The sequence below is a fragment of the Rhinoderma darwinii genome, chromosome 9 (assembly GCF_050947455.1).
Source record: "Rhinoderma darwinii isolate aRhiDar2 chromosome 9, aRhiDar2.hap1, whole genome shotgun sequence".
NCBI classification, from domain to species: Eukaryota; Metazoa; Chordata; class Amphibia; order Anura; family Rhinodermatidae; genus Rhinoderma; species Rhinoderma darwinii.
Window position 1 is genome coordinate 105747473 of NC_134695.1, and position 576716 is coordinate 106324188.

The window sequence follows — 576716 nt, forward strand, 5'->3', positions numbered from 1 at the left end:
ATAGTGAGCATTTAGGCCCCACACGTCTTTTGCAGAATTTATTAGAATTAGGGTGTAAAAATTAATATCAACGTTATTTATACTAAAATGTTGAATTTTTTCAATTTCACAAAGGATAAAGGAGAAAATGCACCTAAACATTTGTAAAGCAATTTCTCTCGAGTACGGCAATACCCCACATGTGGTCATAAATGTTTTTTTCATTAGAAAGTAATTAACACTTTACAAACTGATTCATGTTTTGCTTTTTCGTTTTTCCTCCCCGCTTTCCGAGAGCCACTACTTTTTTATTTTTCTGTCAATAGAGCGGTGTGAGGGCATATTTTTTGCAGGACGAGCTGTAGTTTTTATTGGTACCATTTTTTGGTACATAAGACTTTTTGAGCACTTTTTATTACATTTTTTGGTAGAGCCAGGGTGACCAAAAAACTGAGATTTTGCCGTTTAAAATTCTTTATTTTTCACGGCGTTTACCGTGTGAGTTAAATAATGGTATATTCTAATAGCTTGGACTTTTACGGACGCAGCGATACCAATTTTGTGTATTTTTTTAATTTTTTTACATTACTTTAGAGAAAAAATTTGAAAAGGGTTTCTTTTTGGACTTTAAATATTTATTTAATTTTTTCCACTGATAATAACTATTTACTTTTGTTTTTACACATTTTATTAGTCCCCCTGGGAGACTTGAACCAGCGATCGTTAGATCACTGGTAGAATACACTGCAATACTAATGTATTGCAGTATATTGTGATTTTTACAGGCTCCTGTAACAGCGCGATCGCTGTTTCTGTCCGTTAGTCCCGGGTATCAGCTGTAATACACAGCTGACACCCGCAGCGCATGGCGCGGGCTCAGCGCGTGAGATGCTCCATATATAACCCCCCCGCACCACGACATGCTATTAAGTCATGGTGCGCGAAGGGTTTAATGCGCAGCGGATGGTGCAGAGTGAAAATTTAGATTTTCCACTGATGTGTCATTTTAGTGCACTATATGTTGTGCCCAGTTTGTGCCACAAGTACCACATAAAATATTAACAGGGCTCTCCCGGGTATGGCGATGCCATATCGGTGGACGTAAACGGCTGTTTGGGCACGCTGTAGGGCTCAGAAGGGAGGGACGCCATTTGGCTTTTGGAGCGCATATTTTGCTTGGTAGTAGCTCTGGCGTTTTGCTGGTATTTCAGTTTATAATGTGGGGGCACATGTAGGCTGGGCAGAGTACATCAGGGGCATAATAAGAGGGTATAATAATGGGGTAAATAAATAATAATCCGCAGATATGTGGCCAGTGTCGCACTTATAAATGGCACCCGATCCTATCCGCTTTTGGAACGCTCTGCACATTTTGCATCGCTTTTTATTTTTTCACCACTGGAGCCGTGTGAGGGCTTATTTGTTGCGGGACAATCTGTAATTTTCATTGGTACCATTTTGGGGTACATGCGATTTTGTTGATCACTTTTTATTCAATTTTTCGGCAAGCCAGGTGACCAAAAACCATCAATTCTGACAATGATTTTTATTTATTTTTGACGGCGTTTACCCTGGGCTATAAATGACTATTATACTTTATTCTGCGGGTCGGTACGATTACGGCGATACCACATGTATATAAGTTTTTTTTATGTTTTGCAGCGTTTGCGCAATAAAATCACTTATTTAGAAAATAATTTATTTTTTGTGTCACCATATTCTGAGAGCCATAACTTTTTTATTTTTCAGTCAAAAAAGCTGTGTAAGGGCTTGTTTTTTGCGGGACGGGTTGTAGTTTGTATCGGTACTATTTTGGCGTACATGCGACTTTTTGATCACTTTTTATTGTATATTTTGGGAGGGGTGGTGACCAAAAAATAGTGATTCTGGCATTGTTTTTCGTTTATTTTTTCGCGGCGTTCACCGTACGGGAAAAATAATATTATAGTTTTATAGTTGGGGTCGTTACGAACGCGGTTATACCAAATATGTGTAATTTTTTTACGTATTTATTTTTTTTCCTATAATAAAAGACTTATAATAGGAAAAAAAGCAGTTCTTGTTTATATCACTTATAACTTTTATTTTTACACTTTTTTTAAAACATTTTTATTCTTTTTCTTACTTTTTTTACTTGTCCCACTAGGGGACACTTAGACTTGCAGCTCTGATCGCTGCTGGAATACATTACACTACACACGTAGTGTAATGCATTCCAACTGTCATTGTGACATGCAGTCACACTGACAGGAAGCCTACGACGACCACCCTCGGGGTGGTTCTCATAGGCTTCTGTACATGGCAACCCGGAAGCCATTGTCTGGCGTCCGGTTGCCATGGGTACCATCGCCAGCCCCCGTGATTTCACATGGGGGCTGCCGATCGGCGCTAAACACCTTAATTGTGGCGTTCAAAATCGAGCGCCGCAATTAAGGTGTTAACTGCCGATATCAGCAGCGACACCCTGCACAGTTAACCGCCACTGCGGTGTAGCGCCGCGCGGCGGTTAACTGTCAAAGCACTGACATTACTGTACGTCAAGGTGCGCGAACTTACTGCTCACCTTGACGTACAGTTACGTCATGGTGCGTTAAGGGGTTAAACTAGTGCCCGACTTTGTTATGTTGAGATGTAGTTTTGAACCCTGCTACATTACTTTCGCAGAGTCCACAAAGGGGGGAATGGTGAAGGAACTGATCAGGTACAATTTTGGTTTGTTTTGAGTTAATTCATTTGGTTTCAGGAGATCTAAAAATGTGTAAGAGACCCCAATGAGTAATCCAGATTAAATGTGAATGAGCTTCAATGAGTGATCCAGATTAAATGTGTATGACAGTAACCTACATTTTGAGGTTTTTCTGTGTAGATGGTTCCAGATCTTTCCAGAACAGTAAATATGGCACTGGGTAAGCTGGGCTGAAGTCTCCACCCAATATGAGGTATTTTGTAAAAGACCATCCCCCTCCAGCAAAGTTACACAGGAGGTGACGTCACTCACAGATGGGTCTTTACTGATTTAGATGGGGGAGAAGGAAAAAATAAAAAAACTTGTCTGGACATTGTTAATTTGATGTAAAGTTTTTACGAATGTTTTATTTTTATTTGTTTTTGTATTAATCAAGTATTTGCAGAACCTGATAAAAGTGAGATTCTCAAAGTATTCTGGATTATCAGATGAGTGTGGAGAAGTGTATAACATTTGGTTTTATTTTAGAGGATGAAGACGCCACCCCTTTGAAATGTTCTATCTATATGTGACGTGGGTTTTTTAATGTAAATTTGTAATGTAGAAATACTTCATACAGTATGTACAAGACAGGATACGAGGCACCAGGTAAATTACCCAGAAACCACTCTCACCTTCTTGTTCATCTCAAGGAGCGGAGCTGGAGGTGCTCGCTGAGGCTGTAACCTGGCAAAAGGTAAGACGGCCGACATTTACACTGACTCTAGGTACGCTTTTGGCATCGCCCTCAATTATGGGCCCATTGGTAGTGGGAACTTTATTGGATCATCGGATAAGCCAATTGAGAGAGCGAGAGAAGACAGACCTGACAACAAGGATATGTGCAGCCAGGTGTCAGTAAATTGGCTTGTCCCTGGATACAATAATGCCACCACTAGGTTTGTAGCAGCCGGCATGATGTGCGCACGGCATGACATAGGTAAAACAGCAAAGGTACCTGTGAAAAGTTGCAGCCCGGCCAGATTAACAGTCCCAGCGACTGCAGAACATACAAATAGCCGAGGTAGAAGTGTATGACAATGTGCTCATGTGTTTAGACCTATTCTCAGGGGGCCTGAAGCCCGGCCGGTATTTTCCCCACTGCAGACGTTGTGTGTAGTGACAGGGGAACAGTGTTATCCCAAGTATTGACCTAGTGTTTGTACAATAATAAGATGTCAGCAGTTCTCCAGATGTTATTCCAAAGTTAGTTTGTTTAATAATTGTGTAAAGGATCTGCCAGGCACAGCTTCGGGGTTAACGCCCATAGGTAATCAGCCTTCACCTGAGTCTATGACTCTGAGACTGACTCCAGCTTCCACCACTCAGGCTGGCAGGCTTAGGAGTGGGAGAGCCTATCGCAGCCTGGCCAGACTCAGCTAGCTCCCGCCCTCTGTCTATTTATACCTGCCTTTCCTGTTCCTACTTGCTTGTGATTCTTCTCGTGTGGTTTCCTGGCCCAGCTACAGCTTCTGACTATTTGATCCTGCTCCATATTGACCCCGGCTTACTGACTACTCTCCTGCTCTGCGTTTGGTACCTCGTACACTCCTGGTTTGACTCGGCTCGTTCACCTCTCTTGTTGCTCACGGTGTTACCGTGGGCAACTGCCCCATTTCCCTTAGCTTTGTGTACCCTTGTCTGTTTGTCTCGTGCAATTACTGAGCGTAGGGACCGCCGCCCAGTTGTACCCCGTCGCCTAGGGCGGGTCGTTGCAAGTAGGCAGGAACAGAGTGGCGGGTAGATTAAGGCTCACTTGTCCGTTTCCCTACCCCTATCATTACATAATCACAAGCCCATTACCTAGTCTACCCTGGTCCCTGTCTCTACTATGGACCCCGTTGAGACCCTGGCCCAGCAAATGCAGGGTCTCTCACTACAGGTCCAGGCCCTGGCTCAGAGGGTCAACCAGCCTGACGCTACCATGGTAGTGCCCCTCACCTCACGTCTTGAACCCCACCTCAAGTTGCCTGACCGGTTCTCAGGGGACCGGAAGACTTTTCTCTCCTTTCGGGAGAGTTGTAGGCTTTACTTTCGCTTAAAGCCTCACTCCTCAGGTTCTGAGAGCCAGCGGGTGGGTATAATTATGTCCCGGCTCCAGGAAGGGCCCCAAGAGTGGGCCTTCTCCTTGGCTCCTGACGCCCCTGAACTTTCCTCCGTTGATCGTTTCTTTTCTGCTCTCGGACTCATTTATGACGAGACTGACAGGACTGCCTATGCCGAGAGTCAGCTGGTGACCTTACGTCAAGAGACCTGTTGAGGAGTATTGTTCTGACTTTAGGAAGTGGTGCGTAGCTTCTCGGTGGAATGACCCTGCCTTAAGGTGCCAGTTTAGGTTGGGTCTGTCGAACGCCCTGAAAGACCTGCTAGTTAGCTATCCCTCTTCTGACTCCCTAGACCAGGTTATGGCTTTAGCGGTTCGACTTGACCGACGTCTCAGGGAACGACAACTTGAACGTTTTTGTGTTTTCCCCTCTGACTCCCCCATGATGCCTTCCGAGGTCCCGTTGCTTCGCTCTTCCACGGAAGACTCGGAGGTACCTATGCAACTCGGGGCCTCCGTGTCCCCCCGACAACTTAGAAAGTTCCGCAGGAAGAATTGTCTCTGCTTCTATTGTGGGGATGACAAGCATCAAGTGAACACCTGTCCTAGGCGTAAGAATAAGCAGCCGGAAAACTTCCGCGCCTAAGTGATCATTGGGGAGGTCACTTGGGCGCACAGGTATTTCCCGTAAATATGAAACTTAAAAAAAACTTGCTTCCCTTTCATATCTCTTTTGGTGGTAGGTCTGCTACCGGCAGAGCCTTCGTGGATTCAGGGTCTTCTGCTAATATCATGTCTGTGGAATTTGCTATGTCTCTAGCTATGCCTTTGATTGATTTGCCTAAACCTGTCCCGGTAGTGGGTATCGACTACACTCCTCTTGCTAATGGTTATTTTACACAGCATACCCCTGTTTTTGAACTCCTTGTTGGCTCCATGCATTTGGAGCAGTGCTCTGTACTGTTGATGCAGGGATTATTGTCCGATTTGGTTTTAGGCCTTCCCTGGTTGCAGTTGCATAATCCCACGTTTGACTGGAATACTGGGGAGCTTACCAAAAGGGGTAATGAATGCTTGACGTCATGTTTTGCTGTTAATTCTATTTCTCCCCCTGAGGAGGTGAACACGCTACCTGAGTTTGTGCAGGACTTCGCTGATGTTTTCTCTAAGGAGGCCTCCGAAGTGTTACCTCCTCATAGAGAATACGATTGCGCTATCGAATTGGTACCAGGAGCTAAGCTCCCTAAGGGTAGGATATTTAATCTTTCTTGTCCCGAACGTGAAGCCATGAGAGAGTATATCCAGGAATGCCTGGCCAAGGGTTACATTCGCCCCTCTAATTCTCCGGTAGGTGCTGGCTTCTTCTTCGTAGGGAAGAAGGATGGTGGTCTTAGGCCATGCATTGACTACCGTAACTTGAATAAGGTCACTGTAAGGAACCAGTATCCCCTTCCTTTGATTCCTGATCTCTTTAATCAGGTTCAGGGGGCCCAATGGTTCTCTAAGTTTGATCTACGGGGGGCGTATAACCTTATCCGCATCAAAGAGGGGGATGAGTGGAAGACTGCGTTTAACACGCCCGAAGGTCATTTCGAATACCTTGTCATGCCCTTTGGGTTGTGTAATGCTCCTGCGGTCTTCCAGAATTTCATAAATTAGATTTTAAGGGATAACCTGGGGGTATTTCTTGTACTGTACCTTGATGACATACTGTTTTTTTCCAAGGACTTGTCCTCCCACATTGAGCATGTCAGGAAGGTGCTCCAGGTCCTTCGGGAAAACAAACTGTTTGCGAAAACCGAAAAATGTGTGTTTGGGGTACAGGAGATACCATTTTTGGGTCAAATCCTCACTCCTCATGAATTCCGCATGGACCCCGCCAAGGTTCAGGCTGTGGCAGAATGGGTCCAACCTGCCTCCCTGAAGGCGTTACAGTGTTTCTTGGGGTTCGCTAATTATTACAGGAGATTTACTGCTAACTTCTCGGTCATCGCTAAGCCTCTTACGGACCTCACTCGCAAAGGTGCCGATCTCCTCCACTGGCCTCCTGAGGCTGTCCAGGCTTTTGAGGTCCTTAAGAAGTGCTTTATCTCGGCCCCGGTGCTGGTTCAGCCCAACCAAATGGAGCCATTTATCGTGGAAGTTGACACATGCGAGGTGGGAGTGGGGGCTGTCTTGTCCCAGGGTACCAGGTCCCTCACCCATCTCCGTCCCTGTGCCTACTTCTCCAGGAAGTTTTCGCCCACTGAGAGTAACTATGATATTGGCAACCGCGAACTCTTAGCCATTAAATGGGCATTTGAAGAGTGGCGCCACTTCCTGGAGGGGGCTAGGCACCAGGTAAGGGTCCTTACCGACCACAAGAATCTGGTTTTCCTAGAATCTGCCCGGAGGCTAAACCCGAGACAAGCTCGATGGGCGCTATTTTTTACCAGATTCAACTTTTTGGTTACCTATAGGGCTGGGTCTAAAAATATTAAGGCCGATGCACTGTCGCGTAGCTTCATGGAGAGCCCCTCTTCGGAGGAAGATCCTGCTTGTATTCTGCCTCCTGGTATAATCATTTCTTCTATTGATTCTGATTTAGTCTCAGAAATTGCGGCTGATCAAGGTTCAGCTCCCGGGAACCTTCCTGAGGACAAGCTGTTTGTTCCCATGCAATTCCGGCTAAGGGTACTTAGGGAAAATCATGACTCCGCACTATCTGGTCATCCAGGCGTCCTGGGTACCAAACACCTCATTGCTAGAAACTATTGGTGGCCTGGGTTGCCTAAAGACGTTAAGGCCTACGTCGCCGCTTGTGAGGTTTGTGCTAGGTCCAAGACTCCCAGGTCCCGACCAGCGGGCTTACTATGTTCTTTGCCCATTCCCCAGAGACCTTGGACCCATATCTCCATGGATTTTATCACCGATTTGCCTCCATCTCAAGGAAAGTCGGTGGTGTGGGTTGTAGTAGACCGCTTCAGTAAGATGTGCCACTTTGTGCCCCTCAAGAAACTACCCAATGCCAAGACGTTAGCTACCTTGTTTGTCAAACACATCCTGCGTCTCCATGGGGTCCCTGTCAATATTGTTTCGGACAGAGGGGTACAATTTGTTTCATTGTTTTGGAGAGCCTTCTGTAAAAAGTTGGAGATTGATCTGTCCTTCTCCTCTGCCTTTCATCCTGAAACTAATGGCCAAACCGAGAGGACTAGTCAATCTCTAGAACAATATTTAAGGTGTTTTATCTTTGACTGTCAATATGATTGGGTCTCATTCATTCCCCTCGCTGAATTTTCCCTTAATAACCGGGTCAGTAACTTGTCAGGGGTCTCCCCCTTTTTCTGTAATTTTGGGTTTAATCCACGGTTCTCCTCCGTTTCACCTGGTAGTTCCAACAATCCCGAGGTAGAGGTCGTTCATCGGGAACTGTGCACAGTCTGGGCCCAGGTTCAGAAGAACCTAGAGGCGTCCCAGAGCGTACAAAAAACTCAGGCTGATAGAAGCCGTTCTGCTAACCCCTTGTTTATGGTCGGGGATCTGGTGTGGTTATCGTCTAGGAACTTGCGCCTTAAGGTCCCGTCCAATAAATTTTCTCCCCGGTTTATTGGGCCGTATAAGGTCATTGAAGTCCTCAATCCTGTCTCCTTCCGACTGGAGTTGCCCCCATCTTTTCGAATACACGACGTGTTTCATGCCTCCCTCCTTAAACGCTGCTCCCCGTCCTTGGCTCCCTCGAGGAAACCTCCTGTTCCCGTTCTCACCCCTGAGGGGGTGGAATTCGAGGTGGCCAAGATTGTGGACAGCAAGATGGTCCAAGGCTCCCTCCAGTACCTGGTCCATTGGAGAGGATACGGGCCTGAGTAGAGGACTTGGGTACCCGCCCGGGATGTTCACGCTGGGGTATTGGTCAGGAAGTTCCACCTTCGTTTCCCCAATAAACCAGGTCCACTTAGAAAGGGTCCGGTGGCCCCTCATAAAAGGGGGGGTACTGTAAAGGATCTGCCAGGCACAGCTTCAGGGTTAACGCCCATAGGTAATCAGCCTTCACCTGAGTCTATGTCTCTGAGACTGACTCCAGCTTCCACCACTCAGGCTGGCAGGCTTAGGAGTGGGAGAGCCTATCGCAGCCTGGCCAGACTCAGCTAGTTCCCGCCCTCGGTCTATTTATACCTGAATTTCCTGTTCCTCCTTGCTTGTGATTCTTCTCGTGTGGTTTCCTGGCCCAGCTACAGCTTCTGACTATTTGATCCTGCTCCATATTGACCCCGGCTTACCGACTACTCTCCTGCTCTGCGTTTGGTACCTCGTACACTCCTGGTTTGACTCGGCTCGTTCACCTCTCTTGTTGCTCACGGTGTTGCCGTGGGCAACTGCCCCATTTCCCTTAGCTTTGTGTACCCTTGTCTGTTTGTCTCGTGCACTTACTGAGCGTAGGGACCGCCGCCCAGTTGTACCCCGTCGCCTAGGGCGGGTCGTTGCAAGTAGGCAGGGACAGAGTGGCGAGTAGATTAGGGCTCACTTGTCCGTTTCCCTACCCCTATCATTACAAATTGTATTTAAGAAGTGTTGTGGGAATATTAAATACTGAAGTTAAGTTTTATGTAAAGTTCTGGACCAGCCTTAGCATTGGACTATTAGAGTCATGCGACAGATAAAAGGTGCAGAAGTGGAATATTCCCATTCGAAAATTTTTTAGTTATTTGTTTTTTTTGTTGTTATTGTGAAAAGAAAATTCTGTGCAGTGTTTGTGTGTGTGTGTGTGTGTGTGTGTGTGTGTGTGTGTGTGTGTGTGTGTATATACACTACCGTTCAAAAGTTTGGGGTCACCCAGACAATTTTGTGTTTTCCATGAAAACTCACACTTATATTTATCAAATGAGTTGCAAAATGAATAGAAAATATAGTCAAGACATTGACAAGGTTAGAAATAATGATTTTTATTTGAAATAATAATTTTCTCCTTCAGACTTTGCTTTCGTCATAGAATGCTCCATTTGCAGCAATTACAGCATTGCAGACCTTTGGCATTCTAGCTGTTAATTTGCTGAGGTAATCGGGAGAAATTTCACCCCATGCCTCCAGAAGCCCCTCCCACAAGATGGATTGGCTTGATGGGCACTTCTTGCGGTCAAGCTGCTCCCACAACAGCTCTATGGGGTTGAGATCTGGTGACTGCGCTGGCCACTCCATTACAGATAGAATACCAGCTGCCTGCTTCTTCCCTAAATAGTTCTTGCATCATTTGGAGGTGTGCTTTGGGTCATTGTCCTGTTGTAGGATGAAATTGGCTCCAATCAAGCGCTGTCCACAGGGTATGGCATGGCGTTGCAAAATGGAGTGATAGCCTTCCTTATACAAAATCCCTTTTACCTTGTACAAATCTCCCACTTTACCAGCACCAAAGCAACCCCAGACCATCACATTTCCTCCACCATGCTTGACAGATGGCGTCAGGCACTCTTCCAGCATCTTTTCAGTTGTTCTGCGTCTCACAAATGTTCTTCTGTGTGATCCAAACACCTCAAACTTCGATTCGTCTGTCCATAACACTTTTTTCCAATCTTCCTCTGTCCAATGTCTGTGTGCTTTTGCTCATATTAATCTTGTCCTTTTATTAGCCAGTCTCAGATATGGCTTTTTCTTTGCCACTCTGCCCTGAAGGCCAGCATCCGGGAGTCGCCTCTTCACTGTAGACGTTGACACTGGCGTTTTGTGGGTACTATTTAATGAAGCTGCCAGTTAAGGACCTGTGAGGTGTATATTTCTCAAACTAGAGACTCTAATGTACTAGTCTTGTTGCTCAGTTGTGCAGCGGGGCCGCCCACTTCTCTTTCTACTCTGGTTAGATCCTGTGTGTGCTGTCCTCTGAAGGGAGTAGTACACACCGTTGTAGGAAATCTTCAGTTTCTTGGCAATTTCTCGCATGGAATAGCCTTCATTTCTAAGAACAAGAATAGACTGTCGAGTTTCACATGAAAGCTCTCTTTTTCTAGTCATTTTGAGAGTTTAATCGAACCCACAAATGTAATGCTCCAGATTCTCAACTAGCTCAAAGGAAGGTCAGTTTTATAGCTCCTCTAAACAGCAAAACTGTTTACAGCGGTGCTAACATAATTGCACAAGGGTTTTCAAGTGTTTTCTAATCATCCATTAGCCTTCTAACACAGTTAGCAAACACAATGTACCATTAGAACACTGGAGTGATGGTTGCTGGAAATGGGCCTCTATACACCTATGTAGATACTGCATTAAAAACCAGACGTTTGCAGCTAGAATAGTCATTTAGCACATTAACAATGTATAGAGTGTGTTTCTGATTAATTTAATGTTATCTTCATTGAAAAAAACTGTGCTTTTCTTTCAAAAATAAGGAAATTTCTAAGTGACCCTAAACTTTTGAACGGTAGTGTATATATATATATATATATATATATATATATATAAAGAAGAAAACTGAGTTTGCATGTATCATTTCTAGTTATTGCTCAATGTGAACGTTTGATGTAAAGATGTTATTTGTTAATGTTTTTCTTCAAATTAATGATTTGATTAAGATCAATTAATGTTTATACAATGAAAAAGCTTGTTCTCCACAGGAAGAGTCCAACTGGGAGAGTGAGAACCAGATTCTAACAGAATGTGGACGGATAAGGGAAGGTGAACCGGTAACACCCAAGGCACTCTTGATGGCACTTGCATTGATGGTGTATGACCTCACATATGCCCCAAGACTGCAAGGATCGATTTGGTAAGATCTAATTGGTATGCCCCAGGTTTTACAGCTGATGCTGCTAAATTCTGTTAGAGCTGTTTGATTTGCCTATAGAACAGTCCTGGCAGACCGGTGCCAACCTTATCATACCCGCCTCCCACGAAGAGAACCGACCTTGAGAGGCCTTCCCAGGTAGAACGAACCAGATTAGAGTAAGAAAAATAGGTTTAAGACACTTGTCAGATAAACATGCGGAATCTGTGTATGTTTCTGTGAGGTGGAGATGTTATAGGCAATCAGCTGAGATCAAGGTACAAATCCTGCTGAAAGGGTATCACCAAGTGCAAATGAAATGTACCCAGTAATCACACATCTTCTAGGTGCACTGTCCATTGTAACAGAGAAGTTTTTCCTTATATATATATATAAATGTGTTTGATGTCATTTAAGGGCCTGACATTATTGTATGTACTTAGAAGAACGTTTATAATGTATGCGGATGATGTTATCACGAGATTAGTATTTATTTTAACAATTGACAAGGGTTGGGGGTCCCCAGCAAGTGCCAGTAAATATGAACTAAGAGACTTTTAATATGATGAACTCCATTACTGAGATGCGGCAGGCGCAGCCTGAGACACTACAACGCGTTTATCATGAACTGACGGCAGTGTCACAATTCTAAGCGGTCGCCCAGACAAGTAACTTGCCAGAGGAAGAGTACAGATGCGGAGGGTTTGTGATAGTCACAATACAACTCCACTAATCCGCCTACGTGGGATCTCACCCCAGGCTCACAGCATGAGGTGCTATGTACAGCCTGATGACGTAAACTCAAGGAGACGGTGTCGGACAGATGAGAAGGACCAAACCAAGTCCTGATGACATCAGCAAAGATCAAAGTAAAGACCAAAGACCTGAGTGAATCCGTCAGCAGGATCAAGTGTTTTGATAAGTAAGTGGCTAGGAGGGGGTAATAATAACTCCCCCACTGGACACCAACGTAGTCTGACTCCACAATTGTGTGGGTTACCCTAAGGGTGACAGTCAGTGAAGAGCAGAAGACAGGAGAAGAAGAAGACGATGGTGTACAGGACTGGCAATGAACTGATGGGACCCGAAACCTGAGGGTGATAGCATGAGATTGGTGATAGCATTATGATTATTAGTTGAGGCCCTATTGTTTATAATGTCTGAGGTTTATAATTATAATGTGTGCAAATATGCCACGGTGCTGCAAATTACAATCTGAGGAGTTTTATGTGAAGGTGTGAGGTGAAGGTCACTGTGCTGCCCAAGACCTGTCATATCTGCAGGGGTAAAGTCCCATTAGGACAGTAAGTGACAGTGCGACAATTATTACTGTTAATAAAAATGTAGACCGGATTAATTATATATATTACAACCAGCAGCGGTTTGTAGATTATATCAAGACGACCATCCTGTATCCAGAGGAGAATAGGGAAAGTTAGGACCACTCCGACACCTTGGAAGTCCAGGTACAAAGGGGGGTTACTCATCAGGAGTAGCTCGTCTCAAGCTGGTGAAGAAATCCAAAACCCCTACCCGCCTGGTTCGAGTGGTCAGTGGTAGGTTGATAGGCAAGACTCAGGGATAGAATAATAATATTTTTAGGGAGGACTGTCAGGGATCATTACCATGTATATTGTTTGAAAAATATTATCCTTACATATATATATATATATATATTCAGTATATTACACAAAGAGATTGGATTCATGGAGCACAAAGAGCCTGCATAACACGCCTCTGGAAGACACCGCCCCCTGGAATGCAGAACATGAAAGCGCAGGGCTAAGTAGCGCTGTAGCACGGGACAGCCTGGTCCCTCCAGTCCAGGCTCTTGTATGGGCACCTAACCCATCTTTTGGGCCTAGAATCCACGGATTTACTGCCACTCCTGGCATAACCGTGGACAATACAAATTGTGTCCAAATGGATTACTTCCATTTATTTATAACGGACGACATCCTAAATCAGATTGTCCACGAAACAAATTTATATGCCACTCAATATATAAGGCAGAAACCTTCATCCACCCATGCCAGAGATTGGACGCCCACCAATTTGCAGGAATGCAAAAAAATTTTGGGGCTCACCCTAAATATGGGTATTGTCAAAAAGCCCTCCATTAGGTCTTACTGGTCAACAAGACCCGCCCAAGCCACCCCAGTATATTCTGCAGTAATGCCCAGGTCTTGTTATGAGACAATAATGAGGTTCCTCCACTTCAACTGTCAGGGATCATTACCATGTATATTGTTTGAAAAATATTATCCTTACATATATATATATATTCAGTATATTACACAAAGAGATTGGATTCATGGAGCACAAAGAGCCTGCATAACACACCTCTGGAAGACACCGCCCCCTGGAATGCAAAGAGGAGTGTGCAGAAGAATGTACAGGAAAACTTACAGCTGAGGAGCCAATGGGATTTAAGCAAGTCCCACATCTATAGGGAGGGGCATGTGTCTTCTCTGTGTTTCTTTGTTCTGAATAAAGTTCAGTTCTCCTCTTTTCTCTTTGAGGGAAGTTGTGTACCAAACATTTCTGACTGGTTTACTTCTTTCCAGGCATGCCTTCAGCTTTCAATTTACAGAGGTGGTTATTCGGTGTGAAATGACAGGGAGAAAGGAGCTTCCCTGATATACGGACCTGACACAATGACAACGCACAGGCCCCCCCAAGTACCGATGCAAACCGGGATCGGTTGTTCAAAATTAGACCACTGATAAATTCCCTGAATAATTTATTTCTGCAACTCTACACCCCTGAGCAGAATGTAAGTGTGGACGAATCCCTCCTCAACTTCTATGGCAGACTTAGCTTTCGCCAATATCTACCTTCCAAAAGGGCAAGATATGGCGTTAAGCTTTATAAACTGTGCGAAAGCGGGTCAGCATATACCACCACCTTCAGGATTTATGAAGGGCGGGACCGCTCAATAAATGTTCCTGGATGCCCCCCTGATCTTTCCACCAGCAGCAAAATTGTGTGGGAGATAATGCAGCCTCTGCTTCACAAGGGGTACCACCTGTACTGCGACAATTTTTATTCTAGTGTGCCCCTGTTTAGGCATTTGCATGCTGCAAGGACTGGGGCATGTGGTACCATGCGCAAAAATCGAATTGGTTTTCCACAGCAATTAGTGGGGAAGCGCATGGTAAAGGGGGACTCCTGTGCTTATGCATCTGAGGAATTGCTGGCGGTCAAGTTCAGGGATCGCAAAGACGTGTATGTGCTAAGCACGATTCATACCGCAGGAACAGTGGCAGTGAGGGAAAGAGGGGCAACATCGGACAAGCACAAACCAGTGAGCGTGTCCGAATATAACAAGTACATGGGGGGGTGGATTTAAGCGACCAGGTTTTACAGCCCTATTTAGTAAAGCGAAAAACAAAAACCTGGTACAAAAAAGAGGCCATTTATTTGCTACAGGTGGCAATCCACAATTCATTTGTGCTCTACAAAAAAAACAGAGGCAGAGACACATACCTGGATTTCCAGGAGAAAATTATTGAAGGCCTCATATTTGATGTTCAGGACACCCGAGTCTGAGGATGTCACGCGACTGACTGAAAGACACTTTATCAGTCGGATTCCCCCAACACCAACTAGAAGAAACCCCCAGAAAAAGTGCCGCGTCTGCAGAAAAGACGGGCACCGCAAAGATTCCCGATATTTCTGTCCATCGCAACCAGGCCTGTGCATTGAGCCATGTTTTAAAAAATACCACACTGTTCTGCATTATTAGATTTGAGTTAATTCGTTGAAAATATATTTGCCCTACATTACTTTTTTATTTTCCCCCTGATTTTACTCCAACGGTGAGGGAGGGAATGGGTGGGGGGTGGATGTCATGTTTGTATATTTTCTAAAGTTCATCTGCTGGAGAGCTCCATTTTCATAAACCTGCAATTTCTTATTTTAGAAAACCCCCAAAAAAATAAATCCCATTATACCCCTAGATGAATATTTTGGAATTTCTGCTTCAAGAGCAGATATTTTGGAAGTGTTATAGAAACTCTGTTGAATTTTGTAAAACCAGCTTTGAAAAAAAGCGATTTGTGAAATAAGCTTCTTCTATCGTCCGCCCTCCTACATCTCTATGTGATAATAAGGCCCACATATTTGGTATCCCCATGCACAGGAGAAGTGTAAGAATGTGAAAGGAGATTAATTTTGTCCGTGGTCTATACTGTGTGTGAAAAATGCTGGTATAAACTGATGCATTTGCTAAAAAATTGCTCATTTTATTTTGATCCATCTTATTCAAGAAACTTTCAGAAGAAAACTGGACTCTCTAAAAATATGATAAACCCCTTGAAGAAAACCTTGTGGGGTCTACTTGCGTGAATGAAGTAATTTATGGGGTGATTCTAATCTTTCAGCAGCATTAGGCCCCCAGAAAACCGTATGCTTCTATAAAATCAAGTGCAGAATTCTTGAACCGAAAAGGCCAAAAAGCCTCCTTTTATGCCAATTCCTGGCACATGCCCGTGAATAAAGCACACATATTTGGTATCCCCATGCACGGGAGAAGTGGAAGAATGTGAAATGGGATGAATTTTGTCCGTGGTCTATACCATGTGTGAAAAATACTAGCCTAAACTGACGCATTTGCTAAAAAAAAAGCAAATTTTATTTTGTTCCATCTTATTCAAGAAACTTTCAGAAGAAAACTGGACTGTCTAAAAATATGATAAACCCCTTGAAGGAAACCTTGTAGGGTCTACTTGTGTGAATGAAGTCATTTATGGGGTGTTTCTAATGTTTCAGCAGCATTACGCCCCCCAGAAAACAGTATGCGGCTATAAAATCAAATGCTAAATTCCTGGACCGAAAAGGCCAAGAAGCCTCCTTTTATGCCAAGCCCTGGCACATGCCCGCACAGTGAATAAGGCACACATATTTGGTATCCCCATGCACGGGAGAAGTGGAAGAATGTGAAAGGAGATTAATTTTGTCCGTGGTCCATACTGTGTGTGAAAAATGCTTGCATAAACTGACGCAATTGCTAAATTCTTGCATTTTTTTCCAATTTTGCCCACTTTAGAGAAAAAAATAAAAATGATATATACTGACAAATGGCACTAAAATAAAGCCCTATCTGTCCTTTAAAAAGAGTGTAAAATTCAAAGATTAACTTTATTCACCTGCAGAGTTATAGTCATCTAAAGAAGCGCATAGCAAAATTGTGAAATTTGCTCTGATTATTTAGCTGTAAAACAGCCTAGTCCTTAACCGGTTAAAAAAAAGGCTTTTGACATTTTCTTAAAAATATGAGAAATTGCTGTTTATGTTCTAAGCCTTGTAACGTCCAAGAAAAATAAAAGAATGTTCAAAAAACGATGCCAATCTAAAGTAGACATATGGGAAATGTGAATAATAAATACCTATTCAAGTATAGACCATGGACATACGCCAAAAGAATTATCATGCGTCCTCACAGATCAAAAACGACAAAATTCAAATACCTATCACGAAATGTGAAGACATATATAACATATCCATGCCTGGATAAATAACATACAGCACACAATTTGTACCATGAAAATATAAAAAAACTTTATTGAAATACACATAACGATATATTGGCCATCAGACGATAAAATCAATGATACAAGTAATAAAAGAATAGCGTGGAGATACAACAGGGACACATACACATAGCATGCTAGTAAACTACAAACATCATGTGATATGGTATGGTACAGGTTTCTCAATCCAAACCAAAGGGTATAGCAAGAAAAGTACACACCAACGTAATGGTCATATACATCTAACCAAGGTATATAGCATAAGTTCAAAGATATAATAATGAACAGTATGTTAACACTGCTTAACAAATGTAGAGGAGAGCCCAAAATCACAGGCTCAAAAGGCTATACCAACCTGTAGATTGCATGATATGTCCCACAGAAAATATCACCACACTAGACGCCCCCGACGCACGTTTCGCCGTCAGCTTTCTCAAGGGGTACTCAATGGGAAATGTGAACTAGTAAATATTTTGGGTAATATAACTGTCTGTTTTACAAGCAGATGCATTTAAATTCTGAAAAATTCTATTTTTTATACATTTTCTCAAAATTTTGCAATTTTTCACCAATAAATACTAAATATATCGTCAAAATTTTACCACTACCATAAAGCTCAATGTGTCACGAGAAAACAATCTCAGAATCGCTTGGATAGGTTTAAAGAGGCTCTGTCACCAGATTGTGCAACCCCTATCTGCTATTGCAGCAGATAGGCGCTGCAATGTAGATTACAGTAACGTTTTTATTTTTAAAAAACGAGCATTTTTGGCCAAGTTATGACCATTTTCGTATTTATGCAAATGAGGCTTGCAAAAGTACAACTGGGCGTGTATTAGGTGCGTACATCGGGGCGTGTTTACTACTTTTACTAGCTGGGCTTTCTGAAGAGAAGTATCATCCACTTCTCTTCAGAACGCCCAGCTTCTGGCAGTGCAGATCTGTGACGTCACTCACAGGTCCTGCATCGTGTCGGCACCAGAGACTACATTTGATTCTGCAGCAGCATCAGCGTTTGCAGGTAAGTAGCTACATAGACTTACCTGCAAACGCCGATGCTGCTGCAGAATCATCTGTAGCCTCTGGTGCCGACACGATGCAGGACCTGTGAGTGACGTCACAGATCTGCACTGCCAGAAGCTGGGCATTCTGAAGAGAAGTGGATGATACTTCTCATCAGAAAGCCCAGCTAGGAAAAGTAGTAAACACGCCCCGATGTACGCACATAATACACGCCCAGTTGTACTTTTACTTTTCAACACGCCCAGTTGTACTTTTGCAAGCCTCATTTGCATAAATACGAAAATGGTCATAACTTGGCCAAAAATGCTCGTTTTTTTTAAATAAAAACGTTACTGTAATCTACATTGCAGCGCCTATCTGCTGCAATAGCAGATAGGGGTTGCACAATCTGGTGACAGAGCCTCTTTAAGCATTCCCACGTTATTACCACATAAAGTGAAATACGTCAGATTTAAAAAATGGGCTCTGAGCCTTAAGGCCCAAACTAGGCTGCATCCTTAACCCCTTAAACGCTTCCCGACCGCCCACAGTAAAAATTCACGGCGGCACTTGCTGGGCTCTGTGCAGTGCCGACGTGAATTCACGGTGGATGTTAAAAGCGAGATCTGGGTGTCTCAGAATAGCGCTGACACCCGGATCTCGCTGCTGTCACCCGCCTCTGGTCCCAGAGACATGATCGGGACCTGATTTATTCAGGTCCCGAACATGTGATGGTCATGATAATCAATCATGACCATCGCAGGGAAAGTTTGTTGTAGCAACAAACTTTCCGTCGTAACCTACACTGTCTCCCCTCTGCTGTTCTATCAGAGAGGAAACAGAGGAGAGACAGTGCCTCTAGACCCGGAGACATGATCGGGACCTGATTGGTTTAGGTCCTGGTCATGATAACAAATCATGGCCATCGCAGGGAAAGTTTGTTGTAGCAACAAACTTTCCCTGTAACCTACACTGTCTCCCCTCTGCTGTTCCGTCAGAGAGCAAACAGAGGAAGGACAGTGCCTCTGGTCCTGGAGACATGATCGGGACCTGATTGGTTCAGGTCATGGTAACAAATCATGGCCATCGCAGGGAAGGTTTGTTGCAGCAACAAACTTTCCCTGGGACCAAGTATATATAAACACTGTCTCTCCCCTGCTGCTCTGTCAGAGAGCAAACAGAGGAGAGACAGTGTCAGATCTGTGAATATCACAGTATAAAACACAGTGAAAAAACACCACATAACAATTTCCCCCAATCCCATTAATCTGCCTTGTTAGGTAGGATATAGGGTTAGGTTATAGTGCTAGGTTTTAGTATTAGGGTAGTTAGTAATAATAATTATTACGGTATAGTTAGTAATAATTTAGGGTGACGGTTAGGGTAGTATAAGTTATATTCGTAATCAATTTGATAGGAAGTGCTGTGCCAGTCAATTAATTTGTTGTGGCAATTAATTTGTTCTAATTAAAGTAACGAACTTCATACCATTTACGTTTATATACCTTTACGTATAAAAATATAAACGTAATAAAATGGCCCGTCAATTTTATTCTGCAGAGGAGGCGTATGCCCTTTTATGCTCTGACAGTGAAGATAGTGTCTTGTCAGATGGCGAAGACTATTTTGAGGGTTTGCTGTTAGCGAAAGTGACAGCTCTGAGTCTAGCGGTCATTCTGGTTCATCGCCAAAAAATACAAGGACCAGTACAGGACAGGTAGAGAGGGCTGTTGAAGAAACATCTCCAAATCAGGGCACGATGCCCAGTACAAGTTACATGCCTCATTTTAGCGAAGAGGCGCATGCTAACCTACAAGAGAGTTTGCCACTAGATGTAGCATTTATTAGATGGGAGGCTTCAAATTCTGGTGTGCCATTCATCCCTGACTTTAATGCCACCCCAGGTACAAATGTGGAGGTGGAAGGTTTTGGTCCAATTAATTTTTTTTACTTATTTCTAACAAATGATTTGCTGGAACATATTGTTTTCCAAACTAATTTATATGCTTCCCAATTCATCTCTCAGAATCCCCGTTCATATTATGCCAGGCAAAATACGTGGAGCCAACAGATATTGATGAAATGAAGAAATTTATAGGCCTCACATTTGCCATGGAGCTTGTTAAAAAACCGAGCATTCGATCATACTGGTCCACCTGTCCCGTTCTAACCACCCCTGCCTTTTCTGCCATTCTTCCTAGAGCCCGTTATGAAATGCTCATGAGATTTTTGCATTTCAACGATAACAGTCAGTGCCTCCCTAGAAGTGCCCCAGATTATGACCGACTCTACAAAATCAGGCCCATCATCAAAGCGTTGTCAGACACATTTTTATTACTTTACACCGCCACGCAAAACATTTCCATTGATGAGTCCCTAGTAAAATTCAAAGGGAGACTGCACTTCAAACAATTCATTCCATCTAAAAGAGCAAGGTTTGGAATAAAGCTCTATAAAATGTGCGAGAGTTCAACAGGGTACACATCAGCTTTTCGCATTTATGAGGGAAAAGATAGCCAACTAAACCCACCAGGATGCCCCCCTATCTAGGGACAAGTGGAAAAATTGTTTGGGAGCTTATTACCCCATTTCTAGAAAAGGGCCATAACCTGTATGTGGACAACTACTACACAAGCATACCCCTTTTTAAAAGTTTGGTCGAACAGAACAAAAGGGCTTGTGGGACCATTCGTAAAAACCGCCAGGGGTTTCCACAATCATTGGTGAATGAAAAGTACAAAAAGGGGCAGTCAGGCGGTGTTCGCAGCGGAGAGCTGCTTGCCCTAAAATACAAAGACAAAAAGGATATTTTTATCCTCAGCTCGATCCACACTGATGCAACAATGGATGTTGTAGAACGAGGTTCTACTACCCAAAAGCAAAAGCCTGTGTCAATCATTGATTACAACAAATACATGGGGGGAGTAGACCTTGCTGATCAGGTTCTACAGCCATACCAGGTATCAAGAAAATCCTATACCTGGTACAAAAAATTAGTTATTTACCTATTTCAGGCTGCCACATACAACTCGTTTGTGTTATACAAAAAGGCAGGATATTCAAATACTTTTCTAGATTACCAGAAAATGGTCATTGAAGATCTTGTTTTAGCAAATGTTGGCCCCTCTCATCCATTAGAATCTGAATCCATCAAAAGACTCACTGAGCGACATTTTATTGCTGTAATTCCCTCAACTGAATCAAGAAAGTACCCCCAAAGAAGATGTCGTGTATGTACCAAGAAAGGAATGAGGTGTGATACCCGTTATTATTGCCCAGATTGTCCATCACTCCCAGCCTTGTGTCTCATTGATTGCTTTAAAATTTTCCACACAGAGCCACGTTTTTAAACTCTTTATTCATTTGTCCCATTTTAGACATTCAAGAATATAATTTAGTTTATCTTTAGTGTGCCAAAATTTTCTTGGATATTTTTGTTCTTGCCATTCTTGTCAAAAACCCATCTTCATAAATGAACCACCAGCCAAAGTATACCCAAAAATAAAAATGTACCTAAAGGGGTTGTCCGATGAAAAGAAAAACTATTTAGCATTTTGCTTTTGTGAAATAAATAAACTTTCTAATATACTCTATTTTTAAAACCTGCACAGGTTGCAGGTTTTAGTCCCCATTGTGTGGAGCCAGAAGTGTGGAGCTGAGATTCTTGCTGGGATGCGTCAACACAATCTCCGGGAGAAGGAGCATCCCCCTCCTCTCTGTGTGTTGATAATGCGGATGAAGGGGCTGGCTGCCTGGCTCAATTCATCAGCTATCCAGCCCCTTCCCCCTTAAGGCTTAGCTGATGAATTGAGCCAGGCAGCCAGCCCTTTTATACGTGTCATCGACAAACAGAGAGGAGAGGAACTCCTAAAGTCTGTGTCGAAGCGTGGCAGCAAGAACGGCCGGGTCTATGCAATGGGGAATGAAAACCTGCAATCCATGCAGGTTTTAAAAAATAAGTATATTAGAAAGTTTCTTTATTTCAAAAAAGCAAAGTAATATATTGTTAAAATGCAAGCTGAAAGCCAACATGCACACAGTCCACTCGAGGCCCTGAAAAATGTCCAAGCAGTCGGTAATCTAAACATATAAGGTAACTACACATTCCTTGAGGGTAAACTTTCCAAAATATGGTTGCTTTCGGGGAGTTTCCACTGGGGCTAAGGGGCTTTGCAAATGCGACATGGCCTATGCACACCATTCCAGATAAATTGGAGCTTCAAAAGCCAAATGACGCTCCTTCCCTTTTGGGCCCTGCCGTGTGTCCAAACAGCAGTAAATGACTGCATATGGGGTTTAACTATACTCAGAAGATATTTCTTTACAAATATTGGAGTGCTTTTTCTCCTTTAGTCCCTATGGAAATTAAAAAAAATGTTCAAAACCTATATTTTATCGAAAAAAATTTAGATTTTCATTTTCACTAATTCCAATAATTTATGCAAAAAATTCTAGGGTCTAAATGCTCACTATACCCCTAGATAAATTTCTTGAGGGGTGTAGTTTCCCAAATAGGGTCATTTTTTAGGGGTTTCCACTGTTTTGGCCCCTCAATGGTTTTGCAAATGCGACATGGCCTCAGCAAACAATTCCAACTAAATTTGAGCTCCAAAAGCCAAATGGTGCTCCTTCTAAGCCCTGCTGTGGGTTCAAAGAGCAGTTTCTGACCACATATGGGGTATTTCTGTGCTCAGGAGAGTTTGCTTTACAAATGTTTGGGTGCCTTTTCTCCTTTATCTATTGTGAATATGGAATAATCTGAGGTAAAACGTAATTTTACTTTAAAAAAAAACGTAGATTTTCATTTCCATGACCTAATTACACTAAATTCAGCAAAAATCTGTGGGGTCAAAATGCTCACTATACCCCTCAATATATTCCTTGAGGGGTGTAGTTTCCAAAATGGGGTCACTTTTGGGGGGTTTCCACTGTTTTGGTCCCTCCAGTCCATTGCAAACGCGACATAGTACTGAAAACCATTCCAGCAAAATCTGCGCTCCAAAATCCAAATGGTGCTCCTACCCTTCTGAGACCTGCCGTGGGTCTATACAGCAGTTTATTACCACATATGGGGTATTGCCGTAATCAGGGGAAATTGCTTTATAAATATTGGGGTGTTTTTTCTCCTTTATTCCTTGTAAAAATTAGAAAATTCTATGTTTTTTCAGGAAAAAAAATAATTTTAATTTTTACAGACTAATTCAAATAAATTTAGCAAAAAACCTGTGGGGTCAAAATGCTAACTATAGCCCTAGATACATTCCTTGAGGGGTGTCGTTTCCAAAATGGGGTCACTTTTGGGGGTTTCAGTTGTTTTGGTCCCTTTAGTCCGTTACAAACGCGACATGGCACTGAAAACCATTCTAGCAAAATCTGCGCTCCAAAATCCAAATGGTGCTCCTACCCTTCTGAGACCTGCCGTGGGTCTATACAGCAGTTTATTACCACATATAGGGTATTGCCGTAATTAGGGAAATTGCTTTATAAATATTGGGGTGTTTTTTCTCCTTTATTCCTTGTAAAAATTAGAAAATTGTATGTTTTTTCAGGAAAAAAAAATAATTTTCATTTTTACAGACTAATTCAAATAAATTTAGCAAAAAAACTGTGGGGTCAAAATGCTAACTATAGCCCTAGATACATTCCTTGAGGGGTGTAGTTTCCAAAATGGGGTCACTTTTGGGGGGTTTCAACTGTTTTGGTCCCTCCAGTCCGTTACAAACGTGACATGGCACTGAAAACCATTCCAGCAAAATCTGCGCTCCAAAATCCAAATGGTGCTCTTACCCTTCTGAGACCTGCCGTGGGTCTATACAGCAGTTTATTACCACATATTGGGTATTTCCGTAATCAGGGGAAATTGCTTTATAAATGTTGGGGTGCTTTTTCTCATTTATTCCTTGTGAAAAATAGAAAATTCTATGTTTTTTCAGGAAAAAAAATAATTTAAATTTTTACAGACTAATTCAAATAAATTTAGCAAAAAAACTGTGGGGTCAAAATGCTAACTATAGCCCTAGATACATTCCTTGAGGGGTGTAGTTTCCAAAATGGGGTCACTTTAGGGGGGTTTCGACTGTTTTGGTCCCTCCAGTCCGTTACAAACGCGACATGGCACTGAAAACCATTCCACCAAAATCTGTGCTCCAAAATCCAAATGGTGCTCCTACCCTTCTGAGACCTGCCGTGGGTCTATACACCAGTTTATTACCACATATGGGGTATTGCCGTAATCAGGGGAAATTGCTTTATAAATGTTGGGGTGCTTTTTCTCATTTATTCCTTGTAAAAAATAAAAAATTCTATGGTTTTTCAGGAAAAAGAAATATTTTCATTTTTACAGGCTAATTCAAATAAATTTTGCAAAAAAACTGTGGGGTCAAAATGCTAACTATAGCTCTAGATACATTCCTTGAGGTGTGTAGTTTCCAAAATGGGGTCACGTTTGGGGGATTTCCACTGTTTTGGCACCACAAGACCTCTTTACACCTGATATGGTACCTAAAATATATTCTAATAAAAAGGAGGCCCCAAAATCCTCTAGCTGCTCCTTTGCTTCTGAGGTTAGTGTTTCAGTCTATTACCACACTAGGACCACATGTGGGATATTTCTAAAAACTGCAGACTCTGGGCAATAAATATTGAGTTGTGTTTCTCTGGTAAAACTTTCTGTGTTACAGAATTTTTTTTATTACAAATGAATTTCAGCAAAAAAAATAAAATTTGTAAATTTCACCTTTACATTGCTTTAATTCCTGTGAAACGCATGAAAGGTTAAAACACTTTCTGAATGCTGTTTTAAATACTTCCTGGGGTGCAGTTTTTAAAATAAAGTGCTTTTTAAGGTTTTCATATATATGGGCCCCTCAAAACCACTTCAGAATTGAACTGCTCCCTGAAAAAAAAGCCTTTTGACATTTTCTTAAAAATGTGAGAAATTGCTGCTAAAGTTCTAAGCCTTGTAACGTCCTAGAAAAAAAAAAGGACGTTCAAAAAACAATGCAAACATAAAGTAGACATATGGGAAATGTTAAATAGTAACTATTTTGGGTGGTATTAATATCTGTTTTACAAGCAGATACATTTACATTTAGAAAAATCATATTTTTTGCACATTTTCGCCAAATTTTGGCGTTTTTCACAAATAAATATTACATTTATCTACCAATTTTTTTCACTAAGATAAAGTACAATATGTCACGAGAAAACATTCTCGGAATCGCTTGGATAGGTATAAGCATTCCAGAGTTATTACCACATAAAGTGACACATGTCAGATTTGAAAAAATAGGGCTGCTCCTGAAGGCCAAAATGAGCTTGGTCCTGAAAGGGTTAAGGATGCAGCCTTGTTTTGGCCTTAAGGCTCAGAGCCCATTTTTCAAATCTGACATATTTCACTTTATGTGGTAATAACGTCGGAATGCTTAACCCTATCCAAGCGATTCTGAGATTGTTTTCTCGTGACACATTGGGCTTTATGTTAGTGGTAAAATTTGGACGATATATTCAGCGTTTATTGGTGAAAAGTTGCAAAATTTAGGGAAAATTAAAAAAAATAGCATTTTTCAGAATTTAAATGCATCTGCTTGTAAAACAGACGGTTATACCACCCAAATCAGTTACTAGTTCACATTTCCCATATGTCTACTTTAGATTGGCATAGTTTTTTCAACATTATTTTATTTTTCTTGAACGTTACAAGGCTTAGAACATAAACAGCAATTTCTCTTTTTTTTAAGAACATTTCAAAAGCCTTTTTTTTAAGGTACTTGTTCAGTTCTGAAGTGGCTTTGAGGGCCCTATGTATTAGAAACCCCGATAAATCACCCCATTTTAAAAACTAGACCCCTCAAAGTATTCAAAACAGCATTTAGAAAGTTTTTTTTAACCCTTCAGGCATTTCACAGGAATTAAAGCAAAGTGGAGGTGAAATTTGCAAATTTCATTTTTCCAGCTGAATTTCAATTTTATTCAATTTCTTTTGTGTAACACGGAAGGTTTTACCAAAGAATCACTACTAAATATGTATTGTCCAGATTCTGCAGTTTTGAGAAATGTCCCACATGTGGCTCTAGTGCGCTCGTGGACTAAACACAAGCCCCAGAAGCAAAGAAGCACCTAAAATACCCCATTCTGTTGCCCAATTTGTCCTGAGTGCGGCAGTACCCCATTTGTGGTGATAAACTGCCGTTTGGGCCCATGGGAGGGCTCAGAAGGAAAGTACCACCATTTGGCCTACTGGGGATTTTTTGGGTGCAAAGTCATGTATGCAGAAGCCCCTGAGGTACCAGTACAGTTGAAACCCCCAAGAAGTGACCACGTTTTAAAAACGACACCCTTGAGGCATTCATCTAGAGGTGTAGTGAGCATTTTGACCGGAGACATACACCCCATGAACTGTAATGTGGGTTCTCATGGGTACGTCAATACCCTACATGTGGCTGTAATCAGCTGCCTAGGCACACAGCAGGGCCCAGAGGGGAAAGACGAGGGGGGATAAGCTGTGCAGAGTACATCAGGGTAAGTAAAATTGGGGTCAATTATAAACCAAGGGATGTATGATAAATTTTAAAACACTCTTTCATACAGAGCTCTGGTTTTTCGGGACACGTGTCACATTGATATATTGTGTCCTCCCTTATCCCCCTATTATAGCAGACTTTGCACCTGTTTTGACTTTTTCACTCCTTGCAAGTTTGGGGAACTTCTCCTGGAAAGTGTTGCCCTGGTACGATGCGTGTGGCCTCGCTTCCAGAAGTACTGGGTGCCCCCCCCCCTTCTTGGTCCCTAAAGATTAGGTTCTTGATAATCACCTCTTGAAATTCCAGGAAAGTTCCCCTCTGGCCTGCACATCGACGTAGCACGTACACATTGTACAATGCCATCTGTATGATGTGCCCGGCCAGCTTCTTATACCACACAGCATTGCGCTGTAGGGCTTCAGGACTTGACCTAACAAGTCCACCCCTCCCATGTACATATTGTAGTCCAGGATGCAGTTTGATTTGGGGGTCTCTGTACTGGTACCCCGTACTGGTACATGGGTACGGATGTGGCCATGTATTGTTGTCAATACAAGGACAACTCTCTTGTCCTTGTACGTGACACACAATATGTTGCTGCTAGAATGTGTCCTGCTCTCACCCCTTCTGAGTGTTTGCCCAAGCAGAGTCTTAGGGAGGCCTCTCAGATTTCTTCTAGCAGTGCCGCATGCCGCAGGACTTCTGGGAACGAGGCAGTTGAAGAGTGGGACGCTGGTATAAAAATTATCCAGGTAGAGGTGGTAACCCTGGTCCAGCAGTGGGTGCACCAAATCCCACACAATTTTTGCATTAACTCTCAGTAAAGGGGGGGGCATTCTGGGGGCTGAGCACTGGTGTCCTTCCCTTCATATATCCTAAATGTGTAGGTATACCCTGATGCACTCTCGCACAGCTTATACATCTTTACGCCATACCTTGCCCTCTTACCCGGCAGGTACTGGCGGAATTGAACCCTCCCTTTAAAATGTACCAAGGACTCATCAATAGAAATACATTTCTCGGGGGTGTATGCTTGGGAAAACCGGGCACTGAAACGGTCTAATAGGGGTCTCCATTTATACAAACGGTCAAAACAGGGGTCATCTCGGGGTGGGCACGGCTCATTATCAGTATAATGTAAGAAGCAAAGTATTGCCTAATTTATTTATTTTTTTAGGTTCCAGTTCAGTTCTGAAGTTGCTTTGAGGGGCCTATATATTAGAAACCCCTATAAAACACCCCATTTTAGAAACTAGACCCCTCAACGTATTCACAACAGCATTTAGAAAGTTTATGAACCCTTTAGGTGTTTCACGGGAATTTAGAGCAAAGTAGAGGTGAAATCTACTTTTTTTTTTGTCAGAAAATCCTTTTTATACCACTTTTTTTTATAACACAAAAGGTTTTACCAGAGAAACGCAACTTAATATTTATTGCCCAGATTCTGCAGTTTTGAGAAATATCCGACATGTGGCCCTAGTGCGGTAATGGACTGAGGCACCGGCCTCCGAAGCAAAGGAGCACCTAGTGGATTTTGAGCCCTCCTTTTTATTAGGCACTATGTCCGGTTTGAAGAGGTCTTGTGGTGCCAAAACAGTGGAAACCCCCCAAAAGTGACAACTAGACACTAGACCCCCTTGAGGAATTCATTGTAGTTTTCTTGTGATGCATGCAGCTTTTTGATCAGTTTTTATTCTATTTTTAAGTGGCGCGGTGAGTAAAAAACAGAAATTCTACTATTGTTTTTTTATTCTATTTTTTTTACAGCGTTCACCGTGCGCTATAAATTACATATTCACTTTATTCTGCGGGGCGATACGATTACGGCGATACCAGATGTTTATAGTTTTTTTTATGTCTTATGGCGTTTCCACAATAAAATACGTTTTGTAAAAAATCTTTTTTATTTTTCCATCAATAAAGCCGTGCGAGGACTTATTTTTTGCATAACGAACTGTAGTTTCGAGCAAGACCATTTTTAGGTACATGCGACTTTTTGATCTCTTTTTATTCCATTTTTTGCGAGGTGAAGGGACCAAACAATTGTGGTTCTGGTACGGTTTCTTATTATTTTCTTTTATGGCGTTCACCGTGCGGGATAAATAATGAAATAATTTTGTAGTTCAGGCCGTTACGGACGCGGCGATACCAATTATGTATAGTTTATTTGTTTGTTTATATATTTTTATTAATAATAAAGGACTGATAAGGGAAAAGGGGGGATTTTTACTTTTATTACTTTTAAATCTTTTATTTTCTTATTTTTACACATCTTTTTTTAACTTTTTTTTAACTTTTTTACTTTGTCCCACTAGGGGACTTGAGGGCAGGAGGCCCTGATCGCTAATCTAATACACTGCACTACATGCGTAGTGCAGTGTATTAGAGCTGTCAGCTACTCACTGACAGCAAGCATAGTGGGTCCTGACTTCGTCAGGACCCACTAGGCTTCCGTCGATGGCATAGCCAGACGCCATTGTTTGGTGTCTGGTTGCCATAGTCACCATCGCCGGCCGCTATCGTGTAGCAGGCCGGCAATGGCAGCTTAACCCCTAAAAAGCTGTGATCGCTATTGAACACGGCTTTTCAGGGGTTAATCAGCGGGGACACAGCGATCGGTCCCCGCTGTAGGAGCTGTGACAGCTGCTGTACGAGACAGCAGCTGTCACAGCTCCTGTATGTGTCGGGAGGACGGCCGAAATGGCCGTTACTCCCGTGACGTACTATTCCGTCATGGAGCGCGAACAGGGCGGTTTCCATGACGGAATAGTACGTCACTGAGCGTTAAGGGGTTAATTGTGAAAAAATTTCTTATGGTGTTTTTCAATAAAGGTCACTTGAACTGGTATAATTTAAACAGTTAACCGATGAATGGCGCTGTTTATGTGGAATTTACCCTGCAGCCTAATGTACCATATAATGTATTTTAAAAAAAAGTTAAAAAAACCTACATTTTGTGGGGTGAATTGAAAAAAGACCTGTAATTCCGCCATTTCTGTTTTGATTTTACAGTGTTCATCGGGCGGCATGAATTGCATGATAACTTGACTCTGCTGGTCATTACGATTATGGCGATACCAAATTTATATAGTTTTATTTTTTACAAAATTATTTGTTTTTGTGACGCTGCATTCGAAGATGAACTGCATAGTTTTTCAATGCAACAGCACTTCATAGGACGGGAAGGGGTTAAAACCCACTCTCTGAAGCCCCCCTTCAAGATACATTTCAACTAATCTGGTCCCCATGGCAGAAATATGTCTTTCCATCTGGCACCTCCAGCAGACTCCTTTCAGTCTAGTTTGATTTCTTTTACCTCAGAGTTCCTCTTTTTACCTTTTTTAAATTTCTTCTCTCCCCCTTTTTTTTTAACTATTTCTAACAGGGGCTGTGCAGGATTAGAAAAATATGGCTGCTTTCTTCCAAAAACAGCACCACACCTATCCACAGGTTGTATTTGGTATTGCAGGTTTGATCCATTGAAGTGAATGGTAATGAGCTGTAATACCACACACAACCTATGGACAGGTGTGGTGCTGGTTTTTGGAGAAAGCAGACAAGTTATCTTATCCTGGACAACCCTTTGTCATGGATTGTTCTTGTGCGGAGATGCTCCCTGCATTATCCCTTTTCCTTTATGGCCGCTGATATGTTCTATTCAGCTTTATGGCCTCTGTGGTAAGTACACTGTCAGTCATTAAAGGGTTAACACTTCAGACCACTGTGGGTGACGTCACAAAGAACGAGGCGGCAGTGGTAATAAACTCCTGTAGTAATGATGATGAAGGTGCTGATGTCATAAATACAAATGTTTATGACATAAAGAAGATTCCACATTAGAAGGTTTTACTGCCACATTCAGCGCCATATTGGATGGGACTGGGGACCTTGAGCTTGACTTCCCCACCAATGCCGACCTGATGTAATTTGTAGGTTCAAGCAGGGAAACCCTTCACCCCAGACCACTTCTTCATCACAGTGATGCCATCCTCTTCATACGGGTTGTCTGTAATAGAGTGGGGTTTCCAGCAGGAGATCCCCCTCTATTAGCCGGAGCGGAGACAGGTGCTACACAAGTAAAAATTCACGGCGGCACTTGCTGGGCTCTGTGCAGTGCCGACGTGAATTCACGGTGGATGTTAAAAGCGAGATCTGGGTGTCTCAGAATAGCGCTGACACCCGGATCTCGCTGCTGTCACCCGCCTCTGGTCCCAGAGACATGATCGGGACCTGATTTATTCAGGTCCCGAACATGTGATGGTCATGATAATCAATCATGACCATCGCAGGGAAAGTTTGTTGTAGCAACAAACTTTCCGTCGTAACCTACACTGTCTCCCCTCTGCTGTTCTATCAGAGAGGAAACAGAGGAGAGACAGTGCCTCTAGACCCGGAGACATGATCGGGACCTGATTGGTTTAGGTCCTGGTCATGATAACAAATCATGGCCATCGCAGGGAAAGTTTGTTGTAGCAACAAACTTTCCCTGTAACCTACACTGTCTCCCCTCTGCTGTTCCGTCAGAGAGCAAACAGAGGAAGGACAGTGCCTCTGGTCCTGGAGACATGATCGGGACCTGATTGGTTCAGGTCATGGTAACAAATCATGGCCATCGCAGGGAAGGTTTGTTGCAGCAACAAACTTTCCCTGGGACCAAGTATATATAAACACTGTCTCTCCCCTGCTGCTCTGTCAGAGAGCAAACAGAGGAGAGACAGTGTCAGATCTGTGAATATCACAGTATAAAACACAGTGAAAAAACACCACATAACAATTTCCCCCAATCCCATTAATCTGCCTTGTTAGGTAGGATATAGGGTTAGGTTATAGTGCTAGGTTTTAGTATTAGGGTAGTTAGTAATAATAATTATTACGGTATAGTTAGTAATAATTTAGGGTGACGGTTAGGGTAGTATAAGTTATATTCGTAATCAATTTGATAGGAAGTGCTGTGCCAGTCAATTAATTTGTTGTGGCAATTAATTTGTTCTAATTAAAGTAACGAACTTCATACCATTTACGTTTATATACCTTTACGTATAAAAATATAAACGTAATAAAATGGCCCGTCAATTTTATTCTGCAGAGGAGGCGTATGCCCTTTTATGCTCTGACAGTGAAGATAGTGTCTTGTCAGATGGCGAAGACTATTTTGAGGGTTTGCTGTTAGCGAAAGTGACAGCTCTGAGTCTAGCGGTCATTCTGGTTCATCGCCAAAAAATACAAGGACCAGTACAGGACAGGTAGAGAGGGCTGTTGAAGAAACATCTCCAAATCAGGGCACGATGCCCAGTACAAGTTACATGCCTCATTTTAGCGAAGAGGCGCATGCTAACCTACAAGAGAGTTTGCCACTAGATGTAGCATTTATTAGATGGGAGGCTTCAAATTCTGGTGTGCCATTCATCCCTGACTTTAATGCCACCCCAGGTACAAATGTGGAGGTGGAAGGTTTTGGTCCAATTAATTTTTTTTACTTATTTCTAACAAATGATTTGCTGGAACATATTGTTTTCCAAACTAATTTATATGCTTCCCAATTCATCTCTCAGAATCCCCGTTCATATTATGCCAGGCAAAATACGTGGAGCCAACAGATATTGATGAAATGAAGAAATTTATAGGCCTCACATTTGCCATGGAGCTTGTTAAAAAACCGAGCATTCGATCATACTGGTCCACCTGTCCCGTTCTAACCACCCCTGCCTTTTCTGCCATTCTTCCTAGAGCCCGTTATGAAATGCTCATGAGATTTTTGCATTTCAACGATAACAGTCAGTGCCTCCCTAGAAGTGCCCCAGATTATGACCGACTCTACAAAATCAGGCCCATCATCAAAGCGTTGTCAGACACATTTTTATTACTTTACACCGCCACGCAAAACATTTCCATTGATGAGTCCCTAGTAAAATTCAAAGGGAGACTGCACTTCAAACAATTCATTCCATCTAAAAGAGCAAGGTTTGGAATAAAGCTCTATAAAATGTGCGAGAGTTCAACAGGGTACACATCAGCTTTTCGCATTTATGAGGGAAAAGATAGCCAACTAAACCCACCAGGATGCCCCCCTATCTAGGGACAAGTGGAAAAATTGTTTGGGAGCTTATTACCCCATTTCTAGAAAAGGGCCATAACCTGTATGTGGACAACTACTACACAAGCATACCCCTTTTTAAAAGTTTGGTCGAACAGAACAAAAGGGCTTGTGGGACCATTCGTAAAAACCGCCAGGGGTTTCCACAATCATTGGTGAATGAAAAGTACAAAAAGGGGCAGTCAGGCGGTGTTCGCAGCGGAGAGCTGCTTGCCCTAAAATACAAAGACAAAAAGGATATTTTTATCCTCAGCTCGATCCACACTGATGCAACAATGGATGTTGTAGAACGAGGTTCTACTACCCAAAAGCAAAAGCCTGTGTCAATCATTGATTACAACAAATACATGGGGGGAGTAGACCTTGCTGATCAGGTTCTACAGCCATACCAGGTATCAAGAAAATCCTATACCTGGTACAAAAAATTAGTTATTTACCTATTTCAGGCTGCCACATACAACTCGTTTGTGTTATACAAAAAGGCAGGATATTCAAATACTTTTCTAGATTACCAGAAAATGGTCATTGAAGATCTTGTTTTAGCAAATGTTGGCCCCTCTCATCCATTAGAATCTGAATCCATCAAAAGACTCACTGAGCGACATTTTATTGCTGTAATTCCCTCAACTGAATCAAGAAAGTACCCCCAAAGAAGATGTCGTGTATGTACCAAGAAAGGAATGAGGTGTGATACCCGTTATTATTGCCCAGATTGTCCATCACTCCCAGCCTTGTGTCTCATTGATTGCTTTAAAATTTTCCACACAGAGCCACGTTTTTAAACTCTTTATTCATTTGTCCCATTTTAGACATTCAAGAATATAATTTAGTTTATCTTTAGTGTGCCAAAATTTTCTTGGATATTTTTGTTCTTGCCATTCTTGTCAAAAACCCATCTTCATAAATGAACCACCAGCCAAAGTATACCCAAAAATAAAAATGTACCTAAAGGGGTTGTCCGATGAAAAGAAAAACTATTTAGCATTTTGCTTTTGTGAAATAAATAAACTTTCTAATATACTCTATTTTTAAAACCTGCACAGGTTGCAGGTTTTAGTCCCCATTGTGTGGAGCCAGAAGTGTGGAGCTGAGATTCTTGCTGGGATGCGTCAACACAATCTCCGGGAGAAGGAGCATCCCCCTCCTCTCTGTGTGTTGATAATGCGGATGAAGGGGCTGGCTGCCTGGCTCAATTCATCAGCTATCCAGCCCCTTCCCCCTTAAGGCTTAGCTGATGAATTGAGCCAGGCAGCCAGCCCTTTTATACGTGTCATCGACAAACAGAGAGGAGAGGAACTCCTAAAGTCTGTGTCGAAGCGTGGCAGCAAGAACGGCCGGGTCTATGCAATGGGGAATGAAAACCTGCAATCCATGCAGGTTTTAAAAAATAAGTATATTAGAAAGTTTCTTTATTTCAAAAAAGCAAAGTAATATATTGTTAAAATGCAAGCTGAAAGCCAACATGCACACAGTCCACTCGAGGCCCTGAAAAATGTCCAAGCAGTCGGTAATCTAAACATATAAGGTAACTACACATTCCTTGAGGGTAAACTTTCCAAAATATGGTTGCTTTCGGGGAGTTTCCACTGGGGCTAAGGGGCTTTGCAAATGCGACATGGCCTATGCACACCATTCCAGATAAATTGGAGCTTCAAAAGCCAAATGACGCTCCTTCCCTTTTGGGCCCTGCCGTGTGTCCAAACAGCAGTAAATGACTGCATATGGGGTTTAACTATACTCAGAAGATATTTCTTTACAAATATTGGAGTGCTTTTTCTCCTTTAGTCCCTATGGAAATTAAAAAAAATGTTCAAAACCTATATTTTATCGAAAAAAATTTAGATTTTCATTTTCACTAATTCCAATAATTTATGCAAAAAATTCTAGGGTCTAAATGCTCACTATACCCCTAGATAAATTTCTTGAGGGGTGTAGTTTCCCAAATAGGGTCATTTTTTAGGGGTTTCCACTGTTTTGGCCCCTCAATGGTTTTGCAAATGCGACATGGCCTCAGCAAACAATTCCAACTAAATTTGAGCTCCAAAAGCCAAATGGTGCTCCTTCTAAGCCCTGCTGTGGGTTCAAAGAGCAGTTTCTGACCACATATGGGGTATTTCTGTGCTCAGGAGAGTTTGCTTTACAAATGTTTGGGTGCCTTTTCTCCTTTATCTATTGTGAATATGGAATAATCTGAGGTAAAACGTAATTTTACTTTAAAAAAAAACGTAGATTTTCATTTCCATGACCTAATTACACTAAATTCAGCAAAAATCTGTGGGGTCAAAATGCTCACTATACCCCTCAATATATTCCTTGAGGGGTGTAGTTTCCAAAATGGGGTCACTTTTGGGGGGTTTCCACTGTTTTGGTCCCTCCAGTCCATTGCAAACGCGACATAGTACTGAAAACCATTCCAGCAAAATCTGCGCTCCAAAATCCAAATGGTGCTCCTACCCTTCTGAGACCTGCCGTGGGTCTATACAGCAGTTTATTACCACATATGGGGTATTGCCGTAATCAGGGGAAATTGCTTTATAAATATTGGGGTGTTTTTTCTCCTTTATTCCTTGTAAAAATTAGAAAATTCTATGTTTTTTCAGGAAAAAAAATAATTTTAATTTTTACAGACTAATTCAAATAAATTTAGCAAAAAACCTGTGGGGTCAAAATGCTAACTATAGCCCTAGATACATTCCTTGAGGGGTGTAGTTTCCAAAATGGGGTCACTTTAGGGGGGTTTCGACTGTTTTGGTCCCTCCAGTCCGTTACAAACGCGACATGGCACTGAAAACCATTCCACCAAAATCTGTGCTCCAAAATCCAAATGGTGCTCCTACCCTTCTGAGACCTGCCGTGGGTCTATACACCAGTTTATTACCACATATGGGGTATTGCCGTAATCAGGGGAAATTGCTTTATAAATGTTGGGGTGCTTTTTCTCATTTATTCCTTGTAAAAAATAAAAAATTCTATGGTTTTTCAGGAAAAAGAAATATTTTCATTTTTACAGGCTAATTCAAATAAATTTTGCAAAAAAACTGTGGGGTCAAAATGCTAACTATAGCTCTAGATACATTCCTTGAGGTGTGTAGTTTCCAAAATGGGGTCATGTTTGGGGGATTTCCACTGTTTTGGCACCACAAGACCTCTTTACACCTGATATGGTACCTAAAATATATTCTAATAAAAAGGAGGCCCCAAAATCCTCTAGCTGCTCCTTTGCTTCTGAGGTTAGTGTTTCAGTCTATTACCACACTAGGACCACATGTGGGATATTTCTAAAAACTGCAGACTCTGGGCAATAAATATTGAGTTGTGTTTCTCTGGTAAAACTTTCTGTGTTACAGAATTTTTTTTATTACAAATGAATTTCAGCAAAAAAAATAAAATTTGTAAATTTCACCTTTACATTGCTTTAATTCCTGTGAAACGCATGAAAGGTTAAAACACTTTCTGAATGCTGTTTTAAATACTTCCTGGGGTGCAGTTTTTAAAATAAAGTGCTTTTTAAGGTTTTCATATATATGGGCCCCTCAAAACCACTTCAGAATTGAACTGCTCCCTGAAAAAAAAGCCTTTTGACATTTTCTTAAAAATGTGAGAAATTGCTGCTAAAGTTCTAAGCCTTGTAACGTCCTAGAAAAAAAAAAGGACGTTCAAAAAACAATGCAAACATAAAGTAGACATATGGGAAATGTTAAATAGTAACTATTTTGGGTGGTATTAATATCTGTTTTACAAGCAGATACATTTACATTTAGAAAAATCATATTTTTTGCACATTTTCGCCAAATTTTGGCGTTTTTCACAAATAAATATTACATTTATCTACCAATTTTTTTCACTAAGATAAAGTACAATATGTCACGAGAAAACATTCTCGGAATCGCTTGGATAGGTATAAGCATTCCAGAGTTATTACCACATAAAGTGACACATGTCAGATTTGAAAAAATAGGGCTGCTCCTGAAGGCCAAAATGAGCTTGGTCCTGAAAGGGTTAAGGATGCAGCCTTGTTTTGGCCTTAAGGCTCAGAGCCCATTTTTCAAATCTGACATATTTCACTTTATGTGGTAATAACGTCGGAATGCTTAACCCTATCCAAGCGATTCTGAGATTGTTTTCTCGTGACACATTGGGCTTTATGTTAGTGGTAAAATTTGGACGATATATTCAGCGTTTATTGGTGAAAAGTTGCAAAATTTAGGGAAAATTAAAAAAAATAGCATTTTTCAGAATTTAAATGCATCTGCTTGTAAAACAGACGGTTATACCACCCAAATCAGTTACTAGTTCACATTTCCCATATGTCTACTTTAGATTGGCATAGTTTTTTCAACATTATTTTATTTTTCTTGAACGTTACAAGGCTTAGAACATAAACAGCAATTTCTCTTTTTTTTAAGAACATTTCAAAAGCCTTTTTTTTAAGGTACTTGTTCAGTTCTGAAGTGGCTTTGAGGGCCCTATGTATTAGAAACCCCGATAAATCACCCCATTTTAAAAACTAGACCCCTCAAAGTATTCAAAACAGCATTTAGAAAGTTTTTTTTAACCCTTCAGGCATTTCACAGGAATTAAAGCAAAGTGGAGGTGAAATTTGCAAATTTCATTTTTCCAGCTGAATTTCAATTTTATTCAATTTCTTTTGTGTAACACGGAAGGTTTTACCAAAGAATCACTACTAAATATGTATTGTCCAGATTCTGCAGTTTTGAGAAATGTCCCACATGTGGCTCTAGTGCGCTCGTGGACTAAACACAAGCCCCAGAAGCAAAGAAGCACCTAAAATACCCCATTCTGTTGCCCAATTTGTCCTGAGTGCGGCAGTACCCCATTTGTGGTGATAAACTGCCGTTTGGGCCCATGGGAGGGCTCAGAAGGAAAGTACCACCATTTGGCCTACTGGGGATTTTTTGGGTGCAAAGTCATGTATGCAGAAGCCCCTGAGGTACCAGTACAGTTGAAACCCCCAAGAAGTGACCACGTTTTAAAAACGACACCCTTGAGGCATTCATCTAGAGGTGTAGTGAGCATTTTGACCGGAGACATACACCCCATGAACTGTAATGTGGGTTCTCATGGGTACGTCAATACCCTACATGTGGCTGTAATCAGCTGCCTAGGCACACAGCAGGGCCCAGAGGGGAAAGACGAGGGGGGATAAGCTGTGCAGAGTACATCAGGGTAAGTAAAATTGGGGTAAATTATAAACCAAGGGATGTATGATAAATTTTAAAACACTCTTTCATACAGAGCTCTGGTTTTTCGGGACACGTGTCACATTGATATATTGTGTCCTCCCTTATCCCCCTATTATAGCAGACTTTGCACCTGTTTTGACTTTTTCACTCCTTGCAAGTTTGGGGAACTTCTCCTGGAAAGTGTTGCCCTGGTACGATGCGTGTGGCCTCGCTTCCAGAAGTACTGGGTGCCCCCCCCCCCTTCTTGGTCCCTAAAGATTAGGTTCTTGATAATCACCTCTTGAAATTCCAGGAAAGTTCCCCTCTGGCCTGCACATCGACGTAGCACGTACACATTGTACAATGCCATCTGTATGATGTGCCCGGCCAGCTTCTTATACCACACAGCATTGCGCTGTAGGGCTTCAGGACTTGACCTAACAAGTCCACCCCTCCCATGTACATATTGTAGTCCAGGATGCAGTTTGATTTGGGGGTCTCTGTACTGGTACCCCGTACTGGTACATGGGTACGGATGTGGCCATGTATTGTTGTCAATACAAGGACAACTCTCTTGTCCTTGTACGTGACACACAATATGTTGCTGCTAGAATGTGTCCTGCTCTCACCCCTTCTGAGTGTTTGCCCAAGCAGAGTCTTAGGGAGGCCTCTCAGATTTCTTCTAGCAGTGCCGCATGCCGCAGGACTTCTGGGAACGAGGCAGTTGAAGAGTGGGACGCTGGTATAAAAATTATCCAGGTAGAGGTGGTAACCCTGGTCCAGCAGTGGGTGCACCAAATCCCACACAATTTTTGCATTAACTCTCAGTAAAGGGGGGGGCATTCTGGGGGCTGAGCACTGGTGTCCTTCCCTTCATATATCCTAAATGTGTAGGTATACCCTGATGCACTCTCGCACAGCTTATACATCTTTACGCCATACCTTGCCCTCTTACCCGGCAGGTACTGGCGGAATTGAACCCTCCCTTTAAAATGTACCAAGGACTCATCAATAGAAATACATTTCTCGGGGGTGTATGCTTGGGAAAACCGGGCACTGAAACGGTCTAATAGGGGTCTCCATTTATACAAACGGTCAAAACAGGGGTCATCTCGGGGTGGGCACGGCTCATTATCAGTATAATGTAAGAAGCAAAGTATTGCCTAATTTATTTATTTTTTTAGGTTCCAGTTCAGTTCTGAAGTTGCTTTGAGGGGCCTATATATTAGAAACCCCTATAAAACACCCCATTTTAGAAACTAGACCCCTCAACGTATTCACAACAGCATTTAGAAAGTTTATGAACCCTTTAGGTGTTTCACGGGAATTTAGAGCAAAGTAGAGGTGAAATCTACTTTTTTTTTTGTCAGAAAATCCTTTTTATACCACTTTTTTTTATAACACAAAAGGTTTTACCAGAGAAACGCAACTTAATATTTATTGCCCAGATTCTGCAGTTTTGAGAAATATCCGACATGTGGCCCTAGTGCGGTAATGGACTGAGGCACCGGCCTCCGAAGCAAAGGAGCACCTAGTGGATTTTGAGCCCTCCTTTTTATTAGGCACTATGTCCGGTTTGAAGAGGTCTTGTGGTGCCAAAACAGTGGAAACCCCCCAAAAGTGACAACTAGACACTAGACCCCCTTGAGGAATTCATTGTAGTTTTCTTGTGATGCATGCAGCTTTTTGATCAGTTTTTATTCTATTTTTAAGTGGCGCGGTGAGTAAAAAACAGAAATTCTACTATTGTTTTTTTATTCTATTTTTTTTACAGCGTTCACCGTGCGCTATAAATTACATATTCACTTTATTCTGCGGGGCGATACGATTACGGCGATACCAGATGTTTATAGTTTTTTTTATGTCTTATGGCGTTTCCACAATAAAATACGTTTTGTAAAAAATCTTTTTTATTTTTCCATCAATAAAGCCGTGCGAGGACTTATTTTTTGCATAACGAACTGTAGTTTCGAGCAAGACCATTTTTAGGTACATGCGACTTTTTGATCTCTTTTTATTCCATTTTTTGCGAGGTGAAGGGACCAAACAATTGTGGTTCTGGTACGGTTTATTATTATTTTCTTTTATGGCGTTCACCGTGCGGGATAAATAATGAAATAATTTTGTAGTTCAGGCCGTTACGGACGCGGCGATACCAATTATGTATAGTTTATTTGTTTGTTTATATATTTTTATTAATAATAAAGGACTGATAAGGGAAAAGGGGGGATTTTTACTTTTATTACTTTTAAATCTTTTATTTTCTTATTTTTACACATCTTTTTTTAACTTTTTTTTAACTTTTTTACTTTGTCCCACTAGGGGACTTGAGGGCAGGAGGCCCTGATCGCTAATCTAATACACTGCACTACATGCGTAGTGCAGTGTATTAGAGCTGTCAGCTACTCACTGACAGCAAGCATAGTGGGTCCTGACTTCGTCAGGACCCACTAGGCTTCCGTCGATGGCATAGCCAGACGCCATTGTTTGGTGTCTGGTTGCCATAGTCACCATCGCCGGCCGCTATCGTGTAGCAGGCCGGCAATGGCAGCTTAACCCCTAAAAAGCTGTGATCGCTATTGAACACGGCTTTTCAGGGGTTAATCAGCGGGGACACAGCGATCGGTCCCCGCTGTAGGAGCTGTGACAGCTGCTGTACGAGACAGCAGCTGTCACAGCTCCTGTATGTGTCGGGAGGACGGCCGAAATGGCCGTTACTCCCGTGACGTACTATTCCGTCATGGAGCGCGAACAGGGCGGTTTCCATGACGGAATAGTACGTCACTGAGCGTTAAGGGGTTAATTGTGAAAAAATTTCTTATGGTGTTTTTCAATAAAGGTCACTTGAACTGGTATAATTTAAACAGTTAACCGATGAATGGCGCTGTTTATGTGGAATTTACCCTGCAGCCTAATGTACCATATAATGTATTTTAAAAAAAAGTTAAAAAAACCTACATTTTGTGGGGTGAATTGAAAAAAGACCTGTAATTCCGCCATTTCTGTTTTGATTTTACAGTGTTCATCGGGCGGCATGAATTGCATGATAACTTGACTCTGCTGGTCATTACGATTATGGCGATACCAAATTTATATAGTTTTATTTTTTACAAAATTATTTGTTTTTGTGACGCTGCATTCGAAGATGAACTGCATAGTTTTTCAATGCAACAGCACTTCATAGGACGGGAAGGGGTTAAAACCCACTCTCTGAAGCCCCCCTTCAAGATACATTTCAACTAATCTGGTCCCCATGGCAGAAATATGTCTTTCCATCTGGCACCTCCAGCAGACTCCTTTCAGTCTAGTTTGATTTCTTTTACCTCAGAGTTCCTCTTTTTACCTTTTTTAAATTTCTTCTCTCCCCCTTTTTTTTTAACTATTTCTAACAGGGGCTGTGCAGGATTAGAAAAATATGGCTGCTTTCTTCCAAAAACAGCACCACACCTATCCACAGGTTGTATTTGGTATTGCAGGTTTGATCCATTGAAGTGAATGGTAATGAGCTGTAATACCACACACAACCTATGGACAGGTGTGGTGCTGGTTTTTGGAGAAAGCAGACAAGTTATCTTATCCTGGACAACCCTTTGTCATGGATTGTTCTTGTGCGGAGATGCTCCCTGCATTATCCCTTTTCCTTTATGGCCGCTGATATGTTCTATTCAGCTTTATGGCCTCTGTGGTAAGTACACTGTCAGTCATTAAAGGGTTAACACTTCAGACCACTGTGGGTGACGTCACAAAGAACGAGGCGGCAGTGGTAATAAACTCCTGTAGTAATGATGATGAAGGTGCTGATGTCATAAATACAAATGTTTATGACATAAAGAAGATTCCACATTAGAAGGTTTTACTGCCACATTCAGCGCCATATTGGATGGGACTGGGGACCTTGAGCTTGACTTCCCCACCAATGCCGACCTGATGTAATTTGTAGGTTCAAGCAGGGAAACCCTTCACCCCAGACCACTTCTTCATCACAGTGATGCCATCCTCTTCATACGGGTTGTCTGTAATAGAGTGGGGTTTCCAGCAGGAGATCCCCCTCTATTAGCCGGAGCGGAGACAGGTGCTACAAGGAGGCATCTGGAGGACCCGTCTCATCCATGGATCACCCATTCATTTTAATGGGTGCCCAGGAAGAGAGACATCCGTCTAGCCAACCAGATCAGCCGATTTATGTGCTTTATGTTGTTCGTTCATTGTAATGTCTTTCCTTGAAAATCTGAGAAAACGTACAAATTATGTTACAAATTATATTTTGGCACCTTCTAAGCCCAGAGGAAGGACAATTCTCCAGCCATGGTTTCCCTAGAGGTTTCCCCCTCAGGGTTTTTTTTCCTTTCCTGCGTGCTGGAGGGTGACTCTTCGTGAGTCGGAGATTTGCCATTTTGGGTTTGGTTATATAATATAATAAAAGTTTTGACCATTTAACACCCAATTATAATGTTTTGTGTCTTTATTTTGCATTCTTTGGTTTGGTGATTGGGATTCTGCGTCTATCACATATCAAAAAATCATAAGGCCGGACATCTACTTCCCACACTGACATAGAATGGAGACAACAAGCGTTGCTGCACAATTAAGTGTACACATCCTTACATTAACCCCTTCCCGACATTTGCCGTATGGGTACGCCATGGAAAGCTATGACTTCCCTCAAATTGCCGTATCCATACACCAAATGTTTGGCACCGGCTCTGAAGCTGAGTCGGTGCCATCATCGCCGGATCTCAGCTGTATCTTACAGCTGACATCCGGCTATAATGGCGGGGACCGAAATTAGCTTAGGTCCCCACCATTAACCCCTTAAGTGCAGCGCTCAAACGCGAGTGCTGCACTTAAGGTGTATGCAGCTCATCGGAACCCCAGCAATGAAATTGCCAGGGTTCCGGTGGCTGCAATGGCAACCGGAGGCCTAATACTGGCCTCCCGGTCTGCCTAGCATGGAAGCCGGTCAAGATCCGCCCGGCGGCGGAGCCTGATCGGCTTCCGTAGCCGCCGGCAAGATGGTGCCGGGTCAGGAGCTGATCCGGCGTCATCAGCGGTGGAAGTCAGCTGTATGTTACAGCTCACATCCACCTGTAATGGCAGGAACCGGAGCTAGCTCCGATCCCTGCCATTAACCCCTTCGATGCAGCAATCGAAAGCGATTGCTGCATCGTAGTGGTTACTAGCAGATCACCAGCCCTGACAGGCAATCAGGACTGGCGACTACTGCTATGGCAACAGGAGACACAATGGCCTCCTGCTCTGCCATTATGGAAGCCGATTAGGCCCCGCCGGAAGGCGAAGCCTAATCGGCTTGCTGTCAGTGAATAACTGACAGATCTAATACATTGCACTACGTAGGTAGTGCAATGTATTAGAAAAAAAACATCAGACAGTTGGAACTTCAAGTCCCCTAGTGGGACTTGAAAAAAAGTGTAAAAGAAAGTATAAAAAAGTGTAAAAAAAAAATGAAAAGTTTGAAAACAATAAAATTTTCAAGTATTAAAATAAAACACAATCGCCCTTTTTCTCTTATCAAGTCCTTTATTGTTGAAAAAAAATAATAAACCATACGTATTTGGTATCGCCGCGACAGTAACGACCTGAGGTATCAAAATATTATATTATTTATTGCACGCGGTGAACAGCGTTAAAAAAAAAACAGTGAAAAACTATACCTGAGTTTCTGTTTTTTGGTCACTTTGCCCTACAAATATTGGAATAAAAAGTGATCAAAAAGTCACACGTATCCAAAAATGGTACCTGTAAAAACTATAGCTTGTCTCGCAAAAAACAAGCCCTCATACAGATCCGTCGACAAAAAAATTAAAAAGTTATGGTTCTCACAACTTGGCGACAGAAAAAATACATTATTTTTACAAAAGTAATTTTATTGTGCAAAAAGTTGTAAAACATAAAAAAGTTCTATAAATTAGGTATTGCCGGAATCGTACTGACCCACAGAATAAAGGTAATTGCATAATTGTGGCAGAATTGCGTTTTTTTGTTTACCTGGCCTCCCAAAATATAGGATAAAGGGTGATCAAAAAGTCGCATGTACCCCAAAATGGTACCAATAATCGCTACAGCTCGTCCCGCAAAAACACAGCCCTCATACCACTATGTCTATGAATAAATAAAATTAGTTATGGCTCCATTAAGTCAGGAAATAAAAAATATGCAGTTGTGCCCGAGGGGAACATTTCTGCTGTTTCAAGAGGCGATTTATCAAAGATCTAAAATTAGGGAACCAGGAAGGGGAGGGCCCAAACATATCTGCTAGAAGCGAGAGTGCCCGTATTATACCAGGACAACACTTCCCAGCAAAATTCCCCAAACTGCAAAGGTGCGGAGTGTGGACCAAAAGGGGCATAAGAAAGGACGCCATATATCATTGCGACACTGGCCTTTGCAGAAAGGATTGCTTCACAGCGTAACATACATCTATGGATTATTTTATTGTTTTTTTATTCCATTATTATACCCCCTGACTATGCCCCTGATGTACTCTGCCCAGCTCACATATGCCCCACATTATAAACGGAAACACCAGTAAGACTCCAAACAAAACTATTACCAAGCAAATTCCACGCTCCAAAAGCCAAATGGCGCTCCCACCCATCTGAACCAAACAGTGTGCCCAAACAACAGTTTCTTTCCACATATATGGCATCGGGATAATCCTTTTAACAATTTTTGGGGTGTGTGTCTCCAGTGGCATAAGCTGGGCATCACATATTTGCCACTGAAATGGCATATTTGCACCATCCGCAGCGCAATCATTTATCGTAAAAAAACCTGTGGGGTGAAAATGCTCACTACACCCCTTAATAAATGCCTTGAGGGGTGCAGTTTCCAGATGGGGTCACTTCTCAGGGGTTTCTTTTTATTATTTCCCATCTGAGACTCTGCCATTGTGATCCAATACTTTATAAATCGCCAAATTAGGCCTCAATTTCGCATGGTATGCTTTCACTCCTGAGCATGGTCGAATGTCCAAGCAAAAGATTAGGGCCACATGAAGGGTATTTCTAAAACCAGGAAACCCAGCATAATAATTAGAGAGCTGTCTTGTTATGGTGGCACAACTGGGCACCACATATTGGCATATCTATGGAAAAAAAATCCTATTTTCACTCTGCAACATCGAGTGCACACTAATTTCTACAAAACACCTGCAGGGTTAACATGCTTACTACACCCCTAGGTAAATGCATTGAGGGGTGTCGTTTCCAAAATGTCGTCACTTCTGGGGCGTTTCCACAGTTTTGGTCCCACAGGCGCCCAGAAACCAATCCAGCAAAATCTGTACTCCAAACGGCGCTCCTTCCTTTCTGAGCCTTGCCGTGTGCCCAAACAGCAGTTTATGACCACATATGGGGTATTGCATTACTCGGGAGAAATTGCTTAACAAATGTTGGGTTCTTTTTTCCTTTATTTGTTGAGAAAACAACAAATTTTGCTCTAAAGCTACGTCTTATTGAAGAAAAAGGATTGTTTTTATTTTCACTGCCCAATTCTAATAAATTCTATGAAACATCTCTGGGCTCAAAATGCTCACAATACTCCTAGATGGATTCCTCAAGGGGTGTAGTTTCCTAAATGGAGTCACTTTTTGGGCGTTTTCATTGTTTTGTCCTCTCAGGGGCTTTGCAAATGCGACATTGCCTCCGCAAACCATTCCTTCTAAATGTGATCTCCAAAAGCCAAATAGCGCTCTTTCCATTCTAAGCCCTGCCGTGTGTCCAAATAGCTGTTTATTACCACATCTGGGGTACTGTTTTACTCGGGAGAAATTGCTTTACAAATTTTGCAGTGCTTTTTCTCCTTCAGTCTTTGTGGAAATGAGAAAAAATTTGCTAAAACTACATTTTCTTTGAAAAAATGTTGATTTTTATTTTCAGGGCCTACTTCCAATAATTTCTGCAAAAAACCTGTGGGGTCAAAACGCTCAGTATACCCCTAGATAATTTCCTCAATGGGTGTAGTTTGCAAAATGGGGTCACTTGTGGGGGTTTCCACTGTTTTGTCCCCTCAGGGGCTTTGTGAATGTGACATGGCCTCCGTAAACCATTCCTGCTGAATGTGAACTCCAAAAGCCAAATGGTGCTCTATTCCTTCTAAGCCCTGCCGTGTGTCCAAACAGCCGTTTATTACCACATGTGGGGTATTGTTTTACTCTGGAGAAATTGCTTTACAAATGTTGTGGTGCTTTTTTTCCTTCAGTCCTTGTGGAAATGAGAAAAAATTAGCTTTACCTACATTTTCTTTGAAAAAATGTAGATTTTTATTTTCAGGGCCTACTTCCAATAATTTCTGCAAAAAACCTGTGGGTCAAAACGCTCAGTATACCCGTAGATAATTTCCTCAATGGGTGTAGTTTCCAAAATGGGGTCACTTGCGGGGGATTTCCACTGTTTTGTCCCCTCAGGGGCTTTGTAAATGTGACATGGCCCCCGCAAACCATTCCTGCTATATGTGAACTCCAAAAGCCAAATGGTGCTCCATCCCTTCTAAGCCCTGCTGTGTGTCCAAACAGCCGCTTATTACCACATGTGGGGTATTGTTTTACTCGGGAGAAATTGCTTTATAAATTTTGTGCTGCTTTTTCTCCTTTAGTCCTTGTGGAAATGAGAAAAAATTAGCTAAACCTACATTTTCTTTAATTTTCACGGCCTGCTTCCAATAATTTCTGTAAAAAACCTGTGCGGTCAAAATGCTCACTATACCCCTAGATAATTTCCTTGAGGTGTGTAGTTTCCCAAATGGGATCACTTTTGGGGGATTTCCACTGTTTTGGCACCGCAAGAGCCCTTCAAACCTGACATGGTGCCTAAAGTATATTCGAATAAAAATAAGGCCCCAAAATCCACTAGGTGCTCCTTTGCTTCTGAGGCCGGTGCTTCAGTCCTATAGCACGCTACGGCCACATGTGGGATATTTCCAAAAACTGCAGAATCTGGGCAATAAATATTGTGTTGCATTTCTATGGTAAAACTTTCTGTGTTATAAAGAAAATTGGATTAAAAATTAATTTCTGCAAAAAAAATATGAAATTTGTAAATTTCACCCCTACTTTGCTTTAATTTCTGTGAAAAGTTTAAAGGGTTAAGAAATTTTCTAAATGCTGTTTTGAATACTTTGAGGGGTGAAGTTTTCAAAATGGGGTGACTTAATTTGGGTTTCTAATATATAAGGCCCTCAAAGCCACTTCACAAGTGATCTGGCCCCTGTAAAAATAGCTTTTTGCCATTTTCTTGAAAATGTGAGAAATTGCTGCTAAAGTTCAAAGCCTTGTAACGTCCTAGAAAAATAAAAGGATGTTCAAAAAACAATGCCAATCTAAAGTAGACATATGGGGGATGTTAATTAGCAACAATTTTGTGTGTTATAACTGCCTGTCTTACAAGCAGATACATTTAAGTTGAGAAAAATGCAAATGTTTGCAAATTTTCTCTAAATTTTGGTGTTTTTCACAATTAAATACTGAACATATCAAGCAAATTTTGCCAGAAACATCAAGTCCAATGTGTCACGAGAAAACAATCTCAGAATCGCTTGGATTGCTAAAAGCATTCAGACGTTATTACCACATAAAGTGACACATGTCAGATTTGAAAAATGAGGCTCTGTCAGGAAGGTCAAAAGTGGCTAAAGAGGGAAGGAGTTAAGATATTGTATTACGGTCTGTAGCCTTTGGGGGAATATATTAACCTTTCTACAGCGGTTTACTAGCGTAGAAAATTCACAAAATGCACAAATGTCGACATTTTTGGGGGCAAAACATGGGCGGGGTTTAGCAGAAATGGCCAACAATTTTACTATAATTTACACCAGTAGCTGATGTAAATTATAGCAGAAATCTATATGTATAGTGTGGCCCAGATTTATCTCTGGGGGGCGTAACAAGGCAAAGGTCCGTACCAGACCCATACCTCCCCCCAATCAGACTGTTTGCCCCCCCAATCAGACAATAAAATACATTTTAAAAATGTACTTACCTCACCACTTCGATTCTCCCTCCCGGATTCCATCAGGCTCTTACAGCAGGCCGCAGCACGTAGAAAGTACTGATGACAGGCCGCGTTGCAGCTAAAAGATGCGACACATTTATTAAGTGTCATTCGCCTGTTAATAAATGTGTTGCATCTTACTCCAGCAAACTGTTTAATAGGACTGGTGTATGAAACGCCAGTATTAAAGGGAATGTGTCGCTAGAATTTTTTTTTTATTTTTTTTCAGTTAAACAGTTAGTATATAAGTGGTTACACATTGTTTTAATTTTTTTAATTCAGGAAATATTATAAATTAGATTATAATTTATAACATTTCCATGTGCTGGTCACTAGAGGGAGCAATTCCCAAAATTGCAGCATTGGCATGTGGTAAAGCAACCTCATTGCCTTATGCTGCAAATTTGGAGTAGACACACTCACAGAAGTAGTGAGTAGTTTGGAGTAGTGTCCTCACAGAATCCCCCATCCTTTATCCTGGCTAGTGCCAGGAGAAAGGAGGGGGTTGAATGTTTAAACCTCCTACACTGTGTGCCGCCATTTTCTGAGCGAATGCACAGTGTAGGAGGATTAGAAACAGTGCTCAGCAGACAGCATAACACTAACATACACACACATCACATACACAAACATAATTTACCTGCTCCTGCCGCCGCTGCCGACTCCGCCCTGCCGCTCCTAGTCCTTGCGTCTGCGCTGCCTTCAACATATGACCGGAAGCCGCGACCGGAAGTCGTCATGTGTCGTTAATGGACAGATACAGAGGTGAAAAAAAAAATGGCAGCCCCCATAGAGAAGTAAAAGAAAGAAAAATTAAAAAGTATAACACAAAAGACAAATAAATACAATTTATTTTAATGACATACTAAAAGCAATATTATATAAAAAAAAATAATTTTCGTGACACCTTCCCTTTAAAGGGGTTTTCCACGTTCTGACAACTGATGACCTATCCACTGGATAGGTCATCAGTATATGATCGGTGCATGTCCGACACCTGGACCCCGCACCGATCCGCCACTCCAGCTGCCTCCGAGCACCGGACAACACTGCCGGAAGCAGATGGCTCCAGTCAAAGAATAGAGGCCGAGCTGCAGTTCTGCCGAACGGCCGCTATGCAGTGGTCGGAGCCATCTGCTTCCGGCAGTGTTGTCCAGTGCCCGGAGGCAGCTGGACTGGCAGATCGGTGCGGGGTCTGGTGTAGTTACGATTGTTTTCCCCCATACATTACCGATGATTGCTCCTTGTGACACGCTGTATCGTCGATTGGCGCTGGTTTTAATGGTCAGTATCGGGACGTCTAAAAGGACCTTTATTTCTTCAGACACCACCATAACTAGGCATTGGAACGAACCCTTCCACCTTAACGGGTAAAGATTAACCATCTAAAAGGTCTTTTCTACAGTGTCGCTAACAACAAAACTTGACTTTCCCAAAAAGTTTTTTCTTTTTTTAAAAGTACTTACGATATTGATGCGTATATAAAATTTGTACTAAGCATCATGTAATTTATGCCATTAAATGCAAATAATGTGATCGCGTGTATGTACGGATGTAGCCATCTTTATCTTGACTCGGATAACTTGCTGCAGCGTGATATCACACAACAAAATTCATTAAAAAGTCATTGAAAAAACACTGCCACTGTGTATTTAAAGAGGCTCTGTCACCGCATTATAAGTGCCCTATCTTCTACATACTGTGATCGGCGCTGTAATGTAGATTACATCAGTGTTTTTTAATTAGAAAAACGATCATTTTTGACGGAGTTATGACCTTTATTAGCTTTATGCTAATGAGTTTGTCAATGGACAACTGGGCATGTTTTACTATATGGCCAAGTGGGCGTTGTAAAGAGTAGTGTATGACGCTGACCAATCAGCAACCAATCAGCGTCATACACTTCTCTCCATTAATTTGCACTGCAGATAGCGATATATCTATATCGCTATTTGCAGTCACATAAACACACTATAACGCTACTCATGTGTCATGACAATAAATATACATTACCTCCAGCCAGGACGTGACATGTATTCATTCTCCTGACCACTTCTGTAGCGATTTACAGCATAGCAGGGGTAGTCTCGCGAGATTACGCTGTAAACTGTCATTCACAGCGAGATCTCGCTGTGCTGTGCTGTAAATCACAGAGACGTGCAGAGAAGTAGTCAGGAGAATGAATACACGTCACGTCCTGGCTGGAGGTAATGTATATTCATGGTCATGACACATGAGTAGCGTTATAGTGTGTTTATGTGACTGCACATAGCGATATAGATATATCGCTATCTGCAGAGTAAATAAATGGAGAGAAGTGTATGACGCTGATTTGTCACTGATTGGTCAGCGTCATACACTCCTCTGTACAACGCCCACTTGGTCATATAGTAAAACACGTCCAGTTGTCCATTGAGAAAGTCATTAGCATAAAGCTAAAATAGGTCATAACTCCGTCAAAAATGATTGTTTTTCTAAATAAAAAACATTGCTGTAATCTACATTACAGCGCCGATCACATCATGTACAATATAGGCCACTTATAATGTGGTGACAGAGCCTCTTTAAGGCGTTGAAAGTCAGGATAAAACCGGCTACATCTGTAGGGTGCACGACAAAACGCTCATTGTAGAACACATTTCAGATACAAAAACAAAAAAAACACTAATGCCTCTCTGGTGCAGAAAAACACTTCTTAAAAACACATAATGGTAATTTTTAAAGCTTATGGGGGAAATGTATTAACCTTTCTACGCCAGTTTTCTAAAAGGGGGCTTCCCAAAAGGGGGCGGGGTGACAGCAGCTCAACAAATTTATAATAATTTACACCACTCCTCTTCTGGTCCCCTCATGTTCTCTCCGCAGGCTGTGGCTCATACAATGCACTGATGACGTTGAGTGCTGTGTGTCGCATATAAAGAACCTGACACTGCTCGGTGTCAGTGCATTGTGTGGGCAGCAGGGAGCCTTAGGGGATCAAGGGGGAAGAAGAGAATCGGAGAAAAGATTATACTTCTTTTTTATTTTACATTATGTCCGATGGGTAGGGGGAATGGATGGAGCATGGCCGCTGTCGCTACATAACGATTGTGGCGCACGAACGGCCGAAAGATGTGACACATTTAATAAATGTGTTGCATTTTACTCCAACTTTCTTTATATTAAGACTGGCATATGAAATGCCATCTTAATAAATTCCCCCCAATGTTTTTATGGCCTTGAAGAAGTGAAGAAACCAAAGAAGGGTAGATATTGGAGAAGACACTTCCTGAATAGGGAGGCGTTCTGCGATCTGCAGCTTCATACAAGATTCCAGAAGGGTCTTAATTGGAGGAATGATCTGTTATATGTTTACTTAAGTGGAATAACACTTAATACACAATGTATATATCAACGACATAGCATAAAAGTAATTTTCCTCTCATAATATGCAGTTTGACGACTTTTATGGCGATTTGTTTTTTAAATATTGCATATTTAAATATGGTGCTAAACTCCTGTTAAATAAAGATTCAGCTTCTCCCCTACTTGAGTAGCTGTGCAGCACCTGCACGAATATGAGAATTTGCCTCTCTGGTCATGTGATCACAGGTCCTGCACACATAACACAACAGCACTACACAAACTATTTATGCAGTTTGGTCACTAGATGACAGCAAAGCACTGAAATGATATACACATACACGTTTACATAGGCGGCATACATGTTTACATAGGCGGCGCGCTTGGTGCTAAACTTGTAAATAAAAACACAACAATCAAAAGAAACATAAACTATAAATTTATAATCCATGCCCACCTGCGGCTGCTGCTACGCATATCCTCACCATTATGGTCGGACAGTCTAAAGGTGACAGTGGAGAGGATTCTTTTCAGACACTTCTACACTGGTTTGGACTGGTTCACTGGTTTCTCAGTTTGATAGGCTGCTTGTCTCATTTGAATTAAGAACCTCCTGAGCTCAGGACAAGGGGCAAATAACAGAAAAAGTCTTTCTCCACCTGCAGCAAAATGGACAAAGTGGTTCCCCCCATTCCTCACACTGGCCCCAGATGAAACTGCTATGGCGAAACTCCAGTTGGCAACATGTTGTCAGCAATCCTGTATTTAATAGAAGTGCATGTTCTGCACTGTGTGACCGAGGCCTAAATCTTTTCATGCATATTTTGAGCTCTCAGATTTTTCAGGGACAGATTATACGATATGCACCAACGTGGTGTTTCCTTCGAGGGTTCTTACAACATTTAAAAAACACAGGGAAATATGACCTGGACATCCACAGACCCTTCCCCCCTGCCCTTTACTATTGGTTACAACTTGTCAATAAATATGTCCTCCTGTATAACATTTTATATATGAGTAGGAAATGTCCCTACAAATTAGAAAAGATTTGGTCCCGATGGGTTAAGCTGAAAGAAACGGCTACGTAACATGTAGCTCAAATGTGAAGGAAATCATTATCTATCCTTACAACTAAGGCTTACTTCACATCGGCGTTGGCACTCCTTTCATGGGTTCTGTCGGACCTTTCCGCCAGGGGAACCCATTAACGGACTCCAAACTGAAACCATAGGTTTCCGTTTGCATCACCATTGATTTTAATGGTGACGGATTCGGTGCAAATGGTTTCCATTAGTCACCATTGTGTAAGGGTTCCGTTATTTTGACGGAATAAATACCGTAGTCGACTGTGCTATTCATTCTGTCAAAACGATGAAACGCTCACACAACGGTGATAAACGGAAACCATTTGCACCGGATCCGTCACCATTGAAATCCATGGTGATGCAAACGGAAACCTACGGTTTCTGTTTGTTTCAGTTTGGATTCCGTTCATGGGTTCCTCTAACGGAAAGGTTCGACGGAACCCATGAACGGAGTCCTGACGCAGATGTGAATGAAGCCTTAGATGAGGAAATGTACGCCTCTGTGTGACTGGTTGGGTTTGTTGGTTAAATAGAACTGATTGTGTTATTATTTGCTTTTCATGCCTTGTAGTTTTTTTGTCCGGTTTTTTTTTGCAAAATTATAAATTAAACCTTTGAAAAATGAAAAAAAAATGTCAGGGAAACAGTTACCAATTTTCAGATTACTATTCAGATCACTAAAATTCTAATGCCAATTTAATAAAATGTGGTGAAAATCCACATGTGAACATACTCTAATTGGAGCTGAAGGATCTCCAGCTCGTCTTGGTGGCCGTACAACTTAATTTTCCTTTTTGTACACAATCCGCCCCCCCCCCCCCCCCTAGTACTATATTGTAAAGCTTAGACGCTGTTTTCTTATTTTCTCCTGTACGTATTCTGTCGTATTAGGCAATGGTATTTTTTATATGGTTCCCATTAGTGGAATGAAGGGAAAACTTTTCCATAAGGGAGAGATGTGGGAAGGTTTTTCCTGCTTTCCTCTGATGGGATCAGATACAACAGCGATCAAACTGACCTGACAATACAAGCACGTGATACAGCCTGGAAGGGAGAACATCAGTATATTGTAAAGGTTTTTGTTTTTTTTTATGTTTTGTGGCCATATAAACCCATTTAAATGTTCCTGGAAAATTCTTTGAAATATGTAGTAAATTTCATTTAGTGTTAAGTACACTGTATTATTAGGGCGCTGTACTACAGCAGTATTGTATTGTATTGTATTGTATGGTGCTAATATTGTCTGACACTTATTTTGGCTCCCAGCAGTGTGTTCGGTCCGGGACTTGCGGCCGAAATACGTTCCGTCCATTACGGACGTAATGTGCTCGTGTGAATCCAGCCTTACTCTCGTCAGACTTTCCTCTATTCAAATTTAATTTCTCTAATGGCAAAAGAGAGAAAATCTCAACATATTCATCACGCCAAATACGATCTCTAATCTCCGTCTTAAGGGAGCTCTCAAAACAAACATTTGGCTAACCGAACCCCATGCAGTTGAACCGCAACAAGAGCGCCAGACCCACCATCACTCCCAGTGACTTTGGAACCTAGCGCAACAGCCCCAGATAACGAACCGTACCACGCCGCCACAGGAGAAGGAGCAAGGGGGACCACAGGTGGTGGGACCTCACGCTGCACCAAAGCCTCTCTAACACCAGCTAGTAATTGAGCCACTACCTGTCCCATATCAGACACAGTCAAGCTGGGGGGCTCCTGACTATGGTGTGAGCAGGGCTCAGGAAGCCTTGACCTCCTAGCTAGTCTTGACTTGGGGATTAGCGGCATATCCCTGAGCACCCCTGATGGTAAGTCTATAACTTAACCTTTACCTAACAATGTCCACCACCCCAGTCTCTTCTGTTCAATGGGAGGTTTCTGTCCTCCCTGAGGCCACCTCAGGAGCAGGACGTATGTTACGTCCATGGCCGGGGGTCGTCGTTCTGACTTACCCCTTGACGATCCCGACCATGGACGCATCTCTTCTCGGCGTGTACTCCCTCCAGGGAGACGCCGGCACTCTCTTCCGGGTCCTCGGACTGTGTACCGCAGGGTGCGCGCGCCCGCGTGTGCACAGCCTTAGAGGGCCAGTACGCGTCCAGCTTCCTTACATCAATTATCAGCCCAAATGGCTGCTGGACTATAATAAGGGGCCCTACCCACTGGTTCCTTGCATGAGCGTTGTTGTATACCCTAGTCTGTATCCCGTGCTATCGTTACCTGCAATGAAAGTCAAGTCGTGTCTTCCCGCTGCATCCGCGACGTCACCTGCTGTGAAAGTCAAGTCGTGTCCCTGCCACTGTCTACATTGCCTCAGGTACCCGTTCAGAACGAAAGACATGGTTTTGTACCTTGTTGGCCAACTGCTACCCCGCTACGCAGTACGGCCCTGTGGGTACAAACCCTGCGCCGTTACAACGTAGAAGAATATTTATCCCGCTTAACTGCAGTAACTCTGCTCAATCTTTATTAAAACCATAAAGAAGTACAAAATGTAGAAGAAAAAAAAATGCAGCTCGCCAAAAGACAATTAGGAAACAATGTAAGCGTCGGCTTTACCAAATCTGTACATTTATCAATGAGCAATAGACAAACGACAATTACAGAGACAGAAGAAAAAAATGGAATGGTCGGGCACTACAGCGAGGTAGCAGAATGGAGGGAGTTAGCGGTCAACTACTCAGAAAATGCCTGAGATTACTTCAACAATCGGCAGAGTTGCTGGATTCTGAATATCAGTGAATGTGGCCAAACATTTAGATTTGTTCCGGGGAATTGTAGACTTCCAATGTCTAGGCAAAACCTAGTCTGAATAAATGGAGGAGAACCTTCTTCTTGAAAGAAATAGATCTGGAGAGAATGGAGATGAGAGGGCATGTTCGAAGAGAGCATTTATTGCCAAACAAAATGGCGCGATGTGCCTACAAACCCATCAGATGTCAGTAAGTGTACCTACCATTATCCCACAGCTCCAACATGTCTCCAAACACTCCATGGGTAAAGCCCATGGAGGACCACCAGGACTCCTGAACCAACATGTATGTGAAAGTTTTTCTAGTTTTCAACAATAAAAACACATTTTAATTTTTTTACAAAATAATTTGTTTTTGTGATGCTGCATTCGAAGATGATCTGCATAGTTTTTCAATGCAACAGCACTTCATAGGACGGAAAGGGGTTAAAACCCACTCTCTGAAGCCCCCCTTTCAAGATACATTTCAACTAATCTGGTCCCCATGGCAGAAATATGTCTTTCCATCTGGCACCTCCAGCAGACTCCTTTCAGTCTAGTTTGATATCTTTTACCTCAGAGTTCCTCTTTTTCCCTTTTTTTAATTTCTTCTTTCCCTCTCCCCTTCTTCTCCTTCTCTCTCCCCTTTTTTTGAACTATTTCTAACAGGGGCTGTGCAGGATTAGAAAAATATGGGTGCTTTCTTCCAAAACAGCACCACACCTATCCACAGGTTGTATTTGGTATTGCAGGTTTGCTCCATTGAAGTGAATGGTATTGAGCTGTAATACCACACACAACCTATGGACAGGTGTGGTGCTGGTTTTTGGAGAAAGCAGACAAGTTATCTTATCCTGGAGAACTCTTTGTCATGGATTGTTCTTGTGCGGAGATGCTCCCTGCATTATCCCTTTTCCTTTATGGCCGCTGATATGTTCTATTCAGCTTTATGGCCTCTGTGGTAAGTACACTGCCAGTCATTAAAGGGTTAACACTTCAGACCACTGTGGGTGACGTCACAATGAATGAGTTGTGCAGTGTTAATAAACTCCTGTAGTTATGATGATGAATGCGCTGATGTCATAAACACAAATGTTTATGACATAAAGAAGATTCCATATTAGAAGGTTTTACTGCCACATTCAGCGCCATATTGGATGGGACTGAGGACCTTGAGCTTGACTTTCCCACCAATGCCAACCTTATGTCATTTGTAGGTTCTAGCAGGAAAACCCTTCACCCAAGACCACATCTTAATCACAGTGATACCATCCTCTTCATACGGGTTGTATGTAATAGAGGGGGGTTTCCAGCAGGAGATCCCCCCTATTAGCCAGAGCGGAGACTGGTGCCACAAGGCGGCATCTGGAGGACCCGTCTCATCCGTGGATCGCTTATTCATTTTAATGGGTGCCAAGGGAGTAAGAAGACGTCCGCCTAGCCAACCAGATCAGCCGAATTATGTGTTTTATGTTGTTCGTTCATTGTATTGTCTTTCATTTTAAATCTTCTAAAATGTACAAATTCTGTTACAAATTATATTTTGGCACCTTCTAAGCCCAGAGGAAGGGCAATCCTCCAGCCATGGTTTCCCTAGAGGTTTCCCCCACAGGGGGTTTTTCCTTTCCTGCGTGCTGGAGGGTGACTCTTCGTGAGTCGGAGGTTTGCCATTTTGGGTTTGGTCATATAATATAATAAAAGCTTTGACCATTTAACACCCAATTATAATGTTTTGTGTCTTTATTTTGCATTCTTTGGTTTGGTGCTTGGGATTCCAGGTCTATCACACATCACAAAATCATAAGGCCGGACATCTGCTTCCCACATAGGAAAATAACCTTCCCCATGGAGGTGTTTTTGGTCCAGTGGTTGCCCCCACACTGACATAGAATGGAGACAACAAGCGTTGCTGCACAATTAACACTAGTGTACACATCCTTACATCAAGGCCCCATGCACACGACCGTAAAAAACCTCAGTTTTTGCGGACCACATAAATGGACCCATTCACTTTCATTGAACGCGGACACATTTCCGTAGCGCTACAGGTGGGTGTCCGGGCCGTAGAAATGTTACGAAAATTATGGAACATGTCCGATCTTTTGCATTTTGCGGGCCATGCTCCCATACTTTGTATAGGAGCACGGCCCGAAAATGCGGGTGGTAGTCGGCAGCCGGTCGTTCTCGCGGGCTGTAACTGCGGGCACGGTCGTGTGCATGGGGCCTAAGATATTGTATTACTGTCTGTAGCTTTTGCGGGGGAATATATTAACCTTTCTACGACAGTTTACTAGCGTAGAAAATTCTCAAAATGCGCAAATGTCGCAATTTTGGGGGCTAAAAAATGGGCGGGGCTTAGCAGAAATGGCCAACAATTTTACTATAATTTATGCCAGTAACTGTTTAATAGGACTGGTGTATGAAACGCCAGTATTATAGGGGTTTTCCACGTTCTGACTACTGATGACCTATCCACTGGATAGGTCATCAGCACTGGCGTAGCTATAGGGGTCGCAGCGGTCGCAATTGCCCCCCGCACCACATCAATAAAAAGTTACTATAGTAACTCGGGCCGCGGGCCCCTGTTACTATAGTAACATGCTTTACTTACCTTCCTGGTTCCGGGTGGCAGCGGAGGTCCTGACGTCAAGCGCTGTGCGCAGCGCATGACGTCACAGCGCTATGCGCCGCACACAGCATCGAGACGACAGAACTCCCGCCGCGGCCGAAGAGGAAGGTAAGCTTAGCCCTGACTGGCGGCGTCCGACTCCCGGGACCCGCCAATCAGCTGTTTTGAAGGGGCCGCAGCACTCGTACGAGAGCTGCTCCCCTTCATTCCTGTCACTTCATTCCGGTCACACTGTGAATCCGTGTCGGCGATTCACAGTGTGGGCGAGTAGTGAAATGAAGGGGAAGCAGGTCTCGTACGAGTGCTGCGGCCCCTTCAAAACAGCTGATTTGCGGGTCCCGAGAGACACATCAGCTATTGATGGCCTATCCTGAGGATAGGCCATCAATGTTTAGGGACTGTACAACCCCTAAGCCTACGATGTAGCAGGCTTAGGGGGCCCATGAGACAGGATCACAGATTGTGTGATCCTGTCTGCTGGGCCCTGTATCTAAGCCAATCACATGGTAGGCTTAGATACATGGTCCATGCGTAATCCTGTCTGCTGGGCCCTGTATCTAAGCCAATCACATGGTAGGCTTAGATACATGGCCCATGCGTGATCCTGTCTGCTGGGCCCTGTATCTAAGCCAATCACATGGTAGGCTTAGATACATGGCCCATTTGTGATCCTGTCTGCTGGGCCCTGTATATAAGCCAATCACATGGTAGGCTTAGATACATGGCCCATGTGTGATCCTGTCTGATGGGCCCTGTATATAAGCCTACCACACTGTAGGTTTAGCTACAGGGCCCCAGCACACAGTAATCTTATACTGTATAAGATTACAGTCTGCTGGACCCTGTATCTAAGCCTACCTTGTGGTAGGCTTAGATACAGGGTCCCACAGACAGTATCACACATGGGCCCTGTATCTAAGCCTAACACATGTGTTACTAATCGTTTTTCTTGTGTGTTTTCTTACAGGTTCGGTCGTTGGACTACGGCGGATTCCAGGACTACTTCGATGACAGCTTTTTTTTTATTATCAATAAAATGGTTAATGAGGGTTGTGTGTGTTTGTTTTTTTATTTCAATAAAATATTTTTTCTATGTCTTTGTGTTTTTTTTTAAACTATATTACTACCGCCTTAGTAATGGCCGCCGGCTGATTGACAGCTTCCATTGCTAAGGCGGGGCTTAGTGTTAGCCGATGCAGAGGCTAACACTAACCCCCTTTATTACCAAGGTACCCACCGCCACCAGGGGTGCTGGGAAGAGCCGGTTACGATCCAGTACCTGACCATCTGTAGTGATGGGCTGCCACTGGGGTGGCCGCAGGCTGGTATTATCAGGAGGGGAAAGGCCAAAAACAGTGGCCCTTCCTACCCTGGTGATGCTAGGCTGCTGCTGCTTTATTGTATCTGGCTGGTTATGAAAAATGGGGGGGACCCCATGTCATTTAAAAAAAATAAAAAATAAAAAATAATTGGAAAGAACGATGTGGGGTCCCCCCCCCCCAATTTTCATAACCAGCCAGATACAACACAGCAGCAGGCAGCATTACAAGGGTGGGAAGGGCCACTGTTTTTGGCCTTCCCCAGCCTGATACTACCAGCCTGCGGCCACCCCGGTGCCTGACCGTCACTGCAGATGGTCGTGTACTGGTTCGTACCCAGCTCTTCCCAGTACTCCTGGTGGCGGTGGGTATCAGGCTAATAATGGGGGTTAGTGTAGCCTCTGCACCGGCTAATATTAAGCCTCGCCTTAGTGATGGAGGTTGTCAATCAGCCAGCGGCCATTACTAAGGCGGTGATAATAAAGTTTAAAAAGATACAAGCAAATATTTTATTGAAATAAAAAAACACAACCCTCAATAAAAAAAACGCCGTCATTGAAGTCCTCGAATCTGAAGTCCAACAACCGAACCTGTAAAAACACAAACACACAAAAATAATCAATAACACATAAAGAAGCAAAATTATTATTCTTACCTATCCTGGGTCCAGCGCTGGAGACGCAATGTAAGCGAGCTGGGCCCTGTATCTAATCCAATCATGTGTGATACTGTCTGCTGGGCCCTGTATCTAATCGTATCATGTGTAATACTGTCTGCTGGGCCCTATATCTAATCGTATCTTGTGTGATACTGTCTGCTGAGCTGTGTATCTAATCCAATCATGTGTGATACTGTCTGCTGGGCCCTGTATCTAATCGTATCTTGTGTGATACTGTCTGCTGGGCCCTATATCTAATCCGATCATGTGTGATACTGTCTGCTGAGCCATCTAATCCTATCATGTGTGATACTGCCTTCTGAGCCACTGTATCTAATCCTATCATGTGTGGTACTGTCTGCTGAGCCACTGTATCTAATCCTATCATGTGTGATACTGTCTGCTGAGCCACTGTATCTAATCCTATCCATAGTTTATAGGGTCGTAGTGCTATAGATATGCTGTCTCATATACACATTTTTTTTGGGGCGGACACATCTGTATTGGGGCTATTTTCCCTGACATTTTAAGCCCTGAGGGTATGTTCACACGGCAGCGTCTGTTACGGCTGAGATTACGGAGCTGTTTTCAGGAGAAAACAGCACCGTAATTTCAGCCGTAATGGCATGTGCAGGCGTCTTTCGCTGCGTCCATTACGGACGTAATTGGAGCTGTTTTTCTATGGAGTCCATGGAAAACGGCTCCATTTACGTCTGAAGAATTGACAGGCACTTCTTTGACGCGGGCGTCTTTTTTACGCGCCGCCTTTTGACAGCGGCGCGTAAAAAAAAATGACTGTCGGTACAGAACATCGTAAGACCCATTCAAATGAATGGGCAGATGTTTGCCAACTCTTTTGAGCCGCATTTTCGGACGTAATTCAATGCTAAAACGCCCGAATTACGTCCGTAAATAGGGTGTGTGAACCCAGCCTTAGTGACGCCCCCGGTTGCTAGTGCTGCATTGTTGGGTCACTTAGGAGACCCAGCGATGCAGTCGGCCATGAGAAGTTTGCGGGGGGGGGGGCCCAGTAAGAATTTTTGCATCGGGGCCCATGAGCCTTTAGCTACGCCCCTGGTCATCAGTATATGATCAGTGCGTGTCCGACACCTGGACCCCGCACCGATCCGCCACTCCGGGCACCAGACAAAACTGGCGGAAGTAGATGGCTCCGGTCAAAAAATAGAGGCCAAGCTGCAGTTCTGCCGAACGGCCGCTATGCAGTAGTCGGAGCCATCTGCTTCCGGCAATATTGTCCAGTGCCCGGAGGCAGCTGGACTGGCGTATTGGTGCGGTGTCTGGGTGTAGTAACGATTGTTTTCCCCCATACATTACTGACAATTGCTCCTTGTGACACGCTGTATCGTTAATTGGCGCTTGTTTTCATGGTCAGTATCGGGCCGTCTAAAAGGACCTTTACTTCCTCAGACACCAGACTCCAGTCTACAGACACCACCATAACTAGGCATTGGAACCAACCCTCCCACCTTAGCGGGTAAAGATTAACCATCTAAAAGGTTCATATAAACACATAAGGGCTAAAGGTGAAAACACAGAGGTGCTCACAATATATCCAGCGTATAACTGTGTCCTCCAAATCTTAGGAGTGCACGGAGCAGGAGTTGTTCTAGATTCCTGTTTATATCCCAGACACGTTCATACCATTTTAGATAATGAATCGACATATCGCAAACTTGTGGCGAAACCAAGCACCTCATGTAAAGTATCTTTAAAAAATCTGCTAGAAGAAGGAATTGGATTAGGAGTATTAGCCAAGAAACAGGCAGAATACTTAATGATAGAATTCCCTATTGTTCCCATATTCCATGGTATGCCAAAAATCCATAACTTTGCATGGTGTTGGGTTATCTGTGACGTAGTTGGCTAGTACCCCTGCAAACCGGCCTGCTGGTACTACTGTCAGGGGCCTGGCCACAAAAGTCAAATAAAGTGGGCAGCCACCGCTCATCAAGGTTATGATCAGCGGTAATTGGTTTGTAGAAAGGAATGGGACCCATGCAGGGGCCAGAAGCGGCGGCCAGCTCTGCAACTTGGTGAGTGACTCTGTTTTAAAGCAGTCGATTCAGTTTAATTATTTTTTTTATGTTGCCCCTTCTCTCCCAACTTCCCACCGGTCTCGCTCCCCAGACGCCGGTCAAGCGTCATATTCACTCTGGCCCAACTCCCGCCTCGGCCACCTCCCGTTCTCTTAGCCTAATCCTCCGCCCGCTCACAGAGCCCCTGAAACTTTGCGTCCTGCTCCCCTCCCACGACTTTCCGTTGCCACTCCTCTGTACAACGCCCACTTGGTCTAAAGTAAAAATACGCCCACTTGGGCATTAAGCAACTTATTAGAATAAACCAAAATCGCTAATAAAGTGGTAAAAATAGATTGTTTTTTTTTAAATAAAAAGCACTGCTGTCATCTACATTATAGCACCCATCTCCTTATGTAGGAGATAGGGTACTTATAATGTGGTGACAGAGCCTCTTTAAATCCGGATCCAGTCCTGACACAAATCGTGGGTAAAGCCTGCCCTTGGGTCACCTAGAGGATGAGATCTCTTAGTTACATGTTGTCACCAAGTCTTTTCTACAGTGTCACTAACAACAAAACTTGACTTTCCCCAAAAGTTTTTTATTTTTTAAAAAGTACTTACGATATTGATGCATTTATAAAAACTGTACTAAGCATCATGTAATTTATGCCATTAAATGCAAACAAAGTGATCGCGTGTATGTACGGATGTAGCCATCTTTATCTTGACTCGGATAACTTGCTGCAGCGTGATATCACACAACAAAAGTCATTAAAAAGTCATTGAAAAAACACTGCCACTGTGTATTTAATGCGTTGAAAGTCAAGATAAAGCCGGCTACATCTGTAGGGCGCGCGATTAGAAAGTTCAAAACGCGCATTGTAGAACACATTTCAGATACAAAAACAAAAAAAACACTAATGCCTCCCGGTGCAAAAAAACACTTCTTAGAAACAATAATGGTAATTTTTAAAGCTTATGGGGGAAATGTATTAACCTTTCTATGCCAGTTTTCTAAAAGGGGACTTCCCAAATGGGGGTGGGGTGACAGCAGCTCAAAAAATGTATAATAATTTACACCTGGCGTAAACTATAGTGGAAATCTCCGCCTGCTAATAATTGGCAAAAATTTCACTATGTGGAGCGTAGCAAGGTAGAGGCCCATGCCAGGCTCCTATCCGTCCCCTCTATCGGGCAATTACATAAAAAATGAATGCTTACCTCACCACTCCTCTCCTGGTCCCCTCAGGTTCTCTCCGCAGCCTGCGGCTCATACAATGTAATGATGACGTTGAGTGCTGTGTCACATATAAAGAACCTGACGCTGCTCGGTGTCAGTGCATTGTATGGGCAGCAGGGAGCCTTAGGGGATCAAGGGGGAAGAAGAGAAGCGGAGAAAAGATTATACTTATTTTTTATTTTACATTATGTCCGATGGGTAGGGGGAATGGATGGAGCACGGCCGCGGTCGCTGCATAACGATTGTGGCGCACGAACAGCCGAAAGATGTGACACATTTTATAAATGTGTTGCATCTTACTCCAACTTTCTTTATATTAAGACTGGCATATGAAATGCCATCTTAATAAATTCCCCCCAATGCTTTTATGGCTTTGAACAAGTGAAGAAACCAAAGACGGGTGGATATTGGAGAACACACTTCCTGAATAGGGAGGCGTTCTGCGATCTGTAGATTCATACAAGATTCCCGAAGAGTCTTAATTGGAGGAATGATCTGTTATATGTTTACTTAAGTGGAATAACACTTGATACACAATGTATATATCAAAGACATAGCATAACAGTCATTTTCCTCTCATAATATGCAGTTTGACGACTTTAAGATGGCGATCTGTTTTTTAAATATTGCATATTTAAATATGGTGCTAAACTCCTGTTAAATAAAGATTCAGCTTCTCCCCTACTTGAGTAGCTGTGCAGCACCTGCACGAGCTTGAGAATTTGCCTCTCTGGTCATGTGATCACAGGTCCTGCACACATAACACAACAGCACTACACAAACTATTTATGCAGTTTGGTCACTAGATGGCAGCAAAGGACTGTAATGATATGCACATACATGTTTACATAGGCGGCATACATGTTTACATAGGCGGGCGCACTTGGTGCTAAACTTGTAAATAAAAACACAACAATCAAAAGAAACATCAACACATCAATTATAAATTTATAATCCATGCCCACCTGCGGCTGCTGCTACGCATAGCCTCACCATTATGGTCGGACAGTCTGAAGGGGACAGTGGAGAGGATTATTTTAAGACACTTCTATACTGGTTTGGACTGATTCACTGGCTTCTCAGTGTGATCGGGTGCTTGTCTCATTTGAAATAAGAACCTCCTGAGCCCAGAAAAATCGTCCCTCGGCCAATCAGCTGTTTTGAAGGGGTTGCAGCCGCTCGTACGAGTGCTGCTTCCCCTTCATTCCGGTCACTTTCTCACACTGAATCGCCGACACGGACGTGTCAGCGATTCACAGTGTGAGCAAGTGAGGGAAATTAAGGGGAAGCAGCACTCGTACGAGCGGCTGCAACCCCTTCAAAACAGCTGATTGGCGGGGGTCCCGGGTGTCTGACCCCAACCCATCAGCTATTGATGGCCTATACTGAAGATAGGCCATCAATGTTTAGGGACTGGACAACCTTTAAAGCCTACCATGTGTTAGGCTTAGATACAGGGCCCCAGCTAATACTGCATAAGAATACTGTCTGCTGGACCCTGTATCTAAGCCTACCTTAGGCTTAGATACAGGGTCCAACAAACAGTATCACACATGCACATGGGCCCTCTTCACATCACCGCTGCCCTTCCGTTGAGGGGTTCCGTCTGGTTAACCCCTCAACGGAAAGGCAAATGGAAACCTTAGCTTCCGTTTGCATCACCATTGATCTCAATGGTGATGGAAACTTTGCTAAAGATTTCCGTTTTGGGGAATATTCATTTGTATCTATAGGGGGCTGTGTGAAACGCTCTCTATGGGGGGGGGGATATGAGATATCTACAGGGGGCTGTGTGTGGCACTATCTATGGAGGTGTGTAATATCCACAGGGGCGGTGTGTGGCACTATGTACAGGGGCCTGTGTGTGGCACTATCTATGGGGGTGTGTAATATCTACAGAGGCTGTGTGTGGCACTATGTACAGGGGACTGTGTGTGGCGCTATCTATGGGGGGTGTGTAATATCTACAGGGGCTGTGTGTGGCACTATGTACAGGGGGCTGTGTGTGGCACTATGTACAGGGGGCTGTGTGTGGCACTATGTACAGGGGGCTGTGTGTGGCACTATGTACAGGTGGCTGTGTATGTGGTGTTTTACAGTGTGTGGTATTATTATATTCAGGCACGCAGTGTTTGGTGCTATTATATTTAGGGGTACAGTATGTGGCACCATGATAACTTTATTTTCATTTACAGGTGTGGAAATGTTGGAAAAGTGAGGAGTCGAAGACATCTGAGTGGCAAAATCTGCAGAAATGGGTCATGGCCAGACGAAGTCGTCATGTGCTCTGGACCGGATGGAGAAGAAAAGAGGAAAAAAATTACTACAATCTGAGACGTCGTCACCTGTGAGTCACGAGATTTATAGAGAATCTGTCACCTCTCCTGACATGTTTATTATAGGAAATTCTTGTATTTCACAAAAAGTCTTTCTGCAGTCCAGGACTGATCGAAAATTCCCCTTGTCAGGGGTATGTGTCCCTGCACAGTGTGATACTGTCAGTATTTAGGGACACAGCCCTGTGACACCCATTTGTTAATGCCTGATACCATTCTGACCACCATTCTGACCACAGACCTGTTAGTTAGCTATCCCACTTCAGACTCTCTAGATCAGGCTATGGCTTTAGCGGTACGTCTTGACCGACGTCTCAGGGAACGACGACTTGAACGTTCTGGTGCCTTCACCTCTGGCTCCCCTATGATGGCTCCAGAGGTTCCGTTACTTCGTTCTTCCACTGAGAACTCGGAGGAACGGATGCAACTCAGGGCCTCCGTGTCTCCTCAACAGAGATTTCCGCAGGAAGAATTGTCTCTGCTTGTACTGTGGGGATGACAAACATCTATTCAACTCCTGTCCCAGGCGCAAGAATAAGCAGCCGGAAAACTTCCGCGCCTAAGTGACCATCGGGGAGGTCGCTTGGGCGCACAGATATTTCCCACAAACATGAAGCCTAATAAAATCTTGCTTCCCTTTCAGGGCTCTTTTGATGGAAGGTCTGCCACCGACAGTGCCTTTGTGGATTCAGGGTCTGCTACTAATATTATGTCTGTGGAATTTGCTTTGTCTCTAGCTATGCCATTAATTGATTTGCCTAAACCTGTCCCGGTAGTGGGTATTGATTCCACTCCGCTTGCTAATGGTTATTTTATGCAGCATACCCCTGTTTTTGAACTCATTGTTGGCTCCATTCATTTGGAGCAGTGTTCTGTGTTAGTGATGCAGGGGTTATCGTCCGATTTGATTTTAGGCCTTCCTTGGTTGCAGACGCATAATCCCACTTTTAACTGGAATACTGGTGATCTTACTAAATGGGGTAATGAATGCATGACGTCGTGTTTTTCTATTAATTTGGTTTCTCTCATTGAGGAGGTGAACACTCTACCTGAGTTTATTCAGGACTTCGCTGATGTCTTTTCTAAAAGGGCCTCCGAAGAGTTACCTCCTCATAGAGAGTACGATTGCGCAATCGATTTGGTACCAGGAGCTAAGCTCCCTAAATGTAGGATATTTAATCTCTCTTGCCCTGAACGTGAAGCCATGAGAGAATATATCCAGGAAAGCCTGGTCAAGGGTTACATTCGCCCGCCTAGTTCTCCGGTAGGTGCTGGCTTCTTCTTCGTGGGGAAGAAGGATGGTGGTCTTAGGCTGTGCATCGATTACCGAAATTTAAATAAGATCACTGTAAGGAACCAATATCCCCTTCCTTTAATTCCTGATCTCTTCAATCAGGTTCAGTGGGCCCAATGGTTCTCTAAGTTCGATCTTCGTGGAGCTTATAACCTTATCCGAATCAGAGAGGGGGATGAGTGGAAGACTGCGTTTAATACACCCGAAGGTCATTTCGAATATCTCGTCATGCCCTTTGGGTTGTGTAATGCTCCCGCGGTCTTCCAGAATTTCATAAATGAGATTTTAAGAGACTATCTGGGGGTATTTCTTGTAGTGTAGCTTGATGATATACTTGTGTTTTCCAAGGACTGGTCCTCCCACATTGAGCATGTCATGAAGGTGCTCCAGGCCTTTCGGAAAAACTTACTCTTTGCAAAAACCGAAAAATGTGTGTTTGGGGTGCAGGAGATACCATTTTTGGGTCAAATCCTCACTCCTAACGTATTCCACATGGACCCTGCCAAGGTTCAGGCCGTGGCAGAATGGGTCCGCCCTGCCTCCCTCAAGGCCTTACAGTGTTTCCTGGGGTTTGCTAATCATTACAGGAGATTTATTGCTAACTTCTCGGTCATCGCTAAGCCTCTTACGGACCTCACTCGTATAGGAGCTGATCTCCTCCCCTGGCCTCCGGAGGTGGTCCAGGCTTTTTGAGGTCCTTAAGAGGTACTTTGTCTCTGTCCCAGTGCTGATTCAGCCTAAGCAAATGGAGCCATTTATCATGGAGGTTGACGCCTCCGAGGTGGGAGTGGGTGCTGTCTTGTCCCAGGGTACTAAGTCTCTCACCCATCTCCGTCCCTGTGCCTACTTCTCCAGGAAGTTCTCCTCCACTGAGAGAAACTATGACGTTGGCAACCGCGAACTCTTAGCCATTAAATGGGCATTTGAAGAGTGGCATCACTTCCTGGAGGGGGCTAGGCACCAGGTAACGGTCCTTACTGACCACAAGAATCTGGTTTTCCTAGAATCTGCCCGGACGCTAAATCCGAGACAAGCTCGATGGGCGTTGTTTTTTAAGAGATTCAACTTTGTGGTTACCTATAGGGCTGGGTCAAAAAATATTAACGCTGATGCTCTGTCGCGTAGCTTCATGGCCAGCCCTCCTGATGAGGAGGATCCCGCTTGTATTTTGCCCCCAGGTATAATCATATCCTCTGTGGATTCAGACTTAGTGTAATGGCAGGAAGGAGGTGAAGGGAAAGTGAGCCCTAATCTACCCACCGCCCTGTCCCTGCCTACTTGCAACGACCCGCCCTAGGCGATGGGGTACAACTGGGCGGCGGTCCCTACGCTGTCTAAGTGCACGGGAAAACAAACAGGGAACACGCAAGGGAAGGGGCAGTAGCCCACAGAACACCGCGAGGAAACGGAACGGAGAATGAGTAGTCAGGACCAGGATAAGGTGGAGTATACCCAAGTGAGCACGGAGGAGGAAGCAAGCCGGAGGCAAAGCAAAGCAGGTTAAGCAGAACAGCAGCAAGGCAGAAGCAAGGCAGAAGCACGGCAGAAGCAGGCTGGAGCAAGCAGCAGTGGGGCCAGGAATCCAAAAGAATTACAAGCACTGAGGAGGAGAACACAGCAGGTAATAAAGGACAGGGGGCGGAGCTAACTCCGACTGACCAGGCCGCTATAGGCTCTCCCACTCCTGAGCCTGCCACCCTGGTTGATGGGAGAGGGTGTCAGTCGAACAGGTCTGGCCTCAGGTGTGGATTGATTAATCCCAGGAGTATACCTAGACGTAGTACCTGGCAGATCCCTAACAGTACTCCCCCTTTTATGAGGGGCCACCGGACCCTTACTAAGAGGACCCGGTTTAGTAGGGAAGAGAAGGTGGAACCTCCTGATCAATACCCCAGCGTGAACATCACGGGCAGGTACCCAAGTCCTCTCCTCCGGCCCGTACCCTCTCCAATGGACCAGGTACTGGAGGGAGCCCTGGACCATCCTACTGTCCATAATCTTGGCCACCTCGAATTCCACCCCCTCAGGTGTGAGAACGGGAACAGGAGGTTTCCTCGAGGGGGACCAGGACGGGGAGCAGCGTTTAAGGAGGGAGGCATGGAAGACGTCATGTATGCGAAAGGATGGGGGCAGCTCCAGACGGAAGGATACAGGGTTGAGGACTTCAATGATCTTATAAGGCCCAATAAATCGGGGAGCAAACTTCCTGGACGGGACCTTAAGGCGCAAGTTCCTGGACGACAACCAAACCAAATCCCCGACGACAAACCGGGGGTTAGCAGAACGTCTACTATCCGCCTGAATCTTTTGTGCGCTCTGGGACGCCTCTAGGTTCTTCTGAACCTGGGCCCAGACAGTGCACAGTTCCCGATGAACATCCTCTACCTCAGGATTATTGGAACAACCAGGGGAAACGGAGGAGAACCTTGGGTTAAACCCGAAATTACAGAAAAACGGGGAGACCCCTGACGAGTTACTGACCCGGTTATTCAGGGAAAATTCAGCAAGGGGAAGGAATGAGACCCAATCGAATTGACAGTCAGAGATAAAACACCTTAAATATTGTTCCAGGGACTGGTTAGTCCTCTCCGTTTGGCCATTAGTTTCGGGATGGAAGGCGGAGGAGAAGGACAGATCAATCTCCAACTTTTTACAAAAGGCTCTCCAAAATAAGGAAACAAATTGTACCCCTCTGTCAGAAACAATATTGACTGGGGCCCCATGGAGACGCAGGATGTGTTTCACAAACAAAGAAGCTAACGTCTTGGCGTTAGGTAGCTTCTTAAGGGGCACAAAGTGGCACATCTTGCTGAAGCGGTCTACTACCACCCACACCACCGACTTGCCCTGAGATGGAGGCAAATCGGTGATAAAATCCATGGAGATATGGGTCCAAGGTCTCTGGGGAATGGGCAAGGAACGTAGTAGGCCCGCAGGTCGGGACCTAGGGGTTTTGGACCTAGCGCAAACCTCACAAGCGGCGACGTAAGCCCTAACGTCTTTAGGCAACCCAGGCCACCAATAGTTTCTGGTAATGAGGTGTTTGGTGCCCAAGATGCCAGGATGACCAGATAGAGCGGAGTCATGGTTTTCCCTGAGTACCCTTAGCCGCTATTGCAGGGGAACAAACAGTTTGTCCCCAGGGACGTTCCCGGGAGCTGCACCCTGATCAGCCGCGATATCAGAAGCTAAATCAGAATCCGTGGCAGAAATGATTATACCAGGGGGTAAAATACAAGCAGGATTTTTCTCGGAAGGAGGATTGGCCATGAAACTACGTGACAGGGCATCAGCCTTAATATTCTTGGACCCAGCCCTATAGGTAACCAAGAAATTAAATCTGGTAAAGAATAGTGCCCACCGAGCTTGTCTAGGATTAAGCCTCCGGGCCGATTCTAGGAAAACCAGATTCTTGTGATCCGTAAGGACCGTTACCTGGTGTCTGGCCCCCTCCAGGAAGTGCCGCCACTGTTCAAAAGCCCATTTAATGGCTAGAAGTTCGCGGTTGCCAATATCATAGTTACTCTCCGTGGGCGAAAACTTCCTGGAGAAGTAAGCACAGGGGCGGAGATGGGTGAGGGAGCTGGTACCCTGGGACAAGACGGCCCCCACTCCCACCTCGGATGCGTCAACCTCCACAATAAATGGCTCCTCTTGGTTGGGCTGAATCAGCACGGGGGCCGAGATAAAGCACTTCTTGAGGGTCTCAAAGGCCTGGACGGCCTCGGGGGGCCAATGGAGGACATCAGCACCCTTGCGAGTAAGGTCCGTAAGAGGCTTAGCGACGACCGAGAAGTTGGCAATAAATCTCCTGTAATAGTTGGCGAACCCTAAAAAACACTGTAACGCCTTAAGGGAGGCAGGTTGGACCCATTCCGCCACAGCCTGAACCTTGGCAGGGTCCATGCGGAATTCATGAGGAGTGAGGATTTGCCCTAAAAATGGTATCTCCTGTACCCCAAAGACACATTTTTCAGTCTTAGCAAACAGATTATTCTCCCGAAGGACCTGGAGCACCTTCCTGACATGCTCCACGTGGGAGGACCAGTCCTTGGAAAACACCAGTATGTCATCAAGGTACACAACAAGAAAATTACCCAGGTAATCTCTCAGGATTTCATTAATAAAATTCTGGAAGACAGCAGGGGCATTACACAACCCAAAGGGCATGACCAGGTATTCGAAATGACCCTCGGGTGTGTTGAACGCAGTTTTCCACTCATCCCCCTCTTTGATGCGGATAAGGTTATATGCCCCCCGTAGATCGAACTTAGAAAACCATTGGGCTCCCTGAACCTGATTAAAAAGATCCGGAATCAAAGGAAGTGGGTACTGGTTCCTTACGGTGACCTTATTCAGGTTACGATAATCAATGCACGGCCTAAGACCACCATCCTTCTTCCCCACGAAGAAGAAGCCAGCACCTACAGGAGAAGTCGAGGGGCGAATGAAACCCTTGGCCAGGCATTCTTGGATATACACCCTCATAGCTTCACGTTCAGGACATGAAAGATTAAATATCCTACCCTTAGGAAGCTTGGCACCAGGCACCAAATCGATGGCGCAATCGTAATCTCTATGGGGGGCAACACCTCGGAGGCCTCCTTAGAAAACACATCGGCGAAGTCCTGAACAAACTCAGGAAGCGTGTTTACCTCCTCCCGGGGAGAAATAGAGTTAACAGAAAGACATGACATAAGACATTCATTACCCCATTTGGTGAGATCCCCAATATTCCAATCAAACGTGGGATTATGCAACTGCAACCAGGGAAGACCTAATACCAGATCAGATGATAATCCCTGCATCACCAGTACAGAGCACTGCTCCAAATGCATGGAGCCAACCAGGAGTTCAAAAACAGGAGTATGCTGAGTAAAATAACCATTAGCAAGGGGAGTTGAGTCGATACCTACTACAGGGATAGGATAAGGTAAATCAATAAAAGGCATTTTTAGAGACATAGCAAATTCCACAGACATGATATTAGCAGATGAGCCAGAATCCACGAAGGCACTGCCAGTGGCAGACCGGCCAGCAAACGAGACCTGAAAGGGAAGCAAAATTTTATTGCGTTTCACATTAACGGGAAATACCTGTGCGCCCAAGTGACCTCCCCGATGATCACTTAGGCGCGGAAGTTTTCCGGCTTTTTATTCTTGCGCCTGGGACAGGTATTCAGAAGATGCTTGTCGTCCCCACAGTAGAAGCAGAGACCCTTCATTCTGCGAAACTCCCTACGTTGTCGAGGGGACATGGAGGCCCCGAGTTGCATAGGTACCTCCGAGTCCTCCGTGGAGGGGCGAGGAGACGGGACCTCGGGGGGGATCGCAGAAAAATCAGAGGGGAGCACATTGAAGCGTTCAAGCTGACGTTCCCTGAGACGTCGGTCAAGTCGTACTGCTAGGGCCATAACCTGGTCAAGGGAGTCAGAAGAGGGGTAGCTAACCAGCAGATCCTTCAGGGCGTCAGATAATCCTAACCTAAACTGGCACCTTAGGGCCGGATCGTTCCACCGAGAAGCTACGCACCACTTTCTAAAATCAGAACAGTACTCCTCAACCGGTCTCCTACCCTGACGTAAGGTCACCAGCTGACTCTCGGCTAAAGCAGTCCTGTCAGTCTCGTCGTAAATGAGCCTGAGGGCAGAGAAAAAGCGATCAACAGAGGAAAGTTCAGGGGCGTCAGGAGCCAAGGAGAAGGCCCACTCTTGGGGCCCTTCCTGGAGTCGGGATATGATGATACCCACCCGCTGGTTCTCGGAACCTGAGGAGTGGGGTTTAAGGCGGAAATACAGTCTGCAACTCTCCCGGAAGGAGAGAAACGTCTTACGGTCCCCTGAGAACCGGTCAGGTAACTTGAGGTCGGGTTCTAGAGGTGAGGTGAGGGGAACTATTACGGCAGCGTCACCCTGGTTGACCCTCTGGGCCAGGGCCTGGACCTGTAGGGAGAGGCCCTGCATCTGCTGGGTCAGGGTCTCAAGGGGGTCCATGATAGCGTCAGCGTAGGGGAAATGGTAGACTAGGTAAGGGGCTTGTAATTATGTAATGGCAGGAAGGAGGTGAAGGGAAAGTGAGCCCTAATCTACCCACCGCCCTGTCCCTGCCTACTTGCAACGACCCGCCCTAGGCGACGGGGTACAACTGGGCGGCGGTCCCTACGCTGTCTAAGTGCACGGGAAAATAAACAGGGAACACGCAAGGGAAGGGGCAGTAGCCCACGGAACGCCGCGAGGAAACGGAGCGGAGAATGAGTAGTCAGGACCAGGATAAGGTGGAGTATACCCAAGTGAGCACGGAGGAGGAAGCAAGCCGGAGGCAAAGCAAAGCAGGTTAAGCAGAACAGCAGCAAGGCAGAAGCACGGCAGAAGCAGGCTGGAGCAAGCAGCAGTGGGGCCAGGAATCCAAAAGAATTACAAGCACTGAGGAGGAGAACACAGCAGGTAATAAAGGACAGGGGGCGGAGCTAACTCCGACTGACCAGGCCGCGATAGGCTCTCCCACTCCTGAGCCTGCCACCCTGGTTGGTGGGAGAGGGTGTCAGTCGAACAGGTCTGGCCTCAGGTGTGGATTGATTAATCCCAGGAGTATACCTAGACGTAGTACCTGGCAGATCCCTAACACTTAGTCTCCGAAATTGCGGCTGATCAAGCTACTGCTCCCGAGAACCTTCCTGAGAACAAGCTATTTGTTCCCCTGCAATTCCGGCTAAGGTTGCTCAGGGAGAATCATGACTCTGCACTATCTGGCCATCCAGGCTTCCTGGGTACCAAGCACCTCATTTCTAGAACCTATTGGTGGCCTGGGTTGCTTAAAGACGTTAAGGCCTACGTCGCCGCTTGTGAAATTTGTGCTAGGTCCAAGACTCCCAGGTCCCGACCTGTGGGCTTACTATGTTCTTTGCCCATTCTCCAGAGACCTTGGACCATACTTCTTTAATTTTGGGTTTAATCCACGGTTCTCCTCCGTTTCACCTGGTGGTTCCAACAATCCCGAGGTAGATGTCGTTCATCTGGAACTGTGCACAGTCTGGGCCCAGGTTCAGAAGAACTTTGAGGCGTCCCAGAGCATCCAAAAGACTCAGGCAGATAAAAGACGTTCAACTAACCCTCTGTTTGTGGTCGGGAATCTGGTGTGGCTGTCTTCTAAAAATTTGCGCCTTAAAGTTCCGTCCAAGAAGTTTGCTCCCCCTGACACTGCATTCGAAGATGAACTGCATAGTTTTTCAATGCAACAGCACTTCATAGGGCAGGAAGGGGTTAAAACCCACTCTCTGAAGCCCCCCTTCAAGATACATTTCAACTAATCTGGTCCCCATGGCAGAAATATGTCTTTCCATCTGGCACCTCCACAAGACTCCTTTCAGTCTAGTTATCTTTTACCTCAGAGTTCCTCTTTTTACCTTTTTTTAATTTCTTTTCTCCCCATTTTTTTTTAACTATTTATAACAGGGGCTGTGCAGGATTAGAAAAATATGGCTGCTTTCTTCCAAAAACAGCACCACATCTATCCACAGGTTGTATCTGTTATTGCAGGTTTGCTCCATTGAAGTAAATGGTAATGAGCTGTAATACCACACACAACCTATGGACAGGAGTGGTGCTGGTTTTTGGAGAAAGCAGACAAGTTATCTTATCCTGGACAACCCTTTGTCATGGATTGTTCTTGTGCGGAGATGCTCCCTGCATTATCCCTTTTCCTTTATGGCCGCCGATATGTACTATTCAGCTTCATGGCCTCTGTGGTAAGTACACTGCCAGTCATTAAAGGGTTAACACTTCAGACCACTGTGGGTGACGTCACAATGAACATGGCGGCAGTGGTAAGAAACTCCTGCAGTAATGATGATGAATGTGCTGATGTCATAAATACAAATGTTTATGACATAAAGAAGATTCCATATTAGAAGGTTTTACTGCCACATTCAGCGCCATATTGGATGGGACTGAGGACCTTGAGCTTGACTTCCCCACCAATGCCGACCTGATGTAATTTGGAGGTTCTATCAGGGAAACCCTTCACCCACGAGCACTTCTTCATCACAGTGATGCCATCTTCTTCATACCGGTTGTCTGTAATAGAGGGGGGTTTCCACCAGGAGACAGGTGCTACAAGGAGGCATCTGGAGGACCCATCTCATCCGTGGATCGCCCATTAATTTTAATGGGTGCCGAGGAAGAGAGACATCCACCTAGCCAACCAGATCAGCCGATTTATGTGTTTTGTGTCGTTCGTTCAATGTCTTTCCTTGAAAATTGGAGAAAACTTATAAATTCTGTTGCAAATTATATTTTGGCACCTTCTAAGCCCAGAGGAAGGGCAATCCTCCAGCCATCGTTTCCCTAGAGGTTTCCCCCACAGGGGGTATTTCCTTTCCTGCGTGCTGGAGGGTGACTCTTCGTGAGTCGGAGGTTTGCCATTTTGGGTTTGGTCATATAATATAATAAAAGTTTTGACCATTTAACACCCAATTATAATGTTTTGTGTCTTTATTTTGCATTCTTTGGTTTGGTGATTGGGATTCTGGGTCTATCACATATCACAAAATCATAAGGCCGGACATCTACTTCCCACACTGACATAGAATGGAGACAACAAGCGTTGCAGCACAATTAAGTGTACACATCCTTACATTAAGATATTGTATTACGGTCTGTAGTCTTTGGGGGGAATATATGAACCTCTCTACAACAGTTTACTAGCGTAGAAAATATATATAATTTTTGCCCCCATAAAATATTTTTTGGGGGCAAAAAATGGGCGGAGCTTAGCAGAAATGGCCAACAATTTTACTATAATTTACGCTAGTAACTGATGTAAATTATAGCAGAAATCTATATGTATAATGCGGCCCAGATTTATCTCTGAGGGGCGTAAGAAGGTAAAGGTCCGTGCCAGACCCCTACCTCCCCCCAATCAGACTATTTGCCCCCCCAATCAGACAATAAAATACATTTTAAAAATGTACTTACCTCACCACTCCGATTCTCCCTCCCGGATTCCCTCAGGCTCTTACAGCAGGCCGCAGCACCTAGAAAGTACTGATGACAGGCCACGTTGCAGCTAAAAGATGCGACACATTTAATAAGAGTCGTTCGCCTGTTAATAAATGTGTTGCATCTTACTCCAGCAAACTGTTTAATAGGACTGGTGTATGAAACGCCAGTAATAAAGAGGTTTTCCACGTTTTGACAACTAATGACCTATCCACTATCCACCATATGACCTATCCATTCAATCATGATAAAAAATATATATTTATATCCAATAATATCTTACACTACATATATATCCATATATAGAACCCAGTCAATCCCAATGGTCTACCAAAATGATATAAAGCCACATCATGCCAAATTTAAAGCACGCAGTCAATAGTACTCTTTATATATACCCCAGCCAAACCAGATATTTATACTGAATACAAAAATATATATATATATGAAGAATTAATAAAATAATAAATAGGTAAAAACCACATGTGAAATTAGTGAAAAAATTGTAATCAATTATTATATATATATATACATACACACATATATATATATATATATATATACAACCATATTATACATAGTGACAAAATAAAAATTTATATATAGAAGATGAGGAATCAAAAGAGATCCTCAATATGAAAATTCCACGAAGAGCCCGTGAATGCCACAGCGAAAGCACGTGAAAGTCCCACAAGGGGCGGACAGCCGAGACACCCACCGAGCGGGGGCCCTCCGCTCAGGGATGTACACCGGGTCCCAACCCCATGCAAGACCAACCAAGCGATCGCCAAAGCCATCACACGCCGACCAAGGAATATAAAAAATGTGTACATATAAAATAATCTAGTGCTATACATGTATCCACTGCTGTGAAATTCACTATTATATATATTCTCACCAATATCATAGTCAATTTACACTATAATAATAATAAAAAAGTGCAAGACAACACCAAGAAAAAATTAATAATAAAAACGACAATACAAAACATGAAAAAAAAATAATATATATATATATATATATATATGTATATATATATATATATATATATATACACACACACACATTTTAAGTAAAAGAGCTTAAGTGATATTACAAAAATATTTTGTACATATATATGCATATACAGAAAAGTAGAAATACATATATAGTACATAAACATTTACAAAAAATAACACCACCATAACTAGGCATTGGAACCAAGCCTTCCACCTTAGCAGGTAAAGATTAACCATTTAAAAGGTTCATATAAACACATAAGGGCTAAAGGTGAAAACACAGAGGTGCTCACAATATATCCAGCGTATAACTGTGTCCTCCAAATCTTAGGAGTGCACGGAGCAGGAGTTGATCTAGATTCCTGTTTATATCCCAGACATGTTCATACCATTTTAGATAATGAATCGACATATCGCAAACTTGTGGCGAAACCAAGCACCGCATGTAAAGTATCTTTAAAAAATCTGCTAGAAGAAGGAATTGGATTAGGAGTATTAGCCAAGAAACAGGCAGAATACTTACTGATAGAATTCCCTATTGTTCCCATATTCCATGGGATGCCAAAAATCCATAACTTTGCATGGTCTTGGGTTATCTGTGACGTAGTTGGCTAGTACCCCTGCAAACCGGTCTGCTGGTACTACTGTCAGGGGCCTGGCCACAAAAGTAAAATAAAGTGGGCAGCCACCGCTCATCAAGGTTATGATCAGCGGTAATTGGTTTGTAGAAAGGAATGGGACCCATGCAGGGGCCAGAAGCGGCGGCGAGTTCTGCAACTTGGTGAGTGACTCTGTTTTAAGGCAGTAGATTCAGTTTAATTATTTTTTTTATGTTGCCCCTTCCCTCTCACCTTCCCACCGGTCTCCCTCCCCTTCCCTTCCCCAGATGCCGGTCATGCGTCATATCCACTCTGGCCCAACTCCCGCCTCGGCCACCTCCCGTTCTCTTAACTTAGTCCTCCGCCCGCTCACAGAGTCCCTGACACTTTGCGTCCTGCTCCCATCCCACGACTTTCCGTTCCCACCTCTCCAAATCCCCTAATAATGGCGGACCCAGATGTATTTCCTCAAATGGAATTCCACTGACTGTATGAGGCCCAGAAATTTCTGATGGCGGGCCTGCCTGCATACCACATATTCCGGCAATCAAGGCAGTGGAATTCCATTTGAGGAAATACACCAGGTATTCCAAATGTCTACAAGAATTTCTTTTAATGTCAGTGGAGTATCTGCACTCAAATAATTTTTTCTGCCTTGAGAGTTTTATTTTATTGCAGATAAAAGACGCCCTGATGGGGTCAAAATTCTCCCTCTCCATGGACAATTTGTTTATGACATGGTGGAAGAACAACATTTTCTCAGCCAATAATCCATTTTATGAGTGGATTGTGTGGGATAGACACTATATCGACAATCTTTTTTTTGTTTAGGGGTCATGATGAGGCGTCTGTACCACCATTTATGGAATACAATAATACCAATACATTTAATTTACAATGTTACAGGCTCGGCGTCCATGGATTCTGTTACCTTCTTCGAGATTACGTTACAGGGGAATTATAATACAGAAAAGGAAACATTTTGTGAACCCTCTTCGGGCACTACAGTCACCCAGCTCACACCATCTAGGCAATACCTACAGGGGAATTTATAAGATCTAGGATAGCTTGCTCAAATGACAAGACATTTCACAACCAATGTATAAATATTGACCGTGGATTACATTTTACAGGATATTAACAATGGATGTTAACCCCTTAATGACCAGGCCATTTTGCGCGTTAATGACCAAGGATTATTTTTTGTTTTTTCACGGTCACATTCCAAGAGTCGTAACTTTTTTTTTATTCCGTCGACATAGCCGTATATGTGCTTGTTTTTTGCGGGACGAGTTGTATTTTGTAATTGTACCATTTTTAGATGATTATAATATATTGATTAACTTTTATTAACTTTATTTTAGGAGACAATTGAAAATAAGCAGCTATTCCAGCATTGATTTTCACGTTATAAATTTACGCCATTTACTATGAAGCGTAAATAACATGTTAACTTTATCATATGGGTTGGCACGATTATGGGGATACCAAATATGTAAAGGTTTTATATGTTTTCCTACGTTTGCACAATAAAAAGTATTTTAGAAAAAAATTACTTGTTTTTGCATCACCGCATTCCAAGCGACGTCATTTTTTATTTTTCCTTCAATGTGGCCGTATGTGAGCTTGACTTTTGCGGGCCAATGTGTTGTTTTCATTAGTACTATTTTGGAGTACATAGGACTTATAGATTAACTTTTATTTAATTTTTTATGGGGGAAATGCCGTTGTTTTATGCGTCTTTTTTTTTTACGCCGTTTATCCGGTGGTTTAATTAATGTGTTCATTTTATTGTTCAAGTCGTTACGATCGCGGGGATAACATATATGTGCATGTGTTATTTGTTTTGACACTTTTACTAAATAAAACCACTTTTTGGGCTAAAAAAGTAGTTTTATTTGATTTTGACTGTAATTATTATTTTTTTTTTTTCACAAACTTTATTTAATTGATTCACATTTTTTTTTTTAGTCCCACCAGGGGACTTCACTACGCGATCTGATGATCGCATATATAATGCTTTGGTATACTTAGTATACCAAAGCATTATTGCCTGTCAGTGTAAAACTGACAGGCAATCTATTAGGTCATGCCTCCGGCATGGCCTAACAGGCATTTGCTGAAGGCAGACCTGGGGGTCTTTGTTAGGCCCCCGGCTGCCATGGAAACCCGACGGCGACCCGCGATTTCTTAGCGGGGGCGCCGATGGGGTGACAGAGGTAGCTCCCTCCCTCTGTCAAACACATTAGATGTCGCTCTCACTATTGACAGCGACATTTAATGCAGTGGCGTAACTACCGCCGTAGCAGCCGTAGCGACTGCTACAGGGCCCGCGGCATGAGGGGGCCCGTGTTGCCCGCCGGCACGGGCCCCCACCATGGCCGCAGGCTCCGCTAGCAGCCGCTATGACTTCTACAGCGGGACGCCACTGAACACTACGGCAGAGCAGGGAGGTATCTCCCCGCTCTGCCATTAAACAAAAGACATGTATGTATCCCCTATCCACAGGATAGGGGATACATGTGTGATCGCTGGCAGCAATAGGGAGAACGGGGGACTGAAAGTCCCCTGAAGTTCTCCATCACAATCCTCGGACTTCCGGGGTCTGTGTCGGCAGCTCCGTAGAAATGAATGGAGCGCCGGTCGCGCTTGTGCGCATGCGTGACCAGCGCTCCTTTCACTTTTATTGACCTGCCGACACAGATGCCGGAAGTCAGAGGTTAGTCATGGAGAAATTCAGGGGACTTTCAGTCCCCCATTCTCCCTATCAATGCCGTGATATCACACAACAAAAGTCATTAAAAAGTCATTGAAAAAACACTGCCACTGTGTATTTAATGCGTTGAAAGTCAAGATAAAGCCGGCTACATCTGTAGGGCGCACGATTAGAAAGTTCAAAACACGCATTGTAGAACACATTTCAGATACAAATACAAAAAAACACTAATGCCTCCCGGTGCAAAAAAACACTTCTTAGAAACACATAATGGTAATTTTTAAAGCTTATGGGGAAATGTATTAACCTTTCTACGCCAGTTTTCTAAAAGGGGGCTTCCCAAAAGGGGGCAAGGTGACAGCAGCACAACAAATTTATAATAATTTACACCTGGCGTAAACTATAGTCGAAATCTACACCTGCTAATAATTGGCAAAAATGTCACTATGTGGAGCGTAGCAAGGTAGAGGCCCATGCCAGGCTCCTCTCCGTCCCCTCTATCGGACAATTAAATAAAAAATGAATGCTCACCTCACCACTCCTCTTCTGGTCCCCTCATGTTCTCTCCGCAGCCTGCGGCTCAAACAATGCACTGATGACGTTGAGTGCTGTGTCGCATATAAAGGACCTGACGCTGCTCGGTGTCAGTGCATTGTATGGGCAGCAGGGAGCCTTAGGGGATCAAGGGGGAAGAAGAGAAGCAGAGAAAAGATTATACTTATTTTTTATTTTACATTATGTCTGATGGGTAGGGGGAATGGATGGAGCATGGTCGCGGTCGCTGCATAACGATTGTGGCGCACGAACGGCCGAAAGATGACACATTTAATAAATGTGTTGCATCTTACTGCAACTTTCTTTATATTAAGACTGGAATATGAAATGCCATCTTAATAAATTCCCCCCAATGTTTTTATGGCCTTGAACAAGTGAAGAAACCAGAGATGGGTAGATATTTGAGAAGACACTTCCTGAATAGGGAGGCGTTCTGCGATCTGCAGCTTCATACAAGATTCCCGAAGGGTCTTAATTGGAGGAATGATCTGTTATATGTTTACTTAAGCGGAATTCATACGACAGGGTTTCCCGGCCGGGTGCCGGCCGTTCATAAATCGGCCGGCACCCGGCTGCATTAGGAACAATAGACCCCTAATGGGGCTATTCACACGACCGATTTTTTGACGGGCCGGCAAAACCGGCCATCAAAAACTGGGACATGCCCTATTTTTGGCCGGGTGCCCGGCCGCCCGGCTCCCATAGAAGTCTATGGGATGGGGTAATACACGGCCATCACCGGAATGTGTCCCGAGTGATGGCCGGATCTACCGTCACTCGCGCACTCTCTCCTCCTCCTCACAGCGCAGAGTGCATGTGAGGAGGAGGAGGGTCTTTTTTTGCTCCCTGTAGGAGTCAGAATCCCCAATCCCCGGCCGGGGATTGGGGATTCCGCTACAGGAGAAGTGCGTGACTACACTGTCCATATATGGACACAGCGAAGTCACTCACTTCTTCAGCGGAATCCCCGACTCTATGGCCGGGGATTCCGCTACAGGAGAAGTGAGTGACTACACTGTCCATATATGGACACAGCGATGTCACTCACTTCTGCAGCGGAATCCCCGACGCTATGGCCGGGGATTCCGCTACAGGAGAAGTGAGTGACTACACTGTCCATATATTAAAACGGACAGGGAAAAAAACAGATGCAAATAGGGTCCAAATCGGCCGGTATAAACGGCAACACGGCCCGGAACGGAATCGGAACGGATGCAAACCGGCCGGGAAAATCGGCCAAAAACGGCCGACACTCGGTCCCGCCCGAGCCCGAGTGTCGGCCGGTAAAATCGGCCATTTTGCCTGGCCGGTTTGCATAAAGTTTTGCATCCGTTCCGGGCCGGGCAGATCTGGACAGTGACATCAGCGGCAACTCCTGAAGGGGAATCCCCATGTGTTCGGGGATTCCGCTTCAGGAGTTTCCCCTGATGTCACTGCCCAGATATGGACAGAGACATCAAGCGCTCTGTCCAGGAGCGGAATCCCCGAAAACACGGGGATTCCGCTCTTCAAGGAGCTAAAGTGGTGCTAGCACATAGCAGAGCGGGGAGATACCTCCCTGCTCTGCTATAGTGGCGTCGCTACAGTAGTAGCAGCCGCAGCAGCTGCTAACGGCGCCATGGAAGGTGTCGCCAGGCCAGGGCGCTTTTAAAACAAGCAGGGGAAGGGAGCCAGCGCAGCGCTCCCTTCCACCTGCTGTACACCCCGGCCCTGCCACACAGTGTACAGCGTACAGCCATTCGTCCGAATGGCATAAACTCCTCCTCCTCACATGCACTCTGCGCTGTGAGGAGGAGGAGGAGATAGAGCGCAAGCGACGGAAAACCCGGCCATCACTCGGGACACATTCCGGTGATGGCCGTGTATTACCCGGCCCCATAGACTTCTATGGGAGCCGGGCGGCCGGGTACCCGGCCGAAAACAGAGCATGTCCTATTTTTTGATGGCCGTCAAAAAATCGGTCGTGTGAATAGCCCCATTAGGGGTCTATTATTCCTAATGCAGCCGGGTGCCGGCCGATTTATGAACGGTCGGCACCCGGCCGGGAAACCCTGTCGTGTGAATGAGGCCATAATACACAATGTATATATCAACGACATAGCATAACAGTTATTTTCCTCTCATAATATGCAGTTTGACGATTTTAAGATGACGATTTGTTTTTAAAATATTGCATATTTAAATATGGTGCTAAACTCCTGTTAAATAAAGAAAGATTCAGCTTCTCCCCTACTGCACGAACTTGAGAATTTGCCTCTCTGGTCATGTGATCACAGGTCCTGCACACATAACACAACAGCACTACACAAACTATCTATGCAGTTTGGTCACTAGATGGCAGTAAAGCACTAAAATGATATACACAAACATGTTTACATAGGCGGCATACATGTTTACATAGGCGGCGCTCTTGGTGCTAAACTTGTAAATAAAAACACATCAAAAGAAACATAAACACATCAACTATCAATTTATAATCCATGCCCACCTGCGGCTGCTGCTACGCATATCCTCACCATTATGGTCGGACAGTCTGTAGGTGACAGTGGAGAGGATTATTTTCAGACAATTCTACACTGGTTTGGACTGGTTCACTGGTTTCCCAGTTTGATCGGCTGCATGTCTAAATTGAATTAAGAACCTCCTGAGCTCAGGACAAGGGGCAAATAACAGAAATAGTCCCAGAAAAAGTCTCTCTCCACCTGCAGCAAAGTAGACAAAGTGGTTTCCCCCATTCCTCACACTGGCCCCAGATGAAACTGCTATGGCAAAACTCCAGTTGGCGACATGTTGTCAGCAATCCTGTATTTAATAGAAGTGCATGTTCTGCACTGTGTGACCGAGGCCTAAATCTTTTCATGCATATTTTGAGCTTTTCTCCGTTTTTTTCAGGGACAGATTATACGATATGTACCAACGTGGTGTTTCCTTCGAGGATTCTTACTACATTTAAAAAACACAGGGGTATATGACCTGGACATCCACAGACCCTTCCCCCCCCTGCCCTTTCTCATTAGTTACAACTTGTCAATAAATATGTCCTCCTGTATAACATTATATATACGAGTAGGAAATGTCCCTACAAATTAGAAAAGATTTGGTCCCGATGGGTTAAGCTGAAAGAAACGGCTACGTAACTTGTAGCTCAAATGTGAAGGAAATCATTATCTATCCTTACAACTAAGGCTTCATTCACATCGGCGTTGGGACTCCGTTCATGGGTTCTGTCGGACCTTTCCGTCAGGGGAACCCATGAACGGACTCCAAACGGAAACCATAGGTTTCCGTTTGCATCACCATTGATTTTAATAGTGACGGATTCTGTGAAAATGGTTTCCGTTTATCACCGTTGTGTAAGGGTTCCGTTATTTTGACGGAATAAATACCGTAGTCAACTGTGCTATTCATTCTGTCAAAACTATGGAACCCTCACACAACGGTGATAAATGGAAACCATTTGCACCGAATCCGTCACCATTGAAATCCATGGTGATGCAAATTCCATTCATGGGTTCCTCTGACGGAAAGTTTCAACGGAACCCATGAACAGAGTCCTGACATAGATGTGAACGAAGCCTTAGATGAGGAAATGGACGCCTCTGTGTGACTGGTTGGGTTTGTTGGTTAAATAGAATTGAATGTGTTATTGTTTGCTTTTCATGCTTTGTAGTTTTTTGTCCGTTTTTTATTTTTTGCAAAATTATAAATTAAGCCTTTGAAAAATGAAAAAAAAAAATCGCTGGGAAATAGTTACCAATTTTCAGATTACTATTCAGATCACTAAAATTTTTATGCCAATTTAATAAAATGTGGTGAAAATCCACATGTGAACAGACTCTAATTGAAGCTGAAGGATCTCCAGCTCGTCTTGGTGGCCGTACAACTTATTTTTCCTTTTTGTACACAATCCCCCCCAGTACTATATTGTAAAGCTTAGACGCTGTTTTCTTATTTTCTCCTGTATGTATTCTGTCGTATTAGGCAATGTGAGCATTGTGTATTTTTTATATGGTTCCCATTAGTGGAATGAAGGGAAAACTTTTCCATAAGGGAGAGATGTGGGAAGGTTTTTCCCGCTTTCCTTTGATGGGATCAGATACAACAGCGATCAAACTGACCTGACAATACAAGCACGTGATACAGCCTGGAAGGGAGAACATCAGTATATTGTAAAGGTTTTTTTTTGTTTTTTTATGTTTTGTGGCCATATAAACCCATTTAAATGTTCCTGGAAAATTCTTTGAAATATGTAGTAAATTTCATTTAGTGTTAAGTACACCGTATTATTAGGGCGCTGTACTACAGCAGTATTGTATTGTATTGTATTGTATGGTGCTAATATTGTCTGACACTTATTTTGGCTCCCAGCAGTGTGTTCGGTCTGGGACTTGCGGCCGAAGTACGTTCCGTCCATTACGGACGTAATGTGCTCGTGTGAATCCAGCCTTACTCTCGTCAGACTTTCCTCTATTCAAATTTAATTTCTCTAACGGCAAAAGAGAGAAAATCTCAACATATTCATCACGCCAAATACGATCTCTAATCTCTGTCTTAAGGGAGCCCTCAAAACAAACATTTGGCTGACCGAACCCCATGCAGTTGAACCTCAACAGGAGCGCCAGACACACCATCACGCCCAGTGACTTTAGAACCTAGCGCAACAGCCTCAGATACCGAACCGTACCAAGCCGCCACAGGAAAAGGAGCAAGAGGGACCACAGGTGGTGGGACCTCACGCTGCACCAAAGCCTCTCTAACACCAGCTAATAATTGAGCCTCCCATATCAGACACAGTCAAGCTGGGGGGCTCCTGACTATGGTGTGAGCAGGGCTCAGGAAGCCTTGACCTTCTAGCTAGTCTTGACTTGGGGATTAGCGGCATATCCCTGAGCACCCCTGATGGTAAGTCTGTAACTTAACCTTTACCTAACAATGTCCACCACCCCAGTCTCTTCTGTTCCATGGGAGGTTTCTGTCCTCCCTGAGGTCACCTCAGGAGCAGGACGTATGTTACGTCCATGGCCGGGGGTCGTCGTTCTGACTTACCCCTTGACGATCCCGGCCATGGACGCCTCTCTTCTCTGCGTGTACTCCCTCCAGGGAGACGCCGGCACTCTCTTCCGGGTCCTCGGACTGTGTACCGCAGGGTGCGCGCGCACGCGCGTGCACGGCCTTAAAGGGCCAGTACGCATCCAGCTGCCTTACATCAATTATCAGCCCAAATGGCTGCTGGACTATAATAAGGGGCCCTGCCCACTGGTTCCTTGCATGAGCGTTGTTGTATACCCTAGTCTGTATTCCGTGCTATCGTTACCTGCAATGAAAGTCAAGTCGTGTCTTCCCGCTGCATCCGAGACGTCACCTGCTGTGAAAGTCAAGTCGTGTCCCTGCCACTGTCTACATTGCCTCAGGTACCCGTTCAGAACTATAGACATTGTTTTGTACCTTGTTGGCCAGCTGCTACCCCGCTACGCGGTACGGCCCTGTGGGTCCACACCCCGCGCCGTGACAACGTAGAAGAATATTTATCACCGCTTAACTGCAGTAAATCTGCTCAATCTTTATTAAAACCATAAAGAAGTACAAAATGTTAAAAAAAAATGCAGCTCACCAAAAGACAATTAGGAAACAATGTAAGCGTCGTCTTTACCAAATCTGTACATTTATCAATAAGAAAGGTTAAAACAACAAGCAATAGACAGACGACAATTAAAGAGACAGAAGAAAAAAATGGAATGGTCGGGCACTAAAGCGAGGTAGCAGAGTGGAGGGAGTTAGCGGTCAACTACTCAGAAAATGCCTGAGATTACTTCAACAATCGGCAGAGTTGCTGGATTCTGAATATCAGTGAATGTGGCCAAACATTTAGAATTGTACCGGGGAATTGTAGACTTCCAATGTCTAGGCAAAACCTAGTCTGAATAAATGGAGGAGAACCTTCTTCTGGAAAGAAATAGATCTGGAGAGAATGGAGATGAGAGGGCATGTTCAAAGAGAGCATTTATTGCCAACCAAAATGGTGCGATGTGCCTACAATCCCATCAGATGTCAGTAAGCGTACCTACCATTCCCCCACAGCTCCAACATGTCTCCAAACACTCCATGGGTAATGCCCATGGAGGACCACCAGGACTCCTGAACCAACATGTATGTAAAAGTTTTTCTAGTTTTGCACAATAAAAACACTTTTTAAGTTTTTTTACAAAATAATTTGTTTTTGTGACGCTGCATTCGAAGATGAACTGCATAGTTTTTCAACTAATCTGGTCCCCATGGCAGAAATATGTCTTTCCATCTGGCACCTCCAGCAGACTCCTTTCAGTCTAGTTTGATTTCTTTTACCTCAGAGTTCCTCTTTTTCCCTTTTTTTAATTTCTTCTCCCCCTTTTTTTTAACTATTTCTAACAGGGGCTGTGCAGGATTAGAAAAATATGGCTGCTTTCTTCCAAAAACTGCACCACACCTACCCACAGGTTGTATTTGGTATTGCAGGTTTGCTCCATTGAAGTGAATGGTAATGAGCTGTAATACCACACACAACCTATGGACAGGTGTGGTGCTGGTTTTTGGAGAAAGCAGACAAGTTATCTTATCCTGGACAACCCTTTGTCATGGATTGTTCTTGTGCGGAGATCTTCCCTGCATTATCCCTTTTCCTTTATGGCCACTGATATGTTCTATTCAGCTTTATGGCCTCTGTGGTAAGTACACTGCCAGTCATTAAATGGTTAACACTTCAGACCACTGTGGGTGATGTCACAATGAACGAGGCGGCAGTGGTAAGAAACTCCTGTAGTAATGATGATGAATGCGCTGATGTCATAAACACAAATGTTTATGACATAAAGAAGATTCCATATTAGAAGGTTTTACTGCCACATTCAGCGCCATATTGGATGGGACTGAGGACCTTGAGCTTGACTTCCCCACCAATGCCGACCTGATGTCACTTGTAGGTTCTAGCAGGGAATCCCTTCACCCAAGAGCACTTCTTCATCACAGTGATGCCATCCTCTTCATATGGGTTGTCTGTAATAGAGGGGGTTTTCCAGCAGGAGATTCCGCCCTATTAGCCGCAGCGGAGGCAGGTGCTACAAGGAGGCATCTGCAGGACCTGTCTCAACCGAGCATCGCCCATTCATTTTAATGGGTGCCCAGGAAGAGAGATATCCGCCTAGCCAACAAGATCAGCCGATTTATGTGTTTTATGTCCTCGTTCATTGTAATGTCTTTCCTTGAAAATCTGAGAAAATGTACAAATTCTGTTACAAATTATATTTTGGCACCTTCTAAGCCCAGAAGAAGGGCAAACCTCCAGCCATGGTTTTCCTAGAGGTTTCCCCCACAGGGGTTTTTTCCTTTCCTGCGTGCTGGAGGGTGACTCTTCGTGAGTCGGAGGTTTGCCATTTTAGGTTTGGTCATATAATATAATATAATAAAAGTATTGACCATTTAACACCCAATTATAATGTTTTGTGTCTTTATTTTGCATGACTTGGGGTAAGTCGAGTGATGTATGTGTATGCAAATTACACTTACCTATATATCTGTTCCCCATTCATAACCCACACCTTTCTCTCAAGAAGACTCGACACCGAGGGTTTGGATAAAGTGGCCACAGCAGCCATTTTATTAAGAAATTAATATAAAAGTTAGTTAACTCAATTAACCATAAATAAATAATATCCATATTATTTATTAACAAAAACAATAATAAATCAATAATGCACGAACCATAAATAACACGTCACACACCACTGACAAAAAAACATTAACACATAGACTAGGATAAGTCCTTGGAGCTATCATTAACTTTTTATGTTACCGGCTATCTGCCCCACCATTTTACCCCCATCCGTAAAAACCCGGCTCAGAGGCACCAATATTCCTGGCAGATGCCGTAAGGGAACTGCCACCTCTCCCAAGGGATAACACCCTAAGGAAACCGCAATATCCAACCGCCTTTCATCTTTAAAACCCGGGGGAATCCATACCCACGATGCATTCCCCCCATAATTATTTGTCTACCTCCAAGGACTCCCCAGCCACAGCGAACAGGCCTTGACCCCCTCATGACTTGCCTAAGTAGAGTCGTGTGTTAATAATGAGCCTTCACTTATCCCTTCTTTTCCCTCCACCCCTACCTTTGAGAAAAGACACGTGACACCGAGGTTGGGTGTGAAATGGCCACAGCAGCCGTTTATTAATTTTCACAGTTTTGTAAAATGCAATTTAAAATCCGAAACATTCGGATAACTAATTAGGAATCCAACCAGAGAATTCCTCCTAATAATTCACATGACCCAACATGGGTCATAATCATAAATAACAATTAAACGTTAACATTAATCCGAGCAGGGGAAGACCTTGAAGCCATTTTAGATATTCCTTTTATACCTCGAGTTAGCCATCTGCAACACCACCAAGACATTACCTCCAGCCGTAAACCAGCTCGGAAGCACCGCTCACCTCTGCAGATGGCTCCAACCACCAGAAGACCACTTCAAAGGGATAACACCCTATGAAGTCTTCAACCATGTACCTTTTTTGGGGGACGCATACCCCCGATGCGACCCCCCCACCATTTCGTACTGACCGACCTCAAGGACTCCCCCCGCCACAGCGAAACAGGCCTTGACCACCTTAAGCCTGTGAGTTCCGCCACACCACCACCGCCCTTTCAATTCCCTCTGCTATTGCCAGACTCCACAGATCAATCCCAACCTCGGTCAAATGAACCCCATCACTCCTCCAGTAGTTCCCCACTCCTGACTCCAAATCCCTGTGCCGCACACAAATGCCCCCATTCTTGGCCACAAAACGGGACACCACCCGATTAACTTTGATGCGAGCCTTATTGACCCTCTCCACTGACCTAGCCAGCCGCCATTGCTTCCTTGGAACAATGTCCGACCACACTATTACTAAACCGGGATAAGAAACCCACAAACACAACATATCGTGTTTGATATCCCGCACCAACTCCCGAAAGGGGCGGACCCCCAAATCATTCCCACCCACGTGCAACACCAAAACTTCTGGAACCCTATCCAGCCGAGAGTATGTCTGGAATTCCGCCAACACCCTGCTCCACAACATACCTCTAAATCCCAGCCAATGCAAAACCGCGTCTTGCCGCGGAATGCGCAACTGGCGACCGTCAGGGCGGACGTCCGCCCTCAAAGCCCCCCAATGCACGTAAGAGTGGCCCAACAACCATACAAGACATGGAAGCTGATCTGAAATGAAAAGAAAGTTAGATATAAGCACACAAACGTTTTTTAGCCCCTGCCAACATGACTCATAACAACTGGGGGCGCATGTAGGACCTAAACCTATTGGACTCCCAACGACCGATGCGCCGCACCCCTTCATCATCCAGCCCCCAGCGCCCCGCCTCATTTGCTGCGCCAATCCTGAAGGAATGAGAAGAGTAAGGACCCACCACGACACCGACCGCCGCCAAGCATTTCTTAAATACGGCGCCAAATTGAAATCTAGACAAAAATGACCCATCCTCGTGACATAGCAACGGCAACTCGGGAGACCCCACCTGTGGCTTAAAAGCACGCATGCAAACGACCGGGCACATCGCCGATCCCGGGAGGGCGAACAAAACTATCCGCTTTCCTTTTCCCAGTTGGTCAGTTTTCGACCGCCGCAACCATACCTCGAGCCGATCCACATATAGACTCACCTCCCCCAGTCTCAACCCCCCTGCCCGCTTGGTACTAGGTGAAACCAGCTCGCAAATTCTAAGAGCCCCAAAGAACGCTAGAGAACATGCTAACTGAAACAACTCCCCTTCGGACGAAGAATGACAGACAGATCCTAGCGATACGCCCAAAGTCATGAGAAGAGAAAACGACACTGGCCTTCTACAATCCGCTTCGACCCTACCTCGGCGCAGACCCTTTAAAGCCTGTACCACTAAGAATTCTTTGGATACATCCCGAAAGCCCTGTAACTTAAAACCAAAAGCCAACGCAGAAATGAAACGATTCACCTTTGCCAACGAAAACCCCGCCTCCCAGGCATCCCCCAACCAGTGCAAAAGTGCCACCAACCTGTCTCGATCCGTGCTGATGTCACCCAACTCCCTTACCCACTCATCCCACTGCTTCCAACAAGCAGAATAAGCACTCCACGTTGTGCGCGCCAACGACCTTTCCACCAACTGCTCTACGGGACCGAGACCAGATCCCAGAGATGTTCCGGACAAGCCAAACCGAGACGGTCCGCTCCCGGTGCCAACTGCCGAAATCGGTCCCACTGCGAGCGAGAAAGAGAATCAGCAATACAATTCCGTACCCCCGGCACATGCACCGCCACCACCCACGCGTTCAAAGACAAGCACACCAAGACTAAATGTCGCAACAGCTGAACTACCGGAGGAGAGGATGCAGTAATGTTATTAATGGCCAGCACCACCCCCATGTTGTCGCAGTAAAAACTAACCTTCTTATCCCTGAGCCTGTCCCCCCAAATGGTCGCCGCAACCACGATAGGGAACAGCTCGAGCAGGGCCAGATTCCGCGTGAGTCCGCTGGACACCCAGCTAGCCGGCCATTGACCTGCACACCACGGACCACCCCCGTACGCTCCAAACCAGCCGCATCCGTAAAAATATTTAAGTCACTCGTATCCTGCGCTGGAGCCATCCATAGCGAGCGACCGTTATACTGACCCAAAAATTCATCCCAGACCTGCAGATCAGCCCGATGCTCCTCCTTGAGCCGCACAAAATGATGTGGCGCACGAACCCCCGCTGTCGCAGCCGCCAAACGTCTACTAAAAACCCTCCCCATTGGCATAATCCGGCAAGCGAAATTCAACTTCCCCAGCGACGACTGGAGATCGCGCAACGTAATTTTCTTTAACCTACAAGCCCGGCGTACTTCCTGACTCAACGACCCTAGCTTATCCGCAGGAAGACGACACTCCACGCACAAGAAATCATCCAAGTAATGTATCAAAGAGTCGACCCCGGCTACTCCCTTCGTCACCCATTCCACTAAGCTACTAAACGCCTCGAAATACGCGCAAGAAAGGGAACACCCCATCGGAAGACACCTATCCACGTAAAAAGCCCCATTCCAAAAACAACCCAACAACCGTTGGTTTTCTGGATGAACTGGCAACAACCGGAAAGCCGCCTCAATGTCGGTTTTCGCTAACAGCGCGCCGGGGCCCGCAGCGTGAACTAGCCCCACCGCCTTGTCGAATGATGTATACACTACGGAGCATAACTCGTGATCAATCCCATCATTTACAGACGCACCCTTTGGAAACGATAAATGCTGGATTAAACGAAATTTCCGGGGCTCCCGCTTTGGCACAATACCCAATGGGGACACCACTAAATTCTTTATTGGCGGATCAACAAAAGTCCCCGCCATGCGACCCAACGAAAACTCTTTAAACAGTTTTTCCGACACGACCTCGGCGTGCAAGTAAGCCGACTTAAGATTCCGCCGCGTAACCGGGACCTCATAAGGAGGCGGAGGAATAATGAAACCAACACAAAACCCTTCGTAAATTAACTTGGCCGCAGCGCTATCCGGATACTCATTTAGATACGGGGCCATCCTTTCCACCCTCACCGGCGACACCCCCTTGACTAGCCGAGGAGGACTGGTTCCCTGACCGCTTCTTCCGCATACATTTTGCAGCCCCGTGGGATGAACCATTACATTCTGAACACACGTGCTTGAACTTACACGTGGCCCCAAACTTACACTGGCCATCGTTAAATTGCCAGCAGAATCCCAATTTCGCCCCTGAACCTTGACCGGCCTGGCTGGACTGACCTCCTTGGCCGACGCTCCCGGGAAAGGACTGCTTAACCGGCGCCGTAACCCTTAACCAGAGCGCAATATCCTTCTGGTCCCACCGAATCGCCGGCCGAACCGCTTTTCGCTGCCGGAATTGCTCGTCATATCTTAACCACGCCTGCCCCCCGTACGCCCTGTGAGCCTCCCCAATGGCATCAAAATAGCAAAACAACGCCGAACAATTTTCCGGCGCCTTCTCCCCGATCACGCTGGCTAATATGGCAAACGCCTGCGACCAATTGACGAACGTCTGCGGGATAAGCCTATACCGCCAACGTTCCTCCTCCTTCTTACTCTCGTCCCGCTTGCTTTTATCCAAGTTGAATTTAGCAAGCGGCAAGAGAGAAAAAATCTCGACATATTCGTCCTTCCAGATCCGCTCACGAACCTCCTGCTTTAAATGCGCCCCCAACGGACCTTCGAAGCAAACATACACCTCCCCGCGAGCACGATCATCAATACACACCCTATCGCCATCTTTCTGGGCCTCGGTCTGCACTGATACCGCGACCGCCTCCTTAGTCGCCACCACCATCCCGGGACGTGGCTGTAACGATCCCACCTCCCAGGGGCCTTCCAAACTACCGCCGGTGACACTGCCGTAACTACTGGCGCCGCCGCCCTATCAAGATGCCCGACCAGCTACCACAAGCAACCCACTAAATCCGCTAAACCCGCGCCGTCGCGCCCGACCGCGCCGCTACCGGCATCCGATGCTACGCTTGCTGCCCCCCCACTGACACCCGACATAAAAATCGCAGGATATGGCAAAGACGGAGTTATGCACTCACCGGGCTGCCCAGGCGCTGTATTCCCGTCAGCCGGACCATCCTGACCTCGCCGAAAATCGTCCAGTTCGCCTTCTTCCAGATCCTCTCTCGCAGGCGACTGGCCATCCCACCGACATCTCCTACACGGGGACAACGACGCGCTGACAGATGGGCCGGCAACCTGCCGCCCGACCGCGGGGACCCAGACTTCTGACCGGACCTGTTGTCTCATCGCCGCTGCAGCTCTAGGCGTCCTTCTTGACGGTCTCGATGAAGCCTGCCCCCTGGCCGGAACATCACCATGCGGGGCGACCGTAGATTGTTCTCCAATTCTTGCATCTGATGGGGGAGGGGTGACAGGGAGCCCGGCCTGAGACTCCCTGTTTACCACCGGACCTCGTCGCGGCTGGGGATTCCTGCCAGGACGCAGGGCCTGGGAAGAGGCGGCCCTCCCAGCTGCCTGGCCTGCAGCGTCGTTTGTCGGGCACATCCTGCGACGCCGAGTCCGCGGGACCACCTCAGGGCTGAGGCGTTCTGGAGGGCGGGAACGCCGGGAGGGACGGGGAGACCCGGCCTGAGCCACCGTCGCCCCCAACGACGCTCTCTGCCTCATCCGAGCAGGAGCGGGTGTTGCCAAGTCGTCCCCCTGCGCAACAGACGTCGTCTGCGCAACAGACCTCGGGCGCCGGTGCCTGACGTGGCGATGAGTCGGCCCCCGGGATTCTTGTCAGTGCAGCCACGGTCTCCTCTAACCAGTCGGGACCGTGGAATGCAGCTGCCGCACGCAGCTGCTCAAGTATGCCGACCTCCAACATGGCAGGTCAGCACGGAGCGGGACAACAGTGGGAGCTCTAAAAATTACTTGCTGCTTCTCCCGCTGCTTCCGGCTCAATGCCGAAAACAGCGGGAAGCCCAGTAACGTCCCCTAACTCCTCCCTACCTCTCATCTACCTCCCCCTACATCTCCTTTCTAGTTAAACCTTTACCTCCTAGGTCCTGTCATGTAGGCTTCCCCTGAAGCCCTGCGGGCTGCGTCCAGCCTCTTCTAGCCTGAGAGTCCCGCCACAACAAAATAGCCCTCTCAATGCCATCCTGCAAGCCCAAGCACCACAAATCCGTTCCCACATCATTCAGGTTAACACCATCTGCACTCCAATACGCTCCACCTTCCAAGTCCCAGTGCCGAACACATATGCCAGGATTCCACGCAACAAATGCAGACACCGCCCTGTTAACTTTTATCCTGGCTTTGTCGATCCGCTCCACCGACCGTGCCAAACGCCAGCATTTTCTAGGCACAATATCCGACCACACAGTGATCAAGTTCGGGTACAACGACCACAGTTGCAACAGATCATGTTTTATGTCCCGAACCAACTCACAGAACGGGCGGGCCCCAGTAGATATTGCCCCCACTGAAAAAACATTCTCACCTGTCCCCGTTGCCGCGCTGTCCTCCAGCGATGCAGGACTGGACAGAGACCAGTCATCCTCCAGCAAAACGCGCAGTCTGCATTATGACGTCATTGCGCCGACTGAGTCATTGCTAAAGCGCTAAACGGCTAGCCAGGGAACTAATAGTACCCTGTCTCGCCAGCGCTAGAGTAATTAATTGTCCCGCTTCACCCTGTTAATCCGAACCAGCTACAATTTTAACAACCGTTTCAGGAGAATCGGGGTGAACTGGGCTCCCTGTCAGCCTCGGGCCCTGGGCACTTGCCCAGATTGCACCTATTAAAATGCACCCCTGATTGCATCCAACCTACAGATGTAAGTAGGAGAGTATTTCTCCCGAGTACCTGCAGAATTCATTCTTGAGGTCTCTGGCATCCTGCATTCTCTATCGAACCAACAGTCTCTTTCACAGAATAGTCACCACTCTGGAATGGCATCCAGCTCACCCCAACACCGTGGCTGTCGGGTTAAGAGACGGGGACATTACTTTGTGGGACTACGAGGAGCAAAATAACACCTTGACAATACAACGACCATACAATGAACGAACAACATAAAATGCTTAATTCGGTTGACCTGGTTGACTAGGGGGATTTCTTCCTTGGCACCCATTAAAATTAATGGGCGATCCACTTAATGCACGGATGATACGCGTCCTCCAGAAGGGTCCTCCAGATGCCGCCTTGTAGCATCTGTCTCCGCTCTGGCTAATAGAGGGGGATCTTCTGCTGTAACTAACAGAATTTGTACATTTTACCAAATTACCAATGAACGACAATACAATGAACAAAAAACATAAAACACATAATTCAGCTGATCTGGTTGGCTAGGCGGATTTCTACTTTCTCAATTGGCACCCATTAAAATGAATGGACGATCCACGTAATGCACGGATGAGACGGGTACTCCAGAGGGGTCCTCCAGATGCCTCCTTGTAGCATCTGTCTCCGTTCTGGCTAATAGAGGGGGATCTCCTGCTGGAATGAAAATAATTTGTAAATTTTACCAGATTTACAATGAAAGACAATACAATGAACGAACAACATAAAATGCTTAATTTGGCTGACCTGGTTGGCTAGATGGATTTCTACGTTGGCATCCATTAAAATGAATTGGCGATACACGTAATGCACAAATGAGATGGGTCCTCCAGAGGGGTCCTCCAGATAACTCCTTGTAGCATCTGTCTCCGCTCTGGCTAATAGAGGGGGATCTACTGCTGGAATGAATAGAATTTGTACATTTTACCAGATTTACAATGAACGACAATACAATGAACGAACAATAATAATGGCAAGAGCAGTGAAGTTTAAGAAGTGCATTGCAGTTTCCCATTTAGTTGAGGTGAGTGCAGGAAAGGATTTTCTCACTTGGTATTTTTCAGATCCGTTTGTTATCAGTGGTTCTCCAGTAGACCATAGTGGTGGAAGAAATCAGCCCCCATGAAATACAAGTAAATTATCATACTTGATCATCAGTATGTCGTATAGATTGTCGGTTGGATTAGGTTTTTCGGGTGCTTGTCTCCCTTCTGATCTCTACAGTGCATTTCAAGTGTCAAGTCCCCTGTCTATTTTCACTGAAGATCGCTAGGAACTTGTTTACTCTGATAATTATTTGTACACCAATTTGACTATAGTATATATAGTTATTTGCCAATATGTATTATGCTAAAATGCTCTTAATGGGGGGGTGTCTTGCTTTACTGTTTTTTATTATCATAGTTAAAGATGGCAACTGAGTTTGCTACAATAAATATTTTGATCTAAATATGAACGCCTGTAACCCATGTCATGGTTTCATTGTCTTGCAAGTCCCTACACTAACCAATAAAAACGAAAAAAATAATTACCTAACAGGAACAACAATATAAAACTTCACACACGGCATCTCTAGCAGATAGAGTCCTGCTGCCAGGGCACTGCACTCTCAGGGCTCATGAAATAATTTGCAAAGAATTCCTGGATTCTGAGGCCAGATGTTCCTGTTCTTCTTTACGTTGTGTCGTTCAAAGTCAATTCTCCAGTGGCCATGTGATGTTCCACGTCGCCATCACCTGTTTAGTTGTACATCCGTGTGAAGTTGTGCAGGATGCCACAGGCTTTGATGACGTGATTTGCATTGTCTGCATCCATCTGGATTGTCGACATGAACACGCTCCATTTATTTGACAGAATACCGAAGGCACACTCCACATAGCGATGAGCCCTGGTTAGCCTATAACTGAAAATGCGCCTCCGTCGTCTAAACCTTGGCTAGGAAAGGGCGCATAACATGGGTGGAGCGTCCAAAGGCCTTATCGGCTACGATTACAAATGGTGCTGGGGGTCCAGAAGATCCAGGCAGTAGGCGGGGTTCAGGGATGCATAGCTGGTTGCTTAGAAGTTGCTGACCTATTCTGGAAGACCTGAAAATGCCATCATCCGCAGTGCTACCATAAGAACCGATGTCTACAATTACAAACTGTATTGACTGTCAGCCGAGGCCAACAGCACTACCGAGAAATACTGTTTGTAATTGTAAAATCGTGACCCCGAGTCTGGTGGCTTCTTCACCTGGATATGTTTTCCATCCAGCGGCCCAATACTGTTTGGGAATTGTTCGTTGTCTATGAACCCATCAGCTATACTTATCCACAATTCTGTTGTGGGTTGAGGCATCACGGTATCTTTGAGTTTCCGCTAGATCAGCTCAGAGGTGGACCTGATAATTCCTGAAATGGTCGACGTCTCCAATAGGAATTAAAAATGAAGGGACGCAAACTAATTTCCAGTGGTTAGGAATCTGAAGAGAAAAGATCAAAAAATAGATTCATTACAAAAACTATGCTCTGTGAGAATATCAACTGTGCAAATTAAATAAAAAATGATTTTTTTGGAAAATGGACTTTGTGGCCTTCACAATACATTTGCAAGCTAACATGTTGGTAAAGGAGGCATTTATACTGATAATTGGTAATTGTATCAGGCATTTTACCATAGTTCTAGCCTAGGCTAACAGGACAGATTATTTTGAAACACAGACAGTATGTATTCTTATCTCAGGGTAACGATGAGCCATTCCTCGGGTGAAGCGCTGCATTGCATTTTCGCATTCTGGAAAGTTAGTCCAGAACGCAGCTCCTTCAGCAGCCGATCAAATGTTGCGACTGACATCCGACAGAAGGAATTAAATTTCGCCCGATGCAGCCGCAGGTCCTCATACAGGGTGTGGAAGTGCCCTTTGGAAGCACACAAAGCCTTCTTCCCTTCCTGGGTTCTTCCTCCACCATCTGGCGTTGCTCTCCAGTTGTGCGAGAATATGTCAGGTCCGTATTTCAGGGTGGCTTCCTTCCCCCTGTTATTTCACACCGAATAAGCACCTCTGTAAATTGAAAGCTGAAGACATGCCTGGAAAGAAGTAAACCAGTCAGAGATGTTGGTACACAGCTTTCCCCAGATCAGACAGGAAGCGAACTGACTTTATTCAGAACAAAGAAACACAGGAAAAGACACATGCCCCCTCCCTAGGGATGTGGGAGTGCCCAAGCCCCCACCGGCTTCTCAGCTGCAAGTTCTCAGACTTACTCTTCTTGCATTCCAGGGGGCGGTGTCTTCCATAGGTGTGTCCGACATAAACAAAGAACTTGTTATATATATCAGCATATTACACAAAGAACTGAAATGTATATACATATGTGTGAGGATAATATTTTTCAAACAATATACATGGTAATGATCCCTGACAAGATCAGCCACATTTTTAGAACATAGTCCATAGCTTTGGATGTCCAGTTCCAACGAAAAAAGTAGTCTAAATCCAAACAGACCAAGCACAGGAATCAGAGAAAGCTCTCTATGCTGTAACGGCAATAGAAAATGGCGATTTCTGACCATGTGACTTCCTGTGGGTGTTCCCAGAGGGTTGGGACCAAAATTGTGACAAAAAGTCCTCCTTCTGTTTTTTGCGCGCATATAAAACACGTGTCATATGCACACACACGAAAGCACAACGGAGACACTCACGCGTGTATAATGCATCGTTTTTTGTACATGCAAATCGGACACGCTCGTGGGAATGTAGCCTAAGTTCCCTGAGCCTGCCCAGTGTAAACAGCGAAGTTGACAAGTGAGCTGCATATAACATGATGTGTCCTTATTTGTAAGCTCTAGTAGCTAGTGTGAAAACTGGAATATTTCAATAATGATTTTAACATTATGTAATTTTCCGATGATACATTCCCCTGAAGTTGTTAAACTACACCTCTGACAGGTAACATGTCAGAATTTTTTATCAGAGGAAGTCTGGGCTTTGAGAGTCCCATTGTTAACTAGAATAAAGCTATTTGGCTACTGCCAGAACTTTTGATTCCGTTCTAAAAAACGGAAACCTAGCGGACGGAGAAAAACGGAAAGCAACTGATACAAAAGAATTACCATTGAAATCAATGGTAATTCTAACGGAATTGTTGCTTTCCGTTTAATGTGTCAATCCTCTCTTTCTCTGACGGAAGAGAGTTAAACTTATAGTAACGGTATTGTGAACTTGGCCTTAGGGTATGTTCATACGGCTTATGTGTGAAAAATACGAGGCTGATTTCAAGAAAAATCAGCCTCTGAAAACCAGACACGTTGAAGCAGATTTTCCTAGTGGTTTTGAAGTGGTTTTTAACCCCTAGGCGCACTAGAACGCAACTGTACGTCCATGTGGCCAGTGTCTTAGCGCACAGGGACGTACAGTTACTGCGTGGTTCCCGGTGCACACTGTCGGCTTCAGTGTGCACCAGGAATCGGGAGGCCAGCTGTCCCTGACAGCTGACACTCCACTGTATGCCGATCAGCGGCTTATTTCCACTGATTTCGGCAATTAACCCCTTGATTGCGGTGATCAATTGCAATCACCGCATTCAGGGGTTTCTAGCTCATCGGCAGACCTCACAATGAAATCGTGAGGTTTGCAGATGGCTAGCATGGCGATCGGAGGCCAAATAATGGCCTCCGTGTCTGCCATGTACGAAAGCCGATCAGGATCAGCCTCCTGATAGACTTCCTGTCAGGGTGACAGGATGTCACTGCCGTTCGCAATGCACACCGTCGATGAGTGTCGGCGACAGTGTCGGCGACAGTGTGCATCGAGAACCGGGAGGTCAGCTGTCCCTGACAGCTGACACTCCACTAGTTGCCGATCAGCGGCTCATTGCCGCTGATTTCGGCAATTAACCCGTTACATGCGGGGCTCGATTGCGATCTCCGCATGTACAGGGTTTGTAGCACATCAGCAGCCCCCATGCAATTGTGGGGGCTGCTGATGCTTGTGATGGCACCCGGGGGCCAGACAACGGCCCCCGGGTCTGCCATGTATGCAAGCCTATAAGGATCAGCCTCTGTGACGTCACACTGACAGTTGGAATAAGTTACACTACCTAGGTAGTGTAATGTATTCTAGCAGCGATCAGAGCTGCATGTAAAAAAAGAAAGTGTAAAAAGTAAAGAACAAATAAAAAAAAAAAAGTTAATAAAAATGTTTTACAAAAGTGTAAAAATAAAAGATTTTTTTTTCCTATAATAAGTCTCTTATTATAGGGAAAAAATGAAACCGTTAAAAAAACAGTACACATACTTGGTATCACCGCGTTCGTAACGACCCAATCTATAAAACTATAATCTTATTTTTACCGCACGGTGAACGCCGCAAAAAAAAATAAACTAAAAACAATGCCAGAATCACTATTTTTTGGTCACCACCCCTCCCAAAATATAGAATAAAAAGTGATCAAAAAGTCGCATGTACCCGAAAATAGTACCAATAAAAACTACAACCTGTCCCGCAAAAAACAAGCCCTAACACCGCTTTTTTGACTGAAAAATAAAAAAGTTACGGCTCTCAGAATATGGTGACACAGAAAATAATTATTTTATAAAGAAGTGATTTTATTGTGCAAACGCTGCAAAACATAAAAAAACTATATACATATGGTATCGCCGTAATCGTACCGACCCGCAGGATAAAGTAAAATTGTCATTTATAGCGCATTATGAACGCCGTAAGAAATAAAGAATTTAAAACGCCAAAATCACTGTTTTTGGCCACCAAAGCTCTAAATAAAATGTAATAAAAAGTGATCAAAAATTTGCATCTACCAAAAAATGGTACCAATAAAAACTACAGCTCGTCCTGCCAAAATTAAGCCCTCACCCCGCTCAATTCATGGAAAAATAAAAAAGTTATGGCGTTTGGAAGGCGGGGAGTGAAAAACTAAAATGGAAAAGCAAAAAAGGATCAGTCCTGCAAAGGTTAATTAATTTCTATTAAAAAAATTAATTATTACCACATGTGGGGTATTGTTATACTCGGGAGAGATTGCGTTACAAATTTAGGGCGACTTTTTCTCCTTTATGCCTTGTGAAAATGAAAAAATTCAACATTTTAGTGGACAAAAATGTTTATATTCATTTTCACGGCCTAATTCTACTAAATTCTGCAAAAGACCTGTGTGGTATAAATGCTTACTAAACCCCTAGAAAAATTCCTTGAGGGGTCTAGTTTGCAAAATAGGGTCACTTTTGGGGTGTTTCCACTATTTTGTTCCCTCCAGGGGGTTGCAATCGTGACATGGCACTAAAAACCAATCCAGCAAAATCTGTGCTCCAAAATCCAAATGGCGCTCCCTCCCTTCTGAGCGCTGCCGTGGGTCCAAACAGCAGTTTATTACCACATATGGGGCATTTCCGTAATCGGGAGAAGATACTTTACAAATGATGGGGTGAATTTTCTTCTTTATTCCATGTAAATATTAAAAATGTCTATCTTATTTCAGAAAAAAAGTCGATTTTCATTTTCACAGACTAACTCCAATAAATATAGCAAAATACCTGTGGGGTCAAAGTGCTAACTATACCCCTATATAAATTCCTTGAGGGGTCTAGTTTCCAAAATGGGGTAACTTTGGGGGAGTTTCCACTGTTTTGGCACCACAAGACCTCTTCAAACTCGACATGGTGCCTAAAATATCATCTAAAAATAAGCAGGCCCCAAAATCCACTAGGTGCTCCTTTGCTTCGGAGGCCGGTGTTTCGGTCCATTACCGCACTAGGGCCACATGTGGGATATTTCTAAAAACTGCAGGACCTGGGAAATAAATATTGAGTTGTATTTCTCTGGTAAAACCTTCTGTGTTACACAATTTTTTTATTACGAATGAATTTCGCCAAAAAAAACAGAAATTTGTAAATTTCCCCTCTACTTTGCTTTATTTCCTGTGAAATGCCTAAAGGGTTAAAATACTTTCTGAATGCTGTTTTGAATTCTTTGAGGGGTGCAGTTTTTAAAATGGGGTGATTTATTGGGGTATTCTAATATACAAGGCCCTCAAAACCACTTCAGAACTGAACTGGCCCCTGTAAAAATCGCCTTTTGAATTTTTCTTGAAAATGTGAGAAATTGCAGCTAAAGTTCTAAGCCTTGTAACGTCCTAGAAAAATAAAAGGATGTTCAAAAAACGATGCAAATATAAAGTAGACATATGGGAAATGGTAACTACTGACTATTTTGTGTGGTATTAGTATCGGTTTTACAAGCAGATACATTTAAATTTCGAAAAATGCACATTTTTGCAAATTATATTTATATTTATATTTATAAATATTGAATTTATCGACCAAATTTTTTCACTATTATAAAGTACAATATGTCACGAGAAACCAATCTCACAATTGCTTGGATAGGTAAAAGCATTCCGGAGTTACCACATAAAGTGACATGTCATATTTTAAAAAATCGGCTGTGCCACAAGGCCAAAACAGGCTGCGTCCTAAAGGGGTTAACCCTGCACAACTCAGTCATTATGACGTCACCCACAGTGTTCTTATATTAACCCTTTGACGCAACATGAACGTGTCAGGGCTTAATATACATTAGTATTGCAGTGTATTGAACTAGTGATCTAACGATCGCTTGTTTAAGTTCCCTACAGGGACTAATACAGTTTTTTTTAATGAGTTAAAAGGGTTTTCCGATCTGGAACATTAATGACATATCCACAGGAGGAGTTCTACGAGGTTTAGGAGGCACTGTTCTAGAGATAAGTGCGGGTCCCAGAAGGGAAGGGACCCGCCCGCATCTATCTGACATTTATGACATATCCTGTGGATATTACAAACAAAAAGAGTTGGTCAGCTCCTCCTAAGGCCTCATTCACACGACAGTGAAAAACGGCCATGTGATGGCCGTCCTTTTAACGGCTTTCACATGGCCGTTTTCAGAACAATGATATTCTATGGGTGCATTCACACGGCCGTTTTTTTAACGGCCCGTGAATAATGGGCGTCAAAAAATAGGACATGTCCTATTTTTGCCCGTTTTAACGGCCTGACGGCCCCAATAGAAGTCAATGGATCAGTTTTTAACGGCTGTCAATACATGTAACAACCGTTAAAAACGGATCTGTTACATGGGGATTGGCAAGGGAACTACTAGTTCCCTTGCTGGCTATCGTTGGCATACTCATGTTTGCGGCGCTTCTTCAGGTGTGGTCACTCGTCTTCACGGGTTTGAAGGCGCCTCGATGACGTCATCGCCCCGTCGCGCTGCCTTGCCAGATCCCGTGCAGACGAGTGACCACTCCTGAAGAAGACAAGAGACGGCGCTGCATCCGTGAGTATGTGGCATCATGTACAGGGAGGCTGGTGTGGCATCTACAGGGAGGCTGGTGTGGCATCTACAGGCAGGCTGGTGTGGCACCTACAGGCAGGCTGGTGTGGCATCTACAGGCAGGCTGGTGTGGCATCTACAGGGAGGCTGGTGTGGCACGATCTACAGGGAGGCTGGTGTGGCACGATCTACAGGGAGGCTGGTGTGGCACGATCTACAGGGAGGCTGGTGTGGCACGATCTACAGGGAGGCTGGTGTGGCACGATCTACAGGGAGGCTGGTATGGCACGATCTACAGGGAGGCTGGTGTGGCACGATCTACAGGGAGGCTGGAGTGGCACGATCTACAGGGAGGCAGGTGTGGCATCATCTACAGGGAGGCAGGTGTGGCATCATCTACAGGGAGGCAGGTGTGGCATGATCTGCAGGGAGGCTGGTGTGGCATGATCTGCAGCGAGGCTGGTGTGGCATGATCTGCAGCGAGGCTGGTGTGGCATCATCTACAGGGAGGCTGGTGTGGCATCTACAGGGAGGCAGGTGTGGCATCATCTACAGGGAGGCAGGTGTGGTATCATCTACAGGGAGGCAGGTGTGGTATCATCTACAGGGAGGCAGGTGTGGTATCATCTACAGGGAGGCAGGTGTGGTATCATCTACAGGGAGGCAGGTGTTGCATGATCTGCAGGGAGGCTGGTGTGGCATCATCTACATGGAGGCTGGTGTGGCATCATATACAGGGAGGCGTGTGGCATCATCTACAGGGAGGCGTGTGGCATCATCTACAGGGAGGCGTGTGGCATCATCTACAGGGAGGCGTGTGGCATCATCCATCATCTACAGGGAGGCGTGTGGCATCATCTACAGGGAGGCGTGTGGCATCATCTACAGGGAGGCGTGTGGCATCATATACAGGGAGGCGTGTGACATCATATACAGGGAGGCGTGTGGCATCATATACAGGGAGGCGTGTGGCATCATATACAGGGAGGCGTGTGGCATCATCTACAGGGAGGCTATAAATAGTGTCTAGGTGAACATGTGACCTTCCTTTGGTTGTTTTCAGGGGGTTGGGACAAAAAAAGCCTGACCAATGAAATTCATCAGTTTTTTTAACGGCCATGAAAAACTGATGCAAAATGGATGTCAAACGGCCATTAAAGACGGACAGATGGACTTGAAATGGATGAAAATTTAGAGACACACTGATGCAAAATGGTCATGAAAACATGACAGTTGATCAGTTTTAAATGGACATTTTTTTTCACTGTCGTGTGAATAAGGCCTAAGGCTGGGTTCACACACCTTATTTACGGACGTAATTCGGGCGTTTTAGCCTCGAATTATGTCCGAAAATACGGCTTTAAAGCGTCGGCAAACATCTGCCCATTCATTTGAATAGGCTTCACGATGTTCTGTGCCGACGGTCATTTTTTTTACGCGCCGCAGTCAAAAGACGGCGCGTAAAAAAGACGCCCGCGTCAAAGAAGTGCCTGTCACTTCTTGAGACGTAATTGGAGCCGTTTTCCATTGACTCCATGGAAAAACAGCTGCAATTACGTCCGTAATGGACGCAGCGAAAAGCCGGACAACGGTGAGAAACCAGGACTGTCCCGCCGGAACCGGGGCGGTTGGGAGCTATGTATATAGTAGTTAGGCCCCTTTTTTTGCTGCCAATATAGTAGTTAGGCCTCCTTTTTGCCGGTGATATAGTAGTTAGGTCCCATTTGTGCCACCAATAAAGTAGTTAGGTCTCCTTTTTTAGTTAGCACCCCTTTGCCCCCCATAAAGTAAGGTTCCTATTTGTGCCAATTTACCTTAATTAAGATGCAAGTCATTTATTAAAAGTCGCATTTGTCTCTTAATAAATTATTTGCATCTTGTGCTGTCCTCCCCCTCTCAAATTTGCTATCTACATCAGCTCCAAGCAGACATAAATTTCCGCCAGAATTTATGCTATTTTCTGGCGTAAAAGTTAAAAAATCTGTCGGGCCGTGGTTTCCCCCCTTTTGTAAATTTCTCAGTGAAATGAGCCATGTTGGGCTGCTGGTAGTGCCTTTCCCTTCTGTTAAGCACCACAAACTTTTTTGCTAAATTTGTGTGAGCTGCATAAATGCATAAAAAGAAAAACAAATTTTTTGCAAATATAGCTAAGTAAAGATATAATTTTCAAATTCTGTTTAACCCCCTGCCGCATAAGTTTGTACAACATAAAACTACAGCTCCCAATATAGCCTGAATAATGGTAAGAATATGCTGGAAGTTGCTGTTTCATAAAAAAGAACAATACAACCATCATCTCGCTGAAGATAATACAGTGGCTACAGTAATGATCAGTCAGAGGGAGAATAAAAATGTACATTTAGTGACTCACAGGTGACATCTTCTCAGATTATTTTTCGTTCTTTTTCTCTTTTCTTCTCCAACCAGTCCAGATCTCTGTGATGACTTCTCCCGGCCACAGCCCAGGTCTGCAGAGTTTGCCACTCAGATGTCTTCGGCTCCTCACTTTTCCCAACATTTTCGCACCTATAAACAAAGATAAAATTCTCATGGTAGCACACTCTGTGCCCCTGAATATAATAGTATCATACACTATACCCCTGAATACAATAGTACTATACACCGTGCCCCTAAATGTAATAGCATCATACTCTGTCCCCATGAATAAAATTGCGTCAAACACTGTAAAGTAATAAACCACACACACTCACAATGCCCGCTGTAAACAGCACCATTCACAATGCCCCTGTATACAGTGCCAATCAAAGAGCCCCTTGTAGATAGCACCCCTCAGAACCCCCTGTAGATAATGCCACTTACAATGCCCCCTGTAGAAAGTGCTAGTCACACTGCCCCCTGTAGATAGCGCCAGTCACATTACCCCCTGTAGAGAGCGCCCCTTATAGCCACCTGTAGATATCGCCAGTCACAATGTTCCCTGTAGATATTGCCCCCACTGAAAAAACATTCTCACCTGTCCCCGTTCCCGCGCTGTCCTCCAGCAATGCAGGACTGGACAGAGACCAGCCGTCCTCCAGCATAACGTGCAGTCTACGTCATGACATCATCACGCCGACTGAGTCATTGATAATGCGCTAAACGGCGAGCCAGGGAACTAATATCAGCCTGTCTCACCAACGCTAGAGTAATTAATTGTATCCGCGTCCTAAGGTTCAGATACAATTGGGTGCAAGGTTCCGCTTCACCCTGTTACTCCGAACAAGCTGCAATTTTAACAACCGGTTCAGGAGAACTGGGCTCCCTGTCAGCCTCGGGCCCTGGGCACCTGCCCAGATTGCCCCTATTATAATGCACCCCTGATTGCATCCAACCTACAGATGTAAGTAGGAGAGTATTTCTCCCCAGTCAGTAACTGCAGACTCCATTCTTGCAGTCTCTGGCATCCTACGTTCTCTATCGAACCAACAGTCCCTTTGACAGAAGAGTCACCACTCTGAAATGGCATCCAGCTCACCCCAACACCGTGGCTGTTGGGTTAAGGGACAGGGACATTATTTTGTGGGACTACGAGGAGCAAAATAACACCTTGATCCCTGGAGTAAGTGTGGTAGAGAAGTGCTGCAGCAGCATTGGCGGTACAGGTAAATAGTTGTTTTTCATCACCTTTCTCCTCTTTTTCAGATTGGAGCTGGAGGTTGCATTAGAGGGATGAAATTTGACCTATTTAATCCTAATCAGCTGTATACATCATCAGTTGCAGGCAGCACCATCCTGCAGGACTTCACTGGACGGACAATGCAGACATTTACAAACCCTGAAGAGTGGGCGTAAAAGCAGGTCTATTCATTAAAATAAGAGGAAGCGAGAGCTCCGGTTTAAAAAAAAAATTGGGGACTTAGGAAAGCCTAGTCCAATAAATCAGATGTGTCATATCTGTCATCTACAAATGTCTGTTGCAACCTTGAGGCACTTTGTGCATTTTGCCTCACTGGATGGAAACCTGTAGAAACAATTCTCACTGAGAAAAATAAAAAATTGAAGAAAACGGTCTCTCTAGTGCCACCTATAGGTGACTACACTGTAGGGTTGTCCAGTTTCAGGGCTGCTTTATATCCCCGAACCACGACAACCCCTTTAAAGCCCTGTATACACAGAGTTTTTTGTAGGCAGAAAAAATCTTGAAACTATTTTGAACTGCCAGAGTTGTTCCAATGCTTAGTTTCCGTGTTTTTAACTGCGTTTGTTTGATCGCAGCCATTGAAGTTAATGCAAGGAACGTGGGCAAAAAAACGCTCCATAGAGAAGAGCGCCGCAGGCTTTTTCTGCCTCCCACTGAATTCAATGGGAGGTCACAGGCAGAAACCGTGACAAGAAAACAGCCACCCGGGAAACAAAAAACACCTCTGCCTCCCATTGAAATCAATAGGGGGCAGTTTTGGCCGTTTTTTGCACGGATTCCGATGCAGTTTCCACGCAAAATCAGCGCCAAATACTCAATGTGAACTGGCCCTCAATGTTCAACAATTTAGTGAGAATTCACATGAGGCAGATTTGCTGCAGAAATTTCTGCGAATAAAAATCAGCCTGATTTACCTGAATAAGGTTGTTTTGGCAGAAAGCACGCGGTATTCTGCAACCCCATTCACAATGGGACAGTCACAGAAATTTCTGCAACAAATCTGCTGTGTGTGAATTTACCTTTATAGAGCCTTGAAACATGACTAAGTGCGTACTGCATATAGGCACTGACATGGCTTGTTCCGTTACGTGGCACTCACATTGCTGATACTATTACATGGCGGTATTATTTGTGGACTGTATGGAAGGAAAGGACAAAATAATAAAGAGTTTAGGAGCCATTCAGATTTTGTTTAGTGGCGGAACAGTAAGAACCAACTGCGTCAAAACCTCCTCCATTGGGAAGGTTATTGTCCTCTGTGGGAAGTAGATCTCCGGCCTTAAGACTTGTAATATGTGATGGGCCCAGAATCCCAAACATAATGAATCAACCCAAAAATGAAAAATAAAGACACAAAACATTTCAATTGGATGTTAAATGGTCAAAGCATTTATTATATTATATGACCGAAGCCAAAATGGCAAACCTCCGACTCACGAAGAGTCACCCTCCAGCACGCAGGAAAGGAAAAACCCCCTGTGGGGGAAACCTCTAGGGAAACCATGGCTGGAGGATTGCCCTTCCTCTGGGCTTAGAAGGTGCCAAAATATAATTTGTAAAAGAATTTGTACATTTTTCCAGATTTACAATGAAAGACATTACAATGAACGAACAACATAAAACACATAAATCGAGTGATCTAGTTGGCTAGGCGGATTTCTCCTTTCTCACTTGCCACCCATTAAAATTAATGGGCGATCCACGTAATGTACGGATGAGACGCGTCCTCCAGAGGGGTCCCCCAGATGCCGCCTTGCAGCATCTGTCTCCGCTCTGGCTAATAGAGGGGGATCTCCTGCTGTAATGAAGAGAATTTGTAAATTTTACCAGATTTACAATGAACGACAATACAACACAATGAACGAACAACATGAAATGCTTAATTCGGCTGAGCTGGTTGGCTAGGCGGTTTTCCTCCTTGGCACCCATTAAAATTAATCAGCGATCCACGTAATGTACGGATGAGACGAGTTCTCCAGAGGGGTCCTCCAGATGCCGCCTTGTAGCATCTGTCTCCACTCTGGCTAATAGAGGGGGATCTCCTACTGGAATGGACAGAATTTGTACATTTTACCAGATTTACAATGAACAACAATACAATGAACAAACAACAAAAAACACAGAATTTTGCTAAAATTGTTGGCTAGGCGTATGTCTTCTTTCCCCCTTTGCACCCATTGATTAATGAACGGATAAGACGGGTCCTCCAGATGCCTCTTTGAGGCAGCTGTCTCCGCTCTTGCTAACAGAGGGGAATCTCCTGCTGGAAACCCCTCTCTATTGTGATGAAGAAGTGCTCTTGGGTGAAGGGTTTTCCTGCTGGAACCTCCAAATGAGATCAGGTCGGCATTGGTGGGGAAGTCCTGCTCAAGGTCCTCAGTTGCATCCAATATGGCGCTGAATGTGTCAGTAAGACCTTCTATTATGGAATCTTCTTTATGTCATAAACATTTGTATTTATGACATCAGCACATTCATCATCATTACTTCAGGAGTTTATTAACACTGCACAACTCACGGTGTTCTTATATTAACCCCTTGACGCACCATGAACGTGTCAGGGCTTAATATACATTAGTATTTCAGTGTATTGTACTAGTGATCTAACGATCGCTTGTTTAAGTTCCCTACGGGGGCTAATACAGGTTTTTTTTAATGAGTTAAAAGGGTTTTCCGATCTGGGACATTAATGACATATCCACAGGAGGAGTTCCACGAGGTTTAGGGGACCCCGTTCTAGAGATAAGTGCGGGTCCCAGAAGGGAAGGGACCCGCCCGCATCTATCTGACATTTATGACATATCCTGTGGATATCCAAAAAATACAATATTTGAAGCAGCACAAATCCCGGTATCAGGAGCGTTATCATCTCTATCTGTCAACTCCTTCCCTATCGCTATACGATGTGACTAATCCAGAAGTAAACACTACACAGGCATGCGCAGTAACACTAGCTGAACGCTGACTGCTGCAGTGTGGTGAGCTCATCCACTCTTTAATTTTTTTTGCTTTATGCCTTTTGTCTCCACCTGTTTTCTCTAATGATATGTATAACTGATTGTCATTTAGTGGAATGTTTAATATGATGCACTATGAACACTTTTATATGAGAACACTGCTATGCATGTAATTGTACACCTGTGTGAGTCTCTCTGACATGCTGATATCTTGATTGGATCACCTGCACCATGTGATGTTGTATACTTCCCTATGTAAACTCACACTGTTAGACACATTGTTAGGCTTGAGAAAGACCCTCCACTTGTCACGGGTCGAAACGTTGCCATTTTTTTACTGGATGTTTGACCAATAAAAGAACTTATTGATTGAAACTTGGGAGACGTGTGCTGCTGTTCACCACGCTTTTTCTGAAGATATCCTGTGGATATGTCATAAATGTCCCTGATGGGAAAACCCCTATTAACATTATATTCACGCACAGCAGAGGTTTTTTTTCTGGAAACCACAACCAATTTAAAGCTCCTTAACTCTTTAGGGTCTCAAAGTATTCGGCTATTTTCTCTTCCGTATGGCTGGAGAGAGCAGGCGCCATCATGAAGACCAGCTGCACTGCAGGTAAGGTGTGTGTCTTTGTCTGTCCCTCTCTCTCACAGACCGCCGCTCTCGTGACCCCCGACGCCCCCCCCCCCCCGTCGGGCCCCTCCCCCGACGGGGCCCCCTGTAGTCGTGCAGGAGACTCTGTATAAAGGACACATGATGTAACTGTCCTGGGAAAGCTGGGTGATAAACAATATGCCCGCTGTTAGTGTGGTACCCAGCTTTCCCAGACCCCTGAACGATAAATCTCTCTAGTTGTGCTCAGACTGAGAGGTTCATTAGTCACATCCCCAAACAGTCTCAGCACAACTAGAGATTTACCGTTCAGGGGTCTGGGAAAGCTGGGTGACCACCATTACCCCTCCTACTGGAGTGTGAGAGGTTCATTAGTCACATCCCCAAACACTCCAGTAGGAGGGGTAATGGTGGTCACCCAGCTTTCCCAGAAGCAGATATAACCAGGAAAGGGCTGGATGGACGGGCTGAGGGTGCACAGGGTCTTTGGTGATCCCCTTCTGTAATGTGATTGGACCTAGGTTACCGGTTCTGATGCAGATGGGGTTCATGCGACTATAAATCTGTCCATAACAAGAGACCGTGCACTCAGGACAAGCCCTGTCCTCATGCCGTAGTTGTGGTTCTGTCTGCAGTGATGGCGGTGGGTGGCTCTGACACCCGCCTCCCCCGTCGGGTCATCTCAGGACAGAAGGGGTGTCCGGATTGGAGACACAGCGCCACACCTGTCCTCAGGTTGTGTCTGCTATTGCAGCTCACCTCCATTGAAGAGAAAAGGACAGAGCTGTAATGCCACACACGACCTGAGGACAGGTGCGGCGCCATGTTTTCCTGGACGACCCCTTTAAGACTTTTCCCGTTTGTGTGTGTGTGTGGCGCAGAGCGGAGTGTGCACGGGCGCCGCTGATACTTCATAGCCACTTATCAGCTGTTTTGAAGAATCAGCGGCGAGCACCCCCACCCCCCACACACACACATCCCCCCAAACACGCAAAATCAAGCGTAATCAAGCGGTTTTTTTGTGTGCAAAAAAAAAAAAACGTGTCAAATACATGGTGTGTGAAGCGGTCAACTGAAAAGTCATTCACTTCACTTTCATCATTCTAAGGCTTTATTCAGACAAACTGGAATTACGTCCGTGCAACGCGCGTGATTTTCAGGCGCGTCGCACGGCCCTATATTAGTCTATGGGGCCGTGCAGACATGTGCGTGATTTTTACGCAGCGTTGGTCCGTTGCGAAAAAGTCACGACATGTCCGTTCTTTGGGCTTTTTCCACGCATGACGCACCCATTGAAGTCAATGGGTGTGTGAAAACAACGCACGGCACACGGAAGCACCTCCGTACGCACCGCGTTTTTCACGCAACACTTGTTAAGTCTATGTAAATGAGTTGACCAAACTTGTCCAAACAAGCACAAACCAGGAAGTGGGTTTTCACTTGGGCACATGCGCACAGTTGAAACTGACATCTGCTGCAATGCCTCGTGCGTGCGATGTAGAGAAGCTCATCTGCTTTGTCCAGGAGAGGCCACAGTTGTGGAACACACGGGCAGAGGCCTACCACAACCGCACGGGCAAGGAGGTCGGCTGGGATGAGGTCGCGTAGAGCCTATTCGGACAGGAGTGGGCTAAAAGCAGCACGAGAGACCGCAAGAGCATTGGTAAGTCCAGATCTTTATTTATGCAAATGCAATCGCCCATGCTGTAGTGTATATCCTTGTGTTTCACATGTTCCTACTGTGCAAGGTCGCGGGTGTGTCACAGCATCATTAGGCAAGTGTATAATGTTTAGTGGTGTCTAAGGAATGGCGACGTTTCGGACAAGTGCCGTTTTCATTGATATCACTTGGTGACCTTATTTTTTTGTTTGGTGTTCCTATGTCCAGTTGATGATGTTAAAACACGGTGGAGGAGCTGTCGGGATCAATTCCGGCGGGAATTTGGCGGCAGAGGGCGAAGTGGGGACGGCGCGCCCAAGAAGCGCCAATACATCTACACCAAACAACTCATGTTCCTGAAGGACATTATGGAGATGCGCCTGTAAGTACTGACTGTACCTTGAAGACATGTGTGTGCTCACAAAATCTGCCAAAACTGGTTGTTTGTCCCTTGTGCCCATGTTAAAAGGACTAACGCTAAATGTTTCTGGCAGATGCAGTGATAATCTCCTTGACACCGAGGAGGAGGCTGGCCATGAGGAGTCGCAGCCGGCCCCGGAACAACATCCCATGCTGCCCTTGACCCCAGAGGCGACCGCACCACAAGCAGCCACCCAGTCGAGCAGCCAACCCCAGCTGGCACAGGACGTCGACAATCCCTGGACACCACCAGCCAGGCGCCGGCGCAGCCAGGTTGCCTCATCAGGTGCCCACGTGGACTCCCGAGTCCTGGAGTACCTCCGCCGCTGCTCCGAGGACGCCTGTGACGCGTTTTGCCGTAGCCTAGCGCCGCTACTCAGGCAAGTACCTGACTACCGGATGGCGCGCGTCCTTGGGCTAATTGACTCCGCCACACCTCCTAACAATTCACGCCAGTGCTTCCAGGCAATTGAGCATTGGTGTGGATTGCCTGAGGCATCGGTGCCCTACACTGCACCTCTCCCTTCCCAGCCTGCCACCCCCTTGCCCCGGCCACAGTACCAGCGGCCAATGGTGAGCCGAATGTCACCTGGTCATGTGGTGGTGCGGGACCGGCCTTTCCCACCCTACGGCAGACCCCTGGAACCCTTTGCCCAGGGCCCACCGGCAGGGTACAACACTCTGCATCAGCACCACTATGCTGTGGAGGAACATCCTCAGCAGGCCCAGGGACAGCATAGTGGTGCTGAAATGCCAAGCTATCACTCCCCATCACACAGATATTAGGAGTTGTAGCGCTGTGTCGGCAGATTATGGTGTGCTCGTTGTTGTGAGCTAAACCTATAAATTGTATGTTAATTTTGCATCATGTTGGTGCGTTTTTGTGTTCATTTTTGCTGCTTGGTTATGTTTAAAGTGCATTTAGCACATTACACAATAAAGTGTATTTTGGTTTCGCAGGAAAATTGGTTGTGTTTGCCTCCATCTATGTGCTGTAACCAAGGTTACCGAACAGGTCCTTTTAGGTAACGTTGGAACATTCTGGCCAGGGCCTGAGATAGTTGCATGCCATTATTGAGGTATTAGTGTATCTTTTGCGGTTTTGCTCAATTCCTCAAACTCTGCTCTGCCGCATTGCAGTGCTGTGATAAAGTCCGGGCGAATGACTTTTGGCTTTGTATTTGTGAACATTGGATAAGCCAATGTGCGTCACATGCAATTTCGTTTTGGACATGAAAACAAAACAGCAAAACCACCTAAGATATAAGCTCGCAACCCACGTCAAGGGTCCTCATGTCTTGCGAGTCCCTAATACTAAAATCCCCACCCAAAATTACGAAATTTTCAAAGAACAAATGATACATTGGGCCACTAATCTCCACGAGGACACCCTTCAAAGAGCATCCTCCTGCCATGGCAGTGCTCCATCGGGGCTGTCAAAATATTGTGCAAATATGTTGCGTACTCGGATACCAGATGTTTGAGCCCTTCCGAGTGGAATTTGTTGCGGAATGGTTGATGTTGTTACATTTCGTCTAATATATTCGGCATCACAACCGGCGTCATGTATGCGGCAAAAATTATGAAGAACAACACACGCTTGTATGACACGGGTCACATTTTGCGGCGTCAGTTGCATTGTGGTGAGAAAAACACGCCATTTGGTTGACATAATGCCAAATGCACATTCCACACATCTTCGTGCTCGGCTTAGCCGGTAATTGAAGATGCGCCGACTGTCATCCAAGCCCCTTCTTGCAAATGGACGCATTACTTGGCTTGTGAGGCCAAAACCCTTATCTGCCACAACTACATAAGGGACTGGAGGTCCTCGCGAGCCAGGCAGGAGGCTCGGTGACGGCACAGAAAGTTGATTGCCCATAAGATGATGGCCCATTCTAGATGTGCGAAATATGCCGGCATCAGCAGAGCTTCCATAGGACCCAATGTGTACAATGGTAAAACAATAATTACTGTCGGCCAAGGCCAATAAGACTGGAAAAAAAAACTGTTTGTAATTATAGTATCTGGATCCAGAGTGGGGGGGCTTCTTGACATGAATGTGCTTCCCGTCTAGGGCACCAATACAATTAGGAAATTGGGTGGTGGCGAGAAAATCATCAGAAATAGAAAGCCAGTGCTCTGTCGTGGGCTGAGGCATCACTGTGGGCTTTAATCGCTGCCACAGCACAACACAGGTGCCTGTCACAATGCCAGAAATTGTGCTCACTCCCAGAAGGAATTCGAAATGCAAGGAATGGTAGCTATTTCCTGTAGCCAGAAATTTACATGGGCGAGAAAAAAAACCACAAAGAAACTTGATGTAGGACATGACACCCACACACCATCCTGTAAGCTGGAATTGTTTAAAACACACATACCTCAACGTCACAAGTAGTCGCTCCTCGGGGGAAATGCAGCGCCGCATGTTTGTGTCCTAGTAGTTGATTCCTGGTCAAATCTGGGCCAGCAGAATATCAAATGTCGACACAGACATGCGGCAAAACGACCTAAATTTCTCAAGGTGGCTGCGAAGGTCATCATAGAGAGTATGAAAATGCCCTTTGGAGGTGCGCTGGGCCACAAGAGGATGAACCCAAATCCTCCCTCTTCTCCGGGTTCCCTCCTGAAGCATGGGTCGGCGCTCGCCAAATCGCCGAGAAACCATCCAGGAGATCAGCACACGGCCCAGCGGAGTCAACGGCATAATAATTTTGCTTTTAGAGAGGCAAACAAGGCAAGAAACACCCTACACGACCAAAAGTAGTTTGCAAGGTGCCAAAAGAATGCGAACATGTGCTCACATCAAGCAGGCGTCTGAGAAGGGTGCCTCTTTGTAGGCTGCCCTCTCCATTACTCCACCCTCCGTTTTTTTTACGCGCGGAAAAACCGCATGCCACATGCAACTACAACGCACGCAAAACATCGCGTTTTTTACGCACGCAAAAACGCCACGCTCGTGTGAATCCAGCCTAAAAGTATGTTCACACACAATGTTTTCAGCTGAAAAATCGGAAGCAGAAGGGCGTTTTTTACGTGGTCGTTTTCCAAAACCGGCACTTAAAAAGATGCCCACCAAAATAAAGTGCACATCACTTCTTGGGCCGTTTTTGGAGCCGTTTTTCATTGACTTTATAGAAAAACAGCTCCAAAAACAGCCGTTAAAAAACGCGAGTTTGATTAAAAAATGGCTGAAAATCAGGAGCTGTTTTCCCTTTGTTTAGTAAGCGTGTGAACATACACTTAGCCTTTTGGTGTGTCCTATAACTTCTGCCAGCTGCAGAATCACACCCAAAATGGCTGCCGGACACTGCTTAGCAATTTAAAGACACCTTTTCCTGGCTTGTGGGGGGGGGGGTGAGATTCCCCCCCCCCACATTTACAGCAGCTGTGAGTCAGGTTGCTTTGCCTTATTCACATTGCTGTAATTCTGGGAAGTGCTCCCCCTGGTGGCCAACATAGGAAAACATGTCAAATTATTATTTAATTTTTAATACTTTCCACCATATCGAATAAAAAAAAAAATACAGCAAAAAAAGTAAAAAATATAATAGAAATAAGTAACGACACTTAAAAAAAAAGGTTTAAATCGTGACACGTTCCCTTTAACTCGCAGGGTGAGCACTATAAAAAATAAATCCAGAATTGCTGTTTTTTGGTCATATGTGCCATGAACGAATGATAGGTGCGGCAGCACTGTGAAACCCCCAACTATCAGGAGTTTGCTACTTGCTTGCTATTTCTGTAACTCCGATAGACCTCACTGGAGAGGGCTGTGCACAAGTGCAGACACTCCTCTATTGATGTATATGGGGAAGGCGGCGGCCAGAATCAGCAATGGGGGTTACTCAATCCTTGTTCTCCCAATAGGTGAAGGACACAGAGGTGGAAATGCCCCTTTAACCACAAACAAGGTGCCTTGCTATAGAGGCCATTAAAATGTACTTGTTAGTCTGTGTTTACATTTGGGTTGGACGCTCCGTTCGTAGCCTCCATCTCAAATTCAGTCAGATACGACCAGGGTCAGACTGGAGTGACTTGGGCCTACCAGAGGAGATAATTCTTGGGGTCCATCGTTCAGCTATATAGAAATAACGCGACCACTATTGATTGTGTAGTAAAACGTGGACCAATATTACCACCATATAGCGACAGGTACCAGTCCTACACAAGCACTCTGCAGACCATATATGTGAATACAGTACAGTGAAATTTAGTGACTCATAGGATATCACCAATATTATATTTCAGGTTATATCGTCTTTATGTTACTTTTACTAACTTGGGTATAACATTTGCTCATCATGGCAGCAGCAACAGCTGCAGGACAAACCAAAAGGCTGAGAACAATGAAAGTCAAGAGGGAGACCCTGTGGTTGATGACTTTTCAATTGACAGGTAGCAGAGTTACACTACCGTTCAAAAGTTTAGGGTCACTTAGAAATTTCCTTATTTTTGAAAGAAAAGCACAGTTTTTTTCAATGAAGATAACATTAAATTAATCAGAAATACACTCTATTCTAGCTGCAAACGTCTGGTTTTTAATGCAATATCTACATAGGTGTATAGAGGCCCATTTCCAGCAACCATCACTCCAGTGTTCTAATGGTACATTGTGTTTGCTAACTGTGTTAGAAGGCTAATGGATGATTAGAAAACACTTGAAAACCCTTGTGCAATTATGTTAGCACCGCTGTAAAAAGTTTTGCTGTTTAGAGGAGCTATAAAACTGACCTTCCTTTGAGCTAGTTGAGAATCTGGAACATTACATTTGTGGGTTCGATTAAACTCTCAAAATGGCTAGAAAAAGAGAGCTTTCATGTGAAACTCGACAGTCTATTCTTGTTCTTAGAAATGAAGGCTATTCCATGCGAGAAATTGCCAAGAAACTGAAGATTTCCTACAACGGTGTGTACTACTCCCTTCAGAGGACAGCACAAACAGGCTCTAACCAGAGTAGAAAGAGAAGTGGGAGGCCCCGCTGCATAACTGAGCAACAAGACAAGTACATTAGAGTCTCTAGTTTGAGAAATAGACGCCTCACAGGTCCTCAACTGGCAGCTTCATTAAATAGTACCCGCAAAACGCCAGTGTCAACGTCTACAGTAAAGAGGCGACTCCAGGATGGTACGTCAGCAGCGTCTCCTGGAGTGGAATTGACGGTCATAGCGTCTGCAACGCTGTGACCGGGGATTCCGCTTCAGGAGTTTTCCCTGATGTCACTGTACATACATGGACAGAGGCATCAAGCAGCGCTCCAGTACCGGAATCCCCGGCCACACGGGGATTCCGCTCCTTCAGGGAGCTACAGTGGCGCTATCTATACTGGAAGGGGGGGGTTGCTATCTACAGGGGGGCACTATAGCAGAGCAGGGAGGTATCTCCCTGCTCTGCTGTCTACTATCGCCACAGTAGCTCCCTGAAGGAGCGGAATCCCCGTGTGGCCGGGGATTCCGCTCCTGGAGCGCTGCTTGATGTTTCTGTCCATAGATGCCTGATGAAGATGCCGGTCCGGTATCGAAACGCGTAGCATTTATCGTCATTAAATTAATTACATCAAGCAGCGCCGCGTATCCCGTTTTTTCTTCCTGTATTTCTACATATATGGACAGTGACATCAGGGGAAACTCCTGAAGCGGAATCCCCGGTCACAGCATTGCAGACTCTATGACCGGGGATTCCACTCCAGGAGAAGCCAATGACGTCATGGACATAGACGACAGGAGCTTCTCCTGGAGTGGAATCGACGGTCATAGCGTCTGCAACGCTGTGGACGGGGATTCCGCCTCAGGAGTTTTCCCTGATGTCACTGTCCATATATGGACAGAGGCATCAAGCAGCGCTCCAGGACCGGAATCCCCGGCCACACTGGGATTCCGCTCCTTCAGGGAGCTACGGTGGCGCTATCTTTACTGGAATGAGGGGGGTTGCTATCTACAGGGGGGCTGTGGGCTGTGTGGCACTACCTACAAAGGACAACTGTGCAGGAGCACACAAAAGACCCAGCTTTCCCGGGCATAAAAAAAAAAGTGTGGAATCAAACTTAGTTATAACTTTTATTTAATCTAGCTAAAAGGATTAATCCTTTACTCAGACTAAATAAAAGTTATAACATAGTTTATTTCCACACATTTATTTGATAGCTGGGAAAGCTGGGTATTTTGTGTGCTCCTGCACAGTTGTCCTTTTTTGAATGTCTATTGCCCGCCAGCTATCGGTCATTTCGTAGTCCTTGCACTACCTACAAGGGGGCTGTGGGCAGTGTGGCACTACCTACCAGGGGGCTGTGGGCTGTGTGGCACTACCAACCAGGGGGCTGTGGGCTGTGTGGCACTACCAACCAGGGGGCTGTGTGGCACTACCAACCAGTGGGCTGTGTGGCACTACCTACCAGGGGTCTGTGTGGCACTACCTACCAGGGGGCTGCGTGGCACTACCTACCAGGGGGCTGCGTGGCACTACCTACCAGGGGGCTGTGGGCTGTGTAGCTCTACCAACCAGGGGGCTGTGTGGCACTACCAACCAGGGGGCTGTGGGGCACTACCAACCAGGGGGCTGTGGGGCACTACCAACCAGGGGGCTGTGGGCACTACCAACCAGGGGGCTGTGTGGCACTCCCTACCAGGGGGCTGTGGGCTGTGTGGCACTCCCTACCAGGGGTCTTTGCGACACTTCCTACCAGGGGGCTGTGCGGCACTCCCTACTGGGGGCTGTGCGGCGCTCCCTACAGGGGGCTGTGTGGCGCTACCTACAAGGGGGCTGTGTGGCGCTACCCACAAGGGGGCTGTGTGGCGCTACCTACAAGGGGCTATGTGGTGCTACCCACAAGGGGGCTGTGCGGTGCTACCCACAAGGGGGCTGTGCGGCGCTACCCACAAGGGGGCTGTGCGGCGCTACCTACAAGGGGGCTGTGTGGCGCTACCTACAAGGGGGCTGTCTGGCGCTACCCACAAGGGGCTATGTGGTGCTACCTACAAGGGGCTGTATGGCGCTACCTACAAGGGGCTGTGTGGCGCTACCTACAGGGGGAATCTGTGAGTGGGGGTCTGATGGTCATTTTACTGAGTGGTGGGCTGATGGTCATTTTGCTGTGAGTGGGGGGCTAATGGTCATTTTATTGTGAGTGGGGGGCTGATGGTCTTCAAGTGGTTTCCACTTCTGACCTCCAATTGAAATTAATAGGAGGCATAAGATACCTGCGGCGCTCGTTTGGAGCTTTTTTTTCCTGCGTCTTTTGCATTTGCTTCAACAGCTTAAGAAAAAACACAAAAAAAAAAGGTCAAACAACGCTGTCAGTTGCTGAAGGAATTTTGAGGCAGATTTTTTTTGCCTTACAAAAAACGTGTGTGAACATGCCCTACGAGTGGAGTGCTTGTTCTTTGCCATTTTCTGTCTTTCTCAAAACAATTTTTTGGTAGGGGTCCCTGAGGAAATTTTGTTTTTCCAGTGCTGCCTCGAGTCCGAAAAGGTTGGGAAACTCTGTACTTGGCGGCAGGATCCTGTCATGGAGCAGCTCAGTTCTTCATGGGAACGGGGCCTAGGCGAGTACAATTTTTGTTTTTGTTTGGGGGCACTGTCTACAAGGGGGAGGTGGGGGACTGTATGGCACTGTCTACAAGGGGGAGGTGGGGGACTGTATGGCACGGTCTACAAGGGGGAGGTGGGGGGCTGTATGGCACGATCTACAAAAAGGAGGTGGGGGATTATGGCACTGTCTACAGGGAGGCTATATGGCAAAATCTACAGGGGGGCCACTAAGCGGACATTATGCTGTGTAGGGGTACTACAGGGGGCATAATACTGTGGGCACAATTAGAGGACAAAATACTGTGTCCTTGAAGGGGTTGTAATATATTCTATTATTAAATATTATTATTATACTGTATGGGGGCACTAAAGGGGCATTATAATTTTTTATGGTGCGTTTTTTTTTAATGATGGGGTGGGGCGCCGAAAGATCATTTCGCACAGGGAGCTATCTATCCTAGGGCCGGCCCTGTGTATGGCCAGCCTTAAGCGTCCACCTCTGCCCACGTTTAATGTGTTCATTGTGAGTTTTTTCCCAACATGTAGGTAAACGTAGCAGAGAAACACGATGTGAATATAGATATAGCATGAATGGAAGCTGACTAATCACTGCAAGTCATTTACATGAGTAGCAAATCCTGCAAAAGCTCTCCATTTTTGTCAAAACCGCCCAAAAAAAAAAAAAGACTTACATAAGCATACGCTTAGGGTCCCATAAACACATGCCGGTTAAGGTGCGCGTTGATTTGATGCGTCTTTCGATGCGTTTCTTGCTGCAACTCAACCGCAACGTGTGAATGGACATATACAAAAACTATGACTGATGCAAATGCACTATTTACCTGGGCATTGTATTGCACAATATATGTACAGAGCCCATACAGGTTAGTGTCCCTTTAAGAGAAAATGACGTGAAATGTCATGTGATCGATTTCTTTCCCGCGACCAAACTAGTCACGTGATGGAGCTAGTGACGCTTGTTCCTGGAGTCACATGATCCACTGATGATGTGTCTGGTTAATTCCTCCCCATTCTGTGGAACGTCACGGTGACGTGTCTATCCCGGTGTCAAGATGTGGTTCTGGTCTCGGGACCCGGCCCGTGATTTTCCTTATGATATCACCGGGGAAAGAGAGGAATTACCGGGAGGATGGGGAATTCAGAAAGGCAAAAAGAAGGTGCGTAACCGACATATCCTGCCCCCCTCTAGGGAAACATGGGGGTTGAGTTGGGCACCTCGGTAAATGGACTGTAATGTAGATGACGTTGCTAGGCAGGTGGTTATTATAGGCTCTGCTGGGCATAATATTATCTTTAACCCTTTCTGTGGATACTTTCCCTTTTACATATAACATTAACATATTGCTACACAGGAAGAATGGATTTAAAGCTATACCCCCCTATATTATGCAAGGGAATCCCATAACGAACAATGACCGAATATATTGTAACTTAAATCTCTCCCTCCACAAGTGAGAGGGATCTGATCATAAATTGCAAGCTTGTGGGGTTAGCTGCAGGATCCATCATCAGAATATAGGTGCTGTTTACTGCAGTCGGTATTCTCAATTCTCTGAGTGAACTGGCTACAGTAAAGGCTGTGAACAGATCATGAGCGCTGCATCATCCTGTGGACGGGTCATACTGGGCAAGCACAGGAACATTGACATCCCCACATTATCCCATCCCTTCTATTGTAAAGGGTGCGTTCCTTAATACATGTATACTAGAGGATTGGAACCTGTACTGATCCCAAATACAATCTGTCATGTGGCACAAACTAAACATTCAATCAAAATTCAGGAGATTTCTTTGCATATTTAGGAGATTTTCACATAGAACTAGCAGAATTTTGGCGACTTGCGGCCACCACTGGCGGGATTGATCTGTATTCAGATCTATAAACCAGGTCAAATTCATGAATCAAATACAATATACTTTATCAGCGCCCCAAGTGACCCCTAGACATCCAAGGCTGCGACGTTTCATCGCAGCGACGGGTATAGGACAGTCCACACACATGACGTAAGTAATATGCTGTGTCTGTCATTCACGTTAGTTTCTCCTATTTCACCATTGATCTGGGGGCTGACACGTATAGGAGTGCACAGTCGTCCCGGTTATTCTCTATACGTATACTTTCTTAGATATAATGTAGGGGAATCTAAATGTGGACTGTTTAGTATCTGTTTGCACAGCTCGAGAAAGGCCACTGGGCCGCAACGTTGCTACTTTGTATGTCGTGCCACCTTGTTAGGCCTCATGCACACGACCGTATTTTTGTCCACCCGTAAATACTGGCGTAAATACGGGTCCCTGGTCACACGTATTCGACCCGTATTCCACCCGTATTTACAGGCACGTTTTTGGCTGCAAAATTGCACTGCAGTAATCGGCAGCCCCTTCTCTCTATCAGTGCAGGATAGAGAGAAGGGACAGCCCTTTCCGTAATAAAAGTAAAAGAAATTCATACTTACCCGGCCGTTGTCTTGGTGACGCGTCCCTCTCTTGACATCCAGCCCCCGACCTCCCTGGATGACGCGGCAGTCCATGTGACCGCTGCAGCCAGTGATTGGCCTGTGATTGGCTGCAGCGGTCACTTGGGCTGAAACGTCACATGGGAGGCCGGACTGGAGGAAGAAGCAGGGAGTTCTGGGTAAGTATTAACGTCTTTTTTTTTTTTTTTTTTTTACAGATTTATCTATATTGTGATCGGTAGTCACTGTCCAGGATGCTGAAACAGTAACTGCCGATCGTTTAACTCTTTCAGCACCCTGGACAGTGACTATTTACTGACGTCGCCTAGCAACGCTCCCGTAATTACGGCTGCACACACGTAGTCACCCGTAATTACGCGAGCCCCATAGACTTCTATGGGCCTGCCCGTGCCGTAATTACGGCCTGAAATAGGACATGTTCTATTTTTTTAACGCCCCGGTCACCTTCCCGTAAGCATACGGGGAGGTACCCGTGGCCAATAGAAGATTACGGGCCGTAATTATGGGAGTTTTTACGGTCGTGTGCATGGGGCCTTACTCTGAGGTAATTCCTACCAAACTTGTGGAAATCCTACGTAAAATAACACCTAATTTTGTCTCGCCTCCTAAATTGTCCCACTTGTAATAGATCCATTTATGGAGAACATGTCAGACACCCAGTGAAGGATTTGCTCAGAACATCCAGGGTGCTTCTCTTCCAATGTCTCAATAATGCTGCCGCCCGCTGACACCCCCGGACTTCAGTACATGATGTTTTTAGATAGACGTCTGGATGTCAGTGTATTGTCCGCTGTCTCACAGATTGAATATGACACAACTGACGTCTTTCTTTATCCGTTTTCAGTGTAGTAATTGATATTATTATGTATAATATGTTCTCACATTAGAATAGTAGGTTGACAGGTCTATTCTTTTTTTATTTCCTCATTGATCAGGCTGGGGGTGATCCAGTATCTGTGTTCACTTATGAAATCCGTCCTGGAGCAGAAGAACAGGCACAAGCGGCAAAATCAGCCCTGAAAAGAATCAAGACTTTAAGACACCCAAATATCTTATCGTATGTGGATGGCTTAGAGGTAATGGCTGTTGTCCTGAGCAAAATTTCTGTTGTCCGCACATAGTGTTTTGTTAAAGGATTATTTTCCATATTACAGCCTGAGGTTGTTTTAAAGAGAACCTGTCACCTGCCCAAAAAACTGCAGTTGACCTATCCGTTAGATTGCAGGCGCCTCGAGGATTCTGCTGCTTTTTCTTTTTTTCTTTTAGCCCCCACTGTTGCTGAGATATCGGCGCCCTTAGTTTTGGTGGCCGATATGCAAATAAGGCCTTTGACTGGCAAGTGGGCGGGTAACATCTGTCACTTGATAAGGGGTAACCGCCCACTTGAGTCAAACGCCTCATTTGCATATCGGACACCAGAACGAACGGCCCTTATATCCCAGGAACGGTGGGGCCTAGAAGAAAAAAATAAAAAGCATAAGAATCTGTGAGGCGCCTGCAATCTAAATGAGATGTCAACTGCAGTTTTTTGGGCAGATGAGGTTCTCTTTAAAGTAGGTTTTTATATTATGTCAACCAGACATGTCTAAAAGTCATATTGGCAGCTGGGGTCACCAATTATCCCAAAAACAAAAAATCTATCTATATCTGATCTAACTATCTATTTTGCAACAGACTACACAGAGTTTGTTTGTAGACTGTTACCACGGAGACTCAGATTTCTTTTAAGCAAATAAAAATGGAGGCAGGTGTTAAAAACTCATCGTCCTGATGCCATATTCCTTTATTTGTTGCAGACAGACAAATGTTTATATATAGTGACTGAACCAGTTACCTCACTGGAAATGTACATGAAATCCAAGGCTGACACGGGAGGAATCAGCGAGCAGGAAATTTCTTGGGGTCTTCACCAGATAGTGGTTAGTGTATTTGTTATGCTTTTTACATTGTGTTTATGTCTTTATAACCCCATTTTCGAATTTACAACCTTCTATTATTTCCCCTGTTTTTGGATTTAGAAAGCGCTCAGTTTTTTGACGAATGACTGCAACCTCATTCACAACAATGTCTATATGTCAGCTGTGTTTGTCGACCGGGCAGGGGAGTGGAAACTTGGGGGCCTGGACTATATGTACCCAGCTGGTAGCGAGGAAAGTGCCCCCAAAAAAGGACCTGAATTGGAGAAGTATAATCCCCCTGAGAAGTCAGAACGCTCAAAGACTTTGGGAGAGAAGTGGTATGTGAAACGCCGCTACATTTTTACACGAAGGCTGTTCATGTAAATGTTCTCTGTTAGCCTTACACTATATAGAATGATTGTATGACCGGTGATCTCCATGTAACAGGTCAGCAGACATGTGGTGTCTTGGTTGCTTAATCTGGGAAGTGTTTAATGGCTCCCTACCACGCCCCACGGCTCTTCGCTCACTTGGAAAGGTATGCTATGTATTTAAAACATATTAAAAAAAAAAAAAAGCATTCTCACTGTTGGGGTATTTTCACGTGCGGCAGCTTTGTTGCAGAAATCTCTGCAACTGAAAATCTGATCGATACAGTTGCAAGAACAAGTAAGTGGACATCCGTGTGCAGTGCGTGATTTGCGCATCAATTCCTTTGAAAGAAAAAAAGTGCTTTTGCGAGTGCGTGAAAAACTCATGCCACTCGCAAAGCACACTGATGCAATAACGCAACGTACACGGGCAGATTTACGCACGAAAATCTGTCATGTTCGTATGAATGTAGCCTAATGGTCAAAACTCTGACTTGGCGAATCCAAAACAAAAATCTTCCTCTTTTTCAACCATTATTGAATTAATTTACTTGTGTGCATTGGGTCATTGTCTTGTTGCATCTCTTCTTTCTTGAGGTCATGGACTACTGCCCTTTCATTCTTCTTTAAAGGGAATGTGTCGCTAGAAAACTTTTTTTTTTTCTGTTAAACAGTTAGTATATAAGTGATTACACATTGTTTTAATTTTTTTTAATTTTTTCACAAGTCAGGAAATATTATGAATTAGATTCTAATTTATAACATTTCCATGTGCTGGTCACTAGAGGGAGCAATTCCCAAAACTGCAGCATTGCAATGTGGTAAAGCAACCTCATTGCTTTATGCTGCAAATTTGGGGTAGACACATTCTCTCTAGTGTCCACACACAATCCCCCATCCCTTATTCTGGCTAGTGCCAGGAGAAGGAGGGGGTTGAATCTTCAAACCTCCTACACTGTGTGCCGCCATTTTCTGAGCGAATGCACAGTGTAGGAGGATTAGATACAGGGCCCAGCAGACAGTATCACACGAACATAATACACAAATCACATACACAAACATAACTTACCTGCTCCTGCCGCCTCCGCTCCTATACCTTGCGTCTTCTCTGCCTTGAGCATATGACCGGAAGTCGTCATCTTACTGTCCGGCCGCGGCTTCCGGTCCCCATGAAAATGGCGCCCGATTTCGCTCTGCCAAAGACCTTCCTTTTGGTCTGTGTGGGAGCGGCGCATGCGCCGTTCCCACACAGACGGCATACACTATAGTGAATAGAACGGCTCCCGTTCGCGTTCTCTGTGGGGATGTATGTGCCGTATTCCATCTCTGTATGTATCGTTAATCGACACATACAGAGATGAAAAAAAAAATGGCAGCCCCCATAGGGAAGAAAAAGTTAAAAAAGTACAACACAAGAACACAAATAAAATGTATTTTAATATCAAACTAAAAGCAGTATTATATTAAAAAAAAAAAATTTGTGACACCTTCCCTTTAAAATGTTTTGATTTACCTTTTAAATTCAATGATCACAAGGCATCCAAACCAGGAGGCAGCGAAGCAACCCCAAACCATGATGCTCCCGCCACCATTCCTCCCCGTTTGGATGAGGTTTTGGTGTTGGTGTGCAGTCTTCTTTTTTTTCCTCCAAATATAACGTTTTGCATTTGTGCTAAAAAGTTCTACTTTTGTCTCGCCTGTCCATGGAACATTTTCCCAGAAGCATTGGGGAACATACAGGCGGTGTCGGGCAAACGTCAGACAGGCCACAATGTGTTTTTTTTTTTTTTTTCTTTGACAGCAGTGGCTTCCTTCCTAGTCTCCTTCCATGGACACCATTCTCGTTCAGTGTCTTTCTAATAGTGGACACATGAACAGAGGTTTTTGCAGTTTGTAAAGTCTTCCGTAGGTCATTTGCTGTTACCCGTGGGTTCTCGCCTGTTTCAGGATTGCCCTTTGTGCTCTTGGCGTGATCTAAACGGCACACCCACTCCTAGGTAGAGTAGCAACAGTCCTAATTTTCTCCATTCCGCCATGTGTGAACAACACAACATTGGTAGACAGTATGGATTATCTAGCCTATCAATCGGTATAAGCCAGGCCTGTAATATGGGAGTGTTCTTACCCTATTACATTACTTGCAAATACAATGTATAGCTGCTTCTTGTTCTTCCGATTCTTGTAATTGCGGTGTACTTCTATAACTGTCCGACTTTAGTGGAACCGTACTGTTCTTCTGAAATACTTGCATTTGTCTACTTCAGATCACTAAGTCACTGGTGCCTCACTACTGCGAACTTGTTGGAGCAAACCCGAAAATCCGTCCCAACCCTTCGCGATTCCTGCAGAACTGCCGTGCTCCTGGTGGATTCTTCAGCAATAGCTTTGTGGAAACCAATCTGTTCCTCGAAGAGATACAGGTCAGTTCCCCTACAAATGGGCCCCATGCATAAAAGTGGTCCTAATAAGAAAAAAGTCAGTGTTGCCCATAGCAACCAATCATTTCTCTTTTTTATTTTTAGTCCTGGAAAGCGAATATTGTCTTTCTACATTATCGTATTCATTAATGTTTTCTATTCTTTTTCTATCCTGTTGTAATAAGGTTTCCTCCTTTTATAGTAGATTATTTATTACTGTATTTTCCTTTCTCTGCAGATTAAAGATCCTGCTGAACGTCAGACATTTTTTGAGCAGCTCAGTGAACACCTGGATTCTTTTCCTGAAGATTTCTGCCGACACAAAATCCTTCCCCAGCTTCTGACGGCTTTTGAATTTGGCAGTGCAGGCGCTGTCATCCTCACACCCTTATTTAAGGTGAGCACCACATAAACCTGGAGACAGATACGTTAGTTGTAATACGTGGCGTCTCCGAGTACTGTCGTCTTTGCAACCAAAGCAGAAAGCGTAGCAGAAGAGGGGATAGGAAAGAAAAAAATATCGAACTCCGACACATCCCTGCCCAGCATCAACACAGTGATCATATAGTACACAGCTTCTCCTCCTTCCCTGCCCAGCAACACAGTGATCATATAGTACACCGCTTCCATTCCAGACTGTGTATTCAACTGGCGACATCTCTGGTTTTTTCACATCTAGAACTGCGATCCTGGTGCCCTATGAAATATTAGAATCACCTCTTTCATATGCCGAGATATGGCTGTTTGAAGTGATCTCCCTTCCTCCCAGTTTTAGTCTCACACTGTGTGTGAAGAAGCTTCATGCTGATAGGACCGGTCAGAGGCTGTGAGGAGGCTCCACCTCAGGGGAATCGCTGCTGTTACCTCCCAGTTGTCTAATAAAGGCTCAAATAAATAAATAAGAGTTTTGGGACACAATTTTCACTAACATTATCAGTGTGACAGTGCCTATTAGATTAGCTAGGAGATTTGGCATTACTAAACTAGTGACAGATCCTTTTTAAAGTGAATGTCCTTTCTTAATTAATTTCTTCTTATATCTCTTTAGGGATCAGGGCTCTTTTTTTTTTTTTTTTATACAGAACTCCAAATCCCTTCAATAGACAGAGTTAAACAACAACCTGGCTACCTACAGCCACCACTAGAGGGAGTATACTGTTTGTAGATTGAATTTAAAGAGGCTCTGTCACCACATTATAAGTACATAATGTGATCGGCGCTGTAATGTAGATTACAGCAGTGTTTTTTTATTTAGAAAAACTATCTATTTTCACCAAGTTATGACCTATTTTAGCTTTATGCTAATGACTTTCTTAATAGACAAGTGGGCGTGTAAAGAGAAGTGTATGACGCTGACCAATCAGTGACCAATCCACGTCATACACTTCTCTCCATGCATTTACTCTGCACATAGTGGTCTTGCGTTGTTCACTATGTGCAGTCACATACACACACATTAACGTTACTGAAGTGTCTTGACCGTAAATAGACATCGCGTCCAACCAGGATGGGATGTCTATGCACAATCCCGACACTTCGGTAACGTTTGTGTGGGATTTACAGCACAGCAAGCGTAATCTCGCGAGATCTCGCTGTAAATGACAGCACAGCTTGATCTCTTATGTGCTTTGTGAGTTGCGTTTGTGTGTGACTTACTCACACAGCATATAGAGATCAAGCTGTGCTGTCATTTACAGCGAGATCTCGCGAGATTACGCTTGCTGTGCTGTAAGTCCCACACAAACGTTACTGAAGTGTCGGGATTGTGCATAGACATCACATCCTGGTTGGACACGATGTCTATTTACTGTCAAGACACTTCAGTAACGTTAATGTGTGAGTATGTGACTGCACATAGTGAACAACGCAGGACCACTATGTGCAGAGTAAATGAATGGGGAGAAGTGTATGACGCTGATTGGTCACTGATTGGTCAGCGTCATACACTCCTCTGTACAACGCCCACTTGGTCATATAGTAAAACACGCCCAGTTGGGCATTAAGAAAGTCATTAGCATACAGCTAAAATAGGTCATAACTTGGTGAAAATAGATCGTTTTTCTAAATAAAAAACACTGCTGTAATCTACATTACAGCGCCGATCACATCATGTACAAGATAGGCCACTTATAATGTGGTGACAGAGCCTCTTTAAAGAAGCACTTCGTCAAATGATTTTATTTCTTTAAACATATCATGCTAACTCACTAGCAATATTCTAGCCGTGTCATTTGTTTTTTCTCTGCTCAGTTGCATCCATGCATTTTGAACCCTTTCATTTTGGGTCATGTGATCTCCGTATGACCACCAGAATAGACCAAGCTTTCATGTGTAGACAGGATGTCATCTCCCCTGTGTGACGGACTTCCTGTGAACTACAGGATTACATCATCACCAATCCAATCCTTCCTGGCAGCTCTGAGACACCTCCCACCAAGCTCCGCCCCCCATGTTCCTCTGTATGTCTCCCATGCATAGTGTTCTAAAGAGATTATGTAAATACCGGAGCACAGATGGGTTCTGCCACAGCTTCGGCGAATTCCACCAGTTCATGACCCTTGCAGAGCCTTCCGGCTTGGAGAGTTGGAGATTAGGTCGGGAGCACTTCTATTGGAGACGGCGTGTTATAGACCGCATCCTTGTGCACTTGGGTGAGCACACATCTTTAGAGCTTGATCTACCGATTGTTAGTGATTTACCTCTTTCTTTCGTCCAGATTGACAGCCATCAAAGACCAACTGAGAATGACAAATTATTCAGAAAGCGGACATCTATAATCTCTAGTGTATGGCCAGCTTAACTGTGATCTGATGTCTGACAACTGCCCATTGTGTTTTATAACTGATGCAGCCTCACCAATACAATGTGTGGTCAGGCACTACAGAAAATGATTCCTTTTTTCGATTATTACACTTCACAGCAAAATATATATATTTTTTTATCTTATGCAGATTGGTAAATTCCTGAATGCTGAGGAATATCAGCAGAAAATCATCCCGATCATTGTTAAGATGTTCTCTTCCACTGACCGAGCCATGAGGATACGACTCCTGCAGCAGGTGTGCTACTTGTTTTGTTTTGCCTTCTTGAGACAAAGATGTTCTAAAAAGTTCACGTCACATTATACAGGTGTCAAGAGATTCATTCTGTAATTTATTTGCCAGAGTGGCGAAAATTTTAGCCTAGGACTGCAGGTTTTGTGCCAATATTGGCTGATATTTGGAACTGTCCATAATTTCCTCCACCTTGACTAAAGCCCCAGTTCCAGCTGCAGAAAAACAGCCCCAAAATATAATGCTGCCTCCACTATGCCTCACTGGGTATGATGATCTTTTGGTGATGTGCAGTGTTGGCTTTGCTCAAATATTCCCTTTTGGAATTATGGCCAAAAAGGTCAACCTTGGTCTCATCAGACCAAAACACATTTTCCCACATGCTTTTGGTAGACTTGATGGAGGTCTTTGCAAAACATATCCGGGCTTGGATGTTTTTCTTTCTTAGAAAAGGCTTCCGTCTTGCCACCCTACCCCACAGCACAGACGTATGAAGAATACGGGAGATTGTTGTCACATGCACTACACAGCCAGTAGTTGCCAGAAAGTCCTGCAGCTCCTTTAATGTTGCTGTAGGTCCCTTGGTAGCTTCCCGGACCAATTTTCATCTTGTCTTATCATCAAGCTTTGAGGGACGTCCAGTTCTTGGCAATGTCACTGTTGTGCAAAATGTAATCCACTTCTTGATGACCATCTTCACTGTGTTCCATGGTATATCTAATGCCTAGGAAATTCTTTGGTACCCTTCTCCTGACTGAAGCCTTTCAACAATCAGATTCCTTTGATGTGTTGTAAGCTCTTTACGGACCATGGCTTTTGCGGTCACATGCAACAAAGAAAATGTAAAGAAAATCCTGATAGAACAGCTGAACTTTATATGGGGTTACTCAGAATCACTTTAAATAATGGCAGCTGTGTACGGATTACTATTTAACATGAGTTTAAATGTGATTGGCTAATTCTGAACACAACCACAACTCCAATTATAAGAGGGTGTTCACACTTATGCAACCGCATTATTGTAGTTTTTGTTATTTTTATTTTTCCCCTCTAAATGATTTCAGTTTGTTTTTCAATGGAATTGTACAGATTATGGGTCACATTAACGGTGGAAAAAGTATAAAGAAAAAAAGAAATTGCCAGTATGGGGAACACAGACATTAGTACAGTTTTTAAAAATGGGGTTCCTGTTGCTTATTTAAACACTATGCGTAACTCCCAGAATACCCCATCGAAGAGCTTGCTCAGTTTCTAGAAACGATATACATAAAAATGTTGCTAATGTGCATTGGGTTCCAGTTCCGTTGCATTTCTTCACTCACTAATTTTTTAGAAGTAAATTTAAAAAGGCCAAATCCTTTTTTGCTCTGTTGTTCACTTGAGTTTTCTTGTGATTTTGCATGAGGCAGATGGAGAATTTTATCCAGTATCTAAATGAACCGACTGTCAACTCCCAAATCTTCCCTCATGTGGTCCATGGTTTTATGGATACAAACCCCGCTATACGTGAACAGACTGTGAAGGTAATGACCGTACGCAGATGTTGTCTTCTTTGCTTTGAAGTATTGTGGGTAATATCTTTATCACTTGATAAGCTAATCAGAATTAATGAGTTTATTTGTTATATAAAATTATTAATAGAAATGTGTCATGTTATATGCAACATTGTCTTTACAAAACACAGAAAAATACCTCTAATCTGGCATTCGATAGTCCGGAAATGATGATCATTCACCACGTTATTCACCGCTCCATTTAGTATCTATAGGGCCGACGGAAACAGCCGAGTTCTGTCTGAGTGTGTAGGGACACGCCCCTTGGACAAGGGGAATGGTAACGCCCAGTTGTCAATTTATTCATACATTTCCAGGAGGAATAACAAAGGAATGGCACAACACCGATTTCTTAGAAAAGTTGCTCCAGGATTGATATTTAAGTATTTACTCAAACAGGCAGTTAAGGAGAGCGGACAGATCCTCTTTAGGCTACATTCACACGACCGTGAAAAAAAATGTCCATTAAAAACTGATCGACTGTCAATTTTTCATGGCCATTTTGCATCAGTGTCTCTAAATTTTCATCAATTTCCAGTCCGTCTGTCTGTTTTTAATGGCCGTTTGACATCCGTTTTGCATCAGTTTTTCATGGTCGTTAAAAAAAATGATGAATTTCATTGGTCAGGCTCTTTTTTGTCCCAACCCCCTGAAAACACACAAAGGAAGGTCACATGTTCACCTAGACACTATTTACAGCCCCCCTGTATATGATGCCACACAACCTCCCTGTATATGCCACACACCTCACTGTATATGATGCCACACCCCCCCCGATGTAGATGATGCCACACAGCCCGACATGAATGCTCTACATACTCACCGATGCAGCACTGTCTTCTCCAGGTAAGGTCTCTCGTCTCCACGGGATTTGCGGTGACGCGATGACATTCACTGATGCATCTCGTCTTCACGCGTGGTCTCTCGTCTTCACGCGATCTGCAAAGGCGGCGCGATAACGTCATCTCGTCACCTTCGCAGAACCCATGAAGACGAGAGACTACACCTGAAGCGGTGGGCGCTGTATCGGCGAGTGTCATGGAGCCGCCAATAGCCAGCAAGGGAACTAGTAGTTCCCTTGCCAATCCCCATGTCACAGATCCGTTTTTAACGGTGGTTACATGTATTGACAGCCATTAAAAACGGATCCATTGACTTCTATGGGGGCCGTCAGGTCGTGAAAACGGCCAAAAATAGGACATGTCCTATTTATTGAAGCCTATTATTCACGGGCCGTTAAAAAAACGGCCGTGTGAATACACCCATAGAACATCATTGTTCTGAAAACGGCTGTGTGACGGCTGTTAAAAGATCGGCCGTTTTTCACTGTCATGTGAATACGAACGAACGTTATATTCGCTTATGTTGTGATGTGCTTTGTTTTTCCATAGTCCATGTTGCTCCTGGCTCCCAAGTTAAATGAAAATAACCTCAATGTGGAGTTGATGAAGCATTTCGCTCGACTGCAGGCACGGGATGACCAGGGACCTATCCGCTGTAATACAACTGTGTGTTTGGGCAAGATTGCCTCTTATCTGAATCCTACTGTGAGTATAGACTCAACAAGAAGGGAACTGATCTAAGGGCTTCCTTGTGTTTTGTTCGGTACATATTGAATTCAGAGATACATCTGTTTTCCATTTTTTGAGGGTCTGATGTTTTTGTATGTATTTATACTAATATTTAAAGTGTACCTATCATATTAGATTGAATTACATGCTGTTGGCTCGATCTCTAATTTTCAGATTTTCATGTATTAAAGAGGCTCTGTCACCAGATTTTGCAACCCCTATCTGCTATTGCAGCAGATCGGCGCTGCAATGTAGATTACAGTAACGGTTTTATTTTTAAAAAACGAGCATTTTTGGCCAAGTTATGACCATTTTTGTAGTTATGCAAATGAGGCTTGCAAAAGTCCAAGTGGGTGTGTTTAAAAGTAAAAGTACAACTGGGCGTGTATTATGTGCGTACATCGGGGCGTTTTTACTACTTTTACTAGCTGGGCGTTCTGACGAGAAGTATCATCCACTTCTCTTCAGAACGTCACTCACAGGTCCTGCATCGTGTCAGACGAGCGAGGACACATCGGCACCAGAGGCTTCAGTTGATTCTGCAGCAGCATCGGCGTTAGCAGGTAAATCGATGTAGCTACTTACCTGCTAACGCCGATGCTGCTGCAGAATCAACTGAAGCCTCTGGTGCCGATGTGTCCTCGCTCGTCTGACACGATGCAGGACCTGTGAGTGACGTCACAGCGTGATCTGGCAGAAGCTGGGCATTCTGAAGAGAAGTGGATGATACTTCTCGTCAGAACGCCCAGCTAGTAAAAGTAGTAAAAACGCTCCGATGTACGCACATAATACACGCCCACTTGGACTTTTGCAAGCCTCATTTGCATAACTACAAAAATGGTCATAACTTGGCCAAAAATGCTAGTTTTTTAAAAATAAAAACGTTACTGTAATCTACATTGCAGCGCCGATCTGCTGCAATAGCAGATAGGGGTTGCAAAATCTGGTGACAGAGCCTCTTTAAAGGGGTTGTTCAGGATTAGAAAAACATGGTTTCTTTCTTCCAGAAACCGTGCCACGAGTTATGTCTGGTGTTGCTGCTAAGCTCCAACAAAGTGAATGGGGCTGAGCTGCAATACCACTCACAACCTGTCAACAGGTGTGGCGCTGTTTTGGGAAAAAAAGCATCCATGTTTTTCTAATCCTGGACAACCCCTTTAAACTCCAGAATGGGGGGGGCGGGCACTCGCTGCTATGATATTGTCCAACATTCATGAACATTTCAACCTTTCTTCCAGCCCACAATTCTGTGCCCGCTTCCAATGAACTAACAAGAGTTTTATAACTTACCTGAAGGTGGTATTTTTAGCAGTAGAACTGTGTGTGTGGGTATTTGTCTGTCTGGAGGCAGCCCCCCTCCCATTCCCCCCCCCCCCTTTGATTCGATCGAATGGCCTTACTTACTGGCGGTACTGCAGAGATTTGGGTTCGGTCCCCTGTTCATCGGTTGGATATCCACGCTATAGAAGTCCCCTAGAGCTCAAATTTTGGTAAATGGACTCTTATCCCCATATTTTCAATTGGCAAGGGGTACCAGACAGGGATGTCCTTTGTCACCCCTCTTATTTGCAATAGCAATAGAACCTCTGGCTTTGGCTATACGTCAGCATCAGTCATACTATGGGATACAGTTAGGAGGTAGGGAGGACAGAATCGGCTTGTACGCTGATCATATGATCCTCTTCATGTCTAAACCCAAGGATACTCTACCTGCTGCGATAGATCTGATAGATCGGTTTGGGAGGTTCTCTGGACTGTGTATCAACTGGACGAAGTCCTATTTTCTACCAATGGGTTGGGCTCCGGTAGAGTGTGGGCTGAAGGTGGTACCGAGTTTCAAATATCTGGGTATAGTGATAAGCAAAGTTCATGGTTCAGATATGCAAAATAATATTTACCCTCTATTGGATTACATAAAGGACAAATTTAAAGTATGGGGCTCGCTACCCTTAGCGGTCGTGGGATGCATCAACCTGGTGAAAATTATTATACTTCCCCAAGTGTCTCTATATGTTAGAACATATAGCGGTACCAATACCGCTGTCATTTTTTAACGCAATGCATGCTCTTTTACCTTCCTTTATATGGGGATCCGGTAGGTCAAAACTTAACCTCTTTACAGAGGCCTAAAATATTGGGAGGTACATCACTTCCAGATTTTTACTTGTATTACTTATCTGGCCAACTGCGTTACCTTACCACATGGGTCAGTATGGATGTCTTGCCTAATAGAGAATATTACCTAACATTTTATTTGGATTTACCTAACCTGTGGCCTATACTGGAGGTTATGCCTCATTCTCGTAAGAAGTTATTACCACTACATAGAGTAGCCGCACAGGTTTGGCAGGCGACCAAAAAACTTCTATCATTCACGGATATAGTGGCCGAGCAATCTTTTTGGCACAACCTCACTCTAGTACATATGACTTGCTGGATCCACAATTCTGGATAGGACATGGAGTCACTTGTGTAGGGGATCTGTACACAGAGGGTGCTATAATGTCATTTCTACAAATACAGGAGGCGTTTGATATTCCCAGGGACGCCTTTTACAAATTTTTACAATCAGACATGCGCTCCGCTCTCAATTTCCTCTTACAGGGAGGAGCATTTCTAATTTTTCCCCTCATAGGTGTTTTTAAATCGCAGGGCCCTAGGGGTTTAATCTCCGCTATATACTCCTTTCTCATCCAGGCGAAATTGGCGGCTGCTCCGCTGGCAGTAGAGGATAGGTGGAAAGGTCTTATCCCTGACATGGACACTGACCTGTGGAATGATGTTTTGCAATCTCACTTATTAGTATCTCCAGCCGCTAACAACAGAATGACACAATTGTTCATAATACATCAAAGCTATTTAACGCCGGTTAGACTTCATAAGATGGGTAGGTGCCCTACTACTGAATGCCACAGGTGTGGGGCCCTGGACTCTGAATTCTGGCACATGATATGGTTGTGTCCATGGATTCAGTCATTCCGGAAGGAGGTTCTAGACCAGACATGGGCAAACTACGGCCCGCGGGCCACATACGGCCCGTTAGGCTTTTTAATCCGGCCCGCCGAACTTGTCCAAATCATAGTAAAAACCTCCTTTTTTTTCCCCTTTCCCTGCAATGCCCACGTTTTCCCAATAGATGGCGCACTCAAAACACATTGACCGTTGTTAACTCCTTAACGCCGAAGGACGGATATATCCGTCCTCAGCAGCTGCTAGTTCGCGCAGGAGGACGGATATATCCGTCCTGTGATGGCGCGGGTACTGCCAGTGTACCCACGCGATCAGCGGCAGGAGCACGGCTGTTATACACAGCCTGGCTCCTGCTGCAACTGCCGGAATCGAAGCGCGCTCCGATTCCGGCAGTTTAACCCATTAAATGCCGCTGTCAATAGTGACAGCGGCATCTAATGTGTTTGACAGAGGGAGGGAGCTCCCTCTGTCACCCGATCGGCGCCCCCGCAAACAAATCGCGGGTCGCCGTCGGGTTTCCATGACAGCCGGGGGTCTAACAAAGACCCCCAGGTCTGTCTTCCGCAACTGCCTGTTTGGCGATGCCGGAGGCATGACCTAACAGGTTGCCTGTCAGTTTTACACTGACAGGCAATAATGCTTTGGTATACTAAGTATACCAAAGCATTATATATGCGATCGGCACATCGCATAGTGAAGTCCCCTGGTGGGACTTAAAAAAAAAATGTCAATCAGTTAAATAAAGTTTGTTGAAAAAAAATAAAATAATTACAGTCAAAATCAAATAAAACTACTTTTTTTGCCCAAAAAGTGGTTTTATTCAGTAAAAGTGTCAAAACAAATCACACATACACATATATTGTATCCCCGCGATCATAACAACTTGACCAATAAAATGAACACATTAATGAAACCGCCGGATGTACGGCGTCCAAAAAACCCGCAAAAAACAACGGCAAAATTCTCTCTTTTCTCCCATTCCCCCCATAAAAAAGAAAATAAAAGTTAATCTATAAGTCCTATGTACCCCAAAATAGTACTAATGAAAACTACGCATTGGCCCGCAAAAATCAAGCCCCCATACGGTCACATCGACGGAAAAATAAAAAAATGACGGCTCTTGGAACGCGGCGATGCAAAAACAAGTAATTTTTTTCTAAAAGGGTTTTTATTGTGCAAACATAGGAAAACATATAAAACCTTTACATATTTGGTATCCTCGTAATCGTGCCGACCCATAGAATAAAGGTAACATGTTATTTACGCTGCATAGTAAAGGGCATAAATTTATAACGTGAAAATTAATGCTGGAATAGCTGCTTATTTTCAATTCTCTCCTAAAATAAAGTTAATAAAAGTTAGTCAATATGTTATAAGCATCTAAAAATGGTGCAATTACAAAATACAACTCGTCCCGCAAAAAACAAGCCCTTATACGGCTATGTCGACGTAATAAAAAAAAAGTTACGACTCTTGGAATGCGACCATGAAAAAACAAAAAATAATCCTTGGTCATTAACGTGCAAAATGGCCCGGTCATTAAGGGGTTAATGTGGCGCGTATTTCTCTTTATTTCACTTTAATTTTCACTTCGTTTCACGTCACCATTAAGCCCTTCGGTTTTCAAAGAGTACAATATCAGCCGTCACTTTGCCACGAAGCATGCAAACTATGCTAGCAAGCAGTCAACACAAGAACGGGCGGCTACTGCTCAGAGGTTGGCAGCTAATTTACAGAGTCAACAGAACTTTTTTCTTGATAAATCACAGTGCGTATGTTATTTTAATCTATTTACATTTCCTCCTCCCAGTATCTGCGAAATAGTATGTAAATGCCATATCTTGCATATTCCTTGAGACAAATTTATTAACTGATAAGGGCTATTTTTCACATTTGAAAGACAGTTAATAAATTGGGTTGTAGTGTTCTTACTGTGCTATGAGGTTTGCACACACTACATTTAATGCTTTAGTATATCCGGCCCAAACACTCCCTCCAAATGCTCCTGGCCCGGCCCCTCTGTCAAATTTTAGAACCCATTGTGGCCCGCGAGTCAAAAAGTTTGCCCACCCCTGTTCTAGACCTACTTAACGGAGTATTACAATTTCCACTCCCACGTTTGCCTGAATTGTGTCTGTTTGGGATCACCTCTGAGGAAATATGGTCTAGTCACACTTAAATATTTTTGAGGCAGGCGCCGTTTCTGGCTCGCAAATCAATTGCTCTTAGGTGGATGGGCCCTCGGCCCCCTACTATTTCCCAGTGGAAGGCCTTAGTAAACTCCATGCTCTCTTATGATAGAATGGTATACAGACATAGGGGTTGTGAGGAGAAGTTTATAAAGGTATGGGGCCTGTGGTGTGACTCGCCACTTACACACTATACACCACACAGATATGTTGATTTACGTGACTCTCTGTTGTCAACACCGTGAATAACCTTGTGCTGATCTGATGCTTATTGTATAATGTGCTATACATATATACCCTGTATTGATGTTGATTTCATTATGTTTCAAGTATGCTGTGAATTGCGAGCTGTCGAATTGATGTACTTTATCACACGATACTGTAATGTTGATATGTTTTGAGATGTAAGACTCTTAGGCTGGGTTCACACGAGCACATTAACGTCCGTAATGGACGGACGTATTTCGGCTGGAAGTCCCGGACCGAACTCAGTGCAGGGAGCCGGGCTCCTAGCATCATAGTTATGTACGACGCTAGGAGTCCCTGCCTCTCTGCAGGACAACTGTCCCGTACTGTAATCATGTTTTCAGTACGGGACAGTAGTTCCACGGAGAGGCAGGGACTCCTAGCCTCGTACATAACTATGATGCTAGGAGCCCGGCTCCCTGCACTGAGTTCGGTCCGGGACTTCCGGCCGAAATACGTCCGTCCATTACGGACGTTAATGTGCTCTTGTGAACCCAGCCTTAGCCATAGCCTTTAAAATACTTCTCTACGTCACAGCCCCTAGTGTAGTTGACCACTTTTGTGAGTTTAACCAGCTGTATCGAGAACAGAATATAAAACCTTTGGGGCAATAACAACAAAAAAGTTTGACAGCTAAGGATTACATTTTCTGTCTGGTGAAAAAAAACGACCCATTTATCGTATGAATGGTTATAAAATAGAAGTGCAAGATAATCTGATATAGCACAGTGGGATCTATGAGGAAGGGATCGGATAAGTTACTTATTGTACGTGCAAGTAGGGAGCAGTAAGGCATGTCATTCTTACAGACACGACAGAGGGTCTTGATCTCCGCATTCAGTAGAGCTACGAAAGATCCCTTTTCCCCCTCACGTGCTGCTGGTGTCCTTGGCTTTGCTGCTACACACAACTTTTACTCCATGAGCGATTGTGCCGGAAAAATTCTTCCTGGACTATGTGGCGTCACGATGGATACAGAGAAGAGTGTACGGGATCAAGTAAGTAGCATATAAGAAATCTATCTGTCACTATAAATTTCTGAATAGGCCTAGTAGGCTGTGTTCATTATATTAACCTTTTCATTCTAGGCTTTCAAAGCAATCCGTAGTTTTTTGGATAAACTGGAGGCTTTATCGGAGGACCCGACACAGTTATCTGAGCTTGGTATGTGAGATTTTTATGGAATGTTGTGCGGTGCTCCAGTCTCTGGGCCTTGTCACTTGAATTGCTTTTTTTTGTCCCTGGGTATGTGTGTGATGGGTTACTAAAGGAGTTTTCCAGGATTTTACATAGATAGACCATCAGTTTGTGATTGTGGAGGTCTGACCCCATCGGTCAGCAGAACAATGGCACTTCTGTACGTGCAGCAGCACTGACAGTCACATTTGCTACAGGAGCGCCGCTGCTACCCCATCGTTCCTCCAATCACTGGGTACCCCAAAAGCCACACATAGATGCCCTATCCCTAAACACATGTCATCAATGTCAATTCCTGGAAAATCAGCTTAATCAACTGAGATTGGTGTGTTTTTATTCCATAGTGCTCCTGCACAGGACCGTATTTGGGATTCATGTGCTACGAATCCAGAATACAGTGGTAATATATTCGTATGTAGGAATACATGGTTCTTTTTTTTTTTTTTATGCACGCATGTGCAGCATACTGCACTTTTATATCTGTTATCGAATATTGGACTGTATTAGGGGAAAGGGTATGATCCGAGATATGAGACACACAATACTGAACTATAATAAAGTTCTTTGCCATACCGGTTGTGTACGTGAGGCCTAACCCAACTGTTCTAGGAAATGACTGGGGAACTGCTCTGGTAGTTTTCTCTATGTGCTAATAAATGATAATGTGGTTCTCGTCAAATTTTACTTTTATTTCCCCAGAAAAAGATGTACATGCAGCATCAACAAGCCCGGGTGTTGTTGGTGGATGGGCTGGTTGGGCTGTAACAGGAGTCTCATCCTTGACCTCTAAATTCATCCGCACCAGTCCATCAGGTGGACCGGAACCGGCACCAGCAGTTGGAACTTCAGTACCCGCAACAGCAGCACCTGCAGAGGCTAGTAAGCCAGGTAACTGCTCTGAGGTTCTGCCATTCGGCTTAACCGTCTTAGTTGTGTTGCTACTTTGTAAGATTTTACTTCTCCTTTGGAGTCACCGCTTTTTGAGATGGAGAATAGGACCTCGGGCCATTTGGTATTTATGAAAGTCCAGATTGGTAATGAACAATGTTATATTCAGAAAGTATTAGCGGTTTTATACCATTTAGAAAAATACAACACAAATGTCCAGAAACAAATAGAATAATTTAGCAACCATCAGTGTACATTAACCACTTCCCAATATATGATGTACATGTATGTGGTTGGGCAAGTCTGGCACTATAGCGGACATGTATGTCATGGAGATTATACAGGCACAACTGCTGTGATTGACAGCCACACTACTGGCCGGGATCAAAGAAAACTGATCCCGGAAGTTTAAGGCTCTGTTCACATCTGCGTTGGGGTCCCGTTCTGACGTTCCGTCGGAGGTTTCCGTCAGAACAGGACGCTGAGCAGACACAAACTGACACCGACAGAAACCAGAGGTTTGTCTCTCTTGTGCACTGGATCAGTTGTTTTGCTGGAAGCAATAGCGTAGTTGACTACGCTATTGCTTCCGGCAAAACGACGGGTGCGGTGCACATAAGAGGCAAACGTAAACCACCGGCTCAGTCACCATTAAAATCAATGGTGATGGAGATGGAAACCTCTGGTTTCCGTCGGTGTCACTTTGTGTCTGCTCAGGGTCCCGTTCTGACGGAAACCTCAGACGCAACGTCAGAACGGGACCTCAACGCAGATGTGAACAGCCTAATCCTGTAAGCACAGCAAAACGGTGACGGTCAGTCTCGGTATCGCAATTCCCCCGAGGGCTGTCCAGTATTAGTGCAGACCTGAGGTATAGCCTAAAAGGCACTATCAGGTAAAAAAAAAAAACATTTCAACAGTTCAAAACATATACATAGTCGATATCCCCATACTGGTAATGACCTGTATGCAATAGTGATGGCATGGGGTAAGGTGAATGGATATAAATTCAATATATCATCAATGCACAGCTTGTTCTGCAAAAAAAACAAAAAACAAGGACTCAATTGCTACATAGACGTAAAAATAGGAACTACAGTATTTTTCGGACTATGACACCGTTTTTAGAAAGAATAAATCTTGCTAAAAAGTCCCTGCGTCTTATGGTCCGCAGTCAAGGGACCCGGCATCGCCGAGCCCCATGACCGCTTCATTACTTAAACCCTTCCCGACCCATGCCGGCACATCGGGGGGCGGGATGATGTATGGAGCGGGCTCACGCACTGAGCCCACTCCATACACTGCAGCTGTCGGCTTCTGACACGCTCGAACGGCCAGGAACAGCAATTTCGCTGTTCCTGGCAGTTTAAAGGGCTTGTACCATAAAACACATGTATCCCCTATCCACAGGATGGGGGATACATGTGTGATCCATAAGGAGAATGGGGACCGAAAGTTACCAAGAGCGTTGCATGAGAAGCTGTGACTTCCGCGTTCTGTGTCCGGCAGCTCCATAGAGATCAATGGGATTCTTCTGCGCATGCGCGAGCGGCTCTCCATTGATCTCTATGGAGCTGCGGAACAGAACCCGGAAGTCCAGGCTTCTCATGTAGCGCTTTGGGTGACTTTCGGTCCCCTGTTCTCCTTATCGCTGGGGGTCCCAGTGGTCGGAACCCTAGCGATCTCACATGTAGCCCCTATCCTGTGGATAGGGGATAAATGTAGTTTATGGCAAACCCCTTTAACTAGTTAAATGCCGTGGTCAATAGCAACCGCTGCATTTATAGGGGTTTTTCTATGAAAGGATATTTGACATATCCACAGGATATGTCATAAATGTCAGATAGGTGTGGGTCCCAGAGGTGGGACCTGCATCTATCTCTAGAACGGGGCCCCCTAAACCCCGTTCTAGCTTTCTGTGCTCTCCCAGCCACTTGTGGAGTTACTGAAACAGCGTATCTCGCAGAACTACGCGGTTTCCGTAACTCCCATAGAACTGAGTAGTTAGGGAAACAGCGTAGCTCGCATGCTACGCTGCTTCCGTAACTGCCATTCACTACTATGGGAGTTAGGGAAACAGCCTAGTTGCGCTGTTTCAGTAACTCCACATGTAACCAAGTTGCCACTGGTTCAAGTCCCCTAGGGGAAACTAATAAAATGTGTAAAAAAAAAAAACCTGTTGGATACATTTTCAGGAGTGTAAAAAAAAAAAAAACCTTTTCCCATTTTTCCCCAAGCACAATGTAAAAAATAAAATAATTTGGTATCGCTGTGTCCCTAAAAGTCTGATCTATTACAATACACCATTCTTTAACTCGCACGGTGAGTTAGTCATGAAATAAAAAATTGAAAAAAATCGTATGTACCAAAAAAATGTGCCAATAAAACTACAGCTCGTCCCGCAAAAAATAAGCCCTCACACCGCTCAATCGAAAAAAAAAAAATATAAGAAAATGTTGGCTCTCAGAATGTGGTGAAACAGAATTATATATTAATAAAGTCTATATACTTTTTTTTTTCCTATTTTCTGTTGTCTAAAACCTGGGTGCGTCTTATGGTCCGAAAAATACGGTAACTCTTGGGGTCATTTCAAAATTTGTTGGTCACAAAAGTCGCAAGTATGTCACAAAACACAAATGTTGCCAGCCCAATTTCTGGTCTTTGTGAATTCCACAATCCTCTTTTCTTAGGACCACATACAATTTTCGGAGTGGCGCAGAAAGTAGCAAATTGTTTCAACTATGAGTAGATGATATTTGTCAATGTTCATAGTCCTAAAACATGACTGTATATAATTTGTTTACGCTGGCAGGGAATCAAATGGACACGGATCTTCGACTAGTCATGACATGTAAAAAAAATGGAGTTCGTGTTTAAAGCGTGGCCCTCTTTATTTTCCCTCTAGATACTGTCCCTGCATCTGTTCCCATCTCTTCCTCATCCCAATATGAACCAGATGATGATGAAAATGAGGCCGAGGATAATCCGTTAGACCGGTGGGATGACGACGATTGGGGACGTCTTGAGGTAAAGCAATAGATGTTCTATATTCAACACTGTTTTTAATGTTCGCAGATATATATATATATTTTTTTTTTGCCTGTACTTTTTGATATGCAGGTTTGTTTTTTACTATTGACCACCTTCCAATTTTAAAACGTTTGTATTTAGGATTCAGATCAGAACAAAGTACAGCCAGAGAGCGATGACTGGGACACAGCCTGGGGCCAGAGCTCTAGTAAAAAGACATCGGAGAAGACGGTAAGAGGGGAGGGGGGGGGGCGGTCTTATGCACGCTCGGTAAATAAACCGGTTTTTCCTTGGGCATGGTATAGTTGTTATGCAAATTTGTACGCATTCCTTCTTATTAGGCTGAGGATCCATATAAAATATACACAAATAAAGTTAAACGATGAAGTATTGCTTGTTGAAAGTTGATACATGAACGTTATCCTTTGATTGGTAAAAAGGTTGTCCTACTGTAATGTATTTATTAGTTTGAAATCATCCATCTCGTGGTTGTAACAATTGGTGATGTAAGAAATGTGTAACACGTCCAGTAAATGGCCTTAAAGCAAATGTAAGTGACCTATAAAAACTGGCAAAGATTTAGATTTAGCGCCAAGCTTTGAAATGGATACAAATATAAAATAGTAAAAAAAAAAAAGATAGTGTGGTCATTGCTCAGCATCCGCCAAGGCCACTATCACACGGCAGTATTTTGCATCACCAACACCAGGAGTGGAACCTACACAGAGAAAAAGTATAATGGAGAGACTGGCACCTCTTGTGTGGTTTGGACCCACTCCTGGTTTTGGCTTAGAAATAGTGTATAGCTCTGTAATAAAGCATTCAATGGAATATGCCACAAATATTTTATTTGTATCCTTGTGGATCCTGTATGAAAACTTCTTAATGAAAAAAAGGAGACATTTCGGTATATTATAGGCCCATCGATTCCTATGGGTGCCATGTTGTCCGGCAGGGACTCCTAGCGTCGTACATAACTATGATGCTCGGAGCCCGGCTCCCTGCACTGTGTTCGGTCCGGGACTTCCGGCCGAAATACGTTCCGTCCATAACGGACGTAACATGGTCGTGTGAATCCAGCCTAAATCTGCTGCTATTGTGTATATTTCCTAGGGCCCATTCACACGATCAACGTCCGTGTGCTGCGCATGGAAATCACGCGCAGCACACGGACCCATTGATTTCACTGGGGCCGTTCATACATGCGTGAGTTTTTACGCAGCGAGTATCCGCTGCGTGAAACTCACTGCATGTCCTATATTGGTGCGTTTTCATGCACCTACGTGCCCATTGAAGTCAATGGGTGCGTGAAAACCACGCACCGCACACAGATGCACAGCCGTGTGTGGTGCGTGATTTGTGCATCAATTAGATTGAAAATAAATTATGTGCTCTGCGAGTGCGTGAATAACGCATGCCACTCACAAAGCACACTGATACATAACGCAACACACACGGACCAGATTCACGCGCATGTGAATGTAGCCTAACCAGCAGGAACCATCAGTTCTGTCAATGACATTTTGTTTCCAGTTACAATTGCTTTGGCTTCTCTACTCAGGTTTCACACACGCAGTCCAAAAACAGAACAAATACAGGAACAGATCATAGGCTGGCGGATACCAGGAACTTTCCTGCTGCTGAGGACCACTGGGGTTGGGGAGATTCTCGTCAGCCTGTTTCCCAGACCAAAGGGCGAACCCAGCCCAGCTTCTCTCCCCCTGAGGGCACAAGGCCAGCCAGTGATTATAACTGGGGCACTACAGAAGGAAGTGGGAAACACGTGGAATTCTTCTCCGTTGCTACTGAGAAAGCCGGCCAGGTAAGGAATGTTCTGGTACCCATGCTCAGACTTCAAGAAATATTGGACTGAAGTTTTCGCTTAGAGGTTACGCACCATTCCTTGGTCCTTTCTCCCCCTCGGTCTGGATTCATTTGCTGTTCATGCACCTTTTTATGGACTTTCCAGAAGGAGTTCCAGACTGCCCCTCTCGAAACATTCCTACAATAATACATTATGTCATGATCCTATCGTTCTCTTTCTGGGAAGGGTCTTGTCCTTACCACTTCCTTCTGCAGTCTTTAGAAGTCATCTGCACCCCCAACCCAATCTTCCACAATTAGGGCTCATGCATACTACCCTATTCTGGATTTGCATTACATGGAACCCAAATACTGCTGCCATATATCTGTTAGGTCATGCTCATTTTTTTTTTTTATACAATCTTCATAATTAAATGCTGTATATCTGACCAAGCACTTAAAAAAAACATGAAGCCTTATTTTTCTGGGTAGTTTTTCACAATCATTTGGGGTAGGAAAACAGCTTTGTATTTTTTTTCTACCCACCCCCACGAGGAAAGGTTTCTTCTCACAACATAAACATTTAACTTTTTTTTTTTGATAATAGATATATGGTTGGTATTTGCAAGGTTTGTTGTCCCCTCCAATGCAGGCGCCAGGTGTCATATTACAAATACATGGTTGTCCCTCTGCCTATGGAGACAAGTACATCAGCGTCTCTGTCACTCACCAGGCGTATTTTTTTTTACTATTAACTAGTGTCAATTTCTGCTGGATAGTGCCGGCGGCACCATTTTGCGGCGGTGTGTGCGTGTAAAATGGGCTCTCCGCTCATGCAATAGAGAGCTTTTCACTCTCCCCTCATGGGGAATCAGGATCTATCCTCCGATGGGCTGCACAAGAGCACATGATTGCCAGCGGCAGTTTGGGTGTGTGGGTTTTCTAATCGGTCTCTCCTTTATTCCGACAGGTGCTGCTGGGGGATACAGGACCTCCTGACCATGCCTTGATGTATCTCCCTTTAGGATTATTTCTTAACCTGGGTCAGCAAAGCTACCACTAAATAGGCACACCAACCTAGTCATGGCCTCCGCTCCAGGGCTCCTTAGGAGGAGTTGGTTGAGCCGTCCAATCTTCTCTGTAATGCGTCCAAGTACCTTTGTGAGGCTTCTCGATGCTTCTTGACTGTTGGTTCGGACTTCATCCTCTACCATTGCTATACGCAGGATGAACTGGCTAAAAGGTTGGTCTGCAGATACGGACTTCAGTCTGCCAAGGCTGGAGCTGTAAAGCTGAACTCCGCCTGAAAGTGCGCCCCCGCTTGGTTCAAGGACATCTTGCTTTTCCACATTATGGGCACCTGGATTTAGGAAGTGCTATCCTCAGGATAGAAAATCGAATTTACCAGTCTTCCTCCAGAGCACTTCTTTCAGTCCGCTGTTCCTCAGTCCCCCTCGGCCACCTTTTTTCGAGCAGTCGACTCTCAGCTCCTTCAGGGAATCTCTAGTCAGGATCCCTCCAGCCACAGGTTGAGGGTTTTACTCCAACCTTTTTGCCAAAAAGACGTCCCCTAAGCCTCAAACATCTCAATGAGTAAGTCAAGGTTCTCCATTTCCACATAGAATTCCTCTGATCAGTCATCACTTCCATGGGATAGGGGTAGTTCCTTTCGTCAGTGAACATCAGAAACGCGTATTTGGAGGTCCTTCTTTGCGCTTCTTCACAATCACCAGTTTTTAGCTCTTCCGTTCAATCTGGCTACAGCCCCGAGAGTTTTTCCAAAAATTCTATCTGTAGTGATGGCGCTCCTTTGGACCAGGGGGGTGTCAGTCATCCTGTACTTGGAGAACATTTTGATCAAGTCTCCCACCAGGAAGGACAATGTATCTGAGCTCCAGATCAATCTGGACACCTTGTGCCCGTTTGCTTGGATTATCAACTGCTCCAAATCTTGCCTGTTTCCCTCCCACTCAGTCAGCGAAGGTGTTCTTTACCCAGAAAAGGCTGCTATCCTTCAGGAATAGATTCGCTTGTTGCAGAAGCCAGCGCTGACCTCTCCACCTTTGCATGAGGGTCCTTGGAACCATGGAGGCCATTCCCTTTGTGCAACTCCACGCTCACCCTTTTCAGCAGGAAATCCTTTCCCGGTGGAACCATTCTCCAGACTCCTTGGATTAATGAATCCGCCTTTCTCTGACTGTCAGTCGAGCCCTCCAGTGGTATCTCCTCCCCAGCCTTTCCCCGAGGTTGCTCCGTCCTTCCACTGAACTAGTAGGTCTCTCCACGGATGGCAGTCAAGGGGTCAGGAGGAACATTTCGGGACCTCACGACTCAGGTTTTGTGGTCCCCACAGGAATCCTCTCTTCCCATTAACCTACTGGAGTTGAGAACCATCTTCCTTTGCCTGCTGCACTAGATATTGCCCCGGTTTGCTAGTTTGGGCTCGCACCAGATGGCTGATGCCACGGCTGTGGCTTATCTCAATCACTAAGGCAAAACCTGCAGCGCAGCAGTGTGGGTCGAGGCCGCAACAGTCCTCGTCTAGGTGAAACATCACTTTTCTGCTCTATTGGCGGTACACATTTCAGGTGTCAACAATTGTCTCGTAGACTTCCTAAGTTGCGAAAGGGTGAATCCCAGGGAGTGGTCCCTCCACCAGGAGGTCTTCGACCACATTTGCACCAGATGGGGCAGGTCAGATGTGGGCCTGATGGCATCCAGGTTCAAGAGGAAGGTTCCTTGATACATCTCCTGAGCCGGGATCCAGAGGCCTACCCTGTGGATGCTTTCGTGGCTCTCTGGACCTGCTTCAGGATCCTGTATGTGTTTCCCCCCCCCCCCCTGCTACTCTGACAGGTCAAGAGCATTACAGCAATCTTGGTAGCGCCACATAGGCGTCGTCGATACGTGGTGGCCCTGCCGGCCAACATCCTGTGGCTCTTGCCTCTCTGTCCTGACCTCTCTCAGGGACCTCTCTTCCAGAATTTAGGGTCACTATGTTTATGGGCGTGGCTCGCAGTTTGTCAGAGGGTGTTTTCTCACCATGCTCAAGGCTGAGAAGCCTTCATCAGCCCGTATTTTTCATTGCAATCTCCCTCTCTCTAGTTCCTTCTTTCATCCGGGGTAGCCTGGATCAGCATTGGGCTCTTGGCTCCCTTATGGGACAGGTGTCACCACTTTCCATCTTGTTCAGTCGCCCGTTGGTGTCTAAGGCCAACGTGAAGACTTTTCTACAAGGGGGTGGGGGGGGGGTGTCGCTTAAGCGGTTTCCCCTTATCCTCTGATCCCTTAACTTGGTTTTGGAGTTCTGACGCCCTTTTGTCCATGTCCGAGATAGTGTTCTCTCCACAACCTGGATGTTGTCAGTGCCTTGTGGACTTACATTTCTGTAACTGCTCCTTTCCAGAGGTTCGATTTCTTGTTTATCCTCCCAGAGGTCCCAGGCAGGGGTTGGCAGCCTCCAAGGTCACTATCGATTGATAAATTCAGATGGCTTTTCGCAGGGCTTACCGGGAAAGGTGCCCCCTTTTTGGATCACCTCCACTCTACCAAAGTGCTTGGGGCTGCGCACATCTTTGCCTCTGCAGACACTTCCCTTGGACACAAGGTCTTGCATGCATCTGTAAAATAGGTGACCATGTTCGTTCTTTCTTTCTGTTCCTCTCCCTTAGGACTGCTTTTGGACCTTCCTCGGTCTGTACCCAATGTAATGCGACAACAGGATTCATTTGGGTACTCATCGTAAAATCCTATTCCCGTCCATTTCAGTGGGGGGAGGGGACACAGCTACCACCCATTTGTTTGTTCAAGTTTTTCATCAGTGGGGGTTCGAGCACTGAGACCCCTACCAATTGCTTGAATGTAGCAGCTGAAGCACTCGTGTGAGCACTCAGTCGCTTCGTGACGGTTTGGCTTTTTCCGGAAAAAGGCTCGGAGACTTTCTATTGAGTCCGTACACCGATACATTTATTCCCGAAAAAAGCGCTTCAGCTGCTTCGTTCTAGCGATCGGTGGGGGTCTCAGTGCTTGTACCCCCACTGATCCAAACTGCTGACATGTCACAAGTTTGTGAAACGTTTAGCTACACTTTAACTTGTGTTATTTAGTGCAGAATTTATGCTCCCTGTTGAAGTCTATTAGATAAACTCGCAGCATCTCCGCACAAAATACATAGAATAATATCAATTACAACTTATCAAGACTGGGAGCAGCAGCAGGCACATTCCTTACCCAGACTCCTTTGGGTAAGTCACAATTTACACTACTAACTACTCCCTTAACACCCGTTTGGTTTTTTGAGTAGGCATGTTTGGAACATTAAATCTCCGCTGCATAACATTCTGGTGGTTTAGTGGCTCCAAACCCACTGAAATGTTCCCAGGATCACACACAGAGTTGCGATTTTGGCAGGCTCAGTTCTTTGAGTGAAACAGAGGATTGGACACAAAAGAAAGGAGATGTATCAATCTCGTCTTTATACCTTTCCTTTTGGATCCACTTCTAGCTCTGGCTAAAAAAAAACACCCCCAAAAAATTGCATTAAAACGGATACTGGCCTAAGAGGGTTGCTTCAGCACAAGCAGTTTTAGCATATCGATAGAATGTGCCATCATGTTCCGACTGGTGGGTAAACTACCACTGTGATCCCCACCAAACGCTTTAAAACAGTTGCTAGGAAAGTTCTGTGCCACTTTTAAATCCGGCCTGCTCTGCTAGAGGCTGCACAGATAGATTTGTCACATGCTCTTTTTTGGCTTTTGTGAGTTTCTTACAGCGACGATCCTTGTCGTTTTCTTAATTTTTTGTTTCTTATAATAGGTGTATGATATGGGGTACATTCTATACCTTACTCGGGTATTTTTGGTGTCTGTCTTATAGAAGTAGAGCCCATGCCATTATGCTGGGTCCATGTTACTCTAACATAGGTTAAGTCTTATCAGATCTTGAAAGTTCAAGAATTTATGCAACTTTGCAGAGACATCTTTTGTCAAGTAATGTGGTTCTAGATATTCTGTAGTTATGAGAAGTAATGGTGATTCTTCAACAGAAACAAGATGATAATCGCAGTTCAGAAGGAGGTGGAGACTGGGGCGGAGAGGATAACTGGGAGTCTGTGGAAGCAGAGCAGGGTGAGTTGCCAGTAAACTATAGTAGAGAGTTTTCCGAGACTTAATTTACTTCCGCTGTTCCCTATAGTGGTCACGTGACCCGATTTCCCCTCTTCCACTGCCGTGCCAGATCCCATGCAGAACGTGATCTAATCCCGATTGTTCATGTTATTAGCATTGATGTCCGTTTCTCATGGCGTATGTAACGTGCATGCGCTGTGAGAAACAGAGCATTAAGGGCTAGTTCACACGTGGCGTAAATACTGCAGACTTTCAGCAACGTATTTTGTTGCGGAAAATCCGCAGAATAATACAGCAGCAAAGAGACCGATGAGATTTCAAGAAATCTCATCGCATATACAGCGTGTGGCGTGGGAAATTTCACACAAAAAAAAAATGACTTGCGTTGTTTTTTAAGCCGCAGCATGTCAATTGTGGTTGAGGAATCGCCGGTAGTTTGTTGCGGATTTTCCCCATTGAATTCAATGGGAGTCTATAACCGGCAACAAACAGTCAAGTGTTGCAACTTTTGCGGCGGATTCGCAGCGAATACGCCGCAAAAAAACCTTATAGGCCGGGTTCCCACGGGTCGGATATGCTGCGTAAAAATCACGCAACGTATCCATCCTGGAACCTGCAGCACCCTCGGTCCGAAAAATCACACCATTGTGGTGCGGTTTTTCAGACGGAATTTCCGCTGCATAAAGAAGTGCTCATACTTAACCCCTCCCTCCTTTGACGTCTGCTCCGGCCTCCTACGATGACGTTGCAGCCTGTGATTGGCTGCAGCGGCCACATGGGATGAAACGTAATCCCAGGAGGCCAAACTGCAGGAAGGAGGAGAGCGTTCTGGGTTGGTGTGATTTTTATATTTTTCCCGGAGTTGCAATTTTTGTGGAGTAATGAAATTGTCATTCCTTTACGCAGCATATCCGCCCCGTGTGAACTTTGCCTGCCCATGTATGTGACATGGGTGATCCGAACGGCAATCTAACACGCCCCTAAAATGGAACATCAACATAGAAATCAAGCGGTGCGTGCAGGGAGGATTGTGTGGGGAAAAAAAAAGTTACGAAAATGTGATTTCACAAGTACACCACTTTTCACAGAGTTGTAGGGATGTATTAACTCATGGAAAACCACCTCAATCTATTTCTTGTTTGGATTGCATGAACACTATGCTATATTGTATTACATAAATACACATGTTGGTTGCTTGTACGACAGGCCTAAGCAAAGCAGAGATCGCGAGGAAGAAGAGGGAGGAACGCCAACGAGAAATGGAAGCCAAAAGAGCAGAGCGGAGAGCAGCCAAGGGACCCCTAAAACTTGGAGTGCGAAAACTGGATTGAAGAGTAAAAAGGACAGTCGTGTAAACCTGAGATGGGGTACGGGCTTTATGTTTTACATCTGAAACATATATGCAAGAAAAATCAATCCAAACCGCAGCCACCTGTTAAAGGCCACTCGTCTCCATAGACTTGACACCTGCATAAGCATCTGTACAAAACAAAGCAAGTTTAACCCCTTAATGACCAGCCTATTTTGGACCTTAATGACGAAGCTATTTTTTAAGTTTTTCCATCGTCGCATTCCAAGAGCTATAATTTTTTTATTTTTGCGTAGACATAGCTGTATAAGGTCTTGTTTTTTGCGGGACAAGTTGTATTTTTTAATAGCACCATTTTGAGGTACATATTATTTATTGATTAACTTTTTGGGGGGGGGGGGGGGGGAATAGAAAAAAATCTGAAATTTCGCCACACTTTTTTGCGTCCTAAATCTATGCCGTTTACCGTGTGCTATAAATAACACTAACTTTATTCAGCGGGTTGTTACGATTGCAACGATACCAAATTTGTATAGTTTTTGTATGTTTTACTAGTTTTACACAGTAAAAACGCTTTTTTTCCAAAATTATTTGTTTTTGTGTCTCCATATTTGAAGAGCCGTAACGTTTTTATTTTTTCGCCGATGCAGTTGTATGAGGGCTTTTTTTTTGCGGGACAACTTGTAGTTTTTATTGGTACCATTTTGGAGTAGATGCGACTTTTTGATCACTTTTTATCACATTTTTTTAAAGACAGGATTCACAGAAAACAGCAATTTTTCCCTCTTTTTTTATTTAATTTTTTACGGCGTTCACCGTGCGGGTTAAGTAATGTAATAGCTTTATAGTCGGGGTTGTTACGGACGCGGCGATACCAAATATGTGTAACTTTTTTACTTTATTTTGGTTTTTAATACTAAAGCAGTTTGTAAGGGGAAAAAGTGGGTTTTTCATTTTTTTTTTCACTTTTTTTTTTTATTAACTTTATTAAACTTTTTTTTTTACTTTTTTACTAGTCCCACTAGGGGACTTTAATATGCGATTCTGCAATCGCTATTATAATACACTGCAATACTTTTGTATTGCAGTGTATTATGCCTGTCCGTTTAAAACGGACAGGCATCTGCTAGGTCATGACTGCGGCATGATCTAGCAGGCATTCATTACAGGCAGACCTGGGGGCCTTTATTAGGCCCCCGGCTGCCATGGGGGAGACAGACACTCGGCGATCGTCGGTGGGAGAGAGAGGGAGCTCCCTCCCTCTCTCCAAAACCACTCAGATGCGGTGCTCGCTATTGAGCACCGCATCTGAGGGGTTAAACGGGTGAGATAAATAATATTGATCTCACCCGGCAGAGCAGGGACGCCCCCAGCCCTCAGCTACCTCTGGCAGCTGAGAGCAGGGAGATTTGACAGCTCCCTGCTCTGTTTACTTATTCCGATGCCGCGACGTAAAAAGTCTATGGCATCGGAATAAGGCCCGTTAGTGACCGACGTAGAAACACGATGGACCGGTCACTAACGGGTTAAAGATGGGACAAAAAGCGCATGTAAAATAAATATCCTAAAAAGAAAAGCTTCAAAAGTTTACTATTGCTACCTGAGAATTAGACAGTGTAGAACCCAAGTTTGGTGAAACGGCCTATCACAGGTGCTCAAAATGTATCTTACAGCATGCACCAGTGTTAGAAAGGGTTAAGAAGGAGAAAAGTGTCTGTCGTTTTTTATGCTTTTGTTTTTTTCCTCTTAGCCTTCAAAAAGTCATAACTTTTTAGTTGACACAGCCATATGAGGGCTTAGTATTTACGGGACGAATTTTACTTTCTAATGGTACCATTTAATATTATGTAAGATGTACTGGGAAGCTGGGGAGGAATTGGAAAAAAAAAAGTACAGTTCCGCCATTTTCTTATGGGTTTAGTTTTTAACCCCTTCCCGCTCCTTGACGTACTATTACGTCATGGCAGCTGTATCGTTCGCGCTCCATGACGTAATAGTACGTCACGGGAGTAACGCCCGTTTCGGCCGTCCTCCCGACACATACAGGAGCTGTGACGCTGCTGTCTTGTTCAGCAGCTGTCACAGCTCCTACAGCGGGGACCGATCGCTGTGTCCCCGCTGATTAACCCCTTAAAAGCAGCGTTCTATAGAGATCGCGGCTTTTTAGGGGTTAAGCTGCCATCGCCGGCCTGCTACGCGATAGCGGCCGGCGATGGTGACTATGGCAACCGGACACCAAACAATGGCGTCCGGCTATGCCATAGACGGAAGCCTAGTGGGTCCTGACAACGTCAGGACCCACTATGCTTGCTGTCAGTGAGTAGCTGACAGTTCTAATACACTGCACTACGCATGTAGTGCAGTGTATTAGAATAGCAAAGTAATAAAGTAATAAAGTTAAAAAAAAGTTACAAAAAGATGTGTAAAAATAAAATAAAAGATTTAAAAGTAATAAAAGTAAAAATCCCCCCTTTTCCCTTATCAGTCCTTTATTATTAATAAAAATATATAAACAAACAAATAAACTATACATAATTGGTATCGCCGCGTCCGTAACGGCCTGAACTACAAAACTATTTCATTATTTATCCCGCACGGTGAACGCTGTAAAATAAAATAATAATAAACCGAACCACAATCACAATTCTTTGGTCACTTCACCTCCCAAAGAATTGAATAAAAAGAGATCAAAAAGTCGCATGTACCGAAAAATGGTACTGATCGAAACTACAGTTCGTTACGCAAAAAATAAGTCCTCGCACGGCTTTATTGATTGAAAAATAAAAAAGTTCTGGCTCTTAGAATAAGGTAACACAAAGTGAAGGATTGTTTACAAAACGTATTTTATTGTGCAAACGCCATAAGACATAAAAAAAAAGTATAAACATCTGGTATCGCCGTAATCGTATCGCCCCGCAGAATAAAGTGAATATGTCATTTATAGCGCACGGTGAACGCTGTAAAAAAAAAGAAAAAAAAACAATAGTAGGATTGCTGTTTTTTAGTCACCACGCCACCTAAAAATAGAATAAAAACTGATCAAAAGCCGCATGCACCCCAAGAAAACTACAATGGATTCCTCAAGGGGTCTAGTTTCCAAATTGGGGTCACTTTTGGGGGGTTCCCAATGTTTTGGCACCACAAGACCTCTTCAAACCGGACATGGTGCCTAATAAAAAAGAGGCTTCAAAATCCACTAGGTGATCCTTTACTTCGGAGGCCGGCGCTTCAGTCCATTACTGCACTAGGGCCACATGTGGGATATTTCTCAAAACTGCAGAATCTGGGCAATACGTATTAAGTTGCGTTTCTCTGATAAATCCTTTTGGGTTATAAAAAAAATGGTATAAAGAGGATTTTCTGACAAAAAAAAAATGTAAATTTCACCTCTACTTTGCTCTAAATTTTTGTGAAACACCTAAAGGGTTCATAAACTTTCTACATGCTGTTGTGAATACTTTGAGGGGTCTAGTTTCTAAAATGGGGTATTTGATAGGGGTTTCTAATATATAGGCCCCTCAAAGCAACTTCAGAACTGAACTGGAACCTAAAAAAATAAATAAATGAGGCAATACTTCGCTTCTTACATTATACTAATAATGAGCCGTGCCCACCCCGAGATGACCCCAGTTTTGACCGTTTGTATAAACGGAGACCCCTATTAGACCGTTCCAGTGCCCGGTTTTCGCAGCATACACCCCCGAGAAGTGTATTTCTATTGATGAGTCCCTGGTACATTTTAAAGGGAGGGTTCAATTCCGCGAGTACCTGCCGGGTAAGAGGGCAAGGTATGGCGTGAAGATGTATAAGCAGTGCTAGGGTGCATCAGGGTATACCTACAGGTTTAGGATATATGAAGGAAAGGCCACCCCCAAACCAGACTGCATCCTGGACTACAATAGGTACATGGGAGGGATGGACTTGTAAGATCAAGTCCTGAAGCCCTACAGCGCCATGCGGTGTGGTATAAGAAGCTGGCCGGGCACATCATATAGATGGCTTTGTACAATGCGTACGTGCTACGTCGATGTGCAGGCCAGACGGGAACTTTCCTGGAATTTCAAGAGGTGATTATCAAGAACCTAATCTTTAGGGACCAAGAAGGGGGGGGCACCCAGTACTTCTGGAAGCGGGGCCACACGCATCGTACCAAGGCCACAACACTTTCCAGGAGAAGTTCCCCAAACTGGCAAGAAGGGAAAAAGTCAAAAGAGGTGCAAAGTCTGCAATAAGAGGGCGATAAGGGATGACACAATATATCAATGTGACACGTGTCCCGAATAACCAGAGCTCTGTATGAAAGTGTTTTAAAATTTATCATACATCCCTTGGTTTATAATTTACCCCAATTTTACTTACCCTGATGCACTCCGCACAGCTTATCCCCCCTCGTCTTTCCCCTCTGAGCCCTGCTGTGTGTCCAGGCAGCTGATAACAGCCACATGTAGGGTATTGCCATACCCGGGAGAACCCACATTACAATTTATGGGGTGTAGGTCTCCGGTCAAAATGCTCACTACACCTCTAGATGAATGCCTTAAGGGTGTAGTTTTTAAAACGGGGTCACTTCTTGCGGGTTTCAACTGTACTGGTACCTCAGGGGCTTCTGCATACATGACTTTGCACTAGAAAATCCCCAGTAGGCCAAATGGTGGTCCTTTCCTTCTGAGCCCTCCCATGGGCCCAAACGGCAGTTTATCACAACAAATGGGGTATTGCGGCACTCAGAACAAATTGCGCAACAGAATGGGGTATTTTGTTTTTGGCTGAAAATTTCTTATTTTCACAAGAACTACATATTATTTGAAAAAAAATATTTTGTTTTCATTCCCAGCCCAATTCAAATAAGTTCTGTGAAAAAACTATGGGGTCAAAATGGTCACAACACCCATAAATGAATTCCTTGAGGGGTGTAGTTTCCAAAATGGGGTCATTTGTGGTGGGTTTCTATTGCTTTGATACCTCTGGGGCTCTGCAAATGCGACATGGCACCCGAAAACCAATCCAGCAAAATCTGTACTCCAAAGAACACACAGCGCTCCTTTCCTTCTGAGCCCTCCCATGGGCCCAAACGGCAGTTTATCACCACAAATGGGGTATTGCCGCACTCAGGACAAATTGGGCAACAAAATGGAATATTTTATTTCTTTTGAAAATAAGAATTTTTGAGCTAAAATGACATATTATTGGAAAAAATATATATTTTTTTAATTCCCAGCCCAATTCAAATAAGTTCTGTGAAGAAACTATGGAGTCTAAATGGTCACATTACCCATAAATTCCTTGAGGGGTGTAGTTTCCAAAATGGGGTCACTTCTGGTGGGTTTCCATTGCTTTGATACCTCTGGGGCTCTGCAAATGCGACATGGCACCCGAAAACCAAACCAGAAAAATCTGTACTCCAAAGAACACACAGCGCTCCTTCCCTTCTGAGGCCTCCCATGGGCCCAAACGGCAGTTTATTGCCACAAATGGGGTATTGATGCACTCAGGAGAAATTGGGCAACAAAATTGAATATTTTGTTCCCTGTGAAAATAAGACATTTTGGTAAAAAATTACATCTTATTGGAAAAAATGTCTTTTTTAATGTCACAGCCCAATTGAAATAGGTGCTGTGAAAAAACGGTGCGGTCAAAATGCTAACAACAACCATAAATGAATTCCTTGAGGGGTGTAGTTTCCAAAATGGGGTCACTTTTGGTGGGTTTCCATTGCTTTGATACCTCTGAGGCTCTGCAAATGCGACATGGCACCCGAAAACCAATCCAACAAAATCTGGACTCCAACAAACATATAGCGCTCCTTTCCTTCTGAGCCTTCCCATGGGCCCAAACGGCAGTTTATCACCACAAATGGGGTATTGCCACACTAAGGACAAATTGGGCAACAAAATGGGGTATTTTGTTCCCTGTGAAAATAAGAAATTTTGATCACAAATGACATTTTATTGGAAAAAATGAAATTTTTTTCATTTCAGAGCCCAATTCAAATACGTGCTGTGAAAAAACTGTGCGGTCAAAATGGTAACAACAACCCTAAATGAATTCCTTGAGGGGTGTAGTTTCCAAAATGGGGTCACTATTGGGGGATTCCTACTGTTTTGACACCTCAACACCTCTTCAAACCTGGCATGCTGCCTAAAATATATTCTAATAAAAAAAGAGGACTCAAAATGCACTAGGTGCTTCTTTGCTTCTAGGGCTTGTCTTTTAGTCCACGAGCGCAGTAGGGCCACATGTGGGACATTTCTAAAAACTGCAGAATCTGGACAATACATATTTAGTAGTGTTTCTCTGGTAAAACCTTCTGTGTTACAGAAAAAAAAATGAATAAAATTGAAATTCAGCAAGAAAAATGAAATTTGCAAATTTCACCTCCACTTTGCTTTAATTCCTGTGAAATGCCTGAAGGGTTAAAAAACTTTCTAAATGCTGTTTTGAATACTTTGAGGGGTCTAGTTTTTAAAATGGGGTGTTTTATCAGGGTTTCTAATACATAGGCCCCTCAAAGCCACTTCAGAACTCAAGAGGTACCTTAAAAAAAAGGCTTTTGAAATTTTCTTAAAAATATGAGAAATTGCTGTTTATGTTCTAAGCCTTGTAACGTCCAAGAAAAATAAAAGAATGTTCAAAAAACGATGCCAATCTAAAGTAGACATATGGGAAATGTGAACTAGTAACTATTTTGGGTGGTATAACTGTCTGTTTTACAAGCAGATGCATTTAAATTCTGAAAAATGCAATTTTTTCAAAATTTTCTCTAAATTTTGCAATTTTTCACCAATAAACACTGAATATATCGACCAAATTTTACCACGAACATGAAGCCCAATGTGTCACGAGAAAACAATCTCAGAATCGCTTGGGTAGGTTTAAGCATTCCGACGTTATTATCACATAAAGTGAAATATGTCAGATTTGAAAAATGGGCTCTGAGCCTTAAGGCCAAAACTAGGCTGCGTCCTTAAGGGGTTAAGGTGTCATTTTTACCTACAGTGAACAAGTTCGCTTTATCCTGCAGGTCAGTACGATCACGGTGATATCAAATTTATATTGTTTTAGTACCGTTAAAAAAAAAAAAAAGAAGTAAATGTTTGAACGTTTTTGCATTGCCATATTGTGGCCCCCGTAACTTTTTTTTTATATTCCTGTGTACAGAGCTATGTAAGGCATCTTTTTGTACGTGGAAAGAGGTCGTTTTTATTAATACCATTATGGGGAATGTCTGGCATTTCGAATACTTTTCATTCAAATTTTTGGGGGGTTTGAAGCGGCAAAAAACAAATTTGGCCATTTTTACCCGCTACGGCGTTCACGGTTTTGTAAAAATATTTTTATAGTTAGGGCATTTTTGGACACGGGGATACCTAATGTGTTTATTTTGATATGTGATCTAGGGAGAGGGTGGGTGATTTTAATTTTTATATTTTTATTATTTTTGTTTTCGATTTTGATAAGTCTTTTTTTTTTATTACTAGTTTTTAGCCTCCCTAGGGGGCTTGAACCTGCGATAATTAGATCGCTTATGCCATAGACTGCAATATCACAATATTTCAAAATCAGTGCACAGGCGGGTCTCAATAGCAATCTTCCTATAGGAGGGCTGTGCGGGAGGCGGTGACTGGCCCCAATCAGAAAGTGAAAACACATCAGATGCCAGTGGTCTTATCTGACACCGGCATCTGAGGGGTTAAATGCTTGCGATCAGAGCTGTTTCTGATCGCAAAAAGAATTGCTGCTGGGTCCCTGCTGTGTAACACAACAGAGACCCAGCGGCTACGGTGCCCGCTCTGCTTCTGAGCGGGCACCATGTTTAGTATTCTACACAACCGGACATTCAAACCAATGGTACTTTGCACACAATGTTGTTAGATTTCCAGTCCAATACATGTGCAGTGCCCAAAGGGTATACGTCTCAGAGTGTCCGTGTATATTAATTTTAAAATAAGCTAACATTAAGAGAATGTACATTTGCCAAATTTTATACATTTACTCGGACACCGCACCCTTTTTTATAATACAGTACTAGGTCTAAGATTAGAAAAGTGAATACTTTTGATTTTGGTAAAGTTCCCCCAGTTTTTGGCAGAAGACTATAAGTTTACTGCATTTTACGACGCCTCTTTATGCCTATCTTGACAACTTTGTGATTTAGACATTTCTAGATGTTTTACACATTTAACTCATGCCATAACTTTTTTTTTTTTTTTTGGCTGAACTTAACAGTATTCTGGCACATTTTCCTTCGTAAAGGTCTGCCATCATGTCCGGTTAATCATAAATAAATGTAGTCATCATACACTATGCAGATGTTTCAAAAAGCTATTGTCTGTGTGGTTGCCTCTGTCGTTTCTTTGCCTTTTGGGACCATTTATTAATATTCTTCACTTAAGGTGGGTAAGGCTCTGTTCGCATCTGCGTTAGGAGCCTCCAGCGGCAGTTGCATTACTTTTTTATAGCAAGAATAGTGCAGCACGAAACGCTATTCTTTCCATCAAAATGACAAAAATCGCGATGGACCCCATAATAGCGCAATAGGAGCTGTAAGGAGACCCTTGGATCCGTGGTGCAACATATTCATCACACGTTGTGAACGGAAGAGACACCTCCAGTAGTCATCACACATTTATAGTACCTGTGGGCACATGCACCTAAGAAGTTGATCCATTTAATCTTGTATGTTTTCTCAACAGGACACAGACCAACCCCTACTTGTCGTCAATAAAGAAAGGACACGGTCAGAGATTTCATAATATTTATGCTGTATAAATTTTTATCTTACATACAATGCTGTATATTCACAGCCAAAAAATAAAATGACATTTTCCAAACCGGAATTTATCGCTTCTGTAATTTCATGTACATATATAATAAACTCCATAAAAAAAGCCTCACACTGTAGGTGCTTCTTGCGGTTTAAAATAATTTGAGATCCACTGTATATAATTCATCCACATACTTTGTCATGGGTACGAGAGATGAAGGGTTGTGTAATCACTAAAGTCCGTGGCAATCCAGAAAAAACTATTTTCACACTTTAAAACATAACAAGACCGTAAGAAAAATCTATTACTGTAGCAAAAAAAAAACTCAAAAAATCCACCAAGTCACTTGTGATTAACCCTTGTCAGCATAAAAAGCAGCTGTGTCGTGCATCTGGTCTTATGAAGAAGTGTTGGACATATTCAAAATACCGGTGTTGTCAGGAACCTAGAAAATAAAAAGTTAGGTGTTACAGTGAAATATCATTGTGTACTTTATACTGTTCGATACAAGGGATACCGGGCCAAACTGATACCACTAGTTCAAGGCCTAATGCGGTGGTGCATGACACGGATTCTAAGAACACTTCAGAGAGAATCTTTTATAGGGGTAAGCACCGGCCTCATTATATGAAGAGGTAGTCATACGGGCTTCGTTTTACAGACTATATAAGCCAGTGTCCTTATTGACATTTGGCGAAAGAATTATCGCGCTGGTGCACCCGGGGACCAGTCCAGTTTCATGCCATCAAAGTCTACGGCAGTGAACTATCTTTATCTAATTCTCAACATGCAGGCGGTCCCAAATAATCCCTAGAACGCAGTTTAAGGGTTTTTATAGCATCGAGTGGATATATCTGTAAGCCATTATAGAAAAGATGGGCATTCGGCCCGAATTACATCAGTTGGATTCATTTGCTCTACCATGCTCCCAATGCAAAAACAAAAAAAAGGCAAATGTGGCATCGTAAGAGCATTTTTCTTGGACCAGGGTGACACAGCAGAGATGCCCTCTTTTACCCCTGCTGTTCGCACTGGCCGTGGAAACACTAGCATGTATTTTAAGAAGTCACCCCCGGGTGAATACCTTCCAGTCTGGGGTGGTGGAGCAACGGGAATAAATCGCTGCCAGAAGTTGGGGATATTATAAATCTGTATTTAGGAGGTATTTAGAGCTGACCATAAATTGGTTGAAATGGACCCTCTTACCCCTAGAGAGCACATCTACCTCTATTGTACTGACTTGGATATCAATCCCATGTGACACAGAATTCAAATATTTGGGCATTAGGATTTATATCAGTTATGGATTATATCAGTCTTAATAAAAACCTCTCCTAATTAGGATACGAGATTAGATGGATGTCTGGATTAAGCTGCCCCTCTCAGCTCTGGGTGGAACGAATTTTAAAAATGTCATTTATTGCCACAAATTCTCTATGTTGCACCACAATGCACCAGCGTGGATTTCCACATATTGGTTTAGAAGGATGCATATCTAGTTTTCTGATTTTGTATAGAAACGGGGCATTCCTAGAACTTGGAGAAAAATCTATTTCACGGGGAGAAGGGGGTTGGCATTACAAAATTTCCTTGATCTATTATTTGGCTGCCCAGTTTTAGCATTTTAGAGAGTGGAAGATCGTGTAGAACTGTGATTCGAGCGGAACACTAACTTGCTATTTAGGGGTTGGGTATCCGCTGCTTGAGGCTTTGGAAGCCCATAGGCTTTATGCATAAAGTAAGTCTATGTTTGGAATCTAGGGGTGTTCAAAGTTTATGCTGATTTGGAGGGTTTCAGTAGTGGGAAAGGAAGGGAGCGGAGTATGTTCGGCAACTATCTGGATATCGAATTTAAATCCTTTCACCAAGTTTGAACTCAATAAATGAGTTTTATAGGTATCTGCAGATGAGACATGATGCCCAAATGCAGATACAATCAGTAGATTTGAGTATTACCTCCTCGGGGGTTTTCGAACATGTAGTTAAGACCGCTACAACTAAGGGACTGATCTCCATGACTTATAGGTGCCTACTGTCTGATCATCTAGGTGACCTATTGGAACCTATTAGACTAAAATGATGTGGGGCCTATACGTAAGGCTATGTCGGAGGAGGTGGTGGCATCAACGGGGGGGGGGGGGGGGGTTTGTCCATTAATGTGGCTCAGCGTATGTCACTATATTTAGTACGTAGGGTTTACAGAAGCCCCTGGGTATTCTAAAAAAAAAATGGGTTTGAGAGCGGATGCAAGCAGTCTTATATGTGCTGAGAAAAGGGCTGATCTAAAAACACATGTTCTGGTCTTAAATAGCCTGGAGAGATTTTGGAGGGATGTGAAGGAACTGATTGATAGAGTATTTAGGATAGCAGTACCCGTGGAGCCGAGAGTGGACCTCCTAAGCTTTGTCAGGGGGAGCTGTTGGAAGACCTTATGGAACAACTGGCCATTGCTAAAATACTTAACCAGGCTCTTAAAAAGATAGCTAAATATTGGCTACAGGCGGATTCCCTCGTTCCCCCATTGAGGTTATTAACGCCTTCAATTTGACTTGCTGGAAAAAAAAGGTATATTTTAAGAGAGGCGTCACTAAATAAATTTGAGCAGCAATGGGGAAAATGGGTAGACTGTCCAGGGTTTGGCTTCTGCTACACTGCTTATGAGAAGAACATTGGGGGTTGGTTTAGAATGATCAGCTTTTCTGTGATATACGAGGTAAAACCCCATGTAAGTAGTACTTGGAAAGGGTATAAGGTTGTGATTTACATGCATGTACGTGTATATTCTTTTCACTGCTGGGCTGTGGACTTCAGGAGTGATTTGCAGTATGACCCGGACTACAGTGGAAATGTATATACAACAGGGGTAAAGGACTAATGTTAATGTGTTTGTATTTATTCCTATGTACCTTGTATATCATATTGTGGCAGTCTCTTACTGTATAGTAGAAACTCTGATTAATAAAAAGTACTTTATTTAAAAAAAAAAATGAATACATTTTTTGTGTGTATCAAATCACCGGCCCCTCAGTCCCTGCACTAGGCATAACACAGCGTATCAGTTTTGCCGGGAATGTTCCCTTAACGTTCCAAATCAAAGAGGGAACATTGTAGAAAATAGTTCTTAAAAAGGTCTGATCATTGCCACAGCCAGGAACATTGTCTTGATTGCTGCCAAGATGCCTTTCCCCATCTTCTCGGTCTGTACACTAAATAAGTCCTATTAGATTGTGGTTGGTACCCCTAGCAGCCAGTCCACTTTTTACTAGGGTTGTCAACATGTACTTAGCAACTAGTGCCGAATGGTGGGGGGGGTGAAAAGACAGCACATCTTTGTTCTAAGGAGTCACATGATCCCTCTCAGCAAGTCAGCAGCTCTCATGTGATGATTCACTTTGCAACTCTTGTTTTTGAGTAGTCCTGGAGTGTCACATGATCTTTAAGGCTGCTGATTAGCTGAGAGAGCGTGTTTTGCATCATTTGACTCCAGAGAACCAAAAAGTGTTGTTTTTTTGAGTGCCCTGTTTGCCACTTTAAGGGGCTGTTTATTGGATGTAATTACTCTCACTAGTATAACTATTAGGGTACTCAAATTAAAAGGCGTCTCCCCGTGACGGGTTCTCCTTAAGACCACACCAATTGGTGCTGACCTTTTGTCCTATAATTCTGAATGCAAATAAGTTACAGTTTACATTGTGAGCTTAGATCTAGAATTCCATGTAACCTTGTACGAACATTGCAGTCACACGTGGTAGGGTTGTGGCTAGAGCATTGTAGTTGTAGGTCAATACACTAGACCAGAAAATCATTTATATACTTTTTTTGTCATATTCCTCCACATGCCCTTAAGGTGTATAGAGGGTCAACCCTCTGCATATTTCCAATACCTTTGTCATATAAGAAATAATTTATAGTTGTCTATGGGCTGGAGCAGTGGCTTAACATGACAACTGCTCCAAATGGGTGACATGTCTGTTTCCCCTTTCCGCCATGGGCAGAAGTTCCACCTAGCATAGAACTTTCAATATGGCACCTTCACAAATGTACTCTTGATCCTAAACTTCAGGATGACTAAAAAGATTTTCAAAATTTAAATAAGGCCTTATACACGAATTACGTGATAAAACTGGATATTCTGTACATCTAGAATAACTTCATTTATACTCAACATAATAGTATGGGACAGATTTACTAATACTGTTTAAGTTTTAGACCATGCAAACTTAGACAAGGCAGCCCGAAGATACACCAAATTGATCAAAGTGGTGTGGGCTGTATGAAAAACGTGGCGCCTCCAGCTGGACACTTTGCTCTTCCTTATTCCACCTAATAGTTGACTTAGTTTACGCTAGTTTTTTGCGCCAAAATTCTGGCGCATGGAGTCACATTTTAAACCACACCCCTTTCCCACTGTCATGCATGTCAAAAAAAGGGTCTAAAACCGTAAACTAAATGTGACACACAGCATGTACACCAGAATTCTGGCGCATTTTGAATAGTAAATCTGCCCCGTTGTGTTCTTACCTCATGTAGGAGATCTGACGAGGGGATCAAGCTGTGAGGTGAGGACAGGGAATCTTCTGACTGGGAGCTGCATGAGCTTCGTTTTACTGTTAAAATAAAAATCCATATTATTTCCAATTGGACTATACTAGTATACTGTAGCAGTTCTAGAATGTGTTGGGTATTTACCGGTGTCACTGCTGGAAGACAGTGGTCTTCCCATCCCTGCTATTTCTTGCCCGCTGCTGCTGCTTCTTTTTTCTTCTTGTGCCTGATTGATAGTTCAGAATATTGTGTCAGAGTTTGGGTATGTTCACACTACAGCGTCCGTAACGGCCGAAATTACGGGGCTGTTTTCAGGAGAAAACAGCCCCGTCGTTTCAGCCGTAACGGCATGTGCAGGTGCTTGAACGCCGCGTCCATTACGGACGTAATTGGCGCTGCTTTTCATTGGAGTCCATGAATAACGGCTCCAATTACGCCCCAAGAAGTGACAGGTCACTTCTTTGACGCGGGCGTCTATTTATGCACCGTCTTTTGACAGCGGCGCGTAAATATACGCCTCGTGTGAACAGACAAACGTCAGCCCATTGCTTTCAATGGGCAGATGTTTGTCAACGCATTCAAGCCGTAATTTCGGACGTAATTCGGGGGTTAATACGCCCGATTTACGTCCGTAATTAGTGTGTGTGAACATACCCTTAGGGTATGTTCACACACAGTGTTTTCAGGCGTATTTCAGGGCGTTTACGCCTCAAAAACCGGAAGCTGAACGCCTACAAACATCTGCCCATTGAAATCAATGGGAAAAACAGCATTTAGTTCATACAGGGCGTCTTTTTACGCCGCTGTTTTAAAAAACAGCGTAAAAGTTGCTCCGTAAAAAGTAGTAGCATGTCACTTCTTGATGCGTTTTATTGGAGTTGATTTTCCATTGAACACTATGAAAAACGCCTCAAAAGAAGCTTCAAATTCAGCTTCAAAAACGCCTGAAAATCAGGAGCTCTTTTCAACGTATTTTGCTACTGCGTGTGAATATACCCCAAGGCATGATTCAAACAACAGTATTTTGGGAAGTAATTTGAATCACTATTTGTAAGCCATAACCAGGAGTAGTTCCAAACCACAGAAAGATTTGCACCTCTTCTATTCTACTTTTTCTCTGTGCAGTTTCTACTCCTTGTTTTGGCTTCCAAATACTGATGCAAAATATTGACCATAATACATAAGTGTGAATGAGGCCTTAGGCCCTGTTCACACACAGTTTTTTTGACGAGGAAACCGCTCCGCAAAACTCTTCAAAAAACGGACGAAAATGCCTCCCATTGATTTCAATGGGAGGCGGAGGCGGTTTTTTACCACGAGTGGAAAAACCACCTCGCGGTAAAAAGAAGTGACATGACCTATCTTGAGGCGGTTTCCGCCTCCAAAACCCCATTTCAATCCGTGGGAGACGGAAAAAAAAACGCCTCGACAAGTGTTTTGACACGTTTTTGTCAAACCACTGTGCAAAAAACGCCTGGAGCAGATTTTGCAGCAGGAATTTTCCTCCTGCAAAAAAAAACTGTGTGAACTAGCCCTTAGACCATTAAAAGGGTGTTCGTATGTCAGAAAATAGACTTAATTCATTGTACAATGCAAAGTTATACTACTTTTCAATATACTTTCTATATTAGTGGATTACAGTTTTGAAGGGAATGGGAAGCTTCCAATGGATAAAAACCAGTCCTGATCATGTGAGGGACACACAGGCGCACGGCTTGTTACACGACTCCGCTCTTATAACTGTACTGTAACCAGTCTTGCACCTGTGGGTGTCCATTACATAACCATGAAGGTTCCCATTGAAAAATAGCAAGCAGAGATCTTTAAAATTGTGAGGAAACGGCTACAAAAGCTATATTGGAAAATTGTCCAACTTTTCATTATACAAAGAAACACGTTTATTTGCGGGAACCAAGGTTTCATCTGGAGGCAAATGGGATATTTGGGTAGAAGTCTTTTCCTATGGTTGGAGGACCTGAAGACTCGACACCACCTTTGCTTCGGTTTCTGGTCTTGCATTAAAGTAGTTTCCTAGGAATTGTTCCTTTGCTGCCATGGTATAGGGACCCCACCTCATCCGTCTACCCTCCTGCGTAATGACAGTCGTGTGAGAGAGCCAGCTCATCATAGGTGCTACACAGTCACCACATCGCTCGAGACTGGCCGGCCCGCTCACGTGACGCGTCATCCCTATCGGACCTACACATGTAAACAGATATGACAGGGTAGCCCAACAGCAGCGAGGGAACGCTAAAGAACTCTAAAAGGTAAGTATATTAAAGGCTATGTACACTTTTTTTTTTAATAGGTTAGTCAGTGTGTTTGGTGTAACTTTATAAATAGTTTTTATTAAAATTAATTTTACTTTTTGAGAAACAGCTGCTCTGTATTCTCTATACAGAGCTGCTGTATCCTTCGCTATGACCTGATTCAGCCATTCCCACTGACCTGACTGGTTCAGTGTTAGCAGGTCAAGATCCACCTGTAATCTATCAGTTATGAACTTAGACGTGATAGATAACAGGTGGATCCTGCGTGTCAGAGACACAGGACCCATAGTCACTGAACACTGGTTAGATTACATGCAAGGAATAGTGCTGCTGGATGCTATTCCCCATGCATTATCATCCCATGCTATACCCATAGTGTGCTGCATCTTTCAATCTGAATTAATACACTTTAATATAGTAAGTAACATAACTTTTCTAAGCACACAAACGTATTTTTGCAGCCGCAATTCACCCGCAAATCTGTGGGTGAATTGCGGCCCCATTTCAATGGGCCCATTCACACGACGTGGTTTCCACGGTCCGTGCATGGCCCAGGAACCTGGACCGCAAAAAGAACGGACATGCCTTATTACGGCTGCGTTTTGCGGTCCAGGCTCATAGAAATTAATGCACGCGGCCATGTACATGACCCGCGATTTGCGGGCGGCCCACTGGTGACACTCCACGTCTATCACACCCCGAAAATCACGGCCGTGCACATGGCTACGGTCGTGTGCATGAGGCCTTATGCAATCATTTTTATAAAACTACCTAATCCCTCCCTAGTAAGGTATCTGGAAAATTCTATATCCCCCATTCAACATAAGAAGAACAGACAGGTCTTACCACTGGCAGATCTTTTAACTGATGCTTTCCATCCCCAGGCCCAACATGAACCAAATGATTAAAATTCTTAGGATTGGATATTAGTTTCAATCTCATCTGAGGGTCTTTCATCATCACCCTGTGAATGACATTGCAAAGAATGACACGTTATATACTATTCGATCTATTAAGCTTCCTCAGGGTGAATGGGCGTTATGAGGAAAGGTAGCAGACAAGACCTACTTGTGCTCTGTGTATGTGTATTAAGGAATAGATAGCAGATTCATTTCTACAACACTATACGTAAACTGTAGTTGTGTGGATATTAAGAAAACATGAATTCTTTTTAAGACTGCTGTACTATGTAATCAAGCCATTTGTGACTTTTCTCGTGACAAGAAGGTGTTTTCTAAGGACGTGTCGTTTTAGTCAAATGTATTAAGGAAACGGTGCAAATTTCTAAGTAAATCTACACCTGCTCATAGCAGGCTTTGATTTGTTTTTCTGCCCCTCACAATGTAAAATGCGCCAAGCCTATTAAGAGGCGTGTACATTTTAATAAATTTGGCGCAAATTACACCAACTCTCTCTTTTACTAAGACTGGTGTAAAATGCACACCAGTCTTAGAAAATGTGGCCCATTTTATACTGCACGGAGTTAGGCTTTTTCTCTGTATCACAGATACTTTCCCCGATCAACTGGCTGTCACATGTATATGAATTGGCAAACCTTTACGAATGTTATTTTCAAAATAAAGATGGTCATTGATGTTGGAATTTTCAATACAGAGCTGTGCAATTTAATGGGATCTGTATAAATCTATATTCAGAAATCTTTTTACATATAAAACTATTCCAACTGTACGGGAGGAGCAGCAGTGGATTTGGAGTTCTGTATAGGAGAAACAGACCTCGGACCCCTATGGTATCAAAGTGATAAACTTATGAAGACAAATCCTCATGACACAAACATTATACATAATGTTTTCTAAATCCACACTTACCTTCTCTGCTGTTGCCGTTCCTCATCGGAAATTCGGAAGGAAAAATGTCTCTTGCTTTTCGTTTTAAGTAACTGTCTTCGGCTGTTATCAGACGTCTCTGGAACTTCAAACTCATCGTGATCTGTTGGGAACCCACGACAGACTATTATTAAAAGTAAACTGATCACCTACTGATTTACAAAGATTTTATCTTTTTAGGAATTGCCAAAATGGCTGGAATTTTTATTTGTACACAAACAATTGATATCCCTGTAGCTGTAAACACTAACCAGCCAATTTATTCCGCAGATAAACCAGACGGACTTTCTCAGTTCCAAAGACACACAGAGATCCTTCAGAATTCAACGGCCGAACCTGAGGTGAAGAAAAAAAGTAGAAAAGATTCTCAATGTTAAATGTATGATATGAAATAAGTAAAATAGAAACTTGTTTGGCAGCATAACTTCAAATCTTGGTCACCACCAAAGCAAAGCCCTAGTATAAGGCCATGTAATTCATCATTTCTAGAAGCTGCAGAAAATTGCTTGTGAACAATTTAAAGCTTACTTCCTGCTGAGCAGCTGACTAGGGGGAGAGGTTAACTGGTCCCAGGTGGTATAAAGTAGCCCTCAGGGCTCTAGAGAGCCTGCTCTAGTGGGCTTGTAAAACAAGTGGTTTGTATATCAAGTGGAGTTACAAAACCGGAGTTAAAAAGAGGAGTTAAAGCCCCAGTAAGTACTCTTCTTTTCTTTTTGCATTAACAACTGTTCGCTGTTTTTTTGTAACTGGGATAATGGACAGCAACATTGGAGGTTTTCTTCAGTGCACAGTTTGCCATGTGTATGCACGACAGGAGCCTGAGTTCCAGGGTGAATACCTCTATGGCAGATGTGAGCATGTTGGTCACCTGGAAGCTCGCAATAGAGATCTGGAGGAGCAAAATGCAACACTGAGGAAGATAGACAATCTTGAGCAGAGCATGCTGCTCACAGAGCATGCAGTTAGTGGGTTAGAACTGGAGGGTGAAGACATGGGTGAGCAGGATCAGGCAAGTAGCTGGGTTAATGTAGTTAGGGGCAGTAGAAAGGGGTCCAAGAAAAGGAAGGCAAATCCGGTTTCTGACATTCCAAGCAAAATTGCCAAGTTGGGTGATGATGCGAGGGTGTCGGTCTCAGAAATGGCAGCCCTTGTGGATACTGATCTCCCTAACAGCCGGGAGAACAGCCCAGCTAGTAGTCGGCGGGATGGTAATGCAGGTAAGGCAAGACAATTGATAGTCGTGGGGGATTCTATAATCAGGAAGACGGATAGAATAATTTGTCAAAAAGACCGCCTCAACCGAATGCTTTGCTGTCTCCCTGGTGCCAGGGTTCGGCATGTGGTGGAACGGGTGGACAAATTGCTGGGAGGGGCTGGTGATGATCCAGCTGTTGTTGGTACCGACATGGACCACAACAGAATAAATAGTAGGTGGAGGAGCCTTAATAATAATTTTAAAGAACTAGGCTACAAGCTGAAGGGAAGGACCTCCAAGGTTGTATTCTCAGGAATACTGCCTGTGCCATGCGCATCACTGGAAAGACAGCGGGAACTCAGGGAGTTAAATGCATGGCTGAAGTCTTGGTGTAGAAGAGAAGGCTTTGGGTTCCTAGAGCACTGGGCTGACTTTTCATTGGGGTACAAACTGTATTCTGCAGATGATTTGCACCTAAATGGAAGGGGGTCCGCTGTGCTGGGGGAGAGAATTCTAGATGGGGTGGTGGAGTATTTAAACTAGGGCTGAGAAGGGAGGTCAATGTAGAAAATAAAGGGGTAGTCAGGTTAGAGAGGGGTCAGACTATATTGGTGGGGGGAGAAACAGAATGTGGGGAGAGGACTAGACAACAGGATAAGGAGATCCTTTCATTACAAAACAGCAGTGAAAATAAAAATGCCCAAATAATGTCAAATCACATTTCTGATAATAAAAGTGAAAAAATGAAAAGGCAAGTTAAAGTGTATGTTCACAAATGCCAGAAGTCTAGCAAGCAAAATGGGGGAGCTGGGGGCCTTGGTACTGGAAGAAAATATTGATATAGTTGGTGTTGCTGAAACATGGCTGGACTCTTCACATGACTGGGCTGTAAATCTACAGGGTTTTAGACTGTTTCGGAAAGACAGGACAAGTAGGAAAGGTGGTAGTTTATGTCTGTATGTGAGAAGCGATATGAAGGCGAGTGTGAAAGAGACAATAGTGGGTGAATACTGTGAGGAGGTTGAAACCTTGTGGGTGAAACTAGAAAGGGAGGTAAATCACTGAAAAAATTACTTTTGGTGTAATCTATAGACCCCCCCAATATAACTGAGGAGATGGAAGTTCATCTATATAAGCAGATGGAGCGGGCTGCACAGGCGGGTACTGTAGTGATAATGGGAGATTTTAATTTCCGGGATATTAATTGGTGTCATGGTTCGGCTTCAACTGCAAAGGGGAGACAATTCCTCAACCTGTTGCAGGAAAATGTTATGGGCCAGTTTGTGGAAGACCCGACTAGAGGTGAAGCTCTGTTGGATCTGGTCATTTCTAATAATGCAGAGCTTGTTGGGAATGTCAATGTTCGTGAAAACCTCGGTAACAGTGATCATAATATAGTTACATTTTACCTATACTGTAAAAAACAAACACAGGCTGGGAGGGCAAAAACACTTAATTTTAAGAAAGCCAATTTCCCCAGGATGAGGGCTGCAATTCAGGATATAGACTGGGAAGAACGAATGTTAAATAATGGGACAAATGATAAATGGGAGATTTTGGGTAATTATAGTGCAAAATTTATTCCTATAGGTAACAATTATAAACGACCAAAATTAAATCCCACATGGCTTACACCTTCTGTGAAAGGGGCAATACATGACAAAAAAAGGGCATTTAAAAATACAATTCTGAGGGTACATCTGTAGCCTTTGTAAAATATAAAGAGCTTAATAAAATCTGTAAAAATGTAATAAAATCAGCAAAAATACAAAATGAAAGGCAGGTGGCCAAGGATAGTAAAACAAATCCCCAAAAAATATTCAAGTATATAAATGCAAAAAAGCCAAGGTCTGAACATGTAGGACCCCTAGATAGTGGTAATGGGGAGTTGGTCACAGGGGATCAAGAGAAGGCAGAGTTACTAAATGGGTTCTTTAGCTCTGTATATACAACAGAAGAAAGAGCAGCTGATGTAGCCGGTGCCAGTGCTGTTAATATATCAGTTGATATACTGAATTGGATGAATGTAGATATGGTCCAAGCTAAATTAAATAAAATAAATGTGCACAAGGCCCCGGGACCAGATGGGTTACACCCTAGAATTCTTAAAGAGCTTAGTTCAGTTATTTCTGTCCCCCTTTTGTAATATTCAGAGATTCTCTAGTGACTGGTATAGTGCCAAGGGACTGGCACAGGGCAAATATGGTGCCTATTTTCAAAAAGGGCTCTACGTCTTCCCCGGGTAATTATAGACCAGTAAGCTTAAAGAGACTGTCACCACATTATAAGTGCCCTATCTCCTACATAAGGAGATTGGCGCTGTAATGTAGGTGACAGTGATGCTTTTTATTTAGAAAAACGATCTATTTTAAACCACTTTATTAGCTTTATGCTAATGAGTTTTTTAATGCCTAAGTGGGCGTGTTTTTACTTTCGACCAAGTGGGCGTTGTACAGAGGAGGGACTATATACAGAATTATGTGACAATAAATAGTATTATAAGTGACAGCCAGCACGGTTTTACTAAGGACAGAAGTTGTCAAACTAACCTGATTTGTTTTTATGAAGAGGTAAGCAGAAGCCTAGACAGAGGGGCCGCTGTGGATTTAGTGTTTTTGGACTTTGCAAAGGCATTTGACACTGTCCCTCATAGACGTCTAATGGGTAAATTAAAGACTATAGGTTTAGAAAATATAGTTTGTAATTGGAATGAGAATTGGCTCAAGGACCGTATCCAGAGAGTTGTGGTCAATGATTCCTACTCTGAATGGTCCCCTGTTATAAGTGGTGTACCCCAGGGTTCCATGCTGGGACCACTATTATTCAACTTATTTATTAATGATATAGAGGATGGGATTAATAGCACTATTTCTATTTTTGCAGATGACGCCAAGCTATGTAATATAGTTCAGTCTATGGAAGATGTTCGTGAATTGCAAGCGGATTTAAACAAACTGAGTGTTTGGGCGTCCAGTTGGCAAATGAAGTTTAATGTAGATAAATGTAAAGTTATGCATCTGGGTACCAACAATCTGCATGCATCATATGTCCTAGGGGGAGCTACACTGGCGGATTCACTTGTTTAGAAGGATCTGGGTGTACTTGTAAATCATAAATGAAATAACAGCATGCAATGTCAATCTGCTGCTTCAGAGGCCAGCAGAATATTTTTGTGTATTAAAAGAGGCATGGACTCGCGGGACAGGGATGTAATATTGCCACTTTACAAAGCATTAGTGAGGCCTCATCTAGAATATGCAGTTCAGTTCTGGGCTCCAGTTCATAGAAAGGATGCCCTGGAGTTGGAAAAAATACAAAGAAGAGCAACGAAGCTAATAAGGGGCATGGAGAATCTAAGTTATGAGGAAAGATTAAAAGAATTAAACCTATTTAGCCTTGAAAAAAAGACGACTAAGGCCTCATGCACACGACTGTATTTTTTCCCATCCGTAAATACTGGCGTAAATACGGGTCCGGTGTCACACGTATTCGACCCGTTTTGCACCAGTATTTACGGGCCTGTGCCTGTAAATACAGGCCCGGTGTCACCCGTATTCCACCCGTATTTACGGGCACGTTTTTGGCTGCAAAATTACACTGCACTAAATCGGCAGCCATTCTCTCTATCAGTGCAGGATAGAGAGAAGGGACAGCCCTTTCTGTAATAAAAGTTAAAGAAATTCATACTTACCGGCCGTTGTCTTGGTGACGCGTCCCTCTCTTCACATCCAGCCCGACATCCCTGGATGACACGGCAGTCCATGTGACCGCTACAGCCTGTGATTGGCCTGTGATTGGCTGCAGCGGTCACATGGGCTGAAACGTCATCCAGGGAAGTCGGGCCGGATGTCGAGAGGGACGCGTCACCAAGGCAACGGCCGGGAGACTGGACTGGAGGAAGCAGGAAGTTCTCGGTAAGTATGAACGTCTTTTTTTTTTTACAGGTTGCTCTATATTCTGATCGGAATTCACTGTCCAGGGTGCTGAAAGAGTTACTGCCGATCAGATAACTCTTTCAGCACTCTGGACAGACTATTTACCGACATCGCCTAGCAACGCTCCCGTAATGACGGGTGCACACACGTAGCCACCCGTCATTACAGGAGCTCCATAGACTTCTATGGGCTGCCCGTGCCGTTATTACGGCCTGAAATAGGACATGTTCTATCTTTTTCAACGGCACGGGCACCTTCCCGTAAGAAAACGGGAAGGTACCCGTGGCCAATAGAAGTCTATGAGCCCGTTATTACGGGTCGTAATTACGACCCGTAATAACGGGTGTTTTTACGGTCGTGTGCATGAGGCCTAAGGGGGGACATGATTAATTTATATAAATATATTAATGGCACATACAAAAAATATGGTGAAATCCTGTTCCATGTAAAACCCCCTCTAAAAACAAGGGGCCACTCCCTCCATCTGGAGAAAAAAAGGTTCAACCTGCAGAGGCGACAAGCCTTCTTCACTGTGAGAGCGGTGAATCTATGGAATAGTCACCGCAGGAGCTGGTCACAGCAGGGACAGGAGATGGCTTTAGAAAAGGGTTAGATAATTTTCTAGAACAAAAAAGTATTAGCTCCTATGTGTAGAAATTGTTCCCTTCCCTTTCCCGTCCCTTGGTTGAACTTGATGGACATGTGTCTTTTTACAGCCGTACTAACTATGTAACTCCGTAACCAGGTCAATATGACACCTATCTTATTTACAGTAGATGTGCTTAGCACAAAATTTCTGCACTAGTTTCAGATCACTTTTAAATGTAGAGGTCAGTGAGAGTCAACTATTAAATATATTCGCCGGATGCCGCCAGACCTGGCTTGGGATAATATATTCTGGCCTAACGGTCGTCAATCAAGCCAGAATGAGCGTTTATGGACCATTTACCGTGACTATTCAGCCTAGGACTTCACCTCCATGACTTCAAGCGGGTAATTAGCATATACCATGTGTGGCGGTGCAGCTAATAATACTGATAGAGGCATGTATATAAAGATATTCAGCTACACTATAAGGCAGTGGTGGCGCTTTAGTGGGAGGCTCTATGATGAAAATCAGTGCAAGGAAACCTGGGCCAAAAGAGAAAGACATGTAGCTGTGGTGTAGATACTGCGCTGTAGCACATTGAGAGAGTCCTGCACACCACTTGTGTTGATCTGCACCGGATAAAAAGAAGATCTGTGATAGATCACTTTTGATTAAAGTGTATATATCAGGTCACCTATTGCAAGCGGCAGGCCCACAGACAGCAAGATTGTCCTTCTGCATTCAGGATGTTTAGGGAGCATGCCACGATTCACAACAAAAACCGGGTGTGCCTCAAAGTGTGAGAAGCCCTGCGCTAGAGCACTGAGAGAAGGGAGGGGGAGAGAAAGCATGCTTAAGTTTGTGGTAAAATTTGGTCGATACATTGTGTTTCTTTGTGAAAAACGCCAAAATTTAGAAAATTTGCCAAAATTTGTATTTTTAGAAATTTAAACTTATCTGCTTGTAAGACAGATGGCAATACCACACAAAATAGCTACTATTTCACATTTCCCATATGTCTGCTTTATGTTGGCATCATTTTTTGAACGTCCTTTTATTTTTCTAGGACGTTTCAAGGCTTATAAGTTTAGCAGAAATTTCTCACACCATCAAGAAAAAGTCTTTTTTTTAGGGACCAGTTCAGTTCTGAAGCGGCTTTGAGGGCCTTATATATTAGAAACCCCATATAAAAATCAACGCATTTTAAAAACTGAACCTTTTAAAGTATTAAAAACAGTTACGTTTCTTAACCCTTTAGGCGTTTCACAGGAATTAAATCAAAGTGGAGATGAAATTTACAAATCATTATTTTTGCAGAAAGTCTGTTTTAATCCATTTTTTCTGTAACACAAAGTTTTATCAGAGAAATGCAACTCAATATTTATTGCCCAGATTCTGCAGTTTTTAGAAATATCCCACATGTGGCCTAGTGCGCTACTGGACTAAAACACCGGCTTCAGAAGCAAAGGCGCACATAAAGGATTTTGGGGCCTCCTTTATATTAGAATATATTTTAGGAACCTGACAGGTTTGAAGAGAGGTCTTGTGATAACAAAACAAAGGAAACACCCCAAAAGTTACCCAGTTTGGCAAACTACACCCCTCAATGAATTTATCAAGGGGTATAGTTAGCATTTTGACCCCACAGGTTTATTGCTGAAATTAGGCTGTGAAAATTAAATTTTAGACATTTTCAATTTTTACAAGGCATAAAGGAGAAAAAGGACGCCAACATTTGAAATGCAATTTCTCCCGATTACGTTGATACTGCATACATGGTCATGAATTGCTGTTTGGACCCAAGGCAGGGCTCAGAAGGGAAGGGCACAATTTGGCTTTTGGAACTAAAATTTATCTGGAATGGTTTTTGGGAGTCATGTCGCATTTGCAAAGCCCCCGAGGGGCCAAAACAGTCGAAACCAGCCAAAAGTGACCCAATTTGGGAAACGACACCCCTTAAGGAATCTATCAATCGGTATAGTGAGCATATAGACCCCACAGTTCTTTTGCAGAATTTATTGGAATTGGGCCATGAAAATGAACACCAACATTCTTTCTACTAAAATGTTGAGAATTTTTTCATTTCCACAAGGAATAAAGGAGAAAAAGCACCTCCAAGACTTGTAATGAAATTTCTCCCGAGTATGGCAATACCCCACATGTGGTTATAAACTGCCGTTTGGACACATGGCAGGGCTCAGAAAGACAGGTGCGCTATTTGGCATGCAGATTTTGCAAAACCCCTGAGATACCAGAGTACAGTGGAATCCCACAAGAAGTAACCCCATTTTGGAAACTACACCCCTCAAGTCATTTATCATTTGTCTGGACTTATAAACAGCTCTCAGAAGTGAGTAGGTTCATGCGCATTTGTGGTCTATTTTGGCGATTTTCACAGGATTGGTCCACAATTGCAGAGGCTCTAAGGTCAAATAGTAAAACAAACTCCCAAGTAGTGACCCCTATTGTGGAAACTACACCTCTTAAGGAATTTTAAGGGGTGTAGTGAGCATTTTGACCCCACAGGTGTGGTTTCATTAGAAATGAATGCGCAGTGAATGGTGCAAAGTGAAAATTGCAATATGTTGTGCCCAGTTTGTGCCGCCGAAGACAAAATATCTCAAAATGTTAAGCTGGTTCTCCCGGGTATGGTGATGCCATATATGTGGACGTAAACTGCTGTTTTGGCACGCTGTAGGGTTCAGAAGGGAGGCAGCGCCATTTGGCTTTTGAAGCGCAGATTTTGCTTGGTAGTTCTTCTGTTTGGGGTTTTGCTGGTATTTCAGTTTATGATGTGGGGGCATATGTAATCTGTGCGGAGTACATCAGGGCATAATAAGAGGGTATAATAATGCGGTAAATAAACAATAATCCATAGATATGTGGCAAGTGTCGCACTGATAAATGGTGCCCAATCTTATCCGCTTTTAGAACGCTCTGCACAATTTGTCGCTATATTCTGAGAGCCAGAACTTTTTTATTTTTTCTCCAATGGAGCTGTGTGAGGGCTTATTTGTTGCGGGACTATCTGGAGTTTTCATTGGTACCATTTTGGGGTACATGCGATTTGTTTGATCACTTTTTTCCACTTTTTGGCAAGTAAGCTGACCAAAAACCATCAATTCTGACAATGTTTTGTATCCTTTTTACAGTGTTCACCGTGGGCTATAAATTACATTTTTACTTAGATACAGGGCCCCAGCAGTAAGTATCCTTGTACTCACATATGTCCACCCCCCAAAAAATGTGTGTGCGTGTATGTGTGTGTATATATATATATATATATATATATATATATATATATATATATATATATATATAGGAGACCGCATATCTGTAGCACTCTGACCCTATAGCTATAGATAGGATTAGATAAAGTGGCTCAGCAGACAGTATCACACATGATAGACATATATAGGGCCCAGCTTGCGGACATTTCGGCTCCAGCGCTGAACCCAGGAAAGGTAATAATAATAATTGTTTTGCTTTTTTGTGTGTTACTAACTTTTTTTGTGTGTTTGTGTTTATTTACAGGTTCGGTCATTGGACTACGTCAGATTCAAGGACTACTTCGATGATGGCTTTTTTTATTCTTAATAAAATGGTTAATGAGGGTTGTGGGGGTTTTTTTATTTCAATAAAAAAAAAATTTTTATGTCCATTTTTTAAACTTTATAACTACTGCCTTATTAATGGCCGCTGGCTGATTGACAGCATCCATTACTAAGGCAGAGCTTAGTGTTAGCCGGTGCAGAGGCTAACACTAACCCCCATTATTACCCCGGTACCCACCGGCCACCAGGAGTGCCGGGAAGAGCCGGGTACGATCCAGTACCTGATCATCTGTAGTGATAGTCGATAGTCGGCCACTGGGGTGGCCGCAGGCTGGTATTATCAGGAGGGGAAAGGCCAAAAACAGTGGCCCTTTCCAGCCTGGTAATGCTAGCCTGCTGCTGCTTTGTTGTATCTGGTTGGTTATGAAAAATGAGGGGGGGGGGTCGTCATTTTTTACAGTTATAAATGTAAAAAAAATTACGTTGAGTCCCCCCCCCCCCCCCATTTTCATAACCAGCCAGATACAATACGGCAGCAGCAAGCTAGCATTACCACGGTGGGAAAGGCCATTGTTTTTGGCCTTTCCCAGCCTAATAATACCAGCCTGCAGCCGCCCCAGTGGCCGACCATCGCGATAGATGGTCAGGCAGTGGATCATACTGGTCTCTTCCCAGTACCCCTGGTGGCGGTGGGTACCGGGGTAATAATGGGGGTTAGTGTTATCCTCTGCATCGGCTAACACTAAGCCCCGCCTTAGTAATGGACGCTGTCAATCAGCCAGTGGCCACTACTAAAGCAGTAGTAATAAAGCTTAAAAGAAAATACAAAGACAAAAAATAGTCTATAGAAATAAAAACCCCACACACACAATGCTCATTAACCATTTCCTTGAAAATAAAAACAGCCGTCATCGAAGTAGTCCTCGAATCCGATGTACTCCAACGACCGAACCTGTAAACGCAAATAAAAACATTAGTAACACATTTGGTAGGCTTAGATATAGGGCCCATGTGTGATACTGTCTGTTAGACCCTGTATCTAAGCCTACCACAAGGCATGCTTAGATACAGGACCCCAGCAGACCATAACGTTCCACTTACCCTCCTCTTTGGATCCAGGTGCAGCGGATGTCCCAGCACCATCTAGCGTCGTGACGTAATCCACGGCGCACAGCGTCCTGACGCGAGAGGACTTCCGCTGCGCTCGGGAAGGAAGATGGGCAAGTATGTGTCATTATAGTAACGGGCACATGTATTTTATTACATAGGCCCCAGTTACTATAGTAACTTTTAAAGATGCGGTGCAGGTGGCCGCGGCCCAGTCGTAATTGCGACCCGAATATGGCAGTCGCCGGGAATCTGGGGCACCTGGCCACGTTGTACAATGTATTAGACAGCAATGTATTGCTGTCATACATTGACAGCAAGCCTATTAGACTCCGCCTCCAGGCAGGGCCTAATGAGCTTCCGTACGTGGCAGACCAGGATGCCATAGCAACAATCGGCACCCCCGCGATCGCATCGTGGCAATGCCGATCGCTACAAACCACTAAGACGTCGCAATTGCTTTTGATTTTAGCATCTGAGAGGTTAATGGCAGGGATCGGCGCTAGCTCCATTCCCTGACGTTAAAGCAGAGTGTCAGCTGTAACATACAGCTGACACCCCCGGCTGATGGCGCAGGATCAGCTTCTGAGCCCGCGCCATCTTTTTTTGCTACCGGAAGCCTTAAGACTCCGCATACGGGTACGGCCTAACAGGCCTCCGTACTTGGCAGACAGGAGGCCATTATTAGGCCTCCGGTTGCCAAAGCAGCAATCGGTAACCCCTCAATTGCATTTTGTGGGTGCCGATTGTTTAGTAACCCCATAGATGCAGATGCATCCACAGCCTTACCCAGGTTCAGTCTAGAACTTACCTTCTCAAAGAAGCTAATCAGATTGGTTTGATAGGACCGATCCCTCATAAACCCAAGTTGATGCTGCATTAAGAGTTCATTTGTATGAAGATACTAGAGAATAGAATCTCTTAGAAAACCCTCAAATATTTTACCCACAATGGAGGTTAAACTTACAGGTCACTCTTTGACCCCTTTTTGAATATTTGCACCACATTTGCTATGCGCCAGTCATATGGAATAGACTCAGTCATGATAGAATCCTTAAACAGCAGAAATAAAGGTCTGTCTATCACGGTACTTAATTCCTGCAGAACGTGGGGGTGTATACCATCCGAACCTGGTGATTTGTGATTTGAGTGTTTTTAAGGCGATGCTTGCTGGGTTAAGCAGGTGACATTTAATGGAGAAAATTTACTTTATCCCTAATTGTGTCATCTGACATTGGATTTTCATGTGCAAATATAGTAGAGAAAAAGGCGTTTAGTAGACTGGACTTTTCCTCATTCTCCACCATTATATCCAGATTATTTTTGAGAGGGCCAACACTATCAGTTTCTTATTATTTATGTATTTGAAAAATATTTTTTGGTTATTTCTGCTTTCTTTGGCAACAAGTTTCTCTGTTTCAATCTTTGCTGCCTATTTATAATCATTTAACCCCTTAAGGACATGGACTAGTTGGCACGTTCAGGACGAAGCCCCATTTTTCAAATCTGACTTGTCATTTTATGTGGTAATGCAAATTGGGAAGAAAAAACTGCTCCTCTGAACGGGCGCTCAGGTGTGAATTGAACTAGTATCCTCACAAAATCGTCGGAGTTTATTACAAAGATTTTATTCAATATGCTATTAAAACAATAAAAATTCAGTTGCTGCAACGCGATTCAACCACGCACTGTGGTCTTCATCAGGAATATATGCCTGATGAAGACCACAGTGCGTGGTTGAATCGCGTTGCAGCAACTTAATTTTTATTGTTTTAATAGCATATTGAATAAAATCGTTGTAATAAACTCCGACGATTTTGTGAGGATACTAGTTCAATTCACACCTGAGTGCCCGTTCAGAGGAGCAGTTTTTTCTTCCCAATTTGCATCACTTCAAAACCGCGAGGAGATGAGTTCCTGATACGAATTCACCCCATGCGGTTATGGCTCTAGAGACAAGCACAGTTCTGATCGAGTATGTACAAGCTACAAAGTCAAGTTGTGCTGGCGACATTGCACAACTCACCAAGGTGAGCTCTATTCATAGCTACTTTCTATCCAACAAATATCAGAACGATATCACCTTAGAGGAGCGCCGTTTTCTCTCTTTTTTCCAAGAATTTTATGTGGTAGTAACTTTGGAATGGTTTTACCCAGCCAAGCGATTCTGAAACTGTTTTCTCGTGACACATTATACTTTAAGTTAGTGGTAAAATTTTGTGGATACATTCAGTATTTTATTGTGAAAAACACCAAAATTTAGTGAAAAATTGCAAATATTAGCATTTTTCTAATTTTAAGTGTACCTGCTTATAAGACAGATAGTAATACCACATAAAAAGAAAAATGCTAATTAACATTTCCTATATGTCTACTTTAGATTGGCATAGTTTTTTGTTTTTTTTAACATCCTTTTATTTTTCTAGGATGTTACAAGGCTTAGAACTTTAGCAGGAATTTCTCAAATTTTCAGGAAAAGTTTAAAAGGCTATTTTTATAGGAACGGGTTTAGTTGTGAAGTGGTTTTGAGGGGCCCATATAATGCAAACCCTCATAAATCGCCCCATTTTAAAAACTGAACCCCTCAAAATATTCAAAACAGCATTTAGAAAGTTTATTAACCCTTTAGGCTTTTCACAAGAATTACAGCAAAGTAGAGGTGAAATTTACCAATTTTATTTTTTTTGCAGGAATTCATTTTTAATCCTTTTTTTTTTTTTACTGTAACACAGAAGGTTTTAGGAGAGAAACGCAACTCAACATTTATTGCCCAGATTCTGCCATTTTTAGAAATATCCCACATGTGGCCCTAGTTTGCTAATTCACTGAAACAGTGACCTCCGAAGCAAAGGAGCACCCAGAGGATTTTGGGGCCTTCTTTTTATTCAAATATATTTTAGGCACCGTGTCCGGTTTGAAATGGTCTTGTGGGGCCAAAACAGTGGAAACACCCTCAAAAAGACACCATTTGGCAAACTACACTAGAAATTTATCAAAGGGTATAGAGAGCATTTTGACCCCACAGTTTGTTTGCCGAATTTAGTGGAATGAAGCCGTGAAAATGAAAATTAAGTTTATTCCAATAAAACTTAGACATTTTCAGTTTTTACAAGGCATAAAGGAGAAAAAACACCCCAACATTTGTAAAGCAATTTTTCCCGATTACGGCAATACCCATATGTGGTAATAAACTGCTGTTTGGACACACGGCAGGTCTTAGAATGGAAGGAGAACTATTTGGCTTTTTGTAGTCAAGTTTTGCTGCAATGGTTTTTGGGTGCCATGTCGCATTTGCAAAGCCCCTGAGGGACCAAATCAATGGAAACCCCCCAAAAGTTACCCCATTTGGGAAACTATACCCATCAAGGAATTTATCGAGGGGTAAAATAAGCATTTTGACACCACCACCAATTTCTCCATATTACGGAAAAACCCCACATGTGGTCATAAACTGCTGTTTAGACACACGACAGGGCTCAGATTGGCAGGAGCGCTATTTGGCATGCAGATTTTGCTGGATTGGTTTTTTGGCTCCGTATCGCATTTGCAAAACACTAAAGGTAACAGTACAGTGGGAGCCCCCATATGTGACCCCATTTTGAAAACTACACCCCTCAAGGCATTTACAATTTGCCTGGACACATGACAGAGCTCAGAAGCGAAGAGCACCATGCTCATTTGAGGTCTATTTTGGTGACTTTCGCAGCATTGGCCCACAATTGCAGGACCCTGATGTCAAATAGTAAAACAAACCCCCAAGTAGTGACCCTTATTTTGGAAACTACACCCCTTAAGGCATTTTAAGGGGTGTATTTAGTAGTTTGCCCCAACAGGTGTTTTTACATTCGTAATTAATGCGCAGCGGAAGGTGCAGAGTGAAAATTGCAATTTTCCGCCGATATGCCATTTTAGTGCACAATATATTGTGCCCAGTTTGTGCCACCGAAGACACACACCTCGTAAACCGCTAAGCTGGTTCTCCCGGGTATGGCGATGCCATATATGTGGACGTAAACTGCTGTTTGGGCACGCTGTGGTTCAGAAGTGAGGGAGCACCATTTGGAGCGCAGATTTAGCTTGGTAGTTGTTCTGTTTGGGGTTTTGCTGGTATTTCAGTTTATAATGTGGGGGCATATGTAGGCTGGGCAGAGTACATCAGGGCATAAGAAGAGGGTATAATAATGGGGTAAATAATATTTCAGGAGATATGTGGCCAGTGCTGCACTGATAAATGGTGCCCGATCTTATCCGCTTTTGGACACTGCACATTTTGAGTCGCCATATTCTGAGAGCCAGAACTTTATTTTTTAGTAAAAAAAAAAGCTGTGTAAGGCCTCGTTCACATCTGCGTTGGGGTCCCGTTCTGACGTTCCATCGGAGCTTTCCATCAGAACGGGAACCTGAATCGACACAAACGGAAACCAGAGGTTTCTGTTTCCATCACCATTGATTTCAATGACGACGGATCCGGTGCCCATGGTTTCCGTTAGTTTCTGTTGTGCACTGGACCCATCGTTTTGCCGGAAGCAATAGTGAAGTAATTTCTTCTAAAGTGACTGAATGTAAAATTTCCCTGAAACAATGTCCTCCACCCCTTCAAATCATATCTGATGTAGCTTCTGGTAGTTCGTGGTATAGTTACAATATATGACATGCTCGCAAACTCTTCGGAATATCATGCTATGTTACTATGTATAATATGCTTGATTTAGGTTTCCCTTACCTACCCACCCTTCTTTTTCTTTTATTTTCTTCCCTATTATGTTTGAAAAATCAATAAAAACATTGAAATATAAAAGTGACTTAATGACTTAAGACACTGCACACTTGAAATCAATGCACACTCCCAAGCTCCCACACTCGCTCAGCTGCTTGTTTTAGCCACTTAGCTGCACTAGTCTGCTCTTTCCAGTAAGGTCTCTGGCTGCAAAACCCTAATCGGCCAGATCGGATTCTAGATCCAGGCATGGTCTTGCAGCAGGGTGTAAGCTGTAATATACAGCTGAGCCTACACCATCACCACAACGTAGTTAAGTTGAGTTTCGGGAAGTCATTGCTCGCAACGACGTAACTGTAGGTTGAATGTCCTTAAGGGGTTAAGCTCCTCTCTATATAAAACACGCACATCCACAGAACTGAAATTCTAATTTTTCATTAATATCTTTGGGTTAACCAACACCTTGGGTCTATGGTCCTGCCACTAGAAGGCTGACCCCCGTTGACTCCCACAGGCTTTGGCTAATCAGTTTTATCTAAGTATCTATAGGAGGCAGACAACCTACTTATCAGGTCTGCTACATTGTTTTAAATTATAGTTTCATTTCTTTATTTTCTCACCCTACAGGTGGCGAAGGAAACGGGTCAGACACAATTAGTATCTCCATCCACTTTGTCAAGTGAGCGGGGCGGGGCTCTATTCCAGCATACCTGCTTCTAGTGTGGGCTGACCGAAGAAGAGGTTAATTTCTTTCTCGGACATAGCGATTCCAGTCTCTGCCTGGTTATCCTTTCCCTTCCTCCCAAAAAATGGTCCCATAGTACAGTCTTGGCCAAAAGTTTTGAGACTGACACAAATTTTTGTTTTCACAAAGACTGCTGCTTCAGTTTTTATAGTGGTAAGTTGCATTAACTCTAGATTGTTATGAAGAGTGATCAGACGAATTGCTGTTAATTGCAAAGTCATTCCTTGCCATGAAAATCAACTTAATCACAAAAATCCCATTTCCACTGCATTTCAGCCCTGCCACAAAATGACCTGCTAACATCATTTCAGTGATCTTCTCGTTAGCTCAGGAGAAAGTTTTAACGATTACAAGGCAGCTGGGTATCGTTCTAACTACAGGAGGCTGGGTGTGGCATTATCTACAGCGGGCTTGTGTGGTGCTATCTACAGGGGGATGGGTGTGGCGCTATCTACAGGGGGATGGGTGTGGCGCTATCTACAGGGGGCTGTGTGTATGTGGTGCTTTACTTTACAGTGTTGGACACAATCTTATTCAGGGGCGCAGTGTATGGTGCTATTATATTTAGGAGCACAGTGTGTTGCACCATGATAATTTTATCTTCGTTTATAGGTGTGGAAATGTTGGAAAAGTGAGGAGCCGAGTGGCAAATTCTGCAGAAATGGGTTATGGCCGGGAGAAGTCATCCTGAACTCTGGACCGGATGGAAAAGAAAAGAGGGAAAAAAATTACTAGAATCTGAGAAGTTGTCACCTGTGAGTAACTAGATTTATAGAGAATCTGTCACCTCTCCTGACATGTTTATTATAGGAAGTCCTTGTATTTCACAAAAAGTTTTTGTGCAGTCCAGGACCGAGACAAATGGGTGTTACCATTCCCCTTGTCAGGAGGATGTGTCCCTGCAGTGTGATACTGTCAGTGATTTTTGGAGACTCCGTATGTAGGGACACAGTCCTTTGAGAAGGGGGATCGTAACACCCAATTGTTAATGCTCACACAGAAAGGCAGTGTTAACAATAGTTATGGCGCGGCAGGGCGGTGGTGGTGAAGGGTGCCCCAAGTTTGGGTAACAGCCCAGGGCCTATGGTCTACTTAATCCGCCACGGAGCACAGGGATTGGACTGCAGAGGACTGGGGTAAAGTTATTTTCTCTGATGAAGCCTCTTTCAGACTGTTTGTGACATCTGGAAGAATGATTGTCCGGAGAAGAAAAGGTGAGTGCTACCATGAGTCCTGTGTCATGCCAACAGTAAAGCATCCTGAGACCACTCATGTGTGGGATTTCTTTTCATCCGAGTGAGCTCTCTCACAATTTTTCCTAAGAACACTTCCATGAATAAAGAATTGTGTCTAAACATCCTCCAAGAGCAACTCCTCCCAACTATCCAGGAGCAATTTGGTGATGAACAATGCTTTTTCCACCATGATGGAACACCATGTTACAATGCAAAAGTGTGGCTCGGTGAACAAAACATTGAAATTTTGGGTCCATGGGCAGGAAACTCCCCAGATCTCAATCCCATTCAAAAAGCGGATAGACAAACAAAAACAGAAATTATGACAAACTCCAAGAACTGATTAGGCAAGAACGGGTTGCCATCAGTCATTGCCATCAGGATTTGGCTCAGAAGCCGATATCTATTATGCCAAGTCTTGAAAAAGAAGGGTCAACCCTGTCAATATTAAGTTTTTGCATAAACTTGATGTATTTGTCAATAAACTTTTAAAAACTTGATCTGCTTATAATTGTACTTCAGTATACCATAGAAGCATCTGATTAAAAGATATAAAAACACTGAAGCAGCAAACTTTGTGAAAACTAAAATGTGTGTCAGTCTCAAAACTTTTGCCAAGACTGTACTTTCCACTAGGATATATATATATTTTTTTTTCACTCTCCAAGTCAGATCTCACAACATGTCCCCCTCCCACGAGGATCCCTCTAAACAATCGAGCCTTTTCAGCAGTGGCTACGCATTTTGCTTGTTCGCATTGCAAGACCAAGTTTCCATGAGGCCAGCCCCAGGTCCCAGGATTCCACTGACGCAGTCAGTCAAGAAGCAGTACTACCCCAATGGACCAGGTCCCTAACCCAGGCCACTAGAGATTCATCCAGACTCACAGTCCATGGCTGCTGCCCTGAAATATTTGCCACTTCAGTAGGCCGGCTCAGGATAGTCACACAACGGAATCTTCTACAAGGACGACAAATTCCACCCCAAGGGGCAGGTCACATAAGCGGATCAGAAGTTCCCAGACAGATCTGCTTCCTAATAAGTCTCCTATAAGATGTTATCTGTCAGTATAGCCGTTGGCCAATTTCCTTCCTTCCAGGACTAGGTTGCCTCGGAAGTGCTCTGACTCAGTTTGTCAGAGCAGGATACAGAGGTGACATCTGCCACACAGTATCTTATCCACGTCCGGTCAATGTCTTCTCAAGCCATGGAGAATTTAAAGGGGAGATACTTAATAAAGAATAGAAACACCTTGAATGCCCTCTATCAAATGCTAAGAAAACGCAACCGCGTAAAAAAATAATTCACAAAAGTGCAGTAAAAACGCATGCAGTTTATGGATACAGTTCTACGAGCATCTCAATCGCAATGTGTGGATGGACCCTAAAAGTGGTTTTACATCGGCCGATTTCTGCTGGTAAACCAGAGTTGATGAACAAAATAGGTAAGACAGCTGCAAAAGGGCAACTCCATTCCAGTGTCTAAGTTATGGAGGTAGGTTGATTGGAAAGCGCCTGAACGTCATAATTTCTAAAGCTACTGGAGGTAAGAGCGCCCTCTTACCTCAGAATCGTCATTGGGAGTGTTTTTGAAGGTTGTTTACAACAAAGGTTTCATTCCTTTCGTGACTTCTCTGAAAGAGAGAAAAAGCCCAATCAGGCTTCAGACACCAGGAGATTGTCGTTAAAACCAAAGCCCTCCTTGCAGTCTCGACGCCAGGGCCTCCAAGCCTGTATCTGCTAAGTCCACTTCAGCCTGGAGATTTTTTTTCCCCATTTGCGTCCTCTCCTCACGTGAGGGACGACTTCTCTCCTTCCAGAAGGTTCGGCTTGCTCACGTATATGATACCTGGGTCCACGAGGTGGTGTCCACAGGGTACAAGATCTAACACTTTTCCATTCCTCTAGGTCGGTTCTTTCCCTCAACACCACCTCGTTCTTCTCCTTGCACATCTGCAAGTCCGTGGTCGCATCTATTGAGCAGGGCGACACGTGACACCTACCTACACATTACTATTGCCAGCTCTCACCAGCGTTTCCTTTGATTTGCTGTAGGTTCTCAGCATTTCCAGTTTATGGCCTTCCCCATAGCCCAGACTAGTTTTTCAAGGCTTAGAATGCCGAAACCATCAATCTGCTCACTGATGCTCCATGGTCTCTCCTCCAGCAGCCCGACTTCCTTTCCCAAGGTCCGCTACTCCACCCACGCTCTACCTTCGGTTCGTTTAGCAGCATAGCTGTTGAAGCAGAGATTCTAAGATTTCGGGGTCTTTTTGAATTTGTCATCCAGACTAAACTAAAAGGCTTGAAATGCTCAAATCGGCTAAAGAGTACCATCGCACTTGGAAGACATTTCCACTGGTACAAGAAGAACAACTTACACCCGCTAGTGCGCTCCACTTCCGGAAATCTGTCCTACCTCCAGTGTGGCTTAGAGCAAGGCCTCGGTTTGGTTTCCCTAAAACGTAAGGTTCCTGCCCTGCCCATTCTCTTCCAGCATACGCTAGCCTTCTGCTCTCAGGTGAAGACATTTTTGCTGGGTGCGGCTCATTGAGCCCCTTCTTCTGCGACGGTCCGACTACTGGGAACCCTTACCAGACGCCAGCATGGGGGGATCTTGGTCCCCCAGCCACAAGACGGTGGCTAGAAGGATTATGAATAAAGCGGAGGCCAGGCATGTGCAGTGCCGCTCCTTTCAAAAAAGTCTATGAGGCTGATGAAACCAGCCCGGCCTCTGCTCCATTCAAACTCCTAGACACCGTCTTGGGGGGGGGCAAGGGTCCCCCGTTCTAGTGATCGGTGCGTGTCCCAGCAATCGGGCCCCCACCAATATAGAAATTTCTCGCCTATCCAGTGGACATATTGAAAATGTTAAAGGCTGGAATACCTATTTAAACATTATGTACTGAGGACATGCAAGGGGTGAGAAGAGAATGAAGTCAGTGAAAATGTGCCCGTTTCACGTTAAAGCTCAGAGATAAGAAAGGGGCAGCTGGAATGTATTTGATTATTTAATGGTTTTCTGATGCTATATTTCCTGGTTAAAGGCAGTATTAGCAGCTAAGGAAACTCACTTTCTTCAGATGGACAGTCTGGATCCAGTCACTTTTTCGGACATCGAATATGTCTACCGCGTTTTCACTGAAAACTATGAGATGAGGACAGGTGTACGCTGAAAGGAGAACACATTTGCATTAATTATCCCCATATATAAGTCATACGCATTGATTCTGTCCCTAAGAGATTCTGAATGGCATGTATATAAATGAATGCACATAAGAAAAATTGTTACTTTGCATTAACAGGTTAACAGACAACCATCATCAATTAAAAAAAATTATAATCTTGTTCACAATAGACTTGACACTTCCTGATTTCTGTAGCGAACTTTTAGCAAAGTCATCGTATTATCTTTTACGGTCAGGGGATCTAATGACAGCTCTATTGCACTGCTGAAGGCCTAGATACAACAGGATAGTAACACTATTAACACATGTAAAGGCGATGTACTTTGATTATTGACTCTTATGCTAGCCATACACTTTTGATACAGCTATTCCTCCCCACTCCCCCCATAAACACGCACGCTCGGCTGTGTTTTCAAATGGGATTAGAAAGCCGCAGTCGCCGGCTTATCTACTCACAAACAAAAGGATCGGGCACATTGAAATTTAACAGTCCGAACCTTCTCTCCTCCAACAGAGTCGGAATGCCACCATACACATTAGATGGTCAGCTGGTCCTGCTGAAAATGGCAGGTTCCACTGACATATGTCGAATGTGTATGGCCAGATGTAGGGGACTTTGGCGCCTCTCCACTACCTATCAGCCTCATGACTGTTACTTATCCTTAGTACTTTGTGTGCATTTGCACTTTTGATCTATAAGGTAGTTGAGCAGCTTACAATATTTACATACGATCTATTACAACTATACAAACATCCATTTTCTTTTTTGTACTACCCATATTTATTTCAATTTTTTCATATACTTTGGAGTTGTTGATGTGCATTTATTATTGTATCTGGTCAAAGAATACATATTGTGCTGTGGGTGCTAGATACCAGGTGCATGATTTGCGTAGATTTATAGATTGCGTTTACATCTTTAGGGGGAGTTCACACTGAGTTTTTTTACACATTTTTTTTAAGCGGAAAACGCGACGGAGAACACGACAAAAACCGCTGGGATACGGCTCCCATTGATTTCAATGGGAGGCGGAGGCTTTTTTTCCCCCGGGAGTGTTAAAAAAACGCTCCCGGAAAAACTGAAGCGTCATTCACGTCTCTCACCTTCCATTGACATCAATGGGAGGCAGAGAAAGCGTTTTTCGTGGCATTTTGTGCCCGCGGCGCTCAATGGCCTCGGGTGAAAAACGCAGCAAACGGCGTGCCAGAATATCAAAATCTGCCTCAAAATTGCCCGCAAAAAAACTCTGTGTGAACAGGGCCTTAGACTGCTGGTTATTTCCAGTTTTTATTTATTACCATGTATAATAATGTAACTTTGCAATTCATGTGATCAAATAAACTTTTTTATATATATATATTTTTTAATACTATTGAGATAATGATCTCTTGTTTCGGTTGGTAGTTTCTATAAATGGAGGTGCCAATATGAGAATTTTTGAGTCTGCACATAAGATAAAAAAAATATATATATCTTTTTTTTTTTTTTTTTGCAGTGCATTATATTATAGAAGGGTACTCCATTCAATACCATTAAAAATGTCACCATTATAGTCAGTCACAGATGCCCCCATATAGTAGGTGAATATCCATAGGTGCCCGTATAATTGCCAGCCATAGATTTACCAATAATTGTTAGTTACAATTGCTGCTGATGCCCCATAAATGTCAAGCCACACGTACCCCTCTAATTGCCAGCTACATTTTACCATAAAATTGCCAGCCACGGTTCCCCCTTTAATAAAAATATATAAACAGAAAAGTTACTTTCTGTACTCCACTTCCTGATGACTTTAACCCCTTCACGACAGCCATACGGCTATACACGTTCCAAGTGACGATGCCCTGTGCAGTTGTCATGTACGTAAACGTTGGCAGCCTGGAACTGGGTTTATTGTGGGCAGTGCTGCTTCAGTGTAAGCAGCGCTGCACTTTCAGGTTTGCCGGGGCTTTGAAAAGCCCGAAATACTCCGCCCTTTAGATAGCACCACAAAACCCCCCTGTAAATTGCGCCACACACAACCCCCCCCCCTGTAAAGAGCGCCACCCAAGTTCCCTATAGGAGCGCAATGCCCATTCAAAGCGCTCTGGCTGGGAATTCCGCTCCTAGTGGGAGCCCTTGACGGCACTATCCATATATGGACAGTGACGTTAGGGGCTCTCTCTAGGAGCGGAGTCCAAGGCCAGAGTGTTGCCGAGGCTCTGACTGGGAGCTTTTCTCCAAGAGGGAGCTCCTGATGTCACTGTCCATATGTGGATAGTGCCCGGCAATTGTAGAAGCGGAATCACCGGCCGGAGCGTCACTCCGCTCCTAGAAAGAGCCCCTGACGTCACTGTCCATATATGGAAAGAGATATTAGGGGCTCCCTCTAAGAACGGAATCCCCAGCCATGGCACTACCTACACAGGACACTGTGGCGCTATCGACATAGTGCTGCAATGCCCTTGTAGATAGTGCCTATTTCCATAGGCACTGTGGTGTTTTCAGGGGGTTGGGACAAAAAAAAGCTAATGAATGAAATTCATCCTTTGGTTTTGATTTTTTTAACGGCCATGAAAAAAAACAGATGGCGGTTAAAACGGGTCAGACAGCCCAGAAAACGATTAAAATTTTGAGACCAACTGATGCAAAACAGCCATGACAAACAGACAGTTGATCACTTTTTTTTCACGACGTGTGAATATAGCCTTATAGTCCTCTTCGCTCTCCCCTCACAGTGATCGAGGCGGACTGTGAGAGAAGACTACTAATTGTTACAGAGCTGCAACTTCACACTGGACCGCAAGAAACTTGGATGGAGTCCCTCTCCACTTTGCCTCCAGACTCTGGGACCTTGAAATTTACTTTCATCTGAAAACAGGACTTTGGACTACTGAGCAACAGTGTTGGTCCAGAGTCAACGCAGCCGTCTACCAGGAAATTTTAGAGCACTTCATGCTTCCCTCTGCTGACAAGCTTTATGGAGATGCTGCTGATTTAATTTTCCAGCAGGACTTGCCACCTGCCCAAATTGACAAAAGTACCAATACCTGGTTTAATAACCACAGTATCACAGTGTTTGATTGGCCAGCAAACTCGCCTGACCTAAACCCCACAGAGAATCTATAGGGTATTGTCAAGAGGAAGATGAGACACCAGACCCAACAATGCAGAAGAGCTGAAGGCCAATATCAAAGCAACCTGGGCTTCCATAAAACCTCAGCAGTGCCACAGGCTGATCACCTCCATGCCACGCAGCATTGATGCAGTAATTCATGCAAAAGGAGCCCCGACAAAGTATTGAGGGCATATACTGTACATACTTTTCAGTGGGTCAACATTTCGGTATTAAAAAATTTGGCTTATATAATATTCTAATTTTCTGAGACTAAATTTTGGGTTTTCATTAACAGTTATATATAATCATCAACAGTAAAATAAAAAAAAATGCTTGAAATAGATCACTGTGTATAATGAATCTATATAATATGCAAGTTTCACGCTTTGAATTGAATTACTGAAATAAACTTTTTGATGATATTCTAATTTATTGAGAAGGACTAGAATATACATATATATATATACACACACACACATATATATATATATATATATATATATATATATATATAGTCGTCCAAAGACAGGCAGCACTCCAAGTTTTAGTGAAAAAATTGCTTTTATTTAGCCCTTGTGCAACGTTTCGGCTCAGCGTATGGAGCCTTTTTCAAGCAATGCTCCATACGCTGAGCCGAAACGTTGCACAAGGGCTAAATAAAAGCCATTTTTTTCACTAAAACTTGGAGTGCTGCCTGTCTTTGGACGACTATACTTGGATTTAGAGCAGTGATCAAGCTCCCAGGGCGTGCACCCATCCACAACTTTGACTGGTGCTGCTGGATTGTGGACTTTCTATATATATATATATATATATATATATATACCTATACATATATATATATATATATATATATATATATATATATATATTAGGTAGAAAAAAGCAGCACTTCAGAGAATTAAAGTATCACGGTGCTATACGTCCTTGACCGTCATCCACACGATCCTGAATTGGATACACAAACGAGGAAATAGACGCAGCACTCCAGGAGTAGTTGCAAAGATAGTGGTTTATTCACCCATGTAAGTAAAGTTTGTTTGAAGCTCGATTTTTCATTGGTTTAAAAGCAGTCCATGTGACCGCTGCAGCCTGTGATTGGCTGCAGCGGTCACATGGGATGCAACGTCATCCCGGGAGACCGGACTGGAGGAAGAAGCAGGAGTTATGGGTAAGTCACTGTCCCGGGTGATGAAAGAGTTACTGCTGATCAGTTAACTCTTTCAGCACCCTGGACCGTGACTATCCCCTGACGTCGCCTAGCAACGCTCCCGTAATTACGGGCGCACACACGTAGCCACCCGTAATTACTGGAGTTCCATAGATTTTAGGCCTCATGCACACTTCCATCACCGTTTTCACGGCCGTTTTTCACAGATCCGTGTGTCCGTGATTGGAATTGTGTGCTTCCCATGTACACTTCCGTTCACACTATGTACACGATATTGTGAGCGCCACATATGCTATTCCCTATCTAGCGGTACTCACTGTCCAGAGTGCTGAAAGAGTTACTGCCGATCAGTGCAGCCCCTTAGCTCTGCCAGCACCCTGGACAGGAACTACCGCTGGACAGGGAATACCATGCGCGGCGCTCACAATATAGATTTAACAGGTTCCCGACCGCTGGCCGTAAATATACGGCCAGCGGTCAGGGTCTCTAAAGTCCGGCGTATAGTATATATACGGCCGCACTTCAGAGACTGTGCACGCGCGATCGCGTGCACACAGCTCTATGCCCTGGCTGTTGCTAACAGCCATGGGCACTGGGCAGAATGTCAGGGGTCAATCTTTTGACCCCTGAACATGTGATCGCTGTGACAACCAATCACAGCGATCACATGCATTTCTGCATAGAAAACAGTGTGCACGCGATCGCGTGCACACAGCCCTGTGCCCTCGCTGTTACCAACAGCTCTGGGCACTGGGCAGAGTATCAGGGACCAATCTGATGGTCCCTGAACATGTGGTCGCTGTGACAACCAATCACAGCGATCACATGCATTCCTGCTTATAAAACAGTGTGCACGCGATCGCGTGCACACAGCCCTGTGCCCACGCTGTTACCAACAGCTCTGGGCACTGGGCAGAGTATCAGGGACCAATCTGATGGTCCCTGATTATGTGGTCGCTGTGAAAACCACACAGCGACCACATTTGTTTTATTTTGACTTTTCTGGCAGGAAATCTCCTGCCTCTTTTCTTCTCCTCAAACATTGTTTCAGTTTGAGGAGAAGAAGAGACTCGGGAGAATTGCTGCCAGAAGATTACAGTTACAGTTACAAAAAAAATACAGTTACACTCTAAAACATTCTCTGTATAGATAGATTTCTATCTATCTATACAATCTATCTATCCATCTATCTTTTTTCTATCTATCTACCTTTCTTTCTTTTATTCTATTAGAATAGGCAGGTAGGGAGTATATAATTATATATATATCCACATATATATAATATATATAGCAATAGCGGTTTATTTTTTTGTTAGCGGTAGTGTAGATATATATAGCAGTTAGTTTGTGTGTTTTATAAAAAAAAAAAAAAAAAAAAAATAAAAAATTTGTTTAGTTAGTGTTAGTGTTAGTGGAACCTGTTTTAGGTAGTGACGATGACAGCGTCACTTCAGGTTCATCTTCAGGGGACGTTGTCCCTGATGCAGTCGAAACTGCAGAACATGAAAGCGCAGGGCCAAGTAGCGCTGTAGCACGGGACAGCCTGGTCCCTCCAGTCCAGGCTCTTGTATGGGCACCTGCCCCATCTTTTGGGCCTAGAATCCACGGATTTACGGCCACTCCTGGCATAACCGTGGACAATACAAATTTTGTCCAAATGGATTACTTCCATTTATTTATAACGGACGACATCCTAAATCAGATTGTCCACGAAACAAATTTATATGCCACGCAATATATAAGGCAGAAACCTTCATCCACCCATGCCAGAGATTGGACGCCCACCAATTTGCAGGAATTAAAAAAATTTTTGGGGCTCACCCTAAATATGGGTATTGTCAAAAAGCCCTCCATTAGGTCTTACTGGTCAACAAGACCCGCCCAAGCCACCCCAGTATATTCTGCAGTAATGCCCAGGTCTCGTTATGAGACAATAATGAGGTTCCTCCACTTCAATGACAACGCACAGGCCCCCCCAAGTACCGATGCAAACCGGGATCGGTTGTTCAAAATAAGACCGCTAATAAATTCCCTGAATAATTTATTTCTGCAACTCTACACCCCTGAGCAGAATGTAAGTGTGGACGAATCCCTCCTCAACTTTCATGGCAGACTTCGCTTTCGCCAATATCTACCTTCCAAAAGGGCAAGATATGGCGTTAAGCTCTACAAATTGTGTGAAAGCGGGTCAGGATATACCACCGCCTTCAGGATTTATGAAGGGCGGGACCGCACAATAAATGTTCCTGGATGCCCCCCTGATCTTTCCACCAGCAGTAAGATCGTGTGGGAGATAATGCAGCCTCTGCTTCACAAGGGGTACCACCTGTACTGTGATAATTTTTATTCCAGTGTGCCCCTGTTTAGGCATTTGCATGCTGCAAGGACTGGGGCATGTGGTACCATGCGCAAAAACCGAATTGGTTTTCCACAGCAATTAGTGGGGAAGCGCATGGTAAAGGGGGACTCCTGTGCTTATGCATCTGAAGAATTGCTGGCGGTCAAGTTCAGGGATCGCAAAGATGTGTATGTGCTAAGCACGATTCATACCGCAGGAACAGTGGCAGTGAGGGAAAGAGGGGCAACATCGGACAAGCACAAACCAGTGAGCGTGTCCGAATATAACAAGTACATGGGGGGGGGGGTGGATTTAAGCGACCAGGTTTTACAGCCCTATTTAGTAAAACGCAAAACTAAAACCTGGTACAAAAAGGTGGCCATTTATTTGTTACAGGTGGCCATCCACAACTCATTTGTGCTCTATAAAAAAAACAGAGGCAGAGACACATACCTGGATTTCCAGGAAAAAATTATTGAAGGCCTCATTTTTGATGTTCAGGACACCCGAGAATGCCCCCAGTCTGAGGATGTCACGCGACTGACTGAAAGACACTTCATCAGTCGGATTCCCCCAACAGCAACCAGAAGCAACCCCCAGAAAAAGTGCCGCGTCTGCAGAAAAGACGGGCACCGCAAAGATTCCCGATATTTCTGTCCCTCATGTCCCTCACAACCAGGCCTGTGCATTGAGCCATGTTTTAAAAAATACCACACTGTTCTGAATTATTAGATTTTAGTTAATTTGTTGAAAATATATTTGCCCTACATTACGTTTTTATTTTTCCCCTGATTTTACTCCAAGGGTGAGGGAGGGAATGGGTGGGGGGTGGATGTCATGTTTGATGTTTTCTAAAGTTCATCTGCTGGAGAGCTCCATTTGCATTAACCTGCAATTTCTTATTTTAGAAAACCCCAAAAAATAAATTCCCATTATACCCCTAGATGAATATTTTGAGATTTCTGCTTCAAGAGCAGATATTTTGGAAGTGTTATAGAAACTCTGTTGAGTTTTGTAAAACCAGCTTTGAAAAAAAGCGATTTGTGAAATAATCTTCTTCTATCCTCCGCCCTCCTACATCTCTATGTGATAAATAAGGCCACATATTTGGTATCCCCGTGCACGGGAGAAGTGGCAGAATGTGAACGGAGATTAATTTTGACCGTGGTCTATACCGTGTGTGAAAAATGCTGGTATAAACTGACGCATTTGCTAAAAAATTGCTAATTTTATTTTGATCCATCTTATTCAAGAAACTTTCAGAAGAAAACTTGACTGTCTAAAAATATGATAAACCCCTTGAAGGAAACCTTGTGGGGTCTACTTGTGTGAATTAAGTAATTTATGGGGTGATTCTAATGTTTCAGCAGCATTAGGCCCCCCAGAAAACAGTATGCTGCTATAAAATCAAATGCAGAATTCCTGGACCAAAAAGACTCCTTTTATGCCAAGCCCTGGCACATGCCCGCACAGTGAATAAGGCACACATATTTGGTATCCCCATGCACGGGAGTAGTGGAAGAACGTGAAATGCGATGAATTTTGTCCGTGGTCTATACCGTGTGTGAAAAATACTAGCCTAAACTGACACATTTGCTAAAAAAGTGCTGATTTTATTTTGTTCCATCTTATTCAAGAAACTTTCAGAAGAAAACTGGACTTGCTAAAAATATGATAAACCCCTTGAAGGAAACCTTGTGGGGTCTACTTGTGTGAATGAAGTCATTTATGGGGTGTTTCTAATGTTTCAGCAGCATTAGGCCCCCCAGAAAACAGTATGCGGCTCTAAAATCAAATGCAAAATTCCTGGACCGAAAAGGCCAAAAAGCCTCCTTTTATGCCAAGCCCTGGCACATGCCCGCACAGCGAATAAGGCACACATATTTGGTATCCCCATGCACGGGAGAAGTGGAAGAACGTGAAAGGAGATGAATTTTGGCCGTGGTCTATACCGAGTGTGAAAAATACTAGCCTAAACTGACGCATTTGCTAAAAAAGTGCTGATTTTATTTTGTTCCATCTTATTCAAGAAACTTTCAGAAGAAAACTGGACTTGCTAAAAATATGATAAACCCCTTGAAGGAAACCTTGTGGGGTCTACTTGTGTGAATGAAGTCATTTATGGGGTGTTTCTAATGTTTCAGCAGCATTAGGCCCCCCAGAAAACAGTATGCGGCTCTAAAATCAAATGCAAAATTCCTGGACCGAAAAGGCCAAAAAGCCTCCTTTTATGCCAAGCCCTGGCACATGCCCGCACAGCGAATAAGGCACACATATGTGGTATCCCCATGCACGGGAGAAGTGGAAGAACGTGAAAGGAGATGAATTTTGGCCGTGGTCCATACCGTGTGTGAAAAATGCTAGCATAAACCGACGCAATTGTTAAATTCTTGCATTTTTTTCCAATTTTGCCCACTTTAGAGAAAAAAAAAAAAATTATATATACTGACAAATGCCACTAAAACAAAGCCCTATCTGTCCTTTAAAAAGAGTGTAAAATTCAAAGATGAACTTTATTCACCTGCTGAGTTATAGTCATCTAAAGAAGCGCATAGCAAAATTGTGAAATTTGCTCTGGTCATTTAGCTGTAAAACAGCCTAGTCCTTAACCGGTTAAGGTTCATTAAAAAAAACATGCTACAAAAAAAAAAAAGTTACTACTTACCCAGAACTCCCCGCTTGCCTGCTTCTTCCTCAAGTCCGGACTCCTGAGATGACATTTCAGACCATGTGACCGCTGCAGCGGTCAAATGGACTGCCGCGTCATCCAGGGAGGTCGGACTGGATGTCAGAGGAGGGACGCGTCACCAAGACAACGGCCGGGGTACGTATGAACTTCTTTTTCTTAATATTGCTGCGTTCCAGCACTGATCAGCTACCTCTTCTCTCTATCAGTGCTGACAGAGAGAAGGGGATGCCGATTAGTGCAGTGCAGTATTTTTCTTTATGTGTACCTCTGCCCGCCCGGCCGTTGCTAGGCAACGGCTCCGTCACACAGGGACGCCTTCCGTGTGCCTTCAGTTTTTTTGATGGCCCCATTGACTTGCATGGGCCTCATGGTCACGGAATCTCGGACCAAAGTAGGACATGCTCTACTTTTGTCGGAATGGAGCAACGGGACCGTCAAAAAACCTGAAGTGTGCATGGCCCCATTGAAATGAATGGGTCAGGGTGCTAGCCGTCTGAAAAACTGAAGTGGGAATGAAGCCTTATATGTGCCTGCCCGTGCCGTAATTATGGCCTGAAATAGGACATGTTCTATATTTTTCAACGGCCCAGGCACCTTCCCGTAAGCAAACGGGAAGGTACTCGTGGCCAATAGAAATCTATGGGCCCATAATTACGCCCCGTGATTACAGGCGTTTTTACATTCGTGTGCATGAGGCCTAAATCTGTAATGAATATATTGTTTCATTTAATTTCTTTTATGCTTCCAATAACATTATTTACACTCTAGCATATCAAGAGGTAGCAATTAAATTCATACTGAGAGGTATTTAAATAGTGAGCTTTTATTCTATCCATACCCTAAATCAACCTCCCGAGCAACGCCGGGTATAAAAGCTAGTACATCTATATACATAATCTATATACATAATCTATAAATATATATTTTAAAAAAATCAAAAAAGTCTTTTTTAGTGATTTATCTTCATACTAAAAATTTTAAATATTGAATTAAACTAATCTAGAAAATGAAAGCCTCATAAGTCTTCAATATGTAAGCCCCCAGGGAAAGTTTATAAAAAGAAAAAAATTACATAATAACGTTGTAGCTATTAAAAATAGCTGCAACCTTATTTTAGATTTTTCCATCTACCAGATGTGTTTTAGCTCGGAGCATGGTTGGGGCTTAGGAGGTGCTCTGTGCTTACTGCTGGATTTCTGAGGTGCCTAGCAGAGCGTTTTTGTTCAACGATTGCCTGCCCTCCTAAGTAGCTGGTCACACCAGTGGTAAATTTCAGGCAGTGCGCATGCTGCCTGTCGTTGCAGGCTAGGGTTATGATGCATGCGTGGGAGTCCTGAAGTTTGGTGATGGCACAGGGGTTTGAGTGGTGCTAGATCCAATTTAGCGTCCACACTTAGTCAAAGCAGCAGGACTGAGGCACAGTTAAGATACATGCCAACTAGCTACACCTCTAATTTGGCCTGAGTTCAAAGTTCCAAGTGGTGAATTAAGGTCCGTATTAACTTATACTACTAGCCTCGATATCTACATTTCTTTGGGAGTCCGATTGAAATACAGAGATGCTCTGGTTATTGCTAAGCTGACATATGTCCACAATATTTTTTTCATTCTACATTTGTTCTACAAGAGACCAAAAAACAGAAGAATAATATACAAGATGTCCAAGTGACACCATAGACTATGCTTGTCAAGTCAGCACCTTTTCCTGGCGAGAAAGCATCTGACATTTTAGTCGTTCCCCGCTGACAGATAATCTAGCATCTGATGTAAGAGACTTCTTCTGGTGGTTCACCAACCAACTTTCAGCTATGCTGGAGGAAGAGAAGATCCTCTTCTTCCAGTTCATCTTTAGAAGTAATCTCTCTTTCAGAGTTCAGACCTGATGTTTAGGAAAAGGAAGTCTAAGAGGATTATTTCCTCTTTCATTGAGATGGAACAAATCGTCTAGTTAAAGCAGGGAAGAGTATTGTGGAGATGGGCTAACAATGAAAGGTTGCGGTAAATAAAGATTTTTCATATTCTACTTTAATAAAAAGTAAGCCATCCAGATCTAAAATCGGTTATAGAGCAAGATTGGGATATACCAAAAAAAGATTTAAGTCAAATCAATCTCCTGGATCCAAAAGTCACACAGTCATGGAAGCGTCCATTCAAGGTTGATATCCCTGTGATATCCCTGAGTTATCCAAGAAGCCCATTTTTCCAGCAGAAGAACTGTCCTTATTGACCAAAAAGCAGAAGCTGTGTTGAGAGCTTACTTGGTGACCATGAAACAGACGCGGACAAGGTACCAACACGAATTAGGAAAAAAAATATCTATCTAGAGTTCGATAAGCATACTATGATAAGGAACGATAATTGCATAGTCTACTATGGCACATAAAGGAAGAAAAAAAATAAAAAACTCAAACTGCGTTTACTATCTCAACAAGCAGGGGGGGCACGGGAAGCCCCCATTTGGACGAATGCCAGGCCAACATCACATGAGACACAGTTCATCTGTTAAGAAGATTGGCAGTCCACATTAGGGGTTTGTGGAATACCCGATCAGAAAAGCTGGGGGTACAGGCAAATGAGCCATAATTTCAGAAGTATTTAAGCAAACGACAAAAATGAGTCACTCATTTTGACACTCCAGAACACTCAGCTTTTCCTGCTTTTGTTCAGTTAACAAGAGTGAAAACCCAATGGCAGAGAACGCCATTCTCTCGTAACTGGAGCAGGAGATTCATCTATGTATTGCTCCCTCCAGTAATCAGTGCAGAAGGTACTTCAGAAAATCAAGGAGGAATCGCCAGAAGCCATCTTGATTATGCCATTCTGACCTTGCAGGGCATAGTGCCCTCTGCTGCTCCAGCTGTTGGGGTGGTAATATTGGCCTTTATGCTCTTGCTTGTGCTCTCAGTTGGCCACTGGGAGCACATGGTAAGGGGAGCTTATACGATCTGTTCACATTTTGTGGTGCTGTGTGGTGGTGTCTGTTGCTGTAGTGCTGCAATTGTGGGGGGACGTGGCTCAGAGCCAAGGAGACTTGGCGTGGCCAGGCAGCATGGGTTCTTTTTGGCCTCTGTCTTGCTCCCTCTGCAGGAGCGGTGTTGCAGTGGCAGTGGCTGCCATGCGTTCCTGCAACCAATAGTATAAGGACCTACTTTGGAAAGGTCGCCGTGAAGTGGCAAGTGGGCTTATACGATTTGATCAAAATGTTTACAAAGAACCTCATGTTCATGTTTATAAATTTTTGACTAGCAGCTATAGATCAAAGTATAACAAGTGGATGTGCGCTCCATGTCTAGTTCTACAACACGGATATCATCAAGTGGGAGTTTTCCATTAAGACCTGGAGAAGTTGCACCGGACAGAATGGCACTTGAGAAAAATATCCTCATGAAAAGTTTCTTCTCACAGGGTACTATCGCTCTTTACGACAGCCATCGACAAAGATGTATCACATCCCTACATCTTACAGGGCCCTTCTATCACCTCTTCAGGAAAAGCTTTACTCTATGAGGTGTACCTTAGTCTCCAGGGCAGAATTAGCTCAAGTGTCTCTAGACCAGGGGTCTCAAACTCGGCCGGGTAAGTGGGCCGCATATAGAAAAAATGGGAAGTTGACGGGCCGCATTACTTTCAAATTTGATACAATACAAAATTATTGTTAATCAATTAGTTATTTGAACTACTTACTATAACACTATATTACTATAATACTAAATTACTATAATAATAGCGCTAGGTTTAAAATTTGAGATATTTCTCCACGTGCTTATTTCAACAACCCAGCTTTCCAGTTTAAGTGTCGCTAAATGCAGTACGGCGGCTCAGTTAGCACACATGTCAAGATTGGGCAGCCCCTTTTTAGATAGTGCCGCAGTGCCCTCTGTGGATAATGCAACACACCCCTAGACAAGGCCACAGTGCCCTCTGTAGACAAGGCCACAGTGCCCTCTGTAGACAAGGCCACAGTGCCCTCTGTAGACAAGGCCACAGTGCCCTCTGTAGACAAGGCCACAGTGCCCTCTGTAGACAAGGCCACAGTGCCCTCTGTAGACAAGGCCACAGTGCCCTCTGTAGACAAGGCCACAGTGCCCTCTGTAGACAAGGCCACAGTGCCCTCTGTAGACAAGGCCACAGTGCCCTCTGTAGACAAGGCCACAGTGCCCTCTGTAGACAAGGCCACAGTGCCCTCTGTAGACAAGGCCACAGTGCCCTCTGTAGACAAGGCCACAGTGCCCTCTGTAGACAAGGCCACAGTGCCCTCTGTAGACAAGGCCACAGTGCCCTCTGTAGACAAGGCCACAGTGCCCTCTGTAGACAAGGCCACAGTGCCCTCTGTAGACAAGGCCACAGTGCCCTCTGTAGACAAGGCCACAGTGCCCTCTGTAGACAAGGCCACAGTGCCCTCTGTAGACAAGGCCACAGTGCCCTCTGTAGACAAGGCCACAGTGCCCTCTGTAGACAAGGCCACAGTGCCCTCTGTAGACAAGGCCACAGTGCCCTCTGTAGACAAGGCCACAGTGCCCTCTGTAGACAAGGCCACAGTGCCCTCTGTAGACAAGGCCACAGTGCCCTCTGTAGACAAGGCCACAGTGCCCTCTGTAGACAAGGCCACAGTGCCCTCTGTAGACAAGGCCACAGTGCCCTCTGTAGACAAGGCCACAGTGCCCTCTGTAGACAAGGCCACAGTGCCCTCTGTAGATAATGCAACACACCCCTAGATAATGCCAGTGTCCTCTTCAGATACTAGATACTAGGAGACCCTAGCAATTGGCAGGCATATGTTGAATATAGAAAGAACAAGATGTGCTTAGAGCACATCAAAACCAATTTCCCAATTGCTAAACAGTGTAGTTAAAATATAACTTTTATTATTTTGCTATTAAAGATGTCCATGGGGACATAACACTCAGCACGAACGGTTAAAATTAGTAGCCAGTCTTGCTTCAGCACACGCTCTGTATTCACTCGGTCTGCATGTGTTGCCAGACGGAGTGTAAAATACTCAGTTGCCAAGTCTTATGTCAGCAGCTGCAGACTGCCGAACTATAGTGGATACGATATGGTATGCGTGCTCAGATTGCCAAGCAGGTTAGGCTTTTTAAAATAATAGATTTGGATATGGACAGCTCACAATGGACAACGTGCTGCCACTTCAGCTACGTCAGCTACCTCTACATATGCTGCCTCTTCTATCCCCCCAGCGTCCCACATACCCACAACGGTGACACCCAGCACCCCATTTCCGGTGGGAATACACACGGATGGCCCTATGAGGAATGTTGTGAACATGGGAAACGCGAACTCCTTAGTTTCAGTACCCACAAACACCTTTTCTGCGATACCTTTTTTAGGTCTGCACAACACACCATGGAGCCAGACCAAGTGACACACAGTGACAATCGCTTATCAGATGATATGCAAGTAGTAAATCTCTCACAATTTGAACTTAGCTCACAGCAAAAATCACTTTTATGTAAAGGCCTATCATATACTCCCACTCCAAATTTTGATGAATTCACTTGGACCAAAGATGTCAATTTATTTGCAAGAAAGCTTGCCTTACATAAATATTTCAAGAACAAATCAGATGATGCTACTGCTTTTAATCATACTGAACTGACTACCTTACATGCACTAGAAGAACTAGCAAATGAAAATGAACACCCAGCTGATATGGCTACTGGCCCTTTCTCTACACTACGACCGAAGTCACGACTAACACCTCCTATATCGCAATATCCACATATCGATATATTTGTTAAAATGGTCAGTGCTGATCTGAAGAAACTTCAATCGCAAAAACAAAAGCTTCGAAGTAATCTCAGTAAATCGGAGAAAACAGCACTGGATGAACTTAGCAAAAACGAAGAAATTATATTCAAACCCTCTGACAAAGGGGGCAATATTGTTATTCTCAATCGTAAAGATTATGTCTCGATGGTCCAGAGACTCCTTAATGATACATCTACATATAAGGTATTGGATGGTAACCCAACTGAGCGATATCTATCTGAATTACGTACACTACTGACTAATGCAAGGTCAAATGGAATAATATCACCTGAGGAATTCAAATCGATGTATAACTCTACACCTACTTTGGCGACTTTTTATGCCTTGCCCAAAATACATAAAAATGTCACACCAATACCTGGTAGACCAATTGTCTCCGGTAATGACAACTTAACGCAAGGTATCAGTACATACGTAAACGAAATACTGTCTTCCTTTGTTACAGCCCTGCCCTCGTTCTTACGAGATACAAAAGACACCCTCACCAGGATCCAGGGGACTAACGTCTCTTCCACTACACTAATAGCCACTATCGATGTTGAGTCACTGTACACCAATATCAATCACGATCTGGGTCTTAGTGCTGTCCGACACTTTTTGAGCACTAAGGGGACTCAGTTTCAGGCACACAATAATTTCACTGTATCTTTATTACAATTTTTACTCACACACAATTACTTTCTTTTTGATAATAAATTCTACCACCAACTTAAAGGCACGGCCATGGGCACTGTTTGTGCACCCACTTACGCAAATTTATTTTTGGGGTGGTGGGAGGACACTTTAATTTTTAACGACGATCTACTCCCCTTCACTTGTCACATTTCTTTTTGGGGTAGATATATAGATGACATACTTATTTTTTGGGAGGGGGACACTGCACTTTTCTCCGACTTCATGGATATCATCAACAATAATCATATTGGGATGAAATTCACTTACACTATACATACAAATGAAATTAACTTCTTGGACTTAAAAATTTCCCTGGATCCTGGTGGGACAGTACAAACTAATATCTACAGAAAAGAAACTGCAACAAACAGTTTCCTGCATTGGGGAACCTTCCATCCGCCGGCCCTCAAAAAAGGTATTCCTATCGGACAGTACTTGAGAGCAAAAAGAAACTGCTCTGAAGAAATCACCTTCCAATTAGAATGTGATACACTATATAAAAAGTTCCTCGCGCGCGGATACCCAAAGAAAACCCTGCATAGAGCCTATGCTAGGGCTAGGGCAACATCGAGGGATGATCTACTACATGGAAAAAAGGAGAATGATAAATCCATTCCGGCTGTTAATAAACCATCTTCCCTCACAAGATGCATAGGGAATTTTGATAATTGCTCATATCAAATTAAAAATATCTTAAAGAGACACTGGTCTATTTTATTAGCAGACAGTGACATTTGTGACACAATCTCTGATATTCCCAACATCACTTATAGGAGAGGTAAGAACCTCCGCGAATATCTAACACATAGTCACTATTCGAGACCATTAACTGAACAAAAAACGTGGCTTCCGCCCCCAATACAGGGCTCCTTTCCCTGTGGCAGATGCTCCTTTTGCCCTTTGATGCCGACGACCAAAACCTTTTCCAACCCAGTTGATGGGAGGATCTTTACCATAAAACAATTCATTAATTGTCAAAGTAGTGGTATCGTTTATGCTGCACAGTGCCCTTGCCCAAAATTATACGTGGGCAAGACCATTCAACAACTCCGTAGAAGGATCTCGAAGCACAAAAGTACGATCAATATGAAGGAGGATACACCTCTCTCCAAACATATTAGACTTCACCACCAAGGAAACATCAATGCTCTTAAATTTTGGGGCATCACCCAAGTCAAGCTGGGTCCCAGAGCTGGGAATCTTGATAAAAAACTATTGCAAGAAGAAGCAAAATGGATTCATAGGCTCAGATCCCTAAGCCCAAATGGGTTAAATGAAGGATTCACTTTTGCAGCCTTTTTATAATCGCCCTAATCTCTAATGCCACACTTGGTATACACATATGTATATATTGATAGATGTCATCTGGTCATTAAGACCAATGCTTATCTCTATTTGAAAAAAGAGACAATATATTTCTACATTGACTATTCAAGGAGTCTATTAAGTCCATTGGACTAATTGTCCGTCCCTCTCGTCTTCTCCCCTCCTTTCTTTACTTGAACCAATACAGTGAGGCTGAGCCGTATTCCCTGTGGAAGTGACAATGTATAGGTGGACTTGTAATATAGACAATATATGCATTTATTATAATACGTATCCCATCGGTAGGAGAACTCCCTGCTGATGTATTCACTAAGTGCCTAGACATGCGCTCTAAAACTTCGGAGCACTTCGTTAAATATGACTGCGAATACAGTACCATTGTGTTCCTAATACACTCAGACCCCTATTTCAGATACTGTCCAAGTTATCTCTGGACGTTCCACCAAGCCTGTCCGTGGTCATGTTATCTATAAACGTGATCGGCATCCTGGTAGGTTATTTATATTCTCTTTATAGTGGTCAAACTAGATGGTATATCTCTATTACAGAGATTCATCTAGCGATCTTTATTTCTAAGTGCCTAGACATGCGCACATGCCGCTACCAACCTTGAAAATCGGATAAGATCCTCGGTGCCTCTTGTACGCAGGCGCCAAAAACAGTGCCAAAGCAGGAGAATTTACTAAGTCCAGCCGTGCTGCTGGTGCCCATGCGCACTTAGCACAGCCCTATTGGTCACACACACGGCTCTCATATTGGCCAATACATGTGTCAATCTCTCACTGTGGAGGCTCGGTCCTTGTACTGAGCTCCGATTGGTTCTTACACAGGTGAACCCTGTGTGAGGATAATCGTAAACTTTTAAAGGGACTGACAATCTACACGCGCGCTCACTAGCCCCGTTTTGATCCCCTGAGGACGCTGTGTTGACAGCGAAACATGTCGGGGGGGCTAAATCTATTATTTTAAAAAGCCTAACCTGCTTGGCAATCTGAGCACGCATACCATATCGTATCCACTATAGTTCGGCAGTCTGCAGCTGCTGACATAAGACTTGGCAACTGAGTATTTTACACTCCGTCTGGCAACACATGCAGACCGAGTGAATACAGAGCGTGTGCTGAAGCAAGACTGGCTACTAATTTTAACCGTTCGTGCTGAGTGTTATGTCCCCATGGACATCTTTAATAGCAAAATAATAAAAGTTATATTTTAACTACACTGTTTAGCAATTGGGAAATTGGTTTTGATGTGCTCTAAGCACATCTTGTTCTTTCCTCTTCAGATACTGTCACACACCCACTTGTAGGTGACGCCACAGTGCCCTCTGTAGAGGCTGCCACAGTGCCCTCTGTAGAGGCTGCCACAGTGCCCTCTGTAGAGGCTGCCACAGTGCCCTCTGTAGAGGCTGCCACAGTGCCCTCTGTAGAGGCTGCCACAGTGCCCTCTGTAGAGGCTGCCACAGTGCCCTCTGTAGAGGCTGCCCCAGTGCCCTCTGTAGAGGCTGCCCCAGTGCCCTCTGTAGAGGCTGCCCCAGTGCCCTCTGTAGAGGCTGCCCCAGTGCCCTCTGTAGAGGCTGCCCCAGTGCCCTCTGTAGAGGCTGCCCCAGTGCCCTCTGTAGAGGCTGCCCCAGTGCCCTCTGTAGAGGCTGCCCCAGTGCCCTCTGTAGAGGCTGCCCCAGTGCCCTCTGTAGAGGCTGCCCCAGTGCCCTCTGTAGAGGCTGCCTCAGTGATGTCAGGGGCTTGCCCAGAGCTGGAGTCCCAGGCAGAGCGCTAGTAGGCTCTTCCTGGGACTCCAGCTGTGCTCCTGACATCACTGGGACTCCTGCTCTGGGGAAGCCCCTGACATCATTGTCGATGTATGAACAGCGATGTCAGAGGCTTCCCCAGAGTCCCGGAGCAGAGCCGATAATAGCACTCTGCCCGGGACTCCGCTCTGGGGAAGACCCTGACACACTATCCATATATGGGCAGCGATGTCAGGGAATTCCACAGAGTCCCGGAGCAGAGCCGACACCAGCGCTCTGCTCGGGACTCCGGCTCTGGGGAAGCCCCAGACATCGCTGTTCATATGTGGACAGCGATGTCAGGGAATTCCAGAGTCTCGGAGCAGAGACGATACTAGCGGCTCTGTGTCCCGCGGGCCGCAGATGACAGCCCCAGGGGCCGCATGCAGCCCGCGGGCCGCGTGCTTGAGACCCCTGCTCTAGACCAATTTGCCAAGCGGCATTCTGGTCCTCGGCCAACACCTTCATGAGGCTTTATATTCTGGATGTGTCTTCAGCTTTAGAGAGCTAAGTGGAGAAGTTTCCCATCCCCTTTTCTTTGCTACCTATTTCCAGGGTGCTGCCTGAGGACAATAAGAAAGAAGTACATTTCACTCACTAATAATTGCTTTTCCTGAAGTACGAAGGCAGCAGCATATTCCCACTTATTAAACTTGTTTTTTAAATAGGCACTAACTTTTCAAAAAACTTTGCATATAGAACAAGTGAATATAAGAAACTTTGCAATGTATCTTATCATTGAAAAAGGACTCTCTCCACTTATGTTTTCCTCCCCCCTCCTAACCTTTTCACACTCACTTTGCATATACTAACCAACTGCTCACTGAGGGATCAGGTTACAGCTCATATAAGTCTATGGAGAGGGGTGGCGAAGAAGGGAGCAGGAGCAATGTGAGAGAGAGGCAGACACTGTTGCAGCTTCTAGTAAGTATTATATCTCACCCCAGTGCTGGATTCACAGCTACACTGCTAATTTCTGCTGTATGATGTCCTCCATGTTGTGTGTCTCTCTCTCTCTCTGTCATAGAGATATAGTGTTTTTGAACTTTGCAAAGGCATTTGACACTGTACCTCATAGACGTCTAATGGGTAAATTAAGGACTATAGGTTTAGAAGATATCATTTGTAATTGGATTGAGAATTGGCTCAAGGACCGTATCCAGAGAGTTGTGGTCAATGATTCCTACTCTGTATGGTCCCCGGTTATAAGTGGTGTACCCCAGGGTTCCGTGCTGGGACCACTATTATTCAACTTATTTATTAATGATATAGCGGATGGGATTAATAGCACTATTTCTATTTTTGCAGATGACACCAAGCTATGTAGTAATGTTCAGTCTATGGAAGATGTTCGTGAATTGTTAGCGGATTTCGACAAACTAAGTGTTTGGGCGTCCACTTGGCAAATGAGGTTTAATGTAGATAAATGTAAAGTTATGCATCTGGGTACCTGCATGCATCATATGTCCTAGGGGGAGCTACATTTGGGGAGTCACTTGTTGAGAAGGATCTGGGTGTACTTGTAAATCATGAACTAAATATCAGCATGCAATGTCAATCAGCTGCTTCAAGGGCCAGCAAGATTTTGTTGTGTATTAAAAGAGGCATTGACTCTCGGGCCAGGGATGTAATATTACCACTTTACAAAGCATTAGTGAGGCCTCATCTAGAATATGCAGTTCAGTTCTGGGCTCCAGTTCATAGAAAGGATGCCCTGGAGTTGGAAAAAATACAAAGAAGAGCAATGAAGCTAATAAGGGGCATGGAGAATTGAAGGCACTCAGGCTTATTGGCCGTTGTGCCCAGGACTGGGTAGCAATAAAGGGGTTAATTTTGGCTACGTTAAGCTAGGTGGGTTTCGTTCCATAGGTTGTTTATAATAAGGAGCCTATAGCAGTGGAGCACCCGCCCATAGGGGGCGTTTTTTGGGGGGAGCTATAGGGCAGATTACACCCTCCCAGGCTAGGGTTTATGAGGGCAGATAGGGAGGACATCTTCCTCTTTTGGCTGTTACCACTCAGGGATTTGTATTGCCAAAGAATCGTGTGTACACTTACCTGTATGTGATGGACCGGCAAGAGCTAGAAGGGATTATCCGCACCAGGATGCAAGAAGAGGGGTCAGTGTGGCTGCAGTCTCTTAGACAAGAGAATGTGGCTTTAGAATCCTTTTTGCCCACCTCACTCCCTGCGCGTCGTTCCTCCCGTCGCGCCAGGCTGCCATCTTGTCTCTCACCCTCCGGCGTCAGTAGAGTTTGCTCGCTGTCGGCTAGAGGGGCCGCGCATGCGCAGACCGCACGATCACCGCAAGTAGCGCGGGAAGTGCAGGCGGAGCCCGACGAGGACATTATTCCTCCCTCACCGGGTCTGCAGTCTCCGACCGGCATGGCCACCCACAACCCAGCAGCAAGAGCAACAGCTGTGCGTAGAGGGCCCCCCGTACCGGCAGCCAGCCGGCCTGTTACAGGTGGGATACCTGGGGGGATAGCCACACAGCACTCCCTCCAAGGTTCTGCAGCAGGGGGGGTGGCATGACACGCACCCCCCTCCATTGGACAATGGGGACACTGGCTCAGTTGGGGACAGTGGAGTAGATTTTGTCCCCTGCGAGCAGGAGATACGCGGGGTGCAACAGCCTCATCCACCACCACATACCCCCATACAGCCCGGGCATGTCATACCCTCGGGCTTAGGCCCTGCTTACGTCCCGGCAGAAAACACTGGGAGGGCCTCTTCAGTTTACTCAAGGGGGACGACTAGGACCCACCGTCCTCATTCTCGCCGATCGACCAGACGTCGTACACGGCATAGGAGATCTTCATCAAGGTCGTCTTCTGGTTCACAAACTGGGAGCTCACACACTGGGTCGTCACACCACGGCAGTCCGCACGGCAGCCATGACAGACATCTCCATAGCAGCCACTCCTCTGCTCGCTGTCGCTTGGCAAGGCCGATCATTGCGGAGGAGCCAGTAGCACCTGCTGCACCTGTACCTCCACCGGCGCCATCATCGGGGTTGGTCACGGTAGCCGCTACAGGACACGGTGAGCATGACTGCCTTCGGGCTTGGGGTTCAGGGGGAAAATCTGATGCAGAAGTCTTACATGTGTTGTGATCCCTGTTGGTGGGGGCTCCGGCGGCTCCAACCGTGCCCGCTTCGCAGGTGGAGGCGGGAAAAACGTTAGTGGAGGCGTCCACGTCCATGGTATCCCCGTCGCTGCCCGCCTTCAGGGATACTTATTTTTGTGGTATCCCCCCCCCCCCTGGGGGGCGCATTTGTCGGACACCAGGGAAAAAATAGCAAGGAATGATTATATTGATATTTGGTCCCTGGTATCGGTGTATTCGGCTACAATTGATAAGGAGCGTCGCTTTGAAAGGGGTGCCCCGTCCAAAGCGCGGGTTGCAAGATCGTTTAATAGCTGGTTGCAGGCTTTCACGGTGCTGGGTTGCGTGGTTTTGCAGAAGTTCCCCGATAAGTCTTTTCAGCTCTTCGTGTATTTGGATGCTATTTTTAGGGCGTATAAGTCGCATGGGGGCTCCGCTTGGTGGCGCTATGATGAGGAGTTCCGTAGACGTATGGCGCAAAAGCCCGCGGTAGGTTGGGATACAAAAGCTACAGATGTTTGGCTGAGGCTCATAATGTCTCAGCATCCCTTTCAACCAGCAGCCCCCTCTCTATCCGTGTTTGGCGGTTCCTCCGCCGGGGTCGGGGCTCAAAACAACAGGCGTACCAGGACTTGCTGGCTCTTCAATGAAGGGCACTGCAAGTTCTATGGCTGCTGCAAATTCAAGCACGAGTGTTCAACTTGTGGGGGTTCCCATCCAGCAGTCCGTTGTAACCGGCGGACTGCCCAGGCCCCGCGTCCCAACAGTACGGGTAGGGTTGAGGACCCGAATACGCGTCCTAGAGATGCTTCACTGGCTAGACCGTCACCCCAAGATGGGGGAGGCCGCCCTAATTAGGACTGGTTTTTCGTTATTTACAAATCTGCACCGAATTTGCGCCAGAGAATTCCCGTCGGTTGTTATAGACAAGGTGAACAAGGAGGTGGAGCTCGGCCGGATGGCCGGCCCTTTTTCTGAGTTACCTTTCTCTAACCTCAGGGTATCTCCGTTAGGGGTGGTACCCAAGTAAGAGCCGGGAAAATTTTGCTTGATCCATCACTTGTCCTACCCCAAAGGCGATTCAGTCAATGACGGCATAGATAAAGACCTGTCCGCGGTGTCGTATGTCTCGTTCGACAGGGCAGTGGAATTAGTTTGTCAAGCGGGGCAAGGAGCCCTAATGGCCAAATCGGACATCGAATCGGCGTTTCTGCTATTACCTGTTCACCCGGATTGTTTTCACCTGCTTGGTTGTGAGTTAGCTGGACGGTTTTATTATACGTGTTGTTCAATTTCATGTTTTTATTTTTACGTTTTTAGTTCCTTTTTGGAATGGGTTTTAAAGGACTTTTCAGGTTGTACATTAGCTACGCATTATTTGGACGATTTCCTTTTTGTAGGCCCTGCTGCGTCACCGTGGTGCCAATTATTGCTGGATTCTTTTCGCAGTTTGTCAGCCCATTTCGGCGTCCCCCTTTCCGAAGAGAAAACTGAGGGCCCTACTACAGTGTTGTCCTTCCTCGGTATAGAGATTGACTCTTCGTAGATGGTTTTCCGATTACCGGCTGATAAAGTCATCAAATTGTGCTCGCATTTGACAGCGGCCATTTCAGCTAAGAAATTACAGCTCCGTCAGGTTCAATCCTTGTTAGGTCTGTTAGCGTTCGCCAGTAAAGTCATGCCCATGGGATGTATTTTTTCGTGTCGCCTGTCATTATCTACGGCCGGCGTTCGGTTGCCCACGCATTACGTGCGCATAACCGCCGCACTGAGGAACGATTTTCAGGTATGGTTGACTTTTCTCTCTGATTTCAATGGGTGCACCTGCTGGAGGTCACCTACTGTGTCCAATCAAGAGATTCAGTTGTTCACGGAAACTTTGCTGGAGATGTTCCCAATCATAGTTGCAATAGAATTGTGGGGTGATAAATTAGCTAACTCATCCATGGTGTTTTGGCTTCCTCTTCAATGCCGGTGGTGGTTCTGATTAGGCGCTTGGTACTTAGATGCTTGCAGCACAACATTCAGTTTAGGAGGCGACATATTCCAGGTGTTCAAAATAATGTTGCCGACGCCCTTTCCAATTTTAATTGGCAGGTTTTCCGTTCCCTCTGCCCATGGGCGGACTTGGAAGGGGCCAGCTGCCCGGATACGCTGTGGAGGATGCTGGATCTCAGCTGGTCCCCCTCGTAAGGTCATCCCTCGCTTCCTCTACCTGGGCTACATACGGTAAGGCGTGGAATGAGTGGTTGGATGTTGTTGGGGTCCGTCCCCTGGGTCCAGACGACGCTACCCTACGTGTTTATGTCTCGGAGTATCTGTCTAGGTTATATGACCGTTGGGTCTCAGGGGCTGTGGCGCAGCGGAACCTTTCGGGTCTGGCATTTTTCTTTAAATTGCGCGCATGGCCAGATGTAACCAAATACTTCTTTATTGCGCAAGCTCTAAAGGGTTGGAAGAAGTCTGCGGTTAGAAGAGAAGCCCGACGCCCGGTTTAATTCCCTATTCCCATAAAATTGTTACAGGCCCTTGAGAAGGTTTGTTCTTCTCCTTTCGAAATATCTTTATTTACAGCGGCCTTTGTGTTGGCCTTTTTTGGGGCTTTACGTATCTCGGAGTTGATAGTCATGTCTGCTACCCGGCCTGGCGGTTTGTTGGCTGACGATGTTGCATTGTCCAATTCAGGGGTTCGATTCCGTATTCGGTAGTTGAAGACAGACATTTTTGGCAAAGGGTGTTGGGTATCTTTGAGACCGGTTCCCGGTCCGGCCTGCCCTGTCCGGGCCGTCACCTTTATATAAATGTTCGTGCGTCAGGTACGCAATTCTTGTCGCATGCCAATGGTAAACTACTCACTAGGTTTCAATTCACGTCTATATTTAGTTCAGCGTTAACTCATGCTGGCTTTCCCCACAAGGAGTTCGGAACTCATTCTTTCCACATTGGAGCCGCTACCACGGCCAGTGGCTTGGGCCTATCTGATGAGGAGGTACGGCACAATGGGCGGTGGCGCTCTGACTGTTTCGCCGGTTATATCCGCCCGGATTTAATTTTGCAAGAACTTCTCATTGTTTTCATTCTAGGTCCACGCCCCGTTATATGGATACTTGGTCATTCTTAAGTTTTTTGGGCAGAACGAAGAGCGGCAATACGACCAGGAGGTCTCTCGATGGGTCTGTTGGGAGCCGACGTTCATTGGAGGGGTTTGCGAGGCCTAAGGTGGCTGGATATGTTGCCCGAGTTGGTGGCCATAAGCGGGCGAAGAGTCGGTCCTACGGTACTGGTTATCCATGTCGGGGGGAATTACCTATGTTCCGTTCCCTTGGGTGAGCTTATAGCACTGATTCAGTCCGACTTGGAGAGGTTTACTTCGTTTTTTGACGAATTGGTGCTGGTGTGGTCTGAGGTCATTTCCAGGGCAGGTTTGGCAAGGTGCCCGTGATGAGGTGGCAATTGAAAGGGGCAGGAGGCTGCTTAACACCAGGGTGTCCAGGTATGTCAGGGCTGGTGGAGGTGTGGTGATTAAGCACCGGCAGTTGGAAGGTGACAATTGGTGTCTGCTGCTACAAGACGGGGTACACCTCACGAATATCGGGTTGGATATCTTTTTGTCAGGGCTCCAGGATGGTATGAAGGAGGCTCTGTTTCGGTTGACCAGAGGTCGTGGGGGAGGAGTTGTGCGCAGTTAAGGATGCTCACCTTCCTCGTGGCGGTATTTGTGGAAAAGTACGACCTACATGCCCTGCCTTAGGGGGCTGGCATACGAGTACATTAATAATGGTTTACAGTTATATATTTTGAAATTATTAAATTAATAAATAAAGCTGTGGCCGACCCTCCGTGTCAACCCACGTTTAAAAGTTCAGTGGTAGTTTGTCTTGTTATTTATAGTAAAAGGTCTTCGTCTAACCTAGCGTGATAAAGGGTAATATGCACACAGTCTCTAAGTTATAAGGAAAGATTAAAAGAACTAAACCTATTTAGTCTTAAAAAGAGACGACTAAGGGGGGACATGATTAACTTTCATAAATATAATAATGGCACATACAAAAAATATGGTGAAATCCTGTTCCATGTAAAACCCCCTCAAAAAACAAGGGGGCACTCCCTCCGTCTGGAGAAAAAAGGTTCAACCTGCAGAGGTGATAAGCCTTCTTTACTGTGAGGACAGTGAATCTATGGAATAGTCTACCGCAGGAGCTGGTCACAGCAGGGACAGTAGATGGCTTTATAAAAGGCTTACATCATTTCCTAGAACAAAAAAATATTAGCTCCTACGTGTAGACATTTTTTACTTCCCCTTTCCCATCCCTTTTGTTGAACTTGATGGACGTGTCTTTTTTCGACCGCACGAACTATGTAACATAGATAGGATAGGAATAGATAGATAGATAGATAGATAGATAGATAGATAGATAGATAGATAGATAGATAGATAGATAGATAGATAGATAGATAGATAGATAGATAGATAGATAGATAGATAGATAGATAGATAGAGATAGATAGATAGATAGAGATAGATAGATAGATAGATAGATAGATAGATAGATAGATACTCCTCTTCTATTTGTGCAGTGTATAGCAGTCAGGCTCCACCCATTAGCTCAGAGAATTAGAGATAGAGCCTGCAAAGGGGAGAACTGCTAAAAATAATGCCATATACAAATTATATAATGGCCATTCCTCATGTACAGACATAACAGCTTATTCTAAAAAGTCACCTGATAAGTTAGGTACGCTTTAAAGAGGCTCTGTCACCAGATTTTGCAACCCCTATCTCCTATTGCAGCAGATCGGCGCTGCAATGGAGATAAGAGTAACGTTTTTTTTTTTTTTTTTAAAACGAGCATTTTTGGCCAAGTTATGACCATTTTTATATTTATGTAAATGAGGCTTTCTAAAGTACAACTGGGCGTGTTTAAAGTAAAAGTACAACTGGGCGTGTATTATGTGCGTACATCTGGGCGTTTTTACTTCTTTTACTAGCTGGGCGTTGTGACTAGAAGTGTATGATGCTGACGAATCCGTTCGAGAGAGATCACGCTGTGACGTCACTCACTTCCTGCCCCAGGTCCTGCATCGTGTCGGACGAGCGAGGACACATCGGCACCAGAGGCTACAGTTGATTCTGCAGCAGCATCGGCGTTTGCAGGTAAGTCGATGTAGCTACTTACCTGCAAACGCTGATGCTGCTGCAGAATCAACTGTAGCCTCTGGTGCCGATGTGTCCTCGCTCGTCCGACACGATGCAGGACCTGGGGCAGGAAGTGAGTGACGTCACAGCGTGATCTCTCGAGAAAACGCTGTGTCTGCACTGCCAGAAGCTGGGCGTTGTGAAGAGAAGTGGATGATACTTCTATACACAACGCCCAGGTAGTAAAAGAAGTAAAAACGCCCTGATGTAACGAACACAATACACACCCAGTTGTACTTTAACTTTAAACACGGCCAGTTGTACTTTAGAAAGCCTCATTTACATAAATATAAAAATGGTCATAACTTGGCCAAAAATGCTCGTTTTAAAAAAAAACAAAACGTTACTCTTATCTCCATTGCAGCGCCTATCTGCTGCAATTGGAGATAGGGGTTGCAAAATCTGGTGACAGAGCCTCTTTAAGCAGTGTGGTCAGTGGGAGACTCTTCTGGTGTGCCCAGTTACTGGATTAAGTTAGTGTTAATTATACAAATTTTTACGTTTGTAGAGTATGGAACAATTACCCAGAATGCTGCTTTCAGACAAGGAAATAAAAGGTACTACTTTCTCTTTAAACATGAAATAGGGAAGAAAATATGATGAAACTAAGTACTAGCGCAAATGTGTACAAGTTAGGCAAAGTATTTACAAAGTTGCTTAATGTTTTATGAAGATCTTAAATTGTGTGCTTATACTTAAAAACAAAATATAAGAATTCACAAATGTGTTTAAAGGCGTTCTCCTGGAAAATAATTACAAAAAATAAAATATGTCAGTAGAAATACGTTTAATTAGCAAAAGACGCTCCTTTTGTCTAGGCGGTAATCATTGTGCTAAATTACAATGGCCGTCATCCCACTACTCTGTCAGAAGAGTACACGCAATAGGAAAGGTTGCAGGCATTGTGTGAAGAGGTAGAGCTTGGGGCGGTGCAGGACAGCCGGATTACTGTGCCACAAGCAGACAAACTACTGCTGGTCCAATGCTTACAGAGACGTGTTCTGTGTAGAAATGCGTAGTTAAAAGAAAGATTACTGATAGGAACTAGAAGTTGCTGCCAATCAGCCTGAACTGGGGAGGTCTGAGCCGTGTGTCCTCAGGCAACCTATCCTGAATTTTAGGACTGAGTACTGTGATGACAGACATTTTAATTTAGCATAATGACTACCCTCCTAGACAAAACGAGCATCTTTTGCTAATTAAACGTATTTATAATTTTATTTATACTGTCATTTTTTTCCCCTTTTCCCGGAGAACCCTTTTAAAGACTATGTACATCTTTGAACAAAATAATTTTTTCTTAATAAACCAATGTTTTTAGTGATTTCATACAACCTTTAAATTGACTTTAATTAATTTTTTTTTTTAACTTTTTAAGATACAGCTTCTATGTAACATGTATACATAGAAGCTGTATCCTGCCGTCAAAGAGGATTCAGTCTGGTTAGCTGCACTGATGACTCCGGTGGTCCCAGCTAATAACGATCACATCTAAGTTCATAGCGGACTTGACGGAATCGGCTTCGATGGCAGGATACAACTTCTATGTATACAAGATACAGCTTCTACGTATAAAGGATACATAGAAGCTATACCTTAAAAAGTAAAATCACTTTTTAAGTTAAAGCCAATCTAAAAAGTTGTTTGAAATAATTAAAACATAAGTTTAAAAAAAAAAAAAATTACTTATTTTTTCTTCAAAAAGGTGCACGTAGCCTTTAAACTTTCTATAGACTCCATTCATTCTGGAAATCAGCAGTGGTCCGAGATCCCAGACTTCACCAATTGTCATCTTCTCACATGTATCTATGATATATCAGAAGAGCATTTTTACTGGATTGTCCTTTTCGGGAGATCATTCTTATTAACACAGTCTACAAACACACATTTTGTTGCCAACCAAGCAGAAAGAAGCAATAACTGTATAGTAATAAGCCACAAAAGCCATAATATGCTTAATCTTTAGAAATGGGTTATTACAAATTAAATTACAAATTCATAGTTTTATAAATAAGTGGTCATTAAATGATACCACTAGAGAAGTTAAAGAGGCTCTGTCACCAGATTTTGCAACCCCTATCTGCTATTGCAGCAGATCGGCGCTGCAATGTAGATTACAGTAACGTTTTTATTTTTAAAAAACGAGCATTTTTGGCCAAGTTATGACCATTTTTGTATTTATGCAAATGAGGCTTGCAAAAGTCCAACTGGGCGTGTTTAAAGTAAAAGTCCAACTGGGCGTGTATTGTGTGTGTTACATCGGGGCGTTTTTACTACTTTTACTAGCTGGGCGTTCTGACGAGAAGTATCATCCACTTCTCTTCAGAACGCCCAGCTTCTGGCAGTGCAGACACACAGCGTGTTCTCGAGAGATCACGCTGTGACGTCACTCACAGGTCCTGCATCGTGTCGGACGAGCGAGGACACATCGGCACCAGAGGCTTCAGTTGATTCTGCAGCAGCATCGGCGTTTGCAGGTAAGTCGATGTAGCTACTTACCTGCAAACGCTGATGCTGCTGCAGAATCAACTGTAGCCTCTGGTGCCGATGTGTCCTCGCTCGTCCGACATGATGCAGGACCTGTGAGTGACGACACAGCGTGATCTCTCGAGAAAACGGCTGTGTCTGCACTGCCAGAAGCTGGGCGTTCTGAAGAGAAGTGGATGATACTTCTCGTCAGAACGCCCAGCTAGTAAAAGTAGTAAAAACGCCCCGATGTATGCACATAATACACGCCCAGTTGTACTTTTACTTTTAAACACGCCCAGTTGTACTTTTGCAAGCCTCATTTGCATAAATACAAAAATGGTCATAACTTGGCCAAAAATGCTCGTTTTTTAAAAATAAAAACGTTACTGTAATCTACATTGCAGCGCCTATCTGCTGCAATAGCAGATAGGGGCTGCAAAATCTGGTGACAGAGCCTCTTTAACAAAACAGTGAGAATTTCGTTGTATTTGTCATTATACCCACATTTTAAATGCCAAAGTACCAATGTCTGAGAAAAGACAGCGTGGTAAGATGGTGTAGAACTCTAGTAGACAAGAAGATATGTCAAACAATATAACTACATCTCTAGTTATTATTTGTATACAAATAAGTCTACAGAAAAATGTGTATTAAACTCACAGCAAGCCAGTGGAGGTGCAGGCCACATGATTTCTTGTGAACGTGACTTTTTCCCATCTGCGGTCACATATATTCCAAATGTGGAGAAACATAGTAGATACTCGCTAAGTGCCAGTCTAGCTGCACAAAGTGCATCAGGTGCAGCTTGTAAAAGGAAGGTTAACTTGGCATCATCTGGATTTGGAAAGTTTAATGGGGCCCCTTCATTAAGAAGAGGATAAAGAGAAAAACCAGATGTGAATCCGACGCATAGTCGTTCACCCAAGATGTCCATGCACTGTACCACTCCAGCGGCTTGGAATTCTTTAATCCGCCGTGGAAGACCTTTTCGGTTGGTTAATTGGAAGCAGACAACCTGACGCTTGGAAGCAGCACAAAGAACACTGGTTGAGCCTTGGCACACCAAACCGGTTGTAATGACCTGACAGCCCTTTGCTTCAGGGATCTTTACTCCAGGAGAGTCTGGTGGGAGGTCCCAGGTGAAGAGACGAACACTATGGCTCTTCCCACAAAGGACTGCCAACTGCTGGACTTCTGGGATGGAGTGCAAAGACAACACACGCTTGCAATCTCCCAGCTGGGTGATTTCTAGTTTAAACAAAATGTACAGATATGAGATATGACTTTGTGCGTTTAAAGCAAAATTACAAATACAGAAAATGGAAATGTAAAAAAACACGCAATATACAAAAAGATTAAGTAAATTGAGGTATACCAGCCTAGTTCTGACACATTTAGAAGCGTAAGAACCTCCTCACAATATGGCAGATTTGTTAACCGGTTCCTGACCGCCGGCTGTGTATATATGTCCGGCGGTCGGGGTCCTTAGATTGCTGGCCGAGCAATCGAGCAGCTGAATGTCAGGTCTCTTAATGTCAGGTCCGCTGTTTCTATCTTCTCTGATCTCTTTTACACAGCGCTCAAGGAGCGCTGTGTATATGAATAGAGGTAACGGCCGCCAGTTACAGTGGAAAAACATTGTGTAAAAGAAGAAAAATAAAAATAATATTATATATATATATATATATATATATATATATATATATATATATATAGTCCCACAAAGGTTTTCTGACCTTTGAGGGACAGACTATAACAAAAAAATAAGTGAAAAAAATAGAAAAGTAAAAACAATATTAAATGATAAATACATAAAATACGCCCCCCAAAACAACATTGTTCCCCCCCCCGCCAATCATTTTAGTAACGCTAGCCATGACTCAATTACCCCAATATAGACATGTAATATATAAATTTATAGTAGACAATGACTATCTCAAATAAAAGGTCTATTTTAGGGTAAAACTATGTTAGCAGAAAAAAATTGCTAAAAAGTAAAAAAGCTTATTTTTTTTACTATTATTTTCAAACTTTCAGCCAAAACATTCTAAAATAGCAAAAAGGACGTGTATTCAAATGATAAAAATAAATAAAGAAACCTGCATGGTCTACGGAAAAAAAACACTGCAAAAATCACGTCTCTAGCCCAACAAATAAAAAAGTTATAGCTGTTTAACGCGTGCTAAAAATGGCTAAACAGTGTCTGGTCCTGAAGGCTCAAAATAGCCCGGTCCTGAACCGGTTAATAATCAAGTTCCTTTTAACATATATTGTGATCACCTACTTTATGCAACTACAAATTAGGTATATAATAGTTATATATGCTTCACCATAAAATCCATCTTATAATCTGTAGGGAACATTTCCCTTGTTATGTCTTCTTTTCAGCCACTTCTCAAGGTCTAAATTTTAGTTATACTGATAATGTCATGTTAAATTCCAACATGTCGATCCTCACCCAAACCCACCCCTCCCCCATCGGGGGAACAACTGGCATGCCACCAAACATATTAGATTGCCAGCGGATCTCATACGGTTTAATAAAAATGGCAAGCTCTAATAACCATTACAGCCTTTAAAGGGTTGCCACCCAGCTTTCCAAAACACCTAAAATGTGCACATACAGACAGGTCGTGTGAATACTGTATATTGTATGCCAAAGACTGGATCAGATCCTGTCAGATTAAAGCAGGGAGTCCTTTCCCCAAAAAAATTTCGAAAAGTTTTCCTGACTTCCTTCAACAGGATCGATCTATATTTATTGGTATCTTTATAAGGTTTGTACGAAAAATTTGACAGCCTCCTCAGGGCTGCAAACATTTAGACAAAAAGAGTCTCACCATTTTTATTCATGTGCAACAGGAAAAGTCCTTCTTCGGTCCCCAATGCAATTCTTTCCTGATCTGAAAGATACATTTGTACCTTAGATGTACTCTCTGGATAGGTGATAATTCATGATTTTGGGAATCTCCCTTTAAGGATCTGTTCACACATGCGTCGTGGCTTCCGTTTAGAATGTTTTGGCAAATCTGTCGTACGATGAAGACCACTGGCGCCTGCCAGACCCCATTGACTTGAAATGGGGTCCGTCGCAGTTTCCATCATGGTTTCTGTCATTTCAATGGGAATAACAGCGCTGCATGCAGCGCTAATCACCCTGTCAAATCTGACAGAATTTGCGACAGACTCCAAATGGAGCCTTTGACACAAATGTGAACAGAGCCTAAACGCAGGACAACATCAGTGCATAACAGAATAACAGAGAAGCAGAACAATCTTATTCTACCCTGTGGTCCAGTTTGTTTCTCTACTGTTCTCCCACTAGTATGGTAATAATGCCATAAAAAGGTATATTACCCATGATCGCAGCACAGAGTGTTGTGCGTATGAGGGGCAATGCACTGTCATATGCCTCCTTTAACAATCGAACAGAGCGATCCTGTGGCCTCTGCTCCCGCAAGAGGGATTGGAGTTCCTTCAGCACTTGCAGCCATTTTAGCATTTCCTCGGAAGTCTCCGCCAGCAGAAGCTGAGAGGACATTGTGAGCGGGGAGCTGAGCTGTGAGGAGGTCACCTGCAATAGATGGAATGGTAACAATGACTGGATCTATCAGCAATAAAAAACTCATCAGAACGTGAACTCAATCTAAAGAGAACATTAGGTAATTTGCTGGAGAACATAGACACCGAAGTAGAAATTAAAAATTCACCAGTAAATATAAGTCCCTGAGTTTAGTCATTTCTTAGTACCACCTGTTTCTGGGATTGCTGAGCGATAATCAATGAGGCCACCATGAAGGCCGAAATACAGGAACTGGGGATGTATCACTACATTATTATCAAGAAGTCCAGTAAAGCTGGGTCACATGGCCTGTGGAAGCAGTCATGGCACATATATTGGTTGTCACTCATATATAACTAAAGAATAAATATAGATTGACATTCGGTTAAAATCTTAAATCTTGAAATTAAAAGTCTTCATTACATACCAGAAATATACAAGGAATGTCCTTGGGGTTAGCATGAATGACATCAGACTCCAATACAGAACTGACAGAAAAACGTTGATCTCTGCACAGGAAAAGGCACAAGACAATGACACATTAGGCCATGTTCACACAGTTTTTTGGCGCTGTTTTTGACTCCGAAACCGTGAAAAAAAAACATACAGAATCGCCTCTCATTGACTTCAAATCGGAGGTGGAGGCGGTTTTTTCCTGCAAGCCGTAAAAACGCTAGCGGGAAAGAAAGAAGAAAAAGAAAAAAAAGACATGCTCTTTCTTCTCGTGTTCCCGTCTCTGACCTCCCACTGAGCGAAGGCACAGAAAGCGGTTTTCGTAGCGTTTTTTGTTTTTTTGCCTGCCAGGCTCAATAGCCGTGGCCGAAAAACACTGCAAAGAAAGTGCAGGCAGAACAAAATCTGCCCCAAAATTGCTGAAGGAATTTAAAGGCAGATTTTTCTGCCAGCAAAAAACTCTGTGTGAAGTAGGTCTTACAGCTGAAATTAGAAAGGAGTATACAACAAGCATGGGCCATGGGGATACTCACCTCATATCGATGACCTGTAAGATAGTGGTATTACCCTGGGAGCTGGAATCATACACAAGGATCTTGAAGTCACTTATAATCACATAGACTCGCTGCCATCCCTTCTTAACGCCAGCTGGCTTAGGGATCTGAACAACAATAAAATAAAAAAATATTTGATTCACACAATCTTCTAATAGGGAAAATGTATAAATGTATAGTTGCCAAATTATAAAAAAAAAAGCATAGCAATGAATTTGAACTTATTTTTATTATAATGTATCAGCCTTCTTAAATGGACACTTTCAAACAACTGCCACTAGATTTCTCACTTCCTGTAATCTGATGTCCACTCCCTATTGTCATGTAAAATCTGTCTCTGGTTACAGAACAGAGGAGACGGACTGCAGGAAGAGCAAAATCACACTCCAGTGTGAGCACAGCCTGCCTATAGAAATCTATGGACAGGGGAGGGGGAGGAGAGAGAGAGAGAGAGACTGAGGTTGCTGCCAATATAAGTCTATGGAGAGAGAGAAGGTAGGAGCAGGATGAGGGAACAGGAGCAGAGAGAGAAAGACACTGTTGCCTAAAGAATTCTATAGAGAGGTGAGGAGGAGCAGGATGAGGAAGCAGAGAAAGAGACACTGACGTTGCTGCCCATAGAAGTCTATTGGAGAGAGATGGGGAAGCAGGATGAGAGAACAGGAGCAGAGAGAGAAAGACACTGCTGTCCAAAGTAGTCTAGGGAGAGGGGAAAAGAGAGACACAGACGCTGCTGCCCATAGACGCCTACGGAGAGGGGAGGGGGGCAAGAGAAAGGAGGTACAGACAAAGATGCTGAAGTCCACACAAGTATATGTGGAGGGAACAGGAACAGAGGGAGGGAGAGACACAGGCCTTGCCTATAAAAATTTATGGAGATGGGAAGGGAAGAGGGAGAAGGAGAAGGAGATACCATAGAAAAGAGATACAGGCTGTTAGTAAGATTTATATCTCGTCCGAGCATTGAATTCTTAGCTAAACTGCTCATTATTGCTGTATAATGTTCTCCATGTTTCTGCTGTATCTATATATGTGAAAGATAGAGATAGGAGAGCAGGATGTGTGATCAGTGCACGGCAGACATGATAGCAGTTAGGTCCTGTTCACACGGCAGAAATATTGTGGCGGATTTCGCCGCAAAATTCCTCCACCTATTCATTTCAATGGGAGTCGAAAGCTTATCTTTCCTGCAAACAGTTTTTTTCAGATAGCCGGAAAAAGAAGTGTCCTGCTCGATCTTTGGGCAGATTCTGTCCGAACCCCCCCCCCCCCCCCCAAGTCAATGGGAGGAATATTCCTGCCTGAGTCAGGAATTATTCTGCAGTGGATTTTGCAGCGGGACACGCCACGCCACGCAAAATCCATTGGGTGAACAGGGCCTTAGGATCAACCCATTAGCTCAGGGAAAATTAAGAATTAGAGATAGTCTACAGAGGGGAAAACTGCTAAAAAAAATAATCCATATACAAGTCATATAATGGCCTGAAATCGTATTCTCCTCATGTACACACATATGACAGCTTATTCTGAAAGTCACCTGAAAAGTTAAGTATGTTTTTAATAGATACTTTTTGCATACTTTGAGATCCTTTAAGGCACATATTGTGACATAAATCAAAGTGGGTTTTAAAGCCTAAATTAGATTTAACAAAAAAATAAGTTGCCTAAAGCAACCATTTTCTACCTTTAATTTCTCAGGTCAGGAAATTGAAGCAGTGATCGGATTGATATTGATGGGCAATATACCATTGGAATATACAAAATAAAGAAAGGACCTGGTCATATCACAGTACAACATATGCTCTTATTGTAAATTGGTTTTCTGAGCAATACCAATGGACGTAACGAATGTGACCTCTTCATATGATTAATTTTATACATTTCTGTTCTATATACCACTACTTGTTAACCTGTTTATAGACCAAGCAGCGGTATATTTTAAAGGCAGTTATATGATATAAACAGAAAAATGGAGCATGGTCCTCAACAGAACAAATAAGTGCCTCCTTTGACCCAATTGCATGAAGATTGGACATAAACACCATGGTCTGTAGAGCCGCAAGTGTGAAATATCAAGTACAGATCTCCACTTTTCTTCTTGGTGAAAACAATAAAAAGTAATAATAATTATTACTGAAGGTATTGAACTAACCGATAAGTATCCTTCCAGAGCAGTGCCGCTGCCAGTGTTCGGGTCTACTCCAAGAATCCTCTTATTTTGACTTGGAGGGGATGGGCAAATGGTGGCACCGTCACAACAGGATACATGGCACATATATCCGCACACTACAGATACAAAAGTACATTAGTTCTAAATAAGGGTTCGGCATGCCAGCTGTGGTGAGACTACAGTTCCAAGCATGCCCTTGACAGCCTTTGGCTGGAATAAAAAGGCCTTTGGCTGTCAGTGCATGCTGGGAGCTGTGGTTTCACAACAGCTAGAGTGCCAAAAAGGTTGCTGTTCTAAATCACTCCATTACAAAACATCAACATATCTAAAATAACTAATTAGCTCTCACCTTCACAGCACAATCCTTGCCGCATAAGTCCAACCATGACAGATGTACAGCGGAGACATTTTGTTGGTGATGTAAAGCTTTTCACTTTAAAGGTGTGTGTCTTAGGCTGTAACAGTAAATAATATAAAGAGAACTGAACCAACAAATACACCATTTAAAAAATATATCATACTTTCAGGGAACACAGTTGAAGGGTTTCACATATAAAGGGAATAACCAAAAAGCAAATATGCCCTAATGTCATAATTCAACATCAGCTAAAAACCACACCCCCAGCACAAATCCTGGGAACTGCAGGGAAAGGAAGATTGCATATTTATAAGGAATATGTGCAGAGATCTATTTCGGGTCAATAGATGAAGACATGTTGTAATGTAAAAGTAGTAAAAAAAAATGTACTACAACAATACCTTGTCGGAGGTCTCTTCTATACATTCTATGATACCGGCAGATTTCCTGTTGGCTTTATTTTTGACAGACTGGGAAAAGGACAACATTTTTTTTTAAACATTATTACCATTGTTTGATGTAGTTTACAGTAATCATTTTAGAGACTCATTACGTAATTGCTTTCATGTATTAGCAAGCAATAAGTAACGACGATATGCTGTGTAAGACTACAAAGCTAGGGATCAAGTCTTGGAAGTTTAGCTAAAGGTTTTTAATCAACAATGTTTTTATTGAAAAAATTTTCAGTACAAATTATGCATTGCAAGGACAAGAATAACATACTCATCATCACATAAAGTTTATCAAAACTAGCTAAAGGTTTTTATATGGTTACGCAACTTATTAATTATTCTAGTACTTTGTGTTTGAAGTACCCCACCATTTTTAGGATCTCGGTTTGTTAACAGTGAGTTGAAATAGCTAAACAGCTTAAAACACTGTCCTGATGACATTCAACTTACAAAAGGTACAGTACATGTACAAGTGATTCACTTAAAAGTGGTTTTCCCACCAGAACCACCCTGTCTACATGAATTACAAAAACAGCCGCGCAAGCTAGCTCGGCTGTTTCCATAATGCCCGAGGACTAGTATGTAGAGTGTTGCAGATTCGCGCAGCCATCTCTCCCTTTAATGCCCGCTTGGATGCCGTAGTCTCTTAACCTGGCATATCTGGGGGTCCAGGGATATGATTCTAGTTTACAATTAAAGATGCTGTAGTATAAAATCTGGTGCGTGGAATAAAAAAAAAAAAGCAGGTTGTAAGGACATTCAGATTTCATGCCACAAATACTGGTAAATACTGCTCCTCTTGTCTGGTCAGAAAACTTTATCCAATCCCCAATAGAAGTATACAATCAGTACTGGTGGACTCATACTCACATCAGTACTGGTGGACTCATACTCACATCAGTTCTGTCTCCTCTTCTCAATATGACATTGCTCAACACTTGGGGTTGTTCTGAGTTTTCTGAAGTGACCACATCCTTCTGTTGGAAAAATGAAATCATCACTTGACAAACTTCCAAAAACAGTTCGACCAACCACGCCAAGGCTCCCCTACTGCCAATTATGGAAGATGGAAGTCTCCCTATATATTTCCAGCTACGGTTAACTAAAGTATCAGTATTCAAGGATGCTCATTGTTGATAGACATTATTTACAATTGAAAAAGTCATTCATACCTCAGAACGGAATGATAAAAATGGAATAAGAGAGCGCTGTGGCTTGTTTTCTGAAAAACAGAAAAGTCACATTGAAGACAGAGGTTTATCATGACCATCATTTTATCACCAGAGATAACCCGCTGTTACCTGCTGTCCCTTTGGTCTTTGCTTCCTCGCGCAACATCTCTATTTCCACTCTCAACTTCTTGTTTTCCTCATCTGCCTCTTGTACTTTTCTAAAGCCATAAGATAAACCATACATTAGCCTCCTTACCACAATCTTACTGCGTTATTTACATTATTTTGGCATATAAATTTTTTTACAAACTTATCGCAATGGTCCCTACATGTAATACACAATATGACAGTCAGCACCTGTCAGTTTCAAGGCTCTCAGACTTGAGTTTATGCAGTTCCTCCTGGATACTTTGCTTTGCTCGGATCTCTGCTTCAAGAGCAGACTGGAGCTCAAGCCGTGCTGAAGCCTCTAGTTTCTGCAGCCTTCGTGCTTTCCATTGGCTCTCCTGAAAAAGTAAGAATGAATACATATTGTATACACTCAGAAAAGCAATAAAATGATAGCTTATTTTAGCATGTTCCAATTATCATACCAGATTACATTTGGTGAAGGTTAGAAAATCCTTGTCTAGACTAAAGGCCCTTTTACACAGGCCGAGCGCAAATCGATAATACAACATGTTGATCTATTCAAACGGAGAAATGATCACATGTACGGGGATGAACAATCATTAATACGATCGTTCGTCCCCATACAATTGCATCTCGTTCGCAGCCCATCCCCTGTTTACTCGTGCTGCTGTCCAGCAACCATTTTTTTGGGCCGCATCAAGTATGTGATCAGCCGACAAACTATGGTTTGCTCATTCATCAGCTGTTCGCTGCCCTGTTTACAAAGGCCAATGATCGGGAAAGGGCATTCGTCCCAGAGCTTGCTCGCCTGATTAAAAGGGCCTTAAGACAGTCTTCCAGTGAGTTTTCACCCAACTGAAAAACAACTTGAGAACTGCCACCATTCCTTACCCCTGTCTTGCTGGATGGTGTTTGATTTCCAGAACTTTTCAGAGCCTCTAACTCTTCTGTCATTTTGACTGACAAGGCTTGTAGGTACACACGTGACTGTTTCTCATCATTCACCCTACAAAATAAAAAGAATAATATGTATGTAGAATATCAGATGTAAATGCGCAACCATTTCTTCTCTGTTTACTCAGCACCAGGAAATTGTTGACAAACTCCATCTCCTACGTGGATGCCATGGGGATTTCCCAGTCACCAGCCCATATCTTGGCCACTCTTCCCCTCTGTGCAAACAGTCTTCCATTCATTTTAGTGCACGCCCATGGTCACACCACTGATACATTACAAAAACTTAGTAGATGCAACATGTGCCATGGATGTATTGTTGAAGGATTGTGCCTATTACTAAATAGAACTACACTAGTCTGCTATATAGGTTCAGTCATGATATCTTGGCATGAATGTAGTCTAAAGGTTTCAATATTGAAAAGTTTTTTTGATCTTAGCTAAATATTTGGGCCTATGGCAACCTTTAGTCACTTAAGATCTGATAACCTTATCCTAGCACTTAGTTCTGACTACATTACAGACTTTAATACCTTCACGACTGCCATACGGCTATATACGTTCCAACTGCCGATGCCCCGTGCAGTTGTCACGTATATGGACGTTGACAGCCTGGAACGGGTTTAATGAATGCAGTGCTGCTTCAGTGTGAGTAGCGCTGCACTCATGTCTGCCGGGGCTTTGCGAGCCCCAAAATACATCCCCCACTGTAGATAGCGCCACACACAACCCCCTGTAGATAACGCAAAACCCTCTGTAGATAGTGGCACCTAAGCTCCCTCCAGCATCGAAATCCCCAGCCAGCGCTCTGGCCGAGGATTCTTCTCCTAGCAGTCTCTCCATCCCCGCTGTAGATAGTGCCAAACCCCCTGCAGATCGCATCGTACCCCCCCCCCCCACTGTAGATAGCGCCACCCGAACTTCCTCTAGGAGCGGAATCCCTAGTGTCAGATTGCACTGGTCGAGAATTCCGCTTCCCAGAGAGCCCCTGATGTCACTGTTCATTTGGACACTTAATCGACGGAAAAAAATAAATAATATATTGCTTTCAGAATTTGGCGACACAAAATAAATGTAATTTTTTACACTTAGTTTTTTACTTAGAAAAGTAGTAAAATATAGAAGAAACAATACCTATTTGGTATTGCCATAATCGTATTGACTCGCAAAGTAAAGTTAACATGTTGTTTTAATTGCACAGTGAATTCCGTAAAAACAAAGCGCAAAAAACAATGGAGGAATCACGTTTTTTTTTTTCATTTTCTACCCCACAAACAAGTTTTTTCTCGGTCTCCTAGTAAATTTTATGGCACAATAAATGGCACCATGAAAAACTACAACTCGTCCCTCAAAAATCAAGCCCTCATAGGACTAGATCGACGGAAAAATAAAAAAAGCTATGGCTTTTGGAAGGTGGGGAGGAAAAAACTAAAATTAAAATTTGAAAGTTATTTATGACAGGAAGGGGTTAAAGAAGTGCATATCAAAAATGGAAAATTTGACCTGGACACAGGGGCATCAGTGCAATGATATATCTATATCTGTGTGCAATGATTATACTAAGCAGCCATCCCCCTCTTGAAGTGTGTTTTCAGCAGTATTTTTGCATCTGTGCAACCTCCCTCTATGTAGCATTGTAGTCTGTCTGCATCCCCATGTGAATTGGTGTGTGTATCTGCCATTGTGAGTAAGTTTGTCTTTTTTCAGTATTTTTGGAGAAATTAACATTTCTTATATACTAAGGGTATGTTCACACGGCAGCCTCCGTTACGTCTGAAATTACGGAGCTGTTTTCAGGAGAAAACGGCTCCGGAATTTCAGACGTAATGGCATGTGCAGGCGCTTTTCGCTGCGTCCTTTACGGACGTAATTGGAGCGGTTTTTCCATGGAGTCAATGGAAAACGGCTCCAATTACGTCTCAAGAAGTTACAGGCAGTTTCATAAAAAATGACCGTCGGCTCACAGAACATCGTAAAGCCCATTCAAATGAATGGGCAGATGTTTGCCGACGCTTTGGAGCCGTATTTTCGGACGTAATTCGGGGCTAAAACGCCCGAATTACGTCCGTAAATAGGGTGTGTGAACCCAGCCTAACTCTACATGGGCGAGATAATTCTTGTATTAACCAAGTGTCCTCTAGCGTGAATTATGTGACCTTTGACTTGTCAATGATGCCCAGAAGAAATACAATTTTATGTGATGTAAACATACAGTTCACCTGTATTGTCATATTTGCAACCTGTATTGGAGTCTTCAATAGAAAGATAAGACAGCATAGAAACGGTTAGGCCCAATGCACACGACCGTATATATTTCCTCCGTAATTACGGCACGTACTCAACCAGAGAAGCCTATGGGCGTTTCCGTAAACACGGACGGCTACGGATATGCATCCGTAAACCATCCATATTTAACCCCTTAATGACCGGGTCATTTTGCGCGTTAATGACCAAGGATTATTTTTCGTTTTTTCACGGTCGCATTCCAAGAGTCGTAGCTTTTTTTTTATTCCGCTGACATAGCCGTATAAGGGCTTGTTTTTTTGCGGGACGAGTTGAATTTTGTAATTGTACCATTTTTAGATGCTTATAATATATTAACTTTATTTTAGGAGAGAATAGAAAATAAACGACTATTCCAGCATTGATTTTCACGTTATAAATTTACGCCGTTTACTATGCAGCGTAAATAACATGTTCACTTTATTCTATGGATCGGCACGATTACGGGGATACCAAATATGTAAAGGTTTTATATGTTTTCCTACGTTTGCACAATAAAAAGCCTTTTAGAAATAAATTACTTGTTTTTGCATCGCCGCATTCCAAGAGACGTAATTTTTTTATTTTTCTGTCAATGTGGCCGTATGTGGGCTTGATTTTTGCAGGCCAATGTGTCGTTTTCATTAGTACTATTTTGGGGTACATAGGACTTATAGATACATTTTTATTTACATTTTTTATGGGGGGAATGGGAGAAAAGAAAGAATTTTGCTGTTGTTTTTTGCGTGTTTTTTTGGACGCCGTTCATCCGGCGGTTTAATTAATGTGTTCATTTTATTGTCCAAGTTGTTACGATCGTGGGGATACCATATATGTGCATGTGTTATTTGTTTTGACACTTTTACTAAATAAAACAATTTTTTGGGCAAAAAAAAAGTAGTTTTATTTGATTTTCACTGTCATTTCATTTTCTTTTTTTCACAAACTTTATTTAACCGATTTACATTTTTTTTTTTAGTCCCACCAGGGGACTTCACTATGCGATCTGCTGATCGCATATATAATGCTTTGGTATACTTAGTATACCAAAGCATTATTGCCTGTCAGTGTAAAACTGACAGGCAATCTATTAGGTCATGCCTCCGGAATGGCCTAACAGGCATTTGCTGAAGGCAGACCTGGGGGTCTTTGTTAGGTCCTGGGCTGCCAAGAAAACCCGACGGCGACCCGCGATTTCTTTGCGGGGGCGCCGATGGGGTGACAGAGGGAGCTCCCTCCCTCTGTCAAACACATTAGATGTCGCTGTCACTATTGACAGCGGCATTTAATGGGTTAAACTGCCGGAATCGGAGCGCGCTTCGATTCCGGCAGTTGCAGCAGGAGCCAGGCTGTGTATAACAGCCGTGCTCCTGTTGCTGATCGCGTGGGTACAGTATCAGTACCCGTGCGATCACAGGACGGATATATCCGTCCTGCGCGAACTAGCAGCTTCAGAGGACGGATATATCCGTCCTTCGGCGTTAAGAGGTTAAGGAAGCGTTGCTAAGCAACATGTTAGTGACATCATTTGTAGTCTTCCTCTTTTTTTACGGATCTGTATATACGGATCAAATACGGATGAAATACGGACCATATTTACGGACAACCTTCGGTATATATGGATAAGTTACGGATGACTACGGATCCGTATTTACGGATAGATGAAAATACAGTCATGTGCATGGGGCCTTAGTAATATCAATTATGTCAACATTTTGCAGATTTATTGTCCTTTGTGTAAAAAGGGTATAAAAACTGATCAAAGTGAGGGGGCCTACACTCCATTTTATGAGGTAAGAAAGCGGTGTTGGACCAACTCTGCTATGTGTCTTGTCAATGAATTGCTATTTGCTAAAAAATAATTGACCCCTGAGGAAGCCACGTTGTGGCGATACGCGTGGGGCGTTTCATACCTTTACCACCCCTCTGTATGGACACTTTATAATGCTTTAGGACTTCATTCATATGGTCTGATGCAATATTCTTTTCACTTGTGTCCTTACCTTTTGTTACCATTACATGAGGGGTATCAAGGTAGGTTCTTGTTTTTGGGGTTTTGTGTATTGGACTGCTTATCAGGGCGGCATCCCCCATTTGAACCAGTCCTAGCAGCCATCTGCTTTTTTAAGTGTTTTTATTAGATCTTTGTGGAGTATACTCTGTTAATAAATTTATACGCTTTATTATATCTCGTGTCTATTGACTTTTTTGCCATATACATACCCGTATGTGTTCTCTGTCCCTAACAATTTTCCACAAAGAACCGTGATTTCCAACCACAATTTCAGTCAAAATAGTCTTGTTGAGTGTTGGTCTTCTCAAAGAAGAATACACACGGAATATAGAAGAATTTAAAATCCATCACACAGAATAATCTGTTCTCGATGAGATGTGGTTTTCTCAAAGAAGCGGTCTTTTAGCAAGGTTTCACTGTAAACTGTAATAAGGAAAAAAGATGGCTCACCATTGAAGAACGTCTGTTATCTGGGCTTCCCAATTGGCTAATGTCTCTTTCTTATCTTCCAATACTCGGACTTCTTCTTCCAGTTGCTTCTGAGAAGCTGACAGCTTCTCGGATATCGTCTTTAACTAGATAAGGACAGAATATTTTAAATAATCTTACCAAATGACAACAGTAATCAAAGCCTCATCCTCTCAATAAAAAATGGACTTGAAGATGCTGATAGAATATAATAGAGGTGTCAACAATAGAGTCTCTCACCCTAGCCATGTCTTCCTGAAGTTTTCGGTTCTCTTCCTTAAGTTGATGTTTCTCCCGTTCATTTGCATTTTGTATGTTATGAAGTTCCTCCTCTTGTGCAAGAGCACTGAGTGGGGGAATAAGAAGGATTTAAATTTTCTGTGCAAACATCTTTTAATTAATAAGCTCTCAAAGAGATTACGACTAAAGATGAATATTAGAAATTATATGTAGGAAGTGGAAGAATTACAGAACTACATAAGCACAGAAGGTACAATTAGAATATTTACCTAGCATTTCTTGTTTTGCCAATGGTCTCCTGTATTCCTTCCAATTCATGTTTTAAGGATATCAGTTTCTCCTCCTTCTCTCCAAGTTCTCTGCGGAGTAACTTGGTCTCATTGGCATGTTCTGCCTCCTGACGTGAAAAATCTCCTCTCAGTTGAGAAAGTTCTGTCTCTAGCTGCTGGCTCCGTCTTTCAAGATCAATTTTCTGCTGGGTCATCTCGTAGTTATGAAGTGAGCCACTGATGACGGGAGAAGCAACAACCTGCTGTACCTATAGATTAATAGACAGAATTGCACAACTATGAGTACATGCTTCACTCTTCACTCTAGAAGGCACCCACTGTAGATGTTAAGAAACCTGCACTAAATGTCAAAATTATTTGATTAAAGAGAACCTTTCACCGACCCATACATGTGCAGCTGAGTGGGATATCCATCCCGAACTCTTATAGAATCTGAATATTCCTGTCTAGGAGTGCAGTCCATCATTCTTTCTATGCAGAGTGTAATAGACAGGCCTGCACAAACCCTGGGGCACTTTAAAAAAAAAATCCTATCCCCCTCTGTTATTTAGATATCGTTGCCATTATACTTGGCGCCCGATATTTAAATAACCCCCTGAACTGACAATGAGGCGTGTAATTGGCAAGGGGGTGTGTAACATCGCTATGACACTGCCCAATCAGCTACGGACAGTGTCACAGCAAGAGCTGGAGGAGAGCGTGTGCACACGCGCAGATCGGAGCTGTGCGAGCATGCTCTCACTCACTCTTCAGCTCTCGGCAGACAAGGACGACAAGACTGATCTCTCGCGAGAGATCGCACAGTCTTGTGTGCCGAGAGCTGAAGAGTAAGAGCGTGCACGCACCCGCACGCATGGGCGCAAAGCTCCAATGCCACTGCCGAAGATACTCCTGCTGCCATGGAACAGAAGAATAATTCACATTCTTCTATTCTGTTGCGCGGTGGCAGCGGAGCTGCGCGGGCACACACGCTCTCCAGCTCTTGCTGTGACACTGTCCGTAGCGGATTGGACAGTGTCACAGCGATGTTACATGCCCCCTTGCCAATTACACGCCTCATTGTCAGTTCAGGGGGTTATTTAAATATCGGGCGCCAAATATAACGGCACCGATATCTAACGGAGAAAGATAGGAAAAAAAATTATAGTGAGACCGGCTTTGCACAGCCCTGCCTATTACATGATGCACATGTATGGGCAGGTGAAAGGTACTCTTTAAACCATGAACTTGAAGACTCTTCATCTGCTTGTGTCACACATTTTACCTTTACTCTTTCCAGGTCTTCCAAAGACTGGGCCGCTTGTGCTTCACTTCTCTCTACCAACTTCATTTGTCTTTCCACTTCTATGGTCAGATCCTCCACTAGTGATTCTGCCTAGAAAAAACAAGTGATAATAAATTACATAATATAAAAACATTATCCACTGTCTACACCCATTAAAGGATTTAATACAAAATATATTTAATGCATGAGAAAAACACATCCACTTCAAAAAAGAGCAAGATGTATAGTATCAAAAAATTTCTAAATAAGCATATGTTCCTACCTCCCTTCTAGTGGCCTCTGCTTTATGCAGATCCTTCCTGAGGGTCCTCACTTTTTCTGCTGCCGCTTCTGCCTCATCTTCTTTATCTTTCAGTCTACGAGACAATCTACTATTTTGAGTACTTAGTCCTTCACACTTGTCCTCTATACCACGCAGCTCATCCTGAGTTTTTCTCTGCTTCTCAAAAGCCAACCTTAATTCTTCTCCCTGAGACTTTAGCTGTTCCAACAATTCAGAGAGATCCTGTAATGAAAGAGTAGAGCGCCGGATGACTGAAGCCATACATACAGTAATATTTATGTTATGGTTTGTCAAGCTCAACGCCACAAATTGGTCATCAAAGTGAACGGAGCTTCCAGCAATTACCTTAGTATATCGATCTTTATCTTGTTTCAAAGTCTTAACCTGTTTCTCCAAGGACTGAACTTGTGCTCCTGATATGGTCTCCTCATCTGTGGATTTTTCTGTTAAGTAAACTAGCAAATTAGCTTTAAACATACTTTCCTAGATGTAATTGGTAATTACTTGTTATCCCTATATCCCTAGACTATGGTGCTGCAAGTCACAGCCCTTGTATGTTCATCCTTCTCACCCTTTTCCATATACTATTGAAGGGAATACGACCATAGCCGATTCCCCCCTCCATTGAGGGGAGCTCAGCAAAGTTTCACACTGCCCACAAGGAATGAAAATGGGACTGCACTAACTAGGACGCTGCTACTCATCTCTCCAGGACACAAACCTTCTCAACTTCCTAAAGATAATGCAAATGGCTGAAGAGAATATTACCACATCGGACCATCTTTAATGGTCAGGCTGGTCCACGTTATGGTAGCTACAGTTAAATAGTAAAACTGTAAAAAAGAAATACACCCAAAATTCTGTGCAATATGAAGAAATTACCATGCCGGAAATGCGAAACAATTTTTAGATATTATACTACAATTTTTGCTATTAAGTTTAAAAAAAATGTTGTTCCGAATAAGGCACAGAACGAAAAAAAAATATCTGTGCATAAATAAGATGCCATGGATCGCCAAAAAAATAAATAAAAATTAAATTAAAAAAAGAAAGTTACGGCAATTAACACCGGATGTACTAAAATTGCTCAACTGTATCTGGTCATTAAGTGGGAGAAATCCTGGCATTGAAGTAGTTGAGAATTTACACAATAACTCCAAGTTTTTACAGGCTATTTTTTTTTTGTAGCACAAAATATAACTCTGATATAATGGAAAGTACATAGGAATTACCATACAATGCACACACCTGCTAATTTCTTTTGGAGAATTTCAATCTTTGTCTTTAGACTCCGGATCTCACGATCTTTAGCAGGGGTCTCAGAGTTTAAAACGTGTGAATTCTGCATGGCAGCTGCAAGACGACAAAAAAAAAAAAGGATACTTCATTTCAACAATGCATGCGAAGAGTTCCGCAGGTGCCCTGGTTTTCATAAGACACTCCCCTCTAGATGTAACTAAGGGTGTGTTCACATCCGTGTTCGGTTTCAGTTGATGGGTTCCGTCAGCCCTATTAGTCCCAACAACGGAAAGGCAAACGCAAACCATAGCTTCCGTTTGCATTACCATTGATTTCAATGGTAATGCTTCCGTTGCTAATGGTTTCCGTATGTGTCCGTTCAGCAAAGGTTTCCTATTTTTTTTTCTACTAAATCAATAGTGCTGTCGACTACGCTATTGTTTGCGCAAAAAAAAAACTAGAACCTTACGGAATCGAGACAAACGGAAACCATTAACAACGGAAGCATTACCATTTAAGTCAATGGTAATGCAAACGGAAGCTATGGTTTCCGTTTGCCTCTCCGTTGATGGGTTCCTCCGACGGAAAGGTCTGACGGAACCCATCAACGGGAACCGAACGCTGATGTTAACAGGCCTTTTACATGGGGCATTAATTGTGTAAAAAGAATCGTAATATCTCGTAAACGTTCACAATCATTGGCCAGTGTAAACGTGTGAGAAATCGCTAGCTTGTAAAATATCGAAACTCGATGGTGACCTAAAAATTATTCTTGGTCAGCGGTACATCCCCTCCTGATAGTAACCCGAACACTGAATTCTCTATTATTTATCTGCAGAACCTAAAGCTACATAAAGAATGCCATACACATAAAATGAATGAATTGTTGGCTGAAAGACATTCTGCTTGTGTCGGATTCTCCTATATTATTGTCTGTGGGCACCCTAAAAGGAGAAGTACTGGTAGTATTATTTAAAATACCTTTTCGTGTACACAAAAAAAAGACAGTATACACTTTAAAGGCTATGTACACCTTTGATTTATTTTAATTTTTTTATTATTATTATAAAAATGTCTATCAGTGTGTTTTGTGCAACTTTCTAAATACTTATTAGAAATTATTTTTACTTTTTGAGATACAGCTGCTTTGTATTCTGTATGAAGAGCAGCTGTATCATGCGCTGTGACCTGAATCCGTCAGGTCAGTGGCACTGACGGGTTCAGTGACAGCGGTACACGCAGGATCCACCTGTTATCGATCACATCTAAGTTATGAACTTAGGGCCTGTTCACATCACCGTTCATTTCCGTTCCGGGGTTCCGTCCGAGGTTTCCGTCGGGTGAACCCTGCAACGGAAAGTAAAAACCGACAGCACAGCTTCCATTTCAGTCACCATTGATCTCAATGGTGACGGAAACTTCGCTAATGTTTTCCGTTCCGGCTGGTTTCCGGTTTTCCGATGGAATCAATAGCGGAGTCGACTGCGCTATTGATTCCGTCGGAAAACCGGAAACCAGCCGGAATGGCGACGAATGGAAAGCATTAGCGAGGTTTCCGTCACCATTGAGATCAATGGTGACTGAAACGGAAGCTGTGCTTTCACTTTCACTTTCCGTTGCGGGGTTCACCCGACGGAAACCTCGGACGGAACCCCGGAACGGAAATGAACGATGATGTGAACAGGCCCTTAGATGTGATCGGTAACCGCTCGATCCTGCGTGAACCAGCGGTCACTAAACCTGTCTGTGCCTCTGACCTGACAAATTAAAAATAGACAGCACGGATAGACATTTTTATTTCAAGAAACAACTATTTTTAAAAAGGTGTACATAGCCTTTAACAGTTCATTGCTTTGCACCTGAGTGTTCTGGTCTAATTCAGTCATAGAGACCTATTATGGATCCCAAATCAACATCAATGTCATTCCACATATTCATAATTGACACTATTGACACAAATAAAACCAGTTAGGATGTGAGCACAGATTTTGGATGCTGTAGATCCACACAACGCATCTATGGCAGGCTGAAGAAGGTCAGAGCACAGCCGGGAAGTGTTGTAATGGTGATATAAGAGAGAAGCTGCTGCAAACTCTGGGCATCTAAATTTATGCACTAGTAAATCATCAAAAGCACTTTCCAATTTGTCACGTACATTTAAAAGGGCCTTTTCTATACTATTTATAGTAGTTCTCTTAAAGAAACAAGAGGTTTCGTAATTATTTTCTTGCTTTAGTCTTATAGAGCAAATACATCTTCTATGTTCAAGATTAAAATGATCTCTGGAAGGACTTACCTTGAATGGAGTTTTTTTCTAGCCCGGTTCTGGTTACCATGCCATTACTGACCCCGCAGTTAATCAGCGTGCCTTTGTCCGATAATGGGCTAGATTTATAACATGAACAGTTTATTTCACAATTCGAGCACAAATGAGTCATTAGAAATGAAAAAAAAACATAAAAACAAAAAAGAATTGCATTACCCATTGCCTAGTTCATATTAGTCTCTTATCTGTGCCAATGCTTTAGTTTCTGACTGATTTCAACAGAGAAGACCATAAACACAAAGGACTGTATTAACGTTAATTACGATTTAGAATACAACTTAAAAAAAAAAAAAAAAAAGGAAACCCGACGGCACACAGGTTAACTGAACACTGATAGCACAGCATTTACCATCTTAAAAATGAAGGAAGAGGATAACATAGAGGTCAACTAATGTAAACAGAGCTTTATTTAACTACGATGATGACCATCTACCTTAAGGAGATTGTATCTTTAGTAAATTACATATTATTTAATTTTATTTTTGATACTGGCTAGTAAAGCAGTCACCATATGCCTTCACTACCTGTTTTCTGTAGCTCAATTATTTTAGATGTATGTCTCCCATGAATTTTTCCAGCAGATAGCATAGTAATGAAGTTAAAAACAAAGTTTTGAGATGTAAGTAGCTCTAAGGCTTCGTTCACATCTGCGCTAGGGCTCCGTTTCGACGTTCCGTCTGAGCTTTCCATCAGAACGAAGCCCTGACAGACACAAACGGGAACCATAGGTTTCCGTTTGCATCACCATTGATTTCAATGGTGACTGATCCGATGCCAATGGTTTCCGTTTGTCTCCGTCGTGCCAGCGTTCCGTCGCTTTGACGGAATCAATATGGTAGTCGACTACACTACTCGTTCCGCCAAAACAACGGAACCCTTGCACAACGGAGACAAACAGAAACCATTGGCACCGGATCCATCACCATTGAAATCAATGGTGATGGAAACGGAAAGCCTATCGTTTCCGTTTGTGTCTGTCAGGGCTCTGTTCCGACGGAAAAGTCAGACGGAACGTCGGAAAGTTGCCCTAGCGCAGATGTGAACGAAGCCTTACTTATAGCATGGATGAGGAGAATCCTCTAGAATCATTTAGAGGATGGGTGAGTTAATGACAGCTCTATTGTCCTGCTGACTTCCATTCATTTCAGCTGCCATAAAGCATAAACACCCTGCTTTATGGTCTATCCATAAAATACAGAAAGGAAGTGTGTATCTACAATATGGCCACCACCAGGAAAGCTTTTAAAAATGCAACATAACATTATAGTTCCTCTACAGACTCACATCTCATTAATGAAACATTAAACCTGAAAATAAATAAATGAGACATTCCTTTTAAAGTGAATCTCCACCTTTAGTTAACATTGGGTATATGCCGTGTCAAAAACCTAGAAACACAAAATGCTAGGCACCTTAGATCACATACCTTATGATCAGCATGTTGTGGCCTGTAATATGTTCACAGAAGTCAATAGGGGAAATTTATAAAAACTGGTGCAAAGGTAAAGTGTAGCTTCCCTTAGCAACCAATATAACAAATATTGAACACTTTGGTTACAATCACTGAAAGAATGATTGGACAAAGAAAAAAAAAAAGCTGGTGCCCAGAATGAGGGTTTCTTAGTCCCCATACTCAGCTGGAGAGCAGGAGGATCATGCGCTGTCCCTCGCCATAGACTTCGAGGGCATTGGAAATAGCAGAATGGGCGAGTTCGGCTATTTCCGGCAGCACTATTCAAGTCCATGGAGAGGGAAAGCCCAAACTTGTCCTGCTCTCCAATTGAGACTTGGGATTAAAGGTTCTTCATTCACGGCACAGGTGGGGATCCCAGTAGCTGGACACCACTATTCTTACTTTTATAACCGGTCTGATTAACAGTTTATAAAAAATTATATATATATATATATATATATATATATATATATATATATATATATATATATGGTTATGAGACCACTTTAACACCATAGGCATTAACAAAACTGCTGCATGTTACTGGGCTGCACAACAGGAGTTTACAAAACGATACACCCTTCAGGCAACCAGTGGTCTGCAGCTATTGGCTGAAGCTGTACCTCACAGACTTCCTGCTCTGCCTTCCCTGCATGCACTCTGCCCATAATACGGTCAATACGGAGTGCTCTCTGCTCCCTTCTGTATAACTCTCCCTGCTTTTTGGTCAAAATGCAGGAGGGAGCAGGAAGTCTGTGTGGTGCAGCTTCAGCCATTCGCTTCACAGCAGGAAGTGATGTCATAGAAGTGGCATTGTTTTTGCAACTCCTTATGTAAGGCCCACTTTCTTTTTAGGGATCAGAGTGGAAGAATTAACACCCCTGGTATGTTATATGGCCCTATTAAAGTTTCACATGCCATATTGTTAAGTTTGTATACTATACGTTTTCACTTAATTTTTAGCCAGTATTTACTTTGTGCATTGTAGAAGCCTTTACCTACACTATATTGAATGACGACATGTTATATGGAGTGTAACACATAAGAAATTAACATTTAAAAACAGTTAGAAAAAGTCACTGCCTAATTCGTCATCTTATAATTCTGCTTTCTTATGTGGCTGGGCATTTGGGCCCAGTTGCAACTAACGCAACCACTATGCTGTTGACATGATTTTATAGCTTTATTTTAATTCTAGTTATGGCTTGTGTAAATACCTGATGCTTATTAACCAGTAAATATCTAAATAAATTGAGTCACCTAGACCAATAACCCACTCACAATAGAACAATTGATATACTCTAAAGTATTAACTGCAGACTAGTAATAACAAAATATATATCATTAACGGCTCCACGTTAGGTTTAGTCAGTTATAAAGTGCAGTTATCAGAAACTATAACATGCATACCATTCTGACGTAAATGTAAATCCCACAAATGGAAGGAGATGGGCAGCAAAACCATTGTGATTACTTGGCGGCAAGGTGTCCTGGAAATAAACAAACCATAAACGAAAAGGAGTAAAAAAATAGAACAATAGACATAGTATTTCTTAAACAAAACAAAAACATGAATAATGTATGATGTCTATGAATAATGTTCACATGGGTGAGATGCATTTATAGTAACCAGTAACATTAAAATTAATGCTACACCTGTCCTAAACCATGGGAGGAACACTGGGCTCATCTTCCCATACAAACAAAAAAGTGGCTTTGTACGGCGGATCTACTATTCGGATACACAGGGACAGCTAAAGCAACTCTGCAAAGACAGGACCTCGCCGAATAACACCTCCCATCTCATCTTACATGATCCTTTTATGTATGACAGTGAATGAGAGATCTTGGGGTTAACTGTAGCTTTCAAACCTTAAGTGGGGTTTTCGAGATGAAACGGTTACTTACCGAATTTTTCAAGGACTCATCATCCACATCAAAATTGGAGGTGTCTGCTGGACTGTCCACCTCTGGGATGTAAGGAGGAATAGCTGTATGTATGTTATCCCAGTCTATTCCAATAAAGAACGGATGTTTCTTGAAGTCATCAACACCACCTCTGCCGAGACGATTATCTTGTCGGCAGATAAGGCGCCTGATGAGATCCTTTGCGTGGTCAGATACATCTGTAATATCAGATGGGAACTGCAGGTGTTCCTGCACCAATAGTATAAATAATTAGACAAGCCGTTTGGAGGGAAGAGATTACCATACACATAAGCAGAATGAATACATAAGAAAAAAATTACACTATGAATTACATGGCGAGTCATTAAAAACATTGCAAGAGGGGGGCTGTTTCAATCTCTAGTATCTATGTACATATGCGTTCTTTATATTTAGATTAAAGAGGCCACATATGCGCTTAACAACTTACATGCCTCAAAGCATGTATTCTCCGAATATTGGAATTGTAAGATACAAGTGTGCAGCGGCAAAACCAAAAGGTGCATTTTAAAAATGTCGCTTTTTTGGAACAGTACATGAGACCATATGAATATTTACTTTACCTCATGATTCATTATTTTTCCATAAGTCTCTACAAGGGATTCTGCATAGAAAGGAGTTTCTCCAAAGAGAATTTCATACATGGAGACTCCAAGTGACCACCAGTCACACTCTGTGCCATACTTGCCCTTGCCATCCTCCATAGCTTGGAGAATTTCTGGTGAAATGTAATCTGGGGTGCCAACAGCGACTGATGACTCCACCTGGAAGAAGAATACAAAACAAAAAAGAAAAAAAGACTTGCGTCAGTAATAAATGGTCTGGAGGAACGAAGTTTATGCACATACCAATTAGTAAATGGAAAAATTCTAAAACTCTTGGTATGTACGTTTTCTTACTATGAAGCACAGATTTGTGTGATAAGCGGGAGAGCTTATACCCATTCTAAAGCTCGCAACGAAAAAGAAGAAGGGGCGCCAAATGCTTTTTGGACACAGTACTCCATTTTTTTTTTTTTTTTTTAAGAAGTCCGAAATGTCCATTTACTGCGGAATGCTCCACTGACCACTCCACTATTATAGGACTGTTGTGACTACTTCTCTTAGAAGAGGTGGAGGTTGAAGCTTTCAGTCGCATCTAACTCCATGTTTTTATTTACCTGGCCACCAAACGCATGAATGGCAGTGTGCAAAACCTGGTCACTAGGGCAGATTTTTAGAGTCGCCACAGAGAACAGGTTTTGTCCAGCCCTGTATTATACTTATTCAACTACCGTACATGGAAAGTGTGGTTGAGTTTTTCCTTCCATAAACAGCGCCCACCTCTTTCTAACCCAGATTCAGAGAGGCATCAATTGGTTACATATTGTTCTACGTTTACCACTTCCATGCTGTAATACATCATTTTCTACTTAGTTCCTTCTTCTTTCACCCTTGCTTTAATTCCCATATTCCCCTTCCAAGATTTTCAGAAGCCGATAAGTACATGACCGTTTAAGTAGTCGAACAATCTCGGCTATTCACACTTTAAATACGATTTCTATTCAGAAAGCAACTTTTATTGCCACCTATATCATCAGATATGCTCATAAGAAATTACATTTTTTTTTTTTAAATTGCAAAATATTTTTATTGGGATTTTCATTAAAAAAATTAATCTATATTGTATAATGTACTCTCAATGTGAACTGTAATCACTCAGTGTTTTAACCTGTACTGCGCTATACTCGGAGGATAATGTACACTTCCAAATGTTTTACTGTCACTTTTTTTTATTATTAAAAAATGCAAATCAAATCATTTGATTTTTTGGGGTGAGAGATTTGCACACTTTGTAAATAAATTTTGAATTATTGCATAATTAAAGGAATGGCCAACACATTAAAATGACATGGGTGTTCATACTGCATTATAAAGGACAAGGTCTTTGGATGTAATAATAGCTACAGTCAGTATAGTTACCATGCCATCTGGCCTCATTTTCAAACATGACCCAAAGTCAGCAAGTCGGATGTGGCCTTTTAGGTCAATGAGAATATTATCTGGTTTTATATCTCTGTGGGGAGAAAAAAACCAAAAACAATGGTTGAATTAGAAATGATACAATAATGAAAACAGAAATGAAAAAAAAAAAGGCCCTCTATAGACAGGCTGTATTGTAAAAGTCTCTGTATGGGCCCGCATGGGCAACAAAAACACACACACCCCCATGCAATATTTGCACCCGTGCAGATTCGGGACGGTTTTGATACAGGGAGTCCATCATAATACCTGAGTAGTTTCAGTGTTCAATCTAATTCTTTAATCTTCTAATTATCGGATATTGGAACTGTGCCATATATATAACTTACTCCCCCAGATTGTCTTATCCTCAAATGCCACAGTGTTTTTTTCTTTTATTACGATATAGCACTGAAACGAATAAATCCTATTCATAACTCGTGGTCAACCCCTGTAAGATGTATGTGACCAAATGCATTAACTCATAGATGGATTTATTCATACTGACAGTAATGCTTTTTATTTAAAAAAACGATCTTTTTTCACAACGTTAGGAGCGATTTTTGTTTATGCTAATGAGCTTTCTTAATGCCCAAGTGGGAGTACTTTTACTTTCGACCAAGTGGGCGTTGTACAGAGGAGTGCATGACGCTGACCAATCGGCATCATGCACTCCTCTCCATTCATTTACACTGCACTAGCGATATAGTTATATCACTATGTGCAGCTACATACACAAAAAAAAGATTCAGAAGTGTCAGGATTCTGAGTACACATGACGTCCAGGCTGGATTTCATGTGTATTCATTATCAGGACACTGTAGTAATGTTAGGGCTTGTGTATGAGGCTGCACATAGTGCTATAACTATATCGCTAGTGCAGTGTAAATGAATGGAGAGGAGTGCATGATGCCGATTGGTCAGCGTCATGCACTCCTCTGTACAACGCCCACTTGGTCGAAAGTAAAAGTACGCCCACTTGGGCATTAAGAAAGCTCATTAGCATAAACCAAAATCGCTCCTAACGTTGTGAAAAAAGATCGTTTTTTTTAATAAAAAGCATTACTGTGACCTACAGTACAGCGCCCATCTCCTTATGTAGGAGACAGGGCACTTATAATGTGGTGACAGAGACTCTTTAATAGCGGTAGATGGAGAATATGTCATGTGCGCAGCATGTAGGATAAACATTACAAAATTAAGTCTAACATTTCAGGATGTCATTGGGAGTGCGTCTTACCTGTGAACATAGTTCAGTTGATGTATGGAATCAATTGCTAACACCATTTCAGCCAAGTAAAATCGAGCCATTTCCTCCGACAGACGGTCCTCAAACTTGCTAAGCAGAGTCAACAGATCTCCGCCAACATAGTAGTCCATCACCAAGTACTTCAAACGCCAAAAAATGAATCATTTTAGATCAGAGCATGAGAATATATATTACATATTAGTTGGTTAGTTTACAAAAATATTTACTGTGACCCTTTTAAAATGGCTGTAGGTCTTCTTTAATTTCAGTTAGTCAGAGATGGTAATTGGTGAACATAGAAAGTAGCGATCTAATTTTTCCCTAGGTGCTTACAGATTTACATACAAAAGGTCCACTTACTTAGGACTCCATCACACGAGCGTGACTCTAGTCCGTGTGCCGTTGAAAAAACGCACAGCACACGGAGCCATTCATTTCAATGGGGCTATTTACACACGCGTGGGTTTTCACGCAGTGAGTGGACGTTGCGAGAAACTCACTGCATGTCCTATATTGGTGTGTTCTCACGCACCTAGCCGCCCATTGAAGTCAATGGGCACATAAATCGGTCACGCTTGTGTAAATGTAGCCTTAGTAGACCGGGAATATGAAAGGCAGGAACGAGCAGGATCACAGCCTATAGCTGCAAGTTTCAGAATATAGTGGCTCATAGTTTACCATTTGCCTGGCTGCATAAAATAACTTGAAAATGTCTTACCAAGTAGCTGTCATCATGAAATGCATAATGTAAGGTGGGAATCCATTGAGTATCCGCTTTTACCAAAACATCTCTTTCTTCCCGAAAACAAGCAGTCTGAAGAAGATGGAAAGAGTAATAAATTATATATTTACATCTTGCGAAAAAAAAATCAGAAAAAAAACCCCAAAAAAAACACTGCAGTGTAGCACAGCAGAATGTAAAAGGAAATTAAAAAAAAAAAAATACTCAATGAACTTTTTTTTCCTTTAAAAAGCAAACAAACCAAAAACCACAATCTTGAAGTATTCACAAGAAATGTATATAGTATCGTTTTTATAGCAATCCTCAGATTACCTCTTATTATACAAAACACTACATTTGAAAACAATGCGCTATATGACAAGACTTGCACAATTCACAAATCTGCCTTTCCATAACGGACAAGAAACCTAGAGGTTTGTCCAGGAGTAGAAAAACATGGCAGCTTTCTTCCAGAAACAGCACCCCTCCGGTACTTGGGCTGTTTCTGGTATTGCAACTGAGCCCTATTCAAGTTAATGGGGCTGAGCTGCAATACCAAACACAACCCACGAACAGACGTGCTGCTGTTTCTGGAAAAAAAAAAAACTGTATTTTTCTAATGGACAACCATTTCAAGGGAAACTCATATACAGACTACAGGCGGTCAAAAAAAGCTTTGTTTCTTTATCATATTTAAAATTAAAATATAATATTTGAACGCTTGTACAAATCCTATGTTGGGAAATAAATGACAGGATGGTCTACAATGCCTTATTATGTATGTATAGTAAAAGGGGATTGAGCAGAGTTTCTGTGATGGTCATTGATCACTAGAGCTAGCATTTTCAACATCTGCATGGAGTTTGTGTATTCTCCTTCTGTTCCTCTTAGTTTCCTCCTATAATCCAAATATTCAGATATCTTAGATTCGGAAGATCCAGACACATAACCCACCTCCTTTTCCATCCTTAACCCTTTGTTTGCTAAAATAACAGTCCTATGGATGTGAAGAGCCTTATACAGGTGTGCACCTCCCATAAGGGAAAGGGCCATCTAAACTGGGCCAAGAGCAGCCAAAGTGGCTAGTTTTAAGAACACCCTTATCCATTTGTGGTAACCGTTAATGTGCCTACAATCAGTGCTTTCTAACCCCAGTGTTTTTTAGAGCTTAGTCAGCGGTACTCTAGAAGACAGCACCAGACGCCGCCTTAAAAATAGGAACGGGGCAATTGTAGGGGCTTCCTCGTAAAATAAATATTTTGGCTCTACTACAGCCTTACAATTTGATATGTAAAATAGCTTAATTGCCAGATTAGAAACAATACACAGCTAGTCTTTTTTTTTTTTTTACTTGCAGAATATTGATATTTTCCACATATAATTACTTTTCCACACACTAACGTGCATTATAAAACACATACCTGGACACCAATAGGTAATTTCCACCTAATACACAGAAAATATTTCTAGCATATACAATATAAAAACACACAACAGCCTCCTAAGTCACTCATAAAAGTGCAGGATGGGTTGAGATGCCTGTCTATACTTGTCTGATCTCTGGAAGGTATCCCAGACATGTGAATAGAACAGTGACACATCTTGGCATTCCAGTTTGACATAACCCGGGGGGAATGGAAGGTCAGCTCTTACAATGCAGTGTTTTGATTAATACTGCACTATGGACATGGCAAATCCAGCCTCAAGGAAACACAAAACTTAAAAAGTTAATTCTGCACATACAGCGAGTACAAACCAAATCCTGTCGTAGCATTTGTTAAAGAGGATCTGTCACCAGTTTATCAATTCGCTATCTCCGAACTAATCTAATAGGCGCCATGATGCTGATAACTACTGTGTAATTTTTTCCCAAAAACGTATTATTTGCAAAGTTATGAGCATTTTTCTAAATATGCTAACGTGGCTCTAATAGCCAAGTAGGAGGTGACATTCTTTTTACTCTGGGCGGTGTAATGTTTTCTGTATGACGCTGTCCAATCAGCTTACAGCTTCTCCCCTTCCCTGCCCAGCAACACAGTGATCATATAGTACACAGCTTCTCCTCCTTCCCAACACAGTGATCATATAGTACACAGCTTCTCCTCCTTCCCTGCCCAGCAACACAGTGATCATATAGTACACCGCTTCCATTTCTGACTGTTTTCAACAGGCGACATCTCTGGTTGTTTCACAGCTAGAACTGCGATCCTGGTGTCCTATGAAAAATTAGAATCGCCTCTTTCATAGGACAGCAGAGCGGTTCTAGGTGGTCCACAGCCCAAGATATGGCTGTGTGACGTGATCCCCCTTCCCTCCAGCTTTAGTTTCATGCTGATGGGACGGTGTGTGAGGCGGCTCCACCTGAGGGGAGTATAAAAGAGTATCCGGCACACCAAATTTTGAAACAAAAGATATTTTTATGTGGTTTTTAATGCCAGCCGCTATGAGCACCATTAGCGCTTGTCTATACAGTTTTCCAGCACGGCTCAATGCCTGATGAAGGTCGCTTTTGACCGAAACGTCGCACTCTGCCACTTGCAGAAAAGGCACAGGGAGTGAGATGGGAGGGTGGCAAATATGCTTGTGGGAATGCCTCCCCCATCTTACAGGAACATTCTAGCCAAGAGAGATAACGCCACCTGCAAACCTGATGTGTGAAGAATTATAATGATGTATCTGGAATGTATCGTATGTCTGTAATTGGCTGAATAAGAATTATTGTCACATTGTCTCTAATTGGTTAACCTCAAGCCTACACCCCTTCTGTATGATAGTATTATAGTTTGAGTTTGGAAATAAACCTCCAGAGGAGTATTTTGAGCATATCAGCAGCATCTGTGTGTTTTCTTCTCCTCTCTCGATATATATCGGTATGAAATATCCTGTTTAGGATGCTGGATAAAGTGCCTGGCCTGAGAGTCTGTTGGACTCGTCTAAATTTCAGTTGAATATATTTTGAGCCATTGACTTCCACGACAACACAAATTGATCCACCTCAGGAGAATAGCTGCGGTTACCTCCCAGTTGTCTAATAAAGGCTCATTTACATATTTAGAAAAATGCTCATAACGTTGCAAATAATGTGTTTTTTGTTTTTTTTAAAAAAAAACAAACACTAGTTAGCAGCAGCAAAGCGCCTATTCGATTAGTAAGGAGATCGGGAATTGATAAACTGGTGACAGAGTCTCTTCAATATAGAATAGGGAAATGCCATATGGATCTTACAGATTACTAAAAATCTAACTCCACTGAAAATCAGGTGTGACTGCATAAAACACCAATACCGCAGTCCTGCCATGTCCCACTCAGAGGGATCCAGTAGGCTGAGGTATATAGGAAGTTGCTTGGTGGGGATCTGGTCATCAATAGTGATTTTCTGCCCTGTACTAACAATATAGATGCTGTGTAGGGATGAAGCGTCAAAAATGATACTAATTTTGTTAGCTAGGTAAAGCAACCATCAGCTTTCCCATGTGAAGCACACAACCAGGGTCAGTTTTATAAAAAAAAATGTGCTCCTGGTTAAGTATTCTAATATGGTCATACAATGCCAAATATTACTACCCACACAATACCACCATAAAATGCCTAAATAACGTCTCCATACAGTAACTAGTAATACTACCATATAGTGGCTATATAACCCGTATTTACCACACAATATTGCCATTCAATGCCTAAATAAAACGGCCATTCAGTGTCAATATAGTGAAAAGTCCCTGGAGGTCTAGGGCAGTATAACGGTTAAGTCCCTGGTGGTCTAGGGCAGTGAAGCAGTTACTTGTCCCTTACCTCTCCAGGCTTCAGCAATGTCCTGCTGTGACAGAAAGTTGGACAAGGTCAGCCGGTCTCAAACTAATCATGTTCGGCTTCCCCTTCCTCATCTACATTGATTATATGATTAAAATTTTATTTATTTGTGTTCTAATTTTTTACTTTTTACTGTATTCATACTTTTACTTCTCTATGGGGGCTGCCATGTTTTTTTCATCTCTGTATGTGTCGATTAACGACACATACAGAGATGCTATATGGCACATACAACCCAATAGAGAATGTGAACGGGAGCCGTTCCATTCTCAGAAGCATGCGCCGTCTGTGTGGGAGCAGCGCATGCGCCGCTCCCAAACAGACCAAAACGAAGCTCGTTCGTAGAGCGAAATCAGACGCCATTTTCATGTGGACCGGAAGCCACTGCCGGACAGTAAGAGGACGACTTCCGGCTGCAGCTTCCAACCATATCTTCAACAAAAGGCGCAAGGAAGAGGAGCGTAGGCGGCAAGAACTTTGTTAAACCAGCGCAGGTGGCGGCAGGAGCAGGTAATTTATGTTCGTGTATGATGTTAGTGTATGTTCATGTGTGATACGGTCTGCTGAGCCCTGTATCTAATCCTCCTACCACTGTGTATTCGCCCAGAAAACGGCAGCACACAGTGTAGGAGGTTTGAAGACATTCAAACCCCTCCTTCTCCTGGCACTAGCCAGAAGAAGGGAGGGGGAATTGTGTGAGGACACTAGAGGAGAGTGTGTCCACCCCAAATTTACAGCATAAATCAATGAGGTTGCTTTACAACAGTGACCATGCTGCAATTTTGGGAACTGCTCCCTCTAGTGGCCAGCACATGGAAATGTTATAAATTAGAATCTAGTTTATAATATTTCCTGACTTGTGAAAAAATTAAAAAAATGTGTCATCACTTAAATACTAATTGTTTAACCCCTAGGCGCACCAGGACGCAACTGTACGTCCATGTGGCCAGTGTCTTAGCACACAGGGACGTACAGTTACTGCGCAGTTGCGCAGTTGTCCCTGACCGCTGACACTCCACCATTGCCGATCATTGGCTCATTGCCGCTGATTTCAGCAATTAACCTGTTACATGCGGGGCTCGATTGCGATCTCCGCATGTACAGGGTTTGTAGCACATCAGCAGCCCCCATGCAATTGTGGGGGCTGCTGATGCTTGTGATGGCACTCGGGGGCCAGACAACGGCCCCCGGGTCTGCCATGTATGCAAGCCTATGAGGATTAGCCTCTGGCTGGTCCTCGTAGACTAACTGTCAGAGTGACTGTGACGTCACACTGACAGTTGGGATAAGTTACACTACCTACGTAGTGTAATGTATTCTAGCAGCGATCAGAGCTGCATGTAAAAAAAGAAAGTGTAAAAAGTAAAGAAAAAAAAAAGTTAATAAAAATGTTTCACAAAAGTGTAAAAATAAAAGATTTTTTTTTCCTATAATAAGTCTCTTATTATAGGGAAAAAATTAAACCTTTAAAAACAGTACACATATTTGGTATCTCCGCGTTCGTAACGACCCAATCTATAAAACTATAATGTTATTTTTACCGCACGGTGAACGCCACAAAAAAAAAACAACTTAAAAACAATGCCAGAATCACAATTTTTTGGTCACCACCCCTCCCAAAACATAAAAAGTGATCAAAAAGTCGCATGTACCCGAAAAAAGTACCAATAAAAACTACAACCCGTCCCGCAAAAAACAAGCCCTTACACCGCCTTTTTGACTGAAAAATAAAAAAAAAGTTACGGCTCTCAGAATACGGTGACACAGAAAATAAATTATTTTATAAAGAAGTGATTTTATTGTGCAAATGCTGCAAAACATTAAAAAAAAACTATATACATATGGTATCGCCGTAATCGTACCGACCCGCAGAATAAAGTACAATTGTCATTTATAGCGCATTATGAACGCCGTAAGAAATAAAGAATTTTAAACGCCAAAATCACTGTTTTTGGCCACCAAAGCTCTAAGTAAAATGTAATAAAAAGTGACCAAAAATTTGCATGTACCAAAAAATGGTACCAATAAAAACTACAGCTCGTCCTGCCAAAAAGAAGCCCTCACCCCGCTCAATTCATGGAAAAATAAAAAAGTTATGGCCTTTGGAATGCGGGGAGTGAAAAACTAAAACGGAAAAGCAAAAAAGGATCAGTCCTGCAAAGGTTAATTAATTTCTATAAAAAAAATTAATTAGCACCACATGTGGGGTATTGTCATACTCGGGAGAGATTGCGTTACGAATTTAGGGCGACTTTTTCTCCTTTATCCCTTGTGAAAATGAAAAAATTCAACATTTTAGTGGACAAAAAGGTTTATATTCATTTTCAGGGCCTAATTCTACTAAATTCTGCAAAAGACCTGTGTGGTATAAATGCTTGAGGGGTGTAGTTTCCCAAATGGGGTCATTTTTGGGGTGTTTCCACTATTTTGTTCCCTCCAGGGGGTTGCAATCGCGACATGACACTAAAAACCAATCCAGCAAAATCTGCGCTCCAAAATACAAATGGCGCTCCCTCCATTCTGAGCGCTGCCGTGGGTCCAAACAGCAGTTTATTACCACATATGGGGTATTTCCGTAATCGGGAGAAGATGCTTTACAACTGTTGGGGTGCATTTCCTTTATTCCTTATAAATATTACAAATGTCTATGTTATTTCAGAAAAAAAGTAGATTTTCATTTTTACAGACTAACTCCAATAAATATAGCAAAATACATATGGGGTCAAAGTGCTAACTATACCCCTAGATAAATTCCTTGAGGGGTCTAGTTTCCAAAATGGGGTCACTTTAGGGGAGTTTCCACTGTTTTGGCACCACAAGACCTCTTCAAACCTGACATGGTGCTTAAAATATATTCTAAAAATAAGCAGGCCCCAAAATCCACTAGGTGATCCTTTGCTCCTGAGGCCGGTGTTTTAGTCCATTAGCGCACTAGGGCCACATGTGGGATATTCCTAAAAACTGCAGGACCTGGGCAATAAATATTGAGTTGTATTTCTCTGGTAAAACCTTCTGTGTTACACAATTTTTTTTATTACGAATGAATTTTGGCAAAAAAAAAAAAAAAAAAAAAAAAGAGAAATTTCTAAATTTCCCCTCTACTTTGCTTTATTTCCTGTGAAACGCCTAAAGGGTTAAAATACTTTCTGAATGCTGTTTTGAATACTTTGAGGGGTGCAGTTTTTAAAATGGGGTGATTTATTGGGGGATTCTAATATATAAGGCCCTCAAAACCACTTCAGAACGGAACTAGCCCCTGTAAAAATCGCCTTTTGAAATTTTCGTGAAAATGTGAGAAATTGCTGCTAAAGTTCTAAGCCTTGTAACGTCCTAGGAAAATAAAAGTATGTTCAAAAAACGATGCAAATATAAAGTAGACATATGGGAAATGGTAACTAGTGACTATTTTGTGTGGTATTACTATCTGTTTTACAAGCAGATACATTTAAATTGAGAAAAATCCAAATTTTTGCAAATTTTCTCTAAATTTTGGTGTTTTTCACGAATAAATATTGAATTTAATCGACCAAATTTTTCCACTATTATAAAGTACAATATGTCACGAGAAAACAATCTCAGAATCGCTTGGATAGGTAAAAGCATTCCAGAGTTATTACCACATAAAGTAAGGGTATGTGCACACACACTAATTACGTCCGTAATTGACGGACGTATTTCGGCCGCAAGTCCCGGACCGAACACAGTGCAGGGAGCCGGGCTCCTAGCATCATACTTATGTACGATGCTAGGAGTCCCTGCCTCGCTGCAAGACAACTGTCCTGTACTGAAAACATGATTACAGTACGGGACAGTTGTCCTGCAGCGAGGCAGGGACTCCTAGCATCGTACATAAGTATGATGCTAGGAGCCCGGCTCCCTGCACTGTGTTCGGTCCGGGACTTGCGGCCGAAATACGTCCGTCAATTACGGACGTAATTAGTGTGTGTGCACATACCCTAACACGTTAGATTTTAAAAAATCGGCTGTGCCACAAGGCCAAAACAGGCTATACGGCGCTGCCGGGAAGGTGTTCCCGCAAAGCGCAGTACAGTTATGTCGCAGTGATGGTGCGGGCTCAGAAGCAGAGCCGGCACTATCACCGCGGGGTGACAGCGGTATTATACAGCTGGCACCCTCCTGTAACTGCCAGGACTGGAACTATTCTCCGATCCGGCAGATTAACCCCTCAGATGCTGCGCTCAATATTGCGCAGCATCTGATAGGTTTTAACCCGACCGGCAACCCAGTGACGCAATCGCTAGGTGGCTGTGGCAATCGGACGCCAGAAAATGGCGTCCGAGTCTGCCTTGTACGGGAGCCGATGAGGACCCGCCTGTGGCGCGTCCTCATAGGCTTGCTGTCAGTGAATAACTGACAGTGCTAATACACTGCACTACGTATGTAGTGAAGTATTAGAGTAGCGATCGGGGCATCAGGCCCTCAGGTCCCCTAGTGGGACAAGTCAAAAAAGTAAAAAAAAAAAGTTTATAAAAATGTGGTAAAACAATAAAAACACACACATTTCAAATAAAAATAAAGCTAATCTGACTTTTTCCCCATAGTAAGACTTATTATGGGAAAAACCGTAAAAATGTAAAAGCTATACATAATTGGTAACGCCGCGTCCGTAACGACCCAAACTACAAAACTATTATGTAATTTATCCCGCACGGTGAACGCGGTAAAAAAAAACATAAAAAACAACGCCAGAATCTTTGTTTTTAGGTCACATCTCCTTCCAAAAAATGCTATAAAAAGTGATCAAAAAGTCACACTTACTCCAAAATAGTACTAATAAAAACGGCAATCCGTCCCGCAAAAAATAATCCCTGACACCGCTTTGTGCACGCAAAAATAAAAAAGTTATGGGTCTTAGAATATGGCAACACAGAAAACAAATGATTTTATAAAAAAAGGGATTTTATTGTGCAAAAGCTGCAATACATAAAAAAAACGATATCAATTTGGTATCGCCGTAATCGTATCGACCCGCAGAATAAAGCGAACATGTAATTTAGGGCGCACTGTGGATGCCGAAAAAAAACCCAATAAAAAACTATTCTAGAATTGCTTGTTTTTGGTAATTTCCTTTATCAAAAAATGAAATAAAAAGTGATCAAAAAGGTCGTATGTGTTCTAAAATGGTACCAATAAAATCTACAGCCCGTCTCGAAAAAACAAGCCCGCACACCGCTCAATTAACTGAAAAATAAAAAAGTTATGGCACTAGTAATGCGGTGATGAAAAAAACCTCTCAATGCGCAGGCCGGAGGGGAACATTCCTTCAGTTTCAGGGCCCTAGTATTTAGGAACTAGGAAAGGGAAGGGACATAGTACATCCGCTGGAAGCGAGGGCGCCCGTATTATATCAGCGCAAAACTTTCCCAGCAAAATTTCCGCAACCACGAAGGAGAAAAAGTCCCCAAAAGGTGCAGAGCATTACACAAGAGGGATAATAAAGAAAACCGTTTATCAGTGTGACACCGGCCTGTGCATAACGGATCGCTTCACATCGTAACACACATCTATGGATAATTGTATTATTTACCCCATTATTATACCCTCTTATTATGCCCTGATGTACTCCGCACAGATTACATATACCCCCATATTATAAACTGAAATACCAGTAAAACTCAAAACAAAACTACCAAGCAAAATCCATGCTCAAAATGGCGGTCTTTCCCTTCTTAGCCCTACAGCGTGCCCAAACAGCAATTTATGTCCACAAGTACGGCATTACCATACACGGGAGAACCCGCTTAACAATTTATGGGGTAAGATTCTCTAGGGGCACAACATATTGTGCAGTGAATGGCCAGATCAGTGGAAATATTGCAATTTTCACTTTGCACCATCCACTGCGTATTCATTTCTGAAAAACACCTGTGGAGTCTAAATTCTCACTACACCCCTTGATAAATGCCTTTAGGGGTGTAGTTTCTAAAACGGGGTCACTTTTGTTTGGTACATCAGTGGTTTTGTAAATGCAACATGGCGTCCGCAAACCATTGCAGCAAAATCTACGCTCCAAAAGATAAATACCGCTCCTTTTCTTCTGAATGCTCTCATATATGTAAACAGCTGATTATAACCACATATGGGGTGTTACCGTACTCGGAAGAAATTTCTTTACAAATGTTGTGGTGCTTTTTCTTCTTTATTCCTTGTAAAAATGAAAAACGTTGATCTAAAACTACATCTTGTTGGAAAAAAAATATATTTTTCATTTTCATGGCTTAATTCTAATTAATTCAGCAAAAAACCTTTGGGATCAAAATTTTCACTATACCCCTAGATGATTCCTCAAGGGGTGCAGTTTTCCAAATCGAGTAACTTTTGGCGTGTTTCCACTGTACTAGTACTACAGGGGCTCAGCAAATGTGACATGGCGGCCAGAAACCATTCAAAAATCCAAATGGTGCTCCTTCCATTCTGAGCCATACTGTGTGTCCAAACAGATGTTCATGACCACATGTTGGGTATTGTTTTACTCGGGAGAAATTGCTTTACAAATGTTGCAGTGCTTTTTCTCCTTCAGTCCTTGTGGAAATGAAAAAAAAAATACATAAACCTACATTATCTTTGGAAAAAAAATGTAGATTTTCATTTTTACGGCCTACTAAATGAAATAAAATTAGCTAAACCTACATTTTATTTGAAAAAATGTAGATTTTCATTTTCACAGCCTACTACCAAAAATTTCTGCAAAAAACCTGTGGGGTCAAAATGCTCACTATACCCCAAAAGGGGTATAGTTTCCAAAATGGGGTCACTTGTTGGGAGTTTCCACTATTTTGTCCCCTCAGGAGCTTTGCAAATGGGACATGGCCACCGCAAACCATTCCTGCTAAATTTGAGTTCCAAGAGCCAAATGGCGCTCTTTCCCTTCTAAGCCCTGCCGTGTGTCCAAACAACCGTTTATTACCACATGTGGGGTATTGTTTTACTCGGGAGAAATTGCTCTACAAATGTTGTGGAGCTTTTTCTACTTTAGTTCTTTTGTAAATGAAAAAAAAATTAGCTAAACCTACATTTTATTTGAAAAAAATGTAGATTTTCATTTTCATGGCCTAGTACCAAAAATTTTTGCAAAAAAAATGGCGGGTCAAAATGCTTGCTGCACCCTTAAATAAATTCCTCGAGGGGTGTAGTTTCCCAAATGGGGTCACTTTTGGGGGGTTTCCACTGTTTTAGTTCCACAACACCTCTTCAAAGCTGACATGGTGCCTAAAATATATTCTAATAAAAAGGAGGCCCAAAATCCACTAGGTGCTACTTTTGCTTCGGAGGCCGGTGCTTCAGTCCAGTAGCGCACTAGGGCCACATGTGGGATATTTCCTAAAACTGCAGAACCTGGGCAATAAATATGGAGTTGCATTTCTCTGGTAAAACCTTCTGAGGTACAAAAAAAAAATGGATTTAAAATGAACTTCTGGAAAAAAATAAATTAACTTTGTAAATTTCACCTCTACTTTGCCTTAATTCCTGCGCAATGTCTAAAGGGTTAAGAAACTTTCTAAATGCTGTTTGGAATACTTTGAGGGGTGCAGTTTTTAAAATGGGGTGACTTATTGGGGGTTTCTAATATCTAAGGACCTCAAAGCCACTTCACAACTTAACTGGCCCCTGTAAAAATAGCATTTTGAAATTTTCTTGAAAATGTGTGAGAAATTGCTGCTAAAGTTCTAGGCCTTGTAACCTCCTAGAAAAATGAAATGATGGTCAAAAAATGATGCTAAACTAAAGTAGATATATGGGTGATGTTAATTAGCAACATTTTTGTGTGGTATAACTGCCTGTCTTACAAGCAGATACATTTAAATTGAGAAAAATGCTAATTTTTGCAATTTTTCACAATTAAATACTGAATGTATAGGGAAAATTTTGCCAGTAACATAAAGTCCAATGTGTCACGAGAAAACAATCTCAGGATCACTTGGATAGGTAAAAGCATTCCGGAGTTATTACCACATAAAGTGAAACATGTCAGATTTGAAAAATGAGGCTCTGTCAGGAAGGTCAAGTGTGGCCAAAGAGGGAAGGGGTTAAAGTTCTTTTGCAAAACACTCTAAACAATGGAGTACGTGGCAAGTGCCAAATTTATTGTTTGACACTTTTTACGCTTGCCTTCACGGTTTTAAAAACAGTCGAGGGCAAAAGCCTTGGCTAAGCGAAGTCATAAAATACATCAGCATTACGTTATTCTGCTTCAGAGGTCAAGAACAGCGAAAATGCCGGAAGCGCAGGTTGCATTGAACAACAGAGACAACCGGCCCCAGACAAACCCCATTACCTTTTTTGGGTGTCCTTACCGGAAATAATTGTCTACAGTATTTTGGGTGGAATCTGCCAAGGAGACCCCTGACTGAGCCTCCAACGCAGATGTGAATTAGGCCTAACGAAGAGCATGCAAAACAACTTTATGTGATGCAGCAGTCTGCCTAGAATTCCAACGTGTCCTTTATATACTCTATGACATAGAACAGTTAGGGTATGTTCACACGGCCTATTTACGGACGTAAATCGGGCGTTTTTGCCCCGAATTACGCCCGAAAATAGCGCCTCAATAGCGCTGACAAACATCTGCCCATTGAAAGCAATGGGCAGACGTTTGTCTGTTCACACGAGGCGTATATTTACGCGCCGCTGTCAAATGACGGCGCGTAACTAGACGCCCGCGTCAAAGAAGTGACCTGTCACTTCTTTGGCCGTAATTGGAGCCGCTATTCATTGACTCCAATGAATAGCAGCGCTAATTACGGCCGTAATTGACGCGGCGTTCAAGCGCCTGCACATGCCGGTACGGCTGAAATTACGGGGATGTTTTCAGGCTGAAACATCCCCGTAATTTCAGCCGTTACGGACCCCCGCCGTGTGAACATACCCTTATAGTTCCGCACGCTCAAAAGCCCTTGAAGATCATTACCAAACAGCTGTAGTCAGGGCCGGCATTAGGATAGATGGTGCCCCGTGCAAAATGATCTTTCGGCACCCCACCCCCACCATTAAAAAAAAATGCCCCATAAAAAAAAATAATTTATAATGCCCCTTTAGTGCCCCTATACAGCAGAATAATAATAATATAATAGAATATATTACAACCCCTTCAAGGACAGTATTTTGACCTCTAATTGTGCCTACAATATTATGCCCCCTGTAGTATCCCTACACAGTAGAATGTCTGCTTAGTGGCCCCCACACATAGTGCCCCTTGTAGATTTTGCCATACAGCCTCACTGTAGACAGTAGCCATAATACCCCACCTCCTCCTTGTAGATCTTGCCATAAAGCCCCCCCACCACCCCTTGTAGACAATGCCCCTAAACAAAAACAAAAATTGTACTCGCCTAGGCCCCGTTCCCACGACTAATTGAGCTGCTCCACAACAGGATCTTGTAGCCTAGTACAGAGTTTCCCAACCTTTTCGGACTCGAGGCAACAGTGGAAAAATAAAATTTCCTCAGGGCACCCCTACCAAAAATTGTTTTGAGAAAGACAGAAAACGGCTAAAAACAAGCACTACACTCATAGGGTATGTTCACACAGCATTTTTTGTAAGGCAAAAAAAATCTGGCTTAAAATTCCTTCAGCCCCCTGGTTGATAGCGCCACACAGCCCCCTGGTTGGTAGCGCCACACAGCCCCCTGGTTGGTAGCGCCACACAGCCCCCTGGTCTGCTATAGTGCCGTAGCTACCGTTGTAGCAGCCGCAGTGGCTGATAGTGGCGCCGCAACCCATGGTGGGGGAGACGGCGCGGATGCCCTCATGCCCGGGGTCGCTGCTAGCAGCCGCTTTGGCTGCTACATCGGTAACGACACTACTGAGTGAAGACGCGCCTGGGCAGAAAGGCGAATGCTGAGTCGCCGGGCCCGGGCGCTTCTGAAAAAAGCAGGGGAAGGGAGCCAGCGCAGCGCCCTCTTCCACCGGTTGTAGTGATGCGCCCTATGCAAAGGTACAGTTCGCACACCCCTAAGGCCGGCCCTGGCTGCAGTTACAGGGATTGCTTGGAGACCTATAGAAATGGTCAATGGCCATTAGAAGCAATAATGTTTCAAGTATTTGCCCCAGCCAAAATAGTTCATATAAAAAAAAAATATTTAAAACTCTACTGCCAACCTAAGCCCTTGCGCTGCCCAGACCATGACGAACCATGTGATAGATCAAAAAAACAAAAGAGGAAACACCTTTTTTATCTACAATTTTGTGACTTTGGGCTACTAAAAATTGTAAAAGTAAAAATGAAACACTTTTTACTTTGCACACTACTCATAAGAACATATATAACTGCAGATATATACATATATATATATATATATATATATATATACATACACACACACACACACACACACACACATATATATACATATTAAACATACACACATACATGTGTCAGGGATCATTACTATGTATATTGTTTGAAAAATATTATCCTCACACATATGTATATACATTTCAGTTCTTTGTGTAATATACTGATATATAATAATAAGTTCTTTGTTCATGTCGGACACACCTATGGAAGACACCACCCCCTGGAATGCAAGAAGAGTGAGTCTAAGAAGTTACAGCTGAGAAACCTGTGGGGGCTTGGGCACTCCCACATCTCTGGGGAGGAGGCATGTGTCTCTTACTGTGTTTCTTTGTTCTGAATAAAGTTTCAGTCTTCCTCCTGGCTGACGGAGGGGGATGTCTACCAACATTACTCTGTGTGGTGTACTTCTTTCCAGGCATGCCTTCAGCTTTCAATTTACAGAGGTGGTTACTGTGTGAAATACGGCCCTGACATTTGGCGCCCGAACGTGGGGCCTCACTCGAGGAAATATCAAAATCAGGACAATCGACAATCACAGGGTGAAACAGAGGACTCAAAGTTGCCCACTGAAGGAATTTGATCACCTCCGCAACACGGTAAGCGAGTTGATTTTATGAATCTTCGACTTATCTGTGTTAGTGGACAGTCTTGTGGCGATCTGTATAACCCTTTTGTTGATTTCCTGGATTATCTCAGGCGACAGAAGCGATATTTTCCGCTGTGAGGTCGAAAACCTGTGAGACCTTAGTCGCGCCCGACTAACCATCCTCTGGGTAATTAGGGACTAGATAGAAAATATGCGGACACAATATACATGTGTGATAAGTCGTGGATAGTATTATAACCTGTCCTATACGCGGGCATGCGGGGTGCAATGCACTGATAAGACGTGTGATAAGACGTGAGACAGGTGCACGCGGGGTGCAATGCAAAAACACTGATAAGTCATGCGATAAGGCACATGCGGGGTGTATAAACTGATCAAAAAAAACTGTTAAGTCGTGTATTAAATTGTAGGTAATATAGTGGCCAGACCAGAGAGTTGTAGACCGAAAATTGTTATATAAATTGCGTGTATAATATAGACTGTTAGGATGGATGGTTTACGGTCCATATTCAAATCATCAGGATCACCCGATCCTATTCATGATTTGGTGAAGCGAATGGAAGTTAGGAATAAGAAAGGTATTGTATGTTATCTGTATTAGAAAACACAGGACCAGCCGACGCCCGGTAATGGTGTCCGTACCTCATGTTGTGTGTCCTCATTGTGGGTGGGAAACCCCCCCCCTCACAGCTGCGCAATGTGTTTCCAATGGGAGAGGCTGCCCCCCACCACCCACCCCTGATGTGGCCACGCCCGGCCCAACCAAATCAGTATGAAATAATCGCCTTGTTAATTTTGTCATTTGTAGTGTCTTTTCTATTTTTAGATTCAATTCTAGTGTGCAGGACGCTGTTCACTGATGAAACAACACGTCATCATTATATAGAGATGGTGGCCGACAGATTGGACTGTTACAGATTATGTATTTGATGTTTTGAACGTAGATAATTCCTATACAATGGTGCAGATACGTATGTTGTTTGCCGGCATTGAAAGTGTTAAGATTGTGAGACTAGAAGCTGTGAGGGGTGAGTGTGTGACGCCCCCTCTCCCTCCTGTAGTATGCTGTGTTTGGGAGGAGGAGGGGGGCTGACTGGGTGCAGTCTGCAAGGCTGATGAGACAAAGGGATTACAATATTGCACTGATGGATATATATATATCAGTAATGTCTACAAACCTAAATAAATTTCTTCTCTATGCGCATGCGCTGTTTATACAAGTTACGATATTTATGTGTTATGGTGTGATCAGATTTCATGTGTTTTGAGGTTAATTCAGATGTATTCAATTATAGATACTGTGAGACACAGGGTTTTGAAAATGTATGTGCCCCCCACCGTTCCCTATTTTTATATACAGTTTATTGGTTTGCAGTAATTAATGTTATCAGATATAATATTTTCTGTTTTATTGAATAACTAACTACAATTGTTTTGTTTTTGATTTCACACATGAGTTATGTCATTGTAAAGATCAAATGTATTTTCGTCAGGAAAAATACATTTTTTGTTTCAGGCTGTTGTACATTACAAGGGGTTAAACTAGTGCCCGACTTTGTTATGTTGAGATGTAGTTTTGAACTCTGCTACATTACTTTCGCAGAGTCCACAAAGGGGGGAATGGTGAAGGAACTGATCAGGTACAATTTTGGCTTGTTTTGAATTAATTAATTTGATTTCAGGAGATCTACAAAATGTGTATGAGACCCCAATGAGTAATCCAGATTAAAGATGTATGAGAGTAACCTAAATGTTGAGGTTTTTATGTGTAGATGGTTCCAGATCTTTCCAGAACAGTAAATATGGCACTGGGTAAGCTGTGCTATAGTCTCCACCCAATATGAGGTATTGTGTAAGAGACCATCCCCCTCCAGCAAAGTTACACAGGAGGTGACGTCACTCACAGATGAGTCTTTACAGATTTAGATGGGGGAGAAGGCAAAAAAAATAAATTTGTCTGGACATTGTTAATTTGATGTAAAGTTCTTAGGAATTTACTTTTTTATTTGTTTTTGTATTAATCAAGTATTTGCAGAATCTGATAAAAGTGAAATTCTCAAAGTATTCTGGATTATCAGATGAGTATGGAGAAGTGTATAACATTTGGTTTTATTTTAGAGAATGAAGACGCCACCCCTTTGAAATGTTCTATCTATATGTGACATGGGTTTTTAATGTAAATTTGCAATAAAGAGATTTTATTATACAGTATGTACAAACCGGGATACGAGGCACCAGGTAAATTACCCAGAAACCACTCTCACCTTCTTGTTCATCTCAAGGAGCGGAGCTGGAGGTGCTCGCTGAGACTTGTAACCTGGCGAAAGGTAAGACGGCCGACATTTACACTGACTCTAGGTACGCTTTTGGAATCGCCTTCAATTATGGGCCCATTGGTAATAGGAACTTTATTGGATCATCGGTTAAGCCAATTGAGAGAGCGAGAGACGACAGACCTGACAACAAGGATATGTGCAGCCAGGTGTCAGTAAATTGGCTTGTCCCTGGATACAATAATGCCACCACTAGGTTTGTAGCAGCCGGCATGATGTGCGCACGGCATGACATAGGTAAAACAGCAAAGGTATCTGTGAAAAGTGCAGCCCGGCCAGATTACCCGTCCCAGCGACTGCAGAACATACAACTACCCGAGGTAGAAGTGTATGACAATGTGCTCGTGTGTGTAGACCTGTTCTCAGGGGGGCCTGAAGCCCGGCCAGTATCTTCCCCACTGCAGAACTTGTGTGTAGTGACAGGGGAACAGTGTTATCCCAAGTATTGACCTGATGTTTGTACAATAAGATGTCAGCAGTTCTCCAGACATTGTCCCAAGGTTAGTTTGTTTAATAACTGTATTCAAGAAGTGTTGTGGGAATATTAAAGAGGCTCTGTTACCAGATTTTGCAGCCCCTATCTGCTATTGCAGCAGATAGGCGCTGCAATGTAGATTACAGTAACGTTTTTATTTTTAAAAAACGAGCATTTTTGGCCAAGTTATGACCATTTTCGTATTTATGCAAATGAGGCTTGCAAAAGTACAACTGGGCGTGTTGAAAAGTAAAAGTACAACTGGGCGTGTATTATGTGCGTACATCGGGGCGTGTTTACTACTTTTACTAGCTGGGCGTTCTGATGAGAAGTATCATCCACTTCTCTTCAGAACGCCCAGCTTCTGGCAGTGCAGATCTGTGACGTCACTCACAGGTCCTGCATCGTGTCGGCACCAGAGGCTACAGATGATTCTGCAGCAGCATCAGCATTTGCAGGTAAGTAGCTACATCGACTTACCTGCAAACGCCGATGCTGCTGCAGAATCATCTGTAGCCTCTGGTGCCGACACGATGCAGGACCTGTGAGTGACGTCACAGCGTGATCTCTGGAGAACACGGCTGTGTCTTCACTGCCAGAAGCTGGGCGTTGTGAAGAGAAGTGGATGACACTTCTATACACAACGCCCAGCTAGTAAAAGTAGTAAACACGCCCCGATGTACGCACATAATACACGCCCAGTTGTAGTTTTACTTTTCAACACGCCCAGTTGTACTTTTGCAAGCCTCATTCGCATAAATACGAAAATGGTCATAACTTGGCCAAAAATGCTCGTTTTTAAAAAATAAAAACGTTACTGTAATCTACATTGCAGCGCCTATCTGCTGCAATAGCAGATAGGGGTTGCAAAATCTGGTGACAGAGCCTCTTTAAATACTGAGGTTAAGTTTTATGTAAAGTTCTAGACCAGCCTCAGCATTGGACTATTGGAGGCTTCAGATAAAAGGTGCAAAAGCGGAATATTCCCATTCGAAAACATTTTTATTTGTTTATTTTTGTTGTTGTGAAAGGGAAATTTTAGAGCAGAGAATTCTGTGCAGTGTATATGTGTATGTATAGATATATTTATATATATATATATATATATATATATATATATGGAAGAAGAATCAGTTTGTAGGTATCAGTTTTAGTTACTGACCAGTGTGAACGTTTAACATAAATCTGTCATTGTTAATGTTTTTTCTTCAAGTTAATTATCTGATTAAGATCAATTACTGTTTAGGCTATGAAAAGCTTGTTCTTCACAGATAGGGTCCAACTAGGAGCGGAAGGCGTGAGAACCAGATTCTGACAAAATGTGGACAGATAAAGGAAGGTAAACCGGTAACACCCAAGGCACTCTTGATAGCACTTGTATTGATGGTGTATGACCTCACATGTGCCCCAAGACTGCAAGGATCGACGTGGTAAGATCTAATTGGTATGTCCCAGGATTTACAGCTGTTGCTGCTAAATTCTGTTAGAGCCGTTTGATTTGCCTACAGAACAGTCCTGGCAGACCGGTGCCAACCTTATCATACCCACCTCCCACAAAGAGAACCGACCTTGAGAGGCCTTCCCAGGTAGAACGAACCAGATTAGAGTAAGAAAAAATTTGTTTGAGACACTTGTCAGATAAACATGTGGAATCTGTGTATGTTTTTGTGAGGTGGAGATGTTCTAGGCAATCAGCTGAGATCAAGGTACAAATCCTGCTGAAAAAGTATCACCAAGTGCAAATGAAATGTACCCAATAATTACACATCTTCTAGGTGCCCTGTCCATTGTAACAGAGGAGTTTTTATATATATATATATATATATATATATATATATATATATATAAAAAGGTGTTTGATGTCATTTAAGGGCCTGACATTATTGTATGTACTTAGAACAACGTTTATTGTGTACGCGGATGATGTTATCACCAGATTAGTATTTATTTTAACAATTGACAAGAGTTGGGGGTCCCCAGCAAGTGCCAGTAAATATGAACTAAAAGACTTTTAAGACGATGAACTCCATCACTGAGATGCGGCAGGCACAGCCTGAGCCAGTACAACGCGTTTATCATGAACTGACGGCAGTGTCACAATTCTAAGCGGCCGCCCAGACAAGTAACTTGCCAGAGGAAGAGTACAGATGCGGAGGGTTCGTGATAGTCACAATACAACTCCACTAATCCGCCTACGTGGGATCTCACCCCAGGCTCACAGCATTTGGTGCTATGTACAGCCCGGTGACGTAAACTAAAGGAGACGGTGTCGGACAGATGAGAACGACCAAACCAAGTCCTGATGACATCAGCAAAGATCAAAGTAAAGACCAAAGACCTGAGTGAATCCGTCAGCAGGATCAAGTGTTTTGATAAGTGGCTAGGAGGGAGTAATGATAACTCCCCCACTGGACACCAACGTAGTCTGACTCCACAATTGTGTGGGTTACCCTGAGGGTGACAGTCAGTGAAAAGCAGAAGACAGGAGAAGAAGAGGACGATGGTGTACAGGACTGGCAATGAACTGATGGGACCCGAAACCTGAGGGTGATAGCATGAGATTGGTGATAGCATTATGTTATTAGTTGAGGCCCTATTGTTTATAATGTCTCAGGTTTATAATTATGTGTGTAAATATGCCACGGTGCTGCAAATTACAATCTGAGGAGTTTTATGTGGAGGTGTAGGTCACTGTGCTGCCCATGACCTGTTATATCTGCAGGGGTAAAGTCCCATTAGGACTGTAAGTGACAGTGCGACAATTATTACTGTTAATAAAAATGTAGACCGGATTAATTATATATATATATATATTACAACCAGCAGCGGTTTGTAGATTATATCAAGACAACCATCCTGTATCCAGAGGAGAATAGGGAAAGTTAGGACCACTCCGACACCTTGGAGGTCCAAGTACAAAGGGGGGTTACTCATCAGGAGTAGCTCGTCTCAAGCTGGTGAAAAAATCCAAAACCCCTACCCGCCTGGTTCGAGTGGTCAGTGGTAGGTTGCTAGGCAAGACTCAGGGATAGAGTAATAATATTTTTAGGGGGGACTGTCAGGGATCATTACTATGTATATTGTTTGAAAAATATCCTCACACATATGTATATACATTTCAGTTCTTTGTGTAATATACTGATATATAATAAGTTCTTTGTTCATGTCGGACACACCTATGGAAGACACCGCCCCCTGGAATGCAAGAAGAGTGAGTCTGAGAAGTTACAGCTGAGAAACCGGTGGGGGCTTGGGCACTCCCACATCTCTGGGGAGGAGGCGTGTGTCTCTTTCTGTGTTTCTTTGTTCTGAATAAAGTTTCAGTCTTCCTCCTGGCTGACGGAGGGGGATGTCTACCAACATTACTCTGTGTGGTGTACTTCTTTCCAGGCATGCCTTCAGCTTTCAATTTACAGAGGTGGTTACTCGGTGTGAAATACGGACCTGACACATGGTACAAAAATACAATCTAGTTTGCTGAGGAAAAAATAATTAATAAGGACACAATATCTTAATAATCAAAAGTCTAGCCTTTAATACAGATAAGTACAAAGAATTGATAAAACATCCCCGTTAACCAAAACCATTGACCAGCCCTAAGCACCTAAAATCATTCAAGCAATAAAATAAGGAAAAAATGAAAATGGGAACCCATTTATACATTGTATTGTTGTTGTTTTTTTTGGTGATTTGATGATTTAAAAAATATATATAAAAATTGTCAAATGAGAAAAAAAACTTTCTAAAAAAAATGGAAAAATGTTTTACACTTAAAAATGGTACAAAAATAAAATCCTATTTGTGATGTAAAAAGAATGCAACAATGACTAACAACCCAGCTGATTCAAAAGTTAGTTGATCGACCCATACTTAGTAAAAAAAAAACAAAAAAAAAAAACTATCTCCTGAAAAAACATTTCCTATTCAATAAATTTACCTCAGCGCGTTTGAGCATCTCCCATTTGTGTAGAATTTTCATGGCAAAGATTTTCCCACTGCCTTTCATTTTCACCACTGCTACCTGAAAAAAAGGTACAAAAGATTTAAAAAGAAAAGAGATGCCAAAAAGAGGTTAATTTATAAACAACATTTTAATTAAGGGCACAAGACTTTGCAGTTTATCAGAGATTTATTAACCTCCATATAACAATTTAAAGACTATTTCCACCTTCAAAATCAAATTGATTTAATTGTCTCAATGCATCAAAAATTTGGGAAAAATTAAAAACAGCGCAACTTTGCAATATGCCTAGATTAAAGATATTCTATCAACTTGTTTATACAGCTCCTATTGAAGCAAATGTTTCCATGGTAACAGACAAACCGTGTTGTGTATGATCCTGCAGTCATACTTCCATCCGTTTCCTATTTTATGCTAATGTGCATTCGATAGGTTATCAAGAAAGACAGGACAGATAGAAGGGAATAGGACTGCAGGATCAGACTACATCGAGCAAATTGTCTGTTACCATGGAGATGCATAGTCTGCATAGGAGCTGTGAAAAATATATCAAAAGATGTTATGATCTGGATTGCCACGAGGGGGTGTGGTTGCACCAATTGGTGACTGACTCGTTACAATTGCCCCTATTTTCTTCTTTACAGGAGACTTGCCCTGCTTCAGAGTCACTCAGGGTGGCATGTAAGACATATCGTGGGGCTGTCATAAGTCCTTGTTGGTATACGATTTGTTCTGTGCATACTTGTCACTGGGAAACATATTACCCTCTATCCTTATTTAAGGGTCTCTTGCAATAATTAAAAAAAAAAAAAGTATCCTTAAATTTTGGTTAGCAGCTAGGACGGTTCTCCCAAGAAACTGAAAATCCACTGAAAGGCCAACATTTAGTGAATCGGTCACTGACATGGAACGTTTATGCCGGAGGCTCATGACTGCTCTACTCACTTCCTAAGCACCTGGTACTGCTGGATGGATTTAAAACACAATCCCCTATTTGCAACATGGTTGTCTCCAGTATTTTGAAGTTACCACTTCCGATAGGTTTTCTGGTAACCGCTGAGCATCCACCTGATCACTCGCCCCTCTAATTTCTGTTCTCTCCTTTCTTCTATTTTTCTCTGCCTATTTTTTCTCCTCTCTAGCTAGTCTTTCTCCTTACAGGTCTTAATCCCTTAGCTTGTTTGCGCCTATAACGACCACTTGTATCCCACTCTTAATGATGAGGACCATGTAGTGGTTGAATATCTCCCTCATACGCATTAATCATGTAGTTGGTCATCTTGAACCCGAAGGGTTACGTTGATTAAAATAAAAAACTAAATAAAAATAGTGCAACTTGAATCCATATAGTCGAATGCTCAACAGCATTCAAAATATTTCCTTATATGCAATATCCAAACCACTGTATTTTTGTGTTTACTGATGCAATGATGTAGGTTTACACACATGTACATTCGTAGGCGATTATGATTTTGCTTTGTGTGATGTGTTGGGGGGTAAAAAAAAAAACCCAGATTCTGCACTTACCTCACCAAATGCTCCTCTCCCGATTACTTTTAAAATCTCAAAGTCTTCTCTTTTGAGCCTCATTTGCTTGATTTTTGAGGAAAATGGCTCAGCTAAAAAAAATAAAAAAAATATATATATATATTAGAGATATAATATCACAAGACTTCATTGTACCATAGGAAACGGTTGCGAAGGCCTTGCAATTATCACAAAAAGTCTGACTAGTTTTCATTTTTTTGTTGGTTGGATCCTTGCCTTCTACCTTGCTACGCATAGTAAAGCAATGAGCTCAAGATAATTCCTCAATTTTACTGCACCTTGCGAGCAAAGAAATTTTGTTGTGCAACCCTAACCTTAGAGTTCAAAACCATGATAAAAAAAACAATACTACTAGTTGCGATAGTCTTTGTTGTATTCTTGTTCACAGGGACCTACATCGATTCAAAATGACCTGTCCACTGCATGATGAGACAGTCGCAGGACATAAACAGACTACAAAATATTAGGACGACGTGTTTTACATGACACTATTAAAATAAAGGACACCTACTCATCATGACTACCACTGTATAATACCCATCCCCTGGCAAAAAAAACGGCCGAAATGGACTTCCATTGATTTCAATGGGAGGTGGAGGCGTTTTTTCCCACGAGCAAAAGAAACCGCTCGTGGGAAAAAGTAGCGACATGCCCTATCTTGAGGCATTTTTCACCTCAAAAACCCCATTGAAATCAATGGGAGACGGAAACGCGTTTTGACATTTTTTTGCCACGGTTTTTGGCAAAAACCACTTGCGATTTTCCCTTTTTTCTGTTGAAGAAATAGGTAATAAAACCTCCTAAAAAATGTGGCAAAAATGGCGGAAAAAAACGCATGCGGTGCAAAACCACTTAAAAAAAAACCGTAGCTGGTTTTTCCAGGCAGAACTTACGTTACCCACATGCCACTCTAACAGGAGTCCAGAAAGCGGTGATGCAGATTTGTTTTGAATTGACATATGTACATTTATTTTCCTGACTAACACAATGGCAACATCTACAGCAACATCAACATCAACATTTGGACAACTAAGGACCTGTTCACATCACCGTTGCCCTTCCGTTGAGGGGTTCCATCGGGTTAACCCCTCAACGTAAAGGCAAACGGAAACCTCAGCTTCCGTTTCCCTCACCATTAAACTCCATGGTGACGGAAACATTGTTAATGATTTCCGTTTGTCACCGTTGTGACAGGGTTCCGTTGTTTTGACGGAATCAATAGCGCAGTCGACGGAAACCCTCAACGGAAGGGCAACACGGATGTGAACAGGCCCTAAACTCTGCAAAGCCACAATTTCTGTAGCCTATGAGCTGTCCATTTTGAGGACACTGACAAATAGCTTTATATCTCAAAGCCTACTGCGCCCCGGTGTAGAATGACATGGGGGAGGGGATTAAGATATATTACAATTAAGTCACACCTGAATTTTTGGAGACAGGCTTTAATAAAGCGTTGAGAACAACTAGTTTTCTATTTAATGGTGCGTTGTAGATTTTAAAAAGAATGAAAGGGCTACAACAATGTTCTTGAGAAAATGCAATACCTGGGTCTATCTTGGGAAATCCCAAATATAGTCATATTTGTCTATGTTGTCCACATGGTTTTCCATATTCTGGGTGGCTGGTTTAGTAACTCAAGGCACAAAGATTATGAAAAGTTAATTAAGTTCCATGTTGCTTTGAGATCTGGGGTTAGTATGAAGAAACACGTGTGTCATATATTAGCAGCTGTCATTTTTGTTGAAAACCAGCATGTGACCTCAGGCATGATAGACTGGCTATTGTACCCAGAGGCACTGGGATAACATGCCTCATCTTGTATTAATATCTGGATTCAATAACATTTTCTACACAGCAACTGTATCTAGCTACAGATCGGAGTTAGACTATACAATTACAGCAGTACTTTGGTATGATGGTACTGCACGTGTCAACAGGTCTCCTCAATACTTGACAATGCATACACTAGAGCCGCGATACTTAATGTGCACACCAAAAAAGCCTACAAAGATTGAGGTAGCGAGACATTTTTTCATAGTCCTGGCACTATGAAGTCACCTTTTAAGGCCTTATTCACACGAACGTGTGCGTTTTGTGCGCGTAAAAAAAGCAGCGTTTTGCGCGAGTTGCAGTTCCGTGTGTCATCAGTGAATGGTGTGTGGCTGCGTGATTTTCACGCAAATGCCATCCTTATGACACGCGGTTTTGATGTTTAGAAAAAAAAAATGAAGGAAGTGCTTTTATTTTTTCCTTCATTTCTTTATCTACTGTTGCGCGAATCACGCGCGACACACAGAAGTGCTTCCGTGTGCTGTGCGTGATGCGCGAAAAATGGCCAAGTATAGGACATGTCGTGAGTTTTACACTGCGGACACACGCTGTGTGAAAATCACGGAACGTCTGAACGGCCCCATTGACTAACATAGATCCGTGCGACGGGCGTGATTTTCACGCGCGTATCACGGACGTTAAACACGTTCGTGTGAATAAGGCCGAATTCAAGCAAATATCAATGTGCCCTATTTTTAACGCTCCAATCTTTTCCAAATAAACATGTCAGTTTTTATCCACGCAGTTTAATGAAAGAAAAGTCTAATGGGAAACGATAGAAAGCAGGTATAAATTATGAGAACAAAAAGTCCAAGTCGTCAGTCACTAGAGGTAACCCTAATGGTTATTGTACAAATTATAACTGCATTACCAACTATTATACTACATGCATTTATTATTTAATAGAAGGCAACTAATTGTGGATATTATAATTGAACATAGATATATCATAGTTTCTCGATCATGTCCTGAACAGTAAACAAAAAAAATTATGTTCTGTATCGGAGGGAGGGTGCATCTATTTGGTCTCCCTCTTCTACCATCATTCAAATGCTGGTGCTTGCGAATCAGAAATGTTGGTAAAGAAACAGTGTTCCACTGCGCGGTCTGCAATACAGAGTGGGACCATGAAATATAAGAAATCCTAGCCTCCTCAGACTTTCCCCAGTAGTCAGAAGATGGGAGGAGAGGGACCAGAAGTTTACAGACCCCAGATTTCCTCTTTTACCCCTGCTAATGCCAGGCAGATAGAACACAGTGGCGGTCAAGTAATAACCGTTGAGTTGTCAATCTCTGCTACCATAGATTGATGCAGGAACGGGAAGCTACATAACAGGTTGCTCAAAGTAGCTTCCTGCCAGCAGAGGGTGCATATGCTAAATATATTGGGGGAAGGGGGAATCCACTGCTAAATCATGGTGGTGCTCTAACTGCTGGTAATCTGCAAAATTCCACTGGCAGCATTGCAGGCACCCTTTAATCCGAATGCAGGTGGATTTTAAGATTAGGTCTAATAGGGTAGAAGGACGTAAAGGTTTTCTTTATAACCCTCTTTCAGACCAGAGTTTCTGGGGCGGAATAAGGCAAGGTGTGTGAATTCTGCCTTATGAATTTTTTTATTCTGGCTACAAAACTTTTCACACGAGAGCTGTGCTCCTGTTCGCCTATTTTGGCTTAATTTAGGAGAGACTCTCTTGGGATAACATTTGCTTTAAAGGTAACCGGTCATCAGCACTTCACCTATTGAACTCTACTCACCCCTTCGCTGGCCGTTGCGGTCAAAAGTTCATTGCCATTATCCCCTCTCCTATACTCCTCCTCTGACCGGCCTGCAAACATTTTGCACCTTTTTGGTAATCCGGCAGTCTCGTTGGTCCCTCTTCTTATGCCCGCCCATTGCCGAAAACTGGCCCACCCTGAATGCTGTCACTCAAAAGTAAGGAGACGGGGTTAGCTCGGAAAGGCTTGAGGAGTGAAGATATGACTCTTTTCAAACTAAGATATTACTCTTATGCTCGTTAGCATACGGCACTGGAACACTAAAAAACAGAATACTAAAGCTACAGAGCCGACTTAGAAGATCATTAGTTTACATTAAAAAAAAATGTCCCCCACTTTCACCTATTAAACCAGCAATACCTGGTGGGAGTTTCCCTTCAAATACAGATTAATGTAAATAGTCCAAAAGTTGATTAATAATTATTCAGATGGCACTTATGACCTTATGATCAATTATAAGGCCAGGATCACACACCGTTTTGTTGCAATATTTGGCTCAGAGTTTTGAGCCAAACACAGGAGTAGACATAAAAGAAATGAGGTGTCTCAGTCTTTTCTTTATAAATTTCCTTTCTTTTGCAACCACTTCTGGATTTGGGTTTAAAAAACCGAGCAAAAAACTTCACCAATACGGTGTGATCCTGGCCTTATGTTATGTTATATTTTATTTTAACTATGACAGCTACTGTAAAAACACACAACGTATTTGTTAGAACAAGGCTGCTATAATACTTTTTGTGACTGTATTTTGCTATGTACCCACCACTTTTTACTTTACCTGTGTGTTTGTGGGCAAGTAGGAAAGGAGTTGCTTCCCTAAATGTAAGAAATTAGGTGTGCAATAAACTCTATAACTCATAGCAATTTTAGAAAATCTCGGTCGCATTTATGGTATGAGGTTTTGTGGTCTTTGACCTAAACGTCTTAATTTCATCATCCAAAATCCAGGTTGTCCTCTTGTGGTTCGTGTACGGCAGGGAGTAAGGGCCGTCTCACCTTATAGGTCAAACAGTGCTCTTGCACACGGCCACCTGGCAGCGGCACCATTTTTAACAGTAACCACGCTATAGTCACGACAGGATGCGTACAGCAGAAAGCCTTCAGCTCCCTGCTACACCATTCATCCTGTGAAGCCTGTTGTGAGCTGCTAGGTGTAAACGCGCGCAGCGTACGGATGTCATTGCACCCATATGCCTGGAAAAGATCTGTAGAGATTTCCTCTATTCGTCGTAGGAACAGGACTAGGTGAGTAAATATTAAATTATTTTTTAGGAGTCGTCATACTGTGTGAGGCATCATGGGCGCATTACACTGTGTGGGGAGGCACTATGGGATCATACTACTGTGGGTGGAGGCACTGTGGGGCATTATTTTACCTCTTACTGGAAAAGGAGGGAGGTAATTATGACATGTTTCCACTGGGCAAACCAATATGTTAAAATGGCCCTGCATGAGGTAATCCTACTCTAATTTTGGATCAAGATTTCCTCACATTTCAAAGTCTAACCAATTTCAGATCCCCTCTGGCATTAATGTCCACACAAAAACTTGCACCGGATGGTTTTCCATGGCTGAGCAGGTTTCATGCAAGCCTTACATCACCAAGATCAATGGTAAGCGTCGGATAGAGTGGTGTAAAGCACGCCAACACTGGACTCAAGTCTGGGTTTGGTGTATGCCAGGAGAGCATCACCTGCCTTACTGCATTGGGCAAACTGTCAAGTTTGGTGGAGGAGGGATTATCCTATGGAGTTGTGTTTCAAGGGTTGGCCTAGGCTCCTCTGTTCCAGTGAAGGCAAATCTTAATGCTTCAGCATATCAAGACATTTTGGACAATTGCATGCTTCCAACTTTGTGGAACCAATTACTGTGCCCCAGTGCACAAAGCAAGGCCCATAAAGACATGGTCGGGCGAGTTTGGTGTGGAAGAACTTGAATGGTCCGCAGAGCCATGACCTCAACCCCTTCGAACACCTTTGGGATTACCTAGAACGTCCAACATCAGAGTCTGACCTTGTAAATGCCCTTTTAGATGAATAGGCAAAAACTCCTGCAGACACTCCAAAATCTTGCAGAAAACCTTCCCAGAAGAGTGGAAGCTGTTATAGCTGCAAATGAGGGACCAACTCCACATTCATGCCTATGGATTTAGAATGAGAGGTCATAAAAGCTCCTGTAAGTGTAATGTGTAGGTGTCCTAAGAAATTCGTCCACATAGTGCATCATTTTTGATCTCCCTAGTGGACATCCCCTTTAAACCGGTCAGCTTTTACTGTAAAAGTGTTGGAAATTCAACAGTGTCTAAAGTTTAGTGCATCACATTTATGATCCAGTAATCTATTTATTGGATATCAAATGTTTACACTTTACATAAGTGCTGGAAGGGTTTCCTATGTTTTATATTATTTTACACATTTATTTTCAGCCTAGCTGATAATAATGGCAGCATATATGGTAATTTGAATGCTAGCTAATTAATCATGCGTTAGATCAATACCACCTTCACTTGACTAGTTACGTCTGGGCTGATCCAAACTGAATTCCCATCAATCAAAGGCCTTTCAAGAGACAGATTAAAAATCCTCCAGAAATTCATGTGCAAAGTTCCAGTTTTGGACCACACCTAAAACATAAACAGAGCTCCACAGCATGAAGTTGTATATTGATTAAAAGCAGGAGGAGCTTAAAACAAATATATCGTTTGTGTGAAAAGCTTCAGTAGAACTTGTTTTTTTAATCATTGAGCCCTCTCCTGCCGCAGCCATATTTCGGATTTTCACTTAAGTTTTTTCCTCCCCACCTTCCAAAGCCACAACTTTATTTTTTCATAAATATTGCCGTATGAGGGCTTGTTTTGTTCTTTTGTGGCACAAGTTTTAGGATTTCACGGCACCATTTATTGTAACATATAATGTATTCGGAAACGGAAAAAAAATAAAATTTGTGGGGTGGAATAAGAAAAAAAAAATAAAAAATGGATTCCTCAATCTTTTGGGGTTTTTTGTTTTTCCGACGTTTACCGTGCAGTAAAGACGGAATATTGACCCCTTCCCTCTTTAGCCACATTTGACCTTCCTGACCGAGCCTCATTTTTCAAATCTGACATGTTTCACTGTATGTGGTAATAACTTCGGAATGCTTTCATCTATCCAAGCGATTAGGAGATTGTTTTCTCGTGACACATTGGACTTTGTAACTGGCAAAATTTGCTTGATACATTCGGCATTTAAATGTGAAAAACACCAAAATTTAGAGAAAAATTGCTAAAATAGTCATTTTTATAAATTTAAATGTATCTGCTTGTAAGACAGGCAGTTATACCACACATAATAGTCGCTAATTAACATCCCCCATATGTCTATTTTAGATTGGCATCGTTTTTTTGAACATCCTTTTATTTTTCTAGGGCGTTACGAGGCTTAGAACTTTAGCAGCAATTTCTCACATTTTCAAGAAAATTTTGAAAAGGCTAGTTTTGCAGGGGCCAGTTCAGTTGTGAAGTGGCTTTGAGGGCCTTATATATTAGAAACCTCCAAAAAGTCACCCCATTTTAAAACTCCACCCCTCAAAGTATTCAAAACAGCATTTAGAAAGTTTCTTAACCCTTTAGACGTTTCTCAGGAATTAAACCAAACTAGAGGTGAAATTTACAAATTTCATTTTTTGTTGTTGCAGAAATTCATTTTGAATCAATTTTTTTTGTAACACAAAGTTTTACCAGAGAAACACAACTCAATATTTATTGCCCAGATTCTGCAGTTTTAGGAAATATCCCACATGTGGCTCTAGTGTGCTTATGGACTGAAACACAGGCCTCAGAAGTAAAGGAGCACCTATTGGATTTTTGACACTCCTTTCTATTAGAATATATTTTAGGCACCAGGTCAGCTTTGAAGAGCTCTTGTGGTACCAAAACAGTGGAAACCCCCCAAAAGTGACCCCATTTGGGAAACTACACCCCTCGAGGAATTTATTTAGTGGTATAGTAAGCATTTTGACTGGACAGTTTTTTTTGCAGAAATTTTTGGAAGTAGGCCATGAAAATGAAAATCTACATTCTTTCAAATAAAATGTAGGTTTAGCTAATTTTTTTTAATTTCCAAAAGGACTAAAGGAGAAATAGCACCACAACATTTGTAGAGCAATTTCTCCCAAGTAAAACAATACACCACATGTGGTCATAAACGGCTGTTTGGACACACGGCAGGGCTTAGAAAGGAAAGAGCGCCATTTGGCTTTTGGAGCTCAAATTTAGCAGGAATGGTTTTCGGAGGGCATGTCGCATTTGCAAAGCCCCTGAGGGACCAAAACAGTGGAAACCCCCAAAAGTGACCCCCATTTTGGAAACTACACCCCTCAAGGTATTTACCTAGGGGTGTAGGGAGCATGTTAACCCCAAAGGTGTTTTGCATAAATTAGTGTGCACTTTATATTGCAGAGTAAAAATGGGATTTTTCAATAGATATGCCAATACGTGGTGCCTAGCTTGTGCAACCATAACAAGACAGCTCTCTAATTATTATGCGGTGCTTCCCGGTTTTAGAATCACCCTACATGGGGTCCTAATCTTTTGCCTGGACATTTGACAGGGCTCAGGAGTGAAAGAGTACCATGCGAAATTGAGGCCTGATTTGGCGATTTACACAGAATTGGTTCACAATTGCAGAGGCTCAAATGGAGAATAATAAAAGAAACCCCCCAGAAGTGACCCCATTTTAGAAACTACACCCCTCAAGGCATTTATTAAGGGGTGTAGTGAGCATTTTCACCCCACAGGTCTTTTCCATAAATAAATGCGCTTCGTATGGTGCAAAGTAAAAATTAAAATTTTTCCCCAGAATTGCCAATTCAGTGGCAAGCATGTCGTTCCCAGCTTATGCCACTGAAGACACACCCCCAAAAAATTGTTAAAAGGTTTCCCCTGGGTATGGTGGTGCCATATATGTGGAAGTAAACAGCTGTTTGGGCACACTGTAGGGCTCAGATGGGTAGGAGCGCCATTTGGCTTTTGGAGAGTGGATTTTGCTTGGTGGTAGTTTTGTTTGGAGTTTTACTGGCGTTTCAGTTTATAATTTGGGGCATATGTAGGCTGGGCAGAGTACATCAGGGGCATAGTCAGGGTATATAATAATGGGGTAAACAATAAAATAATCCATATATGTGTGTGTTACGCTGTGAAGCAATCATTTCTGCACAGGCTGGTGTCGCACTGATAAACGGTGTCTTTAATTATCCCCCTTTTGGTCCACACTCCGCACATTTGCCGTTTGGGGAATTTTGCTAGAAAGTGTTGTCCTGGTATAATACGGGCACCCTCTCTTCTAGCAGATATGTTTGGGCCCCCCCCCACTTCCTGGTTCCCTAATTTTAGGGCCCCGATAAATCGCCTCTTGAAACAGACAAAATGTTCCCCTCTGATCTGCACAACTGCATATTTTTTATTTACTGACTTATGGAAGCCTTAATTAATTTTATTTTTTCATAGACTTAGTGGTATGAGGACTGTTTTTATGTGGGACGAGCTGTAATTATTGGTACCATTTTGGGGTACATGCGACTTAATCACTTTTTATCCTATTTTTTGATAGGCAAGGTGACCAAAAAACTGCAATTCTGCCATAGTTTTTTTTTTATACAGCGTTCACCATGCGTTATAAATTACATGTTAACTTTATTCTGCGGGTCCGTACGATTCCGGCGATACCTAATTTATAGCACTTTTTTATGTTTTACAACTTTTTGCACAATAAAATTACTTTTTTAAAAAGAATGTATTTTTTCTGTTGCCACGTTGTGAGAACCATAACTTTTAAATTTTTTCGTCGACAGAGCTGTATGAGGGCTTGTTTTTTGCGAGACGAGCTATAGTTTTTATAGGCACCATTTTCGGATACATGCAACTTTTTGATCACTTTTTATTTAAATTTTTGAAGGGCAAAGTGACCAAAAAACTGAAATTCTGGCATTATTTGTTAAGTTTTTTTTTTCGCTGTTCACCACGTGGAATAAATAACATAATATTTTTAAAGTTTAGGCCGTTACGGTCGCTGCGATACCAAATATGTATGGTTTATTTATTTTTTTCAATAATAAAAGGACTTGATAAGGGAAAAAGGGCGATTGTGTTTTATTTTATTACTTAAATTACTAAAAATGTTTATATTTTTTACAACTTTTTTCACTTTTTTTTTCACACTTTACTTTAGTCCCACTAGGGGACTTGAAGGTCCAACTGTCAGATTTTTTTTTTCTAATACATTGCACTACCTACGTAGTGCAATGTATTAGATTGGTCAGTCATTCAGCAAGCCGATTAGGCTTCGCCTCCGAGCGGGGCCTAATCGGCTTCCGCAATTGCAAACAGGAGGCCATTGTTAGGTCTCCTGGTGTCATAATAGCAGTCGGCAGTCGTGCGATGGCAGAGCACAGCTGCCGATCTGCTAACAACCACATAGATGCAGCTATCGCATCCGATCGCTGCATCTGAGGGGTTAATGGCAGGGATCGGAGCTAGCTCCGGTTCCTGCTGTTAGAGGTGGACGTCAGCTGTAACAGCTGATATTCACTGCTGATGACGCTGGCACCTCTCCGGAGCCGGCGCCATCTTGCCGGCAGCTACGGAAGCCTTTCAGGCCCCTCCTCCGGGCGGGGGCTGGAAGTTTTCTATGCTAGGCACACCAGGAGGCCAGTATTAGGCCTCATGTTGTCATTGCAGCCACTGACACCCCGGCGATTTCATTGCTGGGGTGTCGATGAGCTGCAAACACTTTAAATGTAGCCATCGCTTTGACGGCTGCATTTAAGGGGTCCCCTCCGTTACAGCAGGATGTCAGCTGTCAGATACAGCTGACATCCGGGGATGATGGCACCAACTCCGCTTCTGAGCCGGTGCCATGCATTTGTCATACGTATACAACATTTTGCGGGAAGCACTGGCTTTCCATGTCGTATACTTACGACAAATGTCGGGAAGGAGATAAACTTTATTCTGCGGGTCAACACGATTACGACGATACCAAATTGATATAGTTTTTTTTTTTACTACTTTTACAAGGAAAATCGGATTGTTAAAAATAAGTTTAAGTTTTGTTTTCATATTTAGAGCCATAACTTTATTTTTCCATCAATTGAGCAGTATGAGGGCTTATTTTATGTGGGGCGAGCTGTAGTTTCTATTGGTACTATATTTGTACATTTTGTGAGAGATGTTGACCAAAAGACAGCAAATCTGGCGTAATACATTTTTTACAGCTTTCGCCCTGCAGACCAAGTAATGATATATTGTCATAGTTCAGACTTTTATGGACACGTCAATACCAGTCATGTTAATTTTTTAAAATTCTTTATTTTTGTGATCCAAAAGGAACATTTTACAAAATGAAACAAATACAAAAAGTACACAAGGGTACATATGCAGTAAAAAAGGAAAAGTACAAGATAGTATACAAAGAGAGCAGAACAGTCCAGGATAGCAATCTCACAAAGTGAGAATGAGAAGATATGCCATCTCCAAAAACAGATTTGGAACAAGGAAATGAAAAAGGGGAATGAGAAAGAAGAGAAGAAAGAGAGAAAAAAAAAAAGAAGGGGGTGGGGGGATGAACAGCCTATCACGCCACGTACAAAGAAACCAGTCAAGCTATGGATCACTACTCATCCCACGAAGGACGTCCTTGTAAGATTCTGAGAATTGAAATTCGATCCAGGATGCCCATATGCGACAAAACTTATCATGCGAGTCATTGAGAGAAGAGGTTAAATCCTCCATGTGCATGAGATCATTGACCCTAGAAATCCAGAGGGACAGAGAGGTGAGAGAAACAGACTTCCATCGCAGTGGTATACAATGGCGAGCTGCCATCACTAAAAAGTGAAGCAAGGAACGTTTGTACATATCAATAGGAATGTCGCAGTGACGGAGGCGGAAGAGAGCTGGTTCCAATGGAAGGGTCGTATCCGTAGCCTCTACGATTAACCGTTTGTCCCCATCCCAAAATGGCGTTCGAATAGGGCAAGACCAAAAGGTGTGGAGGAGGGTACCATTCTCCGACCCACATTTCCAACAAAGGGGGGAAACTGTAGGAAAAATGCGGTGAAGACGAACCGGAACCTGATACCATCGAGACAACAATTTGTAACTAGCTTCTTGATAGCGAGAGCTGATCCAAGTTTTGTGGGCTAGAGTGAGGATTCGTGTGGCTTGTGTGGGCGAAAGAGAAATATTCAAATCAACTTCCCACTGTGATAGGAAATAAGGGGGAGGCAAGTCAGGAGGATGTTGAAGAATAGTATAAATTGTTGACAACGTATACCGAAGCAGTTCAGAACCCACACACAACTCTTCCAAAGGAGTCCTGTTGATTTGGTAAAGAGAGGGGGGCGAAAGGGAAGAACAAAAATGACGAAGTTGAACGGAACGACAATGTACTAAGGGCTTAAGGTCAGGTATCTGGGACAAATCCGCAATAGAAAGCCACTCTGATCCACAGAGGAAATGAGAAGCTCTAAACTTGCCCGAGGCAAACCAAGACTGGATCTTCCAGGCTCGAAGGGAAAAGTGGGTTTCCCAAAATAGGATACATTGAAGACGGAACAGGGAGTAGACACGACCTCACGGAAGAGATAGAACAGCACAATAGTGTAGGGCCAATGGTGGGGTGTTGACGCAGAGATTTAAGATGAGTGCAGTCTAACCATGGAAGAACAGAAAGAGGAATCTCAGAAAAACTTTGTTCCAGACACACCCAAGGTTTAAAACAAGCATGCCTACACCAGTCTACGGTCCGCGAGAGGTGTGAGGCAATATAGTATGCCCTAATGTCAGCAAGAGCTAGACCTCCTGAAGATTTAGATACACAAAGAAGTGTGCGTTTAAGTCTAGGTGATTTGCCAGCCCAGATAAATGAAATTTGCAAGGAATGGACCGCTTTAAAAAACGAGAGAGGAATGGCTATAGGCAAGGCTTGAAACATTTATAATAGCCTGGGAAGAATATTCATTTTGAAGATGGTGCAACGACCCATCCACGTAAAAGTCCCCTTCGTCCATCTAGCACAGTCGGATTGATATCCGCAAGGAGAGGAGGAAAATTTAGTCTGTAAAGGGTTGTCAGATCAGCTGGGATAAGACCCCCAAGATATTTAAGGGCTACCTTGTTCCATTTAAATCTGAAGGAGTGTTCTAAGGTGTGTAGAAGAGAGGAAGGAAGGGAGGCATTCATGGCGTCCGATTTTGAAAAGTTAATTTTAAAGTTAGAAAGTTTAGAAAAAAGTTTGAATTCTTGCATTAGGTTTGGGAGGGATATGGACGGGTTAGTGAAGAAAATGGGCTGCAACTTTATTATCCGTCATGTTCACCATTAGCCCCGCAATGTCAGGATTAGATAGAATAGTCCGGAGAAAAGGTTCCAAGGACAAAATGAAAATTAAGGGGGATAGAGGGCAACCATGCCTGGTCCCATTGGAAATTAAAAACTCGTCAGAGAGAATGCCGTTCACACGGACCCTAGCAGAAGGACACGAATACAAAGACATGATCTATGTCATCATATGGGGCTTGAGGCTGAGGCGAAGAAGAGTTTCTTCCATGTACGTCCAATTAACTCTATCAAAAGCTTTTTCAGCATCAGTGGTACGCGGGTAGTTTTGGCTTTATGAATGAGATTAACAACTCTTGTCGTATTATCCCAGGTTTCTCTGCCTGACATTAATCCAGCCTGATCCGTGTGAACGACATCCCCCAAATACGGAGCCAAACGAGCAGAGAGAATTGATTAATACCTATGTTGAGGAGGGAAATTGGTCTATAACTAGCACATTCGGAGGGATCTTTACCCGACTTAGGAATCATGGATATATGTGCTCCTAAAGCATCAGATGGGATGGTGGAGGTGGAAAGAGAATTTAATGAAACCAAAAAATGTGGACTCAAAGTGTCGAAAAATCTTTTATAGTACGGAAGCGTAAATCCGTCGGGTCCGGGAGCTTTACCCGACTTAGAGTGTTTAAGGGCATAAGACAACTCCTGTAAGGAAATCAGGGTTTCCAAGGTGGCAATGGATTCATCCGAAAGGGAGGGAAGACCAGAGTCCGCAATGTAGGCTTTAATGCTGGATTGGAAGTTTCTAGGGAGCATGGGCGGATTGGAGGAATCCATAGTATATAAAGAGGCGTAGAAGTCTCGAAAATCTGCGGCAATCTCCAACGGAAGATGGGCCAGAGGACGGGAGGGGGCCGATATGGAGGGTACAAAAGTGTGTCTGTTAAATACGCAAAGCCCTAGCGAGAGATTTACTGCATTTGTTTCCATAAAAATGACGGTTACACTTGGAGAGAGTAGCTTTAGCCTTAGAACTCTTCTGTTGTCCAAGGTCTTCGTTTCTGAAGCTGGACAATCTTACAATCTGGGTCGCGGGAGCATTTATGAGAAGTTTCTAGTAGTTTAATCTTAGATAGCAGAGATAGAATGGCTGCGGAACGTTCCTTTTTTTAACCGAGCACCATGCTTGATAAATGTGCCTCGGACGACACATTTATGAGCCTCCCAAATGACGCAAGGGTTAACGTCACCCATGGCGTTAAATGCGAAATAGTCATCGAGATATCTGTAGATATCTGTTGTGACGACCGTGTCGCTAAGAAGGGAGGTATTTCCATTGAGACTGGAACGTAAGCAGAGAGTGAAGAGAGAGGGTGAGCGTAACGAGTGCATAGTCAGAGAAGGTGATCGGATCGATATCAACCGATTTGAGAGAATGGAGAGATTGATGCTTAAGAAAAAAAAAAAAAAAGAAGAGGTCAAGTCTGGAATGTGTGTCATGCACTGGGGAATAGAAGGAGAAATCCCTGTCAGATGGGTGAAGACGACGCCAGGTGTCAATGAGATGGTGTTCATGCAAACACCGTTTAATGCGGCGAAGTTGGGAAATTGAAAGCCCAGACGATCCGGTAGAGACGTCAAGAGCAGGATCCAATGCGACATTGAAATCTCCGCCCAGGACAATGGTACCCTCCCCAAAAGTTTCTAAGAAACCAATAAGAGCCGAACCTTGACCCACATTGGGTAAATATAACGAGGCAAAAGTATATACCGGAGAGGCAATAGAGCCTTTAATCAGAAGGATTCGTCCCATACCATCACTACAAGAATCCAGAAATTCCCACGGAAAGGGATCTAGAGATAAAGGATGCTCGCCCCCCTGGATTTTGGGTCAGGTGTGTAGCTATGGTAAGCATGGGGAAACCATAAGTTGGACAGTTTGAAGGGTTTATGTTCACATAGATGAGTCTCCTGGAGGAATGCAACATGAAGACGTTTACCGTTTAATAGATTCAAAAGGATAGAACATTTCCCAGGGCTATGTAGGCCCTTAACATTTAGTGAACCCACCACAAGGTCCGTCTGCACGTGACGCGGCGTGCCCAAATACGGGAAGGAGAGGGAGAAAAAAAAAAAAAGGGGGGGGGGGAAGAGTAAGAAAAAGGGGTAGAGAAAGGAGAGCTAGGGAGAAGGAAGGGAGGACAGGAACAGGAAGGTAGAAAGAAGAGAAAGATAAGCGATAGAGGCCAACTCCTCAGAAGAAAAACCTTGGCGATAAAGCCAGGAAAAAACAAAGGAAAATATGGAGTATAAAGAACTAAACCCCAAAGTGAGAGAAAAAAATGATACATATGTCACTCTACAGAGGAGTATGAAGACAGACAGCCCTCCTGCCAGCAAGAGCGAGTACACTACCATTGTACAACTGAAGGCTCATCAAGAGAGATGAGAGCTACTATGACCCCACATATAAACCCAGGAGGAAAATTGAGGGGGGACTGAGAAAAGAACAAGAGAGGTAAGCTCCACTTGTTCCACCAGGGCAGGAAGGTTGAGACAGGGCCCACAAAATCACAAAGCAGAAGTCTATGGGCTGATACAGACAGACAAAGGGAACAGATAGGAGAGGGTGCATGTAAGGGAAAAATGGGAGGAAAAGGAAAGAAAAACTTATAGTAAGACCACACACTTTTGTTATTAAAACTAGCATATACATGTCCTACCAGAAGGACAGGGTAGCAGAGAAGTAGAGACACAAAACACTACCTTAAAGTAATAGGATCTCGTAGATCCAAAAGGAAAAGTCAGACAAGGTCAATAGACCAAAGAGCAATAAAGAGCAGGAGGAAATCAAATCCATGTACAATAATGATGAGAGGTAAGGGGTAGCAGGAGGACTAGAGGAGGGAACAGGGGGGGAAGGGAGGAGTATCATAGATAGAAACTGCATCAAGTAGAAAAACAATAGCCCAAATGTAGACAGAATAGAGCCTAAAAACATTTATAAGAGCAGTAGCAAGCATTACGTATAAACTGTGTTGGCCGTCCAAAATGCTCTAGAGCTATAAAAACAAAGAACCAAATTAACGGCAGTTTAGCATGTATTAAAGCAAAGTAAGGTCTTAAACCGACTACTGTATAGCAATGCGCATGTACAATAGAAAACTTATAGGACTAAGTTATTACATATACGGAGCCGGTAGGCAATACAAAGGACAGGCACACATATTACCATCAGACACGAGGAACCCATTCCAATGGGAAGGCCCAGAAGAGGTTAGAAACATGAGAACAAGGTGTAGCCCGTGGGATCATATTTGCAAAGGAACAACGCCAAGCTGGCAGAGAGATAGTCATGCAGGATGTCTCAGAACTAGGCTTCAGGAGGGAGTCTTAAAGGGAATGTGACGATAGAAAAACATTTTTATTTTTTTTAGTTAAACAGTTAGTGTATAGGTGATTAAACATCGTTCTAATTTTTTTATTTTTTTCACGAGTCAGGAAATATTATAAAATTAAATTCTAATTTATAATATTTCCCAGCACTGGTCACTAGATGGAGCAATTCCCAAAATTGAAGCATTGCATGTGGTAAAGCAACCACATTGCTTTATGCTGCAAAATTTGAGAAAACTAACTCGCTCTAGTGAGCTCTCAGAATCCCCCCTCCTTTATCCTGGCTAGTGCCAGGAGAAACGAGGGGATTGAACGGTCAAACCTCCTACACTGTGTGTCGCCATTTTTTGAGCGAACACACAGTGTAGTAGCTTAACATACAGTAGTAAAAACACAGTAAAACACGTACATACACATACCTAACTTACCTGCTCCTGCCGCCGCCGCTCCCTCCGGTCCATCCGCTCCGTCTGCTACCTCCGCTCCAAGTGCACAAGTCCGGAAGCCGCGACCGGAAGTAGTAATCTTACTGTCCGGCCGCGACGTCCGGTCCACAAGAAAATGGCGCCGGACGTCGCACAGTTCTATTTGGACTGTGTGGGAGCGGCGCATGCGCCGTTCCCACACAGACGGCGTACAGCATAGTGGATGGAACGGGCCCCGTTCGCTTTCACTATGGGACTGTATGTGCCGTATTCCATGTCTGTATGTGTCGTTAATCGACACATACAGAGATGGAAAAAAAAATGGCAGCCCCCATGGACAAGAAAAAGTGAAAAAATAAAAAAGTAAAACCCAAACACACAAATAAATAAAAAAATGTTTCATAAAACACTAAAAGAAAATTGGTCTAAAAAATTTTTTTTTCGTGACACTGGTCCTTTAATGAGAGATCCAGATGAGATGGACGCAAATCTGTCGAGGAGGACCTGTTGATGGAGGGCTCACTGGTTCGTGTCGTCTCTGCAACTGGTCGGATCTTTCCAGCGTCAACCAGTCAGGGACTGGGAAGGGATCAATATGCAGAAATCGAAATAGTCCATCTAGATAAGAGTAATGACGTAACAGAAAGGAATCAATCTTTAACGATCACATGGAACGGGTCACCCCATCTGCAGGTAGCCCCTGTAGCTTTAATTTTTTTCCGGGAGAGGATGTAGGAGATGCCTCATATAGAGCGTTCTGGAAGAAACATCCGGGTATACCGTAACTGTAGTCCTCAACAGCCAGCAGACCATGTGACCAGGCTCCTTGAACTATTAAATCCTTTTCAGTGTAAAAATGAAGACTACATAATACATCCCTTGGATTAGGGGGATCAATCGGTCCTGAGCGAGCAACTCTGTGAATCCTATCAGGAAAGTGGCATCCATGGGCCTATTAGTCAGGGTGTTAAAGATGAATGAGACCCTTGTGGAGAGCTCGTCACGGGAGCCAAGTTCAGGGATTCCTTTGACACTGACATTGTTGCGACGTCCCCTGTTTTCCTGGTCAGCCAATTGGAGAGCTAGGGACTGAAGTGGTGGTCTATTCAAGATGGCTGCCCTTTCGAGGCAAGCCACTCTGGAGTCAATGGCAGAAACAGTCTGCTCAGAGTCCAGGACTCTATTGTCCAATCTATCAATGTCAGACCGTATGTCTGAAATAGTTTGCTGATGAGAATGCTTAATACGAGAGACAAGGGAATCTAAATCTTGCTTGGTTGGAAGGGCTTGAATCAAATCACGCAGGAGGTGGAGATCAGCATGGAGGCCCGACTGCCCTGACTGTCCCTCCACCATAGGGAAGAACGATAAGATGGCCGTTGTCACCACTGCAAGAGATGTTGCAGCAGGGGGAAGGGTAGGAGATACCTCATTGAGGAGAGGAGACACGGAAGATACCCCAGGCAGACGTAATGTGGAGTTCCGAGGAGGCTGTTGAAGAGAGATCTCAGGTCACGAGGAAGGTGAGAGTGGTGGCGTCATTTCCTCGATGTCGGAAGCTGTTGAAGAGCGCGACGATGCAAGAAAACGGTCCATACTCAAACTGCGAGTCAAGGATCTAGGTAAGGCACGAGAGGGCGTAGATGAAGATTCCGTACGTTTTCCGGGCATCGCCAGTGAAGAGAACACGGTATAAATCAGCAGTATCTGAGCTCGAAGTAACGGAGTTCCCCCAAGACACGTGCTGACGGCTCCATAGCTAAGCCAAGCCCCCAGTTATTTTTATTAAAAATTGACATTGTGCTTGAGGGGAAAATGGGAAAAGGGTTTTTAAGTTTACATTTATAAAAAAACAACTTTATTTTACGTTATTTTTTTACTTGTCCCCTTAGTGGACTTGAACCAGCGATCAATGGATCGCTTGCATGATATACTGCAATACTAAATGTATGCAGTATATCGTGATACGGACACACTCCTCTGAAGCCCTGCCTGAGGCCGGGCTTCATAGGAGTATAAAGATGGCATACCTGGGGGGTTTCATCAGGCCCCCAGGCTGCCTTGCCAACCAATGGCACCCCATAAAACACATCACGGGGGGGGGGGGCTTTGTAACATTACAGGTAGCCATTTAAATGCTGCAGTCGCTATTGACCGCTGCATTTAACGTGTTAAACGAGTGGGATCACGCTTGAGCGGGATCTCACTCATTACACTGAAGTGTCGGCTGTAAGATACAGCCGACACACTTGTTCTATGGAGCTACTCGGCTCGTGAGCTTGCTCCCCCACCCAGCGTACGTCGTATATATACACTGCGAATGTCGGAAAGAAGTTAAATCTCTGCTCACTCTGAGCTTAGGAGTCCACTGGACGGTCCTAATAAATGAATGATTGACAGCCATCTCTGTAAGTACACTAATACAGGGAATGCTGTCAATCACTAAATAGGGCAGCTATACTTCCTCCTAAGCATAGAAATAGCAGGAGATTAAATTAATAAAGTACAAGTTGTACCAAATCCTTTCCAACAAACATATATATATATATATATATATATATATATATATATATATATATATATATATAAATGTGCTCAGCCTCCCTCCCCTTCAACATGCCACTGGTGGATCGGACTGCAATTTCAATGTGACAGGTTCCCTTTACTAGATCTGTATTAGTTAGACACAAGTATCTAAGTTGTGAATCTCCTGTTCATAACTTTTTACAAGTACATACAAAGCTAAAAAGTTCAACTTCAGCACCGTTGCTAAATATATATATCACAACTTAGATACTTGTGTCTAACATACACCACCGTTCAAAAGTTTAGGGTCAATTTCCTTATTCCTTATTCTTGAAAGAAAAGCACAGTTTTTTTCAATGAAGATAACATTAAATTAATCAGAAATACACTCTATACATTGTTAATGTGGTAAATGACTATTCTAGCTGCAAACGTCTGATTTTTAATGCAATATCTACATAGGTATATAGAGGCCCATTTCCAGCAACCATCACTCCAGTGTTCTAATGGTACATTGTGTTTGCTAACTGTGTTAGAAGGCTAATGGATGATTAGAAAACACTTGAAAACCCTTGTGCAATTATGTTAGCACCGCTGTAAACAGTTTTGCTGTTTAGAGGAGCTATAAAACTGACCTTCCTTTGAGCTAGTTGAGAATCTGGAGCATTACATTTGTGGGTTCAATTAAACTCTCCAAATGGCTAGAAAAGGAGAGCTTTCATGTGAAACTCGACAGTCTATTCTTTTTCTTAGAAATGAAGGCTATTCCATGCGAGAAATTGCCAAGAAACTGAAGATTTCCTACAACGGTGTGTACTACTCCCTTCAGAGGACAGCACAAACAGGCTCTAACCAGAGTAGAAAGAGAAGTGGGAGGCCCCGCTGCACAACTGAGCAACAAGACAAGTACATTAGAGTCTCTAGTTTGAGAAATAGACGCCTCACAGGTCCTCAACTGGCAACTTCATTAAATAGTACCCGCAAAACGCCAGTGTCAATGTCTACAGTGAAGAGGCGACTCCGGGATGCTGGCCATATCTGAGACTGGCTAATAAAAGGAAAAGATTAATATGGGCAAAAGCAAACATTGGACAGAGGAAGATTGGAAAAAAGTGTTATGGACAGACGAATCGAAGTTTGGGGTGTTTGGATCACACAGAAGTACATTTGTGAGACGCAGAACAACTGAAAAGATGCTGGAAGAGTGCCTGATGCCATCTGTCAAGCATGGTGGAGGTAATGTGATGGTCTGGGGTTGCTTTGGTGCTGGTAAAGTGGGAGATTTGTACAAGATAAAAGGGATTTTGAATAAGGAAGGCTATCACTCCATTTTGCAACGCCATGCTATACCCTGTGGACAGCGCTTGATTGGAGCCAATTTCATCCTACAACAGAACAATGACCCAAAGCACACCTCCAAATTATGCAAGAACTATTTAGGGAAGAAGCAGGCAGCTGGTATTCTATCTGTAATGGAGTGGCCAGCGCAGTCACCAGATCTCAACCCCATAGAGCTGTTGTGGGAGCAGCTTGACCGTATGGTACGCACGAAGTGCCCATCAAGCCAATCCAACTTGTGGGAGGGGCTTCTGGAAGCATGGGGTGAAATTTCTCCCGATTACCTCAGCAAATTAACAGCTAGAATGCCAAAGGTCTGCAATGCTGTAATTGCTGCAAATGGAGCAATCTTTGACGAAAGCAAAGTTTGAAGGAGAAAATTATTATTTTAAAAAAAAAATCATTATTTCTAACCTTGTCAATGTCTTGACTATATTTTCTAGTCATTTTGCAACTCATTTGATAAATATAAGTGTGAGTTTTCATGGAAAACACAAAATTGGGTAACCCCAAACTTTTGAACGGCAGTGTATACACACACACACACACACCATACCATACCATACCATACCATACCATACCAGAAATGTATTAACCTGAAAAGACACTATCCTAGTTTTATCTATACACTACAAATGTTCAAAGTGATTTCCATTGGTGACACGGCAGATGTCTAGGCGTTAGTCCAGTTCTGTCCGAATGCGTGCTAGCATATCCTCTGATATGGACTATCCTTGGCAAAAAAGGGACCATAGACTTTGCGCCTGCTTATTGCACAGAATACGTTTACTTCGGACGAGTCCCTTGCGTGCTCGATAAGGGCACATGGTTTTTCTGAGCCCCAAATTCTAACGTTATGGCGATTGACCTTCCCACTAAGGTGAACAGTAGCCTCATTGCTGAACACCAGCCTGTCAGCGAATCCATCCTCTTCCAATCGGCCCTGCAAGTCAATGGAAAAGTCACAGCGTTTCGGTTTGTCGTCTGGTTTCAGCTCCTGAAGATGATTTAATCTGTATGGCTTACAACGCAAACGTTTTCGTAAGATACACTATACCGTGGTTTGTGGTACCTTTAGTTCCATACTAGTCAGCCTGGTCGATGTTCTAGGAGTACGTGGCTCGAATCCTGTTCACGGTCTATTCCAAAGTCTTTGGGCGGCACGGACATTTCTCATGAAATAATCACCTACAAGGACTCAAATTGCTTCACCCAATGTGAAATGCAGTTTCTATGCAGAGCACATTTACCAAATTTATTCTGAAAGTTTCGGTGTACTGTCACAAAAGACCCAGTTCTTGCAAATTCCAACATGCAAAGAGCTCTCTCTTGCTTCAACGTCGCCATCTTATGTCACACTATGTAAGCACGTTCAAAATTTGAAAACAAAAGCTGTGCTGTGATTGGTTGCGAAGGGCAACTAAGCCAGTTTTGCTTTGATTTTCACTCAATGGCCATTTACCACTGATGTTACGTTAACTACAGGCCTTTACTTTTGCACCATCCTTTTTGAATCACTATATATAAATATATATATATATATATATATATATATATATATATATATATATAAATAACTATATATATATATATATAACTATATATATATATATATATATATATATATATATATATATATATATATACATACACACACACATACATATAGAGAGTCCATCGTCCAGCAGCACCAGCTCAAATAACGGGTGGGTGCAAGCCTTAGGAACCCGATCCTTGGTTTCAAATGTTTCTTTTTATTTACCCTTGTGCAACGTTCCAGCCTTATATGATGAGCTTGATACTTGAAAAAGGCTGATCATATAGGGCCGAAACGTTGCACAAGGGTAAATAAAAAAACATTTTTCACTTTTGAATCGGAGTGCTGTCTATTTTTGGATATGGAGAGAAAAAAAAAATTAAAAAAAAAATTATATATTATATATATATATATATATATATATATATATATATAAATCTCTATAATATGCCCGGCAAGTATTGTACATGCATCCGATACTAATTAATTGAATCCGTACATGATACTCGCTGGGTGTCGCACACTTGCCTTGTCAACTGTACCGCCTAGTATGCAGTTGCGTCTCTCACGCTAAATGTCAGTTCGGGCATGAAAGCAGCATTGGAGGGACACTCTTGGACTTAGTGCTACCATTTTGGTTTTTGTTTCCCTCTGTACTAGTCCATAACTCCCATAGACTTCAATGGAGACAGCCAGGCACATGCGCAGCCATGTCTCCTATATTTGGCTGCTATATAGGATCAGGTGGGGTTTGGATTCAACAGGGGGGGGGGTTTGACACCTCCACCACATTCTATGCTCGGGGGCCTCCACCCATCTTACTCCAGCCCTGAGCACTGTTGTCTCAGCACTAGTGTCCTTCGTTCAAATGCGACCAAGGACAACATCGGCATAAAGTTTGTACATCCTCCCTGTGCTTGCATGGTTTCCACTGACACTTTTACACATACAAATATATATATATTAGGTGCATTATTGGGTTTACTCTAGGTTATTACAGTTCACTTGCAAGGATATCTTCTTCTATGGCTTGCCAAACAGACAGGTTTTTCACACGTGGATGTCCCACAAAAGCACCTTTAAAATGAGTCCTTCCAGCATCCAAACAAACCAGAAGAAAATGTAAGTTGGGAGAGAACTTAGTCTAACCAGAAATCTTCAGCTAGATAGGTTCACAGTGATTACCGACAGAAATTTTATGATGCAAGGATTTTATTTTAGGGTAAATCACTATTGGGCGATTCCATGTAAGAAATGAGTTGGTAAGGAATCTATTAAAAATAATCCCATAGGGCACAAGATCTATGGCATATTTGGTTCTTTAGGACCAGTTAATAATTTGCATATACTACTAATGCAAACAAATTTCTTACAATTTTAAAAAAATAAAAAAAATATAACAGGCTACATTTCTGCAGTACTCTTCTATGTGACCTATTGATGAATCTGCTGGTCGCTTGGTTCCTCCTTACATATGGATTTTCATATACAACCTTCAGGCCGTATACATGTATTGTATTTTTTTCAAACCACAGATGACCAAACGGTGGTTTAAGAAATCATCATCAGTATCTGCAGGATATTTCCATCAGTACAATGACTGTACATATGCCGCCATGTTTCAAACACAAGTTTAAATCGTAGCAGCATATGTAGGAGTGACATTTATCGTTGTGAATGTAGCAATTATTTTGTGTATGCATAATCAATTTGATAAACAATAGTTTATAATTGATCATTGATCTTTTTATGCAGTTAGACTTGCAAATATATGTATGATAGGTATGAATGGTAGTTGAGAGGCTCGGTTAGGCCTCACGCACACGGCCGTATAAAGTATGGGAGCACAGTCCATAAAAAGCAAAAACAGGACATGTCCTATCTTTTGCAGAGGCTTCCTACGGCCTGGACACCTTCCCGCAAATACACAGGAATGTGTCCATGGTCAATAGAAATGAATGGGTCTGTAATTACGAACTAAATCTATGGTCGTGTGTATAAGGCCTTACAGATTTTGCATTAGGGCCGAGGAGCTTACGTCTTTGTTGCTATGATAGAGACACACACACACACACACACACACACACACACACACACACACACACACACACACACACACACACACACACACACACACACACACTCCTCTGCCTACGATTCTTACACTCTTATCACCACCCCATACTCATATTCATGAATTCTCATCTCCCCTATTCCGCGGAATTCCCTTCTTCCACCCTTTCTAAATTATTTGCGGGTAATTTTTTTTGGGTGTCATTTCTTAATTAGGTTTTATTATAACAATGGTATATACTCAACAGTTGGATGCCATTCAATGTACAGAGCAATCAGTCCAATATGGAAAAAAAATACAGTAATAATCAATATGCAGGAAATTTCCCCCCCCCCCCCTTCCCAGTTGTGTGCGCATCAAGAGGCTTTTGTTTTTTTTAACTGGTATTCCACATTATTCATCAGGCAAATGACAGAGGCTCGCATCCACGTAAAACCTCTGATCATTTCTAACTTTGAACATGCTGATTCATACTGAATTAATGTCAACTGAGAGACTATTCATAAAAGGGCAACCATATTTAAGAAAAACATTCGGTAAGGCCCCATGCACACGACCGTATTTTTGTCCATCCGTAAATACTGGCGTAAATACGGGTCCTTGGTCACACGTATTCGACCCGTATTGCACCAGTATTTACGGACTCGTGCCTGTAAATACGGATCCAGTGTCACCCGTATTCACGGGCACGTTTTTGGCTGCAAAATTGCACTGCACTAATCGGCAGCCCCTTCTCTCTATCAGTGCAGGATAGAGAGAAGGGACAGCCCTTTCCGTAATAAAAGTAAAAGAAATTCATACTTACCCGGCCGTTGTCTTGGTGACGCGTCCCTCTCTTGACATCCAGTCCGACCTCCCTGGATGACGCGGCAATCCATGTGACCGCTGCAGCCAGTGATTGGCCTGTGATTGGCTGCAGCGGTCACATGGGCTGTAACGTCATCCCAGGAGGCTGACTGGAGGAAGAAGCAGGGAGTTCTGGGTAAGTATTAAAGTCTTTATTTTTTTACAGCTTTATCTATATTATGATCGGTAGCCACTGTCCAGGGTGCTGAAACAGTTACTGCCGATCCTTTAACTCTTTCAGCACCCTGGACAGTGACTATTTACTGACGTCGCCTAGCAACGCTCCCGTAATTACGGGTGCACACACGTAGTCACCCGTAATTACGTGAGCCCCATAGACTTCTATGGGCTGCCCGTGCCGTAATTACGGCCTGAAATAGGACATGTTCTATCTTTTTCAACGGCACGGGCACCTTCCCGTAAGAATACGGGGAGGTATCCGTGGCCAATAGAAGTCTATGGGTCCGTAATTACGGGAGTTTTTACGGTCGTGTGCATGGGGCCTAAGTGTTTTTTTTCCCCTAATGTATTTAACCAATCCATTTTGAACAAGATTTTAACCTTAGATTGGTTTAAAGAAAAAAGGGACAATGGAGGATTGAGCCAGTGCTAAAGAATACTCTTCTTCGCAGCTGCTGCGCAAATTTGTAATATAGATTAACACGTCCTGGCAAGATGTAAAGGTAATACATGTTTAACAATGTACAGAGCAAAGGAAGATAGCCCCAAACAAGTAATAAAAATGTTCTTTATTACTTTTCTAGAAACTGGGTATTTCCCAGTATTCCTGTTCCTGCTTCCTGTATCCCGTGCTATCCAGAACCAAGTGCCATATAGCTTTGGAGTCGTGCTGCGCTAAGTACTACACCTGTCCTTTTACACGTCTGGTGTCTGCCTGCTGCCAAAGTCTCATCCGAGCCTGTCTAGCTGCTGCCCGAAATTGCCACAGGTACACCTATTTGAACTATAGACCTTGACCTGTGCCTGTTGGCCAGCTGCCAGACCGTTAAGGTGGTACAGCCCAGTGGGTCCACGCACCCAACGTGAAAAGGTGACTTCAGAATAAGTGGTCATGTGTGTGTACATGAGTAATAACACCATTTCTGCCTATTATATGACTTGTATATAGCATTTTTTTTAAATTAGTTTTCTCTTCTGCAGGCTCCCTCTATGAATTCTCAGTTTTTCCTATCACACATAAAAAGCTGCAGCAGCATGAAGAAGATTAAATAGCAGTAATGAGCAGTGTAGTTGTGAATCCAGCATTGGGGTGAGATAAAACACTTCCCAGAAGCTGAAACAGCATATCTGTGTCTCTCTGCCTCTCTCTCCACCCCCCCTCCCTTGTCATTGACTTCTATGGACAGACAGCATGTAAACTGATCTCTCAGTGAGCTGTTCGTCCATCTCTACTTAAACAGTTAGTAGGGCAAGGCATGATTAGTTGAAAAAGAGGCATTTTTGCCTAAGATCTATGTTCACTTGTACTATTGATTTATGCAACGTTTGTTGAGACCATTTAAGGGTACTTTTTTGAGGTCAGACCTCACTTTTACACTATGCCGGATGTATACATCAGAAAACTCTCCCGTCGTATACAACCGTATGCCAGAGAGTTTCATATGTCACCCATTGAAATCAAATAAATCTAGGTTCTATATTCCTTTTTTTGTGCCGGATCCAAACAGGACAACATTTTAGCATACATCCGGCTCATTAACCTCTTTCCGCATCCTCACAAACTGTTATGTGGGGAAAGCAATAAATTGCCGCATAACCACATACAGTGAAGTGAAAAAGTATTTATCCATCACCCAATTTCTTCTATTTTTGCTAATTTGTCACATTTAAAAAATGTTTTCGATCATCCTACTAATTTTAACATTGGATAAACACAAGCAAACACAAATGCAAGAAGTCTCGCAAGTAAAATAGACTAGTTGGAGATTCTGATGACCGACATAGATTATGATGTACTGGGCATAACAGAAACCTGGCTGGAGGAGAGCCATGACTGGGTAACAAACGTGGATGGCTACACCAGATTTAGAAGGGGTAGAAAAGATAAATAAACTGAATGGGGTTTCTCTGTTTGTAAAATCCAGCCTAAGACCAGTCCTGAATCAAGACATTGGGGAAGACTGTGACAGCGTGGAGTCTTTATGGGTAAATATTAATGCAATGGTTAATAATGGTAATAACATAGTGGAACATACCGAGGATGAAATGCTGCAACAAATAGAAAAGGCAGAAAATAATAATGGGGTCCTTATAATGGGGGATTTTAACCATCCTGAGATTAATTGGGACATAGAGCCCGCTGGATGTACTAAAAGATGTACGTTTTTATGCACAATTCAAGACAATTATTTCCCTCAGTTGGTTGATAAACGAGAGAAGATAATGTTCTAGATCTTGTCTTATCTAATAAACCAGACACAATATCAGAGGTGGAGGTCCAGGAGCACTTGGACAATAGTGACCACAATATGGTAAGTTTTAATATAATTTTGAATAAAACAGTACTAAGGGGAGCAAGAAAAACCTGGAATTTTAGGAAACCAAAATTCAATCGACTTAGTCGTATTGACTGGGATCATGTAATGGTAAATAGGGATACTGAAGATAAATGGGGAGTTTTTAAAGCTATATTACATGAATCTTGTAGTAAGTTTATACCCACTGGTAACAAAATGTCTAGAAATAAAGCAGGGGCGTAGCTAGGGGGGGCAGGCGGGGCATGTGCCCTGGGCGCAACTAGGTGGTAGGGAAGGGGGCGCCACAGAGCAGCTGATCGCTGCTGATAGGCGCCCTGTATGTCGGACACCTGCAGCAGCTTTAGGAAGAGTCAGGAAATCACACAGCGGCGTTCTGACTGGGGTCTGTGACGGCCAGGGAGTGGACCAGTCAAGTCACCTTACCTGTCACCTGACCTCACGTCAGTGACATGTCAGGGGACAGGTCCACTCCCGTGCTGCACCCATCCAGCTCCGCCTCTACTCTGTTTTTTGCTGTTACACACAGCCGAAAAGCAGAGAGGAAGCTATGTGTGTGTAGTGTGTATACAGTGTGTCTATCTGTCTTTGTATGTGTATATGTGAGTGTGAGTGTGTGTTTGTCTCTTACATCTACTACATTATCTGTACTCCGAGAATTATCACTGTGTTATCTGTGGTCTTACATAGGACTGCAGGCAACACTACTACATTATCTGTGCTGTGTACATATGTGCCTGTGTGCGTATATATGGGTCTGTTTGTGAATGTGTCTTTGTGCTTGTATATAGCTGCCTTTTATGTATTTGTCTACGAGGGGGGCTGCGTGTGGCCCCATCTACAGGGGGGGCTGCGTGTGGCCCCATCTACAGGGGGGGCTGCGTGTGGCCCCACCTACAGGGGGGGCTGCGTGTGGCCCCACCTACAGGGGGGGCTGCGTGTGGCCCCACCTACAGGGGGGGCTGCGTGTGGCCCCACCTACAGGGGGGGCTGCGTGTGGCCCCACCTACAGGGGGGGCTGCGTGTGGCCCCACCTACAGGGGGGGCTGCGTGTGGCCCCACCTACAGGGGGGGCTGCGTGTGGCCCCACCTACAGGGGGGGCTGCGTGTGGCCCCACCTACAGGGGGGGCTGCGTGTGGCCCCACCTACAGGGGGGGCTGCGTGTGGCCCCACCTACAGGGGGGGCTGCGTGTGGCCCCACCTACAGGGGGGGCTGCGTGTGGCCCCACCTACAGGGGGGGCTGCGTGTGGCCCCACCTACAGGGGGGGCTGCGTGTGGCCCCACCTACAGGGGGGCTGCGTGTGGCCCCACCTACAGGGGGGGCTGCGTGTGGCCCCACCTACAGGGGGGGCTGCGTGTGGCCCCACCTACAGGGGGGGCTGCGTGTGGCCCCACCTACAGGGGGGGCTGCGTGTGGCCCCACCTACAGGGGGGGCTGCGTGTGGCCCCACCTACAGGGGGGGCTGCGTGTGGCCCCACCTACAGGGGGGGCTGCGTGTGGCCCCACCTACAGGGGGGGCTGCGTGTGGCCCCACCTACAGGGGGGGCTGCGTGTGGCCCCACCTACAGGGGGGGCTGCGTGTGGCCCCACCTACAGGGGGGGCTGCGTGTGGCCCCACCTACAGGGGGGGCTGCGTGTGGCCCCACCTACAGGGGGGGCTGCGTGTGGCCCCATCTACAGGGGGGGCTGCGTGTGGCCCCATCTACAGGGGGGGCTGCGTGTGGCCCCATCTACAGGGGGCTGTGTGGCCTCTAATTTATTTATTTTTTTATTATTTTTAATGTTAATTACATTATAGAACTATATCGCTTGTAAAATGTAGAAATGCTTTTATTCTCGAGTTACATTAAAAAAATTGTGAAAAAAAAATTACACCTCATTGATTGGTAGAGAAAGCAAACATGGCGAGGGGAAAGGAGATGTCGGGAAATAAGTTGGGGGGCGCCAAACTGAATCTTTGCCCCGGGTGCAGGAGAACCTAGCTACGCCTCTGAATAAAGGGAGATCAATATGTATGAATAGGGAATTACTGAATGCTCAGGGCTCAGCGAACGCATTCCAGACTTAAAGATCCCAATAGGAAATGTAAAAATGAAATCAACTTAGCAAAGTAATCTACAGAAAAGCAAAATAGTTAACGATATTAACCACTTCCCGACATTTGCCGTATGGGTACGCCATGCAAAGCCATGACTTCCCGCAAATTGCCGTATCCATACGCCAAATGTTTGGCACCGGCTCAGAAGCTGAGCCGGTGCCATCATCGCCGGATCTCAGCTGTATCTTACAGCTGACATGCGGCTGTAATGGCGGGGACCGAAATTAGCTTCGATCCCCGCCATTAACCACCTAACTGCAGCGCTCAAACGTGATCGCTGCACTTCAGGTGTTTGCAGCTCATCAGAAACCCAGCAATGAAATTGCCGGGGTTCCGGTGGTTGCAATGGCAACCGGAGGCCTAATACTGGCCTCCCGGTCTGCCGAGCAACGAAGCCAGTCAGGACCCGCCCGGCGACGGAGCCTAATCGGCTTCCGTAGCCGCCGGCAAGTTGGCGCCGGCTCAGGAGCTGATCCGGCGTCATCAGCGGTGGAAGTCAGCTGTATGTTACAGCTGACATCCACCTGTAATGGCAGGAACAGGAGCTAGCTCCGATCCCTGCCATTAACCCCTTCGATGCAGCAATCGAAAGCGATCGCAGCATCTTAGCGGTTGCTAGCAGATCGCCAGCCCTTAGAGGTGATCTTATTACCATGTAGAAGTGTATGTGTGGTCAGTACAGAGAATTAGCACACAATCTGTTCTTTCCAAGGACTCTACAAAGGACCAGTGGACATCCATTGCGTGTGCAAGAAAGAGGTTTCAGACATCAATATAGGAAAGGGTTCTTTACAGTTAGAGTGGTCAAGCTATGGAATGCCCTATCCCAAGAGGTAGTAATGGTAGATACTATGTCAGCATTTAAAGAGGCTCTGTCACCAGATTTTGCAGCCCCTATCTGCTATTGCAGCAGATCGGCGCTGCAATGTAGATTACAGTAACGTTTTTATTTTTTAAAAACGAGCATTTTTGGCCAAGTTATGACCATTTTTGTAGTTATGCAAATGAGGCTTGCAAAAGTCCAAGTGGGTGTGTTTTAAAGTAAAAGTCCAAGTGGGCGTGTATTATGTGCGTACATCGGGGCGTTTTTAATACTTTTACTAGCTGGGCGTTCTGATGAGAAGTATCATCCACTTCTCTTCAGAACGCCCAGCTTCTGCCTGATCACTGCTGTGACGTCACTCACAGGTCCTGCATCGTGTCAGACGAGCGAGGACACATCGGCACCTGAGGCTACAGTTGATTCTGCAGCAGCATCAGCGTTTGCAGGTAAGTAGCTACATTGACTTACCTGCTAACGCCGAGGCTGCTGCAGAAACAACTGAAGCCTCTGGTGCCGATGTGTCCGACACGATGCAGGACCTGTGAGTGACGTCACAGATCTGCACTGCCAGAAGCTGGGCGTTCTGAAGAGAAGTGGATGATACTTCTCATCAGAGCGCCCAGCTAGTAAAAGTATTAAAAACGCCCCGATGTACGAACATAATACACGCCCACTTGGACTTTTACTTTTAAACACACCCATTTGGACTTTTGCAAGCCTCATTTGCATAACTACAAAAATGGTCATAACTTGGCCAAAAATGCTCGTTTTTTAAAAATAAAAACGTTACTGTAATCTACATTGCAGCGCCGATCTGCTGCAATAGCAGATAGGGGTTGCAAAATCTGGTGACAGAGCCTCTTTAAGAAAAGGCTAGATGCTTATTTACGGACGAATGGCATTGAGGGTTATAATTAATCAAGCAATGAATGACGGGTCATTTATTGAGAAAGGTTGTGTTCTTTCAACCTATGTAACAAGATGCAAACTTTAAATTGATCATTCCATTTATTAAATAAAAAATTGGCCCACTCTTCTTTGCAGAATTATTTTAATGTGGCTACATTAGAAGGTTTTCCAGTATGAACATCTCATTTAAAGAGGCTCTGTAACCACATTATAAGTGGCGTATCTCCTATATAAGGAGATTGGCGCTGTAATGTCGGTGACAGCAGTGCTTTTTATTTAGAAAATCAATCTATTTTAAACCACTTTATGAGCGATTTTTAGTTTTATGCTAATGAGTTTCTTAATGCCCAAGTGGGCGTGTTTTACTTTAGACCAAGTGGGCGTTGTACAGAGGAGTGTATGACGCTGACCAATCAGCGTCATGCACTTCTCTCCATTCATTTACACTGCACTTGCGATATAGTTATATCGTTATGTGCAGCTACATACACAAACATTACTACAGTGTCCTGATAATGAATATACATCACTACCAGCCTGGACGTGAGGTTTATTCAGAATCCTGACATGTCTGTAGCGTCTGTGAGATTCCAGCAAGGCAAGTGTAATCTCGCGAGATTGCGATGTAACCTGTTATTTCAAACGAGATTACGCTTGCCTTGCTGGAATCTCACAGAAAAGATTCAGAAGTGTCAGAATTCTGAATAAACATCACGTCCAGGCTGGTAGTGATGTATATTAATTATCAGGACACTGCAGTAATGTTTGTGTATGTGGCTGCACATAGCGATATAACTATATCGCTAGTGCAGTGTAAATGAATGGAGAGAAGTGCATGACGCTGATTGGTCAAAATCATACACTCCTCTGTACAACGCCCACTTGGTCTAAAGTAAAACGCACCCACTTGGGCATTAAGAAACTCATTAGCATAAAGCTAAAAATCGCTCATAAAGTGGTTTAAAATAGATGATTTTTCTAAATAAAAAGCATTACTGTCACCTACATTACAGCGCCGATCTCCGTATGTAGGAGATAGGGCACTTATGTGGTGACAGAGCCTCTTTAAGGTCTTGCAACAGAATCTCAATGGGAGGAAATTGACTTCACTTCAAAACCTAAATTTCATTTATTTTGAGCCATTCATAGTTAGTCAAGGTAAGTTAAATAAAATAAATGTAAAAGTGGCTTTGGGACCAGATGGGTTACACCCAAGGCATTGTTAACCCCTTAACCCCTTCGCGCCATTTCACATACAGTTACGTGATGGGAGATGATATTTTCGCGCATCTCCACGTAACTTACGTGAAACAGATGGAGCTGGCTCAGGAGCTGAGCCAGCGACATCACCGCCGGGTGACAGCTGTATGTTATAGCTGGCACCCTGAGGTATCGGCCAGGACCGGAGCTAGCCTCTGATCCGACCGATTAACCCCTCACATGCTGCGTTCAATAGAGATCGCAGCATGTGAGGAGTTTATAGCCACCGGCACCCCAGCAACGTGAGCGCTAGGTTGCCGGTGGCTGCAAAGGCGATCGGAGGGCTAATACTTAACTCCTGGTCTGCCAGTAACGAAATCCTCCTATGCCCCGTCGTCGGCGGGGCCCAGGAGGCTTCTGGTACCATCGGCAAGATGGCGCCGGCTCAGCTTCCGGCTCAGAAGCTGAGCCGGCGTCATTAGCAGTGGGTGTCCGCTGTATGTTACAGCGGACACCCCAATCTATCGGCAGGAACCGGAGCTAGCTCTGATTCCTGCCATTAACCCCTTAAATGCAGCAATCGCTGCATCAAAGTGGTTTGTATGAAATCGGCAGCCCTGCCATACGATGGCAAGGCTGGCGACTGTTACTATGGCAACAGGATGCCTAACAATGGCTTCCTATCTGCCATTACGTTAGCCGATTAGGTCCCGCCCGGAGGCGGAGCCTGATCGGCTTGCTGTCAGTGAACAACTGACAGTTCTAATACATTGCACTACATAGGTAGTGCAATGTATTAGAACATCAAACAGTTGGACCTTCAAGTCCCCTAGTGGGACTAAAGAAAAGTGTAAAAAAAAAGTTGTAAAAATAAAAAGTTGTAAAAATAAAAAGTTGTAAAAAATGTAAAAATAAAAAGTTGTAAAAAATACAATAAAAGTTTCAAACACAAAACAGAATCGCCCTTTTTCCCTTATCAAGTCATTTATTATTGAAAAAACTAATAAAGCCATACATATTTGGTATCGCTGCAACTGTAACAACCTTAACTATAAAAATATTATGTTATTTATTCCGCACAGTGAACGCCGTAAAAAAAATAACTAAAAAATACTGACATAATTGCTATTTTTTGGTCACTTTGTCTTCCAAAAATTGAAATAAAAAGTGATCAAAAAGTCGCATGTACATAAAAACTATAACTCGTCTCACTAAAAACAAGCCCTCATACAGCTCCGTCGACGAAAAATGTAAAACCGTTATGCTCTCATAACTTGGCGACAGAAAAAAAAACATTCTCTTTCCAAAAGTTATTTTATTGTGCAAAAAGTTGTAAAACATAAAAAAGTGCTATAAATTAGGTATTACCGGAATCGGACGGACCCGCAGAATAAAGCTAACATGTAAATTATAATGCGTGGTGAACGCTGTATAAAAAGAACTAAAAAAAATGTCAGAATTGCTGTTTTTAGGTCACCTTGCCTCCCAAAAAAAAAAGGATATCAAGTGATCAAAAAGTCACATGTACCCCAAAATGGTTCCAATAAAAACTACAGCTCATCCCACAAAAAAAAAAAACAGCCGTCATACCACTACGTCTATGAAAAAATAAAATTAGTCAAGGCACCAATAAGCCAGGAAATAAAAATATGCAGTTGTGCCAGGACAACACTTTCCCAGCAAAATTCCCCAAACTTCAAAGGTGTCGAGTGTGGACCAAAAGGGGAATGAGTAAAGACCATTTATTAGTGCGACACCGGCCTGTGCAGAAAGGATTGTGTCCCAGCATAACACACATCTATGAATTATTGTATTGGTTTTTTTTTACCCCACTATACCACCTGACTATGCCCCTTATATACTCCGCCCGCCTTACAATTAACCCCACGTTATAAACTGAAACACCAGTAAGACTCAAAACAAAAGTACAAGCAAAATACACGCTCCAAAAGCCAAATGGCGCTACCTCCCTTCTGGACCCTACAGTGTGCCCAAACAGCAGTTTACGTCCACATATATGGCATCGCCATACCTGGGAGAACCCTTTTAACAATTTTTGGGGTGTGTGTCTCCAGTGGCACAAGCTGGGCGCCACATATTGGCATATATATTGAAAAAACATTTTCACTCTGGCAGAAATTGGTGTGCACTCGATGTTGCAATCACCTGTGAGGTTAATATGCTCACTACACCCCTAGGTGAATACCTTGAGGGGTGTAGTTTCCAAAATGGGGTCCCTTCTGGGGGGTATCCACTGTTTTGGTCCCACAGGGACTTTGCAAATGCGACATAGCGACCAGAAACCAATCCAGCAAAATCTGTACTCCAAAAGCCAAATGGCGTTCCTTCCCTTCGGAGCCCTACTCTGTGCCCAAACAGCAGTTTATGACCACATATGTGGTATTGCCGTACACAGGAGAAGTTGCTTTACAAGTGTTGGGGTGCTTTTTTTCATTTATTTGTTGAGAATATGAAACATTTTCAGCTAAAACTACGTCTTCTTGAAGAAAAAGGATTTTTTTTATTTTCACTGCCCAATTCTAATAAAATCTATGAAACCCCTGTGGGTTCAAAATGCTCACTACACCCCTAGATGGATTCTTCAAGGGGTGTAGTTTCCTAAATGGAGTCACTTTTTTGGTGTTTTCACTGTTTTGGTCCCTTAGGGGCTTTGCAAATGTGACGTGTGTTTTGCAAACCATTCCTGCTAAATTTGAGCTCCAAAAGCCAAATGGCGCTCTTTCCCTTCTAAGCCCTGCCGTGTGACCAAACAGCCGTTTATGACCACATGCGGGGTATTATTTTACTCGGGAGAAATTGCTTTACAAAAGTAGTGGTGCATTTTCTCCTTTTAGTCCTTGTGGAAATTAGAAAAAATTAGCTAAACCTACATTTTCTTTGAAAGAATGTAGATTTTCATTTTCACGGCCTACTTCCAATAATTTCTGCAGAAAACCTGCGGGGTCAAAATGCTCACTATACCCCTAATTTCCTCAAGGGGTATAGTTTCCAAAATGGGGTCACTTTTGGGGGATTTCCGCTCTTTTGGTGCCGCAAGAGCCTTTCAGACCCGACATTGAGCCTAAAATATTTTCTAATAAAAAGGAGACCCCAAAATCCTCTAGGTGTTCCTTTGTTTCTGAGGCCTGTGCTTCAGTCAATAAGTGCACTAGGGCCACATGTGGGGTATTTCTAAAAAGTGCAGAATCTGGGCAATAGATATTGAGTTGCGTTTCTCTGGTAAAACTGTGTTACAAAAAAAAATAGATGAAAATAGCAATTAGACCTACCGGTAATTGTATTTCCAGGAATACATCATGACAGCACTACAGGAGGTTGCCCTCTTGACCTCTATAGGGACAGGAAGACAGAGAGGTTAAAAGGCCCCTCCCACCACCCACTTGCCAGTGTTTTTCAATTACTACACCAGGATGGATGCAACCCTATTTTATTTCTAGGGATAATAACTGATATGTTAAATGCACAAATCAGAATTCAATCAGGGAGGGATGTAATGGTGCTGTCATGATGGATTCCTGGAAATACAATTACCGGTAGGTCTAATTGCTATTTTCCAGTACATCCCTCATGACAGCACTACAGGAGAAATACCAGATTATAATGCTCAGGGCGGGACTATGGATTGAAGGACTTTCCGTCCAAAACTTAAATCCGTATCGGACAGAACATCGAGCCTATAATGTTTGTAAAACGTATGATGGCTTGACCAAGTGGCAGCTCTGCAGATTTGGTCCATAGAGGCTTCTCTTCTTTCTGCCCAGGATGCCGAAACTGCCCTCGTTGAATGGGCTCTGATGCCTTGTGGGGTACATAGTCCTTGGGACTTGTAGGCTTCTTGTATGGTGGTTTTTACCCATCTCGCTAGAGAGCCTTTTGAGGCTTTCTTTCCTCTATTCTTTCCCCCAAATAGGACAAATAGATTTTTATCTAGTCTCCAGGAGGCGGTTCTATCCAGATACTGAAGAATTGTTCGCCTGACATCCAGGCAATGGAATTTTTCTTCTTGTTGGTTTTTTGGATCTGGATAAAAGGAAGGTAGAATTATTTCTTGTTCTCTATGGAAACCAGTAGATACCTTTGGAATAAAGGAAGGGTCCAGCTTTAGGATGATCTTATCCTCTTGTACTTTTAGGTACGGTTCTATGACTGACAGAGATTGGATTTCTCCAATCCTACTTGAAGTAATAGCGACTAAGAATGCAGCTTTTAGAGTTAAAAAATGCATACTAATTTTGTCGAGCGGCTCAAAGGGGGGCTCACAAAGAGTCGTTAACACCACATTCAAATCCCAGGTAGGAACTGATTTCTTTAGGGAAGGGTTCAGTTTAGAGACCGCTTGGGTGAATCTTCTGATCCACCGATGTTCAGCCAGAGGAGTGTTAAAAAAAATTACCTAAGGCTGAAATCTGTACTTTTAAGGTACTAGGGCTAAGTGCTTTTTTGAATCCCGATTGTAAGAAATCTAGGATTTTCGCAATGTTGGGAGAAAAGGGGTCTGGTCCTGGGTTTCCATGCCAGGAACAGAATTTCTTCCAAATCTTTTGATAGATTTTAGAGGTAACTTCTTTATGACTTGATAAGATAGTTGAAATTACCTAGTCTGACAGACCGTGGTTCCTCAAGATCTGCCTTTCAGGATCCAGGCTGACAATTTCAGAGTTTCTATTCCCTGGAAGAATAAGGGACCCTGGGAGAGAAGATTCTCCCTGGCTGGGAGCATGATAGGGTCTTCCAACGCTAGGTATTGTACGATTGGAAACCAACTTCTTTTTGGCCAATAGGGAAGAATAATGATCAGCTTTGCCAAATCTTCCTGGATTTTTCTTAATACCATTGGTATTAGAGGAAACGGAGGAAAGGCATAGGCCAGATCCATGTCCCGGGGTTGGGACAATGCATCTACTCCCAATGGGTTGTCTCTGAGATTTAGGGAGAAGAATGTCTCTACTTGAGTGTTCTTCCTCGTGGCAAACAGGTCTATTTGTGGATAACCCCAATTTCGGGTTAGGGAAAGAAAGACTTCCCTGTTTAGGGACCATTCTCCAGGGTCTACTTTTTCCCGACTCAGGAAATCTGCTGATTCTCTGAGCCTTTTAGGTGGACTGCTGTGACTGATAGGACGTTTTCTTCTGCCCAACTGAAAATTTGTGCAGAGAGGGCCTGAAGAAGAGTGTGTCTTGTTCCCCCTTGATGGCGAAGAAAGGACACTGCTGTCGTGTTGTCCGATAAAATTCTTATATGCTTCCCTTTTATAGTGGGTGAAGCTCTTATAAGTGTCTCCCATACGGCTCTTAGTTCTTTGAAGTTTGAGGACATCATCTTCATTTGAACAGTCCATGTGCCCTGAAAGTGTTGGTCTTGGATTACTGACCCGCAGCCGTGTTTGCTGGCATCTGTGGTAATCACTACATAAGGAGAAGTTCTCCAGGGGACTCCCTTGTCTATGTTGTTTGTGCAGAGCCACCACAGGAGGGATGATTTCACAGTCTCGGAAATTTGAATTTTTAAATTCAGGGAGTTTTGTTTTCGATCCCACCGGGACAAGATCAGATTCTGTAAGGGTCTGGAGTGAAATTGGCTCCATGGAATAGATTGGATGCAAGACGTCATCATTCCCAACATCCGCATACATTCCCTTAGGGAACAGGCGTCTTTCCCCCAAAATTTTCTTACTTCTGCCAGTAGGAGTATTTGTTTCTCTCTTGGGAGGAAGGAATGCTGAAGGGAGGAGTCCAGCAGTACTCCTAAGAAGACCTTCTGTTTCTGGGGAGGAAGACTCGACTTCTGAAAGTTGATTATCCATCCCAATTCTTGTAGGAGGGAAAGAACCTGTGACCGATGACTGACTAAGATAGCCGGAGTATCTGCTGTCAACAAGAAGTCGTCTAGATATGGGATAATTACTATACCTTGATTTCTTATGAATGCCATGATCTCTGCCATAATTTTTGTAAAAATTCTGGGGGCGGAGGAAAGGCCGAAGGGGAGGCAGACAAACTGGAAGTGGAGAATGGAAGGACCGTCCTGAATTGCGAATCTGAGGAATCTCTGGTACGTGGGGTGGATAGGAACGTGATAATACGCATCCTTTAAAATCGATCGTACACATTGATGCCTCTTCCCTTATTAGAGGAATAGTCGATCTAATAGACTCCATCTTGAATTTCCGATAATTCACCCATTTGTTTAGGACCTTCAGGTTGATTATTGTCCTGTAGGAACCGTTTGGTTTTTTGACCAAGAAGATTTTTGAATAGTGGCCTTTGCATATTTCGTTGTGGGGAACTGGAGAAATGGCTCTCAATCTGAGTAGTTTCTGGACGTCCTGGATAAGGATCTGATGAAGATCTTTTGCTTGGTACTGGGTTACTAGGAATTTCTCTGGAGGAATGGAGGAAAATTCTATTTTGTATCCTTCTTCTATTATCTTTAGAACCCAGGGGTTCTGGGTTATTCTCGACCATTTGGGATAAAAATGTAGGACTCTTCCCCCCACGCTCTTGGCGTCATTGCTTTGAGGGCTGGAATGAATTATTTGGGTTAAGGAGATATCCTCGACCCCTTTTTCCTTTGGGATAACTCCAACGACCGGACTTCCCTTTCCCGCTGTAGTTCTGTGAGGTAGGATCCCTCTGTTGGCGAAATCTTCCAAACTGAGGGGTTTTTTTTGGTTTCTCTTCAGGAAACCCCTTTTTTCTATCTGTTGCACTCTCCAGCATGTTATCAAGGAGAGGACCGAACATCAGAGACCCTGTAAATGGGATAGAACACAACTTGTTTTTGGACTTCGTATCTCCTGACCACATTTTGAGCCATAATGCTCTTCTAGCAGCATTTGAGAGAGCCCCATTCCTGGCAGCAAATCTAATAGATTCCGCTGAAGCGTCTACCAAGAATCCGGTTGCCATCTTTAGTAAGGGTAGAGATTCTAATAGATCTTGTCGTGATGTCTTCATCATCAAATGGGTCTCTAGCTGGTTTAGCCATATAAACATTGCTCTTGCTACTGATGTGGCCGCGATATTAGTTGAGATCAAGGCAGAGGAAGATTCCCACGCTCTTCAGTAGTCCGTCTGCCTTTCGGTTCATGGCGTCCCTCAACTGAGAGGAATCTTCAAATGGGATTGCGTTCTTTTTTTTAGCAACCCTGGCGACTGGGACATCTACTTTTGGGATCTCATCCCAAGGCTTAGTGTCCTCTGGATCAAAGAGAAGTCTGTTTTTAAAATCTCTTGAAATGAAGAGCCTTTTTTCTGAATCTTCCCACTCAGTTGTCACCATTCTTTTAAGATTTTCGTTTACCGGAAAAACCCTTGTTTTCTTTTCCGTTAGACCTCCAAACATCTCATCCTGGATGGTATGTGGTTGGTCTTCTTCGGGAATATCCATAGTTTCCCGTATTGCTTGAATTAAGGTATCCGACATCTCGAAAGAGAAGAAATTTTTTTTCTCTTGAGTGGAAGAAGTTGAAGGCAAGAGTTCCTCTCTTTCTTCTAACTCATCCTCCGATAGGTAATAGCACTCCTGCTCAGAGTCCGACCCCTGAGAAGGAGGCCAATATTTTTGATCCACTTCAATCCGCGGTCTTTTTGCCCGGGAGTGTGAGGGAGTTTCTTGCGGAGGGGCGAGGGAGGCTACTGACTGACCCACTTCTTCACGAATCATAGTCCTAAGTTCGGACATGAACGTTGGTTGTTCCTCCTTTAGTATTTTTGCAATACAATCCTGACAATTGTTTTCTATGGGACTCTGGCAATTTTTTTGCACAAGTCGCACATTTTTTAACCTTCTTTTTATCAGTTTGTCTCTGAGAGGAATCTTTTTCCTAGAGAAAACAGAAGGTAGGTAAAGTATGGTGTACATACATAAGGGGTCATACCCTTCCCCAAGGGTGAGACTCACGTGACCCTGGGACATATCTGGAGTTCCATCAGGACGAGGAAGTTCCATACCGCGACAGGTAACAGGTAATGCAATATGCAATCCACAAAAAATTAATCTAAGTTAGAGTTATCAGCTCTAACTACATACCTGTGCGTGTCCCTTTAAATGCGGGCGTTTTGAATTTCCCGCCTTCCAAGATGGCCGCGGACCAGAAGTAGCGCGACGTCATTTCCGGTCGGCTATTCGTCCAGCGTGTACCTGGAGTGCAGCCGCCATAGCCGGCGACTGAGGCTTGCTATGCGGTGCAGCGAGGATCCCTGCTGGTGCGTCCATGCCTATGGAGCTGCCGGTCCCCGCCTGGTCCGCGGCCCGGCCGAAGCCTGCTTGGGAAACCCCAGCCCCCACACACTACCAGAACCCTGCCTAGGATTCCTCCGGTAGGTGTCTCAGGGAGGGAGCTAAGGGACCCGTAGTTTGAGGGGTGTTAGCCTGGGCTTTAGGGGGAAGAGAAGGGGGAGTGCACGGACCCCCCGATCTTGCCCCCTGCCCGAGTTTCTTTCCTGCACTAATACAGGAGCGACGCTCTCTGCTCCTGACCCTTGTGGGGACAGGAAGAACACTGGCAAGTGGGTGGTGGGAGGGGCCTTTTAACCTCTCTGTCTTCCTGTCCCTACAGGGGTCAAGAGGGCAACCTCCTGTAGTGCTGTCATGAGGGATGTACTGGAAAAATGCATTTCTGCAAAAAAAAAAAAAAATTTGAACATTTCACATCTACTTTGCCTTAATTCCTGTGAAACATCTAAAGGGTTAAGAAACTTTCTAAATGCTGTTTTGAATACTTTGAGGGGTGAAGTTTTTAAAATGGGATGACTTAGAGGGTTTCTAATATATAAGGCCCTAAAATCCACTTCACAACTGAACTGGCCCCTGTAAAAATAGCCTTTTGAAATTTTCTTGAAAATATGAGAAATTGCTGCTAAAGTTCTAAGCCTTGTGATGTCAGAAAAATAAAAGGATGTTCAAAAACGATGCCAATCTAAAGTAGACATATGGGTGATGTTAATTAGCAACAATTTTGTGTGGTATTACTATCTGTCTTACAAACAGATACATATAAAATTAGAAAAATGCTAATTTAAGCAATTTTTTGCTAAATTTTGGTGTTTTTCACAATTAAATACTTAATGTATGGAGCAAATTTTGCCAGTAACATAAAGTCCAATGTGTCACGAGAAAACAATCTCAGAATCGCTTGGATAGGTAAAAGCATTCCGGAGTTATTAGCCACTTTTGGACCAAATGACAGTCTCATTTTTTAAATCTGACGTGTTTTACTATATGTGGTAATAACTTGGGAATGCTTTTAAATATCCAAGTGATTCAGAGACCGTTTTTCGTGACATATTGTACTTTAAGTTAGAGAAAAAATTTGGTCAATATATTCAATTTTTTTGCGTGAAAAACACCAAAATTTAGGGAAAATTTGCAAAAAATTACCATTTTCTAAATTCTAATATAGCTGCTTGTAAGACAGATCGTTATACCACACAAAATAGTTACTAACATTTTCCATATGTCTACTTTAGATTGGCATAGTTTTTTGAACATCCTTTTATTTTTCTAGGATGTTACAAGGCTTATAAGTTTAGCAGCAATTTCTCACATTTTCAAGAAAATTTCTAAAGCCTATTTTTTTATGGAACAGTTCAGATCTGAAGTGGCTTTGAGGGCCTTATATATAGGGAACCCCCACAAATCACTCCATTTTAAAAACTGCACCCCTTGAAGTATTCAAAACAGCATTTAGAAAGCTTCTTAACCCTTTATGCGTTTCTCAGGAATTAAAAGCAAAAATTTTTTTTGCAGAAATTCCATTTTTCCTGTAATACTGAAGATTTTTACCAGAGAAACACAACTGAATATTTGTTGCCCTGATTCTGCAGTTTTTAGAAATATGCCACATATGGCCCTAGTGTGCTAATGGACTGAAACAAAAGCCCCAGAAGAAAAGGAGCACAGAGTGGATTTTTGGGCCTAACTTTTCTTAAATTATATTTCAGGCACCACGTCAGGTTAGAAGAGGTCTTGTGTTGCCAAAATAAAACATAAAAAAAACCAAAAAAAGACCCCATTTTGGAAACTACACCCCTTGAGGAATTCATCTAGGGGTGTGGTGAGGATTTTGACCCCACAAGTGTTTCATAGATTTCATTAGAATTGGGGAGTGAAAATTAAAAATTACATTATTTCCCAATAAGTAGCTTTAACTCAAAATGTAAACTTTTTTCAACAAATAAATGAGGAAAAGCACCCCAACATTTGTAAAGCAACTTGTCCAGAGTACGGAAATACCAAATATGTGGTCATAAACTGCTGTTTGGGCAAGCGGCACGACTCGGAAGGGAAGGCACGCCGTTTATCTTTTGGAGCGCTGATTTTGCTGGATTGATTTCTCTGCACCATGTCGCATTTGTAACGGTACCAGTGCAGTGGAAACCCCCCAAAAGTGACTCCATTTGGGAAACTACACCCCCCAGGGAATTTTTCAAGTAGTATAGTGAGCATTTTGACCCCACAGGTGTTTCATACACTGGGCAGTAAAAAAAAATAACATTTAGATTTTTTCAAAGGAAAATGTTGCTTTAGCCACAAATTCATCATTTTCACAAGGGGTTAAAGGAGAAAAAGCACCCATGGTTTGTTACGCAATTTCTCCTGAATACGGCAATACCCCATTTGTGCAGATAAACTGCTGTTTGAGCAAATAGCAGGGCTCAGAAGGTAAAGAGCACCATGCAACATCTGAGGCCTACTACGATGGCATTTACTGCCCTGTGTCATGAAAACAGAGGCTCTGGGGTGTCAAAACATTAGAAACCCAGAAAAGTGACCCCATTTAGGAAACTAAACCCCTCAAAGAATTCATCTAGCGGTATAGTGAGAAGATTTCGTTTGTAATGTAACACCTTTCAAGGTATTCATCTAGGGGTATAGTGAGAATTTTAAATTTGTGAAGCGACAACCCTCTAGGTATACATCTAGGGGGTATAAGCACAAATACTTTCATTTTAGTAACGAAGGAGGACAACCTGGAAATCCCGCAATGGCCGGAGAGGGAATGGCAGGTCCCACTACCAAACTACCCACCATTCCATAAAATCCAGCCCAAAAAATATATCAAAGGCCTCAGCAAAAAAAGATTTGCCGAGACAACCAATCTCATCTGTATTTATTCCTCTCACCCAGATTTGCAACCTGGATGAGACAGACACTCCCTCGGGTCCTTGGTATAGTGAGAATTTTTTGCTTTAGGTGTTTTTTTACAAATTTTAAATGATCAAATTTGAAAAGGGGCTGGTTAGTAAAAAAAAAATGAATAATTGGTCATGGCCAATATGGGAGAAAGAAAAGGTGAATGAAGAATAAATAAATTAAAAATCCAAGGGGGTATGGTATATTTTGAAACATTGTTTCATGCACAGGCCGGGATTTGTGGGACACCTCTCACAATGGTATGTGGTGTCCTTACAAATGCCTCGCTTGGCGCGCACACAGCATTTTTTTGGGGCTTCTGTTTTTTCTTAATGGGGGGATTTCTGTGGGGAAATACTGGCCGAGAATTATCCTGCTGACGGAAGAACCGGATGAACTGCCCTCTCCTACCTGGTCAGCAAATATCAGGTCCTTGATAACTTTTTCCTGCAATTGCAGGAACGTATCCCCACTGCTGGCATATCTGCAGAGGACAAAGGCGTTGTATAATGCCATCTGTGTAAGATGCACAGACAGCTTTTTATACCTTACTTTGGTCTTGCGCATGGCGCTGTATGGTTTCATAACCTGGTCAGACAGGTCAACGCCACTCATATATTTGTTGTACTCCTATACACAAAATGGTTTGGGAGCTTGGGTGGTGGATCCGCGTACAGGAACAAGGCTGCCTCTGCTGTCGTGAATGATGGTCAGTATAGGGATGTCCCTTTTATCCTTCTACTTCAGGAGGAGCAGATAGTCGCTGCAGACAGCTCTGCTCTCTCCTAATTTTAGGATCTTACCCAGCAAAGTTTTGGGGAGGCCCTTCTGATTTTTGCGGATTGTTCCACACGCCAATGTGGATCTGGATGACAGAACTTTCCTATAGGTAACAAGTATAAACGACTCAAATTAAACCCCACATGGCTTACACCTTCTGTGAAAGGGGCAATACATGACAAAAAAAGGGCATTTAAAAAATACAAATCTGAGGGTACATCTGCAGCCTTTGTAAAATATAAAGAGCTTAATAAAACCTGTAAAAAGATAATAAAATCAGCAAAAATACAAAATGAAAGGCAGGTGGCCAAGGATAGTAAAACAAATCCCAAAAAATTCTTCAAGTATATAAATGCTAAAAAGCCAAGGTCTGAACATGTAGGACCCCTAGATAGTGGTAATGGGGAGTTGGTCACAGGGGATCAAGAGAAGGCAGAGTTACTAAATGGGTTCTTTAGCTCTGTATATACAACTGAAGAAAGAGCAGCTGATGTAGCTGGTGCCAGTGCTGTTAATATATCAGTTGATATACTGAATTGGATGAATGTAGATATGGTGCAAGCTAAATTAAATAAAATAAATGTGCACAGAGCCCCGGGACCAGATGGGTTACAACCTAGAATTCTTAAAGAGCTTAGTTCAGTTATTTCTGTCCCCCTTTTCATAATATTCAGAGAATCTCTAGTGACTGGTATAGTGCCAAGGGACTGGCGCAGCGCAAATGTGGTGCCGATTTTCAAAAAGGGCTCTAGGTCTTCCCCGGGTAATTATAGACCAGTAAGCTTAACATCCATCGTGGGGAAAATGTTTGAGGGGCTATTGAGGGACTATATACAGGATTATGTGACAAAAAATAGTATTATAAGTGACAGCCAGCACGGTTTTACTAAGGACAGAAGTTGTCAAACTAACCTAATTTGTTTTTATGAAGAGGTAAGCAGAAGCCTAGACAGAGGGGCCGCTGTGGATTTAGTGTTTTTGGACTTTGCAAAGGCATTTGACACTGTCCCCCATAGACGTCTAATGGGAAAATTACGGACTATAGGTTTAGAAAATATATTTTGTAATTGGATTGAGAATTGGCTCAAGGACCGTATCCAGAAAGTTGTGGTCAATGATTCCTACTCTGAATGGTCCCCGGTTATAAGTGGTGTACCCCAGGGTTCAGTGCTGGGACCACTATTATTCAACTTATTTATTAATGCTATAGAGGATGGGATTAATAGCACTATTTCTATTTTTGCAGATGACACCAAGCTATGTAACATAGTTCAGTCTATGGAAGATGTTCATGAATTGCAGGCAGATTTAAACAAACTAAATGTTTGAGCGTCCACTTGGCAGATGAAGTTTAATGTAGATAAATGTAAAGTTATGCATCTGGGTACCAACAACCTGCATGCATCATATGTCCTAGGGGGAGCTACACTGGCGGATTCACTTGTTGAGAAGGATCTGGGTGTACTTGTAAATCATAAACTCAATAACAGCATGCAGTGTCAATCAGCTGCTTCAAAGGCCAGCAGGATATTGTCGTGTATTAAAAGAGGCATGGACTCGCGGGACAGGGATGTAATATTGCCACTTTACAAAGCATTAGTGAGGCCTCATCTAGAATATGCAGTTCAGTTCTGGGCTCCAGTTCATAGAAAGGATGTCCTGGAGTTGGAAAAAATACAAAGAAGAGCAACGAAGCTAATTAGGGGCATGGAGAATTTAAGTTATGAGGAAAGATTAAAAGAATTAAACCTATTTAGCCTTGAAAAAAAGACGACTAAGGGGGGACATGATTAACTTATATAAATATATTAATGGCACATACAAAAAATATGGTGAAATCCTGTTCCTTGTAAAACCCCCTCAAAAAACAAGGGGGCACTCCCTCCGTCTGGAGAAAAAAAAAGGTTCAACCTGCAGAGGCGACAAGCCTTCTTTACCGTGAGAACTGTGAATCTATGGAATAGCCTACCGCAGGAGCTGGTCACAGCAGGGACAGTAGATGGCTTTAAAAAAGGGTTAGATATTTTCCTAGAACAAAAAAGTATTAACTCCTATGTGTAGAAATTTTTCCTTCCCTTTTCCCGTCCCTTGGTTGAACTTGATGGACATGTGTCTTTTTTCAGCCGTACTAACTATGTAACTATATGTAACTATGTAACTTTTAGCAATGGGACACTGTTGTAAAAGTTGTCCAGATAAAGATTATATCCTTTGCCAAGTAAAGGATGGATAAGATCCCATACGATCTTTCCACTAATTCCTAGGAAGGGGGGGCATTCTGGGGGATCTGTATGGGAATCTTTCCCCTCAAACCCTAAAAGAGTAGGTGTAACCGGTGGCACTTTTACAGAGTTTGTACAGTTTTATGCCGTACCGGGCACTTTTATTGGGTAGATACTGCCTGAAGTGCAGTCTACCCTAGAAGCTCACTAGTGACTCATCCACCGAAATATTTTGTTGGGGGGTATAAACTTGGGAAAAAATTTGGGAGTAGTGGGCAATTAATGGTCTTATTTTATACAGCCTATCAAAATGTGGGTCCTGTGGGGGTGGGCACTGACTATTGTCATTGTATGCAACAATACTTATACTCTGTATTTTTTTCTTTTGTATATTAGTTTAAGCGATTATGATAAAAGGCCTGGTTTGGCCGAAACGTCAAATAAAAAAAAAAAAAAAAAAAAAAAAATCGCCAGAAAAAAATTAACAAAATCTTGTGAAGATTTACTTCAGTGAAGATAAAACTGATGAAAACAAAATAATAAACGAATCTTATTTATACACTTGAGTTACTTCTTGATGTATATTGTGGGTTACCCAAACCCGAACCCTCATAGCACCTGAATATTTCGACCAGGAGTGCAATCCAATTTTTCTATATATATTGTCACCACGAGGTCTTCGTAGTCATCTACGACCTACACTTTTCTCGGAGGATAGCGAATATTGCGAACAGTTTCAGAAAATATTGAATAAGTGTTCTTTGGACCTCATTCTTCTCACAATCGAACATCTTCAGAAGTCTCTAATAGAATCTACCATTAGAATCAAGACTCTTGAACAACAACTTATTTCCACTTTACCTAGTAGCGAGTGGGAAACCTTAAAGACCTGCACCGACAACGCCATAAAGAAACACTCTAAAGAAATAGAGCTTCAAAAAAGAGAAAAATTCCAGAGGGACGCCAACGATTATTTAAATAATAGAGTCTACCGATGGCAGGATTCCACCAATTCCTGGCGTTCCCGCAGAAATTACACCCCTGGAAATAGATCCAGCTCTGGAATCGATACTTCAGTGGAGAGACCTACATTTCGCCAACGTCGTTTTTTAGGGAATCGCCGAGGAAAAGGCGTCCCACCAGAAGGGCGGGGAGGGGAGGTACGAAGTTACGAGTCAGGAATACAAACAAGGTCCCAGGTAAGGACGGCAACCTGGTAGTTAATATTTCCTCCTACTCCCTTAACCCCAATGAATTAGCTGTTCTTCAAAAAGGTCTATCCTTCTGTCCCACCGCACCCTGCAACACATTCATCCTAGAACAAGAATTAAATCGTTTCTATAGAACACTAAGATTAAAAACACACTTTGGAATGTCTGGAACAGTCACTGATGCTGCAGTAGAGAGTTTACCACAAACATCATTATCTATCTCACACTTGGGTTTACGTAATCAAAGCAACTTTTCACCACCTAGAATCTACCATGCCACTGAGACAGCCATTGAATTGATTAAAAGGGACTATTATAAACTATATAAACTAGGTCTATATCCACACCTTAAGAATATGACAAAAGAGGAGTTTAATGCACTAACATCTTTGAGAGCCAATAAAAGTATTATTATTAAACCGGCAGATAAAGGAGGGGCAATACTAGTCTGGGATAAAGCGGATTATATATCTGAGGTAGAAAAACAGTTATCTGATGGTAACACATACATGAAAATCCCTAAAGATCCCACTTCCAACATTCGCAAGAAAATTTCCATTATCCTAGAACATCACCATCATTTAGGGACCATCGATGAAAAGAACTCTTAAATATCTACAAATTCCTCATCCGCTAATTCCTGTCTTTTACATTTTACCCAAGATCCACAAATCACTTCAAAATCCACCAGGCAGACCCATAGTGGCCTCCACAGAGTCTATTCTTTCACCACTTTCCATCTTTTTAGAAAATGTTTTGACTCCGCTGATTAAATCTACCAAATCCTTCATACTGGACACTGGTCATTTTCTCCAAAAAAATTAAGGAACAATCCCGTATAAATCCTTCATGCATCTTAGCGACTTTCGATGTAAATAGCCTGTACACTTCGATAGAACATGAAAAGGGAGATAAGTTCTATGTACAGATTTGCGGCACGGCCATGGGGTCAAATGTCGCACCTCCTTACGAAAATGCCTATAAGGCATTGTTTGAACAAGAGCATATCTACACAAATTTAGATTTCATATAACATGCCAAATGCTGGTATCGATACATTGATGACATATTTTGTATCTGAGAGGGCACTCAAGACTCTTTAGATAATTTTCTACTTTGTATTAACCAGATAAGAGATGAGTTAAAGTTCACACTCAATTCGGATAGCAACAGCATCTGCTTCCTAGACACCATAGTTATGAAGGATTATGAAGGTAAATTGACTACAGACCATTACTCTAAACCCACTGACAGGAATGGTTTGTTACATTATCAGAGCAATCACCCCAGGAACACCAAACACTCTCTACCCAGATCTCAGTTCACAAGAGTTGCCAGAATTGTTTCGGATGACAATATAAAATCGATCAGGTTAAAACAGATGTCTGATAAGTTTCTACAGAGAGGTTATCCTACAACACTGCTACGTGATGAACTTCAGAGAACATCATCATCAGACACAGTCATACCTACCAGACATCCACAAACCCGATTACCATTTGTTCATACGTATCACCCCATTATGCCTAAATTACAACAGGTCATCAGAAAACACTGGCCGTTATTACATACAGCTTATCCTCAAATAGAGGCTCTCTCACACCCAGCAATGATGTGTTTGAAAAGACCGTCCAATATTCGCGATCACCTGATTAGGGCTGATATAGGTAGTTCTACAAAGATGACAAGACAAACCTTTTTTCAAAACCAACGTAAAGGCGTATTCCCTTGCCTACATTGTTCCAGTTGCTCTGAGATCATTAAAAGGTGATACTCTCCAACATCCACACTGCAATAAAACATTCCCGATAAAGGGATACTACACATGCGATTCTAATTTTGTAGTTTATCTCATTAAATATCCATGCGGTTTGGTATATGTGGGTGAAACAACCCAACACATAAAAGACCGCCTATCCAGCCACAAGTCCACAATTCGTTGTAAAAAAACTTGGCTACCTTTACCTGACCACTTCGCTAAAATGAACCATCATTTATCACAATTGCGATTCCAAGTGATTGAACAGGTACCTAGACCAAGAAGAGGTGGCAACCATATACATTTATTAAAAGAGAGAGAATCATTCTGGATTCATAACCTTGAAACACTAGCACCCAAGGGTTTAAATAGGGAATATGACCTGTTATGCTAATCATGGATATCATTTTATTTTTAACTATCTCCTATATCTACTTTTTTCAGGCCCGCTAAGAAAAATACGAATTACTGTGCGACCAGATACAGGTACCATAAAACCGGTTTTCATTTTCCATCACTCTTTATTTTCAATTTTTCCTATTTATCCTTTTTCCTTTATATTCTATACCGTTTTCCCGGTCCTAAATGTTCTTGTCTAGATTTCTTGTTTTTTCCCTTTTCTTTCTTTGTCTGTACATATATCATGACCTTTACTGACACCTTCCAGTATATTTAGATCATACTCTATATCCATTTCTGTCCAGGTTACTCAAATCATTATGCCCATTTGTCTTGCTGATATTTTGACCTTACGATGCGTTCCACAGCACCATGGCAACGGCCAGTGTGCGTTTCAAACCACCCACACCACATAATCACGTAACGCCGTGTGCGCATGCGCAGTAGATCGCGCAATCCAAGGCACTCCCATTTCCTGTTATAAGTCCAAGGGACACGTAACACGGAAGCAGTCACATATGCAGAGCGTCTGGCAGATGCCTCAATACACAGCTCCACGAGTCTATACAGGTAACAGTTCCTCCTTGTATCCGTACATCTTTCCTCCTGTTTTCGGCACTCTGTTCACACCACCGGTATCTTATGGTATGGTCCTGAGGGGTATTTTGATAATACCCCTCCATCTACTAAAACGTACTGTTTATCTATTTACCATTGGTCAATGTATTCCTTCAGTGAGTTATTTATAGACAATATCATTAAAGTCGAGCATGTAGTTCAATATATTTCTGTTACTGGCAATTTCACAGCTAGTTTACGGTTTGTTTAATGGATACATATCCTTAGTTGCTTGAGATAACTTGCATGTCAATTTCTTTTCTATTAATTTTATTTCTTTTTTCAATTTAAATATAGTTCCATCATGTATGTCCTTGTATGTGCTACATGTTCTTTATACAGCTAACAAATTTTTGTCTTGTATAAATCTCTTTACTTTTTTGTATATTTGTATGCAACAATACTTATACTCTGTATTTTTTTCTTTTGTATATTAGTTTAAGCGATCAGAAAGGCCTGGTTTGGCCGAAACGTCAAATAATAAAAATCGCCAGAAAAAAATTACCAAAATCTTGTGAAGATTTACTTCAGTGAAGATAAAACTGATGAAAACAAAATAAACTAATCTTATTTATACGCTTGAGTGCTTGGGTTACTTCTTGATGTATATTGTGGGTCACCCAAACCCTCATAGCACCTGAATATTTCGACCAGGAGTGCAATCTAATTTTTCTATATATATTGTCATTGTAATGCAGGAACTTTAAAATGGCTTCGAACCGCTTCTTTGTCATTACTGTGCGGTAAAGGGGGTTTTTAAAAACTTTTTTTTTTTATCAAAAAATAAATTGTGCTACTCTCAACTGCGGAATGAGAACAGACCAGCAACCCTGCTGTATTCAATGAGCAAGGGTACCCTACCTACCAGGGGAAAAACTAAATGAGACGTGGCATTGCTACCCAACAGGTAACTCGGGCAGTGGGCAATCTAGGGACACAGCAGGGTGATGGTGACCAGGTACTTCGACAGGTGAAAGCTGGGCACAGATCACAGCACGGCAGAAGCTTGACAAAGACCCAACAGGGGTTGAAACGTAGTTTTTACTGCTTGGTGAATAAAGACCAACATCTTTTGGATATTTGAGTGCTGCAGTCTTTCTTCAATCTATTGAGCACGGCAGAAGGACACTGAGGGGGACTGAAATTATATAATTATATATTTTTCTTAACTAGTTGGAACCAAAGGGGGTGATCACTGGTCAGTGGGCATAAAGGGGGCAGATCGCAGTTTTTTTTTAACAATCTTCCACTGTATTCTCTCTGGCTTCCGACTGACAAGCCCTCTGACAGAAATGAGCTGGTCAGAGCTGGAGATACCGGCAAAACAAACCTCCTGCACTGTGATTGGATTGATTACTGACTGGCCAATCACAGTGCTTGCCGGCACGGGACCACTCTGATTGGTTCTGTGCTGCGAGTCCTGCTCGGCAACTGTCTATGACAGTTGCGATCAGGACGCTGTCACCGTGTCTGTTGACATGGTGACAGTTTAAAGCTTGGGCGTAACTGTAAGCCCAATCGTGGGAAGGGGTTAAAGAACTTGGTTCAGGTTTTTCTGTCCCCCTGTTCATACTATTCAGAGATTCTATAGTGCCAAGGGACCGGCGCAGGGCAAATGTGGTGCCCATTTCCACAAAGGGCTCTAAGTCTATCCCAGGTAATTACAAACCAGTAAGCTTAATATTCGTCATGGTAAAAATGTTTGGGGGGCTATTGGAGGGACTATAAACAGGAGTATGCGACAAAAAAAAATTGTAAATCAGTGCTGCCTGTCACTTATACTAAGGACAGAAGATGTCAAACCAACCTTATTTGTTTTTATACAGAGGTAAGTAGAAGCCTGTGGATATAGTGTTTTTGGACTTTGCAAAGGCATTTGACACTGTCCCTCATAGTTGCCTAATAGGTAAACTAAGGTCTCTAGGTTTAGAAAGTATAGTTTTTTTTTTTATTGGATTGAAAATTGGCTCAAGGACCGTATCCAGAGAATTGTGGTTAATGATGCCTACTCTGAATGGTCATCGGTTATAAGTGGTGTACCACAGGGTTCTGTGCTGGGACCACTATTATTCAACTTATTTATTAAACGCTATGTCCACCTTTGAATTCATTCTTTTTTATTAAAATAAAAACTTATTTTGTGTCTTACGTCCGTGTGCTTGGTGCAACATTCAAAATACTTATTAACCCCTTCAGGACTGAGCCTGTTTTGGCCTTGTGGATGCAGATCATTTTTTCAAATCTGACGTGTCATTTTATGTGGTAATAACTTGGGAATGCTTTTACCTATCCAAGCGATTCTGAGATTGTTTTCTCATGACATACTGTACTTTATGTTAGTGGAAAAACTTGATCAATAAGTTCAGTATTTGTATGTGAAAAACACCAAAATTGAGAAAATTTGTAAAAATTTGCATTTTTATAAGTTTAAATGTATCCGCTTGTAAAACCGATAGCAATACCATACAAAATAGTTACTAATTAACATTTCCCATATGTCTACTTTATGTTGGCATTGATTTTTTTGAACATCCTTTTTATTTTTCTAGGACGTTACAAGGCTTAGAACTTTAGCAGCAATTTCTCGCATTTTCAAGAAAATGTCTAAAACCTATTTTTATAGGTACCAGTTCACTTCTGAAGTGGCTTTGAGGCCCTTATATATTAGAAACCCCCATAAGTTACCCAATTTTAAAAACTGCACCCCTCAAAGTTTTCAAAATAGCATTTAGAAAGTTTCTTAACCCTTTAGGTGTTTCACAGGAAATAAAGCAATGTAGAGGGGAAATTTACAAATTTCATTCTTGTCAGAAAATCCATTTTAATCCATTTTTTTCTGTAACACAAAAGGTTTTACCAGAGAAACGCAACTCAATATTTATTGCCCAGATTCTGCAGTTTTTAGAAATATCCCGCATGTGGCCCGTGTGTGGTAATGGACTGAAACACCGGCCTCACAAGCAAAGGAGCACCTAGAGGATTTTGGGCCCTCCTTTTTATTAGAATATATTTTAGGCACCATGTCAGGTTTGAAGAGGTCTCGTGGGGCCAAAATAGTGGAAACACCCCCAAAAAGACACCAATTGGCAAACTACACCCCTCAAGGAATTTATCAAGAGGTATAGAGCATTTTAATCCCACAGTTTTTTTGCTGAATTTAGTGGAGTTAGTCCATAAAAATTAAAATCTAAATTTTTTTTCCAATAAAACTTAGAAATTATAAACTTTTACAAGGAATAAAGAAGAAAAAGCAGCCCAAAATTTGTAAAGCAATTTCTCCTGATTACAGCAATACCCCATATGTGGTAATAAACAGCTGTTTGGACACATGGCAGAGCTCAGAAGGGAAGGAGCGCCATTTGGCTTTTGAAACTCAAGTTTGCTGTATTGGTTTTCGGGTGTCATGTCGCAATTGCAAATCCTCTGCGGGACCAAATCAATGGACATCCCCCAGAAGTGACCCCATTTGGGAAACTACAGCCCTAAAAAGAATTTATCTAGGGGTATAGTGAGCATTTTGATCACATAGGTTTTTTGCTGAATTTAGTGTAATTAGGCCGTGAAAACGTCTTACGGCGTTCACCGTGCGCTATAAAGTGACATTTAATTTATTCTGTGGGTCGATGCGATTACGGCGATACCATACGTATATAGGTATTTTATATTTTACGGTGTTTGCACGATAAAATGACGGTTTTAAATAAAATATTTCGTTTTTGTGTCGCCATATTCTAAGAGCCACAACTTTTTTATTTTTCCATCAGAAAGTTGTGTGAGGGCTGTTTTTTTTTTTTTCGGAACAAACTAGGTTTTATTGCTACCATTTTTGGGTACATGCGACTTTTTAATCCCTATTTATTAAATTTTTTGGGAGCTGAAGTGAATAAAAATAGCGATTCTGGTATCATTTTACTATTTTGTTTATGGCGGTCACCGTGCCGGATAAATTACATTATATTTTTATAGTTCAGGCCGTTCCGGATGCGGCGATACCAATTATGCATAGTATATGTATTTTTTTCAATTTTTTCTAATAAAGGACTTTGTAAAGGGAAAAATGGCAATTTTTTATTTAATTTTATTAAAATTATTATTTTTTATTTTGTCCCACTAGGGACTTGAAAATCCAATTGTTGTATCGTTGTTAGAATACCCTGCAATACTTATGCATTGCAGGGTATTATACCTGTCAGTTTCACACTGTCAGGAGGCATATTAATCGCCTTCCATAGATGGCTTCCGGTTGCCATAGCAACGATCGAACCCCCGCAAACGCGTAGCGGGGTGCCAATATTGTCGTAACAACTTAAATGCGGCAGTCGCTATTGACTGACACATTTAAGGGGTTAATCGGGTCGGATCACCGTTGTGTAAAAAAAGTAAAGATACACTTTTATTTAAAAAAAACAGTTTCAAAAGGTGTACGTAGCTTTTAATGATATAGAAAATGGGAATAATAGTAACGTTTCTAATTTTGCAGATGACACCAAGCAATTTAGTATAGTTTAGTCTATTGAAGAGGTTCATAAATAACAAGCCGATTTGGTCACACAGTGTTTGGGCATCCACATAGCAAATGAGGTTTAACCCCTTAAGGACGCAGCCTAGTTTTGGCCTTAAGGCTCAGAGCCCATTTTTAAAATCTGACATATTTCACTTTATGTGGTAATAACGTCGGAATGCTTAAAGCTACCCAAGCGATTCTGAGATTGTTTTCTCGTGACACATTGGGCTTCATGTTCGTGGTAAAATTTGGTCGATATATTCAGTGTTTATTGGTGAAAATTTGCAAAATGTAGAGAAAATTTTGAAAAAATTGCATTTTTCAGAATTTAAATGCATCTGCTTGTAAAACAGACGGTTATACCACCCAAAATAGTTACTAGTTCAAATTTCCCATATGTCTACTTTAGATTGGCATCGTTTTTTGAACATGCTTTTATTTTTCTTGGACGTTACAAGGCTTAGAACATAAACAGCAATTTCTCATATTTTTAAGAAAATTTCAAAAGCCTTTTTTTTAAGGTACCTCTTGAGTTCTGAAGTGGCTTTGTGGGGCCTATGTATTAGAAACCCTGATAAAACACTCCACTTTAAAAACTAGACCCCTCAAAGTATTCAAAACAGCATTTAGAAAGTTTTTTAACCCTTCAGGCATTTCACAGGAATTAAAGCAAAGTGGAGGTGAAATTTGCAAATTTCATTTTTCTTGCTGAATTTCAATTTTATTCATTTTTTTTTCTGTAACACAGAAGGTTTTACCAGAGAAACACTACTAAATATGTATTGTCCAGATTCTGCAGTTTTTAGAAATGTCCCACATGTGGCCCTACTGCGCTCGTGGACTAAAACACAAGCCCTAGAAGCAAAGAAGCACCTAGTGCATTTTGAGTCCTCTTTTTTATTAGAATATATTTTAGGCAGCATGCCAGGTTTGAAGAGGTGTTGAGGTGTCAAAACAGTAGGAATCCCCCAATAGTGACCCCATTTTGGAAACTACACCCCTCAAGGAATTCATTTAGGGTTGTTGTTACCATTTTGACCGCACAGTTTTTTCACAGCACGTATTTGAATTGGGCTCTGAAATGAAAAAAAATTCATTTTTTCCAATAAAATGTCATTTGTGATCAAAATTTCTTATTTTCACAGGGAACAAAATACTCGGTTTTGTTGCCCAATTTCTCCTGAGTGCATCAATACCCCATTTGTGGCAATAAACTCCCGTTTGGGCCCATGGGAGGCCTCAGAAGGGAAGGAGCGCTGTGTGTTCTTTGGAGTACAGATTTTGCTGGTTTGGTTTTCGGGTGCCATGTCGCATTTGCAGAGCCCCAGAGGTATCAAAGCAATGGAAACCCACCAGAAGTGACCCCATTTTGGAAACTACACCCCTCAAGGAATTAATTTATGGGTAATGTGACCATTTAGACTCCATAGTTTCTTCACAGAACTTATTTGAATTGGGCTGGGAATTAAAAAAATATATATTTTTTCCAATAATATGTCATTTTAGCTCAAAAATTCTTATTTTGACAAGAAATAAAATACTCCATTTTGTTGCCCAATTTGTCCTGAGTGCGGCAATACCCCATTTGTGGTGATAAACTGCCGTTTGGGCCCATGGGAGGGCTCAGAAGGAAAGGAGCGCTGTGTGTTCTTTGGAGTACAGATTTTGCTGGATTGGTTTTCGGGTGCCATGTCGCATTTGCAGAGCCCCAGAGGTATCAAAGCAATAGAACACCACCACAAATGACCCCATTTTGGAAACTACACCCCTCAAGGAATTCATTTATGGGTGTTGTGACCATTTAGACTCCATAGTTTCTTCACAGAACTTATTTGAATTGGGCTGGGAATGAAAACAAAATTATTTTTTTCAAATAATATGTAGTTTTGGCTGAAAATTTCTTATTTTCACAAGAAACAAAATACCCCATTCTGTTGCGCAATTTGTTCTGAGTGCCGCAATACCCCATTTGTGGTGATAAACTGCCGTTTGGGCCCATGGGAGGGCTCAGAAGGAAAGGACCACCATTTGGCCTACTGGGGATTTTCTAGTGCGAAGTCATGTTTGCAGAAGCTCCTGAGGTACCAGTACAGTTGAAACCAGCAAGAAGTGACCCCGTTTTAAAAACTACACCCTTAAGGCATTCATCTAGAGGTGTAGTGAGCATTTTGACCGGAGACCTACACCCCATAAACTGTAATGTGGGTTCTCCCGGGTATGGCAATACCCTACATGTGGCTGTTATCAGCTGCCTGGACACACAGCAGGGCCCAGAGGGGAAAGACGAGGGGGGATAAGCTGTGTGGAGTGCATCAGGGTAAGTAAAATTGGGGTAAATTATAAACCAAGGGATGTATGATAAATTTTAAAACACTCTTTCATACAGAGCTCTGGTTATTCGGGACACGTGTCACATTGATATATTGTGTCATCCATTATCGCCCTCTTATAGCAGACTTTGCACCTCTTTTGACTTTTTCCCTTCTTGCCAGTTTGGGGAACTTCTCCTGGAAAGTGTTGCCCTGGTACGATGCGTGTGGGCTCGCTTCCAGAAGTACTGGGTGCCCCCCCTTCTTGGTCCCTAAAGATTAGGTTCTTGATAATCACCTCTTGAAATTCCAGGAAAGTTCCCGTCTGGCCTGCACATCGACGTAGCATGTACGCATTGTACAATGCCATCTGTATGATGTGCCCGGCCAGCTTCTTATACCACACCGCATGGCGCTGTAGGGCTTCAGGGCTTGATCTTACAAGTCCATCCCTCCCATGTACCTATTGTAGTCCAGGATGCAGTCTGGTTTGGGGGTGGCCTTTCCTTCATATATCCTAAACCTGTAGGTATACCCTGATGCACTCTCACAGCTTATACATCTTCACGCCATACCTTGCCCTCTTACCCGGCAGGTACTGGCGGAATTGAACCCTCCCTTTAAAATGTACCAGGGACTCATCAATAGAAATACACTTCTCGGGGGTGTATGCTTGGGAAAACCGGGCACTGGAACGGTCTAATAGGGGTCTCCGTTTATACAAACGGTCAAAACTGGGGTCATCTCGGGGTGGGCACGGCTCATTATCAGTATAATGTAAGAAGCGAAGTATTGCCTCATTTATTTATTTTTTTAGGTTCCAGTTAAGTTCTGAAGTTGCTTTGAGGGGCCTATATATTAGAAACCCCTATCAAACACCCCATTTTAGAAACTAGACCCCTCAAAGTATTCACAACAGCATTTAGAAAGTTTATGAACCCTTTAGGTGTTTCACAAAAATTTAGAGCAAAGTAGAGGTGAAATTTACATTTTTTTTTTGTCAGAAAATCCTCTTTATACCATTTTTTTTATAACACAAAAGGATTTATCAGTGAAACGCAACTTAATACGTATTGCCCAGATTCTGCAGTTTTGAGAAATATCCCACATGTGGCCCTAGTGCAGTAATGGACTGAAGCGCCGGCCTCCGAAGCAAAGGAGCACCTAGTGGATTTTGAGCCCTCTTTTTTATTAGGCACCATGTCCGGTTTGAAGAGGTCTTGTGGTGCCAAAACATTGGGAACCCCCCAAAAGTGACCCCAATTTGGACTAGACCCCTTGAGGAATCCATTGCAGTTTTCTTGGGGTGCATGCGGCTTTTTGATCAGTTTTTATTCTATTTTTAGGTGGCGTGGTGACTAAAAAACAGAAATTTTACGATTGTTTTTTTTTTCTTTTTTCTTTACAGCGTTCACCGTGCGCTATAAATGACATATTCACTTTATTCTGCGTGGCGATACGATTACGGCGATACCAGATGTTTATAGTTTTTTTTTATGTCTTATGGCGTTTGCACAATAAAATACGTTTTGTAAACAATCATTCACTTTTTGTGTTGCCTTATTCTAAGAGCCAGAACGTTTTTATTTTTCAATCAATAAAGCCGTGCGAGGACTTATTTTTTGCGTAACGAACTGTAGTTTCGATCAGGACCATTTTTAGGTACATGCGACTTTTTGATCTCTTTTTATTCCATTTTTTGGGAGGTGAAGTGACCAAAGAATTGTGATTGTGGTTCGGTTTATTATTATTTTATTTTCCGGCGTTCACCGTGCGGGATAAATAATGAAATAATTTTGTAGCTCAGGCCGTTACGGACGCGGCGATACCAATTATGTATAGTTTATTTGTTTGTTTATATATTTTTATTAATAATAAAGGACTGATAAGGGAAAAAGGGGGATTTTTACTTTTAATACTTTTAAATCTTTTATTTTCTTATTTTTACACATCTTTTTTTAACTTTTTTTTTAACTTTATTACTTTGTCCCACTAGGGGACATGAGGGCAGGAGGCCCTGATCGCTATTCTAATACACTGCACTACATGCGTAGTGCAGTGTATTAGAACTGTCAGCTACTCACTGACAGCAAGCATAGTGGGTCCCACTAGGCTTCCGTCTATGGCATAGCCGGACGCCATTGTTTGGTGTCCGGTTGCCATAGTCACCATCGCCGGCCGCTATCGCGTAGCAGGCCGGCGATGGCAGCTTAACCCCTAAAAAGCCGCGATCTCTATAGAACGCGGCTTTTAAGGGGTTAATCAGCGGGGACACAGCGATCGGTCCCCGCTGTAGGAGCTGTGACAGCTGCTGAACAAGACAGCAGCGTCACAGCTCCTGTATGTGTCGGGAGGACGGCCGAAACGGCCGTTACTCCCGAGACGTACTATTACGTACTATTACGGCATGGAGCGCGAACGATACAGCTGCCATGACGTAATAGTACGTCAAGGAGCGGGAAGGGGTTAATGTAGATAAATGTAAAGTTATGCATCTGGGTACCAACAACCTGCATGCATCATATGTCCTAGGGGGAGCTACACTGGGGGAGTCACTTGTTGAGAAGGATCTGGGTGTACTTGTAGATCATAAACTAAATAACAGCATCCAATGTCAATCAGCTGCTTCTAAGGCCAGCAAGATATTGTCGTGTATTAAAAGAGACATGGACTCACGGGACAGGGATGTAATATTGCCACTTTACAAAGCATTAGTGAGGCCTCATCTAGAATATGCAGTTCAGTTCGGGGCTCCTGCCCATAGAAAGGATGCCCTAAAATTGGAAAAAATACAAATAAGAGCAACTAAACTAATAAGGGGAATTGGAGGATCTTCGTTATGAGGAAAAATTCAAAGAATAAAACCCATTTACCCGCGAAAAGAGACGACTAAGGTGGGACGTAATTAACTTATATAAATATATGAAAAGTCCATACAAAAAATATGGTGAAAACCTGTTCCATGTAAAATCCTCTCAGAGGACAAAGGAGCACTCCCTCTGCATGAAGTAAAAAAAAAAAAATATAAAATAAGTCCCATCTAGATAGGTGACAAGGCTCCTTTACTATAAGAATTATGAATCTGTGGAATAAGTTAAAGTGTAGCTAAATGTTCGACAAACTTCTGACATGTCATAAAGCGTTCGTGTGGGCGCTCAGCCGCTTCGTGTCTGTTCTGCTTTTTCCTTAAATAAATGTATCGGTGTACGGACTCAATAGAAAGTCTATGAGCCCGTACTCCGATACATAGGCTTTCCGGAAAAAGCAGAACAGAAAGGAAGTAGCTGAGCGCCCACACGAACGCTTCAGCTGCTTCGTTCTAGCGATTCGTGGGTGTCTCAGTGCTCTGACCCTCACCAATACAAAATTCTGACATGTCAGAAGTTTGTCGAACATTTAGCTACACTTTATTAGGGTAATAGTGGATATAAAACAGAGATGGAATCCTGACACTTCTCTGCACGTCTTTGTGATTTACAGCATAGCAGGCGTAGTCTCGCGAGATTACGCTGTAAACTGTCATTCACAGCGAGATCTCGCTGTGCTATGCTGTAAAACACAGAGACGTGCAGAGAAGTGGTCAGGTTTCTGAATACACATCCCGTCCTGGCTGGAGATAATGTATATTCATGGTCAGGACACTGCAGTAATGTTAGTGTTTGTGTATGTGGCTGCACATAACGATATAGCTATATCGCTATGTGCAGAGTCATAACGTCAAAAATTTGCGGGTTTTTTTCGAAATAAAAAACACTGCTGTAATCTACACTACAGCACCGATCACATCATATACAATATAGGCCACTTATAATGTGGTGATAGAGCCTCTTTAAGTCCATTCTTTTGCTGGCAAATTATGTCCCCTACAGCAGCTCAAACACCCGGATCTGGATGTTACTAATATCCTTTGGTCCTGGTGACATAACTGGGACCTAAATGGTTCAGGTCCCAGTGACATGATCACCATGACAACCAATCATGGCACGCACAGGTAAGGTCTGCTGCAGTATAAAATCCTCTCTCTGTTCCCATCTCCTACCAAAGTAAGGCTCCATGCACACAACGCATATTACGTGCAGTTTTGCTGCGTGTATTTGTGTGCAGCAAATCCGCACTGAAATACAGTACCAGCAAAGCAAATGAGACTTCAGGAAATCTCATGTACACACAGCAGGTTTTTTCTGCACGAAAATTGACCTGCAGTGCGTAGTTTAAAATCTGCAGCATGTCAATTTATCTTGCGTTTCCGCTTGCGAATAGTATCTGTCTAGTTGTAAGGAAAAAACGCATTAAAACGTATCTATTTCCGCATCAAAATGTAAAAACCGCACCGTAAAGAGCATGCCTGCGAATTTCCTCCGGTTTTGATGCGTATATATCCGCAGCAAAATACGCAACATGCGCATGTAGCCTAAGATTTGAGGAATGAGAGAAGGCGTTTCACAGAACATACATATATTTTGGTGAACGTAATAATCTATTACCCCATTCCTTTCTGCTCCAGTTAAATTAAAGGGCTACTGGCGTAGTCCTTGCCATTTTACGTGCTCTGTTTGAAGTCACTTCTCGCTCCTTTGAGCAATGCCTTAAACTGGTTCGGGCCATCATTTTGACAGTCCAATCCGGTACTGTAAAAGTGAACTAAAGTATAATTTCATGGTCATGAGAGCTGTCCACTAGTACTAAAATGGGGGCTTTGCTCATGTAGTGATATAGCGGTGTCATACATTAGACGATGCACATATATCTGAAATCATCTTCACAGAATAATTAGGGGATACGTTTTTGGGGTAAATAATATTGGTTCTACCAACTACTTTAGAACAAAATATGAAAATGAGAAAAGTAGTGTATTATTTCTGTGCAGACTAATGCAAATCACGTCTCTATGATTTTCACTTTTAATGCAGTCTACGGGCACTTCAGGAGACAATAATGGGTAGGTTACCGGAGTCAAATATGTATAAGAGAGTCCTCATTATGGCCACTGGAGAATATAGATCGGTTTCTTATTGCTATTAGGGGAAGACAGAATTATAAACCTACGACATACTAACGTGTCACATACCTGCTTTCACTATCTCGGTGTTTGGTTTCGGACACTATAGGTTTATTTTAAATCGTACTGTTAAAAATTTGTTTTCGATTTTTATCCTCGAATTCCAATGATAAAAACATTCCAAAAAAATGTTACTTGGATATAAAGATTAACTTATGCTTTAGCTTTTAGTTCAATAATACATATGGTTGTGAGGCCTGTGCTTTACATAATATGCAGAAGAATAAAAAAACAGAACAAAAACGAGCACTGCAAACATATTATACAGTGTCCTAATACGAACTGTAAATGAATCCAAGATACCGACACGTGACAATTATATACAACCTCAGCTAAGATACAACTAGGCTCCAGTCAACCACAACAACCTGTATAATTTCCGTGAGACAGTAAAGGGATATGCTGACAACAATGAATCAAGTTCTAGGTAGAATGCCCACGTTTGGGAAAAAAAAAAATTATATATATATATATATATATATATATATATATATATATATATATATTATAGGGATTTACACTTAAAGAAACCGAGGTAATAAATAATTATACTTCCGGTCAGTTCCAAGGTTAGGTATTCATCAAAGTATCAAACTAAATGTAGTGGTTACTGTTTGGATTGATTTAGGCAGAATTTTAGCAGAGGCTTTTTTTTGGGGGGAATATATTACAATTTTTTTACATTTACATTTTATAATTTTCCACTTAGTTGCCACCGACATTATAGGAGCTTTCCCACCACAAACATTTATAGCATACGAATAGGAAATGCCATAAATCTTTAAATTGTGGGCGTCCAGCAGCCGGGAAGCCCAAAGATCCTGAGTACGTAGGTCCCATGACCTCTGTTTGAAAGGGAGAGGTGGCTATGAATGCAGATTTAGGCCCCATGCACACGAACATTTTTTTGCGTCCGCAATTCACCATAAAAATCTGCTGGTGAATTGCGGCCCCATTCATTTCAATGGGCCCATGCACACCACCGTGGATTCCAGAGTCAGTGAATGTCCCAGGAGCCGGCACCGCAAAAAGGACGGGCATGTCTTGTTACGGCCGTGTTTTGCGGTCCAGGCTCATGTGCACGGCCCGCGATTTGTGGACGGCCCGCGGCTGACACTCCGCGGCCGTCCGACCCAAAAATCACGGCCGTATTCATGAGGCCTTACACAGAATGCAGGAGGATACCAGGAATACCTGCTAGCTTTATCTAAGGCCTCATGCACACTAACGTGTTTTTGCGGCCGAAATTTCACCCGCAAATCTGCGGGTGAATTGCGGTCCATTTCCATGGGCCCATGCACACGAACGTGGTTTCCCCAGTCCGTGCATTGAACAGGAGCCTGGACCGCAAAAAGATAGGACATGTCCTATAGGGGCCGCATTTTGCGATCCGGGCCCATTTAAATGAACGTGTGCACGGTCCGCAGATGACACTCCGCGGCCATCCGAGCAGCAAATAACAGTCCTCATGCACACGACCGTAGTAGTGTGCACGGCCTAAGTGATTTACCTCTGAATTTAAAAAAAACTGAAAGGAGGTACATAAAAGGTGTGCAAATAGTGGACATCATATTATGTAGTAAAATTTGTATTATTTATGAGCAAATCTAAAATGGGTATTGGATAAACTGGATAGCAAATGGAGCTAAAATATAATGTGTCGGAGTAAGTGCAAAGAAACGAGTTTTGTTGAAGACCTGTCACTAGGTCATAAGTTGAACTGGTTTACTGTCCTGAATAGAGCGGTCTACTCTATTCCAGCGCTAGTTTTTTTTGGCCTTGACAGAGATATGGCCCACTGTTGTGTTGGCTCCCTCTGCTAATTTGCAATAGTTGGCCGACAGTGCGTGGACTACCCTCAAACTATCTTGCGCTGATTGGTCAGAGGCAAGGAAGCTAGCTCCACCCCGTTGGCTAACTACAGCAAATTATTATATAGGGAGCCAACACAATAGTGAGGCCATATCTCTGGAACTGGGGAGTCCAGAAAAGAAAAGAAAAACAGCGCTGGAATCAGGGAGACCATGCTTTTCAGGCCAGTCAACCAGTTCAATTTGTATGACTCAGTGACAGGTTCTCTTTAACCCGTTAGTGACCAGAATATTTAAGGCCCTAATGACCAAGCTATTTTTTCTGTTTTTCTATAGCCGCATTCAAAGAGCTATAACTGTTATTTTTCAGTAGACATAACTAAAGGAGGAGTTGTTTGTTGCGGGATTAGTTGTACTTTTTAATGGCACCATTTTGGGGTACATATTTTTTGATTAACTTTTAAAAACCTCTGAAATTCTGCCATTGCTCTATGCGTTTTAAATGGACGCTGTTAACTGTGCGATGTAAATAACATGTAACCTTTATTCTATGGGTCGGTACGATTACGGCGATACCACATATGTAGAGGTTTTTTATGTTTTACGACTTCTGCACAATAAAAACACTTTTGAACTAAAATTATTTGTTTTTGCATCGTCGCTTTCCAAGAGCCGTAATTTTTTTATCTTTCCGTCAATGTAGTGATTTTTTGGGCTCGTTATTTGCGGGATGAGACGTAGTTTTGATTGGTACTGTTTTGGGGTACATAGAACTTCTTGATTAACTTATGACTTTTTTGAGGGGCAATGGAAAAAAAAATAGCAATTTCAACATTGTTTAATGCGTTTTTTCTTACGGTGTTCATCTTGCGGTTTAAATTACATATTAACTTTACTGTTTGAGCCATTATGGACGTGGCAATACCATATGTGTGTACTTTTATTTATTTTTTACACTTTTACTAAATAAAACCACTTTTTATGGAAAGAAAGGGATTTTTTTTTTACTGTCATTTTTATTTCAAATTACTTCTTTTTTTACTCCCACTAGGGGACTTTACTATGCGATCTTTAGATCACTGCTATAATGCTTTTGTATACTTAGTATACCAGAGCATTATTGCCTGTCCGTGTAAATCTGTCAGGCAATTAGGATTGCCTTCGGCACGTCCTAATAGGCATATGCCCAGGGCAGACCTGGGGGCTTTTAATCAGGCCCCCGGCTGCCATGGCACCCCATCTGAAGCCTACGATTGAATTTGCAGGCTGCCGATGGGTGACAGAGGGAGCTCTCTCACTCTGTAAACAAGTTAAATGCTGCGGTCGCTATTGACCGCAGCATTAAACGGGTTAAAGGGTCACGATCTAAGTAAACATCGATCGCGGGCGTTGGAACAGGAGCCCAATTGTCATCAGACAGCCGAGCCCTGGCTCCAGCCTGCACGGGACGACCATGGAAATGCCGTGAAAATGTGATGGCCTAGCCTAAGGCCCCTTACTGACGGCCGTGAAAAGGCGTATTGGTGGTCACTAAGGGGATAAAGAGGATCAGTCACTAGTTTAGTAATGCCCCATCTCCAAGCTAATCTAATAGGAGCGGTCACACTGAAAATGCTAGTGAAAATTGTGTCCCAAAACGTTTATGAATTTAAAAGTTATGAGCTTTTTTCTAAATATCAATTTAGCCTATACTAGACAAGTGGGTGTCAACAGCAGCGATTCTCCTGAGGTGGCGCTACCTCACAGCCTCTGACACTGTCCTATCAGCATGAACCTGCTTCACACAGTGTGAGAGACTGAGACTGGAGGGAAGGGGGATCACTGAAAATAGCCATATCTCAGGCTGTGGACCAACTAGAACAGCAGTTCTGGTGTCATATAAATGATGAGATTCTAATCTAGGTCACCAGTATGATCGCAGTTCTAGCTGTGAAACAACCGGGAGATATCACCAGTTGAAAACAGTCGGAATGGAAGCTGTGTACTATATGATCAGGGTAGGGAAGGGGGAGAATCTGTATGACGATTGGACAGCGTCATACAGAAAACATTACACCGCCCAGAGTGAAAAGAAAGAGTCACCTCCTATTTTGCTATTAAAGCCAATTTAGCAAAATGCTCATAACTTTGCAAATAATAAATGTTTTTGAAAAAATATCATACTGTATTTATATGTGTCATAGCGACTATTAGATTAGTTAGGAGATCAAGAATTAATAAACTCGTGACAGAGCCCCTTTAAGATTAAGGATGTGTTTGACTGCTTCACCTTTACATCTGCACTTTTCTTAATGGTCTCTCTAAGGCGTTGCTTGGTCAACAACTTTTTATAGTTAGGTGGTCCTGATATCATCTCAATGCTTATAGCCCCTGTGATAAGCCGATGTACTGTAATGTGAGTGTACATTTTCACTGCATCTTTGCAAGATGCCCATTGGAAAAGTCTAACGTGAACCACCACCAATCCTTTCATCATGTCCCAGTAGAACGTACAGTAAAACCTTCCCAGTAGACCACCCCTTTGAGCAGCTCACCCTACATTTAGACTAAATTTTTCTGTGACTAATTTCTCCCACCATTATAGTCTATGGAAGCTGCCACTCTATAAGCAGCATCATAGGAAAGGAAGAAAGAAACGGGAGGCAGAGGAAAAAGGCTGAGAATGTAGGAGGGTGGCTGTCAAAGAAGGGGAGGGTGCAGCACGCGTCATGCTGCACTGGACAGCCTGCGGGATTGATGAGCAAGGGAGCCTGCAGACTGCCACTGAGGTGGGGTTGAAGAAAAACTCTGGAAGGGGACCACAGCAATGTACCTGAACAGCAATAGAGCCTACAAAGCAATAACTGTACAATAACGCGCATACTGAAATGACGCCAATAAATAGTAATTCAATACTCGTATTATACAAAGAATAATAAAACAAAAAAATCTTACTAAACAGTACAGTTAGGGTGTTCACATGATGTGTTTTCAGGCGTTTACACCCCAAAAGACTGTAGCTTATTGCCTACAAACATCTGCCCATAGAATTCAATGGTAAAAACGGCGTTTGGCTCACACTGGGCGTTTTTTTACGCCGTGGTTTTAAAAAAAACTGCGCATAAAAAAAACGCTCCATGAAAAGTAGCAGCATGTCACTTCTTGAGCTGTTTTTTTGGATCTGTTTTTCATTGCATCAATAGAAAAAAACAGCACCAAAAACACCTGAAAAGAAAACGCCTGAAGAAAACGTTTTTCAGCTTCAAAAACGGCTGCAAGTTTCATGGGGGAAAAATCATGGGGGAAATTGATTATCGGAGGTGGCATAAAAGCATCAAAAGCTGCGGTTTTTTTGTACAAAGTGCAACTTTTGATGCGCTTACAACTATTGGACGCCAGCGTAACAAAAGTTTATGAATTCCCTCATAGTGTTATTTTTATTTTTTTTAATGATGTAGCTATTTTTATTTTCAAAAACTTTCCTAGGGGTGGCCATATTGGAGACACACTTAATTCCTCTATTATCTGTATAAACAGTAAAGCAGGGTGTGTGCGCGCGCGCGCTTTATGGCAGCTGAAATTAATGTGAGTCAGTGGACGGAGAAAATGACAGATTATGTGGATAACCAAACACATACAGTATGTTCTAAACATATCCAAAGTACATTCAAATTATTATTATTATGCCGCTCCAACAATAAAAACCAGTAGCAATTACAGTCTTCAATAAATTGTAATTGCAGCGAAGAAAAACCAGCATATTCTATAATAATTCTATATATGCTGTCGGGTCTGGTGAAGCATAGGTCAGGTTATATGGTTCATGCATGTTCCGGACTTGCAGGCTATAGAATCAATTTTATATTTTGGAAATAGGAAGAAGGGAAAAGAGTTGTGGTTCCTGTAGAGAACGAAAATAATAAACTTTATTAATATGTTTTTGTTAAAATAATTCTAAAATAATATTTTTTATTTTATCAATGTAGGTCAAAATTTATATAGCAGTGCAGAAAACCCCTTATCCTGCACTTGAAGAACAGAATTTGTCTTTTGTATACTCTATTATCAATTGCTACTGTTGTACAACAAGGTTGGACTCTATTGCTTGCTGAGGTAAGTGAAGATCTTATCACTCTGGTATATTGTATGTACTGTGTGAATTAGTATTGCTGTCAATCATTAAACATTGTATCTGTTTCTTGTATGCATTGACAGTTGCAGTATTTTCTATTTGTAAATAGAAATTGTATCAATTTTTGGTTCTGTGCTGTGCACTGAATGTGTCACTATAAGCTTGCTAGTCTAAAAGTTGTCAATTCTCAAAGTTCTCTTAGATTCACTGAATTTATTATACAATTTTAGATTCTTGCAATTGTCCACATTGTTTTATTTTAACATGCTGGCTAATTCTGTCTGAAATAGCAACGGTGCATTAATCTGTGTGAATGGGCACTACAGGGAGTGCTCTAATTGTCATGTGCTCATCGTTATTTCCCACCGTGGGTTTGTGAGAGACTGTGAACAGCAGCACTAGATAGTATGTATGCTAGATAGCTTGTGTGCCAACGATCTTTTGCAGATAGAATTGCACTGTTTATGGGCTGCTTGCTGTCTGTTATCGCCGCTTTCCATAAGGGCAAGGAGCAGCAGCTGATTGTAATGTTCTGACAGAGCTGCCTGTATGTGTCAGCGAGCCCTGTGAGCACTACAAATTCTATTAAAGATGCACTTTATATTGTGCTCTATTTGTGAGCTGCTTGCTGTTCACTATCTCTGCTATCACAGAAAGGGTAGTGAATAGCAACACAATTGGGTATCTGATCAACCAGCTTTTGTACGTCAACTTGCTTAGTGAGCTGGTTCTATGAGCGCTGCTAGGGATTTTGCCCTGCAGCGTCTGTCAAGATACACGTACTGCTCTCTTTCAGGGAGCAGCGCTTCCACATAGATTGTAATGTTCTGACAGTGCTGCCTGTGTGTGTCAGCGAGCCCTGTGAGCGCTACAAATTCAATTAGATATCCACTTTATATTGTGCTCTGTTTGTGAGCTGCTTGCTGTTCACTATCTCCGCTATCACAGATTGGGCAGTGAATAGCAGCACGATTTGGTAATCTGATCGACCAGCTTTTGTATATCAGCTGGCTTAGTGAGCTGGTTCAATGAGCGCTGCCAGGGATTTTTCCCTGCAGCGTCTGTCAAGATACACACACCGCTCTCCTTCAGGGAGCAGCGCTTCCACATGTAAGTCGTTGCCGACTTTTAGTTAATTATTCAGGTAGCGTTTGATAAGGCTGGGACCTTAGACATTGATTTCATAAATATGACTGGACACCCGACGCGCGTTTCGCCGGCATTCCGGCTTCCTCTTGGGGTGTAACCCGCCGGTTCTGACGCCCTTAAATATCGTGAGTGCTGAGTGACAGCCAAGGGGGCCAATAGGATTGTTTTGATTATAGCAGTGTGTAAATGACAGGTAGAGCAGTTCCAAATATCTGTCATAGGGTTCAATATTATTTCTTAAAAGAAGAATCAATTTTAAATGATGTTTTGTTATGATATTAACTTTTACTCTTAGTTTCCTATGTCTATTTAAATTGTGAGTTTCTAATGTACATATGGATATTAGTTCCATATACATATATACATATAGTTCAGACAGATATGATGAGAAAGATTTCTTTGATATCATATGTGAAGTTTGTAGAGGGTTGTTGTACTTGATTTATTGATGTTTATTATAATGTCCAAAGTACATAATTATTTATGTGTATATTTATCTCCCATTCCATATTCTTCACTTCAAAGTATTTCTTCTCTAATTATTGTTCTTTCATATACCGAAATGACATCCATTGATAGTACCCTTTTAATTATCAAATTTTATAGGAGAAGGAGAGAAATAGGGGGATTTTTTAGGAATATTAAGCACGTTGAATTAACAAATTATCTTTATCATACCCATGGTAGATTACCAGTAGATGTTGACAAATTATTAACGTATCAAGAGTATTTATTTATTTTAAGGGGTTTTTTATTCACAGAAAGCAACCAAAATTAAAACTCTCATTAAGGCCGTTTGGATTAACAGAGTTCATCTGAAAAATCCACTGGCTTTCTCTTTTTAAGAGGGCTTCATCCAAATTGCCTCCTCTTATGCCCATTTTGAGTTGGCAGATTGCCCATCCTTTAAGGTTTGTCCATTCAAGATTGTGATGTTGCTTGTAATGTCTAGCAATTGGGGGCGGGGTAAAGGGTTTATTTTGTGCCTGACTATCCAGTTTGTTTTTCTCATAATTTAGGATGGAGCCAATATGCTCTCTGATTCTAATCCTCAGTTCTCTTTTTGTCTTGCCTACATATCTAAGGCCGCAAGGGCACTCGAGGCAGTAAATGACACCTGTTGATGAACATCTAATGTGTTCCCTTATTGTGTAACTTTTACCTGACCCATCCAGAAAGGTCTTTGTACTTTTTAGAATTTTAAAACTCACAATTTAAATAGACATAGGAAACTAAGAGTAAAAGTTAATATCATAACAAAACATCATTTAAAATTGATTCTTCTTTTAAGAAATAATATTGAACCCTATGACAGATATTTGGAACTGCTCTACCTGTCATTTACACACTGCTATAATCAAAACAATCCTATTGGCCCCCTTGGCTGTCACTCAGCACTCACGATATTTAAGGGCGTCAGAACCGGCGGGTTACACCCCAAGAGGAAGCCGGAATGCCGGCGAAACGCGCGTCGGGTGTCCAGTCATATTTATGAAATCAATGTCTAAGGTCCCAGCCTTATCAAACGCTACCTGAATAATTAACTAAAAGTCGGCAACGACTTACATGTGGAAGCGCTGCTCCCTGAAGGAGAGCGGTGTGTGTATCTTGACAGACGCTGCAGGGAAAAATCCCTGGCAGCGCTCATTGAACCAGCTCACTAAGCCAGCTGATATACAAAAGCTGGTCGATCAGATTACCAAATCGTGCTGCTATTCACTGCCCAATCTGTGATAGCGGAGATAGTGAACAGCAAGCAGCTCACAAACAGAGCACAATATAAAGTGGATATCTAATTGAATTTGTAGCGCTCACAGGGCTCGCTGACACACACAGGCAGCACTGTCAGAACATTACAATCTATGTGGAAGCGCTGCTCCCTGAAAGAGAGCAGTACGTGTATCTTGACAGACGCTGCAGGGCAAAATCCCTAGCAGCGCTCATAGAACCAGCTCACTAAGCAAGTTGACGTACAAAAGCTGGTTGATCAGATACCCAATTGTGTTGCTATTCACTACCCTTTCTGTGATAGCAGAGATAGTGAACAGCAAGCAGCTCACAAATAGAGCACAATATAAAGTGCATCTTTAATAGAATTTGTAGTGCTCACAGGGCTCGCTGACACATACAGGCAGCTCTGTCAGAACATTACAATCAGCTGCTGCTCCTTGCCCTTATGGAAAGCGGCGATAACAGACAGCAAGCAGCCCATAAACAGTGCAATTCTATCTGCAAAAGATCGTTGGCACACAAGCTATCTAGCATACATACTATCTAGTGCTGCTGTTCACAGTCTCTCACAAACCCACGGTGGGAAATAACGATGAGCACATGACAATTAGAGCACTCCCTGTAGTGCCCATTCACACAGATTAATGCACCGTTGCTATTTCAGACAGAATTAGCCAGCATGTTAAAATAAAACAATGTGGACAATTGCAAGAATCTAAAATTGTATAATAAATTCAGTGAATCTAAGAGAACTTTGAGAATTGACAACTTTTAGACTAGCAAGCTTATAGTGACACATTCAGTGCACAGCACAGAACCAAAAATTGATACAATTTCTATTTACAAATAGAAAATACTGCAACTGTCAATGCATACAAGAAACAGATACAATGTTTAATGATTGACAGCAATACTAATTCACACAGTACATACAATATACCAGAGTGATAAGATCTTCACTTACCTCAGCAAGCAATAGAGTCCAACCTTGTTGTACAACAGTAGCAATTGATAATAGAGTATACAAAAGACAAATTCTGTTCTTCAAGTGCAGGATAAGGGGTTTTCTGCACTGCTATATAAATTTTGACCTACATTGATAAAATAAAAAATATTATTTTAGAATTATTTTAACAAAAACATATTAATAAAGTTTATTATTTTCGTTCTCTACAGGAACCACAACTCTTTTCCCTTCTTCCTATTTCCAAAATATAAAATTGCATATACTGGTGGTATACACCTTTGTGGTTCCCTAAAACTCACTTTGTATATAATAAATAAGTGAGGGTATCAGCAAAATCTCTATTTTAGGCTATAGAATCACCACTATAACCGATGCGAATCTCACGTAAAACAACAAACATGCTCACAGTAATACTGTATTCCCAAGGAGTGTGCACATAGTATTCCCATACCAAACCCTTCTACTCCCACATTCAGCATCAAATCAACTTAAAATTCTAAAGTCTGTTTATACGGTGTGTCAACCACGCACACAAAAACATTCCTTCCACCTCTGTAAAGAAAAATATGAATTCACACATAAATCAGGACAGCTCTTTATGGAGAACATCATGAATATGGTTACTAATCAGGGCTCATAGTTGACAAACACTTAAAGAGGCTCTGTCACCAGATTTTGCAACCCCTATCTCCTATTGCAGCAGATCGGCGCTGCAATGTAGAGAAGAGTAACGTTTTGTTTTTTTAAAAACGAGCATTTTTGGCCAAGTTATGACCATTTTTATATTTATGCAAATGAGGCTTTCTAAAGTACAACTGGGCGTGTTTAAAGTAAAAGTACAACTGGGCGTGTATTATGTGCGTACATCGGGGCGTTTTTACTTCTTTTACTAGCTGGGCGTTGTGAATAGAAGTTTATGATGCTGACGAATCAGTATCATCCACTTCTCTTCGTTACCACCCAGCTTCTGGCAGTGCACAGACACACAGCGTGTTCGAGAGATCACGCTCTGACGTCACTCACTTCCTGCCCCAGGTCCTGCATCGTGTCGGCCACATCGGCACCAGAGGCTACAGTTGATTCGGCAGCAGCATCAGCGTTTGCAGGTAAGTAGCTACATCGACTTACCTGCAAACGCCGATGCTGCTGCAGAATCAAATGTAGCCTCTGGTGCCGATGTGTCCTCGCTCGTCCGACACGATGCAGGACCTGGGGCAGGAAGTGACGTCACAGAATGATCTCTGGAGAACACGCTGTGTCTGCACTGCCAGAAGCTGGGTGTTAACGAAGAGAAGTGGATGATGCTGATTCGTCAGCATCATACACTTCCATTCACAACGCCCAGCTAGTAAAAGAAGTAAACACGCCCAGATGTAACACACACAATACACGCCCAGTTGTACTTTTACTTTAAACACGCCCAGTTGTACTTTAGAAAGCCTCATTTGCATAAATATAAAAATGGTCATAACTTGGCCAAAAATGCTCATTTTTAATAAAAAAAAAAGTTACTGTAATCTACATTGCAGCGCCGATCTGCTGCAATACGAGATAGGGGTTGCAAAATCTGGTGACAGAGCCTCTTTAAATCCAATGAAATGAACATCAAATAAGAGACTAAGAATTACTGAGTTTTTATGAATATTCTTACTATATTTTTAAGTGTGGCTTTTTTTTTTTTTAAATAAAAAAGAACCATTGTTCCCGTACAGTGTAGAAATCTAGTCCCATGTAAAAGAATGGCTTTTAAATACAAGGTGCAACTTTATTTTAGCTCCTTTTAAGGACACAAAAATTGAATGGCAATTAAATCTTGAGGTGAGCTCAGATATTCCTCAAGGAAAGACACTGTACTGAGCAACACTAATAATTAATTTGAAGGATTCCTTTTAAAAAGGTTTTAAATCCATATTGATTTCGTTTTAAAAATTAAAAGCAGCACGCCCACCAAGTTATTTCTATCTCCCATAGAGTATATTGAAGTGTGCCGTATGCATGGCCACCTATACTCTGCAATCAGGGAACACGGGACCCCCAAATCCTCAGGATTAGTGGGGGACCCATCAATAGGCAGCACAGCAGTTTAGTGTTTAGAATGGTGGTCTGTAAATTATTAGGCCAAATTCAGACGAGCAAGTTCGTTTTTAGTCCGCAAAAAACAGACCGTATTTCATGCATTTCATGTCCGTGTGGCATCAGTTTTTCACATCCGTGTTTCTTCTCTGCAATCACTTCCTGGTTTTATTTCTTTTTTTCTCAGCATTTCTTAAGCAACTGATGTGTGAAACATGGACAGCACATGTATGTTGGCCATGTGCGGTCAGTGTTTTTCACGCACCCATAGACTTCAATAATCGTTGTGGTCCGGAAAACCAGACCAGAATAGGATATGAAGTGAGTTTCACACAACAGACAAGCTCTGTGAACAAACACACGTGTGTAAATAGCCCCATTGAATTGCATGGGTCAGTGTGCGGTCAGTTATTTCAACGGACAGCACACTGTCTTAAAATACAGTCGTTGGAATATGGCATTATTAAAATGTGTATGAATGGCTATTTGTGCACTGAAATGTTTTTCAATGCACAAAATTTATAGCCATTTACAGTTTAGGCCTCATTCACATGACAGGGTTTCCCGGCCGTTCATAAATCGGGCGGCACCCGGCTGCACTAGGAATAATAGACCCCTAATGGAGCTATTCACACGACCGATTTTTTGACGGCCGGGAAAACCGGCCGTCCAAAAATAGAACATGCTCTATTTTCGGCCGGGCACCCGGCCCCCATAGAGGTCTATGGGGCCGGGTAATACACGGCCATCACCGGAATGTGTCCCGAGTGATGGCCGGGTTTTCCGGCGCTTGCGCTTTATCTCCTCCTCCTCACAGCGCAGAGTGCATGTGAGGAGGAGGAGTTGATGCCATTCGGACGAATGGCTGTACACTGTGTGGCAGGGCCGGGGTGTACAGCAGGTGGAAGGGAGCGCTGCGCTGGCTCCCTTCCCCTGCTTGTTTTAAAAGCGCCCTGGCCCGGCGACACTCTCGATGGCGCCGCTAGCAGCTGCTGCTACTACTGTAACGACGCCACTATAGCAGAGCAGGGAGGTATCTCCCCGCTCTATGTGCTAGCCGCACTTTAGCTCCTTGAAGGAGCGGAATCCCCGTGTTTTCGGGGATTCCGCTCCTGGACTGAGCGCTTGATGTCTCTGTCCATATCTGGGCAGTGACATCAGGAGAAACTCCTGAAGTGGAATCCCCGAACACATGGGGATTCCCCTTCAGGAGTTGCCGCTGATGTCACTGTCCAGATCTGCCCGGCCCGGAACGGATGCAAAACTTTATGCAAACCGGCCGGGCAAAATGGCCGATTTTACCGGCCGACACTCGGGCTCGGGCGGGACCCGGTCATGTGAATCCCGCCTTCGTACTTGTTAGTTTCAGACAACAAAGATTCACATTCTGATGATCAATCTAATCTAATCCTTTTTTTATCATTTCTGCAAAGCAAAAGATTAAAGAGCCTCTGTACATACAACTCATTTCTATGCGAATACTATAAGCTTGTGTAAAAAGTGTAGAATATATATATATATATATATATATATATATATATATATATATATATATATATATATATATATATATATATATATATATATAATGCTGGTTCCTACCATCCCCAAGTATATGTAGGCTTAGTCCCAGTTCTGGGTGTATGTGCAGCGTAGGTTACCACCTCAGAGGTCGCCTTGTCGTGGCAGGTGGGCTCACACAGTTTGATCAAAATGCGCGCTAAGAACCTCCCTATTGTAAGTAGATTTAGCATATAGATAAATGTAGATATAAATCCTAGTCATGTATAGTGCTCTAGCTATCTAATACAGGTTCTTTTAAAATGTGTCCTAGATTGTGGCTACAGTCAGTCAAGTTCGGCGTTTCCCAAACTTTGGGTCAATGTCCCAGTTTCAACTGTATCTGCATCCTCAGAACAAAAAAAGTCTGTGTAAGGGAACACTAAATTTAAAAATGAAAAATAAAAAATAATTCATAGTTTGTTTGAGGAACATGCAGAAAATCCTGCAAACTGATGCACAGTCTTATAAAAATCTTACAGAGAACACAAGTGTCAATTTCCTCCTGAGCTCTTCCATTTTTGCCTGGCATACAGTAAAAGGCAGGGCTTAAAGGATATGTACACCTTTGAAGACTTCAGAGACACGAAAGCCGCCAGTCCCGCTAACCTGTCGGATTCAGGTTTCAGCTAACAATACAGCTTCTATGTATCCAGGACAAAGATCATTTTTAGAAAAACAAAATTACAAAGTTGCATAAAACACTAATACACAGTTTTAGTTAATATATATTATCTATGATATCTATCTATTATATCTATGATAATATATATTAACGCCGATTTTCGCTGCATTTTTGGCGGCGGTCATTGAGCGGCACGGGCATAAAACGCCGCAAAATACGCTTTCTCTGCGTCCCATTGATGTCAATGGGAGGTCAGAGGCGTAAACGGCCGAAGATAGGGCATGTCCCGTCTTTCTCCCGCGAGACGTTTTTACCGCTCGCAGGAAAAAGACGCCTCCACCTCCCATTGAAAACAATAGGAGGCTTTTTTTTACATTTTGCGGCGCGGTTTCCGCATCAAAAAGCTTAGTGTGGACATAGCCATAGAGAGAACAAAAATATAAGAAGCGCTTTGTCTAAATTAAGTTTTACATAGAAGTTCATACAAATCTGGGGGTGATCTGCATACAGATGGTATGATGAATGCATCTATCATTTTCAGAGCTAAATTCATTCATAGATATAGATTACTTTTTGAATGTCCTGTTTTTCTAAGCAAATTATACGAGATTAACCGGGTTGGGCTGGTATAAAAGGCAGGCTAAATGCAGATATACGAAAGCTGAAAATGTCGTTATCTTGTAAAACACAATTTATCCAGGAAGAAATGACCAGGCCAGTGTGTGAGCGTATACTTCCACAACTGAGGGTTACATTATGCAGGTACCCCCAGGGTATGTAATCCCATATTACTGCATTCCTCTGAATGGCTGAGATGTTGAGTATCACCCTAATATCCGGCAAGAGAGCAAGGAAAGACAGACACATGCACTGAAATCGAGACACTGGGAGGAAGAAAGAGTTCAAAGTACGAATATAAATATCAGCATGCCCCAGATACTGCATGAACTCTACATATCTAAAATCAAAGCGGTCGGCTGTAGAAAACAAAAAGGCACATAGTATGCTGGAGATAGTGCAAGACAAAACCAAGGATACAGGTCCTTCTCAATGAATTAGATCATCAAAAAGTTACATTTCAGTAATTCAACTCATAAAATGAAACTCATTATTATAGATTCATTACACACAGAGTGAACTATTTCCAGCATTTTTTTCTTTTAATGTTGAAGATTATGGCTAAGGCCGGATTCACACGAGTGTGCTCGGTCCGTGATATACAGTCCATATGTCGGCCGCACTTCCTGGACCGAACACAGTGCGGGGAGCCGGGCTCCTATCATCATAGTTATCTATGATGCTAGGAGTCCCTGCCTCGCTGCGGAACTACTGTCCCGTACTGAAAACATAAATTACAGAACGGGACAGTTTTCCCACAGCGAGGCAGGGGCTTCTAGCGTCAGATAACTATGATGCTAGGAGCCCGGCTCCCTGCAGTGTGTTTGGTCCGGGAAACGTGGCAGACACACGGACCGTATATATCACAGACCAAACAAGCTCGAGTGAATCCTGCCAGTTAATGAAAACCCAAAGTTTAGGGTCACAGAAAATTAGAATTATTGTGGAAAAGATCAAGATTGTAGACTGGATGGTGTCACACTTTAATCAGCTAAGGTTTCCTAAGCCTTTAAATGATCTGGTTCAGCAGCCTACACAATCATGGGGAAGACTGCTGACTTGACAGTTGTCCAGAAGACAGTCATTGACACCCTCCACAAGGAGGGTATGCCACAAAAGGACATTGCTAAAGAAATGGCTGTTCACAGAGTGCTGTACCCAAGCATATTAATGGAAAGTTGGGAGGAAGGAAAAAGTGTGGTAGAAAAAGGTGCACAAGCAACAGCCGCAGCCTTGAAAGGATTGTCGAGAAAAGGCCAGTCAAGAAGAGGCCGTACTGCAGACAAAAAAGGAAATAAGGGGAGGCCTCCATGACTAAAATAGATGGGAGGGACTCAGAGTTGGCTGGCCTATGAGAGATTAGGTTAAGGATAGGAGGAGGGCTTGGGGGATTAGGGGTGGGGATTGAAGGGGGATGTACCGGTTTCCTGTTGTGCTCTACCCTCTCTTCGCCAGGACACAGAAGCAGGAACATGTCTTACATCCCTGCTGCGTCTGACGAGGAGGCGATGGAGATGCTGCGGGCCGCGGCAGCCTCTCAAGGTCCTGGATAGCTCGGAGCGCGAGTGGCGACGCTGCTGCAGCGACAAGCGGGCGCTCCGGACCAGGAGCTGGCAGAGTTGTCGGGAGCGGGCGTGGAGCGCTCCACCATGCCAGTGGTCTCGGGGCTGATGGAGCAGGCAGAGGGACAGGACCAGCGTTCCAGGGGGACAGGCAGGAGTCGGAGAGCCCGTCTCCCACGTGACTCAGGCCAGGGCTGGCACTTCCGGCGTGACGCGCAGCACAAGGCGCCCGCCCGAGTCCGGAAGACATCCCGCGGGCGCGGCGGCGCAAGAGGAGCCCCTCAGTGTACCCTTCAGGCCAGACCCCAGGGCGGCCTGCCGCTGCTCTCTCGTCTGGTCCTGGGAGGAATCCCAAAACGCGGCAGCGCCCGGCGGCAGCGGCGAGGAAGAGGCGGCCTTCACTTCCGGCCACACCCCCTCCTCCTCCTGTACGTGGCGGAAGGGCAACGGCGACCCTGCATGGCAATGTGCCAGCCAGAGGGTCGGCTCATGGTGACAACGAGCGGGCAGTGGAGGTGGACACGAGCGGAGGACGCAGGATGAGGTCTGTGGTTGCAGTGCCAGGGACGGAACAGCGGGGAGCTGGTTCAGCAGGACGTATGAGGCAAGAACTGGAGCTCGGCCAAGTGGATGATGCGATGTCGCCCCCCCCCTTTTCTCAGACGGAAATTTGAATTCCCCGTGCACACACTGCCAATGCGGACAGCGCCAGAGGGCGTCCGGAGCATTGGAGGACGGTGAGCGGTGGGTCTCTGCACGTGGACCTGGGGTCCGGCTGACGGGTTCACAGCCCCTGGGCAGCCCGGTGAGTTGACACCTACGTTACCTTTTCCAGCTTTATTGATGTCGGGTATCGGTGTAGAGGGTGTCGCGTCGGCTGGCGTCGCGGCGGAGTCGGGGGCCCCGGGCTTACAGGCGGGTGCAGGGGGGATAGTTTGGCGGAGTTAGTGGGTTGTTTAAAGGCGTTGGTAGGGCGGCTAGGCGGTTTCCCTTCCCAAGAACCGGCAGGCGTGGCGCTGGCCGCGGTGTGGGGGGGCAGTGTTGGTAGCGCTTCGGTTCTTCAAACCGGAGTGGGGTTAACCGCAAGGGCAGCGGTTGCAGTGGCGGCGGCGGTTCAAACAGACTCGCCAAAGGAAGTGGATAGGGTGCGTCTGGATGATCGCGCACGCGGGGAGGTTTACGTTTGTTACGAGGGCCCGTTAGGAGCGCATTTGAAGCAGGAGGTTAAAGAAAGGATTTGGAAAGATGAGTACGTGGAGATCTTTTCCCTGCTTCCACTAGAGAAGTTTAACTTGGATAAGGTGAAGCGGGATGAGACTAAAAAGGACGAGGAAGAAAAGAGATGGTACAGAATGATTCCAAAAACATTCGTCAATTGGATGCAGGCTTTTGCAATTTTGGCGAGTGTTATTGGAGAAAAGGCGCCGGATAATTGTTCCGGCTTGTTTTGTTATTTGGACGCGGTGGGGGAGGCACATCGGGCTTATGGGGGCCAGGCTTGGCTTCGTTACGATGAACAGTTTCGGCAGCGGAAAGCGGTGCGGCCGAATATACGGTGGGATCATAAGGACATAGCCTTATGGTTGAAAGTGACGGCACTTTATAAGCAGGGGCAGTCCTTTCCTGGGAGCGCAGCAGGAACTTCCGGCGGAACTAGTCAGGCCTCAGGTTCCAAATTTGAGACGTGTTGGCAGTTCAACAAGGGGCAGTGTAAATTTGGAGCAGCGTGTAAATTCAAGCATGTGTTTTCACACTGCAGCGGGCAGTCACATGGAGCGTCAAAATGTTTTAAAAAAGGTAAACGACAGGGGGGAGCCAGAGGTGCGTCTGGTTATAGGGGAGACTCCGGTGAAGCTCATAAAGATGGCCCCCTTTCTAAGTAAATACCCCAACAAGGAGGGGGCGCGGTTGATTACTTTAGGTTTTGGTTGCGTTATTCCGCCCCCTTCGCATGAGGTCCCTTTCACGCAGCGCAACCTTAAGTCGGCATACCAGCATGCGGGGGTAGTCTCGGAGAAACTTCGGAAGGAGATTGATCTGGGCAGAATGGCGGGCCCTTTTAGCACGATCCCAGTTCCGGGTTTGGTGGTGTCGCCGTTAGGGGTAGTTCCGAAACGGGAATGTAACAAATTCCGGCTCATTCAGCATTTGTCCTTCCCAAATGGGGCGTCTGTTAATGATGGTATTGACCCGGATCTCTGTTCCGTGGTCTATACGTCGTTTGATGCGGCGGTAGCGTTGGTACGAGGTTACGGAAGAGGAGCTCTGATGGCAAAAACTGATATTCAAGCGGTGTTCCGTTTATTGCCGGTCCATCCGGACAGCCAGCGGTTGTTGGGATGTTATTGGGAAGGGGGTTACTACATTGATCGGTGCATTCCCATGGGTTGTTCGTTGTCGTGCGCGTACTTTGAGGTTTTTAGTTCTTTTTTGGAATGGGTAGTTAGGGTGGTCGCCGGGGTGGAGTCAGTTATTCACTATCTCGACGATTTCTTGTGTGTTGGCCCGGCACGTTCGGGGGTTTGCGCAAATTTACTGGAGACGGTCAACTGGGTGTCGCGGGAGTTCGGGGTACCCTTGGCTGTGGAAAAAACTGAGGGTCCAGTGACTATTATTTGTTTTTTTAGGAATTACAATCGATTCTATAGCAATGGAGTGCAGATTGCCTGAGGATAAGTTGGGGGATTTGCGGTTAGTAGTGGAAGGAGCGTGTCGGATTAAGAAAATCACACTACGTGACTTGCAGTCCTTATTGGGGAAGTTGAATTTTGCTTGCCGCATCATGCTGATGGGCAGGGTTTTTTGTCGGCGGTTGGCGACGGCGGGGGTTGGGGAACCCCACCATTTCATTCGTCTGGCGGCGAAACACAGGGAGGATTTGCGGGTCTGGCGCCATTTTCTGGCACAGTATAATGGGCGCTCTCTTTGGATGTCCCAGGCGTTGGATAGCTTTGATTTGGAATTGTTCACTGATGCGTCCGGGGCGGTGGGGTTCGGGGCGTTCTTCAAAGGTCAATGGTGCGCGGGAAAATGGCAGGTTGCGTGGGTGGAGGCGGGCCTGACTCGTAACTTGGCCCTACTCGAACGGTTTCCCATCGTGGTGGCAGTCACCATTTGGGGAGACAGGTTCCGGAATAAAAAAGTGCGATTTCATTGCGATAATCTGGGGGTGGTGATGGCTATAAATAATACTTCGGCGTCGTCCCCTCCAGTGGTTCGCTTGTTGCGTCAGTTGGTGCTTGCCTGTTTGAGTTTAAACGCATGGGTGGTGGCGGTGCATGTTCCCGGGGTGGAGAATTGTATTGCTGATGCGCTTTCTCGCCCGATGTGGGATCGTTTCCGTCAGCTGGTCCCGGACGCGGAGTTAACGGGGGTGGAATGTCCCAGTCACCTGTGGGAGCTGGTATCCGGGCGGCAGGTGCCTTGATAAAACGTTCGCTAGCCAGTGCTACGTGGTCGCCTTACGCTGCTGGATGGAGGCAATGGGAAGAGTGGGTAAGATCTTTGGGTGATGTGTGCCCTGATGATGATAGGATGGTGGCCTTGTTGTTTTGGTTGGGGGACGCGTTTGCCCGGGGTTGCACGGTCGCTAAGGTTAATCGCTTCGTGGCGGCCATTGCTTTTGGTTGTAAATTACGGGGGTTAGTGGACATCACGAAAGCGTTTCTTGGTGGGCCAGGCATTGAAGGGGCTGAGACGGGGTGTAGTGGTGAGAGATAAGAGGCGTCCCGTGTCATTTCAATTGTTGTGTTCGCTGGAGGTGGTGGTGTGGCAGGTGTGTCGTTCAGAGTATGAGAGCAAGCTTTTTCGGTTAGCTTTTGCGTTAGCCTTTTTTGGAGCTTTTCGGGTGGGGGAATTGGTTTCGCCTAGTTCGGTAAAAGCGGGGGGCTTGCTGCAGGATAATGTCGATTTGTATGAGGACAGGGTGGAGATAGTGTTGCGACGGACGAAAACGGATCGGGGGGGGGGGGCGACGACGAGTGGTTTTGTTTGCGGTCCCAGGAAATCCGATTTGTCCAGTGTCGTGTCTCAAGGAGTACTTAGAGGGTTTAGATATCTTGGACGCGCCGTTGCTGCGGCATGCGGATGGCAAGTTTCTGTCTCGGTATCACTTTATCTCGGTTTTCAGAAAATGTCTGGTGGCTAGCGGGGTGCAGGCGGAGCAGTACTCGTCTCATTCTTTCCGTATAGGGGCAGCGACGGAGGCGGTGAGATGGGGGTTTGGATGAGGCAAGCGTGCGGCGGATAGGGCGTTGGGAGTCTGCGCGTTTCCGTTCTTATGTTCGCTTGCACATGTTGTGATATGGTAATGTGTAACATGTTCCGGGTGTGTGCGTTCCGCCTGATTAATAATTGTGCGCGGCAGCGAGCGGTGGTGCGTGTATGTTCTCCATTTGTTTTGCAGGCCGTGAATAATGCATGGTGTGGATTATGGGACACTCCTTTGTGTACTGGGGTGCCCTTCGTGCAGCTGTACTGCCGGACGGTCGACAGCTCAGGATTCCGCGGGACGCGGCGGTCTTGAGGTGGGTATACGGGGAATGACATGGAACAGGGTGTTGCCTGAGTTTCACAATTTTGTACTGCTTGACAGGGCACCGGAGGTGCTGGTGTTGCATGTGGGAGGCAACGATTTGGGCCTACGCCCTTTCCGGGAGTTGGTACGCGACGTCAAGCATGATTTGCTTTGCTTGTGGGCAACTTATCCTAAGTTGGTGACCGTGTGGTCGGAGATGGTCCCTAGGAAGAGCTAGCGGATGGCTCGTTCGGTGGGAAAAATTAACAAGGCTCGCATTAAGGCTAACAGGGCTATATTGAGCTTTGTGGCACGTAATGGTGGGGTTGCGGTGCGCCATTGGGATCTGGAGGCTGGGACAGGCAGGTATTGGAGAGAGGATGGTCTGCACCTCAATGATGTTGGGGATGGATATGTGGAGTCTGGCTTTGACTGATGGAATTGAGTGAGCGGTGGGAGTGTGGAGGAGCTCGCAGGCGTGAGGTGGTCAAGGCCTGTTTCGCTTTGGTGGGGGGGGGGGTTGTCCTTGAAGTAGGTCGTAAAAAGTCGGCTTCTTAGGGTGTTACCCCTTTTCAAAGCTAGGTTATAAATATGGTGGTCATCTGCAAAAGGTAATTGGTGCCCCCGGGCCGGGTTACGGCTGGGGGTAAGGTATTGGTGGCCAGATGGCCAAAATTAAGTATCGTGGCTTCAAGGACTTGCCCCTGTCATTCTGGTTGGTTAATAATGTTGTGACCCTGATAGGGTCGCAGTGGGTTATTTAATGTTATGATTAATCCCTTTTTGGGGATTCAAAAGTTATGGTATTTAAAAATTCATTGTTATTTAAATAATAAACGGCTGCAGTGGCCATTAACCTCTTAACGCCGAAGGACGGATATATCCGTCCTCTGCAGCTGCTAGTTCGCGCAGGACGGCGGATATATCCGTCCTGTGATGGCGCGGGTACTGCCACTGTACCCACGCGATCAGCGGCAGGAGCACGGCTGTTATACACAGCCTGGCTCCTGCTGCAACTGCCGGAATCGAAGTGCGCTCCGATTCCAGCAGTTTAACACATTAAATGCCGCTGTCAATAGTGACAGCGGCATCTAATGTGTTTGACAGAGGGAGGGAGCTCCCTCTGTCACCCCATCGGCGCCCCCGCAAACAAATCGATGGCAGCGGGGGGGTCTAACAAAGACCCCCAGGTCTGCCTTCAGCATCTGCCTGTTAGGTCATGCCTCCGGCATCACCTAACAGGTACTAAGTATACCAAAGCATTATATATGCGATCAGCAGATCGCATAGTGAAGTCCCCTGGTGGGACTAGAAAAAAAAATGTCAATCAGTTAAATAAAGTTGGTGAAAAATAAATAAATAATAATTACAGTGAAAATCAAACGACTTTTTTTGCCCAAAAAGTGGTTTTATTTAGTAAAAGTGTCAAAACAAAATCACACACACACACACATATATATATATGGTATCCCCGCGATCGTAACGGCTTGAACAATAAAATGAACACATTAATTAAACCGCCGGATGAACGGCGTCCAAAAAAAAACGCAAAAAACAACGGCAAAATTCTCTTTTCTCCCATTCCCCCCATAAAAAATTTAATAAAAATTAATCTATAAGTCCTATGTACCCCAAAATAGTACTAATGAAAACTACATATTGGCCCGCAAAAATCAAGCCCACATATGACCACATCGACGGAAAAATAAAAACGTTACGGCTCTTGGAATGCGGCGATGCAAAAACAAGTAATTTTTTTCTAAAAGGCTTTTTATTGTGCAAACGTAGGAAAACATATAAAACCCTTACATATTTGGTATCCCCGTAATCGTGCCGACCCATAGAATAAAGTGAGCATGTTATTTACGCTGCATAGTAAACGGCGTAAATGTGTAACGTGAAAATCAATGCTGGAATAGCTGCTTATTTTCAATTCTCTCCTAAAATAAAGTTAATAAAAGTTAATCGATATATTATAAGCATCTAAAAATGGTACAATTACAAAATACAACTCGTCCCACAAAAAACAAGCCCTTATACGGCTATATAGACGGAATACAAAAACAGTTACGACTCTTGGAATGCAACCATGAAAAAGCAAAAAATAATCCTTGGTCATTAACGTGCAAAATGCCCCGGTCATTAAGGGGTTAAAATCCAACTCTGTTTCAGTGTCTGCTTTGGGAAGGGTAGTTTTACATAAGGGGAGAAGTGACTCGACTTATTGGAGTCAAGAAGAGGCCGTACTGCAGACAAAAAAGGAAATAAGGGGAGGCCTCCATGACTAAAATAGATGGGAGGGACTCAGAGTTGGCTGGCCTATGAGAGATTAGGTTAAGGATAGGAGGAGGGCTTGGGGGATTAGCGGTGGGGATTGAAGGGGATGTACCTGTTTCCTGTTGTGCTCTTCCCTCTCTTCGCCAGGACACAGAAGCAGGAACATGTTCCCGCCCGCCCTGATGTGGATTGGTAGACCGCGGCAAAGGGTTGCTGCGGGTGGTGGTTTTATTGTGAGCAGTTTATTTGCCTATTAACGTATATCTTTGGGGTGGTTAATTTTGTCATTGCAGCTGCGGGGGAGTCCTTGAAGTAGGTCGTAAAAAGTGGTGGTGGGGAATGCATCACGGGATGCACCCCCAATTAGTCGGCTTCTTAGGGTGTTACCCCTTTTGAAAGCTGGGTTATAGATATGGTGGTCATCTGCAAAAGGTAATTGGTGCCCCCGGGCCGGGTTACGGCTGGGGGTAAGGTATTGGTGGGCAGATGGCCAAAATTAAGTATCGGTGGCTTCAAGGACTTGCCCTGTCATTCTGGTTGGTTAATAATGTTGTGACCGTGATAGGGTCGCAGTGGGTTATTTAATGTTATGATGAATCCCTTTTTGGGGATTCAAAAGTTATGGTATTTAAAAATTCATTGTTATTTAAATAATAAACGGCTGCTGTGGCCATTAAAATCCAACTCTGTTTCAGTGTCTGCTTTGGGAAGGGTAGTTTTACATAAGGGGAGAAGTGACTCGACTTATTTGAGTCAAGTATCTGGGGGAAGTTCAAAGGAGTGGACTGCGGTTGCAGTCAGTGCTTCAAGAGCCACCACACACAGACGTATCCATGACATGTGCTACCACTGTCGCATTCCTTGAGCCAATGTCAGAAGAGTCTTACCTGGGCTAAGGAGAAAAGGGACTGGTCTGTTGCTCAGTGGTCCTAAGTCCTGTTTTCAGATGAAAGTAAATTTTGCATTTCATTTGGAAATCAAGGTCCCAGAGTCTGGAGGACGAGTGGAGAGAAACTCAATCCAAGCTGTTTGCGGTCCAGTGTGAAGTTTCCACAGTCAGTGATGGTTTGGGGAGCCATGTCATCTGCTGGTGTTGGTCCACTGTGTTATATCAAGTCCCGAGTCAACGCAGCGTCTACCAGGAAATTTTAGAGCACTTCATGCTTCCCTCTGCGGACAAGCTTTATGGAGATGCTGATTTCACTTTCCAGCAGGACTTGGCACCTGCCCACACTGCCAAAAGTACCAATACCTGGTTTAATAACCACAGTATCACTGTGCTTGATTGGCCAGCAAACTCGCCTGACCTAAACCCCATAGAGATTCTATGGGGTATTGTTAAGAGGAAGATGAGAGACCCCAGACCCAACAATGCAGACGAGCTGAAGGCCGATATCAAGGCAACCTGGGCTTCCATAACACCTCAGCAGTGCCACAGGCTGATCGCCTCCATGCCACGCCGCATTGATGCATTAATTCATGCAAAAGGAGCCCCGACCAAGTATTGAGGGCATAAACTGTACATACTTTTCAGTAGGCCAACATTTCGGTATTAAAAATAATTTTTTAAATTGGACTTCTTTAATATTCTAATTTTCTGAAAGACTAAATTTTGGGTTTTCATGAACGGTTACCATAATCATCAACATTAAAAGAAAAAAATGCTGGAAATAGATCCCTCTGTGTGTAATGAATCTATACAATATAGGAGTTTCACTTTTTGTAGTGAATAACTGAAATAAATTAACTTTTTGATATTCCTATTCATTGAGACGGACCTGTATGCCTAGAGCAGTACAACCTGCATATCTTTTAAGAGGAGTGCAAGCTGAAGGGACCAGTAACCCCTTAACGACCGCCCACCGTCTTTTGACGTCAGGCCGTGCATGTACTCAGTCTACAGCGACGCCTTTTGGCGTCGCTGTAGTAGAGTGGGTTTATCGGCACCCTGGTGACATCTGCACTAAAAACCGGCTGTAAGTAACAGGTCCGGTTCTTAGTGCAGCCATCAGGACCTGCCGATTTCGTCGTAACAGCACGTGACCGCTGTGACAGCCAATCACAGCGGTCACATGCTGTTACTGCGTACAGAGCCGCAGGGAGTGTCTAAATGACAGCTCCTGCTCTAAGAACGAGCTGTTGCTAGCAGCTCTGTTCTTAGAGCAGTGATCAGGAGCCAATAGTATTGGTTCCTGATCTTTTGTGATCACTATTAGATCCAATCATAGTGATCACTACTGTAAAATAAAAGTAAACACATGTATCTGTTTCTCCTCACTGTTCTAGCTGTGGAGAGAAACAGATACAAGTGTGTCAGTGTCCCCACACAAAATCACTTGTCCCTTACACAGTTTATTAAAAAAAAACAAAAATTTTTTTCAGTATTTTATAGTATATACACATATATATATATATATATATATATATATATATATATATATATTTACTGTATATACTAAGAATCGTACTATAAACGACTTTCTTTTTAGGGTACGCTGTTAGACGGCGTGTACGCTGTTAGGCCTCATGCACACGACCGTAGCCGTGTGCACGGGCGTGATTTTCGGGTCGGCCAGCTGCGGACTGTCAGCCGCAGGCCGCCCGCAAATCGCGGGACATGCACATGGCCGCCACCATTGTTTTCAATGAGCCCGGACCGCAGAACAGGGCCGTAATAAGACGTGCCCGTTCTTTCTGCGGTCCGGGCTCCCGGGCCGTGCAAGGACCGCAAAAACTACGGTCGTGTGCATGGCCCCATAGAAAACAATGGGGCCGCAATTCTCCCGTGGATTTTCAGGGGAATTGCGGCCGCAAAAACACGTTCATGTGCATGGGGCCTTAGACGGCGTAGGGTGCTGTTCTGGGCTTGGGTTTACGGTTTGTGTTAGGCGTAGGGTTTAGGTTTAAAAAAAAAAAAAAAAAAAAAAAAAGTTTCATTCTTTTAGTGTTCTTAGTTGATTAGGCTTCATGCACACGACAGTGCTCGTAATTACGACTCGTAATTACGAGCACGGCCGGCCGCGGGCAGCCGGCCGCTTTTGCGAGCCGTGCTGTCATTATAAAGTATAGCAGCACGGCCCGTAAAATAGAAAAATAGAACATGTTCTATTTTTTAACGGCACGGGCACCTTCCCGTGAGAAAACGGGAAGGTACCCGTGGGTAACAGAAGTCTATGAGCCCGTTATTGCAGGTCGTAATTACGACCCGCAATAACGGGTGTTTTTACGGTCGTGTGCATGAGGCATTAGTTGATAAAAAAAAAAAATTAAACCGCTAGTTCCATTTATTATTTGCGGTTTAGACTGTATTATCATTATGGCTGCCAGAAGATACAGCGTTGAGGAAGCCTATCAGATGCTATGCTCAGATACGGTTTCTGCATCTGAAGTTGAGCTTTTAGGGTATGTGCACACGTAGTGACCAAAAACGTCTGAAAATACGGAGCGGTTTTCAAAAGGAAAACAGACCCTGATTTTCAGACGTTTTTTGAGCAACTCACGGTTTTCGCTGCGTTTTTTACGTCCGTTTTTGGAGCTGTTTTCATTGGAGTCTATGAGAAAACAGCTCCAAAAACGTCCAAAGAAGTGTCCTGCACTTCTTTTGACGAGGCTGTATTTTTACGCGTCGTCGTTTGACAGCTGTCAAACGACGACGCGTAAATGACAGGTCGTCTGCACAGTACGTCGGCAAACCCATTCAAATGAATGGGCAGATGTTTGCCGACGTATTGTAGCCCTATTTTCAGACATAAAACGAGGCATAATACGCCTCGTTTACGTCTGAAAATAGGTCGTGTGAACCCAGCCTTACTTGAAAGCGACAGCGAAAGTGTCGCTTCAAGGGATTCTATGGATAGGAGACCCAGCACCAGTGATATGGGAGACGGCGCAGTTGCCACAACGTCCGTTCAAAGTGCAGCCCCTGAAATTGCACAACCCCACCAAACCGATTTAGTGTGGGAACCCACGAGTTTATTTTCTCCCACCATAAATTACTTTATTGCTACTCCTGGCATACAAATTTGTATGCCAGGCAGTACATTGCCAATAAGCCTTTGTCACCTAATGCCAGGTTGTGGAATCCAACAAATTTCAAAGGGCGTCTATCATTCCGTCAATTCATACCCTCAAAAAGTGCAAAATACGGGGTAAAGATCTACAAGTTATGTGAAAGCACTACTGGCTACACATGTGCATTTAAGATCTACGAGGGTAAAGACAGTGAATCCACCAGGGTGCCCTCCAAATATTGGTACCACTGGTAAGATAGTGTGGGATTTAATTGGCCCTTTCCTACACAAGGGGTATCATGTATACACGGACAGTTTTTATACCAGTGTGCCATTGTTTAGCGCCCTTCATTGTGCCAACACCGGAGCCTGTGGCACAATACGCAGGAATCGCAAAGGTTTCCCACGTCAACTTGTGGATAAAAAACTACGAAAGGGGGAGTCATGCGCTTTTCAAATTGAGAAGATGCTGGCTTTAAAATTTCGTAACCGCAAGGACGCCTACATGATCAGCACTGTCCATTCAAGTGCAACAGCAAATATTAGAGAACGTGGGGCCTCTGCAGATAGACAAAAGCCTGTGTGTGTCATCGGCTATAACAAATTCAGGTTACGATGCAGAACGCATTTGTCCTGTACAAAAAATCAGCGGGCAGGGCGACATTCTTTGAATTTCAGGAGAAAGTGATTGAAGATCTCCTATTTCAATCTGCAGACCAGAGAGTAGTCCATGAGTCAGAGGATGTACACCGACTTGTTGAAAAACATTTTTTACACCCCATCCCTTCAACATCTAACCAAAAATACCCCAAAAAACGGTGTCGGGTCTGCAGCAAACGAGGACAGCGAAGTGAGTCACGATATTATTGTTCCGCTTGTCCTTCCAACCCTGGTCTATGCATAAGTCCCTGTTTTGTCCTTATCAATACACTATGGGCTTTATTACAGTTTTGTTCGGGTTTTTGGTGGACCTCTTACACCCGACAATACTTCTAGAAATAGCGACATTAATTTGGGGATTAGTGGTCCTTTACTGTATCTATACATACGGTGTGGGACACTGCCCCTTTATATATTCTACAGGTGATTGGTTGTTTTGTGCACATGGCGGTTCCTACCTTGCCGGGCAGGGGCTTGTTATGGTGTACCGCGTCACTTGGCACATTCGTCCCTTATATAGGGATTGATGGAGCTAAAGAGACGTTGTATGACCAGTCACTTTGAATAATAAAGTCATTACAGCCCTACAAATTTTCTTTCATCCTGTGAACATGCTCTAGTTTTCCACATAGCTGGATACATTCTTCCTCCTTTTTTTTGGATATATTGCCTTTTTCCGCCAACAGTTTAATACATTTTCCCACTCTAACTTACTATATATCAGAGCGGGTTGATATACATAATGTCTATGGACTGACATGATTTCAGGACAGCTGCTTTCTTAGCACGACATAGTCATAGGGTGTAGAAACTGTTAGGGACATCTATTTCTCAATCTAGAAAAGTAGAATCCTCCCATTTTCAAAGCAAAATGTGTGTCCTGAAAGCCTCCGGGTGCTCCGTTCCTTTTGGGTCCTGCCGTGTGTCCAGGAAACACATTAGGGCCACAATGGGGATATTTTTGAACACAGGAGAAACAGGGTGATAGATTTTCTGGTGCATTTCCTTATTCTCATGTCCTCTGTACAAGAAATCTGACCTTAAAATGACACATTTGTGAAAAAAAGTGAAATAAAATTTTCTTTCCACCTGCTTTGCATTAATTCCTGCGAAAACGGTGGGGTCAAAATACTTAGTACACACCTAGATGAATACCTTAAGCGGTCTAGTTTTCAAAATGGGGTCATTTATGGGGAGTTTCTATCTTTTTGGCAGCTCAGTGCCTCTATAAATGTGTAATGGGACCTGAAACATTTTCAAGCAAAATGTGTGTCCTGAAAGTCTTCGGGCGCTACCTCCCTTTCGGGCCCTGCCGTGTGTCCAGGCAACGCATTAGGGTCACAATGGGGGCATTTTTTAAAACGGGAGAAACAGGGTGATAGATTTTGGGGGGTGTTTCTTCATTCTCATGGTCGCTTTACAAAGAAATCGGTCTTCAAAGTGATACTTTTATATAAAAAGTGTTTTGTTTTTTTATTTCACCTGCTATGCATTCAATTTAGCAAAAAACTGTGGGGTCAAAATACTCACTACAGCCCTAGATAAATACCTTAAGGTGTCTAGTTTTCTAAATGGGGTCGTTTATGGGGAGTTTCTATCGTTCTGGTAGTTCAAAACCTCTCCAAATGTACAGTGGGGCCTAAAACATTTTCAAGCAAAAATGAGACCTGAATGCCTCCGGTTGCTCCCTTCCTTTCGGGCCCTACCGTGTGTCCAGGCAACGCATTAGGGTCACAATGTGGGCATTTTTGAAAACAGGAGAAACAGAGTGATAGATTTTGGGGTGCATTTCTTCATTCTCATGGTCGCTTTACAAAGAAATCGGTCTTCAAAGTGATAATTTTATGAAAAAAGTGAAATTATATGTTTTTACGCCTGCTTTGCATGAATTCTTACAAAAAAACTGTGGGGTCAAAATACTTACAACACCCCTTAATAAATACCTTAAGGGGTGTAGTTTTCAAAATGGTGTCACTTGTGGGGGTTTCCACCATTCTGACACCTATGAGCCTCTGAAAACCTGGCTTGGTGCAGGAAAACAAAATGTACTTCAAAATGTATAAAATCATTACTAAACTTGTAAGTCTTCTAAATTGCTCAAAAAAAATTTTTGTTTTCAAAAGTGCTGCCAAAATAGAGTAAAGCGATGGAAATATATATTTAATAAAAAAAATTGTACAGTATGTATGTACATATGTGACATATTGCAGTTAAAAATAGGGAAAAATGATAATTTTTACAAAATGTCTTCAATTTTTCTATTTTTTCATTAATTTCCGCAAATCGTATCAGTCTACTTTTACCACTAAAATAAAGTACAACATGTGACGAAAAAACAATGTCAGAATTACTTGGATATTCAAAACTTTCGCACAGTTATTCTCTGATAAAGTCAGACATACCAGATTTAACAAATCTGGAGTGGTCATTAAGGTCTTTTCAGGCCCGGTCATTAAGGGGTTAATAAGTATCAAAATAATATTTATCATAATTGAAATAGATTAAGGCTACATGCAAACTTCAGTAATTCCGCAGGTAAAATCCGTTGCGAAAATACTGCGTTTTATCTGCAACGGAATTAATTGCAGAAAATCCACCGCAAATACTGTAGCGGCAAAGTAGATGATAAAACAAGTCTCATCCACACGCTGCGTAAAAAATATGCTGAGAACATTCATAAATTGACCTGAGCTGCAATTTCTAATCCGCAGCATATTCATTCATATTGCTGCGTTTTTTCCCCATTGAGTTTGATGGGGAGATAAAAGCTGCAACACATAGCAAATGTTAAGATTTTTACAGCGGAAAAGTTGTGATTACTGCGCAAAAAAACAAATACACAAATCTAAAAAAAAAAAAAAAAAATAACTTTTTCAAGTTTAAATTGAATTTAAAAAAAAGTCCATATCAACCCCCCTGGTGTTTTCAAAGCGACGGTTCCTTGTTCACCCGGCTGTTCTCCTGGAAGGACGTTTCATCCCATGCGACTACTAAAGTCAATCATAGGCTGTAGTAGTCACATGGGCTGCAGTTTTTGGACAGGAGGCCGGGCTGCACGGAAACCGTAGAGCTGCGTCGCTATGGAAACACAAGTAAAGGCACAGTATTGTTTTCTGTTGTTTTTTTGCTCCATTTTCTGCAGCGGCGATTCTGGCCAAAAATCTACACCCCAATTTGGTGTGGTATTTCGGCCGGGATACCCCGTAGGTTCTAGGTCGGATATGCGGTGTGCAATATACACGCCAACACGTATTACAGTTACTTGCATAGTCAGAGCGCACCCACAATTCGTATTTTTCGCACAATAATGTATACCATACATCTATTAATTTTAACTAGTTCACAATTTATGTGCTTTTCAGCTTCTAATTTTACACAACTTTATAATCTTGTTCACCACAATAATGTAGGTACCATATATCATTTGGGATTCCACCCACTAGAATATATCAGATATGGACATGGTGCAGACCATAAATAACAGCTTTATCTATATTAATCTCTTTTTGTAATGGCTAGAACTACAGCACGATGTCTATTGATGTCAAAATGATAATCTAATAGGTTGTGATTATGCTGCTGCCAATCTATACAGGGACTGCACTATGTATCCATTATAGCATAGGTCATCGGTATATGATCTGTGGGGGTCCGACACCCGGACCCCACACCGATCAGCTGGTCCGGTGCCTCTGGGCACCGGACAACCATGCCGGAAGCAGATAGCTCCGGTCACAGAATAGCGGCCGAGCTGCAGTACTGCAGCTCTGCTCCTATTCAAGTGAATAGGAGCAGAGCTGCAGTTCCGCAGTGCAGCCGCTATGCGATGTACAGAGCCAACTGCTTCCAGTTCTGTACATTGCATACTGTGCAATCGTATCCGGTTCCCACAGGGCACCAGAGCAGCTGATCGGTGCTGAGTACAGGTGTCGGAACCCCACAGATCATATACTGATTACCTATCCGTTGGACAACCCCTTTAGGTATATCGCTAGTGCAGTATAAATGAATTGAGAGAAGTGTATGACGCTGATTGGTCAGCGTCATACACTCCTCTGTACAACGCCCACTTGGTCTAAAGTAAAAACACGCCCACTTGGGCATTAAGAAACTAATTAGCATAAAGCTAAAAATCGCTCATAAAGTGGTAAAAATAGATAGTTTTTCTAAATAAAAAGCACTGCTGTCACCGACATTACAGCGTCAATCTCCTTATGTAGGAGATAGGGCACTTATAATGTGGTGACAGAGCCTCTTTAAAGACTCGGTCTCTAATAGGCTGACATACATTAAATAAAATTGACGATATTCCCCTTAAAGAGGCTCTGTCACCACATTATAAGTGTTTAGACAGTGAATAGACATTCCTTCCAGCCAGGACGGGATGTCTGTTCACAATCCCGATACTTCGGTAACGTTTCTATGGTACTTACAGCAGAGCAAGCGTAATCTCACGAGATCACGGTGTAAATGACAGGTTAGAGCTTGGTCTAACGTAAAAACACGCCCACTTGGGAATTAAGAAACTAATTAGCATAAAGCTAAAATTGCTCCTAACGTGGCAAAAATAGATCGATTTTCTAAATAAAAAGCATTACTGTCACCCACATTATAGCGCCGATCTCCTTATGTAGGAGATAAGGTACTTATAATGTGGTGACAGAGCCTCTTTAAAGCCCTTTTTTTTTTTTAAAAAAGCCAGTACCAGGTGACATTAGTGAACGTTTTCCCGCTTCTACTGTTGCTATGATTTTACTTTTTGTTTCCTCTGCATGGGTTTTTGCCCAGTCCAGTAGAGATAGGACTCCTCTTAAATTTTTTTGACCCCATTCTCCCTTCAATAAACCATGTCCGGAATGAGCGTATTAAATTTGTAATTACTTTCGCCATCCTGTCAGCGCGATAGCTTAATTCATCAGAGATATTGGTGGGTATGACTCGGGCAACAGTGTCTTTACCTTCCTTTAGAGTCCCATCAGTGATCCGAGGAAAGATGGAACATGTTCTATCGTTACTCGGATCGGAGACTCGGATCATTTTTCACAGACCCGATTTACCCACTAAAGTGAATTGGTCCGTGAAGACTATCGGGTGCCACTCGGATGCTGTCAAAAACAGCCCAAGCGGCATAACGGTGGTGTGCATGAGGCGTAATAAAGGATTGTGTCCCAGTTCTAAGATATCTTTTTGTATAAATCATATAGCTGAAGATGGTGGTAAGAATCCATGATAGTTTTCACACTTTATTCCCATATCAATAATTTTGATGTTCTCTCTTAGAACGATAAAGCAGACAGTGAAATTCAATTTTTTTTTAAAACCTCATACACCGTAATTTTTTACTAAATGTTTTCGTGTATGCCAATATGTCCACCAATCGCAATCACAGCAAGGGGTTGGTTTGGTATTTTTCCAGCCAGTTAGTGGCGGTTTTCTCCCATAAACCACCATTTATTTTTTTGGGATCAGGTAAAAAAAACAAACAACGAATGTATCAATGTGTCTTCCGTTTCTTTAAGCATTTTATACAGAATAAATCATGTTAAAAAGAGGAATCTTTGAAAAATGCAGGTACATTATTTCAAAAAATAATAAAAACTAAGCATGTGTATGTGTCCGTTCCAATAGAAAAAGGATTATCCCCATGTTAGGTATTATTTTGGTGTGGATTTTGTGTTTTTTTTTTTTGTTTTTTTTTTAAATTACCCATACTTTTTACAATGTGTTTCAGCAGTAATCTGGTTTTAAATTTACTAGTCATAGGCTTACAGCTGAAACACTTTGTAAAATGCATGGGTAATTAAAAAACGCATGCTTTTTTTCCCCCAACAGTTAAAAAACGCAAGCGTAAACACAACATAAACGGAACACGTGAACCCTGTCTAAAGGATGCTAGAAAATGCCAATTGGCCCCATTATCACATATCATTGTAACTTCCAGAAACTTACCTACTTGTGCATGATCAGACAGTACAATATGATAAATGTGAAGATGTAACCTTATACAAATAATTTGCGGATATAAAGGTAAACTTTAACATTCACAGCATGCCTATTAGGTCTTGGATTTGCTGCAGATTTTTACAGCAGAGTCTGCAGCAAAATCCACAAACACGTGGATTTTGCAGCAAATTACGCAAAGGTTTTGGAGGAAAATTTGCAACGGAAAATATCTGCCGCGTCGGAACTCTTATTTTTACCTCATTAAATATATAGGGAGTACTAAACTGGTCACATAAGTGTACATGATGTATACACCCATGTATACTTTTAATTTTGCTTTATAAAAACATACTTACACACAGACCTATAATCAAACCGGTTTGCATGCTAATTGATGTTTAATAAGCAGCGTCTGCTGCAGAAAAAATATCCTAACAAGTCATTTTCAATCAAGGACACCAATAATTATAAGATAAACAATAACCTGCATGTCTGAAAACACCCACAATGTGTATATTCACACACTGCCTCCTTGTAGATAGTGCCCCCTGTAGATTCTGCCATACATCCCCCCTGTAGACAGTGTACCACCCTCCTTGTAGACAGTGCCAGCCTTAGTGAGTGCACAGGACCCTGCACCCTCCCAGCATGTAGGGGGCGCCACTGGGTTCAGCTCTGTCCTTTGCTCAGTTACACACATGGAGTAAATAAGTGCCGAGGAGCAAGATCAGAGGAGGAAGCTCCGACCACAGCCCGTCCTGCAAGATATCTGTGCTGCCCCCTGTACGCCCTGCTGCCCTTAACATTTTCATATATAGTAATCTATAAAACCAATTCATGGCAATATTACTTTTGAAAGTGTATGTCCAGTATGGCAGGGCACTGCGTAATACATACGTGTGTGTGTGTGTGTGTGTGTCCCTGTGGGTATAGTTATCATCTACTATATGATCTGTACTCAGAGTTCTCGCTGTGTTATTTTTGGTGTTACATAGGACTGCAGGAAACATCCACTACATTATCTGCACTGTGTATCTCTGTGCCGGTGTGGGTATATATGGGTCTGTTTGTAAATGTCTCTTTTTGCTTGTATATATATGTGCCTTTTATGTATGTGTGTGTGTGTGTGTGTGTGTGTGTGTGTGTGTGTGTGTGTGTGTGTACACATATTCAAGAATGTGTGTATGTGTATTTGCCTGTATGTCTAAATATCTGTCTTTCTGTATGTACAGTATATATGTTCCAGTATGTGCGTGTCTATACATACCTCCCAACTTTTGAATTTGGAAAAGAGGGACATTTTAAGCCACGCACCCTAACCACGCCCAATATCCGGCATCAACACATCAAATCGTGGCCAGATCCTTCTGCATATAACAAGCGCACATTCTCACTGCGGATCTTTAGACTGTCTGAATATCACAGATATTATGGATCCGGTTAGATCGTCTTTGTGTTACTTTTCCTATCTTGGGTATCTTTTCTCATAACAGCAGCAGCAGGACAAACCAAAAGGCTGAGAACAATGAAAGTCAAGAGGGAGACCCTGTGGTGGATGACTTTTCAATTGACAGGTAGCAGAGTTACATGATGGGGATTTTTTTTTTCCAGTTGTGTAACTCTGCTACCGGTCAATAGAAAAATCATCCACCAGAGCCCCCCCTGTACATAGCGCCAGACACAGCCCCCCTGTACATGGCGCCAGACACAGCCCCCCTGTACATGGCGCCAGACACAGCCCCCCTGTACATGGCGCCAGACACAGCCCCCCTGTACATGGCGCCAGACACAGCCCCCCTGTACATGGCGCCAGACACAGCCCCCCTGTACATGGCGCCAGACACAGCCCCCCTGTACATGGCGCCAGACACAGCCCCCCTGTACATGGCGCCAGACACAGCCCCCCTGTACATGGCGCCAGACACAGCCCCCCTGTACATGGCGCCAGACACAGCCCCCCTGTACATGGCGCCAGACACAGCCCCCCTGTACATGGCGCCAGACACAGCCCCCCTGTACATGGCGCCAGACACAGCCCCCCTGTACATGGCGCCAGACACAGCCCCCCTGTACATGGCGCCAGACACAGCCCCCCTGTACATGGCGCCAGACACAGCCCCCCTGTACATGGCGCCAGACACAGCCCCCCTGTACATGGCGCCAGACACAGCCCCCCTGTACGTGGCGCCAGACACAGCCCCCCTGTACGTGGCGCCAGATACAGCCCCCCTGTACGTGGCGCAACACACAGCCCCCCTGTACGTGGCGCAACACACAGCCCCCCTGTAGGTGGCGCAACACACAGCCCCCCTGTAGGTGGCGCAACACACAGCCCCCCTGTAGGTGGCGCAACACACAGCCCCCCTGTAGGTGGCGCAACACACAGCCCCCCTGTAGGTGGCGCAACACACAGCCCCCCTGTAGGTGGCGCAACACACAGCCCCCCTGTAGGTGGCGCAACACACAGCCCCCCTGTAGGTGGCGCAACACACAGCCCCTTAGGCCTTATTCACACGACAGGTTCCGAGTGTCGGCCGATAAAAACGGACGTTTAGCATCCGTTTCGGGCCGTGTTGCCGTTTTTAACGGCCAATTTGGACCCGTTTTGCATCCGTTTTTTTCCCTGTCCATATTAAAATTGGATGAATTTCATTTAAAATTTGTTGTCACACACTTCCCTCTCTAGATAATGCCACAGCCCCCCTGGTAGGTAATGCCACCCAGCCCCCGGCAGGTAATGCCACCAAGTCCCCTGTAAGTTGCACCCACCCCCCCCCCCCCTTTCCAGGAGAAGTCACTGACTTCAATGTCCATATATGGACAGTGTAGTCACGGACTTCTCCTGGAGAGGAATTCCCGGCCACAGGGTTGGGGATTCCGCTTCAGAAGTGAGTGACGTCGCTGTGTCCATATATGGACAGTGTAGTCACACACTTCTCCTGTGGCGGAATCCCCGGCCATAGGGTCGGGGATTCCGCTTCGGGAGTGAGTGACGTCGCTGTGTCCATATATGGACAGTGTAGTCACTCACTTCTCCTGTAGCGGAATCCCCGGCCATAGGGTCGGGGATTCTACTTCAGAAGTGAGTGACGTCGCTGTGTCCATATAGGGACAGTGTAGTCACTCACTTCTCCTGTAGCGGAATCCCCAATCAGGGATTGGGGATTCCAACACCTACAGGGAGCAAAAAAAGACGCTCCTCCTCACATGCACTCTGCTTTCACTCACCGTCAGAAGGCAGGAGTCTTGCAGCGGCGTTCTTACTGGTGTCGATGCCAGCCCGGGAGTGGACCAGTCCAGTCACCTGACCGGTGAGGTGACAGGTCAGGTGACTGGACTGGTCCACTCACGGGCCGGCATCGATCCCAGTGAGAACACCGCCGCAAGACACCTGCCTTCTTCTGATCGCTGCTGCAGTCAGCAGCGATCAGCTGTTTGGATGCAGCGCCCAGCGGGACGGCGGTGAGAAATCGGGACTGTCCCGCCGGAATCGGGACGGTTGGGAGGTATGTGGTTAATTTTTAGTTTGTGTAGGGGGCGGCAATAGAGTCCCGCACAGGGCGCCATCCAACCTAAGGCCGACCCTGCTTGAAGACAGTGCCCCCCCCCCAACCTCTCCCTGTAGATTGCGCCATACAGCACCCCTGTAGATAGCGGCCCCAAAACAAATAAAACTTTATACTCACATAGGCCCCGTTCCCACGACGAACGGAGCTTCTACACAGCATCCTCAATGCCGATCGGATCCTTGCATATGCCAAGGTGATCCAGTAACGTTATCGGGCCGGCATTCGCAGGGTTCTCGTCCCTGCGTCTGATAGGCTGCATGGTGTATGGCCTGTAGTCTAATAAATTGCAGAGCAGGGAGATACCTCTATGCTCTGCCGTAGTGTTCAATAGTATCTGCGTCCTATGGACGCATATACTATTGAATGTGGAGTCGCTGCCACTGTAGCAGCCATAGCGGCACCTCTGGGAATGGCAGACGCTATGGCTGCTACAGTGGTAGTTATGCCACTGTACGGATCCCTGAAAGGGTCTTGGTCACCTTTTTCACTTGAGTCCTGTACATGTAGAGGTAAGAACAAAGATAATGTTGCAATTAAAAGTGGACGTGCACATGTTTTGTATTGATGGGCCTCGAAGGGCAACTAGACTTTTAAGAACAACTTTTGACGCGTCATAGTGACATGTCAGAAGTTTTGTTCGGCGGGGTTTGACCACGGAGACCCCCCCACCCATCGCTAAAACAAAGCATGAGAATCGCTCGGGTGAGAACTGCGCTGCTTCGTTTCTGATCAACTTTCCTCGGAAAGCCGAGCAAGCGGAGTACAGATTCAAAGACTATCAATTGAGCCTGTACATAACTCGCTCGGCTTTCTGAGGAGAGTTGATCAGAAACTAATTGGTGGGGGTTTCAGTGCTCAAACCCTCGCCGATCAAAACTTCTATAAATGTTTAGTTACCTTTTAAGAATAATTCCCACTCGTGGGCCTAAGAAAGCCAAGTCTGACACTGGCTAGTGTTTCAACATCATGGTTAGGCTTTAGAAATTCTTTATGGTAAAAAAAAATAAGTCTAAAAGGAAATCACCCTCTGCTTATATGCTTACGAATAGAAGCAATTACATATAAGGTGGTCAAAAATGCCCTTTCCATCACAGTTTAATTTAAAGTTTGTTATTATTCCCTATAGAAAATGCACTTGTTACATGTGGTACTTCAACATGATCTTCCATAAACTCTGTTCTAATGTCCTTTTAATGGTAGGAAGTAGAAAACTGCTAATACTAGAAAATCAAGGTGGAAGAAACAAACATTTCACCATCTTTTTTCTTCATGCCTTTTTTCCTATGTGGTAATCTTGCACGGGGATTCATTTTGATATCACAATTGTACATCCAAAACAAAAACAAAGTCATGCTGGCAATCCTAGCAACTGGCCTGGCCTCCATTGCAGCATCTCCCACCAATAGTTCTAAATATCAGGAGGAAGAGCAACATTCTTCAGGAGTGGAGGTATACTTTAAACTGGAGCGAAACAAAAAGAGAATCCTATTCAAGTCCATCCAATCCTATACATCCCCCAAGATTAACCGCAGAGAGATAACGGTTTAAAAATTATATCAATGCCTATAAAAAATGGGTTCTATGAGATTCGAAAAACATGGCTGCTTTTTTCCAGAAACTGCTCCACTCTTTTCCATGGTCTGGGTCTGGTATTGCATCAACGCTTCGTTCAAGCCCGGGGTGTGAAGGGACCTGTAGTCGGCACCACTATCATTAACCCCTTCCCGCTCCTGGACGTACTATTAGGTCATGGCAGCTGTATCGTTCGCGCTCCATGACCTAATAGTACGTCTCGGTAGTAACGGCCGTTTCGGCCGTCCTCCCGACACATACATGAGCTGTGACAGCTGCTGTCTTATACAGCAGCTGCCACAGCTCCGATAGCGGGGACCGATCGCTGTGTCCCCGCTGATTAACCCCTTAAAAGCCGCGTTCAATAGAGATCGCTGCTTTTTAGGGGTTAAGCTACCATCGCCGGCCTGCTACACGATAGCGGCCGGCGATGGTGACTATGGCAACCGTACACCAAACAATGGCGTCCGGCTATGCCATCGACGGAAGCCTAGTGGGTCCTGACAAAGTCAGGACCCACTATGCTTGCTGTCAGTGAGTAGCTGACAGTTCTAATACACTGCACTACGCATGTAGTGCAGTGTATTAGAATAGCGATCAGGGCCTCCTGCCCTCAAGTCCCCTAGTGGGACAAAGTAATACAGTTAAAAAAAGATGTGTAAAAATAAGAAAATAAAAGTTTTAAAAGTAATAAAAGTAAAAATCCCCCTTTTTCCCTTATCAGTCCTTTATTATTAATAAACATAGAAAAACAAATAAACTATACATAATTCGTATCGCCGCGTCCGTAACGGCCTGAACTACAAAATTATTTCATTATTTATCCCGCGCGGTGAATGCCGTAAAAGAAAATAATAAACCGTACCACAATCACAATTGTTTGGTCACTTCACCTCCCAAAAAAATGGAATAAAAAGAGATCAAAAAGTCGCATGTACCTAAAAATGGTACTGATCGAAACTACAGTTCGTTACGCAAAAAATAAGTCCTCGCACGGCTTTATTGATGGAAAAATAAAAACTTTCTGCCTCTTAGAATAAGGTAACACAAAAAGTAAATGATTTTTTACAAAACGTATTTTATTGTGCAAACGCCATAAGACATAAAAAACCTATAAACATCTGGTATCGCCGTAATCGTATCGCCCCGCAGAATAAAGTGAATATGTCATTTAGAGCGCACGGTGATAGCTGTAAAAAAATAGAATAAAAAACCAATAGTAGAATTGCTGTCTTTAGTCACCACGCAACTTAAAAATAGAATAAAAAAACTGATCAAAAAGCCACATACACCCCAAGAAAACTACAATGAATTCCTCAAGGGGGTCTAGTTTCCAAAATGGGGTCACTTTTTGGGGGTTTCCACTGTTCTGGCACCACAAGACCTCTTCAAACCGGACATGGTGCCTAATAAAAAAGAGGCCTCAAAATCCACTAGGTGCTCCTTTGCTTCGGAGGCCGGTGCTTCAGTCCATTACCGCACTAGGGCGACATGTGGGATATTTCTCAAAACTGCAGAATCTGGGCAATACGTATTAAGTTGCGTTTCTTTGATAAATCCTTTTGTGTTATAGAAAAAAAATGGTATAAAGAGGATTTTCTGACAAAAATAAATATGTAAATTTCACCTCTACTTTGCTCTAAATTCCTGTGAAACACATAAAGAGTTCATAAACTTTCTAAATGCTGTTGTGAATACTTAGTTTCTAAAATGGGGTGTTTGATATTTAGGCCCCTCAAAGCAACTTCAGAATTGAACCCTAAAAAAAAAAAAAAAAAAAAAAAAAAAGAGCCAATACTTCACTTCTCCTAATGAGCATTGCCTACTCCAAGACGACCCCAGTTTTGACCGTTTGTATAAACGGAGACCCCTATTAGACCGTTTCAGTGCCCGGTTTTCCCAAGCATACACCCCCGAGAAGTGTATTTCTATTGATGAGTCCCTGGTACATTTTAAAGGGAGGCTTCAATTCTGCCAGTACCTGCCGGGTAGGGGGGCAAGTTATGGTGTGAAGATGTATAAGCTGTGCGAGAGTGCATCAGGGTATACCTACAAATTTAGGATATATGAAGGGAAGGACACCAGTATTCAGCCCCCAGAATGCCCCCCCCTTACTGGGAGTTAATGCAAAAATTGTGTGGTATTTGGTGCACCCACTGCTGGACCAGGGTTACCACCTCTACCTGGATTATTTTTATACCAGCGTACCAGTACAGAGACCCCCAAACCAGACTGCATCCTGGACTACAATAGGTACATAGGAGGGGTGGACTTGTCAGATCAAGTCCTGAAGCCCTACAGCGCCATGCGGTGTGGTATAAGAAGCTGGCCGTGCACATCATACAGATGGCATTATACAATGCGTACGTGCTACGTCGATGTGCTACGTCGATGTGCAGGCCAGACGTGAACTTTCCTGGAATTTCAAGAGGTGGTTATCAAGAAACAAATTTTTAGGGACCAAGAAGGGGGGCCCCCAGTACTTCTCGAAGCGAGGCCACACGCATTGTACCAGGGCAACACTTTCCAGGAGAAGTTCCCCAAACTGGCAAGAAGGGAAAAAGTCAAAAGAGGTGCAAAGTCTGCTATAAGAGGGCGATAAGGGAGGACACAATATATCAATGTGACACGTGTCCCGAAAAACTAAGGCTCCATATGAAAGAGTGCTTCAAAATGTATCATACATCCCTAGATTTTTAATCTACCCCAGTTTTACTTACCCTGATGCACTCCGCACATCTTATCCACCTCATCTTTCCCTTCTGAGCCCTGCTGTGTGCCCAGGCAGCTGAGAACAGCCACATTGAGGGTATTACCATGCCCGGGAGAACCCACATTACAGTTTATGGGGTGTATGTCTCCGGTCAAAATGCTCACTACACCTCTAGATGAATGCCTTAAGGGGTGTAGTTTTTAAAACTGGGTCACTTCTTGGGGGTTTCAACTGTACTGGTACCTCAGGGGCTTCTGCATACATGACTTCGGACCAGAAAATCCCCAGTAGGCCAAATGGTGGTCCTTTCCTTCTGAGCCCTCCCATGACAAATAAAAAAAAAAGTTATGGCTCTCAGAATATGGTGACACTATAAAATAAAATCATTTTGCCTGAGGAGGAGGATACGGCGATTTCTAGACAGGTGCCCTCAATAATCCACACTGTCCTCATGGTAGCAAAAATATGTTTATTGCAGAACTGGTTGTTTAGGGAAGTCCCAACACTATCGGAGGTGATTATACAGCTGAAGAAGCTTTTGAACATAGAGTGTCTAGAAACAGAACGACATAAAGAAAAGGAAACAACCCACTTTTTCGCCAAATGGAAACTATTCATTGTTACTCAATTTCGATGATCAGGAGATCAGAGAATTGATGTCCTCGTCTCGACAGACAGCGTGGTACGCAAGAGAACACCTTAGTGGTTCCTTGGGAGCATTGTGGATATCCTAGAGGTATCAGGGAGAAAGATATTAGGACAATACCAGGTATGGTTAGAATACTTGCACAGGTCTTTATGGTGGGGTGGACGACTGGAGGTGGAATGGGATGGTTGGCTATGGGTTGGAAATAATTGTAAACTCTAAACTCTTTCTTGTATGGACGTTCTACTGTGTAATATTTTGTGGAGGTAATTATGTCGATACATTTTGGCAAATGTTAAATTGTTTTTCAAAGTTCAATGTTGTATTGAAATGTTATGTAAAATTGGAAAAAGGCAAATAAAAATGAAAGTTTAAAAATAAAATAATTTTATAAACAAGTGATTTTATTGTACAAACGCTGCAAAACAAAAAAAGATATACATATGGTATCGCCGTAATCGGATCGACCCACAGAATAAAGTAAAACTGTAATTTTTAGCGCATAATGAACGCCGTAAGGAATAAAGAATATAAAATGCCAAAATCACTGTTTTTGGTCACCAAAGCTCTAAATAAAATGTAATCAAAAGGGATCAAAACGTTGCATGTACTAAAAAATGGTACCAATAAAAACCAGTATATTGTGATTCTGACAGGGGCAGGGCTTAATAGGTGCACAAAGATGGCGGACCTGGGGGCCTTCATTAGGCCCCCAGGCAGCCATAGCAACCATCGCGATGAGCTATTAGAGGGGTTGCCCCCATCTTTCTAACGATTTAAATGGTTCGGTCGCTATTGACTGCGACAGTTAACAAGTTAATCGAGCGGGATCGCACTCGAGAGCGATGCCGTTTGCTAGGGTATGTTCACACGCAAACGTAAAATATGTCTGAAATTACGGAGCGGTTTTCAGGCGAAAACCGCTCCTAAATTTCAGACGTTTTTGCAAGTGCACGCGTTTTTCTCGGTGTCAATTACGGACGTAATTGGAGCTGTTTTTTCAATGGAGTCAATGAAAAACGGCTCCAATTACATCCCAAGAAGTGACATGCACTTCTTTGAGGTGGCCGTCTTTTTACGCGCAGTCTTTTGACAGCGGCGCGTAAAAAAAAGCCTGTCTGCACAGAACACCGTAAGACCCATTGAATTCAATGGGCAGATGTTTGCCGACAGCTTGGACCAGTTTTTTCGGGCGTAATTCCAGGCGAAAAACGCCTGAATTCCGTCCGTAAATAGGACGTGTGAACATACACCCGACACTTCAGAGTTAGGGTAACAAACAGCCGACACCGGCATCGTATGGAGCGGGTTCACTCCATGAGCCCATTCCATACTTCCCCCTCCCCGGCTTTGGCGTATGGATACGTCAAATGTCGGGAAGGGGTTAAAGAGGCTCTGTCACCACATTATAAGTGCCCTATCTTGTACATGATGTGATCAGCGCTTTAATGTAGATTACAGCAGTGTTTTTTATTTAGAAAAACGATAATTTTTTACTGAGTTATGACCTATTTTAGCTTTATGCACATAGTGATCTAGCTAGATCACTATGTGCTGTGTAAATGAACGGAGAGAAGTGTATGACGCGGATTGGTCAGCGTCATACACGTCTCTCCACAACGCCCACTTGGTCAAAAAGTAAAAGGTGTCAAAAAGAAAGTTATTAGCATGAAGCTAAAATAGGTCATAACTCCATCAAAAATGATCGTTTTTCGAATTTAAAAAAAGACTGCTGTAATCTACATTACAGCGCCGATCACATCATGTACAAGATAGGGCACTTATAATGTGGTGACAGAGACTCTTGAAGTTGGTGGGCGACAGAGGAGCCCTGGTGCTCTTGTCCCCCTTGCCTTTTGTGAGAAGGGTGTTAAAGAGGCTCTGTCACCAGATTCTCAAATCCCTATCTCCTATAGCATGTGATCGGCACTGCAATGTAGATAACTAACGTTTTTGTTTTTTTTAAAACGTTCATTTTTGGCCAAGTTATGAGCTATTTGATATATGAGCTTTGAAATGGACAACGGGGCGTTTTTTTTCCGTTATGTCCAACTGGGCGTGTATTGTGTTTTTAACTGGGCGTGTTTATGTGTAGGACGCTGACCAATCAGTGACCAGTCAGCGTCAACACTCCTCTCCATTCATTTACACAGCTGCACAGCGTTCTTACTAGAACGCTGTGCAGCCACATATACAAGTGTCCTGATAATGAATACACATGACCTCCAGCCTGGACGTCATGTGTATTCACAATCCTGACACTTCTGAATCTTTTCTGTGAGATTTCAGCAAGCCACTCGTAATCTCGCGAGATTACGAGGTAAACGAGATTTAGTTTCCCTTGCTGGAAATCTCAGAGAAAAGAGTCAGAAGTGTCAGGATTGTGAATACACATGACGTCCAGGCTGGATTTCATGTGTATTCATTATCAGGACACTTGATTAACGTTCATCTCTGTGTGTGCGGCTGCACATCGCTGCTGTGTAAATGAATGGAGAGGAGTGTTGACGCCGACTGGTCACTGATTGGTCAGCGTCATACACAAATACGCCCAGTTAAAAACACAATACACGCCCAGTTGGACAGAACGAAAAAAACACGCCCAGTTGTCCATTTCAAAGCTCATTTGCATATATATATAAAATAGCTCATAACTTGGCCAAAAATTAATGTTTTTAAAAAAACAAAAACTTTACGGTTATCTACATTGCAGCGCCGATCACATGCTATAGGAGATAGGAGTTTGAGAATCTGGTGACAGAGCCGCTTTAACAGCACGGTATATATGGCACTGTTCGCCCTGCTTAAAAGAGGGATAACAGAGAGACAGTGTCATCTGCGTGGCTCATCTAGAGGGAAAAAAACTAAAAGAATAAAAGTAAAAATAAGAGAGCAGAATCCTACAGAAAAGTGGAAACGGAAACTAAGCTAAAACGGCTGGAGGAGTGATATAGCCTGTGAAGAAGCAGCTAAACACTTTTGGCTTAGTGTCACATCCTAGTGGCAGTAGCCTACACCCACGGTCTTGTTTTTCCAATGACACGAGTAAGAAATGGTCTGTGCCACAAAAATATTTTTAGTTGCAAAGGTATGATGTGCTATAAATGGCATCTTGTATCAGTTGCCCATCACTTATGCCCATTGAACATGGATGCAACCAAAGACCATGCTAGGTTTCCCAATTGTGCATTTTTTTTTTACCCGATAAATAGAATACCTGCAATGTGTGAATGGCATTTGCAAATCCTTACATTCCTGTGAATAAGGAACCAGTTAAACAGCAGAGATTTAAGTGTGTTTTACACCGGGCGATTATCGGGCAGACGAGCGTTCATTGCCTATAATTGCCGTGTGTAAACAGGGCAGCGATCAGATGAACGAGCAAACGCTGCCAACATGATAACGTATGGGGACAAGCGATCGGAGTAACGACCGCTCGTCCCCTTCCATAGATCCGTGTGACAGGAGCAAACGAGCATGGATCAACAAGGTCTCGATCAGCGCTCGCTGCACCGGCCAATTGGTCAGTGTAAAAGGGCCTTTAGCTTGGTTAAACATATTTAGTCTTGTATCAAGCTAACCACAACTCCTGAAATAAACGACTGTCATTAATATGATGAAAATAAAGCAATGGGGCAGATTTACTACTGTGTCTGGGTCTAGAATGTGTTGAAAAATCGTTCATATTTTGAGGTTTGAACCTAACTAGACAATTTTTTCAAAAAAAAGTCTCAAAAGTGGATGGGACTATTAAAAAAAAAATAAAAAAAATTAAACGCTCATCTCTGAACAGGTCTTAATCTTCCACCATATACAGCGACCATGACAAAGGCCAAGGCTTGGCCGAAACGTCCTCTATGTAAAGTCACTTTCTATTTTTTTCATGACATCAAACTACTGTATGAATAAAATCCACTTTTCTGCAACAAGATATGGACAGTGACATCAGGGGCTACCTCTAGAAGCGGAACACCCGGCCAGAGCTTAGGCATCCCCCTATCTTCCTTCCTAGTTGCGCTCAGGGCATGTGCCCACCCTAGCAATGCGGCTGGTGCTGCCACAATGCACATGCAGTTTTTTGTTTTAGATAAAGACAAAAAAAAAATTAAAATTGTAATCCATAGATACTGACTAGCTTACATCCGCTCATTATGAATAGTCATACACACAGGAGAAAGCGCTCCACAGAAAAAAACGGGTCTCCCTCCTGCCGCTGACTCACATTACCACACCCTTTATGCCCAGAGTGTGCCTATTGGTAACATGACCACTGGGGCAATTCATGCTTTTCTTGTTTGCCAACGTTTCAGTGGCTGTTGTGAGCAGAAGAGCCATGCACAGGAACACAGCACCCAAAGAAGAAAAAGGGTAACCAGCACAGTGGAAAATTGCAAAACTCCAAAAACCACCATCTAATTACATTAAAAGAAACTACTAAATGCATTTGCGGAAAGATAACCGGTTCGCTTTAGCCCATTACAACACACCAGTGTCACAATTTGAATTTGTATCGGCCTCGACTCCCAAAAATAACAAAAAACTAAATCTGTAAGAAGTTTCTGGCCATTATGAGAGTCAGAGAACGTATTTACATGCATCTGATCTACAAAGTCTCGCAGCCATAAATCCAAAACTTTTTTCATTAGGGCCTCAAGAAGTTGGTTAGAGAAGTTCACATTCTCCAGGGTTTTGCATGGACATGTTCTACCAGAAAAACAAGCTCCGTCACATCACTTGAAGGACAGGCGGCAGAAACCATTCATTTTTTTTTTCCTTAGAGTAACAAACTTGGAACTAAAGCAGAATCATTTAGGATTCCATGTACAAACCAATTTTAACTCAGAGAAGCCCAGGCAATCAAAATAAGGGATAACAAACAGACTGAGAATACAGACACGCGGATGGAGAGACAAAGGAAGGAAAATTGGCATGCAGGATTATTTCCTGCTTACAGTGAAAAATAGCCCAACGCTATAGTATAATGTGACCCAACAGCATTCAAATTCATACCATGTTGGATTGTACTCCATTGTGATCAAGGCTCCATTTGCATGGAGTTTGTATATTCCTTACGTAGTTCTGCAATGGAAGATAAAAATATACTGTCCCATACTGTTCATTTAACCTCTTCAAACTATCTTTTATTTTTGGAATATTAATAGAGCATGAAAAACAATTTGTACTTCTATGTTTTCTGCTGTGACTACAGATGGATGTCTTAAAGAGGCTCTGTCACCAGATTCTCAAATCCCTATCTCCTATTGCATGTGATCGGCGCTGCAATGTAGATGACCGTAACGTTTTGTTTTTTTAAAAACGTTCATTTTTGGCAGAGTTATGAGCTATTTTATATATATGCAAATGAGCTTTGAAATGGACAACTGGGCGTGTTTTTATTCGTATGTCCAACTGGGCGTGTATTGTGTTTTTAACTGGGCGTGTTTACTTGTTTTACTAACTGGGCGTTGTGAATAGAAGTGTATGATGCTGACGAATCAGTGACCAATCAGTATCATGCACTCCTCTCCATTCATTTACAGAGCAGCATAACATTCTTACTAAAACGAGGTGCACCAAACATACAAAAGTGTCCTGATAATGAATACACATGACCTCCAGCCTGGACGTCATGTGTATTCAGAATCCTGACACTTCTGAATCTTTTCTGTGAGATTTCCAGCAAGGGAAACAAAATCTCGTTTACCTTGTAATCTCACGAGATTACGCACGGCTGCCTGAAATCTCACAGAAAAGAGTCAGAAGTGTCAGGATTCTGAATACACATGACGTCCAGGCTGGAGGTCATGTGTATTCATTATCAGGACACTTGTGTATGTGGCTGCACATCGTGTTCTAGTAAGAACGATGCTGCTGTGTAAATGAATGGAGAGGAGTGCATGATGCCGATTGGTCACTGATTCGTCAGCATCATACACTTCTCTCCACAACGCTCAGTTAGTAAAACAAGTAAACACGCCCAGTTAAAAACACAATACACGCCCAGTTGGACATACGAATAAAAACACGCCCAGTTGTCCATTTCAAAGCTCATTTGCATATATATAAAATAGCTCATAACTTGGCCAAAAATGAACGTTTTTTAAAAAAAAAAAAAACACATTACTGTTATCTACATTGCAGCGCCGATCACATGCAATAGGAGATAGGGATTTGAGAATCTGGTGACAGAGCCTCTTTAAGCAGAAAATCTTTGAGCTGCCTTGCTGCACTCGTTTTTTGCCACTGAAATCAATAGGAAAGAGATCCCGACTATAGTGCATGGTTTAAAGAACTAATCCCCAGCCCTAGAGTTGATTAGAATGTAATCAGGGGTTCCCTAGAAGGCAGGAGCAAAACCAGTCTCTGAAAGGGCTTGTCCACATGTAGCAGAATTGCTGCATATTTTCCGTCTGGATTTACATTTTTAGTTCCGCAGCATGTCAATTACCGCTGCGGAAAGTGGACTGAATTCCTGCGTTTTTCAGCGATATCACCTTACACAGGCTTGAAAAAAAAGTGCAGCAAAATGTGCACTATTTCCTGGAGTAAAAAAACGCAGGAAATTTTCTGCAGCAATTCCATTATGAGCAGACAAGCCCAAACGGTACTCACACCAGTAGCCGTTTTGCTGCAGATTTTTCCGTAACAAATCCGCAAAAAAAACCTGTGCTACGTGCAGATTATGCTGCGGATTCACAGGATATTTACCACTTCTATATTAAAAAAGGGTGAAATCCTTTATAGAAATCCAGTAAAAAGCAATCTAGCTCCGATAATAGTACTGTAATATGATGTGGATTTTCCGTGTGCAAATCCGAACAGAAATCCGTAGCATTTTTGTTCCGTGTTTAAAGAAGAAACCTGATATGGGGCCAATCAACCATCATACTGTATAAAATGTACCCATTCCTACACCAAGCTTGTGTGTGGTATAAATCAATACAGGTTCTCCAGGAGCAGAAATATTATTCAGGGGTTCCCTTATAGCTGGGAATCACTGGTTGAAAGAAATAGCTATTTATTACTTCAGAACTCAAATAATCACTTTTATGAACAAAATAGAAAATTAGGCTCTATCCACACGACAGGGTCCGAGTGTCGGCCCATAAAAACAGCCGTTTTTGGACGTTTTTCCCGGCTGTCTTGCATCCGTTCCGGGCCGTGTTTCCATTTTTAATGGATGATTTTGACCCGTTTTGCATCCCTGTCCATTTTAAAATCGGATGAATTTCATTTGTAAATTTTTTTTGTAGATAATGCCACACACTGTCCTCTATAGATACTGCCAAAGCCCCCCTGTAGGTAGTGCCACTCAGCCCCCCCCCTGTAGGTTGTGCCACAGGCCCCCCCCCCCTGTGGGTTGTGCCACACACTACCTTCTATAGATACTGCCACAGCCCCCTTGTACATAGTCACCCCCCTTACCTTCCTGTAGGGGACAGCTCCAGGAGAAGTCCCTGCATTCACTGTCCATATATGGACAGTGACGTCAGGGACTTCTCCTGGAGCTGTGGCCGGGGATTTCGCTCCTACAGGGAGCAAAAATATACCCTCCTCCTCACATGCACTTCGCACTGTGAGGAGGTGAAGGAGAGAGAGAGAGCGCAACGGAAGACACGGCCGTCACTTGGAGCACATTCCAGTGATGGCCGTGTGTGTTACCCGGCCCCATAGACTTCTATGGGAGCCGGGCGAACGGCCGAAAATAGGGCATGTCCCATTTCTTGACGGGCCGTCAAAAAAAATGGTCGTGTGAATAGCCCCATTTGGGGTCTAGTGTTCCTACTGCGGCCGTGTGACGGACGTTTTTTCAACGGCCGTCGAACGGCCAGGAAACCCCGTTGTGTGAATAGGGCCTTATTGGGAAGCTATAAACATTTTTTGCAGTTTTCCACACTAAAAGTAGCAATTTAGTTTGTAACCTAGGCTTGTAATACAAAAAGGTATAGTAATCCACATGATTACAAACAAACAAAAAAATGGTCTATTCACGCAGTGCGGTCAAATAGCATGTTCTTTAACGTGATTTTTGCATTATTTAAAAAAAAAAACTGCGACAAAAAAATAAACCAGTGATTTGACTGCGTGAATAGACCTGCTTCATGCACTCGACCGTGTTTGGTCCATGATATACGGACCATATGTCGGCCGCATTTCCGGGTCTGAATACAGTTCAGGGAGACGGAGTTCCTAACATCATAGTTCTACATTGAAAAGGGTAAAAACACAATGAGTATGCTGCACATTTGAAAACCTAAAGAACGCTCTGATTTCCATCCAGAAAATGTTCAGTAACATGAACAGGAGCTTTGTTTAAATCTCATCCACATAACTGGTACTGCAATCCGCTGCCGAATTTCCGTGCGGAAAGTCCGCAGCATTTCTGTTCCATGTGAATCCAGCCTAAAACAGCATTACCCCACAGATAAAAGTATAAACCTAGACCCATTTAGTGACACGAAAGATGGATCTCCAAATCAAAAGATGAAATTTGAGCAACAGACAACGGCAAGATATATAGGAAGCCAGAAAGACCAGTCTGAACCATGAGAATTTCATAGATACCGATACCAAACTGTGGTCAGGGGACAGGTTGGGTGACAGTGATGTCACAGCATGACAAGATGTCACACCCTACCGGCTGCTTTGATTTACCCCTTAATAAGCTGAGGCATCACAGGAAAACAATACTTTTCTTTTTAACTGCTGCAGATTAATTGTACACAGTGATAGACTGTATGTATACATAGGTAAAATGACGGCTCTTACGGATGTTCTCCGGTATAAACTGGGGAAATTAACAATGTGATGTCCATGTCTGGAGCAGACAAAAGTGACAGAGCACGCATATACATTTAACAACGTGGCCTCAGCAGCAGCAAAGACTGATAGCAGCTGTAGAAAATGGACTACCTGCTACTATCTCCGTATACGTCCACACGGCAGTATATGTACGTGCAGCCTACGCGCCAAACATAAAGCCCAAACGCAATGTAAACAGAGCCTTAGTTTGTTACAGCTTCAATTTTGCAGTTGCGTCTAGAATAGCATTGAATAGAATGCGGTTCAGTATGCCCGCCATATTTATTAGGCCCTAGAATTTTTTTCCAACACAAATGAAGTTTCAGAAAAGATGCCGAGTGGTTTTTAAGCCGCATACAGAATGACTGATTGAAAAAACAAAAAGACAAAAAGAATTCTGCGCACAGAAAAGTGGCGGTAAGCAACTTCAGGGAAGATCTGTTCTAACTCAGAAGCTGCGTTATATTCCTCAAACAGCGCGCACCATGTTGAGCAAGGAGATCCTCTTCTACCGCCTGTGCACATTTGCCATCCATGTGAATAGCAGGAATTACACGCACATGCAAATTTCATATTTTCTTCAGACTTCTGCGCTACAAACGTATCGATAAGACGGACTAGGAGTGTGAACGAGTTGTTTTTAAGTCGTGCTTAAAGCTTTTACTGACCCGTTAAATAACAGTTCCTAATAAAGCGGTCGAATCACAAGTGTCCGTGTGTAACCCCAATTCTGGTGAACCTTTGAGAATATGTTAAAGGGGATTTCCAATCCCCAAGGCTATGTTCACACGCTTAACAAAAAAAGGTTGTAAAATACAGGAGCAATTTTCAAGGGAAAACACAGATTTTCAGCAGTTTTTTACAGCCCTTTTTGGAGCGGTTTTTCTATTGAGATAATGAAAAACGGCTCCAAAAACAGCGCAAGAAGGGACATGCACTTTTTTACGGGCCATTTTTTACGCGTCATTTTTAAAATCCGCCCCGTGGGAAAGGAACAGTTTTTCCCATTGAAATCAACGGGCAGTTTACGGCCTGAAAAACGGCTGAAAATAAGCCGTTTGAACATACCCTAAAAATTGATTGTCTATCCTTATTTAGCGGTGTTGCCTTCTCCCATTGAAGTGAATGGGAGAAGGGTGCAATACCTGTTAATCGCCACTATACGCGTGTCCACGATTCACAGTGAGCAATTAGAAAAGAAGGGGAAGCAGCGCTCGTACGAGCCCCTCACCCCCTTCGAAGCAGCTGATCGGTGGGGGTCCCGGGTGTCGGACCCTGACCGATAAGCTATTGAGGATAGGCCATCAACTCACCCTTAGCAGGTTACAATCGGTAATCTGTCTCCCATTCAAAGACTATAGGACAGAGTAAACTGTAACGTGCTGATATAATATGGATTAGGGAACTGCATAACAAATGAATATTTCAGTATGGAACATCACAGTATACTGAAAATGGAAATTTAGGAGACTCAATTTCTTTATTGAGCCATGAATGAATGGCGCACAACAAGGTTATTGGGGAGTCTCTGCTAAAATACATAAGGAGGACAGAGAAATCCAGAGATGAAGTTTATTCTGAAAATTCTCAACAATGTTGTTGTTAACGTCATGGCTCATGCACACTGGCGCGAAGCCTGTACCGATCCTTTGGTACTGACTGTATGGTCCTGTAGTTTAGGCTCCGTCCTGAGAGAATACCTCAGCATACGGAGTACGATGGAAGACGTCATCAATATATCTCAGTTGTATTCCATACAAATCCGACAGAAAAAAAATCTCCTTATGTCTCCGTATGAAATCAGAGGCATATGGTAAGGTAGAGGACGCTATTATAGCTCTCCGAAAAATGAAGCCATAATACGGCTGTGTCCATGTACCCTTTCACTAAATTGAGAGTGAAGCTTTGCTTGGGCTGGTTGCATGCAGGAAATGCTGCTTGGAAAACCGCGCCAAATCGTGGTGCAGATTTTCAATCGGAATCCCTGCTGCGGAAACAGTGCTATAAAAAAAAAACTGAATACTTACCACCTGGGCATTGTCATAGAGACGCGTCGCTCTGTTCTCGGTGCAGCCCGGCCTCTTGGAATGCCGCTGCAGCATTCACATGGGATGAAACATCAACCCAGGAGGCCGACCTGGACAGAGAACAAAGGAACGCGCGTTGGTATTATGAACCAAAAATAGTTTTGTTTCTGATTTGCAATTTCTTGCAGTGGAATCGCTTCTTTTCCGCTGCAAAAATCTCAATATTTGCGGTTGGCTGCAGGTTTTACTGCCCCATTGAATTCAATGAGGAAAACTTGCAACAATAGAGCAGCGATTCCCCAGGATAAATTGACATTCTGCGGAATAAAAATAAAAAAAGTTCACCGTAGGTCAATTTATGGATGGTGTCTCAGGCGGATTTTTTCCTGCAGTGTATGCACGAAATTTGTTCAAATCTCATCTACTCTGCTGCTACTGTAATCTGCCGCAGATTATCCTCAATTAAATCCATTGCGGAAAATCTGCAGTGATTACACGGTGTGTCTCCTAACTCTTAAAAGGGTTTTCCCTTCTTGGACATTTATGGCATATACACAAATTATGCCACCTCTGGGACGCTCCCCCATCTCTAGAATGGGGCCCCCTGATCCCCGTCCTACCATTTCTTGCTCTCTAGCCACCGACTGACGAAGAGGTTGAGAGTACGTATCAGCCAAACTTGAGGAGCTACGCGGTTTCTGTAAAGCCATTGACGTGAATAAGAGTTACAGAAGCTATTACGCTATTTCCGTAACTCTCTTTTACATCTATAGGAGTTACGGAAACAGCGTACCTCAGCAAGTATGGCTGTTTCCGTACTCCCGACTACCTTGTCAGTCAGTGGCCAGAAGGCAGCGAGAAAAGGTAGAATGGGGTTCAGGGGCCACATTCTAGACGGAGTTGCAGGCCCTAGAGGTGGGACCTGCATCTATCCTACATTTATGGAATATTCTGGGGATATGCCAGAAATGTCCAAGATGAGAAAACCACTTTATGTCCAAGTTTCGACCACAGCGGTAGTATACTTCAGTGGCCAGATGTTATGTTAAGTTTACACATATTTGGTACATGTTCGGTCATGGAACGGATGACAAACAACTAAATAAATGGTTGGAAATCATTTTTTTCACCATTGAAGTCAAAGAGAAACCAATTTGAAACCAATAGGACATCAGATGTGAAAAATATAGGCTATCCAGGACATCGGTCGTTCAAGTTCACGGCAACGTATAGGATAACAAGATGGACAATGGACATAGTTTGGCTGCTTTATCATATACAAGTCAATGTTATTTTTTCTTTCAACTGTCTTCCGGGATTGATAGACCCAAATGATGGATGAGTGTGAACTTCACCTTAATGTGTTCTCGTCACCAAGACATAAGTTATGACATCTATCAGCTGCCCTAATAAACAGAAGTCAGTGGATGCAAAAACGGCAGAAAAGCTGCCTTAATTCTCAATTGTGGGGGCAAAGATTTGTACCTCAAGCCCTCACCTATCCCCCTTAACAGCACACGTCTCATAAAGCACTGGTGGAGTGGGTTCGCTAGGTCTGTATTCTGCTGATGATCTTACATGACAACAATGGCGCACTACCCCATATAGCAGATCCGGATAATAAAAGCTTGGTAGAGCGCTTTATATGCATCTATTTAATGTATAATATCTTCTTGTTGGATTTCAGAGAATTGATGTGATAGGAAATTAAATTATTTCTTGCACAGATCGATGAATTTTTCAGAACCCAAATGTTCCTGAAGTGATATATAATGGATAGCACCCCCAACCCAAAATCTAAAAGGCAGAATTATACAATCCAAATGTAAACATCATCCAAATTTCTGCTTTAGCTTTACCCTTCATGTCACACACAATAAAGTTTAGTTCTAAATGCAGTTTCTTACCCCAGGCCAGGAATTCTGTCACATTCTTGTCCCGTCGGAGAGGTGGTGCATTACATTCTTGACACAAACAGATTAAAACATCTAGAAGGGTCTCCACACTGAGGGATTCACAGTCACATCCATAGGGGCCTTTGAGAACCATGTCCTCCAGCTTCTTCAGCCTCTTTTCGACTGACATCTTGAGCTTTCTTCTTGATCAGCTTGTTGACTGGAGGAAGCCCCAATAGACTTCAACCAAACACAAGAATGTTCACGATTTACGACGTGCCCAAACTTTCTCAAGATGTTAAAAAAAACTTCTTGAGAAAAGTTCCTGTGGGCTCGATCAGCCCTATAGGTGTTCTCAATGTCTTAGGCCACCATTAAAGATGCCAAACGTAATGTATATGAAATAATCACAATGAAAAGAGAGGAATAGCCAAATGTGCTATACCCTACAAGGACTTGTGTGTAGTTGTGCGGTGCTATACGTTCCCATGTCTATGTGCAGGACCTGGACTACTTTCTGTATGTATTACAGTCACACCACTGCACACCCACACAGCCAAGATCAAACCAACACACTTACTACAATATAACCATATACCATGTAAAGCATAACCACCATTGTGTGAGTGTGCTCTGCCCCTCACCCACACATATACTATCATGCACATACATGTCTCTCCCAGTCCCACGGCACACAATGACACCCTGCAGTGCCACACAGCAGTGACATGGTTGTCAGACACTCTCCACAGCCCACATAGTCGTCAATAGTACTCCGCACTCACGGTCACACAGGCGCTCACCCACCTCCGTGCCCTCCTGTATATACAGCGCTATCCCTACCCTGTATATGGATATGTATAACGCGCAGGGCAGACAGTAATATCAATGCTTTCGGCTGGCGCAGGCTGAGCTCTTCCTGTAATTGTTGCAATCGGCTCTCTCCTTCCCTCACCTGCACAAGCCACGCCCAGCACACGGGAGGGGTGTGGCTATACGCAGCGCTCCCACGCCTCCCAGCGCACACCTGGAAGCCACGCCCCGTTGTGGTGTACTACACCTGGAAGCCACTCCCCCTTCTGCTGTAATTGCCTTTTACTACAAGGTACTTTTATTACTGTATAGAGTCACGTGGCAGGTCATATATGTTAGTATTTATAACCTCAGCTTCGGTCATGACTAGATTCTAAAGACAGGGTTGGAGCCCTAAGAAAACTGTGACCATTTTTCGTTTTTTTGTGGTAGGATAACCCTTGTGTATCCCAACATTTTTCAGTGATCAGACACTACTGATTTTAGCACCTCTGATCCTTCATTTTTTTTTAGATAAGTGGCACTAGGGTTGTCTGTCAGCTGTTTCTCAATGAGGCTCTATTTACATTTGCATCATCGTTCCGTTTATAACGGAAGCCACGACGCAGTGCCGGATCTATTGCAGGATGGACACCAGCGCCGTCCAACAGACTCTATTAACTTGGGATCTGCCTGGTTCTGCCGAGGTGTTGATATTTTGTGCATGAAGACGCCTAAGGCTGGGTTCACACACACTATTTACGGACGTAATTCGGGCGTTTTAGCCCCGAATTCCGTCCGAAAATGCGGCTCAAAAGCATCGGCAAACATCTGCCCATTCATTTGAACGGGTCTTACGATGTTCTGTGCCGACGGTCATTTTTTTTACGCGCCGCTGTCAAAAGGCGGCGCGTAAAAAAGACGCCCGCGTCAAAGAAGTGTCTGTCACTTCTTCAGACGTAAATGGAGCCGTTTTCCATGGACTCCATGGAAAACCATCTCCAATTACATCCGTAATGGACGCAGCGAAATAGCGCCTCAACATGCCATTACGGCTGAAATTACGGTGCTGTTTTCTTCTGAAAACAGCACCGTAATTTCAGCCGTAACGGACGCTGCCGTGTGAACATACCCTTAGGCTTTGTTCACATCTGCGTCGGGGCTCTGTTCATGGGTTCCGTCGGTGCTTTCCGTCAGGGGAACCCATGAACGGAATCCAAACTGAAACAAACGGAAACGTTGTGCAAGGGGTTTCATCGTTTTGAGGGAATGAATAGCGCAGTCGACTATGGTATTGATTCTGTCAAAACGTCTGAACCCTTGCACAACGGGGACAAACGGAAACCTATGGTCTCCGTTTGTTTCAGTTTGGATTCCGTTCATGGGTTCTGCTGATTGAAAGCTCCGACAGAACCCATGAACAGAGTCCCGGCGCAGATGTGAACGCCCTCTTCTCTTAGGGTATGTGCACACACACTAATTACGTCCGTAATTGACGGACGTATTTCGGCCACAAGTACCGGACCGAACACAGTGCAGGGAGCCGGGCTCCTAGCATCATACTTATGTACGATGCTAGGAGTCCCTGCCTCGCTGCAGGACAACTGTCCCGTACTGTAATCATGTTTTCAGTACGTATTTCGACCGCAAGTCCCGGACCGAACACAGTGCAGGGAGCCGGGCTCCTAGCATGATAGTTATGTACGACGCTAGGAGTCCCTGCCTCGCTGCGGGACAACTGTCCCGTACTGTAATCATGTTTTCAGTACGGGACAGTAGTTCCACGGAGAAGCAGGGACTCCTAGCGTCGTACATAACTATGGTGCTAGGAGCCCGGCTCCCTGCACTGTTTTCGGTCCGGTACTTGCGGCCGAAATACGTCCATCAATTACGGCCGTAATGACCTCGTGTGAACATACCCTTACAATGGGCTGTCAGGTTTTTAATTTTTTCGTTTGCAGATTAGCGCAGTAGAATATACAATTCTGCTGGTCAGGGGAGACCTGATGGAACCATGACCCCAGTGTGACTAGTGCCTTATGTTATTATATATGTAGTGAAGAACTTATGACTGAAGGATAGATTATCTAATAGCAATTATTCTTCAGACTAAAAATTGATAAAATTTGCAAGTGCAAAATTCAGGCAGCACCCAAATGAGCTCAGATGGCTACCTAGCAGAGGTGACCACACTGTATCTTTTAGGCTAGTGCTACATGGCAACTTTAGCCATGACATAGGTCGCACGACCAAAGATTGCTGTGTCGCGCTGCTTGCATCACGGGTAAGGGTATGTTCACACGGCTTAGCAAAATACGTCTGAAAATACGGAGCTGTTTTCAGGCGAAAACAGCTCCTGATTTTCAGACGTTTTTGTAGCAACTCGCGTTTTTGCGGCGTATTTTACGGACGTCATTGGAGCTGTTTTTCAATGGAGTCAATGAAAAACGGCTCTAAAAACGTCCCAAGAAGTGACATTCACTTTTTTCGCGGGCGTCTTTTTATGCAAAGTATTTTGACAGCGACGCGTAACATAACACCTCGTGGGAACAAAACACCGTAAAACCCATTGAAAGCTATGGGCAGATGTTTGTAGACGTAATGGAGCTGTTTTTTCAGGGGTAATTTGAGGCATAAAACGCCCAAATTACGTGTGAAAACAGTGCGTGTGAACATGCCCTAAATGTGAATGTGGTTGCTTTGCAGCATGCAAATTGCTGCGAACGTGACACTACAGTTATATGGAATCCAAACCAGCTGGACTTCTTCCAACTGTCATGTTGCGGTCGCAGCAATTTGCAGGTCGCACAGCGACCACATTCACTTTTATTGCCTGTGTCGCGTCCAGAGTCGCCGTGTAGCGCTCGCCTAAGAGCTGTGGTCACCTTTCATGCAGCCAACAGTTGTTTCGGCCATTTACTTTTACAAAGGTAGCTGCAGGTCAACTATTCTTTTCAATGCATTTGATAAATATGCCCCAATGTCTCTCTCAACAAGTACGACATAGACTAAACATGAGAGTAATAGCACTCCATATTTATTGATGGTTATCGAACACAACAGTATCACAGCATTCCAAATCACTTCTAAGGGGTGGATGAGAAAGTTTCATAATTTAGATCCCATGAAAGTCGCAATATTTGACAGGCTAGGGCTACACGGCAACTTTGGTCGCAACACAGGTCGCACAGCCGAAGATCGCTTATTGTGCTGCCTGCATTTCAGGTAATGAAAGTAAGGGTATGTTCACACTGCTTATTTACGGACGTAATTCGGGCATTTTACGCGTGGAATTACGCCCGAAAATACGGCTTGAAAGCGTTGACAAACGTCTGCCCATTGAAAGCAATGGGTTTTACGTTGGTCTGTTCCCACGAGGCGTATATTTACGCGTCGCTGTCAAAAGACGGCGCGTAAATAGACGCCCGCGTCAAAGAAGTGCCTTGTCACTTCTTCAGACGTAAATGGAACCGTTTTCCATTGACTCCATGGAAAAACAGCTCCATTTACGTCCGTAATGGACGCAGCGAAATAGCCCCTCAACATGCCATGACGGCTGAAATGACGGAGCTGTTTTCTCCTGAAAACAGCCCTGTAATTTCAGCCATTACGGACGCTGCCGTGTGAACATACCCTAAGGGTATGTTCACACGCGGTCATTACGTCCGTAATTGACGGACGTATTTCGGCCGCAAGTACCGGACCGAACACAGTGCAGGGAGCCGGGCTCCTAGCATCATACTTATGTACGACGCTAGGAGTCCCTGCCTCGCTGCCGGACAACTGTCCCGTAATGTAATCATGTTTTCAGTACGGGACAGTTGTCCGGCAGCGAGGCAGGGACTCCTATCGTCGTACATAACTATGATAAAATCGTCACATTGTATTTATTTGTGTTACGATTAGCAGCAGGACTGTTGCTAATCAATGATTTCTGTTATCTCTGTGTTTGGGCGTTGCTAGACAATGCTTTTAAGTCTGGATTTGGTCATAATTTAGCTTTTCATGGTTAATTAGTGCAGAGTACTTTTCTGGGGCCTATATATACTTCAGGCTTGGATTTCTCAGGTGCTGGTTATACTGTTTCTGGCATGTGCTAAACTCTTTCAAGATTCTTGTTGGTGGCTTTGGTCTTGTCTATGTTTTTGTTTATACTGTGGGATCTCTTGGTCCTCTAAGAGATCTAGTTTTTGTATAGTGGTTTTATGTGTATCCTGGGAACAGTAGTTCCACTGATTTTGTTTGCCTTTCCTGTGTGTTTGGTCTGCTGCCAAGCTGTTGTCTTACCCTGCTGTGTGATAGTATTCGGATAGGGTCAGTGAGTTCTGTAAATTCTTGCCCACCATCTATTCATTTGTTAACTGCTTGCATGCTTTTCATCTGCCATTCACGACATTTATGCATCGTCTCCATCTTTTACTACCTTCAGTGTTCGGTTCCACTCATCCACTGGTGAGTTACTTGTGCCTTTTTTTCTCCGTCAGTGTTTATGCATGCTTTACCCATGTGATCGCGATTGTTTGGTATTACGGTCTTTAGTACTATTTGTGCAATATATGTGTCACGTACTCCCTTCCTGCGGCTCCCTCGGTCTCCAGGACATTGAGAGTTACTCGCTCGGGCGTCGCCCGTCCTGGCAGACTGAGGCAGTCTGCAGCCAATAGAAGCTGAGGAGCGTCAGGCCAATCAAGGCCTGGCTAATGTTCCTGAGCTCCCGTCCTCTCCTTATTTAGTTCAGCCTGGGCCAGTAGGCCTTTGCCTGTAATGCGTTTTACTCCGAATGCATTTTACTCCTTTGTTACCCCTGACCCCGTCTTGACTCCTGACTTTTCTTTGCCTTCTGACTTTTGTTTGTTTTGCCGCACTCTCCTGGTTTGACCCTTCCTGCCTGACTCCGTCTTTTGCGCACGGACTTGTCCATGGGGCAATTGCCCTGCCTCTCCCTTCGTGTACTTCCCAGGTGACCCTTTGTTGTTTCGTACTGTCTCTGTCTTATCTGTTTGTCAGTTGCACTTGTACAAGTATATGGTATGCCGCCCAGTTGTGCGCCGTCGTTTAGGTCGGGTCGTACAAGTACGTAGGGACAGAGGTTTGCGAAGAACAGGGTCCTCACTGTTACCCGTGTATTTGTTCATGACAGAATTACAGGCCCTTTACCTGCTCTTCCCTGTTGTCTGGCTTTTGTTTGCCATGGACCTCTGGGTAGTGTTAACAGAGCAAATGCAAGGTCTCACCCCATTGGTTCAGGATCTGGCCCAGAGAGTCTACCAGCAGGAGCATGCCCCTCAGGTGGCCGCCTCTGTGTTACCCGTGGCAGCCTACCCTCCCGCACCTGTGCTGGAACCCCAAATCCAGTTAACCGATCGTTTCTCTGGCGATCTAATTTTTTTTACATCTTATCGTGAGAGCTGCATGCTTTATTTTTAGTTACGGCCCCATTCTTCTGGCTCTGAGTCTCAACGTGTGGGGCTCATCATATCCCGTCTGCTAGGGGACCCCCAGGATTAGGCATTTTCCTTATCTCCCACTAGTCCCCAATGCTCCTCTGTCAACGCTTTCTTTTCCGCCCTGGGACATCTCTATGACGAACCCGACAGGACAGCGTTTGCTGAAACTCAGTTACGGGGACTTTGTCAGGGTAAGAGGCCGGTAGAGGAGTACTGCTCTGAGTTTAGGAAGTGGTCAGGGGAATCTACCTGGGGTGACTCAGCCCTGAAGTACCACTTCAGGCTAGGACTGACTGACGCCCTGAAAGACCTGCTAGTAGGTTACCCTCCCCCGACTCCCTAGATCAGCTCATGAATCTGGCTGTCCGTTTCGACCGACGCATCTGGGAGCGTCGGCAGGAACGGTCCGTTCCTCCTACTCCAGTCGCTCCTCCTAGTTCTCGAGCTGTCCTAGTGCCATCTTCTTCAGCTGACTGCCAGGAGGAACAGATGGAGCTAGGGATCACAGGAGATCTGAAAGTTCGCAGGGAGTTCTGCCGCAAACATGCCTTATGCTTCTACTGTGGAGACGCGGACCATCTACTCAGCGCCAGTCCCAAACACAAAAAAGAAGACTCCGGAAAACTTCTGCGACTAAGTGGTCATCGGGGAGGTCACTTTTGCACACAGGTATTTCCCGTTCATTTTAATAAGGTCTTGTTGCCAGCCCAGGTATCATTTTTGGGCAAGACTGGGATAGGTTCTGCGTTTGTGGACTCTGGGTCCGTTGCCAATTTTATTTCCCACAGTTTTGCTTTGTCGATTGGTTTACCCCTTATTGATTTGTCTGTTCCTATTACCCTGGTAGTGGTAGACTCCTCCCCTTTGGCTTGCGGACACGTTTTCCAGTCTACCCCTGTGTTTTGTTTAACCCCTTAAGGACGCAGGCGTGTTTTGGCCTTAAGGCTCAGAGCCCATTTTTCAAATCTGACATATTTCACTTTATGTGGTAATAACGTCGGAATGCATAAACCTATCCAAGCGATTCTGAGATTGTTTTCTCGTGACACATTGGGTTTCATGTTCGTGGTAAAATTTGGTCGATATATTCAGCGTTTATTGGTGAAAAATTGTAAAATGTAGAGAAAATTTTGAAAAAATAGCATTTTTCAGAATTTAAATGCATCTGCTTGTAAAACAGACGGATATACCACCCAAAATAGTTACTAGTTCACATTTCCCATATGTCTACTTTAGATTGGCATCGTTTTTTGAGCATTCTTTTATTTATTTTTTGACGTTACAAGGCTTAGAACATAAACAGCAATTTCTCATATTTTTAAGAAAATTTCAAAAGCCTTTTTTTTTAAGGTACCTGTTCAGTTCTGAAGTGGCTTTGACGGGCCTATGTATTAGAAACCCTGATAAAACACCCCATTTTAAAAACTAGACCCCTCAAAGTATTCAAAACAGGATTTAGAAAGTTTTTTTAACCCTTCAGGCATTTCACAAGAATTAAAGCAAAGTGGAGGTGACATTTGCAAATTTCATTTTTCTTGATGAATTTCAATTTTATTACATTTTATTTCACCCTGACGAAGCATCAGCGAAGCGCGCGTCGGGTGCAGCAGTGGTCCCCCCTCATTCCGGTCCTGATCTCCCGGCTAGCGTTGTACTTTGTAGGTATAGGCACACTGCCGTTTGGGTGATACATATGTCTGTGATTGCAATTATATCTTTCTTACCTCATTATACCAATCTGTGCAAAATGTACCATACCTGATACTTGTTTTAAACTTATGATTCAAGCACTTTTTCCTGGGCGATCTTTTGACCGGTTTTCCACCTGGGGGGCCATGCTGCTTTTATGTTCTGATTCCATCTTTGTATGAGGGCTCATTTTATCATGTCTAGTTTTGTCTATGTGGTTTTTCTGTGTCTAAATTGACTTTAATAAAGGCTTTGTTACTTTTTCTATTATTTGGTCGTGACTTGTTTCTCTTTCTGGTTTATTACATTTTTTTTCTGTAACACAGAAGGTTTTACCAGAGAAATACTACTAAATATGTATTGTCCGGATTCTGCAGTTTTTAGAAATGTCCCACATGTGGCTCTACTGCGCTCGTGGAATAAAACACAAGCCCCAGAAGCAAAGAAGGACCTAGTGCATTTTGAGGCCTCTTTTTTATTAGAATATATTTTAGGCAGCATGCCAGGTTTGAAGAGGTGTTGAGGTGCCAAAACAGTAGGAATCCCCAAATAGTGACCCCATTTTGGAAACTGCACCCCTCAAGGAATTCATCTATGGTAGTTGTTACCATTTTGACCGCACAGTTTTTTCACAGCACCTATGTAAAGGATCTGCCAGGCACAGCTTCGGGGTTAACTCCCAGAACTAATCAGTCAGCACCTGAGAATACATCCCTGAGACTGACTCCTGCTTCCACCATTCAGGCTGGCAGGCTTAGGAGTGGGAGAACCTATCGTAACCTGGGAAGACTCAGCTAGCTCCCGCCCTCGGTCTATTTAAGCCTGCACTTCCTGTCCCTCGGTGCTTGTGATTCTTTCCTTGTGGTTTCCTGGCCCAGCTACAGCTCCTGCTATTTTTGATCCTGCTCCATACAGACCCTGGCTTACCGACTACTCTTCTGCTTTTCGTTTTGTACCTCGCACACTCCTGGCTTGACTCGGCTCGTTCACCACTCTGGTTGCTCACGGTGTTGCCGTGGGCAACGGCCCCTTTTTCTTGCTTGTGTTCCTTTGTATGTTTGTCGTGTTTGTCGTGCACTTACTGAGCGCAGGGACCGCCGCCCAGTTGTACCCCGTCGCCTAGGGCGGTCGTTGCAAGTAGGCAGGGACAGAGTGGCGGGTAGATTAGGGCTCACTTGTCCGTCTCCCTACCCCCTGCCATTACATAATCACAAGCCCATACCTAGTCTACCCCTGGTCCCTGACACCACTATGGATCCCCGTGAGACCCTGGCTCAGCAAATGCAGGGTCTCTCCCTACAGGTCCAGGCCCTGGCTCAGAGGGTCAACCAGCCTGATGCTACCCTGGTAGTTCCCCTCACCGCACCTCTTGAACCCCACCTCAAGTTGCCCGACCGGTTCTCAGGGGACCGGAGGGCTTTTCTCTCCTTTCGGGAGAGTTGTAGGCTTTACTTTCGTTTAAAGCCTCATTCCTCAGGTTCTGAGAGCCAGCGGGTGGGTATAATTATGTCCCGGCTCCAGGAAGGGCCCCAAGAGTGGGCCTTCTCCTTGGCTCCTGACGCCCCTAAACTTTCCTCCGTTGATTGTTTCTTTTCTGCTCTCGGACTTATTTATGACGAGACTGACAGGACTGCCTTTGCCGAGAGTCAGCTGGTGACCTTACGTCAGGGTAAGAGACCTGTTGAGGAGTATTGCTCTGACTTTCGGAAGTGGTGCGTAGCTTCTCGGTGGAATGACCCTGCCTTAAGGTGCCAGTTTAGGTTGGGTCTGTCGAATGCCCTGAAAGACCTGCTAGTTAGCTATCCCTCTTCTGACTCCCTAGACCAGGTTATGGCTTTAGCGGTACGACTTGACCGACGTCTCAGGGAACGACAACGTGAACGTTTATGTGTTTCTCCTCCGACTCCCCCATGATGCCTCCCGAAGCTCCGTTGCTTCGTTCCTCCCTGAAAGATTCAGAGATACCTATGCAACTCGGGGCCTCCGTGTCCCCCCAACAACGTAGAGAATTCCGCAGGAAGAATGGTCTCTGCTTCTACTGTGGGGACGACAAGCATCAAATGAACAACTGTCCTAAGCGTAAGATTGCAGCCAGAGAACTTCCACGTCTAAGTGATCATCGGGGAGGTCACTTGGGCGCACAGGTATTTCCCGTAAATATGAAACGTACTAAGATCTTGCTTCCCTTTCAGGTCTCTTTTGGTGGTAGGTCTGCTACCGGCAGTGCCTTCGTGGATTCAGGGTCCTCTACTAATATCATGTCTGTGGAATTTGCTATGTCCCTTGCTATGCCTCTGATTGATTTGCCTAAACCTGTCCCGGTAGTGGGTATCGACTCAACTCCTCTTGCTAATGGTTATTTTACACAGCATACCCCTGTTTTTGAACTCCTTGTTGGCTCCATGCATTTGGAGCAATGCTCTGTACTGTTGATGCAGGGATTATCGTACGATTTGGTTCTAGGTCTTCCCTGGTTGCAGTTGCATAATCCCACGTTTGACTGGAATACTGGGGAGCTAACCAAATGGGGTAATGAATGTTGTACGTCATGTTTTTCTGTTAATTCTATTTCTCCCCCTAAGGAGGCGAATACGCTACCCGAGTTTGTTCAGGACTTCGCTGATGTTTTCTCTAGGGAGGCCTCCGAAGTGTTACCTCCTCATAGAGAATACGATTGCGCTATCGAATTGGTACCAGGAGCTAAGCTTCCTAAGGGTAGGATATTTAATCTTTCTTGTCCCGAACGTGAAGCTATGAGAGTGTATATCCAGGAATCCCTGGCCAAGGGTTACATTCGTCCCTCTTCTTCTCCGGTAGGTGCTGGCTTCTTCTTCGTGGGGAAGAAGGATGGTGGTCTTAGGCCATGCATTGACTACCGTAGCCTGAATAAGGTCACGGTAAGGAACCAGTATCCCCTTCCTTTGATTCCTGATCTCTTTAATCAGGTTCAGGGGGCCCAATGGTTTTCTAAATTGGATCTACGGGGGGCGTATAACCTTATTCGCATCAAAGAGGGGGATGAGTGGAAGACTGCGTTTAACACGCCCGAAGGCCATTTCGAATACCTCGTCATGCCCTTTGGGTTGTGTAATGCCCCTGCGGTCTTCCAGAATTTCATAAATGAGATTTTGAGAAATTACCTGGGGGTTTTTATGGTAGTGTACCTTGATGACATACTGGTGTTTTCCAAGGACTGGTCCTCCCACATTGAGCATGTCAGGAAGGTGCTCCAGGTCCTTCGGGAAAACAAACTGTTTGCCAAAACCGAAAAATGTGTGTTTGGGGTACAGGAGATTCCATTTTTGGGTCAAATCCTCACTCCTCATGAATTCCGCATGGACCCCGCCAAGGTTCAGGCTGTGGCGGAATGGGTCCAACCTGCCTCCCTGAAGGCGTTACAGTGTTTTTTGGGGTTCGCTAATTATTACAGGAGATTTATTGCTAACTTCTCGGTCATCGCTAAGCCCCTTACGGACCTCACTCGCAAAGGTGCTGATCTCCTCCACTGGCCTCCTGAGGCTGTCCAGGCTTTTGAGGTCCTTAAGAAGTGCTTTGTCTCGGCCCCGGTGCTGGTTCAGCCCAACCAAATGGAGCCAAATGGAGCCAATTATCGTGGAAGTTGACGCATCTGAGGTGGGAGTAGGGGCTGTCTTGTCCCAGGGTACCAGGTCCCTCACCCATCTCCGCCCCTGAAAGTAACTATGATATTGGCAACCGCGAACTCTTAGCCATTAAATGGGCATTTGAAGAGTGGCGCCACTTCCTGGAGGGGGCTAGGCACCAGGTAACGGTCCTTACCGACCACAAGAATCTGGTTTTCCTAGAATCTGCCCGGAGGCTAAACCCGAGACAAGCTCGATGGGCGTTATTTTTTACCAGATTAAATTTTTTGGTTACCTATAGGGCTGGGTCTAAAAATATTAAGGCTGATGCACTGTCGCGTAGCTTCATGGCCAGCCCTCCTTCGGAGGAAGATCCTGCTTGTATTTTGCCTCCAGGTATAATCATTTCCTCGATCGATTCTGATTTAGTCTCTGATATTGCTGCTGATCAAGGTGCAGCTCCCGGGAACCTTCCTGAGAACAAGTTGTTTGTTCCCCTGCAATTCCGGCTAAGGGTACTTAGGGAAAATCATGACTCCGCACTATCTGGCCATCCAGGCATCCTGGGTACCAAACACCTCATTACCAGAAATTATTGGTGGCCTGGGTTGCCTAAAGACGTTAAGGCCTACGTCGCCGCTTGTGAGGTTTGTGCTAGGTCCAAGACTCCCAGGTCCCGACCAGCGGGCTTACTGCGTTCGTTGCCCATTCCCCAGAGACCTTGGACACATATCTCCATGGATTTTATCACCGATTTGCCTCCATCCCAAGGCAAGTCGGTGGTGTGGGTGGTGGTGGACCGCTTCAGTAAGATGTGCCACTTTGTGCCCCTCAAGAAACTACCCAACGCCAAAACGTTGGCTACCTTGTTTGTCAAACACATCCTGCGTCTCCATGGGGTCCCTGTCAATATTGTTTCGGACAGAGGGGTACAATTTGTTTCATTGTTTTGGAGAGCCTTCTGTATGAAGTTGGGGATTGATCTGTCCTTCTCCTCTGCCTTCCATCCTGAAACCAATGGCCAAACGGAGAGGACTAATCAATCTCTAGAACAATACTTAAGGTGTTTTGTCTCTGACTGTCAATTTGATTGGGTCTCTTTCATTCCCCTCGCCGAATTTTCCCTTAATAACCGGGTCAGTAACTCGTCAGGGGTCTCTCCTTTTTTTTGTAATTTTGGGTTTAATCCACGGTTCTCCTCCGTTTCACCTGGTAGTTCCAACAATCCCGAGGTAGAGGTCGTTCATCGGGAACTGTGCACAGTCTGGGCCCAGGTTCAGAAAAACCTAGAGGTGTCCCAGAGCGTACAAAAAACTCAGGCTGATAAAAAACGTTCTGCTAACCCCCTGTTTATGGTCGGGGATCTGGTGTGGTTGTCGTCTCGGAACTTGCGTCTCAAGGTTCCGTCCAAGAAGTTTGCTCCCCGGTTTATTGGGCCGTATAAGGTCATTGAGGTCCTCAATCCTGTCTCCTTCCGGCTGGAGTTACCCCCGTCTTTTCGGATACACAACGTGTTTCATGCCTCCCTCCTCAAACGCTGCTCCTCGTCCTTGGCTCCCTCGAGGAGACCTCCTGTTCCCATCCTCACCACTGAGGGGGTGGAATTCGAGGTGGCCAGGATTGTGGACAGCAAGATGGTCCAAGGCTCCCTCCAGTACCTGGTCCATTGGAGAGGATACGGGCCCGAGGAGAGGACTTGGGTACCCGCCCGGGATGTTCACGCTGGGGTATTGGTCAGGAGGTTCCACCTGCGTTTCCCCAGTAAGCCAGGTCCACTTAGAAAGGGTCCGGTGGCCCCTCATAAAAGGGGGGGTACTGTAAAGGATCTGCCAGGCACAGCTTCGGGGTTAACTCCCAGAACTAATCAGTCAGCACCTGAGAATACATCCCTGAGACTGACTCCTGCTTCCACCATTCAGGCTGGCAGGCTTAGGAGTGGGAGAACCTATCGTAACCTGGCCAGACTCAGCTAGCTCCCGCCCTCGGTCTATTTAAGCCTGCACTTCCTGTCCCTCGATGCTTGTGATTCTTTCCTTGTGGTTTCCTGGCCCAGCTACAGCTCCTGCTATTTTTGATCCTGCTCCATACAGACCCTGGCTTACCGACTACTCTTCTGCTTTTCGTTTTGTACCTCGCACACTCCTGGCTTGACTCGGCTCGTTCACCACTCTGGTTGCTCACGGTGTTGCCGTGGGCAACGGCCCCTTTTTCTTGCTTGTGTTCCTTTGTATGTTTGTCGTGTTTGTCGTGCACTTACCGAGCGCAGGGACCGCCGCCCAGTTGTACCCCGTCGCCTAGGGCGGGTCGTTGCAAGTAGGCAGGGACAGAGTGGCGGGTAGATTAGGGCTCACTTGTCCGTCTCCCTACCCCCTGCCATTACAACCTATTTGAATTGTGCTGTGAAATGAAAAAAATTTTGTTGCCCAATTTGTCCTTAGTGCGGCAATACCCCATTTGTGGTGATAAACTGCCGTTTGGGCCCATGGGAGGCCTCAGAAGGAAAAGAGCGCCATGTGTTTGTTGGAGTCCAGATTTTGCTGGATTGGTTTTCGGGTGCCATGTCGCATTTGCAGAGTCCCAGAGGTATCAAAGCAATGGAAACCCACCAGAAGTGACCCCATTTTGGAAACTACACCCCTCAAGGAATTCATTTATGGGTGTTGTGACCAATTTGACCCCATAGTTTTTTCACAGAAATTATTTGAATTGGGCTGGGAATTAAAACAAAATTAATTTTTTACAATAATATGTAGTTTTGGCTGAAAATGTCTTATTTTCACAAGAAATAAAATACCCCATTCTGTTGCGCAATTTGTCCAGAGTGCAGCAATGCCCCATTTGTGGTGATAAACTGCCGTTTGGGCCCATGGGAGGGCTCAGAACGAAAGGACCACCATTTGGCCTACTGGGGATTTTCTGGTGCGAAGTCATGTATGCAGAAGCCCCTGAGGTACCAGTACAGTTGAAACCCGCAAGAAGTGACCCCGTTTTAAAAACGACACCCTTAAGGCATTCATCTAGAGGTGTAGTGAGCATTTTGACCGGAGACATACACCCCATAAACTGTAATGTGGGTTCTCACGGGTACGGCAATACCCTCAATGTGGCTGTTATCAGCTGCCTGGGCACACAGCAGGGCTCAGAAGGGAAAGATGAGGGGGATAAGCTGTGCGGAGTGCATCAGGGTAAGTAAAATTGGGGTAAATTATAAACCACGGGATGTATGATAAATTTTAAAACACTCTTTCATACAGAGCTCTTGTTTTTCGGGACACGTGTCACATTGATATATTGTGTCCTCCCTTATCCCCCTCTTATAGCAGACTTTGTACCTCTTTTGACTTTTTCCCTTCTTGCCAGTTTGGGGAACTTCTCCTGGAAAGTGTTGCCCTTGTACGATGCGTGTGGCCTCGCTTCCAGAAGTACTGGGTGCCCCCCTCCCCTTCCTGGTCCCTAAAGATTAGGTTCTAGATAACCACCTCTTGAAATTCCAGGAAAGTTCCCCTCTGGCCTGTACATCGACGTAGCATGTACACATTGTACAATGCCATCTGTATGATGTGCACGGCCAGCTTCTTATACCACACCGCATGGCGCTGTAGGGCTTCAGGACTTGATCTGACAAGTCCACCCCTCCCATCTACCTATTGTAGTCCAGGATGCAGTCTGGTTTGGTGGTCTCTGTACTGGTTCCTCGTACAGGTACATGGGTACTGGTGTGGCATCTCTCTTGTCTTGTACTTGACACACAATATGTTGCTGCTAGAATGTGCCCTGCTCTCACCCCTTCTTGTTTGCCCAAGCAGAGTCTTAGGGAGGCCTCTCAGATTTCTTTAGAATTGCCGCATGCCGCAGGACTTCTGGAAGCGAGGCAGTTGAAGAGTGGGATGCTGGTATAAAAATTATCCAGGTAAAGGTGGTAACCCTGGTCCAGCAGTGGGTGCACCAAATCCCACACAATTTTTGCATTAACTCCCAGTAAGGAGGGGGGGCATTATGGGGGTTGACTACTGTTTTCCTTCCCTTTATATAGCCTAAATTTGTAGGTATACCCTGATGCACTCACACAGCTTGTACATCTTCACGCCATTCCTTGCCTTCTTACCCGGCAGGTACTCGCGGAATTGAACCCTCCCTTTAAAATCTACCAAGGACTCATCAATAGAAATACACTTCTCGGGGGTGTATGCTTGGGAAAACCGGGCACTGAAATGGTCTAATAGGGGTCTCCGTTTATACAAACGGTCAAAACTGGGGTCATCTCGGGGTGGGCACGGCTCATTATCAGTATAATGTAAGAAGCAAAGTATTGCCTAATTTATTTATTTTTTTAGGTTCCAGTTCAGTTCTGAAGTTTATTTTGAGGGACCTATATATTAGAAACCCCTATGAAACACCCCATTTTAGAAACTAGACCCCTCAAAGTATTCACAACAGCATTTAGAAAGTTTATTAACCCTTTTGGGTGTTTCACAGGAATTTAAAGCAAAGTAGAAGTGAAATGTACATTTTTTCTTTGTCAGAAAATCCTCTTTATACCATTTTTTTTATAAAACAAAAGGTTTTTATCAGAGAAACGCAACTCAATACTTATTGCCCAGATTCTGCAGTTTTGAGAAATATCCCACATGTGGCCCTAGTGCGGTAATGGACTGAAGCACCGGCCTCAGAAGCAAAGGAGCACCTAGTGGATTTTGAGCCCTCCTTTTTTATTAGGCACCATGTCCGGTTTGAAGAGGTCTTGTGGTGCCAAAACAGTGGAAACCCCCCAAAAGTGACCCCATTTTGGAAACTAGACCCCTTGAGGAATTCATTGTAGTTTTCTTGGGGTGCATGTGGCTTTTTGATCAGTTTTTATTCTATTTTTAGGTGGCGTGGTGACTAAAAAACAGCAATCCTACTGTTGATTTTTTATTCTATTTTTTTTACAGCGTTCACCGTGCGCTATAAATGACATATTCACTTTATTCTGCGGGGCGATACGATTATGGCGATACCATATGTTTATAGTTTTTTTATGTCTTATGGCGTTTGCACAATAAAATACTTTTTGTAAAAAATCATTTACTTTTTGTGTTACCTTATTCTAAGAGCCATAACTTTTTTATTTTTCCATCAATAAAGCCGTGCCAGGACTTATTTTTTGCGTAACGAACTGTAGTTTCGATCAGTACCATTTTTAGGTACATGCGACTTTTTGATCTCTTTTTATTCCATTTTTTGGGAGGTGAAGTGACCAAACAATTGTGATTCTGGTACGGTTTATTATTATTTTCTTTTACGGCGTTCACCGCGCGGGATAAATAATGAAATAATTTTGTAGTTCAGGCCGTTACGGACGCGGCGATACCAATTATGTATAGTTTATTTGGTTGTTTATATATTTTTATTAATAATAAAGGACTGATAAGGGAAAAGGGGGGATTTTGACTTTTATTACTTTTAAAACTTTTTGTAAATATTTTATTTAAATTTTTGAGACATAGTAAGGAGGGGAGAGGGATAAGAGTACAGAAAGGAATGGATGGGGATCAGGGGTAACATAATAAGCAAATACAAAGAAACAAAATAACAATTAACAGTTGTCTCTGCTGTATTATATTAAAATCAGAAAGCTACATATATACATTCCATATAAAGTTACATGTACTTCAAGTTATACATATTTCGTTATTGGTACCAATTTAGTTTTGGTTTGGAAGTTTGTAATGTGATCTAACCCATCATGTTAGACAAAGCATCTGTGTTCTGGGTATCTATCCATCTATTCCAAGTCCTGTAATATTTATCTAGGTTTTGTTCAATTGACCATTTCGTTTTTTCTAATGACTGTACCGAACAGACCTCGGCAATCCATTCCGAGGTGGATGGCGTGTCTGTCTCCTTCCAGTGTCTAGCAATTATAAGTTTCGCTGCATTTAGTAGGTGGGGAATTAAGCAATTGTGGTTTATGATCCGGTAGGACATGTCCAGATTCAGGATTACTAATTCTAATGTCAAAGTGATATTGATATCTTCAACAGTATTTATGATTGTTTCTATTTTTTCCCAGAATGGCTTGATTAGATCACAGTTAAACCAGATGTGTGACAGATTCTCTGTTTCTTTTTTGCAGCGCCAGCATATTGGGCTTTGGTTGGGATCTATTCTATTCAGAAGCTCTGGCGTTTTGTACCAACGTGCTATTACTTTATAATTTAGCTCTTGTATTTTTGTAGAACTGGAAGTGGACTGAGAATTTTTTTAAATTCGGTCTCTGTTGTTTATTTTCTTATTTTTACACATCTTTTTTTAACTTTTTTTTAACTTTATTACTTTGTCCCACTAGGGGACTTGAGGGCAGGAGGCCCTGATTGCTATTCTAATACACTGCACTACATGCGTAGTGCAGTGTATTAGTGCTGTCAGCTACTCACTGACAGCAAGCATAGTGGGTCCTGACTTGGTCAGGACCCACTAGGCTTCCGTCGATGGCATAGCCGGTCGCCATTGTTTGGTGTCCGGTTGCCATAGTCACCATCGCCAGCCGCTATCGTGTAGCAGGCTGGCGATTGTAGCCTAAACCCTAAAAAGCCGTGATCGCTATTGAACACGGCTTTTAAGGGGTTAATCAGCGGGGACACAGCGATCGGTCCCCGCTGTAGGAGCTGCGGCAGCTGCTGTACGAGACAGCAGCTGTCACAGCTCCTGCATGTGTCGGGAGGACGGCCGAAATGGCCGTTACTCCCGTGACGTAATAGTCCGTCGCTGAGCGCTAATGATACACTTAGCACAACTGATTATTACGCCGCTGAGCGTTAAGGGGTTAAAGATTGGTTCAATTCACTGTGAGGAATGTACTATGTTTGTCCTTAAGGGGCTATCCACCAAGATTTTATTAGGTCTCCCCTGGTTGCGCAAGCATAACCCCATCTTTGATTGGGTGACGGGGAACTTGTTACTTGGGGTAAGAAGTGTTTGTCATCTTGTATGTCCACCTTAAGGGTCAATCTCGTTGAGGAGGGGAACACTGTTCTTGAATTTATTCAGGACACCAGTGACGTCTTTTCTAAAAAAGCCTCTGAAGAGTTACTTCCTGGTACCTGGTACCTGGAGCCAAGCTCCCCAAATGTAGAATCTTTAATCTATCTTGCCCTGAGCGTGAAGCGATGAGGGAGTCTATCCAGGGGAGCCTGGCTAAGGGGTACATCTGCCCCTCCTCATCACCTGTAGGTGCTGGTTTCTTCTTTGTGGGGAAGAAAGAAGGGGGGCTCCAACCCTGTATCGAATACCGTCAGCTTAACAATATCACTATAAAGAACAAACACCCACTTCCGCTCAACCCCGATCTCTTTAATCAGGTTCAGGGGGCCCAATGGTTCTCTAAGTTTGACCTGCGGGGGGCCTATAACCTGATTAGAGTTCGTAGGGGGGATTAGTGGAAGACTGCCGAGTACCTGGTGATGCCCTTCGGTCTATGTAATGCACCAGCTGTGTTCCAGACTTTCAAAAATTATATTTTTAGAGACTATCTGGGGCTCTTCTTGGTGGTATACAGTACTTGGATGACATTTTGGTATTTTCCAAAGACTGGGACTTGCACGTCAAACATGTCAGGACTGTCCTCCACATTCTCAGTGTGAATAATTTGTTCGCTAAAGTTGAAAAATGTATTCTTGTTACTCAAGAGATGCCTTTCTTGGGACACATCCTTACCCCTGAGGATTTCCGCATGGATCCTGCCAAGGTCCAGGCGGTATCTGAATGGGTCCGGGATGCTTCCCTGAAAGCCCTCCAAAGGTTTTTAGGGTTTGCAAATTACTACATATGTTTTATCCCAAATTTTTCAGTAATCGCCAAACCTCTTACCGACCTCACCCGCACTGGTCTCGGGAGTGCTTTTCCTCCGTCTCGGTACTAATCCAACCAGATCAAACTCAACCCTTTATTGTGGAGGTGGATGCTTCCGAGTTGGGTATGGGAGCAGTATTGTCTCAGGGTCCCACTTCTCACACTCATCTCCGACCCTGTGCCTTCTTTTCCCATAAAAATGTGGTCTTTTTAGAATCAGCCAGGAGACTCAACTCTAGACAGGCTAGATGGGCTCTATTTTTACCAGGTTCAATTTTGTTGTTACCTACAGGCCTGGTTCAAAGAATATTAAAGCGGATGCCTCCGCCTGAGACCAAACCCAAAAGGATATAGCTTCCTGGTGCAGTAGTGGTAACCGTAGACTCTGACTTGACCACAGAGGTCGCGGCCCCTGAAGCCCTTCCAGAGGGCAAACTGTTTATACCCCTACACCTCCGGTGGAGGCTCCTCCAGGAGTGTCATGACTCAGTCCTGTCAGGTCACCCAGGCATCTCTGGTACCAGGGACCTTGTCACCCATGGTTTCTGGTGGCCAGGGCTGCTACGGGATGTCTGAGCCTACGTGGTCTCATGTGAGAATTGCGCCCGGTCTAAAACTCCCAGATCCCGACCTGCAGGCTTGCTGTGTCCTTTGCCGGTGCCCCAAGGACCCTGGGCCCATTTAGCCTTGGCTTTTATCACTGATCTCCCTTCGTCCCAGGGCAGGTCGGTGTTCTGGGTAGTGGTAGACCGGTTTAGTAAAATGGCCTACTTCATCCCACTGAAGAAATTGTCCAATGCCAAAGAGCTAGTTAACCTCTTTATTAAACATATTTTACGTTTGCACGGGGTACCTGTTAACATCGTCTCTGACAGGGGGTTCAATGTGTATCGTTGTTTTGGAGGGCGTTCTGCAAGCAGTTAGGACAATACTTGTCCTTTTCATCGGCCTTTCATCCAGAAACTAACGGCCAGACTCAGAGGACTAATCAGGTCTGGAACAGTATCTCAGATGCTTCGTGGCAGACGCTCGGGATAAATGGTTGAGGTTTTTGGTTGCTTGCGAAATTTGCCCTCAATAATCACATCATCGCATCGTCAGGAGTTTCTCCATTCTTTGCTAATTATGGTTTTAATCCCCGATTTTCTTCATTTTCCCCATGTGTATCAGATAACACTGAAGTGGAGCTTCTCACTGGGAACTTGGGGGTCATCAGGTCCAGAGTAATCTCAGGGCAGCTCAGGACCGCCAGCGGCTTCAATCCAATAAAAGGCGTTCGGCCAACCCTGATTTCTTGGTGGGAGATCGGGTTTGGTTATCTTCCAAGAACCTCCGCCTGAGGGTACTCTCGAGAAAGTTCGCCCCCAGGTACATCGGTCCTTATGAGGTCAAGGAGGTGATCAACCCAGTCTCCTTCCGCTTAAAATTGCCCCCCTCCTTCCACATCCATGATGTCTTTCATTCCTCCCTTCTAAGGCGGGATTCACACGACCGGGTCGTTCCCGAGCCCGAGTGTCGGCCGGTAAAATCGGCCATTTTGCCCGGCCGGTTTGCATAAAGTTATGCATCCGTGCCGGGCCGGGCAGATTCGGACAGTGACATCAGCGGCAGCTCCTGAAGGGGAATCCCCATGTGTTCGGGGATTCCGCTTCAGGAGTTTCCCCTGATGTCACTGCCCAGATATGGACAGAGACATCAAGCGCTCTGTCCAGGAGCGGAATCCCAGAAAACACGGGGATTCCGCTCCTTCAAGGAGCTAAAGTGCGGCTAGCACATAGCAGAGCGGGGAGATACCTCCCTGCTCTGCTATAGTGGCGTCGCTGCAGTAGTAGCAGCCGCAGCAGCAGCAGCTGCTGCTACTAGCGGCGCCATCGAAGGTGTCGCCGGGCCAGGGTGCTTTTAACAAGCAGGGGAAGGAAGCCAGCGCAGCGCTCCCTCCACCTGCTGTACACCCCGGCCCTGCAACACAGTGTACAGCGATGCCATTCGTCAGAATGGCATCAACTCCTCCTCCTCACATGCACTCTGCGCTGTGAGGAGGAGGAGATAGAGCGCAAGCGCCGGGAAACCCGGCCATCACTCGGAACACATTCCGGTGATGGCCGTGTAATACCCGGCCCCATAGACTTCTATGGGAGCCGGGCGGCCGGGTGCCCGGGCAAAGATAGAGCATGTCCTATTTTTTGACGGCCTGATTTCCCGGCCGTCAAAAAATCGGTCGTGTGAATAGCCCCATTAGGGGTCTATCATTACTAATGCAGCCGGGTGCCGGCCGATTTATGAACGGCCGGCACCCGGCCGGGAAACCCTGCCTTGTGAATGAGGCCTTAAGAGATTTGTTCCCCCCATCCTTCCCATAGGGAAACCTCCCGTCCCAGTATTGACACCTGAGGGACAGGAGTTGGAGGTGGCCAGGTTGCTGGACAGTAGAAAGGTTCAGGGGTCTGTCCAGTACCTGGTCCATTGGAAAGGATATGGTCCAGAGGAGAGGACTTGGGTCCCAGTCCGAGATATCCATGCTCAGACCCTTATAAAAAATGTCATAAAAAATTTCCAAATAAACCTGGTTCCGTGGTGGAGGGTCCAGTGGCCCCTCGTAAAAGGGGGTGTACTGTCATGCATTCCCTTCCTGTGGCTCTCTCAGTCTCCAGGACATCGAGAGTTACTTGCTCGGGCATCGCCCGGCCTGGCAGACTGAGGCAGTCTGCAGCCAATAGGAGCTCAGGAGCATCAGGCCAATCAAAGCCTGGCTGTTGTTCGTGACTCCTGACTTTTCTTTGCCTTCTGACTTTTGTTTTGCCGCACTCTCCTGGTTTGACCCTGCCTGCCTGACTCAGCCTTTTGCGCCCGGACTTGTCCGTGGGGCAATTGCCCTGCCTCTCCCTCCGTGTACTTCCCAGGTGACCTTTTGTTGTTTCGTACTCTCTGTCTTATCTGTTTGTCAGTTACACTTGTACGAGTATAGCGTACGCCGCCCAGTTGTGCGCCGTCATTTAGGTCTGGTAGGTAGGGACTGAGGTTTGGGAAGAATAGGGACCTCACTGTTACCCGTGTATTTGTTCATGACAGTCTGACTGTGTAGGGTTACCCCCCCCCCAACTGGTAACATCTAGTTGGCAATTTTTCATATATTTCAAGGAGGAATAGCAGAGGAATGGCACAACGTAGAGTTCTAAGAAAAGATGCTACAGAATTCAGGCACACAGTTACTAACTAAATAAAACAGAAATGTCAGGAGAAGTCACAGATTCTCTTTAACTGATTATCCCATCAAAATTGGTGACAGATGCACATTAAGTTGTCCACAAAAATAAAAAAAAGGGGGTCCTAGGGACTGCTGACAAACATTTTAAGCTTTCCTTTTTCCTCGGTCATGCAAGTTGCATGTCCGAGAAGCCGATGTTTGATTGCCCCGGCACGGCGGTCACAAGTGCCACTCTCTGCTCTGCCAATCAGGAGACCGCTAGAGCTATCACTCAGAGTAGAGGTGGGGGGGCTTGTAGTGTGCAGTGCAGGAACACTTGCACATCAATTCCCGCATCAGTGGCACTTGCAATCAGCGAGACCGAGAAAAAAATGTACATTTAAAATGCGCTTCCCCTCCCTTATGTCACCTTGTCAGCAGTTTTGAGACCTCAAAACTGCTGATGGGTTCCCTTTAATTAAAGGACTGTTTAATTATGAGAGACAGCAATATTTTTATGAGAGAGAAAGATTTTTATGAGCGCTTTTTTTTTCTCTGTATCCAGGGTGTATCCATTGAGTCAGCTGAGTTGTGGTCTAGTGAAACCGAGTAATATGAAATTTTGCTAATGTCAGAAGGTCAGTGCTTGCAGGTGAGGAAGAGCTGGCCAAATCCCAAAGTTATAGTCATCAAATTAAATTTAACTTCTCTATAAAATACATTGACTTCATGCATAAAAACTGTTGTAAGAAAGTGATCACTCCTTATAAATATGCCATGGGAAAATGTAAGCTCGAATCTGACAGGTTGCCATGGGCAACGCTGACACTTTTTTTTAGGTCAGTTTTTATTCATGAAGCTCATGAGGCCTCATTTATCAAGAATGTCTAACAGAAAAACTGGTTTTGTTGACCATAACAACCAATCACAGTCCAGCTTTCAGTTTTTCCAGAGCAGTTTATGAAATGAAAGGTAAACTCTGACTGGTTGCATAAAGAAGCACTCCACTTCCCCCCCCCCCTCCATTGTACCTGTAATGTCTATGGCCGCGGTCTGTCGTTCTAACTTACCCGTCGACGACCGCGGCCATGAACGTCCAGCTGCTGTGCTGCGTCGTCCCCCTGTGAGGCGCTAGCACTCACTTCCGGGTATCGAGCCTGTCTCCCGGAGGGTGCGGGCTCATGCCCACTCTTAAAGGGCCAGCGCGCGCACCTGAAAATCTTCATCATCAACTCATGAATTCCTGGACTATAAGAGGGTCACCGCCCTTCTTATCCTCGCCTGAGCGTTGTTGTTGTTGTTGTTTCCCGTAGTCTGTCTTGCAAATGGTCTCCTAAGTGTCTTCCAGCTTCCCAGTGTTCCCCGAACCTGTGTCCTGTATCCTGTTACCCGTGCTATCAGTACCATCCTGGTCTACTTCCGTGCTGAGCTGTTGTCGTGTTTTTCTGCATCTCCACGCTTGTTCTACTGCACCACGCCTGACGTCTACCTGCTGTAAAGCATCTGCCAGACACAGCTTCTGTGTCGACGCCTGTGGTTAACCAGTCTGCACCTGCTCCTAAGTCTGATAGAGTGACTCGATCTGCTACCACTCAGGCTGTTAGGCTCAGGAGTGGGAGAACCTATCACAGCCTGGCCAGACGGTTCTAGCTCTCGCCCTCGGTCTATTTATACCTTCATTTCCTGCTTGTCTCTGCCTGTGATTCTTTCCTGTTTCCTGGCTCTGCTGCTCCTGCTATTATTATTGTCCTTGCTTCATTTTGACCCTGGCTTTACTGACTACGCTCCTGCTCTGCGTTTGGTACCTCGTACACTTCTGGTTTGACTCGGCTCGTTCACTACGCCTGTTGCTCAAGGTGTTGCCGTGGGCAACTGCCCCATTTCCCTTAGCTTCTGTGTACCCTTGTCTGTTTGTCTGTCGTGCACATATTGAGCGTAGGGACCGTCGCCCAGTTGTACGCCGTCGCCTAGGACGGGCCGTGCAATTAGGCAGGGACTGAGTGGCGGGTAGATTAGGGCTCACCTGTCTGTCTCCCTACCCCGTCATTACATAATCACAGGCCCATATACCTTTTCTACCCTGGTCCCTGACACAACTATGGACCCCCTTGAGACCCTGGCTCAGCAAATGCAGGGCTTCTCCCTACAGGTCCAAGCCCTGGCTCAGAGGGGCAACCAGCGTAATGCTACCCTGGTAGTGCCCCCCACCTCACCTCTTGAACCCCACCTCAAGTTGCCTGACTAGTTCTCAGGGAACCGGAAGAATTTTTTCTCCTTTCGGGAGAGTTGTAGTCTAAGGCCCCACTCCTCAGGTTCTGAGACCCAGCGAGTGGGTATAATTATGAGAATGGGCCTTCTCCTTGGCACCTGACGCCCCTCAAGACTGCCTTTGCCGAGAGTCAGCTGGTGACCTTACGTCAGGGTAAGAGACCCGTTGAGGAGTATTGTTCTGACTTTAGGAAGTAGTGTGTAGCTTCTCGGTGGAATGACCCTGCCTTGAGGTGCCAGTTTAGATTGGGTCTGTCGAATGCCCTGAAAGACCTGTTAGTTAGCTATCCCTCTTCAGACTCTTTAGATCAGGTTATGGCTTTAGCGGTACGTCTTGACCGACGTCTCAGGGAACGACGACTTGAACGTTTTTGTGCTTTCTCCTCTGGCTCCCCCATGATGGCTCTCGAGGTTCCATTGCTTCGTTCTTCCACGGAAAACTCGGATGAACCAATGCAACTCAGGGCCTCCGTGTCTCCCCAACAACGTAGAGAGCTCCGCAGGAAGAATGGTCTCTGCTTCTACTGTGGGGATGACAAGCATCAAGTGAACAACTGTCCTAGGCGTAAGAATAAGCAGTCGGAAGAACTTCCGCGCCTAAGTGACCATCGGGGAAGTCACTTGGGCGCACAGGTATTTCCCGTAAATATGAAACCTAATAAGATCTTGCTTCCCTTTCAGGTCTCTTTTGAGGGTAGGTCTGCCACCGGCAGTGCCTTCGTAGATTCAGGGTCTTCTGCTAATATTATGTCTGTGGAATTTGCTATGTCTCTAGCTATGCCATTGATTGATTTGCCTAAACCTCTCCCGTTAGTGGGTATCGACTCCACTCCACTTGCTAATGGTTATTTTACGCAGCATACCCCTGTTTTTGAACTCATTGTTGGCTCCATTCATTTGGAGCAGTGCTCTGTACTGGTGATGCAGGGATTATCGTCCGATTTGATTCTAGGCCTTCCCTGGTTGCAGATGCATAATCCCACGTTTAACTGGAATGCTGGGGATCTTACCAAATGGGGTAATGAATGCATGACGTCCTTTTTTTCTGTTAATTTTATTTCTCTCCCTGTGGAGGTGAACACTCTACCTGAGTTTATTCAGGACTTCGCTGATGTTTTTTCTAAAAAGGCCTCCGAAGTGTTACCTCCTCATAAAGAATACGATTGCGCAATCGATTTGGTACCAGGAGCTAAGCTCCCTAAGGGTAGGATTTTTAATCTCTCTTGTCCCGAATGTGAGGCCATGAGAGAATACATCCAGGAAAGCCTGGCCAACAGTTACATTCGCCCCTCTACTTCTCCGGTAGGTGCTGGCTTCTTCTTCGTAGGGAAGGATTGTGGTCTTAGGCCGTGCATCGATTACCGAAACTTGAATAAGGTCACTGTAAGGAACCAGTATCCCCTTCCTTTGTTTCCTGATCTCTTCAATCAGGTTCAGGGGGCCCAATGGTTCTCTAATTTTGATCTTCGGGGGACTTATAACCTTATCCGAATCAGAGATTTAACACGCCCTAAGGTCATTTCGAATACCTCGTCATGCCCTTTGGGTTGTGTAATGCTCCCGCGGTCTTCCAGAATTTCAGAAATGAGATTTTAAGAGACTATCTGGGGGTATTTCTTGTAGTGTACCTTGATGACATACTTGTGTTTTCCAAGGACTGGTCCTCCCACATTGAGCATGTCAGGAAGGTGCTCCAGGACCTTCGGGAAAACAAACTCTTTGCTAAATCCAAAAAATGTGTGTTTGGGGTGCAGGAGATACCATTTTCGGGTCAAATCCTCACTCCTAATGAATTCCGCATGGACCCTGCCAAGGTTCAGGCTGTGGCTGAATGGGTCCAAACTGCCTCCCTGAAGGCGTTACAGTGCTTCCTGGGGTTTGCTAATTATTACAGGAGATTTATTGCTAACTTCTCGGTCATCGCTAAGCCTCTTACGGATCTTACTCGCAAAGGTGCTGATCTCCTCCACTGGCCTCCGGAGGCGGTCCAGGCTTTTGAGATCCTTAAGAAGTGCTTTATCTCTGCCCCAGTGCTGATTCAGCCTAACCAAATGGAGCCATTCATCGTGGAGGTTGACGCCTCCGAGGTGGGAGTGGGTGCTCTCTTGTCCCAGGGTACCAGGTCCCTCACCCATCTCCGTCCCTGTGCCTACTTCTCCAGGAAGTTCTCGCCCACTGAGAGTAACTATGACGTGGGCAACCGCAAACTCTTAGCCATTAAATGGGCATTTGAAGAGTGGCGATACTTCTTGGAGGGGGCTAGGCACCAGGTAACGGTCGTTACCGACCACAAGAATCTGGTTTTCCTAGAATCTGCCCGGAGGCTAAACCCGAGACAAGCTCGATGGACGTTGTTTTTTACTAGATTCAACTTTGTGGTCATCTATAGGGCTGGGTCTAAAAATACTAAAGCTGATGCACTGTCGCGTAGCTTCATGGCCAGCCCTCCTTCGGAGGAAGATCCTGCTTGTGTTTTGCCCCCAGATATAATAATATCCTCTGTTGATTCTGACTTAGTCTCCGAAATTGCGGCTGATCAAGGTTCAGCTCCCGGGAACCTTCCTGAGAACAAGCTGTTTGTTCCCCTGCAATTCCGGCTAAGGGTACTCAGGGAAAATCATGACTCTGCACTATCTGGCCATCCAGGCATCCTGGGTACCAAGCACCTCATTGCTAGAAACTATTGGTGGCCTGGGTTGTCTAAAGACGTTAAGGCCTACGTCGCCGCTTGTGAAATTTGTGCAAGGTCCAAGACTCCCAGGTCCCAACCAGCGGGCTTACAATGTTCTTTGCCCATTCCCCAGAGACCTTGGACCCATATCTCCATGGATTTTATCACCGATCTGCCTCCATCTCAAGGCAAGTCGGTGGTGTGGGTTGTAGTAGACCGCTTCAGTAAGATGTGCCACTTTGTGCCCTTCAAGAAACTACCCAATGCCAAGATGTTAGCTACCTTGTTTGTCAAACACATCCTGCATCTCCATGGGGTTCCTGTCAATATTGTTTCTGACAGAGGGGTACAATTTGTTTCATTGTTTTGGAGAGCTTTCTGTAAAAAGTTGACGCTTGATCTGTCCTTCTCCTCGGCCTTCCATCCTGAAACTAATGGCCAAACTGAGAGGACTAATCAGTCTCTAGAACAATATTTAAGGTGTTTTATCTCTGACTGTCAATATGATTGGGTCTCCTTCATTCCCCTCGCCGAATTTTCCCTTAATAATGGGGGAAAGTAACTCGGCAGGGGTCTCCCCCTTTTTCTGTAATTTTGGGTTTAATCCACGGTTCTCCTCCGTTTCACCTGATGGTTCCAACAATCCCGAGGTAGATGTAGTTCATCGGGAACTGTGCACAGTCTGGGCCCAGGTTCAGAAGAACCTAGAGGCGTCCCAGAGCATACAAAAGACTCAAGCAGATAAAAGACCTTCTGCTAACCCCTTGTTTGTGGTCGGGGATCTGGTGTGGCTGTCTTCAAAAAATTTGCGTCTTAAATCCCATCCCAAAAATTTGCTCCCCGGCATAGAGGGCCATACCAGGTCATTGATGTCCTTAACCCTGTCTCCTTCCGGCTGGAGTTACCCCCGTCTTTTCAAATACACGACGAGTTTTATGCCTCCCTCTTGAAACTCTGCTCCCCGTCCTTGGCTACCTCGAGGAAACCTCCGGTCCCTGTTCTCACCCCTGAAGGGGTAGAATTCGAGGTGGCCAAGATTGTGGACAGCAGGATGATCCAAGGCTCCCTACAGTACCTGGTCCATTGGAGAGGATACGGGCCTGAGGAGAGGACTTGGGCACCCGCCCAGGATGTTCACGCTGGGGTATTGCTCAGGAGGTTCCATCTTCGGTTCCCCAATAAGCCAGGTCCACCTAGGAAGGGTCCGGTGGCCCCTCATAAAAGGGGGGTACTGTAAAGGATCTGCCAGACACAGCTTCTGTGTCGACGCCCGTGGTTAATCAGTCTGCATCTGCTCCTAGGTCTGATAGAGTGACTCGATCTGCTACCACTCAGGCTGGTAGGCTGAGGAGTGGGAGAACCTATCACAGCCTGGCCAGACGGAGCTAGCTCCCGCCCTCGGTCTATTTATACCTTCATTTCCTGATCTTCCTTTGCCTGTGATTCTGTTTTGTTTCCTGGCTCTGCTGTTCCTGCTCATACTATTGACCTCTGCTTCAAATTGACCCTGGCTTTACTGACTACGCTCCTGCTCTGCGTTTGATACCTCGTACACTCCTGGTTTGACTCGGCTCGTTCACTACTCTTGTTGCTCACGGTGTTGCCGTGGGCAACTGCCCCATTTCCCTTAGCTTCTGTGTACCCTTGTCTGTTTGTCTGTCGTTCACTTATTGAGCGTAGGGACCATCGCCCAGTTGTACGCCGTCGCCTAGGATGGGCCATGCAAGTAGGCAGGGACTGAGTGGCGGGTAGATTAGGGCTCACCTGTCTGTCTCCCTACCCCGACATTACACACAGTTAAGCGGGGTGTACTGTCCTCGGACGGCATGCTGGTGGTTTAGTGGCTCTAAACCTACTGACAGGTTCCCTTTAAAGTCCCATCTTTAAATTTAGCCAAAGTATAAGATTAGAAAAATACTCACCCTTAAAATGTGGCATTTCAATAGGTGAAACTGTACTGTGGACATTCAGAAGGCCTTGGTATTGAAAGGGTTTGTAATAGATGGCACAGATACAGTACATGTGGTGATGTTATGTACACCATCCCGTTGTACACAACTTCAATTGGTGATAGTTAATCAGATGGATTTGTAATAGTCAATGTTCCTTTTACAATTGGTGGGGTCAAAATTAAATGAAACGTGGGAACTTTTTTCCCCTGTTGATTTGCTAATTTATGATTTAGAATAACGATTTATAATAATAGGGCATTATAGAATTTTCTATTCTGATGATAAAAATTCCTCAGTTGGTGATACGGTTGCTAATAAATGGTTTTAAAACTTCTGCGCTTGTGGTTGAAAAATAATCATGTATTTTCCTCAGCAGGCTGTGGACTTGGGGACAATGCAGCTTACATGTATTTCAGGGTTCAGTTTGTAAGGAATGTAGCATCAGCACCCTTATAACTTTTTTGCCCTATTCTATGTCAATATAGGTATTCTTCTTCTTCTTCTTATTATTATTATTATTATTATTATTATTATTATTATTATTATTATTATTATTAACAGCATTAAACTTGGTGTTGACTATTGACGGTTATTCGGGTTTTTATCATGTAATAAATGTCATAAATGTCTGACCTTCTGTTTGGGACTTCAGGCTTCTCAAATGAAATATTGATACTTGACATGTTAAAGGGGTTGTCCAGGATGATAAAATCATGCCTGCTTTCTTCCAAAAACAGGACCACACCTGTCCACAAGTTGTGTCTGGTATTGCTGCTCCGCTCTATTGCAGCAAATGGGGCTAAGCTGTAATACCAAACACAACCTGTGGACATGTGTTGTTGTTTTAAAAACCAAAAAAAAAAGCAGGCATGTTTTTCAAATCTTGGACAACTAGGCCACAACTTTCGTCTTTATTGATACCCCGAGACACTTATTTGTACCTCTCTAGTCTGTAGTCTTTATTCCTCCACCAGTTTGCAGATATCATTCAAGCTACAAGACGAATTATAATCAGCGATAAACAATGGTTTTATAGTTTGTTGTTGATTGTTTTGTGCATTTTACACTTAGCAATACTTGTTACAATTGCTCAAAAGAGTATAAATTGTAATGGTTGTATGTCAAAAGACTTTTTAATTGACACTGGCATCAAATAGTTGGTTGCTGGCTGAATCTGGTTGTAAGGAGGGTGAAATAAGAGCCGCCTTCTACGCCCACTACAGTCTATGGACTGAGACATTTACATTCTTTTGTAAATAGGTTACCTGTCCCTTTTAAGAGACTGTTCGGACGCTAGGTGCAGTGTAAGTATGCTGCTGTGTGTCTTGTTGTTGCAGGTCCTGGCTGGGATACTCAGTGGTGCTGTCATCATCAGGAGGGAGGTAAGAAGTGCAAGGACAGGGAAGAGAGTGTCAGGGATCAGGCCCTGGAAGAGCCTGGTGCGGGCAGAGGAGGGCATAGTGACGCTATACTGTGCGCCACCATGCTGGTAGAAAAGAGGGCGTAGTGGGGAATGAGTGGTGCAGTGCTCAAACCCAGGTAAGGTCTATAGTGGGCCTTGTAGGGAGTTCAGGACATTGGTCTGAAATATGGTCTGATATTGTAGTCCAAGAAAGGCTGTGCTACTGGGAAGTCATTGAAGTAGGTAGCAGTGGGTATGCCTTAGAGTAGTGCCCTGGTGAGACAGCTTCCAAGATCCTGGGGTGACTGGAGAGGTCAACCGAGAGACCTGAGCGAGATGTGGTGACCAAGTAAAGATAGTGCCTTTCAGCCCTAATAGGTTGAGGGTAAGGCCACACGGTGCGTCGTAGATGCGGTTTTGTTGCGTTTGAAAACCGCATGTGGTCAACTGCATGCGTTTTTTGTCTCTGTAATCCTGCAGTTCTGTTGCGTTTTTAAAGGAAATAATTAATGGACATAGTTTTCACCCGTGTTGAAGTTTGTTAGGTGCTTCCTGTAAATAAATAGTTCATTACAATGCATTGCAGAACTGTTAACAAAAACGCAAATATAGGACATGTCGTGAGTTTTTCGCAGCGGACTCACGCTGCGCAAAAATCACGGACTGTCTGCACTGCCCCATAGACTAACATAGGTCCGTACGACACACGTGAAAATCACGCGCATTGCACGGACGTATTACACGTTCGTCTAAACAAGCCCTAAGGGTATGTTCACACGCTTAAAAAATCGTCTGAAAATACGGAGCTGTTCTTTGCCACGTAATTTGAGCTGTTCTTCATTGAACTCAATGAAGCACAGCTCAAGATTTACGAGCGTCTCAGACGGCTCGCAAAATGCGAGGAGGAGCATTTACGTGTGAAACGAGGCAGCTGTTTTCTCTTGAAAACAGTCTGTCTTTTCACACGTAAATGACAGCTAGCGTATGCACATACCCTAAGGGTATGTGCACACACACTAATTATGTCCGTAATTGACGGACGTATTTCGGCCGCAAGTACCGGATCGAACACAGTGCAGGGAGCCGGGCTCCTAGCATCATACTTATGTACGATGCTAGGAGTCCCTGCCTCGCTGCAGGACAACTGTCCCGTACTGTAATCATGTTTTCAGTAAGGGACAGTTGTCCTGCAGCGAGGCAGGGACTCCTAGCATCGTACATAAGTATGATGCTAGGAGCCCGGCTCCCTGCACTGAGTTCGGTCCGGGACTTCCGGCCGAAATACGTCCGTCAATTACGGACGTAATTAGTGTGTGCGCACATACCCTAAGCGTTTTTGAAGCTGAAAATGAAGCTTCTTTAATTTGGAGCTGCTTTTCAGGCATTTTTTGAGGCGTTTTTCATAGTGTTCAATGGAAATTCAGCTCCAAAAAATGCCTCAAGAAGTGACATGCTATTTCTTTTTACGGAGCATCTTTTTACGCTCCGTTTTTTTAAAACAGTGGAGTAAAAAGACGCCCTGTATGAACTAAATACTGTTTTTCCCATTGATTTCAATGGGCAGATGTTTGTAGGTGTTCAGCTTCCGTTTTTTCAGGCGTTTTTCGAGGTGTAAACGCCCCAAAATACACCTGAAAACACTGCGTGTAAACATACCCTAAGGGTATGTGCACACGTAGTGACCAAAAACTTCTGAAAATACAGAGCTGTTTTCAAGGGAAAACAGCCCCTGATTTTCAGACGTTTTTTGAGCAACTCACGTTTTTCACAGCGTTTTTCGCGCCGTTTTTCGCAGCGTTTTTTACGTCCGTTTTTGGAGCTGTTTTCATTGGGGTCTATGAGAAAACGGCTCCAAAAACGTCCAAAGAAGTGCCCTGCACTTCTTTTGCCGAGGCTGTATTTTTACGCGTCGTCGTTTGACAGCTGTCAAACGACGACGCGTAAATTACAGGTCGTCGGCACAGTACGTTGGCAAACCCATTCAAATTAATGGGCAGATGTTTGCCGACGTATTGTAGCCCAATTTTCAGACATAAAACAAGGCATAATACGCCTCGTTTACGTCTGAAAATAGGTCGTGTGAACCCAGCCTAAGACAGGCAGTTATACCACACAAAATTGTTGCTAATTAACATCCCCCATATGTTTACTTTATGTTGGCATCGTTTTTTGAACATCCTTTTATTTTTCTAGGACATTACAAGGCTTAGAACTTTAGCAGCAATTTCTCACATTTTCAAGAATATTTCACAAGGTTATTTTTACAGGGGCCAGTTCAGTTGTGAAGTGGCTTTGAGGACCTTATATATTAGAAATCCCCAATAAGTCACCCCATTTTTAAAAACTGCACCCCTCAATGTATTCAAAACAGCATTTAGAAAGTTTCTTAACCCTTTAGACACAGGAATTAAAGCAAAGTAGAAGTGAAATTTCCAAATTAGATTTTTTTTTTTTGCAGAAATGCATTTTTAATAAAAAAAATTTGTAACACAGAAAGTTTTACCAGAGAAACCCAATATTTATTGCCCAGGTTCTACAGTTTTAGGAAATATCCCACTGTTGGCCCTAGTGTGCTTATGGACTGAAGCACCGGCCTCCGAAGCAAAGGAGTACCTAGTGGATTTTGGGCTTTCTTTTTATTAGAATATACTGTATTTTAGGCACCATGTCAGGTTTGAAGGGCTCTTGCGATGCCAAAAACAGTGGCAATTCCCCAAAAGTGACCCCATTTGGGAAACTACACCTCTCAAGGAAATTATTTAGGTGTATAGTGAGCATTTTGACCCCACAGGTTTATTGCAGAAATTATTGGAAGTAGGCCGTGAAAATTCAAAGAAAATGTAGGTTTAGCAAATTTTTTCTCATTTCCACAAGGGCTAAAGGAGAAAAAGCACAGCAGGGCTTAGAAGGGAATGAGCGCCATTTGACTTTTGGAGCTCAAATTTAGCAGGAATGGTTTGTGGAGGACATGTTGCATTTGCAAAGCCCCTGAGGGACCAAAACAGTGAAAACGCCCAAAAAGTGACTCTATTTAGGAAACTAAGACGTAGCTTTAGCTCAAAATGTTTATTTTCTCAGGGAAAAAAGAACCCCAACATTTGTAAAGCAACTTCTCCGGAGTACGGAAATAGCCCATATGTGGTCATAAACTGCACATGGCAAGGATCAGAAGAGAAGGAGCACCATTTAGCTTTTGGAGTACAGATTTCACTGGATTGGTTTCTTGACACCATGTCGCTTTTGCAAAGTCCCTAAGGTACCAGTACAGTGGAAACTACCCAAAAGGGACTCAATTCACGAAACTACACCCCTTGAAGAATTCATCTAGGGGTGTAGTGAGCATTTTGACCCCCTCAGATATTTAATAGATTTTATTAGAATTGGGCAGTGCAAATAAAAAAAATCCTTCTTTTTCTTCAATAAGACGTAGCTTTAGCTCCAAATTTTTATTTTCTCAACAAATAAAGGTAAAAAATAACCCCAACATTTGTAAACCAATTTCTCCCGAGTACGGCAATACCCCATTTATGGTCATAAACTGCTGTTTGAGCACACGGCTCAGAACGGAAGGAGCGCCATTTGGCTTTTGGAGTGCAGATTTGGCAGGATTGGTTTCTGGTCGCTATGTCGCATTTGGAAAGCCTCTGTGGGACCAAAACAGTGGACAACCCCCAGATGTGACCCCATTTTGGAAACCCTGCAGTTGTTTTGCAGAAATTAGTGTGCACTCGATGTGGCAGAGTGAATTTTTTTTTCCATAGATATGCCAATATGTGGTGCCCAGCTTGTGCCACCATAACAAGACAGATATCTAATTATTATGCTGTGTTTACCGGTTTTAGAATCCCTACATGTGGTCCTAATCTTTTGCCTGGACATTTGACAGGGCTCAGGAGTGAAAGAGTACCATGAAGTTGAGGCCTAATTGGCGATTTACAAAGTATTGGTTCACAATTGCAGAGGCTCTGATGTATCCAGTTTTGGAAACTGCACCCCTCATGGCATTTATTTATGGGTGTAGTGAGCATTTTCATCCCACAAGTCTTTTCCATAAATGATTGCGCTGCGGATTGTGCAAAGTAAAAAATGAAATTTTTCCCTAGATAGTTTGGGCACACTGTAGGGTTCGGAAGGGAGGGAGCGCCATTTGGCTTTTGGAGCGTGGATTTTGCTTGGTAGTAGTTTTGTTTGGAGTTTTACTGGTATTTCAGTTTATAATGTGGGAGTACATGTAAGCTGGGCAGAGTACATCAGGGGCAAAGTCAGGTGGTATAATAATGGGGTAAAAAAACAATAAAATAATCAAAAAATGTGTATTACGCTGTGAAACAATCCTTTATGCACAGACCAGTGTCGCACTGATAAATGGTGTCCTTTCATATCCCCCTTTTGGTCCACACTCCGCACCTTTGCAGTTTGGGGAATTTTTCTGGGAAAGTGTTGTCCTGGTATAATACGGGCACTCTCGCTCCCAGCAGATATGTTTGGTCCCTACCCTTCCTGGTTCCCTAATTTTAGGGCCTTGAAATGTTCCCCTTGTGCGGGCACAACAGCATATTTTTCTTTCCTGACAAATTTTTGATCACTTTTTATCCTATTTGATCACTTTTTATCCTATTTTTTGGGAAGGTGACCAAAAAAACAGCAATTCTGGCATAGGTTTTTTTATATACAGCGTTCACCATGCGTTATAAATTACATGTTAACTTTATTCTACGGGTCAGTAGGATTCTAGCAATACCTAATTTATAGCACTTTTTATGTTTACAACTTTTTGCACCAATAAAATAACTTTTGTAATAGAATGTATTTTTTCTGTCGCCATGTTGTGAGAACCATAACTTTTGAATTTTTTTGTCCACGGATCTGTATGAAGGCTTGTTTTTTGCGAGACGAGCTATAGATTGTATAGGTACCATTTTTGGATAAATGCGAGTTTTTGATCACTTTATATTCCAATTTTTGTAGGGCAAAGTGGCCAAAAACCAGAAATTGTGGCATTGTTTTGTTACGCCGTTCACCGCGTGGAATAAATAACATAACATTTTTTATAGTTCAGGCCGTTATGGAAGCGGCGATACCAAATATGTATGGTTTATTTAATTTTTTCAATAAGAAAGGACTTGATAAGGGAAAAAGGGCGATTGTGTTTTATTTTATTACTTTAAATTTTTATTCTATTTTTCACAACTTTTTGTTCACTTTTTGCTCACTTTTTTTTACACATTTCTTTAGTCCCACTAGGGGACTTGAAGGTCCAACTGTCAGATTTTTTTGTCTAATACATTGCACTACCTATGTAGTGCAATGTATTAGATCTGTTAGTTATTCACTGACAGCAAGTTGATCAGGCTGCGCCTCCGGGCGGGTCCTAATAGGCTTCCGTAATGGCAGAGCAGGAGGCCATTGTTAGGCCTCCTGTTGCCATAGCAGCAGTTAGCAGCCCTGCGATTGTATGGCATGGCTGCCGATCTGCTGCCAACCCCTAAGATGCTGTGATCGCTTTTGCTGCATCTAAGGGGTTAATAGCAGGAATCAGAGCTAGCTCTGGTTCCTGCCATAACAGGTAGATGTCAGCTTTAACATACAGCTGACATCCACCTCTGATGACGCTGGCTCAGCTGCTGGGCGGGGCCTGAAAGGCTTCCGTACTAGTACTAGGCTTCCTAACTACTTGTGTTAGGCCTCCGGTTGCCTTTGCAGCCACCGACACCCCGGCAATTTCATTGCTGAGGTGCCGATGAGCTGCAAACCCTTACATGCAGCGATCTCTTTCGATGGCAGCATCTGAGGGGTTAATGGCAGGAATCAGAGCTAGCTCCATTTCCCACCGTTACAGGTGGATGACAGCTGTAACATACAGCTGACATCCACGGCTGATGACACCGGCTCAGCTGCTGAGCCGGCGCCATCTTGGCAGCGACGGAAGACTTTTAGGCCCCGCCTGAAAGGCTTCCGTGCTAGGCATACTGGGAGGATAGTGTTAGGCCTCTGGTTGCCTTTGCAGCCACCGGTACCCCGGCAATTTCATTGCTGGGGTGCCGATGAGCTGCAAACCCCTTAAATGCAGCAATCGCTTTTGACCGCTGCATTTAGGAGGTTAATGGCGGGGATCGGAGCAAACTTCGGTCCTCGCCATTACCCCAGGGTGTCAGCTGAAACATGCAGCCAACACCCAGGATTGGTGGCACCGACCCAGCTTTTGAGCCGGTGTCCACCATTTGTTGTATGGATACGGCAAAATGCGAGAAGCACTAGCTTTCCATGACGTATTCACATGACAAATGTTGGGGAGGGGTTACTCGTATATCATGAAGAAATAACCTTATGATTTTGTACAATTGTAAAATAAGTTGTGTTTAGTAAAAGTCTTGTTCAACATTTATTGGTCTGCGATCGTGTATTTTTTAAAGGGGGACCAGCCGTGAAAACCCCATGTTACATTGTTCCTCTTACATAAATCAACTAAATCGGTATAGGAAACCAGAAAAACAGCTGATTGGAGGGTGCAAGGTAGCATATTGGGCATATGGGTATGCACTCCTTGCACTATGGGCAATGTATGCACTATTCACATGGGCATTGTGTGGCTCTGTATGCAAGTTATAACATTAAAACCACCTGCCTAATATTGTGTAGGTCCCATTCATGCTGCCTAAACAGCTCTGACCCATCTAGGCATGGACTCCACAAGACTTCTGAAGCTGTCCTGTGGTATCTGGCACCAAGATGTTAGCAGCAGATCCTTTAAGTCGCGAGGTGGGGCCTCCATGGATCGGACTTGTTTTTCCAGCACATCCCACAGATGCACAATCGGATTGAGATCGGGGAATTTGGAGGCCAAGTCAACACCTTAAATACTTTATCATATTCCTCAGACCATTCTTGTACAATTTTTGCAGTGTGGCAGGGTACATCATCCTGCTTAAAGGCCACTGCAATTAGGGAATACCATTACCATGAAGGCATGTGCTTGGTCCACAACAATATTTAGGTAGATGGTACGTGTCAAAGTAAAATCCACATGAATGCCAGGACCCAAAGATTGCCAGCAGAACTTTGACCAGAGTATTACACTGCCTCCGCCGGCTTGTTTTCTTTTAATGGTACATCCTGGTGCCATCTCTTTCCCAGACAAGTGACCCGAAAAAAAAAGTGATTCATCACACTAGGCTACCTTCTACTGTTGCTCTGTGGTCCAGTACTGATGCTCATGTGCTCATTGTAGGCAATATTGTTAATGCGACGTTGCCCCGAACACAGCACTGTGCACTGACTCCTTTCTATCATAGCCAGCATTAACTTTTTCAGGAATTTGTGCTATATTAGCTCTTCTGTGGCAAAAGGGCTAGCCCCCAGTCCTAATGCATATCAATGAGCCTTGGACACTCATGACCCTGTCGCCAGTTCACTGGTTATCCTTCCTTCGACCACTTTTTCTTTTACTCCATTACAATTTGGTACATTTCAAAGTCGCTCAGATCCTTACACTTGTCCATTTTTCCTGCTTCCAACACATCAACTTCAACAACTGAATGTTCACGTTCTGCCTAATATATCATACCTCCTTAGATGAGCCATTGAAATGAGATAATCAATGTTATTCACTTCACCTGCCAGTGGTTAATGTTATGGCTAATGGTGTATGTATCTGGGCACTAGATGCATTATTTATTTGGGATAATATAGCACAAATAACTATTGTGTGTTTTAGAATTGGCTATTTTATTACATATATTTTTATTTCATTTTTTGAGGGTGGGGCAAACTGGAAAATGTATAGGTTCTTAACTTTTACATTGATATATATTTGGTATATTTTAATTGGCGTTTTATTAGATGTAAGGATGTGGCCAAAATGTCAACTTTCAAGAAAGGTAAATTTGTTGTATCGCCCACGAAATGGAGCCTGTTATTAAACCAATAGATTGAAGGAGCTGCAATGCTCCTCAAAGCACCTTTCCCCTCACTAGATGATGTCTGGCTAGTAAAGTCAATTGCCCAACAAATTCCCTACCAAGTGAGACTGACAGAGCACTATACTTGAGAAACATGTTAAAGAATAGGAATTTTTGGCCCATTGGGACTATACCTCCTCAAATCAAAGCCCCTCAGCAATTAGCTGATAACGTGTAAAGCTTTGGGCAGCCCCATATGGATAAATAGGAACACATGTAATACATGGTCCCGCTAAGTCCTTCTGAAGTGGGAGCCACTCTTTTCAGTGGCTCTCCACTCAGGCTAATAGAAAGAGTCCCAAGCAGGATACCCCCTGTCCCCCTATTACATCCATATTTTCTAATCAAAAATTGTGATTGCCATTTTCATTAGAAACAGTGGTAGGAACATGTCCTACTGTAAGGTGTTTTTTGTGTATGAGCAGCATAACTTCTGAAAAGGTGTGAAGAAATTTGTTAGTGGGTTTTGGCTGTGAAAATATTTGTCCTAATACTTACATATATAATTAGGAACACTGGAAGTTTTAAGCTATATCCAGTTTTTTCCTGTAATACATGTAATACTTTTGTATAAATAATAAAGTATTTGCCCTTGTCCTTTGGTGTTAAAGTACAAAATAATTTGTCCCATAATACTTGTGGAGTGACCATGTATTAGAAGAGCCAGTATCAAAGTAAAAGAGGAGAGTGAAAGAATGAAAACAAAAGAAAAGGAAGAAATAAGAACATTAAATGCAGTAGAGAGTGAGTAAAAGCGGGTCACATGAAGCAAATCCCACTTAGGTCCCATGCACACGACCGTAAAAAATCTCTGTAATTGCGGACCGTAATACGGTCCGCAATTACGGACCCACCCAGTTTTATTGGCCGCGGACACCTTTCCGTATCGCTACGGATAGGTGTCCGTGCCATAGAACCGTGCCGGGAATTATGGAGCATGTCCCACTTTTCATTTTTTTACAGGCCGTGCTCCCATCCCGTGATTACGGGCACGGCCATGTGCATGAGGCCTTAATGTTTACCATAGGAGGGGGACAAAGAGACCTAGGAGCAGAATGACTATGCCAGCCATGCTGGATACTTATCTAATATTTCACAGTGGAGGTTCATCCTTAGAACATGGATGTAATCAAAAATCCTGAGTACATATTGAAATATACTGAGTACCCCTTATTACAACTGTTATGCACATGTCTGCAGACTTCCTTCTGACCTGAAGCCGGAACTATTGAAATGAATATGTGAACTTGGTGGGTTTTTACAAACAAAAAATGAGACTTTGTATATGATTAAAAATAAAATGCTTCCAGTGTTAAAAGTACTGCATGTATTTATGGTGTCTTGTCTTTCACTGCTTTTATGTTTTCTTCCATAAATATTCAAATGCTAATATACAGGTGAAGTATATATTATAGGCCATAGGTACTGTAGATTCGCCATCTTATACCTTCATGTCATCGATGCAGCCACTGAACATTATTACATAAATAGTGCACTCTGCTGTTATGGCTGGGATGAGCTGTATATAGATAGACAATGGTGTTAAGGACACTATAAGTGATAGGAACTATATTTAGGCTAAGAGTAGAACATTGGGCAGAGGCATTAGAATGTGTATTACCCACGTGATTTATGAATCTCTAACTTGTACGTTTTGCATTTTGGTGATGTGTTTCACATTTTCTGATAATATTGCTTGTACTTTTTTATTCTTATGTTATTTGTTTAATATAATTTAGTTTGCAAATCTCATTTTATATGAAATGTTAATTTTGTCAAAACTAAAGTGCAAATGTACACTAAATGGCCAACAGTATGTGGATACCTGACTATCACATCTATATCAGCTTGTTGGATGTCCCATTCCAAAACCATGAGCGTTAATATAGCGTTGGGACAACATTTCTGTTTTCAATATCATAGAATATTTTAATAAACAAATACCAGAAACACATTGCATTGTGTCACGGCTATGGGGTATGTGGACCCACTAGGCCGCTCTGCTGTATTAGAGTAGCAGCCGGCCAAATGATAGCCAATAACAGTCTGTAGGACAAGAGTACCTGGATAGATGATTTGGCAAATACTCAGCGTGGCAGACAAAAGGCGTAGCAGACAAATGGTGTAGCAACACGTGGTCGTAGCAGACCCTTGGCACAAATGACACTTGGCACAGATGACATTTGGCACAGATTACACTCTCAACAATTATTGTATATGGGATACAGGAAATCGGAACACTGGATACAGGATACAACTAAGGACCATTTGCAAGGACTAACATTGGCAGACACAACAATGCTCAGGCAAGGAGAGGAAGGGCAGAACCCTTTTTAATGTCCAGGATTCATAGGGATTGGCTAGGGAACTTTTGCATGGTGCGTGCGATGGCCCTTTAAGGCCGGGAACGAGCGTGCACGCGCACCCTACAGGATCAGTGGGGGAGTTGAAGCCGCGTGTGCCAGCATCTCTAGGCATGAAGAGAGTGTCCTGTGGTCGCGGCTGCCGGTAAGTAGGATGTGCCGGCAGTCAGAAATCGCGGGCACAACACATTGAAAGGCTTTGTTTGTTTACTTTATCTTTGCAAAGTAAAAGAAAATTAACAAGAATACCCATGTAGAGAAACATTCTCATTATTAGAAAAGAAAAAGCATTAAACAAGACAAAAAAAAATCCTATTGTTGTCTTATGTAGCATCAAATAAAAAACGGGAATATGAACCATATTGTTTTGCAATATAAAACTATAGAAGAAGGGCAACAGTTCAAAATAAAAATAAAGAAGACAAGTTCCGATGCCCTTATACTTTGTCCTCTAGTCTGCATATTTCCCCTTCAAAGGAGTGTTCAAAAGGATTTGATTCTAAAAAAAAAAAGTGAGAGGACGAAGGGGATGGAACAGAGACAATAACATTAGGGACAAGGAGGATAGACAAGACGGAAACAATTAGAGGTGGTCACCCCCCATGAGAATAGTTATGGGTCACCAGTAATCAAAGCCTAGTAGAATAAGTGATCCAGGGCTACCGGATTCATTCAAATTTTGACACTTTATCATGAAGTAAGCGGGTTAAGTGTTTATTCACCATGATTCAGATTAATTTACTTTTAACTTATTTAAAAGATAAGGAAGAGGTTTTCCTTGATCTATCACTATCTTGGCTGCCAAAAAAAAAAGACAGAAATAAGGGAGTAAGTATTAGGCCCCATGCCCACTTCAGTTTTTTCCTTCAGGGTGCTAGCCGTTTTTCTGACGGCTAGCACACTGACCCATTCATTTCAATGGGGCCATGCACACTTCAGTTTTTTTTACGGTCCCGTTGCTCCGTTCCGATCCAAAGTAGAGCATGTCCTACTTTGGGCCGAGATTCCGTGACCGTGAGGCCCATGCAAGTCAATGGGGCCGTCAGAAAAACTGAAGGCACACGGAAGGCATCCGTGTGCCGTCCATGTGTGAAGGAGCCGTTGCCTAGCAACGGCCGGGCGGGCAGAAAAACATAACAGAAATATTACACTAATTGGCAGCCACTTAATCAATCACTGATAGAGAAAAGAGGCTGCTGATTAAAAATAAAATAAAAAGCAGTTCATACGTACCCGGTCGTTGTCTTGGTGACGAGTCCCTCTTCTTCCTCCAGTCCAGCCTTCCTTTCTGACGTGGCAGCCTGTGATTGGCTGCAGAGGCCGCTGCAGCCTGTGATTGGCTGCAGAGGCGGTCACGTGCGATGAAGCGTCATCCCTGGAGGCCGGCCTTCTGACGTCATCCTGACGTGCGTGACCGCCACTACAGCCTGTGATTGGCTGCAGCGGCAACATGGATGAAACGTCATCGCTGGAGGCCGGACAGGAGGAAAGTAAGTATGAATTTATTTTATTTTTTATTACATTAAAATTGTATTTCCGAGCGCCGAGCATGGTACTGTCCAGGGTGCTGAAAGAGTTACCGCCGATCAGTGCAGCCCATTAACTCTTTCAGCACCCTGGACAGTACCATGCTCGGCGCACGTAAACGTAAACACGGAGTGCACACGGCCGCTAAAACGGCCACACGGATCCGTCACAAACGGCCGTGAAAAATGTCTCGGAAGTGTGCACGAGGCCTAAGTAGGAAAATGTGGTATAGGTTCATTAAGAAGAGCCTGGTGGCTTCCGGTTCCGGCGCTGGGATGTGAGGACGGCGTGAGGTGAGCTCCCGAGACCCGATCCCCTGAACCTCCGCCGCCACACACACCCGCAAAATAAACCTACCTCGGCAGTTAGCTGGAGGCACGGTGAGAGGGCACAGATAGTGCATGGAGCGGTACCTCCTCAGGAGCGGCAGCCGCGAGAACACCCGTCCGTCCGGACACACGAGGCAGGGAGAGGAGATATCCAAGATGGCGACGTTGCAGCATGTCTCTCCGCCGGGCAGCAGGCCACAGAGTCCAGAGCCCCCTGTAGAGCAAATATCACAGCCGGAGGTGGCAAAACTGGATTATAGGAGATTGGCGATAGAAGTTGCCACACATCTAGCTCCCGACATCAAAGATTCGCTGGTGGCTACGGTAACAACGACATTGCAGAAACTGCAAAATGAGGTTACGTCACATGGCACACGGCTGGATGAACTGGAACAACGAGTCAGCCTTATGGAGGATGAATCAGCGGGGGCACACACACACATCCAAGGCCTATTGCAAGACAACTCCAGGCTCAGAGACCGCCTGGAGGACTTGGAAAACCGCTCCAGGAGGAACAACCTCAGAATTGTCGGCCTGCCTGAGCACATTAAACCCCAGCACTTACAGGGGATATGCGAAATGGAGCTTCCAGAAGCCCTAGGCCTGAACAGGTCTTGCAGAGTGGAGAGAGCGCATCGGGTCGGCCCACCGGGTGCAGTAAAGGCCAACACAGGAGAACCGCACAACAGGCCACGTCAAGTGATTATGCGATACCTAGACTACAATGACAAAGAGGAACTCTTGCGAACCTTTAGGAATCGAAATACACCATTACAGCTTCGAGGAGCTAAAATAATTTTATTTGCCGACTACTCTGCAGATGTCACGCGGAGACGGAGATCATTTGGAGGAGTATGCACTACTTTATACAAGAGCAAAGTTAAATTCCAGCTGCAATACCCGGCAACATTGAGGGTTACAAGACCAGACGGTTCAGTCAAGGTTTTTCATACGCCGGAGGAGGCGACGCTCTTCGTGGACAAGATGGTGAGACATGAGAACTCCGACGCAACAATAGCGAACACCCGGCAGAGCTCAACGACAAAGAAAAAGACCTCGATGGACTCAGCATTAGCACGGGACAGTTCCTGGTCCTCCATTGCCCGGGTTCCATCACCCAAGCAACAACGCACAGAGTCCTCCAAATCCTTGCAAGGATCCCGCATTGATAGGATGATGGAGGCGCTACCGGACTGATGAGTATAACTTGCAATATGGAGGGTGTATACATGTCTCATGTCACGCACAAATGTGGTTTTACTGTGGGGTACGAAGGCTAGACATATAAGGCATTATAATTGTATCTAAAGGGTAGGATATTGTACATTAATGACACCCTGGCAAAAGGAATGGTCCAGAAACACCCGAGGGTCATTAAAATCACAAAAATAAGGAGGGGGGGGGGAGGGGGAAGGGCCTTCACCCAGAAAAAAGTGAAGTCAGGCATACCAATATGACGCGAGACACACAAGAGAGAGTGTGGACTTTGCTGGTCGGGTATTATGTTGATACTGGTTATAATACTGTTTTTTTACTGTTTGCACATGAAAATGTTATGGGTTTAGGAGCAACGTGGAGCAGGAACCTCCGAGCAGCCACCATAGGAACGGGGCGCACATGCCCGGAAATAGATATACAAAATAACTCAAATTTGATCCTTATAGAGTAATTTAGAATATGCAAGTGACCTCATGGAATGTTAAGGGGCTCCGTTCCCCCAATAAACGGATGATGGTTCTTCGTCACCTAAAAAAATTACACACTGACATCGCTCTCCTACAGGAGACCCATTTGGAGGAGAGCGACTTCCACCGCATGAAAAAAATGTGGGTGGGTGCAGTTTACGGCTCTTCAGCTTGTGGTCGTAAAGCAGGTGTACTCATTTTGATCAATAGAAATATGATACACAAGGTACTACGCACAAATTCCGACTCGGCAGGTCGCTTGCTCCATGTCGTTCTTGACACTCCGTGTGGGGTCCTAAGCATATACAACATCTACGGACCCAATGATGATAACGTTAAATTTTATAATGAATTGGAAAGGGCGTTGCTAACAGATGATATTCCACATAAATTGGTAGGGGGTGATTTCAATTCTGTCTTAGACCACAGAGAGGATAGGAGGTCACACAAAATTCAAGAGTCGGGATCCATTTTTGCAGGGACCCCCAGAAAGCACGATAGGGTATTGGGACCTTTACTAGAGAGCACTCATCTAATAGACGCATGGCGGGAGGGCAACCCGGACGCAAGGGAATTCACACACTATTCGCATTCTCAGCAGTCATGGTCAAGGATAGATTACATTTTCATATCGGCACCCTTGAGGCAACGAATAGGAGTTTCTACTGTGGGGGACTTGGTGATATCGGATCACGCACCTATAATGATATCCCTTCAAGAGGTGTACCCGAGAGGGACAGATTTTATTTGGCGCTTTCCGGCTCATCTAGCGCTAGATGATACATTCAAAAGACAGTTGCAGGGATGGTGGTTGGAATACGCATCCGAGAATGACGGGCACAGGGATAATACCTCCCTCTTTTGGGACACAGCGAAGGCAGTATTGAGGGGTAGGATTCTCGCTTACTCTGTAAGCAAAAAAAGGGAAATAGCAAGACAATTTAAAGCAGCAAGCAGTGCGTTGAGGTCAGCATACACAACATATCTCTCCCAACCAACGGAGGGCAATAGACAAACCTGGGTACAGGCCAAACACAACTTTGATGAGTGGACTTCTCAGAAAGAAATAACCCGCAATTACGAGTTTGAGGCAACAATACACAGATTTGGAAATAAGGCGGGAAGATTGCTAGCAAATGTAGCTAGGGGACAACGCCCGGCACAACACATAGCCAAACTTAGGGATCACACGGGACAAATCACGGGAGATCCTTCACATATAAATTCCATTCTGGCCAGATTCTACGAGGAGCTGTATTCCGATGAATCAGTCTCACCGTTAGAGGCTACACTCCTGGACAGCACCACTCTTCCTGTCATCTCAGAGGATCAACTGCAAATACTGAATGCGCAGGTTACTAGGGAGGAGGTAGATAGGGCTATCAGAAACCTGAAAAACTCCAAAGCCCCAGGCCCAGATGGCTTCTCAGGAGAATTTTACAAAGCGATGAGAGAACAGGTGACCGAAACCCTGGTTTCGCTCTTTAACAATGCCCTGGGTAGTGAAGGTCTGCCACCATCGGCAAACACGTCCTATATCAAACTTCTGTTGAAACCAGGAAAAGATCCCCTGCTACCAGGGTCTTACCGACCCATATCCCTGATAAACGTCGATGCGAAACTTCTCTCTAAAATCATAGCAAATAGATTAGCGGATATAATGCCGCACCTCATAGCTCCTGAGCAGGTGGGGTTCATTAAGGGGAGATCGGCGGTCACCAATATTAGAACGGTATTGGCGGTGCTAGACAGGGTGCAGCACAGTCCAGGACAGGGGGAACACCCAGCACTGCTTTTGCTGGATGCTGAAAAAGCATTCGACAACGTTAGATGGAAGTGGCTGGATGCGGTTCTGGACAGAGTAGGGATTACCGGGGCTTTTCGAAACCTACTGCGACACATTTATAAGTCCCCTAATGCTAGGATCTGCACCACAGGGTTTCTATCTCAGCCGTTTCGCTTATATAAAGGCACAAGACAAGGCTGCCCGCTGTCTCCATTGCTGTTTAATCTGGCATTGGAGCCACTGGCAAGACATTTGAAATCTTCAGAGGTATTCAGAGGCATCTCGGTGGGGGAAATGGAGGTTAAGGAAACACTGTTCGCAGATGACATACTTTTATTCCTAGCAAACCCCTCACGGGACGTTCCACGGGTATTTCAGACGCTAAGTGACTTTGGGGAATATTCAGGATATAAAATTAATTATTCAAAGTGCCAACTGCTAGATTTGGGACCGAAGGAGGGTAGTCATGGTCGACTATTGGATGCTCTAGATGTGGAGATAGTGCGGTCACAGATCACGTATTTGGGCATCAAGGTGGGGCGAGCACCTAGCTCCCTATATGATCTAAATTATCCCCCTTTGATACGGGACATACAGGCGGATCTTCTGAGGTGGCACGGACTGCCCCTTTCACTCCTGGGAAGGTGTGCCTTGGTCAAAATGTCGGGATTTGCAAAACTACTATACCCCTTACAAACCATTCCATTACTAATCAAACACGGGGATATCAATACACTAAATTCGTCCTTCACTAAATTCATATGGGGGGGAAGAAAACCGAGAATAGCACTGGCAAAACTTATGTTAAGAAAAGAAGAGGGGGGCATTAACTTCCCTAACATACGGGGATACAACCTGGCATGCTTGAGCAGACACTTGCTGGATTGGCAACATGGCACCGGATGCCATTCCAACATCAACCTAGAAAGGCAGCTAGCAAAACCATGGGATCTTATGGCTTTAGTGCATACAGCATTTGCGTCCCTGCCCACTAACATTAAGAGATCGGCCCTACTACGGGATACCATTATCACATGGAAAGTATTGCGTAAGCATTATGGTCTCCCATATCGCATTTCAAAACACATGCCTATATGGAGACATCCAGATTTGTGGGCGGGAAGGCATAGTCAGCTACTCCAGAGATGGAGAGAGAGAGGGATAGCGACTCTGGGTGACATGTTCCAGGAACAGGAAGGGAGATGGCTGACCCTGCAGGAAATACAGACAAAGTACAATTTTGACCATCCCCAACATCTACAATATTATCAAATATTATCTTCATGCAAAGCAAAACTGGCGGACATATCCGACGAGACCCACCCCAACCTGTTTGACTCATGGTTCCTAAGCACACACCACAGGTCCATATCGCAACTGTATAACACCCTAAAGCCAGTGCTATTAAAGGTGACACCAGCTCAGGCATTTATGAAATGGGAAAAGCTATTTGGCTTGCCTAATATTGCCAAACATGTGGAAATGGGGTTGGTGGATCTCAGAAAACATATAACAAGCGAGAAATGGAGAGAAACCCACTTAAAAATCCTCCATCATGCCATATATGCGTTCACCTTGCCCCCTTCCATAACTAAACCAGATAGAAAGACTTCATGCCCGAGGTGTGGATCACCTCGCACAGACATGTACCATGGGTTTTGGGCATGCACCAAAATACAGCCATTTTGGAAAGAAATGACATCTTTAGTGCAACAAATAAGCAAATTTAAGGGGCTCCTGGGGCCAATGGAAGTTCTTTTACATGTCCAGCATGATGGAGGGTCAGATGACACAGAAGTAACCCACTTGCCCCCCATTACACATGCGGCATTGATGGTGGCAAAACGATGCATACTCCAGAAATGGTTGGTACCAGATATCCCGCAATCAAGTGAGGTTGTACAGGGGATGAAAAGCCTATTCTATTTAGATAGAATGGAGGTTCTAAAACACAAAGATGCACAAGGGGGGAGATTTTTTGGGAAATGGAAACTATTCATAACAGAGCATTTCTCGGGGGAGGAGATATGCAAAATGATCGATCCATTCACGGGATCACCTTGGTACCTGATAGAGGATCTTAAGGGCACCTTAGGAGTGTTGAGAACACGTAGAACATAATATCTATAACTTTGAAATGATATCTAGGCCAACTCGGTTAGGAATGTAGCTTCATGTGGCTCCAGTTTAGGTTATTCATGTTTATACGTATATTAAATAAGTTTTGTATGCATTGTTTCTCAGGGATATTCATTGTTAACGCTGTTCACCAAATGTTATGGAAATTTCTGTAATGACCTTCAATAACTGTCACATAATGATGTAAACAACTATGAGCTTAGTGTCATTGTAGGAATGTGTTTTTTTCATACCATCAACAATAGGTGACTATATTCCTGTAACAGTTTATTGCATATCATGTTATGTGAAAAATTTTCAGAAAATCAATAAAAATATGTTTTAAAAAAAAAAAAAAAAGAAGAGCCTGGTCAGGATCTCTATTCATGTTGCAATAACAAAATACATTTTAACTTTAGTGCAAGTTCAGCAAATTTGATACATCAAAAAATCTACAGCGCATCTCCTAAAGCAGTTCGAAGATACCTGATACAAAAATGTATGTTATCTTGAGGAAACAATATATATCTCATGAGGACTTTAATGTTTGCCTCTCTAAGAGACACAATGATTCTCATTTTGAAGGATCGCGTTAATATTTTCAGCCGATCTTGCAAAGATAGGGTCCTTCCAAGTCTATTTTCCCTGAGGTCATATGTAATAGTTTATTAGGTTGACGTATGAATATTCCAATAGTTAGAAATAAATTGGCGCCCTCTGCATACATATTCAGAGGCACGTATTCAAAGGTAGTGAGGTCAACCTCTGGACATTTCAAAGCTTGAATAAAATGTGCTATTTAATTGTAATAGTTCTGATTCATGCAATTTATGAATGTCCTAAAAAAGGATAGGGGAAATATCCACGAACAATACAATAAAATAAGTCGAAATCCTCTAGCACATCACCGCCCGATAGAACGTAAACATAGACCCGGGATAAAAGATAGGCTACCAAACAATGGGACTGTCGGGTGATGAGGTAATGAGAGTAAAGAAATGCAGTAAAAATTATCCCATAGGGATAAAATTTGTGGGAGAGAGATTGGGGGGTCCGTCACAAGGAGGCATCTACATGAGCAGATTCTATTTCAGTCCACCATAGAGGATTGGAGCTTTAGAAGTTTATTAATTGAGATATTTGAGAAGATACCAGCGCTGCAAATTTGGTGGGGGTCCTGACAGTCAGATCCTCACCAATCAGAAAGTGATGGCATATCCTAGCGAGAGATCATCACTTTCTGCGATAGGAAACTAACAAGTTGAGGTGGATTGCAAAGAAGCTTGAAATATTTGCCACAGTGGCATTGATTTCTAAAGTGATTTTAAGCCTTTCATGACCAAGGGTCATTGATGCCCCTGTGTCCAGGTCAAATTTTCCATTTTTTATATGGACTTTTTTAAACGATAATATCTTTGGAACCGCTTTGGAAAATATCACAACTATTTTTACTTTGTTTTTTTTACAAGACTTATGAGGTTTTCATTTTCTAGATTATTTTAATTAATTCAGTGTTTTACATTTTTATTATGAGCAGACAAATCACTAAAAAATTAAAAAAATAACTTTTTTGTTATTTTTTCTATCTATCTATCTATCTATCTATCTATCTATCTATCTATCTATCTATCTATCTATCTACATATACTGTAGAGCTCTGTAACAATTAGTCCTCTTCACTCTTCGTCACCCTGGATCGCTGTGAGGGCTATATACACACGACCTGAGTGAGGAGGGCTATATAAACACAACCGTGAAAAAAATGGTCAGTTTTTCATGGCTGTTTTGCATCAATGTGTCTCAAAATTTTAATCCATTTCGCGGCCGGCTAACCGTTTCTAACCGGCATTTGCCATCCGTTTTTCATGGACGTTAAAAAAATGGATGAATTTAATTTGTTAGGGTTTTTTTGTCCCAACCCCCTGAATACACCAACAGTGCCCATGTAGATAGTGACACAATACCACTGTAGATAGTGCCACATTGCCCACATAGATAGTGTCAGTGCCCACATAGATAGTGCCCACTGTAACTAGTGCCACAGTGCCCACATAGTGCCACAGTTCTCCCTGTAGATAATGCCCACATAATGCCACACACAGTGCCCATGTAGATAGCGCCACAATGTCCCCTGTAGATAGTGCCAATATAATGCCACAGTACCCATGTGGATAATGTTACACCCCCTGTATATAGCACCCCCTGTAGATAGCACCACACCCCCTGTAAATAGCGCCACCCCCTGTAGATAGCAACATCCCCCTGTATTTAGCAATATCCCCGATGCAGATAGCGCCACCCCACCCCCGTAAATTGCCCTCCCTTCCTGTAAATAGCACCACTGTAGCTCCCTGTAGGAGCGGAATCCCTCTGGCCAAAGATTCCGCTCCAGGAGTAGTCCCTGACGTCAATGTCCATATATGGATAGTGACACCAGGTGCTTCTCCAGTAGTGGAATCCTTGACACAGAGTGATCTGACACCGGGGATTCCGCTCCTAGAGAGAGCCGCTGACGTCATTGTCCATATATGGATAGTGACACCAGGGGCTTCTCCAGTAGCGGAATCCCCGGCACAGAGCGATCTGACACCGGAGATTCTGCTCCTAGAGAGAGCTGCTGATGTCACTGTCCATATATTGATAGTGACACCAGACTGTAAGTGTCTGCGCCGCTGTACACAGGACCATTTATGAAGTCAAATATCCTAAGACAGAAAGATAACCGCAATATAGGGCAATTTAGACACGCCTCAGGTAAGATACAGTAACAAAATATTGTCACATTTTCATATTGATCATAACAATAATACAAAAGTATAAGAGAAAGAGGAGGGGGATGTGAAAACTCGGACATAACTGGAGAGATGGTAGCACTGTTTCCGCACTTGGAATTGAGTTGAGGAACGATAATTTAAAAACACAAACAGAAAAAATGGGACATAGATAACATCAAAACCACAAAAAAGGCCATACTTACTAGGTAGGTGGGTGGGTGAAAACCCGTTCCCATCAGGACGCAGAAGGGTTGCGAGCTTTGCGTATTTTGGCCAAAATAACAACTAATACCCCATGTTTCATGGATATTTCTTACTACGTATACTACACTTTTTTCAGGACGCAGCCGGGTCTTATATGCTGGGAGGGCATGATGTGCTGGCGTTTGGTTTGGAATGCAGAGCAGCCCGCTTTAGCTAACACTAGCGGCGTTACAAATAGGCTGTTATTCGGCAAGATACGCCATGCCTGACGACCAGCACATTATCCCTCCACGTATTACACATAGTACTGACACCCCATGTACTATTCACAGCACTGACCCCTATTCATCACATTTATTTATTTATTTTTATTACATTATTACACAGTTCTGACACTTTCATACATACATATTTATTTTTTACCATCCATTCACACCCTAGCACTACACTGACACTCATTTATCGCACACCTTTGAGCACTTAGTTCGCCACTCCCCTCAAGACTAGTGGGAGGGGCTATCACTATTTAATGCACACTCCTTCTGCAGCATTCTTTGACCCGTCTGCGTCCTAATGGGAACGGGTTTTCACCCACCCACCTACCTAGTAAGTATGGCCTTTTTTGTGGTTTTGATGTTATCTATGTCCCATTTTTTCTGTTTGTGTTTTTAAATTAGGAACGAAAAGTTCTGGTTAGGGACTCGCAAGGCACTGGGGACCCTTGACGTTGGGTTGCGAGCTTTGCGTATTTTGGCCAAAATAACAACTAATACCCCATGTTTCATGGATATTTCTTACTACGTATACTACACTTTTTTTCAGGACGCAGCCGGGTCTTATATGCTGGGAGGGCATGATGTGCTGGCGTTTGGTTTGGAATGCAGAGCAGCCCGCTTTAGCTAACACTAGCGGCGTTACAAATAGGCTGTTATTCGGCAAGATACGCCATGCCTGACGACCAGCACATTATCCCTCCACGTATTACACATAGTACTGACACCCCATGTACTATTCACAGCACTGACCCCTATTCATCACATTTATTTATTTTTATTACATTATTACACAGTTCTGACACTTTCATACATACATATTTATTTTTTACCATCCATTCACACCCTAGCACTACACTGACACTCATTTATCGCACACCTTTGAGCACTTAGTTCGCCACTCCCCTCAAGACTAGTGGGAGGGGCTATCACTATTTAATGCACACTCCTTCTGCAGCATTCTTTGACCCGTCTGCGTCCTGATGGGAACGGGTTTTCACCCACCCACCTACCTAGTAAGTATGGCCTTTTTTGTGGTTTTGATGAGGAACGATAATTGTCCCAAGACATTAGATCCATTTAGAGGCAGTTCAAGGTACCAGGCGGTTAGACCAAGGCATTGCTTTAGTTTGGTGTTAATGTAATTCAGAAGAAGAACTAAGAATTTACCCCAGATTTGGAAGAATTGCTTGACTCTTTCTTTCCTTCTTTGGATGAAACTTTTAGCCCATTCAAGGAAAAGTCGAATTGTGGGAGGGGAGGATGAGATTGTTTTCGAGCAGCCGCTGAAATATGTAGCAATAGTTTATTGGAATCTTGAGGGAAGATGCAAATTATGTTCCAGGATGCTGTGTTGTATTTTATAGTCCTGGTAAGATTTCACATAGGTTGGGTCTTCACCAGTCTTTAGGATCAGTAAAGTTCTAGACATAGAAGTCAAATGAGTGGATCTAACCCTTATGAATGCCATTAAGAAACCTTTGGGTGGGGCTAATGGAGCGTGAACCTAAGCCACTCTGACAGAGCGGCTTAGGTTCACGCTCTGTTGACAACCGCCCATTTGTCAATTTATTCATAAGTAAGCATTTCAACCGCCGACATGAACAGGCTGAATGCAGGGGGACGGAGGCTGGTTGCAGAGGAATGGTGTTAAAATCGGAGGGAAGGGTGCAATGCAGGTATGGCAGAAGATAAAAGTTTCTAGAGACATGACAGGTCCACTTTAGGCCTTGGGATTTCATAAGTGGAGCGATGACGATGAGTTTTGTGGATTTTTGCTAAATGCAAACCTATTTAATTACCCCATGGAAATTCTTTTTAGGTAAACATCCACAGTGCAGGGAGGAAAAGTAAGTGAACCTCTGTGTTGATGACTTCTCCAAGAGATAATTGTCGAAAGGTGTTTCAATTAAGGAGATGAGATTGGAAGTGTGGGTTTCACAGGTACACAAATGTACCCAAAGTCTGGCTACTGATACATTTGTTCTTCTGAAAAAGATTGGTTAGTGTGAACCATGCCTTAATGAAAACAATTTTAAGAAGACATTAGAAGACGTGTTTGTTACGGTCTATGGGTATGTGGACCCACTAGGCCGCACCGCCGTAGCGGGGAGACGGCTGGCCAAACAACAGAGCACCCAATCAATACAAGTCCAGCACAAGGGTACCGAATAGTCCAGACAGTGGCAGAGGCTTTAGCACAGATGGGGCTGTATGTGGAAGGTTATGCCAGACGTGGCGGATTGCAGTAGGTGCAGCAGGATACGACTCCAACACTAGACAGGCTCAGGAACAAAGCACGGCACGGGATACAGAATACAGGTAGCAGGGCACCGGAACACTGGGAACAGGATAACACTGAGGGACCATTTGCAAACACGAACATGGGAATTACTAACAACGCTCAGGCAGGGAGTGAAGGGTCAGGGCCCCTAAATAATCCAGAGTGATTGGGGCTAATTTAAAATATAATTCATGTGCGCGCACTGTTCCTTTAAGGCCGGACACAAGCGTACGCACACACCCTACGGGACAGTGCCGAGTGGAGCGGAAGTGAGTGCTGGCGTCTCCTAGGAAGGAGATGCCGGCCAGCACTCACAGATCCATGGGTGAGGGGTGAGTAGGAACGGCGGTCCGCGGCCATGGACGCTACAGTATCCCCCCTCTTACGCCCCCTCTACTTGGTACCAGAGCAAGAGAGAAATTTCTTAATGAGGGTGTGGGCATTAAGGTTCTCTTCTGGCTCCCAGGACCTCTCCTCAGGACCAAACCCTCTCCAGTCCACCAAATAGAAAGTACTTCCTCTTACCCTCTTGCAGTCCAGAATCTCCTTCACCTCAAACACATCAGATGACCCGCTAGTAGCAACTGTGGGACTAGGAGTCTTACTGTAGTGGTTCAGGAACACTGGTTTAAGGAGGGACACATGAAAGGAGTTGGGGATTCTGAGGGTAGTAGGCAGCCGAAGCTTATAGGGGACAGGGTTTATCTGTTGTAGTATCTCAAAGGGTCCGAGGAACCTGGGATCAAACTTGTATGAAGGCAACTTTAAACAAATATTCCGTGAGGACAGCCAGACTTTGGTACCTAAAACACACTGAGGCGGCTCTCTCCTTTTTATATCCGCATTTCCCTGACTTTTCATGCGATCGACTGCTAGCAGAATAGAGGACCGGGTCTGTTGCCAGATTTGCAGAAAGTCCCCAAATGCAGAGTCAGCCGCGGGTACCTGAGATGTAGCAGGAAAAGGGATTCTAGGATGTTGACCGTACACAATGTGCAATGGTGTGGAAGTGGTGGACTCACTTGTGTGATTGTTGTACGAGAACTCGGCCCATGAAAGAAGCTGTACCCAGTCATCATGCTGCATGGAGAGGAAGTTGTGGAGATAATTCTCCATGATCTGGTTAATCCTCTCAACTTGACCATTGTACTCAGGGTGATAAGCTGAGGAAAAGTCCAATTTCACATCCAGGAGTCTACAAAGGGCTTTTCAGAATTTTGAGGTGAACTGATCAGACACGAGGTGAAGGGGCAAGCCATGCAAACTGAAGATGTGCTCGATAAAGAGATTTGCCAGTTGAGAAGCAGAAGGAAGGCCGGTCAGCGGGATAAAATGTGCCATCTTCGAGAACTGGTCCACCACCACCCAGACAGTGTTGCATCCTGCTGAGGGAGCAAGGTCTGTGACAAAATCCATCTTAATCTGCTGCCAGTCGGCATTGGGTACAGGCAGGGGTTGGAGCAGGCCGGCAAGCTTGGAGTGAGCAACCTTGTTAGAAGCACCCTCCCTTGCAGGAAGAGACAAAGTCCACAACCTCTTTGGGTAGCTTGGGCCACCAGAAATGATGAGCAATCAGGTCTTACCAACATTAGCATGCCCAGCCAGTTTAGAGCTGTGTCCCCAGTGGAGAATTCTTCTTCGGTCTGCCAACCAAACAAAAGTCCTCCCCGGGATGTCTCTAACTTGCAAAGGATTGGCAGTGACAATGCAGGACAGGTCTATGATACTTTGAAAGGACTCCACCATGTCATCCATCTCAAACGATCTGGATAGGGCATTGGCCCTCACATTTTTGTCAGCGGGACGGTAGTGGAGCACAAATTGGAAATGGGTGAAGAACAGTGACCACCTGGCTTGACGGAGGTTTAGTCGTTGAGCCGACTGGAGATAGGTGAGTTTCTTGTGGTCAGTGTATATCAGGATGGGGTGAGCTGCGCCCTCTAGCAGATGTTTCCACTCCTCCGGAGCCAATTTGATGTCCAGTATCTCACGATCCCCAATAGAGTTGTTGCGCTCTGCAGATTAAAAAAGTCTCGAGTAATAGCAACATACTACTGCCTTTCCTTTGGCGCTCTTCTGGAACAGAAGTGCAGCTGCACCAACAGAAGAAGCGTCCACCTCCAATGAGAACTGCCATGACACGTCAGGATGATATGGGATTGAGGCTGAAGTGAAGGCTTTCTTGAGGCTAATAAATGCAGATTCTGCTTCTGGAGTCCACACCTTGGCATTCACACCCTTCTTGGTAAGGGCAGAGATGGGAGCCGTCAGTGATGAGAAGTTTGGGATAAACAGGTAGAAGTTGGCGAATCCCAAAAAACACTGTATGGACCGCAGGCCCTGAGGACGTGGCCATTCCAAGATGGACTTTACCTTCTCAGGGTCCATCTTGAGACCTTGATCCGAGATGATGTAGCCCAGGAAGGGCAGAGAATTTTTTTCGAAGACGCACTTCTCTAGCTTGGCATACAGACAATTCTCCCTTAATCGCAGTAGAACTTGATGAGCATGCCTCCGATGATTCGTCGGATCTGGAGAGAAAATCAAAATGTCATTGTCACGGCGCGGAGTGTGGACCCACTGGGCCGTACCACGTAGCGGGTTAGCAGCTGGCCAACTAGGTACAAAACAATGTCTATAGTCCAGAATGGGTACCTGGGGCAATGTAGACAGTAGCGGAGACACAAATTGGCTTTCACTGTAGAATGCTAGTAGATGCAGCGGAAGACACGACTTGACTCTCAATGTAGATGGCACAGTAGATGCAGCGGAAGACACGACTTGACTCTCTCTGTAGTTACGATAGCACGGGATACAGGGTACAGGCAGCAGGAACGGGTAACACTGGGAGACCATTTGCAAGACAAACTTTAGGTAAACAACAATGCTCAGGCAAGGATCAAGTGAGCAGAGCCCTTTTTAGTCCAGCAGCATTCTGGGCAAATTATTGAGTGATGACAGCTGGACGCGTACTGGCCCTTTAAGGCCGTGCACGTGTGTGCATGCGCGCCCTGCGGGAAACAGTCCCAGAACCCGGAAGTGAATGCCAGCGTCCCCCTGGAGGGAGATGTCGCCGAGAACACAGATGTCCATGGCCGGGGCCGGCAGAGGGTAACTCTGAGCGACGGCCCTCGGCCATAGACGTTACAGTCATAGAGATAAAACACAATACAGAAATAGAGGAGATCTCGGAAGATATCAGTGACGAATTCCTGGAAGACCGCGGGAGCATTACATAGACCGAAGGTCATCACCAGCTATTCGTAGTGCCCGTCTCGGGTGTTGAATGCTGTCTTCCACTCGTCACCTTGACGGATACGGATCAAATTTTAAGCCCCACGCAAGTCTAGTATCGAAAAAGTCCTGGCTCCATGTATACGGTCAAAAAGTTCGTATATTAGTGGCAACGGGTATTTGTTCATGACTGTGACTGGTTGAGACTACGGTAGTCAATGCAGGGTCGAAGAGATCCGTCTTTCTTTTTAAAGAAGAAAAACCCGGCCCCGGCTGGGGAGTAAGACTTTCATCTGAAACCCCTCCACAGATTCTCCTTGATATAGGCTAACATGGATTGAGTCCCTCGCAAGGAGAGAGGATATACCCGTCCATGTGGAAGAGAAGTATATGGTACCAGTTCAATGGGACAGTTGTAAGACCGGTGTGGAGGAAGTATCTCAGTCTCCTTTTTGCTAAAGATGTCTGCAAATTGAGAAAAAAATAGTAGGCAATCCCGCTAATGACTGAGGCAGAGAAGGCTGGACAGGATGGATCTGTAACAGGCAGCGGTGGGAGCATTTGGGGCCCCATTGGAGAACCTCCCCGGAGCTCGAATCCTGGACAGGAGCATGCTGCCAGAGCCAAGGCAGGCCCAGTAGAACCGGATTGATGGCTTTAGGCAAGACTAGGAAGATAATCAGTTCAGTATGAAGGACTCCAAATTGGAGGTTCAGTAGCTTGGTTTCAGACACGATTGGATCGGGCAGTGGAAGACCATTCACTGAGGCAACAACTAAACAGGAACAGTGGGCAACTGCAGATGATCCACTAGGTCTTGTTGGATGAAGTTTGCCGTGGATCCTGAGTCCAGATAGGCAGAAACCCAGTTCGTCTTCTCGCCGGACACTATGGTCACCGGAATGGTCAGTTTGGAAGGGAATTTTTTATTTAGTGCTGTTCCGCCTAGGGTTGTCTCTCCAACCAATCCTAGGCACTGGGGTCTCTTTGGCTTCTGAGGACACAAACGCACAACATTGTCTCCGAGGCTACATTACAGACAAAGTCCTGAAGTGCGTCTGCATTGTTTCTCCTGGGTAGACAATTTGGCCCAGTCCACCTGCACAGGCTCCTCTGGTGGGACGACTGAAGAAGACAGTAGGGATTACTGGAAAGTAGAAGCCGGCCTAGGAAATCCTCTCTCCTGGTGAACCTCTTGGGAATACTCCCGGATCCTTATGTCAACCCGGGTGGCTAGTAGAATGAGATCGTCCAGTGTAGGTGGTAGATCGCGAGCGGCAAGATTGTCTTTTATCCCGGAAGACAGTCCCTGCCAGAATGTAGCCACCAAGGCCTCGTTGTTCCAAGTTAGTTCTGCAGCCAGGTTACGGAACTGAATGGCATACTCGCCCACGGAGATGTCTCCCTGGTGTAGGGTCAGCAGGGATGCAGCAGCAGAAGAAACTCTCCCAGGTTCCTCAAATATAGAACGGGAAGTCCATAAAAAATACTGCAAATCATGAGTCTCTAGTCCCTAAAGTTCCCAAAGGGGATTCGCCCATGCCAGGGCATGCCAGTAAGGAGAGAACTTATGAAGGCGATCCTTGCATCATCAGAGTAGAAGGGCTTTGCATGTAGTCTGAAGTGGATCTGGCACTGGTTCGAAATCCCCTGCAGGACCTTGTGTCTCTGTCATAGACAGGAGGTAGCGGCAGGGATCATCGGGGGTCGGCACTGGTACTGACAGGAGTTGTAGCAGGAGGAACAGCAGGAATAGGTGCGGTGACGACTGTGGATTGTGCTCCCAGCCGATGTGCAATGGCGTTCACTGCCAGGAGCAGTTGGTCTTGTCGTGACTGAAGGTCTTGCATGTCTGCCTGCATGGCTTGTGTCGTCGTCAAGGTCTTGGGTTGACCAGCCGGGTCCATGGCCTGAGCATACTGTCACAGTCAGTGGGTATGTGGACCCACTAGGCCGCACCGCCATAGCGGGGAGGACGGCTGGCCAAACAACAGAGCACTCAAACAATACAAAGTCCAGGACAAGGGTACCTTAATAGTCCAGACAGTGGCAGGGGCTTTAGCACGGATGGGGCTGGATGTGGAAGGTTGCACCAGACGTGGAGGACAGCAGTAGGTGCAGCAGGACATAACTCCAACACTAGAGAGGCTCAGGAACAAAGTACGGCATGGGATACAGGATACAGGTAGCAGGGCACTGGAACACTGGGAACAGGATAACACTGAGGGACCATTTGCAAAGACTAACATGGGAATTACTAACAATGCTCAGGCAGGGAGTGAAGGGTCAGGGCCCCTTAAATAGTCCAGAGTGATTGGGGCTAATTTAAAATATAATTTGTGTGTGCACGCTGGCCCTTTAAGGCCGGGCACGAGCGTGTGCGCACACCCTATGGGACAGTGCCGAGCGGAGCGGAAGTGAGTACTGGCGTCTCCTAGAAAGGAGATGCCAGACAGCACTCACAGATTCACGTCCGCGGCCGCCGAGGTGTGAGTGGGAACGGCCATGGACGCTACAGTGTTATAGAGATGCATGAAGCTCGAAAAGGCTACAAAAGCATTGCCAAAGACCTGGGTGTACATCAATCCAGGGGTAAAGAAATTGTCTACAAATGGAGAACATATCAGGACTGTTGTTACTCTCCCTTTGAGTGGGTGTCCTTTTTAATCAATTCCAAGAGAAGAAAGGGCAAACCTAAAAGAGTTGGCAAAGATTCCCAACAGCAAAAAACCTGCTGAAGACTCTACAAACTGCAAAAACCTCTGTTCATGTGTCTACTGTTAGAAAAACACGCAAGAAGAATGGTGTTCATGGAAGTACACTACAAAAAAAGTTGCTGCTGTCCTAAAAAAACATTGAGGCCCATCTCAAGTTTCCCTGAGACCACCTGGATGTTCCACCATGCTTCGGGAAAAATGGTAGGTGTGAGAGAGTCTTTTTATCAGTATTTTGTACCTGTGCAATCTCCCTGTATGTAGCATTGAGGTTTGTCGGCATCCTGCTGGCAACTGGTGTTTGAACCTGCCCTTTTATCAGTAAGTATGGCCTTTTTCAGTGATTTCAAGTACATTTTATTCCCTTTTCACTAATTCGTTTGTAACAACGCTAGGTTTAGAGGAAAAAGAGCAATGCACACAAACACCAAAACCTCATCCAAACTGTGAAGCACGGTGGAGGGAGCATCGTGGTTTGGGGCTGCTTTGCTGAGGGAGCATTGACTTTTATGATTATGAGGGCCTGGAGGCCTTGTGATCATTTAGGGAACAAAAAATTCAAAGGTGTATAGAAATATTTTACAGGAGAATATAAGGGCAGTCCATGGCCGTAAGCTGGAGAGACTTTGGCAACAAGACAATGACTAAAAGCACACAAGTAAATCAACTAAAGATTAGCTGAAAAAGAAGAAAATTTGTGTTTTGGAATGACCAAGTCAGAGTCCTTACTTCAACCTATCGAGTTGTTGTGGCATGACCTGAAGAGGAGTGTGCATGCAAGGTTTAGTAGTAATATTGTTTAACTGAAACACATTTTCACGGCGGAAGCTTCCAAAATTTCACCTCAACGCTGTGCAAATGTTATTTGCAGCTACAGGAAACATTTAGTGGATTTCATTGCTGCTAAAATTTGTGAATTCATGTGTTCACCTATTTTTTCTCCATGTACTATGGATGTTTACTCAATGTGCTCAGTAACAGACAAGAACAATACAACTGTTTGTATGTTATCAGTTTAGTTAGATTGTGTTTGTCTATAATTGTGACTTAGATAACAATCAGGCCACATGTTATTAGTAAACAATACAGAAATCCAGGTAATTACAAAGGGTTCACTTACTTTTCATTCTAACTGTATATAGTTTGCGGGCTATTGTCAGCTCGTTGCTTAAAGGGAATGTGTTGCCAGCAAAACATGTTATTTTTTTTTTTAGTTAAACAATTAGTGTGTAGGTGATTAAACATTGTTCTAATTTTTTATTTTTTTTTCACGAGTCAGGAAATATTATAAATTGGATTCAATTGGATTCTAATTTATAATATTTCCCATTGCTGGTCACTAGATGGAGCCATTCCCAAAATTGCAGCATTGCATGTGGTAAAGCAACCACATTGCTTTATGCTGCAAAATTGGGTAAAAAGCCCTCGCTGTAGTGAGCTCTCAGCATCCCCCCCTCCTTTATCCTGGCTAGTGCCGGGAGAAACGAGGGGTTTGAACGGTCTAACCTCCTACACTGTGTGTCGCCATTTTTTGAGCTAACACACAGTGTAGAAGGTTTACATACAGTAGTAAACACACACTGAAACACAAACATACATAGAAATCCCTTACCTGCTCCAGTCGCCGCCGCTCCCTCCGGTCCATCCGCTCCGTCTGCTGCCGCTGCTCCATGTGCACAAGTCCGGAAGCCGCGACCGGAAGTAGTAATCTTACTGTCCGGCCGCTACTTCCGGTCCACAGGAAAATGGCGCCGGACGGCGCGCATTTCAAATTGAACTGTGTGGGAGCGGCGCATGCGCCGTTCACACACAGCGGCGTACATGTTAGTGGATGGAACGGGCCCCGTTCGCAGTCCCTATGGGACTGGAGCTGCCGTATTCCATGTCTGTATGTGTCGTTAATCGACACATACAGAAATGGAAAAAAAAATGGCTGCCCCCATAGGGAAGAAAAAGTGTAAAAATAAGAAAAAGTAACACACAAACACACAAATTAATCCAAACGTTTTTAATAAAGCACTAACATCTTTAACATATTAAAAAAAAATTGTGGTGACACTGTTCCTTTAAAGAGGCTCTGTCACCAGATTTTGCAACCCCTATCTGCTATTGCAGCAGATTGGCGCTGCAATGGAGATTACAGTAACGTTTTTATTTTTAAAAAACGAGCATTTTTGGCCAAGTTATGACCATTTTTGTATTTATGCAAATGAGGCTTGCAAAAGTACAACTGGGCGTGTTTACAGTAAAAGTCCAACTGGGCGTGTATTGTGTGTGTTACATCTGGGCGTGTTTACTTCTTTTACTAGCTGGGCGTTCTGACGAGAAGTATCATCCACTTCTCTTCAGAACGCCCAGCTTCTGGCAGTGCAGACACACAGCGTGTTCTCGAGAGATCACGCTGTGACGTCACTCACTTCCTGCCCCAGGTCCTGCATCGTGTCGGCCACATCGGCACCAGAGGCTACAGTTGATTCTGCAGCAGCATCAGCGTTTGCAGGTAAGTAGCTACATCGACTTACCTGCAAACGCCGATGCTACTGCAGAATCAACTGTAGCCTCTGGTGCCGATGTGTCCTTGCTCGTCCGACACATTTGGAAACGTCCTTTCATTTATGTTTAAGAGTCTGTCACCAGAATGTCCGAGTTAAACTAAGTAACAGGGTATTGTAGAGGAGACTAACCTGTTTCTAGCGTTTATTTTCATTTTCTGCTTACTGCCTCTGTAGAGAAATACGTTTTATTAAGTTTATGCAAATGAGCATTTAAGTGCAATGAGGGCATTTCCATTGCACCTAAATGCTCTTACTTCACTCCCCAGTTCAACCCCACTCCCTCCCTTCTTACATTGATTGACAGGGGCCAGGCAGCGTAATCGGCGTGTTCATGCCTGGCCCCTTACTATCTGTAACGCAGGACGATCTTTCTACTTGACGTTCTAATTGTCAGTACTGCGCATGCACAGCATCCCTGCTCTTTATTTGGCGCATGCGCAGTACTGCCGATTAGAACATCAAGCAGAAAGATCGTATCCCTCGACGGCCGCAGCCATGGACTTGTGAGTCCGCTTCGCTCTGCTGTGTCCCGTAGGGTGCGCGCGTACGCTCGCGCCCGGTCTTAAAAGGTCAGTGCGCGCACTTGTAAAATATCTCTAATTAGCCCATGATCACCCTGGACTATAAGAAGGGCTCTGCCCTTGTACTCCTTGCCTGAGCGTGTTTGTATTCCTCTGTTAGTCTTGCAAATGGTCCCTTAGTCGTATCCTGTTCCCTGTGTTCCCGTGCCCTGCTACCTGTATCCTGTGCTGTATTCGTTCCTGTACCATCTCTAGTGTTGGAGCCATATTGTGCCGTCTACTACGCCTGCTGACTTACACCACGTCTGGTGTCATCTGCCACGTTTTGCATCACCTGCCGCCAAGGTCCCATCTGTGCTTAAGCCGTTGCTACTGTCTGGACTATTACAGGTACCCTTGTGCTCGGACATTATATTGACTTGGTACACTGTTGCTTGGCCAGCTGCTACCCCGCTACGGCGGTGTGGCCTAGTGGGTCCACATACCCGCAGATCGTGACATTAGGTTCACTGAGTTCAATCATGGTATTTCATTGCATTTTTTTTATATAATGTTTCCATAGAAGTCGTTTGAGGGAAATTTAGTACCTGCCAATGTCAGCTGTTTGCTACTGTTTGTGAAATAGAACTCTCATTCTGTAACTTTTATAAAAAAAATTAAACGCATTTTCCATTTAGTTATCCGGTAAAGCATTATTCCCTCTAACCAGGAGAATGCCATTAGGTCATTTTCCCCAGGACAAATGAGCTAGTTGACATTGATTTTTTTTCATACAATACTATAAAGCAGGTCACATTGCTTGAAGCTCTTTCACATTCCAGTTACAGAGAGCTATAAACTGTGTACATTTGGGTGGGGGTAGAAAAACAGCATAGTTTCCAAAGAAAAGGAAATATTTGCATTGACCCGTTGTTAAAGGGGATGGGGTAATAGCGGGATTCACTGGTTAGTGTCACCCACTATTACTACCTCCTTTATAATCAGGGTCACTAGGGTTATGTCTAGTTCCCCTAACCTTTCATTATATTAACGTTGATCTAATTGCTTTTGCTGCTACACATGGGAATAAGACCGTATAGTAAATAAAGGTAATATTTATTAAGCCCTTAACGCTCAGCGACGTACTATTCTGTCGTGCTGACCGGCCCGTTCGCGCTCAGTGACGGAATAGTACGTCGTGGGAGTAACGGCCATTTCGGCCGTCTTCCCGACACATACAGGAGCTGTGACAGCTGCTGTCTTGTACAGCAGTTGCCGCAGCTCCTATAGCGGGGACCGATTGCTGTGTCCCCGCTGATTAACCCCTTAAAAGCCGCGTTCAATAGAGATCGCAGCTTTTTAGAGGTAAAACTACCATCACCGGCCTGCTACACAATAGCGGCCGGCGATGGTGACTATGGCAACCGGACACGTAACAATGGCGTCCGGCTATGTCATTGACGGAAGCCTAGTGGGTCCTGACAAAGTCAGGACCCACTATGCTTGCTGTCAGTGAGTAGCTGACAGCTCTAATACACTGCACTACGCATGTAGTGCAGTGTATTCGAATTGCGATCAGGGCCTCCTGCCCTCAAGTCCCCTAGTGGGACAAAGTAATAAAGTAAAAAAAAAAATGTGTAAAAATAAGAAAATAAACGTTTTAAAAATAATAAAAGTAAAAATCCCCCTTTTTCCCTTATCAGTCTTTTATTATTAATAAAAATATATAAACAAACAAATAAACTATACATAATTGGTATCGCCGCGTCCGTAATGGCCTGAACTACAAAATTATTTTGTTATTTATCCTGCGCGGTGAACGCTGTAAAAGAAAATAATAATAAACCGTACCAGAATCACAATTGTTTGGTCACTTCACCTCCCAAAAAATGGAATAAAAAGACATCAATAAGTCGCATATACCTAAAAATGGTACTGATCAAAACTACAGTTCGTTATGCAAAAAAATAAGTCCTCGCACGGCTGTATTGATGGAAAAATAAAAAAGTTCTGGCTCTTAGAATAAGGTAACACAAAAAGTAAATGATTTTTTACAAAAAGTATTTTATTGTGCAAACGCCATAAGACATAAAGAAACTATAAACATCTGGTATCGCCATAATCGTATCGCCCCGCAGAATAAAGAGAATATGTCATTTATAGCGCACGGTGAACGCTGTAAAAAAAATAGAATAAAATAACAATAGTAGAATTGCTGTTTTTTAGTCACCACGCCACTTAAAAAAAGAATAAAAACTGATCAAAAAGCCGCATGCACCCCAAGAAAACTACAATGGATTCCTCAAGGGGTCTAGTTTCCAAAATGGGGTCACTTTTGGGGAGTTTCCACTGCTTTGGCACCACAAGACCTCTTCAAACCGGACATGGTGCCTAATAAAAAGGAGGCCTCATAATCCTCTAGGTGGTTCATTATCACACTAGGGCCACATGTGGGATATTTCTCAAAACTGGAGAATCTGGGCAATAGATATTAAGTTGCGTTTCTCTGGTAAAACCTTTTGTGTTATAAAAAAAAAATGGTATAAAAAGGATTTTCGGACAAAAAAAAAATAATGTAAATTTCACCTCTACTTTGCTCTAAATTCCCGTGAAACACCTAAAGGGTTCATAAACTTTATAAATGCTTTTGTGAGTACTTTGAGGGGTCTAGTTTATAAAATGGGGTGTTTCATAGGGGTTTCTAATATATGGGCCCCTCAAAGAAACTTCAGAACTGAACTGGAACCTAAAAAAATAAATAAATCAGGCAATACTTGGCTTCTTACATTATACTGATAATGAGCAGTGCCCACCTCGAGATGACCCCAGTTTTGACCGTTTGTATAAATGGAGACCCCTATTAGACTGTTTCAGAGCCTGGTTTTCCCAAGCATACACCCCCGAGAAGTGTATTTCTATTGATGAGTCCTGGCTTCAATTCCGCCAGTAGTAAGAGGGCAAGGTATGGCGTGAAGATGTATAAGCTGTGCGTAAGTGCATCAGGCTATACCTACAAATTTAGGATATATGAAGGGAAGGACACCAGTATTCAGCCCCCAGAATGCCCCCCCCCCTTACTGGGAGTTAATGCAAAAATTGTGCGGGATTTAGTGCACCCACTGCTGGACCAGGGTTACCACCTCTACCTGGATAATTTTTATACCAGCGTCCCACTCTTTAACTGCCTCGCTTCCAGAAGTCCTGCGGCATGCGGCACTGCTAGAAGAAATCTGAGAGGCCTCCCTAAGACTCTGCTTGGGCAAACACTCAGAAGGGGTGAGAGCAGGGCACAATCCAGCAGCAACATATTGTGTGTCAAGTACAAGGACAAGAGAGATGTCCTTGTATTGACAACAATACATTCCCACACCAGTACCCATGTACCAGTAAGAGGTACCAGTACAGAAACCCCCAAAGCAGACTGGATCCTGGAATACAATAGGTACATGGGAGGGGTGAACTTGTCAGATCAAGTACTGAAGCCCTACAGCGACATGCGGTGTGGTATAAGAAGCTGGCCGTGCACATCATACTGATGGCATTGTACAATGCGTACGTGCTACGTCGATGTACAGGCCAGACGGGATCTTTCCTGGAATTTCAAGAGGTGGTTGTCAAAAAACTAATTTTTAGGGACCAAGAAGGGGACACCCAGTGCTTCTGGAAACGGGGCCACACACATCGTACCAGGGCAACGCTTTCCAGGAGAAGTTCCCCAAACTGGCAAGAAGGGAAAAAGTCAAAAGAGGTGCAAAGTCTGCTATAAGAGGGCGATAAGGGAGGACACAATATATCAATGTGACACGTGTCCCGAAAAACGAAGGCTCTGTATGAAAGAGTGTTTTAAAATGTATAAATACATCCCTTGATTTTTAATCTACCCCAGTTTTACTTACCCTGATGCACGCCGCACATCTTATCCTCCCTCGTCTTTCCCCTCTGGGCCCTGCTGTGTGCCCAGGCAGCTGATAACAGCCACATTGAGGGTATTGCCATACCCGTGAGAACCCACATTACAGTTTATGGGGTGTATGTCTCCGGTCAAAATGCTCACTACACCTCTAGATGAATGCCTTAAGGGTGTAGGTTTTAAAACGGGGTCACTTATTGGGGGTTTCAACTGTACTGGTACCTCAGGGGCTTCTGCATACATGACTTTGCACCAGAAAATCCCCAGTAGGCCAAATGCTGGTCCTTTCCTTCTAAGCCCTCCCATGGGCCCAAACGGCAGTTTATCACCACAAATGGGGTATTGCTGCACTCAGGACAAATTTGGCAACAAAATTGAGTATTTCTTGTGAAAATAAGAAATGTTGACTTAAAACTACATATTATTGGGAAAAAAATTGTTTTTTAAATTCCCAGCCCAATTCAAATAAGTTCTGTGAAGAAACTATGCGGTCTAAATGATCACATTACCCATAAATAAATTCCTTGAGGGGTGTAGTTTGCAAAATGGGGTCACTTCTGGTGGGTTTTCATTGCTTTGATTTCTCTGGGGCTCTGCAAATGCGACATGGCACCCGAAAACCAATCCAGCAAAATCTGCACTCCAAAGAACACACAGCGCTCCTTCCCTTCTGAGGCCTGCCATGGGCCCAAACGGCAGTTTATCGCCACAAATGGGATATTGCTGCACTCAGGAGAAATTGGGGAACAAAATGGGGTATTTTGTTCCCTGTGCAAATAAGACATTTTGATAAAAAATGACATCTTATTGGAAAAAATTATTTTTTTTTCATTTCACAGCCCAATTCAAATAGGTGCTGTGAAAAAACTGTGCGGTCAAAATGGTAACAACAAGCATAAATGAATTCCTTGAGGGGTGTAGTTTCCAAAATGGGGTCACTTCTGTTGGGTTTCTATTGCTTTGATACCTCTGGGGCTCTGCAAATGCGACATGGCACCCGAAAACCAATCCAGCAAAATCTGGTCTCCAACAAACACATAACGCTCCTTTCCTTCTGAGCCCTCCCATGGGCCCAAACGGCAGTTTATCACCACAAATGGGGTATTGCCGCACTAAGGACAAATTGGGCAACAAAATGGGGTATTTTGTTCCCTGTGAAAATAAGACATTTTGATCACAAATTACATCTTATTGGAAAAAATTAAATTTCTTTAATTTCACAGCCCAATTCAAATAGGTGCTGTGAAAAAACTGTGCAGTCAAAATGATAACAACAACCATAAATGAATTTCTTGAGGGGTGTAGTTTCCAAAATGGGGTCACTATTTGGGGATTCCTACTGTTTTGCCACCTCAACACCTCTTCAAACCGGGCATGCTGCCTAAAATATATTCTAATAAAAAAAGAGGCCTCAAAATGCACTAGGTGCTTCTTTGGTTCTAGGGCTTGTGTTTTAATCCACGAGCACACTAGAGCCACATGTGGGACATTTCTAAAAACGGCAGAATCTGGAAAATACATATTTAGTAGTATTTCTCTGGTAAAACCTTCTGTGTTACAGAAAAAAAATTGAATAAAATTGAAATTCAGCAAGAAAAATGAAATTTGCAGATTTCATCTCCACTTTGCTTTAATTCTTGTGAAATGCCTGAAGGGTTAAAAAAAACTTTCTAAATGCTGTTTTGAATACTTTGATGGGTCTAGTTTTTAAAATGGGGTGTTTTATCAGGGTTTCCAATACATAGGCCCCTCAAAGCCACTTCAGAACTGAATAGGTACCTTAAAAAAAGACTTTTGAAATTTTCTTAAAAATATGAGAAATTGCTGTTTATGGTCTAAGCCTTGTAACGTCCAAGAGAAATAAAATAATGTTCAAAAAACTATGCCAATCTAAAGTAGACATATGAGAAATGTGAACTAGTAACTATTTTTGGTGGTATAACCGTCTGTTTTACAAGCAGATGCATTTAAATTCTGAAAAATTCTATTTTTCAACATTTTCTCTAAGTTTAGCAATTTTTCACCAATAAACACTGAATATATCGACCAAATTTTACCACGAACATGAAGCCCAATGTGTCACGAGAAAACAATCTCAGAATCGCTTGGATAGGTTTAAGCATTCCGACGTTATTACCACATAAAGTGAAATATGTCAGATTTGAAAAATGGGCTCTGAGCCTTAAAGCCAAAACAAGGCTGCGTCCCTAAGGGGTTAACGTACAGTAATCACTCATATATAAAATACAGTAACTAATCACAGTACAGTATAAACACGGTGTCACAATCCTAATTATACCACCACCCACTTACCTAAACATAGATATGAATACAGTTGCGTTACAATACACATAAGTTACTTGTAATTCTCACACGCTCACTATCTCTGTCCTACTCCATCCTAATATAACTTTCCCTATACACTAAGGGTTAATACGGGATAAGGAGGAACAAGGGGAATGGGTTTCTGTGTACCTGGGGATGTGCAGGTGAAGGGTTACTGCAGGGTACTTAGGGCAGCAAGGGCTCACAGGGACTGCAAGGGTTCAGCAAGGGGTAGTAAGGGTTAACTCAGGGCAGTAATGGGTTAAATTCAGGGGCACCAAGGGTTAACTTCAGGGACTGCAAGGGTTAACTTCAGGTAACAGGGACAGCAAGGGTTAACAGGGTATGGGAATGTGCAGGTGAGGAGCTGGAGAGAAAGGGTTACTTAGGGTGTGTAGGGGAGAAGATACTTAGCGCTTCATGTGGTCCAAGTTGGTGTGGTCTCTCAAGAAGGGCCATGAGGCAAGAGTAGACCAGGAGGGAAGGGGAGTCCATTGGGAGCAGGAAATAAGAGAGATAACTTTGGGACCGTTTGTCCTTTTAAACCCCCCCCCCCGTGCACATCTGTGTGACATCACATGCTCATGCACGTGCAAGGGGGTAGAGGGCATGGGCCTCATGGCTACCTCATGGAATACCATTACCTGTTGAGGGGGATGGAAGGGCAGTTGGAACTTCCTGCTTCCAGGATTAGTTCACTGCTTATGATTTCCATCCCCCAGGGTGTCTCATTACCTGGTAGGGGAGGAATATACACCTTTCTGGAGGGACAAATATATATATAGATCTACACTCACATGTACATAGATATAAATATATAAAACACTTCCCTTTACAATCTCCCTGTTGTCGGTAACACGACAATGAAATTTGTGGAAGTGTTTGTTCTGTATTACCCCCTCAACCTTGTTACTGGTTTGAATGAACTATGTTTAGCAAGTTGTTTAATATAGGGACACTTCCCTTTAGACCCGTACATACCATAAAATCTTAGCGCTTACCACCAACAACCATGTACAATTTTCATTCTGAACGGTTTGTTCTGACCAATATGGCAGATTTCCATCACTTGAACACTTAAGAATTGCTCCTCAGGAAAAATGTGCAAATATACCCCTCTTCAGAAAAGGTAGTAACCGTAATGGATCTGTTTATGAGGGAACGTTCAGTATGAAAAGAACCTCAGGTCATTTATTATAAGAAAAACAACAACAGCATTTAAAAAAAATTAACTTGGTCAATTCATTACACAAACCCCTTCCCCTGAGAATAGGATCCGGAGGGGAGCTAACTGCTGTCTATTCACACTACAATCACGAATGTCAATCTAATGGATATAGACAGCGAAATACTTCAGACTTAGGCAAGGACTCCTGCTCATGGGCCCTGGTACAAGAATTCAGCTTAGGCCCCCTTACCCCTCCCCAACACCACCAGACCCCTGGGCATGCTTACGCCCAGCCGCCTTGCCTGACAGACGCCATGGATTCCCCCACAGTATAATGTCCCCCATAGCTGCCCACAAAAAGTATAATGCCCTCCATAGCTGCCCCACACACAGTACAATGCCTCCCATAGCTGCCCCATACAGTATAATGCCCCCCATAGCTGCCCCCACACAGTATAATGCCCCCATAGCTGACCACCACAGTATAATGCTCTCCATAGCTGACCACACAGTATAATGTCCCCCATAGCTGCCCCCACAGTATAATGTCCCTACAGTATAATGCCCCCATAGCTGCCCCAGAGTATATTGCCACCCATAGCTGCCCCCACAGTATAATGTCACCACACGGTATATGCCCCCCATTGATGCCCCATACAGTATAATGCTCTCCATAGCTGCCCCCACACAGTATAATGCCCCCATAGCTGCCCCACACAGTGTAATGCCCCCATAGCTGCCCCACATTATATTGCCACACATAGCTGCCCCATAAAGTATAATGCCCCCCCATACAATATAATACCCCCATACAATAAAATGCCCCCCATAGCTGCCCATACATTATAATGCCCCCCCCCCCCCCATAGCTGCCATATACAGTATAATTCCCCCATACATTATAATGACCCCATAGCTGCCGCATACACTATAATGCCCCATACAGTATAATGCCTCCCATAGCTGCCCCATACAGTGCAATGCCCCCATACAGTATAATGCCCTCAATAGCTGACACATACAGTGCAATGCCGCCATACAGTATAATGCCCTCCATAGCTGCCACATACAGTATATTATACCCCCCATAGTTGCCCACACAGTATAATGTCCCCACACTATAATGCCCCCCCATAGCTGCCCCCACAGTATGCCTCCCCATAGCTGCCACATACAGTATAATAACCCCCATAGCTACCCCATACAGTGCAATGCCCTTATACAGTATAAGCCCTGCATAGCTGCCACGTACAGTATAATGCCCTCCATACAGCATAATGCCCCCCATAGCTGTCCAATACAGTATAATTCCTCCATAGCTGTCTCTTACAGTATAATGCCCCACTTACAGTATAATTCCCCCAAAGCTGTCCCATACAGTATAATGCCCCCATACAGTATAATGCCCCCCATGGCTGACCCATACATGTATAATGCCCCCCATAGCTGTCCCATACAGTATAATTGTAAAGGATCTGCCAGGCACAGCTTCGGGGTTAACGCCCATAGATAATCAGTCTGCACCTGCTTCTATGTCTGTGAGACTGACTCCATCTTCCACCACTCAGGTTCTCCCACTCCTAAGCCTGCCACCCTATCACAGCCTGGCCAGATGGAGCTAGCTCCCGCCCTCTGTCTATTTATACCTGCCTTTCCTGTTCTTCCTTTGCTTGTGATTCTTCTCGTTTGGTTTCCTGGCCCTGCTGCAGCTTCTTGTACTATTGTCCTTGCTTCATATTGACCCCGGCTTGCTGACTACTCTTCTGCTCTGCGTTTGGCACCTCGTACTCTCCTGGTTTGACTGGGCTTGTTCACTTCTCTTGTTGCTCACGGTGTTGCCGTGGGCAACTGCCCCTCTCTCCCCCTAGCTCTGTGTACCCTTGTCTGTTTGTCTGTCGTGCACTTATTGAGCGTAGGGACCGTCGCCCAGTTGTACCCCGTCGCCTAGGGCGGGTCGTTGCAAGTAGGCAGGGACTGAGTGGCGGGTAGATTAGGGCTCACTTGTCTGTCTCCCCACCCCCGTCATTACAATAATGCTTCCCATAGCTGCCGATACGGTATAATGCCCCATACAGTATAATGCCCTCCATAGCTGCCACATACAGTATAATGCCCCCACACAGTATAATGCTCCCATAGCTGCCCCATACAGTATAATGCACCCCATACAGTATAATGCCCCATAGCTGTTCCATACAGTATAATGCCCCCATACAGTATAATGCTCCCTCAGCAGCTACCATATCGTCCCCCTCCCATACCCAGTATAATGCCCCCATATGTACGTACCTAATAGAAAAATTATAACATAATTACCTAACCCCGTTCCCATGACAGGTGGAGGAGATCCTTCTTCTCCTCCTCTGCACTGTGCTGTGAGTGACTCGGCGCATACAGGCGAGATGATGTCACTACATCGCTCCTGCCTACGCCGAGCCGCTCACGGCACAGTGAATGCTGGAGAAATTCATTGAATTGAACTGAGGACGCAGATACAGTTGGAAGCGGGACCAGCGCAGTCAGCGCTGTGTGGCATCGGGGGCCTTGCGGGTCCCTCATGCTTAGGGGCCCAGTCGCAACTGTGACCCCTATAGCTATGCCACTGTCTGGCTGCATTAAACATCCAAGTGGTACAGAGCCATAATATGACACCTATAGAAGTCTATGGGGCCCTACTGTACCTCCGGTTATGCCTCAGAGATTTTTCTTTGAAATTCCATCTAACTCCAAGAGACGAAAAGATTGTAGCATGCTCCAATGGGGCTTGTTTTATGGAAGTATTCTCCCCTAGAAGTATTGCTTATAAAGGTGAATATCTCCAAACACAGGAGTGGTCACAAAATAAGTATTTTCTTTATACCTCTTTCCTTTTGGATCTGAGCCAAAAATTGCATCACATCTGTTAGGGATCTGCCAGGTACTTCATCTAGCTATACTCCTGGGATTAATCAATCCACACCTGAGGCCAGACCTGCTCGACTGACACCATCTCCCACCAACCAGGGTGGCAGGCTCAGGAGTGGGAGAGCCTATCGCGGCCTGGTCTCTCGGAGTTAGCTCCGCCCCCTGCCCTTTATTACCTGCCCTGTGCTCTCCCTCAGTGCTTGTAATTCTTTTGGATTCCTGGCCTCTGCTGCTTGCTCCAGCCTGCTTCTGCCGTGCTTCTGCCTTGCTGCAGTTCTGCTTGACCTGCTTGCTTGCCCTGGCTTGCTTCTGTCTCTGTGCCTGCTCGGGTGTACTCACTTCGTCCTGGTCCTGACTGTTCGTTCGCCGTCCCGTTTCCTCGTGGCGTTCCGTGGCTACTGCCCCTTCCCTTGCGTGTTCCCTGTTTGTCTTCCTGTGCACTTAGCCAGCGTAGGGACCGCCGCCCAGTTGTACCTCGTCGCCTAGGGCGGGTCGTTGCAAGTAGGCAGGGACAGGGCGGTGGGTAGATTAGGGCTCACTTTCCCTTCACCTCCTTCCTGCCATTACAACATCTGTGTCCGATACTTGTCTAATACAGTTCCGCATTAAAGGGGTTATGCGGGAAGCGAAATGTATCAGCAGTGTACTCACTGCAGTATATGACTACCCTCGCATACTGCGAGTATGTGAGTATAATCTCTGTACTACTGCTTGTACATAGAGTACAGCGGGGCCGGTCGCATGACGAAGAGCCGTGTCGTCATGAAGAAAGACTGTGCCACTAGACGTTCGGTCCCCCCTTTATGGATGTTTTGATGGAGTAACCTGTGTTCTTGCAGCGGTATACATCCCCCTCCCTCCTTTTCATCATGTGCGATCAAGGTGGTTTTTCAATATTTGATTGAAATGAAAATGCCTCTTCTTAATAATTGGAGATTTAAATGAAGTAATGGATGCAGGGTTAGACCGATTCAGGAAAAATCCAATAATATCACATAGGTCAGCAACTAAGTTGATAGGTTTAACATCTGAATTTGGCTGGCTTGATATATGGCGGATGAGGAACCCCCATGCTAAGAAATTTTCATGCTTTACAAGTTCATTAATGAACTAATGTTGAAGTATATAAAGAGGGTGTCTTATAAACCGCGTGGGGTCTCAAACCATGCTCCTCTTATGGTAAAGCTTGATCTGAGCCCGAGACGGGTTAGTAAGGTATATAAGATTTTTCCATCAGTCTTGGTGAAAATTTCCATTCCTCGAGATAGAATTGTCAGTGTTTCTGAAAGCCAATTCAGTACCCGGATTCAGCAATATTATGGGATACCCTAAAAGCATTCATTAGGCGAATTGTTTTCAAAAACCAAAATATTATTAAGAAAACCCAGTTTATTCAAAGAGATATTATTAAAAAAAACAACTAGAGGAGGTGGAAAGGCAATATGTAGATAAGCTACTGAATCTCAATGGAAAGTCTCCCAAATTAAACATGAGAACTTGATACAGGGGGAAGCACAATCAGAAATCTCTTTGAGTTGCAAACAGTACTATTTTGAATCTAGCAAATCAAGTAACTTTTTGGCCCATATTGTAAGTAACTAACGGAATTCTAATTCTGTTTCCTCCATTAAGAACACAAAGGGGCAACTTGTTCACGATGCTAGGGAAGTAGTAGAAGAATTCAGAGGATATTATCAAGACCTGTACCACACTAGGTTAAAAGACTAATGATAGCATAGTTATATGGATAGAATGGAATTCCCTAATATTGATAACGAACAAAGATCAAATGTGAGATCACCCGATAACATCGGAGGAATTGAGAGAATCCTTGCTGGAAACGCCAAGCTACAAAGCTGTGGGGGTAGACGGAATTCCATTTGAACTATATAAATTATACCAGAATAAATTAATAACTCTGGTGGAAACAGCAAATGTATCCTATGTTAGAGGTAGGCTTCCCGAATCTATGGGGCCCACAGAAATTATTGTGATCCCTAAGAAAGATAAGGACCCTCTCTTGCCGGAATCGTACCAGCCTATTTCACTGTTGAATACTGACATCACGGTTTTCGGTTAGCAGACTGATGAAGGTAATGAATAGTATAATTCACCCGGACCATAACCGGTTTATTCCAGGCAGGGTTATGGTAAAGAATGTCCGCCGAGTCTTTGGTAATTTACAATACGGGAAAGTGTACGCTAAGAAGGATGCTATCCTCTCAATCGATGCTATGAAAGCTTTTGATACAGTCAAATGGCGGTTTCTTTTTAGGATTTTGGATTGTTTTGATATCGGGGAAAAATTCATAAATTGGATTAAATTACTGTATATGCAACCACAGCCAGAGTATGCATGAACGGTCAGAAATCCGCTTACTTTAATTTAGAAAGGGTGGTGCGGCAAGGTTGTCCTCTATCACCCCTCTTATTTACTTTAGTAATTGAGGTTTTGGCAATGAAGATAAGGACCTCTGAGAATATAGTGGGTTTTCAAATCTTCCGTTGACCATGTAATTTGGTTATACCAAGAGTTTGGTGAGCGGGCTGGCCTTCAAATCAATTGTCAAAAATCTAGTTTGTTAAATATCTCGGCCGAGGTTAACCCCGATCAGATTTCCTCCTTGCACTCTGTTGAGGTGTTTGAATATTTAGGCGTAAAAATTTCAGGGAAACCTGCTGACCTAATTACACTGAATATTATTCCTAAAAATTGTTTGCATTTTTGAGGGGGAAAGTTAAAGCATGGAATAAGTTACCATTGACCAGAGCTGCAAAAAATGAACTGGTCAAAATGTGTTTTTTTTAAAGTAAAATATAAAAAAAAATCTCCAACTGTCCGATTTGGTTACCAGGAAAAAAAATTAAAACTCTAGAAGCTCTCTTTAATGACCTAATTTGGAAAAAGGGTGTGCGGGGAATCAATTCGCATTAAATACTATTTTTACTCTACCGGTAACCAAAGGGGGCTTTGCCCTTCCTGATTGGAGGAAGTACTTTTAAGCTTCTCAGTTCCAACAGTTCAGGACTGGGAGTGGCTGGGGGCTTAAAGATTTTTGTTGAAAACACTAGGGGACAAATGGTCTAATATATTTGAAGCTGTAGAAGCCGGGGTTCTGAATTCCCCTGATTTGGGACCTGGGCCTATCTATAATAACCAGCAGCTGGTCTGGGATGCTGTCAAACTCATTTAAAAAATTAATACCTTTATTGAAGTCACTCTTCTATGGGACAATAGGAATATTGGGGAGTTTGACGGCCTCCCGGACGCATCACACTTAATTAATAATACACAACTAAACACATTTAGGGAACTGCAGAGACTGTATAAGGTCCCTGGTTACGGTCTGTTTAGATATTTTCAAATAAAACACGTCTTTTTGCCGATTAAATATAAATCACGGTTTGTTCTTACAGCTTTTCAATCATTAGAATGTTTAAAAAGTAAGAAAGGACTTTTGTCCTCACTATATAAAAAAATCCTTTTCGGGGATGAAGAAAATCATATTAAATCACAAAGAAAATTGGATAAGGATCTTGGGATTAGGATCGATTGGGGGTTAGTTTATAAACATGCGTAGAAGCATCATTAACTCACGATCACCGATTTATTTGTTTTATGATCATTATAGATAATTATACACCAAAGCTTTTAAAGGTTTTGGGGTTAAGGAATAACGATAATTGTCAGAAATGCAGTATACATCAAGTGGATCTCATCCACTTGTTGTGGCGTTGTCCCAAACTACATAGATACTGGAGTGGAGTAGCAGCATCTATTTCTAAATGAATTCGGAAAGAGGTTCCAATCGAACGAACGCTATTTATTTTTGGCATCTACGGTCTTCTGAAAGACTGTGATTGTAGCAAACTAATTAGACAGATTTTGTTTCTGGCAAGATTGGTTATCATTTATAAATGGATCTCAAAAGATTTCCCACAGGAAGTAGAATGGCACCATAAGGTGAATAGAGTGATGCTTTAAGAAAGATCATATTACTTGATGCTAAGTAAAGATGAAGGGGAATTTTTTTTATAAGATCTGGAAAAGATGGATAGTAGAACTGAAAAATATCCTAGGGCTGGTTTAAAATGTGTTAGTAGCTGTTTGTGGAGTAATGTTTTTTTAAAATTTATTTTTGTCTCTCTTTTCTTTCTCTCTCTCCCCTCCCCACGCAATGTTTTCCAGGGTCTTAGGGGGTGATTGTTGTTTTTCCAGCATTCACTTTTGGGATAGTACTACATAATATTTGGTTTAATATAATGTTAACTCAGACCATTTTCTTTCTCTTTTTGTTGTGTAGTATGGAATATTTTGTTATAGAATTAAACAACAATAAAAAAATGATATTTAAAAAAAAAAAAAAAGGACTTCTTGTCCCCCGCCAGCACTATAAAAATCTATTAAAATCTCATAATCAGTGTGACAGGGGACCAATGTGTATATTAGCGAGTGTACTCACATACTGCAGTAAGTACACCACTAATACTTTTCCCTCCACACATAACCCCTTTAACCTTTTCAGGACCAAGGGTCATCGATGCCTCAATGACCAGCCCCATTTTTACAAATCTGACGTGTGTAATTTTATGTGGTAATAACTCTGGAATGCTTTTGCCTATCCAAGCGATTCAGAGATTGTTTTCTCGTGACATCTTGTACTTTATGTTAGTGGAAAAATTTGGTCAATAAATTCATAGCTTATTTGTGAAAAACACCAAAATTGAAATAAAATTTGCAAAAATTAAAATTTTTCTAATTTTTAATGTAATCTACTTGTAATACCACACAAAATTGTTGCTAATTAACATCCCCCATATGTCTACTTTATATTTTCATTGTTTTTTGAACATCCTTTTATTTTTCTAGGACATTACAAGGCTTAGAACTTTAGCAGCAATTTCTCACATTTTCAAGAAAATTTCAAAAGGCTATTTTGTCAAGGACCAGTTCAGATCTGAAGTGGCTTTGAGGGTCTTATCTACTAGATAGACCCCATAAATCAGCCCATTTTAAAAACTGCACCCTTAAAGTATTCAACACAGCATTGAGAACGTTTATTAACCCTTTAGGTGTTTCACAGGAATTAAAGGAATTAGAGGTGAAATTTACAAATGTCATTTTTTTTGCCGAAATTCATTTGTAATACATTTTTTCCTGTAACACAGAAGGTTTTACCAGAAAAATGCAACTCAATATTTATTGCCCAGATTCTGCAGTTTATAGAAATATCCCACATGTGGCTCTAGTGTGATAATGGACTGAAGCACTGGCCTCATAAGCAAAGGAGCACCTAGAGGATTTTGGGGTCTCCTTTTTTTAGAATATATTTTAGGCACCATGTCAGGTTTGAAGAGGTCGTGTGGTGCCAAAACAGTGGAATCTCCCAAAAAGTGATTTTTGAAACTACACACCTCAAGGAATTTATCTAGGGGTATAGTTAGCATCTTGACTCGACAGGTCTTTTGCTATATTTATTGGAATAAAAAAATGTAATTTTTTACAAGGAATAAAAAATAAAAAGCACCCCAAAACTTGTAAAGCTATTTCTCACGATTACGGCAATACCCCATATGTGGTAATAAACTGCTGTTTGGACCCACGGCAGAGCTCAGAAGGGATGGAGCGCCATTTGGCTTTTGGAGCGCAGATTTTGCTTGGTAATAGTTCTGTTTGGGATTTGCTGGTATTTCAGTTTATAATGTGGGGGCATATGTAAGCTGGTCAGGGTACATCAGAGCATAATAAGAGGGTATAATAATGGGGTAAATAAATAATTTATAGATGTGTGGCCGGTGTCGCCCTGATAAATGGTGCCCAATCTTATCCGCTTTTGGACACTCTGCACAATTTCTGTAGCTATATTCTGAGCGCCAGAACGTTTTTTTATTTTTTCTCCACCGGAGCCGTGCGAGGGCTTATTTGTTACGTTACAATCTGTAGTTTTCATTGGTACCATTTTAGGGTACATGTGATTTTTTTGATCACTTTTTATTCAATTTTTTTGTCAAGCAAAGTGACAAAAAAAAAAACATACATTTTGACAATGTTTTTTGTCCTTTTTTTTACAGTAATCACTGTGCGCTATAAATGACATTTTACTTTATTTTGCAGGTTGGTACGATTACGGCGATACCATATGTATATAGTTTTTTTATGTTTTGTGGCGTTTGCCCAATAAAATCACTTTTCTATAAAATTAATTTTTTTTTGTGTCACAATATTCTGAGAGCCATAATTTTTTTATTGTTCAGTCAAAAAAGCTGAGTAAGGGCTTGTTTTTTGCGGGACAGGTTGTAGTTTTAGTTGGTATTATTTTGGGGTACATGCAAATTTTTGATCACTTTTTATTCTATATTTTGGGAGGGGTGATGATCAAAAAATAGTGATACAAGTATTGTTTTTTAATTATTTTTTGCGGTGTTCACCATGCGGGAAAAATAATATTATAGTTTTATAGTTGTGGTCGTTACGAACGCGGTGATACCAAATATGTATACTTTTTTTACAGTTTTATTTGTTTTCCTATAATAAAAGACTTATTGTGAGCATCACAGGAAAGACAGCGGGAGCTCAGGGAGTTAAATGTATGGCTTAAATCTTGGTGTAGAAGAGAAGGCTTTGGGTTCCTAGAGCACTGGGCTGACTTTTCATTGGGGTACAAACTGTATTCTGCAGATGATTTGCACCTAAATGGAAGGGGGTCCGCTGTGCTGGGGGAGAGAATTCTAGCTGGGGTGGTGGAGTATTTAATCTAGGGCTGAGGAGGGAGGTCAATGTAGAAAATAAAGGGGTAGTTAGGTTAGAGAGGGGTCAGACTATATTGGTGGGGGGAGAAACAGACGGTGGGGAGAGGACTAGGCAACAAGATAAGGAGATCCTTGAGTTACAAAACAGCAGTGAAAATAAAAATGCACAAATAATGTCAAATAATCACATTTCTGATACTGAAGGTGAAACATTTAAAGGCAAGTTAAAGTGTATGTTCACAAATGCCAGAAGTCTAGCAAGCAAAATGAGCGATCTGGAGGCCTTGGTACTGGAAGAAAATATAGATATACACTACTGTTCAAAAGTTTAGGGTCATCCAGACAATTTTGTGTTTTCCATGAAAACTCACACTTATATTTATCAAATGAGTTGCAAAATGACTAGAAAATATAGTCAAGACATTGACAAGGTTAGAAATAATGATTTTTATTTGAAATAATAATTTTCTCCTTCAAACTTTGCTTTCGTCAAAGAATGCTCCATTTGCAGCAATTACAGCATTGCAGACCTTTGACATTCTAGCTGTTAATTTGCTGAGGTAATCGGGAGAAATTTCACCCCATGCTTCCAGAAGCCCCTCCCACAAGTTGGATTGGCTTGATGGGCACTTCTTGCGTACCATACGTTAAAGATGCTCCCACAACAGCTCTATGGAGTTGAGATATGGTGACTGCGCTGGCCACTCCATTACAGATAGAATACCAGCTGCCTGCTTCTTCCCTAAATAGTTCTTGCATAATTTGGAGGTGTGCTTTGGGTCATTGTCCTGTTGTAGGATGAAATTGGCACAATCAAGCGCTGTCCACAGGGTATGGAATGGCGTTGCAAAATGGAGTGATAGCCTTCCTTATTCAAAATCCCTTTTACCTTGTACAAATCTCCCTCTTTACCAGCACCAAAGCAACCCCAGACCATCACATTACCTCCACCATGCTTTACAGATGGCATCAGGCACTCTTTCAGCATCTTTTCAGTTGTTCTGCGTCTCACAAATGTTCTTCTGTGTGATCCAAACACCCCAAATTTCGATTCGTCTGTCCATAATACTTTTTTCCAATCTTCCTCTGTCCAATGTCTGTGTGCTTTTGCCCATATTAATCTTTTCCTTTTATTAGCAAGTCTCAGATATGGCTTTTTCTTTGCCACTCTGCCCTGAAGGCCAGCATCCCGGAGTCGCCTCTTCACTGTAGACGTTGACACTGGCGTTTTGCGGGTACTATTTAATGAAGCTGCCAGTTGAGGACCTGTGAGGCGTCTATTTCTCAAACTATAGACTCTAATGTACTTGTCTTGTTGATCAGTTGTGCAGCGGGGCCTCTCACTTCTCTTTCTACTCTGGTTAGAGCCTGTTTGGGCTGTCCTCTGAAGGGAGTAGTACACACCGTTGTAGGAAATCTTCAGTTTCTTGGCAATTTCTCGCATGGAATAGCCTTAATTTCTAAGAACAAGAATAGACTGTTGAGTTTCACATGAAAGCTCTCTTTTTCTAGCCATTTTGAGAGTTTAATCGAACCCACAAATGTAATGCTCCAGATTCTCAACTAGCTCAAAGGTCAGTTTTATAGCTCCTCTAAACAGCATAACTGTTTACAGTGGTGCAAACATAATTGCACAAGGGTTTTCAAATCATCCATTAGCCTTCTAACACAGTTAGCAAACACAATGTACCATTAGAACACTGGAGTGATGGTTGCTGGAAATGGGCCTCTATACACCTATGTAGATATTGCATTAAAAACCAGACGTTTGCAGCTAGAATAGTCATTTATCACATTAACAATGTATAGAGTGTATTTCTGATTAATTTAATGTTATCTTCATTGAAAAAAACTGTGCTTTTCTTTAAAAAATAAGGAAATTTCTAAGTGACCCTAAACTTTTGAATGGTAGTGTAGTTGGTATTGCTGAAACATGGCTAGAATGTTCACATGACTGGGCTGTAAATCTACAGGGTTTTACACTGTTTCGGAAAGACAGAGCGAATAGGAAAGGGGGTGGTGTATGTCTGTATGTGAGAAGCGATATGAAGGTGAGTGTGAAAGAGACAATAGTGGGTGAAGATTGTGAGGAGGTTGAAACCTTGTGGGTGGAATTACAAAGGGAGGTAAACACTGAAAAAATTACTTTTGGTGTAATCTACAGACCCCCCAATATAACTGAGGAGATGGAAGTTCAGCTATATAAACAGATGGAGCGGGCTGCACAGGGGGGTACTGTAGTAATAATGGGAGATTTTAATTACCGGGATATTAATTGGTTTCATGGTTCGGCTTCAACTGAAAAGGGGAGACATGTCCTCAACCTGTTGCAGGAAAATTTTATGGGCCAGTTTGTGGAAGACCTGACTAGAGGTGACGATCTGTTGGATCTGGTGATTTCTAAGGCTGAGTTCACACGACCTATTTTCAGGCGTAAACGAGGCATATTATGCCTCGATTTACACCTGAAAATACGGCTCCAATACGTTGGCAATCATCTGCCCATTAATTTGAATGGGTTTGCCGACGTACTGTGGCGACAACCTGCCATTTTACGCGTCGCTGTCAAAAGACGACGCGTAAAATTACTGCCTCGTCAAAGAAGTGCAGGACACTTCTTTGGACGTAATTTGAGCCGTTTTTCATTGAATCCAATGAAGAACAGCTCCAAATTACGGCCGTCAATGACGCCTCGCAAAATGCGAGTAGGAGCAATTACGTCTGAAATTACGGAGCTGTTTTCTCCTGAAACATATTGGTCGTTATCGTGTGCACATACCCTAATAATGCAAAGCTTGTTGGGAATGTCAATGTTCGTGAAAACCTCGGTAACAGTGATCACAATATAGTTACATTTTACCTATACTGTAAAAAACAAACACAGGCTGGGAGGGCAGAAACACTTAATTTTAAGAAAGCCAATTTCCCCAGGATGAGGGCTGCAATTCAAGATATAGACTGGGAAGAACTAATGTTAAATAATGGGACAAATGATAAATGGGAGATTTTCAAATCTACTTTCGGTAATTATAGTGCAAAATTTACTCCTATAGGTAACAAGTATAAATGACTAAAATTAAATCCCACATGGCTTACACCTTCTGTGAAAGGGGCAATACATGACAAAAAAAGGGCATTTGAAAAATACAAATCAGCTGTAGCCTTTGTAAAATCTAAAGAGGTTAATAAAATCTGTAAAAAGATAATAAAATCAGCAAAAATACAAAATGAAAGGCAGGTGGCCAAGGATAGTAAAACAAATCCCCCAAAAATTCTTCAAGTATATAAATGCAAAAAAGCCAAAGTTTGAACATGTAGGACCCCTAGATAGTGGTAATGGGGAGTTGGTCACACTGGATCAAGAGAAGGCAGAGTTACTAAATGGGTTCTTTAGCTCTGTATATACAACAGAAGAAAGAGCAGCTGATGTAGCCGGTGCCAGTGCTGTTAATATATCAGTTGATATACTGAATTGGATGAATGTAGATATGGTCCAAGCTAAATTAAATAAAATAAATGTGCACAAGGCCCCGGGACCCAGATGGATTACACCCTAGAGTTCTGTCCCCCTCTTCATAATATTTAGAGATTCTCTAGAGACTGGTATAGTGCCAAGGGACAGGCGCAGGGATAATGTGGGGCCTATTTTCAAAAAGGGCTCTAGGTCTTCCCCAGGTAATTATAGACCAGTAAGCTTAACATCCATTGTGCGGAAAATGTTTGAGGGGCTATTGAGGGACTATATACAGAATTATGTGACAATAAATAGTATTATAAGTGACAGCCAGCACGGTTTTACTAAGGACAGAAGTTGTCAAACCAACCTGATTTGTTTTTATGAAGAGGTGAGCAGAAGCCTAGACAGAGGGGCCGCTGTGGATATAGTATTTTTGGACTTTGCAAAGGCATTTGACAGTGTCCCTCATAGACATCTAATGGGTAAATTAAGGACTATAGGTTTAGAAAGTATCGTTTGTAATTGGATTGAGAATTGGCTCAAAGACCGTATCCAGAGAGTTGTGGTCAATGATTCCTACTCTGAATGGTCCCCGGTTATAAGTGGTGTACCCCAGGGTTCCTTGCTGGGACCAATATTATTCAACTTATTTATTAATGATATAGAGGATGGGATTAATAGCACTATTTCTATTTTTGCAGATGACACCAAGCTATGTAGTATTGTTCAGACTATGGAAGATGCAAGCTGATTTGAATACACTAAGTGTTTGGGCATCCAGTTGGCAAATTAAGTTTGATGTACATAAATGTAAAGTTATCCACCTGGGTACGAACAACCTGCATGAATCATATGTCCTCGGGGGAGCTACACTGGTGGAGTCACTTGTTGAGAAGGATCTGGGTGTACTTGTAGATCATAAACTAAACAACAGCATGCAATGTCAATCAGCTGCTTCAAAGGCCAGCAAGATATTGTCGTGTATTAAAAGAGGGATGGACTCACAGGACAGGGATATAATATTACCACATTACAAAGCATTAGTGAGGCCTCATCTAGAATATGCAGTTCAGTTCTGGGCTCCAGTTTATAGAAAGGATGCCCTGGAGTTGGAAAAAATACAAAGAAGAGCAACGAGGCTAATAAGGGGCATGGAGAATCTAAGTTATGAGGAAAGATTAAAATAATTAAACCTATTTAGCCTTGAAAAAAGACGACTAACTATGTAACTATGTAAATTATAGGAAAAAAATAATTTTTGGGTTTTTGTAACTTAGAACTTGTTTTTACACTTTTATAAAACAGTTTTATTACTTTTTTTTTTTTACTTGAAGACCTGCAGCACTGCTGGCTTCTATAATACATTACACTACCTAGGTAGTGTATTGTATTATCATCTGTCAGTGTGACGTTGACAGTCACACTGACAGGAAGCCTATGAGGAAGCCTCATAGGCTTCCATGAATGGCAGACCGGAGGCCGTTGTATGGCCTCCGGTTTTTCCACGCAACCGACGGCAGCACCCGCAATCGGTCCTCGGGAAAGTTTGTTGTAGCAACAAACTTTCCAGTTTGTTGATACAACAAACTTTCCCTGCGATCACATGATCGGGACCTGAACCAATTAGGTCCCGATCATGTCTCTGGGACCAGAGGCAGGGGTTAACAGCGCGATCCGGGTGTCAGCACTACTCTGAGACACCCGGATCGCACTTTTAACACACACTGTGAATTCACGTCGGCGCTGCACAGAGCCCAGCAAGCGCCAACGTGAATTTACTGTGGGCGGTCAGGAAGCAGTTAATAACGGAGATCATATTCTCTATAGCCGAACCAGTCGGTTCGGCTGTCAGGGAACAGGTTGCTGGGGAGCCGCGGACACTGACACAGCCGGCGTCCGAGCGCTTTTCACAGCGCTATGCCGGCTGGAACAGAGATCTGTATATACACGTCCTGGCAGCACGGGGTATGTGCGAAAAGGACGTGTATCTACAGATTGTCGGCATGAAAGGGTTAAAGTATCATATGGCAGCACACGAAGGGCCTACTGCTCCAATGCACAGAACTGCAGGGACTCCGTGTGAATGAGTCAGACAAAACATATACCACAAACACATTTACACAAACTATTTTATTCCTGTTTTATTAAATCAAACAAATAAATAATACAATTGTGTTTAATTATGATACAAAGCCAGCAAACTGTGATAAAAAGGCCATAATTGCTATTTTGTAAGTTTTACAATACTATAAAATGGGATGAAGCAGCTGTGTAACATATGCCCCTCCGAATGTAAAGGAATCATCTGGCAGCATGTCCCATAACCTTGTCCCACCACCGCTTAATAGAAACAAATTACTCAAATCAAGATTTAGAGATGAAAATGTTACGGTCTGTGCAGAGTATTTGACTTTAGTTACACAATCACAACTTTATAAAAATGGACATTATTATGGTTTAATAAGTTGGTTGGTTTCTCTCATTTAGTACCATTTATAAAACCGGGTCTGATGAGAAATGGTTCTGGGGGTAAACAGTAGTATTTCTATAGGAACATGAGGATATAACCACTAGACATACATACTGCCTTATAAGCTTTATAAATCAACCTCTACAGGCCTCCCCAAAGCTTGACGTTAACCTCCACTTTTTGCCAAAATGTAGAATATAAAAATAAAGGCATTTTGAATATACAATTTTTTGCCAAATTCCTTTAAATGAACAGTCCTGGCAGAAGATTCACTGGGTTATTCCTAGTGCAAGGCGAGAGTGGTGCAAGACAGTGATTGAAAGAACACCAAAGAGGGAACTCTGTGTCATGAGCTACCCCCTGGGGCCTTGTACTAGGCATAAAACAGAATAAGGCTATGTTCACACTGAGTATTTTGCAGAGTTTTTTGACGCGGAAACCGCGTCGCAAAACTCTGCAAAAACGGCCCTAAAATGCCTCCCATTGATTTCAATGGGAGGCGTCGGCGTCTTTTTCCCGCGAGCAGTAAAACTGCCTCGCGGGAAAAAGAAGCGACATGCCCTATCTTCGGGCGTTTACGCCTCTGACCTCCCATTGACTTCAATGGGAGGCAGAGAAAGCGTATTTCGCGGTGTTTTATGCCCGCGGCGCTCAATGGCCGCGGGCGAAAAACGGCGCGAAAATCGGCGTGCAGGGAGAGGAAAATCTGCCTCAAACTTCCAAACGGAATTTTGAGGCAGATATTCCTCCTGCAAAATACTCCGTGTGAACATAGCCTTAGTTTTGCCTGGAGAGTCCAGCTATTTTTGGTCCCATTAGGCTAAGGGTCTGACAGCAGAAACTTCTGCAATCACTTGTTGAATCTAGCGGTCAGACTATGTTCCTGCTTATGTCACACCAAATACCCACTCGATCGGTGTACCTCTATATCATTAAAGAGGTATTTCCATCTCAGACGTTTATGGCACAAATATCTGACGGGTGTGGGTCCCAAGCCTGCTCAGCTGTTTCCGTAACTCCCTTAGAAGTGAATTGAGAGAGCCCCGGCCACCTCTCCATTCATCCTCCACCTGGATACAGAGAGAGGTGAACCCCCGATCTCCCAGAGGTGAGACCTGTACCGAACAGTGATTTATGTCACATCCAGAGAATATACCAAAAACGTCTATGATGGGAATAACCCTTTAATGTTAATTTTTAAATGGAATGTTATTAGTTTCAAAATGTATCATTAGAAAACAGTGCAGTTGATGTGGAGGTGAACATGACACATTATACTTTTACAATTCTTGCTGCCATATCTTCTTTTCATTCTCATCACAACACAACCTTAGGCCCCATGCACATGACTGTAAAATCATTCGTAATTGCGGACCATAATTACGGGCCCATTCATTTCTATGGCCGACGCACACCTTCCCGTTTATTTATGGGAAGGTGTTAGTGACATAAATAGCTTCCAAAAAAAAATAGGACATGTCCTATTTTTTCTATTTTACGGACCATGCTCCATAATGGGAGCACGGCCCGCAAACGCGTCCGGCGGTGCCCGTAATTACAAACCGTGGTTATGGGCACGGTCATGTGCATGGGGACCTTATACTGGTCTGAATACAAATTACAATATTGGTAGAAGCCATGAGGGACCAACTGGCAGCAAGACACCATCTGTTCACCATTGAACACCATTTAAAGTTACTATCAGGTTTCCAAAATCTTAGTTTTGCTCAGACCCCTGGTTAGCCCTCCCTTCCCACCCACCTATCCATCCATGCTGTTTTTTCCCAGCGAGTTCCCTCCTGCACTTGGCCTGACACCTCATCCGGCAACTGCAAACCAGTGCCATCTGACATGCTGCATGCGCTCTGTAATATGCAATTTGAAATAGTAACATTATTTTACATTTCACTTCACATTTCTATTTGAAACTACTTACCTTGAATCCAATTAACCCTGTTTTCCTCCTCTGGGGTCATGTAAGGAAATATCGAGCATTTCTGATGATCAGAATCACTTGATATGGATCAACAATTGACCAATCTATTCAGGTAAGGACCCAGCGAAGGATCAATAACGGGAAGAGGTCATATGTTCCCGATCATTGCTGTGTAAACAGGGCACATTCATCGGCTGATTGTATGGTCTATGCAGCACAAAACATTATTGTTCTCGGCAGCACATCTCGAGGTGTAAACAGGGAGACGTGCTGCCGACATGATGGAAATGCCTGGCGACGAGCGAACGTAGTAACGATCGCTCGTCCTCATATATTTTTGATTATAGCTTCTTGTGAAAGGAGCAAATGAGCGCTGATCAACGAGATCTCATTGATCGGCACTTGTTTTTACAGTCCATATTGGCCTGTGTAAATGGACCCTTACTGACCAAGACTATTCTCTGGCTATCCTATTGCCACGGACAATTTGTTAAATCTGGTCAGTAAATGGCCGGAAACCTGGTTAGTAGAAGGGTTACTTCACACGACCCTGTTCGGTCCGTGATATATGGTCCGCATGTCAGCCGCATTTCCCAGACCGAACACACTGCAGGGAGCCGGGCTCCTAGCATCACAGTTATGTATGACGCTAGGAGTCCCTGCCTCCCCGCGTAACTACTGTCCCGTGTTGAAAACATGATTACAGTATGGGACAGTTGTCCGGCAGCGAGGCAGGGACTCCTAGCATCGTACAGAACTATGATGCTAGGAGCCTGGCTCCCTGCAGTGTGTTCGGTCCGGGAAATACTGCCGACATGCGGACCGTATATCACGGACAGAACGTGGTCATGTGAATTATGCCTAAGGCTACAAAAAAAAATAAATGATGAGAGAATGTGCAGGGAGCATTATGTAAAGGACACACTGGCAGCAGAGGGTAAATGACTAAGTATCAGATTGTACCAAAGCCAATACTTCTGTTTAATTCTGGAAATGTAAATGAAGTCAAATGACCAGCATAAAACATATCACAGCACGCTTGGAAACCAACAATATATCTATAAACGGTCATAAATGTGTATTTTATTGGTGATTCTTTATTATGGTGTAGTGTCCGTTAGTCGCTGTTCTTATCCGGTACAACTTGCAACATTGACTTTTGGTTCCTTTCATAAAATGAACCAAAGACATGAGAAAGTATTACAAGTTATTCACTCAGAAACATCCAGTCATACTTGTAGTTTATCTTATAAATTCTCTTGGCAAGTATCGACATCCGATATCTCCGCTAGACACAGGAAATCATTATTATTAAATTATACCAAGGAGCAAAGAATAGGTCACACACAACACCTCTATGACGTTGGACATGGTAGATTGTGTGTTGTTTGTGCCACCGGTAAAGGCACAAAGGGATCCCATAGCTCACGTAGCAGCGAGTGCATCCATAGGTCTCTTCTCCGGGCAGGACACAGTATAGCCATTACAGCAGAAACACCGTAAGGGCACAGTGTACATTATATTGGAGACTTGAGGTCATGCCATTAGGCAATGGAGACCACCAATGCGCTTCTCCGCCTGGTACTCTGGGATTTCTTAGGCCTTATAACAAATTTGCTGTGGGGGCAACGTTCATTCCTTTCTTCTTCTCCTGGAATGCTGCAGCATTTTCTACTTCTGCCCAATTCGAATATGAGGGTTGAACAGCGGATCAAGGTTTGGGTCATTGTCAGCTGATGCTCTGCCCCATTTTGACATGAGTAGAATGAGAGTTAGAAACCCCAATACACCAATAACTAGAATAACCAGGTAGCGTTGCTTGGTGGAAACAGGCCGTGACTTTGAACCAGTGCGATTGCTGCATGAAATAAAACACGTAGTTATCTCTCAGGTGAATAAGACATCTCTGGATTGCAAAGACGAAAAAAAAGCAAAAACGGACGTAGGAAGATGCCACTTTCCCCTTGTAAAATATAGTACAAAGTTTCATATATTCACATGTACTGCTAGTTTATGAAAATTATCGCGCGCACACGCACGCACCCCGATTTCTTTGATTTTTGCTCATTTGTTCATTTTAAAACAAGATAAAGACAACACGAGTAAACACAAAGCGCAGATTTTAAGTGATCATTCTGTTCATTGAGGATAAAGATTTATTGGTATGATGTTCTTATGCTGAAATGCTGTACATGTCTTCCAAAAAGTTCCTACCTTTAACTCATCAGTCCACAGAATATCACCCCAAAAGTCTTGGGAGTCATCTAGATGTTTTTAGGTCAAATGTAAGATGAGCCTGTGTGTTCTTTTTAGTCAGCAGTGGTTTGTGCCTTGTAACTCTCCCACGGATGCCATATTTTCCCAGTTTCTTTCTTAGGCCTCACTCACACGAGCGTGGCGTTTTTGCGCACGCAAAAATGCGGCGTTTTGCGTGCGCAAAAACCACTTAACAGCTCCGTGTGGCGGCAGCATATGATGCGCGGCTGCGTGCTTTTCGCGCAGCCGCCATCATTATGACACTCCATTTGGATGATTGTAAAGAGAAAAGCACGTGGTGCTTTTCTGTTTTCATTCATCCTTTTGACTGCTGTTGCGCGAATCACGCTGTTCGCACGGAAGTGCTTCCGTGCGACATGCGTGGTTTTCACGCACCCATTGACTTCAATGGGTGCGTGATTCACGCAAAACGCCCACAGAACGGACATGTCGTGACTTTTTTTCAGCGGACTCAAGCGGAGTAAAAATCACGGACATGTCTGCACGGCCCCATAGACTAATAGAGGTCCGTTGCACGGACGTTTTTCCCGTTCGTCTGAATAAAGCCTTATTGTGGAATCTTATAAAAATGACCTCAACGGACTAAAGTTAGGTGCGCAGATCTTTAGATGTTCACCTGGGTTAGTTTGTGGCCTCCTGGAGTTATCGATGTGCGCTTAGTGACATTTTGGTAAGCCGGTCACTCCTGGGAAGGTTCACCACTGTTCATAGTTTTTTGCATTTGTGAATAATGGCTCTCACTTTGGAGTCCCAGTACCTTAACCCCTTCCCGACCACCCCACGTAGATTAATGGGCTGCAGCACTGGTCCTTGTGCCTGCAGCTCGTTAATCTACGTGTGCTCCTAACAGAGCACACAGGCGGTCCCCGCAGCCCGGCTTCTCCCAGTACAGGCTGCTACTAGCAGCCTTAGTACTGGGGGAACACATCAGGTCGGATCACAGCGGTGATCTGAACCGATTAACCCCTTAAATGCAGCAGTCAATAGGGACCCCCGCATTTAGGTTTTTATAGCAACATTGGCACCCCGTGATTGCGGGGGAGGGGGGGGGGGTGATTGCTATGGAAGGCATTTAGGTCCTGCCAGAGGCAGGACCTAATATGCCTCCTGTCCGTGTGAAAGTATTGCAGGGTATTATAATAACGATCCAACAATTGGATCTTCAAGTCCATAGTAGGGACTGGAAAAAAAAAAAGTTTAAAAAAAATGTACAAACGTAAAATGTCAAAATCGCCCTTTTTCCCTTATAAAGTCCTTTATTATTATAAAAAAATTAAATAAACTATGCATAATTTGTATCGCCGCATCCGTAATGGCCTGAACTATAAAAATATAATGTAATTTATCCGGCACATTGACCGCCATAAAAATAAATAAACTATACCGGAATCGCTATTTTTAGTCACTTCAGCTCCCAAATAATTGCATAAATAGGGATAAAAATGTCGCATGTACCCAAAAATTATACTAATAAAAACTACAGTTTGTTCCACAAAAAAACAAGCCCTCACACAGCTTTCCTGATAGAAAAATAAAAAAGTTGTGGCTCTTAGAATATGGCAACACAAAAACGAAACAATTTTTTTAAAACCGTGATTTTATCGTGAAACATAAAAAACCTATAGACATATGGTATCGCCGTAATCGCATCAACCCACAGAATAAATTAAATTTGTAATTTATAGCGCACAGTGAACGCCGTAAAAAAATAAAAAAAAAATTTAAGTTTTGACTGCCTAATTACACTAAATTCAGCAAAAGACCTATGGGATCAAAATGCTCACTGTACTCCTAGAGTAATTATTTTTTAGGGCTGTAGTTTCCCAAATGGGGTCACTTCTGGGAGGTGTCCACTGTTTTGGTCCCTCAGGGGCTTTGCAAATGCTACATGACACCTGAAAACCAATCGAGTAAAAAGCCAAATAGCGCTCCTTCCCTTCTGAGCCCCACTGTGTGTCCAAACAGCCGTTTATTACCACATATGTGGTATTGCCGTAATCAAGAGAAATCGCTTTACAAATCTTGGGGTGATTTTCTTCTTTATTCCTTGTAAAAATTGATAATTTCTACGTTTTAATCGGAAAAAAAATTGATTTTCATTTTTACGGACGAATTCCACTAAATTCAGCAAAAAACCTGTGGGGTTAAAATGCTCACTATACCCCTTGATGAATTCCTTGAGTGCTGTAGTTTGCTAAATGGTGTCTTTTTGGGGGTGTTTCCACTGTTTTGGCACCACAAGACCTCTTAAAACACCTGACATGGAGCCTAAAATATATTCTAATAAAATGGAGGCCCCAAAATCCACTAGGTGCTCCTTTGCTTCTGAGGCTGGTGCTTCAGTCTATTACCACACACGGGCCACATGCGGGATATTTCTAAAAACTGCAGAATCTGGGCAATAAATATTGAGATGCCTTTCTCGGGTAAAACCTTCTGTGTTACAGAAAAAAATGGATTAAAATGGATTTTCCGACAAAAAAAAAAAAAAAAGAAATTTGTAAATTTCCCCTCTACTTTGCTTTAATTCCTGTGAAACACATCAAGGGTTAAGAAACTTTCTAAATGCTGTATTGAATTCTTTGAGGGGTGCAGTTTTTAAAATTAGGTGACTTATGGGGGTTTCTAATATATAAGGCCCTCAAAGCCACTTCAGAACTGAACTGGTACCTATAAAAAAAGGTTTTGGAAATTTTCTTGAAATTGCTGCTAAAGTTCTAAGCCTTGTAACGTCCTAGGAAAATAAAAGGATGTTCAAAAAACGATGCCAATCTAAAGTAGACATATGGGGGATGTTAATTAGTAACTATTGTGTGTGCCATTACTATCGGTCTTACAAGCAGATACATTAGAAATATGCTAATTTTTGCACATTTTCTCTAAAGTTTGGCGATTTGCACAAACAAATACTGAATTTATTGATCAAGTTTTTCCACTAACAAAGTACAATATGTCACGAGAAAACAATCTGAGAATCACTTGGATAGGTAAAAGCATTCCCAAGTTATTACCACATAAAGTGACACATGTCAGATTTGAAAAAATTGGCTGCGTCCGCAAGGCCAAAACAGGCTCAGTCCTGAAGGGGTTAACAATGGCTTTGTAACCCTTTCCAGACTAGTAAATTTTAAGGACTTTGTTTTGCATCTGTATTTGAATCTCTTTAGAACATGGCACTACTTTCTGAAAACTTCGAGCCGGCTTCACGTTGCAGACAGGCTCAATTTAAGAGATGTTTAGATTCAACAGGTCTGGCAGTAATCATGCCTCGGTGTGGCTAGTGAAATTGAAGCCAATTGTCTATTGCATTTGGTTAACTAAATGATTTAGTAGCGAAGGGGGCAATTACTATTTTACATGGGGCCAGGTAGGTCTGACCGGCATTTTTCCTTCAATAAATGAAATCATCATTTAAAAACTGCATTTTGTGTTTACTTGGGTTATCATTGTCGAATATTAAAAATAGTTTGATCTGAAACATTCAAGTGTGAAAAATAATACAAAACTTTCTTAGAGCACTATACATATAAACACACATAAATACTCACATACATATGTACATAACGACTCTGCGCCGCCTAAGAACACACACGTGGCTCTACTATACAAAATACCTTACACCTGAAGTCACAACATATACCCTCCTGTACGGCGGTCCAACTGTCCCTTATGATGGCAAGAACTTCAGAGCGGCCGGAGTGTGTGGTAACCACAGGTGTAGAGTCCTCTGTGTGGCAGAGCTCCTTGTGGGAGCTTCTTTGGGCATTGCAGAGCCGTGGTTGGACACGGGGGTGAGGCATAAAGGCCACATGAATGTATCCAAGAGGTACTGTGAAGGTTGGGCGGCCAGTTAAGTCACTGTAGCTTTCCGATGGAGGCTGTGACAGACACGCTACAATGGCATCTGTCACCCATAGGCTATAATGGCATCCATTTAATGGATACGTCATGCACAGCTCATGAGAGTACACGACGAATCCGTTAAACAGATACCATTATAGCCCGTGAGCGGTGGATGCCACGGTTAGGCATCCGTCACAGCCTTCGTTTCCAGGAATATGCCGGGAGATTTTACCAGCATATACGTCATATGGAGTACAAAAAAGAAGTGTGAACTTAGCCTTAAAGGGTTATTCCCAAGTAAAGGCTTAGGCCTCGTGCACGGGCGTGATTTCCGGGTCGGCCGGAGGCGGACCGTCAGCCGCGGGCCGCCCGCAAATCGCGGGACATGCACATGGCCGCCGTCATGGTTTACAATGAGCCCGGACCGCAGAAGATGTCCGTAATAGGACATGCCCGTTCTTTCTGCGGTGCGGGTTCCCGGGCCATGCACCAACCGTAAAAACTACGGTCGTGTGCATGGCCCCATAGAAAAGAATGGGGCCGCAATTCTCCCGTGGATTTTCGGGGGAATTGCGGCCGCAAAAACACGTTCGTGTGCATGGGGCCTTATTCTTTCTTTTTACATGAATATTAAACCTACTGCAAATTATTAGTTTGATGATGTAAATACTTTTTTTTTTTTATTCATTTTCTAACTATCTTTTTTTCTTTTAGGCCTTCCAACGCAGCTACGGTTTGTTATATTTTCTAAATGGGGGCGTAAGATGCTTGATGTTAATCAAGCGGCTCTTCTTCATTAGTGCGCGCTCCCGACGCTGCTAGCTACTGTAGTACTAGCAGTATCGGGAGTAAGGGCATGTTCACACGGCTTATTTTCGGACGTTCCCCCCGTAAAATCGGAAGCAGAACGCCTCCAAACATCTGCCCAATGATTTCAATGGTAAAAACGGCGTTATGTTCCGACGGACCGTTTTTTTACATGTCACTTCTTGAGCCGTTTTAGGAGCTGTTTGACATTGACTCTATAGAAAAACAGCTCCAAAAACAGCTGTAAAAAAACGCAGCGAAAAACGCGACTTTGAATAAAAAACGTCTGAAAATCAGGAGTGGTTTTCCCTTGAAAACAGCTCCGTATTTTCAGGCACTTTTTGTTTCGCGTGTGCACATACCCTAAAGGTGGCAGATCGTCTCAACCAGGCATGGTAAGCGTGGTTGAGACAACCCCCCCCCCGTTTTCCCAGCAATCTTTATTTGTCCCCCCTCTAGTTTCAGTGTACAGTTGCCGCACATCGTAGCTCTCTCTCGTCAGGTGAGTTAGTGACCATCCGGGACTGAACGTGCCTGCCCCGTTAGGCTCATTCACAATGACACGGCCAGCCATTCCTGGAGAGGAAATCATAGCGCAAGCGCGGCCACCGCTAAAGGAAATTTGAGGCAGCTTTTGATCTGCTTGAACGCCGTTTGCCGCGTTTTTCACCCGCGGCCATTGAGTGGACAAAAACGCCGCAAAATGCGCTTTCTCTGCCTCCCATTGATGTCAATGGGAGGTCAGAGACGTAAACGCCCGAAGATAGGGCATGTTTCAAGAATAGCTACAAGCACATACCATGGGGTGTAATCACCCATATGGTCACATTACAGTGAATGGATATTTTGCAAAAATCATAGCAAAAACCGCGGCATGGCCACACTGAGTGAATACACACTTATGATTAGAAATGAACGCATTCCATTTTTTTTTACTTCTTTATGTAACATTTATTTAAACTAATTAAAGTTTGCGGTGGTAGCAGATATCACGTAAATCATAGAGCTTACCGAAGTATTCGTGCCAACCAGCTTAGAGTGGGTCTCCTCCTGTATTTGTCATCGTCAAAGTCGATTACGCTGTCTTGTGAGGCAGCGACGTCTCGAGTGTCATAAATCTTTCTAGGAGTAGAGGCTGCGGAAGGAACAAATCAATATCCTGTCCCTTTCTCTATTCATTTCCCACCATAACTGCCCGTCAATCTCACCGTACAATATTATCCCACGCTCTGTACATTATTTTCCACAGTCTATTTATATTCTGTGAGAATCGGTTACGTTCTTCTAAAAACACACCTGAGGTAAAAACAATTAAAGCAGTTGTCCGTTTTCAGCAAATGAATGCTATTTTTGCATAATTAAAAGATATACCATTTTCCCATATACTTTCTGTATTAATTCCTCCTGGATTTCAAGATCTCTGCTTGTTGTTATTCAGTAGGAACATTCAATGTCTTGTAACGAGCCGTGCACCTGTGCGTCCATCACATGACCATGGGCAGAATTTTATCCACTGGAAGTAAACAATGAATGATCCTACTGAATAACAACAAGCAGAGATCTTGAAAAACTTGAGGTACCAATACAGAAAATATATTGGAAAGTTGTAGAACTTTTAATTTCTTCCAAAAAAAAACATTAATTTGCTGAATTGGGACAACCCCTTTAACTCCTGCTGTTAGTACTAGCGTTCTGTCTATTCTCATCATTCTACATAGCAATCTAGTACTGCCAGTCCAGGCGTACCGGACAGATATACATCGTACTATGCAACATCAACCACCCACTACAAGATCCACTTTTCATATTAGGCTATCGCTCATGGCAACAAGACGTTACAGTGAAACATTTTGCGATGCAACTTCAATTATTCCCTAGGATTAAAAAAAAAAGTCACAAGCAATCTGGGTCTTATTACGTGCACGTTTTATCTTTATCCCGATAGGGAAAATTTGGAGTCACAGTCCAACCGCATTCTTCTGTCCCTATCAATATTCCGTTATTTTCACTAATCTCACCTGCATTGATATTAACACTGTCGGCTCCTACGTCTCCAATCATCAGTGTGTGGTCTTTTGACATGCTGCCCGATGAGCCATGCTGAGCTGTGGAGGTGGCTACAGAACTGTAGAGATACCCGGATTGCTGTGGCATTTCCGAGGTGTCCGACATGTGATCGGATGAAGAGGCTGAAGAGGAAGCAAATAAAAGAGTCAAACACGAACGGATAATATATATATACACACACACACACACACACACACACACACACTACCGTTCAAAAGTTTGGGGTCACCCAGACAATTTTGTGTTTTCCATGAAAACTCACACTTATATTTATCAAATGAGTTGCAAAATGCCTAGAAAATATAGTCAAGACATTGACAAGGTTAGAAATAATGATTTTTATTTGAAATAATAATTGTCTCCTTCAAACTTTGCTTTCGTCAAAGAATGCTCCATTTGCAGCAATTACAGCACTGCAGACCTTTGGCATTCTAGCTGTTAATTTGCTGAGGTAATCGGGAGAAATGTCACCCCATGCTTCCAGAAGCCCCTCCCACAAGTTGGATTGGCTTGATGGGCACTTCTTGCGTACCATACGGTCAAGCTGCTCCCACAACAGTTCTATGGGTTTGAGATCTGGTGACTGCGCTGGCCACTCCATTACAGATAGAATACCAGCTGCCTACTTCTTCCCTAAATAGTTCTTGCATAATTTGGAGGTGTGCTTTGGGTCATTGTCCTGTTGTAGGATGAAATTGGCTCCAATCAAGCGCTGTCCACAGGGTATGGCGTTGCAAAATGGAGTGATAGCCTTCCTTATTCAAAATCCCTTTTACCTTGTACAAATCTCCCACTTTACCAGCACCAAAGCAACCCCAGACCATCACATTACCTCCACCATGCTTGACAGATGGCGTCAGGCACTCTTCCAGCATCTTTTCAGTTGTTCTGCGTCTCACAAATGTTCTTCTGTGTGATCCAAACACCTCAAACTTCGATTCGTCTGTCCATAACACTTATTTCCAATCTTCCTCTGTCCAATGTCTTTGTGCTTTTGCCCATATTAATATTTTCCTTTTATTAGCCAGTCTCAGATATGGCTTTCTCTTTGCCACTCTGCCCTGAAGGCCAGCATCCCGGAGTCGCCTCTTCACTGTAGACGTTGACACTGGCGTTTTGCGGGTACTATTTAATGAAGCTGCCAGTTGAGGACCTGTGAGGCGTCTATTTCTCAAACTAGAGACTCTATTGTACTTGTCTTGTTGCTCAGTTGTGCAGCGGGGCTTCATACTTCTCTTTCTACTCTGGTTAGAGCCTGTTTGTGCTGTCCTCTGAAGGGAGTAGTACACACGTTGTAGGAAATCTTCAGTTTCTTGGCAATTTCTCGCATGGAATAGCCTTCATTTCTAAGAACAAGAATAGACTGTCGAGTTTCACATGAAAGCTCTCTTTTTCTAGCCATTTTGAGAGTTTAATCGAACCCACAAATGTAATGCTCCAGATTCTCAACTAGCTCAAAGGAAGGTCAGTTTTATAGCTCCTCTAAACAGCAAAACTGTTTACAGCGGCGCTAACATAATTGCACAAGGGTTTTCAAGTGTTTTCTAATCATCCATTAGCCTTCTAACACAGTTAGCAAACACAATGTACCATTAGAACACTGGAGTGATGGTTGCTGGAAATGGGCCTCTATACACCTATGTAGATATTGCATTAAAAACCAGACGTTTGCAGCTAGAATAGTCATTTAGCACATTAACAATGTATAGAGTGTATTTCTGATTTAATGTTATCTTCATTGAAAAAATAAGGAAATTTCTAGGTGACCCTAAACTTTTGAACGGTAGTATATATATATATATATATATATATATATATATATATATATATATATATAAAACAACGATATGTGATAAAACACTCACAAGTGACAACTGACCAGTCCCGGTAATCTGTGACATCGTGTTCGGCAACCTCTTCTACAGCCGCAGTCTCATCAATCTAACAAAAGAAAAAAGGTCTATATTATATAGGGATGTATTCAGACTGCATACTAAGGAAAGACACGCAGAAATAATGTGGAAACTCCGACACGATGCAGTGAATTATTAAAGCAAGCGTCGTCAGAGTGATCATGTATCCTTAGTCTTGACTCACCAAAGGGAGGCCCAGTCCAGCCCTTGCCCAGTTAACCGTTGAGAGCTTCTCCCGCAGGGTGGAGGCCACTGGGCTGACAAGATTGCTAGGGGGAAAGATGGGACCTTGACAGCTTGGACATTGGTACCCGGCAGGTGCGGTGTTTGGTGGTAACTGTGAGGCCAAGTCATTCAAACAGGACCAGTGGAATAAATCTGAGGCAACATAGTAAAATGAAAGTCATTTCTAAACATTATAAAGGGTTTCTCTGCGTTCTATGAGGTTGATGTAATTTAGCTGGATTTTTTCTAATATGTTATGGTTGAAAATTCTTTGGAACCTTGGATGCAATATTGTGGTTTGCTTGCTCATAAAAAACCCAGTATAGTCGATGGTGTACGCTGGGGTCTGAAGTCACCGCTGTATAGGGGTGCACGTGTAAACACAACATGATTGTGATGATGAATATTTATCATAGACAACAGTCGGCAGATCCGGTTGTTTTTAGCAAGATCTGGCAATCACCTAATATGTATTGGCATCCATAGAACAACCAACATTTGGTCTTCAGGAAAAAAAAAAAAAAAAAAAAGAGCGTCAGCCATGGGAATAAGAGCGCTAACTGCCGACTGAAGATCTTTTATTCCATAGTAATGGTAGGTCTACGGTAGGGCTGGGCGATTAATCAAATTACTTAATCGTCACTTCCTTGTCCGCCCCGTTCTGACCCTGCTTTCCCACGAAACTGCTGTTCTGTACTGAACAAAATGATACAGTACGGAACAGCAGTTCCGCGGGGAAGCAGGGACTCCTCGTATATAGCGATACCACCCTGCTGTAGATAACACCTCCCTTGCAGATCGCACCAACACCACCCCCCCTTGCCGATCGCATCACACCCCCCCTTGAAGATCACACCACAGTAGCTTCCACTAAGAGCTGAATCCCTGGCCAAAGTGTCGGCAACCTCTGGCCAGGGATTGAGCTATTGGTGGCAGCTACAGTGGCGATATCTACAAGGAACAAGGGGGGTGCGATCTACAAGGGAGTGGGGGTTGTGCTGCGATCTACATGGGGGCGGGGCTGAGACCTACATGTGGGGTTGCTATCTACAAGGGAGGAGGGGTGCTGCGATCTGCAAGGGGGCGGGGCTGAGACCTACATGTGGGGTTGCTATCTACAAGGGAGATGGGGTGCTGCGATCTACATGGGGGGTGGGGGTGCTATCTGCAAGGGTGTGTGGCACTATATTAGGGGAATGGTACTATGTGGGCACTGTCACTATATGTGGGCACTGTGGCACTGACTATATGGGCACTGTGGCACTATGTCACTATATGAGGGCACTATGTACAGGGAAATTGCGGCACTATCTACATGGGCACTGCTGTTTTCAGGGGATTAATACAAAAACCCTGACAAATGAAATCCATCCTTTTTTTTTATTTTTTTAACGGACATGAAAAACGGACAGACGGACTGGAAATGGATGAGAATTTGGAGACACTGATGCAAAATGCACATGAAAAACTGACATTTGATGAGTTTTTAATGGCCATTTTTTTTTACGGTCGTGTGACTGTAACCTAAATGTCTACGATGCCAGGAGTCCCGTTCACATGTACCGTGATCGGGCTGGGAAATCTGGCGGACACACTGACCATTTTTCATAGTCCAATCACGGTCGTGTGAATCCGGCCTTAATGTCATTTATTAAAACCCCACGGTGGGGCCAGTACTGCACAGGGTCCTGCTCACACTTCAGACACTATAATGTCATCTCGCCCCAAAGTGCCAGCTTGGCGCTAGCAGAAAAAAAAATTATAAATTTGAGATTCAAATCGAAAATCGTCCAAATTGTTGGAAAAAACAAACAAAAAAACAAACAGATTTTATTTTTGGGCAAAATTTACCAGCCCTAGTCTACGGCCAGCTTTAGTGCTGGTTTACATACCCCTCATCCAAGAACTCTTCTTGGAGTTGACAATTTCTATAGTTTATGGGTTGCATTATTATTTAAAACAGAAGGATCCAAAATGTCATACCGTAACACACAAGGCGAGCGGTCTCTTTAGAAGACAGTAGAGTGCTACACAGGCAGCAGTTCGGATTGTAATCGCTGTCCTGAAGCCACTGTAGGTATGACTGAACAATGCACTGGAATGGACAACACAAATAGAGGTCAGGTACGGACGGCGATAATCACGGAATTTGTACAATATCAACATGATCGTAGGAATCCTTATAACCCCGGCGTGACCCCGGACAAGCCTCACCTTTGGATGATTGGCCACCAGACAATGTTCACAAACATTTACACGATGTTCGAAGCAGAACAGATTTGTCACTTTTCTCTTGGGACATTTGCAGAGACCCATGATGGCAGCGACACCTGTCGGAGATCGAGCACACCGAAAATTAGGAACGCATCGAAAGGTTTGTTAAAGCGGTTGTCCACTTTTTGTTAGACAATAAGATGATTACATGTTGTCCTATTCCGGTGTCCCTCGGTGATCAGCTTTAATTTGTGGAGAAACTGGGCACCAAGTATCCAATTCCCCTGCAGCGCCACCACAGGGGAAATTAAGTATTACACAGTTCCCATTACATGGACAGGACTGCATTTAACCACCACTTACATCTGGTTTGGGCATGGGGGGGAGGTTTGGGGGGGGCGGGTATGGGGGCTGTATAGCATGAGGTCTGGTTTAGCTCTTTAAAGCGAAGTTAGAAAAATTGCTGTTGAATTTCGGAGATGGTTAGACTACTCCAGGAGCCATATTGATTTTATTTTTTAGTAGCCAGACAATAACAACTTCCATAGACAGCGATAAAAATGGTCTTTCTTTCTGATTTTCAGGCTTAGATTTTCCTATTATCTGGTTGATCTGTCTATTATGGTCACTCGGGGGGGTTAGGGCTCATTCAGACGAGCGTAAAACTCATCTGTGTGCGGTGCGTGAAAATCACTCACAGCACACGGACCCATTGATTTCAATGGGGCCGTTCACACATGCAGGAGTTTTCTCCCTAAATGATAGGCCTGTCTCCAGGGTGACAATAGAAATGATTCAGCAATGCCTGGACACACCTATAGGTGGTGCAGGTGACGCAGGAGCGCCTAGGTAATAGAAGGATGCTTCACATTAGAGAATACTTCCAGGGGAGTGTGTTTTCCGCTGTTATGGGGACACTGTGGCTGTATCACATTAATAGCCCTGTGTGTAAAATATAGAAATAGTAAAAATAAAAAAAAAGTGTCAGGTAGCCCATATTAACCAATCAGATTCCAGCTGTCATTTTCTTCTTTTCAGAGCTGGTACAAAAATGAAAACTGTGATCTGATTGGTTGTTGTAAGCCTAAAGGCCTCTGGAAACCATGGTGTGGGCAACGCTACTGTGCAAGCAATACCGGCCTAATTCAAGGTTGTTAGGAAACTTGTACTCTTATACTCAGACAGAAAATTATCTAATGGGTGTGAGCGATAATGGTGGGGTGAGTATTTCAGGGTGGAGCTTATGTGTTAAAAATAACTTCAGCTTGTGGTCTGTGTGACGTCACTTTCCGACCGAAGTTAATTTCTTAAATCGTTTGGCTTATGATGACAACCCTTGTCTATATAGGGCATATGGACATCATTGAGGGGGGTGCACCGCTTGGGATCCCTCTTTTTAGACTGGAGTGGAAATTTCCGTTCTGGCAGTCTACCTGGCCATAAATAACAAGGCCGCCCATTCATTTTATTTATGGGGGCGCCATATAATACAGCATTTGTCCTGCAGCGGTCAGATAAAACTTCCCCATGGGATAGCAGCGGATTGCTGGGGGTCCAGGAGCCAGACGCACGGTGATCATCTGATCGCCAGGGTGGCCGGGGTTGTCTTGGTGGGACATCCCATATAAAAGTTTTATGGTTAGCGGGTGTTCTACCTTTTGATGGAGGTTTTCCTAGACTTCCTTGACAGTTTTTTCTCCCTGCACGGATGGCATATCGTTCAGATAACAATGGGGTCTGACCACCAGCCACTCTTTTACCTTTCTCCCAAATAAACACCACTCCTGATCCAGTGCGGTGTCTGACGACACGACTCACCGCAATCAACCACGGAGAACACATCTAATCCATATACCATCAATGTCTACAATATGAACAACCCATTAAGAAATCCCACTGAAGAACACTAGTTAGCCTCTCCCAAGCCTGAAATGGCTGATAACAGGGTACAACAGATAGATTATATACCTGGTGTCCCTTTAATTACCCGATCACACACATATACAGTATTAATACACATACCTTACACTGCCAGGGTCACTCACGCCCCACTTCCGTGTTGTCCTCGTTCCCTTCCTTCTCCTTACTCTATGTTATACCTTATGTTTTATCCTCTCCCCATTCCACCCTTCACACATTTACTCTCGCCCTTTACACCCACTGTTTTTTGTTTTATTCTTTTTTTTCTCCTAAGTCTGACTTCTATATGCCACGTCTCTTCCGGGTGACAGTGACAGCCTCAGTCTCAGGGCGCAGCATTCTTATCGTCACTTCCGCCACATGCAATATGGCGGCGGACGGAATGTCGTGGAGTCATTTCCTGTTCCGGCAGCAGGGCGGGCGCGGGACATTTGAACCATTTCTTCCGAGCTCATCGGCGGGGGAGATTCCGGATGGTGCGATGTTTGTCGGATGATCGGAGACCTATTAATCCACAGATCTGTACAATGCGGGAGGATATTTGATAAGGTCCCCGGATTATTAGGAGGAGAGAAGCTACGTCCTGGGAGAGGTCTGCAGCGCTGGGTTATGTAATCTCGTATAATACGCTGTATACAGAGGGATGTTATACGTCGTCTATTATTCCCCAGCAGTGCTGTACAGTCATCATATACCCCGAGGAGAAAGCATTGCTGAGACCTGGGGCCGCCACCATGTCTGCTCGGGAGAGAAGAGGCGGCAGCCGAGGCACGGTCACCTGGGGAAATGACAGTGAGTGTCACTCAGATATGGCGACATTTGTATAAGCGACCGCCGATGTGATCAGTGTAAGCGACCTGAGTCTAGACGTGCATCTACGTAAAGTGTTGACTGTAAATAATCGCTTAGATTGATTGGTCGCTTAACTGAATGTCGCTCGCGTTCACACCTGTAGTGTACGCCAATTTTACATATTGTCTATTGACCTGTTACATATCGTAGCGATTAACGACTGCTTTTATTTTTGCTTTAATTTTCCACGTGATGAGCATCTTATCGTTCACGCTCTCGTTGGCGTTCGTAGCTGACCGATTATCTACTCGTGTGATTGGCCCTTTACACAGCCTGGTTATGACCTCATCGTGGTAGTTGTTGCATCTGAGAACTTTGCATCCTTGTAGAAGACATTATAAATGTTATATGGGGTGTCGGGGATCTGGGAGTGTTAAAAAGAAAAATCCTGGATAAAAAAAATAACCTCAATAACGAATCATCCAAACCGTCCCCTGCTTGTACTACGCCGCGACTATTCCGACCAGGCCGCAGCGACGTTCTGCCCATAATGATGTAACCTCTAGTGACGGTGTTGTCCGGAGGCCATGGCGCTATGTTACATCACTCGCTGCTGCACCGATACCAGCAGTGGGGGACAGAGGAAAAATCTAGAGATGGTAAAACCTATTAGAATTTTTTATTTTATTTTTTTTTAAAAAACACAAAACTTCCTAACGTTTCTTGTGTTTTTTTATTTTTTTTAATTGTCATAAAATTCCTGATAACTCCTTTAATTGAACTGCGCCCCGGTGTGTAGTTTCGGGTCTCTGAGATGGCGGCTGCTTTACCTCTGAGTGACGTATGCAGATAGCTGGTCTTGCATCGCTACGATACTGACCTCTGCCGTTATGGATTCCGATAGTGCCAGCGATTCCTCACCTTTAAAGGGGTCCAATGAAGCTTATCGTGGAAAGGGGCAAAGCATTCCAGTGCCCAGTTGAGATCTTTTGATGGTTTTGCCAAACTTCTTTGATCCAGGTTTCGCGGCTTGCCTTTACCCTTAGAGGTTTTCATTTACTCGACTGATAGTTGCTTTTGTTCCCTTTAAAAACCAACAAATCTGTAGGTCCGGGCTTATACCTTTGTACAGTTTGGCTTAATAAATCCTGTATTTTATACACAGGCCAAATATACTTAAAGTTGTTACCCCCATGCCGAATATATCGACTTCGAGTCTGATGTTAAATGTTCGCTCTTTTGACCCCGCAGGCATCGCTTCTCCACCTGTCAGACGATCCCAGAGAAATTCTGCGTCTTCCAGCAAATCTGCAGACAGTCTGGTATGTTTAAGGCAATGACAAGTTACTTATTTTCTGTGTGGGCTTCCCGGTGGCGCCAGTGGATCATTGAGTTCCCTCAAAGGAAACCCGTCACTAGAATTTCAGCCATTAAACCAGACTGTGTCGTTATACTGCTGGGGAATAGGTTTCTAAACCTGCCCCTGTCAAGTGTCCGTTTTGGCTTTATGTATACAAAAGAACTTATACTACAGCGTGCGCTGTATGTAAATGACCAGGTAAGAGTCTTGTGGGCGGTCCCGGTCTCCTGAGGAGTCATGCAGTCCTGTCTTGCACGGGATTCGGCATTACAAGACCTCTCCGGTGCCTGCGCAGTGAAGAGGAGTATACTGGCCTCGGCTTTATCTGTGCATTTGCCAGATGCCACCGGAGCTGGCTTGTAAGTCATTATGCACACAACCATTTCTGTTTTGCGGATCGTAAAACACGGAAGCTAGTGGCTTTCGTGTGCTGTCCGTTTATTGTGGACCCGTACACTACAATGGGTGTGACAGCCTGCCAATACGGAAAAGAACAGAACTTGTCTGTAATTTGCGGAACGGAGACACAGATCGCCCAAAAAACAGGTGTGCGTGGCCCTGTAAGGGTATGTTCACACGGCGGGGGTCCGTAACGGCTGAAATTACGGGGATGTTTCAGCCTGAAAACATCCCCGTAATTTCAGCCGTACCGGCATGTGCAGGCGCTTGAGCGCCGCGTCAGTTACGGCCGTAATTAGCGCTGCTATTCATTGGAATCAATGAATAACGGCTCCAATTACGGCCAAAGAAGTGACAGGTCACTTCTTCTACGCGGGCGTCTATTTACGCGCCGTCATTTGACAGCGGCGCGTAAATATACGCCTCGTGTGAACAGACAAACGTCTGCCCATTGCTTTCAATGGGCAGATGTTTGTCAGCGCTATTGAGGCGCTATTTTCAGACGTAATTCGGGGCAAAAACGCCCGAATTACGTCCGTAAATAGGCCGTGTGAACATACCCTAAAAGATTAAAGGTTCAGTATGCTATGCGCAAAAACAACGGATGGGACGCTAAAGAAAACCGCATCGTGTGCGTGAGACCTTATGACATATCCCAATCTGCGGGATGTCGACCAAGCCAGAGTTTAAGAAAGCTGTTGATTTCCGCAAATATGGGGTCTGTTCTGTATATACAGTATTGATATTTTAATACCACCAGCAGGATACATAAAGTAAAAAGGCAGACCTTTATTATATTGGCTGTCCGGTCACAATAACCTCCTTTTGTTAGGCAGCTTCCCCGTTGGTGAGATGATCACTAGAGATCTGGCTGCTTGAACCCCTGGTGATGATTGTGTAGCTGCTGGCAGTGCCCCTGGCGATAACCTATCCCCTCCAAATCAAACTGCTGCCGTGTATTAGATGGTCACGATTTTTGGAGAAAAGATTCCCCTTAAATTCCTCTAAATAGTAACTTCCCTTTTTATAAAACTATTGACCTGTCATACGGATATGTCAGAAGTGTTAATCGGTGGGGCTCCTGGTGCTGAGACCACCACCGATTACTGAGAGGAAGGGACAGAAGTGCCCCTGCTAAGCGATGTGCCCGTGGACTGTAATGGTATAACTTTTGTCTCGTCTCCGCTCTCCTCGAAGAGGCAGGGTTAGCTGAAGAAGGACTCTGAGAAGTCTATGAGCCGGTCTTCGGCAAACTCATGCTTTCCGAAAAGAGCCGAAGTTATACCATTAGAGTTGAAAAGGCAGAACGCTTGGCTGAGCGCTTCTGCCCCTTCATTTCGGCGATCGATGGGGGTCTCTGTGCTCGGACTCCCACCAACTAAAACTCCCGGCGAGTCACTATGACTTATCAAAGGTTTTAAGAGAGGAGTTACTTTTTAAGTCCATTTGTAAATGTTCTTGTCACCAATAGCGTGCTCCTTTATTTCAGATGCCTACACCAGTAATAAAACGATCTGTCACTGCTAAGAAAATCATGCCTCGTAAAACCCTGGTAAGTATTACCTCCTCAGTTGGTGCTGGTCCCAACAGCTTACATCTATGTACCGCGTGAGTGAGTGCGTGCGTGAGTGAGTGAGGCCAGCTTTACAAGATCATTCCACATCAGCCAACCAAAGGTGCCCCTGTGTCAATCTGTTGGACCCCATCCGCCCAGAGCAGGGTCCTGGTTAGTCACACAGCTTTTATTAGGTTAGCAGTGAGCCTCGTAGATTTGTAACTTTACGTTGTATATGTCTATTGTGTATAAATATTATTTGTACAATGGCCGCCTCTTTATTTTTTAGGCTGCACTGGTCTCTGCTGAATCTCAGCCTAATTCTACATCCACTGTAGAACAACCTAGTGATTGCTCCATTTCAGCCCAGCCCAGCACCGTAATGGCTGCACCTCAGTCCACCCCAAAAGTAAGTATCTCAACTACAACTAATCCTGAATATAACGCCCGGGGGAGCTGCTACCATCCTGTGTGTACACGCTCGTAGGCTATGGCCACACATACTGGTATTGACAGCCACACCACTAGTATACAGCTAAAACTAATCTGTGAATGGCGGCAGCAGTCAGATCACCGTAAAAACCCTGCGTTACATGGGACTGCACGAAATCCCTCTCATAAGAAATGATTTGGTCAAGACCCTGATTGATTGATTTTACAAATTTTCTTTCAATTTTAGGTTTTAAATGTGGCTGCAGCTCCTAGGAGAAGTTCAAGGGTAAGTTCAATTACTTTACCAAAATAGAGTACCCGGAGTAATGAAAGTTGTGTGCGACCCCCTAATATCTAATAGGCAGTGGTAAAGCAGCCATTGAAATGAATAGCTTTTCACAGCCCTATTAGGCCTTGTTCACACGGCCCTAAAAAAAAAACTGAGGTGTAAACGCGTGAGAAATGCTTCCGTTTTTGCAAAATGGCGTTTCCGGCGGTTTTTTCTATGCGTTTTCAGTGTTTTTTTGGGGAGCATAATTAGGACTCCCATTGACTATGGGAATTAGGCGTTTTGTTTTTACGTGCCAAGAATTGACCTGACGCATCTTATTTTTTTTACACGACACGTTTTTTAAGCCCATCATATGCACTACAATGCGTTTTCCCATTGATGTCAATGGGAAGCTTAAGGGTATGTTCACACGATGAGAGGCATTTACGTGTGAAAAGACAGACTGTTAACAGCTGCCTCGTTTCACACGTAAATGCTCCTCCTCGCATTTTGCGAGCCGTCTGAGACGCTCGTAAATCTTGAGCTGTGCTTCATTGAGTTCAATGAAGAACAGCTCAAATTACGTGGCAAAGAAGTGTCCCGCATATAATGTATAGAAGTGTCCCGCATATAATGTATAGAAGTGTCCCTGCATATAATGTATAGAAGTGTCCCTGCATATAATGTATAGAAGTGTCCCGCATATAATGTATAGAAGTGTCCCGCATATAATGTATAGAAGTGTCCCGCATATAATGTATAGAAGTGTCCCGCATATAATGTATAGAAGTGTCCCGCATATAATGTATAGAAGTGTCCCGCATATAATGTATAGAAGTGTCCCGCATATAATGTATATAAGTGTCCCGCATATAATGTATATAAGTGTCCCGCACTTCTTTGACAAGGCAGTCATTTTACGCGTCATCGTTTGACAGCTGTCAAACGACGACGCGTAAATAACAGGTCGTCTGCACAGTACGTCGGCAAACCCATTCAAATGAATGGGCAGATGTTTGCCGACGTATTGTAGCCCTATTTTCAGGCGTAAATCGAGGCATAATACGCCTCGTTTACGCCTGAAAATAGGTCGTGTGAACCCAGCCTAAAGCATGCGTTTTTGTACACATTTTTCGGGCATGTAAAACACATCAAGTACACGCTGTGTGAACAAGGCCTTAGGGCACATAGACGACATTGAGGGGGTCCCCGGTTTAAATCCCTGCTCTATTGTTCCAGGCAGAGAGCCACTTCTAAGAGCGTTTCCCATTCTGGAGCACTTGTGTATTACATGATCGCACATTCAATTGATGGGTGCCGTGTAATAGAAAATTTCTAGGTACTCCGCTTTAAAAAGGCGATTGTCTAGATAGGGAGGTATATAGGAAAAGTTGTTAAAGGACGGGTGTCGCGGGAAAAAATTTTTTTACATCAATTTGCTTTTAGTGTTTTATTTAAAAAAAAAAAATTTTATTTGTGTTTTTTTTTCTAACTTTTACTTCACTTTGGGGGCTGCCATTTTTTTTTTTTCATCTCTGTATGTGTCGATTAACGACACATACAGAGATGGAATATGGCACATACATCCCCATAGACAATGCGAAAGGGAGCCGCATTCACTGTGGTGTACGTCGTCTGTGTGGGAACGGCGCATGCGCCGCTCCCACACAGTCCAAATGGAAGGTCTTCGGCCGAATGACATCCGGCGTCATTTTCTTGTGGACCGGAAGCCGTGGCCGGACAGTAAGATAACTACTTCCGGACGTGTGTTCAGAAGCGAGCAGACGGACCGGAGGGTGCAGCGGCGGCAGGAGCAGCTAAGTTATTTTTGTGTATGTTCGTGTTTTCGTGTGTGATTACACTGTATGTAATCCTCCTACACAGTGCATTCGCTCAGAAAATGGCGGCACACAGTGTAGGATGTTTGAACATTCAACCCCCTCCTTTATCCTTGCACTAGCCAGGATAAAGGAGGGGGGATTGTGTGAGGACACTAGAGCGAGTGTTTCTTTTCAAATTTTGCAGTGTAAAGCAATGAGGTTGCTTTACCACATGCCAATGCTGCAATTTTGGGAATTGCTCCCTCTAGTGACCAGCACATGGAAATGTTATAAATTAGAATCTAATTTATAATATTTCCTGACTCGTGAAAAAATTAGAACAATGTCTAATCATGTATACACTAACTTTTTAACAAAAAAAATATATATATATTTTCTAGCGACACATTCCCTTCAAGAAATAAGGGTGTGTTGGTCATGTTCGCCTTAGGAAAATAAAACGAAATATATTAGAGTGGTTGTGATGAGCATAGTTGCATAGGTTGAAAAAAGACACAGGTCCATCAAGTTCAACCTGTCAACATTGTTTTTGTTATTTGCCCCAATTTTCATAGATGGCCTCCTATGATTTTTTTTTTATTTTTTTAACCCGTTTTCAAGTCAATATGACAGGTCATAGCATAGGGATTTGGCACATAGGGTAGTATGGTGTTTGTTTGGGCACTGATTCCTCTTCTGATCACTAGAACGGGCAGTGGTTCTTTCACGCAAAAGTTTTCCTTGATTTTTGTCAGGCCACGGATTAAAGCCTCTGCTCCTTTTATCGGGCTTGGTGCATTTTTACGGGGAAGGATAGGTTCTGATCAAATGATCGTTTGGATCGCCGCTATTTTCTGTGCTTGACCAGCTTTACTTGATTTTGTCTTTAAATAATCGCGGCCCATTATAGACTATGAAGTAATGTCGTTAAAACGTATTATTCCTTTACAGATTTCACCAAATGCAGGAAAAGAAAATTCAGTACTTGAGAAGTCGCAAGATATTGCGAAAGTTGTACCAGACCAATCCACAACCTCCAAAATAGACATCCTATCTCCCATTCCTCTAAATATACCTCCGTTACCGACCGAGGACGACCGACAAAAAGTGATGTCTCAAAAAGTGCGGCGCTCCTATAGCAGGTTCGAGACGTCCCTGAATGGTAGCTCATTTCTGTATAGTCCTACCAAAAGCACCGAATCATCAGATACCTCTACCCCAAACCTCGAATCAAAACCGGGGCGGAGGTCGCTTTTTGGGTTTGATAAACTTTTAAGCTCAGAAGAGGATGTGGAGAACAAGAAAGTTAGTGAGAAAATTAAAGAGACATTCAATGAAAGTTCAAATAGAACAGCAGTGAAGTTCTCTGTGCAAGAGCCGGATCACAACATCCCTGGCGTGGTTCTAGCCAAACAGAAACGGAGGAAACGTAAAGTTCCACATATTGAGGTAACCATGTAATCATTTTTTTTTTTTTTTTTATTTTTTTTTTTTGGGGGTAAGTGGGGTGGATTTTTTTTTTTTTTTTTTTAGAGCTTCTGTATCAATATAAGATGTGTTCATATTACTATTCTGCATGTCCTATGAGGTGCCATATTATCCCATAGAAGTAAAGCTTCTAGGGGGGAATACTATTGTAATACAGCATACAACGGAACATTCCACCACGGTTTCCCTCATAGGTTTTGTATGATTATGATAAAAAAACCTCCTTAAGAAATCCGAGATACAGAAGATTTTAATGGGAGTAGTAATATGGATCACTATAATACAATAAGGGTTGCACAATGCGTTGAAATATCGGTACTATTTCGATGCCGTGCACCCTCAAACGGTTCAGTATCGTTAATTCATGTATTTCGATATTAAGCTGTTCTGTCTTCAGTGTCGGCACTGCCGCCCATATAGATATGCCAGTACATTAAAGCGGCTCTGTCACCACATTATAAGTGCCCTGTCTCCTACGTAATCTGATCGGTGCTGTAATGTAGATTACAGCAGTGGTTTTTATTTTGAAAAACAATTATTTTTGAGCCAGTTATGAGCGATTTTAGATTTATGCTAATTAGTTTCTTAAAGACCAACTGGGCGTGTTTTTACTTTTGACCAACTGGGTGTTGTACAGAGGAGTGTATGACGCTGACCAATCAGTGACCAATCAGCGTCATACACTTCTCATTGTTCCAGCCCAGCATGATCCACAGAACAGTGTGATTGTGCAGTGAAAGAAGCCGGGCTGGAACAATGAGAAGTGTATGACGCTGATTGGTCACTGATTGGTCAGCGTCATACACTCCTGTACAACACCCAGTTGGTCAAAAGTAAAAACACGCCCAGTTGGTCTTTAAGAAACTCGTTAGCATAAATCTAAACTAGCTCATAACTTGCTCAAAAATGATCTTTTTTCAAAATAAAAACCACTGCTGTAATCTACATTCCAGCGCCGATCAGATTATGTAGGAGACAGGGCACTTATAATCTGGTGACAGAGACTCTTCAAAGTTTAAAAATAGAAAAGTGAAAATTTTTTAAAAAATGCACACGCTTTTTACAATAAACATTAAAATAAGTCTCCATACATAAATTCACATTGTGTACATAATACGACCACAATAACCCGCACAGCGTCATTTATGATGTTTATGCTGTTAAAATAATAAAATAAAAACTGCTTTCTTTCACTTATTAATGTGAGGCACGAGGTCTTATGAATTTTGAACCTCCATGAGCCTCACATTAACAGTAATTCACACCATCGTGTACCTCACACATTAACCCAATGTTGTCCATTGACTGAGGAACATGATGGGGTTAATTACTATTAATGTGAGGCACATGGAGGTTCAAAATTCATCACACCACGCGCCTCACATCAGAAAATGGAAGAACTTTTTTTAAAAAAAAAAAATTTTTTGTTGGCAAAGTATCGTTTTGGTATAGTGTCGCAATACTACACTAAGTATCGGTATCGAAGTCAAAAGTTTGGTATCGTGACAACCCTAAATACAATTGTGTGCATGAAGTCTAAGGCCAGATTCGGACGAGGTCGAAATGCGGTGTGGATTTTGCACCACAAATCTGTGGGAACTCGCAGTACTGCACTTGTGGATATGGTTTTGAAAACACCACTCACACTTGGCAAAAATATGAAGATGCTGCAGATCTTCAAATCCTCAGCATGCTTATTATGCTGTGGAAAAGCTGCAAATTTCGCCCCTTCAATGTATAGGGAAAAAAAATCTGAAAATACGCAGGCTTGAAGCAAAATCCGCTATGTGTGAACTCTCCTTTAACCGCTTCCCGACCGCCCACTGTTTATTCACGTCGGCACTTGCTGGGCTCTGTGCAGTGCCGACGTGAATTCACGGTGGGTGTTAAAAGCGCGATCCGGGTGTCTCAGAGCAGCGCTGCCAAAAAAATCTAATAAAAAGTGATAAAAAAATCACATGTACCCTAAAATGGTACCAATGAAAAGTACAGATTGTAACGTAACAAATAAGACCTCGCACGGCTCCGTTGGAGAAAAAAATAAAACAGTTCTGGCTCTGCAAAATGTGCAGAGTGTTCCAAAAGCGGATGAGATCGGGCGACCATTTATCAGTGCGACACCGGCCACATATCTGCGGATTATTATTTATGTACCCCATTATTATACCCTCTTATGTCCTGATGTACTCTGCCCAATTCACACATACCCCCACATCATAAACTGAAATACCAGCAAAACCCCAAACAGAACAGTTACCAAGCAAAATCCTCGCTCCAAAAGCCAAATGGCGTTCCCTCCCTTCTGAGCCCCACAGCGTGCTCAAACACCAGCTTACGTCCACCTATATGATATTTTATATCCGGGAGAACCCGCTCAACATTGTATGAGGTATTTGTCTTCAGTGGCACAAACTGGGCACAACGTATTGTGCATTAAAATGGCATATCAGTGGAAAATTGTAATTTTCAATTTGCACCATCCGCTGCGCATTAACGCCTTCACGCACCACGACTTAATAGCATGTCGTGGTGCGAGGGGTTATATATGGAGCGGGCTCACGCGCTGCGACCACTCCATATTCTGCAGGTGTCCGCTGTGTATTACAGCTGACACCCGGGACTAATGGACAGGAACAGCGATCGCGCTGTTACAGGAGCCTGTAAAATGACATTATATTGCAATACATTAGTATTGCAGTGTATTGTACCAGCGACCTAATCGCTCGTTCCAGTCCCCTAAAGGGACTTTTGGGAGGTTTCCACTGTTTTGGTACCTCAGGGGCTTTGCATATGCGACATGACACCCAAAAACCATTCCAGCTAAATTTGAGCTCCAAAAGCCAAATATTGTTCCTTCCCTTCTGAGTCCTGCCGTGGGTCCAAACAGCCGTTTATTACCACATATGGCGTATTGCTGTAATCAGGACAAATTGCTTTACAAATTTTGGGGTGATTTTTCTACTTTTATTCATTGTAAAAATTAAACCTTTCTATGTTTTTTCAGAAAAAAGTAGATTTTCATTTTCACGGCCTAATTCCACTAAATTCAGCAAAAAAACTGTGGGGTCAAAATGCTAACTATATCCCTAAAAAAAATTCCTTGAGGGGTGTAGTCTTCAAAATGGGGTCAGTTTTGGGGGGTTTCCACCGCTTTGCTCCCTCCAGGGCGTTGCAAACGCGACATGGCACTGAAAACCAATCCAGCAAAATCTGCGCTTCAAAATCCAAATGGCGTTCCTTCCCTTCTGAGCTCTGCCGTGGGTCCAAACAGCAGTTTAGTACCACATATGGGGTATTGGCGTAATCGGGAGAAGTAGCTTTACAAGTTTTGGGGTGCTTCTTAATCTTTGCAAATATTCATTTTTTTTAATTTTTATATATATTTTTTCAGAAAAAAAGTAGATTTTCACTTTCACAGACAAACTCCAATAAATATAGCAAAAGACCTGTGGGGTCAAGATGCTCATTATACCCCTAGATAAATTCCTTGAGGTGTGTAGTTTCCAAAACCGTCTCACTTTTGTGGGATTTCCACTGTTTTGGCACAACAAGACCTCTTCAAACCTGACATGGTGCCTAAAATATATTCTAAAAAAAGGAGGCCCCAAAATCCTCTAGGTGCTCTTTTGCTTCTGAGGCCGGTGTTTCAGTAAATTAGCACACTAGGGCCACATGTGGGATATTTCTATAAACTGCAGAATCTGGGCAATAAATATTGAGTTGCATTTTTCTGATAAAACCTTCTGTGGTACAGAAAAAAATGTATTACAAATGAATTTCAGCAAAAAAAATAAAATTTGTAAATTTCACCTCTACTTTGCTTTAATTCCTGTGAAGCGCCTAAAGGGTTAAGAAACTTTCTGAATGCGGTTTTGAATACTCTGAGGGGTGCAGTTTTTAATATGGGGTGATTTATGGGGTCTATCTAGTACATAAGGCCCTCAAAGCCACTTCAGAACTGAACTGGCCCCTGTAAAAATAGCCTTTTGAAATTTTCTTGAAAATGTGAGAAATTGCTGCTAAAGTTCTAAGTCTTGTAACGTCCTAGAAAAATAAAATAATGTTCAAAAAACAATGCAAATATAAAGTAGACATATGGAATATGTAAAATAGTAACTATTTTGTGTGGTATTACTATCTGTTTTACAAGCAGATACATTTAAAATGAGAATCATAATTTTTGCAAATTTTCTCTAAATTTTGGTGTTTTTTCACAAATAAGCAATGAATTTATTGATCAAATTTTTCCACTAACATAAAGTACAATATGTCACGAGAAAACAATCTCGGAATTGCTTGGATAGGCAAAAGCATTCCAGAGTTATTAACACATAAATTGACACATGTCAGATTTGAGAAAATGGGGCTGGTCATGAAGGTCAAAATGAGCTCGGTCTTGAAAGGGTTAAGGCCCTTTTACATGGGTTAATGATCGGGCGTTCATATGAACGCTCGTTCTCAATCATTACCTTGTGTAAACAGGGCAAGGATCAGCCGGTGAACGAGCGTCTGCTGGAATCATCGGCTGGTCTAATCTTTTACGCAGCCAATAGATTAGTTGGCAACAATCGTTCGTCCACATACTAAATGATCATTGCTTCGTTTAAAAGAACTGAGTTTTAGTCTTTATTGCCCTCCTTCATTATCACATCATCTAGCTGTAGAAAAACTGGTGGCTTGGTTAGAGGGGGCAGTTTAAAGAGGCTCTGTCACCAGATTATAAGTGCCCTATCTCTTACATAATCTGATCGGCACTGTAATGTACAGAAGTGGGTTTTATTTTGAAAAACGATCATTTTTTAGCAAGTTAGTTTATATTTATGCTAATTAGTTTCTTAATAGACAACTGGGCGTGTTTTTACTTTTTACCAACTGGGTGTTGTACAGAGGAGTGTATGACGCTGACCAATCAGTGACCAATCAGTGTCTTGCACAATCACACTGTAAGGGGAGATTCACACGAACGTTGCGTTTTTGCGCGCGCAAACAACGCAGCGTTTTGCGAGCGCAAAAACCATTTGACAGCTGCGTGTGTCATGCGTGTCTGATGCGCGGCTGCGTGATTTTCGCGCAGCCGGCATCATAGAGATGAGGCTTGTCAACGCCCGTCACTGTCCAAGGTGCTGAAAGAGCTAAATCTTTCAGCACCCTCGACAGTGAATGCCGAACACAACAGCGAAAAACCTGTAAAAAAAAAAGATAAAGTTCCTACTTACCGAGAACTTCCCGGCCGTTGCCTTGGTGACGCGTCCTTGGTGACGCGTCCTTGGTGACGCGTCCTTGGTGACGCGCCTCTCTTGACATCGGGCCCCACCTCCCTGGATGACGCAGCAGTCCAAGTGACCGCTGCAGCCTGTGATTGGCTGCAGCCTGTGCTTGGCCTGTGATTGGCTGGAGCTGTCACTTGAACTGAAGTGTCATCCCGGGAGGTCGGACTGCAGGAAGGAGACAGGAGTAATCGGTAAGTTAGAACTTCGTTTTTTTTTTACAGGTTAATGTATTTTGGGATCGCAAGTCACTGTCCATGGTGCTGAAACAGTTTAACTCTTTCAGCACCATGGACAGTGACTATCTCCTGACGTCGCGTACCGATAATTTTTTTGCCGGGATCGGCCAAAACGAGTTTGGCCGAACCCGGTGAAGTTCGGTACGCTTGTCCGGCTTCGCTCATCGCAAAGACACTCCGTTTGGATGTTCGGAAACAGAAAAGCACGTGGTGCTTTTCGGTTTTCATTCATCCTTTTCACTGCTGTTGCGCGAATCACGCTCGTCCCACGGAAGTGCTTCCGTGTGGTGCGCGTGATTTTCACGCACCCATTGACTTCAATGGGTGCGTGATGCGCGAAATACGCAGAGTTATTGAACCTGTCGCGCTTTTTGCGCAGCAGACAAACGCTGCGCAAAAAGCACGGACTGTCTGTACTGCCCCATAGACTTGTATTGGTCCATGCGTGCCGCGTGAAAACCACGCGGCCCGCACGGACCGAATACACGCTCGTGTGAATCCCCCCTAACAATGGGCTGGAACAATGAGAAGTGTATGACGCTGATTGGTCACTGATTGGTCAGCCTCATACACTCCTCTGTACAACATCCAGTTGGTAAAAAGTAAAAACACGCCCAGTTGTCTATTAAAGAGGCTCTGTCACCACATTATAAGTGCCCTATCTCTTATAATATAATATGCGTGTTTTACTTTAGACCAAGTGGGCGTTGTACAGAGGAGTGTATGACGCTGACCAATCAGTGGCCAATCAGCGGCATGCACTTCTCTCCATTCATTTACACATCAGATAGCGATATAGCTATATCGTTATGTGCAGCTACATACACAAACACTAACATTACTGTAGTGTCCTGATAACGAATATACATCACTACAAGCCTGGACGGGATGTGTATTCCGAATCCTGACACTTCTGAATCTTTTCTGTGAGATTCCAGCAAGCCACGCGTAATCTCGTGAGATTACAATGTAACCTGTCATTTCAAACGAGATTACGCTTGCCTTGCTGGAATATCGCAGAAAAGATTCAGAAGTGTCAGGATTCTGAATAAACATCACGTCCAGGCTGGTAGTGATGTATATTCGTTATCAGGACACTGTAGTAATGTTAGTGTTCTTCACATAGCGATATAACTATATCGCTAGTGCAGTGTAAATGAATGGAGAGAAGTGCATGACGCTGATTGGTCACTGATTGGTCAGCGTCATACACTCCTCTGTACAACGCCCACTTGGTCTAAAGTAAAAACACGCCCACTTGGTCTAAAGTAAAAACACGCCCACTTGGTCTAAAGTAAAAACACACCCACTTGGTCTAAAGTAAAAACACGCCCACTTGGTCTAAAGTAAAAACACGCCCACTTGGTCTAAAGTAAAAACACGCCCACTTGGTCTAAAGTAAAAACACGCCCACTTGGTCTAAAGTAAAAACACGCCCACTTGGTCTAAAGTAAAAACACGCCCACTTGGTCTAAAGTAAAAACACGCCCACTTGGTCTAAAGTAAAAACACGCCCACTTGGTCTAAAGTAAAAACACGCCCACTTGGTCTAAAGTAAAAACACGCCCACTTGGTCTAAAGTAAAAACACGCCCACTTGGTCTAAAGTAAAAACACGCCCACTTGGTCTAAAGTAAAAACACGCCCACTTGGTCTAAAGTAAAAACACGCCCACTTGGTCTAAAGTAAAAACACGCCCACTTGGTCTAAAGTAAAAACACGCCCACTTGGTCTAAAGTAAAAACACGCCCACTTGGTCTAAAGTAAAAACACGCCCACTTGGTCTAAAGTAAAAACACGCCCACTTGGTCTAAAGTAAAAACACGCCCACTTGGTCTAAAGTAAAAACACGCCCACTTGGTCTAAAGTAAAAACACGCCCACTTGGTCTAAAGTAAAAACACGCCCACTTGGTCTAAAGTAAAAACACGCCCACTTGGTCTAAAGTAAAAACACGCCCACTTGGTCTAAAGTAAAAACACGCCCACTTGGTCTAAAGTAAAAACACGCCCACTTGGTCTAAAGTAAAAACACGCCCACTTTGGTCTAAAGTAAAAACACGCCCACTTTGGCAGTAAGAAACTCATTAGCATAAATCTAAAAATAGATTGTTTTTCTAAATAAAATGCATTACTGTCACCTACATTACAGCGCCGATCTCCTTATATAGGAGACAGGGCACTTATAATGTGGTGACAGTCTCTTTAAAGCAAAACATTGAGTACTTCTGCGTATTTGAAAGCTCTCTGCAGTTGAGTTGCAATAATCTCCGTGTCGGAGATTGTAATGTGTGTAGCGAGAATGTATATGTGGCGTTCTGCACCATGCAGGGCAAATCTGCTTTTATCCTCCAGTGAATGATTATAGATGTAAGTTGTATTAATGGAGTTTGATCTTCCTCTGACCAGGAAGAGTGCCAAGAGCAGCAATCCATTATTGGACTACGCTAGTTTTTGCTTTGTGTGTGATCGATGACGGCTGCCCGCAGTATAATACGCTGCTGATTATATACATTGTTGTTCTCTTTCAGCCAGGAACTTTGTTGAAGTGTTATATTATTATAATTTCGTTGTCACTGGGGGCTGTACAGGAGAGAGATCAGCGCCGGGCCGCGTTCTTGCTGCTGTCACATGCAGTTTTTCCCCCTATACACGCACACGCTGCGCCCCAAATATTGCACCTAGGGCTTTGATTCTGTTCTCATTTGAAACCTAAGAGTCTTCTGGCCCTTATATTCTCCAGGGGATTGTTTAAAGTGTACCTGTAAAGTTCTAGACATTTCTGTAGATTGCTTATTATTATAAGTATTTTTCTAATAGAACTTCCCCCTTAAAGCCTTATTCACACGAACGTGTTCTACGTCCGTGATAAGCGCGTGATTTTCACTCGCGTGGCGCGGACCTGTGTTAGTGAATGGGGCCGTTCAGACTGTCAGTTATTTTCACGCAGCGTATGTGCGCTGTGTAAAACTCGCGACATGTCCTATACTTGCCCGTGTTTCGCGCAGCACGCACCCATTGAAGTCAATGGGTGGGTGCAAATTGTGCGTGGCACACGGAAGCGCTTCCGGGTGACGCTCATGATTCGCGCTACAGTAGTAAAATAAATGAAAACGGAAAAATACCACGTGTCCTAATGATGGCGGCTGCACGAAAATCACACAGCCACGCACCACATGCTGATGCCACACGGACCTTTTGCGCGCGCAAAACGCACCGTTCTTTTCACGCGCAAAACGAACACGTCCGTGTGAATAAGGCCTAATAGTAGCGTTCTTCAGCTTTCTTCCCGAATTCCTCCATCTCTCCTCCTGTAAATGTAGACATCACTTGTGCGGTGTATGCTCGTTGTCTAGGGGAATCCGTAGCCAGCAATTACAGACGCTGGCTACGAGTTCTACGATAAAGCAGGACGTTATGGCAGGCGCTCTATAAGTTTGATTGGCTGAGCTGCCGAATGTGATAAGGAGAACACACGCTTGGCATCTTGGGGACTTCTGCGGGCACAGTTCTCTTCGCAGACGTCAGAACCAGGAAGTGCCCACCCAACAGCAGTTAGATTGGCCAATAATCGGCCGAACAATCATCCAATCGAACGCTTGTTCCCAATTATTGGCAGTGTAAACATGTCGGCAATTCGCAAGCAAATGAGCAAATCATCTTTTGTCGTTCGCTTATCTCTCCGTGTATAGGGACCGAGCGATCATTAATACGATTTGCATCAGGCTGTATAAAAGGGCCCTTAAATGAGCGCCAATCAAATTGTAATATCGACGATCGGTGCTTATGGGCAGAAATTTAGATTTAAACCGGTATTGGGGTAACCTAGGCTGTCAGAGGCACACAGGAGGCCAATTTGTAAAAAAAAAAAAGATGTTTAATATGTCAAAATAGATACATTAAATAAAAAAAGACCTCAAATGTTTACATGGCCTATAAGCAACTGTCCACAATAAACGGATCAGATTATTGGTATATCGAGCCTGCGTAATGTCCTACAGTATTTATTATATTAGATCAGTAAAATAATAAAATCACACAAAAAATATTCTTTTTTTTTTCTTCCTGGTTTACAGGTATCTGTTTTGGATGAGTGGGCGGCAAGCATGAATGCACAATTTGAAGAAGCCGAGAGATTTGACCTGCTGGTGGAGTGACCGACCCGTGTCTCATTGGACTCCGCTTGTATATAGACTTCGACATGTTCTTAAATCTAGTTGTCTGTCCTTGTATATGTATGTTTTTTAGTTGTTTGTCGTAGGGTGGCAGGTTCTTTTACTGAAGACGGATTGCTCGTCTTTCCAATCTTTGTGTTAGGGTATGTGCACACACACTAATTCCGTCCGTAATTGACGGATGTATTTCGGCCGCAAGTACCGGACCGAACACAGTGCAGGGAGCCGGGTTCCTAGCATCATAGTTATGTACGATGCTGGGAGTCCCTGCCTCGCTGCAGGACAACTGTCCCGTACTGTAATCATGTTTTCAGTACGGGACAGTTGTCCTGCAGCGAGGCAGGGACTCCTAGCATCGTACATAACGATGATGCTAGGAGCCCGGCTCCCTGCACTGTGTTCGGTCCGGTACTTGCGGCCGAAATACGTCCGTCCATTACGGACGTAATTAGTGTGTGTGCACATACCCTTATAATGAGTGATCTAATGTGCTCTCAATTACATTTCTGGTTTTAGGGCCTAATTGCTTGCAAGAAAAATAAGTGACCATGATGTACTTGGAGCCTGTAAGCTGGAGCTGCCGCTAATTCTACACATCTATATGATCGTGGAGTGGGTGGGAATGTACTTATCAGTAATTTCACATACAGGTGTAGCACAGCTGACTTTGCGGTCCTTTGTAAAACTCCCAAAAACATAATCCTCAGTTGTGCTGAATTGCAATCTTAGTTTTGCTTCATCTGCACATGCAGATACTTTAACTCCTGGTGGCAGTGAAAATTCTCACACCCAAGAACATGCAGCAAACCTATGAATTAAGTTAAACCGTAATCCAACCATTAAAGGGAAAGTTGAAAATGCCGTTGAATCTGCGGCCAGCATGTTATAAAGCAGGAGGAGCTGAGCAGATTGAGAGATTTATTTAATATTTTTTTTTTTGTGGAAAAGATGCAGTAGAACTTTTATATTATCTATTTCAACCTCTGCTTATTCTGGGCTTAGGAGTCCAGTGGGCGGTGCTACTCAGTGATTGACAGCTAGATCTGCATACACATTCCTACAGGGGAGGCTGTCAATCATTGAGTAGGACCGCCCACTGTAATCCAAAGCCCAGAATAAGCAGAGGTTTAAATGGATAAATTACAAGTTCTACTGAATCTTTTCCCTCAAAAATATACATCAATCTGCACCGTTCCCTGTCCCTATAGCATGCTGCCCGCAGATTGGACAGTATTTTTCATCGTGACAGGTTTCCTTTTAGATCTACAAAGACATTTACCACAGTGACAGCTGGGCTGCTTTACAGGCAAAAATATATATATTTTGGTTTAAGGTAAAAATAAATCCGGATATTTCACATACAAAAATAATGCTTTTTATTCATTGTCAAAAGTTCTAAATGATGACAATGTTTAGCCAAATGAAGGGAACACAGCACTTACTGAAAAGTAGATTTAAATCTTGTCTGGTGACACCGTTCTTAATAGATACCCCAATTGAAACCAAACGGAGGTGCTACTGTACCCGCTTGTTGGCCCCCGGACTTCCATTTTGGGTATTACAGGAGCTCTTGTAGCATCAGCTGGCTGGATTCACTGAGGGCATCTAGTTAATAACCTAATTGGGGAGGTTTGTTACCACGACACTCCGTGCAGTTCTGCCCAAATAACGAAACTTACATGTGCTGATTGTTTTATTCATATTTATGTCCATAGTATTATTTTTTTTAGCTCTGTTCTTTCAATGTTTGAAATGTCTTTTGTTTGTTTTTTGTTTGTTTTTTTTTTTGTATTGAAAAGGACAACCTTCTATGTGCCCTATGATGGCATATAGACGTCAGAGGGGCTCAACTCCCCCCAAAAATATATTCGCCAGAGTGGAGAGCCACGGATACCTCTCTGGAGCTCCCCCCGTGACCATGTAATGCTGCATTTCTGCTGTAGCGGCCACCAAGAATTTTCACAGGGGGTTTCAGTTTATGGAGTCAGGTTGCTCAGTGGACGGTCAACAGGTCTGCCTTTAAAAATGGACGGCCTTGATGGGGAAACCGCTTAACGCCATATTTTCTCCTGCTGCCAAGCCATGAGTATGTAAATAAATGTGGATAAAATTAGCAAGAGTATTTTTTAGGCCCTACTGACTGTTTCTGGAAAATATGGTACTAGTACAGACCATGCTAATATATGCTGCATGTTGGCAGTAACATCAGCTCTGTATTCAGTTTCTCCCTAATAAAGAACTAATAAGGACATTAAATACTGTTGTGTGAATGAGGCTTTGACACAGCTGTAGGGTTGGTATGGTTTGTATAGGAGCCATAGATTTAGGCTTTATTCAGACGAACGGGAAAAACGCGCGTGATTTGCACACGCGTTGCACGGACCTATATGTGTCTATGGGGCCGTGCTGACATGTCCGTGATTTTTCCTCCGCGTGAGTCCGCTGAAAAAAGTCACGACATGTCCGTTCTTTCAGCGTTTTGCGCGCATCACGCACCCATTGAAGTCAATGGGTGCGTGAAAACCACGCATGCCGCACGGAAGCACTTCCGTTCGAACTGCGTGATTCGCGCAAGAGCTGTCAAAAGGATGAATATAAACAGAAAAGCACCACGCGCTTTTCTGTTTACACACATCCAAACGGAGTGTCTTTGAGATGAGCGAACCCGGACAACCGAACTTCACCGGGTTCGGCCGAACTCGTTTTGACCGAACCCGGCAAAAAAATTTCCGGTACGCGACGTCAGGAGACAGTCACTGTCCAGGGTGCTGAAAGAGTTAAACTGTTTCAGCACCCTGGACAGTGACTTCCGATCACAATATACATGAACGTGTAAAAAAAAAAAAAAGAAGTTCTGACTTACCGATAACGCCCTGCTTCTTCCTCCAGTCTGACCTCCCGGGATGACAATTCAGTCCAAGTGACGGCTCCAGCCAAGCACAGGCTGCAGCGGTCACATGGACTGCCGCGTCATCCAGGGAGGTGGGGCCAGATGTCAAGAGAGGCGCGTCACCAAGGCAATGGCCGGGAGGGAAGTTCTCGGTAAGTACGAACGTTTTTTTTTTTTTTAACAGGTTGCTCGATATTGTGATCGGAATTCACTGTCGAGGGTGCTGAAAGAGTTAACTGCCGATCAGTTAACTCTTTCAGCACCCTGGACAGTGACTATTTACTGACGTCGACTAGCCTCATCTCTATGATGGCGGCTGCGCGAAAATCACGCAGCCGCGCATCATACACGGAGCTGTCAAGTGGTTTTTGCGCGCGCAAAACGCCGGGTTTTTGCGTCTGCAAAAACGCCACGCTTGTGTGAATCCAGCCTTACTGTCAAAAATAAGAGCTGATCCCTGTTTCCTACTTTTCTCTGATCTGCTCCCATTGTAGGAAATGCGTTTCTTGAACGAAGGAATAAATGTATAAAAACTGTTCTAACAAATCAACCAATCAGATCATGGCTTTCATTTTTAAATCTACTCTGGGAAAAAAGATGGTTGGAATCTGGTTGCTATGGGCAATATGGATGCTATTTGTTTGAACAGTTTTGATTCGCGGGAGCCGTGGTCTTTTAGTAACGTGTCATGAAGTACAAGAAACTTTGTACAGATGACGAGATGGAGATCGGGTTATTGGGTAGTAGTTGGTCTGTGATATGGAGGACGAACATCACACATCTATGTCTGGCAGCTGCTGCTCCTGCATTTGGGTATGTTGATTCATTGACTTCTGGATTATTCACCACATCCTTCTCAATGAACTTTTCAACTGCTTTAATACATTATATCCTTTTGAGCTTTAGTAAACCTAGCCATGTAATGTGAACCGTGTCTGCGCGTTTATTTACCATTACATTAAAGGCTATGTACACCTTCAAAAGTGTGTTTTTTTTTTTTTTGTTTTTTTTTTATATATATATATACACTTTTTGAGATACAGCTGCTTTGTATTCTCTATCCAGAGCAGCTGTATCGTTCACTGAATCCTGTACCCGTCCGGTCCGTGGGACTGACTGGTTTAGTGTCAGTGGGTCTCTGACACGCATGATCCACCTGTAACCCATCACATATAAGTTATGAACTTCAATGTGATGGATAACAGGTGGATCCTGCGTGTCAGACATGCAGGACCGGCTTTCAGTGAACCAATTAGTCACGCGGTCCCTGACGGGTACAGGATTCAGCGAACGATATAGCTGCTCTGGATAGAGAATACAGAGCTGCCTTCTCTCAAAAGGTAAAAAATCATTTTTAATAAAAGCTAATTATAAAGTTGCACCAAACACTGACTGAAAAGTTGTTTTTTTTAAAAATAAAAATGTCAACGTTTTGCACAGCCTTTAGGGTATGAACGCACACTGCGTATTCAGGACTGATACACTATATTAAGCTGCACAGCGTATCTGCCCTGAAGACCACAGGGACTACCATCCGAAATCCCTCACCACACTGGTGCTTTATTTCGGGCATATGTTCTGCTGCATAAATGATCGCACATACTTATCCCCTCCTCTGACGTCCACTCCGGCCCCGCCGGATGATGTTGCAAGCCCATGTGATGCTGCAGCCTGTGATCCAGGGAGGCCGGACTGGAGAAGAAGCAGGGAACTTGAAGTAAATCTTTTTCTTTTTTTTTTTTCTTACTTGCGATTGTGCCACATCGCTGTGATTCCGCCGCAAATATCGCAACACACACTGCTTTGTTGCGGGTTTAAGCACCCCATTGAATTCAATGGGTAAACACACAACAGAAGAGCAAGCGTGTCCGCAGCATTAATTGATGTGCTGCCGTAGGAGTAACCGCACCGCAGGTCAATTTATGTGCATTTTACGGTGGTGTTTTTCCGCAGTGTAGGGATGAGATTTGTTGGAATCTTACCCACACTGCTGCTACTGTAATACGCTGTGGATTTCCCGCAATTAATTAGTTGCAGGAAATCTGCAGTGGTTACGCTGTGTGTGTTCCTACCCTTAAAATCTGTTCCTGCACGTAACAAAGTATCTGTCTTTGGGTATGTGCACACACACTAATTACGTCCGTAATTTACGGACGTATTTCGGCCGCAAGTTCCGGACCGAACTCAGTGCAGGGAGCCGGGCTCCTAGCATCATACTTATGTACGACGCTAGGAGTCCCTGCCTCGCTGCCGGACAACTGTCCCGTACTGTAATCATGTTTTCAGTACGTGACAGTTGTCCTGCAGCGAGGCAGGGACTCCTAGCATCGTACATAACTATGATGCTAGGAGCCCGGCTCCCTGCACTGAGTTTGGTCCGGAACTTGCTGCCGAAATACGTCCGTATATTACGGACGTAATTAGTGTGTGTGCACATACCCTTTGTATTACATCTTGAGCGATAGGTGGCTTTTTTGAGCAGCCTGGAGTTCTTCTTTCTCTGCCTGCAAACTCTGAGTGTGGGTCCAGATGTGGTATCCAGAAAATCAGCATGTGTAATGGGTACCCACAAGCGGAGTGCAACTTGGTTTCTGAGTTTTTGCCGCAATATCCACGTTACGTGTGGATTTTACGGCAAATTTGAGCTACAGTTGCTCTTCTGTGGGATTGGACCAGATGTACTAGTCGTCGCTCCCTATGTGCGTCAACTCGCCTTGGACACCCATGACCCTATTTCCGGCTCACTGATTCTACTTCTTGGGACTAGTTTTTTGTTTTTTTCTTTATCAACAATTTTCATTAGTATAAGAAAAACATACAAAATATTGCAACACAGTGCAATGAAAAATAAAGACTCTACAATACATTTTTGTAAAGAACATGAAGAACCAATTTAAGAGATCAAAATTAATAACAGCAAATGAATAGGATCATCGCTATAACCGCGATGTAGTGCAATATTCAGGGAACCAGTCCCAAAAAGCTTTATACCTATGGGATATTAATTGCTAGAGTCTAAAACAAGTAGAATTACAAAAAACACAAAAACCAGACCACAAAAGGGAAACAGACAGAAATGGAAGCAGCAGAGAAGCAGCGTTAGGGTATGTTCACACGAGGGCATCCGTTACGGCTGAAATTACGGGGATGTTTCAGCCTGAAAACATCCCCGTAATTTCAGCCGTACCGGCATGTGCAGGCGCTTGAACGCCGCGTCAATTACGGGCGTAATTAGCGCTGCTATTCATTGGAGTCAATGAATAGCGGCTCTAATTACGGTCAAAGAAGTGACAGGTCTCTTTTTTGACGCGGGCGTCTATTTACGCGCCGTCTTTTGACAGCGGCGCGTAAATATACGCCTCGTGTGAACAGACAAACGTCTGCCCATTGCTTTCAATGGGCAGATGTTTGTCAGCGCTATTGAGGCGCTATTTTCGGGCGTAATTCGGGGCAAAAACGCCCGAATTACGTCCGTAAATAGGCCGTGTGAACATACCCTTACAGGCATTCAGAAGAGGCCATCCAACCAAAGAGACAAATCAGCCATTCCGAAACAGTGACCATACTGTCCAAGTTCGAACAACACTTCGGGTCTGCCCGATCAGCGGCCAGCAACTCCTCCATTCTCATGATATTGTTCATCTCAGTTACCCATTCCCTTAAAGAGGGTACATTAGCGGACTTCCATTTACGAGGTATCACAGTTCTAGCTGCAGTCAAAAATGCCTAAAGACGCCCCTTTTGAGGTGTGGAAGCGACCCAGGAACCATGGGAAGCAATCCAATAGAAGGAGAAGCAGGAACAGAAGTATCAAAGAGCTTGTTCCCAAGATCAAAAAAATTTTCACAGAAGGGATGGAGTTTAGGGCAGTCCCACCAAATGTGTAACATGGTTCTAGGAGCACCCCCACACCTCAAAACAATCTGCGGACACATCAGGAAATATCCTATGTAGAAAGGAAGGGCAACGGTACCATCTAGTGAGAATTTTATAATTTTATTCCTGTGCAAAACAGGAAGTCGGTAGTTTGTGGGCTAAAAGGAAAGAAGTCTGCCAATTCTCAGAGTGTTGAATGCCCATCCCATGCTGTAGTGAATGCCAACTGAAAGCAAGAATAACCTGGCTGGAGGATCCCATGTAGTACCCTGTAGCATAGAAAAAGGAGGCTGCAATATAATCCACTCTCCCCTTTTATCCCTGACCATACTTGGTGAATACAAGTTGGTAAATTCAAATTGTGATGAATGGGACTTGAAAATCTCTTAAATGAGATATAATAAGACTTACGCCTCATGCACACGACCGAGTGTTCCGTCCGAGTCCCGTCAGTGATCCGAGGAAAGATAGGAAATGTTCTATCTTTCCTCGGATCGGAGATTCGCACCATTTTTCACGGACCCGATTCACCCGCTAAAGTGAATGGGACCGCGAGGACTATCGGGTGCCACTCGGATGCTGTCAAAAACGGCCCGAGTGGCACAACAGTTGTGTGCATTAGGCATTAATAGGTGAATATAAATTGGGGATACTTCACCACTAAGTTTCCTTTCCCCTAGGTTATACATGTTACCCTTGCCGGTATTTTAAACATTAATTTACTTGCCCCAACTTCTCCCCCTTTCCTAATACATTTGGCTGCAACTACTACACACAACTGAATGTAATGATTGTGTGCCCTAAAAGCATTCCACTTCACAAGGATCAGTATACGCGGGGTTAGGTAACAGTACCTTGTACACTTTCATGCTCTGCAAATGAATTGATTAAATGCCAGGTCAAACATTCACAGCTAGTTGCATTTTATCTTCTTTTATTGGAATGGATTTTTGTTTTTCATTTCACTATGCCTTTAGGTGCTTTTTACAGAACCCATCAATACTGCTCACTGTGCTGGGTTACATTTTCCACTCGTGCCTTTCTGTACGTCACAGACTTCCGTTGTGTACACATATTGAGACACAGTAGAGGTGGGGGAACATTTTTAGTTTGAGGTTGGTTCACAGTGTATTTGAGAGACCATGAACACTAAGCAAGAGGTAAGAAGAATCAAAGTTTCAGAACCCAGGCCATCCTGGAAGGATCAAGGTAGTTCTGAAGTGGCAGCTGGAAAACTTGAAGTTATGGAGAAGTTTTTTACGCCACTGCCCCATACTTCTGGCCACAGAGCAGCAAAGGGTCTGAGAAAGGAAGAAGCAAGTTGGAAAGGGGTTAGAGACCAACACTATAAAGAATGTATGTCATCTTCTGCATCTTCCTCCTCTTCATCCCCATGGTCATCAGAATCCAATTTTGGTGTTAGAGGACGGTTTTCTGGTTACCAGCCTTTTGCACCGCACTCACGCTCATGCAATGATCTGTCTGTGGCAAAAACTAAAGGAAATGGAGAGAAGAGGGATTACATTTTAAAGCAGAAGGATGCTGCACATGCAAGAAAAACCGAAAGAGATGGCGCAGAACAACTGTCTCCAGGAATATGCAAAGGTGGATCAACTCAGAAAAGCCATACTGGACACTCTAGAGATACAGCACCAAACAGCAAGAGTCGACAAGACAATAAAAGAATCCTAAAAAATGGATGTCGCAGAGCAAAATCAATGGAAGCCCTAGCAGAAAAAGAAACAAGGAAGGGGCAAGGAAATGACAGGAAAAAAGGTCCAGAAGAGAAGCAGAGATTTTCTCGCTTTCTAGATGAAATTACCATACAAGTGTTAAGTCCTTCAAGCCTCAATTCTTTAGGAGTAAAAGAAAAACAAAGTTCACACAGCAATAGAGAACAGTGGAAGAATTCTAGCACAGATAGCTCAGGTTCTCGGGGAAATAGAACTCAGCATAGCACTGCAATAGAACAACAAGAGATGAGGAAAAAAGGAAAAGGCAAATCTGGGTCTTCTACAAAGACAAAAATGGCCGTAGAACCATTGGTAACTAGGAGAAGTAGAGACATGAGCACCAGCCCCGATTCTGTATCTTCCTCAACAAGGCGAAGAGGAGAAAGGGAGGACTCCAACCTTGGTGTGTCAGCTGTGAGCCACCAACCAAGAAGGGCAGGCCGCAGATTGTCACCGGAGAGAGAAATTAAAAGTGGAAACATAACTGAGCTAACCAAGGAGAAAAAGGAAGTTATGATAAGTGATGGAGGAGTTTTAAAAAGAAACGTAAGTTTACACCTCTGACCTTTTACCTATGCTATATAATTCCATGCTGATTACAATTCATTGACAAGTAGCATAAAATGTAAATCGTCTAAATACTTGGTCTTGTTCCCTGGCTAATACCTACTTATTGTTTTGTAATGACCGCCATTGAAAAATTTGTTTTTCTTAGGCTTCATTCACATCTGCGAAGGGACTTCGTTCATGGGTTCCGTCGGAGCTTTCCGTCAGGGGAACCCATGAGCGGAATCCAAACGGAAACCATAGGTTTCCATTTGCATCGCCATTGATTTTTGGTTTCCGTTTGTTCTCCTTGTGTAAGGGTTCCGTCGTTTTGACAGAATGAATAGCGCAGTCTACTATGGTATTGATTTAGTCAAAACGACGGAACCCTTGCACAACGGTGACAAACGGAAACCATTTGCACCGAATCCGTCACCATTGAAATCAATTGTGATGCAAACGGAAACCTATGGTTTCCGTTTGATTCAGTTTGGATTCCGTTCATGGATTCCCCTGAAGGAACCCATGAACGGAGTCTCGACGCAGATATGAACGAAGACTTATTCTAACCCAACCCACCCATGATGCAGAGATATCAAAGGTATTTCTGATCTATTTTCTCCAGATGGTAATACCCTTACCACCTGTACACATCTTTTTTTCCTGGCATGTAAGCATTTGAGTAGGTCAGAAAGTAACTCTTTAACGCCTGCCTTCAATAGACAGGGGTTTAGTGTACCTAATGATAAATTTGGTCCTGCTATGTATTATATCACTTGGTTATAAAGGACCGGTGGCAGTATATTATATCACTTTCAGGCCAAAGCAAGTCGGTTACCAGTGGTCATCTGAGCTGACTATATTGTTGAACATGTGAAATCCTACAGCAAATTCCATTCAAAAATTATCATTATTTATTTTAAAGCGCCATTAATTCTAGAGCACTGTACATATGAAATACAGAGGGGTTTTGTAAAGGATCTGCCAGGCACAGCTTCGGGGTTAACTCCCAGAACTAATCAGTCAGCACCTGAGAATACATCCCTGAGACTGACTCCAGCTTCCACCATTCAGGCTGGCAGGCTTAGGAGTGGGAGAACCTATCGTAACCTGGCCAGACTGCTTTTCCTGGCTTACGATAGGTTCTCCCACTCCTAAGCCTGCCAGCCTGAATGGTGGAAGCAGGAGTCAGTCTCAGGGATGTATTCTCAGGTGCTGACTGATTAGTTCTGGGAGTTAACCCCGAAGCTGTGCCTGGCAGATCCTTTACAGGTTTAAATACATAACATGAGACATTAAAGAGAACCTTTCACCTGCCCATACACGTGTGGCTGAGTGCAGCATGTAATGGGCAGGGCTGTACAAACTCTGTCCCTAAACATTTTTTCCTATCTTTCTCCGTTATTTAGACATTGGTGTTATATTTGGCGCCCAATATTTAAATAACCCCCTGACCTGTCAATGGGGCATATAATTAGCAAGGGGGCGTGTAACATCGCTGTGACACTATCTAATCAGCTACGACCTGTGTCACAGCAAGAGCTGGAGAGCGGAGAGCCAGTGTGCAGCTCCACCGCCACCACGTAACAGAAGAGGAGAAGAAGAATGTGAATTCTTCTGTTCCATGGCGGCGGGAGTATTTTCGGCAGTCTTGTTCAGCTTGTCTGCCGAGAGCTGAAGAATGAGAGCGTGCGCGCGCATGCTCGCTCAGCTCCGATCTCCGTGTGCGTGCACACGCTCTCCAGCTCTTGCTGTAACACAGTCCGTAGATGATTGGACAGTGTTGCAGCGATGTTACCTGCCCTCTAACCAATTACGCGCCCCATTTACAGTTCATGGGGTTATTTAAATATCGGGCGCCAAATATAACGGCACCGATATCTAGATGACGGAGGAAGATAGGAAAATGTTTTAAAGTGCCACAGGGTTTGTACAGCTCTGCCCATTACATGCTGCACTCAGCTACACATGTATGGGCAGGTGAAAGGTTCTCTTTAAAAATCAACAAGTACAATAAGCATGAGTTTACTGAGTTACAAACTAGTACAGAAGTAGTGTGGGCCCTACCTGCACCCTGTTTACAATCTACGAGGGAACGGCAAAGGAGACAGAAGGTAACGGTAGAAGCTGTTTATTCAGTACTGTAGTGTTGGCAGGATTGTTGTAGGTTGTAAGCTTTTCTGAAGAGGTAGGTTTTCGGGTTGCTTTTAAAAGGTTTGGAAGGTGGACTAGAGTCTGATGTGTTGGGGTAGTGATTTCCAGCAGAGGCGTAACTTGAAGCTCCGGGCCCCAATGCAAAATCTATAACAGGGCCCCCACCTACCACATATCATTTATAATACTGGTGTCTTCTTATGTGGCTTTGGGGCTTTTGGGCTCCCTCAGGCTCCAGGTCCCGGGTGCGACTGCTACCTCTGTACCCACTGTAGCTACGCCCCAGAGTTCTAGAGTATGGGTGATGCCTGGGCAAATTCTTGAAGGTGATGATGTGAGGAATAGACAAGAGGAGAGCAGAGAAGAAGGTCTTGTGAGGATCAGAGAATACTTTTGGGGAAGTATCGGGAGATTAGGGCAGAGATATATGGAGGGGACAGATTGTAAATTTAACGGTCAGCAGAGTTGAAATTGGATTGGAGGGGTGCAAGAGTGTGAGATGGGAGGCCACAGAGAAGGATGTAGTAGTAGTCTAGGTGGGATATGATGAAGGCATTTACTAACATTTTTTGTTGGTGCAAGGTTGAGGAAAGAATGGATTTGAGAAATGGTTCTGAGGTGGAGGCAGAACGAGGTGGTAAGATTTTGGATGCACAGTCTGAAGGATGTGGCAGAATCAAAGGTTATTATAAGGCAGCAGATTTGTGGGACTGGGAAAGTGTGGCGTCATTAACTGTGATAGTTCTGGTAAGAGGATTGAGTAAGATGGGGAAAGATTATATATTCAGTTATCTCCATGTTAAGCGTAAGGAAGCGGGAGGAGAAGTAGGAGGATATAGCTGTTAGACCATCTGGAACTATGGATAGCAGTGAGGTAACATCTGGGCCAGGGATATATATTTGTGTGTCGTCCGCATAAAAGTGGCACTGAAAGCCGTGGGATTTTATGAGCTGTCCTAGGCTAAAGGTATAGATGGATAAGAGCATGGGTCCCAGGACAGAGCCTTCAGGGACACCAACAGACAGAGGCTAAGAAGAGAATATGGTGTGAGAGTCAGAGACACTAAATGTACGGTTGGTGGGTCTTGAGGATATGCAGGAGAGGAACAAGTCTCTAATATCAAGGGACGAGAGAATTTGTAACAGGAGAAAGTGTTCCACCGTGTCGAAGGCAGAGGACAGGTCTAGAAGGAGTAATGTCGTAAGGCTTTGGCTGTTAAAAGATCATTATTGACTTTAGTTACAGCCATTTCAGTAGAATGTTCAGGCCGAAAAATATTCTATGTGTGTTAGGCAAGAAAAATAAATTCTAATTGGCTATGAAGTTTCTTTAAACGCATTAATCATTTATTTTTATTTTTTTTGTTTTTACGTTCAGTATTCTGATAAAGCTCAAAACAGGTACGTTTCCTTTAAAACTTGAATGTGGTTTCTGAGTCTAATATGCTAAACGAAATGAGGAGTTGAAGGTATAGAGGGAGCCATTTCAGAGAGTGGAAAACAGAGGGGTATTCCCATCTTTGACATTTATGGTATAACCCCTGTCCCACCAGGTTAGGCTTCTTTCACATCTGCGCTAGGGCTCCGTTCCGACGTTCCTTCTGAGTTTTGTGTCGGAACGCAGCCCTGACAGACACAAACGGAAACCATAGGTTTCCATCACCATTGATTTCAATGGTGACGGATCCGGTGCCAATGGTTTCCATTTGTCTCCGTTGTTCAAGGGTTTTGTTCTTTTGACGGAATCAATAGCGTAGTCGACTACGGTATTGATTCTGTCAAAACGACTGAACTTTTGCACAACGGAGACAAACGGAAACCATTGGATCGGACCCGTCACCATTGAAATCAATGGTGATGGAAACGGAAACCTATGGTTTCCGTTTGTGTCTGTCAGGGCTCCGTTCCGACGGAAAGCCCAGACGGAACGTCGTAACAGAGCCCTAGCGCAGACGTGAACGAAGCCTTTGGCGGCTTAATCCAGTCGAAAATTGAATAGAGAGGTGGCCACTCATGTCTCTCTATTCAAGTCTATAGGAGTTACAGAAAGAGATGAGCAAGTTTGTGCGGCCACCTCCCCATTCATCCTGCAGCCTCGTTTGGCAGAATGGGAGGACTACTGTTCTCCCAATATGAGAAAGTCCCATAAATGTGTTAACATAGCATATAACATTCTCCCGCTCATCTACTGCATCAGTTTAATTCATAATATTATATATGTGACTGTAGTTGGAAAATTTTACATGACTGACAGTGAATGTAAGTGTGTTAGTAATTTTGTATGTCTCCGTGAGAATGATCAATGTTAGGCTGCCCATACACATTAGATAATGCACTACTGGATGTGAATTGAGCCTCCCAACTGTACCTCAGTGGCCGCCCTTAGGGGAAACTAGAATTGGGCATGTTGGATTTCGAAATGCCCAATCCTTTGTTCTCCTGGGAGTTAAAAAGGCTCTGTCATCAGTTTAAGGGGGGATTCACACGAGCGTGATTTGGCAGCGTGTAGGCCGCGTGGTTTTCGCGCGGCACGCAATGCCCTATAGAAGTCTATGGGGCAGTACACACAGTCCGTGTATTTTGCGCAGCGTTTGTTCGCTGCGCAAAATACGCGACAGGTTCAATAACTCTGCGTATTTCACGCATCACGCACCCATTGAAGTCAATGGGTGCGTGAAAACCAGGCAGGTCGCATGGAAGCTCTTCCGTGCGAACCGACTGAAACAGCGCACGAGCTGTCAAAAGGATGAATGGAAACAGAAAAGCACCACGTGCTTTTCTGTTTCCAAGCATCCAAACGGAGTGTCTTTGCGAGGAGCGAACCCCGACAACCGAAGCTAACTTCACCGGGTTCGGCCAAACTCGTTTTTTCGTTTCACCAAGTGGGCGTTGTAAAGAAAAGTGTATGACGCTGACCAATCAGAGTCATACACTTCTCTTCATTCATGCCGAGATCGCGCTGTGACGTCACTTACTCCCGCAGTTCCTTTACTGGAGTGACGGGAGAATGACCAGACATCGGCTCCAGCAGTGGCAGGATGATTATCCTCCACAGCAGCAGTCCTGGCACAGCTGTAAAAATGTAAAAATTATCCGAACTTTGTCACTAATAAACGTTTTTAAAAAAACCAAAACCGTAGTTATCTTCATCAAAGCGTTTATTAGATTAGGTAGGAGTTAGAGAAGTATTAAACAGGTGACAGAGCCTCTTTAAGCTTGAGAAAAGGTTAGATTAAAGAAAGTATTAGACATCTGCCTTGAAAACACCAGATATTAATATAGAATGATAATCCAAGATCTGTCCCATTGCCAGTTAGGGGTCAGGAAATATTTTTTCGCATTTTATGGCAAATCGGTCAATGCCATTCATGGGTCGTTTGTACATTCCTGTGGATCAAATTGAGTTTGTTGGGGCCCTTTTACACGGGCCAGTGATCTGACAAATGAGTATTCGTATGAGCGCTCATTCCTGGTCATTGCCCCTTTAAACAGGGCAATGATTGTCTGATGAACGAGCAAACGCTCATCGGTCGGCTGATCAGCTCAGTTATGTGGCCAATAAAATGGTCGCTAATCGGCAGCACATCTTCCTGTGTAAGCATGGAGATGTGCTGCCGACATGATAGAAATGTATGGGGACGAACAATCGGAGTAACGAGCGCTCTTCCCCATACATGCCCAAGCATTGCTTGTGAAAGGAGGAAATAAGCGCCAATCAGCAAGCTGCATATTGGGCTGTGTAAAAGGACCCTGGGTTGAACTTACAGGGAATATGTCACTAGAATTTTTTTTTTTTTTAGTTAAACAATTAATATTTAAGTGATTACACGTTGTTTTAATTTTTTCAAAAGTCAGGAAATATTATAAATTAGATTCTAATTTATAACATTTCCATGTGCTGGCCACTAGAGGAAGCAGTTCCCAAAATTGCAGCATGGTCAATGTGGTAAAGCAACCTCATTGCTTTATGCTGCAAATTTGGGGTAGACACACTCTCTCTAGTGTCCTCACACAATCCCCCCTCCCTTATTCTGGCTAGTGCCAGGAGAGGGAGGGGTTTGAATCTTCAAACCTCCTACACTGTGTGCTGCCATTTTCTGAGTGACTGCACAGTGTAGGAGGATTAGATACAGTGCTCAGCAGACAGTATAACACGAACATACATGAACATAATACACACATCACATACACAAACATAAATTACCTGCTCCTGCCGCCGCCTCCACTCCTATTCTTTGCGCTTTCGCTTCCTTGAACATATGGCCGGAAGCCGCGGCCGGAAGTCGTCATCTTACTGTCCGGCAGCGGCTTTCCGGTTCACATGAAAATGGCGCCGGATTTCGCTCTGCGAACGAACTTTGCTTTGGTCTGTGTGGGAGCGGCGCATGTGCCGTTCCCACACAGACGGCGTACGCTGCAGAGAATGGAACGGCTCCCATTCGCATTCTCTATGGGGTTGTATGTGCCGTATTCCATCTCTGCATGTGTCGTTAATCGACACATACAGAGATGAAAAAAAAATGGCAGCCCCCATAGAGAAGTAAAAATAACAACAAAGTTAGGGCTTATTCAGACGAACGTATAATACGTCCGTGCTACGAACCTATGTTAATGAATGGGGCCTTTCAGACTGTCAGTGAATTTCACGCATTGTACGTGCGCTGCGTGAAACACATGACATGTCCTATATTTGGCCGTGTTTCACGCTGCACGCACCCATTGAAGTCAATTGGTGCATGCAAATCTGTTTACTAACATAAAAGCGAGTGTCATAATGATGCCGGCTGCACGAAAATCACGCAGCCATGCATCATATGCTGATGACATACGGACCTTTTGCGCGCGCAAAACGCACACGCTTGTGTGAATCCGGCCTAAAAAGTAGAACACGGGAACACAAATAAATAAAATTTATGTTAATATCATATTAAAAGCAATATGATAAAAAAAAAAATAATTCATGGCACCTTCCCTTTAAAGGTTTGCATGTCTATGTTTGACTGGCTATAATTACTATAGATCCAGGAGTGAAAGATAGTGTTATCAGTGCACATTGTGTGGAAAATAGTACAAGTGTAACATTTTGGTGAACCATTTGGTCTGAAATATTTTCTTAGGCCTAATTCACACGAGCGTGTCCGATTTGCGCGTGTAAAAAACGCGGCGTTTTTCCTGCGTTGCAGTTCCGTGTGGCATCTGTGTATGGTGCGCTTCTGCGTTTTTTACGCGTGTATGTCATCCGTATGTCACGCGTTTTTTACGTCAGCAAAAAAAACTGAAGGAGGTGTTTTAATTTTTCCTCATCATTTCTTTAGCAACTGGTGCGTGAAAAACACGGACAGCACACGGATGACGTCCGTGTGCTGTCCGTTTTTTTTTCACGCACCATTGACTTCAATGGGTGTGGGATGTGCAAAAAGTGCACAAGAATAGGACAAGCAGTGAGTTTCGCGCAGCGGACACACGCTGCGTGAAAAACACTGAATGTCTGAATAGCCCCATTGAATTGCATAGGTCCGTGTGACGTCCGTTGTTTTAACGCGCGTAACACGGACGTGAAATACGCTTGTGTGAATAAGGCCATATAGTAATGTTTTCTGTTTATTTGATTGTATTTACGGTACCCTGTTAAGCGGACATATTCTCTCTTTATTTTATATTAAATTCTCTCTACCTTCCATCAGTGAATTTGCCACAGAACCTGCTGGTAAATCTCCCATCACACCTCACGTGTCCTGGAGGGGAAGTCCTGGAGGCCCAGTTTTATCTCCTCACTCTGAGAAAAATGTGGAGAACTTCATAGATAGATCTAGAAGGTGTGAAAATGTCCTAACAGTTCATACGAAATTACATATTTTATACATAGTTTAGAAAACGTACTCATATGTCACAGTATATGTTTTATTTTGTTAATTTAGCGTTGTAATGTTCAATCGAACCCATAACTACGTTATATACACTACCGTTCAAAAGTTTAGGGTAACTTAGAAATTTCCTTATTTTTGAAAGAAAAGCACAGTTTTTTTCAATGAAGATAACATTAAATTAATCAGAAATACACTCTATACATTGTTAATGTGCTAAATGACTATTCTAGCTGCAAACGTCTGGTTTTTAATGCAATATCTACATAGGTGTATAGAGGCCCATTTCCAGCAACCATCACTCCAGTGTTCTAATTGTACATTGTGTTTGCTAACTGTGTTAGAAGGCTAATGGATGATTAGGAAACACTTGATAACCCTTGTGCAATTATGTTAGCACCGCTGTAAACAGTTTTGCTGTTTAGAGGAGCTATAAAACTGACCTTTCTTTGAGCTAGTTGAGAATCTGGAGCATTACATTTGTGGGTTCGATTATTCTTGTTCTTAGAAATGAAGGCTATTCCATGCGAGAAATTGCCAAGAAACTGAAGATTTCCTACAACGGTGTGTACTACTCCCTTCAGAGGACAGCACAAACAGGCTCTAACCAGAGTAGAAAGAGAAGTGGGAGGCCCCGCTGCACAACTGAGCAACAAGACAAGTACATTAGAGTCTCTAGTTTGAGAAATAGACGCCTCACAGGTCCTCAACTGGCAGCTTCATTAAATAGTACCCGCAAAACGCCAGTGTCAACGTCTACAGTGAAGAGGCGACTCCGGGATGCTGGCTTTCAGGGCAGAGTGGCAAAGAAAAAGCCATATCTGAGACTGGCTAATAAAAGGAAAAGATTAATATGGGCAAAAGCACACAGACATTGGACAGAGGAAGATTGGGAAAAAGTGTTATGGGCAGACGAATCGAAGTTTGAGGTGTTTGAATCACACAGAAGAACATTTGTGAGACGCAGAACAACTGAAAAGATGCTGGAAGAGTGCCTGACGCCATCTGTCAAGCATGGTGGAGGTAATGTGATGGTCTGGGGTTGCTTTGGTGCTGGTAAAGTGGGAGATTTGTACAAGGTAAAAGGGATTTTGAATAAGGAAGGCTATCACTCCATTTTGCAACGCCATGCCATACCCTGTGGACAGCACTTGATTGGAGCCAATTTCATCCTACAACAGGACAATGACCCAAAGCACACCTCCAAATTATGCAAGAACTATTTAGGGAAGAAGCAGGCAGCTGGTATTCTATCTGTAATGGAGTGGCCAGCGCAGTCACCAGATCTCAAGCAGCTTGACCGTATGGTACGCAAGAAGTGCCCATCAAGCCAATCCAACTTGTGGGAGGGGCTTCTGGAAGCATGGAGTGAAATTTCTCCCGATTACCTCAGCAAATTAACAGCTAGAATGCCAAAGGTCTGCAATGCTGTAATTGCTGCAAATTGAGAATTCTTTGACGAAAGCAAAGTTTGAAGGAGAAAATTATTATTTCAAATAAAAATCATTATTTCTAACCTTGTCAGTGTCTTGACTATATTTTCTAGTCATTTTGCAACTCATTTGATAAATATAAGTGTGAGTTTTCATGGAAAACACTAAATTGTCTGGGTGACCCCAAACTTTTGAACGGTAGTGTACCTATCACGGTCCTGGGGTATGTGGAGCCACTAGGCCACTCCGCCATAACGGAGTGTCAGCTGGCCAAACAACAGTCTATGTAAAAGTCTTTAGCACAAGAGTACCTGTAAGAGTCCAGACAGACACGAGCTGTAGCAGACGTTTTGGCACAGATGGTTTGTGGCACAGATGATGCTTGATGTGTCAGATGGCAACAGACGTGGCAGATGATACCAGACGTGGCAGATGAGGCACACACCACTCCAACAATAGGCTTAGGCTCAGGAACAAACACAGCAACAGGATATGGGAAGCAGGACACAGGAACACTGGGAGCAGGAAACAACTAAGGGACCATTTGCAATATGAACATCAACAACGCTCAGGAAAGGAGTGGAAGGGCAGAGCCCTTTTTATAGTCCAGGATGTCCTGGGGATTGATTAGCTAACCTTTAAGGCCGGGGATGAGCGCGCGCGCGCACTAGAGGACACTGCGAGGCAGTACGGCTGCGTCGGCTGGCGTCTCCGGGGAGAGAGACGCTGGCAAGATGTCTGCGGTCGCGGCCGTCAGAAGGTGAGGGAAAGAGGTGGTCCGCGACCGCGGCAGTTACAGTACCCCCACTTACGCCCCCTCTTCTTGGGTCCAGAGCGTGAGAGGAATTTTTTCATGAGAGTAGTGGCATTAAGGTTCTCTTCTGGCTCCCAAGCTCTCCCCTTAGGAAACCCTTTCCAGTCCACCAGATAGAAAGTCCTTCCTCCTACTCTCTTGTAGTCCAGAATCTCCTTCACCTCGAAGACGTCAGAAAAACCGCTGGGAGCTACTGCAGAACTACGAGATTTACTGTAGCTGTTCAGAACCACAGGCTTAAAGAGGGACACATGAAACGAGTTGGGAATCCTGAGAGTAGGAGGCAGCCGAAGCTTATAGGACACAGGGTTTATACGTTGCAAGACTTCGAAAGGACCGAGGAATTTGGGAGCGAATTGGTGAGAAGGCATCTTGAGACGAATGTTTCTTGAGGATAGCCAGACCTTGACTCCAAGTGAAAATTGAGGAGGAACCTTTATTTTTCTATCAGCATGCCTTTTCATGCAATCAACTGCCTGAAGGATCGCAGACTTGGTTTGCTGCCAGATGTGAATGAAAGTCCAAAATGAAGAATTAGCTGTCGGTACTTGAGTCATGGCTGGCACAGGAAGAGGAACTCATGGATGCAGACTGTACACAAATATAGAAAGGAGAAGAGGCAGTAGACTCACTTGTATAATTATTATATGACAATTCTGCCCAAGGCAGAAGTTGTACCCAATTGTCACGTTGGGCAAAAACAAAATGTCGAAAGCAATTCTCTAATATTTGATTCGTCCTCTCCACTTGACCATTAGACTGTGGGTGATTGGCAGAAGAGAAGTCCAGCTTCACATCTGGCAGATTGCACAGGGCTCTCCAGAATTTGGACATGAACTGTACACCCCGATCCAAGACAGTGTGCAGAGGTAGTCCGTGCAGACAAAAGATGTACAGAATGAACAGATTTGCCAGACGAGGAGCAGACGGAAGGCCAGTCAAAAGAACGAAATGTGCCATTTTAGATGAACAGTCCAACACTACCCAGACCGTAGTACATCCATCTGAAGGAAGGTCTGTAATAAAGTCCATAGCGATATGTCTCCAAGGGGCATCAGGCTCTGGCAGGGGTAGGAGCAGACCAGCAGGTTTGGAATGGGTAGACTTGTTTGAGGCACAGTTCGTACATGAGGAAACATAGTCCACAATATCTCTAGGCAGCGTGGGCCACCGGTAGTGACGAGATATCAAGTCCTGTGTCTTACAGACACCAGAGTGCCCAGCCAGTCTGGAATTGTGTCCCCAGAGGAGAATTCTCTTCCTGTCTGCAGGACAAATAAAAGTCTTTCTGGGAAGAATGTCTCTAATTTGCAGAGGGTTAACGGTAATAATCCTGGAAGGCTCTATGATATATTGAGGAATTTCCTCAGAGTCATCAGCATCAAATGATCGAGACAGGGCATAAGCCTTCAGATTTTTGTCTGCAGGGTGGAAGTGGAGCAGGAATTAGAATCGGGCAAAAAACAGCAACCATCTGGCTTGGCGAGGATTCAATAGTTGTGCAGACTGTAGTTACGTGAGGTTCTTGTGATCCGTATAAATGATGGGATGAATAGCGCCCTCCAGCAAGAGTCTCCACTCCTCCAAGGCCAACTTGACGGCCAGTAACTCCCGATCCCCGATGGAGTAGTTGCGCTCTGCAGGAGAGAATAGTTTGGAGAAGAAACCACAAGCCAATGTCTTACCCTTGGACTTTCTTTGAAACAGTAGTGCTCCAGCACCAATGAAAGATGCATCAATCTCTACATAGAACTGTCGAGATTCGTCAGAATGGTGAACAACTGAGGCTGAGGTGAAGGTGCTCTTCAGTCTGGTGAATGCTGATTCTGCCTCCGGAGGCCAAACCTTGGCGTTCAACCCCTTCTTAGTGAGAGCAGAGATTGGAGCAGTCAGAGACGAGAAGTTCGGGATAAATTGCCGGTAGAAGTTTGCGAATCCCAGAAATCGTTGTATAGCCCGAAAGCCCTGTGGACGTGGCCACTCTAAGACAGAGTTCACCTTTTCTGGATCCATCTTGCATCCACGATCGGAGACAATGTAGCCCAGGAAGGGCAGAGAGTTCCTCTCGTACACACACTTTTCGAGTTTAGCATATAGGCGATTCCCCCTTAACCGCAACAGGACTTGGCGAACATGCTTCTGATGCAGCGTCAGATCTGGTGAGTAGATCAGAATGTCGTCCAGATACACCACCACACAGATATACAGCAGATCCCGGAAGATGTCGTTTACGAATTCCTGGAACAAAGCTGGAGCGGTTCACAGTCCAAAGGGCATCACAAGATATTTGTAGTGACCGTCTCGGGTATTGAATGCGGTTTTCCATGCATCATCTTTGCAGATACGGATCAAGTTATAAGCCCAGAGTAGATCCAGCTTTGTGATAATCTTGGCCCCATGAATTCTGTCGAAGAGCAAGGGGTACTTGTTTTTGACCGGGATTTGGTTCAAACCTTGGTAATCGATACATGGTCGAAGAGATCCATCTTTCTTCTTTACGAAGAAGAATCTGACTCCGGCCGGGGAAGAAGATTTCCGGGTGAACCCTCTCTCAAGGTTCTCCTTGACGTAAGCCGCACGGCCTGGGTCTATGGCAATGAGATAGGATAGACTTGTCCACGAGGGGGTGAGACGTCAGGGAGCAGATAAATAGGACAATCGGAGGAACGATAAGGAGGAAGAGCCTCTGCCTCCTTCTTGCTAAAGATGTCTGCAAAGCTGGCATAATGTGTGGGTAGATCGGAGAGTAATTGAGGCAGTGGAGGCAAAACAGGTCGAACCTATGGCAGGCAGCAGTGAAAACACTTGGATCCCCATTGAAGGACCTCTCCGGAACTCCAGTCGAGAACCAGAGCATGTAAACGAAGCCAAGGCAGGCCCAGCAGAATAGGATTGATAGCTTTTGGCAAGACGAGAAAGGCAATCTGTTCAGAGTGGAGGATTCCGACTTGTAGTGTCAGCGGTTCAGTGATGGACAAAATAGGATCAGGCAGTGGTAGTCCATTCACAGAGGCAACAGCCAGGGGTCTCTCCAGCGGAACGTGGTCAAATGGAGAAGATCTACTAGATCCTGCTGAATAAAATTTGCAGCCGCTCCGGAATCCAGATAGGCAGAGACGGTGTGTGATTTCTCTCCAGAGACAATGGTTACTGGAATTGATAATTTGGGAGAGGATTTGGCATTTGGCGTCGTTCCACCTAGGGTTGTCTCTCTAACCAACTCTAGGTGCTGGAGTTTCCTGGCTTTTGTGGACATTGACGCACAAAATGGCTTTTGTGGCCACAATACAGACACAGACCTGAAGAGCGTCTGCGCTGTTTCTCCTGATCAGACAACTTGATTCTGTCCACCTGCATTAGCTCTTCAGGTGGAACAACTGGAGAAGGCAGCAAGCAAGGGTCTCTGGAATGTGGGTGCCAGTCTATAGGACCGTCTCTCCCGGCGAACCTCCTGAGCACGTTCCTGGATCCTCATGTCGATCCGGGTCAACACCAGGATAAGGGCATTCAGGGTGGCAGGAAGATCGCGAGCTGCTAGACACATGTCCATCAAGTTCAACCAAGGGATGGGAAAAGGGAAAAATTTCTACGCATAGGAGCATTGGACTCCATGTACGCTCTCCTGTTTGGCCCATTTGCATGCCAATCTTCTTGGACGTAGGCTCGTCCCTAGATAGGGAAACTGATTGGTCCGCACACAGGTGATTCTTGTATACTTGTATACTACACTAGCCCCATTCTAATCCCCTGAGGACGCTGTGTCTACAGCGAAACATGTCGGGGGGCTAAGATACCTTTAATAGCCATGTCAGACTAGACTCTATATTAGGTTTCATTGCTATACTTACATACGTTCAGCCGTCTGCAGCCGCTGTTCCATGCATTCATACTTTTGTATCGACTACACCCTATTCCGTCACAGTTAAGGCATAGTCTATATAGAGCCTGTGCCAACTGACTTTGCCCATCAATTTTAATTTAATGCGTCTGTGGTTTTCTCTTCATGGACATTTTAAACGCATATTAATAAAAGCTACATTTTATTGTTGTTTAGGTTTCTATGTGCCTGAGGCACATTAGTTCTCTTTGTTTGATTCATATACCTGCCAACTATTAGGGTCTTTTCAGTATTCTTATAATCCTGTATATAGTCCCTCAAGATAGTCCCTCAAGATAGCGTAGTCTCCTACAGATGATTCCCCTTGCTCGAGGGTCAGCAGCGAGGCAGTGGCAGAAGATGTTCAACCTGGTTCTTCGAACACCATACGAAAAGTCTCTAGGAATAGCGACAGATCAGAAAATTCTGGACCCTCTCGTTCCAAGATGGGGTTTGCCCATGCCAGGGCTTTGCCGGAAAGGAGGGAAATAATGAATGCAACTTTGGCCTCATCAGAAGGGAAGAGGTGAGCATGTAACCTGAAATAGATAGTACACTGATTGATGAACCCTCTGCAGGTCTTAGGATGCCCGTCATAGCGAGGAGGTAGAGGTAATGAAATTGCAGGTGGAATAGCAGGTGTTGAAGCAGCAAGAACAGCCAGATGAGGTGCAGGATGATGAACCAAACGACTTAGGTTGGAGTTCACCGCATGTAATAATGGATCCTGACGTGCCCGGAGGTCCTGGAGTATGTGGACCCAGTAGGCCGCTCCGCCGTAGCGAAGTGGCAGCTGGCCAAACAACAGTCTATGAAAAATTCTTTAGCACAAGAGTACCTGTAAGAGTCCAGACAGACACGAGGTGTAGCAGACGCTTTTGCACAGATGGTTTGTGGTACAGTTGATGCTTGACGTGGCAGATGACAGCAGACGTGGCAGATGAGGCACACACGACTCCAACAATAGGCTTAGGCTCAGGAACAAACACAGCGACCGGATACAGGACACGGGAAGCAGGATACGGGAACACTGGGAGCAGGAAACAACTAAAGGACCATTTGCAATAGGAACATCGGTAGACAGCAACAATGCTTAGGCAAGGAGTGGAAGGGCAGAGCCCTTTTTATAGTCCAGTCTGATCTGGGGATTGATTAGATAACTTTTGCATGTGCCCGCGCTGGCCATTTAAGGTTGGGGACGAGCGCGCACTGCAGAGTAGTACAGCCGTGTGTGCTAGCGTCTCAGGGAAGGGAAACACTGGCAAGAAGTCAGAAGTCCGCTGTCGCGGCCATCGGAAGGTGATGGAAGGCGGCGGTCCGCGTTCGCGCCCGTTACAGTACCTACATCTTTTTAATACTTTATCAGACCATTCCTTGGATTACCTTTTACATTTTGAGCAGATTTTCATGGGATGCACAATGTTAGGTAACAACCCCTATGAGAGCTGTAATGACAGCCATTTTGGTTGACACTTAGAAAGAAGAAATGGCTGAATATAAATGTAATAACTTGACAGAAGAGGACGACTGAAAATGTTGTATTTACATATTATTTAGGTGGAAATAATATCTAAATGTCTGACCTGTTAAAGTAGATATATAATTAAAGTTATCTTCTTACATCTCTCTATGTTTAGGAAGAATGATAAACACTCAGGAACCCACTCAACAGTCCAGATCCAAGACCCTGATCATCAGTTCCCTGTAAGTTCTCAATTGTGTTGTCATAGTACAGTTATATGATGGACATACTAAGGGTACTTTTACACGGCCCGATGTGGTCCATATAAACAAGCGCCGATCAACGAGACAGCTCGTTGATCGGCCTTCGTTTGCTTCTTTCACAAGGAGCTGGTATAGGGACATACATTTTTATCATGTCGGCAGCACATCTCCCTGTTTACACAGGGAGATGTGCTGCCAACAGCGATAATATTTTTGGCATTTAAAATGATACAATCAGTCGAACTAGCATTTTCCCGGTTTACACAGGGCAATTAATAAGTGCCCGATAATTGGCCGGTGTAAAACGGGACCTATGGGTCCTTTACAAGGGCCAATATGGGCCGTGAAAATGAGCACCAATCTACAAGACAACTCGTTGATTGACACGTTTGCTCCTTTCACAAGGAGCAGTGCTTGGTTATGTGTGGGGACGAGCAATCATTACTGTGATTATTTGTCCACATACATTTCCATCATGTCGGCTACACATCTCCCTGTTTACACTGGGAGATGTGCTGCCAACTACCGACCATTTTTTGGCCTAATAAATGAGCAGGTCAGCCGATGAACGAGCGTTTGCTCGTTCGTCGACTGATCGTTGCCCTGTTTACACAGGGCGATGATCGAGAACAAGCGTTCATATAAACTCTCGTTTGCCTGATCATTGGCTCATGTAAAAGAACCTTAAACCTGCCTATATACACAAACAATAATTTCAACAGTCCAGTTTATGGCTCTATTAAATATCGGAGGAAAAGGAATAGAGTCCTCGATTCTAATAAAGTACAAAATTGCACCTCACCGCTCAAACGATGTAGTATTAATAAGTGTTATTCTCTTCAGGGGTGTCACTTCACATACCCCAAGATAAACGTAATGAGTTAGTGCTTTACCTGCATTGTTACTTTATGCTGTTCCGCTGATATCACTAGTATTCGAAGGCACCAGGAAATCTAAGGATCCTACTCTAAGGACACTAAAGGTAGCAAGAGTAACTGGACATAATGTAAAACTGTAACCACTTTAAAAGGGAATACAATTTTATTATACTTACAGAGTTAAAGAATATAGAAGCCCATCAAAATATAAAAACACGGGGCATGCCTAATCTCGGCCCAACCCTTGGTTTCACCTTCTTGGTAAATGCCCTGGAAGAAGCCAAGAAGGCGAAACCCAGGGTCGGGCTGAGATTAGGCCTGTGCGTGTTTTTATATTTAGATGATCTTGTTTATTCTTGAATTCTTATTCTTTACTCTTGAACATTTATCCTTGTGAGTATAATAAAAGCAGATTCCCTACACTGCATTTTTTTAAATTTTGTGCTTTGATTTTGGCCATACACTAGAGATTTTGGACAGCCGAAAAGGAAGATTTAGACCATTTTCTGTTGACTGTCGGTGCCTTTTCAAAACAAAAACCAACATAAAATATACCAACCGAAGGCAGATATCTCTGGAAAAGTTTATCTGCCTGGTTGGATTTTTTCAGTTGTTGTCGGGTGCAGTCTTGTATAGTCATTCATGACCAATGACAGATCTGCATCCTACCAATAGAAGCCTAGACCAGGCCACAGATCAAGGCAAAGATCAATCAGCGATAATTTTAACCTGTGGCGTTGTCATACAGAATGACAACCTTCACAGATCTAGCATGAACGACAAGCCGTTGTATGGCCAGTAATCCACTACATTATAGGAGCTCAGTTAAGGGCCTGTTCACATTAACGTCGGGCTTCTGTTCATGGGTTCCATTCGACCTTTCCGTCAGGGGAACCGATGAACAGAAAGCTAAACGGAAACCATAGCTTCCGTTTGCATTACCATTGATTTCCATTGTAAAGCTTCCGTTGCAATTGGTTTCCGTTTGTTTCCGTCCCATAGGGTTTACGTTTTTTCGCAGAAACAATATCGTAGTCTGCGAAAAATACTTAAACCTTACGGAACAGAAACAAACGGAAACCAACTGCAACAGAAGCTATGGTTTCCGTTTGGCTTTCCGTTCATCGGTTCCTTCGATGGAAAGGCCGAACGGAAACAATGAACAGAAGCCTGACACTGATGTGAAACCAGCTTAAACTGTAAGGCTACATTCACATGACAGTGAAAAAAGGCTGTGTGACGGCCGTTTTCAGAACAATGAAGTTCTACGGGTGTATTCACATGGCCGTTTTTTTAACGCCCCGTGAATATTGGCCATCAAAAAATAGGACATTTTTAGCCGTTTTCATGGCCCGATGGCTCCCATAGAAGTCAATGGATCAGTTTTTTTAGGAAACAATCCTTGTAACGGCTGGTAAAAACTGATTCTGGCCGAGGACTCCCCGCACACAGCGCTACTTTCAGCGCTGAGCCCGGGGAAGCTCTTGACATTACGGTCCATAGAAGGACAGTGAAGTCAGGGCTTTCAACAATTGAATCCCCGGCCAGAGCATCACAAGATCTCTGGCCGGGGACTTCAGTCTTGTAGCTAGCACCCCTCAATATAGATAGCACCCCCCTGCCTGAAGATAGCAAGCCCCCTGCTGATCCCATGTAGATAGCGTGCCACTGTAGCTCCCTGTAGGAGCAGAATCCCCGGTGGCCAGACCCCGCTCTGGCAGGGGATTATGCTCCTGGAGAAGCCCCCGGCGTCACTATCCATATATGGGCAGTGATGTCAAGGTGTTACTCCTGGAGCGGAATCCCCAGCCTGCTCTGGCAGGGGGATTCCGCTCTCCTGACGTCACTATCCATATGTGGACAGAGACGTCAGGGGCTCCATCTATGAGGAATCCCCGGCTAGAGGGATTCCGCTCCTACATTGAGCAACAGTGGCGCTATCTACAGGGGAGGGGGTGGTATCTGCAAGGGGGGGTGCTATCTACAGGAGGGGCGTGCTGTCTACTAGGGGGTGCTATCTACAGGTGGGGGTGCTATATGGGGGTGTGGCACTATCTTCAAGGGACACTGTGGCACTATCTACATGGGCACTGTTGCGCTATCTACAATGGGCACTGTGGCACTATGTGGGCATTGTCACTTTATATGTGGGCACTGTGGTACTATGTGGGCAATGTGGCACTATCTACAATGGCCACGGTGGCACTATGTGGGCACTAGCACTTTATATGTGGGCACTTTGTCACTTTATATGTGGGCAGTGTTACTATGTGGGCACTGTGGCACTATCTATAGTGGGCACTGTGGTACTATGTGGGCACTGGCACTTTATATGTGGGCACTGTGGCACTATGTGGGCACTGGCCCTATGTGGGTCTTATCTACAGTGATCACTGTGGCACTATCTACAGGGACATTGCAGCACTATCTCCATAGGCACTGTGTTGTTTTCAGGGAGTTGGGACAAAAAAACAACCTGACAAATGAAATCCATCCTTTTTCTTAACGGCCATGAAAAACGGATGACAAACGGCCATTCAAAACGGACAGACGGACTGGAAATGGATGAAAATTTTGAGACACACTAATGCAAAACAGCCATGAAAAACTCATAGTTGATCAGTTTTTAATGGCCATTTTTTTTCACTGTCGTGTGAATGTAGCCTTAGGTTTCTGAAGTAAAAATAGTTTAAAAAAAACCCTCCGTGTGAACTAACCCTTAGGGTGTGTCGGACAACAAGTTTGTTATTTGTTTCTAGTGAAAGCCAGCAGAATTGTAAATGCAGCTCTGGACTATTCAGAAATAAGTTCACATGTTGCAGAAACAACCCCATTCAAATGTATGGAATGTTTTTTTCGCAGAAATTCCTGCAGCAAATTTGCAGCATGTAAATTCACGTTTATAGCTCTATAAAACGAAACTACATTTTTGTATCGATGAGACTGCACATGAAAACTATGCACTGATTTGGTTACAATCTCACAAACCCTATAATCACAAGTTTATGAAAACTGAAAGCTGTCTATGATATGTGGCTTACGCTCTTGTTGTAAGACTCTCCATTAAAGCATTTATGATGGCTTCTTCATTTAAAGGGAATGTGTCGCTAGAAATATATATATATTTTTTTAGTTAAACAGTTAGTATATACATGATTAGACATTGTTCTAATTTTTGAATTTTTGAACAAGTCAGGAAATATTATAAATTAGATTCTAATTTATAACATTTCCATGTGCTGGTCACTAGAGGGAGCCATTCCCAAAATTGCAGCATTGGCATGTGGTAAAGCAACCTCATTGCTTTATGCTGCAAAATTGGAGAAGACACACTCGCTCTAGTGTGCTCAATTAATCCCCCTCCTTTATCCTGGCTAGTGCCAGGAGAAAGGAGGGGGTTGAATGTTCAAACCTCCTACACTGTGTGCCGCCATTTTTTGAGCGAATGCACAGTGTAGTAGGCTTACATACAGTGGTAATCACACAGTAAAACACGAACATACACAAACATAACTTACCTGCTCCTGCCGCCGCCGCTGCCGCCGCTCCCTCCACTCCTAGTCCTTGCTTCTTAACACATGTCCGGAAGCCGCGACCGGAAGTAGTCATCTTACTGTCCGGCCGCGGCTTCCGGTCCACATGAAAATGGCGCCGATGCGCCGTTCCCACACAGACGGCGTACATCATAGTGAATGGAACGCCTCCCGTTCGCATTCTCTATGGGGATGTATGTGCCGTATTCCATCTCTGTATGTGTCGTTAATCAACACATACAGAGATGAAAAAAAAATTGGCAGCCCCCATAGTGAAGTAAAAGTTAGAAAAAAGAAAAAAGTAAAACACAAACAGACAAATAAATAAAATTTATTTTAATAACACACTAAAAGCAAATTTATATTAAAAAATTTTTTTTTCGCGACACCTGTCCTTTAAAGGGACAGCAATCCTTAATTATATTGTATCTACATTTGTGGTGCACTAGAACACGATCTATTGTTTATTGTTATTAGACATTTTTGCCTGGGAATAGGCCAACCAGTGTGTTCTTCAATGGGCTTACTAAAAAGAAGTCCAGATCTTACACACCTCCAGTTTTGAGAATCGGTAGAAATATTTATATTGGGTTTAGGCCAGGACTGGGAAACCTTGCAGTCAACTTTGAACTGCGTCTGAAAATGTTTGCCACATAGTAGATATAGACCCTGTTTCTGAAAATGTTCTGTGTTCCTTCTGTTCAGTGACATTATTTGCTTTCTATACACCCCCTCCTTCATTATTTATCATATGAATAGGCCCAGACTGAGAATTTGGAACAAGACAAGGATTTCTTGAACCACAAGATCACTGAGCTCCTGGATCATCTTGTACGAGCACAAAGCACAATTTGTGCTTTGGAAAAACTTAATGTAAGATTTTTCCTTTTATTTTTAATATCACAAGAATGTATTAAGTTGGATTTCATTATTGATTATTGAAGATATTAACAAATAGAAAATATGCACAGCATATCAACCAATTGAAAGGCAGATGCAGTAACATTCCTTTATTTATTTCCCGTTTCTTATTTAGAACCCACATATTCTGCAGCAATTGGCACCACTCACATCATTAACCCCTTATTTTGGCCCTCAGGACTTTTTGTTTCAATTTTGTTGAATTTTTTTCATTGTCGCATTCCATGAGCCATGGTTTATTTTTCCAATGACAAAGCGGCATGAGGGCTTGTTTTTCACGGGACAAGTATTACTTTTTAATGGCACCATTTTGGAGTGCATATAATGTATTGTATGATTTTAATAAGAAAAACATTTTTGGAGGAGGGGTGGGAAAAAGCCGCAATTCCACCATTATTTTTTGGGCTTTGTTTTTACAGTATTCACTAGGTGGTATAAATAACATGCTAACTTCATTCTGCTGGTCAGTACAAATTTATATATTTTATTACGTTTTACTACTTTTACACCATAAAAAAGTCTTTTTTTTTTTTTTTAGAAAATGTGTTGTTTTTTTATGCCGCCGCATTTCAAGTGCCATTACTTTTTTTATTTATCGTCAACATAGCCGTATGAGAGATCTCGTCTTCTGTGGAGGTGGCAGCAGTGGTTTAGGCAACATTTGGGGCCTTAGAGCCTGATATACAGAAGATGCTCCATGCTGGGATCTACATTACTACTATATTATTTTGGGCTTTAGGATGTAGGCTTGATGTACACACGCAAATGCCAGATTCTTCTAATTAATTCTACGGCTAAAATTAAAGAGGCTCTGTCCCCAGATTATAAATACCCTATCTCAAAAAATAATCTGATCTGCGCTGTAATGTAGGTAACAGTGGTTTTTATTTTTAAAAACAATCAATTTTGAGCAAGTTATGAACAATTTTAGATTTATGCAAATTAGTTTCTTAATAGACAACTGGGCAGTTTTTAACTTTTTACCAACTGGGCGTTGTAAAGAGAAGTTTCAAAAACACAGAAAAGGCCATACTTACTAAGTGGGTGGGTGAAAACCCTTTCCCAGCAGGACGCAGACAGGTCAAAAATGCTTCAGAAGGGGCGTGCATTAAATAGTCATAGCCACTCCCACTAGTCTTGAGGGGAGTGGTGAACAAGTGTGCGATAAATGGGTGTCAGTATTAGTGTAGTGCAAGGGTGTGAATGTATGGTATAAATGAAATGTCTGTGGTATAGAAGTGTCAGAAATGTGTGGGATAATGTAATAAAAAATATATAAATGTGATGAATGGTACATGGGGTGTCAGTACTATGTGTAATACATGGAGGAATAATGTGCCAGTCGTCAGGCATAGCATATCTTGCCGAATCACAGCCTATTTGTAACGCACATGCTGCTCATGCGAGATCACGCTGTGCTGTGTGATTAAGTCCCACAGAAACTTTGCCGAAGTGTTGGGAGTGTGAATAGACATCGCATCCTGGCTGGAGGCAATATCTATTCACTCTCAAAACACTTTGGTAAAGTTAATCTATGAGTAAGTGACAGCACAGCATGATCTCACAAGATTACGCTGTGTGTGCAGTGAAAAAAGCTGGGCTGGAACGATGAGAAGTGTATGACGCTGATTGGTCACTGATTGGTCAGCGTAATACACTTCTCTTTACAACGCCCAGTTGGTAAAAAGTTAAAAAACGTCCAGTTGTCTATTAAGAAACTAATTAGCAGAAATCTAAAATTGTTCATAACTTGCTCAAAATGTATTGTTTTTCAAAATAAAAACCACAGTTGTTATCTACATTACAGCGCAGATCAGATTATGTAGGAGATAGGGCACTTATAATCTGGTGACAGAGCCTCTTTAATCCGTTAGTGACCTCCAATACGCCTTTTCACGGCAGCCACTAATGGGCTTTATTCTGATGCATACGCCTTTTCACGGCGCTGCATCAGAATAAACAGAGCAGGGAGCTGTTAAAGGGAAGGTGTCATGAAATATATATTTTTTTATCATATTGCTTTTAATATGATATTAACATACATTTTATTTGTGTTCTCATGTTCTACTTTTTACTTTGTTCTTACTTTTACTTCTCTATGGGGGCTGCCATTTTTTTTCATCTCTGTAACGACACATACAGAGATGGAATACGGCACATACAACCCCATAGAGAATGAGAACGGGAGCCGTTCCATTCTCTGAAGGGTATGCCGTCTGTGTGGGAACGGCGCATGCGCCGCTCCCACACAGACCAAAACGAAGCTTGTTCGCAGAGCAAAATCCTGCGCAATTTGCATGTGGACCGGAAGCCGCTGCCGGACAGTCAGATGACGACTTCCGGCCGTGACTTCTGGCCATATGTTCACGGAAGCAAAGGTGCAAGGAATAGGAGCGGAGGGGGCGGCAGGGGAAGGTAATTTATGTTTGTGTATGTGATGTGTGTATTATGTTCGTGTTATACTGTCTGCTGAGCACAGTATCTAATCCTCCTACACTGTGCAGTCGCTCAGAAAATGGCGGCACACAGTGCACTAGCCAGAATAAGGGAGGGGGGATTGTGTGAGGACACTAGAGAGAGTGTGTCTACCCCAAATTTGCAGCATAAAGCAATGAGGTTGCTTTACCACATTGACCATGCTGCAATTTTGGGAACTGCTCCCTCTAGCGACCAGCACATGGAAATGTTATAAATTAGAATCTAATTTATAATATTTCCTGACTTGTGAAAAAAAAATTAAAACAATGTGCAATCACTTAAATAGTAATTGTTTAACTAAAAAAAAAAAAAAATTTCTAGCGACAGATTCCCTTTACCCTTCACATTTCCGTAACCCTAACCCCATGATAGGTTGGGAGAGAGATAAGGGGAAGTCCTTCTCGCCCTTTGCTTGGATTTAAGCAATGAGATGGTCAAGCAGTCATATATATTGTATAAATCATCTAGAATCACTACGGAAATTGCAATTAAGATGGTATCTGTCTCCTTCAAGAATAGCCAAAGCGTTTAAGAATTATTCTGACCTATGTTGGGGGGATTGCCAAGAGAAAGGCAGCCTGTTTCATATATGGTGGGAATCTCCAAAAATTTCCTGGTACAGGCAGGAGATATTTGAATTAATAGCAAAAATCTGTATGATTATTATTAAACCAAAACCAGAATTGAGATTGCTTCATTTTATGTTTGAAACTTTCCCAGTTAGATATAGATGGGTACTTAGCAGGGTCTGTATAGCCGCCAGAGCAGACTTAGTGTCTAAATGGAAATGTAGGGAATATCCACAATTAGATGGAGTTAAGAGAAGAGTGAACCAATATCATTTATATGAAAAGTGTATGCAGGAACATGGGGTTATTCATGTGAAATTGCTTCCAGAAATGTGGGCTTGATGGACAAATAATCTACTGACCTAATTTTAAAATATTTTTATACTACTTGCCGATAAGAGATGTAAATGAGGCCTTGTTTTTTTTCTGTATTGTTTTATGTGTTGCAGGTGCTTGGGAATGGGTAGGAAGGGAACAATGTTTTATGTTCTCAGAAAATGTACGTATTTTTATAATGATATACAATGTGGAATTTTATAAAATTATATTTGGATAATAAAACAAACAAAAAAGGGAAAAAAAATAGCTGCAAGTTACTGGGCTGTGCAGGAGAAGTTGCCCAAACTGCACTACTTCTCTCACATCACTTCCTGCCCTGCAAGTATTGGCTAAAGTTGTACCTCACAGACTAAGGCCTCATGCACACGACCGTAAAAACACCCGTTATTATGGGTCGTATTTACGACCCGAAATAAACGGGCCCATAGACTTCTGTTGGCCACGGGTACCTTCCCGTTTTCTCACGGGAAGGTGCCCGTGCCGTTGAAAAAGATAGAACATGTTCTATTTTTTTCTTTTAAGGGCCGTGCTACTATTCTTTATAATGGGAGCACGGCTCGGAATAACGGCCGGCTGCCCGTGGCCGGCCATGCTCGTAATTACGAGTCGTAATTACGAGCACGGTCGTGTGCATGGGGCCTTACTGTTCTGCCATTACTTTAGCTGAGTAATTTATTTGGAATTTTCATAAATTTGCTACATTTTAATGGTGCTCTTTGCGTTATAGGTATCCTCCCTTCTTCGTCATTTACCTGCTGATATGTTAGAATCAATTAAAAACTCTCACCAAGGTCATAACGGCAGCATCCAGACAGAAGACCCACAAGACTTCAAATCGTCAAGCGACCACTCTTTACAAACTAGTTGTGTAGACATTTTTAGTGGTGATCTGAAATGTAATAAAGAGGAGAGAAAAGAAAAGGGGAACCCTGAACCACGCCTGACTGCTTTTATTCCATGGAGTCCTAAGAGGCAAAGGTCATTCCCTGCTCTTCATACCCTGTACACCTCTACTGAAAGCGAGTGCAGCTTAGAAGATACGCTTCCTACTTGTAAACTGTTGTCTCCACGTTTTCCTAACCTTGGGGAAAGTTTTTCAGATGACCGGAAAGATGACGGAAACTCAGATGTAAGTGAATATATATATTCAATTTGTCAGGGAAATGTGGCTGTGTATATAATAGAGAGCAGACGTGATTATAAAGGTGGCTATCTGATTCTTGGAGATATGGTTTACTGCAGTGCTGTTTTCAGAACTGTATTTGGTGTACCACTCAAGTCATCACAATGTAGACTATTGCAAGCTAGAAAAGAACAGAGAACTTGCTAAGCCCATAGCTTTAGGAAACACCACACATACGGCTGTATGTGTGAACAGGGACAGAAGGTATTTGCATGGATACAGCTCTTGAAATAATGTGGAAGTCATGGTAAAAGGTTTTAAGACTATGTTTTCTTTTTGTTTCTTAATTTATGCATGAACCAAATTGAACAGAATGGGAAAAATAAAGCAAAATGGTTGGTTCACTTTTGGAAACATTCACCAGGACACCCTTAAAGGCGTTGTCTGGTCATGGGGCGGTTTTTCATACATGATCGGTGGGTGTTCGACAGCCGGACCCCGCAACGATCAGCTGTATCGGCTGCCTCTGGCACCGTAAGTTATGCAGTAGTTGGTGCCGAAAGCAGAGTAACACTGCAGCTCTGCTCCTATTCAAATGAATAGGAGAAGAGCTGCAGTAACCCAGCACGGCCGAAAATGCTGATTGCATAATTTACGATGCAGGAAGCAGCCGAAACGGCTGATTGGTGCAGGGTCCGGGAGTCGGACCCACACAAATCATATACTGATGACCTACCCTGTGGCTAGGTCACCAGTATGAAAAATCACCTCAGACAATTCCTTTAACTGTTCTTACCTACAATTTCCATATACGGTAGACCACCATTCTTCCATACCATTCAAACTATAGAAGCAGTTATGGTAGAGCTGTGCAGAAGAAAATAAATAAGACTATTCCATAGATATATTCTGAAATATTAATGTTAAAATTAAATGCTGAAATGTTAATGAAAGGTTATCTACTGTTAATACTTTACAGTTAGGCCCCATGCAAACGTTCTTTTGTGGCCGCAATTCTCCAGAAAATCCACGGGAGAATTGCGGCCTCATTCATTCCTATGGGGCCATGCACACGACCGTGGTTTCCACGGTCCGTGCATGGCTCAGGAGCCTGGACCACAGAAAGAACGGACCCAGGCTCATAGGAAATAATGCACGTGGCCCTGCAATTTGCGGGTGGCTCGCTGGTGTCACTCCGTGGCCCGCTGACCCGAAAATCACGGCCGTGCACATGGCTACATTCGCGTGCATGAGGCCTTAGATTTTGTGTACTAAAACAGAGTACAATCTTTTTATACCAACAGAACAGTGCAACCAAAACAGAACAGAAAATATCTGGGGCCCCAAAGCCTTCACCTCCTCTTTCAAGCCTTCTTCCCACCCGTCGAATCCCACAACATAACCATCTTGTCAGAGCCAGTAGTTCTGAAAGCTCTGGAGAGGATACACTCATTAACTGGGTTGAGATGAGGTCTCAGGATCCAACAATAGATTACATGTCTGCACAGAAGATATTGGATACACTTTTGGGATTGACCACACCTTCGGATAGATTTGCCTTTCCCAAGCCTCAAAATTTAGTTGAATTTTCCTCAAAGATTGAAGGACATGTAATGAGAAGTGAAAATCAAATGTCAAACAATCCAAAAGGAATTCCTCAAAAAAACGATTCAAAGAATATGCCCTATCCAGCACCAAAGAAGGAAGATCTACACAACTACACAGAGAGATGTTCTCAACCTGACTGCAGCCCTTACAGTCCTTCGCACAGTCCTCATGATGATTTAAACCAAAGACTGCAGTTTACAGAATTTATAACACCCCCACTTCCAGCTAAGAGATCTTCTTTTTCAGGAAGTTTTGCAGATACATGTCCTGTAGGAGAGGTTGGGTTTCGACCTTTGGGGAAAAATGAAGGTTCAGCCCATCAGAAATCAGTACCACCAAGTTCTTTGTCCATAACTGATCATCCCACAGGTCAACCTGGCCAGTGTATTCCATTTGTACTAAGAAGTCCATCAGGAAGTGAATCAATTATGGGAACTTGGGAAGGCCAACATCATGGCCAAGAAGGTGGAAGGGAAAGGAGGGCTAAAAAAGAAAGAACTGTGACTTTTCACACAATGACCAATGATGATCAACCAAAACCAAGTCAGGTAACAGTGAGATCAAAGTTCATGTCTAACAGGTTTGGTGATCAAGGTCAAGCAGATAGCTCCTCTTTGGATTCAACCCTACTTTGAAAACTATATGCTGATTTGCAAAAAGACCTGTATAACTGGCAATGACCATCCATTTGGCTTGATTAAAGGTATAATAATATTCAGAATGAACTGTACAAAGACAGTAAAATATAACTCTGCATTTATGTTATTCTGAAAGACCCTAGATGGCCAAAAGTATGTGGACATCTGACCAACACACCTACATAAGCCTATTAAACATCTCATTCCAAAACCATGGATGTTAATATAGAGTTGGGCCCCTTTTACAGCTATACCAGCCTCCACTCTTCTGGGAAGGCTTTCCACAAGATTTTGTATTGTATCTGCAGGATTTTGTGTATTCAGCAAAAACAGCATTTGTTCGGTCAGGCACTGATGTTGGATGAGAAAGCCTGACTCGCAAGCAGCATTTCAATTTATCCCAAAGGTGTTCGGTGGGGTTGAGGTCAGGGTTCTGTACAGGCCACTCAAGTTCCTCCAGACCAAACTCATCAAACTATGTCTTTATGGACCTCGCTTTGTGCACTGGGGCACAATCACACTAGAACAGGAAAGGGCCAAATCCCCAGACTGTTGCCACAAAGTTGGAAGCATACAATTGTGTAAAATGTATTTGTATGCTGTAGTATTAACATTACCGTATAACGGAATCAAGCCTAAACCATGAAAAACCGCCCAGACCATGAGTCCAGTGGTGCCATGCTTGAAACCACTCCAGCCGAAGCTTGGTATATGTTCATGCTGATTTAGGGCTTGTGTGCAGCTGCTCGACCATGGAAACTCATTTCATGAAGCTCCCGACAAGCAGTTCTTGAGCTGATGTCACTTTCAGATGTAGTTTGAACTCTGTATTGAGTGATCCAACAAATGATAGCCGATTTTTACAAGCCACGCACACCAGCACTCTGCGGCTCTGCTCTGTGAGTCTGCGTGGTCTAACGCTTCATAGCTGAGCTGTTGTTTCTCCTAGATGCTTCCACATCACAATAGTAGCACTTACAGTTGACTGAATAGGATCTAGTAGATCAGAAATTTCACAAGTTGACCTGTGGCAAAGGTAGCATCCTATAGACTGCCACAATTAAAGTCATGGAGCTCTTCAGTATCATTCATATTACTAGCAATGTTTGTCTATGGAGATTGCATGGCTGTGTGCTTGATTTTATGCACCGGTTTGCAATGGGTGTGCCTAAAACTCAATAATTAGGAGGGGTGTTCACATACTTTTGGCCATATAGCGTAGTTCAAAGCCAAATACATATACAGCCCTATGTATCAGACACAAGTTTTACAATAATGTAACACAGTAAATGCATCAAATTTTGCAATAATTTAAAATTAATTGCCAAGAAGACATTTTGGATTATTGCAATTAACCGTAAACTTGCATTTACAGAAGGGAACGTACAATTATACATACTGTGTGTGATTGTATTTTCTAAAAGGCACAACTTTTAGGCTCTGTTCACACTGGTGTCATGGATTCCATTATTAACAAAGCTATGACAGATGAGTATTGTAATAGATTCTGACAGATCCCATTGACTTCTAATGGGTCCATCAGGTTTTTTTTTTTTTTTTTTTTACGTGAAAGAATAGCACAGCAAACTATTCTATACAGGCATTTAAAAAGCCTGAAAGTCGACAGAACAAACTCTACCAATAGTGTGAACATAGCCTTAAAAGACAGTGGGCTTCTGCCTGTAGACAGCAGTGATTTATTAGAAGCAATTTCTATATACATTATGTATACTAAGTGTAAATAAGAAATTGATCAAGAATAATATACAGAATATATATTAGTTTAAAAATGTATGATGTTTGATGTTGTAAGATGACGAACTTTGGCTTATTGGTCAAAAACTGTGCACCGAGCGGCTACATAGGAAAAGCAAGCTCTTCTAAATGAAGTTTGAACACAGTTTAGAAATCACTAGAGATGTTTTTTATGAACTATTATAGTAGCAGTGGAAGAGCTCTGTTAAAGGAACACTCCGGGCAAAACTCATACATTGTTTTATGCCGAGTGCAGAGCATGAGGGCTGGTACATAACAGAGGGATTCAAGGAACACCAAAGAGAGAACTCTGTCATGCACTGCCCCCCCCCCCCCCCACAGGACCTACACTAAACATAACAGTGTATCAATGTGTCCAGAGTGGTATTTTAAAGGGGTTGTCCAGGATTTAAAAAAATCAGGGCTACTTTCTTCTAAAAACAGTGCCACACCTGTCCACAGTTTGTGCGTGGCATTACACCTAAGCCCCATCTACATTAACAAAACCGAAATGCAATACCAGACACAACTGATGGACAAGAGTGGCACTGTTTCTAGAAGCAGCCACTTTTTTTTTTTATAATCCTGAACAACCCCTTAAAGACGACCTGTCACTAGGTCCTACCAAGTGAGTTAGTAGTCTTACCTAATAGCCGCCGGGGTCTGTGAGTCCAGCTGTGTTTGTCCTGTACTTGTGCATCTCCACGTTGCTGTGCTATGGACCCCTCTTTATTTAGCAACCGATATGCAAATGACCCGCTGGCTAGCCAAGTGGGTTTGGCTGCCAGCGATTCTAAATGGGCGGAGCTAGCAGAAAGCCTCTGACGCTGACCTATCAGTGAGAGGCTGTTTCCTTCAGACATTCCTAGGCCAAACCCACTTGACTTGCATATTGATTGCTAAATAAAGAGGGGTCCATAGCTCAGCAACAGGGGACGCACAAGTACAGGACAAACACCGCTGGACTCACAGACACAGCGGCTATTAGGTAAGACTACAAACTCACTTTGTAGGACCTAGTGACAGGTTCTCTTTAAATGTGTAGAAATCTCACAATGCACCTTCCTTGTATATAAGCCAGAAAAGGATACAATGTTCCACCGGAATTTCAGGTCCTTTACTTGAACTGCTCAAGGACATCTATTAAATGCCTGTTCACAGTTCATAATTGCGCTTTCTAGTGACAGGTTCACTTTATTAAAAAAAATAAAAAATTCACCCAATATGTAAAATTGGCCAGGTATTTGTTAATCATAAGTGGAAGCAAAAGGAAAAGTTTGACAATTATGTTTGTTTTATTTTACAGAGATATTGTCTTTTTTTGGTTTCGTTTTGGTGTAGTGGCCATGCAGAACACTTTAGAACTATGTTTTCAGAATCTGACAATATACTGTCATTTTTCCACATGTTAGTTCAATAACAAATTGATAGTTTTAATGTATGTTAAGAAGAGAATTTTAAAGTGACAACTTCCTGTTGTGACGGTTTCAAAACTTTTCTGCAACAAAACCGATAAATATCTTTGTAGGTAAATAAAGATAATTGCTAAACTGTGGCTGCTGCTCTAACTTCTGAAGTACTAATATATGCCCATTTTTACACTTTGGGTGGGAACACTCTTTTAAAAAAAAAGTCGGTAAAGATGGGAGCAGCCTTGAGAAAATGTGCAGATGTATGGAGGAAATGCTGATAATGTAATATAATCACCTACAATACAATTGAAGGTTCACCTTTGTTTAAAGAAGTTGCTCACTGATCAATCTGATTGCCGGGTGTCCCCTGCTGGGACCCCCAGTCAATAGCTGTCTTTGAGGAACTGCTTGGCAAGTAACGATAATGTCTTCTTCGAGTAATGCATCTGAGTAAGGCTAGATTCAGACAAACGTAGACAACCTCGGACGTGAAAAACTACAGTTTCTCACGTCTGAGGTGCACATGCACCTAGACTAGAGTCTATGGAGGGATGCGTGAAGCGCAAAAAAATAGAATATTTTTTCACGGACCCTTGACACACTCTGTTGAAACAACGGTCGTGTGAACGGCCCCAATGAAGTACATGAATCCGTGTGACAGTCGTTGTATTACCGGCCATCACACTGACTACATATACGCTCGTCAGTTTTTACACTGGCCAATATGGGCCGTAAAAACTAGCGCAGATCAACGAGACAGCTCGTTGATCGCTGCCCGTTCGCTCATTTCACAGGAATGAATGCTTGGTTATGTATGGGGACGAGTTATGTATTGGGACTAGCGATTGTTACTACGATCGCTCATCCCCAGGCATTTTCATCATGTTGGTAGCACGTCTCCGTTTACACAGGGAGATGTGCTGCCGACAACGATAATATTTATTGCTACATAAACAATATGATCAGCCGATGAACAAGCGTTTGCTCGTTCATCGGCTGATTGCTGCCCTGTTTACACAGGGCAATGACGGGAACGAGTGTTCATATGATCGCTCGTTTGCCTGATCATTGTTCCGTGTAAAAGGGTCCCAACTACAGTCGTTGAATTAATACATACATTTTGTGTGTTGCTATTTGTATAATATATAAGGCACAACAACACATTTTACTGTTTTCGTTTTCCTCATTCATTTTAAATCTGAAATTCCAAAAATATGTACTCGGATTGTGTACAGTTAATGACGTCCTACAATCTGATTGTATTCATTTTAATTGTGTAAATGTAATGAAACAAAATGCAATTATTCTAAAATATATTCAACTACTGTACAATGTAATGTGAAAAAATATCTAATAAAATGTTTATTAGCAAGAGTTACAGCCCCCCCATTTGAAAGTACCCTCCATTGATACAATAGAGAATTGCTGTATATTCAATGTAAATAACCTGTTAGCAACCTGTTATATTTTGATGTGTATCATGTATTTAATTATTAAATTTAAGTTTGTAGAATAGAAAAAATGTGCTTGTTATTTTTAAAAAACGTTCCTGGGGGCAGCTATATTGGAGATACACACAACCCTCTAGTATTGTCTGTATAGACATTACAGCAGGGTGTGCGTGTGTGTGCTTTATGGCAGCTGCGATGAATGGGAGTCAATTGACAGGGCAATATCATAGATTATTACAGTAATGGAGTCGAGCACCCCTGCCCTGAGACCATGGAGTGACAGGGAGTCTTATCTGTGTGTATAGTGTTGCTACCCTACCCTACCTTATCTAGGCCTCCTACAACAGGAAGCGTCAGCCTATTGTGATTGCTTTAAACGCCAGTGAAATTTTTGTAAGATTTTTATTATACATATAGTCACATACCCAAAAAATTATTTTATAACCAAAATCCAATTTCTATAATCCTTTAACAAGAGAACGTTATAAAGAAAATAATTTATACTTCTCATTTTTTATGTAAACTGAGTTTAGGTTGAAAAAAAAACATTTCAAACTGTGCTCCAAACTGCCATGTGTGAACGAAGTCTTTTGGTTATACTTCTAAGCATTACAAGAGTCCTGTGACTATTACGTACTTATGTGACTAATAAATCACTTTTATTTATCGTTGTCTGCAGCACATCTCTCTAGGTAAACAGCGAGACGCGCTGCCGACATGATGATAATGTATGGGGACGAGCGATCGGAGTAACGAGCGCTCATCTCCATATGTAGCACCTTGTGAAAGGAGTAAACGAGTGCCCATCAAAGAGCGGTCTCGTTGATCGGCTCTCGTTTATACGGCCCAGGACATGCCGTGCAAGAGGACCTTTAGGCTTTAATGGAGCATGCCCACTCTGTTTCTTATTTATATCTGCACTGGCTAATGTCATCTTCCACCTTTGGATGTACATCAAAGAATATATTTGACACTAAAGAGTAATATATTATGTTAAGCTCTGCCAGGGGTGGGCTGGTCCCCTAGAAGTTTAGGGCCGTGGCCGCCAACTGCCGCTATATCAGCCGCGCTCCCGCGGCATGACGCCGGGTGGCACGGGCCCCTTCATTCTCGGTGGCGTCGTTAGCACCAGGGGGGGGGGGGCCCGGTGCTAGCAGCTGCCACATTCAATTGTATCTGCGTCCTCAGAACCCAGATACAATTGAATACTATAGGCTACAGGCCACGTTAGGCATGCAGGCTATAATACGCTGGTCAGAAAACCTGCGCAGGCCGGCATGATAACGTCACTGGATAATGCAATCCTACGCAAGGGTCCCTTCTCGAGGCCGTGGAGCAGCTCCGTCCGTCGTTGGAATTGGGCTAGGTAAGTACAATTTTTTTTAATTTGTTTGTGGAGCTGTGTGGCACTATCTACAAGGGGTGGGCTGTGTGGTCTACAAGGGGGGACTGTGTGGCACTATCTACTAGGGGGGACTGTGTGGCACTATCTACAGGGGGCAGTGTGGCCCTATCTATAAAGGGATCAGTTTGGCCCTATCTACACAGGGTGGACTGTGTGGCACTATCTACAATGAGGGGCTGTGTGGCACTATCTACAAGGGGGGTTGTGTGGCGCTATCTACAAGAGGGGGCTGTGTGGAACTATCTACCAGGGGGGGCTGTGTGGCACTATCTACAGGGGGTGTCTGTCATTATCTACACGGGGGGCTGTGCGGCACGATATACAAGGGGGGCTGTGTATGGAATTTGGATTTGAGTGCACGATACAGCTTCTATGTATCCAGGATACATAGAAGCTGTATCTAAAAAAGTAAAAACATTTTTTGAAAAAAAAAAAACCAATAACAAAGTTGCATTAAACACCATAATACATTGTTTGAATTTTATATATATATATATATATATAAGTGTTCTATAATCTTTAGGGTCCTTTTACATGGCCCGATATGTGCCGTGAAAACGAGCACTGATCAACGAAACAGCTCATTGATCGTGGCTCGTTTGCTCCTTTCACAAGATGCTATGATCAGTAATGTATTGGGCCAAGAGATTGTTACTACGATCGCTCGTTCCCAGGCATTTTCATCATGTCGGCAGCACATCTCCCTGTTTACACAGGGAGATGTGCTGCTGACAACAATAATATTTTGTGCTGCATAAACAATACAATCAGCCAATAAACGAGCGTTTGCTTGTTCATCGGCTGATCGTTGCCCTGTTTACACATGGCAATGACCAGGAACGAGCATTCATATGAACGCTCGTTTGCCCAATCATCGGCCCATGTTAAAAGGGCCTTTAGGCCTCCTTCACATAGATTTTTATCTGGCATTTTAAACTGAATGTCGAAACGCCAGCGATTGTTAAAATATTACATTATTTTTTAGGCCGTTTGGGCTCGTATCATGCATGCAGTTTTTTGAGTCAAACACAGGAGTGGATCCAAAGAAGATGAGACATATCAGTCTTTTCTTTATATTTTTCCTTACTTTAGGGTCCACTCCTGGCTTGGGCACAAAAAAATACTGATAAAACTGCAATAAAAACTACATGTGATTCTAGTCTTAGGGTAAGGCCACACGTTGTTGTGGGTAAAACGGCCCTTTACCTTCCAAATCGTGCGGCCCTAAAGGTTGTTTTAATTAATGGCCGCATGATTTTACAGGTAAAGGGCTGTTTTACCTACAACACACAGCATGGTGCCGACGTGGTTGCTGGCCACGTGAGTGTTGCTCTGTGTGGCCTTACCCTTAGAGTGGCGTTTTTGGTGGAATTTTTTGTCATTTTTTACATACTTTTTTTCTGGCCTTTTTGAATTCTAAGGGTATGTTCACACGCTTAGTATAAAACGTCTGAAAATATGGAGCTGTTTTCAAGGGAAAATAGCTCCTGATTCTCATAAGTTTTTTAATTAACTAGCGTTTTTTGCAGCTCAAGAAGCGACATGCACTTCTTTTTCACGGGCGTTTTTTAACGTGGCCGTTTTTAAAAACTGCCGTGTAAAAAAAACGACCAGTCGGTACAGAACGCCATTTTTCCCATTGAAATTAATGAAAAATGGATGAAAATAAGCCGTGTCAACATACCCTTATAGAGGAGCCTATGGAAAAAACACCACACCCAGAGCATGCTGCGTTTAGGAAAAAATGCAGGATCGAGCTTTTATCAATCACATCTAAGTTCAGGATGGGCCACTACTCATGGGCCAGTGCTGTTTACTTGGCCCCAAGGCAAAAATGTGCCAGCCAGACCCTGGGCTCTGTTCATACTTGCTATAAGGTCCGTTTGGTTCCGTGGTTTTGACAGAAGAATAGCACTGCATGCAGCGCTACTTTTCCTATCAAATCTGCCAGAACTGCCAATGGAAGGTACAAACAGAGACTGTGACGGCAGTGTGATCATTAGCCTCAGTGAGTCTATGTTCACACTGGCATCATGGCTTCCGTATGATTCTAACAAGCGGTCACTAATGGACCCCATTGACTTATAATCGGGCCTATTGGGGTTTCTTTTCATTTTTGATGGCTAGAATAGTCCTTCATGAAAAGGACTGTCACGTTGCGGGTTTGTGGACCCACTAGGCCGTACCGCCGTAGCGGGGAGGCAGCTGGCCAAACAACAGGGAAACCCAGCAATACAATGTCCCGCACAAGGGTACCTGGATAGTCCAGATAGTGGCCGCAGCTCTGGCACTAATGGAGATGGGTGCAGCAAGTAACGCAAAACGTTGCGGATGACACAGGTGCCGTAGGTTGCGCCAGACGTGGCTAATTTCTCTGGACATGGCAGAGGACACGGGACGTGGCGGATGACACAGATGCTGCACGTTGCGCCAGACGTAGCAAATTCCTCTGGACGTGGCAGATGACACAGGACGTGACATGACTGACACTAGAAGGCACGGGAACAAGAACAGCACAGGATACAGGAACAGGAAACAGGGCACGGGTAACAACTGGAATGGGAAACACTAAGGGACCATTTGCAAGAAAGACTAGGGATAACTAACAACACTCAGGCAAGGATCAGAAGGGCTGGGGCCTTCTTATAGACCAGGAAATCATGGGCAGTAGATGATGATTTCCTCTTGCCCTTTAAGGCCGGGCACGAGCGTGCGTGCACACCCTACGGGACACAGCAGACCAGAGCGGAAGTGAGCGCTGGCGTCTCCTAGGAAGGAGATGGGGACCAGCGCTCATGGATCCATGGCTGCGAGCGTCGGGAGGCTGGACCCTACAAGGACATTTCTTCTATTCACTACAAGAACCAGAGTGGGAATGTGAAATGGGCTGCTAATGGGATGCAGAGTGTAGGGAACTCCAGGACGGTCTTGATGTCACTCTCTCTAAAGTTTGCCTGTAGAGGGTTTCTAACTAATTTCTTTTATACGCCATAATAATTAAATTAAGATAACTAAGTAGATTTATCTGAACAATATTTTATTTTTATTTTTTTACAAACAACTCATCATGCTCTTAGATTGAGCTGTGCCAAATGACAAATATTGGTCCTTCTCAATGAATTAGAATATCATCAAAAAGTTAATTTATTTCAGTAATTCAATACAAAAAGTGAAACTCATATATTACTAGCTGTTATACCCGGCGTTGCTCGGGAGGTTGACTTACGGTATGGATAGAGTAAAAGCTCACTATTTAAATACCTCCCAGTATGAATTTAATTGCTACCTCTCTATATGAATTTAATTGCTAGAGAGTGTAAATAATGTTATTGGAAGCATAAAAGAAATGAAATGAAGCAATAAATTCATTACAGATTTATATAGTGTTGATTTAGGACTGCATGTTCCTATTCCAACGCTTTCTTGTAAACAATGTTTTTTGTCTTTTGATCCAGTGCCAAGATGTAGAGATTCTTTCCAGTGCCGACTCTGGAGCAAGCAACATATAGATGCCCAAAAACAGGGACTTTGAAGGTGTTTTCCTGCCACTTAATCAAAAATCGCAAAAGGAGGGAAACTTTGTTCAATGTCCAATCAAAAATAGCTATTCCCTGATTTTAAACCAATGAAAAATCAAGCTTCAAACAAACAAACTTTCGAAAATATATATGATATAGATTCATTACACACAGAGAGTGATCTGTTTCCAGCTTTTTTTTCTTTTTATGTTGAAGATTATGGCTAACAGTTAATGAAAACCCAAAATTTAGTCTCCCAGAAAATTAGAATATTGGGTAAAAATTGAAGGTTGTAGACTCATGGTGTGACACTCTAATCAGCTAGTCAACACAAAACATCTGCAAAGGTTTTCTAAGCCTTTAACCCTATTTAAAAACTCTTTAGCCACTTTTGACCTTCCTGACAGAGCTTCATTTTTCAAATCTGACATGTTTCACTTTATGTGGTAATAACGTCGGAATGCTTTTACCTATCCAAGCGATTCTGAGATTGTTTTCTCGTGGCACATTGGACTTTGTTACTGGCAAAATTTGCTCGATATGTTCAGTATTTAATTGTGAAAAACACCAAAATTTGCGAAAAATTGCAAAAATTTGCATTTTTCTCAACTTAAATGTATCTGCTTGTAAGACAGGCAGTTATAACACAAAATTGTTGCTAATTAACATCCCCCATATGTCTACTTTAGATTGGCATCGTTTTTTGAACATCCTTTTACTTTTCTAGGACGTTACAAGGCTTTGAACTTTAGCAGCAATTTCTCACATTTTCAAGAAAATTTCAAAAGGCGATTTTTACAGGGGCCAGTTCAGTTGTGAAGTGGCTTTGAGGGCCTTATATATTAGAAACCCCCAAAAAGTCACCCCATTTTAAAAACTTCACCCCTCAAAGTATTCAAAACAGCATTTAGAAAATTTCTTAACCCTTTAGACTTTTCACAGGAATTAAAGCAAAGTAGAGGTGAAATTTACAAATTTCATATTTTTTTGCAGAAATTAATTTTTAATCCAATTTTCTTTATAACACAGAAAGTTTTACCAGAGAAATGCAACTCAATATTTATTGCCCAGAGTCTTCAGTTTTTAGAAATATCCCATATGTGGTCCTAGTGTGCTACTGGACTGAAGCACCGGCCTCAGAAGCAAAAGAGCACCTAGTGGATTTTGGGGCCTTATTTTTATTACAATATATTTTAGGCACCATGTCAGGTTTGAAGGGCTCTTGCGGTGCCAAAACAGTGGAAATCCCCAAAAAGTGACCCCATTTGGGAAACTACACACCTCAAGGAAATTATCTAGGTGGATAGTGAGCATTTTGACCGCACAGTTTTTTTACAGAAATTATTGGAAGTAGGGCGTGAAAACGAAATCTACATTTTTTCAAAGAAAATGTAGGTTTAGCGATTTTTTTTCTTCTTATTTCCACAAGGACTAAAGGAGAAAAAGAATGGTTTGCGGAGACCATGTCACATTTACAAAGCCCCTGAGGGGACAAAACAGTGGAAACCCCCCACAAGTTACCCCATTTTGGAAACTACACCCATTGAGGAAATTATCTAGGAAGAAATAGAAGTAAGATCCAGCGAAGTGAGGTGAGTAAAAGGAAATCCCCGTTTCCACTTTATTGAACAGTCAGGTATGACATATAAAACACGGGAGGGAAAACGCAATAAAGGTGGTCTTCAAATGGCAAAATATAGCAGCCTACCCGTTTCGAATAAAAACAGTATTCTTAATCATGGCTGATATTCGAAACGCATTTATTAAGGGGTGTAGTGAGCATTTTCACACCACAGGTCTTTTCCATAAATGAATGCGCTGCGGATGGTGCAAATAGATATGCCATTTCAATGGCAAATATGTCATGCCCAGCTTATGACGCTGGAGACACACACCCCAAAAATTGTTAAAAGGGTTCTCCCGGGTATGACGATGTGATTATATGTGGAAGGAAACTGCTGTTTGGGCACACTGTAGGGTTCAGAGCGGAGGGAGCGCCATTTGGCTTTTGGAGCGTGGATTTTGCTTGGTAGTAGATTTGTTTGAGTATTGCTGGTGTTTCCATTTATAATGTGGGGGGTACATGTAAGCTGGGCAGAGTACATCAGGGGCATAGTCAGGTGGTATAATAATGGGGTAAAAAAACAATAAAATGATCCATAGATGTGTGTTACGCTGTGAAGCAATCCTTTCTGCACAGGCCGGTGTCGCACTGATATATGGCGTCCTTTCTTATGCCCCTTTTGGTCCACACTCCGCACCTTTGCAGTTTGGGGAATTTTGCTGGGAAAGTGTTGTCCTGGTATAATACAGGCACCCTCGCTTCCAGCAGATATGTTTGAGCCCTCCCCTTCCTGGTACCCTAATTTTTGGTCCTTGATAAATCGCCACTTGAAACAGAAGAAATGTTCCCCTCGGGTCGGCACAACTGCATGTTTTTTATTTCCTGACTTATTGGAGCCATAACTAATTTAATTTTTTCATAGACGTAGTGGTATGAGGGCTTTTTTTTGCGGGACGAGCTGTAGTTATTATTGGTACCATTTTGGGGTACATGCGACTTTTTGATCACCTTTTATCCTATTTTTTGGGAGGCCAGATAAACAAAAAAAACGCAATTCTGTAATAGTTTTTTTAAAAAAATTTTATACAGCGTTCACCATGCGTTATAAATTACATGTTAACTTTATTCTGCGGGTCAGTACGATTCCGGCGATACCTAATTTATAGAACTTTTTTATGTTTTACGACTTTTTGCAAAATAAAATTACTTTTGTAAAAAGAATGTATTTTTTCTGTCGCCAAGTTGTGAGAACCATAACTTTTAAATTTTTTTGTCGACGGAGCTGTATGAGGGCTTGTTTTTTGTGATACGAGCTATAGTTTTTATAGGTACCGTTTTTGGATACGTGCGGCTTTTTTTTATCACTTTTTATTCCAATATTTGTAGGGCTATTTGTAGGGCAAAGTGACCAAAAAACAGAAACTCTGGTATAGTTTTTTACTTTTTTTTACGCTGTTCACCGCGTGCAATAAATAATCTAATATTTTGATACCTCAGGTCGTTACAGTCGCGGCGATACCAAATACGTATGGTTTATTATTATTTTTCAATAATAAAGGACTTAACTGGTTCCCGACCGCTGGCTGTATTTTTACGGCGAGCGGTCAGGGTCCTTAAAACCCGAGCCATAGACTTTTTACGGCTTGGGTTTTAACTTGCTGCCCGCGCGATCCGGCAGCTGAATGTCGGGTCTCCGGCTGTCAGTGACTGCCGGGGACCCTGAGAGGATAGAAGCAGCTTTCCCTGCTTCTGTCTTCTCCGATGTCTTTTTACACAGCGCTCAATGAATGCTGTGTATAGGAATAGAGACAGCAGCAGCGGCGCTGTCTCTATTCCTCCCGGTGATCATGTGACCGGTCACATGATCGCCGGGTGCCGTTACTGACAGACTGTGCTGGGTCTTACTAGACCCAGCACAGCCCTATTAGTGACAATCGTCACTATGAGAGGGCTGATTTCCCCTGTAACTGGGGCTGTGCAGTCCCAGTTACAGTGGAAAAACATGGTGTAAAAGAAAGAAAAAAAATATATAAAGTTCCCCAAAGGTCTTTTCTGACCTTTGAGGGACAGACCATAGTAATAAAAAAATAATAAAGTAAAGTGCAAAAAAAAAAGAAATAATAAATACACATAAAATACCCACCCCCAAAAAAAACTTCCCCCCCCGCCAATCATATGGACACAGTGACTTCTGAAGCGGAATCACCGGTGAATTGGCCGGGGATTCCGCTCCAGGAAAGTCACTGACTTCACTGTGTCGATATATGGACACAGTGACGTCAGGGACTTCTGAAGCGGAATCCCCGCCGATGTGGCCCGGGGTTCCGCTCCAGGAGAAGTCCCTGCCTTCACTGTCCATATATGGACACAGTGACTTCTGAAGCGGAATCTCCGGCGAATTGGACGGGGATTCCGCCCCAGGAAAAGTCTCTGCCTTCACTGTCCATATATGGACACAATGACGTCAGGAACTTATGAAGCGGAATCCCCAGCGATGTGGCCGGGGATTCCGCTTCAGGAGAAGTCACTGACTTCACTGTGTCCATATATGGACACAGTGACGTCAGGGACTTCTGAAGCGGAATCCCCGCCGATGTGGCCGGGGATTCCGCTCCAGGAGAAGTCCCTGCCTTCACTGTCCATATATGGACACAGTGACGTCAGGGACTTCTGAAGAGGAATCACCGGCGAATTGGACGGGGATTCCGCTCCAGGAAAAGTCTCTTCCTTCACTGTCCATATATGGACACAATGACGTCAGAAACTTATAAAGCGGAATCCCCAGCGATGTGGCCGGGGATTCCGCTCCAGGAGAAGTCACTGACTTCACTGTGTCCATATATGGACACAGTGACGTCAGGGACTTCTGAAGCGGAATCACCGGCGAATTGGCCGGGGATTCCGCTCCAGGAGAAGTACCTCACTTCACTGTTCATATATGGACAGTGAAGTGAGGGATTTCCCCAGAGCTGTCCCCTACAGGAAAGTAGGGGGGGGTGGCACTACCTACAAGGGGGACTGTGTGGCATTGCCTACAGGGGGGCTGTGTGGCACTACCTACAGGTGGGGCTGTGTGGCATTACTTACAGGGGGGCTGTGTGGCACTACTTACAGGGGGGCTGTGTGGCACTACTTACAGGGGGGCTTTGTGGCACTACCTACAGGGGGGCTGTGCGGCATTGCCTACAGGGGGGCTGTGTGGCACTACCTACAGGCGGGGCTGTGTGGCACTACTTACAGGGGGGCTGAGTGGCACTACCTACAGGGGGGCTGTGTGGCATTACCTACAGGGGGGCTGTGTGGCACTACCTACAGGGGGTCTGTGTGGCATTACCTACAGGTGGGGCTGTGTGGCATTACCTACAGACGGGGCTCTGTGGCATTACTTACAGGGGGGCTGTGTGGCCTTACTTACAGGGGGGGTGTGGCATTACCTACAGGGGGTCTGTGTGCCCTTACTTACAGGGGGGCTGTGCGGCATTACCTACAGGGGGGCTGTGTGGCACTACCTACAGCTGGGTTGTGTGGCACTACCTACAGGTGGGTTGTGTGGCACTACCTACAGGGGGGCTATGTGGCATTACCTACCTGGGGGCTATGTGGCATTACTTACAGGGGGGCTGTGTGGCATTACTTACAGGGGGCAGACTTAGGGCATGTTCACACGGCCTATTTTCGTCCGTTTTTCGGGCTGTAAACTCCCGAAAAACGACCAAAAAATCGGAAAGCAGAAAGCCTCCAAACATCTGCCCATTGATTTCAATGGGAAAACGGCGTTCTGTTCCGAAGGAGCGTTTTTTGTTTTTTTTTACGCATAAAAAAACGGCCACGAAAAAGAAGTGCAGGAGACCTCTTGAGTCGTTTTTGGAGCCGTTTTCCGTAGGCTGTAGTGAAAAAAGCTCCAAAAACGGGCATAAAAAAAGCAGCGAAAATCGCGATTGGCACAAAAAACGTCTGAAAATCAGGAGCTGTTTTCTCTTGAAAACGGCTCCGTATTTTGAGACGTTTTTGACTCTGCGTGTGAACATACCCTAACATTTATCAGGCTGTGGAAGGGGCTGGGGAGGGAGATGGGTGCCTGTACTTAGATCAGGGATAGATGGAGGCACAAAGGATAATGATGATTATTACTGTGTAAGGGCTTATTTAGACGAACGTGTAATACGTCCGTGCAACGCGCCTGATTTTCACGCGCCTCGCACGGACCTATATTAGTCTATGGGGCCGTGCAGACTGTCCGTGAGATTCATGCAGCGTGTGTCCGCTGCGTAAAACTCACGACATGCCCTATATTTGTGCGTTGTTCGCGCATCACGCACCCATTGAAGTCAATGGGTGCGTGAAAATCACGCGCAGCACACGGAAGAACTTCCGCGGGACAAGCGTGATTCGCGCAACAGCAGTAAAAAGTATGAATGAAAACAGAAAAGCACCACGTGCTTTTCTGTTTACAAACATACAAACAGAGTGTCATAATAATGGCACGTTTTTTGTGCAAGCAAAAGGCACACGCTGGTGTAAATCCGGCCTCAGACAGTGTGCAGGGAGGGAGCTGTCTGCCTGTTATTTGTAATTAGAGCAGGGAAGGACCTGTGACCATAGAGGGGTGTGGCAGTATGCAAATAGCTGAGGTGCTTTGCAGGAAGGGGGGGTGATGCAACTGTCTCCTCAGATGCAGCCGGGGATCATGGGTATAGTGGGTTACAAGACAGGAAACAGACAGTAAGGGATGTAAACAAACAGCAAGGGATGTAAACAAACAGAAAGAGCAAAAGTGATGATGGAAATCAAACAAACTGGTTAGAAGTTTAATAGGGGGTATTAGGGAAGGCAAATCAAGGCTTTTTTTTTTTTTTTTCCTGGACAACCCCTTTAACATGACAACATCCCCTGGCCGCCATTTTAAAAACCATCTAGAGACAGTGATGTAGTTGTTCATTAGTCCTATTCACTTAGCCCATGGATGTTTCCTCTATGTGGCCCCAACACATGTACGTCATGTAACCCTGTTGCTAACTGAATGCTGTGTGTGTGTGTGTCACATGACTGACGGCATCTTTAACCCCTTCCTGACATCCGCCGTATATATATGGCGCTGTCGGGAGGTGCTTCCCGCAAAGCGCCGTATAGGTACTGCGCAATGGGAAACGGTCATCGGTGCTAATTTCACCGTGACAAAGTAAAGATGGCTGCTGTCCATGACAGCAAGCCATCTCTACTACTCGCCCAGGGTGCCGTTTCGGCCCCCCCCCCCGCATCGGCGATCGCTGCTATTGGCCAGTCAATTCTGACCGGCCAATAGCAGGGATTTTTGTTAAAACTGCGCCCTGGCGTCACAGGGCACAGTTAAACAGTGGCGATTGGTGCTGTCTAAGACAACACCCATCGCCACCAACGTCACCTAGGGAGGTGGCAGTTATGCCACCTCTAGGAGCAATCTGATTGGTCGGTCTGTAATGACCGACCAATCAGTGCACCAGGGAGTGTTGTGAACATCGACACTGCTATGCACGCCGCCATTCCAGTTTGAGGCAGCGTGCAGAGCGGTTGAGAGAGTGTCTGCTGCTGATTTTCTGGGATTTGTAGTGCGTCCTGCACTACTGTGTAAAAAATAAGAAAGCCCTTTTGCTGCTTCTGTCTGATCAATTTTTTTTAAAAAAAATTAGTGATCAGTTTTTTGTCCCTGTCCCTGACCCACCCCGTCCCACCCCACCCCCTCCCTGTCCCAATCTACCCCATCCCACCCCCTCCCTGTCCGAGTCCTGTGCCCACTGAGCGCTGATCAGTGACCACCATCATTGATCAGCATCTGTGCTCAATTTTTGTCGCAGGATTTTTTATTTGCACCATCTCCCTGTGTGCGCCCTGCGGCCACGAAGTGCTGGTTGGTGACCGCCATCACTGATCAGCATTCGTGTTTTTTTCCCCGCAGGTTATTTCTTTGTGCCTTTTTTTCACACACACCAATTACCTGTATGGGTCCTGTGACCGCTGAGCGCCGATCAGTGACCGCCATCACTGATCGGCATTTGTGCTCAACTTTTGTTGCAGGAATTTTTTTATTTTTGTCATTTTTTTCCAATTATAAATTTGCACCATCTACCTGTGTGCACCCTGCGGCTACAGACTGCTGATTAGTTATCAGAATCTGTAGTAATTTGCTGACGCAGGGTTTTTTTAGGTCTTTTTTTCACCCGCACCTTTCCATAGTGTGCGTCCTGATCAGTGACGCACATCACTGATCAGCATATTTTCTGGCGCAGTTTTTTTTTTCTAATACAATATAAAATTTTTAATATAATAGTAGTTAGGTGTAGAAAGTAGGTAGCGAGTTAGGGTAGCATACGCCAGCGTTAGAAACGTTCATTTAGTTTTAGATCTAGATAGATATATCTAGCAACTTTTTTCTGCAGTTTTAGTAGAAATTTACCGTAGTTCAGTTAGACTACAGTTTTTTTAGTAATAGATAGCGTCATTTACTGACGGACGTTGGGTTGTTTTTTTTACTGACGTTCGTCCAGTAAATTTTTAGAACCTAGTTTTGCTGTAGCAAGTTAGTTAGACTACAGGTTTTTTTAGTAGTAGATAGCGTCAGTTACTGACGGACGTTCAGTTGTTTTTTTCTAACTGACGATCGTACAGTAAAAATTATATTCTTTTTTTTTTCCCCTTTTCTTCTCTTCTTTCTTATCTTCTAATTTCTGTTCACTATACACGTGTAAAAACACCACACATACACACACCCCCCTGTGTAAAAATAAAAGTTGATTACACGTGTAAAAACACCACACAACCCCCTGTAATAAATCAAAATGTCTCAATCGTCCAGAAGGATGTATTCAGTCGAGGAGGCATACGCCATCATTGCCTCTGACACTGAGTCGGCCAGCGAGGGAGAGGAGGAATATGCCCCACTCCTTTTAGTTTCCTCCTCTTCCTCCAGTTATGAGGAACCCCCCCAAAGGTGACCCAGGAGAGCAGCTGAGCCAACCCCAATTATTGATCCCGTGTGGACTCCACTCCCTGAAAATTATGAGCCTCAAATTCCTGATTTTATAGGCAGCTCAGGAATTCAGTTTGAGACTGAAGGCCTCACAGAAATTTACTTTTTCAAGGTCTTTTTCTCTGAGGAGTTTGTTAATTTAATGGTGGCCCAGACGAATCTGTACGCCCAACAATTTTTAACCCAAAACCCCACTTCATCATTTGTTAGGTGGACCCCAGTAGATGCAGCGGAGATGATGACATTTTGGGGCCTTGTGCTGCATATGGGACTAGTGAGGAAGCCAGAGGTTAGGCAATACTGGAGTGCGGATATTTTGTACAGCACCCCAATTTACTGCATGGCCATGACCCGAACTCGCTTTGAAGCCATTTTAAAATTCTTGCATTATAATGATAATGCCCAGTGCCCGCCACAGGACGACCCCACATTTGACCGTCTGTTTAAAATCAGGCCACTCATTGATCATTTCTCCACCAAATTTTCACAAGTGTACACCCCCGATAAATATATTTCCATAGACGAGTCCCTTGCTCATTTTAAGGGGAGGCTTAAATTCCGCCAATACCTGCCCAATAAGAGGGCAAGGTATGGAATTAAATTGTACAAAATGTGTGAGAGTACATCTGGGTATACACACAGGTTTAGGGTTTACGAAGGGAAGGACTCTATTATTGAACCCCAAGAATACCCCCCCCCCCCGTCCTGGGAGTTAGTGGGGAAAATAGTGTGGGATTTGATGCACCCATTGCTGGACAAGGGTTATCACCTTTACGTCGATAACTTCTTTACCAGCGTCCCACTATTTAGGTGCCTTTCTGCCAGAAGTACTGTAGCATGCGGTACTGTGCGCAAAAATCAGAGAGGCCTCCCTAAAACACTGCTTAGCCAAAGCCTCAGAAGGGGTGAGAGCAGGGAACTATGCAGCGAGAACATTCTGTTCATCAAATATAAGGGCAAGAGGGATGTCCTTATATTGACCACAATTGATGGCAGCGGCAGCACCCCTGTCCCTGAACGAGGTACCACCACAGTGACCCAGAAGCCAAATTGCATCCTGGGCTAAAATAAGTACATGGGCGGGGTTGATCTCTCTGATCAAGTACTGAAGCCTTATAGTGCCCTACGGAAAACAAAGACATGGTACAAAAAGCTGGCCGTGCACATTGTACAGATGGCATTATATAATGCTTACGTACTATCCCGATGTGCAGGCCAGACAGGGACATTCCTTAACTTCCAAGAGGTGGTGATCAAGGCACTTCTATTTGGGAACCAGGCAGGGGAGGGCCCAAGCACATCTGCTGGTAGCGATGGTCCACGTATTGTACCAGGGCAACATTTCCCCAATGAAGTGCCCCAAATTGCAAAGAAGGGAAGGACACAAAAAAGGTGCAGAGTGTGTTCCAAAAGGGGAATAAGAAAAGACACTATTTACCACTGTGAAACCTGCCCCGAAAAACCAGGCCTGTGTATCAAGGATTGCTTCAAAGAGTACCATACATCCATAAATTAGTAAGTTCATGATTCATTAACCCCTTTATTATGCCAAAAGAAACATTGCGTCCATACACATATCCAGCTAAATCCTAGTTCCAAAAGTCAAATGGCGCTTCTGAGCCCTGCCGTGTGTCCAAACAGCCGTTTATGACCACATGTGGGGTATTGTTTTACTCGGGAGAAATTGCTTTACAAATGTTGTGGAGCTTTTTCTCCTTTAGTCCTCGTGGAAATGAGAAAAAATTAGCTAAACCTACATTTTCTTTGAAAAAAAGTAGATTTTCATTTTCACTGCCTACCTCCAGAAATTTCTGCAAAAAACCTGTGGGGTCAAAATGCTCACTATACCCCTAGATAATTTCCTCAAGGGGTGAAGTTTCCAAAATGGGGTCACTTGTGGGGGGTTTCCACTTTCCAAATGCGACATGGCCTCTGCTAACTATTCCTGCTAAATTTGAGCTCCAAAAGCCAAATGGCGCTCTTTCCCTTCTGAGCCCTGCTGTTTGTCAAAACAGCCATTTATGACCACATGTGGGGTATTGTTTTACTCGGGAGAAATTGCTTTACAAATTTGGTGTAGCTTTTTCTCCTTTAGTCTTCGTGGAAATAAGAAAAAATAAGCTAAACCTACATTTTCTTTGAAAAAAATGTAGATTTTCATGTTCACTGCCTACTTCCAATTGTTTCTGCAAAAAATCTGTGGGGTCAAAATGCTCACTATACCCCTAGATAATTTCCTCAAGGGGTGTAGTTTCCAAAATGGGGTCAATTCTGGGGGGTTTCCACTGTTTTGGCCCCTCAGGGGCTTTGCAAATGCGACATGGCCTCTGCTAACTATTCCTGCTAAATTTGAGCTCCAAAAGCCAAATGCTCTCTTTCCCTTCTGAGCCCTGCCGTGTGTCCAAACAGCCGTTTATGACTACATGTGGGGTACTGTTTTACTCGGGAGAAATTGCTTTACAAATTTGGTGGAGCTTTTTCTCTTTTAGTCATCGTGGAATTGAGAAAAAATTTGCTAAACCTACATTTTCTTTGAAAAAAATGTAGATTTTCATTTTCACGGCCTACTTCCAAAAATTTCTGCAAATAACCTGTGAAGTCAAAATGCTCACTATACCCCTAGATATTTTCCTCAAGGGTGTAGTTTCCAAAATAGTGCCACTTGTGGGGGGGTTTCCACTGTTTTGGCACCGCAAGAGCCCTGCAAACTTGACATGGTGCCTAAAATATTTTCTAATACAAAAGGAGGCCCCAAAATCCACTAGGTGCTCCTTTACTTCTGAGGCCTGTGCTTCAGTCCATAAGCACAAAAGGGCCACATGTGGGATATTTCCTAAATCTGCAGAACCTGGGCAACAAATATTGAGTTGCGTTTCTCTGGTAAAACCTTCTGTGTTACAAAAAAAAGGGATTAAAAATGAATTTCTGCAAAAAAAAAAATGGAATTTGTACATTTCACCTCTACTTTGCTTTAATTCCTGTGAAACGTCTAAAGGGTTGATAAACTTTCTAAATGCTGTTTTGAATACTTTGAGGGGTGCAGTTTTTAAAATGGGGTGACTTGGAGGGGTTTGTATTGTGTAGGCCCCTCAAAACCACTTCAGAACTGAACTGGGCCCTGTAAAAATAGCCTTTTGAAATTTTCTTGAAAATGTGAGAAATTGCTGCTAAAGTTCTAAGCCTTGTAACGTCCTAGAAAAATAAAAGGATGTTCAAAAAACGATGCCAATCTAAAGTAGACATATGGGGGATGTTAGTTAGAAACAATTTTGTGTGTTAGGGTATGTGCACACGTAGTGACCAAAAACGTCTGAAAATACAGAGCTGTTTTCAAGGGAAAACAGCCCCTGATTTTCAGACGTTTTTTGAGCAACTCGCATTTTTCGCGCCGTTTTTTACGTCCGTTTTTGGAGCTGTTTTCATTGGAGTCTATGAGAAAACAGCTCCAAAAACGTCCAAATTTTACGCGTCGTAATTGCCGTACGGAACAATACAGCGTTATACCCATAGAAAGTAATGGGCAGATGTTTGACAACGTATTTGAGACGTATTTTCAGACGTAAAACGAGGCAAAAAACGCCTCGTATACGTCTGAAAATAGGTCGTGTGAACCCAGCCTTATAACTGCCTGTGTGACAAGTAGATACATTTAAATTGAGAAAAAAAACAAATTTTTGCAATTTTTCGCTAAATTTTGGTGTTTTTCACAATTAAATATTTAATGTATCGAGCAAATTTTGCCAGTAACATAAAGTCCAATGTGTCACGAGAAAACAATCTCAGAATCGCTTGGCTAGGTAAAAGCATTCCAACGTTATTACCGCATAAAGTGAAACATGTCAGATTTGAAAAATGAGGCTGTCAGGAAGGTCAAAAGTGCCCAAAGAGGAAAGGGGTTAATCATATTCAGTTAGCCTGTGGATGTAGATTACACAGGACTAATCTGTGGGCTAAACCATTCTACTGTGACAGGGGCCTCATGCACCATAAGAAATGTATGTGAGCAGTATTTATAATACATCTATATTAGGATACTGTTTGATTTCCTATTCTACAAATAAAAAAATAAATAATAAAAACTGGACAACCCTTTAAATGGGTCAATCAGGTGTCTGTTTTTTCTGGACAGAATAATGTAGCATTCTACGCTATTTTGATCAAAAAGCAATGGAAACCTGATGGAATAGAAACAACGCAATTATGAACAAAGCCTAAGTGATTGGGCAGCCTCACTCTTTAGGTGATTATGTATTTTTGGGGGTGCTACCAATAAAACACTAAAGTTAAGAGTTGTGGGTATAGATGCAGTGTATAAATCTACTTGATATCTCTATGTAAGGACTTCAAGTAAGAAATCATTTAGCATGGAAATACCAAACGTAGAAGACGACCCGGGGGAAAAGAGTGCGAGTAAAGGCTGTACGGTAATGGAGTAAATCAGATGCTGGGCCTGATGCTCTACAAAAATAAAGTCAATGCAATTGCATGATTGGTGACTGGTATAATCTTGAAGTGTTTCTATTGGTAACTACCGCAATAGCAGCTGCTGCAGGATCCGCGGACTGAAGGGGGCTGACGCAAACAACGTCCTGATACTGGCCCGCATTAGGACGCTGTGCGCGGCGCCTGGAAGTGACGAGAACCTGGAAACGAGAACCAGTACATAAATAGAAAGGTCTGGGGTCTGAATTAGTTTAGGGGTCTGGTATGTGGTCTACATTTAAGTTTCTGGTGTCTGAATTTTCTATTTATGTGGCTGATGGAGTGCGTGGTACCATTATTTCAGCATTCTTTGATCATTTTCTCCAATTTTTATACGGATATGGTAAATGATTGGGAGGAGGGTCGAGCATTCAACAGTTTGCTATGGGGCCCACCACTGTTTAGTTATGTTCCTGGTTCCAGCCCGGATTCACAAAACTAGTAACATTTTCAGGATCTTACATTAGATGCTATTTGAGAACTACCTGGGAAAGCAGAAAATCTTTCCTTAACCGCTTCCCGACCGCCCACTGTATATTCACGTCGGCACTTGCTGGGCTCTGTGCAGCGCCGACGTGAATTCACGGTGGGTGTTAAAAGCGCGATCCGGGTGTCTCAGAGCAGCGCTGACACCCGGATCGCGCTGTTATCACCTGCCTCTGGTCCCGGAGATATGATCGGGACCTTATTAGTTCAGGTCCCGGTCATGTGATCGCAGGGAAAGTGTGTTGTAGCAACGAACTGGAAAGTTTGTTGCTATAACAAACTGGAAAGTTTGTTGCTACAACAAACTTTCCCGGGGACCGATTGCGGGTGCTGCAGTCGGTTATAAGGCAGAACCGGAGGCTATACAACAGCCCCCGGGTCTGCCATGCACAGCAGCCTATGAGAACCAGCCGGAGGCCGATCCTCATAAGCTTCCTGTCAGTGTGACTCTCAGCGTCACACTGACAGTTTATAATACGTTACACTACCTAGTAGGTAGTGTAATGTATTATATCAGCGATCAGTGCTGCCAGTCCTCAAGTAAAACAAGTAAAAAGTCAAAAAGAAAGTAATAAAAATGTTTTATAAAAGTGTAAAAACAAGTTATAAAAGTTACAAAAACAAAAAATGCTTTTTTTCCTATAATAAGTCTTTTATTATAGGAAAAAAATGAAAATGTTAAAAAAAAGTACACATATTTGGTATCACCGCGTTCACAACGACCCAAACTATAAAACTATAATATTATTTTTCCCGCACGGTGAACACCGCAAAAAAATTATTAAAAAATAATGTCGGAATCACTATTTTTTGGTCATCAACCCTCCCAAAATATAGAATAAAAAGTGATCAAAAAGTCGCATGTAACCCAAAATAGTACCAATAAAAACTGCAGCCTGTCCCGCAAAAAACAAGCCCTTAGGCTGGGTTCACACGAGCACATTAACGTCCGTAATGGACGGACGTATTTCGGCCGGAAGTCCCGGACCGAACTCAGTGCAGGGAGCCGGGCTCCTAGCATCGTAGTTATGTACGACGCTAGGAGTCCCTGCCTCTCCGTGGAACTACTGTCCTGTACTGAAAACATGATTACAGTACGGGACAGTTGTCCTGCAGAGAGGCAGGGACTCCTAGCATCGCACATAACTATGATGCTAGGAGCCCCGCTCCCTGCACTGAGTTCGGTCCGGGACTTCCGGCCGAAATACGTCCGTCCATTACGGACGTTAATGTGCTCGTGTGAACCCAGCCTTACACAGCCTTTTTGACTGAAAAATAAAAAAATTATGGCTCTCAGAATATGGTGACAGAGAAAATAAATAATTTTATCGAAAAGTGATTTTATTGCGCAATCGCCACAAAACATAAAAAAACATATAAACATATGGTATCGCCGTAATCGTACCGACCCGCAGAATAAAGTAAAATTTAATTTATAGCACACGGTGAACATTGTAAAAAAAAATACAAAAAACATTGGCAGAATTTATGTTTCTTTGTCACTTTGCTTGCCAAAAAAATCTAATAAAAAAGTGAAAAAAAAAAATCACATGTACCCTAAAATGGTACCAATGAAAAGTACAGATTGTCCCGCAACAAATAAGCCCCCGCATGGCTCCGTTGGGGAAAAAATAAAAAAGTTCTGGCTCTCAGAATATGGCGATGCAAAATGTGCAGTGTTCCAAAAGTGGATAAGGTCGGGCACCATTTATCAGTGCGACACCGGCCACATATCTGTGAATTATTATTTATTTACCCCATTATTATACCCTCTTATTATGCCCTGATGTACTCTGCCCAGTTTACACATACCCCCACATCATAAACTGAAATACCAGCAAAACAGAACAGTTACCAAGCAAAATCTGCGCTCCAAAAGCCAAATGGCGTTCCCTCCCTTCTGAGCCCCACAGCGTGCCCAAACACCAGCTTACGTCCACATATATGATATTTTATATCCGGGAGAACCCACTCAACATTGTATGAGGTATTTGTCTTCAGTGGCACAAACTGGGCACAACATATTGTGCATTAAAATGGCACATCAGTGGAAAATTGTAATTTTCAATTTGCACCATCCGCTGCGCATTAACGCCTTCGCGCACCATGACTTAATAGCATGTCGTGGTGCGAGGGGCTATATATGGAGCGGGCTCACGCGCTGCGCCTGCTCCATATTCTGCAGGGTTCCGCTGTGTATTACAGCTGACACCCGGGACTAATGGACAGGAACAGCGATCGCGCTGTTACAGGAGCCTGTAAAATGACATTATACTGCAATACATTAGTATTGCAGTGTATTGTACCAGCGACCTAATGATCGCTCGTTCGTCCCCTAAAGGGACTTTTGGGAGGTTTCCACTGTTTCGGTACCTCAGGGGCTTTGCAAATGCGACATGACACCCGAAAACCATTCCAGCTAAATTTGAGCTCCAAAAGCCAAATATTGTTCCCTCCCTTCTGAGTCCTGCCGTGGGTCCAAACAGCAGTTTATTACCACATGTGGCGTATTGCTGTAATCAGGACAAATTGCTTTACAAATTTTGGGGTGATTTTTCTCCTTTATTCATTGTAAAAATTAAACATTTCTATGTTTTTTCAGAAAAAAAGTAGATTTTCACTTTCACGGCCCAATTCCACTAAATTCAGCAAAAAAACTGTGGGGTCAAAATGCTAACTATACCCCTAAAAAAATTCCTTGAGGGGTGTAGTCTTCAAAATGGGGTCAGTTTTGGGGGGATTCCACTGTTTTGCTCCCTCCAGGGCGTTGCAAACGCGACATGGCACTGAAAAACAATCCAGCAAAATCTGCGCTTCAAAATCCAAATGGCACTCCTTCTCTTCTGAGCTCTGCCGTGGGTCCAAACAGCAGTTTAGTACCACATATGGGGTATTGACGTAATCGGGAGAAGTAGCTTTACAAGTTTTGGGGTGCTTTTTAATCTTTATTCCTTGCAAATATTATTTTTTTTTTATAATTTTTCAGAAAAAAAGTAGATTTTCACTTTCACAGACAAACTCCAATAAATATAGCAAAAGACCTGTGGGGTCAAGATGCTAACTATACCCCTAGATAAATTCCTTGAGGTGTGTAGTTTCCAAAACCGTCTTACTTTTGTGGGATTTCCACTGTTTTGGCACCACAAGACCTCTTCAAACCTAAAATATATTCTAAAAAAAGGAGGCCCCAAAATCCTCTAGGTGCTCCTTTGCTTCTGAGGCCGGTGTTTCAGTGCATTTTCACACTAGAGCCACATGTGGGATATTTCTAAAAACTGCAGAATCTGGGCAATAAATATTGAGTTGAATTTCTCGGGTAAAACCTTCTGTGTTACAGAAAAAAATGTATTACAAATGAATTTCAGCAAAAAAAATAAAATTTGTAAATTTCACCTCTACTTTGCTTTAATTCCTGTGAAACGCCTAAAGGGTTAAGAAACTTTCTGAATGCTGTTTTGAATACTTTGAGGGGTGCAGTTTTTCATATGGGGTTATTTATGGGGTCTATCTAGTACATAAGGCCCTCAAAGGCACTTCAGAACTGAACCTGGTCCCTGTAAAAATAGCCTTTTGAAATTTTCTTGAAAATGTGAGAAATTGCTGGTAAAGTTCTAAGCCGTGTAACGTCCTAGAAAAATAAAATAATGTTAAAAAAACAATGCAAATATAAAGTAGACATATGGAATATGTAAAATAGTAACTATTTTGTGTGGTATTACTATCTGTTTTACAAGCATATACATTTAAAATGAGAACAATCAGAATTTTTGCAAATTTTCTCTAAATTTTGGTGTTTTTCACATATAATCAATGAATTTATTGACCAAATTTTTCCACTAACATAAAGTACAATATGTCACGAGAAAACAATCTCAGAATCGCTTGGATAGGCAAAAGCATTCCAGAGTTATTAACACATAAATTGACACGTCAGATTTGAAAAAATGGGGCTGGTCATGAAGGCCAAAATGAGCTCGGTCTTGAAAGGGTTAAAACCATAAGGTGTGCACGTGCTTAGTAACAACTTTAAACATTGAAAACACATCATTCTTAAATTGGCAAGTAAATTGTGCCATGCGCCACGATTTATTAAAACACATTAACCATAGGCAATACAGCGCAAGAGGAGCCTGACTTCAATCGCGACACGGCACTGCCTGAGCTGGGGCCCGCCTGCCCCCAGCTCGCATCCTGTAAACAAGGACAGCCGTGCCCCCTGCCACGGCTGTCCCCCCAGGCAGCCGCCGGACCGCCGTCCGGCTTTCGTGACTGCCCAGGCCCAAAACATCCTGGGGACCTGCCGTATAACTAGTGTCCCCCCACGTGCGAGTTCACCCCACCGTATAGCTAGTGGTAAACTCGTTGTGGTCCACCACCGAAACCGCTCTTAGCAGGAGTGCAGTGCCACGATCTGCCCTGGCTTTACATCACATGGCATCACATAACATACCCTAGCCTACCATAACATAACCTAACATAACATTCCATTATTTCTAACAAGGGAGGGTTGGGCGGGTCTTTTCTTCTCCTGGTAAGTAATGCCTTACCTCCTACTGCTTTCTGGACTTATAAACCCTTATCCTGCTCCCCCTCCCCTATCCTCATTACTTATGCGCTCCTATAGCTCTTCTCACTATCACTCCCCTTTCTTACACTTATCTCACAGTGAACAAAGAGTTCACCCTCCCCCTCCAGCCATGCTGGTACCATTGGCCATGCGGCCAGCACCATTTTATAACCCTTGCTTCCTCTAACCACCCTGATCAGGGACGCCCTGGCCCACCTTATGCTTCCTCGGGCCTAGTCGTCCCGCGTCCTAAATTTGGCAAAGGTTTTCCTGCATTTCCTTAATGAGACCCACAAATAAATAACGCTGCAGTTCTCTTCAAAAACAGTGTGGTTGCTTAATGCAGCTTGTGAATTAAGGTGCATTCACACAGTACGGTTAAGCCGCGTTTTTTTACCACGTGGTCGAAAACCAGGCGGCTCAAAAAAAAAAAACAACACAGCAAAACCGCACTGTGTGAATACACCAAAATAACCGCAATGAGGAGGTGCAATTTGGCCACAGCATATGGGTACGTCCTTACTCAGGGACAGAAAGTGAAGACTGCATATACACTACAAAGAATAAAAAATGGACATACACCAAGTTTAGAAAAGGAGGAAATAAAAATTATTTATAAAACCGTTCCCTCCCTTCTGAGCCCCACAGCGTGCCCAAACACCAGCTTACGTCCACATATATGATATTTTATATCCGGGAGAACCCACTCAACATTGTATGAGGTATTTGTCTTCAGTGGCACAAACTGGGCACAACATATTGTGCATTAAAATGGCACATCAGTGGAAAATTGTAATTTTCAATTTGCACCATCCGCTGCGCATTAACGCCTTCGCGCACCATGACTTAATAGCATGTCGTGGTGCGAGGGGCTATATATGGAGCGGGCTCACGCGCTGCGCCTGCTCCATATTCTGCAGGGTTCCGCTGTGTATTACAGCTGACACCCGGGACTAATGGACAGGAACAGCGATCGCGCTGTTACAGGAGCCTGTAAAATGACATTATACTGCAATACATTAGTATTGCAGTGTATTGTACCAGCGACCTAATGATCGCTCGTTCGTCCCCTAAAGGGACTTTTGGGAGGTTTCCACTGTTTCGGTACCTCAGGGGCTTTGCAAATGCGACATGACACCCGAAAACCATTCCAGCTAAATTTGAGCTCCAAAAGCCAAATATTGTTCCCTCCCTTCTGAGTCCTGCCGTGGGTCCAAACAGCAGTTTATTACCACATGTGGCGTATTGCTGTAATCAGGACAAATTGCTTTACAAATTTTGGGGTGATTTTTCTCCTTTATTCATTGTAAAAATTAAACATTTCTATGTTTTTTCAGAAAAAAAGTAGATTTTCACTTTCACGGCCCAATTCCACTAAATTCAGCAAAAAAACTGTGGGGTCAAAATGCTAACTATACCCCTAAAAAAATTCCTTGAGGGGTGTAGTCTTCAAAATGGGGTCAGTTTTGGGGGGATTCCACTGTTTTGCTCCCTCCAGGGCGTTGCAAACGCGACATGGCACTGAAAAACAATCCAGCAAAATCTGCGCTTCAAAATCCAAATGGCACTCCTTCTCTTCTGAGCTCTGCCGTGGGTCCAAACAGCAGTTTAGTACCACATATGGGGTATTGACGTAATCGGGAGAAGTAGCTTTACAAGTTTTGGGGTGCTTTTTAATCTTTATTCCTTGCAAATATTATTTTTTTTTTATAATTTTTCAGAAAAAAAGTAGATTTTCACTTTCACAGACAAACTCCAATAAATATAGCAAAAGACCTGTGGGGTCAAGATGCTAACTATACCCCTAGATAAATTCCTTGAGGTGTGTAGTTTCCAAAACCGTCTTACTTTTGTGGGATTTCCACTGTTTTGGCACCACAAGACCTCTTCAAACCTAAAATATATTCTAAAAAAAGGAGGCCCCAAAATCCTCTAGGTGCTCCTTTGCTTCTGAGGCCGGTGTTTCAGTGCATTTTCACACTAGAGCCACATGTGGGATATTTCTAAAAACTGCAGAATCTGGGCAATAAATATTGAGTTGAATTTCTCGGGTAAAACCTTCTGTGTTACAGAAAAAAATGTATTACAAATGAATTTCAGCAAAAAAAATAAAATTTGTAAATTTCACCTCTACTTTGCTTTAATTCCTGTGAAACGCCTAAAGGGTTAAGAAACTTTCTGAATGCTGTTTTGAATACTTTGAGGGGTGCAGTTTTTCATATGGGGTTATTTATGGGGTCTATCTAGTACATAAGGCCCTCAAAGGCACTTCAGAACTGAACCTGGTCCCTGTAAAAATAGCCTTTTGAAATTTTCTTGAAAATGTGAGAAATTGCTGGTAAAGTTCTAAGCCGTGTAACGTCCTAGAAAAATAAAATAATGTTAAAAAAACAATGCAAATATAAAGTAGACATATGGAATATGTAAAATAGTAACTATTTTGTGTGGTATTACTATCTGTTTTACAAGCATATACATTTAAAATGAGAACAATCATAATTTTTGCAAATTTTCTCTAAATTTTGGTGTTTTTCACATATAATCAATGAATTTATTGACCAAATTTTTCCACTAACATAAAGTACAATATGTCACGAGAAAACAATCTCAGAATCGCTTGGATAGGCAAAAGCATTCCAGAGTTATTAACACATAAATTGACACGTCAGATTTGAAAAAATGGGGCTGGTCATGAAGGCCAAAATGAGCTCGGTCTTGAAAGGGTTAAAACCATAAGGTGTGCACGTGCTTAGTAACAACTTTAAACATTGAAAACACATCATTCTTAAATTGGCAAGTAAATTGTGCCATGCGCCACGATTTATTAAAACACATTAACCATAGGCAATACAGCGCAAGAGGAGCCTGACTTCAATCGCGACACGGCACTGCCTGAGCTGGGGCCCGCCTGCCCCCAGCTCGCATCCTGTAAACAAGGACAGCCGTGCCCCCTGCCACGGCTGTCCCCCCAGGCAGCCGCCGGACCGCCGTCCGGCTTTCGTGACTGCCCAGGCCCAAAACATCCTGGGGACCTGCCGTATAACTAGTGTCCCCCCACGTGCGAGTTCACCCCACCGTATAGCTAGTGGTAAACTCGTTGTGGTCCACCACCGAAACCGCTCTTAGCAGGAGTGCAGTGCCACGATCTGCCCTGGCTTTACATCACATGGCATCACATAACATACCCTAGCCTACCATAACATAACCTAACATAACATTCCATTATTTCTAACAAGGGAGGGTTGGGCGGGTCTTTTCTTCTCCTGGTAAGTAATGCCTTACCTCCTACTGCTTTCTGGACTTATAAACCCTTATCCTGCTCCCCCTCCCCTATCCTCATTACTTATGCGCTCCTATAGCTCTTCTCACTATCACTCCCCTTTCTTACACTTATCTCACAGTGAACAAAGAGTTCACCCTCCCCCTCCAGCCATGCTGGTACCATTGGCCATGCGGCCAGCACCATTTTATAACCCTTGCTTCCTCTAACCACCCTGATCAGGGACGCCCTGGCCCACCTTATGCTTCCTCGGGCCTAGTCGT

At 43.5% G+C, this 576716-nt stretch overlaps 4 protein-coding genes across 6 annotated transcripts; 2 read left to right on the forward strand and 2 right to left on the reverse strand.

Annotated features, from left to right (window-relative positions):
- Positions 1–120845: 120845 nt before the first annotated feature.
- SCYL1 (SCY1 like pseudokinase 1) lies at positions 120846–160822 on the forward strand. Of its 2 annotated transcripts, XM_075838725.1 has the most exons (19): positions 120848–121041; positions 123297–123437; positions 124158–124280; positions 124380–124597; positions 124707–124797; positions 126895–127050; positions 127286–127444; positions 129999–130106; positions 131510–131623; positions 133045–133200; positions 139439–139627; positions 139718–139793; positions 140526–140714; positions 143620–143741; positions 143886–143975; positions 145306–145566; positions 150595–150676; positions 151883–152043; positions 160679–160822. In XM_075838725.1, exons 1-18 carry the CDS (start codon positions 120937–120939, stop codon positions 152005–152007), a joined length of 2505 nt encoding a protein of 834 aa, XP_075694840.1. In that variant the 5' UTR covers positions 120848–120936; the 3' UTR covers positions 152008–152043; positions 160679–160822. The 2 variants fall into 2 exon arrangements, with proteins under 2 accessions (XP_075694841.1, XP_075694840.1); XM_075838726.1 differs by lacking the exon at positions 145306–145566 and having other exon boundaries at positions 120846–121041.
- Positions 160751–388321, reverse strand: CDC42BPG (CDC42 binding protein kinase gamma). Its single transcript, XM_075838724.1, has 37 exons — positions 387423–388321; positions 269938–270029; positions 268387–268470; positions 246904–246999; positions 246177–246325; positions 244898–244991; positions 243500–243700; positions 242898–243146; positions 242400–242479; positions 239507–239595; positions 237220–237324; positions 236317–236414; positions 235951–236193; positions 235668–235778; positions 234383–234651; positions 234114–234219; positions 233856–233980; positions 229067–229181; positions 228401–228549; positions 228173–228261; positions 228044–228093; positions 227768–227848; positions 226821–226889; positions 226411–226516; positions 226044–226177; positions 223871–223998; positions 223312–223393; positions 222680–222896; positions 222163–222225; positions 219983–220570; positions 189563–189660; positions 169664–169748; positions 169395–169515; positions 168412–168529; positions 165440–165521; positions 165272–165357; positions 160751–161195 (listed from the first exon to the last, which is right to left on the reverse strand). The coding sequence occupies exons 1-37, from the start codon at positions 387598–387600 to the stop codon at positions 161148–161150; spliced, it is 4878 nt and encodes a 1625-aa protein (XP_075694839.1). The 5' UTR covers positions 387601–388321; the 3' UTR covers positions 160751–161147.
- Positions 388322–476207: 87886 nt separating this feature from the next.
- ZFPL1 (zinc finger protein like 1) lies at positions 476208–491086 on the reverse strand. Its single transcript, XM_075838728.1, has 8 exons — positions 490839–491086; positions 488817–488932; positions 488586–488697; positions 486562–486755; positions 486330–486405; positions 484416–484586; positions 483409–483532; positions 476208–477328 (listed from the first exon to the last, which is right to left on the reverse strand). Exons 2-8 carry the CDS (start codon positions 488916–488918, stop codon positions 477142–477144), a joined length of 966 nt encoding a protein of 321 aa, XP_075694843.1. The 5' UTR covers positions 488919–488932; positions 490839–491086; the 3' UTR covers positions 476208–477141.
- A 27-nt stretch (positions 491087–491113) lies between these two features.
- On the forward strand, positions 491114–508721 carry CDCA5 (cell division cycle associated 5). 2 transcript variants are annotated; one of them, XM_075838729.1, is made up of 8 exons: positions 491114–491328; positions 491408–491528; positions 492780–492850; positions 494777–494839; positions 495132–495251; positions 495522–495560; positions 498317–498814; positions 508433–508721. In XM_075838729.1, exons 2-8 carry the CDS (start codon positions 491471–491473, stop codon positions 508511–508513), a joined length of 930 nt encoding a protein of 309 aa, XP_075694844.1. In that variant the 5' UTR covers positions 491114–491328; positions 491408–491470; the 3' UTR covers positions 508514–508721. The 2 variants fall into 2 exon arrangements, with proteins under 2 accessions (XP_075694844.1, XP_075694845.1); XM_075838730.1 differs by having other exon boundaries at positions 491411–491528.
- Positions 508722–576716: the final 67995 nt, after the last annotated feature.

Coding starts and splice junctions, on each gene's coding strand:
- SCYL1 (XM_075838725.1), top strand. CDS start 120,937: ATGTGGTTCTGGTCTCGGGACCCGGCCCGTGATTTTCCTTATGATATC. Junction 127,051..127,285: donor TGTTCCTCGAAGAGATACAG/GTCAGTTCCCCT, acceptor CTTTCTCTGCAG/ATTAAAGATCCTGCTGAACG. Junction 139,794..140,525: donor GACACAGTTATCTGAGCTTG/GTATGTGAGATT, acceptor TTATTTCCCCAG/AAAAAGATGTACATGCAGCA.
- CDC42BPG (XM_075838724.1), bottom strand. CDS start 387,600: ATGTCAGTCGAAAAGAGGCTGAAGAAGCTGGAGGACATGGTTCTCAAA. Junction 244,992..246,176: donor CAACTGAACTATGTTCACAG/GTAAGACGCACT, acceptor TTCTCCCCACAG/AGATATAAAACCAGATAATA. Junction 222,897..223,311: donor ACATTCCTTGTATATTTCTG/GTATGTAATGAA, acceptor CATCTATTGCAG/GTGACCTCCTCACAGCTCAG.
- ZFPL1 (XM_075838728.1), bottom strand. CDS start 488,918: ATGGGTCTCTGCAAATGTCCCAAGAGAAAAGTGACAAATCTGTTCTGC. Junction 488,698..488,816: donor TGGTGGCCAATCATCCAAAG/GTGAGGCTTGTC, acceptor TGTCCATTCCAG/TGCATTGTTCAGTCATACCT. Junction 477,329..483,408: donor TGGTTGGCACGAATACTTCG/GTAAGCTCTATG, acceptor TATTTCATGCAG/CAATCGCACTGGTTCAAAGT.
- CDCA5 (XM_075838729.1), top strand. CDS start 491,471: ATGTCTGCTCGGGAGAGAAGAGGCGGCAGCCGAGGCACGGTCACCTGG. Junction 491,529..492,779: donor GGTCACCTGGGGAAATGACA/GTGAGTGTCACT, acceptor TTGACCCCGCAG/GCATCGCTTCTCCACCTGTC. Junction 492,851..494,776: donor GCAAATCTGCAGACAGTCTG/GTATGTTTAAGG, acceptor CCTTTATTTCAG/ATGCCTACACCAGTAATAAA.